Source organism: Marmota monax, unplaced genomic scaffold (assembly GCF_021218885.2).
Source record: "Marmota monax isolate L192 unplaced genomic scaffold, Marmota_monax_Labrador192_F-V1.1 WCK01_AAM20220418_F8-fsc00042, whole genome shotgun sequence".
NCBI lineage: Eukaryota > Metazoa > Chordata > Mammalia > Rodentia > Sciuridae > Marmota > Marmota monax.
In genome coordinates, this window is record NW_026693008.1 from 7,416,691 (window position 1) to 7,993,406 (window position 576,716).

The following is a 576,716-nucleotide window of genomic DNA, read 5'->3' on the forward strand; positions in this document are numbered from 1 at the left end:
TTCCTTTATCTCTCCCCTTCCACAACACCTTCTACCTCCTGCTTCCCATTCTCCTCTATGTTGATTTTCATATATATATAAAATGTGTGTGTGGGTATAGTACCAGGGATTGAACCCAGGACTGCTTAACCAGTGAGCCACATCCCCAGCCCTGTTTTATATTTTATTAGAGACAGGGTCTCACTGAGTTGCTTAGGGCCTCCTTAAGTTGCTGAGTCTGGCTTTGAACTCATGATCCTCCTGCCTCAGCCTCCCTAGTCACTGGGATTACAGGCGTGTTGCCACCATGCCCAGCTCTCCTATATATTTTGTATTACAGTAGATTTGAGGTGCATGAGGTAAATATTTTGCAATCTTGTATGTTTTCAAATGCCTCTATTCTAAGCCAGGCGTGCTGGTGCATACCTGTAATCTCAGCAACTCAGGAGGTTCAGGCAGGAGGATTTTGAGTTTAAAACCAGCCTCAGCAACTTAGCCCTAAGCAACTTAGCAAGACCCTGTCTCTAAATAAAATGCAAAATAGGGCTGGGGATGTGACTCTGGGTTCAATCCCTGGTTTAAAAAAAAAAAGAAAATTTAAAAAAGAAAGAAAGAAAGAAAAGAAAAAGAAAAAAAACTACAAAAAATTGCAAAATTGGAAAATCTTTCCAAATGTGTTGTCCTAATGCCTTCTAGCTTTCAGGATTAGCAATTTTAAAATTATCTTGATTTGAGATCATTTTTATCTGAACTGTTTATTCTGCACACATCAGGTCTTTCCTTTCCACAGAGGTCAAATCAATGTGGTATTTTCATAGAAACAAACAGATCGGTAGAAGGGAATTGATAATCCCAAAATAGCCTCCCATGATAAAAGAGAGTAAAATACACAGCAAGAAGACAAAGTTCCAATTTTACTTTAATAATTAGAAATAATGTACTTAGTAATACTTTGCACAACTAGATATTCTTAAGAAAGAAAGTCATACTCCTATATCACATTACCAAAAAGGCAAATTCCAGATGAAGATATAAAGGTAAAATTTTTTTGAAAAATTATTTAATCAACATAGATCCAAGACGGTAGGTACACTGTATCTGACTGCCACAGAGAACCAGAGCAAGAAATAAAAAGTGGCAGGGACCCTAACACCCCCAAAAAGTCAGAAAGGCAGCCAAGAGAAAAAAAAAAGCACACTGCAACTTTGATACCTGCTCTCTGGCTGGGGGAACATCACACTACCTGAAAAAGGTAAACAGAAAAATGTCGGAACCCCAACCATAGCAGCTGCCGGTATCCTAATTGCAGAATTCCACAGTCTTCACAAGCTTTAAATCCAGTGTGTGGAGCTGGCTGGTCTAAGAGTGACTGCTCTCGTCCAAAGAAGGAATCCACATTTGGTCTCCCGCAGTCACTAGAACCCAACCTGCTAGAACAGCGGCTGCTACCTGCTGTCCTGCCTTGGGGGCTGGCAGCCGGCACCCTGATGCTGCCGGAAGACTTAGGCCTGTGCACATGCTTCATGAGGACAGCACTTTTGGAACCACATGATGTCATAGCTACAAGCCTTAGTCCCACTCACACTTGCACTGAGGGATAAGGGAAGGTCTCCTTCCCAGACCACAGCCTTAGGGAATACAGGTGCTGGTACAAAGTCCTGGGTTCACTCTTACCTGTCCATTGGGAACTGGGAAAGGCTCATGCCACACCCCTCCACAGCTCTAGGACTCAGCTAACCAGCACCACTAAACCCTAGCACCACCTATTACCTGGTGGGAGCTAAGGAAAGCATCCTTGGCAGCCTGAGCCTGACTGTTGGGAACTGGGAAACATCCCAGCCACATTCCATAGCTCTAGGATGTGCTTCTGGAAGCCCCAATCCCTGGCACTACTTACATTCATCCATGGTTGCTAGAGAAGATCTTTCCAACTCATAGTCTTGATGTGGGGACTGCTGGTGCCAAAATCCTGGTATCACCCATGCCTGTCCCTTGGTACCGTGGGTACTGCAGAACCAAGAACATGGCAACCAGCAGCCCCAATCCCAGGTACTGCTGCCCTCATCCTGTGGGAAGTAGAGAAGCTTTCCTCCCCAACCCATGGCCTTAGGACCATGTATGACTGCTGGTGCCAAGAGCCTAGCACCATGCAAGTTTGTCCCTTGTGACCTAGGCAAGGTCCCATCCATGTCCTACAGGACCATGGCTACAATGCCACAAGTCTTGACCCACCAGCACTTGCTCTCCATGACTTAGAGACATTTCCACTCACATCCTGTAGCTCCAGAACCAGCTCCACACTGCTTTCTAGAGTGATGGAACCAATTTGCAGTCCCACCAGCAACGTATAAGTGTGTCTTTTCCCCACATCCTCGCCAACATTTATTGTTGCTTGTATTCTTGATAATTGCCATTCTGACTGGAGTGAACTGAAATCTTTAAAAATGCTCAAGCTCACTGGTCATCAGAAATGTAAATCAAGACTATAATGAGATATCAACTCACCCCAGTTAGAACAAGTATCATCAAAAAGACAAAAATAAATAAATAAAGGAAGGCTGGTGAAGTTGCATTGAAATGGGAATTCATACATTGTCCGTGGAGCCATTTGGAAAAAAGCATGTAGATGGTTAAAAAAAAAAAAAAAGAAATAGAACTACTACATATTTCAGCAATTCCACTACTGGACATATAATTTATAATTTCCCAGGGTATGAAATCATTATATGAAAAGCATATATGCATTCCCATGTTTATTGGAACTCTATTCACAATAGTTAAAATAAGGAATCAATGTAGATGCCCAATGGTGGATGAGTGGATAAAGAAAATATAGCATATGTACACAATGGGATATTATTCACCCATTAAAAGCAGTGAAATCCTGTGATTTGAAACAATATGGGATGGAAATGCAGATCACTATGTCAAGTGAAATAAGCCGAACACTAAAAAACACATACCATTCACTCATTGGTGGAAACTAAAAAGTCAATCTTGCAAAAGAACAAAATGGAATTGGGGTCACCAGAGAAAGGGAAGAGTAGGGGGAAGTGGATGGAAAGAAGCCAAATCAGAGGCCCCCAACCGTGGTTAGTGATGAGGAATTAGTTCTGGGTTTTCCATAGCACAGTAGGGTAACACTTGGTGAAAACAATCTATGATGTATTTCAAAATAATGAGAAGAGTATGAAATTCCCAGCACAGAAAATGATTAATGTTTAAAAAGACGGAAATGCTCATTACTCTGATTTGATTGTTACACCTTGTGTATATGCATCAGTTGACCATAATTATCCCATAAGCATGTACCCCAAAAAAGATGTACAAATATTATATCTCAGTAAAAAATGCCTTAGAAGAAAATTCAGGAAACTACCTGTAAAATACAGAAGTGCTGGAAATAAGATCTGCTTAACCAGCACTTAATAAAAGGGAATTTAGACTTGTTTAACTACATAAAAATTTGCCTATACTTAGCACCAAGTTAACCCCTATAATGGGATTAATTCACTGACTGGATGTATTAATACCCAATCATTTCGCCTCTAAACCTTCTTGCATTGTCCCTCACATGAGCTTTTGGGGGACACCTCATATCTAAATCATAACGCTATATAAAGTACTGCCCCAGCTTTCAGGCATCTGCAGCATGCCTTGGAACATATCCCCCATAGATAAGGGACTTCATAAACAGACAAAATATTGCATCAAGTGACAAGAGAAACAGAAACACAATGAAGTTGGGAAAAGGGACAAAACAAATGAATAAACAATGAGACCCCCAGAACCTCCTTCTTTCCTGGCAAAACGGGAGCCCTCAGGCATGTTGGATAGCAAATTTCTGATTGACCTAAGCAAGACCCTTTTCTTGTTTGTTTATTTGCTTACTCCCTTCATTCCTATTCCCCATCCTCAAAGAGGATCCCCATTTGGGATATGTTTAGAATGAGCATGCACTTTTTTTAAAAATATATGTTACTTTGGAAATATGCATTTTAAGTTAACACATCTCTTATACACCCAACAAATAAGAATTGGATAAGCATTGCCAACCATGTCCTCTTTTGTGAAATCTCTGGGTCACGGGGCATGTGTATACTTAATTGGACTAGGTCCAGACAGTCCATAACGGCTGAACCACTCTACATTCCTCATCTGTTGCATAATTAAAGAGGACTAGAAATACTAAAACCAAAAACATCTGCCTTCACTGGTGGTCTCTGTAGAAACCCCAAGAAAGAGAAGAATTTCAAGTTGAAGTTTATAACAGTAAGTAAATCTTCTTCTCAGCAAGCAACGCCAGCTGTGAGGCGTTGTGACTTCTACAAAGGTCTTTCAAAAGTACTGGCATTTCCTTAAATGGAATTTAACATTTGACTTGATAAAATAGCAAAGATATTTTAAATAGATACACAGATATATTTAAACATACATATGGGCCTCAATAGATGTTTGTGATATTTTTAGGTTTTCAAGTTATATTATTTCCAAGCAGATCCTTTGTTCCTAATTGAAATTATCACAGGAACATTCAACTAGAGTGTTAAACAACAAAATCCTGTATCTTATATGTCATTGGATTTTCAAATTGATGGAGTGAGCCCAGCTGAGATGAAGAGCAAGATTGGGACCAGGCATGGAGCTGAAAGAACAGGACACTGGCTGGGCCCAGCAGGTGATGCTCCTCCAAAGGGGCAGAAGGCCATTTGCCTGGAGACAAACTGAGGATGATGTCCAGCTCTCTCTGCACCCTCACTCCCAGGAGACCAACCACTCCCCCCACCCAGAAGTACAGGACATTGGGTTAGGCTGGAACTGCTTAGGAGGTTGAAGAAATGGCATGCTAAATGGCCAGGCCAAATGGAAACTTCAGTGTCACTGGCAGACAGTTAATCCATACTAGCTAATTTTCTGGGGAACACATACATGAAGGGCAGTCTGACACACTACAGGCAATTAAGAATGAATTACTGCCACTGACCCCATCCAGGTTCAAACTGCATGCCGAATATCTTGGTAGTCTGTTTGACTTTTGTCTTAACCACAAATGGGATGTCATTACCTAGGAAAAGTAGGTAATAAATGACCATGTGACTTATCTCTGATGACCATACAATTATCATAAAAAGCAAAACTGACATGGTGCTTTCAATTTGTAACAGAATTCAGATTTTCACACCAAAACCTAAAACAACTATGCTCGCTTTCTTTCTTTCTTTCTTTCTTTCTTTCTTTCTTTCTTTCTTTCTTTCTTTCTTTTTTAATAAAACTGAAGGATTCTGCTACCCAGATTAAAATTTGATAGGTATGATGTAATTAAAAATTTGCAACCAGGGCTGGGTATGTGGCTCAAGCGGTAGCATGCTCGCCTGGCATGTGTGCGGCCGGAGTTCCATCCTCAGCACCACATACAAACAAAGATGTTGTGTCCACCGAAAACTAAAAAATAAATATTAAAAATTCTCTCTCTCTCTCTCTCTCTGTCTCTAAAAAAATAAAATAATAAATAAATAAATAAATAAAATAAAAATTTGCAACCAAATTATGTTGTAGACTAAATGTACTTTTGTCTTTTCTGAGTTCCTTCGTATGGAACCTAGATAATACTATGAAAATCATAGAAACCTGATTAATATTGTAAAAATCATGAAATCGAATTTTTCGGATAAGTGTTGGAAGTTTGATACTTCTTGGCCATGATTTGATTGTGTTCTATGGCATTCTGAGTTGGATTTTGGAAGTAAAGTTAAATACATCCAAAGTTAAGAAGAGTGATACTTATCCAAAGATCATAAAGAAATTGTTCAATATTATGATCTAGAGACAAAAATGTAATGACACTGAAATTCAGAAAATTAATAATTTGAGGAAAAAATAAAAATAAATGTCTCAAAGAATTTTACTTGTCTTTAGTTCCTCTTTTATGCCTAATACCTACTCCCAGGATGGATTTTTAACCAACTAAAACCTAGGTATAAAAGAATCTATGTAATCTACTGTCTTTGAAATGTTGATGGATTAAACTTTTCTTTTTTGATTAATGGATTTTTAGTTTTTATTTATTAGTTTTAGAAAAATTCAATAGGAAATGTGGAGAATTCTCATATACATCTTCCTTACCTCCCCACTCAGTTTCCCCATTGTTAACTTCTTGCATTACTGAAGTACAGTTGGTATCATTGATAAGACAATATTAATACATTATTATTAACAAATGTCCATAGTTTACATTAGCATTGACTCCGTGGTGTACATTTCTGTGGGTTGTGATAAATGTATAACATGTAGCCACTATTACTGTATCACACAGGATACTTTCACTGCTCAAAAAAAAAAAATCCTCTGAGCTCATTTTCACATCGATGAGGATATCAGTCTTTTAGGAAAAGACACCTTTCTTACAGGGCACTTATAAAATCTCCCTTAGTATAGAGAAATAAGATCCAAGTTTACCTTCCTTCCTTCTTTTCCCCCAGACCACTGTTTTTGTTTGTGGTACTGGGAATTGAACCAAGGGGTGCTCTACCGCGGAGCCACATCCCTGGCCCTTTTACTTTTTATTTTGAGACAAGGTCTCGCTAAGTTGCACAGGCTTACCTCAAACTTGGGATCCTCCTGCCTCAGCCTTTCCCATCCCTGAGTTGCTGGGATTACAGGCATGTACCACCCTGCACCATACCACCCACCTTTTTATTGTCTCTAAAAGTTTTGCCTTTGACCCAGAACTTTCTATTTCCTTAGTATTCCTCTTGGAAAGAAGTTGGCCTTGTCTTCCTACACAGGCTGTTGATGCTCCAGTGATGAATGACACAGGGGAGAAATGACACATGCACACTATATTCCCAGAATGTTCGAGGCAATAATCAGAAAGAAAATGAAAGTATGAATGTTGAGGGTAACATTGAAATTCAAGCATACTGCCTGGTAAGATAATCTGTCTTATTACAGGGTAGCTCGTACCCCTGCCAGGGTAGATTCCTGCTCAGGAGGTGTGAGCTGCCTGAGAAATAGAAAGTCTGAAATAATTAGAAAGAAATAGAGACAGAGACAGAAATTGGATAGAAAAGGGAGTGTCTGCTAGGTCTTCCAGTACTGATTGGAGCTGGAACAGAACCACTAAAAAATGGCTCCAGTTCTTTATTTAAGGGGGAGTACATCAAAGGCAGGGATAAGATTTCAGTGGGAGGAGTCTTGGTTGAATTGGTTTGGTGCTTGCTTCTAGATGTGGCAGGGATCTTGCAGTAAACAGGTTGATTGGCATCTTGGCAAGTCACACCCATCTCGGAGAGGCTGTGTGGCTCCTGGGTCACCCAGTCTCCCCTGCTATGCTAACTTAGATGGAGCTAGGTAGGAAGTCACATGAATTGGGCATCCTCAGACCAGTAGGGTTGTCAATGGGAATTCCAGACATCCTACCTAATGGCTTCCAGGTCAATTTGGTTCATGCGTAGTTCATGGATGGCTCCCAGCACTGTCTCACAGAAGAGCAAAGCCTGAGGGGGAAAAAATAATAATAATGCAGCTCAAAACAAGGGAAATACTGCATTAATGAACCATCATTTGGAGTAGTGTTTTAAAAAGTGGACACAGCCACGCAATTCATTCATATGGAAAGAAGAGTGAATGTCTGTTCTGTCACGTTTGTCATCAGGCTCTAATCCTTGCTCAGAGGCAACAAAATGACACACGGTCTTAGTGCCCAAATTTAGTTCCTAGAAACTAATTCTGTTTCTGGGACAGGAGAACTCAGGGCAGGGCTGGCACATCTAGTTGAAAGACAGGAAGAATGCTTTCAGAATTTCTGGTGGTGATGACAGGGAGCCAGCTTGAAGGGGCTCCCACCAGCCAAAATGTGATACGTGTGAATGAAAATCAAAAAGAAATGGATTAAATGATGTTATGTGCATGGACGAATATGCAACAGTGAATCCCACTGTTATGTATGAATACTGAAAATTGGATTATTATGTTTCAAGAAGTTCTTTGAATACAGTGAAAATAGAATGAGTTGTTTGGGAGTTACAGGATTCGGACCAGGCGCATTATTACAGAAGCACTAAATTGCTGAGGTTAGACCAAGAACCATCATTTGTATAAAAAAAAGGGGGGGGGGTGACTTTGAACCCTAGCTCAAACAATGCGTGAACTTGGATCCTGTTTAAATTCCCTGAGCCTCAGTTTCTCCATGTGTAAAATGATGAAAATAGCACTTACTTCATAGTTGTTCTGAGTATTGAAGATATTGTGGCGATGTGTCCTGTATGTACATCTCACAAACGTGAGACACGATGTCCCTTTCATAAAATATTTCACAGCAGTGAAACAGGGTGGGCTATGAATATATAGTTGCATTTTCTTTAATTTAGTATGAATATATAGTTGCATTTGCTTTAATTTGCATTAAGAAAGCAAAGGAGATAAAATGCAGGGAAAGAAAACATAGTTTCTTCCTCTGGAAAGAAAACTAGGACCAACTGAAAAAAAGTAAAAGAAAGACTGTATTATGCCTTTTTAATATTGCTTTGACTGATTTTATAATAAAAATTAAATCAGCTTTAAAATCTATTCAAATATTTCTCCTGCAAACCATTCACCAGTGTTAAATATTTTTTCATGACATTCGGTCGTTTCTCATGTTTCTGATAATAAGTTGCTCTTATAGATTCAGTTCCATATACATACCCATCATATTCTATAGCCTTCTGTGACTGAGAGAATCACAAAATGAAATGTACTTTCTGTGAATTGGCATTGGACTTCCAAAGTCCTAGTAACAATTTTCTCTATGTTCTTACATCACATCCATAGATATGTCAATTTTAGGTAGTATCCACATAGATTATTACTGTTTCAGATTGCTCCTCTGTTCTCTTAATAATTATAAGCAAAAATGTACTTGAAAAACTAGATTTCTTTGAAAATACCTTATGACCTAGCTTGGAAATCTTTTTATTCTCATTTCATTTTTTAATTTGTCTTTTTTCAGTTATACATGACAATAGAGTGTATTTTGACCTATCATACGCACATGGAGTATAGCTTCCCATTTTTGTGGACGTACATGATGTGGAGTTTCACTAGTAGTGTATTCATGTATGAACATAGGAAAGTGATGTCCCATTCATTCCACTGTCTTTCCCATTCCCATCCCCCGTCCCTCCCTCCACCCCTGATCCAGTGAACCTCTACTTCTCCCTTCCCTCGCCCCGCATGTTGTGAGTCAGCAACCTCATATCAGACAGAGCATAGACTAGCTCTTGTGAATTGAGCTGCTATAAACACTGATGTGTCTGCTTAACTGTAGTATGATGATTTTAAATCCTTTGGGTATATGCCAAGGAGTGGGATAGCTGGGTCAAATGGTGGTTCCATTCCATAGCTTGGAAATCTTGACCCAAAACAATCACTGAATGTGGGATCTAATATGAATTTTCATCTCTTGTACTGACACTTATTCTACTACCTATTTGAGAAATCCCCATGTCGAAAATAAAAACTCAGGTAAGAAAATGAGATAATATTGCTTGGATGCCTTAGAGTAGGAGGATTATTAATTTTTTTTCTCACAGATAATTTATTTCTGCTGGGTGGGTAGGAAATAGAATATAGGTTGAAGTTGTTTTCAGTTTATATTCAGTTTTAGTGTTAAAACTTTCTGCTCACGGAACCTCAAGAAGTAATTACTACTTGTAATAAATTTTTTATGTTCAAAATCTGACACAATATAAGGTTTGGTAATGGCAATGTTCATGCAGAACTGAATCTCTTCTGCTTTCTTTCTTTCTTTTCTTTTTTTCCCCCCTTAGGGACACAGTTTCTTTAAAAAGATTTGAGAATCTGGTTGAACGGAATAACTTTTTTTTCTGTTCAGATTATTCAGGAAATGAAAATGTAAGCTACTCATGCCTAAAATGAAGAAGTACTATAATTAGCGATCCAGGAAAAGCATTAACCTAGTTAAAACACATGTCTTTTATTAGAGGAGGAGCAAGAATGAAAAAAAAGTTGTTTTCAATATTTCTAGCTTCATTTGCAGAGATACTGTCACCAAGATGTGATGATATTATAGCATGCCAATTTAGAGAAGGAAACGGAGAGAGACTCAACAATCTTGGGTATTTTTCTCTTGGACATTTAATTCCAGGGATACAGTTTTTAAAAAAAAAAAAAAAAAGACAACTTGACTGAAGTGACAGGCCTAAGCTCTAAAGAGCCAAGTCTGAAATTTGGCACTTTCATTTCCAGTTGGAATTAATTAAAATGAAAGGTATGTATGACATAAAAACCATTTTTGCATCTTTGAGGATACCAGTCTTCTCCTTTAGGAAAAGACACCTTTTTTACAGTGCACTTATCAAATCTTCCTTTGTATGAAGAAATAGGATCCAAATTCATGTTTCAATTGGAATGTTGAAAAAGAATTCATTGACCTTGAATACCTGGTGCCTTAAAGGAGACTCTATCCAAATGCATCATCTCAGCTTCTTACTTTTCACCCGTGGACAAATGGCTTCCAAAAGAACAGTTCTTGCTCCTATTGTTAGAGTTCAGATATAAGGTATCCCCAAAAAGTTCATGTGAGAGACAGTGCAAGGGTTTCCAGAGGTGAAATGATTACATTATGAAAGGTGTAATACAATCAATGGATGCACCCACTGATATGGATTTCCTAGGTGGTAACCGTAGGCAAGTTGGGTATGGCTAGTGGAAATAGGTCACTTTGGGGTTTATATTCTGTCCCTGGAGAGTGGAGTTCTCTTTCTGTTTCCTGGTTGACATGGCCCGAGCTGCTTTCCTCTGCCACACTCTTCGGCCACGATGTTCCACCTCACCTTGGACCCAGGGCTATGGAATCTTCCAATCATGAACTGAACCTTGGAAATGATGGGCTAAAATAAACTCTTACTCTTCTGTATTGTTCTTATTGGGGACACAGGTCACAACAATGCAAAAGTTGGCTAAAACACATATTACTGTCTTTAAAAAATTTGTTTTAATTAGTTATACATGACAGTAGAATGCATTTATGCACTTTGATCTATCATACATAGATGGGAAACAAGTTCTCATTTCTCTGAGTGCACATGTTGTAGAATCTCATTTGTCACGTAGTCACATAAATACATAAAATAATAATGTCTATTTCATTCTAGTATCCTTCCTATCCCCACATCCCCTGCCCTCCCCTCCCTTCACTTCCCTCTACCTAATCTAAAGTAACTATTCTTCTCTAGTGTCCCCCCCACCCTTTATTGTGAAATAGCATTCGCATATTAGAGAAAACATTCCACCTTTGGTTTTAGGGAATTGGCTTATTTCACTTAGCATGATATTCTCCAACTCCATCCATTTACAGGCAAATGCCATAATTTCATTCCTCTTTAAAGCTGAGTAATATTCCATTGAATACATATACCACATTTTCTTTATCCATTCATCTATTGAAGGACATCTAAGTTGGTTCCATACTTTACCCCTATTGTACATTGATGTGGCTGCATTACTGTAGTGTGCTGATTTTAAGTCCTTTGGGTATAAACTGAGGACTGGGATAGCTGGGTCAAATGGTGGTTCCATTCTCAGTTTTCTGAGGAATCTCCATACTGCTTTCCATAGTGGTTGTAACAATTTGCAGTCCCACCAGCAATGTATGAGTTTACCTTTTCCCCCACATTCTTTCCAACATTTATTTTTGTTTGTATTCTTGATGATTGCCATTCTGACTGGAGTGAGATGAAATCTTGGTGTAGTTTTGATTTGCATTTCTCTAATTGCCAGAGATGTTGAACACTTTTTCATATATTTGTTGATTGATTGTATTTCTTCTTCTGTGAAGTGTCTGTTCAGTTCAGTTCCTTAACCCTTTCATTGATTGGGTTATTTGTTTGTTTTTTTGTTTGTTTTTGGTTTGGGTTTTTTTTTTTTTGGTGTTAAGTTTTTTTAGTTCTTTATATATCCTAGAGATTAGTGCTTTATCAGAGGTGCATGTGCTAAAGATTTTTGCCCAATCCATAGGCCCTCTCCTTACATTATTGTTTCCTTGGCTGGGAAGAAGCTTTTTTTTTTAAGAGAGAGACAGAGAGAGAGAGAGAATTTTTAAAAATATTTATTTATTTTTAGTTTTCAGTGGACACAACATCTTTATTTTTATGTGGTGCTGAGGATCGAACCCAGCACCCCACGCATGCCAGGCGAGTGCGCTACCACTTGAGCCACATCCTCAGCCCCGTGAAGAAGCTTTTTAATTTGAATCCATCCCATTTATTGATCTTTGATTTTACTACTTGTGCTTTTGGGGATTTGTTAAGAAAATCAGATCCTAGGCAGACATGGTGAAGATTTGGACCTATTTTTTCTTCTATTAGGCACAGGGTTTTGGTTCTAGTGCCTAAGTCTTTGATCCACTTTGAGTTGATTTTTGTGCAGGGTAAGAGTTAGAGGTTTAATTTCATTTTGCTACATATGAATTTCCAGTTTTGCCAGCACCATTTGTTGAATAGGCTATCTTTTCTCCAGTGAATATTGTTGGCACCCTGTCTAGTACAAAATAACCGTATTTATGTGTGTTTGTCTCTGTGCCCTCTATTCTAGTATGAAATAACTGTATTTATGTGGGTTTATTTCTGTGCCCTCTATTCTGTACCACTGGTCTACAAGTATATTTTGGTGCCAATACCATGTCATTTTTGTTACTATAGCTCTGTAGTATAGTTAGTAAGTTCTGGAATTGTGATGCCTCCTGCTTCACTTTTCTTGTTAAGGATTGCTTTGGCTGTTCTGGGTCTCTTAATTTTCCAAATAAATTTTATGATTACTTTTTCTATTTCTATTAAGAATGCCATTGGGATTTTAATAGAAATTGCATTAAGTCTGTATAACACTTTTGGTAGTATGGCCATTTTGACAATATTAATTCTGCCTATCCAGGAGCATGAGAGATCTTTCCATTTTCTGAGGTTTTCTTCAATTTTTTTATTTAGTGTTCTGTAGTTTTCATTGTAGAGGTCTTTCACCTCTTTTGTTAGATTGATTCCCAGGTTTTTTGTGCTTTTTTTTTTTTAGGCTATTGTGAATGGAATAGTTTTCCTAATTTCTCTTTCAGAGGCTTCATCGCTGATGTATAGGAATGTGTTTGATTTATGGGTGTTGATTTTATATCTTGCTTTGCTGGACACATTTATTCTAGAAATTTTCTGGTGGAATTTTTTGGATTTTCTAGATATAGAATCATGTCATCAGCAAATAGTTTTTGATAGTTTGAGTTCTTTTTTTCCTATTTATATCCCTTTAATTTCTTTCTTCTAATTGCTGTGGCTAGAGTTTCAAGAATGATGTTGAATACAAGTGGTGAAAGAAGACATCCTTGTCTTGTTCTAGTTTTTAGTGGGAATGGTTTCATTTTTTTCTCCATTTAGAATGATGCTGGCCTTGGGTTTAGTATTGATAGCTTTTACAATGTTGAGGTATGTTCCTACTATCCCTAGTTTTTTTAGTGTTTTGAACATGAAGGTGTGCTGTGTTTTTTCTGCATCTATTGAGATGATCATATGGTTCTTGTTTTTAAGTCTATTAATATGATGAATTATGTTTATTAATTTCCATATGTTGAACCAACCCTGCATCCCTGGGATGAACCCCACTTGATTGTGGTGTACACTCCTTTTGATATGTTTTTGTATTCAATTTTCCAGAATTTTATTGAGAATTTTAGCATCTATGTTCAGTAGAGATATTGGTCTGAAGTTTTCTTTCTTTGATGTGTCTTTGCCTGGTTTTGGAGTCAGGGTGATATTGGCCTCATAAAATGAGTTTGGAAGTACTCCCTCTTTTTCTATTTCCTGAAATAAGTTGAAGAGTATTGGTGTGAATTCTCCTTTGAAAGTCTTGTAGAACTCGGCTGAGAATCTATCTGGTCTGGGCTTTTCTTGGTTGGTAGGCTTTTGATGGCATTTTCTATTTCATGACTTGAATTCATCTGCTTAAATTGTGTATGACCAACTCATTCAGTTTGGGTAGGTCATATGTCTCTAGAAATTTGTTGATGTCTCTGATATTTTCTATTTTGTTGGAATATAAATTTTCAAAATAGTTTCTAATTATCTTCTGAATTTCAGACATATCCATTGTGATATTTCCTTCTTCATTTTGTATTTTAGTTATTTGAGTTTTCTCTCTTTTTCTCTTCGTTAACATGGCCAGGAGTTTATCTATTTTATTTATTTTTTTTTAAAGAACCAACTTTTTGTCATTTTTTTTGCTTCAATTTCATTGATTTCAGCTTTGATTTTAATTATTTTCTGTCTTCTACTCTTTGGGTGTTGATTTGTTCTTCTTTTTCTAGGGCTTTGAGATGTATTGTTAGGTAATTTATTTGTTTGACTTTTTATTCTTTTAATGAATGCACTCAATGCAATAAACTTTCCTCTTAGAACTGCCTTCATAGTGTCCCAGAGATTTTGATATGTTGTATCAGTGTTCTCATTTACCTCTAAGAATTTTTTTTATTTTATCCTTGATTTCTTCTACTATCTATTCATCATTCAGTTAGTGCATTAATTAGTCTCCATTTGTTAGAGTATCTTCAATTTTTTACTTTATTGTTGATTTCTAATTTCTTTCCATTGTGATCTGACAGAATGCAGGGTACTATCTGTTTTTTTTTTTTTTGTATTTACTAAGAGTTGCTTTGTGGCATAAAATATGGTCGATTTTAGAGAAGGAGCCCTGTGCTACTTAGAATAAAGTGTATTTGCTTGTTGATGGATGAAATATTCTATATATGTCTGTTAAGTCTAAATTATTGATTGTATTATTTAGTTCTATAGTTTCTTTATTTAGTTTTTTTTGGAAGATCTGTCTAGTTAGTACTGAGAGAAGTATGTTAAATTCATCTAGTATTATTGTGTTGTGGTCTATTTGATTCTTGAAATCAAGAAGGGTTTGTCTGATGTATATAGATACTACATTGTTTAGTGCATAAATATTTATAATTGTTATGTCCTACTGATATATACTTCCCTTAAGAAGTATGAAATGTCCTTCTTTGTGTCTTCTGATTAACATTGACTTGAATTCTACCTTATCTGAGATGAGGATGGAAGCCTCTGCTTGTTGATGCAATCCATATGAGTGATATGGTTTTTTCCCCATCCTTTCACCTTCAGCCTGTGGATGTCTTTGCCCATGGTGAGTCTCTTGAAGTCAGAATATTGTTGGGTCTTGCTTTTTAATCCAATCTGCCAGTCTATGTCTTTTGATTGATTAGTTTAGGCCATTAACATTCAAGGTTATTACTGAGATTCGATTTGTATTCCCTATAATTTTGACTTATTTCTGGTTTTTCCTTTGGCTGAATGTTCCTTTACTGTAGATCCTCCCTTTGCTGTTTTTCACTTTTTTTTTTCACTTGATCCTTATGGAATATTTTGTTGAGACTGTTCTGTAATGTAGGCTTTCTGGTTATGAATTCTTTTAATTTTTGTTTATCATGGATGTTTTTATTTCATCTTCCTATCTGAAACTTAATTTTGCTGAATATAAAATTCTTGGTTTTTTGCATTCATTTTCTTTCAGAGCTTGAAATATATTATTCCAGGACCTCCTAGCTTGGGGAGTCTGGGTTGAGAAATCCATTGAGATCTGAATTCGTTTCCCCCTACATGTGATTTTTTTTTTCTCTCATGGCCTTTAAGATTTTATCTTCATTCTGCATGTTAGTCATTCTTATTATAATGTGTCTTGGTGTGGGTCTGCTGTAATTTTGTACATTTGGGGTCTCATAAGCCTCTTGTATTTGATTTTCCATTTCATTCTTTAGGTTTGGAAATTTTTCTGCTATTATATCATTGAAAAGATTGTGCATTCCTTTGGTTTATATCTCTGCTCCTTCATCTATTCGATAACTCTTAACTTGATCTTTTCATGTTATCACATAATTCATGAATGTTCTTCATGCTTTCTTACCATCTTCTCTGCATGGTCAACTCTACTTTCAAGATTATATATTTTGTCTTCATTGTCTGAGGTTCTGTCTTCCAAGTGGTCTAGTCTGTCGGTGATGGTTTCTATTGAATTTATAATCTGGCTTATTGATTTCTTCAAGGGTTTCTGATTGTTTTTTTTTCCTTCAATCTCTTTATTGAAAGTGATCTCTCAGTTCCTGTATTTTTTCTTTGATTTCACTCCTTATACTGTCCTTCACTTCACATATCAGTTTAACTATGTACAATCTGAACTCCTTCTTGGACATTTCTTTTACTGTATTATCAGTGACTTCTGTTCTTGGAGCATCTCGGTTTGTTTGAGGCACATTATTCCCTTGTTTTTTCATGTCGTTAGTGTGTTTTTCCATCTAGAAGTATGGATCTAAGGCAGCATAAATTCTACCATGTAGACCTATAGTGTCCCTGATGGTTTTCTGTGCCTCGTCTTTAATGGTAAGACCAATATCGACAGCACCCAGTACAACAGTATATAGCCTTAAACCTAATAGCTCCCACTAAGGCATCTACTGCTTTCTCACATTAAACCAAAATGATGAATTCAACAATTATCTATAGTATAAACAGAAAATTTGCTAAAACGATTTACAATTTCAAATGGTGGACGAGAGAACAGAAGTACCATAGTATGCAATGTTCACAAGGGAGGAAGAGAGAAGCTAGAAGCAAAGATTCACAGGAAGAATCAAGAGGAGCCAACAGAGATTGGCTGTTGATTGGAGAAAAGATGGAAAGAGAATCCAAGAAAACAGACAAGTGATAGGAAGAGTATGAACAAAGAGAAAAAAATTAAAGATATAAAAACACAACAAAAATGCAAAACACCATTCATGTATCATTGTCCTCCATACACTGATGCGTAAAAAGCACCCTGATCCAAATATGGTAGAGATGTTAGCAAATAGAAAAATAAAATAAAGTAAATTCTCATTGGAAATTTGAACCATCTCTGTCAGCCCTTTCTCTGACATCTCATGGTTGGTGGCAACAGCCCCAGAACTGTCCTTGCAGACCCAGTGACTATCCCACCAATATGGGCTTCAGGGATACACTCACACAAAGGAGCAACCCTGAGGTGCATCAGCAAGACAGGGGCCACCAGAACTCCCAGAAGGAAGATCCCAAGCACCTCCAAACCTACAGGTACCTCCACACTGGACCTGCAGGTCCCAGCTAGAGTTCCCAGACAGAGGTTCTTGTAGTGGTAAACCTGCTGGCACCCTGGCCCCAGGCCTTGGTTGGTGTCCCAAGATGGTGCAACCAAACCTGGAGTCTCCCCGGCAGCAGTCCTCTAGGTGGAGGCGGCAATGGTAGTGGTGGTGGTTGGTGGCAACAGTCAGTGGGTCAGCAGGAGCAGTACTGCAACCGTGGCTACAACCACAGTTGTGGGGGCAGATCACACAGGTGGTCTCCAGGGCACAGCAGTGTCTGGTGTCTGCGGTGGCAGAGCAGGCAGTTGCAGCTGTACAGGCAGCAGCATCCAGGAAGAAGACCTCCATGTGACCTTGGGGTGACAGCAGCAGTATCAGAGGCAGCGCATTAGCAGTAGCAGGGTAGTAGCAGCCCATTGGAGAAGAGACCTCTGGGCATCAGCAGCAGTGACCTCAGAGGTAGTGTGATAGGTAGAGTCAGCCGTGCTCAGAGAAAAGACCTCCAGGCCCGGAGCAGCGTCTGCACATATTACTGTCTTTGATGAGAATTGTTGTCACACTCGTTTTGTGCCTGTGCCACCATCTAGTTCCCATCTCAAAGCACTGTGTAGTGTTCTTCTTTCTGCTTGGAAACTGTTTCCTGAATTAACTCAGGCTGGCTTCTATATCATTTAGGTTTTATTTTAAAGAGAGGCCTTCCCTTCATGCCATTTGTCCTATATTATTTTTATAGGCTGCATACAGTGACTAAAATTATTACTTATGTTTGTATTTATCTGTTGATTTATGCTTCCTACTAACTTGTTTACCTCGGCTGCTGGTGCTTAAATAGCACCTGACCAACTGTTAGACAAATAAGTTAACACACTCTTTGACCACAGGAATATGGTCTTCTATTCTTTGAAGTGCTGTGGATATAGTAGGTAATCAAAAGTAACTCAATCCTAAAGAAGTCTACCACTACTCTCAAATGTGAACAAATACAACTAACCTCTCAAATCCTGTTCAAAAGCAAAAGAGATGTTGGGAAAATACTAGGTTGTTAGGTCCCAATTCAAAGTGTCTATTGAAAGACTCCAAAAAGTTTTTGAAGTATGTGGCCTTATTTTCCTAACTAGATATCATAAGTATAAAAATAAATCTATAAGATACTCTATACTTGGATCACAAGTCATATTATCAAAACTTGAATCTATACTTGAATAAATTCATGGGAGGAAAACATTTTAAATTCTTTCACCATAAGTCATATTATCAAAATTTGAATCTACACTTGAATAAGCTCAGAGGAAAAAATGTTTTTGTTCTTCCAGAGTACTATGATGATATAGTTTAATAATGTAACTACTTACTTATTTCTAACAGAAAGAACCATCTTGTTTAATTTAATGCATCTTTAAAAAAGACCATGGTCCCAAAATATGAAGAAGTGACAAGTAATAAAGAAGAAAATAACTCATAAAACACTTAAGAAGCTGAACTAGAAAGAACTAGAAATGTTAAATTTAATTTTGGCCATATAGTTATATTAGGTATACAGAAGTATTAGGCATTAGGAATATTAGGTACAAAATAGCAGCTTTGTTAGGAAAAAAAAAAGTTGAAATTCAATTAATTTGTTATGGTTAAATGTCTACCAACTACTGAAGATTTTGTAAATATCCAACGCTATAATGGCAATTGACACTTCATATTATCTAATCTTCCAAAGAAATCTCTTAGTATTATCCCTATCTTATAATTGAGGAAAGATGGACAAATTAATTCACTTTTCCAAGGTCAAAGATTTTGCCTGGGCCAAACCAAGAATTCAAACCCAAATCTCCCAGCCTGCAAAATCTATCACATTTCCATTAAACTGCCAATATTCTATAATAGTATGTGCCTTTTCATTAACTACCAACATCTTTGCCTAAAACTTTCCATTTGCGTTGCTGGCTGGATCTCCACAGTTGGATGCTTAAAATTTAGCATTGCAAAGACTTTTTTTTGTATTGCCTGACAAATAAAATGAGAATAGGGGATGTATTGGACATACATTAGGCCAACATTTACTTACCCATGAGGTCAAAGACAAGCTTTGTTTTCATCTTTAAAAGTTTATTTTTCTGCTATCAATTTGGAGGATGTGTGGGAAGCAAATTTACAGGCCAAATTAAATTGTGAAGTGCAAGATATAATGTACTTAGAACCAGATGAATCATTGGGGCTTTCAAACTAATGTACAGCAAATTGAGCTCAGTCTAGAGAAAATGTAGATAAGATGAGTTTAGGAGCAAACAATAAAATGTGGAAATACGGTTAAAATGGAAAAATGCTTCAGTTTAATAGATTCTTAAAAAAAGGTTTTAAGAATTAACGGGGGAAATTTTTCATAGAATTTACCAATCTATACAAGTGGCTTAGCAAAACAAACAGATATGGAAGATAAGGGAATGACTATGTCACTAGAGGCTTAAAAGTTAAATAAAAGAAATGATATTGGTAAGTTTTTGGTAGAGTGAAGAGAATTCCAAATGCCATTTTACAAGGATTTACCTACTTTCCTGCAAACATTTTTGAATATCATCAGAAGATTAAATGCTGATGGCATGATCAAGACAAGCCATGTCTGAATCTTGGCTTTAATGATTATTTTATTATTATTAGCATCATGCAGAAGGGAAGGCATCAACTTCCCCAAGCTTTCTGATCAACTAAAATAAAGTAAATAATAACCATCTCACGGTGTTTACAAGTAAACAAGATGGTGTATATCAAGAGGATTTTATAATCTGTAAAGCATTATACAAATGAAAAATAATAACAATGGTAGAAAGTGTACCTGAAATCATGTGAACTAAGCATCCTTAATGGTGTGAACCCAGCAGCTACAACAACCTTAGTGGACTTGGAAAGCCAAAGGTCCTATGTTTTCTCTGATATGTAGAATGCAGTCCAAAATAAAGTTTAAAAAGAGAAAGAGAAGGAGAGAGAGAGAAAGGGAAAGGTAGGTATTTTAACAAAAAAAAAAAAAAAAGGAGAAAGATGGGTGGATTAGATGAAGGGGACCTGGGAGGAGGGGAAAGGAATAGGATAAGGAGAAAACAGCTGCATGAACTTGACCTAACTTTCCCATTTACATACAAGAATATACAACAGTGAATTTCACCATCATGCATATCCACAAGACATTAATAACAATAACAAAAACTAAAAGTAAGTAGCAGAACCATGAGTAGAGTGAAGAGAATGTGTTATGGTTTAGCTGTGGTGTCCCCCAAAAGCTCACGTGTGAGACAGTGCAAGAAGGTTCAGAGGAGAAATGATTGGGTTGTGAGAATCTTAACCCAATCAGTGAATTAATTCCTGGTGGGATTAACTGGGTGGTGACTGAAGGGGTGGGTGTGGCTGGAGGAGGTGGGAATCAGGACATGGCTTTTGGTATATATTCATATCTGGCCAGTAGAGTCTTTCTCTGCTTCCAGATCACAGTGATGTGAGCTACTTTCTTCTGCCACGCTCTCCCACCATGATGTTCACCCAAGAAATGGAGCCGGCCTTCTATGGACTAAGACCTCTGAAACCGAGAGCCCTCAAATACACCTTTTCTCCTCTACAGTTGTGCTGGGCTGCTCCTTCAGTCACAGCAGCAAATAAGCTGATATAAAGAGAATGGAATAAATAGGTGGAGGGAGAAGGGAAGGGAGGGGAATACTGGGGATTGAATGAGAGCAAATTATATCCCATGCTTTTAAAAATTATGTCAAAATGAATCCTAATGTTATGTATGACTAAAAGAATGATTAAAACAGTGCTGATTATCACCCTCCCCTCAAAATAACCTTAATGATGAAATGGTATGAACTAAGCACCTATAATAAAAATGAAAAGATAATCCCCTACATCTGCCATCATTCCACTAATATAAAATTAAATTAAAATGTATGTGTTTATAAGTGCATAAAGGAATTAGAAAGATGTTAGTCCCGTAATTATTGACTTGCAAGGATGTCCACGATATTAAGTGCAAAAAAGCAAATTGCATGGAACATGACTCTATTTCAATTTAAAAAAAAAAAACAATGCATTTGTGTTTATATACTTGAATATATTTGCATAAGGAAAGAGCAGGTAGCAGAGTGGACATTTCAAGCTGTCAGGGGGAGGAGATGGGAAGATGTCAAACTTTGGGATAACACGTGCACACGAGTATACACACGTGTATACGTGCACACACGTGTATGCGTGTGCACACACACACATACAGGTGTGTGTCATTTGCTTTTGTAACTAGAAACCCATATTATTTTTCTAATTTGAGAAACAAAGAAAATTTTTAAAATAATAGTAATATAAGCCTTTGAAAGCAATATCCATATTACCCTCCAAAATGTAACCAAAGTGTGAAGCAGCATCCAAACTTAACAGAATCGTGTAACACATCAGCAGTGTTCCAGCTAAGTATCTAACATACCTGAACTCATCCTTGGTAAGTCCAAACCAACAACCAAATCCAACTTTCCACTGAAACCATCCCCACATTGTCTACCCTAAAAATAGCCCAAAGTTCCAGAGAGCACTGGGGCATCTGAAACCCTGGGGGAGTGATTCACAGGTATTGGGAGAGAGAGAAGAGCTGTCAAAATCCTCAACAGATAACATGAAGCCAAGGACTTCATATTTGGAGCATCTAAGCCACCCAGGAACTTGGTCACCTCCATAGCATGAGGGTGCTTAGTTCATACCATTTCAAGTGTACTTTCTACCTGAAGTTAGCCGGGGAAAATTATTAGCTGCACTTTCTATTTCTTTTTAATTCTCTTAGAAAAGGCTGTGCAAAGTGTAGAAACTTTCTACAGCGATGCTGAATAGGTGTATAAATTAGATGATTATGCTTCAGGGTTCCAACTCAGAGATCCCAAAGAGAAGCAAGAAATGAGCTTTAAAGGAACGTGTCACAGTTTGCTTCTCTTCTCCAATCCTTTATTGTTCATCTTCATGAAAGTCTGATTCTGTGGAAATTACAACGTTTGCCAGAGTAGGTGAGAGCTTCTAGGACAAATCAAAGGAACTGGGGAAATGTAGGAGGGGAAACAAAGATTGAAGGAGAGCCAGGCAGAGTTCCTTGTTCTGGGACAATACGTTCCTGGACAGCTCTTCTCTGGGGTCCTACTGGGTGTTTGGACAAGTCACCGGGTTTGCCCCCTCTCAGGAGGAGAAACCTGTCAATTCCTGGGGTGAGAGGGACATGTTGTCACTCAAGAGGCGCGTGATTCTGAAAACATGTCCCGTAATTATTGACTTGCAAGGATGTCCACGATATTAAGTGCAAAAAAGCAAATTGCATGGAACATGATTCTATTTCAATAAAAACAAACAATGCATTTGTGTTTATATGCTTGAATATGTTTGCATAAAGAAAGAGCAGGTTGCAGAGTGGATATTTCAGGCTGTCAGGGGACCACTTTAAAGTATCCTAAGATACTTTATTTTAGTGGCAATTTGAGGATGAAACCCAGCTAGGTCCTTGGATTTTCCAGCTGACGCTGTCACATCTTCAAAACTGCAGAGGGACAGCTTTGAAAGGGGCCAAAGGCTTTCAAACTGATATTCTCCTACCTAACTCACTCCAGAGGAGCAGGAGGAGTACTCTTGTAATCTATTTAAACAAATGATACCACAGGGAGCCAGTGTTAACCAAATGAGGCCTGCTCTTTGTGAGGCTGATTTTTCCAGCTGGGCAACAGAATAGGCTCCACATGAGACACTCAGGCCCCTTCCCAGATGGTCCTTTGAAATGTCCCCTATAAGCCACACAGATTTTTGGCTTTAGCAATATTTACTGGGTCTAGTGGGCCTGGGGCCCTCCGGATGAAGAAGGCACAGCTGGAGGACACTTAAACACATTTAAAGAAAAGTCTTTTCTTCGCCTTCAAGGCCTGAGAACAGCGAGAGGAAATTCACAGAATCGCACTCAGAAAACCTGAAATTTACATGAAAGGAAAAATTTGAAGGGGAGAAATTCTCCAAAGGTAGACAAGGAAAAATAAATAAATAAAGTTGGTAGAGGAGCTGCTAATTCAATAAGCTGAGCAGTTCCCAGTCTAACTGCATTTCTCAGTAGCATCCTGTATTGGAAATGCTGTCTCCCCAGGACCTTCTCTTTGTTTTTAATGAGGTATTAAGGAAGATTCACATCATCTCACAGATTTATGGGCAAGGGGAAAAAAACCAAACAAACAAACAAAAAAAGGAGTTGAAGTTAGGACAAACTTAGAAGCAAAAAAGAAATTTAATTAAAATATGGAGCTGGGATGGTGGTTCAGTGGTAGAGCGCTTGCCTAGCATGTGTGAGGTCCTGGGTTTGAACCTCAGCAACAGATATTCTATGAACAGATGTTTGAAATATGGTCAGAGTTTTATTGGTTTGTTTTATTAAGATGTGCTCAAAAATTATATTTAAAGAAGCTTTCTGAATCTCAAAAACATAATTTTTTAAAGAAAATTCGAAAGAGCTTTAGATGATAAAATCTAGCTAGATGAGTCTGCAGAGAGGAGAAGTTCAACTGTGAAACAGTAATGAACTTGAGAGAGCCACGAGATGAGAGGATGAGAGATTCTTTGGCAATTTGGGGTGGGGAAAACTATTTTCTTGGTACATAATATGTACTATCTTTTTATGTAGTGTACAAAGGAAAAAGTTCTTTGGTTCCTAGAGTAAAAAAAAAAAAAAAACTGGTATAAAGCTTAATTGGTGGTCTCTTTGAAAAGCTATGATTATAGCTAGTGTAATTAAAGTAACTACAAGAGAAATGGGTACAAATCTTTCTCATGATGTAACTTTAAAATGCCACTTTTAGGAAAAAATTGAGGAAATTAGGCATGCACAAATTGAGAAAATGAGACATGCATGCACACATAGTTAGACCATTTAGATAAATGACTCTTATTTTACAGAAGTTAGTTTTAGTGAAGCAAGATGTTAAGGTTTCAGCAGGGGCCACCAATACCTTTCTTCAGGATGGATCAAGCTTGGAAAAATTAAAACTCAAATCCAGTTTATCGGCTGGCTTGTCTTTCATGGGAGAATGGATCATTCAGATCACTTGGTGTCCCCAGTGAGAGGGCTTCTGGAGACCTGGACAGAGTGTGTGACAGCTTAAGCTATGGTTATGGTTGCTGTTGAGTTAACAATGCTGTATCAGTATGACTCAAACCCTAAGTTAGCCTTCCAGACTAATGAACAGCAGAATAAATAAGTTTCTCCCTGTCTTTGTGTAAAAGTGTGCCTCGTTCTTGGATTCATAATTTCTTTTACTGCCCAATTTTACTGGTGGTTCTAATAACTTAGTTGTCCTTGCCTCGCTAAATTTCTTAGTGATTATCTTTTACTTTTAGAAGCCTAGAAAGCATTGCTTGTGACAAAAACAAATTGCTTCAAGGACCCTAGCAGGCCATCTGTGACAGATCCAGTCTCCCTGTCACCTGTGCCCCCATCCTTTTCGTTCTTCTCAGCCTCTTCCTGGTGCAGGGGAAATCTTCTGGGCCCAATCACATCAAAGTTGCCACATGAGGGTGGTCACTCTTAGCACCAGAGAGACTGATTTTATAAAACACACATCCCATTCCGAAAACTTGGGAAAGTTTAAGCCAAATTTCACCTAAGGCTACAACATACCACCAGCTCTGATTCCCCATTGCCCTCCAAAATGCACCCAGGAGAAGTGGTGTCCCCAATGTAGACCACACTGGAAGATAAAGAAGGAAAAAAGAAGAAGGAAGAGAGACCAGAGAGAAGGTGCTGAAGGCTACTCATGTAAGCAAAGAGTATGGGGAGAACAGTGAAAAAGAAAAAAAAAAATTAAGTTTTCTGGTTTTAAAGAATTTCTGCTAGCTTGCAAGACTGTATTTTTTTTTTCTTGGCCGTGGAGTGTAACTGTGTGCCCCTCAGCTATTACAGAACACTGTAGAGAGTTACACACAGAATGTGGAATAAATTGCTAACTGTTCAGAAAATAAATTCTCCTCTTATACACATGGCTATATTCTGGCTTTGCTGCAACATGCACTTTTTAAATTAAAAAAAAATTATATATGTGTACATATATATATATGTATGCATATAACATTAGGATAGATTTTGACATAATCACAAAAGCATGGAATATAATTTGCTCTAATTCAGTCCCAGCACTTCCCCCTCCTCCCTCCCCCTCCCTGGTCCCCTCCCTCTACTCTACTGATCCTTCTGCAATTTATTTATAGTTGTTTTTTTTTTTTTAATTAGTGTCTTGTGGATATTCTTGCTGTTGGGATTCACTGTGCTATATTTATGTACGTACATAAAAAAGTTCGGTCTGATTCCAACATGCACTTTTAAGGATTATTTGGATTAATAGCAGAGGCAAGACGGCATTGAGCCTTTGTTACCACAAACAGAAACTGAGCCCCCAAGTGTCTATTTAATTGAGAATAAACTTAGGTGGATAAACCCATATGGTAGAAATGGTCATCAAAACCAGAAAGCCAAAGGAAGCCAGCTATGAGATACTGATTTTTGTGTTTCCTGGGTACTGTAGGAGACAGTGAGCTCTTCATGCAGCAGTTATGTGACTTGTGATTGCCTTCATGCGGGCAGAATTAAGGCTGCATTGTGTATTATGCTGTGTTGCCTGCTAGTACAGCATGATTCATAAACTCAGGAGAGAGGGTTCCCCGATCTCTAATTGGCCTAACTATTTCAATCATATGGGAAAAAATGGGAGAAATGACACATACTCATTCTCATTTTGTGATTCCATTCTCCAGGGAGCATGAGCTTCCCCTAGCCCCCTAAGTGGTCAGGCATGTGAGGAACATAAGTAAGAACATTATACTTTCATCTCTCTCACCAAGCTTGGTCATTTTGATTGACACCAAGATGAAAGCAACTTCTTGACCCACAGGATATTACAGCTGCCCTGAGCAGCCTGCTCTGCTGGGTTGTAATAAGGACATTTTACACTGTGCTTTTCCCAGACCCGTGATGTCATTAGATGCCTTGTGGACACTGTCTCCTCCCGCTTCAGGGTCTGAGCTAAGTAAGGCTTCCAAACATGCGTCCACTGTTCACAGTTGTCTTTCACTATACCCTATTTCTACCATACTCATAATACTGTGCAATTAGATACTTATTTTCCATGTACGCAGCACAAGTGGAATTCCCAGACATGTGGCAAGTAACTGAAAGAGGAAATGTCACCATGGTGGTTCCAGTAGGCTCCCCACTTCAGGCAGAGGAACCCACAATGCTGGATAGGAGCTCCAAAGAGTCAAGTGTCCCCATGCCTCCCCCCACTGCCACCCCCACCCCCACCCCCAGCTTAGCTCAAGGACCTCCCTGCCTCTCACCCCCTTCAGGACAACTTCACCTAGCACTGTCATCCAGGACAACCCAGTGCCAGAAGAAAGTTTTGTAAAACCTAACCATCAACATCCTTCTCTGGACTGAGGAGCTGGATCATTCGATAGGCAGCTCTCCTGAGCAAAGTCCATGAGAAAATAAAAATAATACAAGAACGAGGAAATAGACACATCAAGAGACACCAAACAAGGGCTAATAAAACGTACTTGATCCTGCTTTCACCTACAGAATAATGTTTGTTGAAAAACATAACTACTGCTGGGCACAGTGACACATGCCTACCATCTCTACGACTCAGGAGGCTGAGGCAGGAGGATCACAAGTTCAAGGCCAGCCTCAGCAATTTAGCAAGGTCCTAAGCAACTTAGTGAGACCCTCTCTCAAAATAAAAAATAAAAAAGGGCTGGGGATGTAGCTCAGTGGTTAAGTGCCCCTAGGTTCAATCCCTGGTACCAAAAAGTAAAAGAAAAATGAAAAATTTAACAATTAATTCCTAATGTGTTGAGGTGAAGCATCCATTGAAAACTGTCCTAACCTTGTGAAAATGACAACATGAAGGTGTAACAGGGTCCCTTTCATGTAACAGAGGCCCACTCTTTGCCTGGAATGTAAACCTTGATGCTCAACCACTAGGGATTTATATTTTTATTTTTTAAATTTTAATTTGTTATATATGACAGCAGAATGCATCACAATTCATATTACACATACAGAACACAATTTTTCATATCTCTGGTTGTACACAGAGTCACACCATTCGTGTCTTCATACAGATACTTAGGGTAATGATGTCCAACTCATTCCACTGTCTTTCCTACACCCCTGCCCCCTCTCTTACCCTCCCACAGCTTTGCCTTATCTAGAATTCATATAACCCTCCCATGCTCCACCACCCCATTATGAATCACCCTCCTGATATCAGAGAAAACATTTGGCATTTGGTTTTGGGGGATTGGCTAATTTCACTTAGCGTTATATTCTCAACTCCATACATTTACCTGCAAATGCCATGATCTTATTCTCTTTTATTGCTGAGTAATATTCCATTATGTATATTTGCCACATTTTTATTATCCATTCATCTACTGAAGAGCATCTAGTTTGCTTCCGCAGTTTAGCTACTGTAAATTGTGCTGCTATTTTGGCTGTGTCCCTTTATGCTGTTTTGTATCCTTTGGGTATAGACCAAGGAGAGAGATAGCTGGGTCAAATGGTGGTTCCATTCCCAGATTTCCAAGGAATCTCCATACTGCTTTCCATATTGGCTGCACCAATTTGCAGTTCTACCAACAATGTATGAGTGTACCTTTTCCCCACATCCTCACTAATACTTATTGTTATTTGCCTTCATAATAGCTGCCATTCTGACTGGAGTGAGATGAAATCTTACAGTAGTTTTGATTTGCATTTCTCTGATTGCTAGAGATAATGAACATTTTTTCATATATTTGTTGATTGATTGTATATACTCTTCTGAGAAGAGGTCCTTGACCCATTTATTGATGGGTTATTTGTTTTGTTTCATTTCGGTGTTAACATTTTTTTAGTTCTTTATAATATCATAGAGATTGGTGCTCTATCTGATGTGTGTGTGGTAAAAATTTGTTCCCAAATTGTAGGCTCTCTATTCACCTCACTGATTGTTTCTGTTGCTGAGAAGAAGCTTTTTAGTTTGAATCCATCCCATTTATTGATTCTTGATTTTAATTCTTGAGATATAGGAGTATTATTAAGGAAGTTAGGGCCTAATTTGACATGATGAATATTTGGGCCTACTTTTTCTTCTAATAGACACAGTGTCTCTGGTTTAATTCCTATGTCCTGATCCATTTTGAGTTGAGTTTTGTGCATGGTGAGAGATAGGGTTTTAATTTCATTTTGATGCATATGGATTTCCAGTTTTCCCAGCACCATTTGTTGAAGATTATCTTTTCTCCAATGTAGGTTTTTGGTGCCTTTGTCTAATATAAGATAACTGTAGTTATGTGGGTTAGTCTCTGTGTCCTCTATTCTGTATCATTGGTCTACAAGTCTATTTTGGTGCCAATACCGTGCTGGTTTTATTACTATTACTCTGTAGTATAGGTTAAGGCCTGGTATAGTGATACCACCTGGTATAGTGATGCTTCACTCTTCTTGCTAAGGATTGCTTTAGCTATTCGGGGTCTCTTATTTTTCCAGATGAATTTCATGACTGCTTTTTCTATTTCTATAAGGAACATCATTGAGATTTTGATGGGAATTGCATTAAATCTATATAGCGCTTTTGGTAGTGTAGTCATTTTGGCAATATTAATTCTGCCTATCTAAGAACAAGGAGTTATTTCCATCTTCTAAATTCTTCTTTAATTTCTTTCTTTAGCATTCTGTAGTTTTCATTGTAGAGCTCTTTCATCAAGTTGATTTCTAAGTATTTTATTATTTTTTTGAGGTAGTTTGGGGTAGTTTTCCTAGTTTCTCTTTCAGAGGATTTGTCACTGAATTACAGAAATGCTTTTGATTTATGGGTGTTGATTTTATATTCTGCTACTTTGCTAAATTAATTTATTAGTTCTAAAAGTTTTCTGGTGGAATTTTTTGGATCTTCTAGGTATAGAATCATCATCAGCAAATAGTGATAGTTTTGAGTTCTTCTTTTCCTAACTGTATCCCTTTAATTTCTTTTGTCTAATTGCTCTGGCTAGAGTTTCAAGAACTATGTTAAATAGAAGTGGCGAAAGAGGGCATCCCTATCTTGTTCCAGTTTATAGAGGGTATGCTTTCAATTTTTCTTCATTTAGAATGATGTTGGCCTGGGGCTTAGCATAGATAGCTTTTATGATGTTGAGTATGTTCCTGTTATCCCTAGTTTTTCCAGTGTTTTGAACATGAAGAGGTGCTGTATTTTGTCAAATGCATTTTATGCATCTATTGAGGTGATCATATGGTTCTTGTCTTTAAGTCTATGGATGTGATGAATTACATTTATTGATTTCTGTATGTTGAACCAACCCCGATCCCTGGGATGAACACCACTTGATTGTGGGGTACTATCTTTTTGATATGTTTTTGTATTCAATTTGCCAGACTTTTATTGAGAATTTTTGCATCTATGTTCATTAGAGATATTGGTCTGAAGTTTTCTTTCTTTGATGTCTTTGCCTGGTTTTGGAATCAGGGTGATACTGGCCTCATAGAATGAGCTTGGAAGTGCTCCCTCTATTTCTATTTCCTAAAATAAATTGAAGACTATTGGTGTTAATTCTTCTTTGAAAGTCTTATAGAACTCAGCTGAGAATCCATCTGGTCCTGGACTTTTCTTGGTTAGTAGACTTCTGATGGTGTCTTCTATTTCATGACTTGAAATTGATTTGCTTAAATTGTGTATATCCTCCTGATTCAATTTGGGCAAATCATATAACTCTAGAGATTTGTTGATGCCTCCAATATTTTCTATTTTATTGGAGTACAAGTTTTCAAAATAATTTCTAATTATCTTCTTTATTTCTGTTGTGTGTGTTATTTACTTTTTTTATCATGTATGTTAGTGACTTGAGTTTTCTCTCTCCTTCTCTTGGTTAGCATGGCTAAGGATTTGTCAATTTTATTTATTTTTTCAAAGAACCAACTTTTTGTTTTGTCAATTTTTTCAATTTCACTGATTTCAGCTCTGATTTCAATTATTTACTGTCTTCTACTGCTTTTGTTGTTGATTTGTTCTTCTTTTTCTAGGGCTTTGAGATATAATGTTAAGTCATTATTTGTTGACTTTTCTTCTTTTAAGGAATGAACTCCAGGCAAAGAACTTTCCTCTTAGAAGTGCTTTCATAGTGTCCCAGAGATTTCGATATGTTGTATCTATGTTCTTGTTCATGGAGGTTTATTTTTATTTTTATTTTTATATTTTTATTGGTTGTTCAAAACATTACAAAGCTCATGACATATCATCTTTCATACATTTGATTCAAGTGGGTTATGAACTCCCATTTTTACCCCAAATACAAATTGCAGAATCACATCAGTTACACATTCACATTTTTACATAATGCCATAATAGTGACTGTTGTATTCTGCTACCTTTCCTATCCCCCCTCCCCTCCCCTCCCATCTTCCCTCTCTACCTCATCTGCTGTTGTTCAATTCTCTCCCTTGTTTTCCCCCCGCTTTCCCCTCACAACATCTTATATGTAATTTTGTGTAACATTGAAGATCTCCTTCCATTTCCATGCAATTTCCCTTTTCTCTACCTTTCCCTCCCACCACTCGTCTCTGTTTAATGTTAATCTTTTCCTCATGCTCTTCCTCCCTGCTCTGTTCTTAGTTGCTCTCCTTATATCAAAGAAGACATTTGGCATTTGTTTTTTAAGGATTGGCTAGCTTCACTTAGCAGAATGTGCTCTAATGCCATCCTTTTCCCTGCAAATTCAATGATTTTGTCATTTTTAGTGCTGCATAATACTCCAGTGTGTATAAATGCCACATTTTTTTTATCCATTCATCAATTGAAGGGCATCTAGGTTGGTTCCACAGTCTAGCTATTGTGAATTGTGCTGCTATGATCATTGAAGTGGCAGTATCCCTATAGTACGCTCTTTTAAGGTCCTAAGGGAATAGTCCAAGAAGGGCAATAGCTGGGTCAAATGGTGGTTCCATTCCCAGCTTTCCCAGGAATCTCCATACTGCTTTCCAAATTGGCCGCACCAATTTGCAGTCCCACCAGCAGTGTAAAAGTGTACCCTTTTCCCCACATCCTCGCCAGCACTTGTTGTTGTTTGACTTCATAATGGCTGCCAATCTTACTGGAGTGAGATGGTATCTTAGGGTGGTTTTGATTTGCATTTCTCTGACTGCTAGAGATGGTGAGCATTTTTTCATGTACTTGTTGATTGATTGTATGTCCTCCTCTGAGAAGTGTCTGTTCAGGTCCTTGGCCCATTTGTTGATTGGGTTATTTGTTATCTTATTGTTTAATTTTTTGAGTTCTTGGTATATTCTGGATATTAGGGCTCTATCTGAAGTGTGAGGGGTAAAAATTTGTTCCCAGGATGTAGGCTCCCTATTTACCTCTCTTATTGTTTCTCTTGCTGAGAAAAAACTTTTTAGATTGAGTAAGTCCCATTTGTTGATTCTTGTTATTAACTCTTGGGCTATGGGCGTCCTATTAAGGAATTTGGAGCCCGACCCCACAATATGTAAATCGGAGCCAACTTTTTCTTCTATCAGACGCAGAGTCTCTGATTTGATATCAAGCTCATTGATCCATTTTGAGTTAATTTTTGTGCATGGCGAGAGAAAGGGATTCAGTTTCATTTTGTTGCATATGGATTTCCCGTTTTCTCAGCACCATTTGTTGAAGATGCTATCCTTCCTCCATTGCATGCTTTTAGCCCCTTTATCAAATATAAGAAAGTTGTCATTTTGTGGATTGGTCTCTGTGTCCTCTATTCTGTACCATTGGTCCATCCACCTGTTTAGGTACCAGTACCATGCTGTTTTTGTAACTATTGCTCTGTAGTATAGTTTGAAATCTGGTATCGCTATACCTCCAGATTCATACTTCCTGCTTAGAATTGCTTTTGCTATTCTGGGTCTTGTGTTTTTCCATATGAATTTCATGATTGCTTTATCTATTTCTACAAAATGCCGTTGGGATTTTGATTGGCATTGCATTAAACCTATAGAGAACTTTGGGTAATATCGCCATTTTGATGATGTTAGTTCTGCCTATCCATGAACAGGGTATATTTTTCCATCTTCTAAGATCTTCTCCTATTTCTCTCTTTAGGGGTCTGTAGTTTTCATTGTATAAATCTTTCACCTCTTTTGTTAGGTTGATTCCCAAGTATTTTATTTTTTTTGAGGATATTGTGAATGGAGTGGTTTTCCTCATTTCCATTTCAGAAGTTTTGTCGCTGATATACAGGAATGCCTTTGATTTATGCGTGTTGATTTTATATCCTGCCACTTTGCTGAATTCATTTATTAGCTCTAATAGTTTCTTTGTAGACCCTTTTGGGTCTGCTAGGTATAGAATCATGTCACCTGCAAATAGTGATAATTTAAGTTCTTCTTTTCCTATTTTTATGCCTTTAATTTCTTTTGCCTGTCTAATTGCTCTGGCTAGTATTTCAAGAACTAAATTGAATAGAAGTGGTGAGAGAGGGCATCCCTGTCTTGTTCCAGATTTTAGAGGGAATGCCTTCAGTTTTTCTCCATTTAGAATGATGCTAGCCTGAAGCTTAGCATGTATAGCTTTTACAATGTTGAGGTAAGTTCCTGTTATCCCTAGTTTTTCTAGTGTTTTGAACATAAAGGGATGCTGTACTTTGTCAAATGCTTTTTCTGCATCTATCGAGATGATCATATGGTTCTTATCTTTAAGTCTAGTGATGTGGTGAATAACATTTATTGATTTCTGTATATTGAACCATCCTTGCATCCCAGGGATGAATCCTACTTGATCATGGTGCACAATTTTTTTGATATGTTTTTGTATTCGATTCGCCAGGATTTTATTGAGGATTTTTGCATCTAGGTTCATTAGAGATATTGGTCTGTAGTTTTCTTTCTTTGAAGTATCTTTGTCTGGTTTTGGCATCAGGGTGATGTTGGCCTCATAGAATGAATTTGGAAGAGCTCCTTCTTTTTCTATTTCTTGAGATAGCTTGAAAAGTATTGGTATTAATTCTTCTTTGAAGGTTTTGTAAAACTCTGCTGTATACCCATCCAGTCCAGGGCTTTTCTTGGTTGGTAGTCTTTTGATGACTTCTTCTATTTCTTCCTTTGTTATTGGTCTGTTTAAATTGTGTGTGTCTTCCTGACTCAATCTGGGCAGATCATATGACTTAAGAAATTTATCGACATGTTCACTATCTTCTATTTTATTGGAATATAGGGTTTCAAAATACTTCCTAATTATCTTCTGTATTTCTGTAGTGTCCATTGTGATATTGCCTTTTTCATCCCATATGTTAGTAATTTGAATTCTCTCTCTTCTTCTCTTCGTTAGCATGGCTAAGGGTTTGTCGATCTTATTTATTTTTTCGAAGAACCAACTTTTAGTTTTATCAATTTTTTTCAATGGTTTTTTTTGTTTCAATTTCATTGATTTCCACTCTGATTTTACTTATTTCTTGTCTTCTACTACATTTGCTGTTGTTTTGCTCTTCCTTTTCTAAGGTTTTGAGATGAAGTGTGAGTTCATTTATTTGTTGGGTTTTTTTCTTTTTTTGAGGAATGAAATCCAGGAAATGAATTTCCCTCTTAAAACTGCTTTCATTGTGTCCCATAGATTCTGGTATGTTGTGTCTGTATTGTAGTTTATCTCTAAGAATTTTTTGATTTCCTCCTTTATGTCCTCTGTAACCCATTGATCATTCAGTAACATATTGTTCATTTTCCAGGTGATGCAGGATTTTTCCTTCCTTCTTTTATCATTGATTTCCAGTTTCATTCCATTATGATCATATAAGGTGCATGGTATTATCTCCACACCTTTATATTTACTAAGAGTTGCCCTATGGCATAATATATGGTCTATCTTTGAGTAAGATCCATGTGCTGCTGAGAAGAACGTGTATCCACTTGATGATGGTTGATATATTCTATATATGTCGGTTAAGTCTAGGTTATTGATTGTGTTATTAAGTTCTATAGTTTCTTTATTCAGCTTTTTTCCGGAGGATCTGTCTAATGGTAATGGAGAGAGCGGTGTGTTGAAGTCACCCATAATTATTGTGTTGTGGTCTATTTGACTCTTGAACTTGAGGAGAGTTTGTTTTATGTACATTGCAGCACCATTGTTTGGTGCATACATATTGATAATTGTTATGTCTTGTTGGTGGATGGTTCCTTTTAACAGTATGTAGTGTCCTTCTTTATCCCTTTTGATTAACTGAGGTTTGAAGTTGATTTTATTCGATATGAGTATGGCCACTCCTGCTTGCTTCCGAGGGCCATGTGGGTGGTATGATTTTTCCCAACCTTTCACCTTCAGCCTTTGTATGTCTTTTCCTATCATATGAGTCTCCTGAAGGCAGCATATTGTTGGATCTGTTTTTTTAATCCAGGTTACTAGCCTATGTCTCTTGATTGGTGAATTTAAGCCATTAACATTTAAGGTTACTATTGAAATATGGTTTGTACTTCCAGTCATGTTTATTTATTTATTTATTTATTTTAGTTTGGCTAGTTTTTCCTCTTTGGTTATTTTTCTCCCCCTTTACTGAGATACCTCCCACTGTTAGTTTTGGGTGCTATTTTTCAATTCCTCTTCTTGTAGTATTTTGCTCAAAATGCCTTGCAGTGCTGGTTTTCTGGCTGCGAATTCCTTTAACTTTTGTTTATCGTGAAATATTTTAATTTCATTGTCAAATCTCAAGCTTAATTTTGCTGGATACAGTATTCTTGGTTGGAATCCATTATTTTTCAGCATTTGAAATACGTTGTTCCAGGACCTTCTCGCTTTCAAAGTCTGTGATGAAAAATCAGCCGTTAACCTAATTGGTTTACCCCTGAATGTAATCTGCCTCCTTTCTCTCATAGCTTTTAATATTCTCTCCTTGTTCTGTATGTTGGATATCTTCATAATTATGTGTCTTGGAGTTGGTCTATTATGGTTTTGAATGTTTGGGGTCCTGTAGGCTTCCAGGATTTGGCAATCCATTCCATCTTTCATATCTGGGAAGTTTTCTAGGATTATTTTATTTAATAGGTTGTCCATTCCTTTGGTTTGAACCTCTATACCTTCTTCTATCCCAATGACTCTCAAGTTTGGTTTTTTTATGACATCCCATATCTCTTGGATAGATTGCTCATGAGTTTTAAGCATCCTTTCTGTGTTGACTATATTCTTTTCAAGTTGATAAACTTTGTCTTCATTATCTGATATTCTGACTTCTACTTGATCTAGTCTATTTGTAATATTCTCTTTTGAGTTTTTAATTTGGTTTATGGTTTCCTGCATTTCTAGGATTACTGTTTGATTTTTTTTAAATCTCTATCTCCTGGTAGAGCTCGTTCTTTGCCATTTGAATTTATTTATTTAATTCGTTTTCAAAATATACTTTCATTGCTTGGACTTGCTGTCTCATGTCTTCTCTAATATTCCGTTCCATCTGAGTTAGATATGCCTTGAGTTCTTTCTCTGTCCATTTTTCTGATGCCTCTAGGTCCTCCTGTAGATTTAAGTTGTCCTGCATTGTTTGTAATCCTTTTTTCCTTTGTTTTTTCATGTTGTTCACGTTACTTTCCAGCTCTGTTTGACTGCTGTGTTTCTGCTTTCTCCTATAAATTTGTTTTGGTTTCGTATATCTCTGTTGTCTCTCCTTTGTGGTGGGAGACTACGCCTAGAAATGTTGGGCTTTATTATACTTTAAAGCTGATTCATTCCATTCATAAAAGGCTTCCGGATTCTGTATGCATATAGTGATTTGTTGTTTTTTCTTAGGACTTTATGTTTAGGTTAGGTGCCATGATGGTATGAGGGTTAGTATGTCTTGGCTATTTTAGAAGAATGCTCTACTGAAGGGGGATATTAACAGGTGATTGGATCAGGGTGTTTGGTAGTAGCTAGGTATTTAGGAGCCCTATAGACAGCCTCGAAACATTCACCTATTTGCATTTAGACAATTACACGTAATGGAAGACGTAATGCTTGGGATAAAGTTGGGGGGTAGGGGAAGGAAGGTGCTCTAAAAAGAAAGAAGGAGAGAGAGAGAGATAGATTAGAGGAGAATGGAAAGAACAATAAAACTTGAAACGGGAAAGAAAGAAAGAAGGAAAAGGGGAGAAAAGAACAAAGAGAGAGAAAAAAAAAGAAAAAATTGAAGTCTTAGAGATCCATTTTCTTCTCTTCCAGTAGGCGGAGCTGTGCCCTCCGAGCCGAGCTTCTGCCCTCTATGTGCCGACAGCAATCCCTGTAAGGCGGCTCCTGGGAGTCTCTCAATCCTGTTAGTCCAGAGCCGTTTCACTTCTCTGGTCCCTCCCCCCCTTCCTCCTGCCAGCCAGCCAGCCAGGTCCTGTTCACCAGAGGCAATTCCCCAAGGATCTGATTACACTTGCAGCCCCACCACGTGTCCTATATCCCAAACGACTGAGCACCCTCTCTGTCATTCATCTAAGCCCCAGTGCTGTGGTGTGGTGATCTGGGAACCAACAGTTTAATTTTTCCGGACCCCTTTGGTGGGCACGCCCCCGGAAACTGGCGGCTAAGACCTTGGGTGTCGCCGCTGGTGGTAAGGGGAGTTGGGGATCGGGAATCCCCTCTGCTTCCCTACAGACACGCCCCTGGAGAGATTCCCGAGGTTTCCTGGCTGCTTGTATCTGGAGGGGGTGGGAGTCACACACCTGCTAAAGTGGATTCCGCTGGGAAGGAATTCCATCGGCTGAACTCCGGTGACGTCACCTCTCTGCTATGGAGGGCCCCAGGCTCCTTGCCGGAGTGTCCGAAGGGAGGGGTGGGACTGGTCTGTCTCTGGTTGGTTTCAGCTCCCGGTTCGCTATTTTATGAAGGCTTGGCTAAAGACCTCTTCCTAGAGTCCCTGCGCCGCTCCTGCTGCGCTGTGCCTCCGAGGCTAGCCGCCCAGTCGCGGGGGGCCGCGGGCGGGCAGCTGACGGTTGCCGAGTTGCCCGGGCAGCGGCTGGCGGGTCTGGACCTCTGCACCGCGTGGCGGAGATTCACTCATCTGGGGCAAACTGTCACCTCCAAAAATCCTACAATTCCCTGCCGGTCTCTCTTCAGTGGAATTTTGCTAGGAGTTTCTCAGCAGGTCGAATCTAAGTGTATCAATGTGTCTCTCTGACCCCGTTATTGAGGAGGTACTGAAAGCACTGCCTCCCCGCTCGCCGCCATGTTGGATCCCAGAGGTTTATTTTTAAACTTTCCTAACTGTAGAAAACAAAATTGACATTCTTCCTGTCCTAAGTCCAGTTATCTGTCCTTCCATTTACTGCCCACCTGAACAAAGAAACTCCAGACCTCGAAATGGGAAAACAGCTGTCTTAAGGATATCGCTAAACATGAATTGCATCAAGTGATGATATCTGGGAAGCAATCCTTGTATTCCCCTTTGTGAAGCCCACCATTCCCCCTGGCGGCTAGAATGGCAGATGACACAATTCCATTGCCTTTCTCCTTTGATAGTAAGGCAATAAATCTTCTTTTTCCTTTTTCTCAAAACCTTGTCCTTATTAATAGATTGGCATCAGGGACAATGGTATCAAAAGGATAATAGGTACTCTCTAACCCACTCCTTTCAATTTATACTGAGCTAATTCCCAGGAAACTAACCAATTGATACGCACAAAAGCATTACATCAGGAGTTTGTATCATTGCAAACATTTGCAAAACATCTAAGGGAGCTGATAGCTAGCAAGGCTGTATTTTTTTTTCCTGGTCATGCAGTGTAACTGTGTGCCCTCAGCCATTACAGAGCATTATAGCAAGTTACACATAGAATGTGGAATAAACTGGTAACTGTTCATAAAATAAATTCTCGTATTATACTATGGCTGTATTCTTGCTTTGTCCACTACTTAAAGAATAGCTGGGGTAGAAAAAGTGATAGACAGTTACCAGACATCAAAGAGTAACCAAATGAAATGAGAAAATGAATCAATTTTTCATACATAGAATACAACGTAATATGTGTAGTATATGTTTATTCATTCAATGTCTACTTATTAAATGCCTACAGTAATCCAGACACTATTTTAAGAACTGAAAATGTAAGCAAATAAAACAAATGCCCTTATCGAGCTTTTGATTCTAGTTAATAAAGATAGACAATAAACCAATAAGAAAATGGAAGCTGGTTTTCCACCAAGGACAATAGCTTAATACATTCAACCTGTAAATACATGTCTATAAACAAGAAGTTCAAATAATTTTGTTCCTAAAATAGAACTTTCTAAAAGTTTTAACATTTTTCCCAGAGTAAATCTGTCTAGGTTACTAAAAATATGAAAAATGCCCAGTGTGTCTATCACCGGAAGGCACAACACAAGGAAATTCTATTTCTCGTCAAGAAAGGCGACAAGAGTGAAGCAAGCATGGGATTAATTTTTCCCCTTCTATCTTGGCTATAATTTTATCTGGTGGAAGTAGAACCATATGGAGGGGCAGATTGCCAGGGATTGAACTCAGGAGTGCTCAAACACTGAGCCATCTCCCCGGCCCTATTTTGTATTTTATTTAGAGACAGGATCTCACTGAGTTGCTTAGTACCTTGCTTTTGCTGAGGCTGACTTTGAACTTGAGGTCCTCCTGCCTCAGCCTCCCCAGCCACTGGGATTATAGATAAGCGCCACTGATCCTGGATTCATATGAGTTGAAAATCCTAGAAACTACATATAAAGCAAGTCTCTTTCAGTATCCTGAACCTACCATCAGTGGCAATCATTTCACTTATTGGACAAGTTTAACTGCTATGGGTCTGTGTCCCCCATTGAGAGGTTGGTCTCATGGTGGCCAGGCCCTCATTTGTCATGGTATCCCCAGCCCTTACTAGAATGCTTGGAAAAAACCATAGTGTTACTCTGACTCTGACCTCTGATCTAGGCTCCACCTATAAACTACCTCCCAGAATTCAGCCACTTCACACTATGCTCTTGGTAGGAGACAATCCCCCATGTGTTTCTGAGACAGAGATTTCTGAAAGATGAAGCTCCTGCTGGCTACTATGCCATGAGCAAGAAGGTCCTTGGTCTCTGAACCAGAAGTCTCCTGTGTCTTCTGCCAGCATCCCTGAATCCGTGTCAGGCTAACTTGCTAGCTTGCAAGTAGTTGGGTGAAATCTCAGCACTCACAGTTCTTGGGAGCCCTCCACTCCTACCTTGGCACAATGGACCACTGTGCTCACTACAGAAGCCCCACATCAGGGTCTCCTGCCCCCACCCTGGTTCTTCCACATGCAGCCTGCATGATCCACAGAAACTAAATCAGATACAGCAGCAACTCTGTTTAAAAGCCTCCAGTCGGTTCCCATCTTTACAATGCCTTGCACATCCCAGAGTGTCTGGCTGCCTGCTGTCTTCATCTCCTCCTGTCTCATCCTATGGACTCTGGTGACGCTATTCTGGGTGTTCGTCTTGGCATCTGCCATCTCAAGGCCTTTACACTTAGGTTTTCTCTGCCTGAAATGCTCTTGTTCAGAGGCGAACCATTCCCCCACCTCCTTCCACTCGGACATCTCTCTCTCTCAGTCAGGTCTGCCCTGATCACCGGATTCCGCAAGGCAAGTGCCCCTCCTTCAGCAAGCTTTGCTTAGCCCCTTCCTCCACTTTATGCCTTCTCTGTTTGGTTTCTAAGAGTGCACCTTTTGGCATTTCTTTTGGTTTCTGTCTCCTGACACTAAATGTAATTTCCATGCAGTTAAGGGCTTTGCCTTGTTCACAGCCAGTCTCCCTGATGGAGAACAATTAATAGGTGCTTAACTAATTCTTGTTGAATGACTGAGTATGAACTTCCATTCCAATTCTTATTAATTATATCATTTGGGGCAAATTGCATAGCCTCTATGAAACTTAAGTTTCCTGATTGTTAAGAGAATTATCTTCTTTTTATGATTGTAGAGAGGATTGAAGAAAGTATACATGTAAGATACTCAGTAAGCATTTAATTAATGACATTTCCACTGAAGAGCTCAGTGAAACTTATGTTAATTACCCACTGACAACTTATATTAATTAGACACCAGCGATTTTTGAATCACCAGGGAAAATTTGATGTAATGTATATGTATGTAATATATATATATGTATATATATATATATATATATATATAAAATAAATATATATATATAATATTGTATATTATATGTATAATATTGTATATCGCATATACAATATAATATATAAATATATATATTTGATGTAATATATATCATAATCATATCTTTCATCTTTATATTCTCAGTACACAGTCCAATTTATAACAAAGACTAACTAGTCACTCAAGAAGGGTGTCAGTTTGTTTTCTCTCATTATACAAATAATATCACACCAGGCACGATGGTGCATGCCTGTAATCCCAGCGGCTCAGGAGGCTGAGACAGGAGGATAGAAAGCTCAAAGCCAGCCTCAGTAATTTAGTGAGGCCCTAAGCAAATCAGTAAGACCCTGTCTCTAAATAAAATATGTATATTCTAAAAAAGACTGGGGATGTGGCTCAGTGGTTAAGTGCCCCTCGGTTCAATCCCTGGTACCAAAATAAATAAATAAAATCATGTTAAAGAAAATATAGAAAAGAAAAAAGTCACCAGTAAAAGATCACTGTATCTTTCCCATGACTATTTTTCAATTGTAATTATAATATGTTATGTCCTTTTCACTTACTTTTTTAATATAATTTCTTATATATATAGCTATTTAATCTAATCATTAGTTTCTGATAGTTGCATCATTTTTTCAAGTAGGTGTATCATAGTTTACTTGAACATCTTCTCACTATTGGATATTGAGGTAATTTCTAACTGTTCACTTCAATAAAGTTTTAAGCAGGTTTTTGAGAGGGAGGGGCTGGGGTGTAGCTCAGCTCAGTGGAAAAGCCCTTGCCTAGCATGCATGAGGCCCTGAGCTCAATCCCAGCACCAAAAGAGAAAAAAAAGTGAAAAAGAAAAAAAAAATCTACTTGTTCTTTCTTTCTTCATTCCTCTTCTTGCTCCTCTCTTCTATGCTAAAGCACATCTAACCCTTTTCCGGAAAAAAGAAACCAAATTCCCCTGCTCCTCATTTGCAAGAGAACACTTCTGAATAATTCATAAGCACATAAAGATGAAAAAGATATATATCATCTAGCTGATTATTAACATAATACAGCCAAATGAAACATTATCCTAAAAAGTCACTTAATTGCAGCTGTGGAAATGAGACTTTGAACATTTTAGAAAGAAGTCAGATTTGAGATGTAAATAAATACATTTCAAAATTATTTTAAGGCATTGTCTAGCACAAATTCTTCCCTGTAAATGGTAGTTATTGGGTTTTTTCCCCCACAAAAATGGAAAAATCAGCTCTTCTAATTTACTAAGTTAGTGAATAATCTAGAGAATAATGTAGTAAACTTCTAAAATATCTATCAATAAAAGGTAACATAAAATCACCTAGCTTTCTGTATATAAATGTTAGCAGGTTTTTTAAAAAACTTTTCTATTAGGTCACATGAAAAATGACTCAAATGATAATCTGAAAGCTATGTGCTATTTTAATAACTGATAATGTTTGATTATATAATTCCTGGAAGAAATATATATATATATATATATATATATATATATATATATATATATATATATATATATATATATATATATAAAATGGAAGCTATGAACTGAAATAAAAGTAAGTGTAAAGACAGTTATTTTACTCAGGACCACCAAAGCATAGTAAAAAATTAAAGGGAAGAATAAAGCACTACGAACAAATTCATTATAGTTTACTGAATGTACATGGAACTCAGAAGATCTATGAGTTCCAATTGTTTTTTCTTTGGTCTCTCTTCCTGCAGTTCCTGTATTCCACTCTCAATCAGGGACTCTCTACTCCTGGGTGTATGGTTGCTTCCTGAATTTCCTTTTGCAATTCTTCATTCGAACTCTGGTTTCTTGGATTAAATGTCTTCTTGCTCTTGGTTTATCACCTTATTCTTGCTAAAGTCATTTCTCTATTGTTAAAGTAATTATTCCACTTGTTTCCCAAAAAGGGAACATTTCAAGTACTGGTATATCTGAAAAATATCTTTATTCTTTTTTTTTATCCTATTTAACAGTTTGGTTCAGTTCATGCACCTAAAATTTTGAAGGTATTGCTTCAATATATTTTCATATCAGTTCTTGCTTGAAATTGAGAAAGTTATGCCATTTAGACTTCAGGTTGGAGTTAGAGGACCTGGGGGAACAGATCTCTCTGATTCCTTTCTTTCTTTTTTTTTTTTTTGTACCAGGTATTGAACCCAAGGACAAATAACCACTAAGCCACATATCTAGTCCATTTTTATTTTTTATTGAGACAGGGTCTCACTAAGTTTCTTTGTTTCTTTCTTTTTTTTTATTTTTTTGGAGGTGGGCTACTGGGGATTGAACCCAGGACCACCAGATCACTGACCACATCCCCAGCCCTATTTTGTATTTTTATTTAGAGACAGGGTCTCACTGAGTTGCTTAGTGCCTCACTTTTTGCTGAGGCTGGCTTTGAACTCATGATCCTCCTGCCTCAGCCTCCTGAGCTGCTTAGATAACAGGCGCGTGCTCCACTGTGCCCGGCTTCACTAACTTTCTGAGACTGGCTTTGAACTTGAGATCCTCCTGCCTCTGCCTCCTGAACCACTGGAATTACAGGCATGCACCACCATGCCTGGCTGTGAAATAATAAGTTTATTTCCTTATTTTTCTTCTAAAAGGTGTTGAAGAAGAGGATGTCCTTGTTTCTTGAGGTGATGGCCTCTCTGAGGACTTCCTGACTCTAAACTCCTCTGGTCCACTGTTCTGTTCTTGCCTCTGAGCTCTTAGAGGGTGATCTCTAAGAGCTACTTCCTCTTCTTGGTTGGTTTCCTCTTCTAAACATATAATACTTGCACTCTGTATAACACATTTGAATACCTTGTTGTGTTCCGTTGTGGCTGACCTTCTATTTTACATATCTCATTTCAAAGACAAGGACTAATACTTCTTATGCAGCCCCACAATGACTAAAGCAGATGATCTTGCATCATGGTATACTATGGATCACTTAGAGAATTTGTTTGAAAATTCCAATGTTCTAGGGACAGATGAGGCAAGGCACTGAAGATAGCAGGAAACAGTTTTATTTGGCTGCAGCCAGGCTCAGAGGGCACAGCTTTTGCTGTAATCAATCAATCCCCTGAACCCCGAGTTCAGGTAGTTTCAGAATTTTATACCCAGCATGTAAGGGGAGGGGCTCACAGTCTGCAGAAGTTCACATAAAGCAGCTTTTTCTTTCACTGTTCTGAGCAAGTTAACCCTTCAAGGACAACTCCTGAGAAGGGGAGAGCTTCTTCTCCCCTTTCTTTCCTCCCCCTGCCAGCTGTTACCATGGAGCCCACTGGTAACTTCTCTTATCTTAGAAATGTAGACATCTCTGTGAAGCCCAGCTCAAGGCCAGAGGCCTTGTTTGCACATTTCTACAAACTACTATACTGGATACGTTTGTGAAAAACTAGTAAGGGGGCATCTAGCACCTAGAATGATGATTTCTTTCAGGCCAGTGGCCAAATAAAATAGGGCCACATGAAAATAGGAAGTTTATCTACATTAAATTCTTTTGGAGAGACTCTCTTGCTGACAGTCCTAAAATCAGCCATTGTGAAGATTTCTGGAGAAGCCCAGTTAAGACTTTGTGGAGGAGGGGATGCCACTACATCAAGACTTCATCTCAGGGAAATGGAGTATAACTGCAGCAAGGCCCCAGGATTCCCCAGATATCTAACAGGTACATCCACAGGGTACTGAAACAGATTGTCCTGGACCAATGAGCAGATCATATTGTCTAAAGATAATCTCAACCAGTTGTCCAATAAATAAATGGGCTGATTACACTGGTTAATAAATTATTCTCCCCCATTCTATCTTAAAAATGTTGGAATTCTGTTTTCCTTTAATATGTTATCACGAATCTAACATCCATACATTTTTCTCAGTCTTTTCTATAGATTTATATTATACTTGTTTTTTCCCTTTTTAATACATCTTAAGATTATAATTTTTTCAAAATTACAATCAGCTGTGTAATATAGCTGTATATATATATATATATATATATATATATATATAATAGAAATATAATGTTCTATTTTAGTTTGTTGCCTTTAATTAACTTCTTACAGGATTCACAAGAAATCTACTTGTAAAAATTTTTTGATTTCGCAAATGTAATAGAAATTTATTTTGTCAACGTTTTGCAAGTTACAAGTCCAAGATCAGGGTGCTGATCACATAAACTTTCCTTGGTGTGTAAGTATGGAGAGAGAGATACAGAGAGGAGAGAGAGAGAGAGAAAGAGAGAGAGAGAGAGAGAGAGAGAGAGAGAGAGATCTTTCTCTTTTTATAAGGCCACCAATCTTACTGAATTGCATCCCATCTTTTATGATTTTATTCAACTTTATTTACCGCTTAAAACCCCTGTTCCCAAATGCAATCACATTGGGATTAGGACTTCAACATATGAATTTTGAAAAGACACAATTCAGCCCATAGCAATAAGTGACACACAATATTTGAGTACAGTTATAGTTACAGATAAGTATATATACCCAGGACTTGCACATACCTTGAATGTGGCAGGTCCTCAATAAACATTTGTTTGCTGAGTGAAATGGCAACTTTAAGCAAACAATGCTAAAAAAGAGCACAGAGAGGAATATCTTGTGTGCTCTCCTTTAGACAAAGTCAATGTGTGAAATTGTGGAAATATAACATACTGCTTGTTAGACTTCCTTTAGGCATTGAGGCATTTACATATTCCATTTATGTTTGGTTTCCTTCTGAAGAAAACTATTAGGTAACTTGAATTACATGTATAAATATGTAATCATTCAGAACAAAAGTCACAAGAAATCAGACTGACAATTTGAGTGGTGTATTTTCGAAGGTTTCAGAAAGACGAGATTTTTCTACAGACCAGAAAAAAGGAGGTAGCAGTTCAAGCATTGGAAATTGAATACATCTAATACCTGTCTCTAGCCAAAGACAGGTCCTCAACCACCTGTGACTTTAAAGGTAAAAGGAGTTCAATTATCCCTTGCACAAGGAGAGGCCAGCTGGTTGTTACCTAGAAGTAAATCCTGTCCATCACAATGACAATGGAAGCCTTGCAATGCAAAAAAAATTGACTGTATTCCCTGAGGTATTTGTTGAAATGTTTTATTTTTTTCTTACTAGAGTGTCAGCAATAATGCTTGACTACCACATAGAAAATAAAAGTAAGAGATGGCTCAGAGTCCCACAGACTCTAAAAGATGTGCAGCAATTTCTTTTCCACATCTTTCTTTGGCATCTGTGTGGATCTGAAGAGACAATTTGGGTCTTGGAGGTTTCAAAATTGATTGAAAGTGAAATAATTAGGGTCTCTTGCTCTGCCTGGAAAAGTCAGAACCTGAAAGGTGCCCCCAAGGAAGAATGGCATTTAAGTGCAACATGCTCTTGGAGAAGAAAAACCCTGGTTCTTACAAATCAGCAGAAAATTCTCCCTCAACATTTTTTTTTATCCTTCTCTCCAAGGAGAGCTGAGCAGTGAGTTCAATGAACAGAGACAGAAATCTAAACCAGCTGTCTGGCATGCCACTTACAAGAAAGAGACACCCACCTTTCCCAGGAAGGCATCCTCAGGGCTTCACAAAACAGACACAGGGATGGGGGTGAGTTGGAGAATAAAAGTGACCTAAATGGCCATTTATGATGGTTACAAAGTCTGAAGACATTTTCTATAGCTTCATTGGAGGAAAGTCTTTGGTAGTAATAAGACAGTAGAGATTGCTCATAAATTCATCTAAAAAGGCAGATTACAAGGGTAGGATTTAACTGTGTAGGAGCAATCTTCAACCGCTTTTGCAACAGAGGCCTGGTGATAATTTGCTAGAGTCTCTCCAACCAAACACTACTCAAGCAATCTACCAGATGCAATAACCATCTAGTTTTCCTGTAAAACATCCTAGTTGGTACCACAGCACCCTGAAAACATGCACCAGGTTGGATGTTCTCCTGGGCATCCGGGTACTTATTCAATTGCTGCCAGCTGAGATTTTCATTTACCAAGAGTCAGTTATATTTGTCCTCAAATTTCCAGTTGTACTTGTTTTAATTAAAATGCTTAATTGCACATCATATAAAGTGATGAAATGTAAATGTGAGAAGAGTCACTTGTGCTATAAAAACAAGCCTGGAAAGAGTCAATAAAAAGGGAATTGTAGGAAAGATAAAGGGAACAATTAAATTTAGAAGAGTTCTGTGCTCGTTGTTTTGCAAGTGACTTCAATTCATTTCTCTAGTAACTGGAAATGGATTTCCTTATAATTATAGACTGATTTATGCAAGATAGATGCAGAACTCCAATTAGTTGTCCTTCACTCATACAGAAACATTTGGGCTCAGGTTAAAAGATGGAAATTTTAATGCATATTAATGACCATTAAGTAAACATCAAACTTTTAAAATTCATTAATTGATGTTTCTATTTTTATTTAATTTTTCAATTTGTTCATTAGATAAATGTTCAAATCTACAGAGAAAAAAAAGCTACAGGAAAATAAATACCTATATAGCATCACCATGTTTTACCAATTTTAATATTCTATGACATTCTTTACTTCTTTCAATTCACATATGCACACATACAATTTATATACATGGATATATGTATACATATATACACATACATATGTGCATGCTTTAAGAACCATAATAGAATAATAGCATTGAATACATTGTTCTCATTTAAATAGTCCCTGTAGCCTCTAATTTGTCTTTTATAAGTCTTTAACCACAATCAAGTTTCCAAATCATTTCACACATTGCATTTCCTTGTTTTGTCTCTTTAGCTGAGGTAATGCAACAGCAAAATTCTAATTTTTTCAACCAATGGAGCTATAACGGGATATCTGTATAGGACCAAAAAATGAACCCGAACCTCCATTTCTCACCATATACAATAATAAACTCCAAATGAATTGAGCAGTCAAATTTAAAAGTTAAAACTGTAAAATTCAAAGAAAAAAAATAGTGATAAACTTCATGTTCTTCTGAGCAGATTTTTATAAGTCAATCACAAAAATCTCCAAAAAATGATAAATTGGGACTTCATAAGAGGAACAATGTTCTCTCTTCAAAATACATAATTAAGAATGCGAAACAGCCCAGCACAGTGGCACACACCTGTAATCCCAACAGTTCAGGAAGCTGAGGCAGGAGGATTGTGAGTTTAAAGCCAGCCTCAGCAAAAGTGAGGCCGTAAGCAACTCTGTGAGACCCTGTCTCTAAATAAAATACGAAAGAGGGCTGGGGATGTGGCTCAGTGGTTAAGGCCCTTGGGTTCAATCCCTGGTACCAAAAATATAAATATATATTTACATACATAAAAGCAGCTTTGCCAGCAGTTAGGATGTTCTGAAGGAAGTGAAAAGTGAATCAGAGCTGAATCAGAATTAAATCGTGTAAGATGCACACTGATTCACAGAACTATTCTAAATGGAAGGATGACAACCACTGCAGGCTCTCTCTCCCCCTTACCCCAGTTCATTGAGAATCCTGTATACAAGATCAGAAACAGACTGATGCAAGAATAACTCCATATGGTTCCATGTTTTCTAAAAATGAAACCATTAACTATTCCATTTCTCCCTCACCTTATAAATTCTGACCAATCCATGCTAAGAGCATTCGAAATTTTAACACCCCTTCATTAACTTTGTTTTGAGACTCACCTTGGTTTTCCACAATGTGGGGACTTCCTGGCTACAGCAATAACAAACTAACTGTGGATTTCAGAGGTGTTCCTGCTGGTCTCTGGCTGATAGATATGAAAAGAATAGAAGGAGTCAGGCACAGTGGCGTACACCTCTAGTCCCAGCGGCTCAGGACGCTGAGGCAGGAGGATCATGAGTTCAAAGCCAGCCTTAGCAACTTATGGAGACCCTAAGCAACTGAATGAGGCCCTGTCTCAAACAGTAAAAAAGGGCTGGGGATGTGGCTCAGTGGTAAAGTACGTCCGGGTACAATCCCTGGTACCAAAATATATATATTATAGAAGGACAAGAAGAATAGTGTGTGGTATGTAGGTCCTCAACCTCAAGAACTAAAGCAGAGTAGACAGTGAAACTTATAGATCAAGAAGAAATAATATAAACATATTTAAGCATATCATGCTAGGTATCAAAAGAATTCACTAAAGAAATTGAAAGTAGTTGCCTTAGGGTTGAGCTAGAGGATTCTGCTTAAAAACTCCTAGAACTATTTGAATCTTTAAGCTATATGCATATATAACTTTGACAATAAAAATATTGAACCTAAAGTAATAAATTAGACAATTATTTCAGGACAAAATAAGAAAACAAAGTCATCCTTCTTGTTTCTCTGAATTTATGAACTAATATTCCTACCCGTTTTTCATGTGTTCATTCAATAAGTACTGCTTTATTAAACACTATTTTGTACCAGCCCATTATTTTAGAGGCTGTGGGTTAATAGAGAACAAGAAACACCCTCCCACACACACACACACACACCCCTGAAAAAAACAATCCCTGCCCTAATGGAGCTTCAGTAAATGAGGAAGCTGACCAATTCCTACCCTGTCAGGTAAAATAGCCTCTAGTCATGATGCTGGCAAATGGCTAAGTCAGGATTTGATATCAGGCAGTCTGATTCTAGAGCCTACTGAGTTGTAAATATGTACAGATCGGGACCAAGGCAGAAAATTTTGAAAATGAATCTGGAACATCTTATAAAGAATGTGCTGCTAAAAAATAAATAAATAAATAAATAAAGGAAAAAGAAAAAGAAACTGCTATTGTTTTGAAGGGGACCTTCCAATATTCAGATGTTGTCCATGTGAGGATTTTAAAGAACTGGAGCCTTTAAGAGCAGGCTCCTCCTTCATGGATGGAACAAAGGCTCTTATAAAAGATGCTTCACACAGTATTTGGCTTATCCTTCTGCCTTCCACCATGTGAAGACCCAAGGTAATTCCTCTTCTTTTTTAATACCAGGGATTGAACCCAGGGACATTTAACCACTGAGCCACACCCCAGATCTTTCTTCCATTCTCTTTTTTTTTTTTTTTTTGAGATAGGGTCTTGCTAAGTTGCTTAGGCCCTCACTAAGTTACTGAGGCTGGCTTTGAACTTGCTATCTTCCTGCCTCAGCCTCCCCAGTCGCTGGAATTACAAGTGTGCACCACGGCACACAGTTTAACTCCACTTCAGCTCTTAGCAGATAGCCAAATTTGCCAACACCTTGATCTTGGGCCACCCAGCCTTCAGAAAGTGTTCAGTTCTTTATAAATTACCTAGTCTCGGGTACTTTATTATGATCACACCAAATGGACTAAAACAGACTCATATAGCAAAGAGACACAAGAGTCAACTGAAAGAGTTTGCAATGGCCCAAGGTAACAATTTGAGCATCAAAATAAAATAGTATTGGAATACAGCCCAAACTGGGAAAGAGATAGCCATGAGCTCATAGAGATGTAAATAAATGACTAGATAGATAAATAGGAGAGAAAAGACAAATCTCTCATGCAGCAGAATTACAAATACTTTATGTATAATTTATGTTTTTACCCCATCCTCAGAAAGGGGAAGCATCACATCCCATCCTAAATACAGACTTCTCACTGTGACTTCTTTCTAAGGAGTACAGTTTGGAAAGGAAACTGGGAGAGTAGCTTTACAGTGGAGATATCTAGGGAACAGCACCTCAACCAGGTGACCAAGGTCAGCATCAACTGTAATAAGTCGTGTGGTTCCTATTTAACTTTTATATGATGGGATAGAAATGGCACTTTACTTCTGCCATCTTCCTCCCCAAAACCCACAGCCCCAGTCAAATCATGAGGAAAGCATCAGAATATTCCAATAGAAGGACATTCTATAAAACATTTGACCAGTACTCTTGAACAGTGTCAAGGTCATCAAAAACAAGGAAAGTCACAGAAGTTGTCACAGTGGAGAGCAGCTTCAGGTGACATGATGAGTGAAGGTAATGCTGTAATTTAGATGAGATCCTGGAACAGAAAAAAAAGATTCAATAAAATCTAAGGAAATCTGAAGAAATTACGGACTTTAATTAATAATAGTATATTGTTTCATGAATGATAACAGACATACCATATTAATATAAAATGTCAGCAATAGAAGTACAGGGTAGTTGGTAACTCTTTACACTATCTTTGCCATTGTTTGATAAGTCTGAAACTGGTTCTAAATGCTGGTTCTAAAATTAAAGTTTGCCTCTATGGTTGACAATAATTAGTTGAGTATTTCAAAATAGCTACTAGTGAGGATTTCAGATCTTTCCAGTGCAAAGAAATAATAAATACCTGAGGTTACAGATAGGCCAGTGATGTCGACCTATCTGATCACTATATTTGTATTAATGTCCCCCTGTGTTTCATAAATAAGTAAATCGGTATGTGATGTTGAAAAATAAAAATATATTAACTTTGTTAAACTTTAATTGATTTTACAAATTTTATTTGATCTAATACAAAACACATTAACAGATTGGCAGTTAAGATCTGTTCTGTTCTTCAAATATAACAACAAAGGCCTTGGTTGGCTAAATCTCTTTATTTTGTGCTTTGAGACAAGCTGTCTAAACACCAAGAATATGAGTTCCAAATTGAATATTCTAGAAAAAAAATACGTTAGGAGGACTAACCATTAAAAGGAGTCTCCTTTAGGGTGAGGTCATAGGTGATCTTCCTGTTGTGGTTTTCAATGTTTTCCAAGTTATCTGCAATGAACATCTATTGTACATACAGTTTCAAAGAGGGATATCAGAATAATAAGAAAAGAACCTGATTTTTCTCAGAATCTGTAACTAAATAACTTTAATAGGTTCATATGCTGCAAGAGGATACTTAGAGGAAGGGAAGGGAGGAACATTTATTCTATAAAACTGTACATCCGTGACTGCTAGGTTCTTCATATGTATTATTTCATCTGTGTGTGCAAAATAAGGATTTCCTTGACTTGAATCACATTTGGAGAGTAATTTTGTTTATCAAATCCATTTTGTTTATGAAGCCTGCTTTTTAGAATCTTGCTCTTCCGGTAAAGCACATTTAATTGCCTACTGCCTAAATGTCATCTCTATTTTTCTTCTTGTCCCACATTTTTATTTGATCCACTTCTGAACACAAGCCAGTGCATCACGAACTGCGTGTGTAGGAGCCTCTTAAACTAATTTTATGTTTCATTGTAAAAGAATTGATTTGTGATTCACAGGACTTTAATGAACCCATATTAGCCTTTAATAGTAAGTAAATAATGAAGTTTAGAAAATGATAGCAAGTAATCTGTGTGTATAGGGGCTCCTTCTCAAAGATTGCTTTAGTCTGCTTGCTATATATATATTATAGAAAATAAATATAGAAAAAAAATTAAATTGCATTGATCACCGCTGGTAAGATCACTTCATAGGATATGTCAATATCTTTATACAGGACCCCTTTTCTGTGGATCATATCTCAAAATCAAAACTACGATCAGCAGTCAACATGTACTGTTCTAGCAAGTGACTGCAGAAAGTGAACACTTGGTAAATATGGGTATTTTGTAGTTTGCTTTTCCTAAAGATTTCCAAATAAATATAGAAAAACTTTTCCTCTGGTACCTTTCTAAAGGTGCTTGCTAAATTCCAAAGTGGTAACACTGTAATTATTAAATGCTGGCTCAGCATGTGGTCATACATAGTCTGATTTCATCCCTGTAATAATCTGTGATGCAGATACTATTACAGCCACTTGACAGGAGCTTGTCTGAAGCCACACAGCAGTGCATAGAAGAAATGTTTATAAAGCTTCTGTCTGTGGGTCATCTGGTCTACCTGATGGTTCATGCATGGGCATGTGTCCTTCCCCTCCATCCCAAGATCAATCCATTCTCCACACTGTAACCACAATGCTTTTTTGTTCAAATCATCATCTGTCTCCTATGTGAGACTCTACCTTCATCCTGTACCATGCTCCTCCTCACTCCTTGGATTCTTGCCACACAAGTCTTTTCTTTATCCATGTTTTTATTGGTGCATTATAATGATACATAATGGCGGGATTCACTGTTATGTATTTGTTCATGCACGCTATTTAACAATATAATTTGGCCAATATCGTTTCCCCCGTATTTTCCCTTTCCCTTCCCTCCTCCCTCTTCCTCGTCCCTTTCTCTGATGATCTTTGCTGATCTCCCTTCAATTTTCATGAGATCTCCACCTCCAACATACACACACACACACACACACACACACACACCTTTCTTTTCCTCTCTAGCTTCCACATATGAGAGAAAAACTACCACCCTTGACTTTGAGTTTGCTTTATTTTGCTTAACATAACATTCCTGAGTTCCATCCAAGTTTCTGCAAATTACATTCTTTATGGATGCCATTCACACAAGTCTTTTCCACTGCTCTCTCCTACCACAGCTCTTTGAGAATATATGTGGTATTCCATTTTTCCAGATCAGACTTGCTCACACTCTTTGCTTAGCTAATTCCTGCTCAGCCTTCAGATAACAATCTACAATCACACCATAATAGAAAGCCTTCCTTGACCTCCACACCAAGACACAGCTTCCTGTTACAAGCATTACTTGCCGTCATTACAACATTCTATTTGCTTTTGTAATTGCCACATTGATGTCTGTGTTAGTCAGCTTTTCCTCACTGTAACCAAAATCCCTAGCCAGAACAACTTGAGATAAAGTTTATTTGGGCTCCCAGTTTTTGAGGTTCAATCTATGGTAGGCCTATTCCATTGCTCTGGGTCCAAGATGAGGCAGAACATCATGGCAGAAGGGCATGGTGGGGAAGCCCTGCTCTATTCATAACGACCAGGAAGCAGAGAGAGAGAAGGAAAGATGATTCAGGAATGAGGTCCTTCCAGGGGAGGCTCCCAGTGACCCACTTCCTCCAGCCATGCCCACCTGCTTACAGTTACCACCCAGGCAGTCCATTCAGACTAAGATGGACTGATTAGGTTACGGCTTTCATGATCCAATCATTTCACCTCTAAAAATTCCTAAATAAACACAGGAGTTTTAGGGGACACCTCCCATCCAAACCATAACAATTTCTGTCCTAGGGCTCTATGCTCTCAGGTTGCAAGCTCAGTTAGGACAGGATCCCTGTTTGCTCTTGTTCATGATGTGACTATGCATATAGTAAGTTTTTAGCAAATGCTTATAATTGAGTGACTAAATAAATAGGAGAGAAAGGACAAATTTCCCATGTAGCACAATTTCAAATATGTATCACCTATCCACCATGAAGGAGGGGGAGCATAATATACCGTGAGCTTTAAAAGCACCATGTTGATGGAAAAACCATTCCCACTCCTTACCACCAACATCATGTAGGGACCGCTACTCTTGTCCTACAGGAAGAACCTCTTCTGTCCCTTACAAAGACAAAGGCAGAGGTAAAATAGGGCAAGGAAGGGAGCAAAATGTAATGGTGGTAGAGGCTGCAGAATAAACTCCTACCATCCATGGATAAGACATTCAAAAGCCACCTTGAATTTTAGGTTTCAGTTTGAAATGTATTATCTCCAGTCTTCAGTTCAATGTGTCTATTCAACACCTCTACTTAAATGTCTAATGGCTATTTTAAATTTAACATCCTTGGTACCAAACTATTTCGATTTCTCCTGTAAATTCATTCCTCCTTAGTTTTCCCCACATTCATTACTGGTATCACTATGCATTCAGGTGCTCAGGAGAAAAACTCAGGATCTGATTCTTCTCTTTTCCATATACCCTACATCTAAACTCAACTCTTTCCCCTATTCAAGATCCTCCAAAGACTCTTCTTAGTGTAAAACCTGAAACCTTTACAAAGACTTTTGACCCTTCATGATGTGGCCCGTTGTCATCTCTTGGATCTTGTTATGGTTTAGATGTGAGGTGTCCCCCAAAAGCTCATGTGTGATAAAATGCATAAAGGCTCAGAGGTGAAATGATTGGGTTATCAGAATCTTAACCCAACCAGTGAATGACTCCCTGATGGGATTAACTGGGTGGTGGCTGGAGGCAGGTGGGTGTGGCTGGAGGAGGGGGCATTGGGGGCGTGGCTTTGGGGTCTCTATTTGTCTCTGGAGAGTTGAGTCTCTCTGCTTCCTGATCACCATGTGAGCTGCTTCCCTCCACCACACTCTTCCTCCATGATGTCCTGCCTCCCCTCCAGCCCTGAGGAATGGAGCCTGCTGCCTGTGGACTGAGACCTCGGAAACCCTGAGCCCCCAAATTAACTTTTCCTGCTCTACAGTTGTTCTGGTTGTGTTTTTTTGTTTTTTTTCAACACAGCAGCAAAAAGGCTGACGAAAACAGGTCCTATTTCCTTCATTTTTCCCCTGCTCACTATAGTTCAGGGGCCCAGGCTTTCTTTCTGTTTCTCAAAGATGCACATGCCCACTACAGAATCCATGCACTTGCTTTCCTATGCATGAAAGGCACTTATTCCAAATATTTGCCCAGCTCACGCCCTCATTTCCTTTGAGGCGCTGCTAAAATATACCCTTACAGAAAGGTCTTCTCTCATCAGACCTATGCTAGCTCCTATGATTTGCTGCCTTATGGCTTTGTATCCCTCCCTGTTTTCTCAGTGGCACCTATCCATACTGACATTGCATTATACATTTATTCATGTATATATTTATTTAAGCCTTTACCAATGTACTATAAACTCTTGGAGGGCTGTCAATCCTGTTAAGCATCTAGGCACTTAAAAATTATCGTATGAATTAATAAATAAATGAACATGTGAGTCGATGTCCCACTATTTTGAATTATCTGGCAGTTTGAAATTTTCATGTCAATTTGACTTTGGGAAGCAAGCTAGCTATTTAATAACCCATGTTTAAAGGGATCGCACTTGCAAAATATAAACTTTACATGACTAGCTAGGAATGATTACAAATCTGTACAAAGCAATTACAAAACATAAAAGCCTTATTGTTGTGGTTTCTTAATTGATTCAGGAAACTTCAGGATCAGACTAGTTATTTCTCTTATTGTTTTCCTTTAGCCTTCCTCTGAAAACAGTGTCATCAACCTCTAATCATGACAGTATTATGCCAATAATACTGTGTGTCAATACAAACTTCATATCATTTATAAGGAAAAAGATAATTATATTCAAAACAATGAAATCTGTTCAAGTGATTCACACTGTGATTACTCAGTAAAGTGTAAGAGATATGGACAGAAGCTCACTGTTCATTGTTTTTTCTATTATCCTACTAATAGCATCAAAAACACAGATTTTGGATTCAAGCAAAACACACACACACACACACACACACACACACACACCCAACAAATGAAAGGCAAATTAACACTTTATTTTCTATCTTCAGTGTTGGATACTTTTGTGAAATTTCTAGCATGTCAGAGGAGAGCTATGAGACTCTTAATCTCTCTCTCTCTCTCTCTCTCTCTCTCTCTCTCTCTCTCTCTCCCTCCCTCCCTCGCTGCCTCCCTCCCTTTGTACCAGGGATTGAAGGAACCTAGGGACACTTAACCACTGAACCACATCCCCAGATATTTTTTAATATATATTTTATTTTGAGATAGAGTCTCGCTAAGTTGCTTAGGGCCTCACTAATTTGCTAAGGCTAGCTTTGAACTCTGAATCCTCCTGCCTCAGCCTCCAGAGCTGTAAGATAACTCTTAAAAAAAAACTCACATTCACTTATCTAAGCAAGTCAGAAAGCTGGGAGTCAAACCTCTCTCCCATGCCCTGCACTACCCTCCCCCACAACCAATCCATTACAGTTCTATCAGTTTTATGAACTGAATAGATCTCAAGTTCATCTCTTTAGGGCACTAGGTAGCCAAAGCGTAGATCAATAAATAGCTTCCATGAAAAGTCTCCCCATACTTACCTTTTCCTCGTCAGATCCATTCACCACCTATAACAGAGTTCTAATATATAAATCCAGTAAAGCATTCTATTACTTAAAAATATTCAGTTTTAAAAGCATCCTGGCCTCTAAAAATGACCTAACTCACCACTGCCATTTTGAATCACTCCTATCATAGCTCTTTTGAGTCTAGCCACACCATCCTCTCATTAGTTCCTGAAAAGTGTCAAGAACCCCCTCACTGGCGTCATTCTGACTTCAGATCAAAGGTCCCTTCACTGGGGAAGCATCTCAGTCTCTTCAGACTAAAAGAGGTCCTCCTGTTATAAATCCTCATAGTTCCTAAAATGTTTTCATACCAACTCATGTCACAGTTGTGGATTTAATTTTTTTGTTTAATGTTTCTCTTCTACATTACACTGTATGCACCCTAAAAGCTGCATAAATAGTATTGCTCACCATTGTGTCCCAGTATTTTGCATAAAACCTAGCATAAAGTCGGAATTCAATTAAAGTGTATTGCATGATAACAGCATCAGAGAAAATAGCAAAACATTGGTATAGGGAATTTGGGCTATATTTAGGAACATTTTCTGAGTATCAATGAACACTGGAATGAGGTCCCAGAAAAAAGTAAAAGAATAGCTCTTATGTACTGCATTTTAAAACAGAATATATTTATATCTGTCTAGAACTTTACTACCCAATAGGGTAGCCACTAGCCACATGTGGCTACTGAGGTCTTGAAATGTGGCTAGTCCTGAGATCTGCTATTAGTATAAAATGCACAACAGATTTTAAAGACTTGGCAAAATAAAAAAAATTAATAATTTTTATATTATTTACATATTGAAATAATTTGGGGGGCTGGGGTTGTGCCTCAGTGGCAGAACGTTTGCCTTGTACATGTGAGGCACTGGGTTTGCTCCTCAGCACCACATAAAAAATGAATAAATAAAATAAAGATATTGTGTCCATCTACAACTAAAAAAAATCTTTTTTTTTTAAAAAAAGGAAAGAAATAATATTTTGAATGTACCGTAAGGAAATAGTTTTATAAACTTAATTTTACCTGTTTCTTTTTACTTTTCTTTTTAATGTTAGTTCTAGGAAATTTAAGATATATGTAGCTGGAGTTGTATTTTTATAAGACTTTGATGGTCTATGGTATCTCAGGATTTCCATGGTCCGAAGGTTTATGTCCTTTCCAAAATTCATGTTGAGACTTAATCCCCAATGAAACCATATTAAGAGGTGGGAGAGGTGAGGTCTATAGGAGATGATTAGGCCATGAGGTTTCCACTGTCATAGCTGGATTAGTGCCCTATAAAAGGACTGGAGGATCTAGTTAGTCCCTTTCTGCTCTTCTGTCCATTCTGCCATTTGAGGACATAATATTCTCCTCCGGAGGCCCTAGCAACAAAGTGCCACCATGGAAGCCAAGAGTGAATCTTCACCAGATACCACATCTGCTGGGGGCTTTGTCTTGCACTCCCCACCCTCCAGAACTTTGATAAATACATTGCTGTGGCTTATAAATGACCCAGTCTATTTTGTTATAGCATCAGAAACAAAAATAAGGATGATACTGCCTGAAACTAGGCATGGCCGATGGGGATAAGCCATTGGCATAGGTTGGGATACTCTAAGACGTGAAGAAGCTTCTGATGTTGGCTTCTGTTTCCCAATTAATCACAGCCTCACTTAGCCTGTGCTTCATTACCAAATAACCAAACATTTGTTCACACACTCTTTATAAACTGAATTTCAAAGCTCCTCCTCATGTTTTGAAAAACATCTTAAAGACAAACAAATAATTTGCAAAGTCCATCTTTCTTAGTTTACTGAATTAGTAGAAGGCTTGGAACAAAGCTTGGCATCATGAGTCACTTCTAACCAAGACAACTGGAAACCAAACATTGCAGGCAGCAGCTGTATTCAGAGCTGTATGCACCGTTTTATGGATTCTCTTCCTATTTCTGAAAGCTTCACACACCTCTCTCCTTGGAGCTTTCTTTGAATCCTATGGCAGTCGGCCCATGTCATTTTTACTGCTGTCTTTCTCTGAAGATCCTGAAGCAAGTGAACATATGGATTCATCTTGTCCCTGGCACCTAGCACAGTGCTTGACACAAAGTAGGCACTTGATAAATCTTTCCTTGAATTTGTTGAGTGAATAGTTGCGTGGGCTCGCTCTCATCCAGTGAGGAGGCCCACGGAACAGGGTAGAAGAGAATGTGGCTGCAGAGTCACTAATCAAGACCTCCATAGACCAAACAGGAAACAGGTCTGATTTTATTGCACAGTTACCATGTATATATACTCAGGCAGTAGCTAAGCAGATTACAGGCAGCCACCAATGCAATTTCTGGCCAACTGTTCTTGCAGCGACCAATTGAGGAGCAGGCCATGGAGCAAGAGTAGGGACTGCAATACGTGGCCGCACACCCAGGGCTGTGCCTACAGGGTAAGCGATTTGCCACTTACACACCTAGCACAAGGAGAGTGGCCTGCCACTCAGACGCCCTTATGCCATGTATGCAGTATTCCATGCACTTGTCCCTACAAATAGTCTGATCACTCCTTGACTGTAACATTAGCACCTATTATAGATTGAATTTGTGGTCTTGAACTTAATGAACCATAGCCCAGGGATCGATTTAGGATGATTTCATGAGCATATGTTTTGAGTGGCCAAATCAAAGATGGAGTCTTTAACTTCCTTATAATGCCTAGGGCTATGCTTTAAGCATTTCATGGGTTTAATAGATGATACCTGACGAGTAAATTGTAATCCTTAGACCAAACACTATTTTCCCTTACCCATATGCTAAAGTATACATATGCAATCACTCATTGTTCACCCAAGTCAGTGAGTGTGCTTTCAAAATGTAAACTTTAGTTTAGGAAATGAAGGCCAACGACTGCTTTAGAACATAAACTCTGCAGGACATAAGTATGATTAAAAAATGATATCAAGAGTATGTACTGAAAAATTTATCTTAGCTGATTAGTTTTATCTCAGTACAGAAACAAAGCAGTTGTACAGCCACGACGGACTAATCTATGTAACCTTCACGACTGACCAGATGCCATCCAAGCTTTTGCTCCTGCAGGAGGACACCGAGAGGCACAGCAGCATGCCTATTGACTGCCAAAAAATCAACAGGAGGAGACAGATGACCTTGGTACCTGGCAGCCCTCGAGAGTCGCTTTGTTTCAGCAAGAGCATCAGGCAGCCTAAATAGTTGAAAAACAAGGAAGTAAATAGCCATAGCTTGAGAAATTTTTGCTAATCAGAGGGCAGTTCAAATATACTCTTGGGCTGGGTCCAATAACTAAATGAAATCTGAACATTAACCACTCAGGTGCAAGGAAACTGGAAATTCAGTTTGGAGAATTTTAATTGGATGATCCTCATCAAGGAGTCACAACCTCAAAGCAGAGGGGCTTCGCCTCACAATAGGTTTTTCTTTCACACTGGTAGCCCAGGCAGCAGTACTATCAGCAGGATGGTTTTTAATCATAAAAAGTGTGTGTGTGTGTGCACGCTCATGTGTACATGTGTCATGTTTTATAATCTTGAATAATCAGAATTTGTGCAAATAAATGGCGGGCCTGGACTATACTTGGGCTATTACTACTTTCATCCTAGTGGCCATGAACTGCCTTAGCAATGGTCTAGAGAAAATATGTTTGGCGAAATTACAATCCCATTTCAGTAGTTGATAGATAGTGGGTCACGGGCATCTTTGCAGCCCCTACCTCCAGCCATTCCATTCATCCATAATCAAACGAATTGTCAACTGATGTGGATTCAACTAGGGCTATAACCATTATCTGTGCCACTACATTCTGGGGTTACTAAGAATTGCAATTTGCCACTTACCAAGTAATCAATGTTACACAAAGGTCCCACACAAACTCACAGAAGTCTTTTTAACCCATTATGTGGCTGAAAGACTACAGAGAAAGAAAATGAGAGACATATATGGAAAGGCCAGTAAGGAAAAATGAGAATCCATAGAGTAAGGATAATACATAGGAAAACTCTAAGGGAAATTATAAATTAATTTAGGCCATTTTATGAATCAATTAAGATACTGGATTAACTGAGAACCCAACTACTATTGTAATAATATTCCCATAGGAAATTTGCCTAACATGATTTTCTGGTATAAAGTATTCTATGAATCATCTTTTGCCTATAAAAAGATCAAAATAAAGAGGGGTAGGGTAGAGAAGTTAATTATTGTTAATTTTTTTAAAAGCCTAGCAATTCATTCATGCATGCATTCAGTATTATTTGCAGAGGAGATAGGTAAGTAAACAAAACATTTGATCTGTTAAGTGCTTTGATAGGAGACAAAGCCCCAAAAGAGCAGCAGGAGGGTCATTGAACTCATACTGATGAAGGTAGAGAGGTGGTCAAGAAAGGCATGGGAGGAAAGGTTTGAGAGAACTGAAAGAAGGTGATGGGTAGACAATTTTTCAGGAATAAAAATAAAATAAAATGATACTTCTTTGAGGCTGGAGAAAATATAAGTTTAGCAAAGCACAGTGACAATAGATGAGACCTGGCAAGTACTCTAGGCTCCAGTAAGTCTTGTGAATTCAGATTAGGATTTTGTGTTTAAGTCTAAGGACAACATGGAAGGGAAAGATTTGGTCCCATTTGCATTTGGAAACCATCCAAGCAGCATTTGGAGCACAAATTAGAGAGGGACAAGATTAGAGGCTGAGAATGCAATTAGAAGGCTGTTGTCACAATCCCAGTGAAAAAGAAAGATTTGCAGGGAGGATGAACATAAATAGAAGGATTTGAGAGCTACTGGAGAGGTAGAATCAGCCACTCAGAACTACAGCCATAGAGAGAGTAGTTGGAGGCCTTGAAGAGAACACATTTGCTCCAGAGATGCACATCATTTGAGATGGGACCCAGATCAGAACCCTGAAAAAGAGAAAGGGGAATGGCCAAAGTGGTTGGAGGAAAAATTAAAAAAAATGTTACTGAAGTAAAATAAAAAGAGGATTTGAGGAAGGAGTGTGATCTACAAGGATGATCAACAAGGATGAGGATGGATAAGTATCCACTGGTTTTCATTCTATGGAGCCCACCATTGGTCACTTTGGAAAAAGCAATATGGCGGATCAGTGCAGGAGGTCAGAAACTGAACTGTAATGGATTAAAGTAGAAGACAGGTGAGTAGGCCGTTTTCAAAATAAGTGCCTGATGAAGGTAAATAAAGGTAATGGAGGCACTGAGAGGGGAACATGGGCTTCAGTGGGGGGAGGCTTTTGTTTCCTTTTGCTTTGTCTACCTGCTTCAGTAAAAGCAGGACGCAAGAGAAAAGAATATTTAGAAAAATACAGGAAAGGGAAGGGTAACCAAGAGACTAAAGAAGCAAGAAAGGAAGGAGAGAATAGGGCTCTGAGCCCAGGTGAGAAAGATTGCCCCTAGATAGGAAGAGGACTAAATCCTAAGAGAAGGAATAAGAAAAGGAGAAAAGGTAGAAGCAAGACAGGTAAGAGAGTCCACTGGTTGCCAGACCAATGATACTGCCTGTGTGCAGCAAAAGAGGAGCTCATCAGCTGGGGGAGATGGGGTAGAAAGGAAAAGAGCTATTGCTTTGGGAAGAGTGGAGAGCAGGAGAGAGTTGACTGTACACAGTTGGAGGGCTTGCCAAATCTTGCCAAGATCCCAATAAAGTTGTGTGGTTTATGTCACTAGGACCCAACAACTGGTGGAAGAGGTGTTCTATAAGCACTAAGCTCCAGGATTTATGGGCTGGGAGGAAACAGAGATGTGAAGAGACTGGAAACTCCTAGAATAATTGTTGAAGGAAAAAATGAATGAAAGACCTAGAAGAACTGGATGTTTAATATTACAATGGTAGAGCAATTCCAGGTTATGCCAAAATACACAGCTAGGATACGTTTTTATATATTTTTTTTACCTATGCACATATAATATAAATAAATAAATAGAATTTATTTTGCTTTCTAAATAAACAGTTATTTATTTACATATGTTATATTTGTATAGATAGATATTATCCATGTACATATATTATATGTAAATATGTAAATGTCCCTCCACATTCATAGGTCCTATATCCATGGATTCAACCAACTATAGATCAAAGTATTGGGGGAAAAAAAGATGTCTGTACTGAACACATACAGATTTTTTTCTAGTCATTATTCCCTAAAAAATACACTATAATAATCATTTGCATGGCATTGACATTGTGTTGAGTAATATAAGTAATCCATGGATGATCTGAAGCATAAAGGAGCACGTGAGTGGGTTATATGCAAACGCTGATCCATTTTATACAAGCAACTTGAACATTCACAGGTTTCAGCATCCGAAGGAAGTCTTGGTACTAATCCTCTGTAGTCACCAAGGGACAACTCTAAAGGAAAAGGGACAAATCTTCCATGAAGAATAATTCTAAATAAACGGATGAAGCACACAGAAAATAGCCACAGTGCTCCTGGCTTTGGCTTTTATAGATGAAAACTAAAAGTAATGGGTAAAACATTAAGGAGAAAGAGTATTGACACAGCCTCAAAGTCTCTTACCCAATATATTTATTAATTACTATGGTGGCTTCAATGTATGTCCACACACAAAAAAAAAAAATGTTTTATTGATGTTACTCAGAGAAGTAGAACTTAATTCTCTTCTCCTTGAGTATGGGTTAGGTTTAGTGACTCACTTCTAATCAAGAGAGTATAAAGAGGGCAAAGATAGTCATTTTATAGTGGAAAAACCCGGCAGACACCACTTTAACCAAGGGATCCAACTTCCCACCTCCAGAAGTTACCAAGACATCCTGGTTACACCTTGGAGTACCTCCAAATCCCTCACAGTGTAAACATGAGGAGACGTCCACCAAACCTAGACTGAGGGACCCACGACAACACACCTGACCCATGACCTCCACCAAAACAACAACAACAAAAAAGACACACACACACAATAACCTTCAAAAGTGACAAGGTTGAGAAACAAGGCTATAACACCAGGAGAAACAGATTAGAGGAATCTAAGTAAATAGCAATGAAATGCAATGTGGGTTGTCTAACAAAGGATGTTAAAGAAAAAAAAAATTGGTAAAGTCTGCTCCGTTGGTAGTATTGCATCACAATTAATTTCTAAGCTTTGCTAAACAAGCCACTGGAGGTTCAAATCAGGAGATCCTCCAGCCAATGGGTATGTGATACATCTATGTACGATCTTTACAATTCTTGTAAATGTGAATTATTTTAAAATAAAATAATTTGGAGAGATAATATTTAATGGATAAGAATGAGTATCTAAGAGACCAGCATGCTATCATAAAAATGAGGGATGTGGCTGGAGAGCATGGAGCTTGGTGGAGAAGGAGGTTTGACAGGTGAAGAAGGAACGGTTTGGAACAGCATTATGCTGGACGGAGTAAATGCCAGACTATAAACTCAGCACTAGAGTCTGCATTTGTTTGACTTCTTGTTATATCTCAAGATGGAATAAAAATTGAAAAGTGTTCAGCGCATTTGGCAATAATCTGATCCAAGTATTACGTGGTCCACTGGTCCTGTAAAGGCTATCATCCTTGAAATCTGTCAATAGCAATCAGCTTCTTTCCATTCTCCACAGCAAAGCCTACATACAGTCCCTGTGGACAGTGTTTTACAATTGATCTGAGGAATGCCGCAAGTTCTAAGTTTGGCATAATAAAAATGGCTGACATATTTGAAACCTAATGAATGATCAAGTCCTCTACTCTCATTTTTAGGTTTTCTTCAATTTGCATCCTAACAAGGGGGAATTTTTACCACAGAGTGTTCCAAGCATGAGGTGAAATCAGCAAAAATCAGGAAAGGAATAGAAAAATAAAACTTAACTTAGTCAAGTGGCTAGTAATAGATGCTTTTACATAAATTGTCTTAGATGAGATCATTTTTAAAGTGTGAAAGAGAAACCATGTAAAATAAGGACACGGGAGATGTTACTCACTACATTAGCTAGAAAAGTTAATGATGCGCACCTCATCAAAGTGAAGATCCAGGGAAACAGGGGTCAAAAGAACAAGAAGAGCCGGGCACAGTAATGCAGGGCCTGTGATCCCAGCAGCTTGAGAGGCTAAGACAAGACAGCAGCTCAGCAAGACCCTAAGCAACTCAGCGAGAGCCTGTCTCTAAATAAAATACAAAAAAAGGGCTGACAATGTAGCTCAGTTAAGAACCCTGGTGTCAAAAAAAAAAAAAAACAGGAATGGGAAAAATGTTAAGATACTGACAGGTGAGCTTCTGCACAATAGCTTGAGACTTTTTTTTAATGCAACCCGTGGTTTATTTACTGTGGGTAAGTGCCAGCCCACAACCATGAGAGTGAAAACTGCAAATGGTGAGTCATGCAACAGGGAAGCATGCAAAGACACACAGAGAAAACACCATTACAACCAGCCAAACAGCTCAGTTCTGCATTAATATTCATCACAAAGATCCAAAAAGAAAAAACAAAACAAACAAACAACAATTGAACTTCAGTCACTTGATCAGTGTGACCAATACAACTAGAATTAAAATGTAATGGTGATAGGCACACGAAATATCGATGATTGGATAGACAAGTGATAGATAATTGATAGATGATAGATTTGATAGAAAAAAATAGTAATGAATGTTCTAGGATCTATATCTGGAACAAACATCAGCTAATACTTATTAGGTTAAAAATGAAAAACAAAAACTTAGTCCTAAGACTGCATTTGAATATTTAAATAAACACTTGAAAAACAGGGGCAATAAAACAATAGACCAGTTTTTTGTGTGTGTGCTTGACTTCAGTAAAGTTTAAAGTGCCTTACATGTAATATCCTGCTCCCAGAGAATTAAACTGAAAAATCATGAATAGATAAACTAATCTATTCAAAAGCACACAGCATTTGAATCAGCCTCAGCAATACAGCAAGGCCCTAAGCCACTTAGTGAGACCCTGTCTCAAAAAATTTTTAAAAAGGGTTGGGGATGTGGCTCGGTGGTTAGATGCCCCTGGGTTCAATCCCTGGTACCAAAAAAAAAAAAAAAAAAAAAAAAAACCAGCAATGATGGGGTCAAATCAAATTCTAGTAGAGTACTTTCTGCAGTATAAATGAATAAGTGACTTATGGTGAAAACTTGGTAAAGTATGCTGAGACTGTTCTAAAAAACAAATTTTTAAAAACTTAAAGTAGAAAAAAATCACAAGGTAGATACAAAAGAATTTGAACAAGTGGGGGATTTTTAGGCTTTATTTTATATGGCCTCCTACTAATAATATACACTTTAATAATCACATCCCAATTTCCCTAATAGTTGTCTCTGAATGAAATAAATGCAGTATGCCCACACAACTCAAAATTTAAGCCAAATAAGACTCACAGAGGAACATATAACTTAACTAGTATCTGGACATATTAGCATTCACATTTAAAATTATTCTGGTTAAATCAATAAATATGTTCAGATAGTTTTATTGTTTTGACATTGTAATAACCATAATTTTAAAAAATTTTGTATTAAAATATATGGAGAAGTGCATATATATTAAATATAAAGGGCAACAAATTTTCATATACTAACTACACCCAGATAATCATGTGTTAAATAATGAGTATATATAGCTAAAGAAAAACTGAAGAGTTTTTCCCATATATATGTCAAAATATCATCAAAGATATTATTTAGCATTATCCATCATAAATATGTTGTCATTTTCATCTTTTCTAAATATGTTCTTTTTTGGGGGGGTACAAGGGATTAAACTCAGGGGTACTCAACCACTGGGCCACATCCCCAGCCCTATTTTGTATTTATTTAGAGACAGGGTCTCACTGAGTTGCTTAGTGCCTCACTAAGTTGCAGAGGCTGGCTTTGAACTTGTGATCCTCCTGCCCCAGTCTCCCAAGTCATTGGGATTACAGATGTGAGCCATGGCACCCAGCCTGAATTTGTTCTTTTACTTATAAATTTTGAGAAGATGGACCCAAATGAAAAAAAAGTCCAAAATTATTTAATAACCCCTGTTTTTGGCACTGAGCATATTCCTCATCCTAATTCAGGGAGTACCTTGCCCCAGTCCCAACTGAAAACTTGCTCATTTGCAACTGAGTTGAGATAGCTTTATTCCAGGTGTCCTGTCCTTTCTATGGGTCACCTCAGACACTAATAATGATTCCAACCATGCAGGCTTCAAATTCTGTTTACAAAATGGCACTATGAAAGAATGATGATCTGATCCTCAGGCCCTGTCCATGTTTCTTGTAGATGCAAGAGGAACAGTGTTGGCCAAACCTGGGGCAGAGCCTCAATTACAAAGAGAGTTTAAGAGTAGCTTCCAAAATGTTCAGAGTCAATCTGACTTTAAGCTCAGTTAGACCCAAGGACTCAAACACATCCAAAGCTAGCTCCTGACACTCCATCTTGGCTCAGACATAGTGTCAAATAGGCTCTCCCACAATGGTCTTGAAATAGGTCACTGGAGGTTGTGGGGCTACATCTTTCCTCATTCATGTCCACTGGGAAAGAGTGAGAGCTCTTGCCCCAGCATTCCCACCCAAAGATTCATTGTCTCTTTTTTTTTTTTTTTAATTGGTTGTTCAAAACATTATAAAGCTGATTCATTGTCTCTTGCTAAGAGCCATAGCCAAGTAGTAATGATGCATGGCATTTTTGGTTGAAAGGTGATGCCAGCAAGCCATTGAGATGATATGATTATGTTAAGATCTGCATTCAAATGGATATTAGACCCCTGCTGTCTGCCTAGGCCTGCTACTTTGGAGCTCTAGCGGGACTCCCGGAGAGTTCCCATTGGTTGGGGAAGTGCGGTAGGAGGGATTTTTGGAAGAGGGATTTCCTGTTGGTGTGTGGGTCCGGGAGAACGCCTCCTGTGTGGGTCGGCATTTTTCCCGGGAGCACACAGGGCATTGGCGGGAGTTTCAAAAATAAAATTTGTTCCTGTTTGAGTGGCTCGTGATTTTTGTGCCCAGCCAGACTGCGGCAGTCTCTCACTGGCCTCAATCTGATCACATGACTTTCTCTGAACAAATCCATGTGACTAGGAAATGTGGTAGGCTAACTAGCTCAGACTCTAAGCCAGGAATTGAAATACTACCACTACCTCATGGGCTGAAAGGGAAATGGGACAGAGCTATCAAGAGAAGGGAAAAATACATAGGGAACAAAAATACTACTGCAACAACCTCTTACCAGTAACTCTGGCAGTCATTACAAATTAGGGAACCCTGCTAATCTGTCAAGAGTTACAAGGTTACCAGCCCCACATCAGTATCACCTCTCCTGAAGGCTGGGGAGTTGTTCTCAGCACTATAGTAGAAACACACCAAAGTAGAATCGCATTTAAAATTATTCTGGTTAAATCAATAAATACGTACAGATAGTTTTATTGTTTTGACATTGTAATAACCATAATTTTAAAAAACTTCATATTAAAATATACATATGGAGAAGTGTTTGTATATTAAATATAAAGGGCATCAAATTTTCATATACTAACTATACCCAGATGTGTTAAATAATGAGTATATATAGCTAAAGAAAAACTGAAGAGTTTTTCCCATATACATGTCAAAATATTATCAGACATTATTTAGCATCATCCATGAGAAATATGTTGTTAAATTTAAAAAGGAAGCTTTATTTGTTTGAAATGTTTTTACCAGTTAGATTAATTAATCTGTAAAAGCAAGACTGTCATGATTAGCACATAAAACAATAACCCTTATGATTTCAAAGAGGATCCTATGGAAGTCAGAGCTGTGATGTCAAAAGGATTCAGTAGCTCATTGAAAAGCTCTGAAATGCTTTCTTTGTGGACATAAAGAGAAATAAAAAGGGAACTCATACAGAGATAAAGACACAAAGAAGTACTACATCGCAGTACACTGAGTGTTATTGTTTATATTAAAATAAACCAGCCTGCTCATGTTGCCTGAGCTGGGTATGGAGACCTCATGAGCTATGGCAGCTACCCACAAGGACCCCACCAGAGAATCTAAGGATTGCTAGGAAGGCTAACTCTCTGCATGGGCTTTCTTTAAAGGGTACACAGAAAACATTGGGGCCAGCAGCTAATCATAGGGTTGTGGGAAATGCCAGCTTTTTCTTAGAACCTTTTCAGAAAACACCAGGCAAGTTTTGAACAATCTACTAAATGCATAGTGTTATAAATCAATGGGCAATCACAATAATATGCCTGTAATCACACAGAGAGAGTGTTTAACAACGGGTTAAATTTCCTTCACTGTGGATAGGACTTCTTCCTCTGAAATTCCCATCTATTAGATCAGCAGTGACATTATTCCTTGATTGTACATATTGAATAAATAAATGCATGCATGCATGAATGAAGAGAATCAACTCTTGATTGGATTTGGGAAGTTTTCACACAGGGCTGTTGCTTTAGGCTCTGAACCAAACTTGCCTGTGAAGAGTCCGAGTTTGCTCCTTCTTACAAAATAGTGATGTGTGGTCTGTGAGCTAGTTTTAGGCCATGTTACCATGCTGTTTTCTAATATGGTTATAATACCTATATCAGAGTCATCCCAGCCTATACGGTTCCTTTTAAAAAAGTTAGAAAAGGTGTCCCTTAAGGACTCCATGACCTGAGACTTGGTCAAAAGATGGAGCCTTTGTACCAAGATAAAAGGTTTCCCATTCTGTGGAAGACTTGGGGAGGGGAAGAGAAATGGGGCTGGATTTTCACCCACACTAGGTTACCTTTGTGGAAAGCATAAGTGTTAAAACCTTGGTTCATCCTGTAAGAATACAAAACAATTATAAGAAGAGAGAAAAAAATTATATTTCTTTATTTTTTATTTTGCAGAGTCATTTCCCTCAGATCAGTTTCTATTAATAAAAGTTATGATCAATGATTGTAAAACTCATTTAACAGAATGTATTTAATTGTTAAAAATTCAGATTTCCTTTATATTGTTTTTCAATGTATTCCCTCTTGTTAATATGTTTTTTTCTGAGGGCTAGATGAAAAAAAATCATTTGAAGGGTCCTTACACATCCAATTATTATATGTGGTCATGAAGACTTTCTATTCCAATCTTACTGGAATTCTTTCAAATTAAAATGTCATTGCTACTCTGAAGGTTATTATTACTTTTTTTAACTTCTTTTACATCAATGAAGGTTGATTTTTATTTCTTTTCCCCTATACCTTCCCAATGGCTATTGTGATCCACTGAAGTCTCCATTCTAATTCAAAGAAATGGGATACCTTCAGAGCAAGGAAAATGGAGGAGTCGTGATGGAGAATGGTAATAGAATCTATTTTATCCTGAAGCAATAGCAAAATGAATTCAATTTGCACAAAAGGACTCTGATTTGCAGCCAAAGGACTAAAAAGGTCTTTCTGTTTACTTTTCATTAGGAAAGTATACATGCACATTCTTTTCTGACTAGCTCATAGCCATGAAATGAGCTTGCTTCTTCCAGCTGTTGGACTTTGCAAGCTGAGGCTTGTCCTGTGTGTTGTAATGGAAAGGAGTGGAACTGTGAGCCAGGAGACCCAGTTTTGAATTTCAGCTTTTTAATAGCTGTCCTTATTCTTGGCAAATAATTCTCTTCCTTAGTTGTAAGGTAGCGGGGTGGGAATGGCAGGTGTTAGATTAATAGGCGATTACACTAATAATAGAAGCTGCAATTTATTGACAGCCTACTACACACTTAATGAGTACTTGCAATTTCACTGTCTCACTCTGAGAAATCCAGTGAAGCAGATGATTGCACAGGAAAGTAGCTAAAGTGTGGCTAGGTAAAATCATCTACCAGGGTTCCAGAGGTGTAGGTGTCAGAGCCAGGATTGGGTCAGAGGTCTCAATCTTGGATTGCTTATGGAATAATTAATGCTGACTGGAAAGCAATCAATGACACAAATGTCACACTAAACAGTTTTCTTTTTTTTTTCATACACCGAAGTGTGTTAACTTCAGAAGTATTCCACTGAGTGTTCCAAACCTGTTAGAAAGAAACACAACTGCTTTTTCAATGAACAAGCTAAGAATAGCTCTCTGTAGACTTGGGAATGTAAATTGTCACTGCCAAATCTACTGATGTGTCATATACCAAATATCTACATTTCTCATAGTATAGCCTCAGATATCATTTTACACAATTTATATTTTTTTTAAGAATTGGATACTGTGCAAAGAAAATGCCCCACACTGTTGTCCCCAAAATGACAGAGTGGCTTCTGAAAGGGCTAAGAAATTGTCATTAAGAGGGTAAGCTTTAGGTACGTTTGTTTTTAATCTATCAGATGACTTCAAAGATGCCTGAGTATATGGTGAGTACTTATTTTATTCATTCAATCATTCAACAGAATGTAGGGATTACTTATGTTATGGATGCTGGAGATAGAACAGCAACCAGGGTGGAAATGGTCCCTGTCCTCACAGAACACACTTGGGGAGAGAAAATAAATAGGCAAAACAATACACAAAACATGTCCATATTGGGATAAGTTCTATGAAGGAACTACGATGATTTTCTAGAGAATAACAGATGGAGGAGGAATTCCATTTTACCTGGGGAAAAGGCTTTATTGAAAATTGAAAGATGAAAAGAAGCCAGGAACCAGGCTTGCAGACACTGAGGCAGGTAAGTCTGGCAACTTTTGGAAACTGTGTGTGGCTGGTATAAAAGAAACTAGAACCAGGTGTGGAGGCACACACCTGCAATCCCAGTGGCTCAGCAGGCTGAGGCAGGAGGATCACAAGTTCAGAGTCAGCCTCAGCAACTTAGCAAGGCACTAAGCGACTTAGTGAGATCCTGTTGCTAGATAAAATATAGAAAAGGGCTGGGGATGTGGCTCAGTGGTTCAATCCCTGGTAAGGAAAAAAAAAGAAAGAAGCTAGGAGTCAAACTCCATAGCTAACATCACACCTAATAGTGAAAGACTAAACGGTTTTCCCTTAAGATCAGGAGCTGGAGAAGGATGCCCACTCTCACCACTCTGATTCAACATAGGTTCTTAGACAAGAAAAACAATGATTGAAAAGAAAGAATTAAAATAATCTGTTTGCAGATAATGTGCTCTTGTGTGTCAAAAATCCTAAGAAATTCAAAACAAAATCTGAGAGCTAATAAATGAGAACAGGATAGTTGCAGGATATAAGATCAATATACAAAAGTCAATTGTATTTCTAAACACTTGCAAAGCACAATCTGGAAATGAAATTAAGAAAACATTCATCTACAACAGCATCAATAAGAAATAAAATATCTACAAATAATTTTTACAAAGTGCAAAACTCACTCGTTGAAAATCATAAAAAAAAAAATTAAAGACATCCCTCTTTGGAGGACTTAATATAGTTAAGATAGCAATACTTCCCAATCTGTATTGATCACTAGCTTGAATGAAACCTCTATTAAAGTCTTAGTTCCTGGGGCTGGGGTTGTAACTCAGTGGTAGAGCACTTGCCTAGCACATATGAGGGACTGGGTTTAATCCTCAGCACCACATTAAAAATAAATAAATAAAATAAAGATATTGTGTTCATCTACAAGTAAAAAAATATTTTTTAAAAATCTTAGTTCCTTTTTTTAGGCAGAAATTCACAAACCAATCTTATAATTCATTTGAATTCATATAAAAGATCGAAATGATCTTGAAAGACAAAAAAAGTCAGGAGGACTCACACTACTGATTTCAAAACTTGTTGTAATGTCATAATAATTAAGACAGTACAATACTGACATAAGCATAGACTTACAGATTAGTGGAATAGGTTTAAGAGTCCAGAAATAAACCAGCATATCCATGATCATCTGATTTTTCACCAAAGGTACCAAGACCATTGAGTGGAAGAAGAATAAATACTGCAAACCTTTCAACAACTGGTGCTGGGACCATTGGATAGCCACAGGCAAAAGAATGAATTTGGACATCTTCCTTCTACTGATTACAAAACCAAATTCAAAATGGGTCAAAGGCCCAACTGTGGAGCTAAAATTATAAAATGGAAAAGCACAGTTTAGGGAGGGGGGTGTAGTTCACGGGTTGAAGTAGATTGTGTGGCTACCATGTTTGAGGCCCAGGTTTTAATTCCCAGCACCACCATAAATTATATGTGTGTGTGTGTGTGAGTGTATGTGTGTGTGTATGTGTGTGTGTATGTGTGTGTAAACAAAAAAAAAACTTAAAAGTTTAGGCCAACATAATTTTTGATCAGGCAGTGGTTTTCTTCAATGTGACAACAAAAGCATAGAAAGACAAAATAATTGACCTTCATCAAAATCATAAACTTTGTTCCTCAAAGAATACTATCAAAAAAGGAAAAAAGACAATCCACAGTATGGGAACAATTTTGCAAATCATTTATCTGGTAAGGGACTTGTATCAAGAGGTATAAGGAATTCTTAAGAATTCAGTAATTTTAAAAAAAACAAAACTAATTTTTCAAATAGGCCAGTGATTTGAAACAACATTTCTCCCAAGAAGATATATAAAAGACCAATAATGTATGAGAGGATTTCAACATTATTAGCCATAAGAAAAATATAAAGCTGGGCATAGTAACACATGCCTGTAATCCCAGCGGCTTGAGAGGCTGAGGCAGGAGGATTACAAGTTCAAAGTCAGCCTCAGCAAAATAGCTAGGCCCTAAGCAACTTAGTGGGCCCTGTCTCAAAATAAAAAGGGTTGGGGTTGTAGCTCAGTGGTTAAGCACCTCTGGTTTAAATTTCTATGAGAGAGAGAGAAATGCAAATCAAAACCACAATTATTGTGGTGTGAACTGATAAATATAATTAATAAGAATGTAAGTTATAGGATATAAATTAGTAAAAAATATAGATTGTAGATATAAGATTTTGATCAGTGAAATAAGATGATTATAAAGCAAGAACTGTCATAGACAGGCCTAAGACTCCATTTTGTTGCCTTTATTAAAAAAAAACAACTGTTATAAGAGCTGTTTCTGAGAAACTGAAATGAAAGATGTTTTCTTATAATATATTGTCTTCTGTACTTTGTACCCCACAAAATGTACCTAACCCAGGATATGGTGGTCTTGGTGACCCAAGACTTTGAAGTAGATTCTCACCCCCACAAACCACCTACTCGAGCTCAGAATATGGTTGTCTAACACCTGCTCAAACCCAAGATGCGATTGTGAGTTCCTGTGCTAATTGCTGTCTTAGCTTCTGTGACTGGTTTGCTTGCATGATGCTAAGAAAAGCCCCTGAGTTGTGGTTTTCATCTTTAAGTTCCCAGGATACAGGCCAGGAAATTGCTGTTCTCTCACAGAGGTGGGTGACAGTCCCCGGCCAGTTAAATAAAGCTCTCATTGATTTGAATTTGGACTTAGAGTGTTTTCTGAAGCGGCTCCCCATAACACAATGAGATAATACTTCACACACTAAGATGACTATAATAAAAAAGACAAGTAATAATAAGGGCTGTCACCAATGCAGAATGTGGAAAAGCTGCAATCTTCATATACAGCTGGTGAGAATGCAAACTGGTACAGCTGCTTTAGAAAACAGTCCAGCAGCCAGGCATGGTGGTGCAGGCCTGTATCCCTGTGGCTCCAGAGGCTAAAGCAGGAGGATCATGAGTTCAAAGCCAGCATCAGCAACTTAGTGAGGCTCTAAGCAACTCAGCAAGCCCTTGTCTCTAAAAAAATACAAAATAGGGTCAGGGATGTGGCTCGTGGTTGAGTGCCCCTGAGTTCAATTCCTGGTACACTCCCCCCGCAAAAAAGAAAGAAAACAGTCCAGCAGTTCCTCTAAAACTCAAATGGAGAGTTACCACATGATCCAGCAATTTCACCCCTAGGTACCCACCTACACAAGAGAAATGAAAATGTATATCCACACACAATGTTGAACATAAATGCTGACAACAGTACTATTTATAATAGCTAAAAAGAGGAGAAAATAACGTGAACATCCATCAACTGGTGGTAGGGTACATGTTCTATGTCCACACAAATAGAGTTTTATTCAGTAATAAAAACAACAAAACTAATGCGTGCTACAATATGACAGATCTTGAAAACATTACTGGAAATAAAGGAAGTTAGTCACAAAAAGTTATGTAAGATTCTATTTACATAAAAGGTCCAGACTAGGCAACTATATACAGATAGGAAGTCTATTGGTGGTTGTTGCATGGAGCCAGGAATTTTGGGGGGAAATTGACCCCAAAGCCATGCCCCCAATGCCACCTCCTCCAGCCACACCCCATCTGCCTCCAGCCACCACTCAGTTAATCCCATCAGGGATCAATTCACTGATTAGATTAAGGCTATCGCCCAGTCATTTCTCCTGCAAAATCTTGCTTGTCTCACATGTGAGCTTTAGGGAAACACCACAACTGAAGAGAAGGATGAATGGCTGGAAGTTTTAAATTTTCATTCTGACTTGTGCATAAAGGATAACTTAGAAGAGGGTAAAAGTGGAATCAGGAAAAGCAATACAAGTCAGGTAGAAGTGGATGGGCATTTGAATTAACAGATATTACAAGAGAAATGCTTGGGAATCAGAACATTCATGTATATTTATTTGATGTAGTTATATTTCATAAATATATATTAATAGTTAATTAAAAGCAAATATTTGTTGAAACACATGTTCACATGTTTTGGTTTAAAAATGCAATTTATTTTTCTTTTTTTTTCTTTTCTTTTTTTTTTTTTTATTTTGAGAGAGTTTTGCTACATTACTGAGGCTGGCCTTGAATTTGCAGTCCTCCTGCCTCAGCCACCTGAGTAACTGGGATGACAAGTGTGAGCCAAAATGAACCCAGCAAAAAATACGATTTCTGATATTTAATAATCTGTTATGTAATAGATAATTTTCTGGGAGTTTTGATTAATTTAACTCTATTCTTTTAATATAGGCAATTCTCTAAGGAATATTACTTAAATTTTATCCAGTTTTCAACATTTGAAATTCACACAAGATTAAAAAAAATTGTTAAACTGAGTCTTAATTTGGTAACTCAAATGGTACATATCATGGATGCTCACGGAATTTCAAGACCTGAAGGGATCCTAAAAGTCACTTATATAGTTCACTCAATGACCATTTTTTTCCTATAACATCCTTGACAAGCAGTTGGCCATATTTAGATATCTAATCGATGCTGGATGTTCATTAACAAGATAATATGGGAATTTTGACCTCTCTGAAGCCTGGGTTTGGTCATTAACATTTTTACTGGATATTTTAAAAGAACCATTTTGAAGCTGTTCCTTTTTAAAAAAAAATACCTATCAGAAAATACTATAAAGAAATTAATAGAGTAACAGTGGTCCACTTTATACTTTAAATATAGCCCTTGCTGCTCTGCCATTGCAACTTATTTTTAAAATGTACACGTTTCTTTCTCTTCCTCTCTCCCTGATCTCTCCCCCTCCCTAATCTCAGGGGAAACAGGATTACCTTTCTTCCCCATCCCAGACAAGAGTTATCTGCCCTTGAGCATGCACCCACCATAGGAATGAAGTAATCCAGACTTTGGGGATGACTCCAGAAGATCTCAGAGAGGAGTGGCCCCCAAGTTAACAAGTGAATTACAACTCCAACAGAGAACACCTGGAATGTAGCCTTAGAATCCCTCTATAAAAGCCCCCCTGTTCCTGCTGATGGAGAGAATCACAGCCTTGGGACAGGAGTCCCCTGTGTTTCTCTTCTAGCAAAGCAATAAACCTTCTTTTTACTTTTTCTCAAAACCGTGTCCTTGTTATTGGATTAGCATCAGGGACAAGGACCGAGCTTTAGATAACAATAGTTAAGCAATTATAGTTATTTTTACAATTTTTTTTTTTTTTGTCAAATACGTTTCTTTCGGGGAGGGCTGAGTAGTACCAGGGATTGAACTCAGAGGCACTCAATCACGGAGCCACATCCCCAGCCTTATTTTGTATTTTATTTAGAGAAAGGGTTTCACTGAGTTGCTCAGGGCCTCACCAAGTTGCTGAGGCTGGCTTTGAACTCATGATCCTCCTGCCTCAGCCTCTCCATCTGCTGGAATTACAGGTGTGCGCCACTGCAACCGTCCAGATATTTTTCTTAATTGAGTTTACCTTCACATGTAAAGAAAGTAAATTGTCTAAATGAAGTCAGGAATCAGAGTTCCTTCTCTATTAAATAACCTGATCACCCATGAAAGCTAATATATGGTTACTAGCAAAAAATCGAGTACTGAATTTAAGCCAAACTGAATGAATCTGATATCTAGCACAGCACATTTATTTACCTGGCAGGCGATGTTGAGGAATGAGTTACAGCATATAAGTGAATTTTACAAATAACTTTCTGTTATTGTCATTTGACGGAGTCTTTTTTAAAATCTTAAGCCATTTCTCACTGAAATTTCTCTAAATCTAAGGTGCTACAAAACTTCCCTATCAGCAAATAGATGACCATAGTTTAAAGTTGTGGATGGCTTAGGATCATTATAAGATACTTTCAGATAATGATGCCAATGAAGTAAGGAGAAACAAACTTCCTGTTCACTGTTTCCATAGATGACAAGGCAGATGGGCTTTTGCTGCAGTCTGGCTGGGCACAATTCAGGAGCCACTTGTCAAAAGAAAAGAACTTTATTTTTAGAACACACACACACCGCACCACACAGCTCTTCAGGAATTCCCTCAGAGCCCAACTGCCACCACCGGCTTCCCACAAGCCTCTCAACCTCCCCCACTCCTCCTGCTCTTGAGGCCAATTAGCGGGGTTATGTGGGCGGAGCCAAAAAAAGTCCCCCAATGAGCAGCTCCGTGGTCTGAAAGGGTGGGAAAACAGCCCAATGAGCATCACTGCAGAGGAGCCAATCCGTTGGCAGCTAGAAGTTTGCTGGGGCAGCTGTGAGCCAATCATCAGCTGGCAGCTGGAAGTTTGCTGGCAGCTGGAAGTTTGCTGGGGCCCCTTCAGCTGTGGCTCTCAACAGGCTTTGGGCCAAATCCAGTGTCCCTGAGAGGTGGCCTCTTTTCCTTTTACAGAACGTCAGGACAAAACATTTTGTGTTCCAATTATTTTATAATTCTTCATCCTCATTTCCTCCTTAGGGACACTCGCCTCATGTTTAATGCAAAGGTCTTATGTCTGTAGAAAAGGCATGTCCCTTGTGTTGGTGAGTCTCCTTTGTCTTTCAGTCAGATCTTCTCGTTGTAAGTAATTTTAACCAACTTTAGCCAATGAATCAGATGCAGTCCAATAAGGGGATATGGTAAATCTCACAGCTCAGAGATGAAGGAAAAGCGAGGAACGAGAGATGGGTAAACAAGAAATGAAAGGTGGAGACCAGGCAGAGATACATAGGAGAGTTTATTTGTCAGAGCTGACAAATCAAGGCCATCTCTCTATAGGAGAGAAAGGCAAGACAGGCTTGAGTTCTGGGACTTTTATGGGGCAGGCTCAGAGATCAGAGCTGGGCAGGTCCTAATGCAGGTGGTTAGGGGTTGGGTATGAGGGAGTGGTGAGCCTTTCTCAGAAATGCTTTTGGGCAGGAAAGTAAAACCTTTTCCTTAAAATGACAGCTATGACTTAAGATGGCCATCCAGATACTAAGCAAGGACCTCATAAAAGAGACTAGGACTAGGAGGACCAAGTAAAGACAAGGATTTTAGGATGAAGGACTAATACCCCCTACAGAACCACTGACACTGCTTCTGCAATTTCTGTCATTGCAGTCTCAGTAACTGCACACCACAGCCATTCATATCTCTGGAAGTGAAACCCTCACCAGCTACAAGGATTTCATGGAGGATCTCATTCTGCCAAATGCTCATTTCTTATTTGGTACCAGAGACTGAACTCAGGGGCACTCAACCCCTGAGCCACATTCCCAGCCCTATTTTTTTTAATAGAAAGAGTCTCACTGAGTTGCTTAGCACCTCGACATTGCTAAGGCTGGCTTTGAACTCTCAATCCTCCTGCCTCAGGCTCCCAAGCTGCTGGGATTACAGGCATGCGCCACAGTGCCCAGCCCAAATGCTCATTTCTGAATGAAGTCTAGCATGGGAGAGTCTACTTAGTGGAGTATGAAATCCATGTCTATGTCTTAACTGCACATGAGTTTGGAGATTATATTGTATGAATTTTCCTTGGGCAGGCAGGTAAATTAGCCCAAAACTTTGTGCCTTAAAACAACAAACATGATATAGTCTAAGGTATAAGAATCTAGGAATGGAAAGATGAGCTGGAGGAAAACTCCCAAGCTTATGTTTATGGTTGTTGGCTGGGGTCCTCAGTCCCTGGCTGACTATTAGTAGAACCCTCTGTTACTCACTATATGGCATCTCTGGAGAGCTTCCAGAGTGTCCTCATGATAGATCTGGACATTCTCCAGAATGAGTGACTCCAAAGAAAGACAAGGCCCAAGAAGGCCAAGTCTTACAACCCAAACTCAAAAGTGACACACTATCACATCTGCCATATTCTCTTGGTCTCACAGAGGCCCTCTATGATGTGGAAGGAGACTACATGAGCATATGCATGCCAAGAGGTGGGTTGCTGGCTACCATGTCCCCTACATCCCCTCTACTGTACAGTGTCTTTCCCTTCTAAGCTCTTGCCTTGTCTGTCTCCACCTAATATCCTTCTTGGGGATCAGAAGGCTTTCTCATTTTCCCACTATTTATTGTTGTGCTCTTTCACATAAGAAAAAAAAAATTATGCATAAATTAATTAATTCATGTTATAATTAATATAACACTTAATCTGAGAGATGGTTTATTCTCTAAACTGTAAAATCCTAATACTGGTATTATTTTTAGTTCTCTCTTAAAACCACTGTTACTATGAAAATCAGAATGTACAACAATAACCATATGCCAGGAAAAACTCTAATTTTAGATGATGTAAAATGGGGATATATTTTATCTACTTTTGTATTTTATTTGAACCTATTTTTAGTGAAATGGACACATACTCCAATCTTCTTCTTCTTCATGGGGATCAGAAGGCTTTCTCAGTAGAGGGTTTTATTTGTTGAGATCACAGCATCAATCACATATTAAGTATTCCATACCTGTCGACTCATGCAACAAAGGTGTATTGAATACTTAACATTTCTTGAAAAAAAATTAAAAAAAAAATTTCTTGAATTGAATCCTAATTCTAGTATCCTAATATATACGAGGGGATTCTGTGCATTTTTAAAAAAAATGTATAGTACACATCCAAGCTCCAAGTATTGTAATGAAACAAATGGTTTAGGACTCATGTTCCTTATGAACTAAAGAATTGAATTGAATTTGACAACAAGCAACCCAGATTAAAATCAATGTACATCTGGATTGCATGCATTCTCTGTAGCTTAAAATTAATTGCCTAAGGGAGTAGGAATAAAATATCCTGTGGATGACTATAAGGCCCACTTTAAACTAATGAGATAATCATTGTAAAATACCCTACACCTGGTATGCATGAGCAGTTGCACTCAGATTGGAAGAGGTTGGTGAAGATCTACATTTTATGCGTCGTTAATGCTACACTCATTTACCCCTCCTGGATAAAAATGAGTGTACAAGTGTTGATAGAGACTCCCATTTCTTTTCACCTTGAACTTGAGCTGTTTATTTCAAAGTTGTGTTGTTTCAAAACCAATGAAGGCTTAAGATCTTCATGAATATGAATCACTCAGATCCATGTCAAAAACCATAAATGGATTCACATATGGGCCACTGTTTACAGAGGTGTATAAACAGAATAAAAGCCTAAGTGAGAGCCTTGGGGACAGGAGCTCAGATCAAATTAGCTGCCGCTATGGCAGGGGAAAAAAAATATGTCAAGTCTTGTCCCTATTAGTGTCCTGATCCTCCAGCTAAAGGTTTGTTGCCAAATTCCTGATAGTGCTGAGTAATATAAGGGAGCACATTTTTCCTTTGGCCCAGGCCCAGCACATCACTACCTGGTTCATCACACTCTCAGGCTCAACAGGTTGAAAAATACCTATCACGTTGAACCCTGTGAATGTCATATTTATGTAGACTTAAAATGGCCAATTATCAGTAATGTCATGCAGTTCAACCTAAACATTTATACTTCTAACCTATAGGATTTAGTCAATGCTATTATTCCATAAAATGCTAATTGTTGTATATGGCTGTTATGGTTTGGTTGTGAGGTATCCCCCTAAAGCTCATGAGTGAGACAATGCAAAAGATTTAGAGGAGAAATGATTGGGTTATGAGATCCTTAACCTAATCAGTGAATTAATCCACTGCTGGGATTAACTAGGTGGTGACTGGAGGCAGGTGGCGGTGACTGGAGGAGGTGGTATTGGAGGCGTGGCTTTGGGGTCTCTATTGTCTCTGGAGAGTGGAGTCTCTCTCTGCTTCCTGATCACCCTGTGAGCTGCTTCCCTCCACCACACTCTTCCTCCACGATGTCCTGCCTCACCTTGAACCCCAAGGAATGGAGCCTGCTGTCTATGGACTGAGACCTCTGCAAATGTGAGGCCCCAATTAAACTTTTCCTCCTCTACAATTATTCTGGTCAGGTCTTTTAGTCACAGCAGCAAAAAACAAACACAAAACTGACTAAAATAATGACATTGAATCACAGAAGTTTATTTTTAATAATATGAAAAAAAATGAGTCTCAAGAAAGCTAAATGGGATATAGTTAAATTAAAGTAGGACAAGAACCCAAGTTTTTCTCATGACCAGTTCCATGGGCTTTTCAGGATTTTAGTCTGCTTTATGGTGGAATTCTTAATGATTTTATTCACCGACATTGTGTTTCTAAAAAAAAAAAATTTAATAAGTAGGCAACATATTTGAAATGTGAGATTTCATGTCAAAATCTGATTGTCGGTATCTCTTTTAAAGTGGGAGAAATTTTTGCCCTGGGTTCAGGACTGGCATCAGGATGAAGTAAACCAGACACCATGAGGTTTAAAGACTCAAGTATACCATTATCAATCAAACAAACAAACAAAAAACCCTTAGCAATCATGATAAGTAATATTTTAGTGCCATCTCTAAAAGATCAAAATTATTGCAAAAAACTCCATGATAATAAAGCCATAATTAGACAGGAAATGTAGAGATAGGTAAATGGAGTCAGGTCAAGGAGGCCAATTGGAGTGAGTCCGGGAAGTTGGAGACTGCTCCCTGAGGGACTGAAATGTTAATTCCTTCAGAGCCCTTCCTCCACCCCAATCAAGATAACCTCCCCCTGCTCCAACCTGTTGCTAAGGTAAGCTGTCCCAGGAATTGCCCCTCCCTATAGGGAGTTATAAAGTTGTTAATTAATGTGTCCTGGGCTGCTCCATCTTGCCCTTCCCCCTCCAGCCTACCTGTTTCCCACCTTTTGGCCATCTCACCTAGTCACACATGTAGGAAAGAGAGAGATAAGGGGAAGAGAGCAGGAGAACAAAGGAAGCCTAGGACATATAAAAAGGCAAAACACCCTCACTTCTTGGGATACCAAGATACCAGCTATGGCCCCCTTCTCCCTCCGGGAAGAAGTCTATGTGACCCCTTTTAAAATAAACCCTGCTTTATATGCTTGCCTCGGCGAGCTTCTCTATAATATTATGCTTCAGCATGTGTAGAAGCAGGACTCGTCACCGGGAACCAGTGATATCAATAAAAAAATCCACACTTTAAATTAATAGTTTTACATTAGATTAATAGTTTTAAATTAATAATTTTAAATTAATTGTTTTACTCTTCTGTTCCTGCCTTCCATTACAGTGTCATTGGAATAGTCATTTCTAATTAGCCCTCTGCTGTGGCATCACTTGGCCATCAAGTCCTGCCACCAGGCAGGTTTAGGATGATTGACAATGATATGAAGATTGGGTAACCCTGAGCTTTATGGGTAGTCATTTTTTTTTAATTCTATGGATTTTGATAACTTTTTCTTTCCACTTCGTTCAAAATATGTGAAGATATTTTAGTAAATTCATGTCTCCTTTTGTTTCAGGTTCCATTAGAGCTCTGTAGGACCCTGCCTGGCCTCAAACAGGTGGAGCCGAGTAGTAGCAGTAGAGAGCCCTTGGATGGAGGTGCTCTTTCCAGACAGTGGTCTGTCCACTTAGTCTCCTTCCCTCATGTGGCCTCTTTTTCTTTTCCTCCACTCATCTTTTAAATGTCAGTGAGTCCAAGATTTCAGAACCAAGCCTTTTACTCTTCCCTAGGTAATATCACCCAGAGATCAAAATTGTGGATTTAAATGCCATCCTATGCCAGTCACCCTCAAACGTGTTCATTCCTGACCTTTGCTTTCAGCTCCAGATTTACATACACAACTTGATATTCTACTAGAATGACTAATTAGGATTATTAATTTTGAAGCCAGATTTAAAGTTCGGTAGTCAGTGTAGTTAGGTAAATCGGATCTAATATCAAGTAAGATCTAAAATGGAGGCCATGCTGACAATGATTCCAGGAAACGCAGGACAACTCATGGAATGTTTTTTTTTTTATTTTTTATTGTTGGTTGTTCAAAACATTACATAGTTCTTGATATATCATCTTTCACACTTTGCTTCAAGTGGGTTTGAAGTCCTGGAAAAGCCCCTAAGCCCAAAGTCTATCCCAAAGAAATGTTAATGGAACCCAGGAAACAGCCCCCAACAGATTTAGAGATAGCCCATCCCAAAGAAGTGATAATGCAGTCCTTCCTGCCCAGATTACTTGTTTGGCCCACCTGTGTCCCACCCCTCTGGGCCTTACCACCTACATTCCATCACTGAAAGAACTATAAAAAGGGGAGACAACCGCACTTCCACGGATTCCACCTTTTGGGTCCCCTTCTTCCTCCAGGAGAAGTCTTTTCTGCTGTCCTTTAATAAACTTCTAATTTCTACTCTGACCTTGCCTCGGCGTGCTTCTCTGGTGTTATTCTTCAACATTGGGGAAGCAAGGACTCGTCACCGGCCACAGCGGTAACAATTTGACCTATTCAAAACAACTTTTTGATTTTGCTCTTCCCTCAATCTTCTCCATCTCAGTAAAGGACACCACCATCCTCCCAGATCTAGAGATTAAACAGCCTAAGCCTTCCTTAGTGTATCTAATCTCATCTCCCACCTTGAAACCTGTAAGAAGTTCTCTTCTCACCATCTTGTATATCCACAAGTCACTAACTAAAACAACACAAAGAAAACTAAAAGTAAATAGCAGAAAGATCGAGAAAGTACAGAGGAGAAGAGGGGAAGGGAGGAGGAAAAGGAAAGGGGACATACTGAGGACTGAATTAGACAGGATTATATTCCATGCCTTTATAAGTATGTCAAAATGAATCCTAATGTTGGTATAACTGAAAAGAACCAATAAAAAAGAATTACTATTGATATCGGCCAAGTTATATTGTGTGTAGGTACAAATACATAACAAATCCCATCATTATGTACAACTATAATGCACTAAAATGTGGGAGAATATGGAAAAAATAAATTTAAATGGACTTCAATTTTTTTTTTCCGGTGCTGGGGATTGAACCCAGGGCCTTGTGCATAGGAGGCAAGCATTCTACCAACTGAGCTAGATCTCCAGCCACTGGACTTCAATTTTTTTTAATCTGAAATTTATTCATTTTTCTCATATCTGTTGCTACTACCATGATCCAATATCGACCCTCTTCCTATTCTCTTGGCCTGAAACACTTTCTCCTTGGCCCCTTTCATAACTGGTTTCTTCTCATCCTTTAGATCCTGGCTCACCTGTCCCCTTTCTCACCTCACCTCCTATCTGGTGAAATTACCCTGCTTGTTTCCTTATTTATGTTTTTATTTTTTATTTTTCCTCATATAGATTTCACTGATGTATTGCCAGATCTAGGTATGTAAGAAGAGATGTTAAGTAAATATTTACTGAATGAATGCCTAGTTCCATTAATGAGTTGCTGCCAACAAACAATAGAAGACCCCCCCATCCCCCCCATCCCCACCCTGGTACTGAGGGTTGAAACCAGAGCCTCACCCATGACAGGCAAGCAGCAAGCAGAGGGACATCCAAAGCAAACCCCTTTTGCTTTTTCTTTCTTTTCTTTTCTTTTCTTTCTTTCTTTCTTTCCTTCTTTCTTTCTTTCTTTTCTCCTCTCTCTCTCTCTCTCTCTCTCTCTCTCTCTCTCTCTCTCTCTCTCCCTCCCTCCCTCTCTTTCTTTTTCTGAGACAGGGTGTCACGAAGTTCCCCAGGCTGGCTGGCCTCCTGCCTCAGTTCCCTGAGTGGCTGGGATCACAGTCACGCACCACCACACCCGGCTTAGAAGCCTCTTATCTTTGAGAAAAAGATCTCAATAAGGGGTATTTTCTCTTATACACTATCTAATGAACCATGCAAGTTAATTTTCAGTACAGATACACAAGGATGTGTTTTTCAAGCAGTTATCTCCGTAAGCTCATTACACAGCAAAACATTTCAATTCAGGAACACACAGATTTTTATTGTCAAGCCAAGCTGGAACAGAATCTGGGTCCTGGAAAATGATCTTAGCCGAGAAAATCAGAGTGAATAATAACTGTATTCCATTAAAATTTTATTTTGGAAAAAAAAGTCAGAGTGAATCTGTGTGAATTAAAAAGTAGCTGACACAATGAAGACCTGAAGAAATTATGAAAATTTTAGAGAATTAAAAAGTTTTAAATAAAATCTTAGAGAATAAAATTAAATAGAATTTTAGAGACTAAGAAGATGTCCTTATGGCATTTTTTTTCTTGACTTTCAATACATTTAGATAGTATCAGTCTCCAACCACATTTAGGTTTCCTAAATGACAAGATTTGGGGGCCACCATGAAATCTGACCACAAATGTCAGAAATAAAGCACCCAAAGAAAAAACTTCAAACCATTTAGTCATCTCATTGTTGTGATCCTTCTAAAGTAACAGCAAAACCAAGAAGTTATTTTTAATTGTTCTGTGCTCATCTCACTGAGTTTTGGCGTATCGACATAAGGAATTTTTATAAACAGCTTTATTGACATATGCATCATAAAATTCATCCATTTTGAGGTTATCATTTAAATGATTTTAGCAAGTTTACAGAGTACTGCAAACATTGACAGAAATCAATTTTAGAAATTTCAATTCCCCAAAAGATTCCTCATGCCCATTTTTAGTGATTCCACATTTCTATCCCCCACACTAGGGCAAATCCTATTCTATGTTCCATATCTGTAAGTTTGCCTGTTCTGGCATATCACCAAAATGAAATCATAACAGTGTAGGTTTATAATCATACTGTATGTGCTTTTTCACTTAGCATAATATTTTTGAGATTTACCCATGATGTAGAAAGTGTAAGTAGTTCATTATTTTAGCTCATGAATAATATTCAATTATCCGGATATAACACATTTGGTCTATGAATTAAATGATGGACACTTAGGTGTTTCCAGATTGTGTTATAAAGAATGCTACTTGGAAAATTCAAATACAAGCTTTTGTGTGGACTTAGTTTCTTTGAACTTGCTATCCTCCTGCCTCAGTCCCTCATTTCTCTGAGTAGATATCTAGGAGTGAATCTATTGGTTTATAGGGGGTTTTATGTTTAACCTTTTGAGAAATCTTCCAAACTGTTGGGAGAGTGTCTGCAAGCATTTTCCATTCCCACTAGCAGTGTATGAGGTTTCTCTCCCTTCTCACACATTTGTGGCTAATTTATTAGAGTCCTTCCAGCAGGTGTGAAATGGTGTCTCCTTGTGGTTTTAATTTGCCTTTCTCTAATAACCAGCAATGTGGAGCATCTTTTCATGGGGTCAGTAGCCATTCCTATACCTTCTTTGATAAAATATCTGTATGTATTTCAACCCCATTTTTATTGGGTGTTTGTTTTATTAATGAGTTTAGAGTTCTTGGTAAATTTTGCATGCAATTCCTTTATCAGATACATGTTTTCTCACAGTCTGTTGCTTGTCACTTTATTTTCTTAATGGTGACATGAAGTGCAAAATTTTGAATTTTGATGAAGTTCAATTTGTCATTTATCTGACTGACTGTTCTTTTTGTATGAGAAATTGTTGCCTCTCCTAAGGTCTCAAAGATTTTCTCCTGTTTTATTTTAAATGTTTTATTTTCCATTTAAGACTATGATTTTTTTTTTGTATGGCATGAGGTAAGAGCATAAGTTCATCTTTTAAAACTGAATATTCATTATGTAAGGGTAAAAGAAATTGAAGTTAAAGTGTAAAAGTTAAAGGGTAAAAGACCGGGCATTGTAAAGTTTCTAAGCTGCAAGGTCTGAGTTAAAATGTAAAGGATTAGGTATTGTTAGGTTTCTATGCTACCTGCAAAACCTGAAATTTCTGTAGCTGTTAAGACAATGCTTGGAACCGCCCAGTAAATATTTCCCCTGACTACTTGGTTGTTTAATAACTGAAGGGCTCTGTGTGGTCGCACATAGGCATCGCAGGGCCTAAACCAATCAGTTTGAATGTGTACCCCATTTAGAAATGACCTATCACTCCCGCCTGACCTGTTCCCGCCAATGAATGAACTAATCATGTTTAGGAATTGTAGTTTGATTTTCCCGCGGTGTATGATGCTTTGTTAAAGGAGACTGTGATGTATGTAAAGTCCCGCCCTCCAAAAAAAGTGTACTTAAGCAGTGCTCAGCCCCTGCTCGGGGCTCTGGGCTGCTTTCCCTTCTTGAGTGGGCACGGAGCCCCAGCATGCTGGTTCAATAAATCCCCTTCTGCCAATTGCATGAGTGGTCACTTGGTGGTCTCTTTCTCCGATGTTTCGCGGGACCCTTATAATTAGTTCCAAAGGATAAAAAAAAATTATCCTTTACCTGATGAATTTCTAAGGCATATTTGTCAAATATCAATTTACAGAAAAGATTTATTTGCAGACTTTCAATTGTGTTGCATTGATCTACCCTTATGCCAATACCATATTGTATTGATAACTGTATACTTACAATACATTTTGAAACTGGGGAGTAAAAGTCATCCAACTCTGTCTTTCTTTTTAAAAATCGTTTTGGCTATTCTAGATGTTTCACATATCCATATAAATTTTAGAACATATTTGTCAATTTATGGAAAAAAAATAAAAAGCCAGAATTTTGATAGGAATTGCATTGACTCCTAGTTCAATTAGTGGAGAATTTCCGTCTTAACAATACAGTCTTCTAATACACAAACATAGAAAGTCTGTTCATTTACTTAGATTTTTTTTTTTTTTTTTTTTTTTTTGATACCGAGGATTGAACTCAGGGGCATTCAAAAGCAGTATGGAGATACCTTGGGAAACTGAGAATGGAACCACCTTTTGACCCAGCTATCCCACTCCTCGGTCTATACCCAAAGGACTTAAAAACAGCAGACTACAGGGACACAGCCACATCAATGTTTATAGTAGCACAATTCACAATATCTAAACTGTGGAACCAACCTAGATGCCCTTAGTAGATGAATGGATAAAGAAAATGTGGTACATATCCACAATGGAATATTATTCATCATTAAAATCATGGCATTTGCAGGTAAATGAATGGAGATGAAGAATATCATGCTAAGTGAAGTTAGCCAATTCCAAAAAACTCCAAATGCCAAATGTTTTCTCTGATATAAGGATGTTGATTCATAATGGGGTTGAGCGGGGAGCATGGGAGGATTAGATGAACTTTAGATAGATAAAAGGGGAAGGAAGGCAAAGAAGGGGATATTGGGGTAGGAAAGATGGTGGAATGAGATGGACATCATTACGCTAAGAACATGTATGAAGACATGAATGGTGTGACTCTACTTTGTGTACAACCAGAGACACGAAAAATTGTGCTCTATATGTGTAATATGAATTGTAATGCATTCTGCTGTCGTATATAACAAATTAGAATAAAATAAAAAGCTGAAAGAAAAATAATTAGCCAATGTGAAGCAGAAATGAAAAAGAATATCAGAATTTCTGAGATTCATAGAACTGGAAAGATGACCCGTTCTTGAATCTTATCACTCTCTTCTACACCTAAATCTAAAGATGAAGGAAATTTGAGTTTAATACTTAACGTAAACATTGTATTCAAGAGGTCTGAGTAGTTAAGGTGGTACTTATAAATTCTTTTAGTTGAAAAAAAATGGCTTTGAAAGAAGATAGAGATGTGATTTTTCCACCAAAGCTGATTTATTGCCCACATGTGAGCAATTACATCTAGAAATGGTGGCACATCCAGAGATACAGCCAGGGGAAAAGAAAGTGTGTATAACTAATGGCACTGGGGATTGACCAGAATCAAATATTAAAGCTAATATGTTTATGAGAAGTTTATGGTAACAAAACAGTTATAACCTGCACTAAAATATAGTGACTATTTGTGACTTGAATCAACTGTTAGTTTAAGGGTAAAAGAAATTGAAGTTAAAGCGTAAAAGTTAAAGGGTAAAAGACCGGGTGTTGTAAAGTTTCTAAGCTGCAAGGTCTGAGTTAAAATGTAAAGGATTAGGTATTGTTAGGTTTCTATGCTACCTGCAAACCCTGAAATTTCTGTAGCTGTTAAGATAATGCTTGGAACCGCCCAGTAAATATTCCCACTGACTCCCTGGTGGTCCAATAACTCGGGACTCTGTATAACTGGTCACATAGTCCTTTAGGCCCTAAAACCAATCAGTTTGAATGTGTACCCTGTTTAGAAATGACCTATCACTCCCACCTGACCTGTCCCCGCCAATGAATGAACTAATCATGTTTAGGAGTTGTTGCTTGATTTTCCTGCGGTGTATAATGATTTGTTAAAGGAGACTGTGATGTATGTAAAATCCCTGCCCTCCCCAAAAAAGTGTACTTAAGCAGTGCTCAGCCCCTGCTCGGGGCTCTGGGCTGCTTTCCCTTCTTGAGTGGGCACGGAGCCCCAGCATGCTGGTTCAATAAATCCCCTTCTGCCAATTGCATGAGTGGTCACTTGGTGGTCTCTTTCTCCGACGTTTCGAGGGACCCTTACATTAGACCCCATTTTCCATGGGTGGGGAAATAGGCTGAGGAAAGCCCATATGGAAGACATATTCTCCATTGTTCTTTTCAAATGCAGCCAAGGTTAATGAAATACAGGGTGAGCAAAGAGCTAGGGATAAAAATGTCCTGAGGAGCTACTCACAGGAAACAGAAGCAGTGATTAACCATGAAATTTCCCTCACCCCTTTGGAAAGGGGCCCTTGTGAAGTCTGCATGATTTCAGAACATGGATGATATAATGACTGCTATGTTCTTCATTCTTCCCCTTCCAAGAATGAGAGCCTTTATCGAAGTTATTGAAATTACCTTGCTTTTATTCCATCTTTGTATTACTAGATTTAGATAGAGTTACTCACTATCAGTTCATAAGTTTCTGGATCAGAGTTTGAATCTGTTGAGAGCCACAGCCGAGTCAGAACGGCCCCTGGCATTTTGCCAGAAGTAATGGTTGAGAGGCGAGCCATTAAGATGATGCTGGATTGATTCAATTGTATATTAGACCTTTACACCAGTAATAGGGTGGCTCTTGCTGCCTCGGGAGCCCGCTACTTTGGAGTTCCCCTTGAGTTCTAGCGGGATGAACGCTTGCGCAGCCCAGTGGAAGGAGTTCCGGTTGGTGTGTGGTGTGTTCCTGGGGGCCGGGTGGGTGGCGTTAGGGAGAGTTCCCAGGGAGTGTGCGTGGAGTGCTGTTGGAGTTCAGGCAATAAAGCTTCCTGTTTGAAGATACAAGTGCTGTGTGGCGGCTCGGAGATTTGTGCCCAGCCAGACTGCGGCATGAATCACGTATGCACTTAGACTATCACAGTATGTTGGACTTTGAGCCTAATACTGTGATTGGATGAGACTGAGGTTTTTTCGTTTTTTTGGTAAAGCATGAGTATATTTTGCATGTAAAAGAAAAGGAAATGAACAAGATGATGGAGTATGGTAGAATTATATTGTATTATTGTTCAAAATATTTGGTGCTTCTACCTGAGGTAAGATTACATATTCCTGGGCTGGGGTGGTGGCTCAGTGGTAGAGCGCTTGCACGGGTGAGGAACTGGGTTGGATCCCAGCACCACAAATAAATAAATAAATAAACAAACAAACAAAAAATACGTGTCTTAAAAAAAAATACCATGTTTAAAAAAAAAGAAAAACACTATACATTCCTGCCCTGCTTTGCATGTGACTCCCTGTGGCCAATAAAATTTGAGAAGCCACACATGTCAATTTCAGTAGAAAGGCTAAGAGCCATTACACAGTGGTACTTTCTTCATTTTCCTTTATTGAGAATGGCAACGTTCCAGGTAGAGCTTGGCTTCTACAGCACAGGTCCCAAAACAAAAACAACATTCACCAATGCAAGAAATGGCATAAGACCAGGAACCAAAACTTCATTGTTTCAAATTTCTGAGATTTGAGGATTGTTTTGTTACTGTGTTATAAATATCCTCAGAAAACTAAAAATGACAACTGCAATCATCACTGAACTTCTGATTCTTTAACTACATCTAAGGAGGCCATAATACACAAGGGAACACTCTCTGTCCTTAAATAAACTTAATTCAAAGTTTAAACTAATTAGAAAAAGACTTCTTTTAAGAAAATGCCTGGCACAACTCTTATCTGCCCATCTAAAATTACATAGATTCGCGTCACCCTTCCTACTTAAAGAGCTGTTAAGGTTCCAACATCTGAACAAATGGTGCTATTGTCCTAATATCCAACAAGAGAATGAGCAATTCCCAATTCACCCAAGGAATTTAAATTTACATTATGATGCACAAGTCCTGTACACTGTACTTATTTGTATTTGTACATGTTCCCAAATTAAAATAATTTGTTATAGATTTAAAAGCCAAAATGTATCCTTTGGGTTTCTTCTGTAAAAATGGTTTTTAACATCAAATGTTGAATATTTTTATACAACAAAGAATCTTCTAAATTAAATCCATTCAATTCTCAGCATGTTATCGCTAAGTACAACTATACAAAGCAGAAAAAAAGACAGGCTACCTATGACAATCTCCATTTTGGTTGAATATGGCAGCAAAAAAAATAAGTTGTTAAGTGCTAATAGAATATTTACTGGTATATTCCCGCCTGAATGGAAAATCAAAATGAGTTTCATGTTTTATTGGATTTACATTATTTGTGTCAGTATCTAGATGTTCCTATATACTGGAAAGTTTACCTACAATTATATTTTAATTTTTAAAAATTATAATTCCAATATTAGTGCTAGTATTTATAAATAGGATTGCTTTCTGGGAAACTAAAAAGTGATTCCTAAACCAGTAACTAAGCAAAACACAAAGCTGCCAAAGTGCTTTTTGGAAGCTTTGTGTATTTTAATATTTTTAAGCTTTTAATATTTTTCTAGTGAGTGTTTATAATTTAGCCTTAAAGGAATTAATGCAAGCCTTGGAAAAAAGCTAAAAAAAGAAAGAAAGAAAGAAACCAAAAACCTGATGGAGATAAAAAAGTGGGGTAAAGAAGTGTGGGAGAGAAAAACTAAAAAATGTAACAATTCGGTAGTAAGTAATTTAATTCTAATCCCATATCAGGAGAATAGCAAATTCCCTAAGCAATATTACAAAGAGATTAATTTTTTTTCTGTAGAATTCTGAGCCCTATTTTTAATAGAACCATTTTATTATCTAAATATAGCTACCATTAATTTTAATTTAGCTGAGTGCATTATCCGTAATTATCCATTTGAAAGATTATCTGTAGTCTCCCGTCTTTACTATGAAAACTGTCAGACCAACAGAGAAAGAGTAGGGCTGTGTGAAGACAGAATTAGCCACGTAGAGCAGTGTCAACGGTGGTGCCTTTTCAACCACGCCCTCCAGCCACTGCAGCAAAACATGAATGGTTTGGATTTCCTGGGCTCTGAATTATATTTTTAAATAATCCTGTTTTGTACTTTAGATACACAGAAAAAAGCTAGTTGATAACAACAGGAGCCAAAACCAGATAAGATCTATATATTATGTGCAAATGCTACATCTTGGACTATGCAATTTCATCCGAAGTTCATAGCTGTTATGTACAGACTGATTCATTCTCCAAGATGCATCGCCTCCTCCAAGAAAGCCTAATTTATACTTCTCAAGGCATTCTTCAGGAAAGCGTAGTTTATCCTGGGCTAACCTTTTCTTGAACAACCTTCAGCAAGTTAATTATTCTCTGCTCTGCTTCTCTGTAAAATAGAGATTAAATTAGCATTTACTTCTTTGGATGGTTGGGAGGGTTATGAGAATGTATATGAATGAGGTGCATAGAGTTGAACTTGACATACATTAGCTTCTCTGTTAATTTTAGCTCTTTCAATTAAAGAGAAAGCAGAGGATAAAAATGCACTGTTGACTGTCCAATCACTTACTTCATAGCACCTGTTATCTACTGGGTCTCAAATGCCTACTTTGGGAAGAATAAAGAGGGGCCTCCTGGAGAAATACTTCTAATTAGAAGGTAAAGAAGAAAAAAGAACCAGCAAAAGTGTTCTGCGTGAAAGTGAGAAAGTGCCAATTTTTACAACTGGAGGAAGTTCAAAGAGTTTTAGCTTCAGGGAGGTTGAGGCAGACACTGCAGGTTCTACAGTCGGCACATTAAGATAACTTGCTTCCCCTTGGAGATTATGTTGGCATAAGGTCACAATAATAAAATATTAACAGACCCCAAATCTCAGGTTAAATTTGATTGATTAGTATAAAATTTCATCCTGGAAGAGTAGCAAACGTATCACCATACAGCATCAATACGGCTAGACTATAATTAGATAGAGTTGAAGACTATTTTAAAAATGGTTTCATAGGGTGAGATGGCTAAACAGAGGCACTCAGGGTTCACCTGTTCTTGCACAAAGTATAACCAAAACAACAGATGTATAGCTGCAAACTGAGGTGAGGGACTGTGGAAAATATTGGAAATTAAGAGGTGAAAAAATAGAAACCATGTAAGATCCAGAGACCAGCACCCTAAGAGAAACAAAATATATCAGCACCTTCACCCTGGCTCCACAGCCAGGAATGGGAGAATCTCCTCTATGTAGGAGTAAAGGTGAAAGGAGAGTCCCAACACACTATCTGTATGGATAGTGGCTATCCTAGCTATTGGAAAGCTTCACAAACCTTTTAAGGTTGAAGCCTAAGGAATTAAGAACCTAAAATCTTCACAGTAGCCTGGCTTTGGAAAAAGAATTCATATCCTCTCCCCGTGGATGCCCAGGGTGCTATAACCCTTTGCCATCTTGAGCAGGGACCTATTAACTGAATGGACGGGTCTATGGTGCAGAAATGCCTGCCTGTTCCAATCTCAGGGACCCCTCAGATATCCCACTGAACTGCCTCATGGGTAACTGCCTCAAACTTTCTAAAAAAGACATGTGTTGGGGATCTCCAGAAAAAACATAAGCATATGTATGATTATAGAAGGGGGCATATTAGATTGACTTAGAGGGTCGGAGGCTGGATAGGTCCACAATGGCCGTCTGCAGGCTGGAGAGCCAAAGAAACCAGTAGCCACCCAGTCCAAGAAGCTGAAGCCTCAGAACAAGAGGAATCAGTGATGCAGCCCCAGTTCAAGAATGAAGTCTGGAAACTCCGGGAGGATCACTGGTGAGAGTTCCCATTGGCAAAGGGAAAGAGCTGCAGTTAGCTGTTCCTGAGCCATGGTGGCGGCCGCACATGGACCTACTTAAGAAGCCTCCAGCTTGTTCTCTCCAGGCCCCCTGTTTATTGGACCCTGCTGTTCACATTCAGCACAGGTCTCCCCACTCAGTTTGCTGATCCATCTGCTAGTCTTTGGGGAAACAACCTCATGGCCCCATTCAGAAGTCTCTTGATCCTAGGTATTTCTCAATGTAATCAAGTTGACAATACAGATAAACCATCATAAGACCCTATGTAGTTCTATAAACTTTTGGTAAAAACATTTTTATTTATTTATATTTTATCCACACATATTAATCATATATTAATGATATTTCCACACATGCACATAACACACATTGATCCATCCTTACCTCCATCCCCTGGCACCTTTCTCAGTCCCTGGAAAGCACTATTCTACCTTCAGGTCAACTTTTTAACAATTTTTTACTTTTTACATATGAGAGAGAACATGTGATACCTGTCTTTTGTGTGTTGGGGGGTGGAAGGTCTGGCTTATTTACTTAATGTAATGTCCTTCAGTTCCATCCATTTTGCTGCAAATGACATAATTTCATTCTCTTTTTGTGCCCAAATCATACTCCATTGTATTTTTATGCATATTTTCTTTATCCATTCATCTGCTACTGGGTACCTAGGCCGACTCCATATCTTAGTTATTGTGAATAGTGCTGCATAGAGGGACCTCTTTTATATGCTGACTTTATTTCCTTTAGCATGGATTGGCTGAATTATATGATTGATCTATTTTCAGTTTTTGAGGAATCTCCGTGTTCTTTTCTATAGTGGCTGTTCTCAATTACGTTGTCCCCAACAGTATCTAAGAGTTCCTTTTTCTCTACATCCTCACAGAACTTGCTATTTTTGCTTTTTGTTAATAGCCATTCTAACCATGGGGAGATGCTTTCTCATGGTAGTTTTGATTCACATTTTCCTGATGGCTAGTTGATATTGAGAATTTTATCTATATTTATTGGCCTTCATATTACTTTTTAAAAAATGTTCAGATCCTTTGCTCAATTTTCAAATGTTATTTATTTGTTTTGTTTTTGTTTGTTCTTGTTTAGTTTTTTTTAAAGTTCTTAATGTATTCTGTATATTAATCCTCTTTCAGAGAAATAATTGGTAAACATTTTTTCTCATTTTGTAGGTTTTCTCTCTTTTTACTGTTTACTTTGCTATACAGAAGCTTTTTAGTTTGATACAATGCTCTTTGCCAATTTTTAATTTTGTATTTTGTGCTTCTAGAATTCTATCCAGAAAATCATTGACTGTACTGCTATGTTGAATAGTATTTAATTGTTTAAAATTCAGATTTCCCTCCAATTGTTTTTCAATGTATTACTTCTTTTATGGTTTTTCCTGAAGGTTAGGTGAAATAAAAACATTAGAAGCATCATACACATCCAGTTTATATATGTTATCAAAGATGTTCCAGTCTAATCTTATTGAAATATTTTCAAATTAAAATGTCATTGCTGCTGGGTGCAATGGCACATGCCTGTAATTCCATCAGCTTGGGAGGCTGAGGCAGGAGGATTGCGAGTTCAAAGCCAGCCTCAGCAAAAGCAAGGTGCTAAGCAACTCAGTGAGATCCTGTCTCTAAATAAAATACAAAATAGGGCTGGGGATGTGGTTCAGTGGTCAAATGCCCCTCAGTTCAATCCCTGGTACCCCCCACCCCCACCCAATGTCATTACTACTCTGAAGTTTATTTTTTACCAAATTTCTTAATTTTGAATCAATGATGGTTAATTTTATCCCCCCTCCCATAACTTCCTGATGGCTATCTGGTATAATGGATATCTACCACTTTTGGGAGGTGGCCTTCTTAGTAGCTTCATTCTGAAGATGTATCTGGGGTATGAATTTTTTAATGTATTGTTGAATTTATTTCTACCTAGGATGTGTATACTTTCCAGGCCCCTCAAGGCAAGCATAAGTGACATCAAGGGTTGTGCACCAGCAGTCATGGTCCTCAGGCCACAGGCTGTCAAGGAGACCATTCTCAGGTCCTTCAGGATGAATACAGGAAATGCCTGGGCCTGTGGCAACAACAGCCACAATTCTGAAGACACAAGATGTGATGAGATCTTCTCCAGGTCCCACAAGATGAACACAGGTGACACTAGGCTCTGTAGCATGGATAACTATGGACTCAAGGTTGTGGAATGTGAGTCCTTCTCTAGGTCCTTTGGGGTAACTGCAAGTGTTCTTGGTGTTTTTAGCATTGGTAACTGCTTTCTGGAGCTATGGAACCCAGATGGGATCTTCTGCAGGTAACAAGGGACAAGTACTAGTGATAATCATGGACTTTTCACACCAGAAGCAATGGTCCACCCCAAGTCCATGGGCTGTAGAGGAAGCCTTCCTTAGGTTCCCTGGGGCATGTGCAAGTGGTGTCTGGGTTTATGGCACTGCTATACTTACTTGCTCTGGAGTTAAAGGACTTGGAGGAAATGTTTCCTAGATCCTAGGGCTCAAGTGGAGGTGGTGCAGGGGTTTGTGGCTTTGACCCATCCTGGAACTTCAGGATGTGGGTGGGAATGTCCCTATTTCCATAGTCACCTACACTCTTGCCCTGAGTACCACATATACTGCCTGCTACCATCACTGCTGCTACTGACTCCTTGATGCAGGTCTCCATTCATTCACTAAAGCAAATCTGTCTTTTCAAGGTAAGAAAAAGTGTCTATAGTGGTGCTAAGAGCCATAGCCAAGTAGTAATGACGCATGGCATTTTTGTTTGAAAGGTGACGCCAGCAAGCCATTGAGATGATATGATTATGTTAAGATCTGCATTCAAATGGATATTAGACCCCTGCTGTCCACCCGGCCTGCTAGGGACTCCTGGAGAGTGCTCTCCAGCATGGAGCTGACCCTTGGGGTCACAAGGCAGTCCCAAACTCAAAACTCATGTTCTTGGTTTCTTCTCCGTTTCTCAGTTTATTGCTGAAGCCAGCTCCTTTGTACCCAGCTCATCTCACCAATCAGGCCAGCTGGTGACAGTCTTATTTTGTCTTGACCTATAAGGGTCACAGAATGGCATTGTCTAATGTTGGTATTCTGTGAATTTGTTCATGTTCAACAATAACAGCAACAACAATAACAAAACACCAAGACCTAGTTATGAGTGCCAAGCCAACTCCCAGATGTCTTTTCCCAGGTGACAACATGAAGGAAAGCAGTTACACTCTCATGTCAACAGTTTCAAAATGGTAGGTATTCATTGGCAATAGTCGTAATGGTAGCAACCAAGTAGAATCCTTAATAAAAATGTTGGGTCTGAGGAAAAATGCAAATAAGGAATCACTTCAGAAGTGGTTTGGAGAGACTTCATTCCCTGCAAATCCTGGAAATACAGGATTTCTCTTTGTAAGCAGGTGGGGTCTCTGAAAATTTAGACTTGACTATTAAGAGTTAAGAAGAAGAAAAGGGTGTTAAGGCCCGTGACACTTAGATTGCATATATGGACATTAGATCCTTTAGAGAATATTAGAGAACCTTTCTTTCATATTAATTTTTTCATATATAGCTAAAACTTTAAAAAATATTTGCTATTTCTTTTAAAGAATTGCAAGATGTATGATGACAACATAGTAGACATCTACTTTTAGTGGCCCAATATCCACTCTTTCCTCCTTAAAAGATTCTTAGAAGTTTCTTTGGGAAGCATTTCCTTCCCATTCCCAGCCAGTCAATATATCTCATCTCTTTCATTGCAATGATTGGTTTAAGAATGGACACTTAATCCAGCCTTAAGCCAATGAGGATGCATATTCATCTGACCATAGAGATTCATTCAGAGGTGGGCATATGAATTAAATTGATTCAAATGAAGGTGAACTTCAGGATTTGGGCTTAAAATGGTCTATTTGGTGATATTAAGATATGAGATTCAGAATGATATAGCCATTTATTAACCTAGAGATTCAGTCTAAGGACTGAGTCAACGTACAGGAAGCTGTATGGAGAAGAAAATTCTGACAATGCTTTTCCTCCTCCGGTTACAACTGGATCTTGCCTCTGATATTAAGAAATCATTACTAACTCCAAAATCAGAAAATTTCCCTCCTATTTTCTCTTCTAATAGTTTTATGGGTTTATAAAACTTATAAAGCTTATATTAGCCTTAAAGTCTTTAGTCCATCTTTAATTAACTCATATATAAATTTGAAAAGTAAAATAAGGGGCCAACATCATTCTTTTACATGTGGATATCCAGTTTTCTACAGCTAACACTAACTGGTTTTAGGTTAGGAATAGTTACATAAGAAAAATGTTATTTAGATAGCCACCTTAACTTTTTCTGACAAAATTTAAACATTTATGTCATTTGAAAGCAAGTGGTATTAATATCTAATCAATGTTCATTTGAAAGCAAATAGTATTAATATCTAATCAATGTAATCTTTTTCAAAAATGCATTTTGCAAATAGGTTCATTTTTATGAACCTAAATATTTGTTATACAAAACTACTTTTTGAAAGAAAGTATATCTAAATATCCAATTTCCGGAACATTTTTTTTCCTTGAAAAAACCATCAGGAAGTAGCTAAATTTGGGGATTGTAAGCTTATGCATGAATTTTTAAGAACTTGATCACCTAAAGGTACAGGTAGGAAATAGTCACCACAGAATCTCACAGTCCAGGGAGGATAAAAAGCAAGTGAAGGAGAAAACCTCAAAAAGGGAAGTCTCATGGGCTGTGGCTCAGTGGGAGAGCGCTTCTCTAGCACACAGGAGGCACTGGATTCCATCCTCAGCACCACATAAAAATAAATAAAATAAAGATATTGTGTCCATATACAACTAAAAATATTTTTTAAAAGGGGGGGAAGCCTCAAAAACTCCCCCGTATCGCACCTTTTTGGAAAAAGAAGACATCCCTACTCTGAAATCAAAGGCAAATGAATGACCAGGTTATCACTAATTTTTTTTTTCAATAATAACTTAAAACTGAAAAGTAGATGCAGTTTCAAAATTATTCAAAAACTCAGCACCAATATAATTTGTGAAGTTATTCCATCTATGGAAAAAGTAAAACAACCCTTCATGTATCAAACATTTCCAGCAGAAGAAATTCTGATAATCAAATCAAGGTTTTATCAAATTCTTCTGATGTCAAATAATTTAATTAGGAACTAAAGGCAAAACATAAACTACAACTATATGTGGTCAATAAAATATATTGTTTTATTCTTTGTTGAAAAAATAATTTATCTTGTCAAATTGACAATCATACTCATCTAACTAGAACTGGATTACTGACTCTGCCACCTTTGAAACCTGTTTCTAATCTTTTCCTCTTTAAATACCATCCAATATACTTTAATAATATTAATATACCACAAAATTACTTTCTTTGTAGAACAAAGACAAGCACTTTAAAGCTTGTAAAGTGACTAATTCTTAATGTTGTCAAATTAAGTTAAGCAATTTAATATAATTACTAAATGTACTTTTTAAAAATCGTAGCAATTAAAGAAACTTTCACTGTCTTTGTTAATGTATATAAATAACTTGTTTTAAGCCAAGTTGTTTGGACAGGCTGGTATATTTTTTTTCCAGAATTCTGGTAGACATTGTTGAAGTTCTAGTCAAATCCAAGTTTTCATTCAGAACTAGCATTCAGCCAAATTAAACAAGAACATTCACTATTGTAAAACTGGATCTCCACCCATGTCTGACTTGGAGTTCATATTGTTATTTATTCTCATACTGCTTTATAGCACTGTCAGTGTCAAGGATAGCTCTCATCATAGGCAGAATAATGTTGATCTGAGTTGCAAAACTTTCAGATTTGACCATTACTTGACACTTGCTAATGAAAATACAACTGTAAATCTCCTGAACTTGTTAGAAGATAGGAGGGTTAAGAGATGTTGTTTGGCTTTGGAATTGAAGATAGTGAAGCAAATAATCCTATTCCCTTCCAGCCTTAAATTGAATAAACAAGTGATGCAAAACAAAAACATCTAAGTAATTACTGATACATTGTGATTAGTCATTTTCAACTGGGTAACAAATTTTTCCATGAACAAATTGAGGTTGTAAATTTACCCTTTTATCTTAATGTGTTTTCAATTGCTTTCTTTTCAATTTTTTTTTGTTAACACCTATAGCCTATGGTTGCCTTTTAAGAATCTATTCATCCTTCACCTCCTTTTTTCCTTTCTCCCTCATTCAATTACTATTTGTTATATCAAGTACCAGTTTGAACTAGTATGCTGGGCACCAAGGATTCAATAGTGACCATAAATAGACAATAAATTTTGAAATCTGTAGTCAAAGAGAGGTGACTAACATTACGGCACACAAATAAAAATTAAATAATGATTTCAATGATGCTTTTTGCTGAGATGTTATTAAAATATGTATTGGGGATCTCATCAAATCAGAGAGAGTAAAGAAGGAAGACCCCTTGCTCTAACCTCTATTGGATAAGTTGCCATTAACCACGGAAAGAAGTGAGAAGAAGTAATCAATGGAAAAGAATAGCACAAAGTCCTTGTGGTAGAAGAGAACATGTTGACCCTGAAGAACTGAAAAAAAAAAAACAAAATTCTCCCAATGTGCCAAAATGCAGGGGCAGGGGGCTGGAGAGGAAGGGAAAGGCTAGATCTTACAGAGTCCAACAGGTTCTGTAGTCACAAAAGGGCTAGAAATGGGGGACTGATGTGACTGGATTTGCATTTTATAAAAATAACTTTGACAGCAACGTGGAGGATGATTTGAAAGGAGACCAGCACAGTGTGACTCAGGAGGCCATTATCGTTTGAGGAAGAGAAGATCATAGATAAATCAGCACACAGAACACAGTAGAGGGAAGATGAAAAATTTGAGAAATATTTAGATAAAATAGATATGTCTGGATGATGGATACAGGGATATATTAGCTATTTATTACTATGTTAAAATGATCCCCAATCTTTGCAGTTTACAATTAATATTGATCTAATTTTACCTGTGGGTCAGGAATCAAGGTGCAACTTAGATGTATGCCTCTGACTCAGAGGTAGTCACAGGGCTACCATCAATGTGTTGACTAGGGATATAATCGAATTGAGGCTGATTGTCAGATGGAGGCTTGATTGGTGAAGGATTCACTTTCAAGCCTACTCGTGTGGCTGTTGGCAGGCCTTGTATCTTATTGACTATTGGCTGCAGACATCAGTTCTTCGCCATGTGGGCCTCTCCAAGGAGCCACTTGTAACATAGCAGCTTATTTCCCTCAGAGTGAAGGCAGAGAAAGCAAGTGAGGGGGAGTGGGGGGGGGAGAGGGAGAGAGGGAGAAGGAGAAGGAGGAGAAGAAGAGAGAGGAGGATGGTAGAAGGGGGAGGAGGAGGAGGAGAGAGGAAAAGAGAGAGAGAGAATCAGAACAAAGGAGTGAAGGAAGCCAAACAAGAAGTCAATCTTTTTGTAGTCTATCTTTTTGTATCTAAACTGCAATATTCTCAGTATTTTTGTCGTATTGTACTCATTAGAAGTGAGTCATTTAGACCAAAAAGTGAAGAAGATTACACACAGGGCCACACATACCAGAAAATGGGACCACTGGAGGCCATTCTGGAGACTGTCTACCAGGGGGAACCAGGAATCAGGAGGTACTGTGGTGTTCATCAAAGAGATTGGAAAGGATAGAAAAGGACCAGATTTGGAGACAAGTTTTATTTTGGGCATGATGAGTATGAAAGGACAAGATGCCTTTCATTAAATCAACAAATATGCACTTATAAAATACCTACTATATACTATATTTGCCATGTGGGCCTCTCCAAGGAGCCACTTGTAACATAGCAGCTTAGGCAGTATTCTAGGGATGGACTATAGCAATGACCCCTGAATAGTTCTTCCCCTCATGACATTTGCTTTTTAATTGTTGAAGACAGATGACATACATATTAATTCATTAGTTAGTTCAGATAATCACAAGACGCATATAGAGAATAACATAGGGCAAAATGTGGGTTTCATATCAGCTATAGGTATCGACAAATTTTAGGGTTTCAAGAGGATAATTTGAAGACTGAAGTCCTATAGATTCCTCTGGTACTCTCAATGTATTTTGTTGTCTTCCCTATAGCATTTATGAAAAGCTGATTTATATTATAATGCAAGTAGAGTATAGGAACAGTGGTCCACAAAAGTGTCCCCTCAAACGGTGTCCATCCATATCAACTCCCTGAGATGTGTAAATTTATTAGAAAAGGGGTAGTTAAAGATGTTAGAGAACTTAAATCAAACTTTAAGAGATGAGCTTGGATGATACAAGTGGGCTCTACATGCCCTCCCAAGTGTGCCAAAAGACACACACAGAGGGGAGGAGGCATGCGGCCATGGAGGCAGAGGACTGGAGAGATGGAGCCACAAGTCATGGGATGACAATGGCCACCAGAAGCTGGAAGAGGCAAAGAACCAATTTTCTTTTAAAGCCTCCAGGTAGTTTGGCCCTGCTGATGCTTTGGTTTTGGACTCCTGGCCTTCCAAAATATGAAAGAATGAATTCCTCAGTTTGTGGTAATTTCTTATAACCACCAAAGGAATCTAAGATTCACTTCTGAGGTTATTCCCTATCACTATATTCATAGCATTTACTACAAGTCGGAATTATTTGCTTGTTAATTCGTTCATTGGCTTCCTTGCCTAATATATACAGCTTCACTGTATAGCCAGCCTCTTAGTATAGTATCTGGTACATATTATGTTCCTAAGAACTGTGTGTTAAATGAATGAATGGATAAATGTTAACCATAGATTAAGTCTTGTAAGACAGAGACCATGTCTTTTATTTATTTATTGGTACTGGGAATTTATCCCAGAGGTGCATTTCCACTGAATCACATCTCCAGCCCTTTTTTACTTTTCAAATTTTGAGATAAGGCCTCAAGTAAGTTGCTTAGGGACTTGCTAAGTTACTGAGATTGGCCTCAAATTTGTAATCTGCTTGCCTCAGTCTCCTGAGTTGCTGGGATTATAGGTACACCTCACCATACCTGGCAATCATGTCTTTTGATCACAATTCTTAAAGCCTCCAACACAAACTTTGCAAAACAAACAAACAAAAAACTGTTGGTGAACTAGGCTGGAGCTCCAAAAAGTCAGAAAGTCTGGATTCCAGGAATGTTATTGGAATTTATAGCTGTGAGATGGTCTCACCGCTATATTATAGTGTGTTCAGAGTGGGTCTGATCTTTATCTGCTCTTAACCTTGAGAAGGAGCAGGCCCTGATTTTAATCATTTTTGAAACCCACACATGATCTACGGAGCTTGGCATATGGTAGAGCCAATAAATATCTGAAGCTTTCAGGTAAAGTAGAATGATGTATGGCTTCAGACCCAGCCACAACTGAAACATTGCATCCCAGAGTAAATTCCTAATTAACTCTGAATCTCAATATTCCCAACTCCAAGGAAGTAATCCATGCCTACGAACTACCTGACTTAGAACAAGGAGTCCATGAGCTTGTTGTACTTGGTTATTATTAACCCTAGGGCACTAATTCAGCCATAAGTGTAACATCAGAGGTGAGTTCTCAGCCAGTGCCAGCACTTAATGACCACATGACCTTGGACATAGAGCTGAGCCCCAAACTGGAAATAATATCTTCCACGAAAGAGTGGTTTTGATCTAGAAACTGAATGCAGTAACCAAATAATTAGCTTAAGACAGAGCTTGTCTCAATGAAAGCTACCATTTTGAGCCAAAAACCTTGGCTTCTGAAAGTCAGCAGTGATCTTGAGTAAACATTGCCAGAGCCTTCTCAGTGAAAGGGTCCAGCAGATCTTATCAGTGTCTCAAGGTACCCAAGCTTGGGAACATGTGAATCAAAGGCCACCTGAGGGTTTCAAGATTCCATGACTGTTTTTTCTCAGTGTTTACAACCCGGAGAGATCAACCCGACGTGACTGATGCTCTGGAGCAGCCCAGTTGCTGGGGTAGTTCTTAACACTAGGTTGCGGCTTCTCTGCTGACACAAGTCACTATCTAACGGGAGCGCGCGGGTCACCAGCTACACAGTCCACCACTTCTTCCAGTCCTTGGGTTGCCTGGGCAACCTGACAAACACCTCACAGCAGGGGGTCGGAGAGCAGCCTAGACAACGCAGTGCGCAGGCGCCTGGCGAGGGCCAATGGGCGCCGCCGAGAGGTGGAGCCGCCGGGCCCCGCCCATTTCAGAGGGGACTCGGGGGCGGGGCGGCAGCGGGCAGCCTTTCCTAGGCGGGTTGGCCGGGCGGTTGTAGGTGGCAGAGGCTCGGTGGTTCGGCAGCGGCCGTCTCGTAGGTTACGCACACAATCACTCCCCAGGGACAACCCGGAGCCCGCCCTAGCAGCTGCGTCCTCACCAGATCGGGGTACCCGGGAGGAAGCCGGGGCCGCGATGGTGCGGGTCGGCGGCTCAAGGTGCAGCTGACCCGGGGCCCGAGGGGCTGTGAAGAGCCTGACCTAGTCCCAGCCAGGCACCAAGCTCTGTCCCGCGCGTCGGTCTCCGGGTTCCCGCCCGCGGATTTTCCAGCCTTCAGGGTCACGCCACTCGCTGGAAGCCCTGAACTCTGCCCCCAAGCCCCGGTCCCTTCTGCGGGAATGTTCAAAAATGAGTACCAGGTAAACTGAAATGGCTCTCCAAACTGTCTATAGCTTTCTCCTCTTGGGTGAGGTGGCTCCTGATCCGGGGAAGACAAAGAACAACCCCCCTCCCCTGCCATCCCAGTCACAAGGGACTTTTTCAAGGTTAAAATATATATATAGATATAGATATAGATATAGATATAGATAGATGGATGAATAGACTTTACCCAAAAAAAGATAAAAAGAAATCAACCAAAGTCTATACGCCTATGATTTAGGTTTTGTTCACTCACCAGTTCAGTGCTTCTCAAAGTGTATAAATTGTGATGCTGGTTAAAATGCAGATTTTACACCCCACAAAGACCTCCTGAATCACAGACTTGAGGGCAGGGCCCAGAAATCTTGAGTTTTAACAAGCGCTTGGGGTACTTGCTATGGATGCATCATGCTATCTTAGAAGCTAATTATGAGTGAATGCATGAATGGGTGAAACCCAGAATGAAAATAAGCACTTTGGCTAAGTGCTGTTTTCTTTTTTTCTGAAACTGGGGTTCAGTGAATATCAAATATTTGGGGTCAATGAGGATCACTTGGTGTATTTGTAAAAATGCAGATTTCATGATCCTCTACCCAGAGCTAGTGATTACAATTTTTATAAATGGGGTGAATTCATTTATCTTTTTAACAACTTTCCTCCAAGTGATTGGGATGCAGGTAGAGCAAGGATCACACTCGGAGTGACCTTGTTTCTGGGTGTTTCTCGGTCACCTTGACTATCCTAGGGTGTCTCCATGCATGGCCTGCTTTCCTCACCTCACTATGCATCTCCCTTTTTGCTGGTGTCTCCTGTTGTGTCCTCTTCACTTCTGTTTGAGGTTACACTCGGTAGTCTGTTTACCATCCTGATCCAGCTGTTATGAACTTTGTCACTGTGCCTGAACAGTCTCCTGTTCTCCTGGTCTCTACTGCTTTGTTAATTTTAACTTTTCACCAGATATCACCACCTATCCTCAGAGTAAGTTGCAGTCCTCTTTCATTAAAAGGTTTATAACAGACTTAAAATTTGCCTCACTTCATGTAAAGTATATTATTCTAAAGAAGTATATGCCCAGCCAGGTGCTGTGGCACACACTTTGTAATCCCAGCGACACAGAAGGCTGAGATAGGAGAATCACAAGTTCAAAGCCAGCTTCAGCAACTTAGTAAGGCCCTAAGCAACTCAGAGAGACCCTGTCTCAAAATAAAATTTTAAAAAGAGCTGGAGATGTGGCTCAGGGATTAAGCACCCCTGAGTTCAATCCCTGGTAACTCTCCCACCCCAAAGAAGCATATGCCTACCATGGGAAACTTGGAAAACATGGGGAAGCAGAAAAAAGTGGGGAGAAAGTAAGTTTGGTCTCTCACCCAGTGCAATGGTCTTTTTCTTTTAAAAAACTCAGCTGTCTCAAATTTTAAATTTTTAGTAAAATATGAACCACCCCCAGAAGCTATGGTAATTCTATCCCATATACAGTTTTGCACATAACATTCCCTGGGGAAGATGAAATTAAATGTCTTCATTTTAAGTGATTATGTATTAAAAGCCAGAAGTGAAAATATCTTTATATTATTGAGAAAACATTAAAAGTTAGAAATTCTTTACAAAAATTGAACATTTTCTCCTATTTTGCTTATACTTCATATTTACTCTCATTTTAGATTCTCAATTTTTGTAATAAATTCATCCTCAGAGAAAATCCCTTCTTTTTACAATTTAATTGTGTGGACTTTTAGTAATGTCTTTAGCATTTTTGAATAAGTGTCTCTATGTTCTCAGGCTCACAATTGGGAGCAAATTGATGTCTATAGAAATGATTCTCTGTTTTTCTCATATAGATTACTCTCCTTTTCTTAGACATTTCTAAATTGATTGGTATTAAATAAATCGAAAAAGATATTTTAGGAATGCTCAAAATAAGAATTACCCTGTAATCCTTCCTAGGCCTTTTTTTTTTTTTTTTTTTTTGGCTAGTACTGAATTATTTAATTTCCCCCTCTTTTGAATAATCATGATGGTAGTATTGAATGATCCCTCACTATGTGCATGATGATTTATATTTACTCTCCTGTGTGATCCATTTTATAGAAGTTAAGTAACTACAAGGTCAGATAGCTTAGAAGCCAGTTTTGGAGCCCTGGTCAATATAACTAAAAGGCTTGTATTCACAGATAATTATCAGAATTTATTGACTTCATTTGAGAATTGAATTTTAAACCCTTTAATCTGGATAGAATAGAATGTTTTGCAAGCATGATCTATACATGTCAATAAAATGAGCCCCACATGTAACATTAGTGATGCATAATTTATCATGCTTTAAAAATAAATTCCATAAACAATAAATCCAAGGTGACCCAAAGTCACAATGGCTATGGCTTCAGTGCAAGCAAGACATAAAGTAGGAGTAACAACAGGGATAATGTTTCCTCCCAGACCTACTTAACTCACAGATGCTTTGAATACCGGTTTTAGACTAGGTGGTGGATCCTGTTTCCTCCCTAGTATTATATTTCACTTTAATTTAAATGTCTTGTTTTTATTTTCTAGGGAGGTGCATTTGTGGAAATCTTTAGTGCTCAGGGCAAAAATCCTGGTGCAAAATGGAAGATCCTTGGTAGTCCATCTGTGATTTGGAAAGTAAGTGTTAGAGCCACAGGAATCCTGGGAAGAAATGTGAATGAATGTTGTAGAAGAAGGGGCTTGATCAAGATTTCAGAATGGTTTCCCCTGTTCTCATTCTTTCTCTCCAAACCCTTTCATGACATCATTGCTGCGTTCTGGACATCACTCCTGAGTTGTGTAAGGCTTCAGCAAGTGGCTCCTACCTCTTCTCTGTACTCCAGCTCCTGCTGTATCATTTTAAGAAACTTTAATGTCAGTGAGGAAAATCTCTCTAAGTCCTGGGACGCTCAGATTCTTGATTTTTTTTCACTTCTTTTGACCTCTTCAACCTAGCTGCAGCATTCACACCCACTGTCACACCCTAGAGCTGAACACTGTAAACTGCAGGATCTCTGAAATTACTGAGACCCCAATCTTTGCTTTTTTTCTTTTTCTTTGCACCCAGGACCTCACACATGTTAGCATTATATTTATTTGACAGTGCTTTCCCACTGAGCTGCATCCCCAGCCCTGTGTTCTATTTTCATTTGAGACAGGCTCTCACTAAATCACCCACACTGGTCTTGAACTTGCCATCCTCCTGCCCCAGCATCCCAAGTGGCCAATCCTTGATTCTTAAGGTTGCTTGTTCATTTAATCTCCTCTATGTTCTTCAGTCTAATTGGGACCTTTAGGTCCTGACGCCCCTACTTTTCTCTTGTGTTTAGTTTTATATACTTATTTTCTGTCTTCACTTCTTTTTCTTTTCAACTCAGAAACCAAAGTCTGTCACTTCAATCACTTTCTGGTCAGGACCTTGTCCTTTCATCACGCCTACTTGGCCAATGCTTTCTTGATCATCAGTCTTTTTCTTTGCCTGCATTTGGGCTCTTCAGTTCCTTTGGACAAAACATCTACAGCCTTTCTGGTTGATAATAGGGTAAATCCAACCTGAACAGCCCAGAAAGTTATCCTATTATTTTCTTAGTCTCTAAAATGATTATTTCTCCATTATCTCCTGCTTTCCAACTACCAGACTCCCTCTTCTCATTCTTCAGTTCACACCCAGGACAAGTCCTGCTCATTCATCAGAAGACCTCATGCCCTGCTTCAAGGGAAAACAGAAACCATCTGATAGAAGCTGTCATCAAGCATAGAAATCTGTGTCCATCCCTATCTTTTTGTCTCTTATCCTGTATAATCAAGACAAGAATCCCATTCTTAGCGACCTTAAATAAGTTCTATGGATATGACTTAAAACTACTATTGATTCACTACTTGCTGTTTGTCAAACATAGCACTAAGCACTTTACATTTGTAATGTTATGTAATCTAAGCAATAACCTTGTGAAATAGGTAACTGTATACCCATCTGATAGGTGGGAAAACTACCGGAGAAGATAAGCTCAAAATTACACAGCTGTTACTATGAATGAGATATTAATGGTCTTTGAGAGTCAATAGTGAGAAGATCAAGAAGGGGTTCCCAAAGGAAATGATATTTGAGTCCTAAAACTGAGCTGGGCATAGAAAGGGGCCAAAGGATAAAAGAGAATTTCAGGCAAAGAGAAATATGTACAAATTCCTTCTAGCAGGAGAGAGCTTGGAATTTTCAAGAAACTGAAGTCTGTTGAGGAGTGGGCAAGATAGGAGATCAGGTTTGAAAAGCCGGGCCAGGACCAGAGTATGCATTGGTTTATGACCCTGCTGAAGATTTTAATAAGCTATTGAAAGGTTTTAAGTATATGCCCAACTTGTGCATAGATGGAATAAGTAATATAGTTGATGCATGAATGTTTATTTATATACATGGAGTAGAAATTGGGATGGATGTAATAGACTTGTTACTTAATTCATAGCCATTAGTTACAATGCATTTTTTAACATATACAAAAAGTCCAACATAATGCCAAAGAATCTGTTAAATATTCTCATTTAAAAAGGAAGTGTTTATAATTTTTTTTTTTGCAGTGTGTAGGGGGGGGGTACTGTACGGGGAACTGAACCCAAGGACACTCTATCACTGAGCTGCATTCCCAGCCCTTTTTATTTTTATTTTGAAACAAGATCTTGCTAAATTGCCCAGGCTGGTCTTGAACTTGTAATGTTCCTGCCTCAGCTTCCCCAATAACTGAGATTATAGGCATGTGCCACTGAACTCAATGAAGCGTTTATACTTAATAGAGAATTTGCTCCTAGATAATAATGCTATTTCCCATCAGCACTTTGACTGATGGAAATTGGACTCTTACATATTACAGGTTTTTCATTTTCAGGTTTTTTTATTCCCTGATTCTCCTACCTTAGCTTTTCAGTTAGCCTTAATTATAACATTTTAAATCATATTGATTTTAATTAAAAGATATACAGAATTTCATTGTTACACAGGTGTAAAATAATGCAATGATTAATTCTATTTGCGCCATGGCCTGAAACCAAAGAACTTCTAGGCTGGATATAGCATAAGTTAAATGGTTTCTTGTACCACGACAAAGAGTGATCTTCAGCCCTGTGCAATTAGACAGAAATACATAGACTGAAGGGGAAGAAGGGCAATTAAATTCTGGAAACTCTAAATCAGTGACCTGGGACTCCCTGAAGTTAGAGAACTTCTTATCATTTGAAGGAAAGATGTCTTGATATAATAGGGGATTTGCAAAATGGCTTAGTGTGGCTTTTATATTCCGTTTCCCAGCAAGTCTCAGATGAGAGTATCATCAAGGCCTGAGCCTGCTTTTAAGTCATTTGAATATGGGCTTCTTTTCCCCCTGTGAATTTGCACTCTTCAGTTTTATAGAAGAAGCTGAATAAAATCCACTTCAATTACCACTGTTTTCATTTTGTTCTATAGGAGTTTGATAAAGAAGTTAAAAGTTTTGTGTTTGTCCTGGAAGGCAGCAGCCAAACAAATAAAATTCAGTTACCAAAGGAGAATAAGCAAATCCGTAAGTATAATTTTTAATATTGAAACTTCACATTTGATAAGGTTATGCTTTTATATCTCATAAACATGCATATTAGTATGACTTCTACTGGCATCTCTTGATGGGAAGTGATGTGATTTTGTGATTTTTTTTTTAATGTAGAAAGTATCTATACCAGGTGTTGTACTGGGGTTTTCTAAAAATGTATTCTGCCTTATTAACTACTGGAAATCTACAAGTGAGACTTAGAAGATGATTTAGGATCCATTAATTATTATAATAATTGCATTTATTGAGCACTAACGCTGCATTAGGAACTGAGAATTTTATATTTTATTAACTTTTAATCCTTATAATAGCTCTTTTACAGATGAACAAACTGAGGTTGGCTCCCCCATCAAGAACTCAGGTAGTTAAGTTTTGAAATAAACCCTAACATACAGGAAATCAATTTAAAGGAAAAAAAAATCTATCAAAAATACTGTATGAGATATTATTTAGTGATATCATGATTCATATGCCTTTAAGAATATTAATATCTAATAAGTATGGCTATGAATTTATAATTTAACAAAAGCCCAAAGAGTTGATTTCAATTCTTATTAACTTTGGAAATTAGAATCAGTATTTTAAAGCTCCAGGACACGAAGGAACCCCGAGAAAACACATAAACCCAGTTATCAGCAGAGATAAGGTTCAAATTAAAGGCTCTACCAGCAGACTTTGAGTAAACTGACGTTATTTAAGAAATATAATTTATCAAAACAATCAGATCTTCCACCAGCTCTGTCCTATGTTTAAGTGTATAGCAAATATAAGCAGACAATTCTGTTTCGTTCATTCATCATTTACTTAGTCCTTCGTTCATTAAGAACCTTTATTGAATACCTACTATGCATCAGGCACTATGAAAAAAACTGTTTTCTTCTGGTTTCCTAATTTTAATTCAACTTTCTGAACTTACAGGAGCTCTGTGCTTTATGTACTATTTCCAACATCTATATACATGTTTTAGATTTCTCAGGCATGAACCAAGCCATAAGCAGCATAGATAGAAGTTGATGTATATTAAAGTGGTTTTCCAATGTTTTAACTGACATAAGAAGTAGAACTTAAAGAGAAGAGTTACTCATTGTTTTAAAAGACTTGTTAATTTACCTCCGTTTATAAACCAGGGAATCTTCCTAGTGCCTCTCTGCACACTCATGCATGTATGTATGTGTGTGTGTGTGTGTGTGTGTGTGTGTGTGTTTAATGACAGATTTCTTTTTTTTTTTTTATTTCCGCATAAATGAGGTGAACTAAGATGAGCCAGGGAAACATGTCTAAAACTATATTTTATTCTTACTAGAGACACAGTCCATCTGTTCCAGGATACTGACTTTGTGAGACAGATTACATTTGATTTGCAGGAACATGATTTTATTCTAAGTGTGAGTTCTTTTGTTTTTTTCTGGCTGGACTTCTAAAGCCCACCTGGACTTCCATTTAATGCCCTTAGCATCTTCGCACATGGTCATGTTATTGATAAAATCAATCACTTCTGTTAACTTTCTCATTTGGCTCTGAGAAAGATTCCTTCTCTATCCAAAGCTAAATGATTAAACATAAGCTCCTCTTTCCTAGTCTTATCTAAGCTTTCTTTTTTCTTTTTTTTTTTTTGGTCAGAAAAAAATTTAATGTGTTATAATTACCTCTTTAAAAGGAAAGATGATGACTTTTAATTGGAAGAAACAGGAAAGATCTTTTAGTGCATTTCTTGTACAATGCCCTGTAATTAAAGACTAACCTGTTTTTTATGTAGCACATGCAGCACTGTAACAGATCAAACAGTTTATATAGTGCCCTGCACTCATGCCTCTAAGATTAGTTGTTGGGAATTATTCATAACAGAAATTTATAGAGTTATTTTTACTTGCATAATATGACCTTCTGTATAGGCTTGGTATGGTTAACTTTAAATTAAATGACGTGTCTGGAGTAGAGAAGTGGCTTTCAATTAACATTTCTAAATTAAGTTCAATTACCATCACATATTACTATTTGAAGAGTAAACACACACTTTATTTATGCAAACTTGACATTAGGTCTTTCATGTGTGTTTCTGATTATATTAGGTACTTAGGAAGAAGGAAGAAAGTTTAATAATGAAATTATGCATGTTTAACTTCATAAATAACAATTTCTGAATCAACTTATATTTGAGGATTTCTAAATACATCCAGGTTTCTTCACTCAGCACCTACCAGATAAAGGAACACATGCTACCCATTATCACATGGGTATATTTCTCTAGGACAAGGACCTTGAATTGTCTTCCTTGCACCCCTGACTTAGGGTCTGGCACACAAGTGATGTTCAAGTAGTTAGTTAAGTTTGCCACACTAAGAAATCATGAAATTTGGGGGGCTGAGGTTGTGGCTCAGTGGTAGAGCACTTGCCTAGCATGTGTGAGGCCCTGGGTTTGATTCTCAGTAACACGTATAAATAAATGAATAAAATAAAGATCCATCAACATCTAAAAAAAAGAAATTATGAAATTTGGATTATAATTCCTAACCGTAACCCTCTTACCTTGATAACAAGACTTGGGTGACTCATTCACCAGTTAAATAAATTGCTGCTTTTCAGTATGGAACACATTATACAGAGTTGTCCTGTGAGAAGCATCTCTGTCACACGTGCACATGTCTCATTTGGGAGGTCTTCAGGACCTCTCTTACAAGGCTCATGTTTTGAGCTACTGTATTCTCTGCCTCTGACATCTGAATCAGATAGTGGGTCCCTGGAGATCAGTGTCACTGAAGTCTTGTATTCATCTGCGGGGTTTATACTCTGGATGATGAGGTCACCTTCACGAGGTCCTCTCAGACCTCCTGATACCTCTCCTTTGGTATTTGGTAAACTTCCTCTGCTTAAAAACCCTTAAATGGTTCTGATCTCACCATTCTATGGATAGTGCTCTTGTGGAAGTCACTGGTGACTTCTGTATTCCTGAACCCAGTGACAAGCTCTCAGCTGTCATCTTCCCTCACCTATCATGGGAGAATACTGGCAGCTCCTTGGTACACTCTCCTCACCGATCCTCCAGGATACCCGCCTCCGAGGTGGCCTCCTGCTTCACTGGCCTTTCTTAGTCTCCTTTTGAGACTTCTTCTTCCCAACCAAATTTAATGTCAAAGTGCAACTCAGGGAGACCCTGTCTCTAAATAAAATACAAAATAGGGCTGGAGATGTGGCTCAGTGGTAGAGTGTCCCTGAGTTCAATCCCTGGTACACCCCTCCCCCTAAAAAGCCCCACATATCTATAGGACTATGAGGTGTCTGGTAGCCTCTTTTCTTTTATTTGTTCCAATTAGTTATAGATAACAGTAGAATGAATTTTAACACATCATACATAAATGGAGGATAACTTGTCTTTCTTCTGGTTGTACATGCTTACACAGGTCATGTAATCATATATGCACATAAGGTAATAATGCCCGATTCATTCTCTTATCCTTCCTACCTCCATACCCCCCCTTTATTTCCCTCTGTCTAATCCATAGTAACTCTATTCTTCCCTAGCCCCCCTCCCTTATTGTGAATTAGCATTTGCATATCAGAGAAAACATTTGAACTTTGGTTCTTTGGGATCAGCTTGAATATTTCACTTAGCCTGATAGTCTCTGGCTCCATCCCTTTACTCCCAAATACCATAATGTTATTCTTCTTTAAGGCTGAGTAGTATTCCATGTGTATATATTCTGGTATCCTCTTAACCCTCTGATCTTTCTCCTTCCCTTGTTCATTCTAATCCAACGGTAGAGAACTCATTGCTGTATCGAGATAGCCTGGGTGCCTTAGCACCTGTGCACAGCTATACCCTTGACCTGCAGCATCTCTCCCTGAAGAGCCCCATGGCTCACCTTCTCCCCTTCTTCAAGGAAAAGTACCCTTTTCCTTGTGGCCCACCTGGCCTGTACTTAAGTTGCAACCTGTACTTTCTATCCGTTCTCCACTCTGGATCTTTTACCCAGCTTTACCCACCCCACCCCCCCTTAAATCACCATCTAACATGCTGAGTAATTGTCACATTGATTTGTTGCTTTTCCTCAACTGGCGGAGAGGATTTGGTTCATTTTGTTCCCTAAGAACAGTGCCTGCAACATGGGAGACACCCAAATAAATCATTATGGAATGAATGAATGTCTGAGCAGCTTCCCTTTGATTTTAGGATGACCCAAATCTTTCACATGGCCTTCAGGGCTCCCCCTGATTGGATTCTGGTATAACTACTGCTGCTTTTCCTCCTTTGTGTCTCCTGCCAGCCCATTAAACCTTTTTAAGTTAATTTCAACTACTGTCCTTTCCCCCAACAGGACATGGTGTTCTCTCCGCCTGCTATTTGTTTCTCCACCCCTTGCCCAGTCAATTCCTGATTATTCCTCCCAGCTCAGTTCCAGTATTATTTCTTTAAGAAAACTGTCACTCATTATCCTCTTCCCCTGCAAGGACCCAGGTTTATATACTGTCATAGAACCTTGACTTTCTATTTCATGGAATCAGAGTATTAGTTCAAGAGGGCAGAGACCATGTCTCTTATTTGCAGCAAAAACTTCAACAATAAGTCTTATACATAGTAGGTGTTCCACAGATCTTTGATGAATGATAGGGCTAATTTAATTCATAAAAATGACCCTGTGAGGTGTGAATCTAAATTAGTAGCCATAAAATTACTAATTTAGTAGTGAATCTAAATTAGTAGTTTTATGGATAGAAAATAAGAGGGTCTAGACATGTTTACCAATTTGCCCAAGGGATGTGGAATAGTCATAATGATGGTGTAACTGATTCTTTTTATTTATTGAGATGGGAGAGGTGTATCTCAGTATGTTTTTTTGTGTGAGGAACCATGGAATAACTTGAGTCCTAATTTTTCAAGGCACTTGTAAAGAATGTACTGTGGTCTCATCCCAACTCTTTGAATACAATGTGACTCTTGTAAAATGTATGTGAGATGTATACTCTGTCATTGGCTTTATTGAAATGACCGGTAAGCTAACATTTAAAACTCTAATGGTGTTTTACTAATTGTATTTTAAATATTCAAAAGATGAAAGGACTAATTTCTTAAAAAAACAGGCAGGTTGGGCACAATGGTGCATGCCTATAATTCCAGCAACTTGGAAGGCTGAGGCAGGAGGATCACAAGTTTAAAGCCAACCTCAGCACTTTAGGGAGGCCCTAAGCAACTTAGTGAGACCTGTCTCCAAAATAAATAAATAAATAAATAAAAAGGGCCAGAGATGAAGCAGTTTGTCTCATGCAGACAACAGATTGTAAAACTGCAGAAACCTGCATATTTCAGGAAAGACTAAATTTTTATGTATCTTAGTACTTGATGGACATTTTTTTGATTAACAGTAGTTCCACATTCAGTCTTACTTAGAATGATCCTAAACACAATGTAGGTATAAAGAGTCAGTTTAAATTTACTAGGCCCCTGGAAAAAAAATATTACTATGGAGTTTATTCAGCATTGACACACAGTATCTGCCTGCCAAATGTTATTAAAGTATTTTTTTCTTTGTCAGATCATCACTATATGGTATCATCCTACTTCTTTTAATCTTAGAAGTTAACCTTTTACAAAGCTGTCTTTTTTGAGGGTTCAGAACTTTTCTTTTCTAAAAATGCTATACAAAAATGTATAGCTGTCTGTGTTTAAAGGAAACAGGGCTGATGGAGATCTGTGGCATAAATTAGGGACCTTTATAAAAGACTGATTTCATGTACCCTGGTGCTCTCTCGTAGGGCCAATCAGTGTTAGACTCGAGAGACTTGACCATGGCTTATTTAAAATTTGACCTCAGTTGATATCTCACTTTGCTTTTGTAGATCAGAATTCTCACTGCCTCACTGGCTCTCCCCATGAATATGGTAGAGTCAGATTCCTAGAGAATTTTCCAGGGTAAAACCTTCTTATCTCCTATCTCTTATTACATTGCTTACCCTACTCTTGGATCTTTGGATTAATTTATAAACTTAGTACTTTTAAATAAAAGTTATCCCTGTCTGATGAAAACCTTATTAAGCATATTTGATTTAATATGTTTATTGTTTAGAAACTAAGTCTGGGATTAAATATAGGAAATGATTAAGGTGTTCAGAAATGTTTTTTTTTTCTTTAATTTTTATTGTTGGTTGGTCAAAACATTACATAGTTCTTGACATATCATATTTCACACTTTGATTCAAGTGGGTTATGAACTCCCATTTTTACCCCGTATACAGATTGCAGCATCACATCGGTTACACATCCACTGTTTTACATATTGCTATACTAGTGTCTGTTGTATTCTGCTGCCTTTCCTATCCTCTACTGTCCCCCATCCCCTCCCCTCCCCTCTTCTCTCTCTACCCCATCTACTGTAATTCATTTCTCCCCCTTGTTTTTTTTCCCCTTTCCCCTCACTTCCTCTTGTATGTAATTTTGTATAACAATGAGGGTCTCCTTCCATTTCCATGCAGTTTCCCTTCTCTTTCCTTTTCCCTCCCACCTCTCACCCCTGTTTAATGTTAATCTTCTTCACATGCTCTTCCTCCCAACTCTGTTCTTAGTTACTCTCCTTATATCAAAGAAAACATTTGGCATTTGTTTTTTAGGGTTTGGCTAGCTTCACTTAGCATAATCTGTTCTAATGCCATCCATTTTCCTGCAAACTGTATGATTTTGTCATTTTTTTAATGCAGAGTAATACTCCATTGTGTATAAATGCCACATTTTTTTTTTTTTATCCATTCGTCTGTTGAAGGGCATCTAGGTTGGTTCCACAGTCTTGCTATTGTGAATTGTGCTGCTATGAACATCGATGTAGCAGTGTCCCTGTAGCATGCTCTTTTTAGGTCTTTAGGGAATAGACCAAGAAGGGGAATAGCTGGGTCAAATGGTGGTTCCATTCCCAGCTTACCAAGAAATCTCCATACTGCTTTCCAAATTGGCTGCACCAATTTGCAGTCCCACCAGCAATGTACAAGTGTACCCTTTTCCCCACATCCTCGCCAGCACTTGTTGTTGTTTGACTTCATAATGGCTGCCAATCTTACTGGAGTGAGATGGTATCTTAGGGTGGTTTTGATTTGCATTTCTCTGACTGCTAGAGATGGTGAGCATTTTTTCATGTACTTGTTGATTGATTGTATGTCCTCCTCTGAGAAGTGTCTGTTCAGGTCCTTGGCCCATTTGTTGATTGGGTTATTCGTTTTCTTATTGTTTAATTTTTTGAGTTCTTTGTATTTAAGTCTGGGATTAAATATAGGAAATGATTAAGGTGTTCAGAAATGTTATAGGACAGTTTACCGTAGGAATTACAAACCAGGAAGTCTTATGTAGACTACCAAAATGTACTGTTACTTTAAAATACTTTATTCTGTTAAGCCTACTGAGTCAGTATAAATAGAAAATAGCATTATTTTAGACCAGTTACCTTCTGGAAATCTCCACCTGTTGGCAGTACTATTTACTTTATAGGAAATGTTCGCAGATTCAAGATATCTCTATTTCCTATACATCCAGGGAGAAAGTTCCTAAATTGAATGTTTTAGGAGGTATGATACTAAATATCTGTGAAGAGTATCCTAATTGAGAGATCAGATGGGTATGTTAGCCCAGTAGCTCAGGAGGCTGAGGCAGGAGGATCAAAGCCAGCCTCAGCAAAAGCAAGGGGCTAAGCAACTCAGTGAGATCCTTTCTTTAAATAAAAATACAAAATAGGGCTGGGGATGTGGTTCAGTGGATGAGTGCCCCTGAGTTCAATCTCCAGTAACACCCCCCCCCCAAAAAAAAAAACCCAAACTAATTGAGAGATCAAGCAAAAGTTCAAAGCCTAAAAGGCATTAAATGAATCTGTAGAGATAATATAAAAATCAACTGATCTTTTTTAAGCACTTATAGATTTCAGCTATCAAAAGTGCTATAGGGATTGGTTTTTCTCCATATATTTTTAATCCAGATGAAACTAGTGATAGAAAATAAAAATTAACAGTTCTTACTTTGTGCCCATTAATTAAAAGTATATTAAATTAAAAGGTATTATAAATGAAAATATGTTCCTCCATCCATCTCAGTATGGACACATTTAAAACCATATGATCTAGATATGGCTCATCAAGCTTTCAATTGTAGTTGTCAAAATTAGAATTGCTTTTCTTGATCTATTGTTTTTTATTGAGTTGTTTAGTACTGTTAAAACTGTCAGTGAATAAAAATGATTGCCACATGCTTTTATGGCCACCTTGATGGGACTCTACAGTTCGATTTTATGTGTGCCTGGTGAGCACAGTTCTATGTGTATTCTCTTGCAGCCTAATAAAAATAGTAAATAAAACATTATTATTTTTTAAATTTTCATAAAAATTTCACCCAGGCCACAGATGGAGCTTTTAAAAGGCAACATTTGTTGTTAGAATTGGATTTGATTTTCATCAACTTTCCCACTTCCTAATGGGGTTATAATTCATTTATAGTGCTACTATAGGTCTGTATATTCCTGAAATGCTTTAAAAGCTTCAACTTGTTGATGGCATGTGATTGTGTTTGTTTATGTGCACATATAAGTGGCTGGAACATTTGAATGTATATTTTCTCCCTCTCGTTCTAGTTGGACTGATCCAGAGGTTTCTTGTACTTCAGATTTACATACCCCTGGGACAAGACTTCTCCACTGAATTGCTGTAAGATATACAGAACTTCTTTGAATGTTTTATGTGTATTAGACATTTGATCAATTGAAGCAGTACCAATAGTCATTAATAGCAAGTGGCAGTTTTTGCATTAAATAGCTGTGACTTATCAAGTTGACATGAAGGAATTAAATTAATTTAATCGTATTTCTTAGATATCACTATATTCTGGCACTTCTCGAGGGAAAGTCAATTTCATCTGTTTAAGAGGTTATCAAAGGATTATGATGTTGACAACAAATGACCTATAACCTGGAATAATACATCCAAAAATTTAAGATATAGGTTCAAGTGAACGTTGATATTATATTTTTGTACTGTTAGCTATTCACAATTATGTTTTTTTAAAAAACTGATTAAAAGAGCTCATTTTTAATAGTATTTACTATAGTTTGATATATATGGGTCATTCCAGTATATGCATAGACAGTTTGGAATTTGTTTTGAATCTCTTTGCTAGATTATCTGGTAAAAGTGCAAATATACAACTTTTACTGGTTAAACTATCAATTGTAGGAGATTATACTTTGAAAATAGCATGTTATGTGTAAATGCACATAGAATTGAACTGAGTATTGTTTAAAATTTCATTACTAAACTTATATACTTTATTTATTTATTTTTAAAGACAGATGTATTTTGTTTTTTTGATACCTTTATTTTGTTTATTTATTTTTATGTGGTGCTGAGGATTGAACCCAGGGCCTCACACGTGTGAGGCAAGTACTCTACTGCTGAGCCACAACCCCAGCCCCAAGTCTGTAAAGTTTAAAATGCAATGGTTTATTTAAAGTATACTATTTTCTAATTTTCCTTTATAATTAATAGCTATCCAAGGTTTAAGCTTAGACATTTATTTCCTCTACTGGAATAAATAACTTTTCTTATTACTTTTAATGTTGCACACTTAAAAGGGCAGGAAGCTTTCTTAATGAGAATATCATAAATTTGAGGTTATTCATTTCTCTGTTAGACTACAAACTTAGGACACTAATGATTTGTTGGTATGTTATTAAAGTATGAATTTTAGTTAATAAGATGCAGTCTTGTTTTCTTGGATGATAAAAGATGGAACAATTTATACCTTTGTGTTATTCAAACTTGAACCTCTTTAAAACTTCTGAGATCTTCCTTTATCATCTGCCATGATCACCAAGGTTCTTTAAAATAATTCTTACACTGAGAAGACCAAAGCATTATTTGATGCTCTTATGTTCCACTTTCTGATTCTGCAGAAAACACACTTTAGAGACTCCAAAGACATTCTAAAGGTAGAGAGAGTACCACATAAAGCTTTATTTTCAGTGCAGGGGAAAGTGGTTTCTGAAATGGAATAAGGCAAATTATATTTTAAGCTTTTAAAGTGCCTTACATAGAAATTCAGTTTAGCTCCCTTTATTCTCCTGATCTCTTCCCCTACTGCACTTTGAGCTTCTTTAGAAGCAATGGTGGAGGCGCTGATGATGGGCACTTTGATCAAAGCTGCAGAAGTTACTTGGCTCAACCTTGGAACTGAATGTTTTGACAGTGAGATCTCTTCTTCTACATAAAATTAAGCCAAATTTGTGCCACCACGAACATGAGCTTATCACCTTCGTTTAGGCAATGTACTGTTGTAACCACTTTAATAACAATGAAAGCTCTAATTATTGAGAAGTCAACAAATATATTAGTTTAACAATGCTAGCAAGAAAGCAGCTGATCTCTAAGTGAGACTGACTCCCTCTTTGCTACCCTGTCTAGTGCTCTGGCTCTGTTGAAGGATGAGAAAACATTTTCAGAGGTGTTGGGGTTAATGATTAGGTTTTGAATTCAGTTCACTGTAATCACTGATTCTCACCCAAGTTCTTATGTCCACATGGACAAACCACTGGATTTCCCAAATGGTTTTAGTTTTATAGTTTTAGCAAAATCAATGTCATGTGGACAAAAGGTTGAAATGATTAAATAACATGAAGAAGACATTGTCCAGAGCTCATGAATTTATCAGATGAGAAGAAAATATATTAACTCTGTATTAATTTGTTGCTGATAAATAATCAAAATATTTTGCTGTTTTAGGAAGTAATGACAGATGCCAAGTTCTCACCAGAAGGAAACTAGAATGACATACAGAGATTCTCTTTCTAACCACATCTTTTTTTCCCCCTTAAATAAAAGGGCTTTCTTTCAGCACCCTTAGTGTTCTACTGTGTTTCTAGCAGCATAGCTCTAGGCTATTTTAAATAATACATTTTTTCTAACAAGCTTGGAAAGTCACATAGCAGAAAGATACCTGGCTTCTAAAATTTTCCATTGTCAGAATGGAAGAGGCATTTTGTTTTACAAAAGGTACTTTTTATATACATCAAGAGGTTTTTAGAAGTGCCATTTTGCCAGCTGGTTTATGAATTTCATAATCATTTCCTCCACCTCTTCCTGGGTCTCCCATGCCCGTGGGATGGTTATACTGCTCATGAGGAGGTTATGCACGTGGGTTAGTGGCTGCCTTAGAACCAGTAACAACTCTGCTTAGAATTAATCATTCATTCAATGAACAAATTATGTCAGGACTATGGTGGGTGTGGGGGATTTGGTGTACACAGAATCTGTACATATCTCCCCACCTGCACTGCTACCCTTGTGGTCAAACTACCATCACAGTTCCCCTGATGGACAGTTCGAGATTTCTTTCCACTGAACATCCCAGCTTCCTCTCCTGTCTTCTTGTAGTTGGGTGTCCACACTATTGCTAGTGTGATCTTTCTTTAAAAAACGACTGGCATTCCCACTGACTATGAATAAACTCCCAAATCTTTAAATAGTCCTGTATGCTCTGGTCTCTCCTCTCTCTGGTCTCTCCCCTCTCCTCCTCACCCCATTGCTCGGGCTCTGAGCTCATCTTGTCGGTGACACTGGGTCTTCCCAGTGCTCTCTCCCAACACAGAGCTCTTTCCCTTCCTTACATACCTGGTGAGGTCTCTTCTTAGAGTCCTGTTCATAAGTGGTTTCTGTCCCTATCTCTTTGCCTAGCTAACTTCTACTTTGAAGTGTCTTTTAGGGTAGACTTTGAGTTCTCTGAGGACAGAGTAACTGTTATTTCCACTCCATCTGATATTCCAGCAGCTAACACAATGCCTAGCACTTAATTGCCTCTGAAATATGGATGAGCCGGTGAGAGGACAGTGGATGGATGGATGAATGGCAAGCCCTAATCTCTGTTCTAATACAGTCTACTCTAAGGATGAAAGATCATTTTACATTTTGATAAATGTTATGATGACATAAGATCAAGATCTGTGGGGAAAATGCAAAGTATTAAGTAGAAGAAAGAGTGTGGACAGACCTGTAGTCAAATTCTGCTCAGCCTCTGTAGCCTTGTGAGCAGAGGACTTAACTTGCCTCACCAGTGGGAAGAGAGTGATAATAATACCTTACAGGTGTGCATATGCATTAAATGAAAAATTAACATAAAGTAATAACCAATGCATTGTATACTTATAATGTGTTTAATAATTAGATTATTATTATTATGACCACTTTAAACTCAATTAACATGCAGAATCAGCCTGCATGATGTTCATAACTATTACTTCTATTTTACCATCCAAGAAGCTGAATTTCAGAAAGGTTAAGAAATCTGCCAGAATTATAGAGCTACTAGCTCTTAGAAACAGGATTCAAATATGTAGTCTAAGACTATGCCGCCATACCATGTTCCCTTACTTACAGATACCATTACTTTTTTTTTTCTTTTTTGGTACTGGGGACTAAATCCAGGGGCGCTTAATTGCTGAGCCATATCCCCAGCCCTTTTTTATATTTTATTTTGAGACAGAGTCTCACTGAGTTGTTTAGGGTCTCAATAAGTTGCTGAGCCTGGCTTTGAACTAGTGTTTCTCCTGTCTCAACCTTCCACACCACTGAGATTACAAGCATACACCACCACGCCTGGCCAATATCGTTACTTTTATATATATATAAAACACACATATACCTGGGTAGTAAAACAACAGTAAATATTTGATTTGAATCTTGGTACAAGATGAGAGTGCTAAGCCTTTTACATCTTCTTCAGGGGCTTCATAATACATTTGTGTCCTTAGAATTCCAGGAGGGAAAGGTCTTTCATGCCAAAGTGTTTCTGCATTTACCCTTTAGAGAGAGAAATGCCTGAGTGTTAAATGAAGAATTTACCAAACTGGTTTTTTTGTTTGTTTGTTTGGCTTTAGTACTTTGAGTCTTTAATGGGATAATATTCATATTAGACTTTTAAAATCAAAACTAAATAACAGCTTCACCTTTTCTTTATTGAATCTTTATTCTAGTCCATAGGTAGGCCTCTTTTTTCTTTAACATCTAAAAATTATATTATTCAAAATCTTCTACCTGTGGCTGAAATGACTTTAGAACTTCATGAGCCTAACCAGCAGTTATGCAAATACATTACATTTTTCATGTGGAGCAAGAAGTGTTCACTGTACTAATGCAGATATATTTAGCAGTCATTTTGAATTTCTTTTAGTGTTGAGGTATCAAATGTCAAGACTCCCCTGCTTTTTACAGAAGTCATTTTAAATTGCTTATTTTGTAGTATTAGTTGCAGTTTTCTCTTCCAGAGTGTTTAAGTATAACTGTGTCTGACTTGAAGGCAAAGGATTGACTATAAAACATGTTCTTAAAAATTCTTTCATTTTTGTGCTGTCTTCCAAATTGGATCATCAAGACAGTGGGAGTCCAGTGGGGCCCTGGGTGGGCTCATGAGGTGTTTCAGAGCCTGGGGTCAGACAGCTGATACCCAGGAGGAACACCCTGAACCTGGCCTTTTGGAAAAGAACCAACTGCATCTTGAAATAGAAATCCATTTTGCTATATTTGATGCTGCCAATCACACTAAGTGATTTTGGAATATTACATTCTTTGACAGGAATTGTATTCATTTTTACTGAAGACTGTTGAGCTGCATTAGTTCCTTTCTCTCCCCTGATTTTGTCATTATCTCGATGAATTCTGAGAGACGTTTTGTACTGTTATGCCTCTAGTGAATTGACGTTATATTTCCCATTTTCACTCAGCTCAGCCAGGGCTTTATCAATATATGGGCAGAAAACAACTATGAAAGCCCATGTGGCGGATGGGATGTGCTGCTTGAAGTTTGGGATGCTTAGCCCGTGGGTCTAGAGAATATTATTGCTAGACACCTTCACCTGCTGTTCGGAACACTGCTGGTATTTGGAATCTAATAAAGAAAGAAAGCAAATATTCAATTCTTTAAAACCCTTTTAGATCCCTAAAAGTATAACTAGTCCTTATAAAATTTAACAGAATCCTTTGTGACATCTGCATGACCACAGTCTGAATTTGAAATTTTATCTGAATGGAATTTAATGATTTCAACCTGAAATTCAATCCAGAATTTATGATGCTCCTTCCAGAATTTTTCTTTTTCCTTTGTCCTACCCAGACTGGTTAAATGGCTTTGGGCTGGACACTTTATCTCAGTTCCTGCTCAATAAATGGTAATGTGAACTCTTTTATTAATTGTTAGAATTAATTGAAGACAGTGGTGGTTTTCTAACACATGGAGATCTCAAAACTTCCTTTTCCATCACTGTATTAGAGAAAACCGAAACACTCCACCGAAGCTTTAGCCTTAAGCTAATTTAATGAAAGCCACTCCTACATCACTTTTTCTGTTTTACTAGTAAGCTGGACAAAGAAGTCAGAAAAAGAAACTTTCATAGCAGTTTCAATGTCTTCTGCCCTGTTGAATTTGCTCCTATCTTTCCTTCTTCGGTGGTGTCCGAGACAGCAGGCTCCAGGAAATTTTAAACCAAGTGAGGTGAATGTGGCCTCACCTGGCAGACCTGTTCTTTCATATGCCATCTGTCTTCTTCAGCCTCTTTAAAGCCACCAGAGTTTAAAGAATACCTAAATTCGATATCTTTAGGTCACAATGACACTGGCGTGGGTTTTTAAGATTGTGTCCATTTAACCAAGCACAGCTCTTTCTGAGAAAATTTTGCTTTCCTATCTTTTTGGTCATTTTGATTCCTTCCTTTGAAGAAAATGATTGCTATCTAGCTCTTAAGTTATTTGTGAAAGAGATGTTATCCAAACCAAAGTGTTATTGTATTATTCAATAAAGTCTTTTTTCTCCAGGGGAATCTTTTATTACCAATGGAATACCTCTCCAAACTATGTGTTTAAAACCCAGTAAAAATGGCCAGTGGTAGATCTTGTTAAGCCAGAAGCATTGTACACCAAAGTAGAAATGACATTGCAAGTTTCATTAACATTTTGAATGCATCCCATGGCTAATTCTACCTCCTATTTTTTTCTTTTTAAAATCATCAGTATTTAAATCTCATTATTTTAATTATATCCAATTAAATGTACTTGCATAATCAGTATATTTTGCTACATGCATTAGGTAAAGGGAGCACTTTAAGATGCTTTGCATGCTGACTTTCTTAATATATTAAATTTGCATGCCTTAAAATAGGTTTTATGTAGAAGTTTTAGATAACATATGTGGCAGGTATATAAATTAGATGCCATATACTTTATCAGTTAAATACATTTGTGAAAAATCTCCCTATATCTTAGTTTTTAGTTCACCTTATTTTTCTAAATTAGTTTTACAGTACTCTAGTTAATCTCAATGCATGCTCCAAGGTCACATAAAATATCAGCAAAAGAAACATTATACATATACAAATATTTGGAAATGTCCTTATTCTGTAAAGGCCACACATTTGGCTTAAGCACTGTGTAGTTAGTGATTGCAAGATCAGTTGTCAAGGCAGAAATCAGGGTCCTGTGATGGGTGATGTTATAGGCTTGGGAGCAACTGGTTCTTCCAATTATTAGTATAGTGATTCTGGGCAGTTTGTGGAGCCTTCTGAATGACATAGCCCCATCTGCACAATGAGGGTGATATTAATATCTATTTATTGGTTAGTTAAGTACACAGTAATCTTAATTTATAATTTTTATATGTCTACAGGTAGATGTACTGTGATATTTTATTTTTAGATTGTTCATCTGAACCATTTTAAGACAAGTTAGGGCATATCTATTTTCCTTATGAAATTTTTATGGTACTTGTCTCTGAAGAGGGATGGAAAAGCAGCTTTTCCTTGGGAGCTTCCTTAACTATTGGCTTATGCAGGTTCTCTATCAGGAAAAAAAAAAACAGCATAAACAAGAAAGAAGCGGGCTGGGGATGTGGCTCAAGCAGTAGCGCGCTCGCCTGGCATGCATGCGGCCCGGGTTCGATCCTCAGCACCACATACAAACAAAGATGTTGTGTCCGCCAAAAACTAAAAAATAAATATTAAAATTCTCTCTCTCAAAAAAAAAAAAGATATTAAAACTTAAAAAAAAAAGAAAGAAGCGGTGACTCTATGGTTTGGACATGGATGCTAGTGATCTTTTTAAACCATGACTATAGAAACTGCTGGCATCAGAGACTATGGTATTATGGGGATGAGGTGTCCTCCAGAAGCCCCTGTGTTAATGCAGGAATATTTAGAGGTAAAATGATTGTACTCTGAGCTCTGTAACCTAATCAGAGCATCCTAGTTTGAATTGACTGACTGGGTCGTAACTGTATTCAGGTGCGGTGCAGCTGCTGGAGATGTGGGGCATGCCCTGGGAGGGTGCATTTTCTTTCTGGAATCTTCCTTTCTCTCTCTGCTTCTTTCTTGGCTACCGTGAAGGAGCAGTACTCCTTCACCACACCTTTCCACCATGGTGTTCTCTGCCTCACCAGAGCAATGGAATGGGCCCACCATGGATTGAACCTCTGAAACCATGAGCCAAAATAAACTTACTCTCCTTTTGAGTTGTTCTTATCAGATATCTTGGTCTCAGCAATGCAGAGCTAACGCACTTGGTTTAAAGCATTGACCAGGTGACCAGACCAAATGTAGAAGCATAAAACAGGTGGATGTGCAATTTCTTAAGGCATAATAAATAGTCATTTGCTATTTTCTATTGTCCCTTTCACCTTCTCTATCAGGGATGATTTAATATGACTCAGCAAATCACAGATCTTCCAAATGCCCTCTCCTTTCATATGGCAAAGACAGGAGCAACATTTCTTTGATTTATGATACAGAGTTCACTATTTTTTTTTGTCAGGAAAAATGTCTTCTCTTGTTTAATTCTCTGTCCTTCTCACTATACTTTGTTTTCTTGGAGTTAATTATTTTAATTATTCAAAATAAAAAAATTTGAAATATCTACAAAATAGAATGTAATCTGTATATTATTGGATTCATATAGTTTCACTTATAAAATAATTTGGACATTTTGATTAATGGGGGAATTTGATTAATGTGAGGATTCCTTCCTAACCAATAAATAGATATTAATATCATTTATTGGTTAATTAAGTATACAGTAATATGTTTATGCTTGTTTGCATAAAGTATATCATGGGACTCATGAGGCATTGATCAATTGGGGCCAATAATAAATACAAGAATCCTCCCTCTACCACGGGGAGGGCTAGAATCTCTAGGGTTCCTGATTTTTGTATATTTCCCCCATAAATTGTGGAGTTTAAAAATTGGGGTATGAAATTATTTTAGAATCTTTATTTGGATTCATAGAAATTGATAGGATGAGATCATGTATCCTAAATACATCATATAGCGGCATTTATATGTATCTGTTATGGCATTTACTGCATAGTGGTCTAATTGTCTATGTGTCTCCACAACCAACTGTCCATCTCCACCTAGACCATGAGATCTTAAGGGCCTAGGTATTTTGATCCCAAAGAGGCTATCATTGAACTTGGCATTTCCAAGCCCCGTTTGTATAAGACATTGCCTAGATGTTACAATAGATGGCAGCAGAGTTAATTGGACTTTAGATTATTTACAGAGACCTAACAGTTCCTGGCACATAGTACATCAGTAAATACTATTTCCTTTCTCTCAGCCATTTATAATTGCATTGTTATAACCCTTTAAGTCATTTTCAGTTTTCTGTGGTATAATTCTTTGGGGAGAGTGATGATGTGAGTGGTTCAAAATTGGTAAGGTGGTAATACTGACATTTAGACTTTCCATTCATAGACATGAAGTTTTGGAGCTAGCTGAAAAGAACGTTTGAAATGATCTAATCCATTTTAATTGGGTCTGCATTACCTCTGTTATTTCAAACAGAACAATCCATCCTCCCTTTTTCAGTCTTATGAACATTTTGGAATGAACGTGTTTTATATGAATAGAGAATGCCATTTCTCCCTCAGAAGTTTGAAACCCACTAACATGGTTCAACCTTCTCTTTAAAATTGGGTAGTAATACATAGTTAAATAAAGCTAACATTGTAAATTTTTACCACATTCAAATTCTGTGTTTCAAGTTACGCTAGCATCGACTTTTACTTTTTAAATGTTTAGCATTCAAATTTTAAGTTTTAAATTTGAGTCTTAGGCAGCCTTGGTCCATCGGGATTTGCTGTAGCCCCAGCTTCTTTGTCCAAATGTCCAATGGAGTTGGTGGTCACTGGGCACCTAAGCCTTTTTGGATCTAAACTGAAGCACTTCTCCCTCCATAACTCATTCCACTCCTCCTTGACATAGCCACCTGGGTAGCTGAAAACCTCCCAAGTTCTCATGCCCTTGACTCAAGTTTCTGTCCAAGCTAATTTCATCTCTCTATCTTGTATAACCCTAATCATTTAATAGCAAACTCAAGTACATATCCTCCAGGAATATGCCACATCTTCCAGTTGTAGTACTCTACTTCCTCAGTGTTCTCTTAGTGGTATACAGGATTACTGCATCTTATTCACCATTGTGATCCCCTCAGCACTTAGAAGAATCGTACGTACATGGTGAGCCCTTAATAATGTTGTTATACTATATTGTTCTGAAAGGTGTTAATATACTGTCAGTGTGCTGCTTTAATTCCAAAAATACAGGGGCAAAAAGAGAGTAAGAAAGCAAATACATGGGACTAGCAAAGTAACCAGCTTTCTTTTCTCAACCCTTAGTTCCTTGAAAACTAGTACCTGGGCCCTAATTTATTTTATTTTATTTTTGCCTTTCCATATATAAAATACATTTCTCTTAACCACATGTCTCCTGACAGGATGGTAACTATATCAAAGAATAAGGAAAGGTGGGAAAATTGAGGTAAAGAGAAATGAATTTTCTAGAATTTTCTGAAAATGGTGATATAGTTAAGAATATATGCAAGTAAATAATTTTCAAGGATGAACTAAAGCTATGGAACACCACGCTTAGCTCCTAGGCTCTTAGATGAAAACTGTGTTTGTAAGCCTCAACAAGACCCCTTGTGAGATCTAGAGACCTGGGATGCCAGCTGAATAGGAGAAACAGAATTTGCCAGCACCTGTCGCCCCAACAGCAGGAAAGGGATAGAGTCCCAGCAAACTCTCACTGATACTGGCAATCCTAGATACTGGAAAGTTTCACAGCCTCTACCAACCTGCAGCCTAACTAGATCAATAAACCAGAAATGGCACAATAGACTGGCCATGGAAAAGGAATCCATGTCATCTCCCAGCAGACCCAGGAGCCATCTTGAGAAGGCGTCTAGCACCTGAATATGGACTGCTCTGGGGTGCAGAGCCCTGTACACATTGCTGGGCTCCACAGATACTCCACTGGCTCAGTGGGAAACTGCTTCATGAACCAAACTTGGCTCAATAAAGTAAATGACACAAACCTGCAGAGAGCACTGCACTGTAGGGAATAGATATTGTGACACAGAAGGAATGGCGGGCACTGCCCTCCAGAACTGGGGTGAGGATGGTTAGGGAGCCTGCCACTCAAATGCCAGGACTGAAGACAGCTACCCACACTGTCCCCACCACTCCACTTCCACAGTGCCTCACATGGGTGCCTGATAATCACAAGGTGGGGAAGAACCCCACAGTTCCATTGCTCCCCTGCCCAAAGGGATGTGGTGGGGCAGTCATGAGCAAAGCTGTGGCTCCAGCTGCCACCCCACCTCACGTGCACACAGTCTAAGATGGTCTAGGGAGAAGCCTTGCTGAGTGCTGCCCATGATTCACTCTCCCCCTGTGAACACTTCAACGGAGAGTAATTTGCCCAGCTCCAGCTGCAACCCACACCTGCTAGATCCCTAGCAGGCTCTAAAGTTAAAAAAAAAAAAAAAAAGGAGAAAAGCCATTGGCCATCCTCCATCTCTTGCATGGATGGTGAAGGAGGGTCTGCAATCCTGGTCTGAAGTGGGCATGCCCACAGTACCAGCAGAAAAGAATACCATAACTCTGGCTACCGCGATGCCTATGTGGGTCCCCACCATCAGTTAGTTGCCCCTGGATCTTGTCTGATCACACTCTACCAACAAGACTCAGTGTGAGAACCACAGAGAGAGTGCTGTGAATTCTGCTCCTGACTCTCCTCACTGTCTGGTCAGGACAAGTGCATCAGGCCCTTGCCATTACTGCTGCAGCTAGCACCAGAGACTAGTCTAAGTAGCAAAGCAGATATCAACAGTGCCCGAGGAAATCCCATCAATCTTTAAGGAGTAGCCACATAGGGTGCACCCCATACACTCTGCTGTCTATGCCATACCTGCCTGAACTGCCACAGTGACCACACTCTATGTGACCTGCAGAGACAGTGTGTCTCTCAGACTCCGATTTGGTACACACTGTGCCCAAATGTGCTAATCACAACCAGAGATGCTACAGGGAGATTATACTTTGCCGCTCAGCTGAAAATAAACTAAATATTGCAGAACAGAGTGATGCCCCATGAAACATCTTCAGGACAAGGCCACTATGAAGGCCATTCCATTAAAGTGGTAGAGATGTCTGTTCCACCAGATGTACAAATCTCAATAATGAAACACAAGAAATAGGATGAAACAAGGTAACATGACAGATGCTAAAGATCATAACTCTAGCAGCAGTTTCCAAAGATATGGAAATGGAAGAGATGCCTGATAAAGGATTCAAAAGGATGATTTTTTTTAAAGCTCAAAGAGATCCAAGAGAATACTGATGAACACTTGGATGAAATTAGGGTGACAATGCAGGATGTGAATGAGAAATTCATCACAGACATAGAGGTTTTTGGGGAAAAAAAATTCAAGTAGAAATCTTGGAAATAAGATCTCAATGAGCCAAATTAAAAATTCAGTTGAGCCGAGTGCCCTTGCTTGTAATCCCAGCAGCTAGGGAGGCTGAGGCAGGAGGTTCATGAGTTCAAAGCCAGCCTCAGCAAAAGGGAGGCACTAAGCAACTCAGTGAGACCCTGTCTCTAAATAAAATACAAAATAGGGCTGGGGATGTGGCTCAGTGGTTGAGGGACCCTGAGTTCAATCCCTGGACCGCTTCCCCCTCCCCGCCAAAAAAAAAAAAAAAATCAGTTGAAAGCCTTAACAATAGATCAGATCAAGCAGAGGAAAGAATATTGGAACTTAAACATACATCTTTCAAAATAAGGAAGGAAAGAAAGAAGGGAGGGAGGGAGGGAGAAAGAAAAGAAAAGGAAAGAAGACATCATTCAAGATTTTTGGCACACCATTAAAAGATCAATCATCCCCAAGTGGGAGAAAATAAAACTTAGAACATAGAAAAAACTATCCAAAGAAATAATAGCAAAAAGAAAAAAGGAAAAAAAAAGAAAGCCAAATCTAGAAAAAGATATGAACATCTGTGTACAGGAAACTTACAGAACCCCAAAGAGATATGATCAGAAAAGATCCTAACCATGACATATTATACAAACTGTCAAAAAGACAGGACAAAGAACTAATTAAAAATCTATAAGCACTAAGTCACATTTACGGGAAACCCCATTAGACTAACAGATTTCTCACCAAATTTAACTGTAGATTTCTGAACCTTACCAAAGATGTTTCAGGGAGTCCTCCTTCCAGAAGTGGACATAATAACCATCACAGAAGCATGGGAAAGTATAAAAATCACCAGAAGAGCAGATACACAAAAGCAAACATAAAATAATCCCATATTATCAATACAATACTTCATCAAACTACAAACGTGAATAAGAGAGGTTGAAACAATATTAAGAACAACCAGAAGAATAACAACATAAATCCATATCTTTCAAGAATGACTGAATGTAAATGAACTTTACTATTAAGAGATACAGACTGGCTGAGTGAATTCAAAAACAACAATATACTTCCTACAGAAACTCAGCTGACCTTCAAAGACACAAAACAGATGGCAAGTGAAAGGACAGGAAATGATATTCCAATCCAATGGAATCCCAAAACAAGTACAATTGGTGATATCTACATCTGACAAAATAGACTTTAGACAAAAACAGACAAAGGAGCTCTCTCTATATAATACTCAAGGGATCAATTCCTCCAAATATAATTATTGTGACAATATACTTAATGTCAGAGCACTCAGTTCTTAAAGCAAACATTATTAAACTTAAATGGAAAGATATGCTCCGATACAATTATAATGGGGGATTTCAGTATCTCCTTTCTATCAATGAATAGATCATCCAAACAAACACCAACAAAGAAACACCAGAGCTATCGTGAACTATCAATAAAATTAACTTAAGACACTTATAGAACATTCCACTCCACGGCTGCACAGTACACACTCCTCATCAGTGCATGGTACTTTCTCTAAACTACATATATTAGGCCACAAAATATGTCTTTACAAATTCAAAAAAAACTTGGAAATCATATCATGTATCTTTTCCAATCTCAGTGGAAGGATACTAGAAGTCAATAAGAAGAGAAAATTTAGAAAAAATACATGTACATGAAGACTTGAATGAATGATAGTGCACTGAGGAAGTCAGAAGGGAAATTTTTTAATTCCTTGAAAAAAATTAAAATGGAAACATAAAATACCAAATCCTGTGGGATGCAACAGAAGTGCTACTGAGAGAAGGTTTATAGCAGTAAATATCCACATGAAGAAAAAAAAATAGGTTTCAAATCAACAACTTTAGATGCATCTCAAGGGCTTACAGAACAAGAGAAAAACAAACCCCAAATTAGTCAAAGGTATGAAATAATAAAGATAAATAAAACTGCTTAAAAGAAGAATGCAAAGGAACAATGAAACAAATAGTTGTTTCTTCAAGACAATAAATAAACTTGACAAACCTACAGGGAGAAGACCCAAACAAATAAGATTAGGGATGAAAAAGGAGTCATACATCCGATACCACGGAGATACAAAGTATCATAAGGGAATTATTTCTAAAAAACTATTTCCTATCAAATTAGAAAATCTAAAAGAAACAGATTTCTGGACACATATGACTTACTAAATTTGAACAAAGAGCATACAAAAACTTGAATAGGCCAATAAAAAGTAATGAGATTGAATCAGTAATAAAAATCTCCTGACAAAGACTAGCATACACCTGTATGGTTTCAGTGCTGAATATTACCAAACTTGTAAGCAAGAAGTGGCATCGGTGTTTGTTAAACTGTTCTGTAGGACTGAAAAAGAGGGAATCCTTCCAAAATTATTCTATGAAGCCACCACTACCCTGGTACCAAGACCTGACAAGGACACAACAGCAACAAAATCTATAGGTGAATATCTCTGATGAATATAAAAAAAACTAAAGTTTCATTTAAAAAACCCGAATTCAACAGCACATTGAAAAGATCATAAACCATGATCTCATTCAGGTATGCAAAGATGCTTTAACATATGTAAATTACTTAACAGAATATATCACATAACTAAAAAAAGGGTAAAAATTATATGATCAACTCAATAGATGGAGAAAAAGAATCTGATAAAATTAAAAATTCTTTCATGATAAAATCTAATGGGGGTGATGGCCAGCGTTTCACTGGGAACTCTTTTTCCTGCCAAGGAGGGTAAAAGCCACCTGAAAACTTAAAGTATAAAATAATTAGTGAAGAACAAAACACAAAGAGTCAGAAATATATATACAAAAGCAGAGGCTGTGATACATCCAGTCCACACAAGAGCTGGAACTAGACAAAGGAAAGATGGCTCCTGTGGTTTATTTAAGGGGGTGGTACATCAAAGTCAAGGTTAAGGTTTCAGGGGCGGAGTCTTGCTTCATGATGTCTTGCAGTCAGCAGGTTGATTGGCACCTTGGCAGGTCACACCCATCTCAGGTACTGTGTGGGACATGGCAGAGTGGGATTGAAATTCACAATGTCCCTGGGCAATTGACCAGAGAAAATGTCCACTGGTCATTCCCAGACACCAGATGTTTCTATCCACTAGGCTTCCATGTGCCATGACCCACACACAGCCCATGACAAAAATCCCTGAACAAATTAGGTATTCAAGAATCATTCCACAAAATAATAAACAAACCAGTAGTCAACATTATAATGAATGTGTAAAAACAAAGCATTTCCTTTAAGATCAAGAACAAGACATAGGGGTCCACACCCTCAACACTCTTAATTTAATATAATACTATATATTTTAAAGCAGTTAGGCAAGAAAAAAATGAAAGGCACAAAATAGAAAGGGAGTAGTTCAAATTATTCCTGCTTGCAGATGATATGATTCCATACATAGAAAAACCTAAAGGCTCCATCAAACCACTATTAGTTGGAACACTATTATATGTTCCAACTCAGGAACATATAAAATCAATATACAAAAATCAGTAGGCTTTCTGTTTACCCAGTAAATTTGCTGAGAAATTATGAAGCAATCCCATTTACAAAAGCAACTAAACACAAAGTAAAACAGAATAAATTTGAATCAACTGTATGATATGTCAAGGTCATTGTAATGTTTTGAGCAACTAATAAAAAAAATTTTAAAAAAAGAAAAAAAAACAGAATAAACTTAGGAAGTGAAAAACCTCTACGAAAATTACAGAAAAATGAAGAAAATAGTTGAAGAAGACCGAAACATGGGAAAACCTCCCATGTTCATGGATAAGAATCCATATTGTTAAAATGTCCATACTTCCAAATGTGATCTATAGTAAATGAAAACCCCTTCAAAATACCAAGGATGTCCTCCATAGAACTAGAAAAACAATCCTAAAATTCATATGGAAACACAAAAGACCCCAAATAGCCAAAGCAAAATCTTGAGCAGAAAGCTAGAGGCATCACAATACCTGATTCCAAGACACACTACAGAGCTATAATTAAAAAAAATAAATAAAAAAACAAAAACAGCCTGGTATTGGCATAAAAACGACACATAGGCCACTGGAACAAAATAGAGAATCTTGAAGTAAACCCATGAATCTACAACCCATTCTTGAAAAATGTCCAAAAACACATTGAGAAAGGAAAGACTCCTGAATAAATAGTGCTGGGAAACTGCACACCCTCATGCAGAAGATAGAGACTGGTCGTCTGCCTCTCACTCTATACAAAAATCAACTCAAAATGGATCAAAGTCCTAAATGTAAGACCTAAAACTCTGAAACTACTAGACATAGAGGAAACACTTCAAGATATTGGTATGGATGTGATTTTCTGGATAGGACAAGAAACAAAAGCCAAAGTTGACAAATGGGACCATATCAAACTCTGAAGCTTTTGCACAGCAAAGTAAGCCATCAGCAGAGTGAAAAGACCACCTACAGAATGCACGAAAATATTTGCCAGCTATCCATCCAGCAGAATATATAAAGAACTCAAAAAGCTTAATAAAAAATTAATTCAATTAAAAAATCCACAAAGAATCTGAATAGACACTTCTCAAAGAAAAAAGTACCAATAAATGGTAAAAAAAAAAAATACCAATAAGTGGCCAGTAAATGTATAAAAAATGCTCAACATCATTAGTCATTAAGGAAATGCAAATACATCAAGATTATCCGGAGTACTGTAAAATAATTTAGAAAAGTAGAGTTAACTAAGAAGACTTTCTGTGAACGTATTCACCACAAAGAAGAATGAAATCATGTCATGTGCAGCAAAATGGGAAGAGGACATCATATTAAGCTAAATAAGCCAGATACATAAGACAAGAATTGCAGGTTCTATCACATGTGGAAAACCTAAAAAAAAAGTCAGTCTAAAAAATAGAATAGTTATTACTGGGGATTGGAAAGGGGGTAGTGTGGGGGGAAGAAAAAGGTGGAAGAGATCACTACATGCCTCACACATGTGTGGAGCTATCACAGTGAATTCCATTGACATGCACAATTAATATTTATTTAAAAAGATGTAAAATTAAAATGAAAAAAACAAATGATCTCAAGTAAAAAGACATACAGTGGAAGAACACAGAGAAATCTTAAGTAACCCAGTTGCTAAAGTTGGTACAGACTCATGGGAAGTGACAGTTGTCGGCAGCTTCTGTCTTTGGCAGTTACACTGTCACCTCTCATTCTGCTGATAAGTCTGCCCAGTTCTTCCTTTTCATCCTGCAGACTGGCTTTCTCTAATTGCTTGTCATCGTACATGTGGACAATCATGGCTGCCAGAACATCCTTCTATTACCCTGAAACTCCAGTTCCCCTCATTTCTGATCAGGTTCAGTCTATATCTCCTGTTTCAAAGATTTGAAAAAATAACCAGGATTGGTTATTGGCCTGTCACCTGCTTTAAGCTAAACTCTGCTTCATCTTTGGTTCTGGGTTTAGAGGCTGTAAACTGGAACAGAGCTGTTAACTGGGAAAGAGGTGTGGGCTAGTCAAGGCCCTTCTTGACTGTAGACACTTGACAATCACCTGCCAGTTGTTTCCAGTTACTCCTGACCCATCTAGTGGCATTCCCAGGTAAACAGTGGCCCGGAGTTTTCATTGCGGTTAGGTCTACTTTTGACAGTCACTCTTGCCATAGGTCATGCAGTTTCTTTACCTAGAGTCCTAAGGGTATCTCAGTGGTATTATATGAATGGTCTTTAGTTAATTAGGGTAGGCTGTGCTCTGTGCAGTCACTGAAGGAGTAAGCTACAGTTCTTTAGTGATTCTCTAACTAAATAATAACACTGATTAGAATGCTTAGGTTTATTGAACATCTACAGTATATCAGGCTTGTTTCATACTGTATTTTTGTATTTGCCAGGTTTGCTAAGGTGTCTCAACAATTTCATTCGTGTGTGTGTGTGTGTGTGTGTATGTATGTATGTATATCATTCCTATATATATCAATATCATTCATGTATGTATATAATTACATATTTATCATTCACATGTGTATATGTACACATGTCATCCTACGTAAGAACTACAGGTGCATAGGCTACAGCTCTGATTTTAGCTGTAAGTCGACCATGTGTCTATTCTGTGTCTTGTCATTCCAGGACCTGGATTGAATGAACAGTTTCTGTCTGGGATATGCTGTTCTTGACACAAAAGCAGAAAAACAAAAGTCTGAGCAAAACTACATAATTAAATGTAAAGCTTTTCCTATATGTGCGATGAACCTCACTCTACTCACATCTATTGACCACCTCAGTTAACACTGCCACACCTACAGTCAGGGAGACCAGGGGTGTACAGTTTCCTATGTGAAAGTAATTGTGAACAATGGTGATCTACCGTAAATACACACTACATTATTTTATCCAATTCTCACAACACTGTTAAATGTGGCCATCATCATCATTGCACAATTTATTAAGAAAAACATATTAAGCACCAAGTATATCCTGAATGCTGTGCTCTTTAGTTATTAAGGGTAAAACAAACACCTCAGTATCTCTATCTCTTATATATTGATAATGTAAGTTTATTTTGTCTAAAATGTTGTGACTTTCAGATATACTTTATTGTAAAATACCTGTTCTCACACTCTGGTATAAGGATACTTTTACATTCTTAAAACCTACTGAGGATCCCAAAGTGCTTTTGTTTAAATATTGTATTTATTTTACTATGATTTAAACAAAATGTTATTTAAGCAAATAAATAAAATATTTGTTTATTATTATTTTGTTAAAATATTGTTTTGCTCAATATTTATCATATTAGAAATTGACACTGAGTAATTCAAAAGATATTTGTTACTTAGAAATAATAATAAATCTATTACATGTTAGCATAAATACCTACAAATAGCTGTAGCATAAAACACCTATATTTTCCAGAGCAAATAAAGTTAAAAAGCAATTAGTAAAGAGTGTCATTGGTTTACGTTTGTTTTTGTTTTTTTTTTTCAAATCTTTTTAATGTGTGCCTAAATAGAAGACAGGTGGATTCTTTTATCTGCTTTTTCATTCAGTCTTGTGATCTAATATCTCACATAGCTTCTGAAAAACTCATCTATATCCTGTGATATTAGAATGCAAAGGACACATAATAGTATTATGAAAATAGTTTTGACTTCACTTAGTCCTTGAAGGGTCTTGGAGATCCCAGGGGTTCCCACACTGTCCTTTGAGAACCCTGACTCCCTTATCCACACTTTGAAAACTGCTATTTCCTGAAAGCCAATCCATGATATCTTTACTTGGTTCATTTTTCCCTGAAGTATCACTTTCTGTTCATATATTTTATAAATTAGGGAGCTTTAGTAGTGAGGTAGGCTAACTTCTATGACAGGGAATCCCCCAATCCCGGTGGCTTACTACTATAAAATATCATTTCTTGTTCATATCACAATCCCCTGCAAGTCAGTGGCAGAGACTGTTCCCTACAGTCATTTAGGGACTAGGATGCCTCCATAAATGCCCTCATAGTTCTCTACTGGATCCTTCTTATCCAGTCAGCAGATGGGAAGAGAGATCTGGAGATCACACAAGAGGGTGTTGAATTCCCTTGACCTGAATTTTCAAACCACCTTACTGTAACACTGGAGGCTAGGAAATGTAATCTGTCTGTGTACCCGGGAGAAAATGAAACAACAGTGTTTGGCCAACACATACCAGCTTCCATAAGAATGATAAACTAAGTTTCTACCTAAACAAGTTAAAACAACAACAACAACAACTTTGACTTGAAACCTATGTAATGTATACAGAGCAAAACGGTGCTTTGATACAAGTTATAGGGTCATACATTCTAAAATAAAATTATTTTTTTTAATTTTGAAATAATTTTAGAGTTGCAAAAAGTACAGAGAACTTCCATATACTTTCACCCATATTCACCAATTATTAATATTTCACCGCATTTGATTTTGCTCTGTGTGTGGACGTGTGTACTATGGTGTACGTTAACTAGGGACCACAACATTCACTTATATACAAGGTAAAATTTTCAGAACTGCTCAGTGTTGATGCAGTACTATTTCCAAGGGTCTAGACATACTACCTTTCACAGCAATTATGCTTTGGGTTCAGAATCACAAAATACATTTAGTTTCCATGTGCCTTTATCTCTATTAATTTGGAATGGTTCCTCAGCCTTTCTGTGTCTTTTATATCAATGGGATTTTTAAAAAGTACAGGTTGCTTATTTTGTAGAATGTCCTTTAATTGAGTTTGATGATTGCTTATGATTAGATTTGTGTTATGTGTTTTGACCAGAAATTCTATGCAAGTGATGTATCCTCAATAGAGGTTATCAGGAGACATATGGTATTTATAAGTGATATTAACTTTAATTACTTAGATGATATGGTATCTACCATGTTTCCACATAGCAAAATTACTATTTACTTTAACAAGTCATTTGTGGAGATATAGCTTGAGACTATGTAAATATCTGGTTGTTCATTAAGTTTTCATTTAATAGTTGAACAATGATGTTTGCTTGAACTAATTGCTGTAATGACTTCAAAATAAAGTGAATTTTTAAGTTGTTATTTTCTAGTGACACATTATAGGAACCAAATATGGTATACATTAGTTGGCTGTCTGCCTAGCACATTTTGCCACACTCTCCTCGTCCTGAAATTATTTGAATTTTGTTTGGATCTCTCCCCTGCCAGTGAGCTTATGTGTGTCTAGTAAAACTGATCACAATGTAGCTCTTGGAGGGGGCTTTGATGGATGGATCCATTAGTGCATTTTATTTATTTAGTCATATTTATTCTTTTAGGACTGGGCATTTGAACTATGCTGGGCCAATCTGAGTGAAATCCAGGACTCTTATTTGGGATGCTGGACTAGAAGCACCCAGGACTCTTATTTGGGATGCTGGACTAGAAGCACCCTGTTTATAGCTGTCACTCATCATGTGATCATGAGGATAAAGGCAATAGCAGATGTGAGAAGGGAAGAAATAGAAATTGGGTCATTGATGACTGTTTTGAGCCCTAAATCAATCAATCTTCAAGCTTTGTGGTTTCCAGTTATATGAGTCAATATATTCCATTAAGTGAGCTGGCTTGAGTTTGGTTTTCTGTTAACTTTTGACATAGAGTCCTAACTATTATTCCTAGTACCAAAGAAGTAATAATAGCTGTTTTACCTGGAATTCAAAAACAAGGATATATAAAACTTTTTCCACATCCAACAAAAGAAATGGGTATAGATTTTGTTTGTTTGTTTTCTCACCAGCTGGGTGACAGAATCATGGCATAGACTACAAAGGAGGTTAAAATATTAGAATCAGTCGCACATATCTCATGCACCAAGGGACCCAGGGTTCCTTTTTAGTAGTTGAGTTGCTAAAGTTGTAGAGAGGGGCTCAGTTCAGTTAACTCAAACAACTTGAGTGAATGAAAACATGATGCAGAAAATCAATGCAGGAAATCAATGCAGGTATGTTGAGGTGTCACATGAAGCTCAAGGACAGTAATGTGGCTGGAAGTGGAGACCAGCACTAGAAAGCCTTCATGCTCTAGCTTGTGTTAGTTTGGGTCAAGCATTTACCTCTCTGTTCAGTTCAGCTGTGCTCATTAGTATAAATATGGTTTCAGAAGTCCCAGCCCTGTGGATAGGAGAGGATTTCAGTCAGTGAGTCAGTGAATCAGGAAGAGACTCCGAAGTTGGCTGTTAGGGGACTATCTAGGGGTGCCACAGCCAGCCTTCTAATTTTTTTGGTCCCAGGGATTGAATGCAGGAATGCTTAACCACTGAACCACACTCCCCAACCCTTTTTTATATTTTATTTTGAGACAGGGCCTCTCTGAGTTGCTTAGGGCCTCACTAAGTTGCTGAGGCTGGCTTTGAAGTCACGATCCTCCTGCTTCAACCTCCTAAGCCACTGAGATAACAGGCGTGTGCCACTGTGCCTGGCTGTTTTTTCTTCTTCCTTCTCCTTTTTCTTTTTTCCTTCTCATTTCTCGAATTATCCACCTTCTCTCACCTCTCTCTGTAGTAGGGGTAAACTTAAGAAAACATGAATGCTGAGGGCCACCGGAAGTGGTCAAAGCCCTTTCTAATCACCCTGGTGGCTAATGACAGACATCCTTAGGCACCTGAGCATCCTCAGGTGTACCCAGGGTTTGAACCTACCCTCTCCTGCACCTGTTCAACACTACCTCAGCCTGTGCTCCCCTCAGTCTCACTGGCCCTCTGTACTACCCCTCACCCTAGAAATAAGCACACACCTTTGCATGCTGGTATTTTTTTTTTGTATCAGGGATTGAAATCAGGGGTGCCTAACCACTGAACCACATCCCCAGCCCTTTTGTGTCTTTTATTTAGAGGTAGAGTCTCACTAAGTTGCTGAGGCTGGCTCATGATCCTCCTCTCTCAGCCTCCCATGGGCTGGGATTGTAGGCATTTGCCACCATGCCCATTGCATGCTGGTAAATGTTTAATGAGCATTTGTGGTGGGAATGCTGGAGAGCCCGAGGTGTAAAAGACCCCAACCATGGCTGATTTTGAGCTACTAAGCTGATATCATTCAGTAAGGAGCTGGGTGGTTTTGCTCACAGTGGAGTCTCCTGAATCTGTCAACCCTGTCCCAGCAAACCACGAAGGATGGACTCCTTATGTAGTGCTACTGCCTTCCACCATTAGGGCAAATGTTTGGGTCAGCCATTAATAAATGAATTACTGTAATATGCAACATCAGACGTCTGTTCCTTACCGACTTTTTTTTTAGCGTAGCAATCGAGATAATTAACAACAGCCCTCTATAATATTTGCTACAACACTACCTTTTAGTTTGATTAAATAAAATCCAACTGCAAGTACTGCCAAAAGATGATTTGTAAACCGTTACTCCCTCTTTGAGTTCCATCGAAATATCACTTGAATTGACATCACTTTTTGGATTATAGATATCATAAAGTTTCAGTTAATATTCAGTTAAAAACTAGAAGACCAGCCAGTCTCCTTATCTTTTTTTTATTTGCATTCTACATCTTCTTGGTGGATTTTTATTATTTTTAAGTAGCTCCACATTATGTTTTATGATACATTTCTTCCTGCAACAGTTTTGCATACAGATGGAAATGTTGGGAATCCAGTTTAAGGCTGTTTTTTTTTTCTTTCATTCTGTTATGTGATTGATCTGGTCAGTGAACAAGAAATTCTTCCAGGCCATCCATCACTCCAGGCAGCAGCTGAGCTAAACCTTCTAACTCACTGCTTCCAGTCACTCATGCAAGATTCGGGTTATAAATATTGAATGTGCAAACAACTGTTTAAATTAGCTGTCCTATCTGTTTTATGCAATTTCAGTAGAAAAGCAAGCTGATATATTGTTTAGTGGCAAGAAGTAGAAAACAGTGAATTCAGTATTATCCTTCCTTCCGTCATTGAAGTCATCTGTTAGCAAATATTTAAAATAGTTAGATCAAATTAATTCTTGTTACCTTCAGTCCAATTAGGAGTAAGACAACTAAGCCTGTAATTTACGTCGCATTTTCTGGTTTTTATCGTCAAACAGTAGGAAGATTGTTGGTAGTGGTAAATGTAGCCATCTGTCATAAATATAGTGGCCAATTGTTAAATGCTTACTTCTGTAAATTTTGTTACCTCTGTGCAATAACAAAAATAGCTTAATATTTGGAAAATATTTGGGCAGGAAGGAAAACAGCAGCTGGCTTATCCTACCATTCTTGGTAAGCATCTAGAATATTGAAAACATGCAGGTGTTAGTACTTCTGCTACTTGGAGTTGTAACAAGTGTGCACACTTTCACTGGTATTGATATATGTAGTCGATAAAATGCCCACCATTTGTAGTTACTCCTAAAAGCCTTTTTGTGTGTAATGAATTTAGATAAATTTTCAAAATTGCTCTTTGTGTTGTAAATTTATTCTTCAAATTATTTTATGCAGGGAGCATCCTTTCAAGTAGAGACATGGATCCTAGGCTACATTAATAGCATAAATGAACTGCTTACTACAAACAAAATTATTTGTCTCCCTTTGTGTAGGATACAGAGTGTTCAGTTGGGCAAGAATTCATGTTACTTTCTGCGGTATACACCGTTCATTGCTTATTGTACCATTTTCCTTGTCTTCCTTGAAGAAAAATTTGATCAGGACAGCAAGGAGCCCAGCTAAATAGACTCACTGACCTAGATTCCCTTGTAACTGGAGATGGATGTATCCTAGATCTGGACAATGAAATGCAAGTGGAATTCTCTCAGTTAGGACTCTTCCAAAAGCTTTTCAAAATATAACTAACCTGCCCCTTTTGGTCGATGTTCTTTGCTCTCCTTCCCAGACCCCCTTGAATGTGAATACAAGGCATGGAGATCATCATAAATGATGCAGACATCCAAGGATGGTGTACTGGGGGAAATGGAGAAAAAACCTAAGCCCTTGAGGGCATTATTGAGCCAGTAACCTGCCCTGAACTGCCTAGACTTGAAAAAGTAAATAAACATCAATCTTGTTTAAGCTTTTGTTCATCGGTGGTACCTGTAAGCTAACACCCTCCTTAACTGGCATATTTCCCTTTCTGAATTAATTTCCAAGTCTTCATGAAATGATTCATTGTATTTTTAAAACACCGTCTACTTTGAAATTATACAAATCAACTTACGTGTGTATTTATGTGGAAATAAACTGAACCAGCACTGCTTTATTAATAACCCCCATTCTTTACAAAGGTAAGAAAAATATTAATGAATAATTTTAGTGATGAAAATCACAACTGCAGGGAAAAGGCCAGGGGATTTTCTGATTCTTATTTTCTTAATTAATTTTAATTAATTTAATCTTGTTTCTCTTTTTCATTTCTGTTCTTCTACTTAATCAGTTCCTCCTTTCTTACCCTTCAGTGTTCACAGTGATGGGAGAGGCAAACTGATAAACAAGTATTAGACAGTGTTGTAGGTTCTAGGATTATTCGTGAAAAATGTTAACCTGATTTTATTATTTCCCTGCTTAAAACCTTACATGATCTTCGATGTGGTGGTGATGGCCCTTTCACTCTCCAGATGTCTTGTCCACTTACACCTTCAGCCCCTTTCTTTTTCTTCTCTCAACACAGTCGTCAATCCTGTGCTGTCCATGACCCTGGGCTCTTAGTAGGGTTCTGAAGCTGTCACGGGCTCTCATTCTTGCACGTGCTTGTTTCTCCTTGTGCTTCTGTGCCCGTTCCTTCGATTCCATTGGTGAAATCCCACTCGTTCTTCAAAGCTGAGTTCAAGTGTCTTTCTCTCTGCAGCTGACTCTTCGAGGTGAAATTCATAACTACATCATCTTCTGTGGTTTCCATAACATTCTTTTTATGCTTCTGTGATAGCATTTATTCAGTTGATTTATAGTTATTTTCAGGTCTGTCTTTCCCAATGGACTGTGAGTTCCATGAAGAGATGAGCTATGCTTTATTTTGCAGCTAGAGTCTCTAAGTCAGCATTTGGAAAGGAATAAATGCTCAAAATTTTTGGTATATTTTTATCTGTTTTTTAAATGAACTCCTGTAAAGAAAATGCTGCTGAAGATTAAATAATATTCATAATTATCCATCTCTGCATCTGCTATGATTAACCTCTGCTAATTCTTTGTATGTTTTATTTTATTTTGGAGGGGTACTGGGGATTGAACTCAGGGGCACTCGACCACTGAGCCACAGCCCAGCCCTATTTTGTATTTTATTTAGAGACAGGGTCTCACTGAGTCGTTTAGCACCTCGCTTTTGCAGAGACTGGCTTTGAACTTGCGATCCTCCTGCCTCAGCCTCCCCAGCAGCTGGGATTGTAGGTGTGCGCCACTGCACCCAGCTATTCTTTTATTTTTGTATTATATAACACACACTGTACATGGCTACCTCAGTATTTTCAGGGGATTGATTCCAGGACTCCCTAAAGATACCCAAATCTGTGAATACTTAAGTCTTTTATATAAAATGATACAGTATTTGCATATAACCCTCCTGTATACTGTAAATAATATCTAAGTTATTTATAATACCTGATATAATTTAAAAGCTATGTAAACAGTTGTGATGATGTATTATTTAGGGAATGATGATACAGAAAAAAGTTTGTATGTGTTCAATATAGAAATAATTTCCCCCAAAAAATATTTTCAATCCACAGTTGGCTGAGTCTTCAGATGCAGAACCTTTAGATTCAAAGAATCAACTGTATACAGAAAAGTAAAAGCCTGAAGTAAAACACTTTTACCCCCAGAAAAGAACAGGCCATCCTCTTAGTTCAGGCTGGGGCTGGGCATTGTTGTAACTTTACTTTGGTTCACTTCATTACAGGCTTCACGGCTTTCAAGGCCAAGGTCAGATTGTTCCCTTTAGCAGGACTTGAACTCTGACTACAGGTGAGATTTAGCAGATTTGCAGGTGCAGAGCCAGCTGTTCAAACTGTGGGCATTTTTCTCTGCTTTCTGGCCTAGATGCCAGGTCCTTGGGCCACTAGGGAGTTCTCAGTTCTCAGTCCTGCTCCTGGAGTTTTGTGCCTTGGCAGATCATTTCTTCCCCTGCTCTTGACCTAAGGCTGAGGAAAGCTGCCCTATACTCAGTGAGGGCCTGAAATTTTTAGAAAGCTCTTTTTCTGCTCTCCTGACCACCCCCACCCAGCCTCAGGTAGGTAAAATCCCAGAGTGTCGCGAGTGAATTTCTCTCCACCTTATCAGTGTTACTATCCCCAGTACCTGAAGACCCATGGGAACAGGTTGACAGGCAGATGCTGGCTTGCCTCATAATGGGGCTTCTCAGAATTCGAATCCATTGCTCTAGCATACATACAGCTGTCAAAAGTCAGGCTCTAGCATACATAAAGCTGTCAAAGTGGCTCAGTGGTAGAATGCTTGTCAAGCATGACTGAGGCCCTGGGTTCCATCCCCAATACTGCAAGGAAAAAAGAAAAGTTAGGCTTGTTTCTTCTCTTCCTACATCCATGGCTGATTTCTTATCTTTCTTTGCCCTACTAGAAATAAGAACAGCTGTTGCTCTCTCCTTTTTTGTAGCAGGTTCATTCATTTCCAAAATTTAGTGTATGTGGGTATTTTTGTATTTTGTGCCCTGAAGCATTTTTTAAATTGGGGATTTTATGGTTTATTAGGTTTGTTTTGGATCTGGAATGAGAGCTGCAGGCTTTTGGAACCTCCACCTTCTGGCTTCCCCTCCCTCTTTCTCCACCCATCCATCTATTCATGTATCCTTCCTTCCATCCATATATGTGTGTGTATGTACAATATACCACATATGTATATATCAAGACACACAGAAATGTAGGAACTTAAAAGACATTTTCATTGATGAATAACTGTCTTACAGAATATCTCCCTTGTTCTATAGCCCCAAATTACTAAAACATATTTACTTGTATCTATAGGACATACTTTCAGTTTTCCTAAAGAAATAAGAGATGCTTATCTTTGAAAACTACATTTGTCCTCTTCTCATTCTTTTTAGCTAGGATATTCTGTAAATGAGGATTTGCGTCTTCATATTGTCTTTCAGGCCTCATCAAATCTAGAAACAAAAGTAATCAATACCTAAATTTGATTAGTTCACAAATAATGTAGTCTCTATTGACCACCAAAGAAGATTAAGGATCAGCCGATGAAAACATTTAATTACATTAATGTATTGAAACTTTTATGACAATAAGAGCTAATGATAATTCTATGACAGTTATTGTCTATCTAGAAATATAGTGTGGGAGGAGATTAAGCAAGATGTTATCAGTATTATTATTTCATGTCAGTTTAGTTTATCTAAAGAGATATAAAATGACTGAATATAAATAGGAAATTTAATTCATATAAAATTAGGGCTGGGGGTGTGGCTCAGTGGTAGAGCACTTGCTTAGCATGCTTCAAGCCTTGGTTTTCCATTTCCAGCAAAACAAATTCATAAATATGTTATATTCAAAGATTTCAGCAGAGTGGTATATATCACAGAACACTGCTGTATAAGGTAACTTTGTTTAAAACTGTATTGGCTAATTTTTTGTGCATAGCAAGCTACTCCAAGATTCAGTGGTTTCAAAACACTATGTCATATTTCTCATGCATCTATGGGACAGGTTGGAGCTGGCTGATCTTGTTTGGGTGAATACCATGAACATGGATGTGGCTGAGCTTGGTTCCTCACTGGGGTTGGGGCTCTAGGGTTTATTCTAGGGACCAGACTAAGGAAACCAGAAGCTACCAAAGTCCTATGGCAATGACAGAGACAGAACTGAATGAACAGAAACATACAAGCCCAGTCACAGTCTAGGCTTGGAACTCTCACACTATTTCTTATGCCTTGTTCTGCTGGTTAAAGCAAGTTCATGTTCAAATCCATAATTAAAGTTAAGAAAAGGAGAATACAAGCTGGGCACAGTGGTGCATGCCTATAATCCAAGCAACTTGGGAGGCTGAGGCAGGAGGATTGAGAGTTCAAAGCCAGCCTCTGTAATGGCAAGGCGCTAAGCAACTCAGTGAGGCCTTGTCTCTAAATAAAACTAGTAAATGAATTCAGCAAAGTAGCAGGATATAAAATCAACACCCATAAATCAAAGGCATTTCTGTATATGAGTAACAAATCCTCTGAAGGGGAAATGAGGAAAACTACCCCATTTACAATAACCTCAAAAAAATAAAATACTTGAGAATCAACTTAATGAAAGAAGTGAAAGATCTCTACAGTGAAAACTACAGAATCCTAAAGAAAGAAATCAAAGAAGATCTTAGAAGATAGAAAGATCTACCTTGCTCTTGGATAGTCAGAATTAATATTAGCAAAATGACCATACTACCAAAAGCACTATACAGATTTAATGCAATTCCAATCAAAATCCCAATGGCATTCCTCATAGAAATAGAAAAAAATATCATGAAATTCATCTGGAAAAATAAGAAGAATGAAGCAGGTGGCATCACTATACCAGGCCTTAACCTATACTATAGAGCAATAGTAACAAAAAAGCATGGTTTTGGCACCAAAATAGACTGGTATACCAATGGAATAGAATAGAGGACACAGAGACTAACCCACAAAATTACAATTATCTTACATTAGACAAAGGTGACAAAAACATACATCGGGGCCTCTTCAACAAATGGTGCTGTGAAAACTGGAAGTCCATATGCAACAAAATGAAATTAAACCCCTATCTCTCACCATGCACAAAACTTAACTCGATCAAGGAACTAGGAATTAAACCAGAGACTCTGCGTCTAATAGAAGAAGAAGTAGGCCCTAATCTTCATCATGTGGGATTAGGCCCCAACTTCCTTAATAAGACTCCTATAGTATAAGAATTAAAACCAAGAATCAATAAATGAGATGGAATCAAACTAAAAAGTTTCTTCTCAGCAAAGGAAACAATCTGTGAGTGAACAGAGAGCCCACATTCTGGGAGCTAATTTTTATCCCTAACCCATCAGATAGAGCACTAATCTCTAGGATATATAAAGAACTCAAAAAGCTAAACACCAGAAAAGCAGATAACCCAATCAATAAATGGGCCAAGGACCTGAACAGACACTTCTCAGAAAAGGATATACAATCAATCAACAAATATATGAAAAAATGTTCATCATCTCTAGCAATCAGAGAAATGCAAGTCAAAACTACTCTAAGATATCATCTAACTCTAGTCAGAATGGCAGCCATTATGAAGACAAACAACAATAAGTGTTGGCGAGGATGTGGGGAAAAGGCACACTCATACACTGCTGGTGGGACTGCAAATTGGTGCAGCCAATATGGAAAGCAGTATGGAGATTCCTTGGAAAACCAGGAATGGAACCACCATTTGACCCAGCTATCCCTCTCTGTTTTATACCCAAAGGACTGAAAAACAGCAAACTACAGGGACACAGCCACATCAATGTTTATAGCAGCACAATTCACAATAGCTAAACTGTGGAGCCAACATAGTTACCCTTCAGTACATGAATGGATAAAGAAAATGTGACATATATACACAATGGAATATTACTCAGCAATAAAAGAGAATAAAATCATGGCATTTGCAGGTAAATGGATGGAGTTGGAGAAGATAATGCTAAGTGAAGTTAGCCAGTCCTAAAAAAACAAATGCCGAATGTTTTCTCTGATATAAGCAGTGTGACTCATAGTGGGGTAGGGAGGGGGAGCATGGGAGGAATAGAGGAACTCTAGATAGGGCAGAGGGGTGGGAGGAAAAGGGAGGAGGTAGGGGATTAGAAACGATGGTGGAATGTGATGGACATCATTATCTAAAGTACATGTACGAAGACATGAATTGATGTGAATATACTTTATATACAACCAGAGAACGTAAAATTGTGCTGTATAAGTGTAATATAAATTATAATGCATCCTGCTGTCCTATATATAAAAAATTAATAAAAAATAATAAATGAATAAATAAAATACAAAATAGGGCTGAGGATATGGTTCAGTAGTTGAGTACCCCTGAGTTCCAATACACCCCCAAAAAAGAGAGAATACAGCCTGCCCAAGTAGGAATCGGATTAACTTTTCTATGTTCATATATGAATACATGACCAGTGAAATTCCACATCATGTACAACCACAAGAATGAGATCCTAATTAGAATAAGTTATACTCCATGTTATTTATAATATGTCAAAATACACTCTACTGTCATGTATATCTAAAGAGAACAAATGAATTTTTTTAAATCAGAAAAAAAATGTTAAATGGCAAAGGATATGGAGAGCGTGTAGAGTGAAGAATTAGGGCCAACATATTATCTATTCAAAGGAAACAGGTTACACAGGGATTTAAGAACCCCATTGTAGGGCTGGGTAGCTCAGTGGTAGAGCACTTGCCTAGCCTGTGTGAGACACTGGGTTCAATCCTCAGAACCACATAAAAATAAATAAAAATATAAACAAATAAATAAAGCTACTGTGTTCATCTACAACCAAAACAAATATATTTTTAAAAAATCCATTATAAGGCAGTTTCTCTAAGAAAGCCTACTATGAAAACCTACTATAGCCCCAAGTTGGAGATAAAGTTCTATAAGAAGTAGTGTGCTGGTATTTGCTAGTGCTGGGCTGAACAGATCATGGACTTACCCAAGGCTGGACAGGCAGTGAAAATGAGCATATAGGGGCGGTGGGATTATGCAGGCCCGAGAGCTGGAGCTCTGGTTAAAGCCGTGGCAGGCTCCAATCCATTGACCAGAACCACATAGGAAAGCAGGCTCAGGGTTTGCCCAATCTTCCAGTGTTTCAAGGGAATTGGGAAATTCAGATTTCTTATGACATCTCACAATTTTAAAAGGTTGGTAAGTAAAATTTTAAAATGTAAATGTTGGAAAGTACCAAGAGGCAAATTTGGAATGTAGAACTCTAGTTTGCACTCTGAACAAAAGATTTTTCATTGTAGCAGCCATGTCTCCAGAGGCTAGAGGGTCTTTACCAACCTTACCATGATAATTACTAGTAATAATAACTCCTTCAATTAGTATGACATATTATATTTTATAAAACACTTTCATTCTCTCATTTGTGTCTCAAATGTCTTTTGATGGCTCCAGGAAGCATCCAGGGTTGAAGAAGGAAAAGATCTCTTCCTGTTCCTCAGGTGCTGGGTGGGTGCTACAAACTTTTACTGGCTTATCACATTTTTATTGAGCACCTATTATCAGAAACTAACCAGGTCATTAAGATACATCAGTAAAGAAAACAAAGATCCTTGTTCTCACACAGAGTTATCTTTGTAGCTTGAGTCCTGTGTCCTAAAACTGGGTCACTATTTCATTCTCAGATTTGCTCACCTTGAAAGTGTTGGCAGTAGAGCCCTACTACCCAGCTATCTCCAGACCTTTATTAGGTGGGAACAGCCAGGGGCAGCAGAAGTAGGTACATTTTTTAAAAAAGAGAATGCCAGTTAATCCAGTGTGTCTGGTAAGTGAGCTGCTTCTGTGTTTAGTCTTAAGCAAAAGCAATTTGGAAAAGACCCCCAGTCATTGGGGGAAATGAATGTGAGATTAGAGAACCTTTATCATGCTGTAGCTAGTGTGTTCTAGTTCATTACAGTCTCTTCTGCCTTCTTCCTGCAGTTAGTTTTCCCACCTTCCTAGAATGCCATGCAGTAGCGAAATCAAGATTGACTAATTTTTACCATCATCAGACATAGTTTATCATTTAGTCAGGTAGCTCAGTTGTTCCATTTTCATATCATATTTGGAAAATAGATAACAACTGTCTTCAGACTTATGTCCCAGTAAATTGAGACTTCATCCATTTCGTATCTTGACAAACCCTATCCACACAGTATCTTATATCCTCAACTTGGATCTTTGATGGGAATACCTTAGGGTTGCTTTGGCATCTGACTATTGGTTTAGAAATGTAAAGAATCGTTGTAGAAATATCCTCCAACTATAAAAGCAGCCTATGACTTGCTATTCTGAAACATATCTAAATCGCCAAGTATTAACTCAGTGTCTGAATCCCTTAAGTAGACTTGGTTGCATAACACCTACAAACACCAATAAGTTGCTTCTGGCTAATAGGCATGCACAGCAAATGTTCATTGAGCTTCTACACAACTGTGACACTTATCTATGTCGCGTCCACCCATCATAGCTGTGTCTGAGAGAGAGAGAAAGAGAGAGAGAGAAAACTAGGTTGTTATATGGTGTAAATGAATATCTACCTTCAGATGACTGAGAATCATAGTGTGTTTCATAATTTTTAAAACGTTTGCAATCTTTTTTCCCATCTGTGTGGCATTTTTAGTGTGATTGAATATTTCTCCCCCTCTGGTAACTCTTGAAATGCTTATCAAATAAGTCTTTTAATTTGCTATCATATAACCACAGGAAAGAACACAGGATTTTCAGTCAGAAATTGGATAAGGTCATACCTCCATCATTAACCAGGCAAGTGACTTAATTTTTTGGGACTTCTATTTCTAAATATGTGAAGGAGAAAATGTTGCTTAATGTAGGGATTAAGATAAAAACAAAGTGCTTTTTAAGCTGGACAAATGCTAGTTCTTCCTCAAAGAAGGTCATGAATGCTCTCCTTTTTGTATAAACAGTAGCTGTTACTGGGGTGAGGAAGAAAAATGAGGAAGAAGAGTACCAATCCCAATTAATAAGTCCATAATCATTGATTTGGCATCCCCCATTCCCCTTGAACATCACACCAAGCAGAACAGATTTGTGGGTGACAGTAGGAATAATAGAACATAAAATTCAACATTCTCTATAGTGTTTATTTATAACTTATATATATGTTTGTTGTTGTTGTTATGGTGACTAGGATGCAAAATCAAAAGTGAAGTATCACCAATGATAGTTCTTAGTATATATCACTAAAAAGATGGTTTTGGATTTTTGAATTCTGAATCATATTTTTAATTAATAATAAACAAGAGTCTAGCTTGATTGTTGCTCAATAAAATTTACTGAATAAGTGACTAATTTCACATTTAAAAAATATTTCTACTAGCTTTTCTTGCACTAAAGCCATTATTGGTTATGCCATTTAGAAGCATTAGTTTTTCCCAGTGACCTTTGTTTAGAAATCGAGATGTGACTCTTAGGCTGGGACCACTTATCCCTTAGGACAGAAGCTTAATATTTATTCAGTGTGTGTGCGTGTGCACGTGCTGGACACTCATGTCAGCATATTCTCAACCATTCCAGAGTAAGAGGTAAGTATTAGTTCCTTTTTGAAGATGGGGAAACTGAGGTCCCAAGGCCTCTGAACAGGTTGACAGAACTGGGCACAGCTCAGTCCCACCCACCCTCACAGTCCATGTGCTCCGAACCCAACTTCCTGACTTCTTGGTAAATGGCTAAGATGATGGCCAATCACAAGGCATCTCAGCACGCACTGGGTATTTAAAAATGCCAGTAGTTACTGTATAGTTCACCTTTTCAATTTAGAATATTCTTAGTTTGGGAATCCCTTCTTCATGGCTATTATTATTATTATTATTATTATTACCAGGGATTGAACTCAGGGGCATTCTCCCCCTGAGCCACATCCCCAGCCCTCTTTTGTATTTTACTTAGAGATAGGGTCTCACTGTGTTGTTTAGGGCCTCGCCATTGCTAAGGCTGGCTTTGAACTCCCTATCCTCCTGCCTCCGCCTCCGGAGCTCCTGGGGTTACTGGCGTGCACCATTGCGCCTGGCACATATCACCTTTGTGTCCTTTCCTCAAGCCACACTAATTGGCAGTGTGCTTCGGAAGCCAATGACTCCTATATAGTCACATTCTTTTCTGTCTGAGGCCACCCCAGTCAGGAAGATTGCCTGGTAATTCTCTGCTCTAGAAGTTCACAAAGGTCTTCTCCTAAAACTACAACCCTAAGCATCATTCCCGTGTGTGCCTTCTCAGGATCCATTCAGTCCTGCAGACGCAGTCTGTTGAGTCCTGTGTTTCTACAGCATATCAGAGAGTCTCTAAGGACTGGGCTGGCAATGTAGTTTAGTGGTGGAGCAGGGATTGAACTCCCTTGCCTGTGTGAGGCCCTAGTTCAACCCCCTACTGGGAAAAATAAAAAAATAAATAAAAATCTCTACAGGTTAAAGTGTAGAGACTAAGCATGTTTATTATAATTTATGGTGTGTGTTAATTATTTTAATGTTGATTTAAATCTCCTGGGGCTCTTTCATTTTTTTCCCTTCCCATCTTGCAAGCAAGCTTTAGCTCTTAGAATTTACTTTTTTCTAACTCTTCTATTTCTTTAATTCCAATTGCATCTTAGTTTTAATAAATTTGGAATTAATAGATGAACTTGTACTTTCCATACTTTAAATCCAATTTTCTTTGTTTCCATCCCACTTAGGGTTCTTAACCCCACTTTCAGTGGATGATGTCCTTTTATAGTGGAGTCCATTTCTATCAGGGACCTCAACTTTAGTCAAAAACTGGAGTCTTTTCCATTATCATTCACCTAAGCCCCAATTTAGTTGTTAGCTCTTCAAGTCTGGCTCAGAAACTCTCCAAATGGGTCTTTCTTTTTGGAGAGAGAAGGACACACACTGTTCTGCTTCCCAGAACAAACCCTCCAGTGTCCTTCATCACATCCTGTATGTCCTCCAGCGGGACCTGTCTTCTGCCTCCTCCAACCTCAAAGCATTCTGTGATCCCCCTGGAGTCTCCCCTGTCTCCTGCACTGACAGGCTCAGAACGGTTCCAGTTTCCCGATCTCTAAATCGGAGGACCTTCATCAGTGTCCCCAAACCTCCTTCTTATCAGGCTGTCACAGCAACCTGGCCACCTTGATAAGGATTTTGTTTCCAGATCTTATCATCAGTTTATCATTTCCTCTCTTGAAAAAATGAGCACCAAGCGCATGTCCTTACTATTATCACCGCTCGCTTCCCCTGACGCGCAGGCCACAGTAGACCGCTCAACACGTCCACTGGTGTCTTGAAGCTGAAACACCTCCCCATCGCCACACACCTCTGGGCACGTTTGATCCATATCTCATTCCCAGCCACCTCAGGGAACTCACGCAAACTGAGAGAACTGAAGCCACAAGTTGCTCATGGCACAGAGGGACAAAACCAGAACATTCAGAGCTTGCATTTCTATGCTAAATTGTCCATGCGGAAATTGGATTTTTCTTGTGTTTTAAATACAAACCCTGGAGCCCTGTTAAGATCTGTTAACAGATCAGATCAGATCAGGGATCTAAGTTAGCTCTAACGATCAACTACAACAGCCCAATGAGAGGGCCAAGGGTCCATTTAAGTGTGCAAGACGTGTATCTCCCACACCTGGGTACCGTCAGTACTGTTGTCCCCCCCTACTTGATACTTCAGAATTCCTTTGTCCATCCCTCCCTCCTTCCACTTAACAAGCATGGGTGGGAATAGGTGACCCTTGCACATTCAGACAGTCACTAAACATCTGTCTTGTCACCTCTGTTGACATTGCCACTGTGCTCACCCTATTCTAGATCCCTGTCTCAAGCCTGGAGCAGCCTCCTCGCTCCCATGATTTTCAAGGCCATAGGCTGCCTATTAGTCTCATGGTCTCTTCCCTAGTTTCCCAAACTCCAGTGACTTCTAGTTTTCCACCATATATAGCATAAGTTCCACTGACTTTGTTCAAATCTCCCTTAATCTGTGTTCACATGGGCATCTGCTCCTACTGCACTCAGAGATCTGCAGAATCTCCAGCTACCCCATCACGGGGACCTTGACCTCTTTCCTCTTCTCTTGCATCACTGAGTTTCCCTGTCAGGGCTGGCTGATAAGAAACCTTCCTACGTGTCTGAGTCCTCACCTACCACAGTGATGCTGAGAGGCACTGAAAAGGTAATGCTTACCAGCTGTGTCACTTTGGACAAATGACTTACCACTCTATGCCTTAATTTTCTCAGTTAAAAATGAGATCAATAATAGTACCAAAATTAGCCTCAAATCTTCATGGCTTATGATGACAAGCTTTATTTCTGGCTCCTGGTACGGTGTGGCTCTGTCCTGCCTGTCCTTTTCATTCTGATGCAGGCTAAAGGAGCAGCCCCTAGTTTGGAGTCAGTATTGGGTTTTGAGGGGTTTTTTTTTTGGGGGGGGGGGGCGGGACAAGTACCAGGGATTGAACTCAGGGACACTTGACCACTGAGCCCCATCCCCAGCCCTATTTCGTATTTTATTTAGAGACAGGGTCTCCCTGAGTTGCTTAGGGCCTCACTTTTGCTGAGGCTGGCTTTGAACTTCGGATCCTCCTGCCTCAGCTTCCCGAGCTGCTGGGGTTACAGGCGTGTGCCTCAGCACCGGGCCCAGGGTCAGTACTGTGATAGGATCTTTTTAGAACATCTTCTGTGTCATGTCAGGCCAGTTTCATTGACTTAAGTCTATCACATGGCCAACCCCATTGGATGGGGATGTTTCTCCCCCTGCACAATAGGAGTAAGGCAATTTATGAATAATAACAATAATGATACAGTCCACCATGCCACCTAACAGAATTATTGTGAAGTACAAATGGGTTAATAGGTGTAGAGTTTTCTTAAATGGTGTTTGGCACACAGTGAGGACTCTGTGTGGATTATTTTATTGTTTTAAGTCTTAGGCCAGGTACTATGCGAAGCCCTTTACATGTGGCATATAGTTTAATCCTCAAGAGTCTCTTGTGAAATTATTATTAGCCTCATTTTACAGATTTAGTGAACTTATAGAAGACAGCCACGTTCTTCATGGTCACACGGTGTGTAAGAGACAGGAAGGGTATTTAAACCAGGCCTGTCAGACTTCAGAATTTTGCTTCTAACCTAGTGTTCTAGAAAGCAGGTATTTGGGAGCCTCCTCCCCCTAAACTGTAACCCTATTTACTCTTTCACTGCAGTCTCTGCCAACCTGCAGATTCTGCCGTGACCATGAACGACTTGCTGTTAGGCAGCTACACACCCAAAGAAACACTGCTGCCCTAAGTCTCAAGACTTTAATTATGGTGACCTTCAAATCTGGGTTAGTACTTTAGGTCATTTTATTCAATAGCACAGATGCCAATTCTATGCAAGACCAATTGAGTGGGTAGTACCTGGACTCTGGAACTCGCCATCCCATTTTGGAGAACAGAATGTATATGCGGCCCTGACCTTGCCTCTGGAGATTCTTGCTTATGTAACTCTTTGCTTTTGTCTCCCCAAGGCAGAAGCCAGACTCCACAGGGAGGCTGTCCTGACATTACTATTGAGAGCAGGACCTATTTGTCCCTCTTCCTGTATTTCATTACTGGGTAAAAGATAGAAGGAGGTATATGAGTTATTGTAATCTTGTGTGACTAGATCTGTCCATTTTCAAGGCTTAGGGTATGGGGTGTGTCTTTAAAATAACTCATTAGCAACCTCCCATCCCCATAGATACTATTCCAAGCCTGGGGCAGGATAACCTTTCAGTTGGTGATATTTCTTCCATGAGTATGTGAGCTTCATGAGGATCGAGGCCATGTACCATGATATTTCTGCATTGCCCCATAATGCCTTGATCTTGGGGACATCTTTAGAGGATGCCAGAGAAAAAGGGCAGAGAAAAAACTTTGGGGGAAATTCACAGACTTGGAACATTGTCTCTTCTCAGCTTTGAAACAAGACAACAATGTCCCCCTCACTGATTTGTCACCAGGATTCAAATTTCAAGAGAGGCTGTAAAGTGGCCAGCACATGCTCTAGCGCCAGAGCCCCTAGTTTATATCCCAGCTCATCACTTACTCTGTGAACTCTCTGCTTCCTTTTTTCTCATTTGTTGAGTGAATAACAACAGTACTTATTTCACAAGGCTTTTGTGAGGATTAAATGATTTGGTGTAAGTACTGAGCTCATAATAAGAATTCAATAAATGCTAGCTATTATAAATAACAAAATAACATATGAGAACACCTAGAAGGGCCTAGAACAATGCATTCAAAGAGGCTATTCCAGTGAAATAAAGAACTTGGGCCAAAGATAATGTAGCACTGTGTTTGAAAAATTCTTGCTAACATGAAATGCCTGCTTGATGATAAAATTGATTTACCTTCTGATTCTAGCTGCTGTCTTTGTAGCTCAGTAACAAATAGGTAACAGGCCATACTTTGTGTTCCCCTGGCTTAGGACACAGTAGGAAGCCAGTAAATGTGACTCTAGTCTGAAAAATCTCTTTATTTAGCCAAGGGTGTTGCTGTACACCTGTAATTCCAGTTACTCAGGAGGCTGAGGCAGGAGGATCACAAATCTGAGGCCAGCCTGAGCACCTTAGCAAGACCTTGTCTCAAAATAAAAATAAGGTGGTTCAGCCCAGTGTTACAGTGCCCCTGGATTCAATGCCCAGTATCGAAAAATTTTTTTAATTAAATAAAAAAAAAGAATAAAACCAAACCTCTCTATTTAAGTTATCTTATTAAGATAAATAAATTTCTTACTTAACAAATTTTGTGGACTTGGAGTTCTGTGTATGTCACACATTTTAAATCTGTATGTTTCTGTATCTTAAAAATTAGAAAACAACAAGTGCTGGCGAGGATGTGGGGAAAAGGGTACACTTGTACATTGCTGGTGGGACTGCAGATTGGTGCAGCCAATTTGGAAAGCAGTATGGAGATTTCTTGGAAAGCTGGGAATGGAGCCACCATTTGACCCAGCTATTCCCCTTCTTGGTCTATTCCCTAAAGACCTAAAAAGAGCATGCTACAGGGACACTGCTACATCGATGTTCATAGCAGCACAATTCACAATAGCAAGACTGTGGAACCAACCTAGATGCCCTTCAATAGACGAATGGATAAAAAAAATGTGGCATTTATACACAATGGAGTATTACTCTGCATTAAAAAATGACAAAATCATAGAATTTACAGGGAAATGGATGGCATTAGAGCAGATTATGCTAAGTGAAGCTAGCCAATCCCTAAAAAACAAATGCCCAATGTCTTCTTTGATATAAGGAGAGTAACTAAGATCAGAGTAGGGACGAAGAGCAGGAGAAGAAGATTAACATTTAACAGGGATGAGAGGTGGGAGGGAAAGGGAGAGAGAAGGGAAATTGCATGGTAATGGAAGGAGACCCTCAGGGTTATACAGTGGAGGGGGTAGAGAGAGAGGAGGGGAGGGGAGGGGAGAGGTGGGGAGGGGGGAGGGTGGAGGATGGGAAAGGCAGCGGAGCACAACAGACACTAGTATGGCAATATGTAAATCAATGGATGTGTAACTGATGTGATTCTGCAATCTGTGTATGGGGTGAAGGTGGGAGTTCATAACCCGCTTGAATCAAAGTGTGGAATATGATATGTCAAGAAATTTGTAATGTTTTGAATAACCCACAATAAAAAATTTAAAAAAAAATTAGAAGGAGGGTAAACCACAGCCATTTAGGGTAACAGCTCTGAATATTTTCCTGGTAGGAAGAGTAAGTGAAGGCACCCATGTGCATTGCCACATGGAATCTAAATGGACTCTTCCAGATAGCAGAAAGACAGAGAGGTAAGAGCTTTGTTTCCTTTGGCCAGTCGCCACGTTAGCTTTTTTTGTTAACAGTATAAAGTATTTTTTTTTTTAAATCTAAGCATAGTTTTCTTACAGGTTGTTAATCAAAAACCCAAGTTTGGTGTTACCAAGAAAGGAATTGATGTTATAATTAAATACATTTTTTTCATTTCATTTATGTCAAGCAATTAAACATATAAGTATCATAATAATATGTGTTATCCAGATAAACAGAGCTCTGTGTGTGCGCATGCGCATTGTGTATTTACTATAGGGAATTAGTTCATGAGCTTATGCAGAGATGGAGGCTGAGAATTCCCAGAGTCTATGCTCAGCCAACTGCAGAGCTGATGGCATAGCTTCAGTCTGAATCTAAAGAACCAGAAGAGCCAGTGTTAGTTCTGGTCTGAGTCCAAGTCCAAGTCCAAGTTCCGAGGCAGGAGAAGACTGATGTCCCAGCTTGAAGACAGGCAGAGATGGCTCCTTTCTCCCTATTCTTCTATTCAGGTGTCCAATGGGTTGGATGAGGTCCACCCACATTTGGGAGGCAATCTACTCTGTCTGCTCATTCAAATGTTAATCTCACCCAAAAACACCTTCACAGACTCACCCAGAATCATGTTTAACCAAATCTCTGGGTACCCCCAGGGCCTGGTCAAGTTGACACAAAAAGTTAATCATCCAGTCACAGTAGACACCGAGTCCCCCCTATTTAGAGGTGAACTTTTTTGATTCTTACATACTCCTAAAAAGGAATATTTTTCCCCTTCAACATTACTTAGCCAACTTAGAAATACCTTAATGCCTTTTACTTTTAATAAAATTTCGAATAAAATAAAATAGTATATTTTATGAGAGAATACTGACAATCATTCCTGCTGCCTTGTAATTAAAAATATGAAGACATGATGGTTCTGGAAATTTCCCAGTTGCATCAGGGTCCTATTTCAGAACTAAAAAATATATTTGAGAAATTATGGGGAAACCCTCTTGAGTGATGGCACAGAGGAAGGCGGGTGCTTTGCGCACCCCAGCTCCTGCTATCTTCCTCAAAGTGCATCATCATAAGGATGTACAATGAGGGTGATAAGCCTCTGTCATTGCAGAGAAAAAGGGATGCAGATAGTGCAGCTTGAAGGTGCTCAGGGCACGGAGGAAAAACGTTTCAAAAACAGAAAGGGAACATTTGAAAATGCAAAAGAAAATGGATATCTTAAGAGTGAATTGGACTGTGTTCTTCAGCCTTATAGCCTTCCTGAAGCCTAACAAGCAGTACCATAGCGCCACCTACTGCACAAAGAGGCAAAGAGGCAAAACTCGATCCTAAAGAAATCCCCCCACCCAGCCCTGGGGTGGGATTGTTTTGGTTTTATTTGCTTTGTTTTTTTTGTTTTTGTTTTTTTTGTTTTTGTTTTTTTTTTCCTTTTTTTAATCTCTTGGTTCTTTCTCCAAACAAAGTCATTAAAACTGTTCCTATATTTTGCTTCCACATCATCCTTTCTCTCCTCTTCTTGCTCATTTCATGTTTGAAAGATTTATGGTATCATTTCAAAAGCTGACATTTGAAAGAAAACAATAGGAAATTATAATTTGATGATTTGGTTGAGGTGTCAAGAAATGCATACACATAAAGTACGATTTAGACACATATTGTACTTGGATAAAATATGTATAGGGAAGACTGCAGAAGGAGGAATGCACTATTATAATCTGAATGGAAGAGTTCAGGTTTTAAAGACCTGAATTCTCTGACACTAATTTGCTTGGTGCCTTGGGCAAGTTACTTAACTTTCTTTGTGTGCTGCAGTTTCTCCATTAAAAAAAAAAAATGAGGATAATGGCATATGCGTTTTCTCTGCCTCATAGAATTCTTATCAGAATGATAGAAGATCAAGTATGCCTCTCTTATCTAACCATCATCCTTCAAGCCTCAACCATCTGTAATGAATCTCAGCAGCCCACAGAACACTGCTCAGCACTCACCTGCGTGTATGTGTGCTTAAGCGTGTGTGTTTCTTTTCTTTGTAGTTCTGTCTCTGGAGTTACCTAGGAAGGCAGAGTTTTAAAAGTGGAAGGGTAGGAAAAGGAAAGGATGATGGAGATGGGTGGAAGTATCTCCTTAGAAATTCACAAAAAGGAGCCAGGTGTGGGGTGGCGCATGACTGTAATCCTAGTGTGACTGGAGGCTGAGGCAGGAGGATCACAAATTTGAAGTCAGTCTCAGCAAAAAGCGAGGCACTAAGCAACTCAATGAGACCCTATCTCTAAATAAAATACAAAATAGGGCTGGAGATGTGGCTCAGTGGTGGAGTGCCCCTGAGTTCAATGCCTGGTACAAAAAGAAAGAAAAAAAGAAAGAAATTCACCAAGAGGAGATCCCAGGAATTTTGTAGTATTCTGAGCCCAGGGTTGGGGGTAAATAGTAATTTAATAATTCAGGCAATCACACAGTACTGGGTCCCTGCTTCAGAGTTTATAGGCTTTTGCAAAAGGATTCTGAATTATGGCCAGGATGTTTCTTTTACAAAAAAGTTTGTTTTGCATTCACCAAAAAGTATGCTTTGCATTTCGAACTTCATTCATTCCATTAAACACACACACACACACACACACAACTCTTTAAAGGAGATGCATCATTTAGTGGAAAATCAATATATATATAAGATATCTCATTTTTTTCTTTGTGATAGTAGAGACATTCATTATCATTGTATTCTTTTTCAGACATATTTCTTCCTTTATAAGTTTCTTATCTGATTTAAGTCCATTTCTAAATCACTAGAAAGCCAAAATATGGAGTTAGAATCAATTAGGTAATTGATTTTGATTGGTAGTGGTGGGAAGTGTCTTACAAATTAAAAATGTAAGTTAAATATTTTTCATTGTATTTAGTGTTTTTGCAAAAAGCCTTTCTCTTTTTGTACAGGAGGAATATTTAATATACCTTATGGAGGAATATTTTAATGTATCTTAAAGATGGTTAAACATTATAATTTCATGCAGTAAAGGCAAACCTGGGTTTCACATTGAAATGCTCTTATATATCTTCATTAAAATATGCACTAAATTTATAAATGTAAATTTGATTAAACCTCAAAATATTTTTGTATTTTTTTATCTGATGGGTACAGGCAAAAATTGACTCTCCTAGTGTTCTTTCCCACCTAAGAAGGAAAAAATCTTCTGAGAATTCAAATGAAATTGACATAGATCAAGATTTATCAAAAAGAAAACAGATTTATCAAACTATTGGAAGAACCAAGTGGGTTTTCTTTTTCCTTTCGATTCTTATTTTTCTTAGGCCAGTATATCATTCAACATAGAACCATTCCACAGTGAGGGCCACATGATGCCTGCCACGTGCCTGTAACAACCCCCAAGTCCCTGTACCCTGCCCAACACTCATTTGGATATTGTTGCAATGTCAGATTGGCATGTAAGTTTCACTTACTCTCAGTTTTGGTACTTAACTGGTCACATACTGATGATAATACACTTGCAGGCAGACATCTTGCAGTAGCACTGGATAAATCCGAAATGAACAGCAGGTACCCTGACACCAGAATGCCAAGGTTTGACTCTCAGTTTGCTGGCTGTGAAACCCTATACGCATCATTTAATCTCTTTGTTCCAGGTCCCTCATTGGTAAAATGAGAATACTAATGCTAGCCTCTCTAATAGGGTTGACACAAGCATTATATAAAAAGTACTAGTATCTTAGAACTTAATACCTTAATATTACTATGTGGGTTTTGTTTATTCGCTTGCTTGCTCTTTTGCAGTGCTGGAAATCAAACTCAGGGCCTTGAGCATTCTAAACAAGGGTTCTACTACTAAGCCAGTCCCTACTGTGTGTTTAGCAGCAGTAGTAGTGTTACTAAATCAGTGACATTTTGAACCTATTTAAAATTTCCATATTTTGCCAACTATCTAGAATAATTGTTTTGAGACCTAATTTACATTTTGTTTGGTTTTGGTTTTGGTACCCAGGATTGAACTCAGGGGTACTCTGACCACTGAACCACATCCCCAGCCCTATTTTGTCTTTTATTTAGAGACAGGGCCTCATTAAGTTGCTTAGCCCCTTGCTTTTGCTGAGGCTGGCTTTGAACTCTCAATCTTGCCTCAGCCCCTCGAGCCTCTGGGATTACAGGCGTGTGCCACTGCACCTGCTGAAACCTAATTTACTTTAAGGCATATATTTTCAGCAAACAGAGACCATGAAAGTCATCTAAGGTAAGGATATTATTTGCGGGGAGTGTGATCCATTCATTCAATATGAATGAAAAGTTCGAACATTCAAGAATATTTAATATTCAATGAATATTTATTGAACACACCTTTTCACATTCAGCCTTTAGACATGCAGCCGTTTAGTCGCTTAGAGGAGGTGAGCAGCTTATTGCTGAGCTTCTCTTTGAGGTCATAGCTGAAGAAACCTGGCTGTAGATGAATGTATCGTTTTTCTTAGTTGAAAAGGTGCTGTTGTCAGTTTCTTAGCTTGAACTGTTATACTCAAGTGCTAAAACATTCAAGTTGACATGCTCAGTGCTGTACAAACTATACAAACAGTGGTTCTCCACAAGTTATCCTTAGTGAAATATTATGAATAGTTCTGCATTTGTGACTATGGTGAGTTCTAGTACTTAGCTATTACTACTTCTTCTGGATGACCCATGGATATTTGGTTCTCAGGAAGGTGACCATAGATTGTTGAGGATGGGGGGACTACAATTAGACCTCATACATTATTAATAAAGTATTATAAATGCCTTCCTTTGAAAAGAGACTTATTCCTTTATTCATTCGTTGCTTTGTGATCATGTACTCAGAAAACATTTTTTATATTCTTTATATTTGATAAACTTTATTCAATAAATATTGTATAGGTGCCACTATGTGCCAAGCGCAGTTGCTAAGAATATTTTCAGTGATCAAGACAAATAAAATCCTACGTTTATGTTTCAGGAGAGAGGCAGGGAAGAAAAGCAGGTTAACAAAACAAAACAAATCAAAAACTAAAGGGTCAACAAGTAAATGCACAGAGTAAATAAGGAAGTTCATGGAAAGATCCACTTTAGAAGGGTGATGGTAAGAACGTCTAACATTGAATTAAGACCCTAAGGACATGAAAGAGCAAGCCATGGCAGAGCTGAACACAGCATTCCAGCAGGTGGGGAGCTGTTGTTTGCCGTATGCAGTGCCTCACACCAAGCCTTTCAAAGAGCTCATCAGTAATGGCAGACACAATGTCTTTTCTCCAGCTGTTTATAATCTCTAGTGGACCTGGCGAACATAGCATTTTTTATACACACACACAAAACCAGCTACATCCCATTAATTACTCTTGGGAAGAAGGAAATGGACAAAGTTCTCACTGTATTTCACATCTTCATGGCAGAGGCTGGTATCCTTTCTGGAACAGAGAGACAGTTTGCAGGCATTTCAGCTTTAATTTTCTTTGCCAGTAGGTCCTTGTGTCTCTGGAGGTGTTAATTTCCTCATCAGCTACCTCATTGGCCCAGGACCTCTCTGAGGGGCTACAGTTTAGAGCTTCCAGGGTATTATCAGAGCACACAGCACACAGCGCATCCTTGTGCTCCTGTCTTTTATTACATGCCATTCATCAGAACACTGCAGGCACCTCTCAGGCATTAAAGTCCACTGGCAGTTTCTCTTTAATACAAATTACTTTCATTAACTGTAATTTTTATACTTTATCCATGGGATTAACTCGTTTGGAAACTCTTGACTTCCACCTTTCTCAGAGGTCGTCATTCTTTCCATTTTAACTATCTCTCTTGCTTTGTGCTTTGCTAATAATAAATAAATAAATGGCTCATTTCTTATTCATATCCAAATGATATTATGGATGGTTAAGTATTAATTTAAAAAACTCTCTTCTTGGTCAGAAAATCCTACTTCCATTTATATTCATATAAGCTATGGAAACTCATTTGCTTCCAGTGTTTGCAAAATAATCATCTTTTTGTGAATTACAACTCGTGTCTGGGTTTATTTTATTGAAAGCTAGGTGCAAGTGAAACTTTGTTTACTTGCAAGTTCATTTTTTATAGATCTATTATGGAACAGAGATTTATATTATACAGTTTTTATCTCATGGGTAGAGTGGAAGTATCTAGGAAAGTTTACTAATGAATCTTGAAAACTTTGGTCATGAACTACTTAGAGTGTCCTCTTTACAATACTTCAGTGATTCTGAATACTTCCTAAAGACAGGAAATGAGTAATGCTGTATCTAGTGAAACTCCAGGAAGAATTTCAAATGTAATCATCATTAGCAAAAATTCTAAAAACAGCAAGTTCTCACTTAGTACATTGGCTTCATTGCCATCTTAATGCTGTGTATTTTCTTTCTATACATAAAAGGTGTTCTCTTAGTATTGAAGAACTGGAGCCAATTATGATAGAATGACCTAGATTCTGTGTCTTATACATCATCTAGATTTTCTAACTACTTTTGATTTTAGTTACAGTGTGAGCAGATCTATGAAAGAAAAATAAATCTACAATGTAAATATCACCTTTTGATTGATTTGACCCATGGAAAGCTCTAAAATGGTCATTATTTATTCGTATTTTCCTTCATTTATGCAGAATATCATTAATTTTACATTGTCTTGTTAAAATGTAATAAACTATTTTCATCTTTTTAAAAATCTAAATTGGAAAAATGTTTTAAAAAACAGAATATAAATATTTTAGGAAGGATTACTCTCTGAAAACTTTACAACAATTCCTGGAAGAAAACATCATAATAACATTTAGAACCATGATACTGATGTTCTCTTGGCAAATTACTGTTTTTCCTTCAGGCTTCTATTTGTAAAATAATAATTAAAAATCTTTCTAAAATGGAAAATATTTTTAAAATAATGATTTAGGAAAAAAAGGCAAAGGTTGAAGAAAACTTAGAGATAATGGTGGCTAGATTTTTGCATTTACATTTCTCTTTTAGGTCCAAATGAAGATACAAAAATAATATCTTAGTCCATTTGGGCTGCTTATAATGAAGTACCTTAAACTGACTAGTTTATAAACAAAATAAATTTATTTCTCCCAGTTGAGTTGGGAACATCCCACTACATGTTGTCTTAGCCAGTGAAGATGAGCATAAATGACATATGTCCCTTCAAGAGGAAACTTTAAAAATCAGTGTTCCAATCATCCTGTTCCCATCTCAGTAAGAGATGGTCATTATGGAAAAATGTACCAGCCTGGGGCCCTGAGTTACTAGAATAGCAGAACCTCCTGTTGCCCCCATGTAGTGTGAACAAGAAATAACCTTCTGATGTTATGTTAGGCTTCTGAGATTGGGGGTTATTTATTACTGTAGTCTAACCCATCTTGACTGATATAGGGTTTAAAAATATAATTTGATCATAGATTAAAGTGCTTATTTTTCTAGTTTGATAAGCCTTGTTATTATTCATGGGTGTTGGATTTTGTTGAATGCTTTTTTCCTGCGTTTGTTGAATTGGTCATATTTTATTTTCATTTAAATCTGTTAATGCCATGGATTACATTACAAAAATTCTTATACTTAAATATCATTCCCTTTTAGAGAAAATCCCTATGGATCCTCAGATATGACATTTTTGCATGTTGCTAGATTCCCTTTTCTATCTTTTGATTAGGATTTTTAGATACTATGCTCATTAAATGGATGAATTTATACTTTTTCTTTCCTTTCTCATATGGTTTAGCAACAATTTGATGAATTAAGATGGGAAGTTCTTTTTTTCTTTTCTTCTTCTTTTTCTTTTCTTTTTTTTTTTTTTTTGTACTGTGAATTGAACCCAGGGGTGCACTTTATCACTGAGTCACGTCCCCCAGTCCATTTTGTTTTTTATTTTAAGAGAGGATTTCACCAAGTCACTTAGGACGTGGCTAAAAGTTGCTGAGGATGACCTTAAACTTGCATTTGTCCTGACTCAGCCTCTTGGCTCTTTTTCTTATCTCAAATAATCTGTATGGAGTTACTTAAAAGTTTGATAGAACTTGTCTCTGAAACAGCTGTACCTAGTACTTTTTATAGGATAGATTTTTAACCACTTATACCATTTCTTTCATCATTATAGTGTTTTAAGATTTTCTATTTCTTGGATCAATTTCAATAATAATATTATTCTAGAAAATATTTGTTTCAAATTCAATAGCACAGAGAATTGATGTGAGTTTTATAGATATTATACATATATATGTATAGTTTTTGTTGCCTCCTGTACATAAACAATGTAATATTCTACTTTGATTGCTAATATTGTATATTTTTCTTAAGTAATCTTTACGCAACTTTCCACTTTCATTAGTTTGCTCAAAACCATTAGAATTCCCCTTTAAGTGAAACTCTCTAAGTTTCTATTTCAGACATTCTCTTAGTTTTTATCTTTTCACTTTAGTGAACATAATGTTTCTCCAAGTTTGGTGGTTGAGCACTTAACTCAGTCATACTTTTTAAACAGGCAACTTAGGGCTACAATTAGATGCATCTCAAGTTTTTATATTAATATTTGATTCCTTTTTTTAATCTTGGCTAACTTGAAATTATATGTTTCGTTTCTATGCCTTTATAGTTTACTCTTAAATTTTTAACATTCATATTTGACTTAGCACACTTAAAAATAGCTCATTTCCTTACAAAACAACCACATTTGAAAGCTTTAACTCCAACTTTCTCCACCTATCCCATCGTGGGTTCTTTATCTTTCTGTGTTCCATTCTGGGTGATTTTCTCAGATCACTAATTCCTCAGCTGAATGCAATATGCTGTTTTGCCTGTTCATCTTTTATGAAAAAAATAATCTCTGTAATCCTATTTGGTTTCTTTTGTTGTTAATAGCATCCTATTTGCTTATTATGGTTTTAGATATACTTATTTGCTGGGAGCCATTAGCCAAGTAGGTATGACAATTTCCTTGCCAGCGTACCCCATGTTGCAGTGACATTGAATGTACGTGACCTTGCTCAAGGACCAAGGCAGATTAGGGTGTTCCCGGTTTTAAGATAATCGTGTTTAGGGCGTTCCCGGTTTAGGTTCCAGGTTTAAGGTTTAAGATTATTCCTGCTGGGAATAGGGCGTATCCTGCTGCCTGAGTTCCCCTTGAGTTCTCACGGGATTCAGACAGTATATTTTGGAGATAGAAGCCCAGTGGAGGTGGATTTGGGCAGAGAACGTGGATTTCCCCAGAACGTGATTGTAGACGGCTGGTGTGAATTCGGGAATAAAGAGTTGCTGTTTGAATCTACAAGCTGTGTGGTGGCTCGTGATTGTGTGCCCAGCCAGACTGCGGCATTTGTGCCCAGCCAGACTGTGGCACTTATTTAATAATAACTTTCAAATGGCTTTATTATCTTAACCTTTTTAAAATTATTTTTTAGTTGTTGATGGACCTTTACTTTATTTTATTTTATTTTATATGTGGTGCTGAGAATCAAACCCAGTGCCTCACATACATGGTAGGCAAGTGCTCTATCCCTGAGCCACAACCCCAACCTGTTACCTTAAGTTTTGAAGAAGCTTATCTTCCTGTTATATCTGCTGACTCTCCTTCATGGTATGTCATTTCCTTATTTAGTGACTTGTAATGTGAGTTCATCTTCATAGGGTTTTTTTTTTTCCTTTGGTAGCAACTAACATGGATTGCTACCATGGGCACTGGATGTTTTTATTGATATGTTTTTAAATGTATTTCTCAGTTTGGAATTTCCCTTACCTTTAGGCTAGTTTAAAGTTAAATTCAGTTCACATATATGGGTTGTCTATATCATAGACATTTTACTCAATCCAAAGCCTGGACAAAGACAAACCTTTTTGTTTTTGTTACTTCCCTGGATCCAGTATTCAGAAATTTCTAGAACCCCTTCATGGGGGCGGCGGTCACTCCAATGTCTGAAATTGTGCAGGAGGCTCAGTTCTAGCTCCATATCAACCCAAAGCCACATCTTTTCTTTCAAGGTAGACATTATAGTCCTGAGGCTCCTATCTATAATAATTTTACACACATACACACAGATTTGATTTCTATATGTATTTGGACCAGATGTTACTCTTTCCTAACACACACCCCTTACTTTGGCATCAGTTGTTAGCTGATCATTTCTGGCTTTTATTTCCTCTTCATTCTGATTACCTAATCAATGTCTTTTGTCTTTCAAACTGATCTATATAGTTAAATTTAATTTCTCTTATATTTGTCCAAACTGTGCATTTGTAGCAGGCACAGAATATACATTAGCTTAGTCCACGTTGGTAGAATTCATTAGTTTCTTTTTTTGAACTTTTTCATTTGTTCTTTTTAGTTATACATGACAGTAGAGATGACTGTAGAGTGTGTTTTGACATATTATACATACATGGAATATAACTTCCCATTCTTGTGGTTGTAAATGATGTGGAGTTTCACTGGTTGTGTATTCATATATGAATATAGAAAAGTTATATCCAAATCCATTAGTTTCTAATAAAGGAAAACTAATGGTTAGACAAAATATAGAAATGTAATAATGGCTTATAACTAATAGGCTGAACAAGGGACAAGAGTAATTACAGAAAACCAGATATTAAATTCTCTCATTCGATATCTGGTCAATATGTACCATGTAAGGTGCCAGAGATTGTTCCATCTGTTGTTAATAGCATCCTATTCATTTATTTAATAATAATAATTTAATAGTAAGTTTAAACATCCTTTTTTTATGATGACTTTCAGATTGCTTTATCACCTTAAGTTTTGAGGTTAAAAACAAAGGAACTGAATATTAATATAAAAACTTGAGATGCATTTAACTGTAGTCCTAAGTTGCCTATTAAAAAGTATGAACATGCTTCCTTTCCTCAATGACTTCATAGTCACAAAGAGTGACACAGAACAGTAGATTGCAAAGGAGAAAGACTGTAATTGGTATGGAGCAAATGCAGTTCTTATTCTTGCCTTTTAGTTAGAGATGTGTGGATGATGATGCTTCTAAAGGGTCTTATGCAACAAGTAAAATCTCACAAATGGTAAGGAAGACATTATAAGATTGAAAAGTAAATGTGTAACACCACAGATCACTAGTGTGGGATATTGATTTTGTTATAGAATAAAGAATGAGTGGAGAATTGGTGGTAGATGAATCTGGAGAAATAGTTGCAGATTTTTGGTTGATTATTCTATAGGTAAGGGACTCATCATTTTTATAAAGTAAAAAAAAAAAGAGCCTTGGTGGTTATTTTTCTAAAAGTGTGTAAGTTGCTGAGAGAGAGGAAAAAAAATAGAAATGATCTTCAGGAGGTTGTTTAATCAGGCCAGGATGATGGAATTTTTTTTAATATTTACCTTTTAGTTGTAATTGGACACAATACCTCTATTTTATTTATTTATTTTTATGTGGTGCTGAGGATCCGAACCCAGGGCCTTGTACGTGCTAGGTGAGCGCTCTACTGCTGAGCCACAACCCCAGCCCAGGATGATTGAATCTTGAACAGCAAGAGGAGAGGTGCAGAGGATGGAGACTCCGAAATGGAGATTCCCAGAGACCTTTTTCAGAGTTTGTATAAACAGAGAGGAGGAAAAGTGATAAAGAAGCCAAAATTTATTGAGCAAGGACACTATGTCAGGCACCTTGCCAAGTTCCAATCATGATGTGGTTGTCTATAGATGGGAAAACAGGCTCAAAGAAGTTCCAGAGCAGCCGGCATCACACCTAGGTGGTGTCCCTGTCACACTGTTTTTGTTTGCTTGTTTTGTTTGAATTTTTGTTTGGGGGAGTGGGTTGGGTTGAGTTTTTGGGTTTGGGGTTTTGTTTGTTTTTTTCCTTCTCAGTCAGGTTTTTTTTTTTTTAATTTTAATCATTTCTTTCCATGGGACATTGCTTATTATTGTAGTTTTATAAAGTAAAAGGATAAGCCATTCAGGAATCTCTAAATAACTATAATTTGAAGCTTCAAGCTTCTTCTCAACTGTAAGCTAATTAAATTTTGCAAGGCCAGCCCCTCTGAAGTTGAAAATGATTTGGCACCTCTTTCCCTGTCATTAGGAGACATCTATCTTTCAGTGTGACAGTTCTGCTCACTGCACTGTCATAGTCTTTGGGTTGGGAGGGGCAGTGGGAATGGAACAATAATTATTCCGAATCTCTCTTGTGGCAGTTATTGGAAACTAGTTCAGAAGCTGTGCCCTCATCACTAACCCAGTCACAGTGCAAAACACAGCGACCACTCAGGATGGGTCTGACAAATACAGTGTCACTACGAATTAAAGAAATACAAAGCCAGTAACAATTATTGATAGTTTGTTGCAGATGTTCTTTTGAACTTTTGAAAAGGACGGTTTTATGTAACCAGAGAAGATCTGATTATAATGGGGAAGATGGATTATCATCACCAATTTGGTCTGACAACAGGATTCTTCCTTTTCTCAACTCAGCCAAACTCACATTCTTTCCTTTTACCCTTCAACACTAGTAATGGGCCAAAGGAACACTGAGGTGCGATTTGCAATGCTCAGAATAGCTCAAGTGCATCCCTGAAATCATGCCTCACACATATGTTAAATCAGGATTTCCATTCAAGGGATGAGAGGGCATATCAAAGTAGTTTAGAGACAAATGCTAAAGCCGGATTGCCTGAGTTTGAATTCTGTGTGATCCAACACCAGTTACTCATTATCCAGGTGCCTCAATTTCCTCATCCATAAAATGGGAAAATAATAAAACATATCTCATGGAGTTTTTTTTTTTTTAATTAAAGGATATCAATAAAGCACTTAGAATGGTGTCTGGCAAAGTAAAGCTCTATAAGTGTTTGTGGTTGTTATTATTCCTGATATTTATAAGTAATCACTTCTACCTCACTGGAGCATAATGACTGTTATTAAACTTGGGAGATAAAACGTTTGATATCTTATTTCCAATAAGCAAATAGAATAAGAATAGACAATCTCTTTTATGCTTACCCAATATGGTGTTTTGCTCTGATTTTGCTGTGTAAATCTTTCAAGGAGAAAACATTTCAAACTGAACCATAAGTTCCAAAACTTCTATCTAAATCGAGTATTGTTTTTGTGCTTAAAATATACTCTTTGTTAAATGGGAAACAATTCAATGTACCCACATTCCTTCTGTTTTAAGTAATCTATAGAATGAAAATGGCAAAAGGTGGGATTGGCAATATTTATGATCCGCAAAGAAGCATTGCAAATAGCTTCCATGTAACAGGTGTAGCTATTTGAATGGCTGTACCAGACTGGTCCATAAAACCCACCCAGTTGCTGCACAGCTCCACAGATGGCCACTTAAACAATTTAACACCACTAAGATGGTTCTGGCAAAGAGTTCTTTAAAACCCACTATAATGATTTATCATCTTGAGCTGTCTAAAGTGCCATGATTATCCTAATGGCCCATGGTGAGAACATTTTTCTTCAAATGTTTTTTTTTCCTCCACATTAGTTCTCTTTTTGTTCAAACCCTCTACTTTAATTTGCATACAGTTAATACCACTAATCAAGCTTAAGTTTCACTCAGATTATCTAGCCTACAGGAAGTCACCTTGGCCTACTCCTTTTGCTTTAAGAAACACCTGTCTTTTAATCTACCCTTTTGTGAGTTGATCTTAATAACTTTTAGAGTAACTTTATCTTCAAGTTCTGAGGATTAGTTGATGATGGAAGGAGAACTCTGAAGAATTAACATGTGCCAGCCTCAGTGGTGAGAGGCCCATGACATTGAATTAAGAAAGGAAACACACATAGAGCAGGTCCTTACATAAGCATAGTAATTGTACAACATATGATCCTTTAAACTGTGGCAATGGTACAGAGGGTGACTGCATTACAGAGGCACCACGCTGATGTTCCTGGCAGACACTGCTAATCAATCATGGCAACCTTGCAGTCCCTCTAAACAGAACACTCCAGACAATCACTACCAATCATCTGATGTTGGAACTTAAGATGAAACCTATTTGCTGTCCAGGATATGATTTTTACAAAAGACATAAAGTTTTCTTCAAATGGATTTTTCTTATATTGATTCTCCATAAAAAAGAAGAAGAAGAAGAAAGGGGGGAAAAAACCCTGAGGACAAAACATTAAATCTCAACTTGGTGAAGGCATGTCTTTAGTGAGCAAATACAACAGGGCAGAATATCAGACATCTCAAGCAAGCCTTTGGCAAGTGCTAGATTCAGTCAGTTGAGAGGTGAATTCTTTTGACAAGTGCCTGAAGTACTGAAACTTGGTGCTACTGCTTGAGGTGGGATCCATATATCAGACTGGAAGCAGAGTTGACATTCTTACAGAAGTTCAGAACCTGAAGTCTGCTCTTGTCAGGTTCTGAAGCAACCTCTTTTTGTGAACATGTGGGTTAGCAAAGGTGGTTTCTTTCTTAGAAGCGTTGACTATGCTCAACCATTGGGATTCTTAGTTATCCAAGTTCTGGAATATGAACAAAACTTAGGAAAATGTTCTCATCAGCTTCACATTGCTATGCAGGCAATTAAATTTTAAATTAAAATTAAAGAGAAAAGGTTGATTTAGGGTTAGAAGTTTTAGAAGCTCAAGTTCAAGACTGGGCAGCCCATGGTTTGGGGCATCTTGCAAGGGAGGCATATGCACAGAGCATGTGCAGGAGCAAATCACTCACATCGTGAGCCAGGCCGCAGTGCCAGAGGGAGAGACAGGTCTCACTGTCCCATCTGAGGGCCTGTGCCAAATGACCCAAGGATCTGCCACTAGGGCCTACCTTTCAAAGATCCCACCATGTCCTAGTGCCACCCTACAAATCAGCCTTTATTAAATGGGCTTTTAGGGGACAATGAACATCAAAATAATAATAGTTAACATATAATTATTTAGACTGTGCTAAGCATCATTGCATTTCATTCTCATAGCATCTCTATAAGGAAGAGCCCACTTTTATTCCTAGATTAAAGGTGAAGAAATTGAGAACAGGAAGCCTGAACATGCTCAAAGTACAATGAGTAATAAATAGGAGAATCGTGATTTGTACCCAGGCAGTCTGTCAGCAAAGCCTGCTCTTAATTTTGCTCTGTCCTTTTCTTCTTTATTTGGCGGGGGGCGGGGGGCGGGTGTGTGTGTGTGTGCAGGTTTTGCAACTCTCCTCATTTGACAGAACATATCATCTAGTCCTGACCCTGCTCTGAAGATTAAGCCTTTGAAAATGTGGGTCCTGGCACCAGCTTGGTAGTTACTGAGCTTTTGACCTTGGATGAAAGCATTTGGCAAATCATAACTTCACTTCCACTGGAGGATAATGAACCCAGGTTAAGAAGGTTAAGAAGCTAGGAAGAATGTTTCAGGACCTGGGATTAGAGTGGATATTTCTGAATTTAGCCAAGAAGGAGCAGAAGTTGGTAAGAAATAAAAGCCAAGAGTGTTTTTGTGGTGACATCAGCCATGTTTCTCAAATTGTACTCCTGAACCATCTGCGTTAAAAGTGCTAAGAAGTCTCAGGTCCAGAATATCTTCCCCATATTGTTTTAAATTTTAGAACATGCTTCTTATTTTGTCTTTTATTAGTACCCATATTGTTATGTTTTAATTAATAAAGGAAGACTTTTCTTGTTTTTTTTTTTTTCTTGTTTTTTTTAATTTTTCTTTTTGGTTCTAGGGATTGAAATCAGGGGTGCTTTACCACTAAAGTACATCTCAGTCATTTTTATTTTTTATTTTAAGACAGGGTCTCACTAAGTTGCTTAGGGCCTTGCTAAATTGCTGAGGCTAGCCTTGAATTTGAGATCTTCCTGTCTTAGCCTCCTGAGCTAATGGATTACAGGCATGCACCACCCTGCCTGGCAGGAAGACTTTTCTTAATTAACACTTTTATTTTTTATTTATTTTTTTTTTAAATTTTTTATTGTTGGCTGTTCAAAACATTACATAGTTCTTGATATATCATATTTCACACTTTGATTCAAGTGGGTTATGAGCTCCCATTTTTACCCCATATACAGATTGCAGAATCACATCAGTTACACATCCATTGATTTACATATTGCCATACTAGTGTCTGTTGTGTTCTGCTGCCTTTCCTATCCTCTACTATCCCCCCTCCTAACACTTTTATATAGGAGGACCTATCAGCTATGAGCAATTAGGTTGCTTTTAGTTGAGATTTATAATCGTGAGAAAATAGGGAAAGTAGGGAGAGGGATGGAATGCTATTAGTACACCAGGGAATGGGGATATCAGAGGGGTCCCAAGAACATGGAGAACCTGGATGAAGGAAGGTGAGTGTTAGGGTCCTAATGAAGCTACTCTGTGCTCCTTTCTTTGAGAGCCAGGCTCCTCTCCAGAATGAAGAACAGTGCAGGCCTTGGCACCCTAGCCTGCCTCCAACCCCTTTCCTCTTGGGTGACCTGGACTGTAGGAAGGATGCACTCCTCACCCTTCCCCACTCAGTTCTTGAGGTGAGTGGGCTGAGCTTCCTGCACCAGGTCCCTCTCCTCCTGCTCCCACCTCCCCACACTTTGGTCAGGTTTTGTTTTCTGTTTTATTTGCAGTGTTAGGGATAGAACCCAGGGCCTCACATATGATGGGCAAGTTCTGCCTCTGAATTATGTTCCCAGCCCTGTCAGGTCCTTAAGCAGAGCCTGGCCTTGGTACCAGAGTGGTGAGGGACAAAGAGGGGACACATGAAGCAGCTCCCCACTGCCCAGGGGTACTGATTCTGTAACCATCTCCTCCAGTTTTGCAGTCTGCCATGCCTTCCATCCCCTGCTCCTTTTTTGCCTTTAGCACCCAAAATATCTGACAAAGAAGCTATAAAATGTTAACCAGGGAATAGAATCCATCTAGAATGTTTATGTCCCCAAAATCTTTCCTGTGGCAAGCCCTCAGTGAGTCTTCAGGGCTTCCCTTGGTGTTGGCTACAAGGCTTGGAATCCTCCTTCAAAAGCTGTTCTGTGTTTTATGATCATGGAAAACATTTGCCTTTACTGTTTACCTCCTTTAATTCTGATTTTAAGCCTTCACATATCCACATGAGAGGAGGACTAACCATTCAGGAACTTTGGTCCCTGAATGTATTGAAGTTAGAGCAGCAGAAAAGTTTTAGTTGAGCATGGGAACACATGTTTAAGAAGCCAGTCTCTTGTTCTCACAATAACTTGGGAAGTTATATATCAGCCCCATTTGACAGATGAATAAACTAATGTTCTGATCATTAATTACCAGCTCAAGCTTCACAGATAGTCAGGGCACATCCAAGATTGAAAGCCAAGCCAGGCTGCCTTTGGGCCCTGTGCTCACTCCAACTCTTTCCTGGCACCACAGGATAACAATGGTGGTCTTGATAAAACATGCCCCTCCCCGGAAAAAGCAGGACACCAGAACTTTCTTTCTCACCCTCTGTTTTCCCTCAATCCTCCTCTGTTATTTCCTCATCTGCTGTTACCCTCACTTTTGCCCTCTGCTAGAATTAGAATATTTTCTGCAGTCCCTCTCTCCAACACACAGAATTAATTTTAATCCCCCCTAATGCTTAGATGTTGAGGCACATTTTGTGGAATGAATCTTCTGTAGATTATGCGTCCTAAATGCTGTTGCCTTTAAAAAGGTGCTATACATGTGAAAGCAAGGGTCACTTTTTACACATTGCTTTTACAAAAGCAAATCGGCCCTTGTCATTAATAATGAAGTTAAAAATGCTTTGAGATTGAGGATCACCTGATGCTCCTCATTCAAAGGAGGTAAGAGAAGTACTTTGGTGCTTAAATATACAATCGGTAGAAGTGCTGTCACCACTGAAGATTGTGCTTTGCAACTGCCATCTCCTCACATCTAAAAAATGCTGTCTATAGCCAGTGTTCCTGCATTCAAAGCTACTCTCTGTTCCTTTGTTCCCTTTCTTCAATTAAAAGAAAAAAAAAACAACAAGAGATGTCAAAATGACTAATATTCTAGTACCAAGAACATCACAGACCAAAACAGGTGATTTTATACTATTGCTATAGAAACAGCAGTAAAAGAAATGAGTGTAAACCTTGCTTTTAAATGATTCAATTATTCTCCTTTAGACCACCAGTGCCATAATAGACATTTTCCTTTTAAATAAACAAAGAATGGCGCATCTATCAATGCAAATTTTTTTCCTTTACATGAAGACACTTTTTTTCTTAGTTAAAGTCATGCTGTATGCTATATAGAAAAAATAAAGATTAAATGGGTTTCTTTAAATGTTGCCTTAGTTTAGAATTCATGCAGATGTTTCTGTGAATACATGGTCTTTGACACAATCTTATGAATTTCCTATATAATTTATTTCATATTCATTCAGTTAATGTTTACTCAATACCTAGTAGGTGGCAGGCATCTGCTAGACAGATTGTCACTGCCTTCAAATTCTGGAGAAGAAGAAAGAGAAACACAAGTAAATAAAGTAATTACAAATTGTGGTAGGTACCATAAAGGAACTATGCAGAGGACTAACCAGGGAGGTACTACTCAGATAATTCTCAATTATAAAAATAGTTAAGCTTGAAGGAGCGTGAAGAATGTGTTAGCTTTTCATCGTTGCAACCAAAATATGTGACAAGAACAGCTTAGAGGGGGGAAAATTTTATTTTATCTCATGGTTTCAGAGCCTCACTCAGTTTACATTAGCGGACTCCATTGCTCTGTACCTGAGGTGAGGCAGAGCATCATGGCAGATGGGCGTGGTGGAGGAAAGTTCAGGGTAGTCTGGAAGCTGGGAGAGAGAGAGAGAGAGAGAGAGAGAGAGAGAGAGAGAGAGAGAGAGAGAGAGAGAGAGACTGACTCTCTAGCATGGCTCCCCAAATCATGTCCCCAGTGACCTACTTCCTCCAGTCACTCCCACCTACCTACTGTTAACACACAGTAGTCCATTCAAATTATTAATCCAGCAAATGGATTAATCCAGTAATGAAGTCAGACCCCTAATCACTGCCTAAAAAACTCCACCTTTGAACCTTGCTCCATTGAAGATCATACTTTCAAAGTATGAGCTTTTCAGGGGACATTTCTAGATCCAAGCCATAACAAAGACACAGACATGTGACTAGAAGGAAGAAGGTACTCACGGAAAGTAAAACTGTGCACAAATTCTTATTATAAGAACACACCAAGAGTGAAGCCGGAGAGCAGTGTGGAAGAGGGTCAGTGGTGTGATGAGATGAGCATACCTGCTGGTCAGTCTCCCTTCCACCCTCAGATCTGTTCACTGCTCCTCTCTGACTTGCTCCATGTCCTGGAGTTGGTAGTCCCCTCCTGTCCTCCTACTTCATACTGTATTAGTCACCCAGTCTCCTTCATCCTCCCAGCCAATGAGAAGTCCCAGCAAGAGGTCAGAAGATAGGGAACAGGAGGGCTCAGATATTCTTTCCTCTTTTTCTCTGCTTTGGACTTCCCCTGATGATCATTCCTACGAAGATCCATTTGGTCTGGCTCCAGTTGCTCCCCTTGCCCTTAGAGTCTTAGGAATGGTAATGGCTGTCCTCTCTTGGTACTTTTCCGGGGCCTAATTATCCCTTTTCTGTTTCCTCTATCCTAGCAACACCTCTGCAACAAACTCTTTCATGATAATCTCTGTATTTGAATCATGTGGGGTGAATTGTTTCCTTTCAGGTCCCTGAATGTAGAGAATTAGGCCTGTTGAGGGAGTCAGGGCAATTTATGGGCCCAGTGAGCGAGGACTTTAGGTTCTATTCTCAGGGCAGTAGGAAGCCACCGGATATGACAGGCTAATCTGATGCCCACTTAAGATGGTCACTTTGGCTGTTCTTGAGGCTACTGATTGGAGAAGATTGGAAACAGGGAGACCAGATAGAAAGCTGTGCTGACAAAGAGCCATGGTAGCTGGGCCAAGGTGATAGCACAGGAGGTTGAGAAATCAGTGGATTCAATGTGAAACCGATAAGACTTTCAGAAGCAATATGAATCCAAAATGACTCAGGTTTCTCATCTGAGTCACTGGGAAGCGGTGAGGGTGGGAAATTGAAGAACTTTTTCATTTGAGTTTCATTTGAAATGCCTGTGAAATATCCGGAAAAAGATTCAAGTAAGCAGTTTGGAGTTCAAGGACTGAGTCAGGGCTGGATTTCTAGAATGAATCATCAACATATATTTAAAACATTAAAATAGGTGAGATCAGACATAGTCCTCAAGGAAAAGAATGTTTTAAAAGAGAAGCATTTAAAAGTTGTTAGAAGCTATTTGAATGCACATTATAATCCTTCCCAATTTGTAAGATAGTCATGTAAGCACTTCAGCTAGGTACTGGAATCTTACGAATTGACTATAGAATTGAACGAGTTAATTTACCTCCCCCATCTTGAGCTTATTACAAACCAAGAGGATTTTGCTCAGGTGTTGAGTTCTGCATATTGTCTGACTTAATTGGGAAATGTGTTTACATTGATAAGCTTCTAACCTAATTCAAATTAGAAGGAAAGCTTTCTAATTTCACCTTTCATTTACTAGAATATTATAAGATAAAAGAATGTATAAAAATGGCACCCATGTGTTTCCATTAATGCAATCCATACTAACCAAAACAATCATTAGGCCCTGCAATAAGACATTTCTTGATGTTTTTCTTTAGGTGCTCTACAAATGATCATCCTCTGACTTCAGGGACATATAGATTTTATCATATGGCCTTCCAGTTTGTATATTATGGCATTGAACTGTCATCTCTAGCATCCATTAGACTGGTATTGACAAAATGTCCACTCGTATTGAACTAAGTACTCGATAAACCACTATAAGTAAATTGTTGTGCTCTTACCTCAAAGGATAGTCTATTGATTCCCAACATGACTATGGACCTAGCAGAATGGCCCTATCTACAATTCCCTGTTGTGCCAGTAAAATGTTGCTTAATGTCTTTTTTGAAGTCCCAGACAGCAAAGAAAAAAATTTTATTTTAACATTCTTTGTTAAAACCCTGTACTGTTTTTCATGTAGAGTATTTTACTTTAAGTAAAGTTAACTACTAATCATTGCTTTGTTTTTATGGGCTTAAAATCTTCCACTTTCAAATGATACTTTATAATAAAAATAACCTATGCCTATAATAAGAAAATTTGGAATCATTTTCCAAAGGAACTGCCTTAGCAGGTATTTTTGTGTATACTCCAGAGATTGTGTATATATGACGTGTGTGTGTGTGTGTGTGTGTGAGAGAGAGAGAGAGAGAGAGAGAAAGACATCCTTTTTTCAATGAATAGAATCATAATATGAGGAGGGCATGATGACACACACCTATAGTCCCATGACACATGAAACTGTAGTAAGAGGATCAGGAATTCAGGGCCACATTGGGCAACTTAAGCAAGACTCTGTCTCAAATAAAATAAAAAGGAGTGGGAATGTAGCTCAATGGTAGAGCGCCTCTGGACTCAAGCCCCAGTGCCACTACAAACATCACAATCATAATCATAACATCCGTACCCTTTGGCAGTTGGTTTGGTAGTGAAAGTGGGGCTTTCTACTTGACCTACTTTTTGGCGTGTAGATACATCCCTCCAATCTTTGCATCTACCTATCTTTCCATATTATCACATAATAATCTATATTTGTCTTTTGAATAGCTGTCATATATTGTATAGGTATGACATAATCCATTTATCTTGACCCTGATGATGGACCTGTTATGTTATTAATGTTATGAATATCCATAGTTGTGTATCTTTGTATACTTAATTAAATATTTCAAATATTATAATAAATTCTGTTAAATATTCTTTTAAAGATATGTGAGATTATCACATAAAAATAGAATAAGAGAAGGCATATATTTCCTAAGCAGACAAAGTCTTCTACAGTTATATTGATACATTCAGGAGATGAAGAGTGACAGAATAAATGTTGGAGATTTGGAAGACACTTAACATACTTTGCCTTGTTGGGTACTGTCAGATTTTCACTGATGTGCAATTTGTAGCAAATGTTTTAAAGGTTTTTTTTTTTAAGTTTTCAAAACTAAATAATTGGAAATATCCAACAATCACAGTTTGTGTTACATTGATAACTGAGAATCCTTTAACTGATGTGTGACTTGTGGAAAAAAATGTACTTCTAGTCCCAAATATCTTCATTGTAAATTTTGAATTAAATGTGACCATTTAAGATAGTACTATTCAGTTCAACAGAATAGTCAATTAACTGGAACAAACAATGTCCTAATTCTATATACAAATAATTGTATATATTATTTGTATATACAAGTACAAGTGATTATAGTGTGCAAAGTGAAGGGTGAGCTCTTTGACCATTCATGGCAAAGTATATATTTTGGAGGGTTAAGAGAGTGGGTGGTATACTTCAAATTCTCATTTTTATGCTAGAGATGGTTGTTTTCTTTCCAACTTGTGATGATTATTTTCTTTATGTAGGCAAATTACACAACAATCTTTGGCATCTCTTGGTTTGTAGATATATTCCCCCAATGTTTGTATCTGTTTTCATGTGGTGTTCCCTCTCTGTGTGTCTGTCCAAATTTCCCCTCTTATAAAGCCACCAGTCATTGGTTTACAGCCTACTCCAATTCATATGACTTCATCTTAATCTGATTATATTTGCAAAGGGCCTATTTCCAAATAAAGTCACATTCACAGGTACCAGGGGTTAGGGCTTAAGCATATTATTTTGGTGGACACAATTCAACTCACAACAATGATGAAAATTCTAGGAGCAAAAGTATTACCAATAAACTAATGTGCTTCATGGTAATAGAATAGAAATACTAGCTCTTATTTTTTCTATACCTTTCTCCTAAAATACCCCTTATCCAAAGTCCCATCACCAATAAGTCATTAAACTTATTAATAATACCTCCCTTTTCTCATTCAGATAAAATTCACATACCCTAAAAAATAAAGCCACCCTTTAAAGTTTATGATTTAGTGAGTTTTAGTTAAATTCACAGTTGTATAGCCATCACCACTATGTAATTTTAGCGTGTCTCATCACCCCAGAATGCACCTGTACACGTGAATAGGTACTCCCATCCTGCGATATACCTCCATTCCTTTCTCTCTGTGTATCTGTGGCTTTTCCTATTTTGAACATTTCATGTTAGTAGAACTCTTCAGGATATGGTCTTTTGTGTCTGGCTTCCTTCACTTAGCTTAATGCTTTCAAAGTTTCTCCATGTTGTAGCATGTATCAGTGATTCATTCCCTTTTAGGCCTGAATTATAATCCACTGTATGAATAAACAGACCATATTTTGTTAATTCATCAGCTGATGAACATCTGGATTGTTGCCATTTGAGCAGTTATTAATATTCTTGCTATGAACATCAGTGTGCAAGTTTTTGTGTGGATACATGTTTTCAATTATCTTGGATGTATAAGTAGAAGTGGAAGCGCTGGAGCCTATGGAATTCTTTATATTTAAAAACTATTTTCAAAGCAGCTATATCATTTTATATTCCACAAGCAATGTATTAGGGTTCCAGTTTTCTTACATCCTCACCAACACCTATTATTGTTAGTCATTTTTATTATTCGCATCCTAATGAGCATGTGTTATCTTCTAGTACTGATCTACATTCACCTCTTGGCTAGTAAAAGTCTCTTTTGGGACTTTATATATCTTCATGGAGAAATGTCTATTCAGATTCTTTGCCCATCTTTAATTTGATTATTTGTCATTTGATCTTTTTATTGTTGAGTTGTATGAGTTCTTTATGTATTCTATACATCATATCCTTATTAGATATATAATCTATAATCATGTTTCCTTATTTTGTGGGTTGTCTTACTTTCTTTGCCTTTGAAATACAAAAGTTTTTCATTTTTATGAAGTCTAGTTTATCTACTTCATCTTTTGTTTCTTGTGATTTAGCTGTTGTGTATAAGAAGCCAATACCTAATGCAAGGGTGTGAAGATTTTCACCCATGTCTTTGTGTAAGAGGTAGCTCTTACCTGTAAGTCTTTGATCTCTGAATAATTTTTGTGTATGTTGTGAGAGGAGAATACAATTTTTTTCTTTTTCATCCAGTTGTTTTTCCCTGGAAAATGTCTTGGCATCCCTATTAGAACTCAATTGATCATATATGTCTCTGGACTCTTGCTTCTGTCCAGTTTTCTACATGCCTATGTTTATGCCACAGTGTCATGATTAATATAGTTGTTAATACAGGGAGCGTGAGTCCTCCATTTTTCCTCCTCTTTTGCAAGACTGTCTTGGCTATGGTGGGTTACTTGTATTTTTATGTAAAATTTAGGATCAGCTTTTCAATTCCTACCAAGAAGTCAGAAGAGATGCTGATGGGATGTGTTGAATTGTAGATGATTTGGGGGAGTACCGCCATCTTAACAATATTAAGTCTCCCTTTTAAAATTTTCTTTCAATGGTGTTTTATAATTTTCAGTGTACACATTTTGCAGTTGTGTTCCTAAATTCATTCTTTATTATTTTATTTTTTGATGCTGTTCTGAATGGAGTTACTTTCTTGATTTCATGTTTTGGATTGCCAATTGCTGGTATATATATCAAAATACAATTGATTTATGTATATTAATCTTTTATCCTTCAGAAGTCCTGGACTTGTTTATTAGCTGTAATATTTTTCTGTGAATTCTCCCATATTTTATAAACAAGATCATGCTACCTGTGAGTTAAGATAGTTTTACTCCTGTCTCTCTAGTATGGATACCTTTGATTTCATTTCCTTGTCTAATTGTCCCAGTTAGCACCTCCAGTACAATATTGAACAAGTGGTAAGAAGAAGCAGCAGCACTCTTTTCATGTTCCTGATCTTAGAGAAAAGTTTTCAGTCTTTCACCATTAAGTATGATATTAATTACAGGATTTTTTGAGGAAGTTCCCTTTGACTTCTGATTTGTTGATTGGATTTTTTTTTAAATGCTTTTTTTTTTGCATCTATTTTTTCTTTATTCTGTTCATATAATAATGATTAGTATTTCATTGACAAATTCTTATATTTTGAACTAAGCTTGCATTCCTGGGATAATTCTCTTTGATCATAGTGTATAATTAATTTTAAATGCTTCTAGGCTTGGTTTATTAGTATTTTTTTTAGGATTTTGTATATTTATATTCATAAGGGATTTTGATCTACATGATTTTCCTTTGATATTTTTGTCTGGTTTGGATATTAGGGTAATACTGGTCTTATAGGATAAGTTGAGACATGCACCTTCCTTTTCATTTTTGGGACAACTGGAGGAAAATTGGCTTTAATTCCTCTTTAAGTACTTTATGTAATTCACCAATGAAACCACCTCGTCCTAGGATTTTCATTATTGGAAGTGTGTGTTTGCTTCTGTAAGATCAGTAGTAATGTACGCATCCTTCACTCCAAATTTTTGAGAGAGTGCTCTCTTTTCTGTCTCCCTCTCCCTCCGTCGCTCCCCCCCACCCCCGCCAACTTTAACTAGCTACAATTTGTTCAATTTGTTGATCTTTTCAAAGAATAGGCATTTGGGTCTACTGATTTTCTATTTTTTTTTTTTATTTTTATTTTTTTTTTATTGGTTGTTCAAAACATTATAAAGCTCTTCACATATCATATTTCATACATTAGATTCAAGTTGGTTATGAACTCCCAATTTTACCCCAAATACAGATTGCAGAATCACATCGGTTACACATCCACATTTTTACATAATGCCCTATTAGTAACTGTTGTATTCTGCTACCTTTCCTATCCTCTACCATCCCCCCTCCCTCCCCTCCCATCTTCTCTCTCTACCCCATCCACTGTAATTCATATCTCTCCTTGTTTATTTTCCCATTCCCCTCACAGCCTCTTATATGTAATTTTGTATAACAATGAGGGTCTCCCTCCATTACCATGCAATTTCCCTTTTCTCTCCCTTTCCATCCCACCTCATGTATCTGTTTAATGTTAATCTTTTCTTCCTGCTCTTCCTCCCTGCTCTGTTCTTAGTTGCTCTCATTATATCAAAGAAGACATTTGGTATTTGTTTTTTAGGGATTGGCTAGCTTCACTAAGCATAATCTGCTCTAGTGCCATCCATTTCCCTGCAAATTCTATGATTTTGTCATTTTTTAGTGCTGCGTAATACTCCATGGTGTATAAATGCCACATTTTTTTTATCCATTCATCTATTGAAGGGCATCTGGGTTGGTTCCACAGTCTAGCAATTGTGAATTGTGCTGCTATGAACATCGATGTAGCAGTATCCCTGTAGTACGCTCTTTTAAGGTCTTCAGGGAAAAGTCCAAGAAGGGCAATAGCTGGGTCAAATGGTGGTTCCATTCCCAGCTTTCCCAGGAGTCTCCATACTGTTTTCCAGATTGGCCGCACCAGTTTGCAGTCCCACCAGCAATGTACAAGAGTACCCTTTTCCCCACATCCTCTCCAGCACTTGTTGTTGTTTGACTTCATAATGGCTGCCAATCTTACTGGAGTGAGATGGTATCTTAGGGTGGTTTTGATTTGCATTTCTCTGACTGCTAGAGATGGTGAGCATTTTTTCATGTACTTGTTGATTGATTGTATGTCCTCCTCTGAGAAGTGTCTGTTCAGGTCTTTGGCCCATTTGTTGATTGGGTTGTTTGTTTTCTTATTGTTTAATTTTTTGAGTTCTTTGTATACTCTGGATATTAGGGCTCTATCTGAAGTGTGAGGAGTAAAAATTTGTTCCCATGATGTAGGCTCCCTATTTACCTCTTTTATTGTTTCTCTTGCTGAGAGAAAACTTTTCAGTTTAAGTAAGTCCCATTTGTTGATTTTTGTTATCAACTTTTGTGCTATGGGTGTCCTATTAAGGAATTTGGAGCCCGACCCTACAATATGTAGATCGGAGCCAACTTTTTCTTCTATCAGACGCAGAGTCTCTGATTTGATATCTAGCTCCTTGATCCACTTTGAGTTAACTTTTGTGCATGGCGAGAGGAGGGGATTCAGTTTCATTTTGTTGCATATGGATTTCCAGTTTTCCCAGCACCATTTGTTGAAGATGCTATCCTCCCTCCATTGCATGCTTTTATCTCCTTTATCAAATATAAGATAGTTGTAGCTTTGTGGATTAGTCTCTGTGTCCTCTATTCTGTACCATTGGTCCACCCTCCTGTTTTGGTACCAGTACCATGCTGTTTTTGTTACTATTGCTCTGTAGTATAGTTTTAAGTCTGGTATCGCTATACCGCCTGATTCACACTTCCTGCTTAGAATTGCTTTTGCTATTCTGGGTCTTTTATTTTTCCATATGAATTTCATGATTGCTTTATCCATTTCTACAAGAAATGCCGTTGGGATTTTGATTGGCATTGCATTAAACCTATAGAGAACTTTTGGTAATATCGCCATTTTGATGATGTTAGTTCTGCCTATCCATGAACAGGGTATATTTTTCCATCTTCTAAGATCTTCTTCTACTTCTCTTTTTAGGGTTTTGTAGTTTTCATTATATAAATCTTTCACCTCTCTTGTTAGGTTGATTCCCAAGTATTTTATTTTTTTTGAGGATATTGTGAATGGAGTGTTTTTCCTCATTTCCGTTTCAGAAGTTTTGTCGCTGATATACAGAAATGCCTTTGATTTATGCGTGTTGATTTTATATCCTGCCACTTTGCTGAATTCATTTATTAGTTCTAGTAGTTTTTTTGTAGACCCTTTTGGGTCTTCTAGGTATAGAATCATGTCATCTGCAAATAGTGATAATTTAAGTTCTTCCTTTCCTATTTTTATGCCTTTAATTTCTTTCGTCTGTCTAATTGCTCTGGCCAGTGTTTCGAGAACTATATTGAATAGAAGTGGTGATAGAGGGCATCCCTGTCTTGTTCCAGATTTTAGGGGGAATGCCTTCAATTTTTCTCCATTGAGAATGATGCTAGCCTGAGGCTTAGCATAGATAGCTTTTACAGTGTCGAGGTAAGTTCCTGTTATCCCTAGTTTTTCTAATGTTTTGAACATAAAGGGATGCTGTACTTTGTCGAATGCTTTTTCTGCGTCTATTGAGATGATCATATGGTTCTTATTTTTAAGTCTATTGATGTGGTGAATAACATTTATTGATTTCCGTATATTGAACCATCCTTGCATCCCAGGGATGAATCCTACTTGATCATGGTGCACAATTTTTTTGATGTGCCTTTGTATCCGGTTCGCCAGAATTTTATTGAGGATTTTTGCATCTATGTTCATCAGAGATATTGGTCTGTAGTTTTCTTTCTTTGAGGTGTCTTTGTCTGGTTTCGGAATCAGGGTGATGTTGGCCTCATAGAATGAATTTGGCAGAGCTCCTTCTTTTTCTATTTCCTGAAATAACTTGAAAAGTATTGGTATTAATTCTTCCTTAAAGGTTTTGTAAAACTCCGCTGTATACCCATCCGGTCCTGGGCTTTTCTTGGTTGGAAGTCTTTTGATTGCTTCTTCTATTTCATCTATTGTTATTGGTCTGTTTAAGTTCTTTGAGTGTTGTTTGCTCTTTGTTTCACCTACTCTCTTAAAGTAGATTATCCTACTGGTTTCAGATCTTTCTTCATTTTTAATGTAGGCATATATATCCATGAATTTCCCTCTAAGCACTTCATTCACTTCATCCCCCAAATTTTGGTATTTCATGTTTTAGTATTTATTCATCTCATTTTCTAAGTTTCCTTGTGATTTCTTTGATCCATTTTTTTACTCAGGAGTGGATGTCCCTATATTCCTTCTTTATTGATTTCTAACTTCATCTGATTATGATCAGGTAAATACTCTGTATTATTTCAGTATCCTATTGGTTTTTGAGGCTATGTTCATTTTTCTTCATGATGTGACTATAATTTAATATGTCCTATTAGTAAAACAAGAAACAAAAACCATGGTCACCTCAGTCAGTAGGGACACCTAAAATCCAGCATCTATTAATGATAAAGACACTCCACAAATTAGAAAAGGAAAAAAAATCTAAGAAAAACATATAGCTTATCATTCTCAAATGGTGAAAGACTGAATGCTTTCCCCCTAAGATCAACTATCAGTATGTTTTCTCTCTCAGATTTTGTTCATGATTTTATTAGAGATTCTAGTCAATACAATAAGACAAGAAAAAGAAATAGCTACAAGGCATCCATACTGAAAAAGAAAAGGCAAAGTTGAGTTTATTCACAAACATGAGCATTTCTAAGAAATCCAAAGGAATTTGCAAAAACAAAGCTACTGGAAAGAATAAATGAGTTCAGCAAGATAGAATAATACAAAAATTAGCATATGCAAAAATCAGTTGCATTTCTAATAAGAGCAATTCAAAACTGAAATTCCAAGACAACTTCAATCATAATAACAATAGTGTCAAAAAGAACAACATGTTTAAGGATAAGTTTAATAGAGTTACTGCTTAAAATTTTAAGACACTTCTTAAAGAAATTAAAGATGTAAATAAATAGAGAGACATTTCATTAGAACATTCAATATTGTTAAGATGGTAGTTCTTCCTAAATTCAGCAGGCTTTTTCATAGGAAAAATCCCAGTGAACACTTGTTGTTGTAGAAATTGATGACCTGATTCTAAATTAATATGGAAATTCAAAAGTAAATAAAGCAATCCTGAAAAAGAAGAACAAAAGTGGATGACTTCCACTTACTGATTTCCAAATTCACTATACAGCATCAGTAATCAAAGCAGTATGGCACTGACATGAAGAAGATACATGAGTCAGTGTGGCAACATGGAAAATCAAGAAATAAGCCCTTAGGTTTAAGGCCAGTTGATTTTTGACAAAAGTGTTAAGAAAATTCAATGGACAAAAGAATAATCTTTTCAACAAATGGTACTAGGACATTTGGATATCCACATGTATAAAAGTTAATTTAGATCCTTACCTCACACCATATACAAAAAGGAACTAAATTGGATTTTAGAATACAAATGTAACAGTTAAAAATATAAAACATCAGGGCTGAGGATATGGCTCAAGGGGTAGCGTGCTGGCCTGGCATGCACGAGGCACTGGGTTCAATCCTCAGTACCACATAAAAATAAATAAAGATATTGTGTCCACCTAAAACAAAAAAATAAATATTTAAAGTATATATATATAAAATCTAGAAGAAAACAGAAGGAAATCTTCATGGCCCTGAAGTAGACAGTTTATAGTTTGAAGATATAATACAAAAACAAATCAGTAAAAGAAAAATATAATACACCATTCTTCATCAAAATTTTAAAATTTTGTGCCTTGAAAGCCATTATTAGATAAAAGACCGCAGACTGATGAAAATACTTAAAAACCATATATATGGTCAATTCTTATATTCAGATTATAAAAAGAACTCTTAATGATTTAATAAGAAAACATCACTCAGTTTAAAACTTGGGAAAATGGGCATTTCACAAAGCACATGATAATATTTCCAACATAGTGTATCAATAAAAAAAGTCAAAGGAACAATGAAATAATATTACCACTATAATGTCTATAGTAAAAAGTGGACTATATCAGGTATTAATCAAGAAGTGAAGAAACTAAGCTGGGCATGGTGATGCATGCCTGTAATCCCAACGACTTGAGAGGCTGAGGCAGGAGGTTCACAAGTTTGAGGCCAACCTCAGCAAATTAGCTAGACCCAAAGCAACTTAGTGAAATGCTGTCTCAAAATAAAAAATAAAAGAGGCCTGCGATATGTCTCAGTGGTAAAGTGCCCCCAGTTTCAATCCCCAGTACAAAAAAAAAAAAAAAAGTATTGGACAACCTGAAATTTTTACTTTCCTGGTAGAATATAAAACAGCACAACCACATTTTCTGGGAAGGAACCTAAAAAAAAAAAGAAGAAGAAGAAAAAGACATATTTCCACACAAAGAGTTGAATGTATATGTTGACAGTGGCATTATTCAGACTGGCCAAACCTGAGAACAGTCTACAACTCCCATCAATTCCTCTGTGAATGGATAAACACAATGTGCTATGTCCATCCATGTACTGGAATACTGTTCTGCAATAAAAAGTTATTAGGCATCCTACAACATAAATGACTCCCAAAAACACTAAGCAAAAGAAGCAGAATTGCTGCTCTTTCTATTGAGGACAGAAGAAACCTCATGAATTTAAACTTCAGTAGAAGGAATCCAGGAAAAAACAAACAAACAAACAAACAAAAAACTAATAGAATAAAATTCTTCGTGGTAATTGTAAAGCATTGGAATGTGTCAGGGAAACTATGGAACTGCCTTCTATTGGCCTTTGAGTTTCAGTCTAGAGCCATACTAACTATATACCGACATCACTGTGAATACTAAAGATACAATTTTGCAGTTTTGCTATTTCCTGTAATTATACCTAGCGTTATTTGGTAGCATCACTGAAAATGTGCATTCAAATTTGGTAATTTTTAGGTCATGATAAAGAAAACTGAAAACCATTTTGGCTTTAAGAACAAATGATTCTAATAAATGGATCCAATCATCAGAAGTCTGACATCAATTTTTGCAAGTTCATTCTAACCTGAAGTGAACACTCACAAATGGTTGTAAATGATGGTACAACAGAAGAAAAGTGAATAGATAATCTAAATAAATGAGTTTATCCACACTCTTGGATAGTTGCAACCATTTACTCAAATTCTCACTGAGATTGCCACGGTAGAAAAAAACAACTGTCAATCAAAGATGAAGATATAAAAGCAAATGGAAAATTGAATTGAAAAGTAATTTTACTTTCAAGTGGTTTGCAAATGTAGATGTTAAGTTTGAAATGAATGTTGTTAATGACCATAGCTGGGAGTTCTACACCTGCTGATCACTAGAATATTATTATAAATGAGGTTGATTTTCCTGTTGACTACCCCATTTTTTCTCACCATGGTCTCATTACTTTTTCTATCACATTGCTGACCCTTAGCTATGAATGCTCACTTAAGGATATAACAGTGTATTAACTTACATGTGGGTTTTTTAAAAAATGCATCTTTAAGTACAAGAAGAGTAATGCCAATATTGCTTGTCTTTTTCTTTTTTGTTAGGTCACAGGAGATTTTTTAGATGGTGAAAAATCAAGACTGTATTACAAGTAAAGAGCTGTTTTACAATCAGCCTTCCTTACAGCAACTAAATTGTCCCCAAAAAAGCACATAAGTGTAATGAAGCTTTTAAGTAGTCACACATATGCATTTATATTCTTTCTCTCATGAATGACTAATTTTAATTTTTTAAAGTAGCAACTCAGCTTGCTTTCAGAACCGTTTAATCTTAGCGTATGATTTTGTTTTCCTCCAAAACCAACTACACTTGATTATGACATGGGGAGGGTGTGCACATTTCCTTTTGCAAAGACAGAAGAATAAGCCCCTAGCACCATATGGTTGGCCCAGACCTAATACTTCTGTCCTAAGCTGGGGACATGATCATTTAGAATTCTACCTGACACCAGAATCATAATAGTCAGATTAACTGAGAACCATTTTGTGCAAACAAAACCCTAACCTCTGAGGGTAAACCTCACGCTGTGCACCTACTGTGTGGTTCCTGTTGAAACTTAACAGCCTAAGGGACCCACCTCAGTAAATGGGCTGGATTATATTGAAATATATACTAGAGCAAAATAATGAATCTTTTCTTTTGAGTTTTCACACAATTTTGCAGAGTGTTCTTTCTAGAATACTCTTTCCCCGAGGTATGTGCATAGTTCTTACCTTCACTTTATTCAGTTCTTTCCCTCTGTGAGAGGCCATCCCTGACTACCCTTTCTAAAATAATACTTTCCACCCCATCACCCTCGATCACCTTATTGTGCTTTATTTTTCTTCATAAGCATTTATTGGGAGCTGACATACTACATGCATACTTCTTACTTATTATTATCTTCTCCAGTAGATCACATGCTTCAAAACCTGAGAACTTCATTTTATTCACTGTGATATTCCCAGTATCTATTTTCATGCTTGGTACTGTGTAGATGCTCAATAAATAGAGGAGCAAATGTTTCGTAGGGCAATTACAAATGTCTGAATCAAAATCTGTGAAAATGCTGTGACAACCAGGTCTCAGCCTCAGGGAGTTTATAGGTTAGCAGAAAAAGCAGTGTGGATGGCAGCCTACGATGACATCCTTTTTTTAAAAAAAAAGTCACTGCAGCAGGATGAAGGATGTTATGAGCCAGCATTCCAACTTTCCAGTGTGGAGTTGGGGTTATTGATAAGAGGTTATGTAAGCATGTATGAGACACTCCGATAATTTACTAAATAATCCACAGCCACCCCAGTCAATGGTGGTTAGAAGTTCGGGAGCACTTCCTATGTGTCAGGTACAACTCTGGGCATTTTACATGCATTCACTAATGTGGTTCTCGTGATAGTCCGGTAGGTACTGTCATTTCCCACATTTTATAGACGAAGAAACAGACACAGGAGGGCAAGTCATTTGTCTGATATGCAGCTAATGTGTGATGCAGCCAGAATTCAAACCTAGAAGGCCTGGCTTTAAAAGATTGCCCTGAACCTGAACCATTATGATATATTTCTGCTTTAGTTGATCATGGTTAGTCCAAAACAATAACAATTTATTACTGAAAACTTTGAATAGCACTACTTGAAAACTACAACCCAATCAAAATAGTATTGATGATGAATTTGTAATAAATTGTCCTTCCTCCAAATGAGAGAAAGTCCACACCCCTTACGCTTCTATATATGCACATTAGGAAATTTGCAATCCCCAGAGTTTCAGGGCAGTCAGACTTCTTTGTGGAACTTAAAAATGAGAGATTTCTTTAAAATCTAGAATGAGCTTTGAAATATCAAATTCTAATAACTCTTTTAAACTCAAGTAAAATGTTACTACCGAGTGCTAAAACTAAAATATATGGGACTTCATATTATTCACCCATGAAAACAAAGGAAAAGATCTGTTATGAACCTATGGCCCATAAAATGGACTATAGATAGGCACTGACCTAGAACAAACGGGAGAAAGAAAACTTTCAGTAGCAGAGGTTGAAAAACAGACTGTAGTAAGTTAAAGAAATACATGATTATTTTTCTTGTGGAGATCCAAATCGTTTTCAAGGAAGAGGCAGACAGCTTGTCGATCAAACTGTGATGAATGATTACAATTTTAGTTGGCATCACAGAGAAGCTTTCTCGGAAAAGAGCATACACAAAGGTAGGAAAATAATAAAGAAGGGAGTATGTTTAAGCAGTAGCAAGCATGCTGGCATTATCAGTGTACCATGTCTTGTCCCCTGGACCACCCCTGCTATGAGCTACGGTAGTAGTGGACAGTTTGGTACAAATGTCCACCCCAGGGACTTCTTTTTGGTGCAGTGGGAGCTCTCTCCCAGGGACAGGCACAGCTTGGAGATACTGGGAGTTAAGGCCCCAGAGGCAGCCCTTAACCTTTAAAGATTGGGAGTCACTGGCTATGTGCTCTCCCCTCCCACAATTCAGGCGGTCAGTTCTTTGAGGTGTTCTGTACGTGTCTTTAGAATCTTGATGGGATGGAACCCTGTCATTTGCAGTGGTGTCACTGCAGGTATTTCCTTGTCTCAGACCCTGCTTTGGGGAATGTACTTCCTAAAGAGGCTACCAAACAACCAGGTGTATGCTATGGCTCTAAGGATTGTATTGCCAAAAAGACTCACAAATTGGAGACGTTAGCCAGTACTGAGTTTTATTCATGATTTCAGGGATTCAAGAGGCAGAGAGAGATCCAGGCCTGCCACCCAAGCTCTCCAGTCCTTTCTGGCTCAGATTTAACAGATAAGTTCTCCAAGCAGTACCTGAGGGGAAGTACCACTTATCTAGAGAGAGCCATTTTGGCCATTTTATACCTTTTTAGCTTCAGTGATATTTTCCCAGGAACCATGCCCCTATAAGCCCAAGGATTCCAGTTTGTTAACCATGAGGAATTCTAAACAGATCAGAGTACACCATGCAAAAAGCATTCCATTAAGACTTTTTCCCCTGACAAATACCATTAGTATATTTGTCAGGAGGTCAGTTGGGTTTGCAAGGAATTTTGGCTGGTCACTTTTCTTCCTAGAATGCCCTGAAGTAAAGTAAATGATTATAGGCCCGTCACTCCTCCTTTCCTTCCTGTTAAGCACACAGCCTTTCAAAAGCACTGAGTCAGGTAACTCCCATCCTCTGGAATCGTCAGATAGACTTGGAATTAACTTAGCATTATCCCTGTGTCTTATCTTTATAGGTTTTAGTAGACTTCCTGGCCTTGCTACTTCCTTGCTATGAGAACTTGACCAAGTTTCTTAATGTCTCTAAGCCTCACACTACATTGATCAGAGGTGAATACTGAGTTCTACTTCAAAGAGTTGTTGGGAAGAATAAATGAGATAAATTTTGCAGGTTTTGGCATATGGTAGGGGTTTAGACTTTGGGGAATATACTTCCCTTCCCTTTCTAACTGTGTAATCATAGCTTTGCTATCTCCCCTACCCAGGTCTTCTGGGTTTCTGTTTTTCCATCAGAGCTTTTTGACGTACCTAAAGGAAGGCTTTGTCAATGGAAAGAAGATAATCAATTCCCACACAAACTGCAGTTGGGGGCTATGACCAGCCAAACACACAACAGGGCAGAGTCTCAGGCATCAGATACAGGAACAAAGATCATCCTTCTATGGATGTGCATCACCCACCCTGAAAAGAAAGCATGGGGTTCAGAAAGTGGTCATAAGTAGAATTAACTAAATCTCAGTTTAATCTGGACTCTGCTGGGTATGTAAATTTGGGAAAATCACCTAACATTACCAACTAAGTTTTAGTTTCCTTATCTGTAAAATAGAGATGATAATAATGGTCCATATCTTGTAAGGTTTTTAGGAAGATTCAATGAGAATGCATATAAATGCTCAATGCAGTGTTGGCACACAGAAAATGTTCAATAGATAATATTTATTTGATAATAATATCTTTCCCTTGGGAAGTATATTTCAGGCACCAAAGTCTAAGTCGTCTTCTTGTTCTATGCTGAGTAAACAATAGATTTTTTTCCTTTAGGTAAATTACCACATTGCAGCAGACTATACTCAGTCTTACTAGCTTAGAGAGAGTCCTTTCAGCAGGCTTTCCATGGGATAATAGTTAGAAGTCACAAATTTAAGACCTATTGGAAGACTGGATCCAGAATGGAGCAGGAAGAAGTTCTAAAGAAGTCTTATGATATGTCTTAATAAATTTTAGAAAAAGAAACTTTACAAAATATATTCTTTGACCATGATGGAACTAAATGTAAAAATCAAGGGCTGGGGTTGTAATTCAGTGGTTGGACACTTGCCTAGCATGCACAAGACCCTGGGTTTGATCCCCAACACCACCAAAAAAATAACAGTATACTTTATTTAAAAAGGCCTTAATATTTTGAATTTAAATAGAATACTTTTAAGCAACCCAGGACTCAAAGAAGAGATCTTAAGAGATACTAGAAAATATCTCAAATTGAATGAAAATTAAAGTTCAATATAGAATGTGAGGAATGTACCTACCATAATATCTTTTTTTATCTTAATATATAGTTTTAGATGTCTATATGAGAAAAAGAAAGACATAGAATTAACAATATAAATTTTCATCCTAAGAAGCTAATGGGGAACAAAAAGTAAATTTAACCCAAGATAAGTAGAAGGAAAGGAATAATAAGTCCAGAATCAATAAAATGGAAAATAAAAAAGAGAAATTTGATACAGCCAAATGTTGTTTCTTTGTAAAGATAAACTTGATAAACCGTAACAGGACTGATTAATAAATGAGAGAGAAGTCAGACATTATCAATGTGAAGGATAAGAGAGGGATACCACTACAGATCCAACTGATGTTAACAAGATAATAAATGGGATAAGATAAGCCACCTTATGGCAATAAACTCAACAATTCTAAATGAAGAACACAACTGAACCAAGAAAAATTAGAGATCTGAATACTACTGTTGTCTATTGAAGACATTACATAAGCAAAATCATCCCAGGGAGAAAACTTCAGATATAGCAAATTCTATTAAAATTTAAAGAATTAGCATCTTTTTAAATGAATACTTTCCAAAAACACAAGAGAAGGAAACACTTCCCTACATTTTAAGAGGTTAATTTAGCCTTGCTATCAAAACCTAACATATCACATTTGAAAATCAACCAGATCATTCAATATTTAGATAAAATAAATTTAAAAGATATAGGATCAATCAATGCAAAAAATCATTTAATGAAATTCCATACCTGTTCATGATTAAAAAAATATATCAAAAAGTAGGAATAGAAAAGCACTCTCAATTTGATAAAGGAAACCTATGTCTACCATTTGATAGGGACATAATGAACCCCTTCCCCCAAGGGCTGTCAGCTCTCCTCACTTCTAACAATATATGTTCAAGGTCCTAAAACATCAGTGTAGTGGTATAAGAAAAATATAAATATAATTGTGTAATGCAAAAAAAAGTACATGTATAAAGTCATGAATTGGTATGAACATACTTTATACAAAGATATGAAAATTGTACTCTATATGTGTAATAAGAATTGTAATACATTCTGCTGTCGTGTATTTAAAAAAAATCAATTTAAAAATAAATAAATAATAAATAAATCCCAAAGGCACATCCAATGACCCATCTCCTCCAGCCACACACTACGTACCTTCAGTTACCTCCCAGTTAATTCATCTCAGTGGATTCATGCATTGATTAGGTGAACATACTCATGACCCAGTCATTTCACCCCCTTGCATTATCTCACACATGAGCTTTTGGGGGACAGCTAATACCTAAACAATAACACCTGGTCTCAAATATTTCAGCATAGTAATAGAAAATGGACTAATGTGATATGATCAATTGATTTTCATGGCATTTCACTGAGGAAAAGAGAATCTTTAATAAAAGATTCTGGAAAAACTGGATAAACACACAGAAAGAGAATAACTCAACCCCCTAACTCATTTAACGAAATTCCATACCTCTTCATTATTTTTAGAAACCAATGTGGGATGTATCAAAGCTATATATAAAATTGAGGCTATAAGATGTAGAAGGAAACAGGAAAATATTTTTGCAACTTTGTGCTAGGCAAGATTTCTTTAAAGATACAGAAATCACTAGTCTAAATAATGACAAACTGAAATTCATCAAATTAAACTTCAGCTAATCAAAAAGCAACCACATCGGTGAATCTATATGAGTCTTTGTATTATGCTTGATACTTTTCTCTATGGTGGAAATTATTTTCAAATAAAAAGTTTTTACTATGCTATTAAGAAAATAGGGAATAAAAGTCTGGGGGTATTTCTAAGTGGTAAAGAGCCTGCTTAGCATGCACAACACCCTGGTTTGGATTCTCAGCACCACAAAAAAAAATCAATATACATATGTTTTGTGTGTACATATATGTATATGCTCAATGTCCTAAAATATCAGTGCAATAGAGCAAAAAATTAAACAAAAAGCATAAAGACTGAAAAAGAAGAGGTCTGTATTCTATGAGGACATGATTAGTAATGTAGAAAATCCTCAGAAATATATGAAAGCTACTAGAACACATGGCTAAATTAATATACACATATATATACACACACATACATATATGCACACAAAACATGTATATATATATATGTGTGTGTGTGTGTGTGTAAGTCAAGAAAGCATTCACTATACATATATCTGACAAAGAACATGTCTCCAAAATGTGTAAAAACTTTAACAATTATGAGAAAACAACACAATAAAAGTTGAGTAGAAGATTTAACAGATATTCCACAATTGGAGCTATATCAGTCAACATTACAATAATGCTTAATATCATTAGTCAAAAGACAAATGCAAATAAAACCACAATTATATAAATTTCATACCAACTAACAATGGCTAAAATTTAAAATTCTAATAGCATCAAAAAGTGAGGGTGTGGAAACATTGTAACCACCCTGAAAAGCTGTTTCTATAAAATTATATAAATATTTTCCTCAAGAACTCAACATTTCCATTCCTAGTTATTTATCAAGAGAATGAAAATACATGTCCGTGACAAGATCTTGCCAGCATGTTTATACAGGTTTTATTCATTAGAAAGCAGAACTGAAATCACCTCAAATGTCCATCAGTAGGAAAATGGATAAGTTATTGGATATACATATAAGACTCAGCAATTTTTTAAAATATCACCATTGATACAGTGCTACAGCATGAATTTTTAAAATGTCATGCTAAATGAAAGAAGCAGACAAAGAAGAGTATATTCTACACCATTCCATTTGTAAGAAATTAATAATCAGATAACAGAGTGTTTGCCCATGGGTGAGGATCAACTAGAGGGGGCCAGAGGGAACTTTCTAGGCTAATGGGCATGTGTTATATTTTCATCAGAGTGGTAATTACATGAATGTATACAGTCATGCAAACAATGAAATACACTGATCATACACTCAAATCTGTGCATTTCAGTTACACAACTGTCATCCAGCAGCAACACAAGAAACCGTGACTATGTTTATTATATCCATTAATTGTGTAGTTTAGAATGTGGCCCTCTTACACACTCCTTTCCTTGGCATAAGGGCCCTGCAAGATTTGGCTCCTTCCTACCTCTCTACCTCATGTTCTTCCCTTCCTTACCTACCAGCTCAGACCTTGCTGGTGCGGCTTAAAGTAGATCATTTCTTGCTATCCTCTAGTTAGTCTCTTATTTCTTTCTTTCATCGAATTTAGGATAACTTTTAACTATTTTGTCTCTTTATACTTTTATCACCTGACTTTTCCAGTAGCATACAAGCTCCAGGAGGGTGGGACCTTGTCTTTGTCACCATTGTGTTGTTGATGTGTCTCTAGCACATTCCCTGGCTCAGCATTTGTTGAATGTGAGAAGGAGTGAATGAATGTTCCTAAAGTTCCATGTGCCAATGAAGTGACAGTATACTGACACATTTCTCTGTTGGGAGTTTGATCTTCAGTAATTTTGATAAAAATCATATACTCTTATCCCTACAAGCAAAGGAAACCTTTAATAAAATCATGTCACAGGCGAGTCTTTGGTTTATGCGGTCCCTCTTTTCACTTCCTTTTCTTTCCTGAGTCTCAGGAGCCTTTCCCTCTCTTCCCTAATCAGAACTTCTTACAGGAGAGACCTAGGCACGTCCTGATGACAATGCTTTCCAAACGTATTTAATCCTATACCCCACTAGTAAAATATTCACACATACCTACCACATGGTACATTCATTTACCTTGAAAATACAAATCTATGTTGCTGAACTACTATGTAATGAAATGTGCCTAAAAATAACATTTTTTTAAAGGATGGGATGAAAGTTCTAATGTTTTCTTCCTGCACTTCAGTGGTTGGTGGTGTACCCCCTGTACCCACCATGTGCTCATGCCACATTCAAGATTGTGCCTTAGGATGAATGAGATCCTGCATTTACTTATGCATCTAAGTATAATCCTACAGTAGTGTTAACACTGTGACATTCTAGCTCTGTGTTATGGTTTAGATATCAGGTGTCCCCCCAACAGCTCATGCGTGAGACAGTACAAGAATTTTCAGAGGTGAAATGATTAGGTTATGAGAGCCTTAACCCTAACCACTGATATGGATTAACTGGGCAGTAATGTAAGCAGGTAGGGGGTGGCTGCAGGAGGTAGGTCACTGGGGCGTGCCATTTGGGTTTATATTTTTTCCCTGGTGAGCAGAGATCTCTCTGCTTCTTGCTGCCATGTCCTGAACTGCTTTTCTCCTCCACACCCTCCCGCCTTGATGTTCAGCCCTCACCTTGGGGCCTGAGCAATGGAATCAGCCACACATGGACTGAGACCTCTGAAACCATGAACACCAAATAAACCCTTCCTCCTTTAAATTTGTTCTTGTCAGATGTTTTGGTCACAGTGGTGAAAAGGCTGATTAAAATATTCTGATTATGGACTTAAAGCTTTATGAGGTCTCAGTGTAGGAAGAACAGAATTTTTAGGTCTGGAGTATACCCTGGAATCATCTCACTTAATTTTTGCTGCATTTATTCCTGACATTGTTTAATGACATTTTTCCCACAACAGACTGCTTTAGAGGGAGGCAAAAGATGAAATCAGAAAATTGGAAGGAAGAGACGTGAAAGAGCTATAGAAAAGGCTATGTTGATTTTTAAAAATAGTTAATTCTATAATAAATATTGACAATAGTGTATTTCAGTGAAACATCTCTTTGGAGGATGGCTAATATTTAGAAAATTAGCAGTGTAATACACGTAGACCAAATTGCCAAACACAGGGAAAAAATCATTTATTCTCAGATGAAAGGACAGTTTTCAAGAAAGCATCAATTCTACAATATAGCAGCCTGAGACAGGCTTGGAGATTTTCTCAAGAAAGCATCAATTCTACAATATAGCAGCCTGAGACAGGCTTGGAGATTTTCAGCCCACTGTGTTACCTCTGAGACCTAAAGGAAGCAGAACATAAAAATGAGCCTCTATCAATTTGAAGCAAACCTAATCTTTGTGATCATGGCTGTGGTCTAAATCTATTAAAGATGTTCAAATTCAGTGTCCTTGGTATCACTGCAGGTTGACCTGAAGAGTGAGCAATAAGCTTGTGTATTATAATTCTAGTTGGAAGATATGTGCTTAGGAAGTGAAACCGACATTCGGTGTTTTGTGTGTATCTCTAAGCAGACCAAGAGCCTATATAAAATGACAGGTGCATTTTTAGGGAAAGAAACCCATAATGTTTTCCTATTTAGTAGGTGACAGTATGTCCCAAGATAACACAAGCTTAAGGGGCTGGAACAAGCATGGTTATTAAAGGCTAGCAGTTTCTCAGTTCATACAAATTGAATTTTTTTCATAGGCTGGAGGACAGTGGAAATCTAGTTGCAGAGTACTGAAATAAATTAGCATATTAAGTGGATTTATATATTCAGGCTTCTGAGCACTTTGAATCTAAGGAAGAAATTTTATTACTTCTTAAAAGAAAACGGCAATTCTAAAATCCTGTGTTCGAACTCCCTGTTGGAAAGGGTCTATATGATAAATTATATCATTTTAATGATGATCCAAAGAAGTGGTTATTAAATTGATGGGAGTCTTTGTCTCTTCTGTCTTGTCTCTTCTTTTAGAATTACTGATTTAGGGAACATCAAAAGAAGATTGTATTTATCAACGGTCTATAAGGAACTATCCTCAACCCCTCTTCATGCAAAAATCCCACTCTTTATGATCAAGCGCAAAATTGTAAGTATCACACAAATGTTGCCTAAAATATTAAATTTATAGAGTAAATACCAATCATGGGCCTACTGTGTATATGAGGACATTTGTTCAGTACCATCGTGTACAAAAAAATGAAAATTCATGCCCTTCCTTCCTCTCCCTTGAAATCTACTAGGTGAAAGAATGTTGTTTAAACACTATGTCACCAACCTGTGATAGAAAGTACAGGGGAGAGAAAAGGTGCTATTGGAACTGTGGAAAGAATTGTAAAAGAGAAAGAAATCTGTCTGGCTACCAGAAGAGGAAAGGCTGTATGAAGGAGAGAGCACTTAGTATGCCCTTGGAAGGACTGGAAGATCTCAACAGGGACAGATGGAGAGCCAGGCATTCCAAGAGAAGGAATAGCATAGGCAAAAACGTAGGCTGCATAGTGGTCCATCTCTAGGGGACTATGGTTTGTCTTTGGGGGACAGTGGTCCATCTTTGGAGGAGAATGGTCCATCTATGAGGAATAGTGGTCCATCTTCTGTGGGAGAGTTGTCCATCTTTGGAGGACAGTGGTCCTTCTTTGGAGGACAGCGGTCCATCTTTGGAGGACAGTGGTCCATCTTTGGAGGATAGCAGTCCATCTTTGGAGAACACAGAACTATTAATTGTTACCAGCCTTAAAAATAACCTAAGAAATATCAGTCCTGCTACAGCCTAATAGATTTCAGGAGATTGCAGGTCTGTTGTGTAACTTCTGAAGGGCTTGATCTGACTGAGCAGTATTTCTCAAATTTAAGTCATTTTGCTACTACTCTCTGTACCATGTTTATGTATTACCTGTTTGAGGATATGCCTGATGCTTTCTTTTAAGTTGACTCACTTTCCTTTGGCTGAAATTTATTTTAAAAGAAAACTTTGTATCGCTCTTAGGAATGAAAAATCAGTACAGTTTGCAAAAAAATAAAATCTAAAATAAACACACAAAAACCAACATAGTATTTTAATATCTAGCTAAATAGGGTTTCTTATTAAAGGCCCTATTCTGAGGATTGTTCTTTGTTTAAAATAAAGTTTATTAAGGATTAGATACATGTAAAATATTTATTTCTGGCATAGTTAGGGACTGAAAGAATATTGATAAGAGGGAAATTTTTATTCTGTGATTATTTAATGTCATTTAATGCCACTCCCATATAATATCTAAAATCATCTCCCAGATGGTACACGTTCTACTCTTTGGGAACCACTATGATAGAGAAAAGAAGCCCATTAAAGCTTTTGGAGTAGGAAAGGAATACAGTCAGTTCTGGCTTTGGGAAGATTAATATTTGCAATGATTTGGAAGGGTAGGAAAGCAAAGTTGAGGAGACCATTTGCTACATTACAGATTAAAGTTAGTGAAGACTAGGTGGTAGCAGCAAGGAATGGTATGAACCAACATCAGAAATGTATGTAGCTGAATGAGCTACGACCCACGTCAACAGAATTCCCACATATGCTTATATGTGGTATATGCTGTGAGAGCAAGAACAGAGAATCTGGGTTCTGAACCCTACTACAGCACAGAATCTAGGCTCTGACAATTCTTCTACATTTTTATTAAATATGTAATGTAAATAATATATAAAGGTTAAGAACTTAGAATCTGAGTTCTGACACTCCTGTACAAATTTCTATGTTCATTTTCCTCATCTATAAGATGCAGCTAATATGAAGTGTATACACCCACCATTAAGGCTGTTGTGGGGATTTACATGAGTTAATAAATCTAAGGTTCTTAGAATAATGCTGGTATAGTAAGCCCTTGGCAAGGATTATAGATCCCATTTACTCTTTAAATGCTATTTCTTCCAGGAAGCCCTCTGTGATTTCACCCTCTTGGATCAGATGTTTTGGGGACATCTCGCCATTCACAATTTCATAACCTTCCTAATACTTCTCGACTGTGCACTTTAATTGAGTATCTCCTTGTCTCCCCCATTATACTATAAGCATGTCTTAGTGGGCTTCTATCCCTAGGCCCTATCAGTACGTAACACATAGAAAGTGCTCAATAAATGTTTGTTGAACAAACAAGTAAGTCTTGATGTGCTTTATAGAAGTTAAAAATAATGAGGTTTTCCTGGCCAGAGTTCTAAATATGCTCCTCATATTTGATTCCACAAATGTTCAGGAGTGTTCAAACACATATTAAGAAATCCTTGCCCTCATTTCTGTTTCCTCCCAATCAGACAGGTGTCTTTCTGTCCTTTGGCAACTAGTGGATATTTTTGTTGGTAAACCTCAAAACAGCATTCTAAAAGCACATCAGCTTTAGAAAACAGGAGATTTCACAATAAAGTTCCTGCTTTCTAACCTCTTTTGAAAAAAAACACACATCTGTCCCCACTGAGCCTGCCTTTTTGCACAACAGTCAGCTTGAGCCAAGTGGCAACCGCACCCTCTCTGGAGAGCTGGGCATGGTCCAATGAACTTCAGTCCTCTCTACTCTCAAAGTGCGCAGGTGCGTGCAGACCCTTTTGCTTCACTCATTCAAGTCCTCTGCCTGGGCCCTCCAGGTGTTCGGCTTCCCACACCCGATTTAGAACTTAATTGCCAAGTGGGCCATTCTTCCTTGGTTCTTTGGACTAAAGCCTTTAGGTAGCCAGAGGCAAAAATTAAAGTTAATATTTTTATAGCTAAACCAACATGAATATTTACATATAGGCCACTTTCTGTTCAATGACCTTTAAATGTTAATCTTTCCAATTTATTTTTCATGCTATTCTAAATTTTGAGGAGTCACTTTAATATTTAAATTATAGCAATCAATATGTTTGAGTTTTCAATGGCAATAACAATTAAAAAATTAATAACCATCAGATTAAACAATGGAAGTACCCACTTATTCGGAACTCACTGGAATCAATTTTACTTCTTAAATATAATTTCAGTTAGTTGGTGATGGTGTCAGATGAACATCAACATCTTGCTGTTAAAGTAGGTATAAATGTATAATAAATTAAATTCCATTTGAATAGGAAGTTCAATTATGTCATTCAGAATAAATCACTCATTGGAGACATAAATATGATAAATAATGCCTAAATCGTTGTCATTTAAATGGGTACAACTCCTGAAGAGTTGTACCTTCTTGAACCACATCTTGATGGTATTTTTATAGAGGTCTGGTATTACATTGTTAAAACTTCTACTCAAAAGTTCCCATTCTCCTCAAAGAATGTTTCTCATAGAGCCAGTGATTTGGAAACTTGGGGTTTTCAACAATATTTAATTTCTTCAGTAGCATGAGAAGGAAATGGAGGTGGCAGATTCATGCAGGCACAAGGTGGTTTAGAGATACACAAAAGATACAATTAGAGAATGTCTCAATAAAATCTCTAACCGAGAATCCACTATAATGTTTATGGTACTTATTTAAGAGTTTGTAAATATTTCACCTCATCTGTTAACAAGTATCCGTTTTTCTCTCCCTATTCATCTGTCAGTCTGTGGGGAAGATATTTGGGGAAGGAATTGCTGTTCCATGCCTTCCTCTGCTGGAGGAGACACAATTAATTCAGAAGGAAATACAACTAATTCAAAGAAAGTTTGTTTGGAAAACAGATGATTACCAGATTAGGGGTTACCCCATTTTCAAATCAAATGAACAGGGAGCATACTGTTGGGGTTTTGAAGTGAGGCCACTGGACCTAGACTGCAGACATTCTGAAGCTAGTTCAGAAGTTTCCTGGCTGAAGATCCTTGGGCGAGTCAGTTAATCTCTCTGTGCTCCAGTTTCCTCATCAGACACTGACAGTGGTACAACTCACTTAAAAGAGCAGTTGTTTGGATTAAATGAGCTATAACTTAGAATAATATGGAGCTCACAGTAAGTGCTCAATTGATACTAGGCAATGTTGTTACTGCTTCACTATTGTCTCTCATTGTGAACCCATGTTTATTAACTTGTGAATATGGTGTCATAAAAAGCCTCTCAACTTAGAGGTACTTCAGTTCATGAGTATTTATCAAGTCCTTACTGTGGACCAAGGCCTATGTCAGATGACATGAATCCCAAAGTGAATGACACATGACCTTTTTCCTTAAGCAGATTATAAAACTGCAGAAAAAACAAATATGTAAACAATTACTGACAATGGGCTGTGCCAAATACCAGTGCTCCTGAAGGAAAATATCAGACCTATCTAGCCAAGTCAGAGATGGTGACAAATAAATTAATTGCCTCTTGGAACAACATTTAAAACTCTTCTAAAAAAGACAATAAAATTGAGCAGCTTAGCAGCATACAATAGCAATTGCAATGTCCAGCATACAATAAAAAAAAAGTTACTAGCATGCAAAGTGGAAAACATGAGCCCCTGACCAGGAGAGAGGAAAAAAAAAAATCAATGAATAGAAACAAACTTAGGCATGACAAAGATGACAGATGCAGAAGCAGAGGCTTTAAAACAATTATTGCAAATATCTTCAAAGATTTAAAGGAAAACATGAACATAATGTCAGAACAAATATAAACTTACAATAGAGAAATGGAAACTAGGAGAAGAAATCTGCATTCTTGAACTAAAAAATACATACAATATCTGAAATGAAAGATTGACTAGATGTTTTTAACACTAGTTTAAACAGTGGAGAATATCAATGAAATTGAAGTCAGCAACATAGAAACTACCCATATTAAACATATGGTGAAGTGTGGGGGGCTCAAAAGAAATGAGCAACGTCTAAGTGAGCTGTGAACAAGGTCAGGCACTCTACTGAGATTGTAAGTGTAGTACCAGAAGGCAAGCAAAGAAATGCTGGGAGAAGAAAATTCATAAAAGTAATTCTTGAACCTTTTGAAACTTGAAAAATATAGAAATCAAATGAGTTCAGCAAACTGAAAACTGAGGAACAGGCAGATTTTAAAAAAAGAACATGTTATGTCATAACCAAATTTCTGAAAATCAGTGATAAAGAGAAAATGTTAAAAGCAGCCAGATGAAAAAGGTTCATATGATGTCAGAACAATGATAAGAATACTACCATGTTCCCAGCTTCCCATTAGAAAGGATGCAAGAGACAGTGAGATGGTACAAGGTTGGGGGTGGGGGAGCAGGGAAGGACTTATCAATCTAGAATTTTTTATCCATATTCATCAGAAACTGTGGCAAAATAAAGAGCTTCGGGGACCAAATTGATGAAAGAATTCATTGCTAGAAAATTGACACTACAAAAAATATTAAAGGAAGTTCTTAAGACTGGAAAAATATATACCAGGTGGAAATGTAGATCTAAATCAGAGAATGAAAAGTGCTAATAAAGATAAATATGTAGGTAAATCTAACTCTTTTTCATGTATTTTGAAAGTATTGTGTACAACAAAAACAATGTTTGAATTGTAAAGTTTATAAGTGTCAAAATACGTGACAATAACACTAAAAAATGATGAAAAGGTAGCATACCTCATGAGCTTATCCATGAGATATTGGAATATTAGACAAAGTTAGATTACAAAGATAAATATTGCAAACTCTACTGCCACTATTGGCAAAATGATAGAGAAGTATAACTAAGGAGCCCATTAAGATTAATGGAACACTAAAACTACTTTTAATCCAAAAATATTGGAGGAATAGAAAACGGAACAAAGAGCAGATGGGACAAATTGAAAAAAAAGAGCAAGATGTCAACCTAAAATATGTCAAAATAATTAAATTAAGCACAAAGGGACTAAATCCTCCAATTAAAAGGCAGAGATTGTTAGACTGAATGCCAATCTAACAAGCAAGATACAATAGCATGTTTCTAAGAAGTGCATATTAAATCTAAAAACAAATAAGTCATAAATTAAAAATGGAAAAAGATATGCCATGCAAATATTAGTCATAAAAGCTAGGGTGCCTATATTCATAACAGACAAAAAAAAAGACTATAAGACAATGGGATAGTGTGTAAAGAGAGCTATTTCACAATGATAAGGACTAAATCAAGAAGATCTGACAACCTTAAATGTGGACATTCCTAATAACAGAGCTTTAAAATGCATGAGGCAAAAACTAAAAGAATTAATGGGAGAAAAATAAATGCACAGTGGAGCTGGAAATTTCAAGACTCCTCCCTCGGAAATAACATGAATAACTCCGATAATAACTAAGGATATACACTTGAAAAGCACTATCAATCAGCTTGATCTATTTGACATTTGTTGAACATTTCATCTAACAACTGCAGAATTTGCATTATTTTCAAGTGCATGTTCACCAAGAATTACAATATGTGAAGCTATGTCAATCTCAACAAATTTTCGAAGATTGAAAACATACAAAGTATGTTCTGTAACTATGAAAAAATTACCAATAATAGCAAAAAGAACTGGAAAATTCCCAAGTACTTGGAAATAAAGCAACATACTTCTTATAAGCTGGTTTTCTCTTGAAAAATTAAGTCTATCATGAAAATTTAAAGACAGGAATAAGGTCCTTAAAACCCCATTCTTTTTTTTTTTAATTTTTTTTTATTGGTTGTTCAAAACATTATAAAGCTCTTGACATATCATATTTCATACATTAGATTCAAGTTGGTTATGAACTCCCAATTTTACCCCAAATACAGCTTGCAGAATCACATCGGTTACACATCCACATTTTTACATAATGCCCTATTAGTAACTGTTGTATTCTGCTACCTTTCCTATCCTCTACCATCCCCCCTCCCTCCCCTCCCATCTTCTCTCTCTACCCCATCCACTGTAATTCATATCTCTCCTTGTTTATTTTCCCATTCCCCTCACAACCTCTTATATGTAATTTGTATAACAATGAGGGTCTCCCTCCATTACCATGCAATTTCCCTTTTCTCTCCCTTTCCATCCCACCTCATGTATCTGTTTAATGTTAATCTTTTCTTCCTGCCCTTCCTCCCTGCTCTGTTCTTAGTTGCTCTCATTATATCAAAGAAGACATTTGGTATTTGTTTTTTAGGGATTGGCTAGCTTCACTAAGCATAATCTGCTCTAGTGCCATCCATTTCCCTGCAAATTCTATGATTTTGTCATTTTTTAGTGCTGCGTAATACTCCATGGTGTATAAATGCCACATTTTTTTTATCCATTCATCTATTGAAGGGCATCTGGGTTGGTTCCACAGTCTAGCAATTGTGAATTGTGCTGCTATGAACATCGATGTAGCAGTATCCCTGTAGTACGCTCTTTTAAGGTCTTCAGGGAAAAGTCCAAGAAGGGCAATAGCTGGGTCAAATGGTGGTTCCATTCCCAGCTTTCCCAGGAATCTCCATACTGCTTTCCAGATTGGCCGCACCAGTTTGCAGTCCCACCAGCAATGTACAAGAGTACCCTTTTCCCCACATCCTCTCCAGCACTTGTTGTTGTTTGACTTCATAATGGCTGCCAATCTTACTGGAGTGAGATGGTATCTTAGGGTGGTAAAACCCCATTCTTTATATACCATTGTAGGGGCCCAACAACAGGAAGTAGTTCTAGAATTCTGTAAGAGATGTACTTTAGGGTTTCCAGGTTGTAAAACTGTGGTTTCTTGTTTGTTGTTTCCTTTTTAAAGATACTGCTGGCTGGAGCTAGTAGTAACTCAGGTTTTTTATACACCGGCAAAACGAATCCAATTATCTTGAGACCTTTCTATAGTAAAGGGAGAAAAAATAGGAGGAATCAAATAGAATATCAAAAACTATGGGGAGTCAAAAAGTGCTGGGACAGGTGACACGGTGGCTCACGCCTGTAATCCCAGCAGGTTGGGAGGCTGAGGCAGGATCAAGAGTTCAAAGCCAGCTTCAGCAACTTAGTGAGGCCCTAAACAACTCAGCAAGACCCTGTATCTAAATAAAATACAAAAAAGGGCTAAGGATGTGGCTCAGTGGGTAAGCACCCCTGTGTTCAATCCCTGGTACCTGCCCCCACCCCAAAAAAGAAAAAAACGTGCTGAGACAACCAATAAATTTTTTATTGTGTGCATTTGAATTTGTGTGTGTGTGTGTTGTGTGTGTGTGTGATTTCATAGAATCTGCAGTCCTTTCAACAGGGTAATAAATCCACTTTGCCAAGACATTAATCAGTAAAAACTAGAAATTCACATTTTGAATCATTCTGTCACCCTTTGCCAGTCAACTCCTTCATGCAAAATTTCTTGCTGGAAATAAATAGCATAAACTCAATTATTAATCATCAACAAGCTAAACAGAACTGTCTTTTCTTTATCAGATTTCTATTTTTCTGGTGTATACTTCTTAAGAACCTGTAATTATGAACATTTTAGGTTGAGAGTTCTTCCCTGCCGGACTAGAGTCTCACATAGGTGTAAAGTGATTAGAGATCAAGAACGATGTCAAAGAAAAGGATTGTAAGAGTGGATGATATCACCAAAAATAATTAAAATAATATTTTATAAAGATCAACTACATAATTCAGATAATCCACGTGTTGGTAGTAGAGAGTCTAGACTCCTTTCCAAAACTTCGGAAAATATATCACAGCATTTATATGAGAAAGGAAGTATTTATTGAAGCTTATGAAAATTGGAACCTTTATAAATATCAACTAAGCCAAAAAAATAATTTCCATTTTCTTTAAGCCAAGAGGGATTTGTGAAAGTTTTCCCCATCTTTTTCAGGAACCATCTATCTATACATCCAGGAAATGGATTCATTAAGTAAAGATGTCAGTTCCCAGACTTTCATTTGTGGAGTGACTATAAAGAGTGAAAATTAAATATTGGAACGTAGGCATGAATGGATTTTCATTTCTTCCTATAGTCATCCACACACACACATATGCACAGTTATTCTTTGGGTACTTTTCCCGAAGCCTGAGTCCTGGCAGAGAGAATAAAAGCAGCATGAACATGATGAATAAGAAAGTGTGTCATGGGTAAGGGCCTGGTTTCTGGGGACTCCACTGGTGGAGGAGGTAGGCACTGATTCCCCAGCAGAGCTGATGGCAAAGCCAGCTGGAGGGTTCAGATAAGCGGGGAGGGCACGGGCAGGGCCCTGAGATGAAACTGCCAGCCTGTCTGCACGCCTCCCGGGCCTACAAACCTTACTCATTGTTCAAATCCAAACTTAGGGGTCACCTTCAAGCCTTTCTAGGATGTAGGGAGACTTAGAATCAAAGAAAATAAAGCAGATAATAAAAATGGCAATTATTAACTCTAAAAAATTTTTTAATTGTATGACAAAAGGGGAAGTATTTATGGAGCAGCACTTGCCTCAATGGTAGATGACACTGACATTCACAATAAGGAAAACATGGAACATAGATTTTAAGAAAAAAGAGCAAATGAGAGATGATTATCCAGGGAGAATAAAGTGGGGGAAGTCAGGTGCATGTGAATGAGCTCAAAGATTTATCTACCATCCAGGAAGTCAGTAGCTGGTGTCTGAAAGTACTGAATGAAGAGCTATTATTTTTAAATACAGAAAGAAAAAACAATTATCTGAGATGACAGCATGATTAGATGAGAGGAAGCATGACAAGGCAATGTAATGTATTTTGTTCAAAACTTTTGATACTGTTTGGCTTGCATTTGCATATAAAACTGTGTTGAATTTTTTTTAAAAGATTGTTTAAAAGTAGGCTTTCCAGACCTCCCCACCTGCCCATCATGGGCCTCCTCTGTAATGTGCCACATGCATGCCTCCCCTCTGGACCAGAAGGATCGTCTTATTCAGATGCACTTTCTCTGAAGATTCAAGGTTTTCTTCCTGATCCTCCAGTTGGTCCAGAACCTGGCCTCCCTGGCCAATCCCACCACAAACCTTCCCAATACCCACTGCGCTTGTCATCCTGCTAACCATGACAACACAGTCCCACCTCCTACCTTTGCTTATGTCAGACTCCTGGACCCCCAAAAAACCAGAGCCTCCTCATGGCCTGGAATATAAGTTTAACTGTTGAAACATGTAAAAAACAAAATCTCCATACGCTTTCTCAATATCTTACCACATTCTCTTCCTTTTCTGCTGTGGAAACACTCTCAGGCTCGCCTCCATATTAAAGTCGACATTCCTTGATAGAAAGCTTTGCCTTTTAAAAAATTATGTGATGAAACTTTTGTAAATTGTGCTCCTAAACAAATAATAAAAGGGCCCAATATATAGAACCCAAGAAGTAGGTATGATTTTAATTTCAAAAATAATTTTTCCTACCTTTGTCCTGTAGTCTTAAATAGGTCTTAATTACTCACTAAATGATTATTTTTCCCCTCTTTCTTTAACTCAGTCAGACCATTTAGAGGATTCATTTGATGAAGTATTGAGGAATCTAATTGTTTAATGGGCAGAAATTAGTGCCTGCAAGAGTACTTTAAAACTGGCAAATGCCAGGCATAATTACAAATTCTTTAGAAGAATCTATTTCTGTACAATAGGTTAATTGGTTATAAGTAGACAACACTGGCTACTGCTTAAACCCAGCTTCCAATTTCATCCATACCTTTTTTTTTCCATCAAATATAAGTGGCTAATTGTGATCAAATTAGGCCCCTTAAAGGAACAATTGGCTACTTATGCCTGATTTTCAAGATTTAAGTGATCCGACACACCTGCAATTAGCTTCCCTCCAGCACAGTGCCTACAGACAAGAGTCTTGTCTCATGATGGGAACTCTGGAGTCACATGGCCAATGTATAGTTTGGATTATGTGGTGCTGAGGATCGAACCCAGTGCCTCACACGTGCCAGGCAAGCGCTCTACCGCTGAGCCACAACCCCAGCCCTCAAAGCAATTTTTAAGAAAATTTTAAGCCAAGACAGCGATAGGGTGAAATTGGTTTGGGGCTGGCTGGCCCACATAACTGCCTCAACCCTCTGGTCTCTCTGCACATGGTGGCTCGTTCATTTAGGTGATTGTGGAAGGTACTTAACTCTCCTTTGCTTCTCTCCATCTTAGTGGTGCAATCTGTGCATTGACTTGGTAGCCTTCACCAGTGAAATATTCAAGGGAGCAGTTTTCCAGTCGTTGGATGGAATTATTGTCTCAGCAAACTGTAAGCTACGAAAAATCTTCACCTTAAAATCAAAGCCTCAAGACACTGCTGATAAAGATGGTATGTTTTGCTATCACGACTTTAAAATTCTCTGTTGTATTTTTTACATTATCCATGCCTTTGGAATAGTATGGGTGTGTGGTAGCCATTTGATTTTATGTCTGCTAAAGTAAATTTGCTCAAAATCATGTTGATTTCTTTATTCTGGATCAAATGTTTATTTTTACTATAGCTGAATATCACAAAAAAATTTTTATTTTTGTAGCTCATTTCTCCTTTGTTTATGGTGACTTTGTCATCTGAGTTAGGATTCTTGGTTGCAAACAACAGAATCCTTTTAAGGTGATTGAAACAGAAAAGGGATTTATTTAAGGAAATAGCGAATTTATAGACTTTCAGGGATATCTAGAGTCAGGCTTAGTATCTAGAGCCAAGAACAAATTCAAGTCCTATCACAATACTGCTTCAGGGACACCCCTCCCCCATAGCTACTGCAACAATGCAGACTCCATGAGACTCAATATAACACGGGGCTCTGGGTTCCAGAATTTCTCTTACAGCAGCTCCTGATAGTAAGTGCCTACTTCTCTGCCACCCTCTCCAGAAGTTGATTTCTTCTCAATGAACAAAGTCTGACCTGTCTGTGTCTGATTTGTGGAGCCTCAGTAAGCAGCCAAGGAGGCCAGTAAATCTCATGTCTGATTCCTGACTTTGGAGGCAGGATTCACTGTGTGGGAAAATCACCACAAAAGGAGGGGTATGCAAAAGATAGCAGGCCTCCAGAAAGTTCTGCAGTTGTCTGTACTATGTTTTTACTCTGTGTACATTTCATGAAGTCATTTGGCAGCAACCATATTAACTTCTAGTGATCACGTTAAAATAGACAGTTGAGCTCCTCTTAAAATTAGTCCTAGAGAGACTAGAAATATATATAAATTATCCATCATTGATTAATAAATATATTCTGCAAGTGACTCAGCCACCTAGAATTCATAAGTTGAATATCACCCTGCGAAATGGTTTTAAACAACCAAAAGTATTGAAAGAAAACTGATACTTCCTTTTGTTTTTTTCATCTGGGATTATTTATCTAATATCAAATCTCTAGAAGCACAAGAAGCAGGGCTGCTCATAAGATGTCAAAGGAGATTATTTTAGACATTTATCTCTATAGAGTTTAGACTTGTGCTCCATCTGCATGAGTGTAGGTGTACAGTACAGGAAACCCTTATGTGGCTCACTCTGTGCACCAGGACACTGTGCCTATAAATTCTTTTGATAGTAAAACACAGCTCCCCAAAGAGATCAGGAGCCATCAAGTGCAGCTGCTTGTCTTATATGCCACTTAAAGACTATATGGGGAAGTGAAAGATATTACTTTTAAAAATGGAGCCCAGCTAATAAGAAGCCTCAAAATGTACAGAAAGAAATGTGTACTATTTACATCAGATCATGGGAGATGGTTCATAACCTGACTGATAAAAATGTAAAGAAAAAAGCAGATCAAACATGTCAAGTTAAATGCATGTTTTAATCTCTAATCCTTCCTCAAGCACCACTAAAATCACAGGAATAATTTTTTTAAAAAAGGCATAAGTACCTAAGATAAAGAGGATGGGAGAAGAGACAAAAACTGATGAAAGATGTTGCAAGTTTCATAAGCTCAAGAAGTGACTTAGAAGAGCAAAGATGGCTGAAATCTTGAGGCTTACTGCTCTTGAGGTCTGCTGATGGGTTTCAAAGATGTTCATGAACAGGCAGCCCCAGTAGGGTACCAGGTATGGTTAAAAACTGGGAGAGTGGTTAAATTCTGCTTAGGTTGCTATAGGACCCCAGGCCCTCTCTGACTCCATATAACCAAGCAGGAAGAGATTTATTCTCTGGACAAACCTAACCAGAGAGCTTCTGAGCTCAGATACATTAAGTGTGTGATAGATGAAAAAACTAACGGGAAGAAGGAAATATTTTTTTTCTCAGAATTAATGAAAGATACTACACATATAAAATAAGAATAATTTGAATAATGTGTTCTTTCTTGCCTTCCATAAGATTTTCTTGAAGTATATTATGTTTCTTAATTTATATATATATACACACACACACACATACACACATACACGCACACGCACACACACACACAGTTTGTGGAATTTCAAGAAATAGAACATTACCAACATCCTCTAAGCCTGACCCTCTCCCTCTCCTGAGTGGCTACTTCTGTCTTTGCTTCTACCAGATTAACTTTATCTGTTTTTGACCTTTATAGAATTGGAATAACCTAGTACATATTCTTTCTTATATGCACTGTTTCTCAGAACATTATGCAAGTCATCCATGTTATTGAATGATACAGTAATTTGCTGGGTTTTAGTATACTATGCCACTATATGAATAAGCCTCATTTTATTTATTCTTTTAGGATGATTTGAATAATGCTGCCAGAACATTCTTCTGTGTGTCTCTTTGGACCATCTGTGGTAGAAGTTGTTTTTTTTCCAGTATTTAGGAGCTGAATAATTGCATGCTTCAGCATTCTTAATTTCAATTATTGTGTTTTTTGACTATACGATTTCATTTGATTTCTTTTTATAGTTTCCATTCCTCATATGAAATTCTCCATGGTGTTATCAAATATCTCAACTATATTAATCAAAGCTATTTTAAAGCTTATGGCTCATAACTCCAGTATCTGAATCCCCCAGGTATCTGTTTCTTTTCTCTAATTAGTTTTCTCTTGGTATGCCTGAGTATTGAGTTAATGCTAGACACTGGATATCAAAAACTCTGGAGATCTGGATGGTGTTTTCCTACACTAAGAGACATAGAACCAAAAATAAAATAAAGAAGCCCAAAAGACTGAAAATATGATGGAAATATTAACAATGTTAGAAATTAGCCCAAGGAGTCCACCATCAGAGTAACAGGGTTCCAAGAAGAAAGGCTACAGTAAACAATGAAATAGTAGGATTTCCAAAAATTGAAGTCAGAATATTTTCAAATTGACATAGCCCATCACATCCTGTAAGTTTCCAGAATTTTTAGAAATACAGTTCATGTACAAAGGATCAGAAATAAAGGAATAAGAATGACTTTGTAACAGCAATGTTAAGTGACAGAAGACCTTGAGAGTCTACCTTGGAAAATTTAAGGAAACATTATTTTCAACCTAGAATTCTACACTAACACAACTATCAATCAAATGAATGCAAAATGAAGATACAAGATTTTGAAAACTTATTTACATCATTTCTCAAAAAAGATTTGGAAGATACTCTCCACAAAAATGAGAGTAGATCCAGAAAAAGGAGGAAATATAATTTATGAAACAAAGAGTTCCATCCAGGGAAAAAGCAAAGGGAAAATGTACACTAGAAAAGTAAAGTTTAAAAAAAAGGCAAAGAAAGTTTACAAAATATTTATAGTCAAAGGAGTTTGAAGGATGAAACTAGGCAGCACATTCAAAGTTGAACAGAAATATAGAGACTTTCAGGAGGAAAGTCTTCAGGAAAAGAATGTACCTGATAGAGTTTGATGTGTTTGAATGCAGAAAATAAAAATGATGGTGATTTCACAAGGTTAATGGGAAGTTTAGGAAGAAATGATATTTTGGATATGGAAAATCCATGACAAAACAAACCAATGATCAACTCCAAGGAAAACAAGAAGCTATACAAGAAAAGAAACACACTCATAGTATGTCATATGATTCAAAGGTGCACAACTTTAAAAAAAAATTATATATATATATATATATATATATATATATATATATATATATATACACACACACACACACACACACACTTTACTTTTTGGCAATTTTAGATTCACAGCAAAATTAGGTGGATGGTAAGTTTCCATATGGCCCCTCCCCCACACATACACAGCCTCCCACACTGTGAGCATCCATACCAGAGTGGTCCAGGGTGGTGTGGAGAATAACCCCATATTCCTCTTAGCATTTAACTTGAACCTTGTATAAATATCTTCATATTGCAGTTCCCTTACTATTAACATAAGCATGATAATTGTTCCTTGGTTAGGTAAAATACTGTTATTATGTTTACAGTGAAAGCACAGCATGTGTAAACCGAGTACACCCTAGAGAAGTGAAGTTGGTATTGTAGATCCCAAAGACATGGGTCAGTGTTCCCACAGTCCACTGCTGTGATCACACGCCAACTTTGTGGTTTTGTGTGAGCCTTCAACATCTCTGAGCACTGTTTCCTCAACAACCGATATGAGGTTATTGTAAGATCATTGCAACTACCCAATCATATACAAAAACATATGTGAAAAGGCTATAATGCACCGTGCAGTGTTAAACATTTATTTATCTTCTACACATCAGGCAGTGGGATGACAAAGCCCATTTCAAGGAATCCAGGGACTCACAGGCAAGTTTACACGTCAGTGTTAATACCCATGGTAACTTCCCTATGAGCTTAAATAGTATGGGAAGAGAGTCTGGAGCCCCTTACTTGGGAGAGCCATTTGGTGAAGCACTTAGATTATCCAGGCCTATCAAGTTAAGAAAAATGTAAAGCCTGCTGTAAAACTGCCCACATCTGGATTTGCTAAAGCAGAAGATTAAAACAGACACAAGAAAAACTACAATTATTCTGACTCTTTCATTAAAGAAAGACGATTTAAACATGCACACAAATGCCTGCACAGACTAGGAGGGTCTTAATTTCAGAATACAGGGTGACTTTTTTTTCCATATACCAGTGGATTAGTACCTGTCCATAGAGCACTCTTTGAGATATACTGACCTAGGCAGAATATTAACTTTCCAAATGCTTCATGAAGAAAAAATAATAATTTCCCAACAAAATAAGTGGGGCAATGAGAAAAGAGAGCGTTTCAGACAGAGGAAAGAGGGGGGGGGATGGGGAGAGGGAGAGATGCACATGCATGGCATTGTGAAGTTCAAGGAAAGCATTAGCATGGTGCATGGCGGGATGGCGGTTGTGATACTGCACAACCAGGCTGCAAGGTTGAGATGACATAAAAATGTAGCACACAAGTCCTTTCCCCCGAGTTCTAGGTGTAATATAGGCACTAGAAAAATTAACAGTACAGGTGTTCATAAAGAAGACAATTATACAAAAGAGAACAAAGGACAGCATAGCCTAGGGTAAACTGAGCATCCCTGTCCCTGCTGAAGGAGGTTGGCAGTGGAAGCGAAGAGATGATGGTGATGGTGATGGTGATAATGACGGTGGTGATGTCGATGATGATGGCAGCCTTAATTCTTGATAAGAGCTCAGCAGCGCTCTAAGACCTTTACAGATGTGAACTGACTGAATTCAGCCTTCTGAGATGGATGTTACTATAATCCTCATTTACAGGTAGGGAAACCGAAATACAAGGAGGTCCAATAAAGTGACCAATGTCACACAACCAAAGCCAGGATGTGAACCTGCCCATGGGGCTCCAGAGTTTATACTCCTATATAAAGTATGCAGTGCAGGGGAGATTTTAAAAGGGAAAGATACAAAAGATGTCATGGACTACATATGCCAAGCTTTGGTGACTGGCCGAATTCAGTACCTATGATACAACCAGTAATGGAGGTGTATTTGTCCTTACTGAAGAGGGGTTGGTTTCTTCTGTGAAGACAGAGTAGTCAAATTTTGAGAGCTAAAAGCAGAGGAAATTTTTACTATATATTTTTTTAATTCCACAGGATTTCATTTAAAAATAATGTGTTAAAAGCTTACTTTATTTCAGTACTTTATTGTCCTTGGCTTAATTACACTGTTGCCATTTCACTCTGCAACTTCTTAATTCGCCCAAATTAGGATATTGGTCCTAATCCTTTGCTGTTCTCCATTTACACAGTGGAATATAAAGGGAAGTGAATTATTAGAACCTTGCAACAAGCAATTAAATAGTTGTGACTTGCCCAAAGGAATGACATGCTGGTCAAGTGGTGAAGACTTCAGATTTGATTTAGTTTATTACTTTTATGGCTCCCAAGGGGGGGTGAAATGGCATTTTTAGGGAAGTGCATGGCTGAATTATTGGTGAACTTATATCATTCTGCATCTAATTCTAAAATAAAAACCAGCATGCATGTGTAGATATTTAGATAAGAGAGAGAGAGAAAGGAGAGAAAAAAAGAATAAGCCATCGTCTATTAGCATATTTATGCCAATGATGATTTACAAGTCTCCAGAGCTGGCAGTTCAGAGTTCTATCTGAAATATCAGTCATGGGAGGGGGGAGAAGGTATATGTACTATGTTCCGAAATGCAAGGGAATAATTAAAGTTATAACTTCAGCCTGAGAGCCCCCTTGAAGGCAATAGACCAGGTCTCTACATTTTTTTTTTATCTCTAGCACATGACCTGGTAATTTGTTATAAATGTTTGGTGAATTAATGAATTAAGGGTTGGCTATTTATTTGTTCATTCATTAATTCATTCATTGTCTCCTCTGTAAACCTTTACTGAGTGTCAAGCAAATTGAAAAAAATTATTCCTTCAATGCCTATGGAAGAATCTGGAAAAATCAATATCTTACCGAAAGAGACTCATTTTGAACAGGGAAGGGGCTTAGGCGTTCTCTAATCCAGCATCTTAATTATACAGATAAGAAAACAGGACCCATGGAATGAGGCATCTTTTGCTTGGGTGTCACAGAGTGGAACTTCGAGGCCAAGTCTTTACCTGTTCTTTGCTCAGCAGTACACAAGTTCAGTGTTTTTTAATACTTGCTATTAGCAATATTAATGTTTAATATTATTATGCCGAGAGTTTACCCATCTCTCTCTTCATCTCCAGGTCAGAAAAGCGCACACAGTACCCAAATCTTATCAGTTTAAGGTTGCATTTTTACTCCTTCCCAAAGTGTTCTTGAACTCAAAAGGCCCTTGACTAGCAAACCAGTCCACAATAAGAAAGAGGGTAAGGTCAACATAGCAGAATTACTCAGCAGTCAACAGTGGATCCCATACAAGTAGGTCATGAATATCTATATATTGAGGTTCATAATTATTCTGTTGAAAATATTTAGTTTCTGATTAAACACTATATTTTTGAGAGAATCTCATCTCTCAACAAACTTTTAAGGACAATTCCATTTACGGTAGCATCCAGAACAATTAAATACCTAAGAATGAATTTAACCAAAGAGGTGAAAAACTTACATGCTAAAAATTACAAAATGTTCCTGAAAGAAATCAAAGCCGACCTAAATAAGTAGAAAGAAATCCCATGCCCATGGATTGGAAGATTCGATTTTGTAAAGATGACAGCTCTCTACAGATTCCTTGTAACTTCTCTCCAGATCCCAGTGGGTTTCTTTGCAGAGATGGAAAAGTTGATCCTCATATTCATGTGGAATTGCAAGGAAATTCAAAAAGCCAAAAACAGTCTTTAAAATGAAGATCAAAGTTAGAGGATCACAATTCTCAATTTCAAAGCTTCCTGAAAAACTACAGTATTCAAAACAGTTTGGTATTGAAATAGTTATTGACGTATAAACCTACTGAATAAAATAAAATTGAGTCCAGAAGACAAACCATACATTTGATTTCAACAAGGCTGCCAAACTTAATGGAGAAAAGACAGTCACTGTAACAAATGATTCTGGAACAACTCTGTATCCACATGTAAAAGAGTGAAGTTGGACTCCTACCTCTTACCATATACAAAATGGACTTGGAATGTCTCAGCAACCTAAGTATCAGAGCTCAGACCATAAAGCTCTTAGGGGAAAAAAAGGGTAGGTCTTCAAGACTTTGAATTTGGCTATATTCTTAAATGTGACACTAAAACTACTGCAACCAAAATTTTTAAAAAATAAATTGGACTTCATCAAAATAAAAACTTTTTTCATCACAGAACACTGTCAAGAAAGTGACAACCTATATAATGGGAGAAAATGTTTATATGCATGGCATATATATGAACTAGAATGCATGCATACCAGATATTCATTATCTGATTATATATATATATATATATATATATATATATATATATACACACACACACACACATGTATAGTATATGTGTGTATTTATCTGTATGTGTATACACAAAATATCCTAATATATTCTAGTATCCAGAACACATCAAGGAACTCTTACAACTCAACAACAGAAAGACAACCACTTAATTAAAAAGGATCAAAGGACTTTATAGACATTTCTCCAAAGGAATATATAGGTAACAAACACATGAAAAGATGCTCAACATAACAACATAAAACTTCATACCCATTATGATGGCTGTAATTTTTCTTAATGGAATTAAGGGTTGAAAAGGATGTGGAGAAATGAGAACACTTATACATTACCAGTGGAAACACAAAATGACTTATCCACTATGAAAGCATTGCAGTCATTTCTCAAAAAAGCAAACAGAAGAACCATATGACCCTGAAGTTCTACTCCTAGGTATACACCCAAAAGAATGAAAATCAGGTACTTGAACAATTACGTGGACACCCACATTTATGGAAGCACTATTCACTGCAGCCAAAATATAGAACCAGACCAAACGTTCATTAAGAGAAGAATGGATAAACAAAATAGTGTCAACATACACTGCAATGGAATAATATACAGTCATAAAAAGGAATAAAGTACTCATTGATGTTCCAGTGTGGATGAACCTACAAAACATATGCTAAGGGAAAGAAGCCAAACACAAAAGATCACATAATGTCTGATTTCATTTATAAGAAATATCTAGGATAGAAAAATCTTTAGACATTGAACACAGATTTGTGGTTGCCAGGTGGCTGGGGACCTGAGGAGATGGGGAGAAACGACTCAATGAATATGGGGTTTTATTTGGGTGTTATGGAAATGTTCGGGAACAAGTTACAGAGGTGGCAGTTGTACAACATTATGAATGCACTAAATGTAACTGAATATTCTGCTTTAAAATGCTGAACTTTATGGTGATGTGAATTTCTCCTCAGCAGATTTTTCAAAAGCTCTCAAACCATTCAAGATCAGCCAGCTTTAGGGATAACCCAGGCTTGTGTACCACTTTAGACATCAATGCCTTTTACTTTTTTATAATTTTTTTATTTGTTTTAATTAGTTACACATGACAGTACAATGATCTTGACATATCATACATTTGAATCAGATGGGATAGAATTTCTCATTTCATCAATGCCTTTTATTATTTAAAAACCACATGTTAAGGTGTGGTGGTTTGTCATCATTGTAATGAGATCATTTACATAACTATTTGTCTATTATTGATAAAGGTAAGGAGAGTAGGACACTGTGAGATAAATGTTACTGTGACAAGATCCACAGCTAATCATCAGTGCAGCCAAATAGAAACCAAGGATGGCTTCAGAGCCTGTGCTTTTAAACACTATCACATACGGCTTCATATCCTTCTGCATTATCTAGTGCACTCCATAGGGACAGGGATTTGAACCCATGCCACGTCCAGAGAACATCTGACAGTTACATGGCCAAGGAATGAATGAATGAATAAAAATGAACAGAACCGCCAGGCACGGTGACGCATCCCTGTAATCCCAGCAACTCCAGGGGCTGAAGCAGGAGGATCACAAGTTCAAGGCCAACCGCAGCAGTTTAATGAGACCCTCAAAAACTAGCAAAACTTTGTCTTAAACTAAACCACAAAAAGGGGTGGAAGGTTGTAGCTCAGTGGTAAAGCACCTCTGGGTTCAATCTCAGGTACAAAAAAAAAAAAAAAAAAAAAGAGCAGACTTTATTTTGGCAAAGATCTTTCTGTCTCTCTCCCTGGTGTCTTGAAGAGATAAAATTTGATATAGGTAAGGCACTGTGCTAGGCACTGCAGGCAGGAGATGAATCTAGATGAGTCTGGGACTAGTGACCAGTGAACTATTATAAAATTGGTCCTTATTTAAACTAGTGAGCTCGAAGGAGCCATAAACTGAAGCAGTTCTATAAATCTCACTGCTTTATAAGGCATTTCCCCCCAATAAAATGGGGATGGTGATTTTTTAATGCATAAAGTGTTTTATACATGTATTAAAATTGATGACTTAATTTTTAAAGCTAGTTAAGATCCTCATCAAAGATATTAAACACCTACAGGATGGTCTATTTTATGATGAGTTTATGGCCAAAGAAAGGTGAGCAGGGTTACACAGTCACTCAAATGTTCTAATCATACACTAATTCACACCTGGAGCAAAGGCGTCAAAAACCTCAGCATCTGGCTGTGTCTGGATGCGACAAGAGCAAGTCTGTCGGCTCTCTCACTGCCTTCCCTGCCACGTACCATTTGCCATCCTGAACTGACCACTGCTGCCAACATTAGGCGCTGTCATCTCCATCAGCAAATGCAGTTTAGATTCCTCTCTGCCACCATCCAGCAGCCTGAATGTCCCCATGGCTCTGCCCTCCCAGAGTTAGAACATAGCTGAAAGAGCAATGCACACAGGCCCCTGTCGCTTAGATTCTGATTGCCAGCTCGATTTGCTATTTCCCTCTGGGGAGGAAGTTCTGATAGCCAAAGAAAACGTGCAGGGAGCACTTTTCACTACATCACCAAAAAACAACCAAAGAGGAAAACCGGAAGACTTGGCAGTTGCGCTTAATCTGATTCAGGCTGTTGTTAAGGGGCTTGTGCCCATGAACATGTGGTGGGTAGCCCCTTCCAACCAGGGGCTGTACAAAGGGGTCCCTGGGATTCTCCCACCCTTCTCTCCTGCTCTTGCAACCCTTCAGCAGAACTGTCTTTGGCTTTCAGAATACACTGGATTCCTTCTGCCTTTACAGACTTCAAATGCTCTGTCCCCTCTACCTGAAAGATCAGCACCCCAAAGCTACTTCCTACTTACCCTTTTTGACTTTCCCTAAACGTCTCTCTGACGTGACACCTGGGCTGTTAGGTTCCTCACATCTTTCATCCCCTTGAACTTTTCCTTCAGAGCACTTAAATTATGATAAGTAAACAATTATGTGTGATGTGATTTGTTTCATATCCTCTGCTGGGTGTGGGCTTCAAGGAGGGCAGTCCTGCTCACCACCTGATTCCTGTCACCAGGTGAATGCCAGGCACATTACAACGTCCTGATTTATCTGCTCACAGTAGAAGCTGAATGAGAAAACGAGTAAATGTGTGGATGAAAGCAGCCCGTGCTATTTGTGAACTCAAATCACCACTACTGAATTTTTCTGTAGGATCTGTGCAATATTTCAAAATTCATCGAGTTGTTATAAGCTAAAAAGAAAATAAAACGACTTAGTAATTACACAGAAAGAAGAGGGGATGTTAATGGGTGGCAGGCCCTGGCTAGATGAGTTCACTTTCCCTGAGGTCCACAGAACACCCCCCTGCCAGGTTAACAGATGGCCATAAAGCTCCTTCCTAGTTTCACACAAATGAGACTTACTGCCTCTCTCCACATAATTCCTCCATGAAGTTTCAGAGAAAGTTTGAGAGCCAATAGGTGCTAAACGGGCTTAATGAGCTGTGAGTCAGCTTTCTGTTGCTCTGACAAATACCTAAAATAATCAACTTAGAAAAGATTTATTTTGGCTCACGTGTTTGGAGGTGTCAGTCCAGGATCAATTGGCCCTGTTGCTTTGAGTTTGCGGTGAGGCAGAAAATCATGGTAGAAGCATTTGGTGGAACAAAATTGCTCTCCTTGTGGCCAGGAGGTAAAAAGGAGAAAGAAGAGACTGGGGTCCCACAATCCTCCAGGACGTGCTCCGCTGACCTGGACACCCACTGGGCCCCACCTCTTTCTTAAAGGCTTTGCCACCTCCCAATGGCCCTGCCATTAGTAGAGCCTTTAACACATGGATCTTTGGGGACCATTCAACCTCCAAAATATACCATGATTAGTCTTCAATTTTAAACAATCAAATGATAAGGGCTTTTATTTATTCTTTTATTGCATATTTTACACTGCCTACCATTTCTCTCAACTAATAATCCAACACTAAGACAGTTCTGAGTGTGAAGGGACAATAGCTACTTGGAAAGGAAAAATGACAGAGGGGAGTCTCAGCTTTTTTTTTTTTCTTTTTAGTTGTAGGACCCAATACCTTTATTTTTATTCGGGGCTGAGGATCAAACCCAGTGCCACACATGTGCTGGACAAGCACTCTACCACTGAGCCCCAGCCCCAGCCCAAGGATCTGAGCCTTTTAATATGAAATCTGATTTGCATATCTGCCATGTTCCTGTAAGATTTTTGGACTGGAGCTTTGCAATGGTCTCTGCCTCGCTCTGTCTTCCATAAAAGTTTATGGATTTACGGTCATCGGGGATTGGCCGTCTGTCCCTTGTTAGTTACAAAGTCAGGCTTTGTGCTGGATTCATTTCCAGCTCTGTACAGCACTGTATTCCTGCACTGTTTACACAAACCCCTTCCCTAGGTCTCCATGATCTCTCTTTACAAGAATAAAACATTTTATTTTAGGTTCTCAATGGCCTCCAGAATTCTCTTCTTTTAAGATCATATCTTAAATTATAGGTATTGGATTGATATAGAAATTATCTTTCTAACCTCAAAGGTGTTTCGAATGATACGTCAAATATCCTTGTGTGGGTTAGTTTAATTATTTTTACAAATGTTGTCTATTCTGTGAGTTCATTTATTCAATTACTTCATATCGATTTTCTAAATGTCAATGACAAATAAAGAATGGATGGACAAAGAACACCTGAAAACTAGAATTTGTAAATTTAGTGGATTTTAAATCACTGGAGCATAGGACACTTAGAATCCATTAGGCTGCTGATGAGTATTTAACATTTTAGTTAAATGATTCATTTTCCTCTTCAAGATTAAGATATTAGGATCCAATTAGGAGCATGCGGTGGCTCAGACACAGAGAAACCTCTTCTAACACCATTTGCCACTATAAATGTGGTGAGAGTTTATACAGAAGGGTGTTTTTTGAGGGATGATTGGTTGAATGTTTCTTGCTAACATTCACATGTACTTGTGCAAATTTTTCCACTACATTCTAAAACTAGAAAATTTAATTAAAAAATAAAACATACATAGAAATTATCATAAAGAATAAAATAAAAACTGTGCTTAAGCTAATCACCTGGAAGTTATTTTACATTTCAGTATATTCCCTTCTTATCTTTTTACCATTGTCTACATTTCATACATTTATTACATACAATTGAGAGGTTTGTATCTATTATTTTCATTTAATTTCTATTTTGAGCCTTTCCCACAGCATTGATGTCTTCATAAATACATTTTCTTCTGGTTCTTTACTGCCCATGATATACTGTAATGTGTATAATATTCCTCAGGTACTGGAAATTTAAGTTGCTTATTTTCAGAACTTATAAATACCTGTTTACATAGATCTTTGAGTTTCTGATATTTTATGTTATTTTAGATTCATAAAATGAAATTACTATATAAAATGGAATGAACATTTTAAGCCTTTTGATACATACAGTAAAATTGCTTTCTAGGATATTAATATCAATATCTTTTTCTACTTGCTACAGATGGCAAGGTTTAATATATTTACCGCAAAATAAGTCATGCAATAACCCCAGAGGTTTGGGAGGCTGAGGCAGGAGGACTGCAAGTTCAAAGTCAGCCTCAGCAACTTAGCAAGGCCCTGTCTCGAAATTAAAAACTTTTTTAAAAAAGGGCTAGGGATGTAGTTCAGTGGTGAAGCACCCCTAGGCTAAATCCTTAGTACCAAAAAAAAGTCACACAAATAAGTAGGATAAAATGCACTAAAGTAAAATGGGTAAAGAACATGAACAGAAAATTTACTAAAAAGAAAATCAAAATATCCATATAGGGGGCTGGGGTTGTGACTCAGTGGTAGCGCACTTGCCTAGCATGCATGAGGCACTGGGTTTGATTCTCAGCACAACATACAAATAAATAAAATAAAGGTCCACCAACAACTAAAAAATATTTTAAATATATATATATATATATATATATATATATGTGTGTGTGTATATATATATATACATATATGTGTGTGTGTGTGTGTATATATATATATATATGAATGAAATTAAAATACTATTTTAACTATTTTAATAGATTTTTTTCATGAAAGTAATCAAAGGTAAGATGTTAACAACAGGGGAAACTGGGTCTGAAGTATATAGGATACTTTCTATACTTTTTTTCAAAACTTTTCCTTAACTTTAAAGTTATTTCAAAATAAAAAATTAAAAATATTCATATAACGGTGCTTAAGTTATTCAATAATGCCATTTTGCTTATTGATCTGATATATTCCAGATGTCTTAACTGGAGCATATTTAACCTTCTCTGAAGTCAGACCTCTAGTACTGAAAAGTGAATGTAAAATATTTCCAGTGAATTCCCTTATTTATTGCACAGTTCTCTGAATTTCTTCCATATGTTTTATGGCTTTATCTCATTTAATCCTTTCTAACCCTTGGAAGGAAGCAGTGAAATTAACCATGCTCATTTTACAGATGTGAAAATCAAGGCTGAAGGCTGAGGAACGCATCCAAAGTCACACTCTTAACCTCAGCTGGTTTGGTTTATAGGGTGTGCCCATTCGGCAGAGATGACTGGCAGCTTGGGAATGAGTGTCTGTCTTTCTTTCCAGCTATGTATGGCGTTCCCTTTCAAACAGATGAACCCACAGACATCATTCCGCGAAGCTGCCAACTAACAACAGACGTTCCGCACATCACACAGCTGCTGAACATGACTAAACTCCGCCAAACTGAAATCAAATTTGGAGGACATCCTCTAAGATCCGCAGAATCAGGTAAGCACGTGAAGCCCCTAAATCATAACCATAATATGTCTACATCCCCCCACAAATGTGACTTCCTCCCAGAGGACACTGTACCTCATTCTTTGTGTCTGCTTTTATTAATGCATTATGGTTATGCATAAAAGCTGGGTTCATTCTGACACAATCATAAATGCATGAAGTTTAATTTACTCCATTTCAGTCCCAGGTGCCCCCCTCTCTCTCTCCCTTCCTTCCTTCTCCTGTCCCCTGACTCTACCGATCTTCTGTTCACTCATTTATTTATTTTTAATTGATGCTTTATAGATGTACATAAGGGTGGAATTCACTGTGGTATGTTAGTACGTGCACATGGTGTACCTCATTCCTTTGTATCCTTAGTACTTGCTGTATTCTGGGTGCTGCAAGCTCAGATCACTACTGAGGTCAAGAAAATAACAAATGAAGAATTGGCCCGGGTGCCCGGCTATTTGACATGTGGAAACATTTTCTACTTCAACATGGAGTTTACAGGGGAAAGAGAGCAGGAGTTAAGGAGATGAGACAGTGCTTCAGAGAAATGGTTCTTCGACTACTGAAATAGCATCTTTAAACTCTGCAAATGATACAATAAATGGCAAACAACGATCTCTCCCATGAGGGAGTTTTAGGGAGTGGTGGTGGCTGCAGCCTCCTGAAGCTCATTCTCAGTTCTAGCCACTGTTGCAAGAAGCAACTAGAGCTTTTTTCTGATGTCTGAGCCCCACCCTCGAAATTCAGATTGAATTTGACCAGAGATGAGTGAGTTTGTTCATTTCTTTGTTTACCTCCCCCTAGTGACTCTTACAAGCAGCCAGGGTAGAGAACCACCGTGTCGCTCAACCCCACAAAGGTTATAAGCTACAGGTGACACAAATACTAAAGTAATTCAGAGGAAAAGAAAATAATGATTTAGTAAATAGGGCATTTGTGGAGGAAGAAACAGATCCTGAAAATATTCAATGCAAGATGTAAATGAGTATTTAGAATAAATAGAGATTTATGAGCAAGAGCCAGGCACAATGGCGCACACCTGTAATCCCAGCGGCTCAGGAGGTTGAGGCAGGAGTATGGTGAATTCAAAGCCAGCCTCAGCAACTTAGCAAGGCCTTAAGCAACTCAGTGAGGTCCTGTCTCTTAATTAAATATAATAAAGTAAAGGGCTGGAGATGTGGTTCAGTGGTTAAGCACCCTTGGGTTCAATTCCTAGTACTAAAAAAAAAAGAAAGAACGATTTATGGGCAGGTAAAAAGGTAAAACGGGGCAGAAGACTGAGCAAAAATGAGGGCACAGTGAAATGCATGGATCAATTTTCATGGGCTCGCTAAGAGTAAAGGCCTGAGTGGGCAGGAAAGCTGTGTTAGAATACACTTGGAGTGGGCCCCGTGTTCCCAAAGTAAAGGGCTGAGAACTGCGTTTTTAGGAAGTTGAATTTGACAGCAGGATTCAAAGTGAACTTTGAAATCACAGGAGACCAGAGATGGAGTGCAACTGAGATCTGTCTTTGCAGCAATCCAGGCATCAAATAGCAAGGGCTCCGACGGAGAGTAGCTGGTGAAAGTGGAAAGTAGTGGCCCTGAGAGAAACTGGTGGGGGAAGACTGGCAGGACTTGTGGGTTCTCAGATAGCAGAGCTTGAGGGAATCCAACATGGAGACAGGAAAAAAGAGATAACCAAGGTGAAAGTTGCAAGAGGGAACTCATTTACTCTGTATTCATCCCGCGTTCATCTATCTTGAGGGTATTTTCTATGTCAATCTTCATTGCACTACATGTCTTCAATTGTATGCTCCTAGAGAATTGGACCTATATTATAACTTTTTCACTATAAATCCTGAAAGAAGACTATATATAAATACACAGTACCTTTGTAATACTTATTATGACATTTACAAACTTAGAGAAATGTAGAGAGAATGTATAAATGAACAGCCCTCATGTGCCCATCACCTGCTTCAAAACTACCAATTTTAGGTAGGACTTTTTAATAGTACAGAAGGCAAATAATAAGAATTCGTGTATTTATTATATACAGTACATTTAAAGAAGAAGAAGGTTATATATAATCCATGTTCATTAAAGAGCCTTTAGATAATACATAAAAGGACAAAATAAAATGGTCTCACTACCCAGACATCCCTTATAGGCACTTCAGGATACAATTCAGTCCAATTAATGGGTCTTGCCCCAGAATTCAATAAGCAAGAGAATTTTTGATAATAATTGCTGTCTCTGCTTCCAATATACTGCAATAACTTTCCATAATAGAAATGACGGAGCTGTAAAGACTATCAGATAGCTTCGTAATTGTAAATGCTCTTTTTTCCTGATATCCCTCAAGTTTAATATTTTAAGAACTAATTATATCTTGAAATGAAAATGTAAGGCTATATACAAATACTTTAAGTGTGTTTTTTTATTTGAAGTTCAAGGATACTTAAAATGTATGAGATTAAAGGGGAATTTGAATAAATACTAATTTCATCATTAGTTCAATATTATAGTTAAACAGAAACTTTTCCATAGACCATATTTGAACCCAATTTACAGAGAAGGACATTAGAATGTATTTTGCAAATTCCATAAATGGGTTCTCAATGCATGATAATAGTCAACTTCAGTTGTATATACAGAAAATTAATAATTACCATCTGATAGCATGTTTCCTCTACCCTGTGACTCTCAACTACACTTATATTCATATTTAACCATAAGGTTTATGATCGTTCCTGTTACGTTAATCTCATTACAGCTAAGTTTCATGAGCATACATTATACTTTATGGTTCTCTTTCTACAGATACTTTTAAGTTGCTGATGTTGATATTTGTAGACTTTGAAGTTTACTATAAGTGAATGTAATAATTATTGTTCTCTGTGTAAAATATTTCATTTGGTGTAGTTAATGAATATGCCCAAGGACTGACTTTTTAATCCAGGGAAAGCCAGGAGGTATTTCTTTATTTGAACTATTTATTTTTGTGTCTTTCTAAAACGTGGACTCCCTGTGATGAAATTTGAATTGCATGAGAAAATGACTGTGTGCTCTTATAATTTACTCATGTAAATTGTGATCTTTTATTATAAATGCACATATTGAGAGATCTCAGGGAGGCCTCTGGAGAAAGAGGTAGCTGTTTCCTATGAATACTTTCTAGCATTTTCACACAAGCCAAAAAGGAAACCTTGAAACTTGGAACTGTTTTGGAGTGTATTTTGTTGAATGTCATATAGCTTGATCAAGAGCATTTAATGAAATTAATAAAATAATTGTTTCCAAAAAGCCAGGGTTTTTAAAAAGCTACACATTCCCACTGTCTGCTTCGTGAATTCCCAGTGCACTTTAACTAATGACTGTTATTCTGCAGAGTGCTGTGGAATCTGATGAGCCTATTTTCATTAATGAGACCCCAGTTTAATTGAACCAGAGAATCAGATCTGGTTATTGAAGTTGAGTATTCAGTCACTAATGACAGGATGCAGTGGTCCACTAAGCACAAATCAAAACTAGTAATTTACTTAAAATTATAAGGCGGTTTTCCCAAGTGCCCCCCTTTCCATGGCAGCAATCTTATTGTATTCTTACTCCTTTTTTAAATAAGAGGAGACTGACATCCCTAGTTTCTAGCACAGTTGCAAAGGATAAATTAATGCAGCATCTAGCAAAGAAACAAAATAATCAGCTATCTTTGGCATTGGCAAAATCCATTCTAGAATTCTCCTTTGGGTTCCATGTTATGAAAGCAAGATTCAAATCAAGTAAAATAAGATTGAGTGTTGGTTAAAGAGATCCTACAATTTTTAATTCCAAAATCTGATAATAATTCAAAATAAAACCAAGTCTTCTCTTACCTTTGAATTATATATTCTCTTCCCTATCTTCGATAAAAATGAAATATAACTGGTCCTATTCCTTCATATTAGGTATACCTACAATGCACTAATAAAAACATTTTTGAATTTTTTTAAGTGTGAAAAAATTTAGAATGGATATTGGTGAATATCTATGAACTCTGTTATAGCAAAGATATCACAAATGGAGTGAATTTTAATTTTTCTGTAAAAAAAATCTGGCAAATATTGAAAAGCTTTAATAATATAAAACATAGTATTAAATATGAAAAATGCATTTAATTAGTTTGATAACTGCATTACTCTCACAGGACTGACTTGTACCAACCTCGACACTGCTCCTTTAGTTTGTGACAACACTGCTTATAATAACAAAAACTGGGAGACAAATTACTTGTGCACAGTAGGGAACTGATTCAATAACCACACAATTCTATGTCACCCAGCAGTCCAAACAAGGACAAGGACCTGCTCTACCTGTGGTGGCCTGAGAAGGTCTCAGAGCTATCTCAGTCAGTGAAAAGTGGAAACAGAAAGATGCTTCAGTATGACCCTTCTGGTGTAAATAACAGAGAGAGTCACCTAGGCATGGTATATCCATGATTTTTAAGAAAACTTAATTACCTTTGGAAGCAGGAACCTAGTGAAGGCAGCGGCAGAAAGAGAAAACCTTTGCTTCTCATGCTATATCTTTCTCTATTATCAACTAGAAAATTCTATATTCATGATTGATGTCAATGATATGTTTGAATGATTATGGGACACTTCTGATTTCATTTTTATACTTTCTGTATTTTGAAAAACTGTAAGAATTGCTATAAAATTCACATATATTTCTCTACTTAATGTCAATAGTTCCATTGAAAGTACATAATGGGAAGGAAACCCAATTTAATAATTGACAAATTAAAATCTACAAATGTATAGTTAAATATTAAACAACTATTTTTATTTTTTGTATAAGAAAAAAATACAGCTTATTTGTGCACACACATATTTTTATATATGTAAATATATACATATGTAAATATATACAGTATATATGTATACATATATGAATATCAGTATGGATTTTTAAATATTTTCATTGGACTGTGAATTTCATATACATTTCCACTAGTGGCAAACCTGTGGCTGTAATCATCCTTCAGTAACCCCCAAAACAGTCTGTCACACCATTCTGCTTTTATTTTCAACACAGCGTTTATCACTACCTTCATTTTCCTGATGACTTAATTGTCTGCATATTGCTCTCTCTCCCACTGAAATGTGATCCTCAAGCTGCAGGAGTCCTATTTATAGCTGTATTTAGACAACTTTATAAAACTGCACAGAAGATCGATACTGATTTGAGCAGATAAGGATATTGAGCAAAAAAGAAAAAATCATCACTGTCTAGCATCACAGAGCTAACAGTTTTTACTGGGTTGTGGGCACTGAACCCTTTAGTTATCCCACTGACCCCCTTTTCACAGCATAAGCACTGTTTTGTAGATGAGGAAACCGAGGCTCTCAAAGATCAAAAATCAGTGGGTCTTTAAGACACCATCTCACTCCAGTCAGAATGGCAGCCATTATGAAATCAAACAATAACAAGTGCTGGCGAGGATGTGGGGAAAAAGGTACACTTTACATTGCTGGTGGGACTGCAAATTGGTGCAGCCAATTTGGAGGGCAGTAGGGAGATTCCTTGGAAAGCTGGGAATGGAACCACATTTGACCCAGCTATTCCCCTTCTCGGACTATACCCAAAAGACCTAGAAAGAGCATACTACAGGGACACAGCTACATCAATGTTCATAGCAACACAATTCACAATAGCTAGATTGTGGAACCAACCTAGATGCCCTTCAATAGATGAATGGATAAAAAAAAATGTGGCATTTATACACAATGGAATACTACTCAGCACTAAAAAATAACAAAATCATGGCATTTGCAGGGAAATGGATGGCATTAGAGCAGATTATGCTAAGCAAAGTTAGCCAATCCCTAAAAAACAAATGCCGAATGTCTTCTCTGATATAAGGAGGGCAACTCAAAACAGAACAGGGAGGAAGAGCATGAGAAGAAGATTACCACGAAACAAGGAAGAGAGGTGGGAGGGAATGGGAGGGAGAAGGGGAATTTCAGGGAAGATGGTAGGAGACCCTCATGGTTACACAAAATACATATATGATGGTGTGAGGGGGAAGGGAAGAAAAAAAAGAGAGATAAGTGTCACAGAAGAATGGGTAGAGAGAGGTGATGGGAGGGGAGGGGAGGGGAGGGGGATAGGGAGGGCAGCAGAATACAACTGACACTAGGATTGCTGTATGTATACACATGGCTGTATAACCAATGTGATCCTGCAATCTGTACACGTGGAAAAATGAGAATTCATACCCTATTTGAATCAAATGTATGATATGTCAAGATCATTGTATTGTCATGAGCAACTAATAAAAAAAAAAAATCAGTGGGTGCCAGAGCTGGGATGTGACCACGCAGCCTGGTTTCAGAGCTGCATTTTAACAGCTGAGTCCCTTTAAGCACTGCTGGGCAGTGGAGCTACTTCAGTTTACCCTGCTTCCTCTACTCCTAGTAGTTCCAAACAGCATCTTCCTGGAAGGCTGCTCGCTGTACAGGAAATAGCCCTGTTTCCAAGCCCAAATGGTGGAAATTACCTACCCAGGCCCATAAATATCTGTGCTTGTTATTCAAAATGGAAAGCTTTCTTGAGATAATAAAATCATTTCCCTTAAAAAAATAACAAGATTTCTGTGCTTCTCGAGAATAAGGAACAAACACTAGATTAATTCTGACTGTTTAATACATTAAGAGTTGGTAAAGAAAAGCAATATCCTGTGAATTATTACTTTTTTATCTTGTCAGTATATCCTAACTTTACACACAAATGATGTTTCTACGCTGTCTAAGGTCCTACTCCAGTTTAGTGGAAAAATTATTCTAATTTTAGTTTTTAGTATTATTTTATTGCCTTTCAAAAATGTCTTAAACTTTTTATTAATGAGATAAGGCTATGTACTGATTTTAATTATTTGCAAAACATGAAGGCTGATCGTAATCACACAGGGCCTCTCCTGCTTCAGCATTGACCTAGCTGCCTTCCACTTCATTGTACCTCCAGGGTTTACAAACTGCCAGTCCTCCGGAAGGTCTAAAGAAGTCCTTAATTAACAGTTTTCACTGGGCATTTCACTGAGTTTAGCCACAGTTTCCCCAATTCCATAGGTGCCTTCTTATGGATGTGGTACCTGCAGGGCAGTGAAGCCACTTCAGTTACCCTGCTTCTCCTACACCTGGCTTTCTTCCCCCTGAAAAAGGACACTCCAGCTATTATGGTGGCTGTGTTCTGTGCTGATTCCTCAGAAACCCATGAGTCCTCATCCCCTGCCCTGCATTATCATATTCATCAAGTTCTGGTACTTATCTGTATCATCTTTAATAGATCCATTTTTCAGATAGCAAAACCAACCAGGCTTGGTAGCTCACACCTGTAATTCCAACTACTCAGCGAAATGGATGGCTTTATAAAAATCGCACAGAAAATTCATATTGGATAAGAGGAGACTCTCCCACGAGGCCTTTGTGGCCCAGTAAAGGCAGCACCACATGTAAGAGAAAGCAAGCACGAAAAGGCATTCTGGCACTTGGATTCTGAGCCCCTGCTCTGAGAGTGGACAGATGGGGTGAGCCTTAGTTTCTTCTGCTGCTGAGATAAAGTGATAATACCCAGTGGGGGTGGGGAGATCTAGTACACATTGTGACAGCATCATCCTTTAGGTCTCACGCTGAATGTTACTTCCCTGGCCCCAAAGACCAGATGCTAAATTGCTATCAAAAACACTTAACCCCTTTAGACTTTTCCTTCTTAGCTCCTATCCCAGTCATAATCACATGGTTATCTATCAATTACTGGCTTTAACATCCGTCTCCTCCAAGAGACTATGAGCATCTTGGAGGAGGTGGCCAGCAACCTCACTCATTATCTATCTTATGCAGTGGGTTCCCAGACTGAGTGCCCAGTCACTACTGAAAGAATGGAAGAAGGCAGGAACAAATGGCTATGGGTGGGCTTTATAAGCCAATAAACACTACTCAAGATGGGAAGGATTAATAACATATTTACTAAGCATTTGCCCCTACTAGACACATAATTTTGCACATTATATCTATTTTTTGCATAATCTAATGAAAAATTCATCATTTAAGTAGCATTATTATCCCAATCTTATGAATGAAGAAATTATGGCTTAGGTTAACTACCTCATCTAAAATAATATTGCCATACTAATGCAAGATTTTTTGGGTTTTTTAATTTTTGTTTTTGTTTTTTGCATTCTTTATAACAACACATATACACTAACATAAAAATTAATCCAATTCACACTCTGGCCTTTGGGGCCAGCTTCAGTTGTGATTTGCTTGTTAGATAATAGACGGAAGTGTTAAGCATGACCCCTCAGTGATTAGGGTGGAAAATTCCACAGGTTTTTCTGGTTAAGCTCCGAAAACCCTGCAAACTTAAATGACTATAATAATTAGAACATTGTATCTTGAGACAAAAATGAATGTTTATTTTTTTAAAAGGCAATTAGAGACTAGCCCCTCAGGTTTTACAATCTAACTACAAAGACACTATTCCTCAGTAAAAGAGCAAAATAATTAACAGTAACATTTCTGACCTATACCAACTTCATTTCCCACAAACTCAAGAAAATGAAATGCCTACGGCATGACTTTAATCTAATCTTGATTTTTAACCTTATTTTATGCATATTGATATCAGCTCTTAAAAGAGCTCCTTTTAGAATTCAAAAGGTATGCATTTCTGCTTGTAGTTTTCTTTTATTAAGATTTTACTCATTATAGGAACTTTGTCTCATCTACTTTTTCCTTGAGAAACCAGAGATCTAAATTACCTTTACTTGTAGGTTTTAATTAAGGCCCCATTGCAGTAAATACATAGCATAATGCATGTTTATACAGATAATTATGACAATTAACTTGATCATAAACAGAATTATTTAGTGAAACAAGAATTGGTAGATTAATTGTAATAACAAACTTAAAGAGGTTTGTTAAGAGATCCTGAATAGTGGAGTTTTAATATACCCTGTTTTCTGGGGCGGGGGGGGGGGAATATACCAAAATGTAAAATAAATAAACATTTTTTTCATAAATATAATCACATATGTGTGTGTGTGTGTACATTTGTATGCCTAAGTGTGTAAAAGTTTTAGAAATCGTTTTTTAAAAATTTTTTTGTAGTTGTAGGTGGACAGAATGCCCTTATTTTGTTAATTTTTATGTGGTGCTGAGGATCGAACCCAGTGCCTCACATGTACTAGGCAAGCACTTTGCCATTCAGCCACAGCCACAGCCCAGTAGTTTTAAATTTAAATACACTATGGTAGACTATTCTTTAAAGCAATCCTAGAATAGATCCTTTTGTAAAACAGTAAAAATAATATCTTCCAAAAAATAATTTTCTGTGATTTAGAGGTTTATAGCATACTGGGTTCGGCTGAATCTTTAAAAATCACTGGGTGTCTACTGCTAAGCAAAAGGTTCTCTATGAAATTGAAGATATTTTGGAGTTATTTTGTTAATAATTATGATGAGTTAACATTATAGCTAGAACTATGTTGTATGATTGCTAAACTTCTCCCTCCTCCCCAAATCCTCTGTGTAATCTGGCATAGTACTCATAATGCTGGTGAGATCTGTCCATTATCTACCATGTGCTAAGCTGAGCTCAACACATGGGGTACATGGGGTACCAAAGAAATAAGCTTTCACTCAAAGAACTTAAACTGATTGGGAGGAACCTGCGTTTAGACAAACATGAAGAAACTCAAGAGAACTTTCCTTGTAAAACATTTGACCAGAAAGACCCAAAGCTGAATAGCCCCCAGGATTGGGAGTGGGAGAAGGCCCCTGTGCAGGTGTGGGATTCCCCTGTAGACCCTCACCACATCCCATACAGACCTTCTGTACCCTCAGTGGCCATTCCTTTCTGGGAAAATCCATATTAAAGGACACAATACATAATCCAGAACTTGTTGTACTTGGCCATAAAAAATACAAATGGTGTCTATAATAGATGTTGCCAAATGGACTGGAATTCAACTACCATTTCTATTATCAATCCTGAGAAATGAACAGTGTTATGTTGATTCAAGTGGATATTTATAAATGACCAGGAAAAAAAAATAAATGCACGTATGTCCCGGTTGGTTTGGCAACATTTAAGATCTTTCCCATGTGACACGAATGGCCATCTTATGGTGCCTGGCACTGCTGCTGAGAGCCTTGTCATACAGATGAACTGTGACCCTCCTCCATGATCCTCACATCCTCTAGTTGCCCTGTCCTGTCCAGTACTCCTCCTTGACAAACACATAAAAGCCCCAGGTGAGTTTTGCCCAAGATGAAATTCTAATTGTAGTTAGAAATATTTGAGTCATTTAATCCAACTTCCCTTCTGACTCATTTAATGATTCATTTTGCACAGCAAGGATCGATTACCATAGGTGCCCACTCTGGGTCAAGCACTGGGAGAGGCATTTGAAGTTCAAGATGACATAAGCCACCACATTTATGTCTAACAAAGCTCACATTAATTAGGGAATGCCACAGACGTGGGAAAGTGCAGCGCTCCCAAGTTGTATGAGGGCAAGCTATCAGAAGCACCTCTATTGGGGGAACTTACAGGAAGATCAAAGAGAAAGAAGAGCCTTCTAGCCACCAGGACCGGCATGTACTGATGCTCTGGCAGCCTGTGGAGAGAGCAGAAAATGAGGGGGTGTAAGGTATGAAGATGTGGGAGAACAGGTGTCTACAGGTGATATGGAGGGCTTTCCTCTCAGTCCTAGGAGCAGCAGGGGAGTCACTGAAAGCCTTGGTGAAGGAAAGGAAATGATAGACTTACATTTGTATAAGACCACCTTGGCCCGCACCAGTAATCCCAGTGGCTCAGGAGGCTGAGGCAGGAGGATCGCAAGTTCAAAGCCAGCCTCAGCAACTTAGAGAGATGCTCAGCAACTCAGTGAGACCCTGTCTCTAAATGTAAAAAGGGCTGGGGACGTGGCTCAGTGGTTCAGCACCCCTGAATTCAATCCCAAGTATCAAAACAAAAAAGCAAAAACCACCTCTCTAGCTGCATTTTGGAGAAAGAATGGAACAAGACAGCAAAGCAGACATAGCAAGTCACTTGCTACGCTGTGTGGCCATCCAGGAGAGGAAGGATGACACTTGAATGGCAGTGCTGGTGGAGACAAGGAAACAGGGACATGACATGGAGAGGGTGCAGGAAGGTGTCAAGCCTAGGCCTTGTCGCTCAATGTGGGTGGATGGGTGGATGGATGGTTGATTCACTAGGTCAGGTCTTCTGTTTAAAATATCTCCGAGACATCAGAGAAGAGCTGATCAAGAAAACTACCGAATACAAGCAGTGGAGTACAGAAGAGAGAATCAGGCTGGAGATACAAATTAAGGAGTCATTGGACATCAGAATCTGCCTCCCAGAGTCCAGATTTCTGCTTGGACACCTTCAAAATGACAAAAAGAAAAGCCTACCACCTCAACAGTCAGATGTGCTTTAATGAGAGAAAGATGTTCCTTATGTTGGGCTAAAAGTAAATTCTACACATTAGTCTTGATTCCATCCTTTAGACAAGGAGAATCTCTCTTCTACCCAACAGGGCATCAGGAACTTGAAGAAAACTGGTACCACTTCAATGTACATCTCAGACCTTCTGTCCAGCAAAAACTCTTTCAGTTCAACTTGATGATCTCGCCCCTGCCCATATGGTCAGCTTCATTATAAGCACAGAAACAGATCCCAGAAAACACCCACACATCCACACACATAACGTCCATGCAGACCTAGATATCTGGAGCTTTCTAAGTATGGGATGGTTCACAAACCCGTGTGCCTTTTCTTGGGCCACTGCAAGGGAGTGGATTTTAATTCCACTGTCACATGTAAAACGACGGTTCTACAGCAGGCCACTGAGACCACCGAGCAGGTTCTGGGGTACAGGTTGGACAGGAAGTACTGTGGCAGCACACATTCACCAGGCAGTACCAGGGACACACGGCATTGTACACTTGGACAGGAGCTCCTCTACATATCCAGATCAGAGGCCAATGTGGACTTCCCCAGGGCCACCGTTGGAATATTCTAGTTGGTCCTGTCTTGCAGGTGGAACCTTGCAAAGTTTCCACATAGGGACAGCGTTTCAAGGGCCATTACCCTCACCTGCTGGTAGTCAGAGGACACTAACTACTTTCGCAAACAACCCCTCGATCTAGTCCAGTCCCATGTTCCTTGGGTGGCCTTGCACATGATCATTCAGAGATCTGGGCTCCTTTCATCTAGTGGCTCCTCCGGGGGCCTTAAAGTCCTTCACAGTATCTTTTGTATTCTGGCAAGACATGAAGGAGGAGAGCACCCAGAGATCATGCAGGAGGTTTATGGGATCAGCCGATGGTTTACACTTATCACATTCCATCAGCCAACTGCAGTCCCAGCTCATCTAATGGCAGAGAAGGCTCAGAGATGTCCATTTGCTGTGTGCCCAAAAGGAAAGGCAGCATGATTCGGTGAACACACCTGCCCTAACCTGGAGTGACCCCAGTGTGCTGTCTTCCTAAAAGCTCCAAGGATCCCCTGTTGCCTACCAAATCTAAGATGGGCTCTTGGCATTTCAAGGCTGTTTTTCAGCATGACTCTAGCCTGTCCTTCCAGCTAAACTGGTGGCTCTACTCCCAAGCGCACCCACCCTTCCCCTCCCCCATTCTTTACTCAGGCACTTTCCTCTACTTAGGGCTCCTTACATGTCTTGTTTTTGAAACTGAATCAGTTACTCAAGGTCCACTGAAGAGGTGACTCCTTCGTCCCCACTGCTCTGTGAACATTGACTTGTGCCGTCACCCTCCTCCAGATTCCCGGAGGGCAAGTGATGTCTTCTCTATTTTGTGTCACTGACAACCTCTGGGAAATGCCTAAGAGAGCACCCAATTAACCATCTATTTAGTTGAATTGAATAATTTTATTTAAACTACTTCCTTAAGGAGAAAATAAGGTGTATTTTTAGTAGCTTTTCTTTTCTGCAGAAAATGCTTACAGCAGTGGTTCTCAGTTGATGGTGAGTATAAAAATTACTTGAGGGACCTTGTTAAAAGTATTGTATAAACTTGATAGAGCGGATGCAGTAACTGCATTTTTAATAAGTGCTGAAGGGAGTCGGGTGCAGTGCCACACACCTGTAATCCCAGTGTCTAGGGAGGCTGAGGTAGGAGGATTGCAAGTTTGAGGCCAGCCTGGGCAACTTAGTAAGACCCCATTTCAAAATAAGAAAATCAAAAGGGCAGAATGCTCTGGGCTCAATTGCAGACCACAAGGGAAGGAAAGAAAGAAATATAAATGCTACAGAGAGAAGAGATGAGTCAGATCACAGAGCACCAGACTGTGCTTGCCCAAGTATTGGAAGGTGGCGTTTGTCATTACGCCCATTAATGGACCATTACTAATTTCCTCTAACAAACAGATCAGTTCATCAACAGAGCGACAGGCAGCGTGAGGAGCTGTAAGAGTCAAGATGTGTGTCACATCGCCTTTGGATCCCGAGTTCTTGGACCACCTCCACTCTCTGGCAGAAGGAATAACTTGAGGCTCTCCACAGAGGTAGGAGCACATTCCCAGCATAAGTGGCCCAGGAAGGGAACAGGAGGAAGGGGGGACAGAGGATTACAGACGAATACATAGGAGCACGTTCTTTCAAAAAAGGAGTTGGATCTTGACCAGACACTATAGTGAATAGAGTCTCAAATCTTTTTAGTTTCCTCCAAAATTCCACCATACTCAGTGACTCCTAATTCAACTCCTACCTGCTGAAGATGGAGATAGCAAATGAGCACATTTCAGTTCACGTGTCCCAGAGACCTGCGGGTCTTCTATTTGATGTGAGGTTATTTTTCTCCTTCCATTTCTAATTCTCTACAATGACTTCCCCTTCCACCACTTTTTAACCTCATCTCCTCCAGTTTTCCCTCACTATTTATCCCATTTTTTTTCCTTTGTAGATTCTATGGGAAACAAGTATAATTCCTATAGTTTTCAAATGTGCAAATCAATTCTTCTTCCTTACAGACAGTAAGATCCGTTGGGTCCAAAAATAGCCGATCCTGCCAGCAGCCCACCACAGAGAAGTGTGTTAAGAGTGCAGAAATGTCAACCTTGCTGATATCTGAGGCTGAGGAACAAGGAGATAAAGAAAATATTCGCCAAATAAAGCAGACCGCACCTATTCATGGTAAGAAGGAGTGAAAGCTAGTGGAAATAGTGAGAAATGGTAAGATAAATCAGAAGTTATATTTGTAACTAGACATGACTAGAGAATTACCATTTAGGAATGAAAAAGGTGGTGGCTACTGAAATGTATTTAGAATTCTTATGTATATATTATCATTCTATAGACTCCAATTTTTCAAATTGCTAAAGTACCCTGTGTTTTTGCTTTATGATAGTGATTACAGAAATAAAATAGCACCCCCTCATCTCTACAGTTTGGAAACTCCATGTACATTTTAAGTTTTCTTGGATTAATTTCTTCTTTTTTTAAAAAAAAAATTTTTAATTGTAGATGGACACAATACCTTTATTTATTTATTTTTATGTGGTCAAACTCAGTGCCTCACATGTGCTAGGCAAGTGCTCTACCACTGAGCTACACCCCCAGCCCTTAATTTCATCTTTTAATTAATCTTTTCCACTGGTAAAGGGCTCTTGATTTTCTCTCACTGATACCAAAACAGCCGGTGAGTGAAGAAAGCGCCTTGTCCCATTTTACAGACTGAGTTCAAGGTAAAGTGGTTCAGTTTGTAATCACCAGAAAGCATTGAGACCAGAATCCAAGATTTACAACTCCCTGTCACCCTTAGCGAGAGTTGAAAAGAGGGCATTTGATTTCATTTTACCTGATTTGGAAACGAATGATCTCTATTACAGACAGTATCCCCCATGGAATATCAAGCTGATATAAAGAAATTAATGACATGCATGTACAGTCCTGGCTCTACCACTGTCTGAGGCTGTAATTGTTTCTTCCACCCTCTGAGCCTCAGTTTCCTTGTCTTTAAAATGGGGATACCATTACCCCTAGTGTGTAGAGAACAGATGAGGCGGGGCACCTAAGATAGCAGGGAACAGTTTTATTTGGCTGCAGCCAGGTTCAGGGGGCACAGCTTTCACTGTAATCAATTAATCCCCTGAAGTTTCAGAACTTTATACCCAGCATGTAAGGGTAGGGGCCCAGAAGTTCACAGACTGCAGAAGTTCACATAAAAGCAGTTTTTTCTTTCACTGTTCTGGGCAAGTTAACCCTTCAAGGACAACACCTGAGAAGGGGAGAGCTTCTTTGCCCCTTTCTTTCCGCCCCCTGCCAGCTGTTACCATGGAGCCCAGTTGGTAACTTTTCTTATCTTAGAAATGTAGACATCTCTGTGAAGCCCAGCTCCAGGCCAGAGGCCTCGTTAAAGGATCTGCCTTTTTTAAATCACGTTTTGCATTTGCAAACACACTTCTACAAACTACTGTACTGAACAAATGTTTCTGAAAAATTAGGAAAAGGGGTGTTGAGCACCGGGAATGCTGATCTCTTCCAGGCCAGTGGCCAAGTAAAACAGAGCAACAGAAAAATAGGAAGTTTACCTACACTGAACTCTTTCGTAGAGACTCTTTTTCTGTTAGTCCTAAAATCAATATGGTCCAAATTTCTGGGAAAGCTTAGTTAAGACTTTCTGTGGAGGAGGGGGTGCCACTACAATAGCTCTAGTAATAAATAACAGCAGCTTCAAAGGAGTATTTTGAGGATTCAATGAGAAAGCCCAGTTAGGTGTATCATATTGTACCAAGAAAGGAAACATTTGGTAAATAATAAGTGCTGCTATGAATATAATTATTAAAGAATTAAATTATACTTAAGAAGCCTTCTCCAGGTTTGACCTCAGTTCTCCAGGGTTCTTTTGGAAAATACTCTCTAAGCTTGTGTTGAAATATATACTCATTTATATATTATATAATATATATATATATATATATATATATATATATATATATGAAGAATTATTTTTCCTGTATTGGCTGTCAATTTCATTTTTTTTTCATATTTCTTATATAGCATGTTGCACGATTAACATCAATCAAATTGCTTGTAGCTCTTCTATAAATGTTATCTTTCACGAATAAAATGTATCAGTCATTTTGAAAGCCTGAAACAATCCTAATATTGGAATGGAACCAAATACCTATTTTCTACTGCAGGAATAAGCTGTGTTTTTGACGGAGCTTCACACTATGTCAAAATGATACATGAATATTCTCATTACAGTGATAATTATATTTACTGAATTATTTCAAGTGATATAGCACTTTATGTCCTGGCTTTTGTTCTTTGATATGAAAATGTACCAGCCAATCTACCTATTATGCATCCACATCCCCCTCAAGAAGCATCAGCAGATAAGAATAATAACAGAAGAAGATTTCGGTTAAAAAGCACCAGCAGAGAAAGGACAGAGACACCCAGTGGTATGGCACTATTTCAATACTATCTTAAATCTGTATATTATTCAGGGCAATGGAATCTCTCCGCAGGTTGTAAATTTCAAAGGATTATGAACCAATTCATTTAAAATATAAATGTCTGTTCTGCAGGGATTATGAAAATCAAATTTTCTGCAAAAGAATTGCTCTAGAGCCCTAACAGAGATTTGCTGGATTAAATAGACAACCACAGAAATAAAGAACTGCCTGCATGTGCTCTCAAAGGCTGAATAAGCCCAAATTGTTGTTTTTTAAAAATGGCCTACATGTGATAGTTGAAGTTCCTGCCTGCAGACTTTCCTAAAATTGAACTTTATTATAATTCTTCAGATTTTTGTGTGTGTCTTTTCTTTTTAAATTGGGCTCTTTTCAGATTGCTTGCTATGCTTGTGGTCTCTCCCTCTGGATTCTTGGCCATATGATATAATGTAGGTTAAAATTTAAACTCTTTGCAACCAGTTAAGCATGAGATGGTTTTACAGTTATTCCTTTAAATGCCAGACTTGAGGCATGTAGGTGTAGGTTGGTATTTACACATATTATTGTATCCTGAATCCAGCCCAAAGGCTACCATGTATGCTGTGTTAACAAATGTGTCAAAACCATGAGGGGTGGGTTGCAATTCAGCCTGCGAAGTTTCCTGTTATTTTTATAAAAGAGTAAATAGAAAAACTTATGCTGCAATAATACCTGTTATCTATTTTCTTAAACAGCTAAAGAAAAAAGCTAGATTTAAAAGAGTCACATTTAGTAGGAATTATAATTTTAAAAAAGCACTCTATCTTATGTGGAACCCAAGAAAAAAATATAAGCCCCTTTAAAAATTATATGGGTTTTGGAATTCTTTTTATCACCTATCATAAAACTTAAATCTAAAATGTCCCTGTGCAAATATCAAAGAATTTTAAGGTGAACAGCTACAAAAATGCAGCTGAGTTCATCTTAAAACATTCTGCTAAAAAAAAAAAAAAGACCTGCATATATCTACATTGTGACCTCTCATTGTCTTTGAAAATAATCAAATGGAAAATGATACCCAATTAATACCATTCTTTAAAAACTATTCTTTATAAATATCAAAAGCAATAACAGAGTGGAAAATATTTATTCCAATAAAGGCTATTCAGGAAATATCATAAATGAAGATGAAGGAACAACTGTCCTCACCACTGGGATTCAGCAAAGAGCAGAGACGTTGAACCCCAGCACCCCAGGACCTCCGTCTCCTGACCAAGCAGGTGTGTCTTTACTGTTAAAAATTATAATTCTGCCAAATAGTTAGATCCTAGTCATTTTGAAAAGCTGTGATGTAGCCATTTGCTAGAAATTTGTGATTTTTTGTAAATCTCCTTTTTTAACCTCTCTTTTCTGTCCAATTTTAATGGATGACAAGAGTCTTTTATTTATGAATGGGTTGTTCCATTCATAATGAAACTTTAAAACTATGAAGTATTCCCAAGACAACGTGGCCCTCCCCATAGACCCTCTGTTGTTTCTTTTCTCCACCCTCTTTATAAACGGAGATGGCTGGAGCAGAGAGCACTGAGCCCTCCACCTATCTTGCCTAGCAGGTGTGTGCTCCTTTTACAAAAGCAAATTGTTTTTGAGCAAGGGAAAAAGGAAAATAAATGAAAATTGTTTGTAGTTTGTCAGTCTTATTTATGCAATGTTGAAACCTTCATTAAAATGTTAGGCGCAATTAGTGTCTCCAGCATAAATCTGACTGTGTAGAAAAACTAATTAGATGTTTAGGTGATCATTCTTGCATTTATCTTGTTTGCTGCAATATTGTGATTACACAGTAATTTACATATTTTCCTAAGAAAACACACCAAATTATTCATTACAATTGATATGGAAATACTTGAGGTAAAAGTACAAATTCCAAAAAAGCATGCAGTAGTGAGATAATTAGAGTTGGTGTGGTATAAAACACTCCTTCTACTTTGACTTTTTGACAGTTAAAAATGTTTGGCAACAGGTCATATAAATTGTTAAATTGCATCATGAAGATTCCCAACAGGATCTTTTCCTCCAATTTCCTTAACATATGCATTATATAACACAACACATTCATTTTTGTAACCTTTTCTAGCATTTCTAGAGCCCCTACTATGTTCACAATTCACCTACTATGTGCCTAGCACTACACAAAAGGTTTGCTGTCCAAAATGGAGTTCCCAGTGTACTTGTTCTGACAACTATCCACAGCTACACTGACTCAGTAGCATCTACACCCCTGGGAAGGTGGTCAGGTGTGTGTTCAGCCTGCCACTGGCCACATACCTACACTCTGTCCCTGAAACCATGAAAGCCTGGTTCCCAACAGACTGTCTCTAAGACTTTGTCTATTTATCACCCTTTATATAGGCAAATCATGTTGCAGAAAGGTAGCCTCAGGTTAAGAGACAATTTTCAAAGGGTTTGATAAAAATATGTCTCAGTGGTAGCATACAGTATTTTTAAAGAAAACAAATAATGTGCAAAAAGATTTTCATGTCAAAACATTGTGTCCTAAAACTAAACATACAGGTATATTTCATGGAACAGAATTCACCACTCAGATTAACAGTATGTCTTTGGGTTTACTATTACTGAAAAGTCTACTCGTTTTAGTCTGCAAATGGCTCTATCTTCAGTCCATAGAATGGAGACAGATGTCAACCTCTGTCTAATTTTCTCTCTTCCATGATCTGTAATCGTAACAATAACCAGATATTTTGTTTAAAGAAGCTTGTTAAGGGTGGTATACTGTCTTCCTGTAGTTAAAGGGAGATATTAGTAACTCAAACCCTTTCAGAGTTGGGAGATTTTCCTCCTTTGGAATGTCAAATTAATGAGGTTGTGCTATAGAGAACTTGCTGCCAGACAGGTGATAATTACTTCAGACTTACAAATTTCCTGGCCAGTGTTTCCACTCGGATGCAGAGAAAGTGCAAATGAGTTGCCTGTAGCTATAGACACTGATCTATGGATTAAATGTTTAGCAAGTTCCAAGATGGTGGATAAATTGCCTTCCTTGGCTTCTGCCTTCTTTGATAAATCACTTGTTTCAACAACAAGAAATCGTAACCCAACTAAGCTACCTAAAATATCACTTTTATGGAACACTACTCTAATTTTTTGTCATCTTTCCCAAATGTCAGATGAATGGATATTTCCTGAAAATGATGATCACATTTCCCATTTGGCATCTGGCAGCCAGTCCCTCCTGGATGACTCCTGCACTTCACACCTGTGCCTAGAAGCCAACAAGGACAGTGAACGTGACCCTCAGGCAGAGGAGACCCAGATCCTTTCAAAGGACATTTTCACTTTCTCATCTAGACCACGATCAGCACCTCACGGGAAGACACAGAATCTGTCCCCAGAGGAATGCCCGTTCACTTTGGATCTAAAAGAAGATAACAGTGGGAGAAGGAAAGACACCCAATCGGAGGATGATTTCTATGATGGTGACAGCAGCGAAGAGGTACACTGCTTGATGAGTAAAATAGTCATAAAACACAGTAGTTCCATTAGCTCTGATAAGCACTAGAACTAGTTGAAATGGGGGAAATCAACTGCTATTTATAAACATGCAGCAGATTGCTATGTCAGTCAAGGGTGGCATTAGGTTGTTATGGTAACTCTAAATTGCTGCCTTTTTATTATTAACTGCCAATATCATCTGTAATTATGGGATATAGTTATTGGCTTGTTAGGCTTTTTTTCTTTTTCATTTTAATCTTTGTCCCACAGTATGAGAAACAATATACAATTTAGTTATAAGATGGAAAGACCCGTGAAACACTGAGAACACGTCCTTCTGGATCTCTGGGGACATTTTTTGCATCGCAGTCGCTAGGCATTCTGAACGGATGGTTTTCTGACTTTCTTACTCCCCTGCCGTCTTTTCACCTTAGACCCATTAGGACTCATTATTTTCCATATGGCCTCAGAATTTCAAGAACTGTGCCAATTAAAGTTGAGACAATGAATCATGAATTAGTGCTGGGACTTGCCTTAACAGGAGGTTTTCTGTTTGGAATTATGTAGACTCTAAATATAAGTTAGTCAATTCATAAAGAAAAAGTTTTCTTAAAACTTGTTGAAAAATCAAACTGAATATAGTTGGGAAACATTTGTTTAAAACCTAATACATTATGATAACGTTTCCTCCATATGAAATGAATTTATATGTGAGATTTTTTTTTAGCTTTCTTCTCAACAATAGCCATTCGTATTTGCTGGCGGAAAAATTATTTTAAAGGCAGAAAACAGTCAAGTTAAGGATTAATGAAAATATACACATCACTTAATATATAAATTATAGAAATAATTAGAAAATTTTTATGTATGCTTACAAAACTCCTTTTTAGTAACTATAATTGATTAAGAAACCTATTTGTCAGTGGGATATAGATGCAGTCCACAGATTCTAGCCTCAGAGCCAGTTGAGAATAATGGTGGGATTGTTTAGGCAATAATTATGGGGTTTTGTAACTTTTAATGAGTTCCTTCAGCAAAATACACGGAGGATACTTTGTTCACACTATGCTTGCTTCTGACTGTAATGAAACAATTAGTCACGCCAAACTGTAAATCTACCACAAACCCATTATACATAAATTCTGCATTTGATGCTGGCATTTTAAATGTTTCTGTTGAATATATTTTTCCTTTCACCCTTAAAAATATTAAGCTGTAAAAACGGTAAAATGGACATTTGTCTTTAGCATCTAGTAGTGTCCCCGCCCCAGCCACCAATGCTTCTGCAGGATGAGTTGGCTCATCTCATCAGTTCATACAGCTCATTTTCTTAAGGGGACCCAGTTTGTTCCCTTTCCAGGGGCACACAGCTGTCATCTCTCTTACCTGACACAAAAGACTTACTCTAATGGTGGAAATTCATAGCAGGTGGGAAAGGTGGTTCCTTGGGAGACCAGGAGGGAAGCATGATTGGGGAACTTCCCTTTAAATAATACCACACAAGGAACTTACCCCTTCCATCTATGTGAAGGATAAGCTTTGAGAAGCAACAGACCTTCAGGAGAAAATGAACATTTCAATTTATTTTTTATTTATTTTTTTTTAGTTGTCAATGGACCTTTATTTATTTTTATTTATTTACATGCAGCACTGAGAATCCAACCCAGTGCCTCACACATACTAAGCAAGTGCTCTACCACTGAGCCACAGCCCCAATTTAATACCACTTTCCATACTGTCTTGCTACTTGTAACATCCTTTAATGTTTATTATGTGTTTATTACCAACTACGTGAAACTGAAAAAAAATTTGTTGTGCACCACCCAAGCTCTCGCTGGCATAGTGGTCTGCTCACCCCGTGCTGGGCCTGCTGCTGTGACCAGTGTGATGGGTTAGTGTAATTTAAGTTGCTAATAATTCACATCTGAGATCTTGGTGTGAGTGTGGTTGGAGTCTGTGGCAGGCCCATCTCGTGCTGGCATCAGCCTCGCCCACCTTCACTTGGAGCCTCCTGAGTGGCAGCCTGGAAGGTCAAAAGCCTCGCCATGCTGTCAAGCTTTGGGATTTGCTGTTAAGAGAGAATACCAAGGTGCAAACCAAGATACAGAAATACTGCCAGGTGTGGTTGCGCACACCTGTAATCTCAACAGCTGGGGAGGCTGAGGCAGGAGGATCGTGAGTTCAAAGCCAACCTCAGCAATTTAGTAAGGCCTTAAGCTACTCAGGGAGACCCCGTCTCTAAATAAAATATTAGAAAGGGCTGCGGATGTGGCTCGGTGTTTAAGCACTTCTGGTTCATTCCCCAGTACCAAAAAAAAGAATAAAGAATAAAACCTCAGTTTAAAAAAAAAAAAGATACAGAAATACAACAAACAAAATATGTGGGACTATACTGGAACAAGTTCTAGAATTTGTAATGGTCCCTTCTTTAGCAAATGGGTTTTCTTCTTCCTTTGTTGTTGATTGTTTTTCCTTCTGTTTTTAGCCATTATTTTTCCTGTAGGATAACTTCTCCCATTTATTAATTGTATAAATCAAGAAAAATTGGATTATCTATTTGGAATGTTTATTTACATAAAATCTTTGAAGAAAAAATCAATTTAGTTAATTAAAGAATCCTTACCATTAGTTCTATTATTTTAGAATGTTATATCCTTAGAGTAACATAATTATAGTTAAGGAAAAACCAATGTTATGTTACAAATAACAGTGGGCACACAAGTAATAATTACATTACTTACCATGCTTGAAGCTTACAACTTATAATTAAAAAACTTTATTTGATATTAGACCAGTGAGTATTTTTAAAGGGAAATTGGGTATATTCAGTGGCACATAAAATAGATATAATCAAATGATTATTATGATAGAAGAAAAGTACACATTCAATAGTAAAGGCTAATCACAATAAACTTTCAGTGACTGAAATTCAGTGATTTGTAATTTAAGTTGCTAATAATTCACATCTGAGATCTTAGTGTGAGATATCTCAAGGCTACCAGTGCCTTGCGGGGGGGGGGGGTGGTCCTACGTATGAATTTTTTGCATATGCTCATCTTACTCTTTGCTTCGTGTATATTTTATTCCCTATACTTCCATATATACTAATATGCCAGGTATTCAATTAATTTTGAAGTTGCACTCTTATTTGAAAAGCACACAAGCTGGGGTAGTGGCTCATTGGGTGCATTTGCCTAGCATGTGGCACTGGGTTGCATTCTCAGCACCGCATATAAATAAATAAATATAAATAAGTAAATAAAGGTCCATTGACAACTAAAAAATATTAATAAAAAAAGAAAAGCACATCATTGAAATATATTTCGTGGTGAGCTCTATAATCAAAACTAATGTGTAAAATGAGTTATCTTAGAAAATTCATTAAAACAGAGTACCTTCCACGCTCCGGCAGAATCTGGAAGAAATGAAAACGTGTTATTATTATTCTTTCCATGTTGTAGTTTATGTCATTATTCCCAGCATAGCTTCTCTCATATACACCTGGTTTACAACTTCAAATAATTAGCTTTACATTAATATTTCATTACTCCCCCAATTTAATTTTTCTTTAGAAATATAGTACTGTCACTTTTTCCCCAGTACTCTGGCTGTGTGTCTCAAGCTTCGAGGCCTTGCAATTGGTCTTGTGAAAACAGCTCAGATGGGAATATCTGGGCCCTCTAAATTACCTATATTTGGACATGAATTATGTGACCTGACTATGATCCTGTTCAGATAAGCTAGGAAGATTCCACATCTTTGCATCGAGCTGCATGAACGCCTACAGAGGCCAACCCTGCAAACAATAGATTAAACTGCCCATGAGCAGTCCCTTCTCCCAACTTTCCTGTTGCTTTCAAGATATTTTTGTCATAAAATAGTGTACCTATTTTGTTTTATGATTTTTCATGATAGAATATATTTCTGGATTAGACTTTTAAGCCATTCCCCTCTATATATTTGACTAATGATTTTGAGTTGCTCTCTTACACTGACCTATTCGTACACAATGGGAAAGAATATGTAGTACACATGTGGCTGCCTATATTTCTATGTGTCTTTAAAAAAAAAAATCTGGGCAGGGGAGGTACCAGGGATTAAACCCAGGGGCACTTAATCCCTGAGCCACATCCCCACCCTTTTTTTAATTATTATTTTTATTTATTTATTTATTTATATATCTATATATTTATTTATTTATTTATTGAGACAAGATCTAAGTTGCTTAGGGCATCCCTAAGTCTGCTGAGGCTAGCTTTGAACTTAGGATCCTCCTGCTCACTCAACCTCCCAGCCACTGGGATTACAGGTGTATGCATCAGCTGGAAAAACTTTAAATGCCCATTTATATAGTGGATAAAAATGGAAGGGCTCTTTTTAATATGTTGCCCTCAGATTTTAACCCTGTATTTTATGAATTACAACGTAACATGCTCTCTAGAACTACCAGGCAAATTTAATATTTATTCTGTAAGAGCAATCTTTTTAGGTGTTCACATCAACAAGTCTTCATTTTTGCCTACTGAAGCTCTTCTCTGCAAAGGTCAGCAGCCTCTTGGCCCCATGACTTGGCTGTACACTGTTATAGGCAGGTGACAAAGGTTACAAAACATTGCATAGAACCTAACATTCTACTATTTTTGCAAAAAGATCAACATCTTGCAGGTAAATATTTGATTGTGGATAAGATTTTTGTAAGAAATCTTTTATTTATTTTTATTTTTTTGTAAGAAATCTTTTAAAGTGTTCTCAGTTAAAAGAGCTTAAAATTTAGCTTATTGAAAAATATGATTTGTCAACAAATCACTGACAACATAAGTATATCCACATTATATCTGCTCATTAGTGCTATCATCCAACCAGTAGGTGCTGTTAGTTCACACATGACAAGTAAAAAACTTGTAGCTCAATCTCAATTACAAATTCAAAAGCGTGTTGGGAAATTGCAAATGTGTTTTGTTACAGAACTTTTAAGAATGCTACCCAAGATTTTTTTTTCATGGCAGACTGAATTTAAAACTCAATTGAAAAATATAAATAAATATCCACTTTTACAAAGGCTAAAATAGAGCTCTATCCTGACTCATTCAACATTAAAGTCGTGCTACAAAGAGCCTCAGTCCCATCTGCTCCAAGTAGGTGGCCCTCCAGAGTCATTAAAATTATCTTTTCAAAATTACAACTCAGCAAGAGCAATCCATTTTGTGCATCCAGAAATTATTGTCCAAATGCCCATCTGCATGTCCTTTTAAGAAGCCTAGTTCAACAGAGGAAACGCAGGCTCCTTGGGGAAATCATCCTCCTCTTCAGTGTACATATGCTCTGCTACAGTTAATCAGGCAAATTCTATTGATGTTCCTGGCACCAGAGCGTGATTGAATATTTGACAAACAAATGTTTCTGCACCCAGAAGATGATCTGTTCAAGAGATCTGGGACTTTTAAATATATATATTAACTTAAATCAAAAGCATTTGGTATTTGTTCTTCTGAGAAACCGATGAGCAGATGATTGGAATGCAAAAATGGCATGGCAACTTCTATGCTACTCTGACAAATTATATTCAATTGCTGTGCAGGTTTTCAGTAGCTAAATGATAAACCAAAGGGAAAGAAATGGTTGTTTTCAATCAGATCATAGGAAGCTAACTTCTCAGGCATGTAACAAATGCATATCAGTTATACAGAAAGACTTAATTCAAAAACATGATGAGCCCAAATGAATTACATATGTGAAATCAATAAACAACATCTACATCTTTATAAAAGGGACAAAAGGCATCACTAAAGAGAAGAATAGGGTGTTACCAGTGCCCCACTTGTAGCAAACACCATATTTTATTTTCATTTCCTCTCTAAATGAAACGCTGATCCAACTCCAATCAAAATATTAATTAAATCTTGCCTTGCTCAATCATGCTCTGTTCAAATCTGGGATAAACCAGAATTAGTGGTCCCAGGGCAGCCAAGATAAACAAGTCTTTGTACCTGTCCAGATTCCGTGGATATATATTCCTTTCCATATATTTTAAATAGCCTGGAAATGTATTTCCATGGAAATAAGCTCACCAGGGTGTACAGCTAAGTCCACTCTTTCTCAGTGGATCTCCAAGCTGGGATGAACCTTAAGAACAATGTGAGACCAGTGCCCACCTGCATCTCATGAATATTTCCATGGACAACACTACTCAAGCCAAGCAAAGAGAAGTGTCTTACACCAAGTAAACTCCTGGAAGGAAGAAAAGACTGTGTACTCTGCTGTACCACAGTAGGAGAAAAAGACTTCTTACCAAATGAACTGATTTTTTAAAGTATTTTTTTAGTTGTAAATGAACACACAGTATCTTTATTTTTCTTATTTGGTACTAAGGATCAAACCCAGTGCTTCATACCTGCAAGGCAAGTGCTACAACTGAGCTACAGCCCCAGCCCAAATGAACTGATTTTTATGGGTTTTCTAATGAGATACCTAACATCTGGCTTCTTACATGGTCCTCTAAATTTCTGTAAGAGTATATAAGGAACTCTTTAACTACCTTCTGTGTTATGGTAGTATTACTTATGTTGGTGTCCTCTCTGCCATTAGACTTTTAAAATTTTTAACTGATCATGAAAATATAGAAATTGTACATATGAATCAGGTATCATGTGATGTTCTGGTACATATATGCATATTTCCTGGTTAAAATCAGATTAAATATTATCTCCTTAAACTGCCATCATTTCTTTATGGAGAAAACCTTTCTTCTAGCTCTTTGAGAAGTACAGCATTATTACTATCATCTAGAGTCACCCTATGGTGCAACAACATGCCAGCACTTCTTGCTTCTAACTGTACCTTAGTACCACTGCACTGTGCATGTCCTTCTGCCCTGTGACTCTCCTGTAGTACCTACAAAGTGCCATACACATAGCAGGAGCCTAATAAATATTTATTGAATTAATGTTCATTGCAGAAGTTCCTACTAGGCTCTGCCTATGTCATCTACAAAATACATATACATGTTTTTTTCATGTGAAAATATATTATAAATGAATGAGGAGAGGGTCTTTGATCACAGAAGTCCTACTGCCAGTTGCATATGACAGTTACAATCAAACAATACTGTTTGAATTGAAGAAGAGACAGCACTGTCTAGCAGCCAAACCAAATTTAAAAAACAAAAAACCCTCTCCTCTAGTTCTACCAATGTATAGTCCTAGAATTAAAGCTTAAGGGATGTTTGCTACATTTTCTGTTTACTTTCTTCTGTAGACAAGATTAAACTTTGTTTCTTTTTGTATATCCGTGGGGAAAAAAAAAATGTAAGAGCCACCACTCCATTTGCTAGTGATGCAGAGCACTGGGCCTGTTTCTGGTCTCGCTGGCACCCTGTCCGGTTTCCCACCTGAAGGCAGGGCTCTTCAACCATATGAACATCCTCAGGGAGCCCCAGCAGCTGAGGCCAGCAGGGACTGTTCTAGGGACAGAAGTATTCTCACCCACTCACCATCTTTTCTTTATCCTACCTGGGACTCTAAAAAATAAATTTCTCCAATGTCTATGGCATGGACAAAATTTAGGCCCAGGTGAGTGCTAAGAAGAAATGTTCCTAAAAGATCCTTCCATAGTCTGTTCTCATTCTTCACTACAGACAAACTGGTTCTTAGCAGAGGTCTGAAAACCCACGTTGGAGAGCACAGTTGTCTGCTAATCCCAACTCCTGCCCACAAGAAGGAAAAACATCTTAACATGACAGGGTTCGAGAATCTCAGATCTCGTTTCAGAGATTTCCAGAGTGATTAAGTATGACATCCTCTGCCTTCCACATACTGGCTTGAATGCTCCAATGAGTCTGGCTTTTCCATCTTCATTTTCTTAACACGGACACCTCAGTGTCACTAGTAACAGTAGTCCCCCAACAGATAGTCCCCCAATTGGCCTCCCTCCTCCTGTCTCCACAAACCATCCCAGCACTGCCACAAACAACAGCCACCAACTCACATCCATATCTTCATTCTCCTGCCTCATGTGATAACTCCTTGTTGCCCTCCAGATAAAGTCCCCGGATGGCAGGGATCATGTATTGGTCTACTATTATATTCTCAGCATCTGCAGTGCCGAGAGCAAGGCTGGCCTCTGAGGAGGCAGAAAGCAAGAAGGGCAGGACAATGACAGCTCCCTTCTCATTACAACCTCTGATAAATCTCTCCCTTGTCCCAGCTCGCCCTAGAGCAGGCTCTCTCCTTTGCATATATACTTCACTGCTGAAGGGGAAAGGTCATAGAACATGGTGGTCAAACGTTCAGGAAGAAACAGTCCAATCCATCCCCCAAATATTTTCTTTAAGGCCAATCTTTGCTAATATTTTTTCCAGTGTGGCTATAAATGGAAGGGTAGAGTAATAGTTTACTAAAACTGAGTGTTAAAATATACACTGTCAGACACCAAATTGTGTTTTTAAAACATAATCTACTTTTATTTTTTCTCTATTCTGTTTATCATTTGACACTAATTTAATTGTTATATAATCTTTTAAAATGGGTCAAATTGGAAAAATCTACCAAAGAAGTACATGCAAGAATCAAATAGTTACTCCTTTAAATACATGATGGTGAGAAAAAAATTATAGCATAAAATGTATTATTTTATAACATAAAAATAGTACCATATTTCACTTTTCCATTATTTACTTTCATGGCTATTGATTTTGTGTTTGCCTTCTCAGATCTTAAAAATTTAAACTTTGCTTTCCTATGGAGAATCACAGAACTACACACTTGTTAAAATTCTTCTAGCTTTCACTTTCAGCTTTCCAAGCAATTCTATTTAAGAGGAGGTTCTGTGGTTTTGTAGAAAAATATACTTTCTATAATACAAATTTCCATGTAAGAAAAATACTTTCTAAAACATATTTTATCATCTATTGCTCTTAAATAGTCAAACAGTCCAACACTAAGGCAAAAGTGATTTGCTAGACCACCTGTATTTATAGTCCTATTTCCTCATTTCAATAAGTTAAATATCAAAATATGTAGTTCTTTCTGTTTCTGGGGAGTCAGCTTATCAGGAAGAAAAAGCATATAATTCTCAGCTATTTTAGGTAACTTTCTCTGAACGCTCTTTGTTTAAACATTCTCGAATAAATATGAATAACTAATTATTAATTGCTCTCTTCTCACTCAGAGGTTTTATATATATATATATATATATATATCATAGATGTATATCATAGATATATATGAGATCAGATACCATATAGAAGTGCATTTTATAAAATGATTTATATGTATTTACATCATTACTTGCAGTAGCTTATATTTTCTTTGCAGATTAAAGTTAATGCCTCATTCGTAGAATATATGAACTTATGCCAGGCCTGGTGGTATACACCTATAATCCCAGTTCCTTGGAAAGTTAAGACAAAAGGAACACAAGTTCAAGGCCAGCCTCAGAAATTTAGTAAGACCCTGTGTCAAAATACAAAATAAGAAAGTGCTGAGAATGTAGCTCAGTCAGGGAGCATCCCTGGGCTCAATCCCCAGTACTGCAAAAAAATTTAAAAGAATAGATGTGAAATTATTATGAACTTATGTTCAATATTTTATCCACTACAAGTTTCTGCTTAAATTGATTTTTACTTTATTCCCCCTTGTAGGGTAACTGTAATATCCAGCATTCTCCAAGGTCAATGACTAGTCCTTGAGGGCCAAATTCAGTTGATGTTAGAGAGCTTGCAAGGAGAGGGGCCGAAAGGTGGACAAGGGAAGGATATCTAAAATGTGCTTCCACAAAAGAATTCCCAGGGTCACAGATTGGAAGAATTAATATTGTTGAAATAGCCAAACTACCCAAAGGGATCCATAGGTTCAATACAATCCCCATCAAAATACCAAAGATGTTCTAAACAAAACTAGAAAAAAAAAACCATCCTAAAATTCATGTGGCACACCAAAGACCCTGGATAGCCAAAGCCATCTCCATAAATAACAAAGGTGGAGTCTTTACTGTAACTGATTTTAAAACACTGCAGAGCCATACTAACCAAAAAAGCAAGATATTAGCATAAAAACAGACCGAAGAACAGTGGCAAAGAACAGAGAACCCAAAAATAACCCACGCTTCTACAGCCCTCTCATTTTTGACAAAGGGGCTTTTATGGTTTAAATATGAGGTGTCCCCAAAGCTCATGTGTGAGACGATGCAAGATCAATCAGAGGTGAAATGATTGAGCCTGATCAGTGCATTAATCCCGTGATAGGGGTTAACTGGGTGGTAACTGTAGGCAGGTGGGGTGCAGCTGGAGGAGGTGGGTCCTTGGGGTGTGCCTTTGGGGTATATCTTCTCCTTGCTGGAAGAAGAGATCTCTCTCCCTCCCTCCTTCCTGGGGGTCATGTTCTGAGCCACTTTCCTCCACCACACTCTTCTGTCTTGATGTCCTGCCTTACCTCAGGCCCTGAGGAATGGAGTCAGCCATCTGTGGACTGAGACGTCTGAAACCATGAGACCTAAATAAACTTTTCCTCCTCTAAATTATTCTTGCTGGGTCATTTCGGTCAGAGCAATGAAAAGACTGGCTAACAGAGGTGCCAAAAACATACTTTGGGAAAGGACAACCTCTTCAACAAATGGGGCTGGGAAAACTGGATATCAATGTGCAGGGTGAAATTTGACCCCGATCTCTCACCCTGTTCAAAACTCAATTCAAAATGGATCTTAACATTAAGACCCAATACTTGGAAACTACCAGAGGAAAACACAAAGGAAAAACTTCAAGATATTAGTCAGGCAATAATTTTCTGGGTAAGACTTCAAATGCACAAAATAGGACCATAATTCAAAAGCAAATAAGGAAATAAACAAGAAAACAGAAAGTGGAACCACCATTTGACCCAGTCATCCAACTCCAGGGTATATACCCAAAGGACTTAAAATGATTGGTTATAACCAAGAGCCTTAGCCTATCAGTGCATTAATCCCCTGATGTGACACAGGCACATCAATGTTTATAGCAGCTCAATTCACAGTAGCTAAACTATGGAACCAACTCAAGTGCTCTTCAACAGATGAATGGCAAAAGACAATGTGGTACATATACACAATGGAATATTACTCAGCCATAAAGAAGAATGATTTTATGACATTTGCCAGCAAATGGATGGATTGGAGACTATCATGCTAAAGTGAAGTAAGCCAGTCCCAAAGAACTAAAGGTCAAATGTTCTCCCTGATATATAGAAGTTAACCCACAAAAGGGAGGAGTAGTTGAAGGGAAGAATAGAAGTGTAGTAGGTTAGACGATGAGGAATGGAGGGGGATAAGAAAAGAAAAACAGTGGAATGAATCTGACGTAATTTTCCCATGTATATGTAAGAAACACAATGAATCCCACCACCATGTGCATTCATAAGAAAGGGACTCTAACTAGAGTAAGATATATTCCATGCTTGTATAATTATACCAAAATGGATTCTGCTGTTATGGATAACTAAAAAGAACCAATAAGTTTTAAAAAATAAAACAAAAGGCAAAAAACGGCAAATGGGATTACATCAGACTAAAAAGAAAACTTCTGCACAGCAAAGGAAACCGCAGAGCGAAAAGAGAATCAACAGAATGGGAGAAAATATTGGCCAGGTATTTGTTTGAGAGTTAAGATACAGAACACATAAAGAATTCAAAAATAACTTAACCAAAAAGACAATCCAATTAAAAATAGACAAAGGATTTGAACAGACACTTGTTCTAAAGAAGTATAAATGGCCAATAAATATATGAAAAAATGCTCAGTAACACTAGCCATCAGGAAAATGCAAATCAAAACTATAATTCGAGGAGCTGGGGTTGTGGCTCAGTGGTAGAGCGCTCGCCTAGCATGTGTGAGGCCCTGGGTTCAATCCTCAGCACCATATATAAATAAATAAATATAGTTAAAATAAATACAATGCGATATCATTTCACCCTAGCTAGAATGGCTACATACATACATACATACACACACACACACACACACACACACACACACCAGATGCTAGTGAGGATGTGGAGAAAAAGGAACCATTATTCGTTTCATGGTGAGAACATAATGAGTTTGGCCACTATGGAAAACAGTATGGAGGTTCCTCAAAAAACTAAAACTCAAACTACCATATATGATTCAGCTGTTCCACTCCTGGTTATATATCCACAGGAAATTAAGTCAGCATACAAAAGAAACATCAGCATATCCATGTTTACTGCAGTGCTGTTCACAATAGCTAAGATAGAATCAGCCTAGGTTCCCATCAACATGGAAATGAATAAAGAGCAGAGCACTGTGGCGCACACCTGTAATACCACCAGCTCAGGGAGGCTGAGGCAGGATGATTGTGAAGCCAGCCTCAGTAACTTAGCAAGGCCCCAAGCTACTAAGTGAGACCCTGTCTCTGAATAAAATACAAAAAGAGATAGGGTTGTGTGGCTCAGTGGTTAAGTGCCCCTGGGTCAACCCCTAGAACAAAAAGAGAGAGAGAAAAATAAATAAAGTAGGGTGAGGTGAGGGGTACACCATAGAATATTACTCAACCATAAAGAAGAATGACTCATTTGCAGGAAAATGGATGGAACTGGAGTTCCATATAAGTTAAATACGCCAGACACAAGAAAGACAAGTATCACACATTCATTCTCATGTGTGAAAACTAAAAAAGAAAAACAACAAATAAATAAATACTCAACTTTTGGGGAGAGGTGGGGAGTGCCTCCACAGAAGCAGGAGCACCAGAAAGCCAGAGTTTCTTGGTGAAGCAAATAGAAACAATTTCCAAGTGACATATTTGTCGGGGTTCTCTAAAGGAACAGAACCAATACAATGTGTATGTGATCATTCTAACCCATAAAATGGGCATATGATGATAATTACAAGGGATTTATTAGGCTGACTCACTGTCAGAGGCTGGACAGTCCCACATGGCCATCTGAGGCTGGAGAGCCAGAGGAACTAGGAGCTGCTCAGTCCAACAACATAGAAGCCACAAAACTAGAGGAAACCATGATGCAGCCCCAGTTTGAGGCTGACGGCCTGGAGGCACCCTGGAAGGTCGCTAGTGCAAGTCCACGTTCAAAGTCTTAAGAACGTGGACTGTGAGGTCCTCAAATGAGGGAAGCAGCAAAAAGTACACACCCTCCAGAAGCGTCAAGCCTGCGCATGCGCGGAGCTCCCCAGCTTGGTCTCTCTGGACCCACAGCCTATTGGGAGCGCTGACCCCATTTAGGGAGGGTCTTTTTCCCTTTCTGTTTGCTCACCCACCTACCCCTGCCAGTTGTTTCTGGAACTATTGCTCACCGACCCAGAAGGGTGCTTTATCAGTTTTCCAGCATCTCTCAGTACAGTGGAGCACAACCAAGACTGACCATCACTGCCAGGTGCGATGGCTCCCCCCTTAATCCCAGCTTCTCAGGAGGCTGAAGCAGGAGGATCCCGAGTTCAAAGCCAGCCTCGGCAACTTAGCAAAGCCCTAAGCAACTCAGCTAGACCCTTTCTCTAAATAAAATATTAAAAAGAGTTGGGGATGTGGCTCAGTGGTCAAGTGCCCTGGATTCAACCCCTGGTACCAATAAATAAATAAATGAGGATTGGCCATCACAAACAAGTTTGATGTCTACATCATGCCCTCTCTCCCTGGAAGGTGAAGATCCTCTCGGAAAATTCCAGTTCCCCTTATCAAAGCAAAGGACCCACCGGTCCACCAAGTGCCAACTTTAATATACAAAACCTCCATGAAAGAAATTTCCCGGGTGGGGGTGTTTGAGACCTGAAGTTTCTCTGGGTGGCTTCACTGCGGTTTACCCGTGTGGGCTGCCCGTCTGGCTGTATTCTAATCTGTTCCACTTCGCACACATTTTCAGCAATATCTATTTTTCATCATTTGGGTGATCAGTAATGTATTTTCTTCACTATTCAGATATGTTTTCGTTCAGTAACAGCAGCTGTTAAAGAGTATACTGCACATCCCAAGGATAATGGAATGCCTCATGCTTTTAATGAGAAAGATAATTATGTAATTTTCATCATAATAGTTATTTTTTATTTCCCAGTTACTTCCCATAATTTTCGTTATCACCGCCTGCAAATTATAAATGAAGATCTTATTTTTGAGCCAAAAGCTTGCCAGTAAAATTGACAGATTTTCAATAACAATCTACATTAGGAGCCATAAAAACATCATTATTCTATTCACTTTCTGGTCTCTCTGTAGCAGTTCCCCCGAATAATAAATGATGTGAGTGAAGGTTAACAGTAAAGCAGTGTCATCGAATAAATCCCTAGGCTAGTTTGGTGGCTATATTCGTGTCCATCAAATTGATTTTTTTTTCCTCCCTTTCTGCTTTAGTACTTTTCTTCCTTCAGTTCCCCCTAAGCTGCACTTAGAAACTAGAGGACAAATGAGGCTATGCAGAACCAATGACGCTTATATTCTATTTTTTAAACATTAAAGATTTTCTGTACGTGTCCTGTCCAAAGTATTCTATATGTGTTACAATGTAAGGCTTGCCTTCAATTATGTTCTATGCAATTTAGAGTAGATCAATTGCTACCCGGCACAGGTAATGGCAGAGACATCATTATCATCAACAAAATAGAAGTAGCTAATATTTCCTGGACATTTACAGGAACAGTGACTGTCCCAAGCCCTTTTCCATGAAGTATTTCATATCTGGTCCTCATAAAGACCCTGAGAGGTAGTTTCCACATGAGGAAGCTGAAGTTTTAAAGGGTTATGTGGCTTGTCCAGGGACAACAGCTGCTTAGTTAAGAAGGCAGAACTTGAACCCAGATTGTCTGACTCCACAAAGAACCACTTCCTGTCAGTAACCTGCTGTGCTGTATAAACATGGGTTAGATCTTACAAAAGTGAAAGCCTGTCCTAAAGAAGCATCCAAAGACAAAACTGATCATTTCTCATGTGTGTTCACATGAAAATAGTGAATCGCTTAACCCTAGTGAAAAATGGATTGTTTTGTGATTAGTTAAGATGAAAGTTGTTGATTGTTTTTTGAGTGTTTTTCATTTCAGAAAGTACTTCTGAAACAGAAAAAGACGTTCTTGTCCTCCCCAATTGTGACTTTATTCCTTTGATGGAGGTAATAAATTGGAATGTAGGTAATAAACCAGCCTGATCGATTTTTCTAGAACACCACTTCACTTGACTTTAGCCAATAGTGGGCTGGCAAAAACAGAACCAAACAAATCTTCAGGAAGCATCCCAGTCTGTGTTCTCCCTAGTTTCTTTGCCACCAGTTTCTCTTAGGTAGAGCCTGTCATCCTACACATCCAAAAAGTTGCTTATTTTCAATCTTTTAATTTTTCTGAAGCAATAAAACCAGAGCACAAAAAGAAGCTTGGAAACTTGAAGCACTAATGAACGGGAAGTCCCCGGCCACTCAGCAAAATATACTGCCTAAAACAGCACTCTGTAAAATACAAGGGAATGAGAAAGTCAGTAGGAGACCAAAGTTTGGAGGGAGAACAAGGACCTTGCTCTTACTCACTGTCTGCATTAAGGGGCCCTGGGTTTGCGCAGTTCCCAGATTGTTTCAGGAGACACTTTTTATAGCACAAGTCCAGCGTGTCCTTTGTGTCTTGAAGCACCCCGATAAGAAACTGTTGTTGCATCTTACAGCTGAGGAGACTGACTCAGAGTGAAAGCTTCTTGGGGTAGGCGAAGGAACTTCATCTTGGGCGGGAGGATAAAGGCACAAAGGACTGCTTCCCAGCCTCTTAAAGAGGTATGGTCTCGGTGCCAAAACTCTAACTCAGAGAATTTTATCTCTAACACTCCACATGATCACTTCAATCTATTGCCCACATTTGCAAATATGACCATTTTAGTTTAATAGCTTATAAAATTATTGAAGGCATAAGGCAGACTTGCCTCATTTCAAAGTGAAATTGCAACAGAAATGGAGCGTTCTCCCGGAGACGTCTTTTTAAAGCTTATGCTCATAGGTTGTGATCATCAGCATCCTCTTCACTTGGGATTAGCAATTAAGGATCTGTGGAAACACATTTCCTGAAGAACACTGTGTGCTTGCTAACTCCACAGAGGAGTCTTACATTCATCCAGGTGACTTTTTTTTTTTAACTACTTTATGAGATTGTTTTTACACAGGACTGACTTCATCCTTTTAAAGTGTGCAATTCAGTTTTTTGTATATTGACAGAATCCTGCAACCGCTACCACTATCTAATTTCAGATCTTTTTTTCATCACCCCAAAAGAAACCCAGTACCCAGTAGCAGTCATTCCCATTGCTCCTCCCCCAAAACTCCTGGCAACCACTAATCTTTGTCCTCATGGATCTGCCTATTCTTGACACTCCATATCATCACAATCATAACAAAACGTGGCTTTATGTGTCTGGCTACATTCTACGCGTGTTCTCAAGATCCATGCATACCATAGCACTCCGTTCTTTTGTATGCCTGAATCCACTGGGTGGATATGCCATATTTTTTGATTCGTTTATCAGTTGATGGGTATTTGGATTGCTTCTACTTTTTAGCTGTTCTAAATGATGCTGCCATGAACATGCATGGGCAAGCTTTCACGTGGACGTATGTTTTCAGTGCTCTTGGATATATACCTCTGAGTGGAATTGCCAAGTCATATGGAACGCTACGTTTAATTTTTGAGGAACTGCCAAACGTTTTCCAAAGTGGCTGCACCATTTCACATTCCTGCCAGCACTGTCTAAGGGTTCCAATTTCTCAATATCCTAGCCTACACATCTTCTTATCTGTCTTTTGTATTTAAGCCATCTCAGTGGGCATGAAGTGGTCTCTCCTGCGATTTCAATTTGCATTTCTCTAACGACTAATGCAATGTTGTTGAGCATCATTTCATGTATTTATTGGTCATTTGTTTATCTCTTTTGGAGAAATGCCTGTTCAAACTGTTTGCCTACTTTTTAATTGGATTGTCTTTTTTTATTGTTCGGTTGTGAGAGTTCTTAATTTAGTTTGGATAAAAAATTCCTTAACAGATATACGATTTGCAAATATTTTCTCCCGTTCTGTGGTTGTCCTTTCCATTCTTTATGGTGTCTGCCTTTTAAAGCACAAAACCGTTTAATTTTGATGAAGTCAAGGCTATTATTTTCCTCCGATGCTGTTAGGAATAAAGAGGTGCGACAAGAAATCAAACACGTGCGGAGAGCGGATAGGCAAGGCAACCCTTTACGGTCCCCTGGATTTTTCCTGGCAGAAGCGAGCGCCACCTGAACCTGGCTAGCAAGCGCCATGGGCGGCACTCCGCCGGCTCGTGTCTCTAACTTAAGGCAGCTCCGCCCTTCACTCTGATTGGAGGAGTTGTGGGTCACAGTCATGCGATTGGCTGATTTTAGAATTAGGGCAGGCGAAAGGGAGGGGCTACTAGAGTTGGATCCAATTAAGGCTGAATGTTCTGAAACTGGACCACCAGACTTTGTATTTCTCACCTCTGTGTTTGGTATTACGTCTAAACAGCCATCGCCTGATCCAGGGCCACAAAGATTTACTCCTAGAAGTTTTCTTCTAAGAATTTTATCATTCTAACTCTTAAATTTGGTTCTATGATCCATATTGAGTTAATTTTCTGTGTACGATGTAAGGTAGAAGTTGACCTACATTTTTTTTTTTTGGGGGGGGGCGGGGAGGCATGGACATACAGTTGTCCCAGCTCTATTTTTTGATAAAACTATTCTTTCTCCCTTGAACTGATCATTCATGTAAGCGTCCTGTGGATTTTTTGTTTTGCTTTCTCGCCTCCTATTTCTGTTCCCCTGATCTAAATATCGTCCCACCACCACCAGCAGCACCATACTGTCTTGATTACTATAGCTCTACAATAAGCTTTCAAGTCAGGAAGTGTGGATTCAACTTCACTCTCCATTTTTCTCATTGTGTTTTGCTATATTGGCTCAATTTCTGCAGAAAAGGCTGCTGGGATCTTGGTAGGAATTTGCTGTGAATTGCATTCAGGAATTTGTGAGTGACATCCCACTGGAAATCTGTGCTATTACAAAGTGCCAGTATGAAAGAACTTTGTGACAAAGGAAAAGTAAAGGTTCTTACAGGAGAACTGGCTCTATCGTGATATGGAAGAGTACTAGTAATTCTTAAGGAATGCTTACTGAAATTGACTTGCTAACTGTTCAGTAAACTTCTTTCTTGCAGCATCTTACTCATATTTTAATAAATTTCTCTATTATTAAGTTCAAATAATTTTTAATTAAGAAAGAAGTACAGCCCTCTGGGTTATGTTGCAACCATGTAGATAGCTAGTAATTAAACTCTTCCACACATATAACTTCATTCAAACAATTATGAATGAATCATTTTAAAGCTGCAAATTGCATTATGTGCATCTTTAAACAAATAAAACAGAATTACATAACAGGTTTTATAACTCCAGAAAATGTTGGAACTTATTATTAAAGAATGGTTATTTTCATGAGAAAGACAAAATTTGGGTATTCTCTTTGAGATGGGGGGTATATGACTTTTTATAGGAGAGGAGTTGCAAAATTGTATAACATGTGTATGTGTGTGTGTGTGTGTAGGTAGGTAGGTATACTGGGGATTGAACCCAGGGGAACCACTGAACTACCTCCCCAGCCCTTTTTATTTTATATATATATATATATATATATATATATATATATATATTTTTTGTTGTTGTTTTGTTTTTTTTTTTCAGAGAGAGAGAATTTTTAATATTTATTTTTCAGTTTTTGGTGGACACAACATCTTTATTTTATTTTTATGTGGTGCTGAGGATCGAACCCAGTGCCCCGCACATGCCAGGCAAGCACATTACCTCTTGAGCCACATCCCCAGCCCCCTTATTTTATATTTTGAGACAGGGTTTCACCAAGTTGCTTAGGGTCTAAGTTGCTAACGCTGGCCTCAATTGTGATCCTCCTGCCTCAGCCTCTAAAGTCACTAGGATTACAGGCCTGCGCCACTGTACCATGCTTTGTATAATTTTTTACTTTAATCTTTACATTTTACTTTTGAATATCAAAACTGAATTATAGGAGGATAGTTAAAAGATAGTTTAGGCCATGGTACAATCTGAGCAAACTTTTTTATTTAATTGTCAAGCCATTTTGGATAATGCAAAAGGATTATTTTCACTGCCTCCCTGATGTACTTGAACCTATTATCAGAATAGGGAATATCTATCATTATATTTTTAAAAAAGTAATAAAATCTATGCAATTTATGCCATAAAACTTAAAGGAAAATGAATTTGTAAATTATTTTAACATTATAAAGAACTGTATCACTATATAAAGTCCTACATTTTCTAGGATATATAATACTACTCTTTGTTCAAAGGGAAGCCAACTGTCTCGCTTTAAATTTGTCACTCAGGTATGCCCTTTGCAGCTGTTTTTCCAACAATGCACCATTGTTTAAAGAATGACTTGCTTCAGCTACAATATTGCACTGATTGAAAACACCCGTTTCAAGGTCAAGTTACCCTGTTTATCAGCAGATGTCCCTCCCCTGGCCTAACTGTAGGGATTCCCTTAGAAGGCAACTCCCCCTCCTTTGGCACTTTCCAACACAGATGCCCCACTGGCCTCGTGCTGCCCAGGGCCATCTGATAAGCAGTCTTCCTCAAACAGGGCCCTCTGCCAAGACCATCTACATCCTCATCCTTCCAAACTGAGATGTCAAGGGCAGCCATGGTTCAGACCGACCTGGATTTGAATCCTGGCTTTGTTCTTCTTACCTGTATGACCTCAGATAGGTTTATTAACCTCAGTTATACTTCATCTTCACACTTGGAAATAAAAACATACTTATTCTATATTTTGTTGGGGTTTTTAAAAATATTTTTGAGTTGTAGATGGACAAGATACCCCTATTTTATCTTATTTTTTTAATGTGGTGCTAAGGATGGAACCCAGTGCCCCACAGGTGCTAGGTGAGCGCTCCACCATGGAGCCCCAGCCCCAGATCTATGCTAAACCCCTATACTGCTAAGTGAGATAGTGCATGTAGAACTCCTAGCCCACAATCGGACAAGGTATTTTCTTCTATATTTCTACTGAGTGGTTAGAAATGTAAACCAGTATTCCTGGCATCCTAAAAGCAAATGAAACCTCCACAATTTCTTAAAATTCCAGAAATTAATTATAAGTGCTGTTCAATAAATGGTAGCTATATGGGCTATATGGTTATCTGCTTCCTGCTCTGTATAGTTGAACGAATTGCTAAAAAAGAGTGCATTAATGTGTCCCAACTTCTGGGTGCTGGTGCTTTCTCAGGGACACCCCAAAGATAGGGAGATATTTAAAAACAGGAATGATATCTCAAGTCACTCACCATACACCACACTTTGTGTTCCTCTCTTGTCCACAGAGCCAAATTGTAGATGAATAACTTCATGGTTGACAGATTGAATTGAATTGGGGCAGAACTAGTAGCACTCATAACCCTTAGTGCTAATCAGGGCAAGAATGTTTCATTATTTAATTGGACACTTCTACCAATTAATAGCTTTTGGAAAACAGTCTGATACTTGATGTTTGGTCAAAACCACACTCTTTCCTTATCCCTGAAAAGACAAGGTCATTATTTCAGTTTTTTCTGTCAATGTGTTGTGGATGATTATTGCTGAAACTACAAAATTTGGTGACGAAATAACATTTGTGCTGCCATTAAAAGTATTTGAATTAGGCGTAGGAATTTTTCAGCCCTCCGTTTTATTTTTTAGTAGTTTTCAGTCAAAATTCATGCTGTGGCTACAAAGTGGCTTGTTTCCTTTACTTTCTTTGCATTCAATGTTTAATTTAGTTGTGGACAAAAGCAAAATGGTCTAAAATAGAAGTTATGTTAAAATAATTAAAGTACAAAATTTGGGTGATGATATGGAATTGCTAGGCTGGCAGTATTTCCTAAACACTCTGAGGTCTGAAGTCTATGGCTTAGAGCCCTTGCTCTAATGTTAATGATTTTGGGTTCCTTCCATGTGCCTAGCCTTCTATAGGGTGCCTCATACTCTATCTCCAGTCTCCATGTCCATCCCCTCAACATAGGCTTTATTATCCCTGTCTGATGGACAAGGAAACCAACTCTGCCTTGCTCACATCTAAGTAGCAAAGTGATATCAAACCCAGGAGTTGGGGACATGAAAGCCAGTACATATCCAACACAATGAACTGCTCCCTCCCATTAGAGACCACTGAAAAAATTCCATGATCACTTGGCCACTTAAGTTCTATGGCTACTTTAAGCTTTTAAAGGATTTCCATGTGCAAAAGCCCACAAGAGGTGTTGATCAATCTGTCATTATTATATTACAATCAAACTGTTCCACATTCTAAAACTTTCTGAAGTTATCATCTCCCCCCTCCAGAAACTCCTGTTTCTTACCTCAGTTTTCATTTCTGTCAATAATCTCAGGGATTGTTTTCCTCCTAGAGTTCTGGTTTTTGTTTTTGTTTTTGTTTGTACCAGGGATTGAACCCAGGGGCACTTAACCACTAAGCCACATCACCAGCTCTTTTGATTTTTTTATTTTGAGACAGGGTCTCACTAAGATGCTCAGGTCCTCGCTAGATTACTGGGGCTGGCTTTGAACTTACAATTCCCCTGCCTCAGCCTTGCAAGACACTGGGATTCCTCCCAGTTCTTTCATTATTTTAATCTACATTTATTGAATGGCCACTATTCTGGCCTATGTCCAAATGCCTGAAAGATGGCTTACCATTGAATGCGATAGGAGACCTCTTCAACTTGATCCTACTAGATTCCTTCTAGTGTAAAATTAATAAACTCAGGAAATTAAAACTTGTTTTTCAGCTCACTTTACAGTTAATAAGAAGAGCGTGGCTCTATTTGTCAGAGATTTCTTTCTGAAAATTAGTGAGCTCTCAAGGCAAAATGTATGGAAGCATATTTCTATTTAGGTCATGGATTAGAATAGTATTCTATACAAATGTAGTGCATCAGCATAATGATGTTTTAAAAAACTCTCTTCATGCCCACTGATTTAGTCAGGTTTTTTGCCACTGTGACTAAAATATCTGACCAGAACAATCTTAGGGGAGGAAAAGTTTACTAGAGGGCTCGCAGTTTCAGAGGTCTCAGTCCACAGACACCAGGCTCCATTCCTCAGGGCTCGAGGGGAGGCAGGACATCATGGAGGAAGAGTGTGGTGGAGGGAAGCAGCTCACATGGTGATCAGGAAGCAGAGAGAGACTCCACTCTCCAGGGACAAATAGAGACCCCAAAGCCACGCCCCCAATGCCCCCTCCTCCAGCCACCCCCACCTGCCTCCAGCCACCACCCAGTTAATCCCATCAGGGGTTCATTCACTGATTGAGTTAAGGCTCTCACAACCCAGTCATGTCTCCTCCGAACCTTCTTGCACTGTCTCACACGTGAGCTTTAGGGGGACACCTCACATCCAAACACAACACCCACCCACCCCCCAAAAAGAGGCATACTCATGAGATTGAAAGTTACTGGTGTCCTTATGAGGAACTTTGCCACCGAAAAATTGTCTAGCTGAGATTCCTAAGGGATTGGTTGTGTAGATAAGTATGGACTGACTCAAAAGGTTGTCAAGCGAATCCAGGTCACATGCTGAAAGGCTTGTAACTGACATTTGGCAAGGATAAGTCTGGCGTGCTCAGGTCCAAGTGATCCTCATTGACCTAAAGCACCATCCAGTTTCTTGTAACTTGGTTCTTCAAATGGCCTCACTCCTCATGGGTGCTATCTAACTTGACACAGCCACCCTTAAATTTGGCAAAGGTTTTCAGGTTATACAGTGCCTAGGTCTTTAATTGTATTTTTTGCAAGGTAAATACACACACTGAAAGCTACCAGAGATGACAAAGGTGAATAAGCTGTGCACACAAGTGTGGGTCACTTAGAGCTCTCATTTGTAGCTGCTGTCTCTCCTCATTCTGTTGTTAGTGGACCTGGTCCCAGATGAATCAGGACAGTCTTCTGTGGGGAATACAGAGCTCAGGAATTAGAAATAAGTTTTCAGTTGGTGAAGAGATGCCCTGGAACACTAATTTACCATCAGCAATTATTTAAAATGTCAATATAGAGATTAAACATGGTTTGCAAATAGCAATAGGAAGGAGATTAATCCTTAAATTAAAATGGCAATTAAAGATTAAAGTTAGCTTTGAAAAATGAACTTCCATACTTTTCTTGCTATAATGGGTTAAAAAAAAAAAAAACTTCTAAAACTTTTCTAAATACAACTATGAGACTCTTATTTTTCTTTAATTGGTGAGAATGGGTTTCATGGTGGCATATTCATACACGCACATGACATAATTTCATCAGTTTCATTCCACAGTGTCTCCCCTTATTCCTCCTCCCACCCCCTTCTTCTACACTGGTCTCTCTTTCTTTTCCTGTCTTTTTTTTTTTTTTTTTTTTGGTTCCAGGGATTAACCACTGAGCCATATCCCCAGCCTTTTTTACATTTTATTTTGAGACAGAATCTTGCTGAGTTGCTTAGGCCTCACTAAGTTGCTGAGGCTGGCTTTGAACTTGCCATCCTCCTGCCCCAGCCTCCTAAGCCACTGGGATTACAGACGTGTGCCTCTGTGCCCAGCCTCCCTTTATTTTCATTGGATCCTGTTTTTCCTTTTAGTCTCTAGCTTCCTCACATGAGAGAAAACATGGGGCACTTGTCTTTCTGAGTCTGGCTTACTTCACTTAATCATAAATAAAAATTTGAAATCATCACTGATGCTGTCTCCCAGCTGCATTTACAAAATGCTTTTTTTCCCCACTAGGACTGCCCAGAGTAAGTTTCCAGTGATTAATGAGTAATCACTTCTTGCTGCTTTGTCATTGATGATCACAGAGATGCACACATATCTTAAGCTCTTATGTTGATGAATTTCACAAACTGAACCAACCAACCCACAGAACCATCGCCTGGTCAAGAAGTAACCCACCGTCAAAATAAGCCAATCCCCAAAAAACAGAGGCCCAGTGTCCTCTCTGACATGTAGATGCTAGCACACAATAAGGGGGTCGGGAGAATAGAAATTCACTGGATGAGACAAAGGAGAATGAAGGGGGGGTGGGAACAGGAAAGACAGTGGAGTGAATGGGACAGAACTTTCCTGTGTTCCTATATGAGCACACGACCAGGAAACTCCACATCAGGTCCAACCACAAGAATGGGAGGTCATACCCCATGTATGTGTAATGTGTCAAAATACACTCTAGTGTCACGCATAACTAAAAAGAACAAATGGAAAAAAAAAAAAACCTGGTGTCACTGCCCCTTCCTGTCACTCTCCCCTCACAACTATCCCTACAATGACTTTTACCACCATGACTTTCTTGTGTCTGGCGTCGCTCACTTGGCATTTTGTGGGTGAGACTCGATGAGTTGCTCCTTTCATCGCTGCAAATTATTCCACTGTGTGAATATAACTTCATCTCTTTATCCCTCTTACTGGGCATATGGGTGGTTTTCATTTGGGAGCCATTAAGAATATGTCTTTGGGGAGAACATTAAACACTTTTTATTAAAGCATTACAAAGTTATACGTAGTAGGTGGGTTCGTTTGGACAAAATCATACATACCTGGAATTTGATTTAATCCCTGTTCCCCCCACACACACACACTTACCCTCCCTTCCCCTCTTCTCTGTCCTCTACTCTCCTCATCTTCCTTTATTTTTGATTGTTACTTTCTATGTAACCATAAGGTGAAATTCCCTGTGGTTCACTTATAAATGCATGTAACATGATTTTGTTACATTCTATATCTTCTCCTCCTCTCCTTTCCTTCCTCTCTCCCTCTCAGTTTCCTTCTACTCCACTGGTCTTCATATATATTTATGATATCCTATCCCCCCGACCACCTTCTTTCCCCTGTTTTGCTCTAGATTCCATAAGAATGTTAAACTTTTAATCAGACTTGGACAGAAAAGAGGAAGCTATTTGGTCGTACAAGACTTGGATTACATTGTAAATATCTTAATCCTTTTTGTTTTAGATTTTATTTCATTTCTAAAGGAGTAATGGGTATGTTTTAGTCAGCTTTTTCATTACTGTGACCAAAAGACCTGACCAGAACAATTGTAGGGGACAAAAATTTTATCTGGGGGCTCACGGTTTCAGAGGTCTCTGTCCACAGACAGCAGGCTCCACTCCTCAGGGCTCCAGGGGAGGCAGGACATCATGGAGGAAGAATGTGGTGGAGGGAAGCAGCTCACATGGTGATCAGGAAGCAGAGAGAGACTCCACTCTCCAGAGACAAATAGAGACCCCAAAGCCACACCCCCAATGCCCCCTCCTCCAGCCACACCCACCTGCCTCCAGCCACCACCCAGTTAATCCCATCAGGGACTCATTCACAACCCAGTCATTTCTCCTCTGGACCTTCTTGCATTGTCTCACACAGGAGCTTTTGGGAGACACCTCACATTCAAACCACAACAGGTTATTACTTTCTAGTCTATGTAATGGTTTTTCTATGGATATAAGCTCCATATTCCTGGCTTTCCCCACATTTTCCCACCTAATGGTTAAAATATGCTACCAAACCACCCTTCTGATCTTTCAAGGCCCAGCTTAGAGACCCTCTTCACAAAACCTTAGCTGGTCCTACACAAAGTGACGTCACTCTTTTCTGAAATGCCAGACCAGTTTGCACATCTCCCTTCTCTTACGTTGTCATGTACTTTACATTCTCAGAGTCACCACCTCCTTTGTAAGTAAATAATACTTTTTTAAAGTTCCAGTCATCACAACTTAATGCAAAGACAGGGATTGCTGGGTAGACCTTGCACTTGCAACATGATACCCCCGTGCAATGGGAGTCGAACATCATCATAACAAAAACCTGATTCTGAGAGTCTCAGAGATTTTATAAGCTCCAAAATAGGAATAGCATCACAATTTTCTCCCAATTCTATTTCCCTCCCATCTGTAAAGAATAGGATGAGGCTGTTGATCTGATCTGCTCTTGTGACCAAGTTAGCCTTTTGTCTATCACCCATAGATCAGTAGAAATGGGTTCTTACCCGAGGCTCACAGAATTCTCAAGGCAGATATTGGATCAGTTCAGCTCTCCTGTCTTAAAATCGAGAACAGAAGTTGCATCAAGTTGAACACTTGTTTTTGTTTGCTGTGTTTTATTTTTGTGCTGGAGTTATGAGTTTTCCTTCTAAACATGACCATGGCTGTGTGTGACTATTGAAGCTGCTCTTCAACATATGCTGGTCATTTCTTCATTGCTCCCATTTGCCCTACTAGTTATGAGGACCATGAAAGCGAGGGCCGTATCTTAATTTTGTTTGAAATTTCACTGGCGTAGACTCCTAAAAACGTCTGAAGGTCAATGAAAGTGAACAACTTGATACTTAGCAAGGGCTTGCCTGGAGTCAGAGCATGGCTGAATCATATGGCCTTCAGCCCGCCGCCTCGTTCCCCAAGCAAATCTGATTGATAACATCTCCCTTCTTTCCTACAAGGATATTTGGAGACAAAATTGAGTTATGCATAATGTGTTGAGCCTTTCGGAGTTGGAATTGCATGAGGCACTCTGCCTCTCAGGAGTGGCGTGATTTAGTTAGATGACATCTTGTGCTGGCGTCCACTATAATGTGAAGGCTTTACTGCAAGCCTCCTTTTAAAATAATAATAATAAATGATTTGGGCTTTCTGGTGATTTTGAAATGGCTTAAGAGATTGCAAATTAAAATGTCTTGGAGAACTAATTGCCCATCTCTGCCACCAGTGGTTCTTTTTATGACCCTGGAGGAAGTTGCTTTCTTCTCTCTGCTCAATTTGAGCGGCCTCTTCCACAGTGTTGTCAAAATATATTTTACTGTTGTATGAAATAAAACCGTGGAAATCTAGAGCTCCAAGCATACTTAGCATGAACAGTGCCTGGCAATGGATTAGGGTTGCAGTATTTGAAGAATAAGTTAGTGACACTCATTTCTACCACTCCAGCCAGCTGTTCCACCCACCCCTGCTTCAGTCCCCCCAGAGGTGGAGAACGTCCTTCTGAAGGCCTCTTATTTCATTGTCAGCTAAACTTAGTTACTACCAATGCCACTTTGACTTCTGTGAGGCTTCCTATAATTCTGCCAAACAGTTAGTTACTCCTGTTCTACGTTCCATTAGTCATATTTCTGTTGTGGTATTGATTAGAGTCTTCCAGAATTCCTGTTCTATAATCTGTTACGTCTCCCCTTCTAGACCGTGAGCTCCATGAGGACAGGAGTGTATCTTGTCTTCTTGTGTTTCCAGCTCCCAGCAGGATACAGAATAGACAGAAGATTGGCAAAAGGGAGACAGAGAAAATGAGAGGAAAGAATAAGATAACAGAGAGGACTTGTATTGACTGCCTACTCAATCGTCTCTGAAGAGAGATGCTTTCACCCCAGAATTTGTATAGCAAAGAGAAGATTACCGAACTTAAGAAGAAAATTGTGAAACGATCTCCATTTTTTTGAATCTCAAGCATTTTAATTTCCATTCATTTTGTGGGTTTTATATTATACGTAGTATTTTAGTTTAGTTGAACATGAGTATAATTTATAAGTAGACACAGTTAGAAGGTACATGTGTTAGTCAGCTTTCCATTACTGTAGCACATACCTGAGATAATCAGCTTATAAAGATGAAAGGTTTGTTTCAGCTGACATCTTTGGAGATTTTAACCCTAACAAGGATTGGTCCTATTGCTTTGGGCCCGTGGTGAGACAATATGGTGGCAGCATGTGGCAAAGCCATTCATCTCATGGCTGGGAAGTGGAAGAGAGAAGAAGAGGAAGAGCCAAGGTGTCCCATCACCACCTTCAAGGACACACCCCAGTGACTTAGACCCTCACACTGGGCCCTACATTTTAAAGATTCCATCATCTCCCAATAATGCCATGGGTTGGGGACCAGGCCTTTCATACACAGGTCTTTGGGAAGCACTTAAGATTCAAACTATAGCATTTTCTGATAAAGCTTCAAATCACTAATTTGGATGACCCTAATATAGCTGTTTGCCAGTCCCTGTACTAAGCATCTGGTATATATTATTTGATTTATTCCACCAAAAATCCTGTGAAGGATACTATGGTCTTCCTTTTACAGATGAAGAATGAGGCACAGAGAGGTTAAGTCATTTCCTGATCACAGACAGCTGGGAAATGGTAGAACTAGGGTCCAGATTCACATCTGTCTGACGAAGCCACCGCCACATCCTCTTTTGTGAGTGTGTCCTGGGACATAGAGTTGTTTTTCCTACTCAGTGCCAGCTTGTCAATTAAATAAACCAATTAAATGGATGAGTCAATCAAACCAAGTACATATTAAAGATTTCTTCTTACCAAAAAAAAAAATTGTCAGAATTAAAATAAAATGCCATTTTCCATTGTGAAAGCACACATTGGCAATGGCAGGCCAAACAGCACCCCTCCGGGATGCAGTAGGTGCTCACTTCTGTTTCTTGACAGAAAAACTGAAGTGAAGGACCAGGGTCCCTGGTTCAGTCAAGCAGGTGGGACTCTGCTATCACTACATTTTAAATAGAGATACTGTTCACATACCATAGGAGTCACCATTTTAAAGTAGGCAGTCCAGGAATTTCTAGTACATTCTCTGCCACCACCATGACCTATATTCAGAACATTCCATCACCCCTAAGAAGCCAGGTGCACCTCAGCAGCACTTCCCACTGCCCTGTTCCCCTGGGCTCCACTCCTCCACTCCTGGTCTCTGTGCTTTTCATGTAAATAGGATCCCCTACTGTGCAGCCTCTTGCATTTGGCTTCTTGCACTTAGCACAGTGTTTTCAAGGTTCTTCCTGGTGGTAGGCTCTATCCATCCTTCACTCCTCTTTATGGCTGTGTTCCATTATATTGATGGACACTTGGTGGTTTTCCACTTCTATTGGGGGTAGTAGTGCCGTGGTTTCTATGTGAACACGTATCCTCCCTTCTTCTGCCAGGTGCCTCAGAGTGTGCTGCTGGGTGACTCAGTATTTAGCATTTTGAGAAACTTTTTACCAAAGCAGCTACACCACCCCCAGTGCCCACCCAGCAAGGTGTGAGGGTTCTAGCTTCTCCGCATGCTTGTCCACACTTATTATCTTTTTCTAAAATTTATTTTTAAATTTGGGTGTTTTGGTTTTGGTTTTCCATACTAGGGATTGAACTCGAGGGTATTCAACTCCTGAGCCCCATCCCAAGCCAATTTTTTATTTTTTTTATTTTGAGACAGGGTCTCGCTAAGTTGCTTAGGGTCTTGCCAAGTTGCTGAGGCTGGACTTGAACTTGTGATCCTCCTGTCTCAGCCTCCTGAGCCACTGGGATTATAGGAGAGCCCAGTCTATAGATACTCATAACCATCCTGAGGATGTGGAAGGTGCTTCATTGTGGTTGTGAGTTTGTATTTCTCTAATGATAATGATGTTGAGCGTTTTCCTATGTGTGTAATTGTCCCCTCAAATGCTTCTTTTGAATTTAAAATAGCTATTTCCTTCTTTTTTAGCATTATTTCATTGAAATATGAATTTTCACTGAAATAAAATGTGTGGTATTTGCTTCCTCCCCACAGAACCCTCTCAAAGCATATTAAATACTCATGAATCCTCCTAAACATCGCCTGAGCTCTCACGTGCCACACTGCTGGAGCCAAAACCAGCTGAGTTTCCATTGGCAATTTTCCAGAAAAAAAAATCTCCACATTATTAGATAACAAGCTTTTAAAAACCTCAAATTATGATGATGGTAATGCTTTATTTAAAAGCATTTATGCCATAGGAACTCCAAAATTTGTTTTTGAAATTATAATTTCTTAACTTTTTTACATCCCTTTGAGGCAAAAAAGAAGCAGGAGAAGATAGTAGCTATCTCAAAAGGGTCCTCCAAGAAAGTAAATGTAGAGACTGGAACGTCTGAAACTTCTAGTATGTCTTGGGAAAAGATCTGTTGGAGTACAAGCACTATTTTCAATTTTTTTTTTTTTTTTTGGTACTGGGGATTGGACCCAGGGACTCTTAACCACTGAGCCACATCCCCAGCCCTTATTTCTTTGTTTATTTATAATTTTGAGACAGGGTCTTGCTAAGTTGCTGAGGCTGACTTTGAACTTCCAATTCTCCTGCCTCAGTCTCCCCAGCTGCTGGGATCACAGGTGTGCGCCACCATGCCCAGCTCAAAATTACTTTTAAGTTGTATACTAGTCCTGGATATAAAGCACACTGCTCATCTATGATGCTGATGTTTTATCATGTTAAAATTAATGTATAATGAGGTATACTTCATACCATAGAATTCACCAGTCCAAGAGTTTCTAGTACATTCTCTGCCCATCATCATCATGACCTATTTTCAGAACATTTTCATCACCCCTAAAAGAACCCATGTGCCCATCAGCGGTACTTCCCACTGCCCTGGTCTGGACCAGAGAAAGGAAATAAAAAGGCCTGAAGTTTTCATAGACCAATTTCTTCCTGTACATTGAGATACTACCCGTCTGGGCCTCTAAGGATCCGCAGTGGTGCTCTTTCCATGGACAGCACGGTCTGCACCAGCGCTGGTGTCCACTGCAGCTCTGAGGCCTCTCCAGCTTTCAGAGCCTACATCTTCCTGTCTTGCATTCAGATTTTATCCAGTGGCCTCTAACAAGAGCAGTCATTCTCACTTTTACTGTAATTTGAATGTATTTAGTTTTAATGGTCAACAGTGTTGAAATTCATTCATTCCCTTCTGAACTGGGCTTTCTTACAGAACATGATTTTTTTTTCTTGGAAAAAAAAAACAGCTTTGAAATATTGTTTATTTGGTGAATCCACAATACAGGTGGAGCGCCTCCTGGGCAGCAGACCTGCAAAATACCCAGGGAGGCATCCTTACAGCCTTGGTGCCTACTCCTTCCTGCCAAGCTCCCAGTCAGTCCCCCCTGGGGACACTGGCAGGATCAGACTCCTGGGGAGCCCACACCACAGAGCCAGCCCCATCTGCCACTGCCAGGAAGGGTTCCCCGGGGAAGAGACACAAGGTCTAGGACCTGAAGGATGCCTTGCGGCATCCAGTCGTGGGGCAGAGAGCTGGCACTTACACAGGAACTAAGGCAGGCACGGTCCTGATGGCTTTGAGGACCTCAGTGAAGGACAGTGTGACAGGCACACTAGAAGCAGAAGGACAGTAGGCGGCAGGTGGAGAAGGAACCTCATTAAACAGAGGTAGACCTCTGGCCTCTGCTGGGGGGCTTCTGCCAGGGCCACGTTGGAAGCCCATGGAGATAGGAGGGGCCCGGTGACCTTTGCACCATCATTTTCCTCTTTCCCCGTCAGGAGTACAACTGGAGAAACTACCAACCCAGCCAGATGAGTGAGTCGGAGCTGCAGATGCTGGCCAGCCTACGACGGCAGCAGAATGAGGAGCTGGAGGACACCGAGGACCAGCACGGCCTGAGTGCCTCCCAGGTTGACAACTGTAACGTCAGCATAAGTACCAGCAGCGATGACACTACCACCTGGAACTCCTGCCTGCCACCCGTGAGTCTTACCCCTGCCTTGAAAGGGGGGGAAGCTTCCTTCTAACAAAGCCCAGGCTTGGGGAGTGGGGGACTAGAACCAAAATGAGAACTCTCCCCAGAGAAATATTCAGAGCCCGTCCTGAAATAGTGTTTTAGGGCTGGGAGCAGAAAGCAGTGGGTGCCACTGTCTTTTCTCAAATTGTCTCATTTACCCTCAGAAACTGTGTACATAGGAACCGATTGTCTTAGTCAGTTTTGTGCTGCTATAACAGAATACATGAGACCAGGCAATTTATAAACAACAGAGATCCATTTCTTACAATTCCAGAGCCTGTGGATGGAGTCCATGGTCAAGGGACTTCATCTGCCAGTGCCTTCTTTCTACTTCCTCCCGAGAGGGAAAGCAGAAGGCAAGAGAGCAGGAGGAAGAGGAAGGAGACAGAATTAGCCCTTTTATTAGGTACCCACTCTCATGGTAACTGACCCCTCCCACATAATGGGGATTCACCAAGGCTCGGCCTGATCACCTCAGGATCCCATCTCTCAATACTGTTGCACTGGCCACTAAGTCTCTAACACATGGCCTTTGGGGACATGTTCAAATCCTAGCCATGATGGATTAAACCACACACTGAGAAAAAAAAAAAGAATAATTTTGCTGTAGACTCTGGGCATTCCGTTGTATTCCTGTTCCTAGCACAAGTCCTGTAGCATAGAAAGGCTCAGTGTTTGTTAAATATTTAAAAAATGAATGAGCAAAAGGGAAAATACTGCAGGTATACTAAGTGTGGCTCAGATCCCAGCACAGAAGAGAAGTACTGTGTTGGTCCTAGAGGTTGACTGGCTCCTCCCTATGACTGAGGGTCCTGGTAGCCCCTGGGTATCTCAAAGGTTTACCTCCCCATGAGTCTCCTGAAGTGTGGGCCTCCCCCTCACTGTGGCCCAGCATAGGAGTGGAAACAGGCCTTAATCTTCCCAGTTTTCAGGTACACAAACTGAACCCTGCGCCCAGATTTCTATACCAGGTCAGTGGTGGATCCCATAGCAGAGCCTCAGACTTTAAATCAGTCCATTCTCTACAGTACTGTCCTCGGATCTTATGGCTTAGTAGGAAAAACAAAGTATAAACATCAATATAATAGTCCAGTGTGGCACAAGAGATGTCATAGGCAGAATAAAATCTGCCATTCTCAAAAGTATCTAGAGCTGTTTTAAGATCTCCATAAACTCAAAGGATATTTGCACACAAAGCCACATTCAGCCTAGCAGGAGAAGTAGCGCACGCCTGTAATCCCAGCAACCTGGGAGGCTGAGGCAGGAGGATTGCAAGTTCAAGGCCAGCCTCAGCAACTTAGTGAGACCCTGTCTCAAAATTTAAAAAACACAAACATTGTTTTAAAGACTTGGGGTGTAGGTTAGTGGTAAAGCATTCCTGAGTTCTATCCCAGTTCCAAAAATAAAAAATAAAAAAGCCACTTTCAATATCATAACATTAAAATATACTTTCACTTATAAATATAACCTTTTTACTATAGTTTTTGAAAGGAAACATAAAATCCTATAACTTTGATTCATGTATATACATATTTAAACATTAAAGGATAGTTGACAGTAGATGTTATGTTTTAAGTATTTACCAAATAATTATTAGTTCTGCAAATATTTTTTGTATTATTTAAAGCCGGTTTTTTCTGGATCTCCAACATCTTTGTAGATTTCCAAAAACCTCAGGGACCCTGACACCTAACGCTCCCGAAATCAATGAAACTTTCTGTGAGCTGTGCTAGTGATTAAACCTAGGGCCTTAGGGTATTGCATGCCCAGCAAATGCTCTACCACTGAGCTACAGACTCAGCGTGTGTGTGTGTGTGTGTGTGTGTGTGTGTGTGTGAAAGAGAGAGAGAGAGAGAGAGAAAGAGAGACTCTCACTAAGTTACTGAGGCTGGACCCAAACTTGCAGCCCTCCTGCCTGAGACTGCAAAGAGGCTGGGATCACAGCTGCTCACCACTGTGCATGGCTAACACTGAGGCTCTGGCAAGCTGTTTCCAGCCTACTGACATACAGATCTCCTAACCACTATGACCCAGTGACTTCTTAATACATGAGTTAATTGTCAAATGAGTGCTGTGGAAATCTATTGGAAGGTGAGACTTCTGTGCTGTCGAGAGAATTTGCAAGTCTTTATGAAGGAGGAATTCAAATCAGCTTCAAGGGAAGAAAACATGATCGCAGTTTTTAATTGGTGGTTTTCATCGCCACCTTTCCCGCCCTCCAGAATTCTCCTGCCTCGACTGTGTTTTCATTAAACACAGATATCAAGCTCATATAAAGCCTCAAGCAACCTTGGTGCCAAGAGCATCCACCCACCCAGAAAAACACCCCTGTCCTGGTTCCTCTGATTACTGAATGTCCTTGTAGCCAGAGCTAAGATACTGGGAGTCGGCTGCAGACTTCTGCTGGTGAAATTTGTGATGGAATTGAAACATTGCCTTCCTTATAAAATATTCCTCAACAGCCATTTAAACCTCAAGTAAGAATGAGAACAGTGGCCTCGTGATGGGGCTCCTTCTGTCATGAGGCAGCTCGGAGACCAGCATCACAAAGGGCAAGCGGAGGAATGATTATTTATGGACTGAGAAGTCTGAACTCTTGGTTGCCCTGGATACGGTGTTCCCGTCACTGTCCTGTTCTGGCAGGGACTGAAGTCTCCTGCATGACAACTACTTCACTCTGAAAGTGTGCGGCCAAAAATAACACCGTTAGTAATGAACTTAATAACCCTCTATTTGATCAAATGAGAAATTGAAAACAGTCTGTTTTTCATACAGAGAAAATATTGAAAATCCTACCTCTGGTATTCATAAGATATGTTTATTATTGCATCCAATTCAGTCTATCCCAGTATTGGAACTATCAGCAAATGGGAAATTGCATTCCTTAATGAACTCCGCATCCTGCTGCTCATATGGAGGTTAAATAGAGCAATCTACAAGCATTGTTCTGGTCTTTCTGAGAGCTTGCAGCTTTGTCTTTAGAAACTGTGCAGAAACGATAGAAATAGAAAAACTGAAAGAGTGCATGACTTTATTTAATCACAGTGATGTCCTCCTCCTCTTCTAGCTCAGTGAATGGCTCGGCCACCTACCTTGGCACCTGAGCCAGAAATTTAGAAGGCATTTCCACTTCTCCCACTCTTTCATCCCACAGATCCACTGGTCTCCAAGACCTGGGACCCCTCCTTCTTTTCACGCTTAACACTTGCTACCTAATACCTTGGCAAGTTATTTCTCACCTGAATTCCTTCAGCAGTCCCTCAGCATCTCTGTGCCTCCACTCTGAGCACCGAAGCCCAGTGGTTAGGAGCATTTGCTCTGAAGTCCAAGTGTGACAGTTCAGATCCAAGCTATGACCTTATAAAGCACTTGGCACTGTACCTGAAATGCAATAGGTATTAATAATCAGAGCTTAGTTATTGGTGTTATTATCATCATTATTCACATTAGCCCTCTTACCAAAGCCTAGACCTGATCCAGTCTCTCCCCTCTGTGAAGCCCCTGGGTGATTCCCCAATGACTCTAATTTAGCACAGGAGGAACCCATGATCTGAGACCTGCTCCCATCTCGGCCTCATCTCTTACTACACCCCACTTCCACTCCATGAGTTAGTCCCAGTTACAATTTCCTAAGTGCATTCCATGCATATCCCTGTACCTTGCTCTTGATTATCTCTCAAGACAGCTCAAAAGCCTTCTGCAGCCCTTCTTACCAGCACAGAGACAATTTCTCCTTTGCCCTTAGATCCAGGCACATCTGCATGGTAACTCTCAGTATAAGCTAACTTGTTTCACATTATTATTATTATTATTATTATTATTATTATTATTACTATTATTATTACTATTACTATTGGAGTAGTACAGTATGCTATGGACTAGGCTGAGTGTTGTGGATACACATAGAGCTTTACACAGTCTTGAGATGTTCACCATTGCAGAGCCACCACCCTAGCCTGTGTGCTTTTCAAATAAGAGTGCAACTTCAAAATTAATTGAATACCTGGCATATTAGTATATATGGAGGTATGGAGAATAAAATACACATGAAGCAAAGAGTAAGATGAGCATATGCAAAAATTCATACGTAGGACTGCCCCCCCGACCCCCAAGGCACTGGTAGCCACGCCATATCTCACACAAAGATCTCAGATGTGAATTGTTAGCAACTTAAATTACAAATCACTGAATTTCAATCACTGAAAGTTTATTGTGATTAGCCTTTACTATTGAATGTATACTTTTCTTCTATCATAATAATCGTTTCATTATACCTATTTTATGTACTACTGAATATATCCAATTTCCCTTTAAAAATACTCACTGGTCTAATATCAAATAAAGTAATGCAGGCTGTTGAGAGATAACAGAATGAAGAGTTATGGGAACACATGAGATGAAGCAGTTAATTCTACTGTGGGTTTGAGGGACATTTTCATAGACAAGGCAACAATTACACTGAAGTTCAAGAATGAGTATAAGTTCACCATGTAGAAAAGAGAGAGGAAGGAAGTTCAAGTTCTGAAAAGGAGCAGAATTAAGTATGTGGAGGTGCGCACAGGATAGGTCTTTCAGCAAGATTAACTTCCTCTTAGTACCTTTATTTCATTAGCTGTGTAAGACTGGAAATGGGTTTTGCTTGTTTCCCAATGCCTACTCACTCTGTATCTACCACAAAAGAGAACTACTCTCTCTTCTACCTACAGTGTACTTCTTGCCTGTCACTAAGGGAGCCATCTTGCTTTCACTGGAAGAGCCATCTTGCCCATTACTAGGGGAGCCATCTTGCCTGTCACTAGAGGAGTCATCTTGTCCACAACTAGAAGAGCCATCTTGCCTGTGAACTAGGGGAGCCATCTTGCCCTGTTAGCTAGGGAAGCCATTTTGCCTGACTCTAGAGGAGCCATCTTGCTTGTCATTAAGGAAGCCATCTTACCCAGCATTAGAAGAGCCATCTTGCCCCATTAGCTAAGGGAGCCATTTTGCCTCAGTACTAGAGAAGCCATCTTGCTCATCACTAGGGAAGCCATCTTGCCCATCACTAAGGGAGCCATCTTGCCTGTTAACTATGGGAGCCATCTTGTCCCTCACTAGAGGAGCCATCCTGCTTTTACTGGAGGAGCCATCTTGTCCATCTCTAGGGGAGCCATCTTGCCTGTGGACTAGGGGAACCATCTTGCTGTCACTAGGGGAGCCATGTCCTTTGTTCAGTCAAGCTATTGCTCATCCGTCTTTTCTACCTAGAAAACAGCTACTTGGTTTCTGTTCTTTTTGTTTGCTTGTTTGATGACTATTTTTTTTTATTCAAAAACTTATTTTTTAGAACAGTTTTGGGTTCACGGCCAAACTAAGAGGACGGCACAGAGCTTTCCCATAGGGGAGTCCACAGACAAGATGGCTCCTGTGCACAGCCTCCTCCACCATCAGCAGGCTCAACTGTAGCACTTACAACATTGAACGTCCAACATCCCCTGCCCCCTCGTCCTCTCCTACCTTCCACTCTGAGCACTGGCCTGGCTAGGGTCTCGCTGCTGGTCACCAGTTATTGGCTGAATGAACTAATCGATAATACAAAAATTTATTTCTTCTTTTACTCTAAGGTAGTTTTCATCAAAACTTCAAAATTGAACATCTGCTTTGTTTTGCTTCAATAAACCTTGAATGACTCAGGTAAAATTTTATATTCAATACTTGATAAGTGGATATTAAACACACACCCAGAGGAAAGCCCCTCTGAGCCAGGGTTGCTGCCAGGAGCAGGAGCAGAGATGGAGCCAGAGGCCAGGCCTGGAAGGAGGGTCCTCACCCAGTGGCTGCACTGACCAAGCCCTGACCCTCGGCTTTCCTCAGCCTTCACACAGTTCACAGCAACATATGCTGTTTAAAAGGTGTTTAGATATGATAAATTAGTCATTTAAAAGTGTTATTACGTGTAACCATATTTCTCATAGCAATAGCAAATTGGCTTTTGTGGGCATCTCTTACTAAATAAATCAAACCTCCTGAGAAATCCACTGGCCTTTGACAAACAAGTTTTTCAAAGTTTTTTAACTTAAAAAATTCAATTAAAACAATATGTTATAACTTCTGTGGAAACCAGGCTGCAAGTAATCAATTTTGGAGGGTTTGTGTTAGGAGTAGATCTCATGAGATTTATCCAAACCCTGAGTTCTACGAAGCCTTAGGAAGGGAATAATGAATTACCTGTGATGAATTTCTAAATGAGTTTTATCTTGGTGGAGATTTTATTTGACAAGAACATAAAACTTTGCCATGCCTGTGGGGTGTGTGTGTGTGTGTGTGTGTGTGTGTGTTCATCTTAAGGAAAAGGAATAGGCATTAATGTACACAGCTTATGTGATGACCAAAAGGACATAAACTCTACCTGGGCCCAAATCCCTGCTTTGTCACTTACTGGCATCACCTGTAAAATGGGAATCATAAAAGAGATCCTTCGTATTGCCATTGTGTACAGAATGCACATGCCAGGGAGAATAAGCTCACGTTGACTGTAAACTGCTACTCTCCTGAGTAACGGCCACTTGAGTGATTGCAAGAGATTTCTAGGACATTTTTCGTTTTTATGGCTACCGAGGGCTATAGGGTAGGCAGAGATTCTCCCAGGTTTGTTTTAATGTGAACTTAAACATGGACATGAACACTGACCCCCACAGAGCTTTACAGATGAGCTCTTTCATTATTTCGGTATTCTTTTATTTTTCTGTCCTTCCACGAACCTAGATTCGAGAGAAGCATACCTAATGTGTGCCACCCTGTGAGCAGATGCCCCCAAACCATGTAAGTCTTCTCAGCTTAGGGAGTAAGGAAGGGAAGGAGTGAGGGAGGGAAGAAAACTTATCTCATGCATCCATCAGCGTGGCATGTTGCAGAGCATAATATTTGGAGAAAAATGAAGCAAAATGCACTTCATAAAATTACAAGCACATGGTGAGGTTCTCAGACAAGTTATTTATGGTCTTGATGAACCTCACATTATTGCCATTTTCATAGGTTTTTATAAAAATATTGTTTTACCTTTTAACATAGCAGGATTATCTTATCTCTTGTTCTTTTATTTAGCTTTCACTTCTCTCCCTCACCCCCAAATTTCTAGCAGCTTGATAATAGAAAAAGCAAAGCTTCTCCTGCTCCATGGTAGTTAATTTTATGAGTGCTGTTTTCCCGGCGCTTGTGCATAGCAACAGCGCCACCAAAAGGACAAGGTCCAGGTTTCCTGGGATCTGTTCCATTTCTTTCCACAAGAGCACATCTGCGTTTCGCAGGATTGCTGGCTGCCGTGTGTCTAAAACACAATATACTGGCATTTCAGGCACTATATAGCTAATAGGTCTTCATTCGTTCTGAACTACAGATTCATTAACTTCTCAGCTCTCTTTGGGTGTAATGAGTTTTCTTTTAATCTTCCTAAATCTAAAAGGTAAGTAGTTGATTGTGCTAAGCTATTGATAAATTAGGAGAGCAGATGTACTTATATAATGATAGAAATGATATATGAAAGCTGATATTAGAGCCAGTATAATATCTATGCTGTCAGGAAAAAAATACTGAAATGCATGAATGATTCTATTTAGTAACTATGAAAGTCACTCAAGGGAATAAAACTTCTTAGTCTCAGAGTACTATGTGTTATATCTTATGTTTGCCCCCAAATTTAGCAAGTATGGCAAAACTTATTTTTTTTCTTTTTAAATATATAGTGACATCTCATGAGGATTAAATCAAATCCATTTAATTTATAATAAGGAAGTAGTTATATATATGTCAAATAAGTGTATTTGTAGACTATTTCTCCCCCCCCCCTTTATACACTGAATGGATTTTGCCACATTTATTATTCAAAAACTTTTGTATTCAATCCTCAGTGTAAACTCCCAAGCTGAGATAAACACTAAGGTGTAGTGTTTCAAAGGATGAGCTGTGGAATCAGATGGACTGGGTCCACAGCCTATCACCCCTGCTTCCTGGAAGGCATGACCTTGGGCTAGTACCCAGTGTATAGATGTCCTCCTCCCTGGTTCAGAATTGTTAGTTCTGTTTATTTCATAAAAATGCTCTGAGGATCCAATGAGAGAATATCTATCAAGAATTTGCGGGGGAGGAGGGAAGATGGCGGCGAGGGGAGTGCATTACCCCCGTGTGCTGCTTCACTGTGTGGGAGTATGACAAGTCAGGACGGCTAAAGGATATCTTGTTAGGAATTTCCAGCAATAGTGGGGTGCGCCGGAACCTGGAGGAAGGATTTCCATCGCATGAGGATCGGCTACGGGGACTCAAACGCGAGAGGTTTGTCGCACGGAGGGTAACACTGCTTATTCAGCAAATCGCCCCGCGGCTAGAGTCTGCAAGGCGCGCTGGGATAGAGACGCAGGGTTACAGCGCTGCAGTTTCTGCCAGACGCGCAAGCACCGCACTCAGGGCTGAATTCTGGGTTCGAGACGGGGAAGGAAGCGGTCCATCTCGGTTCTCCACACCGGTCAGACCACAGAGGAGGCCAGCAGCCACCATGTTGGTAAACTGACGTCACCACACCTGTTTTTGACTGACCGCAGCTCATTCAGCCATAGAACAGGTAATTTCAGGCTGCAATTCGCCTGCGGCGACGAAGAACATGAGAAGAAGATTAACATTTAACAGGGATGAGAGGTGGGAGGGAAAGGGAGAGAGAAGGTAAATTGCACGGTAATGGAAGGAGACCCTCAGGGTTATACAGTGGAGGGGGTAGAGAGAGAGGAGGGGAGGGGAGGGGAGAGGTGGGGAGGGGGGAGGGTGGATGATGGGAAAGGCAGCGGAGCACAACAGACACTAGTATGGCAATTTGTAAATCAATGGATGTGTAACTGATGTGAATCTGCAATCTGTGTATGGGGTGAAGGTGGGAGTTCATAACCCACTAGAATCAAAGTGTGGAATATGATATGTCAAGAAATTTGTAATGTTTTGAACAACCCACAATAAAAAATTAAAAAAAAAAAAAAAAAAAAAAAAGAATTTGCATGGATCCAATTCTATAAACACACTAAAAAACCAACACCAAGTATCTGCACCGCATTTCAAGAATAATGAGTTCAGTCATGTAAAGGTTATCATTTTGTTACTCTGTTATTTTTTTCCTCTCAATGCAATTAGAAATTAATTCTTTGTCAATCTTAACAATTGGTGTTCTTGTCCTTTATCTGAAATAAAGATGACATTAGATTAAAAAAAATTTGCATGGAATAAATGCTCAAGAAATACCAGTTACTGCTGTTATTATTTTAGATATTGGTTTCTTTCTCTTTGTATCTGCTTATGGTATCCTCTAAATGTGACTGCATTCCAAAATCAGAAAACAACACATTTTATTTTCTGTACTCTTACAGGATGTTACCTGCATAAAAACAGATTTGCTGCTGTGTATGGACAGGAAGAGTGGGTGAGGAAAAAATATCTTTTCCTCCCCCATCCTAGGTTCATGACTGAGGCCCTTCTAATAAAAGATAAGAGAAAAGCATGCAAACGTATTTAAGTGTTGCATGACACAGGAGCCTTTGTAAAGAAATGAAGACCAGAGAAATTGTAAAACCTGCTTGTTTTTATACTGGGCTTGACAAAGAATGGAAAGTCATAGAGAAAGGCAGTTGGACAAAGCGGAGATGATTTAGTGGAAATGAACTGGAAGAAACTGAACAAGGCCTTTGTTCCATTTCTTCTCGGTGAGGTCTTGCCCTCCAGAGATAAGGAGGCTCCTTTCTTCTGGGGAGAAGTGGCCTCTGCCATGAGGGTCTTGTGACCTGCTTCCGAGGCAGGATGGACAACCCTCCCTAGGTCTTCAGAGGAGAAGAGCAAGGGAAGGTGAGAGTGACCTTCCTGCTTCTGCCATTTTCTCAAATGCCGAGGTGCGGCGTTTGAGTGACTGTCCTGAGCCTTTGTGGGTGGGGACAACTTGCTTCAGATGGACACAGGTGCTCCACCTTTCTATCTATTCATGTCAGCAGTTCTTATTGCTTTGAGAAGCTTCCCAGGTTGTTTTTATTTATTTTCTAACACTTAGAAGTCTCTGTGCATGTGATTTTTTTTTTACTCCTGGTATCACTAAATCTGTTTTATATAAATGGGACCAAATATGTATAGTCTAAAGTGAGAGCTAAAGTCTCAAACAAGATAGAGGTTTCCCAGGGATGGAGTAAGCTATTTAGAATAAAGTCTTGGGATGAGGATAAACAGAATTAATAGTATAAAATTAATAAGTGGACATTTGGCTGAATATCAGGTCGATGATGTCTAGAGAGTTATGGAAACACCTCTGAAAATAAATAGGCAGAAGTCCAATAGGCAGAAGTCCACTGACTGGGGACCTGAGTGTAGCTGAAATACCGAATGAATACCAATAAATTTATCATGGGGAGTATTACTACACGGTGTGAGTTGGTCCTGGGAAACTGTTTGGCCCTGTGCTTGGTAATTTCTCTCTCTCTCTCTCTCTCTCTCTCTCTCTCTCTCTCTCTCTCTTTTTTTTTTTGCTGGGAAATAATAAAGCCTAAATCACAAAACGAAATTTCCCTTGCAAATTGCTGAGAGTCTTATTTCTCTAGTGAGATCAAATATGTCTTATGACATGGTTTTCCTCCCACTGTTCTCCCAGCTGTTGTTTCTTATTACTGAAATGTTGATGCGTTGATATTGGTTAGTTACCAAAGTAACTGGGCACATTGAAATTCATGGCGCATCACAGGTAGGCAGGCTCAGTGGCTGTGATTATCAGATGGGCATTTGATTTAAATTAAAGGAGTACTTCCAAGAGATTATTTATAAAGGAAGACGGTTTACTCTGAAGAATTCCCATCACCCCCGCCATTAATATTTTAGAATCTATTAAAATAAGGAAGATGCGGAGAGTAAGGAAGATGGGCTCTTTATGTACTGGCACCATTGCCACAACCCTTGGCCAACATCGTGGCCTGGAACTACAAGTCCACACAGGGCCCCTTTGACTAAGGAAGTCACATTAGGAATGGAATTCAGAAGTAGGTACCAAATTCCACTGGTAGTGAAATGAGAATGTGAACAGTAATTTTCATAGTAGAACTCAACTGTTGTTAATGGGACAAGAGACATACCAAGAGCCAATGTTCAAAGGAGAATTTGTACTCCACACGATGGAATCTTCTCCCATCCTAGGGCAAGGAGGAAAGATGAAGTTCTGTGAGAGGCCAGCGTTGAAGGCTACATAGGACACAGGGTGTAGCTATGTCATGAAATCCACACTGAAAGGTGCCTTGTAGAGGGAAAAGTTGAGATTTCCCACTTTTGTAGGTGCTGCCACCACTTTTCTCAGCTCCCTGGATCAGTCCTCACAGTTGTCTTGTACTGGGGAAAATGACCACCGTGCCCTAAGATTTACACATGCAACGCTCATTAGTGAACAGAGTTCTCCTTGCCAGCATGCTCACATTGAGACCTAAGCAGACTCCTGTACCTCTGGGTCTCTGCTTGCAATGCACCTTTTACTTCCACAAGATATCTTGTTTCTATTGGATCATATCCACCACTGTTGGCAGTATAAAGGATTCTGACTCGTGAATTTTAACAACACCATAGATGCTATTTAGTCCAGTCATTGACCATTAAAGGAACCCCCGTGTTTTCTCATTTATATCACTCTGCTATTTGTTGGGTCTCAGGGAGATCCCTTGCCTGTTCTGCAAAATAAACACAGCCCCTTCTTGCAGATTGTGTCTTGTCTCGGGGGAGGGGGGCGGAATGCAGCATTGGGAATGTGTGTGAAAGTCTATCTAAAGAGCATTGTCCTGATTAACACCTGCCTCACAAATGTTTTATCTTTTATAGCCTGTCAACCAGGGTCGTCACTACCAGAAAGAAATGAATCCACCTTCTCCTTCCAACCCTCGGTAAGAATCATTAATAATCTCAATTTTTAAAAAACAGATTATTTATACGATTGTGCATTTTTCTTGATTTCCTGAAAGTGTTTTCCAAAATTTCCAATGAGCTTCCAAAGTTATTTTCTTTCGAAGTCTTAGTTCATCCCCTCTTCTTATTCCAACTGCGCTTTAATTACCTAGGTTTAAACACCTCACTGGGGGCTGGGGATGTGGCTCAAGCGGTAGCAAGCTCGCCTGGCATGCGTGCAGCCCGGTTCGATCCTCAGCACCACATACAAACAAAGATGTTGTGTCCGCCGAAAACTAAAAAATATATATTAAAAATTCTCTCTCTCTCTCTCTCCCTCCCTCCCTCCCTCCCTCTCTCACTCTATCTTTAAAAAATAAAAATAAAAAAATAAACACCTCGCTGGGGGCTTTGAGCAAGTCCTTTAACTCAAAATAATTCAGACATAATAATTGCCTCATTGTATTTTGAGAAAGTTCCAGATGGACTAATATATGAAAAATTCTTAGTACAGTTCTTGGCAAAGAGTGAGCGTTTTTTAAGTGTCTATTTATTCATTATTAGTTTATTTTCATAAATATTTCATTATAATAGATAGTTGATGTTTAGTACATTTTAATATATATATATATATATATATATATATATATATATATGCCTTTTAAATTTATCAAGAGAGTCTATATATAACTTCAAGTGGCCATTCTTTTTTCCCAATTCCAAAGTTGGTAACCTCAAAATTATTTCATTATTTCAAAAATATCATTGGCCAAGGCCCTGGATTCCATCCCCACTACTGAAAAACAATAACAACCTCAAAAAACAATTGGCATCTGAATCATTTGTTTAATACTAGAAAAAAAAATCTCAGAATTTTAGGCTGATTAGAAACAAGCAAATCTGAATTTGAGCTTTAAAATGTACATAGCATTACATGGCTTTCTGATAGCGAGATAAGATAGCTTATCCATACAAGTCAACATGACTTTATCACTGTTTATTATACACTAGGAATTTACTGAAAAGTCCATCTATCTTGAGCTCCAGACACAGAGTCTGAATTACTGGGCTGCATCTCATTATCCAAATGCATTTAATGATCAAGTTGTTTAACCTGTACTGTGGATTGTCCCAGGGAATAGACCGAAACCCAGGGTAACGCTGTGGCTCTAGCTGTAGGGTGTGGTGCTGCTACATAATGTCTGAGTTAAGACTCTTTGACTCTTTTGTTATATATAATAATAATAATAATAAAAAGCCTTGGCTAGTATTGAGAGAGCTTGAAAAGGCATGGGAGAAAGGGATACTTTAAGTAAGAACATAGGGCTCCATCATAGAACCCAGGGTCAGCCAGGCCTCAGGAAGGTCCTAAAACTAGGAACCAAAAAGCCACCAGGCAGCCACACGGCACCCTTGCCCCTCTGCCTGCATTCACTGTCTGTTCCTTTCCTCTCCCTCAGCTCTCTCTCTGCTTCTCCTGTCCACATATGGCTGTCTGACAGCTCTTGAGTTTACATATTACAGTTCAAAGTACATGCTGAGGCTGACAGACTATGTCTGATTCCCAGTTTCTACGTTCCAAGAGAGAGAATGTGATTGGGCTAGGTTGAGCCAAGCATCCACTTCTGGTCCAATAAGCAAAGAGCAGTGAACCAAGCCCTGAAAACTAACAGGGCTCCCAGGAGACCATCAGGGGCTTATGGGAATTTTATTGGGGCTGAGAATATTTATGATATGGGTAGAGTAAATGTTCTTTGTTAATTTTCTAATTGTTCCTGATCTGTGCTGCTGTTCCTTCATCAAATCACATTGTTCCTTCATCAAATCACAGTGAGAGGAGTTTTCACTATCATAAATAGATGTTATAAGGAGTTTAAAATTGAGAATGGAATTTCAGTATATATAAAAATGTGTTTCAACATTTCTATGTACAAGTAAGCTTTCAAGGTAACTAGACATCCAAGTGATAACAAATTTCAGAATTCATAGTCTGAACTACTGAGGGTGATAATAATTTATGTTAGAAAGTGGAGGTTTTGTTTCATTGAAAGGAGAAAAGGGCCCTAATTATCATCCTAATTCTGCCTCCAATCTAGTCTATGATCTCAGACAAGTCTCTCAGTCTCTCGATATCATTTAATAATGTGAACACACTCATATATGAAAGAAAGAATTGAATTATATGCTTGCTGAGGTCAATTTTAACTTTATGATTCTGAGACTTTTATGAGACTCATTGTAGACTTAGAACAACTAATCCTGCCATCAAAATTTCACCCAGCTTATTTTTAATCTCACTAAGCTCTATAGAAAACATACTTCCTAAATATCAGATCAATTAGTGAGTGAATAAATGAATATTTAGATGTAGCAGTATGTGATTTCAAATGTCCCTTTTACTGGTTCAGTCCCAAAGTTAGAATATCAAAAGGATAGAACATAAGAAAATTCACCAAGAGAGCAAGACCGTATATCTTGTGCAACCAATTACCTGTTCATTCACTCAGCAAAAAGGAATTTACATTTTTACATAATGAAATAAAAAGGACATATTCTAAAGTAAAGAATAAAATTCCATCAAACCCATTACCAGTGGGCTATCCAGAGTTTCCTAGAAAATTATTACATAACTATTCAGAAAACCTGCAGATTACGTGACTTTGCTCTTGGCTCATAAATTCCGAAGCATGGAGAATTGGACATAAAGGCATTATTGGGCCATAAATACAGAAGATGCTAAAATCCTGAGATCAGCATGTATGATCCTATAAATGGAATAAAATGAATCATGTAATTCAGCTTAAAATTGAAAGCAATGATTCTTCTTAAGATTTTTGTTTATTATATTTCTTATAAATACTACCCCATAAAATAATAAGTAAATACTACCCGATGCTTTAGATCTCCAAATACAGAACTTTAAAATTAAAGTTAAAGGATACTGATAATGAAGGTGGAAAAGATATAAGTGAGAAGGTCAGTCTCTAAATACACCCTCCTGGATAACCTGGATTCTAGATGGCAAGTCTATACATGGAGTCTCTGGACAGTACCTGGACAGCATGTGTTCAGAGAGGCTGTGATTTGAGGAATGCTAACCCAGCAGAGAGGGGAGGTGTGTGCTGCACGTCCAGCAAGACAGTGTAGCCACAGTCCTCTTGGAAGTGAAATGGCCACATTACCTCCAGTGAAATATCCGCAACTACTCAAGACCCAAGAACCCAAGATTTTAAAATTACATATACCCATGCTCACCTATGGATCTATTTAGAGAGCCGACTTTCAGTTAGCTTCAATAATGACAGAACAGCCAACATCCCCAAAGTCTTTCATTTACAGTGTGCTCTGGAAAGATTGTCCCTTCTGCGACATAACTGCCTTCTTCTGTGTGTGCAGGATTAAAACTAAAGACAGAGGAGGCAAACTTAGTTTCTGAAGAGCTGGCTCCAGGTGGAAAATAGCTAAAACACTGCATATATTCATAGATTGTTTTCTTCACAGTAAAATCATCCACTTACACCCACAGGGCGGTACTTGACATTGGACGGAGATGGGATGCAATTGTAATCATTTTCCTGAGAAGATGGTGATCTAGGAATTGAACTACATATGGTTCACCTTATCGTGTTCCCTGGCACTTCTAAGTGTGCGACAGAGCCATTTCCCATGCATTGTCAGGCAGGGGGTGGTATTTCCCATTATTTCTTCCTAACACACTGAGGGACAGGTAGCATCTCAGATGCTGGGGCCCTGGCCTCCAACATCTAGGGACATTGCCTCTTGGGGCACTGACAGCCTTTACGACAGGGTGCAGAAATGGCTAACATAATCCAATACAATTCAGAGGAGTGTGGGGCGGGAGGAAACAATTTCACAGTTCATTCATGTTGAGAAATGTTCCCGAGCATGTCAACTTGCATGCTGCCAAACAGAGCAAAATGGATGCCGTTTGCAGCCACAAGCCATTTATTTTAAAATGCCATCTATTGGTTCACAGGTTTAGAGCGGTCCCTTAGGCACATCTATTTATATGTTTATGTAGATTCTTCAGAACAGCACAGATCTTTTTGCTCGGGAATGAATTTTATAAAATAATCTGTGATTACATTCTGCTTGTCTGTTCATATGGACGGAGTCGATAACCAGGCTGTCGTTTCAAATGATGATTCCTCTTGCTATTTTACAACCCCTTGGAAAATTCGGGAGAGGAGGGGATGTGGACAAAGGCTTTGTGAGATTCTAAATGGTTATGGAGAAAAAAAAAAAAGATAGAAAAGCATTCTAGAATTCCCAAGCAGTAGCAATGGCATGATTCTCTGAAGTGTTTGCTTTATGATTTATTGCTTATCTGTAGTTTTTTAAAATGTCATTGCAGATTGTGTTAGGGCCTGAATCCTTTGTAGCTTTGCCACATGTTTGTGTGATATAAACATACTTATAACTATAATTATCTGATAAAGCCCTGCAGACTTTGACAAACGATTAACAAGCAGTGACCTCGGCTCCCGCTGGCTTTGCCGGCCTGACGGAGGCAAGCTGTCCTGTTAGTGTCACCTACACGCACCACTCCGGACTGATCACACTGACTTCATTTTTCTTTTCTCTCCAGTTGTCAGGAGTCAACCTAATGGGCTTCTTTTCTATGGCTTAAGCTTCTCTTTTTTTTCCCCCTAATACAAAAGAGAGATATACAAATAAATAAAACTCAATACGAACCTTGCATGTCATGTTCCTCTTCTCCAAATGATTACATTTGGATCATTTTAAAACAAGTTGAGTTTTTCACAAATTATCCCTCCTTGAGATAAAGACCCACAGAGGATTTCCATATTAATCCAGCAAACATTTCATTCCTCTAAATGGAGTTTGGGTGGTGTTTTCTGTTACTCGGAGTTTTTGCATTATATCTTGGTGATTTCTTATAAAACCAAAGGCATCAGAGTTCATTTCTATCATTTCTCTTGTTACCTTTAACTAGGAAAATTGTCTGTGCCTCTTGTTTCAGCAGCTGATTCCCACACGTTCACACTGCTTCTTGTTCAAGGACCCTGATCCCCACATTCAGAGTCTGAGGGTCTGCTTCAAAGCTCACTGACTGAAGGCCAGACAGGCTGTCAAGTTCTCTAAGGACAGGGCTCACTCTCTAGTGTGCTCACTCTCCCCCGCTCCACCATCATCTATCAATCTAGAATGCTCTCCAAAGACCCATGTGTTGTCCTCATCCTGTGGTTTGGAGGTGAGGTGTCCCCCAAAAGCTGATGTGTGAAAAGATGCAAGAAGGTTCAGGGCTCTCAGAATCTTAATCCAACCAGTGACTGAATCCCTGATGGGATTAACTGGGTGGTGGATGGAGGCAGGTGGGTGTGGCTGGAGGAGGGGGCACTGGGGGCGTGGCTTTGGGGTCTCTACTTGTCTCTGGAGAGTGGAGTCTCTCTCTGCTTCCTGATCACCGTGTGAGCTGCTTCCCTCCACCACACTCTTCCTCCATGATGTCCTGCCTCCCCTCGAGTCCCAAGGAATGGAGCTGTGCTCTATGGACTGAGATCTCGGAAACCATAAGCCTCCACATAAACTCTTCCTCCTCTACAGTTGCTCTGGTCAGGTCTTTTAGTTATAGTAGCAGAAAAAACTGAGTAGGAGAGCAAAATCTTATGGGAGAAAGTTATTTAGGGGAGTGCCTTTAGAGGAGATTTGGGGACCCTGACCCCAATCTTCTCCTGTCTCTCTACTTCCCTACCAACCATGAAGTAGACAGATGCCCTCCACCATGCACTCCCGCCATGATGCACTGCACTACCACAGGTCCAAAGGAATGGGCCGATCAACCAGGACTGGAACCAGAAGCCAAACTAAATCTTTCCTCCTTTTAAGTAGTTGATCTGAAGTATGAGTCACAGTGACAAAGCTCACTGTCTATGTCTCTCCCCTCCCTCCCTCTCCCCCGCCCATCCTGTGTTGTTACCTGGCCAGAGTTGGAGCTATACTTGAGTTGAGGGAGGGAGGAAGGGACTCTGCGGGGTTCTCTTACATCATCATCATCCCAACATCATGGAAAACTAAAATCTTCATCCTGAATATGAACCACTTTAATTTCAGATTTTTTAAATATCATTGCGAGAATTATCCTTTCCTTTCCTGAAAACAGAAAGAGAGTGGTATGGCTTTATTCGCAACCAGGTAAATGGTTTTTTGAGGCCCTTGTCTGGCCAGAGTGTAACTCTCATTTCCATGCCTGCTTGTGGACGCTTTCTCTCTACCAAACACCATGGTCAGCTTTTTCCTCAGGCACCCCAGGTAAGCCCCGCCCCAGGAGCTCTGCCTGGAGTTCTAGTTATAGAGCTGCCTCCTCCTGCCTCTTGGTCACAGTCCAAATGAACACTCTCTTCAGAGGGGCCTTTACTTAGCATCAACCCCAAAATCACTGTCAGTCACCTTTGTCATGTTACCCTTTTTCTTTTTTTTCTCCATAACAATTTTCACCAACTGACATTCTGTATATTTTCTAGATACACACACTATGGTGCACAAAGCTGGCATGTGAAATCCTTTAGCTGAGATCTTATCTCTATTTTACTGAATCCCTAGCTCCTCAAGTAGTGTCAAGCACACAGGAAACACTCAGTAAACATATGTTGAAATCGTTAAAACTCACCTTACAAAAATGAATTTTCCCATTTTTCTTTTTTTGCAGAGGGAGAAGAATAGGGGGGACTAGGGATTGAACTGAAGGGTGTTTAACCACTGAGCCACATCCCCAGCTCTTTTTACTTTTTATTTTGAGACATTGTCTCGCTGAATTGCTTAGGGCCTCGCTAACTTCCTGAGGCTGGCCTCCAACTGGGATTACAACCATGCACCACCACACCCAGCTTCCCCATCTTTCTTATGGATTTGTTTGAAATGATCTCTTAGAAAATGTCCACAATCTGAAGTCTCTGTTGAATGTGTCCTTTTAAGCCTGTAAATAGAGACAGCTTTCTAAAATTGAATCACTGTGTTCTCCCTGGGTTCTTATTGGAAATTGTTTTTCTGTGTTGGTCTATTTGTGCCCATTTTATGGAGTCTGGGTGCCCTTGCTAGAAACCTGCTTGAGCTACCACTGCTACCAAAGGGGCACTTACCCATCACCAGGCTAACAGATCTGGACAGGAATGGGAACAAAGAAAACAAATCATATGTGTGCTTATGTATTCAGAGATGTAGATACAGATTGGGAGGAAGGGAGAGGGGCAGAAAACTCACCCTGTGGCTCTGGTGCCCTCTTAGGTTCACACGACTTCCTATTCTTCCTGCTCATGGAGAAGACCTGAGTCCACTGTGACACCTTAAAATAGACTTCTGAAACTCCAGGCCCCTTTTTCCCACAATTCCCAGCAGAAACTGGGCCTCAGAATAGCTTTTCTAACCCCTCAAGCCCTGCCCTAAGAAACCCCAACCTCAAGCCCCCACACTCTTCCAGAATCATCTTGCCTCTCATCCCTGACCACCCTTAACCCAGGCCGAAGCCTTACACAACTCCAGAGGACCATTCCCACAGGATTCCCTGGGACCCAGCAGCTCACCAACAGGACCACGTGAGGGACAGAGTTGGCTGCTGGGGGTCCCCTGCCGCCTCCCTTCTTCCCCCTCTGCCCTTGACATTTGTTGGGGTGTCCAACCCACTTTCAGTCCTGGTTCTGATCGATTCTTCTAGATGAGTGAGCTTGCTCAGACTGTGTGACTGCCAGTCATCCTCTCCCAGGCCCTGACTGTTCACCAGAGCAAAGGACTTGGTGCCCACTCCTGCCCACCTGTCCATTTGTCTTCATCGTGGGTCCCTCAGTGTCCATTCCCAGATCTGCCTAACCAAGCACCAGGGTCCTCCCTCTCCATCCTCCTCAGCTGAAAGGTCTGTCTTCACCTTAGTCCTCTTGGGCCACAGAATTGGCTCTTCACCCTGAGTCTCTTAGTGTTTCCTGTGTACATATTAAGACTGGGAAATACTGATCAATATTTTAGTTATTGGCTTATTTTCCAAATTGTAAACTCATGAAACCCATTTCCATGAAAGTCTCAAAACACCAGATTGCACCTTTCCCCCCCACATCCCCAAAGCTTCTATGTCTCAAATAACAGGCCCCGGAAAAACCTTGGCATTCTTAACTAGCAGAGTGGGGCTCCCAAGATTACTAACCCCGACCCCATCACCACCACCCATCCAGTTCACCAACTTGGATCACTCAGATCATTGGCCCACAGTTCAAAGCCATATCTACCATTCTAACATTTTAGTCTTCGTTTTAAATTAAAAGATTCAGCTTCCCCTTCGAGAGTAATGGGAACCTTAAATTTGAATTACTGCTGGTGGCATTGGCACACACCACACCTGTAATCCCAGCAGCTTAGGAGGCTGAGGCAGGAGGATCACAAGTTTGAGGCCAGCCTCAGCAACTTAGCAAAGACCTAAGCAATTTGTGAGACCCTGTCTCAAAATTAAAAAATAAAAAGGGCTGGGGATGTGGCTCAGAGGTTAAGTGTCCCTGGGTTCAATCCCCGGTACCAAAAAAAAACCAAAGGTAGGAGTACTAATTCTAGTTGGTAACAATCACTCCAGTCTGCTGGGGGAGGGTAACAGGGCGGGGGGGGGGGATGCAGGAGAAGCGACAATGAACCTAAGAAACAGAGAAACGTAATTGTCATTAAATGGCCACAGCCAGTCACCTCCTCAGACTGTCTCCTCATTCATTCTGTGATCCAGCCCAGAACCGCATCCCTGCTGCTTCATTAAGGGGCCCTCGTGGCTTAAAGCAGTGTGCTCAGTGCTTTCCAGGTCCCTACTGTGTGACTTGAACATGCCCTGGTGGCCTGTGGCTTCCAGCAGAGGCAAGTTCACTGTGTGTCACACACAGTCGTCAAAATGTGTGTCCAGGAAGGCACAGAGGGGACAGAAAGTCCCAGGCCAGGCACAGGGGACCTGTGCCCAGGCACAGACACCATGTCTGTAGACAGTTGGGACCACATTTCCCTCTGCCCTCCTTTCTCTCTTATTAATGAAAAGCATTATGTAATTCTCCACTTTAGCCATGTATTATGTTTACCATCGTTTACTGCTTCAAATTATGCTGTTTATTACTGCAAAAAACCCACTCGGTATAATATACACTATTCAAGTCAAATGCTTAGCCTGTTTAAAATGACTCAAAGGTGAAAAGGCAAATAATTTTTAGCTGATTGGACTGAATTAACACTAATATTATTGTTCAATTGACTCTTTCTTATCCATTGATTTTAAAAGCCTTTTCCCACCCTTGCTATCCATTAATACAAAACAATTAAGGCAATTTAATTCTCAGGACAAAAAAATGTTGGTGGATGTTGGGTTATTAGTAGGAAAAAATATATATCTATATCTATATCCTCACATGTATATGTATATGTAAGATTGGTTGGTAAATATTTCTCATATTTTGCCATAAACAACTTCTTCACTTTTGACTTTTAAGGCTAATAATAGTGACATTTAAATTATTATGAAAGTAAGAAAGAGCAAATTTTACACACTTATATTTTTCAGTCCTTAATTCATTTTATTTATAGAACTAATCAAGCAAAAAAGGAAAAGCACAGTATTTTCTATGGAATAGCAATAGTTTTTAAGCAGTAGAAAAATTGTACTGACAAAATAGCAGTAAGAAACCTGAAGTCCAGCTTGGCCTCAACTCACGCAGCATCATGATAAATTGGAAATCTCAGCTTAAAATCATAGTATTGCTTTCAGTTAAGCAGCAGTGTTTATGCTAGTGAAGCTTCATCTTTTGTGGGAGCAACTTATCCTTAAACTACTAAATCAAATATCTTTGCCCTTACACCAAGTAAGGGTTGAGGGTGGACCCTAAGAATCTACTCGGCCAGGTGCAGTGGCGCACACCTATAATCCCAGCAGCTCAGGAGGATGAGGCAGGAGGATTACAAGTTCAAATCCAGCCTCAGCAACTCAGTGAGGTGCTAAGCAACTCAGTGAAACGCTATCTTTAAATAAGATACAAAATAGGGCTGGGGATGAGCTCAGGGGTCAAGTGCCCCTTAGTTCAATCCCTGGTACCCTCCCCCCAAAAAAGAACCGACTCAATGGACTATAAGAATTGAAGAAAATTCCATTGTGGTCAGTGCTTTGACTTGGTGAAGATGTACCTTTTTTTTTTTTTTTTGGTCCTAAGGATTGAGCCCAGGGGCACTTAACCACTGAGCCACATCCCCAGCCATTTCTACTTTTTATTTAGAGAGAGTCTCACCAAGTTGCTTAGAGCCTCACTAAGTTGCTGAGGCTGGCTTTGACTCTTCCCGCCTCTTTAACAACACTCTTACTAGAATCAAAAATCACCTACACTCTGGAAAAATTATTCATTCCCATTAGTAGTCCAGAAAAGTTTGGGTCCCTCCTGCTGGAATGATGGAGGAATTGGAAAACATACAGGGACAACTCCCCATGTGACATTCTCGAAATCTGCCTGTGAATTTCTAAATTTCAGAGCTAGCAAAAAAGAAAGTTGCAGCAAGGCATACAGTAAATGAAGATCTTATGTATTAAGGAAGGAATGAATCTGTCACTTTGATGGATTGTGAGGCGAAGAGCAGATTAGCAGATTACTCATAGTCAGGAGGCAGCTCTGTGTGAAAAATGTGCAGGAAATGATAAGTGCGGGTTTGTGCTGATTTAATGATATTTTTAAATTACAATAACACTCTGGTAGTATAATATAATAAAGCACTTGGCTTGCATTTTTAAATCATCAACATATTTCTAGTTTGACCTCAAAAAAACATTGGGGGCCCTTCTCTATTAAAATATGTAGCTTTCGAATTAGAAAAAAAGTACCATCCAAAAGAGCACATCCATGCCTTCACAGGAGGTTTCTCTGGCTTTTGAAATCATCTCTCTCCTAAACTAGCATTTGTAATACAAAGTTTAATTCTGTTTTAAGCACACCAATGCCACGTGTACTTTTTCTTTGGGCACTTCAATCACAACAGCAAATTGTCTTCTAACAGCCATTTCCAATGAAATGCTTCAAAGATGCCGGGGATATGTCTTCATTTACTTTCACTGTCACTTTTTGGTTTTAGCGTTGAGATTATGGTGTATTTATGAATAAACCTACTGTATTTTCCCAAAGATAGTACATAAAAGTAGGTCAAGTCTGAATCGAATACTCTGAGTCATAGCAAGATACAAGATGAATCACTTGTATTATTTCAAATATTTATCAGACAACAAAACTTTTTAAGAGGTTTATGTTTTTATAGAAATGAATTCAAAATATGAGTAGCGCACTTTATCCAGGATAGCGGCACACACCTGTAATCCCAGAGACTCAGGAGGCTGAGGCAGGAGGATCACAAGTTCAAAGCCAGCCTCAGAAACTTAGCAAGACCCTAAGCAACTTAGCAAGATCCTGTATCAAAATAAAAGGAGACTAGGAGGTGGCTGAGTGGTGAAGGGCCCCTAGGTTTAATCTCCAATACCAATAATAACAATAATAATAGCACTCTTTTATTTAATTTCACATGGATGGACTTGCATTCCTGAGAGTTTTCAGAATAAAATTTACCTGATGCATTCAAATAGTATCTATTCTTACATCTTAAGATTCAAAACCTAATGTAAGGCTTGGGTTGTTTCACATTATCTTCTCTGGTTTGTCAACAATGGCAGTGTATAACTAGGTACAAGGAAACATGTAAAGGAGTAAAATATACAGTCAAATTCTTGTACTTAACCCAACTACAATTACACTAATATGGCACGTACAGGATTTGAGTGCTTAACATTATTATGGTTCAAATTGTTTTACGTATATGATGAAGACTCACCAGAATCCAGCATGTTCTGTACACTTCCCCTCTAAAATACTTCAGCTTGGGGTAAATAAACAAGCTAATTGGAAGAGACAGTTAATGTTCTTCTTGGTAGAAATTCTGAAATGCATGCAAAGGTTGCATACACGCCTTGCCTGCAATAGCCATTAACACTACTTACCAAATGTTCCCAGTTCTCCAGGTCCCAAGCACATATTTGAATTGAACCTCTAGGTCCCCTTTTTCTGGGTGGAGCCAGCTATCACAACTATTCTAGACAATAAATTAGAAATGAGGGCTGGGGATGTGGCTCAAGCGGTAGTGTGCTCGCCTGGCATGCGTGCGGCCGGGTTCGATCCTCAGCACCACATACAAAGGTGTTGTGTCCGCCGAAAACTAAAAATAAATATTAAAAAAAAAATTCTCTCTTCTCTCTCTCTCTCTCAAAAAAAAAAGAAAAATAAAGAAAGAAATGATATGGCTTAGGTTATTATTTGGCTGAAGTATTTAATTGCTAATTCTCTCTTCCTCTGATGCTGTGCCTAGAAATATTCATACTAGTGGTGGTTCTGTCAGCCTGCTCACTAATAAAGTCCTTCCACTATTATGAACATTAAACACGAGAAAAAAAAAAAAAAACTTTGTTGTTTTTGAACCACTGAGATGGAGGGATTGTTTGTTACCAAGCATAACCTATTCTTGTTCTGACTGACACCGTTACTAGCTGTAACATCAAATATATTTTGTCAGTGTTTCATATACTTTCATATTTGAAGGCTAGAAATTGTTTAGAATGTTGGTTTCAGACTCAGTGCACTGGCATATAGTAGAATAATTGGTATTAGAAGCTGGTTAACACACTAGATAAAAGCAGCCTCTAGAATCAAAATGCCAGGTTTGTATCCTTTTTTAACTCTTCAAGCCACAATTTAGTTATCTAAAAATGTGGGTTGAGGCCAACATAGGCAACTCAGGAAGACCCTATCTCAAAATAAAATATTAAAAAGGCTGGGTTTGTAGCTCCATGGCAAAGCACCCATGGGTTCAATCCCTAGTAATGCAACAAAACAAAATTAAAATATAGGTTGTACTTGGCAACCTACCTCATCAGATTATTACAAGAATTAACTGAGATGATACCAGTAAATAGTTTTGCATAAGTATTTTCATTAAGTGGTAGTGGTGGTAGAGATATCCATAGTCATATTAAAAACAAGTCTTTCCCAGGAAAAACCACACTTTGATGGGACCCAAAAATCTTGAGAGAATTTGAAGAGGTTTGGAGATAAGCTAAGCCAGCATCTCTCCAGACTCTGTGTATCTTTGCCAGGGAGCAGGCTCGGTGCTCACCCAGCATTCCAGTGTCAAACAGTCCAACCACCGAACCTCCCTTATGCTGAGCTGACCTATGACTTCTCTGCACAGATACTAGATCTCTTTCCAGAGTGATAAGTTGAATCATTACTTTATTCTTTTGCATGATGCCCCTTTAATTTTTTCTCTTTTTTTAATACCAAAGATTGAGCCCAAGGTGCTTAACCACTGAACAACCCCCTCCTTTAAATTGTTAACAGCACTTCTGAATCATTCCATTTTCCCCTCCAGTCTCCTGTTTTCTCTCCGCCCTCAAGTCCACATATTCCTGGTCCTGGCATAGTCCTGATCACCTTCCTTGGAGCACTCTGAGGTCTATCAAACTGGGATTTTCTAAGTTGAACTAAATAATCCAGGTGCAATCCAAACAGTTAGGACAAGTCAGACTGTGGACCAGGACACTGTGTATATTAGTGTACACTCAAGGTTTTAGTTCCCATCCCTTGCTCATGCCTTACCCTTGGCTTTGGCCACCTTTCTCCTGGCTATTGCTGTAGCCTTATAAGCAGCCTCCCTGCATCCACATGTGCTTTTCACCACAACCCCTACACATTCCCCAGGGGGCAGCCAAAGTGGCCTTTCTAAGCACAGAACTAGCTCTGACACCCCCATGTGAAAATGAGTTAGTCAGCTTTTTTGCTGCTGTGACTTCAAGACCTGACCAGCACAATTGTAGAGGAGGAAGAGTTTATTTGAGGACTCACCATTTCAGAGGTCATAGAGATCAGGCTCCTTGCTGGGGGGCTCCAGGTGAAACTAAACATCACAGCAGAAGAGTGTGGCAGAGGGAAGTGGCTCACATGATCAGGAAACAGAGAGAGACTCCACTCTCCAGTTACAAATAGAGACCCCAATGCCACCTCCTCCAGCCACACCCATCTGCCTCCAGTCACCACTCAGTTAATTCCATCAAGGGATCAACTCACTGGTTGGATTAAGGCTCTCATAACCCAATCGTTTCTCCTCTGAACCTTCTCACATTGTCTCAAACATGAGCTTTTGAGGGACACCTCACATCCAAACCACAGCAAAAATCTTTCAATGGGTTCCCATTACTTATAGGATAAAGACCAAAAACTTTTCATTGGCCCGCAAGGCTGGAGTGGCTTGGCTCGTGTTACTGGTCCAGCCTTATTTTGCACCATTTTCTGTCTGGAGATTTACATATTAGCACACTTAGCCTCCTTTCCTTTTCTCAAACCTGCCTACCTTTTCCCACTGTTCCACCATTCTAGAACACCTCCCCCGGCTCCACCATTTTGTCTCTTCCTGTTCATCCATTAGATTTCCTCCCAAGCATCACTTCCTGTAGGGAACCCTTGAGTTCCTGTGTTCTCTCTGCACACTGGACTCCCTAGCATTTGTACATCATTGTGTGATTACCTGATGGATGTTTGCCCCACTCTCCACACGAGAAGCATTAAGAGGATAGGAACTCTGTTTTTTCCTTACCATTGCATTTTCTGCAAGAACCTGTCACAAAACAGGATCTTGGTAAATACTTGTGAAATCCATACTGGTATCTAAACCATTTTTCTTGACTATCAAGTTTATTCTGTCTCAATTCTGTCATGCAACCTGTTCTTTCTGTCACTCAATGTCTTCCAAAAATTTGAAAAGTATACCCGCTGTACCCAGAGGCCCTGTATCACAGCTTAGATAGAGCACAGCTGAAGATGGAACTCTTTGGCCCTCCATTAAAAATCATCACTTTAAGGTGATCTGATTAATCTAAATTATTTTAATATGCAAACAATCCAGTGATAAGCATGTATTCGATGCATAAAAATTCATTCACTAGCATGTTATCCCTGAGATCTGATTCACACTCATGTGCAACTATCTCCCATCTCCGTTGTCCATGACAGACATGGCTGATGGACCACAATCCTCTTGCCCACTGAGTGTCCATGTGAACTTAAATTCCTTCTCAATAATGCACTCCAGGCTGTGCTCCCAGTCAGAATCAGCATATGATGTATAACTCATTGGTCTTCTTAAGATTTTCATTATCCACTTAACCAGAAAGGTTTTCAACAATCTGTTCCTATCCTTACCTGATACTCCCTAACCCTGGAGTTATTCTGCGACCATCTCCGACTCTAAAAGGCAGCTTCCCTCTTCTGCGAATCATCCCTGACTGCAGTGAGATTGGGGACCGTTCCTTGTACACAACCCTGACTCATGCCCCCACTTCAACTGATGAAAATCTTACATCAAATGACAACCATGGTACAAGTTTTAATTAAATAGCAATGATTTCTGCCTTTAGCCATGGCAGACTCGGTTGTTTAACAATGAACTGCCCTCTGAGAACATCCAGAAAAGCCAGAGAAAACATGAACAGCATTGGATTGATGCCACTGGAGAGTTTCCAAGGCCATGAGGAATTATGGGGCTTTGATCCAAGAGAAGGAAAGCCAGGGGAGGTAGCCGTGCCCATCATGCCACTGAGCTCAAGAAAAATGCCACTTCAGAAAGCAGCAGCTGAGGGGCTCAAGGGCTGAGCAGTCTTTGACACCACTTGACCTTGGAGGACACAGATTGGAGGTCAGAGCCCATGAAAAGAGGGCGCCATGGTGAGTTTCAAAATACTCCACCTCAGGTGAAAGAGTGAACCGGAAATAGACCATCTCTCTAGGGAATCGAAGACCCACTCTGGGTCATCCTAATGGACAACAGGGTGAGGGGACTCAGATCCCACCATGATTGCCAAAAGCATGGGGATCCCATCTGGAGGAAGAAAAGGCCACCTAGAGCAGCTGTCCAGTCAAAATAGAGTAATTGTAAGCCATTAATGGAATTTTTTATTTTTCTAGTAAACACTTTAATTGCAAACAATGGGTAAAATAAACTTTAGAAACATTATTTCACTTAACACCAGCATATCCAAAATATCATCATTTCAATGGGTAATTGTTGGAAGAACTTTTCCTCCATCAACTTAGATTCAAGTGATGGGGGTCTTCGAATTAACTGGCTACAGAAAAATCAACAGAAGTAGCTCATGACATGTGCATTTAGGTGCATTCTGGAAAGAGCGGCTCTCCAAACAGCCATGAGAAAGCTCAATATGTCAGCTTCATAAGGGAAGGAGCAGAGGTCTTCAGTGCGACAGGACGGGACCTCCTGATAAGGCCTATTTACACAATTCCTTGGAATGTCCACACATTGATGGTCAGTTGTCCCTGAGCTGGAGACTTCCCAGGACACCTGAGACAAGGGCAGGTAGCAGCTCAGAAAAGGCTCTGCTTTAGTCAGATAACGGATGCTCAGATGACATTGATTTCTGTATCTGCTGTTTGTTCTCAGCTTTCCAATGTAAAGCAGTCTCTACACCATTCTGGTGGTTTGTTGGTCCCTTCATAATTAAGGTTAATATTTCTAACGAGTTATTTTACATTTTAAAATATTAAGTCCTTGAAATCCAGTGTGTGTTTTACAGTTGCAAGCCATCTCAGCCCGCACTAACCCCAGTTCAGGTGCTCAGAAGCTCCTTGTGGCTGAAGGTGACCATGACTGTCATCCCAGGCAATAGAATTAAACATTGAAGAATAGACTCATGACCTTGGGGTAGGAAAAGATTTCTTAATCAGGTCTTAAATTTCAAAGGAAAATATGGATAAATTAGACCATATTAAAATCAGGAAGAAATGAAAAGACACCACTCAACTCAAGGAAGTAAAGAGGTGTATCACAAAATAGAAGGAGATACTTGCATCACAAGAAAGACTCACATCCAGAATACAGAAGAAACCCAAAAGGATAAACAGCCAGGTAACTTAAGAGTCACTTCATGAAAGTATATATTCAAATGGCCAGTGAGCAGATGACAGTGTGCACAGATTCATTAGACGTCACAGAAATGCAAATCAAAAATATACTGGAATTCCACTACATGCCTTCACAATGGCTAGGATATAAAATACCAATTTTGATGAGGACATAGACTAACTAACAACTGCTAGTACAATTGATGTGACTACTTTGGGAAACTGTTTAGGTGGCATCTATACAAGCTAAGCAGACCATATCCTTTTCTCCAACCACTACTCTCCTAGATGCATAACCCATAGATGGCTTCCAAAGTCATGTAAAAACTGTAAGGACCCACCTAAGACCCAGAATTGGAATTACGATTAGTTGATGTTGTTTTTTTGAGTTTTGATTTTTTTTTTTTTTTTGCTTTGTTTGATACCAGCGATTGAACCCAGGGACTCTTAACCACTGAGCCACATCCCCAGCCCTTTTTATTTTACATTTTGAGACAGGGTCTTGTTAAATTGCTGAGATTGGCCTCAAACTTGCAATCCTCCTGCCTAAACCTCCCAAGTCACTGGGATTACAGGTGTGCACCACCATGCCCGGTAATATTAAGATATTTTAAAGTAGGGCCGGGTGCAGTGGCACAAAATATAATCCCAGCAGCTCAGGAGGCTGAGGCAGGAGGATCACAAGTTTAAAGCCAGACTCAGCAACAGGGAGACCCTAAGCAACTCAGTAAGACCCTGTCTCTAAATAAAATAGGGCTAGGGGTGTGGCTCAGTGGTCAAGTGCCCCTGAGTTCAATGCCTGGTACCAAAAAAAAAAAAAAAGATATTTTAAAGTGAAAGCATTTGACCTACAGGAAACACAAAAAGAAATCTCATCCACACTTCCTTACCTGGCCAAAGAAGAACCTCCTAAAATATCATTGTTATTAATCTCCCCTTTGAGGGGAGATAACACAGCCTCCATAGCCCCATTCTAGAAGCGATCCATTTTCTTTTCGGTAGTAGAAGGGATGAGTGGCTTGTGTTCTATTTACTCAATGGAATACTACATGCACTCCAACACACGGATGATTTTCACAACTATAATATTCCAGAAAGAAGCTAGACGTCTGAGGAATATGTACTATAGGATTCCATTCCAATAAATTCAATCACAGGCAAATGGATGTGGGGAGAGGAGAGCGTGACCATTAGGAGGAAGGAAAGTATCTGTCCTCTGACCCAGGTGGTGATTACTGTTCACCTTGGGGACATTCACTGAGTTATATATTTGTGCAGTTTTCTACGTGTTTGTTACACTTCAGTCAAAGAGTTTATTAGTGGTAATCATCAGTGAGATTCTTAGTCTGCCGGTTTGCTCTTTCTGATATTGCAAGATTTCTTTGTCTTTCTACCATTCTTACAATTCTTCCTGTAAGCTTTCCGTAGAATGAGGACCATATTTAAGTTGAATAGCAGCTGGAGTAATTCTGTGAATAATAACAATGATGATGGTAGCTTACTGACTAGGGAGAGTTACTGCCCTCCCTTGGCAAGCCCAATTTTGCTTACCAGACTGGTCCAACCCCTGTAATCTCAGTGGCTTAGTAGGCTGAGGCAGGAGGATAACGAGTTCAAAGCCAGCCTCAGCAAAATCGTGGTGCTGAGCAACTCAGTGAGACCCTGTCTCTAAATAAAATATAAAAAAAGGGCTGGGGATGTGGCTCAGTGGTGGAGTGCCTCGACGTCAATCCTCTGTACCAAAAAAAATAATGGTTTAACCAACAAAAGAGTTCTGATTATTTCCTCCCAGAGTTTTAGAAATAGGATTTTACCGTCTATGTGTTTAAAGTCCGTTTATCACCCACATCAGTGTTCTATCACAATATTTTTCATTAACTGAAAAGTTACAATTAACATACCCTGCAACTGCTGGGAAATAAATCTAGTCAACTAAATATCCTGTCAACTTTCCCCCAGTTCTTTATTTTCTTGTGTAGCCAGCCAACACTGGGAAGAAATTAAATTGTCATTCACCTCACAGAGCCTACTTTTTAGCATATCATTTGTTTTATTTGACTACTGAACATAAAAGTATAACCAAACTTTGAAAAGAAAATGGAAATCAGTACATAAATATGGTATCTTATTATTCTGACACACTTAATGATGAAAATGATACCCTGTAGTTATTCTTTACAAAAGCCCAGAAAGCTAAATTAAAGCATTAAATTAAACTCCACCTACTCTTTCTGCAACATTAAGTTCCATCATTTCACAGAAAGGTCTAGATGATTTTATTTTGTATTCTAATTTTAAGGCAATTATCCTCTAGTTAAAGTTCAAAAAGGCGGCAAAGTTTTCTGCTCTTGATTTGCTAATGACTTAAAAGTTACAAAGTCCTTAACTCCAGTCATCTTCAAAAAAGTGTTACATAAAGCTGCTTGGGAACAAGTCTTTTTCTTTCTGTAATTTCAAATGACAATAACTACTAGCACTATTACACGTGGTAAATTTTACTGGGACCTGTGTGGCCGGGAGTGGGGTTTTTTTTGTGTGTGTGTGTGTGGTTTTTTGTGGGTTTTTTGTGGGGAGTGGGGCAGTGTCTTGGAGCTTCCTGACGTCACCGCTCATCTCTGCTCTTTGGATGAAAATTATTTTTCCTACATGAACTATCAAGGGGAAGAATTGAAATGGCCATGCTTATAGGGTTCAACGTTAAGAAATTGAATATGAAAAAGCTTTCACTTTATCCTGGCCTGACTTTGAATATTTAGGGGAAATTCTCAATTTGTAGCTGTAGCTAATGGCACGACAATGTCACACTTCTCTGTTTAACATTCAGCTTTGTTAATCAAGAAAACCAATGATTGGCTCTTTGCATGTTGATTAAATTGATTGCAGCTGTAGGCCTTGATAGCACTTTTTTTCCAAGAGTCTCTAATTAATCAGACAATGCTTGATTAGTCCTTTCTGTTTTGAGGAGATAAACTGACTTCCTTGAGAATTTTCACCCTAAAATGATTCTCCTCCAGTGAAAGGTAGAGGGTGAGTGAGTCACTGCCTGGTTTTCGGTGAGGCTGAGACCTTTTGTCCTCCAGCAGCTAGAAAAAATAAGGAAAAAAGAAAGATCCTTTGAAAAGCAAATTAAAACATAATATTAAGCTTCTTTTCACATACTCACAAGAATACATCTCTGAGATGAAAAAAGTCTGTGCTCCCTCCCTCTGAGCAAGCCTGGCTTTCCCCTCCATTGTAAGGCAGATTTCAACTTTCCCATGGTAACCATTCTTTGTCAAGTTATATTGTTTCTCCCCCCATCCCACCCCACCCCCTCCCCGGGCAGGGGAACTGGGGATTGAATGCAGGGGTGCTCTACCACTGAGCAACATTCCTAGCTTTTTTTAGTTTTTATTTTGAGAGCAGATCTTGCTAAATGGCTGAGGCTGGCCTTGAACCTTGACTCAGCCTCCCAAGTCATTGGGATTACAGGTGTGCACCCCTGCACACAGTTTAAGTTGTGTCATTCACTTGTCAGACTTGGCACCATAGAGTTCAGCTGGGGAACCAGATTCATGAACACGTCCCAGTGGTTCTGGAGGCTGAGGCAGGAGGATTGCAAGTTCAAAGCCAGCCTCAGCAAAAGCAAGGCACTAAGCAATTAAGTGAGACCCTGTCTCTAAATAAATACAAAACAGGGCTGGGGATGGGGCTCAGTGGTCATGTACTCCCAAGTTCAATCCCCAGTACCACCTCCCCACCACAAAAAAAAGAAGAAAACTATTTTTCAGTCTTATCTATAGCATTAGATAAAGCCGTTTTCATTTATGTAAATAAAATCTTGACAATTTCCAGGAACATTACCAAAATTCTCAAAGATCCAGAATGTTCTGCTGTCATTGTTGGAGTTATATTTCCAGTGGGAGGGGGGCTGCTAGGAACAGCTTATATGAGCAAATTGGCATGAAGAAAAGAACCTGTTTTCTTCTTTCCTCCTCACTGTAAGAGGAATCAATCTAGCATCTATGTCCAGTAACCATTTATTACCCAAAATACTTGTTGCAGGTATTTTGAAGATGTGTTTCAGAAGTCTTATTGCAGATCTCATTATTGGAATCTCCTGAAGAGAAAGACTCCACTCTTTAAAGAAAAAGAGAGTTTCTAAGGCTGGGAGTGTAGCTCAGTGGTAGGGCACTTTCCTAGTCAAAAAAAAAAAAAAGAATTGTCAGGGCAGAAAAAAAAATTTAGTGCAAAAACAAAATTCACCCAGGTTTCTTAGACACTCATCAGAATCTTTCTTTAGCAAATATATGTTATATACATATTTTTCTATATAAAAAGGATATGATTATATTGTTCTTCAATTCACTTTAAATTTTTACCAAATAGATCTTGGATCTTTCTGAATTTATACCTATCAACTGACTTACATTTTCCATCAGCTGCTGGAAGTTATTCCATTGTTTGGACATACCATGGTTTATTTATCCAGTTCTCTGAGATTGACATTTAGGTAATCTCCAGTTTTTTCGGTTACTGTAAATAGTGTTGTGATAAATATCCTTGTTCACATATTTGCCTAAGGTTGGGCTAGGAAGTGTGCATAATGAACTTCTAGCAGTAGAATTGCTGCTCAAAGGTCATTTTGATGGATATTATTGAATTGTTCACTGGTTTATACTTCTGCCCACAGTGTATGTAGCAGATCCTCTCCCTACCTTTCCCTCACCAAGTTTTATCAGTCTTTAGAACGTCTGCTAAGCTGCTAAGTCTCAGTGGTGTATAGTTACTTTAATTTACGTTTCTGTAGTTACATACAAGGTCAAGCTTTTTTGTGGTGGGAGGGAGAAATTTCTATTTCTTCTGACGATGCCAATTCATATCTGAGCCTAATTTTGGGGTACCAGGCCTTATATTTATTTATCCTTACACATCCAACTCAGTATGGTACACAGAGATACTGAGTAACCATTTAAATTCAACGTAATACATGGGACACACACAAATAATTTAAAATGTTTATTATTAGAGTATAAAATCCTTGAGGCATCACTAGAATGCTTCCCTTTCAAAGAATAATATAAATGAGATGTCTTCTCAGGAGATTTCTGTACATTATGTAGGGAAGGAAAGACTCCTCTACTCTCCTAGGTTCTGGGACTGGAGCCTCTGAATCAAATTGACTAAAAACAGATTAGCAGGAGAAAAGAACTGAAGGTCCAAAAAAGGGCTAGATCCTCAAGCTTATATACCTTCTTAACAAAGACAGATAAACAGTGGAGTTACGATAAGGCAGAGGGAAATGGGGCTTAGGTTGGAGGCAGCAAATTGTGGGATAGTGATTAGCAAATGTTAGTAAGGTTTGTTTACACAGATTCGTTTAAGTGTCAAATCCCCATCTTAGGTGATAAGAATATTCTCTTCTCAATACAAAGAAAGCATCTTTGTCAGGAGAAATACATGCCCTGCTTCTAGGAAGGAAGTGGGAGGTTAGACAGCCCTTCCTGAGTCTACTGTACCTCATTTGCCTTCAGCTCAAAGTGATCAGTATGCTAAAGTGATGTATTTGGAGGTGGCATATTCTGTTCCCCTTGAATTACAACCTTATTTTGACACAATGGGAAACAGATATTGTCAAGGGGAAGGTTCTGTGTTTCTTGTATATATTTCCATACACCTATGTACTAAATTTCCAGAATAACACCACCATGCCTTGCCTATAACACAGCAACAAGCTCCTAACTAATCTTCAGGGCCCCTCTATTCCCCACCAATCCATTCTGCACCCACTTGCCACTGTGATCTTTGTAAAATGCAAGTCCACTATTGGTCTAGCTGAAAATCTTTCGATAGATCCCCAGGGCCTTCAGCACTCCTTAGTTTTCCATCCAAGCATCCTGCTTTCTTCAGCAACTGACTACAGTCTCATCATTTTGTGCTACGAGGAGTACCCCAAGCTCCCTCACAACTTCTACTATGGTGCATGCTGTTCTTTCTAGAATACTCTTCCATCTGTTCTCTTGTTGCCTCATTCTCATCCTTCAGTAATAACCCTTTTGTGACTTGCCTTCCCAAACTGTTCTCCCCATTGTACAAGGTTCCCTGGGCTCACCTCTAACCCATGCTTCACTCTCTATCCTTTCTAGTAAACTGGGACCGTGTCTTGCTCCTTTGTACCCAGCATAAAATTTGCAACACTGCGGGAGTTCAATAAACATTTATTCAGCGTGAAATCATAAAATAGTGAAGCTGATAACAGAATAGAGAGAGAAGAAGTACACAGACTTCTTTGTTGTCAACTAGCTAGGCTGTGACTAGTTATATGTCACATTTGAACTTGACACCTGATGCCTGGATTTGTACCTCCAGGATTGAACACTCTGTCATAGCTACTGAGGCAACGTCTAGAAAATGGTCCTAAAGTGCCACGACATTAATATTTTCTTAACCTGAGGGAAAATACTGCCAAGCCAGGAAGACATTCAGTTCTAGAGAGAATGTACAAACTATATTTAAATGAGTATAAAGAAGTTAATGCTTTTGAGATTTCTTGGAGCACTGAGCACTTGGCAGGAGAGGGATCATCTCCATTTTATGGATTTCCTGACAAAAGATACGAGCAAATGAAGAAAGAAAAATTATTTCCCATCTGTATGCGTGCTTGCTACATGTCTCCAAATAAGCCTGGATTGAGGTGAGAGGAAAATACAGTATTTGTTTATGCTTTGCTTTTTCTTTTGCTTTTGAAAGAGATGAGATCCTACTCCAGATGTTTCTGTAATGTAATCATCCCCTGGGGAGCACTTTGGGGAGTGGGAGGAGGAGAAATGTCTGGCAAACACAATGCTCACCTCATCCTCAGCTAGTTTGCCTTTTCAAGGTTCTGTGATTCCTCCCATCCCTCTCTTCTCACCTGAACCCTACAAGGTCTCCCTCAGAGAACTCCTGGGTTTTCAGTGGTTTTGCTCCCATTTGAATGCCTTAGCCTTAGCCTTAGCCTTCCTATGAACAGCCATCTATTTGTTCATTCATTCATTCATTCATTGAGAATCTAGTGTTTGTGAAGAAGATTGACAGGACGGCCTTCCCTACGGAGCCTAGAGTCGCAGAGGATGGGGGGAGATGTGACTCAGTCCCTCAGCCGGGAGGAGGATTACACAGTGAGATGTCCTTTTGGAAGTCACCAGGGAATCTGTCCAGACATCTTCTCCCCGCCCCTTTGGATCCACCCTCCTCCTTCTCCATCCTTCTCCCAGAGAGGCTGATGGACATGAATATGTCATCCCTTGCCCTTGGACTCCTGATGGGGCTCAGTCATTGGAAACGAGAGGGCAGAGATGCCCAGGACACCCTTCCCCAGCTCCCCCACCCCTGTGGGACCAGCTCAGGCTCACTGAAAATGCAGGACTGCGGCCACAGCTCCCTCCCAGGAGGCCCCCTCTCCATGCCTTTTGCTGTCTGGGTTTGGGTCCCTTCCTTATTCCTTAAGGTAAGGCTTAGGAGTGACATCAGTCCTGGAGTTATGCGCTGTCCCTTTTGGTTCCCCTATACCTGCCCTCATGTCTGTAAGGAGTCCTGTCTTAAATTTGCCTCAAATCATCCTGATTTGAATATGCCAGGCTTTTCCTGATGTCAAGTGACAGAGAACTTGTGGTAGATTCAGGACACGAGGAAGACGCCTTTGAAGTGGAATTTGAGCTGAAAGCTGAAGACCAAAGGACAGAGGAAACTAGACCCCTGTGAGAAGGGGGCCAAGGTTGTGTCTCTCTCTGAAGCTTGAGGGCTGAATGTTAGTGACAGAGAAAGGGGCAGAAACCCAGTGGGCAGAGATGGAGGAACCGGCTGTGCAAGGCTTTAAGTCAGTGTAGTGATCTAGGATTTGACCCTAAAATTGTAAGTGAATTTTGAAAAGCTCACTCTGGATTGGATTAAGGGAGTCCAGAATGGGGAGAAACCAAGGAAGAGATCCTGGAAGAATAGACAAAGATGGTGGGTTTGGAGATAATGCCAGCATATTCAAGAGCTCAGGCTAAGGCTTAGTAATGGATAACTAAGTATTTCTAGCACATCTTCACATAGACAAACTCCCAAGACCTCAGAGTCCTTGTGCTACACTGAACCCCTGCGTCATCCACATTGTCCCAGCTTCCCTGATCATTCAGTGGGGTCTATACTGTTTTATGACCCAGAGTCCAGATTTCAAGGTACCCCATTCTGTCTTCAAACTGGCTTCCTTCATGTGACAGGAAGTGTGATCAGGAGCGACTCCTGAGTTTCATTTCTTTTGGCCTTCATCTTCATTGTAGGACTGTCTTCTTTTCAGATCTAGTTTGAGAAAGTCCTGGGAAGGGTAATGATTGGCCAAGGTTAGGTGGGGTGTCCGCCTCTGGACTAATGAACTGATGGGCAGGAATTTTCCTAAGAATCTTGAGAATTTTCTACTTCGTAGTTCCTTCTTAAGGTCAGGGGTCATTGCACCCAGCCCGTGGGCAGATCTCGCCCAGTGCCTGTTTTGGTGAATGAAGTTTCATAGGAACCCAGCCATGTCCATTCATAAATTTGTTTATGGCTACTTTCTCACTACTACAGTGAAGTTGAATAATTGCAACAGAACTTGTTGCTCATGAGGCCTAATACACACACTTACAGATGTCTGATGCTTTGTAGAAAAACTTGACAGGTCATGGATCACACTACTTGACACATATGATGTTCCAGGGTGCACAAGTTCTTCCTCTGGGATTCAGAAGTCCATGGGTTGGCTTCAGACACTCCCTGACCTCCTGAAATTGGAAGTAAATGAGCATTTTCTTAGGGAAAAGTTTTCACCAGTTTTTTAAAAGATTCTATTTGGGGCACCGTGGCACACACCTGTAATCCCAGCTGCTGGGGAGGCTGAAACAGGAGTTCAAAGCCAGTCTCAGCAACCTAGTGAGGCCCTTAGCAACTCAGCAAAACCTTGTTTCTAAATAAAATATAAAAAGGGTTGAGGATGTGGCTCAGTGGTTAAGCGTCCCTGGGTTCAACCCCTGGCACACACACACACACACACACACACACACAAAGATTCTGTGACTTTTCCCCACAAGTGAGTTTTTTGTTGTTTTTCTCTATTTGTTTGTTTGTTTGTTTTGAGATAGGGTCTCACTAAGTTGCCAAGGCTGGTCTTGAACTTGCAGTTCTGCCTTAGGCTGCAGAGTAGCTGGGATCACAAACACGCGCCACCTTGCCTGGATGAAGCGAGTATCATTGAGTGTTGGATAAACATTACTGCAAATTGCTAAATTTCTAACAAAAGATCCTCTGTGAAAAGTACTTCACTGGGCCAGTTCGTCTGACCAACAGCTTTATGAGAACAGGTGGCGCAAGACTGTAAATGAGAGCGATATAACAGTTATTGTCATGTTTTACATGTCTGAAATAAGCACTTCCCCAAATAAACATTTAAATGTACACAAGATCATAGGTAGCTGCCTCGCAAGGGAAGTCCATCAGGGCAGACGGTGGCCAGCGAATACAGCCCATGGCCTATTGTTATTGTTATTTTCTGTTGGCTCAAGTGCTTCTTCCATCAGACCATGACTCTTTGAGGACAGGAACCAAAAATAATTGCTCTCACAATTCCCAGGGCCTGGCACACAGGAGTTCAGCAAATGGTAACCATATATATAAGAAGGGATGGTTGAGCTACTTGTTGTGGTGGAGTGTTTTGTATCCATGCCTACGTGTGTGTTTATAGGGAACACGTTAATAAAAGAAATGCATGTAAAAATGGTCTTGTAAACAAAATCTTATTTAGACGAAGGCACTAGAGCCAGAATCTCTTTTAGCTGAGGATGCTCTCTTCCCTCTTTAAAATATCCCATCCAGCTCACTCAGGTCATGTTCACTGTCTGCATGCAAATTGAATGGAAATCATGTGGTATTCCTTTTGGGCTAAGATGTTAATATTAGATCAAGTCTGGCTGTTGTGAAAATTCACAAGATGGTTTTAATTCTTCATCTGCACTGGGTTTCTGTATGTGGTATTTAAAACAAATCCATTGACTTGATTCTCAAAGGACACCCCTCTTCTGGTGACAGTCCTCAGGCTGCACAGGTGTGCCTAGGAGCTGTCTCTCCAGTCTGAAGACAGGTCTGCCTGGGTTCTCAAGAGCTAGGAGGAAGTGGAAGCTCTGGCGCATGTTCAGAGGGCAGGCCTGACTGAAAAGAATGTTTATCCATCAAAGGAGCAAAGGCCGGTTAGTGACAGGATGGAGTCAGTCCAAGGCATGAAGGGATTATGGTCACAGTTGAGGAATTCAGAGTATCAGTTCCAAAGGGCGAGGCCCCTCCAAAAATGGCAGAACGCAGAGCAAGAACATGTTCTGGAAGGAACACAGGTAGCTGGGGAACAAAAGCTAAGGAAGTGGTTCTGAACTAAAACTAGGGCAGGCACATACATTGTGATTAAACCTAAGCTGGAACTCCCCAGTCATTGGAAAGGAATGGAGGTTCAGTGGAGCTGATCGAGGGTCAGGACCATGGGTTAGCATTAAACAATACATGAGGAAGTATAAAGTCATAAGATGCAGGTGCTAGACCATGAACTGCTTATTAACAAGCCACCACAAATGGATGCTTTTGAAAAAAATGCAATTGCTAAGCATATGGAAAGTAATATCAAAAATTGCCACCAGGGTGGGAAAATGGTATAAGCTGGAATTGACCTTAAAGATAAAACTTCCAAGCATACAAATATAGATATGCTCAAGGTTATTCCATGCAGTGTTAATGACAGTAATTGAAAAGTCTTGAAAACATGCCCAAACATAAGAGAGTGGTGAAATATATGATGGTACATCCATTTGCTGGAATATTAGGCAGCTGTAAAAAAGAATAAAGATGCTTTCTGTGCAATGGTATGAAGTTATTTCCAGCACAACAAGCTGTAAGCTGAAACAACAAAAGTCTAAAGAGAATCACTGTGGTATGCTATCTGTTGTAAAAGAAAAGTGGGAACTTTTAAAATAGGCATCATATCTGCTTCTTTATTGCAAAATAAAACAGAAGGGCACTACCAGGAGTAATGAAGAGCAGACCTACAGAGGGACAGGTGGGATAGGTAGAAGTGATGAGGGGGTGGGAATCAGCAAGGAGTTCTGGGAGGATCGAACTCTCATCTGAACACACCTTCCTGGGTCATTTTGCCTCCTGAATTGTTCATGTTTTACATGCTCAATAGCAATTTTTAAATAATAGAAATCAGTAAGAATGGAGGAAAAAAACCTAAAGTGTAATACAAACAGAAGCAGATAGCTGTGTTTCAAATGGATATAAGCATACTGAGGAAAGGGGGGAAAGAGAAGCTACCCCAGTAAATTTTGAAAATAGTATTTTGACTAAAGAAAAAAAAAACTGTAAACAAATAGAGAAGTCGAAAGGGAAGGTTTGAAGTGGGATTCGGTTTGTTTGCTTTATTTTTTATTATTGTTTTGCTGCTTAGCAATCCTGAAATGACTCCTGAGTGTGTTCTATAATGCAGAAAATAAGTAAATGCATTGATGGGAGCCAAGCTCCTCGCTGTCAGAAAGGAGTTAAAAATATGGAGAACAGAAGGATGAATGTGAATGAAGAATATGGGGAAAGGAGAGAGAATGAGTGTGTGTGTTGGATCAGTATTGGAGGGCTCAAGATGAGCACGTGGTCATAGAGAGGGGGCCACTGAGCTTGTTCTGCAGAAGATTAGATAAAAAGTACTTAACCCTCTTGCAGTAGCACCAAAGCAGCCACTAGACACTACAGAAGCAAACAGTCCCAGCAGTGTTCCTGTAAAACATGGTCTGGACACACTAAAATACAAATTTTATAGAATGTGTCCTAAAAATTGCATTTTTTTATCATTTAAAAATGGAAAAGCCATTCTTAGTTTCCAGACTATACAAAAACAGGCAGCAGACCAGTCTTGGCCGATGGACTGCAGTTTCTGACCCGTTGATTGATAGCAAACATGATAAATTGTGTAAGGTGGGGAATCTGGATAAAGAGGCTATACAAGAGTTCTTTATAGTCCTCTTGCGACTTTGCTATAAATCTGACATTATTTTTTAAATCACAAAAAGAACCCTATACCACCCACAACAACTGCTGAGAAGGAAATCATTTGCTTAAGGAGCAAACACCTTCCTTTATATAATATGAGCACCTCTCCCCCACTCTGTGGACCACGAGGAGGAGCTCCCTCTATTGCTGTGGAGGGTTCCTGTCTGTAGCTGGGGCTGTGACCAGATGACAGCATTATTTTCCCCTGTTCATCCCTGTTCTCTGTCACTCTTGGTGAGTGATGAGGTCACTGGGCTGGTAATTTATATATGACCTTGTGATTTTCTATAATCAAGAATTTTTTGGTCTGCTATAATTAAAATGAACTAAATAAAAGGTGCTTATCAGAAACTGACCCATTAGCTTGAAGTCTGTGACAAATCCATTCTGACTTCCTTAATGCATCATTAGAAATCAGTTACATAGCATGGTCACCTCACTCATTCCACCAGCCATAATCTAGCGACAGCTATGAACAGTGACTAGAAATCTCGTAAAATACTATGAGTAGGAGCTGAGTGAATTTTATATTAGAAATACCTTTTATTCTAGAAGTGTGAGTGTCCACTTTGTATCCCCGTGACCATTATTCCCCCAACAAGAACAACTTACAGGAGAAGAGGGTTATTTTGACCCACAGTTTCTAGCTCTTTGTCTCAGGTGAGCAAGAGCATCATGGCAGAAGGACCTGGCAGAGGAAAGCTCTCAGCCAGGAAGCTGAGAGAGAGCTTGGGTGCCAGAAGCCAGGGATAATATAATCCCCCAGGATGACACTAATCCCCCAGTGTGTGCGTTGGGACACCCCCAGGGACTTACCGCCTCCAGCCATGCCCTACTTCCTACAGTTACCACTGTGGAGCAATCTCCTGATTAGGTCACGACTCTCGTAACCCAATCATTTCACCTCTGAACATCGGTGCACTGTCTCACACATGAGCTTTCCAGGGACACCTCACACCCAAACCATAAGAACCTGTAAGGAAACCTCGTGTTGTATAAGCTGGTGATCATTCCACTTATCCTTTACTGGTTTAATTTCAACAAAACCAAATTCCCACCTTGGCTTACCATTGCAGGTAACCACACCCTGCTCTTCATCGAGAACAGAGATGGTGGTGGCCTCGCTGAAATTCTGATGCAAATTGATGGCAAATGTTTTCCATCCATTTGTTTCCATTTAATTCTAAAGCAAATTCTGAAGTACTATTATTGTCTCCTTTACACAGATGAGGCTTAGCAATATCAAGTGACTCCACCCAGTTTTCACTTGATTGGAACTGGCCTTGGGAGTCAGTGCTCTTAGCTGTTGGTTAGGACAATAAGAAATACAGAAATTCAGAAAGGAGTCCCTGAGTCATGCAGACGTGCTTCTGTTGAGAAGGAAAGGGTAAACAGTGCACAGAGCTGGTCCCAAGGCCAGAGCTAGAATTCACAGTGGAAAGGCCTTCACATCCGCTGACTCGCTGACCTGCTCACTCACCTACAGAGCTCAGGAGCAAGTGGGGAAGTGAGGAGGCTTAAAGTCCAAGCACACACGACTCACGCCTTCTGGATGTCACCACCTTCAGTTGTGCCCACCCAGGTGTCTACTAGAGGGAACAGGAGACTGGGAAGGAAGGAGGAAGGCTAGAGCCTGGGAAATGAAGTCGGAAGTTTGAGCAAAGGGACTGGGGATGCTGGAGGGCCTGCAGGAGTGGTTTTGTCCCATTCATAAGGAGAGACTGAAAAGCAGCCACTCAGGCTGACTGCCCTGTCCCCTTCTGTTGCCACCTGCTGCTCTAAAGCCCTGAGTGGATGCATACTAATCCCTAGGTCCTGGTGGCTCCATGACCACTCCAAGATAAGCTTCTGTTTTGAATGACATGGAGACAGTTGTCACTATAATGCATGGCATGTGATTCTATCAGGCTTTCTTACGCTGCTGCATTTCTTCCTTTTTTTATTTATTTATTTATTTTTTTTTTGGTACCAGGGATTGAACCCAGGGGTGCCTAACCCTTGAGCCACATCCCCTGCACTTTTTATATTTTATTTAGAGACAGAGTCTCACTGAGTTGCTTAGGACCTTGCTAAGTTGCTGATGCTGGCTCTGAACTCGTGATCCTCCTGCCTCAGCCTCCTGAGACACTGGTATTACAATGCACCACCACACCCAGTACCCTGTTGCATTTCTTCCAAATTTTTAAAATAAATTTTTTTGGGAGGGGTACTGGAGATTAAACCCAGGGGCACTTAACCACTGAGCCACATCTGCAGCCCTTTTTTTTATATATATTTTAAGACACAGTCTCACTAAGCTGCTTAGGGTCTCCCTAAGTCACTGAGGCTGCACTTGGCTTACCATTGCAGGTAAAACCACACCCTGCTCTTCATTGAGAATAGAGATGGTGGTGGCCTCGCTGAAATTCTGATGCAAATCGATGGCAAATGTTTTTCATCCATTTTTTTTTTTTTTTGGATCCTCCTGCCTCAACCTCCCAGCCACTGAAATTACAGGCATATGCTACCAGTAATTTTCTAATGTGAGGGGGACAAAAAGTGCTACAGTTTAATAGCAATAATAATAAACTTTTGAGAGGACTAGTCACCATTTAATTCAATTATTTATATAACAGTTGATCAGTAAGGTAACTGACTCCATATTAACCAATATACAAAGTTGAATATTAATATCTAGACATCTTGTCTTTTGGATATAAGAAGGATGGGGGGAAATGTTTCTTTGTGGAAGCCCCAGGGAATTGGAAATCCAGGAGAAAAGTAAAATCCATGTAGAATTTGGTCACCCATGACGCATGGCATGTGATTTTTATCACACGGAATTCTGGACGTGTTTTTCATTCACTTTCCTTTCTTTTTAGGGACTGGTTAAACATGCTGAGCCCACCGATTGTTCCTCCCAGTCAACAGCCGACCGAGCCGCATCCAGACTCCTCTGGAAGCTTCAGTGCTCAAGGTGGGAATATGAAAAACACTATGCATAAAAAAATAAAAATGATGTATTACGAATAGAGAAAGTCTGTCACTTTGAGATGCCACTGTTTTTGTTAAGTGCTGTTTATTATGCTCACACACCGAAAATGAGGTGATGCTGTTCCTAATTTTTTTAGATTATTGGTTATATATATATATATATATAGTTGTAGATGGATACAATATCTTTCTTTATTTATTTTATTTGATGCTGAGACTTGAACCCAGTGCCTCCCACATGCTAGGCAAGCACTCTGCCACTGAGCTCCAGCCCCAGCCCAGATTTTTTAATAGCGGAGAGAGAAATTGTCCCTGTCCTTCTAAAGGTTAATCCTAGGGGAAAATCCAGCTTAGGGCTTAAGAGCATGGTTTGGTATCAAACTGACCATCTGAATCTCACTTCTGCCAATTCTCACTGCGTGATCTTTATGAATGTCAGTCACCACATCTGTGAAATAATCCTAATAATGGTACCACATGGTGCTCTCCTGTGACGCTTCAATGAGTAACTATATGTGAAGCACTTAAAATGGTTCCTACCAAATACTTCCTGGCGTTATTATTACAAAGCACACTCAGAATTCTGATATCACTTAGAAACAGTCACGGGCTGCATCCTGAAGTTTCACTGGACCACATGTGCCATAGAGGTCCCTGTGATTATAATAGAGCTGAAAAATTCCTACTGCCTAGTGTCCTGTCATCGCGGGCCACCACACCATCACAACACAACACGTCGCTTATGTGTTTGTGGTAATGTGACTGTGCTGCCAGTCATATAAAAGCATAGCACACATAAGTATGCACAATAAATAATACTTGATGATAATAAATGACCATGGTATTGGTTTAAGTATTTACATTTTTTACTTGCTTTGGTATTTTAGAATATACTCCTTCTACTTAAAAAGTGGTACTTAAAAAGAATAGTCTGCTGTAAAATAATAGGCCACCGTGCACTATCCGCAGACTCAGACATCCCCGTGTACTGTGTCTCTTGATTGCACCAAGAGGCCACAGGGAGTGATTGACCTAGACCAGCTAGGTCCGCATTAGGCACACACTGTGACATTCTCACAAGGACAAAACCACCCAACCCTGCAATTTCTCAAAACAGGTCCCCATCATTAACACATACTTGTCCATGTTTTCATTAATACAAAGATACAGCCTTTTTACTAAAGCAAAACCTGTCCCCTAGCTAGGCTAGACATCAGTCATATAAAAGCTGGAAGGAAGCAGGAATGAAAATTTGTGCACTGTTCCCTCTGTTGGCAAGAACCACGGAGAGGACGGGCTACTTTCTGGCTAGAACCAGAGAACTTGATGGTCAGGACTGTGGGGGGGGAGGAACCCAAAAGGATCTTTGGTTAAAAAAAAAAAAAAAACAGGGGTTGCAATAGGAGAGGTGGGAGTGATCTCAAGTGACAGATGACCTCAGAGCAGGACTCTGAGACACTTTTCTGGGTTGAATTTTGAAGATGAAAGCACTGTATCTGAAGTTGTCAAAAAATGGAAGTGAAACCAATATAAATTGCTCTGACAAAAGCGCTGGGGTTTTGGGGTTTTTTCTTTTTTTTTTTTTTCAGACTCTTTTTTTTTTCATAACTGCCCCAGGGAGAAAGTTGGAACATTCCATTTTTCTTCAGGTGTGGGGAATTCAGAGTGAGAGCTCATACATCTGAGTTGTACGTTCTTGCCGCCCAAGGGATGGAGATGTCTCTGTGATTTACTATCTGAAATAGATTATGCCCCTCAAATTGGGAATCTTTTTAGAGGTGTACATTTATAGTTACTTCTGACAGAAAAATAGAATCTTGGCTGTCAGGAGGAGACCTTGCTGGGAGGGAACAAATAATATGTTATGTTAAGTGTCCTAAATAAGCCACAGGAACCGAGAGCGTGGTCCTTGAGCAAAGGCACCCAAGATATATGTTAATGATAAGTGGCTGGAAGTCACCATCGCAGAGCTGGGTTCTGACAGCAGGAGCTCTGTTATGCTGAAGGTAAACAGAAGTTCCATTGAGAGCAAATTAACAAATTCAGAGGATCGTAGAATTGAGCTGGCCAGAGTGACCCAGATCTGGCACCCTTTCTGCCCATCACCCTTGGCTCTCATCAGCTGTCCCCTCTCATGTGCTCCAGTGGTTTGTAGTTAATTAATGCCATCACAAGCCCGTGTTCCCTATTTGCTCACCCTCCCCTTTTCTGATATGCTTGCATGGTTTTTAGTTAATTAATACCATCAAAAACCATCTCCCATTTGGTTCATCTTTACGGGGTCATGGCGTGGTTTTGACAGCCTAGCACGGTCAGTACTGAGCAATACACGGAGAGAGAGTCTCCTTCTGTTCCTGTAGAGTGTTTGTCAAAGAAAAATAATGGGCTCAAGTTTCTAGTTCATATCATTAGAAGAGGAAGTGAGGTATGGCTGTGGGCATTCTGGGATTCTTCTTGGGTTTCTATTGCATAGTGTCATTTATTTGACACTTACTGTATACCAGAGGCTGTGCTCAGTTGTTACTTTTAGCCCTCACAACACCACCATGGGGCATATACCCTGTAAATGTGTGTGTTGTAGTTAGGGAAACTGAGACACACAGTTCTTAAACAATTTTCCCAAGGTCACACAACTGCTAAGAGGTAGGGTTTGAGCCCAAACAACCTAGCCCCCAAAGCCTAGCCACTATTATTTTTTTTTACGCTTTGGGTTCTCAGCCAGGTAAATAGATTACCTGCTCAAAAGAACAATAGATAAAGCCAAGAAATGGAAAATTTTTTTTCTATTGAGAATTTCTAATCTCTAAGAAAACCAAATCAATATCTCAAGGGCTTAGTAGCTAGGTTCTTTTTTTTTCCATGTTTTTATTCATTCTTTTTAGATATACATGAAAATAGAGTATATTTTGACATATTTATGCAAACATGGTGTATATCTTATTCTAATTAGGATCCCATTCTTGTGGTTGGACATGATGTGGAGTTTCCCTGGTCGTGTGTTCATATATGAACATGGGAAAGTTCTGTCCCATTCACTCCACTGTCTTTCCTGTTCCCTCCCCCTCCCTTCCTTCATTTCCCTTTGTCTCATCCAGTGAATTTCTATTCTCCCACCCCCCTTGTGAGTCAGCATCCCCATATCAAAGAGAGCATCTGGCCTTTGGTTTTGGGGATTGGCTTATTTCACTTAGCATGAGTGTGTCCAGTTCCATACATTAACCAGCCAATGCCCTCATTTCATTCTTCTTGATGGCTGAGTAAAGAAGCTAGGTTCTTAAAGCCAGAGAGAGAGAGACACCCCTCAGGTGACAGTTTCAGCCCTGGACCTGCCTGCTCTCCCACCCATACCTGTTAGAAGTGGCAGGTAGCCCCCAGTTGACCAGACTGAGGGTGAGGGCAGCCCAGTGAAGCACAAGATGGACCAACCCTGGAAGTGCCTGGCCACAGTCTTAAGTCAGTGGGACTCCCCCCTTCTGTGGCCTCTACTTCCCCTCCTAACACGTCCTCCAGGGCCTCTTTGTCTTTTGCAAATCTTGATTTACTTATGGTCTTTCTTCCTAAGTAGCCTAAAAATGTTCAAGAGCAGAGACCTTGTCATTTTGCTCCTTCCTGGATCCCAAGTCCCTTTGCCATTTCTGGCATATATTAGATTATGTAAATTCTCATTAGAAAAAAGACAAGAAGGGAGAGAGGGAGGGCAGGAAGGTGAGAAATGGTCTTCCAGTGGTCATTTCCTACAACAACCATTAAAAAAATACATTAAAAAGAGGACAATTCATTGAAATTTGACCTTCAGTTTTCTCCCTAATTTTGGTTTTTTGGTATAATTGGGATATTTCTGAATTTCAAACATGAAAGTGTTGAACTTAAACCCATATATTTTAGCAATTAAAAAGTTATAGATCGCCTTAGGCAGTGGCTCTTAAACTTTACTTTTAAGCGGTGAACACTTATTTCAAATGAGAGCTCATGTGGTTTCCCAAAAGGCAGAAGAGGCTAAAAGCAGAGCTGCTCTGGCTTAAAGGGGAGAATTAGGGTCTCAGGATTCTGCCCTGGAGCTCTGATGAACCAGGGGTGTTGGGCCTCCTCAGTTTGCCTGAAGAGGTAAATAACTTGCCCAAGGTCAAATGTCCCATCAGAGCCCCAGCTAGGATAGGGTCCCAGACTCCTCCTCATCCATGTCTTTCTGCTGAACTCTTTTATTGGCTTGTGAGAGTATGATTTGTGCTGGTTCCCAGGGAAGACAAGTGGACCATTCAGACTTGGGGGATAAAGATAACAGCTCACGTGTATTTCATCTTCCCATGTTCTGGGCACTCAAACAGCCTTCCGAGGGTGTTGTTACCCTATCTTCCATCTTCCACATAGTTCCCTGGGACCAAGATCCTTGAGATGACACGCTGGACCACCACACCTCCATCAGAGATGGGAGGCCAACCTGCATTGTGCAACTACTGCCTGCCTTCTAACAGCAGGGAAAGATGGCCCGACACTCTGGAATTCTAGAAAACACACCCAGTCCATGCAAAAAAAAGTGCATGAGTTTACATCTCGACCCCGAGGTTCCTGTCCCTACTTTATTCAGTGAGAGTTTGTGTCACAGCCAATTTCTGCCCAGCCAGAATGTCTCAAGTGTATAAATGCCACCTTCAAGTGGGCCGAGCGACCAGCAGGAACAGCGATGCTCTGTGATCCCTGCCACCCGACTGGATGGGGAACAGTTGGCGCCTCGCAGTTCCTCCTGGGCTATAATATACTTGCTGAATACCAATTACCAGGAGCACCGGTGCCCTCCACACTTACTAAAAATGTGTTTTCTGGAAGCTCATGTGAAATATAAAAATTGGAAGTTAAGATTTCAGAACTTACTCAAGAAAACTACCAAACTGACCTTTTGAAAATGAACCATACTTGGCTCGAAGAATAGTTGTCAATTTGTTTTTGACATTTGTTCCTTTACAGATATGACCCTTCAATTATTCATGCCCACCAGCTCCAAATGCAATAATAATGACCTCTCTCTCCCACCTGCAGACCTCACGGCTCACACAGATTTCGAGTTAAGAAAGGAATTCCGAAGGGTTTGGGGAGTTGCCAGTCTCCTCTGAATAACAATCTCGTGCCTTTTCTATGGCAATGCCACAGAGGAGATTCTTTTATGAACATTGATGAATCTCCCACAAGAAAGAAATAGAGACAGCAGATGCCTATTTTTTAGATGTACTATCGAAATTGCTAGAACAAAAATTGGACTGGAGATGTAGCTTAGTGGCAGAGCACATGTCTAAGCATGTACAGGGCCTTGGATTTGATGGCCCAGCACTGCCAAAAAAAAAAAAAAATTATAAAAGTCTCATGACTCCTCACAGCTCGCCAGGGCTGCCTGCTCCGTTCTAACAGAGGACTCCTTCCACAGACCTCCTGTTTACTGCCACGCAATTACTTGACATTTACATAATACTCTGAGCCTAAACATTATGCTTCGTTGACCATATGTGGCATCCCCAGTGCCTAATGTAGCATCCAGGACATAGCAAACACTCCGTCAATATTTGATGAGTGAGCCAGGGGTGGTGGCGCTCACCTTTAATCCCAGCAGCTCAGAAGGCTGAGGCAGGAAGATTGAGAGTTCAAAGCCAACCTCAGCAACTCAGTGAGGCCCTGAGCAACTTAGCAAGACCCTGTCTCCAAATTAAATATAAAAAAGGGCTGAGGATGTGGCTCAGTGGTGAAATGCTCCTGGGTACAATGCCTGGGTACAAAAAAAGGATGCATGAACGAGCGAGTCTGCAGGCCACAGGAAACCTGGGGTTGTTCTGAGCTACTCTTTGTATCTTTTTTTATACCTTGAAGATTTACTGAAGATGCAAAGTAGATCTTCCTCAAAAAGAGCAATATGGGTGATATAAAAAATAACGAGAGAAGTTAGCAAGAATAAAGCATCCTAGGTGCCAGCACCAGGTGCCTTGGCTGCGCATTATCCCACGATGACTTCCCACAGCACTGGCAGGCATGGAGTGGTGTCATGTCCCCAGTTTGCAGTGAGATGGTGGAGCAAGCCTGGGTCACAGACCCACCAAATATGGAGCAGGACACTGCCACAGCCTGTCTGACCAGAGCATCTGTACCCTTAACCCCCTCTCTTCTGTCCTACCATAGAATTCCTAGTTAAGTGGATAAGAACCACACAACCGGAATGTCCACTGTGACTTGTTACATCTAGAAAGTTCACTTTTCTTGAAGTTTTCTAGATTAAATATTTGCCTCTTAAGTGGCCATGAGGTCCACGGGCTGTCTTCTCTGGAGGGAAGTAAGTCAACACTTGCCAGGGACTCCAGAAGCGAACCCTCCTCTAGAAAGGTAAACACACTCCTCATGTCTCAGATGCTCTCTTCTCTCTTCTAGAACCTCTCCCACCTACATATCCCCCGCAACATGCAACCCAGAAGGGGTCCTGGTCCAGGATGCAGGCTCAGCTTCTCTCACAGGAACTGGGATGCATTTCCTCATAGCGCCATGGTAACACCTTGCCCCAAATCAGGCTTTTAGGAGGATTGGCCAGAGACCTTTCTTCCAGTGTAACAAAAGGCGTTCAGAGTTGTAAGCCCCACCCCTACAGCCCACGTTGAATTCCTTTGCCAAGACTAACTAATGGTTTAGTCAGCTTTTTCACTGATGTGCCTAAAAGACCCAACCAGAACAATTATAGAGGAGAAAAAGTTGGAGGGCCATGGCATCAGAGTGCTCAGTCCATAGACAGCCAGCCCCATTGCCTGGGGCTCCAGGGGAGGTTGAACATCATGGCTCAAGAGTTTGGCAGAGGGAAGCGGCCCACATGATGATCAGAAGCAGAGAAAGAAGACACCACTCACCAGATACAAATATAGACCCCAACACCACGCCCCCAATAAACCACTCCCTCCAGCCACACCCACCTGCCTTCAGTCACCACTTAATCCCATTGGGTGATTAATTCACTAATTGGGTTAAGGCTTTCCTGACCCAATCATTTCTCCTCTTAACCTTCTTGCAGTGTCTAACGTGAGCTTTTGGGGGACACCTCACATCCAAACTGTAACCCCTAGAGAGATTGAAATTACAATAACCCCTAATTAATCAACCAAATTGTTCAACCTGGCCCTTAATTGATATCATCCATATAAGAGAGAGGCGCTAACTTTTACAAAAGGTAACTATTTCCCAAATTGACACCTGAACAGTAATCACAGGATGTTATTGGAGTTCCAAAAAAACCAAATAGCTTTCTAATAGAAAAAAATATCTTTACAACATTTCTATTCCTCTATTGGTCATTTGTCTTTCTCCTACTCAAAGGCACACGTTTGCTGAAGAACACAATTCATCAGAACTCACAGTGCATCCAGGATTTCAGTGCAAGTTCATTTCACCCTACTATGAGTGATGTCAGGGGGAGCATTTGCTGGTGTCTAGCACTCAGCAAAATCTTATCTCAAGTGTCATTGTTATTGATCTTCAGGGCTGACCCATCCTCATGGTGATCCCTCCCTCACTGCTGAATTGTTTAAACAATAGTGTATTAGTATGCACATCAAAATGCCGTCTATCAGTTCTGGAGATCTATAGGAGAAAAAAATGCATTAACTATTTTTTTTTTTAATTCTAGACGGCAGCATCAGAAAATCGAAAACTCAAGTATAGTGTCTTGATTCAGAGATTTTTAAATCTGATAAACTAGTGCCACACGGTTTATTTTCAATAAAGAAAATAAAGAAGACTTAGCTCACACGTAGAGGTTTTCTATTGTCTACGGTTAAGATGCATTAAATAAACATGATTAAACATTTGTATTAATTGCCTCTCAAAAGTGAACTGGATGGGTTATTACCCGAGCTGATCTCACTGAGGACAGCCACTGTGGCCATGTTTGGTGTGGCTTTGTTAGTTTTCTCTCCTGTTAACCAATTTCAAAGTAGATGAGGCTCAAAGTTTGTAAATAGATTATTATCTGAAAGGTAATTTTACTTTACCAGGAATGGCTTTATTATGTGCTAAAGAATAAAAATGCAATTTGGACCCCTGTCCAGATGCTCTTGGCCTGGTAGCAGAAAATGGCTTTATTTGTTAATTTGTCCTTTTAGACTTTCTGTAGCCAGCCTTTAAAATAGAGCAATTTAGCATTTTGAGGAAAAACAAACTCTGCACTCTCCAAGAATATAATTGAAAATTACCCCATACCCATGCGGGATAATTACCTTTCAAAACATTTTCCAGTGCTTGACATCATAGTGGTAATTGCTTAATGATATTATAATTTCATTACGTAGGGATTACAATGGCAAAATGATGTAAGTTGGAGGCTTTGAAAATGAAGTTGCAATGAAAACACAACCTTTTATGTAAGTTGAAAGCGCTTATTTCAATGTGAAATTATACATAATCTCACCCAATTTCTGCACAAATGTTATTGTTGCTGGTTTTAACATTCATCCACTTAGCGCTTTGGTAGTAAAACCCACAAAACCTGTCGTAGCCCCCATGGTGGCAATGCATGAGGTTCTGTAGTGATATGTATTGGAACAAATGCATTTCTATCGCAGTTATTGCTTCAGTTTGTATGCATTATGTACAAAAACCTCTACTAATGAATTGGATCCACTTTGATTCCTTTGCAGTGGGGTGATAAAGACCCACAGACCATTACAATGGTTATTTTCATCTTGAAAGATTCCTGACTGGTTGTAAAATGTGTTGAGTTTTCTAATTTAATAGCACCAACTTAAAATTCTATCTTTTTTGTAAAGCACAGGCACAGAATGCACTAAACAATTATATAGTATATAATTCTTATGCGCCCGAGGTCAGCTCCCCCAGTGTGTTAATGGAGTGAAGACAAGAAATCAAACAGCACATCCCTGAGAAAGTGCGACTCATAATCATCGCTCTCTGTGATATGTGACTTTTAATATTATACCTGATGGAAAACTTTTTGAAACATACATGGTTTTTGGTCTAAGGACTGTTTTGAGTCAAAGATGAATTCATCATCGTGTCCTATGTAAAAAATAGTTGGGGGCTTCTGATTTTATTCAAATCCATTTTTTTACCCTCTCCCAGTAGTTAAAAACAAATAGATTCGGTTTTCAGTAGGACAATAAGGTATAAATGAAAATACCCCTCTCATCCTTTCATGCCTAATCACTGTTTTCCATGAAGATGATTATGATATTTATTGAGTATTCACTGTGTATACTGAGTATTATTAAGGAAACTTATTTAGTCCGTGTTAGAACTATGACAAGTACTATTATTATCCTCACTTTAAATATTGGAAAAGAAGACTTGGACTAGTGAATTTTCTCAATATCCCATAGCAACATTATGGTCAGAAATAGGATCTGGACCAATGGAGTCTAACTCCATTATATAAATGCCATACTGTCTGCCTCTATGAAGCCTTTCCTTCATGTTTTAAGCTGTATCGATACTTCTGAATCACTAAAAAAAAAGTTCTAGCTTATGGTTTATTATTTTATTATGGTAACTATCATTTATTGAACAACTACTCTGTGCACCATGCTATGCATTACTTAGTATTCCACAAAACCCTATGAAATAGGAAATTGTTGATACCATTTTAGAAACAAGGAGGCCAAGGTCCAGTGAGGTGAACTGACCTCCAGCCAGCCTGCGGTTATTGAGGCAGTAAACAACAGGGCTCCTATTTGTCCTCAGAAAGTGCTCTTAGCCCCTCTGCAGTAGCGACTCCCAGTTTAACTCCTCGTCAATCTTCAGTGGCTGTTTTATTTTTCGTGTTTCTGTGTCACAACACAACTAGACTGTGCCCAGCTCAATCCCATAGCAGCACTCAATCTTCTCATTGATAAACTGATTTTGTTCAATTTTCTGAAGTAGCCCGGATGTTAAAGAGATGACAGATTGGATACCCGAAAGTAAAAGACAGGCACATTCCCCTTTGTTGTCCCGACTCGGAGGTCAGTCGTCTTCCACAGGGAACGACCATTTGAAGAACAATCTTCGACCTCTCCCACTTGGAGGCAGAAGGAGGGAGGCAGGGCCTTGAGGGACCACTCTCTTGGGAGCAGAAGAAAATAAAGGAAAGACAGCCTTCCCTCCCTGGTCTCCTGATCTTAATTAGAAACCATGCCAGGTGCCCAGGCCAGCTACCACTACTCACCCAACATGGCGGTGAGCAAAGTCCTGGCGTACTTGAAGGTCATAAACCACCATAGGCAGGGGTCATAGAAGGTCATCAGAGGCCCTAGAGGAATCCATTGGTTCTGTCCCCTGACCGCATGAAGTGTCATCTATAAATCCCTGGAGGAGCAGCTGCCCAGCCCCCACTTGGCCCTCCCTAGAGGACATGTTCCATTTGCTGGTCAGCAACGAATGGTTAGAAAATTCTTTCTTGTGCTCAGCCAAAATCTGGCTTCCCCTGACTTCCACCCTGTGGCCCCAGTGCCTCCTCCTAGAACCCCACAGAATCACTCGCATGCCACCCCTCATCCGTGAAGCCCTAAGGGCCACTGTCACCTCCAGCAGGCTTTCTCCTTCCTGGAGTTAATCAGTCCAGTGCCTTTGTGCTTTCCCAGCGCTTTGCCCTGCCACATGGACTCTCTGATGTTCACCGGCAGTTTCTGAAATATGAGAAATCAAATTCCTTTTATTTCCAAATCTGATATTTTAAAATGTAGGACACTTTTACTTTTTTTTTTTTACTCTTTCCCATGTTGAAATTCCTTTTATGTAATAGCTCCCAATTAAATGTGTTATACCACCCCCTTCACAAAAGCATCAAGCATGGTGTTAAAAGACAAACTTAGGTACATTAAATTTTTTAAAGAGTTTATTTTGAGCTGACAACAATTCGTGAATCAGCACCAGGCTGCCAGCAATTAAACTCCTCTCAAAGGGGCCGGGGGAAACTTTTATAAGGTGTTCTCAAAATCAAGACCAAGAAAGTATTTTTGATTGGAAAGCCCCCACTTAGTTTGACAGTTTCCGATTGATTGAGCTTAAATTTTGTTTTGCTGTTTACATCGAATCAGGCTTATTATGTAGGAACCCTAGGCTCTAGATTTATAGCTTCTCAATTTTTTTAACCAGCGTATACTAAAAAGAACATTGAAATTGACTCTGGGAACCTGGGTCTGTCCCCAGCTCTGCCTCTAATTCACCAGGCAACCTCAGATGAGCTATTTAATTATGCAAACCCTGACCCCCTCATCTATATAATGGGTACAATAAGATCTGCCCATTCCACCAGTTCATGAGGGTCTTTGAGCAAGTGCTTCCCCACCCCTGGAGCACTCAACCATTGAGAGGCAAGCAATCAAGACAGATGTCCTTGTTCACCAGTTAAGCTCTGCTTTTAAAAGACTGCAGGCACTGCTCTCAACTCACGAGAGTCAACTGAACGGACATTTCACCTACTTTTTTTTTTTTTTTGATACCAGAGACTGAACCCAGAGACGCTTAGCCACTGAGCCACATCCTAGCACTTTTTTTATATTTTATATAGAGACAGGGTCTCAGCTGAGTTGCTGAGGCTGGCTTTGAACTCTCGATCCTCCTGCCTCAGCCTCCCAAGCCTCTGGGATTACAGGCGTGCGCCACTGCGCCCAGCTTCACATGTTTCTTTGCATGCTCCTCGGGAACAGCTCCCGTTTGTTCAACTCATTATGTCACCAACATGTAGCTCAGGTTAAATGTTTTGGGATGGTTGCAAGAGGATGGGCAGAGGAGTGGCTGTGGTGTGGTTTCAAACCCTCGCCATCCGGGCACCACGCCCTTGGACCTCACTCCAGTCTGTCAACGTCCTGACAGTGGCCACACGTCCGCTTGGACTGATTGTGGCTGGGTGAGATAGAATCCTACCACCACTCCTTCCCTGACTTACTCTGGGCAGTGACACCTCAGATCATCGACTTGCATGCACGCTGTCAGGAAAGCCTTGCAATTGAGCTTCTGTTTCTTGCTGAGCCCCCATTCCAAGCCCACTGCCAGCCCTTCCAAAGCTGACCCTGGTGAGATCCAAGCCCAGTGCTTGTTTTTGCTTGGTCCTTAACAGCCTGTGCTAATGAAGAGAAGAGTGTTGTCCTAACTGTCCCCTTTACCTGATCCTCTCTGGCTCGGAGGTCAAGACATTGGCCTCTGGACTATTGCACAGAGTCTCTGAATGACATGTCCAAATACCAAAGCACTTAGCACAACATTGGACACAAAAGGGGGTCAGGAAGCATCCTTGTTAAACATTTCTTTAAATATCATGTTATTTATGGAAAACTATTATGACTCAGGCTGTGCGAGTTTTCTCCCAAGCCATTCTAACAGCTGTCACAAGAAAAACAGAGCCAGGCGCTGTGGCACATACTTGTAATCCCAGTGGCTTGGGAGGCTGAGGCAGGAGGATCATGAGTTCAAAGCCAGCCTCAGCAGTGTCGAGGCCCTAAGCAACTCAGTGAGACCCTGTCTCTAAATACAATACAAAATAGACTTGGGGATGTGGCTCAGTGATCAAGTGTCCCTGAGTTTAATCTCTAGTACCTGCCACCCCCACCCAAAAAAAAAAGAAAAAGAAAAAGAAAAACTAAGCCATGTTTATCTCCCCAGCAAATTTAGACCTTCCTACTGCTGATAAAACTACAGATCACCTGACATGTTGTCTTCTGTATGTATTCTCTGCTTTATGTATCCTCTACTGTAAATGACCTTTATTATTTTAATTCATATTTGGTAGCCTCTTTAGGATGTACGATTGAGGATTGATTCCCTAGTCTGTCATTTAATTTGTGTTGCTCTGCATTTGGTAAAGCTCTGGACTGTGTAGGAGTCTAGCGCTGTGATTAGTAAGTTCTGACTCCTGCCCAAGTTTCCCTGGTGCGCTGGCCTGGCCTTCTTTCCTGACACTGCTTTCCTGACCCTTCAGGGGAAGCTAGCCCTGCAGTCACTGGGGCCTCCTCTGCCCCTCACTTCCACATCTCCCTTCCAGCCTAACTCTCACCCACCAGAAGAAAATGCTCCAGGAGAGACGGTGGCACCTGCCTCCTGTCCTTCCCCCAGGTGGCACTTGAGCGATTCCGGGTCATTCCAGTGGCTGACATGTCTGTGGTTTCCCTTCCCTGCAGGTGACGAAGACCTGAGTGTGGAAGAAGACGAGGAAGTGCTGACTTTACTATACGACCCATGCCTGAATTGTTACTTTGACCCCCAGACTGGGAAATACTACGAGTTGGTATAGTCCCCCCTTCCAGGGCGGAGAACGGCCACTCCCCGCAGAGCAGGACAGCCGCGGTGGGTCCTTTAAGCAGCACCAGGACTGCAGAATCAAAGGCCCCGAGACAAATGAATCCATTTTGGAAATAATGTTCAATGGTCAGGAAACCTACGTTCTCTGGGTAGATGGGTGGGATTTTGCAGCTGTGAAGGAATTCATGCGGTGACAAGATAGTCCAACTTTGGATGGGTTCTTATTCATTCTCATCTGACATATAATTTTATGTAAACCAATTAAGAATTATTCATTCAAATTATTTTGCAGTGTTAACCTGTAAATGATGGCTTGATATACACTACAGAAAATGTATTTGTTACAAGATGCCTGGGTACCTTTTATTTTATGACATATTTGTATTAAAAATAAAAATATGATGATTAGAAAAAACACCTGATAAATTGATCCTTTTTGTTCACCCGACTGTCTTTACCAGAACATTCCTAGGTGAGAGGTATCTTTTCTAAGAGTCTCAAAAGGCAACATGCACCGATCAGAATTTAGGCTCACACATTGCTGGCTGTTTCTATTTCATTGTAGTTTATCGGGCGTTTGCCAAAGATCACAACATTGTTTATCACTTAAGCTGCTTAGCATTGTGCTTTGCTGTTTCTCTTTTTTAATCTTTTACCAATTATGTTTGAATTCTAATAATCTAGCTGCATGGATTCAGGTTTAGCAAGAAGTCACCATCTGCACGCCCAGCACATTTCACCACTCCCGTGATTTGGGCCTGGACAACCCGGGGAGTCTTTCTTTGGTCTTTAAGGTTGTATCCATGGGTCTCTGCTCAGTGAATCACTAGGCAAAAATCGTGTGCTTCCTGCATTCTGGTAGATGGCCTTGAATCATGTGCCAAGTACATTAATATTGAGCTCAAGGAAGTACTTATTATATTAGCTGGCATATTCTGTTATTTAATAAAGATTTTTAATAAAGAAGAGTACCACTGGAAATGAAAAATTATTGGTGTACAGTTGGATTTAATGGCAGTATTATAATTTCATTTAACGTCACTTGATAGAGGAAATAAGAGCTCTTCTTTATCATGAGTAGATTTGGGCTCCTGTTCAAAGGATCATGCATTATTTAGAACCATGTTTGTATGTGATAAGCTTTTAATCCGGTTGTTCAGAAAGTATACCTTTGCTATGAATTTCTCTCCACGATCTTCATACTTCCAAAATGAAAATGAATAAATGAGGCTTCACAAAGAATGCAGAATGATAAGAAGAGTAGGAGGTTATCCTGATTATGACCTTGAAGACTGGAGTTGGGGTGGGAAGGCCCTGTTCCTGCTTAAGGTAGTCTCAGGACCATCCTCATAAACAGGGGATTCAGTTAAAAGTTTGTGTTTGTTAAGGCTTGTAGTCACATCAAAAAACACCTGTGAGCTGCATTATGAAAAAAAAAAAATGAGGATACAGGACTGCCTCGTGAACCCCAAAACAGAATGCTACAAGGCCTCCAAATGGATTTGAACTGGAACCTCAGAGACTATAGAAAACCCAGTTGGATTCTTAAGTGATAATCCACTGGCAGGCTCTGTCCTAGAACTCAGGATGGCTAAATAAGCAGGCCCTAGAATCATAGGAACCATAGGATCCCTGTAGTAGTACGTTTCTCATGACCATTCATGGTCACCAAAATGACCATGCCACCTATATTCTGGCTTGGGTATCTGATCAGGGAGCAGGAAGCTGGTAGGCCTGACTTGACCATTATCCCCAGGGTGACATGTAATGAGGGTGAGGCAGTCCCTGAAGGAGAAGACAATTTTGTTAACACATGTGTCTGCCAGGCAGAAAAAAAAAAAAAAAACAAGCATCTACTCTGGGAATCTAGAAATGTCTCCAGTGCTCACCTCTGAATCATCTTGCTCCCTCTTCTCTCTTCAGCTCTTCCCCCATAACTTACTTAGTTGCCCAACCCATGCCAGAATACCAAGCCACTCCACTGGGAAATGCATCGACTGGGTGACATTTGCTCACTGGTTATCAAGTTTGGCTACATACTAGAATCTTTTGGGAACTGACACCTAGGTTCTATATCCCCAGAGTCTGATTTGATTGGTCTCAAGTACAGCCTTAAACACCTACCCAGTGTTGTGGTTTGGGTCTGCAATATCCCTCTAAAATCTCATGTGTTGAAAACATGGTTGCCAATGTGACAGAGTTCAGAGGTGAGGCTCTAGGAGATGATTGGATTATGGGGAGTGTAACCTTCTCACTGGATTAATCCATTTAATGGACTCACAATTCAAAAGGACTACTGGGTATTAACTAAAGGCAGGTGGGTATGATCCAAGGAAGAATCTCCCTCTCTCTCTTTCTCCCTCCCTCTCTTCTCCGTCTGCCCCCCAATTATATCCCCCCTCCTTCTCCATCATAAGCTGAGCAATTTGAGCAGCTTTCCTCCACCACACCCTTCCGCCATGATGTTCTGCCTCACCTCAGGCCCAGAACAATGGAGTCAGCCAACCATGGACTGAGACCTCTGAAACCATGAACCAAAATAAACTTTTCCTCCTCTGAATTGTTCATGTCTAGTATTTTGGTCACAGGAATAAAAAGCTGACTAACATACCCAGCAATGGTAATATGTAGTCAAGATAGAGAACTCTTGATCTGATATGGTAAGAGGGTGGTAGGCCCATGGGGAAAAGGCCATATTATCAGCTTTCATTTTCAAGACCTTGATTTCTACTTCTAATCAAATGCTTGCTATTCATGTCTGGAACTGACTATTGCAAATGGATACTTTAAAAATAGATTTGATTCTGTCAGGCCCAGGGGTGCACGGCTATAATCCCAGTGGTTTAGGAGGCTGAGGCAGGAGGACCATGAGTTCAAAGCCAGCCTCAGCAACAGTGAGGCACTAAGCAACTCAGTGAGACCCTGTCTCCAAACAAAATACAAAATGGGAAAGGTAGCAGAATACAACAGTCACTAATATGCCATTATGTAAAAATGTGAGTGTGTAACCGATGTGATTCTGCAATTTGTATTTGGGGTAAAAATGGGCGTTCATAACCCAATTGAGTCAAATGTATGAAAGATGATATATCATGAGCTTTGTAATGTTTTGAACAACCAATAAAAAAAAAAATACAAAATGGGGCTGGGATGTGTCTCAGTGGTTGAGTGCCCCTGAGTTGTATCTCTGGTACCAAAAAAATAGATTCATCCAATATAGAAATATATCTTAATATAATCTGGAATCAATTTGGGGACTCATTCAAAGTTTCTTATATAATCAGGATGCAATTTACAAAAACTTACAAATGACTTTAAGTCATTGACCTCCAAATTATTAATTAATTACAGAGCCCAATTAATGGGAATTATGTAAAAACAACTGTCAGCAATACATGGCATTTGATCAATGATTTAGTTTCCCTGGCAATTATAAGTTTTCTCTCTGTCCAATTAATTTAATTTTATTTTCTATTAAAGGAAAACACTGACTTTTGCAAAAATACTCTGCTCTATTGTAATTCTCCATATTTTTACATTGGCTTCATTTAATCAGTTGTTCTAACCACATCTTGATTTTTCTTTTTTTTTTTTTCACAGTGCAAACTATGTTTAATCACCAAGAACACTGTAGTCACAGAATGTATAACCCAAGGAACAATTAATTAAAAGAGCTAATTTTAAATTTGCCCTTTGGCTTTAATTAAAAATCTAGCTGCTGGAAGTTTCTGGACTGTTCTTTAAAAAAACAAATCAAAATTGTGGAACGACAGAATATATAGTATCAAAACTTAGTTTCTTCTAGGTTGCATCCTGTGACTCCCCATCTTTAATCACAATTGCCAGAATAATGAAAATTAAGAACCACTTATCCACCTATGGTTTGTAGAGTAGGATTTCTATTTTATACATCATTCATTTTGCATTCAAACAAAACTGGTCACAAAGAAAATTCTTGTCAAGCAAATCCTATTTTCTCCCCAGTATAATAGTCAAGATAGAATCATCTAATTGGGCCTAGAAAGGACAATCAAGACCATTTCTTTAAACTCCATGCCTTGACAATGGAGAAAAATGAGATTCCGATTGAGAAGTTAATTTTCCCAAGGCCCTCGGATGCAGAAGAGAGAATGGAGTCCACGATTCCTAACTTCTGAGACAGTTCTTTTCCCACCTTGAGGGAGGTAAGGACTCAGATGGCAGATTTAGATGGCGATCACACCCTGTGCGGAGGACCCCAGCACCCTGCCAGGAGTTTGGGATCTCTGGCTCTCTCTTAGCATTTCTTTCTCAGTGAAGAGTCTTTCATCTCTCAGCTTGTCAGCCTTTATACATTCAAGGATCAGCATCCCCTGGTGTGTGTTCCAAGAAACAGAACTTCCATTACATACGAATAAAGGCAGTGGGGCAGGGAAAGGGTCTGGTCAATGTTGGACAGTGCTAGAGATGTGGGATGTCTGTTTGTCTTTACTGGTGATGTTCTCAATTGCTTCAATAGACCGACATGCCCGAGGAGTCTCCAAGACAAGAGTGGAACATACAACACTTCTCCAATGTATTCGTCTCTAGAACCATTTTTCTGGAGAGCTTCTCAGGATCTTACCCACCCCACAGACCCACCTTTGAAAAATGCTGCTGTAGATCACTTCTCCAGAGCCTGGGAGCCCTGACTCCCCCAGAATCTCACAGAAATATGTCTCCCCAGTTTGCTTATTGGTTTGGTACTTGGTCGTGTTGCTGGGGGGTGGGTTGGGGGTGCCTTTTATTTCTTTCTTGGCCCCAATATCTCACAGGTCTCTAACCAGGCTGTGGTAAGATTCTTCTTGAGACTCACTTTTCAACCAAAACAAGATATGCTAAAACCTGAACATCCCCTGAGTCAGAGGCTCTGGTCACCCAAGATGAACGAATATTTTCTTTCTCCTATTTTAAATCATACATAACGTCTAACTGTAGGTAACACAGTTAACTTCTAACAAAGGATAAATCTAAGCAAAGTTTCATTCATCATGAATATTGGAGCTCTACATAGTAATGAATATTTTGGTTCTGGTTTGCGTGATTTTAATGTAATTTAGAATCACATTAAGTCAAAATCATTTGACTTATAAGAATTAAATTACCAATAAACATGGGCCACAGATAACACTAATTTTTACTGCTGACATATTCCTCTGCAGTTAATCACCTGTGATTCCATGAAGCATTACAGAAGTGAAGTGTGGGAAATGGTATTGATTGGTTTTCATCAGCCCAACTTATCATTGTCAATGTTTATGCTGAACCTGGCAAGATTTAAGCACATAAACTTGCTTCTAATAGTAATAAGTGTTGTCAATATTTTAACCTGTGGATCAGGAAAAATTATCTCTAATTTGAGCAGGGACCTTGGGGACTATAGAGTTCTCTACAGTCCCCAAGATGTAGCAGGGTGTCCCCTTGGGATCTTCATAACTAAGGGGGAGGGGGAGGGGTGCTCCAAAGGCAGGGGGAGAGGGGTGCTTTGGAGACCTCAATCATTGAAAATTATCTGGGAGTATTAGTCCTAAGAATTTCAGGAGGAGAAATTACTCTTTGTTAATTTCTGATATTATACTGTTCTCAGTTATGATTTTTATTACTGGTGGAGTTTCAATCATGTATAAGTAAATCATGAGATGGGATTAAAATCACCCCCAATTTTGCCTTATGTCTTCCTGAACCAAGATCATCTTAAGAAAAGCAATCAAGTCCTTTGGGTCTAGTCTGAGGAGAGGGATAGCTGGGTCAAATGGTGGTTCCATTCCTAAATTTCCAAGGAATCTCCATACTGCTTTCCATATTGGCTGCACCAATTTGCAGTCCCACCAGCAATGTATGAGTGTACCTTTTTCCCCACATCCTCACCAACACTTATTGTTGTTCATCTTCATAATAGCTGCCATTCTGACTGGAGTGAGATGAAATTTTAGAGTGGTTTTGATTGCATGTCTCTGATTTCTAGAGATGATGAACATTTTTTCATACATTTGTTGATTGACTATATATCCTCTTCTGAGAAGTGTCTCAAATGGACCCTTGGCCTATTTGTTGATTAGGTTGTTTTTTTGGTGCTTAGCTTTTTGAGTTCTTTATATACCCTAGAGATTAATGCTCTATCTGATGTGCGAGGGGTAAAAACTTGCTCCCAGGATTTGGGCTCTCTGTTCACCTCACAGATTGTTACTTCTGTTGAGAAGAAACTTTTTAGTTTGATTCCATCCACTTATTGATTATTGGTTTTAATTCTTGCACATATAGGAGTCACATGATGAAGATTAGGACCTACTTTTTCTTCTATTAGATGCAGAGTCTCTGGTTTAATTCCTAGATCCTTGATCCATTTTGAGTTAAGTTTTGTGCATGGTGAGAGATAGGGGTTGAATTTCATTTTGTTGCATATGGATTTCCAGTTTTCCCAGCACCATTTGTTGAAGATGCTATCTTTTCTCCAGTGCATGTTTTTGGCACCTTTGTCTAATATAAGATAATTGTAATTTAAAGGACTTAAAAACAGCATACTACAGGGACACAACCACATCAATGTTGATAGCAGCAAAATTCACAATAGCTAAACTGTGGAACCAACCTAGATGCCTTTCAGTGGATGAATGGATTAATATATATATATATATGTGGATAAAATATATACACAATGGAATTTTACTCAGCATTAAAGGAGAATAGAATCATGGCATTTTTAAGTAAATGGATGGAGTTGGAGAAGATAATGCTAAGTGAAGTTAATCAATCCAAAAAAAACAAATGCTGAATGTTTTCTCTGATATAAGGAGGCTGACTCATAGTGGAGTAGGGAGGGGGAGCATGGGAGGAATAGATGAATTCTAGATAGGGAAGACGGGTGAGAGGGAAAGGGAGGGGGCAGGGGGTTAGCAAGGATGGTGGAATGTGATGGACATCATTATCCAAAGTACATGTATGAAGACTCGAATTGGGTGTCAACATACTCTGTATACAAACAGAGATAAGAAAAATTGTGGTATGTATGTGTAATAAGAATTGTGATGCAAAAAAAAATAAAGTACATGTATAAAGGCATGAATTGGCATGAACATTCTTTATATACAAAGATATGAAAAATTGTGCTCTATATGTGTAATAAGAATTGTAATGCATTCTGCTGTCATGTATTTTAAAAAAGAAAATCAATTTTTAAAAAAAAGAAAAGCAATCAAAAATTTTATCATTTGCTTTTCCTACTGTTTTAGTCAGCTTCATATCAATATAACAAAATACCTGACACAAGTTACTTTTGAAAAAGAAGAGTTTATGTAACTCACCAGTTTTGAAGTCCAAATGGCACAGAGCAGGCTGTGTGGTAAACACTCTGGCTGTATCACCTCGTAACAGAGAGAATAATGGCAGGAACAAGTGATTCCATCTCTCACCAGGAGCAGAGAGACTGGGCAGGGCCAGACTCAGCTTCCATAACAACGTCTCATGGGAACTACCAAGGAGACTCATGAGAACTACCTTCCAAAGGCACTTCCCAAAGGACCCAAGAAGATCCCAGGGGATCCCTCTTACAGGTTCCCCAGAACTGCCCAACAGCACCACCCTGGACACCGAGCCTCCAACCACATAAATTCTTGGGGAACACTCAAACCACACCCAAACCATGGAATCTACTAATTGCAAAAGTGATCCAGACTGAAAACCCTGAAAAGTTACAAGCCTTGTAACCAACTCAATTGAAGAGAACTTTCTTTTGTCTTTAAGGCCTTTCTAGCTGGTCAAAGAAATTGATAGCATGTTACTGTTGGCTAATTTTTGTAAATAGAACACACACACACACACACACACACACACACACCCTGATTCTTGTCTTTTCTTTGACTTTTGACACCTATAAGGTTCTAAAATTCATCCAAAAATAAATGTTTTGTCTAGGTATCTAGATATGTATACTTATAATTCACTTTTTAATTCACTTATTTCAGGAGGTTTTAATCTTCTCAGGTCAGGGACTATCTAGAACATATGTGCCAGGCACAGTGGTTCACGCCTGTCATCCCAGCAGCTTGGGAGGCTGAGGCAGGAGGAGCATGAATTCAAAGTCAGCCTCAGCAACTCATCGAGACCCTATCTCTAAATAAAATATAAAAAGGGGTGGGGATGTGGCTCAGGGGTTAAGTGTCCCTGGATTCAAGGCACAGATTTAATTCCTCAGGCTATGTAGTTGGAAAATGGTCACTCTGGAAATTCCTTGAGTCTGTATTTATTCAGTATTCATAATAATTCAGACCTGACCCAGGTGGTTGAAATAATTGACCCCAACATGAATTTTCAGTCTTATTCTTGAGTAAAGTAAAAACCTAAGATCAAATCAACAGCCCTTATTCAAAATGAGGATTTCAGAAATAATGGTCTCCAAGCCAAGCAGCTCATGTATGTGAACGTTTTTTGATTATTCTTCCTGATTTTGGGTAGACTTGTCCTGAATCATCTCATTTTATCTATTAATACACTTTTCACTTTAGGGAACACGCAGAGTATTTGAAACAGTTAAGGTATATTCGTAACCCCAATTCTGTACACTTCCAGACTGGTTCTCGTCTCTTTAAGTAACATTACTCTAGCTTTTTCCAGTGACTGGATAAGATCATGTTAGGAATTTGTAGGAATAACCCTTTTCAGATATGCTTTTCTTTTCTCTTTGGAAGATCAGCCGTCCCCTATCAATGTTTCTCCCCAAATTTCTATCTAAAAATTCATCACAAGTTAAAGACACAGAACACTTCGCCAAACAAATATTAACATCTCCAAAACCACATCTTTCTCTCCGTCTCCCTCAGAGGTGTTTGTAGCTTTAGAAAAGTGGGAAGAGAGGAAAATTGACGAGCACCCCAGGGAGCTGTTTTCACTGCGGCTTTGGTGCCGTGTTGGTTGTTAGAAACCCACTCGAGTGAGAAGAAATTTTTCTCCTTATTTTTTTTAATCTCCCACTAATGCGAGCACCATCCGGTTTTATTTTCATCACCAAGCTATAAAAAAAATGGGTATACATCAGTCTCTAACATAGCATGGACTATACATTTCTCATCATGCTTTCAGGAAGTGATAAGTTCATCCCCCTGAGATGATAAAGGACATTTAAAGCATCTCTTGATTACTCTTGGACCACCCAGGGCTCTGGTACCACTCGACCACACGGTCGGAGCCCCTAAACAATCTACGCAGCAGCATCATAACAATGACGAGTTCGGGTTTATATGCAAAGCTCAGAGGTTTGCAAGATGCATTCCAATAGCATTTGCACTGAGCCAAATTTGACAAATATCACCAGTTCATAAAGCAAAGAAAAATTTTCCATCTTTTTTCATTTGACCTAATGAGTCATTAGGGCTACCTTTGAACTACGACTCTGCCCAGTGCTTTATTCTGTCCCAAAAATTCTACTTTTGCCACAGGGTGAGAAAGACTCTCCCAGTGACTTTCCTTATCACTTTTGTTTTTCTTTCTTTCTTTCTTTCTTTTATTTATTTATTTTTTTTTGGTTACCAGGGTTTGAACTCAAGGGCACTCAACCCCTGAGCCCCATCCCCATCCCTATTTTGTATTTTATTTAGAGACAGGATCTCAATGAGTTGCTTAGTGCCTCGATTTTGCTAAGGTTGGCTTTGAACACAGGAGCCTCCTGCCTCAGCCTCCTGAGCCACTGGGATTACAGGCATGCGCCACCACACCCAGCTCCTTATCACTTTCATCATTAACACACCATTTATTGAGCTCTCGTTGTGTTCCCAAGCATCACACTAAGCTGTATGTATACATTTTCTCATTTAATCTTCATAACAACTCTAACAGCTCTGTTTGAATTAGAAGTCACAAATAGGTTCAGGAACTTTCTGAGTGGTGGTGCAAGTAGCTATTCAGGCATGAGAGACACCGAACTTCATGACTTAAACTATCAGCCACACTATTAACCAGCAGTTATTCTTGTGATGGCCAAAATCCATATGCTTAATAATAGGAGATGACCATCAGACACCTTCCCTCCTGCTTGTTGTTACCCTACAGTTGCAGGTTGAAAAATATTTTTTCAGTTTATTAGTTGCAACTCACACATAAAATATGTACATTTAAAAAAAAAAAAGTCGCTGGGTGTGGTGGTGCACACCTGTCATCTCAGCAGCTCGGGAGGCTGAGGCACGAGGATCACAAGTTCAACCAGCCTCAGCAACTGAGTGAGGCCCTAAGCAACTGAGTGAGACCCTGTGTCTGAATAAAATACTAAATAGGGCTGGGATGGGGCTCAGGGGTTAAGGCCCCTGCATTCAATCTATAGTGCCAAAAAAAAAAAGAGAGAGCACAAGCAATTTAGGTTCACGTGTATCTAAATACTTTTCAGGCTGTTGATATTGAGGAGCATTCTCCCCATCATCTACAGATTTAATAAGAGGAAAGCAGTAGACACGGCAGGCAGGTACCATCTCACAACCCCATGGCTTCTCCCCATGACAGCCTAGGTGCTCTTCCCTTCCCTGCTGTTTCCATAGTAACCTGGCAGCCTCCTCGGCCACCTTTCTGTTGGCACTAAAGGATCATTTAGAATCAGCCTCCACTGGCTCTGGAACGACGCCCTACGCTTCCTGACACCCCAGCTAGCGTGTCACTTTAACAGGACCCCAAGCATTTCTTACCTTGAGTTAAGCTCACACGTTCAGAGGAGTAAAAAATATCAAGAATCCCACGTTGCAGGGCTCAGCTTCCAGTTTTCCCCACTAATGAGAAGAACCACGCTGGTTTCTGCGATCCTGGGAGTCGACCCACGGCCCCTGGAGTCTGTTACCAGCTCCTACTGTCTCCCCGATGAAGATGGCAGCTGACCAGGGATGCAGCCACTGCCAAGGAAGGAAAGTGTTGAAACTTTTCTTTTTTCTAAACTCAGGGTCATCTTCTCCCCCGAAAGGGCCTCTAACTCCTCCGACTACAGAATGGGATATGAGCAGGCTTTTTCTTTTTTGGTGCTGGGGATTGAACTCAGGGGCACATGACCACTGAGCCCCATCCCCAGCCCTTTTTGTATTTTATTTAGAGACAGGGTCTCACTGAGTTGCTTAGGGCACCACTAAGTATCTGAGGCTGGCTTTGAACTCACGATCCTCCTGCCTCAGCCTCCCATGTCGCTGGGATTACAGGTGTGCACCACTGTGCCTGGGTACCAGGCTTTTCCTTCATGTCCCATAATCAGACTCTGGATTCAGGACCTGTCATGGCAGAGGCAGGAGACGTTCCAGTTGGCTGTCATCTCCACAAAGGCATTCCCATGTTCTCTGAGGGAGATTCATGGGACCCCCAACAACCCCCAGGGAAAGAAAGCAATCCTGGCTCAACTTTGCACCAAAGACTTATGGCTGACGCCTGTGCTCATCAGTGCATGACAAATTACTTTCAAAAAATTATGAAATTTATGTTATGAAATTTTTATAAATAGACCAATTACAAGGCATCTGTCATTTGGGGGGATTAGTTTTTCAAATGTAAACATTCGAAATTCACCAACCCAGCTCCATTCCCAGCCCCAGGCAACCCTATTCCAACTAAGAGAATACTTTAATAAGAATTAATTAATACTTATTAATTTAATGACAACTATTATTTCATAATTTTGTTTTTATTTAATCATTATTTAATGATTGGTATTAGAATTATTTGTTATTGTTACTTATTATAAAATGAATGATAATTTAAAACTTTTTGATAAAGAAAACTTCAGACCTGAACATCATGCTAAGTGAAATCAGCCCGACTCAGAAAGTCAAGAGTCAAATACCTTCTCTGATACGCAGAGGTCAGAGAGAAATAAGGAACTGTTTTTTTTTTTTTTTTTAAAAAAAGGGGGGATCTCAAGAAAATAAGAGGGAAAACAGTGGAATAGAGGAAGAGGACTGAAGGGGAGGAGGGAGGGTGGGAAAGGGGAGGAAGTGCAGAATGAAATTAACCAAATTATGCTTTGTGCATGTATGAATATATCACAGTGAATCCCGCCTTTGCATATGACTATAAGGCATCAGTTTTTAAAAATAAATTAATAAAAGGAGCACCAATAGAGTAGAGGTGAGAGATCAGGAGGATGTAGGAGGGCAATGATGGGGTGAGACTAGGGATTGAAATGGAGAAAATTACATTATACACATTCATGACTGTGTCAAAGCAAATCCCACAATTATATAAAATGATTATGCACAATAAAAACATAGATAAAAAGAAACTCCAGTCCAAATTGGGTCAATAGTGATATCTTCCAAGTATTAAAAGGATGAATTAGTTCATAGCAGCACAGTTCACAATAGCAAGACTGTGGAACCAACCTAGATGCCCTTCAATAGACGAATGGATAAAAAAAATGTGGCATTTATACACAATGGAGTATTACTCTGCATTAAAAAATGACAAAATCATAGAATTTACAGGGAAATGGATGGCATTAGAGCAGATTATGCTAAGTGAAGCTAGCCAATCCCTAAAAAACAAATGCCAAATGTCTTCTTTGATATAAGGAAAGTAACTAAGAACAGAGTAGGGACGAAGAACAGGAGAAGAAGATTAACATTTAACAGGGATGAGAGGTGGGAGGGAAAGGGAGAGAGAAGGTAAATTGCACGGTAATGGAAGGAGACCCTCAGGGTTATACAGTGGAGGGGGTAGAGAGAGAGGAGGGGAGGGGAGGGGAGAGGTGGGGAGGGGGGAGGGTGGATGATGGGAAAGGCAGCGGAGCACAACAGACACTAGTATGGCAATTTGTAAATCAATGGATGTGTAACTGATGTGAATCTGCAATCTGTGTATGGGGTGAAGGTGGGAGTTCATAACCCACTAGAATCAAAGTGTGGAATATGATATGTCAAGAAATTTGTAATGTTTTGAACAACCCACAATAAAAAATTAAAAAAAAAAAAAAAAAAAAAAAAAAGGATGAATTAATATTAATCCTACAGAACACACTCTAAAGACTTCTTCTATCAGGAGGCCGGCATGATCCTGATACCAAACACTCATAGATGCACTACAAAAAAATAGCAAGCCACTCTTTCTCATGAACATAGATTCAGAAATCCTAAACAACATAGGAAAACAATTCAGTGATGTATTATCAGGTAAAAGCCCAACACCGCAATGAACTCAGGTATATTTCAGGAATACGAGTTTCATTTCACATTCCAAAATCAATCAGTTTAACTCACTACATGAACAGAAATATTGGAGGGAGTCATATGATCATTTATTTGCCAAAAAAAATCATCTTATAAAATGATTGAGATTAACACTCCTAGAAATCAGGAATAGAAGAGAACTTTTAAATTTGATAGGCATTATCTACCAAAAAAACACAAATGTGTGTGTGTAACGGGGGGGGGGTGAATTTGGTACATATATATCAAACCTCAAATTTAATGTTAAAACCTTAGAAGTTTTTCCCCTTGAGACTGAGAATGTCATAAGGAAACCTGCTATCACCAGCTATATTCCACATTGTACTGTACTGTAAAATGAGGCAAAGACATATGATTTCAAAAGGAAGACACAGCACTGTCATTACTGGCAGATGATATTACTATGTCCATAGAAAACCAAGAGAACCTGCAGATAAAGTACTCACATGAACAAATTTACCTATGGCATCTTAAAACAATATTTTTTCTATAGATCATTAAAATTATGATAATTAATTAGTATTGTTTTTGGATACACAATCAGTATGCAAAAATCAATTGTTTTTCTACATGCCAGACATAAAAAATACAAAATGGAATTTAAAGTATGTACCTGCTCCTTAACAGTGACATTATAACTTGATAAACCAATGGTAAGTTTAAAATATGGTACGTAGAAAATGCATCTAATACACCTAACCTACTGAACATCATAGCTTAGCCTGGCTTTTTTTTTTTTTTTTTTTTTTTTTGATACTGGGGATTGAAGACCACTGAGCCACATCTCCAGCCCTATTCCGTATTTTACTTAGAGACAGGGTCTCACTGAGTTTCTTAGCACCTCGCTGTTGCTAAGACTGGCTTTAAACTTGCAATCCTCCTGCCTCAGCCTCCTGGGCTGGTGGGATTACAGGCGAGTGCCACCACACGGAGCTGGCCTGGTGTATCTTAAACATGCTCAGAACACTTGACTTAGCCTAGAGATGGGCAAAATAATATTCACACAAGCTTAATTTAGAATAAACTGTTGAACATTTCATGTAATTTATTGAATACTGTACCAACATTGAAAAACAGAATGGTTGTATAAGTATGCTTTCCTACCATCATCAAGTCTAAAAATCACAAGTTGAACCACTGTGATTCAGGGGCCATCTGTGATACCATTTATATAAGCATTAAAAAGTATCAAATAATCTAGGAATAAATCTACTTTTTAAATCTAATGAAAATTTTCTGTACATAGAAAAGTGTTAAATCTTAATTGATGTTAATTAGAAATTATATTAGTTACCTATGGCTGCATAACAAATTACCCTAAAACTTAGTGGCCTCAAACAAGGAGAAATAGGTTCAGGAATCCAGGAGCAATTTAACTGAGTGTTGGAATTTTTGATAAGGTTGCAGTCAGGATTTTTGACCCAGGCTGCAGTCATCTGAAGGTTTTGCTTGAGCTGGGAGATGAACCCTTTTATATATGACTATTTGAAGGACCTCCAAAATGGTGGTTGGTTTACCTCAGAGAAGTCATCCAAGAAGCCAGGGTGGGCCAAATTGCCTTTTATGACCAAGCCTCAGAAGCCACACACCACCATGCATACCCTGTTAAGTCACACCAACCAGTCAGGGTTTAGTCAGCTTTTTCAGTGCTGTGACTAAAAGATCTGACCAGAACAATTTTAGGGGAGGAAGAGTTTTATTTGGGGGCTCACAGTTTCTGAGGTCTCAGTCCATAGACAGCAGGCTCCATCCCTCGGGGCTCGAGGTGAGGCAGGACATCATGGAGGAAGAGTGTGGTGGAGGGAAGCAGCTCACATAGTGACCAGGAAGCAGAGAGAGACTCCACTCTCCAGAGACAAATAGAGACCCCCCAAAGCCACGCCCCCAATGCCCCCTCCTCCAGCCACACCCACCTGCCTCCAGCCACCACCCAGCTAATCCCATCAGGGGTTCATTCCCTGGTTGGGTAAAGGCTCTCACAACCCAGTCATGTCTCCTCTGGACCTTCTCCCATTGTCTACACGTGAGCTTTCGGGGGACACCTCACATCCACACCATAGCAGGCACACTACACAGGAGTGTCGATTTCAGGAGACAAGGGCTGGTGATCCAGCTCCTCCTTGGAGACTGGCTTCAACAAAGACCTAAATAACTGAAAGGATTTCTAGATGAGAATAGTCAGTTTCATAAAAATGTCAGTTCCTCCCAACACAATGTGTAAAACACCAAAGCTCTGGCATGTGATTCCCTCTACCACCAAGATCCAGGAGAACTAATGGAACTGTTATCCTTTCTGTCTTTTTTAAATTTTTTTATTTATTCTTTTTACATATACATGTCAGTAGAGTGTGTTTTGATAATAGATACATGGAGACTAACTTCCCATTCTTGTGGTTGTCCATGATGTGCAGTTTCACTGGTCGTATATTCACATATGAGCATAGGAAAGTTACATTGGATTCAATTCCACTGTCTTTCCTATTCCCATTTCCCCTCCCTTCCCTTCATTCCACTTTGTCTAATCCAATGAACTTCTCTTCTTCCCTCCCCTCCGATTATTTTGAGTTAGCATCCGCATATCAGAGAGGACATCTGGCCTTTGATTTGGGGGGGATTGGCTTATTTCACTTGGCATGATGGTCTCCAATTCTATCCATTTACTGGCAAATGCCATGATTTCATTCTTACTTATGGCTGAGTAATATTCCATGGTGTATATATACCACATATTCTTTATCCATTCTTCTGTTGAATGGATAAAGAAACCAACCTAGGTTGGTTCCATAGATTAGCGATTGTGCATTGAGCTGCTATGAACATTGATGTGGCTGCATCACTATAGTATGCTCATTTTAAGTCCTTTGGGTATATGCCAAGGAGTGGGATGATTTAGTCAAATGGGTGGTTCCATTCCTAGTTTTCTGAGGAATCTCCACACTGCTTTACATAGGGGGTGCACCAATTTGCAGTCCTACCAGCATGTGTGAGTGTACCTTTTCCCCCACTCCATTCATTCATTATTTCATTCATTTTTTTAAAATTACTGGTTTAGTTCTGTGTTTACTCAGCAAAAACTAAAACTGACAATGGATGTACTTTTCTTGCATTTCTTCCCAACATCATGTCCAATTTCCTCAGTATCTAAATAATATCTGAGAGGGGCCTGGAGACATGACTCAGCAGTAAAGTGATTGCCTGCCTTGCATAAGGCCCTGGGTTCGATCTCCAGAACCAAATAGTCATTATCATCAAGATAATAACAAGCATTATTATTATCATCATATCTGAGAGGACATCTTCTCCCACATCCCATGAACAAGAAAGGGTCTGAATTACATAAAGAAACCAAAATTCCTTAGTCTTTGTCATGAAACCCAGGGAACAACAATTTTCAAGAACCCTTCCCTCTAGCCAGCAGTTTATCAAGAAAATTCAAATTTTCTTCAAACACCTCCCCAGTGGAACAGCCCAGAGTGTTCTGTGTCAAACCTTCAAGGCCGGCTCCTGGCACTGTCTCCACTATTTTATAAACACCCAGCTTTGGAGTTAAGCTATCACCACAATCATAGTAGCTTTTACAGATAGATCTCACATCTTGCAGAAATGGTTTTGCAACTACATGCTTATCCAAATGCAGCCACTGAGGCAGGAGGATCACAAGTTCAAAGCCAGCCTCAGCAACTTAGGGAGGCCCTAAGCATCCTAGATGGAGATGTGGTTCAGTGGTTAAGTGCCCCTGGGTTCAATCCCCGGTACCAAAAAAAAAAAAAAAAAATGCAGCTGCTTGTTATAGTCACTAGTGCTGTTCAAGAATATTCTACTCTAAGATACCATCTCACTCCAGTCAGAAAGGCAGCTATTATGAAGATGAAGAAAACAACAACAAGTGTTGGCCAGGATGTGGGGAAAAGGCTCACTCATACTCTGCTGGTGGGACTGCAGATTGGTGCAGCCAATATGGAAAGCAGAATGGAGATACCTTAGAAATCTGGGAATGGAACCACCTTTTGACCCAGCTATCCCTCTCCTCGGACTATACCTAAAGGACTTAAAAACCGCATACTACAGGGACACAGCCACATCCATGTTTGTAGCACGGGGGATCCAACATGGCGGCGAGAGGGGAGGCAGCGCTTTCAGTACCTCCTCAACAACGGGGTCAGAGAGACGCATGGATACGCTTAGATTCGACCTGCTAAGAAACTCCTAGCAAAATTCCACTAAAGAGAGGCCAGCCAGGAATTGGAAGGATTTTTGGAGGTGACACTCTGCGCTAGACGAGTGAATCTCCGCCACGCAGCGCAGAGGTCCAGACCCGCCAGCCGCTGCCCGCGGGACTCGGCGACTGTCCGCTGCCTGCACGCGGCCCCCGCATCAGGGCGGATAGCCTCCGAGGCGCAGCGCAGCAGGAGCGGTGCAGGGACTCTAGGAAGAGGTCTCTCGCCAAGCCTTCATGAAATAGCAAACCGGGAGCTGAAACCAACCAGAGACAGACCAGTCCCACCCCTCCCTTCGGACACTCCGGCAAGGAGCCTGGGGCCCGCCATAGCAGAGTGGTGACATCACCAGAGTTCTGCCGACAGAATTCCTTCCCAGCGGAATCCACATTAGCAGGTGTGTGACTCCCAACCCCTCCAGATACAAGCAGCCAGGAAACCACCGGGGGCGTGTCTGTAGGGAAGCAGAGGGGATTCCAGATCCCCACCTCCCCTTAACACGAGCGGCGACACCCAAGATCTTAGCCGCCAGTTTCTGGGGGCGTGCCCACCAAAGGGGTCCGGAAAAATTAAACTGTTGGTTCCCAGATCACCCCACCACAGCACTTGGGCTTAATTGAATGACAGAGAGGGTGTACATCGTTCGGGATATAGGACACGCGGTGGGGCTGCAAGTGTAATCAGATCCTTGGGGAACCGCCTCTGGTGAACAGGACTTGGCTGGCTGGCTGGGAGGAGGAACAGGGGGAGGGGCCGGATAAGTGAAAGGGCTCTGGACTAACAGGATTGAGAGACTCCCAGAAGCCACCGTACAGGGATTTCTGTCAGCACATAGAGGGCAGAAGCTCGGCTCAGAGGGCACAGCTCCGCCTATTGGAAGAGAAGAAAATGGGATTCAGCCATAGAACAGGGGATGCCAGCATGGCAGAGATCTGATGTCATCAGAGAGCGGCCGAGGAGAAAACTTCATCGGTGCCAGCGGCGACGGAAACAGTTGGTCCCCTGGTAGGGAGGGTGAGTCACAGATACCCGAGTCTCTCTCGCTTTGTCGTCGAGCCAGAGGGGAGGAGCGGGGCCGCCGCCCGCGCCCGCAAGGTAGGCAGACCTGTGACCAACCTGCAGATCAGGCCCAGCGGTCTGCAGGCGTGGTAGGAGGGGCAGGGCAGAGCCACCGCCCGCACCTGCAAGGGAGACTTTTCAACTATACAAGAGCAATATAAATATATAGGGGGGGGGGGAAATTTCAAAAACACAACAGTTTCACCAAGAAGAAAGAAACGCAAGCAGTATGAAAAGACAAGGAAAGAAAGGACTACAAGCAATGCAGGTCAGCTCAACTTTAGAAGAGGTAACAGCTGCAGCAGATGGAATGTCAGATAAAGAATTCAGGATATATATGCTTCAGATGATCTGGAGTATCAAGGAAGAAATTAGACAGCAAAATCAGACAATGAAAGATCACTTTGACAAGGAATTACACAAACAAATCCAGGAAGCAAAGGATCAACTATACAGGGAGATAGAGGTTATAAAAAACAAACAAACAGAAATCCTAGAAATGCAGGAAGCAATAAACCAACTTAAAAACTTAATTGAGAGTACTACCAGCAGAGTAGAACACTTAGAAGATAGAACATCAGACAATGAAGACAAAGTATTTCAACTTGAAAAGAACATAGACAGCTCAGCAAGACTGTTAAGAAACCATGAGCAGAACATCCAAGAAATATGGGATAACATTAAGAGACCAAACTTAAGAGTCATTGGGATACAGGAAGGTATAGAACTCCATACCAAAGGAATGAGCAATTTATTCAATGAAATAATACGAGAAAACTTCCCAGACTTGAAGAATGAGACAGAATCCCAAATTCTAGAAGCCTACAGGACGCCGAATGTGCAAAATTATAAGAGATCCACACCTAGACACATTATAATGAAGATGCCCAACATACAGAATAAGGAGAGAATTTTAAAAGCTACAAGAGAAAGGAAGCAGATTACATTTAGGGGTAAGCCAATCAGGATAACAGCTGATCTTTCAACACAGACTCTGAAAGCTAGAAGATCCTGGAATAACATATTTCAAACACTGAAAGAAAATGGGTTCCAACCAAGAATTGTGTATCCAGCGAAATTAAGCTTCAGGATGGAAGATGAAATTAAAACCTTCCACGACAAAAAAAGTTAAAAGAATATGCAGCTAGAAAACCATCTCTTCAAAACATCCTCGGCAAAACATTACAGGAAGAGGAAATGGAAAATAACAATGAAAACCAACAGTGGGAGCTAGGACAGTAAAAGGGGGGGGGATAATCAAAGAGGAAAACAAACCATGTTTAGTAACAGAAATAAACAAATATGGCTGGAAGAACAACCCATATCTCAAAAATAACCCTAAATGTTAATGGCTTAAACTCACCAATTAAGAGACACAGGCTAGTAGAATGGATCTCAAAACAAGACCCAACAATATGCTGCCTACAGGAGACGCATTTGATAGGAAAAGACATACATAGGCTGAAGGTGAAAGGTTGGGAAAAATCATATCACTCATATGGACTTCGGAAACAAGCAGGAGTGTCCATACTCATATCAAATAAAATAGATTTCAAGCCAAAGTTAATCAAAAGGGATAAAGAGGGACACTACATACTGCTTAAGGGAACCATACACCAACAAGACATAACAATCATAAATATATATGCCCCAAACAATGGTGCAGCTATGTTCATCAAACAAACTCTTCTCAAGTTCAAGAGTCTAATAGACCACCATACAATAATCATGGGAGACTTCAACACACCTCTCTCGCCACTGGACAAATCTTCCAAACAAAAGTTGAATAAGGAAACTAAAGAACTCAATAACACAATTAATAACCTAGACTTAATTGACATATATAGAATATACCATCCAACATCAAGCAGTTACACTTTTTTCTCAGCAGCACATGGATCCTTCTCAAAAATAGATCATATATTATGTCACAGGGAAACTCTTAGACAATATAAAGGAGTAGAGATAATACCATGCATCCTATCTGATCATAATGGAATGAAACTGAAAATCAACGATAAAAGAAGGAAGGAAAAAGCATACATCACTTGGAGAATGAACAATAGGTTACTGAATGATCAATGGGTTATAGAAGACATCAAGGAGGAAATTAAAAAATTCTTAGAGATTAATGAAAACACAGACACAACATATCGGAATCTATGGGACACATTGAAAGCAGTTCTAAGAGGAAAATTCATTGCTTGGAGTTCATTCCTTAAAAAAAGAAAAAACCAACAAATAAATGACCTCATGCTTCATCTCAAAATCCTAGAAAAAGAAGAGCAAAACAACAGCAAAAGAAGTAGAAGGCAAGAAATAATTAAAATCAGAGCTGAAATTAATGAAATCGAAACAAAAGAAACAATTGAAAAAATTGACAAAACTAAAAGTTGGTTCTTTGAAAAAATAAACAAAATCGACAGACCCTTAGCCATGCTAGCGAAGAGAAGAAGAGAGAGAACTCAAATTACTAGCATACGGGATGAAAAAGGCAATATCACAACAGACACTTCAGAAATACAGAAGATAATCAAAAATTATTTTGAATCCTTATACTCCAATAAATTAGAAGATAGTGAAGGCATCGATAAATTTCTGAAGTCATATGATCTGCCCAGATTGAGTCAGGAGGATATAGACAACCTAAACAGACCAATATCAATTGAGGAAATAGAAGAAACCATCAAAAGACTACCAACTAAAAAAAGCCCAGGACCGGATGGGTATATACCAGAATTTTACAAAACCTTTAAAGAGGAACTAATACCAATACTTTTCAAGCTACTTCAGGAAATCGAAAAAGAGGGAGAACTTCCAAATTCATTCTACGAGGCCAACATCACCCTGATACCTAAACCAGACAAAGACACTTCAAAGAAAGAAAACTTCAGACCAATATCTCTAATGAACCTAGATGCAAAAATCCTCAATAAAATTCTGGCGAATCGGATACAAAAGCATATCAAAAAAATTGTGCACCATGATCAAGTAGGATTCATCCCTGGGATGCAAGGCTGGTTCAATATACGGAAATCAATAAATGTTATTCACCACATCAATAGACTTAAAAATAAGAACCATACGATCATCTCGATAGATGCGTAAAAAGCATTCAACAAAGTACAGCATCCCTTTATGTTCAAAACTCTAGAAAAACTAGGGATAACAGGAACATACCTCAATATTGTAAAAGCAATCTATGCTAAGCCTCAGGCTAGCATCATTCTGAATGGAGAAAAATTGAAGGCATTCCCTCTAAAATCTGGAACAAGACAGGGATGCCCTCTCTCACCACTTCTGTTCAACATAGTTCTCGAAACACTGGCCACAGCAATTAGACAGATGAAAGAAATTAAAGGCATCAAAATAGGAAAAGAAGAACTTAAATTATCACTATTTGCAGATGATATGATTCTATACCTAGCAGACCCAAAAGGCTCTACAAAGAAACTATTAGAGCTAATAAATGAATTCAGCAAAGTGGCAGGATATAAAATCAACACGCATAAATCAAAGGCATTCCTGTATATCAGCGACAAATCCTCTGAAATGGAAATGAGGACAACCACTCCATTCACAATATCTTCAAAAAAAATAAAATACTTGGGAATCAACCTAACAAAAGAGGTGAAAGACTTATACAATGAAAACTACAGAACCCTAAAGAGAGAAATAGAAGAAGATCTTAGAAGATGGAAAAATATACCCTGTTCATGGATAGGCAGAACTAACATCATCAAAATGGCGATATTACCAAAAGTTCTCTATAGGTTTAATGCAATGCCAATCAAAATCCCAAAGGCATTTCTTATAGAAATAGAGAAAGCAATCATGAAATTCATATGGAAAAATAAAATACCTAGAATAGCAAAAACAATGTTAAGCAGGAAGTGTGAATCAGGCGGTATAGCGATACCAGACTTCAAACTATACTACAGAGCAATAGAAACAAAAACAGCATGGTACTGGTACCAAAACGGGCGGGTGGACCAATGGTACAGAATAGAGGACACAGAAACCAATCCACAAAACTACAACTATCTTATATTTGATAAAGGGGCTAAAAGCATGCAATGGAGGAAGGATAGCATCTTCAACAAATGGTGCTGGGAAAACTGGAAATCCATATGCAACAAAATGAAACTGAATCCCTTTCTCTCGCCATGCACAAAAGTTAATTCAAAATGGATCAAGGAGCTTGATATCAAATCAGAGACACGCCGTCTGATAGAAGAAAAAGTTGGCTAAGATCTACATACTGTGGGGTCGGGCTCCAAATTCCTCAATAGGACACCCATAGCACAAAAGTTAATAACTAGAATCAACAAATGGGACTTACTCAAACTAAAAAGTTTTTTTCTCAGCTAAAGAAACAATAAGAGAGGTAAATAGAGAGCCTACATCCTGGGAACAAATCTTTACTCCTCACACTTCAGATAGAGCCCTAATATCCAGAGTGTACAAAGAACTCAAAAAATTAGACAATAAGAGAACAAACAATCCAATCAACAAATGGGCCAAGGACCTGAACAGACACTTCTCAGAGGAGGACATACAATCAATCAACAAGTACATGAAAAAATGCTCACCATCTCTAGCTGTCAGAGAAATGCAAATCAAAACCACCCTAAGATACCATCTCACTCCAGTAAGATTGGCAGCCATTATGAAGTCAAACAACAACAAGTGCTGGTGAGGATGTGGGGAAAAGGGTACACTTGTACATTGCTGGTGGGACTGCAAATTGGTGCAGCCAATTTGGAAAGCAGTATGGAGATTTCTTGGAAAGCTGGGAATGGAACCACCATTTGACCCAGTTATTCCCCTTCTTGGTCTATTCCCTAAAGACCTAAAAAGAGCATGCTACAGGGACACTGCTACATCGATGTTCATAGCAGCTCAATTCACAATAGCAAGACTGTGGAACCAACCCAGATGCCCTTCAATAGACGAATGGATTAAAAAAATGTGGCATTTATACACAATGGAGTATTACTCTGCATTAAAAAAATGACAAAATCATAGAATTTACAGGGAAATGGATGGCACTAGAGCAGATTATGCTAAGTGAAGCTAGCCAATCCCTAAAAAACAAATGCCAAATGTCTTCTTTGATATAAGGAGAGTAACTAAGAACAGAGTAGGGACGAAGAGCATGAGAAGAAGATTAACATTAAACAGAGATGAGAGGTGGGAGGGAAAGGGAGAGAAAAGGGAAATTGCATGGAAATGGAAGGAGACCCTCAGGGTTATACAAAAGAACATACAAGAGGAAATGAGGGGAAAGGGAAAAATAATACAAGGGGAAGAAATGAAGGTCAGTAGAGGGGGTAGAGAGAGAAGAGGGGTGGGGAGGGGAGGGGAGGGGGGATAGTAGAGGATAGGAAAGGTAGCAGAACATGACATAGTCACTAGTATGGCAATATGTAAATCAATGGATGTGTAATTGATGTGATTCTGCAATCTGTATATGGGCTAAAAATGGGAGTTCATAACCCACTTGAAGCAAAGTGTGAAAGATGATATATCAAGAACTATGTAATGTTTTGAACAACCAACAATAAAAAAAATATATAAAAAAATAAATAAATAAAATAAAAAATAAAAATAAAATAAAATAAAAAAAATGTTTGTAGCAGCACAATTCACAATAGCTAAACTGTGGAGCCAACCTAGATGCCCTTCTGTGGATGAATGGATTAAAAAATGTGGCCTATATACTCAATGGAATTTTACTCAGCAATAAAAGACAATAAAAACATGGCATTTGCAGGTAAATGAATGGAGTTGGAGAAGATAATGCTAAGTGAAGTTAGCCAATCCCAAAAAAACAAATGCCGAATGTTTTCTCTGATATAAGAAGCTGACTCATAGTGGGGTAGGGAGGGGGAGCATGGGAGGAATAGATGAACTCTAGATAGGGAAGAGGGGTGGGAGGGAAAGGGAGGGGGCAGGGGACTAGCAAGGATGGTGGAATGTGATGGTCATCATTATCCAAAGTACATGTATAAAGACATGAATTAATATCAACATACTTTATATACAACCAGAGATATGAAAAATTGTGCTGTATATGTGTAATAAGAATTGTAATGCATTCTACTGTCATGTATTTTTTTAAATCAAAAAATAAATAAATAAAAGAACAAGAAGTTTTCTGGGTAACTGTGGTAGAAATTATTTATTGTTTTCCTACAAAGCTCTTTAACTATTTTTACTTCTTATCATATTGATAGGAATGATTTTTAGAGATGATTACAAAAATAACTTGTCAAAATAAATATAAGCAACTTAGAAATTTTTAGTGTTTTTAAAAATGACGCTATAGTGAGTTCATAATGGTATTATTTGAACTAGACCAAAGCAGACTATTTATGAAGGCATTTGTTTATTTAGAAGATAATTTGGTGACAGCTGACCTACTTGTTTCATGTGACTAATATCGGGGGATGGCGTGCATTGTTGAGTCAAGGGAGAAATTCAATTGTAATTTTTAAGAGCTGCAGCCATCAGTAAATAAAGGGGGTGGAACCGATTCTCATCTTACTTGGTGTGGTCTACTTCTCCTTACTATAGTGTATAAGCAATCTGGAAACTCATTAAGGGTGTCTTTTTTTGTAATAATTTGATACATTTGGGTAAAAAAAAAAAGAAGAATATTCTAGTTCTCTCTAGATTCGGACTGCTTTCTGCTGTCCAAGGTGCTGCCCACTTAAAATGAAGTATGGCCACACTGCATGCTTTAACCACTAAATTGGGAGTGGAAGCCACAGGCACCACTTCCAGGTGGGAGTCTTAAGAGCTCGAAGATTTTGCTACTTGATCTTTTCCTTCCCTGTGGCCACTGCAGTAGTCAAGGCACCGGCTATCCATCAGCCCAGGACATGCAATGAGGAGAACAAAATGGTCCTGGGGAAAGGAGTTAATAACCTGACTTCTGCTGACCCCAGTCAAGAGAGGGTGAGGCACGTCTTGAGGAGAACTGAGTGTAACTATGGGCACCTGAAGCTGATGCTGTCCATCAGGTATTAGAAGTCAATCAAGGAGGGCGCGTGGCCCACGCCTGTCATCCCAGCGGCTCAGGAGGCTGAGGCAGGAGGATCGCAGGTTCAAAGCCAGCCTCAGCAACTTAGTAAGGCCCTAAGCAACTCATCAAGACCTGGTCTGTAAGTAAAATATATAAAAGGGGCTGGGGATGTGGCTCAGTGGTTAAGTGCCACTTGATTCAATCCCTGGTATAGAAAAGAAGAAGTCAGTCAAGCTTTTGAGAGAGCTGTCTAGACAGAGAATCCAAGAATCTGCACAGAGAATGTTTATGCCTAGTCAAGATTTTAAACCATCCTTGGGTCTCCAATCTTCTTCAGGCAAGAAGCAGCCTGAGCCAGCTCTTCATGGACCCAAGGAGGACCCATCTCCTGCCCTCTCTTCAGCTGTGGTTAAAAAATAAATAAATAAAGGTAAAGGAAAACCCCACCCCAGAGAATGGGGCCAGATGGACTGGGGGACAGCAGAATCCACACCTAAAGGAACATTTTCCATACCCAGGGTCAGGGCCCCTCAAGGGCTGCAAGGATTCAGAATTTCCCCAGGATGTGGCTGCTACATGGTCACTGCAGTTACTGTCTTTGACCAACCCCTATATTCCAGATGTTGTATGGAACCTTGTCTTTTTAGTTCATAAGTCTCTGGATTAACAGAAGCTACATTGCCGGGCCCAGTGGCGCACACCTGTAATCTAAGCAGCTCAGGAGGCTGAGGTAGGAGGATGGCAAGTTCAAAGCCAGACTCAGCAACTTAGTGAGGCCCTAAGCAACTCAGTGAGACCCTGTCTCAAAAAAAAAAAAAAAAAAGGCTGGGGATGTTGCTCAGTGTTTGATCACCCCTGGGTTCAATTCCTAGTATAAAAATAAAGCGGGGGGTCAGGGGGAGAAAGAGAAGCTACATCTGACCCTGAAATCGGGCCACTGTGCATGATCCTGAGGTTCTGCATGTTCTGTACTCCTAAGAGTGGGACCAAAAATGTAGTAATAGGGACCTCCAAGTCCTGAGCAGGCCCTAGCAGGGGAGAGGAAGAACCTGCTTGACCTCAGCAAATCAATTAGAGAATCCCCCCAGGCCTCTTCCAAGCTAGAGCGCCCTCCTTCCAAAGGGACTACACCTCAGTGCATCAGACTGAAGGGTCTATATCTATGTAACTTCCGGAGCCCAGCAAATAAATGTTTGCCCTGTGTCCACATTAGATTAACAAGAACAACAAAATGTGTGTCTGTGGAGCCTGTATCTTCTGTTAGAAGTTGCCAGCATATGTTTAATTACAGTTATCCTTCCTCCCAAGCACCCCCAAAAAAGAAAGAATACACTTTTGTTAAACTCTATCCTACTGAGACACCTTAAATTATAATGAAAGCAAGTAGTTATGGAGTACCTCGAAGCGCCAAGCATAATTTGGATAACTTAATTCTCACACATTAGCCCTAAGGAGAAAGTAACACTTATACTCTACCTGTCAAGTGCAGAAACCGAGTCAGGTGAGGTGGCACATGCCTGTAATCCCAGCGGCTCAGGAGGTTGAGGCAGGAGGACTGTGAGTTCAAAGCCAGCTTCAGAAAAACCAGGCCCTAAGCAACTCAGTGAGATCCTGTCTCTAAATAAAATACAAAATAGGGCTGGGGATGGGGCTCAGGGGTCGTCGAGTGCCCCTGAGTTCAATCCCCAGTACCAAAAAAAAAAAAGGCAAAAACTGAGGATCAGAGAGAGAATGAGATCCAGGAGAGGTCACCAAGCTATCGAGGCACAGGGACAAGCTTGTCCCCAGGACCTACCTGCTCCAAGCCATGCCCACAGTGCCTCACACTCAGCTAGAAGCAAATAGGACCATAGAACAAAGTGTTCATTATCAAGGCCCACTTCGTTTCCAATAAAGGTGCAAGGATGCTCCCGGTTTTCAAAGTCAGAGAAGTTTCTAAGAACGAAAATATCCCTCAAAGAGAAAACAGAAGCAGCAACTTATGTGATCTTTCACATAATAACCGCTGCTAAGCTAGTAAAATTCTGAACGTGGAACGCTACTTACGTTATATAGCTTGAGGTTTTTTTTTTTTTTTCCATTAAAAAGTATCATACTGGATGATTGTGCGTTTTGTTTGTGTGAAGGAGGGGGAACCTTTACCTCCCAGAAATTGCAAATGTCATTAACAAGTGCTGCATATTTATTAGCCCATCTGCTGCTCCAGCATTGGGGTGGGGGGGGGGAATCTTACTATAAGCAATTTCTTCACAGTTACAGTTTTACCACCTGATGTGCAAAATAACAACACTTGGTAAGCATTTATTACTGTGCTGAGTAATTTCGATTTTCAACTTAATTCATAATGTGTTTTTTTAAAGAACTCAGAATGAACTCTTGCTTAGCACCCAGTTTTGTTTCCATATTTTGGATATTTTGGTTAAAAAGAATAATCCCTGCTATTGGGGAGGGGAGGAATCCCGATGGGTTGCTCACCAGTCCTTTTTTTTTTTTTTTTTTCAGGGATTTCAATTGCATAAGGTTCTAGATACTTGGATGACGTGGTCACCGATAGGTTAGCTGCACAGTACTAAAACTGACAAGGGGAAGATTTGAAAGGTGGAATTTGAATCAGACCCCCCAGGTATTTCCAGAGCAGGCTGCTCTGCTGGGACACAGCTGCTATATTTTTTGCTAACACCAAATTCAATCGCGCTGCAAGCTGAGACTGTTTATCTGTCTTGGCAAAACACCAACAGTGTGTATCAGCTGGGGGGATCTTTCAAAAACAACTGATCCCAAAATAACAATTAAATAAGGACTGGGCAGAAAATGGCAGCCAGGGTGCGACATTCACACCTGGAAAAGGTAGACAAGGACTCAAATGAGAAGGTGGCCTGTCTGCCTTACCCCGCCTCCAAGGGGAGACGTGGATTTTCAAGGTGAAGATGGTGTCTCTCAGGTCTTCTACCCCACAGAGAGGAGAAAGTGAGTCCTTTAAGCAGAACCTCATAGTTCTCACGGGATCCTAAGAGTCTGGCTGACAGTCCCTGATTGGGCTGCCACCTGCCATCCTCGGCAGATCTGTCTCTTATGACTCCTTAGCGCGTGTTCTGGTTCCCTGGGCTGCACATCCAACACCTCAAAGTCAAGTGATGGAAGAACACAAGTGTGCTCAAGGAGGCAGAGGAGGGCCGAACTCAGCTTCATGACAGACGAGGCCTGCGACGGTTTGGATCTGAGGTGTCCCAAAAGCTCACGCATCAGATGGTGCTGGAACATTCAGAGGAGACATGACTGGGTGGTGAGGGCCTTAACCCAACCAGTGAATGGATCCCTGATGGGATTACCTGGGTGGTGGCTGGAGGCAGGTGGGTGTGGCTGGAGGAGGGGGCATTGGGGGCGTGGCTTTGGGGTCTCTATTTGTCTCTGGAGAGTGGAGTCTCTCTCTGCTTCCTGATCACCATGTGAGCTGCTTCCCTCCACCACACTCTTCCTCCATGATGTCCTTCCTCCCCCTCGAGCCCTGAGGAATGGAGCCTGCTGTCTGTGGACTGAGACCTCTGAAACCCTGAGCCCCCAGATAAACTTTTCCTCCTCTACAGTTGTTCTGGTCGGGTCTTTAAGTCACAGCAGTGAAATAGCTGACTAAAACAGGGCCCCAACTAGAAAGACTCAGATGTGTGGGTGTGACAGAACATTGGTCACTGGAATTATCCAGAGAATTCCTCTAGCATTGTCTGGCACCCAGGCTGGGGAGACTGGAAGGCAAGGCTTTAGCTGGGACTAGAGACTGGAGGATATGCCTGTGGCCTCCGCACATGACTTGGGCCTCTACCAACATGGCAGCTGGGTCCCATGTTCCAAGAGGACCAGGGGAATGCTGCATGGCCTTCCTGAACGAGGCTCAGAAGTCCTACTGTTCCTCTTGCACTGCATTCTGTTGGGTACAGTTCCAAACAGGGGACTGTGTGTGGCCAGGTCACATTGCAAAAGGAGCATAAGGGATGGGAGCCATGGTCACATTAATTTTAGGGAAATAAGATCAGGCCCAACATGACCAGAGCTTTGTGGTCTCTACTTTGGATTCCTGCCCTGGTTCTCTGAAAGGAAAGTGCCAAGCAAGGAACAAAGTTATCAGGGAGACATCTTTGGGAAAATGCCCTCATTCAGTCAACAGATGAGATGCCACGTATCATGGCCATGCGAGCCTTATGTGATACGGTCCTTCCCCTCCCTCCAGACTCCTCTGAACTGCATGACCCCTGTCCAGCCACACCGAGCTTGAGATTCCTCTTACTTATCCCTGGATTCTTCTGCCCCAGGACCTTTGCCCCTACTTGCTCTCTCCCGTCTTCAGCTTGTTAATGCGCTCGCATCCTTCAGATCTCAGCTTAAACATCACTTCTTTGTGGAAAACTTTCCTGACCTTTCTGATTAGGCCAAATTCTCCCCCCCCCCCAAAAAAAAGATATTCACAGCATTCAGTGCCTTACCATAGTTATCCTGGTTACAATTTTTAAAAAATATTTCATGTACATTTTCTCATCTTGACTGTGAAGTCTGTGAGTTCCAGAACTGATTTCGATGACCATTGTCAACAACCCCCCAAACACATACATACACAATTAGACTCCCCAGTCCCAGGAAGGGGTTTAATAAATGTCTGTTAGAACCAAATTTATGAAGCACCTCTGTTGGGAGTAGCCCCAACTCCCAAGACTAACTTCCCCATCCCCCCAGAAGAGCCATCCAATGGTGAGCCCTGCTGGCTCACATAATCCTTCCCCACCAATCAGACTAGCCCTGCTGGCTCATATGCTCCTTTCCCACCAATCAGACTAGCCCCGCTGGCTCACATGATCCTTACCCACCAATCAGAAAGCACCCCATGCCAACTGTCAACCCTTCAACCATTAAACTATCATAACTGTCAAACCACCCCGCTCTATAAATATGCAGAGCTGTTCCTCAATAAATGGGCATTTTCTCCCACGAGGAGCCTTGTTAGTTCTTTCAACCTCATTCTCACCAGTCATGTCATTGGGTGTGGGAAAAGCGTAGTGACTGGAACAACCCCACTGGCGCCATCTTGGAGATCTCATCTTCCAAAGGAGGAAGATAATAAGCAGACATGGATAACACAGGACACATGTGTTGAGAGAGGGCTCTGGGAGAGAAAAGGAAAACTTAACCCAGCCTTGGAATCTGGGAAGACTTTCTTAAGGAAATGAGATTTCCACCAAGTGCTTCTCCCCAACCATCCCCACCACCTGGAGGGCTCCATCCCAGCTAAGCCTGTGGGCACCCAGGTCTCAATTTTCCCTTTACTTTTTAGGAGCAAATAATTACTCCTTTGTAATTTTCATTTCTGTTTGTTACAGGATAAATCAGTATAAAAAAAGGAGAGAGAAGTATAAATATATTTCTCAGTGTGAATGGGCTATTTGGTATTACCTTCTGCGCTAATTAAGTCATATTAACACAGAGAGCGCTTTGACATGGCTAGACTTCATGACCCTCTGCTTAAAGAGGAAAGACGTTTTTATAGCAAAATTATAGTCTGCGCTGTAACGCCTAGCCAGAGGAATGCCTCCGAGTAGATTCGTTTCCAAACACCTCCAAGCACCAGCTTTCAAATAACAATAATGGGCAAGGGACAGTACTGCTCTTTCAGCAATTGAATTATTGGCAGGGAGATCTCCTCTGCTGTCCACCCAGCAGAGCCAAAAGTCAGAGCAGTTAATAAGATTCTGGAGTTATCTTACGGACCCTTAGAGCCCAGAGAGTACTAGGTGGGCAAGGAAATCTTTAAAATCACCATCTGGGCTGGGCACGGTGGTGCACACCTGTAATCCCAGCAGCTTAGGAGGCTGAGGCAGGAGGATCAAGAGTTCAAAGCCAGCCTCAGCAAAAAGATGAGGCGCTAAGCAATTCAGTGAGACCCTGTCTCTGAATTAAAAAAAAAAATAGATAATGGGGCTGGGGATGGGGCTCAGTGGTTGAGTGCCCCTGAGTTCAATCTTCAGTATACCCCTCCCAAAAAAATCACCATCTGGTATCACAAGCTCCTACCAAGGCCACCATCAAGTCCTTGCATGACAACCCTCTAGGCTGTTTATTTTGCAGTCATTTGATAGATGAGGAACCCGAGGCCTGGAGAACGTCAACAACTCTATTCAGTCCTCTCTTCATTTCAACCCATAGGCTCCGGATGCCTGCTTCCTGTCAGGCCCTCTGCTGAGTGCTTGGGAACTCCACGGCCAACAAGAAGGTCAAGTCCCCTGCGCCCGTGACACTGGCTGTCCAGTGGGGAGTCCACTAAACGTGTGGATAAACGTAAGATAAAATGTGCTTGGAGAGAGTCAAACGGGGAACGGGCTAGAGAGAAACTCACAGGGAGGGTCCCTGCTTGAGGTGGCCTGGTCAGGGGAAGCCCGCAGGTGACCCTTGACAAGATGTGAGAGCTGAGGAGGGGGGAGCTCTGGGAAGAGGTTTCCAGGGAGAGAAAGAAAGTGGACAACACCCTAGACGGGCTGTGCTTGGCACGTTCATGGGGACAGTGTCACTGAGATGTCTGCTGAGATGAGGACTCCAGCCAGTTCTGTCCAGCTGCAGGGCCCATGATCTTAACCACTGTGCTTTAAAATGTGGAACCCCAAAAAGCAAACACAGGGAGTTGGTTCTTTGAGAAGAAGCCAAGCTGTACACCCCCTCCCACTGGGGAGATATGACCATCAAATCAGGAATGCAATGAAGTCATTCCAAGAATTGGGTCGAAACAGGTTCTTCAAGTCCAGCCCCCACCAGGGGAGACTCTATTTTATCAGATAGAGCCAAAGGACACCCGAAGGGGTGTAACTCAAATCGCCAGGTAGGGGACAAGGTCTTCCATGCCCGCACAATGAGCCATTTGCTATCATGAGTTGTTATATATTTTATTCATTTAAATAATGTCACAAAGCATCGACCAGGTGACCAGGAGGCTGAAGCTGGTGCGTGAGACGCATTCTGCCCTGACCTCCGGGGAGTTCCCAGTGTAGCAAGACCCAGATGAACTCACACAGTCCTCAGAACACAGTTCATCTCCCTAACTCAGGGAAGAGAGGCACGTGACAGAATAAATAAGCTTACATCCAGGTAGAAGTTTTTTGTTTTTTTTTTTTAACATCCAAGATTTCAATTCTGTCTTCTTGCTAAGAATGCTAATTGATCTGAATCTTGTGTTCTAGAAAGTTCTTGCTTCCCAGGGCAATGAGCCTCCTGGCTTGCTTTTGTGGCTAGAGGAGATTGGTTTTCTAACAAGCTCTTCCTTAGCTTACAGAGACCTGTGGGTGTGGCATAAAAGAAGTGGAGTTCAGACGATTAAGAGGAGACAAAGGGACTGGATGTGGTGGTGCACACCTGTAATCTCAGCGACTGAGGAGGCTCAGGAGGGAGGATTGCAAGTTTGAGGCCAGCCTCAGCAACTTAGTGAGGCCCTAAGCAACTTAGCAAGATCCTATCTCAAAATAAAAAATAAAAAGGGCTGGGGTTGTTAGGCACCCCTGGGTTCAATCCCCAGTACCGCCCCCCCACCAAAAAAGAAAAAAGAAGAAGAAGAAGAGAACAGATGAAGAGGGCTGGTGAGGCTTTCCTCTCTGGGCTAAAGCCACAGGATGAAGTGGTATCCTGTCAGTACTTCCAGGCCAGAGGCCGGCCCACCTCATATCACAGCTCTGGGCAGTGCCACTTTTCAGGCTGATCTGCCCCAATCCCAAGGCAACAGATGCTTCAGTTCATGGGTGGCAGGCTGGAAGGCCACGGGGGGATCAGGTGTCTGGCTTCCCGGACTCACACTGCTCTGGGATCACAGGGTGGAACCCCACTCTTCCCACCTGCTCTGGAGTGAGGAGAAGGAATTCCTTTGGAACCAATGGGGGATCTTATCAGAAGGAGGTGAACGTTGAGTCAATGGGATATTAAAACTCAGACAAGATTGTCGAAAGCGAACGAGACTGAGATGTGATTAATGTGCTCCTTTAAGTTTCCTTCTCACCAGCAGGAGGAGGTCATCAGGAAGATCACATCAGTTCTAGCAATAAAGAAGTGTTTTCTACATCATCTGGGTGCTATAACACCCTAGGGAACCGGAACCATGGCAATTCTGTTCAACTCAGTAGACCCAACGCCTGACCAGGCCAGACCCAAAATGTGCCTTCAGTTAGTAGTGAACAGACTTGTGAATAAATGAATGAATGAATGAATGAGGCCAAACCTGAATCACTCCACAGCTTATTCAAACAGGAATGGTGGAATCAGAATGAAAAGAGAACTCACTAAGAACCAGACATCGGTCATGGCTGACATCATTGGTTGATCTACCCAATGTCCTTCTCTCCTTCAACTTGGTAACACATCCTTAGTTTGGAGAGCAGTATACTCAGGCAGATTCCCATGTAGCTGGAAGTGACCAATGCACCCTCTCTGACTAAAAAGGGGTTAGCCAAAGTATTAAGGATGGGATTTCTAAATATACATATATTGTTGCTGGGTACAGTGCACACACCTGTAATCCCAGCAGCTTGGGAGGCTGAGGCAGGAGGATTGTGAGTTCAAGGCCAGCCTCAGCAACTTAGCGAGGCCCTAAGCAACTCAGTGGGACCCTGTCTCTAAGCAAAACATTTTAAAAGGGTTAGAGGTGTGGCTCAGTGGTTAAGCACTGGGTTCAGTCCCTGGGTTACTAGGGTTCAATCCCCAATACCAAAATATGTGTGTGTGTGTGTGTGTGTGTGTCTCCTGATAAAAATGGGCAGATACAGGAAAAAGCACACCTTTCCTCTCTTCCTCTTCTTTTTTTCCTACCTGAAATGCAGAAGCAATGCCCAAAGGTAATGCAGTCATTCTGCTACTATGGATGCAAAATCACACCCTAAGGATGTCAAAGCAAGAAGCTGCCAGTTGGGGCCTTTGCTTTTTGCTTGGGCAACTGCACCTTCCATGTGAAAAGAGTAAACCCCTTCTGTCCACAGACCCCAAAACATCCTCAGGCAGAATTCAGGGCTCCATGAATTTAAGCTGGAAAAGTTCACATCTTCATCTTTACCAACCCCTGGCTCAGATTAAGCATTGTCTTAAATTTTGACCATGGAGGATCAGCAGTGTCTGTGACTTTGTGTCATGGTTTGTTTGTTTGTTTGTTTGTTTTTTAAGGTGATAAAGTCAGCAATACACCTTCCTGCTCAGGGATGTATCCTTATGTCATAATTTAGTTTGCAGAACTCTTTTTTTTACCCTTTGGTGCTGGGGTTTGAACCCAGGGCCTTGTGCATGTGAGGCAAGCACTCTACCACCTGAGCTCTATCCCCAGTCCTAGTTCACAGACCTCTTGATCAACTTTCTCGTCTACAAGATGTCACCCAGGTCAATTCCAGTGAATGCATTTCCCTGATTGGACATACTGAGCAAATAGAAACTTCTCTGGACTGGTAGGTAAGACATTCCCATGTCAGAGGATGGGAAATAAATCAGACTAAAATTCAGAGGACTTCTACCGCAGGGAAATTCCTAGAGACCAGAAGTGTGGGCCATGTTGACATATTCCTTCTAAGGTGAAAGTTGCTGTTGGATCTGGCCCCTCCTACAATCCAGAAAGAAGCTCAATGCCTGGTGAACCTGTTGGGATTTTGAAGGCAGCATATTCTGCCTTCAAAATATGGTGGGCATGTTACTCTGGGCCATTTACCTACCCATCAACTTAAAAAGGAGCCAGGTTTTTTGTTTTGCTTTTGTTGTTGTTGTTGTTGTTGTTGTTGTTGTTGTTGTTCATTTAGTACTGGGGATTGAAACCAGGGGTGCTTAAACACTGAGCCACATCCTCAGTTCTTTTTTTATTTTGTTTAGAGTCAGGGTCTTGCTAAGTTGCTTAGGGCCCAGTGCTAAGTCTGGCCTCAAACTGGCAATCCTCCTGCCTCAGGCTCCCAAGTCACTAGGACGGGCGTGTGCCACCTCACCCAGCAGGAGCTGGTTTTGAATGGGGCCCAGTACACAACTGGTCCAGGCTGCTCTGCCACTTGGGCCATGTGGCCCAGAAGATCCAATGGGACTTGAAGTGCAGTAGAAGACAAGGATTCTGTTTGAAGCTATGGCAGGCCCGCACAGGTGAATCACAATACAGGCCCTCAGGTCATGGATGTCTCTTTTTGAAAGATAGCTCTTGGTCTGCGGTTAGACCTTAGTAGCCACTGAACCCTTGACCATGGCCCACCACAAAACCATGCAGCCTGAGCTGCCTTTCATGAACTACCAAGCCACGTAGTTGGGCACCCACAGCATGTTCTATCATCAAATGGAAGTGATAAATATATGAACAGGTCTAGGAAAAGCCCCGAAGCACTTATTAGCTGCCCATGATCCCCACTCCTGCTAGAGCACCTTCTCTCTCCCAACCTGCACCTAGAGCCTACACAGTGTTCCCTGTGGTCAGGAAGAGACGCACACTTGATTTACAGGTAGCTCTGCATGATGTGCAGGTACCATCTTAAAGTAGATGGCGGCAGACCCTCTCTGGGGTGTCTCTGAAGGACAGTGGTGATGGGAAATCATCCCTGTAGGCAGAACGCTGGGCAGTGCACCCGGCAATGCACTTTGCTTAGAAGGAGAAATAGCCAGACATGCAATTACCTACTGATTTCATGGGCTGCAGTCAATGCTTTGGCTGGATGGTCAGGGACATCGAAAGAATATGACTGGAAAATTGGTGGTAAAGACATTTGGAGAAAGAGGTAGGCAGAGAGAGCTCTCTGAATGAGGAAACAAATAGAGAATATTTGTGACTCCTGTGAATGATTCCTAAAAGGTAATCTCAGCAGAGGAGGATTCTAATCATCCAGGAGATAGAATGACCGGTTGGTTTTGTGACGAGCAGCCACCCCTGACATCACTCAATGGGCTCATGAACAAAGTGGCCAGGGTGGCAGGATGAAGGTCACACACAGCCTTAGCAACAGGGACTTGCACTCACCAAGGCCAATTCAGCTACACGCACCACTGAGTGCCCAGTCCTCCATAAGCGGAGACCAACACTGAGCCTCCGATGTGACACCTTTCCTCCAAATGACCACCCAACTGCTTAGAAGCAGGTTGACTAGCTTGGGCCACTTCGATCACAGAGGGGGGCAATATTATGTCCTTAAGTGAAACAGACACATACTCTGGATGTGCATGTGTCCTCCCTGCCAGTCATGCCTCTGCCAAAATGACCATCTGCACACCTACAGAATGGCCTGTCCAATACCCAGTCACCGTATCCCACACAGCCTTGCTTCTGACAAAGGGATTCACTTCGCAACCAAAGGAGTACAGTGGGGGGACCCAGCCTTGTGGATGTACCTCATCCCTGCCGTCCTGAAGAAGCTGGCTTGATAGAAGGGTGGCCCGGTCCTTGAAGGCTCAGTTCCAGCACACACCTTGGTCATCACACTCTGCAGGGCTGGTACAAGGGTCTCCAGAAAGCTTTGCATGCTCTGAATGAGCATTTGACATGTGGTACCATTTCTTCGGTAGCTGGGATTCAGGGGGTCCAGGAATCGAGGTGCAGAAATGGTGAAGTAGCCCCTCTCCCCATTCCCCCTACAGGTCCACTAGCACAATTTTTGTTCCTTGTTCCCATGAATTTATGCTCTGCTTGCCCAGAAGTCTTGGAACCAGAGGAAGTCATACTGTCACCAGGAGACAACAATGATCTCGCTGAACTTGTGATGGTTTAGATGTGAGGTATCCCCCAAAAGCTCAGGTGTGAGACAAATGCAAGAAAGTTCCGAGATGAAATGATGGGGTTCTGAGAGCCTTCACCCAATCGGTATGTTGATCCACTAATAAGGATTTGCTGGGTGGTAACTGGAGGCAGGGAGCGGGCAGCTGCAGGAGGTGGTCACCGAGGGCCATGCCTTTGGTGTGCATATTTTGTCCCCGGAGAGCAGAGCTTAGACTCTGCTTCCAGATTGCCATTTCTGAGCTGCTTTTCTCTCTACACCCTCCCACCATGATATTCTACCTCTCCTCTGGCACAGAGAAAGGGAGCCGGCCATCTGTGGACAGAGACCTCTGAAACTGCGAGTGCCAAATAAACTTTTCCTCCTCGAGAACTGTTCTTGTCATCAGACGCGGTGAAGCACACCTGTCATCCCACTGATTTGGAAGGCTGAGGCAGGAGGATCGTGAGTTCAAAGCCAGCGTCAGCCACTTAGCAAGACCCTAAGCAACTCAGTGAGACCTTATCTCTAAATAAAATACAAAAAAGGCTGGGGATGTGGCTCAGTGGTTAAGCACCCCGGGATTCAATCCCCAGTAACAAACAAATAAAAATTTTTAAAAAAATGTTCTTGTGGAGTCTTTTGGTCTCAGCAGGGGAAAAGCTGACTAAATTTAATACTGCAATGTCATACTTCTCTCTGGCCACTCTGAGCTCCTCATGCCTCTGGGTCAACTGGCCAAGAATGGATTATGGTGTTGGCTGGGGCATCTGATCCAGATACCAAGGGAAAGTTGAACCACTACTCCACAGTGAACACGGAAGACTATGTGTGGAAAACAGGTGATCCCTTAGAACATCTCTCTCCTAGTCTTCCCAGACCCTATGATCAAGGTCAATGGAAAACTACCACAACCCAGCCCAGGCAGAACCATGAACAGCCTGGGTGTTTCCTATCATGAAGATCTGGGTCACACACACACAGCCAGGCGAAGGACAATGACCAACCGAGGTGCTTGCAGAGGGCAAAGGGAATACAGAGTGGGCAGTGGACAAAAGTGGCTATCAATCCAGCTACAGTGGACCAAGGGACTGGTCACAAAAATGAGGACTGTGATTATTTGAGCATTTCCTATTTTGTTATGAAGATATTTGTGTGCATATATTTATATTAAACAAATATCTTTGTTTTCTTTCCTCTCTGACTCTTTTATCATGTAACATAACATGTGTGGACTTTATGTCAGTATTTAAGTTTTATTAATTGTACACCCTAGTATTTACGCTAGAAGATGTCCTAAGAAGAGACACTCGAGGACTTCACTTCTGGGAAAGAATGAATGCGTCTTGGGTCCAGGGGGCACAGTCCTATCATGGTAGGCAGATCTGTAACATTTATTGTCTTTATTTGTAGATTCATATGGTTTAAGGAGATGCATATGTCAAATTGACCAAAGGGGAAGCTTTCTTTTTTTTTTTTTTTTTTTGGTACTGGGGATTGAACCCAGAGACGCTTAACCACTGAGTCACATCCCCAGCCCCTCTTTTATATTTTATTTAGAGACAGGGTCTCACTGAGTTGTTTAGGGCCTTGCTAAGTTGCTGAGGCTGGCTTTGAACTCGTGATCCTCCTGCCTCAGCCTCCAGAGCCACTATGATTACAGGCCTGCACCACTGCACCCAGCTGACCAAGGGTGGATCTATGATGGTTGATTTTAGACGTTAACATGACTGTGTCAGGAGATAGACAGATATCCAGTAAAATATTTCTGCATTTGTCTGGGTCTAGATGGGGGTGGGAGGAGGCAGAGGAAAGGCAAAGTTATGCTCTCTCTTCTGGATCTGGAACATCTCAGTTCTCTCCTACCCTCCGACATCAGAACTCCCAGTGTCCGGGCCTTTGGACTTGGGGACTTTGTACCAGTGGCCCCCCCAGGTTCTCAGGACTTCAGCCTTGGCCTGAGAGTTACACCATTAGTCTTCCTGATCCTCCTGCTTCCGCAGCTCAGGCACAGGAAACACCGAGGGGCTGTAATTTCCCAAACCAGGAGCAAAGGCACTGATGAGTCAAGAACCTTTCAATCCTGACTCTTTCTGGGAGCCCCTTGTTGAAATACAGACGCCCCGGGAAGATAATCAAGGAGGGTGGGCCACTTTCTTGGCCTCCTTCACGACTTGGCTTCCTTGGCTTCGCTACCTCTCCCAGGACAGAACCCAGCTGACCAGAACGAAAATGGCTTCCTCCCTGAGAGCATGTGGTCCACTAGGACCTGAAGGTTTCACTGTTGATGGAGGCTGTGCCCCACCTGTACTGTCAGGGAGCCATGCTGGTGGTTTCTGGGTCACAAGCTTCATGGTGGCTGGCGCTACATCTTCCTGCTGGGATGGTTTGCGCTCTGATGGTCATCCAGCTGGGCATGCCCAACCTTTGCGCGGCCTGCCCTTCATCATAGCTGCCAGTTTGCCCAGAGCCATTTGTCCTGACTGCAGCCTCTTGGCTCCTGGTGACAGGACTCCCATAAGCCCTCTGGGGAGCCAAAAGAAATAATATGTCACCTCCGTGGAGCAAGTAAAGGTCACCCTTTCTCTGCGGCAACAGAACATCTGCCCTGGGGAGAGGGATTGATGACCACTTCATCATTTGTAGAGACGAAAGCCAGTCAATTTTCTTTTCCTATTGTGTTTGGCCATAGAACACAGCCAGAGCCTGAGGAGGAAAGACCAAGGATTTCAGACACCCTTGGGAGGCCTCATGTTGGCACAGCTGGGTGGCAGAAGGCTCCTGTAGCATCAAGGTCATCTGCCATCCCCAGCCTGGGATCTCAGACAGGTGCTACTCTCATGTCTCTTAGGAATATCAAATTCTACTATGTGTCAAGTTGTATTCTACTGTCATGTGTAGATAATTAGAACAAATAAAATAAATAAATACTACTGACTTAAAAAAAAAAAGAATATCGAATTCACAGAGAATTCCTTCTGGGACCTTTTGTGTGATATTTACACCTGAAGTTATGAAAATATGAATGTATTAGTACTGCTCCGTAACAAGTTACCCCGCAACTTGATAATGTAAAAGGATTAGAAATCAAAGCACTAATCAGAGAAATGCAAATTAAAACTGCACTGAGATTCCATCTCACTCCAGTCAGAGTGGCAATCACCAAGAATACAAGTAACAATAAATGTTGGCAAGGATGTGGGGGGAAAGGTACACTCATATGTTGCTGGTGGGACTGCAAATTGGTGCAACCAATATGGAAAGCAGTATGGAGATTCCTCAGGAAACTTGGAATGGAACTACCATCTGACCCAGTTGTCCCACTCCACCATAAAGAAGAATGAAACTGTGACACTTGCCAGTAAATGGATGGAACTGGAGACTGTCATGCTAAGTGAAATAAGCCAATCCCCAAAAACTAAAGGCCAAATGTTCTCTCTGATATGCAGACGCTAACACACAATGGGGGAGAGGAGAATAGAAGTTCATCAGATTAGACAAAGGGGAGTGAAGGGAAGGGAAAGGAGATGGGAATAGGAAAGACAGTAGAATGGTTTAGACATTACTTTCCTATGTTCATACATGAATACACAACCAGTGTAACTCCACATCATGTACAACCACAAGAATGGGAAGTTATCCTTCATTTATGTGTAATATGTCATATACTCTACTATCATGTATAACTAAAAAGAACAAATAAAATTTTAAAATAAATTAATTAATTTTAAAAATAAAAATTAAATAAAAAGAAATCAAGCACTGCTTAGCTAAGGGCCTCTGCCTCAAGATCTCTCACAAGATGCAATCAAGGGGTCAGCTGGAACCAGTCTCAGCTGAAGGGTCAACTGAGGGAAGGCCAGCTTCTAGGTTCACTCACGTCACTGTTGGCAGGATGTACTTCCTAGTAAGCCAGTTGACTTCACTGGCTGCTGGGCAGAGGCCTTCCTTGGTTTGTGGCCATGTGGTCCTCCCACCGGGAAGCTCAGATATGGTGACTGGCTTCCACTGGAGATTGCAAGTGACAGAATAATAATGAGCAAGATGGAAGGCAGAGTGTTTTCATAATCTGATCATGAAAGTGACACCCTTTCACTTTTGTCAGTGTACATGTTAGAAAAGGGTCATGGGGCCCAGCTCACTTTCAAGGCCAAGGGACCGTAAAGACTGTGAGTACACAGAGGTGAGGCTCACTGGGGGCCATTCTAGAAATTGCCCACCACAATGGGTAGTTTCATGAGACTCTATTCAGACTTCACACACAGGCCTTGTATTTCCAACCTATTCGCCTCTATCTCCAAATTACGAGTACAGTTGGTCTTCTGTGTCCATGGGTTCCACAGTCATGGACTCAATCCAGTCCAGGTTGAAAATTTGTCTTATGTGTCTTTAAATAATACAGTACAACTATTTCCATAGCAACTATTGCATTAGTTGTGATAAGCAGTCTACAGATGATACACAGTATAAAGGAGGATGTATGGAGGGCATATGCAAATATTATACCTTTTATATAAAGGACTTAGGCATCCATGGATTTGGGTGTCTACAAATGATCCTGGAACCGATTCCCCAGGGATACCAAGGGATAACTGTATATTGTTGCCCAATAGCAGAGGATCATAACCTGAGCTCCACAGGCACTAGGAGGTTTCAGGGATCTCTTAAGGTTTGGGGCCAAATGGTGGCCATAAGGGGATATGGCTGGAAAGAGGATCTTTAACTTTTACTAAACTCTCAAATGGTCTCAAGACCCTAAAAAAAAGTAAACAACCACTCCTCAAAATGCTCGTGAGACGTCTGCCTGTGTTCCCAATGTGGTGTCGGATGGGATCAGAGGAGAAAGAGAGGAAATGGTCAACCGCATAGCCGCTGGGAGATGGCAGGACCACGTGGCCTGCTCCGAGGCCGTCTCGTCCAACAGGTACAGAAGCACAGGCCTGGGGAGAGGAGTGGGAAGGTAAAGTACTGGCCCAGGGTTACAGTCTCCAGACAGGTTTAGAGACCAGGGCTTGTTCTGGTTTTGCTATGCTTCTTTTCATGGATGCATGATCTCACTAAGGAGCAGCCCCAGGTGTTTTAGTGGGTATTTGCCTCCATGGAGCCTTGATAACAAACTAGTACAAATATTGCTTCAACACAATGTCCTGACAAGGGGCATCCACTCTCAACTCCTTCCTTTTACCACTAATATATTTTTTCCTTTATTTTGTTTGAAAAAAACTTGCTTTATACTTAAAGTATTGGTTGCCACCCCCAGGACAGAAATGAATGAGCAACCACTTAAGAACTCAGACAGTGTTATGGCGTGAATGTGAGGTGTCCCCCAAAAGCTCACGTGTGGGACAATACGAGAGGGTTCAGAGGGGAAATGATTGGATTGTGAGAGCCTTGACCTGACCAGTGAATGAACCCCTGATGGGATTAACTGGGTGGTGACTAGAGGCAGGTGGGTGTGGCTGGAGGAGGGGGCATTGGGGGCGTGGCTTTGGGGTCTCTATTTGTCTCTGGAGAGTGGAGTCTCTCTCTGCTTCCTGATCGCCATGTGAGCTGCTTCACCTCCACCACACTCTTCCCCCATGATGTCCTGCCTCCCCTCGAGCCCTGAGGAATGGAGTCTGCTGTCTATGGACTGAGACCTCTGAAACTGTGAACCCCCAAGTAAACTTTTTCTCCTCTACAGTCATTCTGATAGGGTCTTTAAGTCACAGCAGCAAAAAAAAGCTGACTAAAACATGTGTTTACTGCCAAAAAGAGAACTGGGCTAGAGATGATTGCTGGCCCCCTTGATAAAACCACTTTTGCAAAGGCAGCCTCTCTAACGGAACAGTGCATGTCTGAAATGTCCCGGGAAGGAACACATCTGGTTTTTTAACATCCCCTCTGCACACTTAAGGCATGTGACTTTGGGCAAATTAACCTCCTGGGGCTTCGGTGTCCTCATCTGTAAAGTTGGAATAATAATAGGACTCACCACATAAGGCTTCAGGGGTCATTAAATCAAACATTAGATACGAAGCACTTAGTCCAGCATCTGTCCCAGAGTGAAGTCCTGGGAAAACAAGGACTGGCAATCTCCTTTCCCCTTCAGAATTTCTAAAGGCTAAGGGGCTTGGACAAGATTGTAGCTAGTGAGGAGTAAAGAACACAGGATTTTAAAACTCCACAGAGTCTGTACTTTTAACTATCGTGATATAAAAGAACATCAGTTAAGAGCCCTGGAGTTCAGGGTCCTAGATTTGAGTCTCTTCTCTAACCGCACCAAGATATGACCTTCAGCAACTCAAATGAGCAGGTCAGGCTTGCTCACAGAGATGCTCATTGCCCTACCCTCTGACCCCCTCCACAGCCACCCACAGCAGACATAACTAGTCAATCCCAGTACCTGGGGAGAACAGAGGTATACAAGGTATGCCTTGGGAAATAAAGGGAAGTGCCCAATCTGATTTCTTGGTAAACATGCTAATGACAGATGTCCTGGATAACAAAACGAAGGTTGAGAGTCCTTACCCACAGGATGCTTTCTGCCAGATATACCTGGGCGTCTGTGTTGTTTATGGCAAACAAATCTGGAATTCTTGGATAACTTTTGCAATAATCAGAATTTAAAATGGAGGTGCCTTGTGGTGAGCAGAGCTCTCTTTGGTGGAAGTGTGGCTCCTACGGGCATCACGTAAGGACTTGACTTGTTAGGGGAGGGGGGATATCACCCAGGGGATTACATTAGCTGTCCCCAGCCTCTCTCTGTCCTCTAGTGCCTCACAATTGCTGCTCTGATTAAAACTGTCAGTAGAACGTGGCGTAGGTGAGATCTCTGTGTGGTATCCAGCCTTCATGTTACATCAGCCCCCTTGGAGCTACAGGGACAATCACCTTGGGGCAGGGCGCCCAGCAGATTTCCACTTCCCCAGTTCCTCCCACTGGACCTGACCCAGAGTGGTGCTCTAAAAACACTGTTAGGGCAGGCTGTTCCAGCCTGGGAGGAACCAGCCCTTGACTGTTCAACAGAAGCCTTCAGTGATAGCTCATCAGATAGCAGAACAGGCGGAAGTAGGGCAGAGGAGTCCACTGCAGCCCCATGTTTCTTCAGATCCACGTTGGAAACACTCACCCCTCCCCAGGCTCTGCTGTCAAGATGGCGGGGCCACCCAGACTGCCCTTCTGAAGCAGTCCCATGGGCTCAGAGTTTATTCCCTGCCATTGTCCTCAATAATCCATGAATCAAAAAGGACTGACATTGGTGACTGAAGAAGCCATTACAATGACCCATCAAGTTGAACTTGAGAATCTTGTAGAAATATCTAGTTCTAGAAGCCTATGAGCCCAGAGAAATGAGTTTCCACAAAACTCACCTCACTCCTCCTCTAGGAATAAGAGAGCTACCTCATACCATTGCTCAGAGATGCTCAGAGAGGCTTGTTGCCCAACTCTCCAACCTCCCCACCATAGCCACCCATGGCAGACATAACTAGTCGATCCCAGCACATCCCCTGGGTGGCTTCATAATTGGAACCTGGATTGATTTTTTTTTTTTTTTAGAGTCACACATAGTAAAGAAACTCAGCAAACTTTATTGGGCCATTTGTGTAGAAGCTGCACATCTTTAATGCAGAAAATAAACATGTGGCAGAGAGAGAGAGTGTGTGTGTGTGTGTGTTCAGAAAAAAAAATAAAATTCAACATTTATTGGGAAATAATTTTCCATATCACTATAATAATCCATTAACCCCAGAATAAACCCAGAGTTAATGGTTATTATCATTTCGCAGCAACATCTCACATTTTCCAAGACAAACAAAACTATCATTAAGTACAAAGTGTCTCTTTAGAAGCTCTTTAATGCCCATTTTCGGTGAAATAAAAATCCATCGCCCAGAGAAGGAAAATACCAGGCACTAATCATGAGGCTGTGCTTTAGTCCAGGGCCTGGGTGGTGTCATGCACCTATTTTAATTGGAGAAAGGCCCTGAAATTGAATTACGGCCACAAGATTTCGTGGCGAAGAGGACATTGGAAAAGGACCTTGTCAGATCATTTTCTGTGTGTTTTATAAGGCACCTCATAGTATACGTTTAAATCTCACAGATTTTATGCTGGGGCACCAGAGGCCCTGGGCTGTGAACTCTGAGGTGTTAGAAAACAGAGATACAGTGAAATAAAATGCTGTCTCTTCAGCCTCTGACATAAATATCTCTGTTTACAAAGTGACACTGGAAAAAAAAATAGAGAGAGAGGAAAAGAGAGGCAGAGAGAGTGTTGCATTTCCTAGGAGGTAAGGAATAGAAAGAAAGCCTGTTTTCTTTCTTAGTTAATGACCTGGATTAGGGTCTTTCAATCTTGGCACTATTGACATGGGAGCAGATAAACCTTTATTCAAGGGTGATGGTGGGTGGGCTGTCCTGTGCACCATAGGAGGTATAGCCCCATCCCTGACCTCCACCCTCCAGATACTGATACCACCACCCACCTCGCAATTGTGACAATCAAAAATGTCTGCAAATATTGCCATATGTCCCCAGGTAGAAAAAAAATCACCCCTGCTACCTGGTGTGGGGGTGCACGCCTATAATCCCAACAGCTCAGGAGGCTGAGGCAGGAGGATCACAGGTTTGAAACCAGTCTCAGCAATTTAGTGAGGCTGTACGCAACCTAGTGAGACCCTGTCTCAAAATAAAAAATAAAAAAAGGGCTGGGGATGTGGCTCAGTGGTTAAGCACCCCTGGTACCAAAATGAAAAAAAAAAGAAAGAAAGAAAATCAGTCCTATTAAGAGCCACTGATTTAAGGCCTCCAGAACTGTGAGACATAATTTTCTGTTGCCCATAAGTTACCCATTTATGATACTTTGTGAAGAGCATTTATTCAGTTTCTGCTTCTTTTTTGACAAATGCTTATTATGTTCCTGCTGCTCACCACGCAGGAGCTAGGTCTCAGGTTCAGATATTTGGACAACCAGAGGTTCCGTGAGCCAACTAGAACTCTTTGCTCTTCTGAAAGAAGTTACAGGATCCTGGGACAAGGTAGGTCCAGGACCTAACTCCCAATGGAAAATGCTCAGTGACAAAGCCACCCATGGCATGGAAGATGAGAATGAGGGAAAATGAGGACCTAAAAAGGGTAGCCACAAACCCGGCATGTATACGGCTGCTTGCCAGAGCGAGACATAAAACTGGACCCAAGAAGAAATTCATTTTAACAAATGATGGTCTAAACTTGCTGATGAGAAAGACACCATAATCCTTAGCACCGTGGCTTGGGTTGGGAGACAGCCTGGTTGTTGTAATTAACAAAATGAAGGCTTCACTTATAAATCAAATGCTCATATTAAGAATCCAAAGGATAGCAATTAATATTTTTCTGCTTGTAGTAAATTCATCTTATTTTCTGTAATACAGCACATTTGAAGATGATTATTGCTAAATTAACAGAATATCCAATTGATGGGACTTGTTTATGGGAAATACAAGGCTCGAGGGGAGCCTGGTGCTGTGATGTAATTGATGAATGGAAAGGTTCAGTTTGGATGGCATGATGAAGAAATCAATAAGAAGCATTTAGGGAATTAGGAAATGTGAGAAATATTTGCCTTTAAAAATAAATAGATCCAATCTTACTTCTTACCACCCATGGAGTCTCAACTCAGAAATGGCCTCAGCCAAGTCAAATGAATATTATTTCCCAGGACTTTGAATCTTCAGGGTGTGAAATAAGGCCGGAAGGCACAGTTGAAGGTGCCTTCTCACCATGGTCACAGTGGCTGCCTGGTCCTAGAGAAAGCCATTGATTCTCATTTATTTCTAAGCCACCCACCAATTTTGAGAATTTTTGTGTCCTGCTTCCCTCCTCCCCCCGCAAAAAAAAAAAAAAAAAAAAAAAAATTCCTTATGCTTAGGATGGCCAGTGTCCATTTCTTGAATTTCAAAGAATTTTGACTGAGACATAAATAATAGGAGAGAAGAGATAAATTGTGTATTAATCAAGTTTTCAGCCATTCGGGTCAGGCTCTCTGTGGAAGGTAAGAGGAGTCTTGCTTTTAGAAATATGGAGGAAAGCAGCAGGAAGCTATTTAGCTTTGATAAATGTGGGGAATGTGGTTTGGAGGGCACCTGTCTACAGCTGAAATGGGAACAGAGAGAATTATGACCAGAGAGAGAGGTGGGAGAGGGCAGTCGATCCATTTACCAGAACACGTGAAATGAAGTCATTATCCAACAAACAAACAAAGGGCAGAAGAGCTGTTCAGGCTGCTGCAATTACTCGAGGCCCCTACTTAAAAGAATTATTAGGATGGATGATAAATATTCGGGGCTGGTTATGAATCAAGACAAGAGCTCTTCCTGGTCTTGTATGCACGGCCACTGACTATGCTCCTGAGATCTCTTCCCCCAGCAAGGCTCCCACTGCAGAGGTCCTAAGGCAACCAGAGGCTCATCACAGGTACTCAGTACACATTTGTAGAAAAAATGGACAAATTATGACCCCCAGAGATATATATGTTCCTTCTTGTGGAATGGAAGAGCAATAAAAATCTCTAGAAAATGGTCAAGCTTCTAACCATTTGAGAATGCATATCACTGACTAAAGGACGACCACTCAATCATTGCATTCTTTTGTAGTTGTAGCAGCTAACCTCCAAGATGGTCCCAGATTCTTACATCCAGGAATCCACTGTATTTCCCCGTCCCACCCTGATTGGGGATAATAGGGATGACTAGTGTGATCAATAGGACACTGCAGAAATGATGAAATATGATTTCCAAGACTACAAAAGATAGTTCAGCTTCTGTGTTAAGGTTCTCTAGAGAAACAGAATCAATAGGAAGTAAGTATGATTAGAAAAAAGGGGATTATTAGATTGACTTATGTGTCCAGAAGCTGGATAGTCCACAATGGCTGTCTACAGGCTGGAGATCTCAAGGAACCAGTAGCTGCACAGTGCAAGAGTCTTAAGCCCCAGAACAGCCCCAGTCTGAGACCAAAGGCTTCTGGAAACTCCCTGGAGAATCACTGACAGAGTCCACGTTGGAAGAGTGAAGGAGCTAGTGTCTGACATGCTCAGGGGATCACAGCAGCCATCAGAAACCCATTCAAGAAGAACTGAGCTTGCATCTGCTGCCACTTCCTTGTTCCTCCAACTTTTATTTGGTCCAAGCCTCCAGCCTATTGGATGGTGCTGCCCACACTTAGGGAGGGTCGCCATTTCCATTCGCCATCCCACATGCCAATCATTCCTAGACACACCCTCATTGACACTCCCAGAAGCCTCTTAATCTTAGCCATCTCTTAAGCCAATCAAGTTGACAATTCAGATTGACCATTACAGCTTCCACCTTTGCCTCTCTTGGATGGCCTGCTCTGGAAGAAGCTAGCTGCCAGGCAGTGAGCTTTATATGAGGTTCATGTGATGAGGAACTGAGGGGTTTGGCCAACACCCACCATAAACATGGCATCCATGTGGTCAGCCATCTTGGTATCTTCCACCCTCCTAACAAACCTTCAGAAGATTTCAGCCTCAAGAGAAACCACAACCCAGAACCCCTCTGCTAAGAAACGCTTCTTTCTTGATCAGCAGAAACTCCAACCCCAGGAATGGAGGAGGAGAGAAGGAAGAACTTTCTCCAAAGTCCATGTAAAACAAAAAATTTAAAAAATAAAAATCAGGTCTTTCGCACAATGAAGTTTGGCCTACTTTCCTCCTGACCTGTCTTCCGTAAATGAAAGTATAATAATACAAAAGGCTGAGCCAATCCCGTATCTGTAGCCAAATGCCTGGTTCCAAAGTGGAAACGATTGAATGCCCCCTCACATTTCTCTGGTCTGATGAATGTTTTAGCTCAGTGTTTCTCAAGCCTGTAGACCCCTCATCTCTTGGTATACTGCCGCAGTCTGGCTGGGCACAATCAGGATCCACTTGTCAAAAGAAACTAACTTTATTTTTAGAACCACACACGCCAAACAAAACAGCCTCTCAGGAAAAACCCTCAGAGCCCCAACTGCCACCACTGGCTTTCCACAAGCCTCTCTCTCCAACACAAGCCTCTCTCCACCTCCCACAATCCTCCTGCTCTTGAGGCCGATTGGCTGGGTCATGTGGGCGGAGCCAAAAAAGTCCCCCAATGAGCAGCTCCGTGGTCTGAAAGGGCAGGGAAACAGCCCAATGAGCATCACCGCAGAGGAGCCAATCAGCTAGAAGTTGCTGGGGCCGCTGTGAGCCAATCATCAGCCGGCAGCTGGAAGTTTGCTGGCAGCTGGAAGTTTGCTGGGGCCCCTTCGGCTGTGGCTCTCAACATCTCCCCCTCTCTGTTTAAACAAAAAGCATGTGGCTTAGGGACCGTGCCTGCCTTAGGTTGTCCAATAGTACATATGGTCCTTACCCGTTAGGTTGGTACCATTGCAATTGGATCTTACCCGTCACTGACTACCGGTCCAGTATACAGCCACACCTGTGGAGAAGTCTTTGTACCAGCGGGGGGGTGAGGTTCTTTGCCTCACCTCTGTTGGCCCCCAAATTTTAGCTGGACAATCATGACAAGCAGAAGGGAGGAAGATACACCAAGCCAATTGACGGCTCCTTTTGGAAAAATTGTACCACCGATGACATCATCAGCAAAAATACCCCAACACTACCACAAGTCACTGCACCAACAGATAGTTCACAATGCATACAGGTGAGTTCACAATGCATACAAGTGATTCATAGTCCAGGCAAGTTCTGCAAGCAGTTCAGTGATGGCTCCTTTTGGAAAAATTGTACCACCGATGACACCATCAGCATAAATACCCAACACTACCACAAGTCACTGCACCAACAGATAGTTCACAATGCATACAAGTGAGTTCACAATGCATACAAGTGATACATAGTCCACGCAAGTTCTGCAAGCAGTTCAGTGATGGCTATTGCAGAAGCTGTAGATTGGTTTTATCTTTGTCTTCACCGGCACTGGGATGAAGATAGGAATTCTGGCAATAATGGCTAAAGAAAAAATTATATAACATTCCAGAAGGCACTAAAAGAAAACAATTTTCTTGGAGGAGCAGCAGCCTGCTGAGAGGCAGAGCCTCCCCCTCCCCCTGTACCTGCAATGTAGACGGAACTGTGACCACCATCAGAACAGGCCAGACCTGCAACCGACAGACAGAACAGGCCCAGTGGCCTGAGGAAGGGTAGAGCCGCCCCCCCCCGCGCCTGCAAGGTAGGCAGACCTGCGACCCACAGGCAGAACAGCCCCAGAGGCATGCAGAGGGGCAGTGCCGCTGCCTGCGCCTGCAAAGTAGGCAGAACTGCGGCCACAGACAGAACAAGCCTAGCGGCCCGCAGAGGGACAGAGCCGCTGCCTGCGCCTGCAAGGTAGGTGGACCTGCTACCGACCGGCAGAGCAGGCCCAGCGGCCTGCCGGCATGGTAGGCACATTGCCCCAATTGGAGGAGGGGCAGAGCCGCCACCTGCGCCTGTGAGGGAGACTTTGCAACTATACAAGACCAATATAAATATATAGGGGGAAAATTCAATAGCACAACAGTTTCACCAAGTAGAAAGGAACGCGAACAGTATGAAGAGACAAGGAAAGAAAGGACCACAAGCAATGCAGGTCAACTCAATGTTAGAAGAGGTAATAGCTGCAGCAGATGGAATGTCAGATAAAGAATTCAGGATATACATGCTTCAGATGATCTGGAGTCTCAAGGAAGACATCAGACAGCAAAATCAGACAATGAAAGATCACTTCAATAATGAATTACATAAACAAATCCAAGAAGCAAAAGATCAACTATACAGGGAGATAGAGGTTATAAAAAACAAACAAACAGAAATCCTAGAAATGCAGGAAGCAATAAACCAACTTAAAAACTCAATTGAGAATACTACCAGCAGAGTAGAACACTTAGAAGATAGAACATCAGACAATGAAAATAAAGTATTTCAACTTGAAAACAACATAGACAGCTCACCAAGACTGTTAAGAAACCATGAGCAGAACATCCAAGAAATATGGGATAACATCAAGAGACCAAATTTAAGAGTCATTGGGATACAGGAAGGGACAGAGTTTCAAACCAAAGGAATGAGCAATCTATTCAATGAAATAAGCTGTTTCAACTATGCCTTGTCCCTGTGGATTGTGTGGGATTCCTGTTATATGAGTAATGCCAAATGTTGAGCAAAATTGTTTAAAAGAGGTAGAAGTATAACCAGGACCATTATCTGTTTTTAACTGTTTTGCAATGCCCACAGTGGCAAAATTTTGTAAGCAATGAGCTATAACATCTTTAGTTTTTTCTCCAGCATGAAGGGACCCCATCAAAAATCCAGAAGAAGTATCAACTGTAACATGCAAATATTTTAATTTTCCAAATTCTGACAAGTGTGTGACGTCCATCTGCCAAATATGGTTAGGTATCAATCCTCTAGGATTGACTCCAAGATTAACTTGTGGTAAAAAGGTCACACAATTTTCACATTGTTTTATTATTTGTCTAGCTTGTTCCTTAGTTATTTTAAAACGCTTTTGTAAAGTATTAGCATTGACATGGAACTTTTTATGAAAATTTATAGCTTCTTCTAGTGTAGAGAAAATATGTATGTCATGTGTAGTTTTATCTGCTAAATCATTGCCCAAACTAAGGGCTCCAGGCAATCCTGTATGTGCCCTGATATGTCCTATAAAGAATGGATCTTTTCTGTCCCAGATTAGACTTTGTATAGTGGAAAGCAAAGAGAAAACAGTAGAGGAAGGGAAAATCCTACCAGCATCTTCAAGGGATACTATAGCGTTAACTATATACTGACTATCGGAAAATAAATTAAATACAGAATCTTTAAACATCACAAAAGCTTGTAATACTGCATTAAGCTCTACCTTTTGAGCTGATTGTTTGGGTACTAAAAATGTAAAAGTTTGATCAGGTGTAACTATTGCTGCTGTACCATTATTTGACCCATCAGTGAATATATTTGGAGCATTCATGATAGGTGTTTTTCTTGTCATTTTTGGAAAAATTACAGGATGCGATGACCAAAAAGACAATAAAGGATTAGATGGTAAGTGGTTATCAAATGAAACATTAGATTTGCACATGATTATTGCCCAAGTATTTAACTCATTAGCTAACTCATCAATTTGATTCATAGTATATGGAGTAATAATTTTATTGGGAGAAAAATAAAATTTTTTTATAAATAAAATATTGGGAAGGGGTGTATATTCCCCAAAGATAAACTTAAAATAACCCTTTTTACTCTAAACTTTTAAAATTTGGATTCATCAGAGCTTGGTGCTGATAACGCCAAGGTCACGGGTTCCTTCCCCGTACGGGCCACCAAATGCCGCAGTCTGGCTGGGCACAATCAGGAGCCACTTGTCAAAGAAACTAACTTTATTTTTAGAACCACACACGCCAAACAAAACAGCCTCTCAGGAAAAACCCTCAGAGCCCCAACTGCCACCACCGGCTTTCCACAAGCCTCTCTCTCCACCTCCCACAATCCTCCTGCTCTTGAGGCCGATTGGCTGGGTCACGTGGGTGGAGCCAAAAAAGTCCCCCAATGAGCAGCTCTGTGGTCTGAAAGGGCAGGGAAATAGCCCAATGAGCATCACCACAGAGGAGCCAATCAGCTAGATGTTGCTGGGGCCGCTGTGAGCCAATCATCAGCCGGCAGCTGGAAGTTTGCTAGGGCCCCTTCGGCTGTGGCTCTCAACAGTATACCCAGAGAACAACAAAAGATTTCACGTACAAATATCCTACCAATAGGTCTCTCAGTCAGGAAACCTGGTTAACCCAAGATAAACAGAAGATAGTGGACATGTTTTTACTTCTTCTACATATCCCACGTTGCCAAGAGACTCCTTTGTCCCCCCACAGCTCCCTCCTATAGGAAGGTCTCTGTGCAGCTCAATTCAAATCTGAGCCTGACAGTCCTCTGTGAAATAGTGAAAAGGTAGAGAGCTTGTTCAAATGTGTAAACCTTGTTCTTCCAACTTTTATTCCATCCAAGCTTCCATCCTAATGGACAGTGCTGCCCACCCTTAGGGAGAGTCTCCATTCAGTTGGTAACAAAATATGGTAATAAATATGGTAACAAAAGGTGGCCCCCACTGTTTTTCACCTACCAATATTCACACCCTGGTGTGGTCCCCTCACATACTAGAGCTGACCTATGTCAGTCTTTCAGTTAGCTTTGTCACTGTGACCAAAATACATGACAAGAACAACTCAGAACCGGGCACAGTGGCACACAGCTATCATCCTAGTGGCTTGGGAGGCTGAGGCAGGAGGATTGCAAGTTTTAGGCCAGTCTCAGCAACTTAGCAAGACCCTAAGCAATTTATTAAGATCCTGTCTCAAAATTTTAAAAGTGGGGGATGAGGTATTGCTGGGGATGTGGCTTAATGGTTAACTGCTCTTGGGTTCAAAAAAAAAAAGACTCAGAGGAGGAAAAGTTTATTTGGAGCTCATAGTTTCGGAGGTCTCAGTCCATAGACAGCTCATTCCATTGCTCTGGGCCCAAGGTGAGGCAACACGTCACCGGGGAAGGGCCCAGTGGAGGAAAGCTGCTCAGCTCATGGTGGGGTCAGGAAGCAGAGAGAGACAGGGAATGGGGAGAAGTGTGGCCACAGGGAAAATGCAGACCCACCTTCTCCAGCCACACCCCACCCGCCCACAGTTACCACCCAGTCAGTCTGTTCAAATAGGACAGACAGATGAGGTTCCAGCTCTCATAATGTAATCACTTCACTGCAAACATTCTTGCATTAACATAGAAGCATTGGGGGCTGGGGTTGTGGCTCAGAGAGGCAGAGCCTGGGATGTGTGAGGCACTGGGTTCGATCCTCAGCATCACATAAAAAAAAAATAATAATAAAGGTATTGTGTCCAACTACAACTAAAAAATAATTTTTAAAAAAAACATAGAAGCTTTGGGAGGACATTTCATATCCAAACCATAACAGTCACTTTTAGGGCATTATAGAAATGATGCTGTATAATAGCCACGGCTGGCTCCTGAAAGCCACTGTGGCTTCCGTATGGCTGTCCCTTGGATCACTCTCTCTCTCTCTGCAGAAGCCTATTGCATGCCATGGGACACCCAAGCAGTCCCCTAAAGAGACCTCACTAATGCAAAAGCACTCAGAGAGGCCAGGCATGTGAGTAGGCTCTCTTGGATAAAATCATCCAACCCTAACCAAATCTTCAGATGACTAGAGGCCCAACCAACATTTTAACTACACTCTCATTTCAGACCTAATGATTCTGAGCCAGGTTGTCAATCAAGAGGCAGTAACTCTTCTGATCTTGTCTGTCTGGCTCCTGACTGTGCTCCTAGGATATCTTCCCTGCAGAGGTTCTAAGGTAATTGGCAGCACATCATTTAAGCTGCTCCTAACTGCCTTACCCACAGGAATTGAGAGAGATAATAAATCTTTATTGTCTTTTGAAGCTTCTTAATTTTAAGGGTACTTTGTTACACAGCAATAGATAGCTAATACATCGGACCTGAGTTACCAAATGGCCCAATGCTGAAACTGTCAGGAGAGGAACTGGTGAGCACATTAGACACATCACACCCCTTAGTCCTCACCACCTGCCAAACTCCTCCTCACAGAAAGTGGCTGAGCTGTCTGGAGTAAAGGCCAATAATATTGAATCTGAAGTTGGAGGGTTGCAAACTTTTGGTAAACTGTTGCCCCCCTGGTGGTCAGATTCCAAAATTTACAATAAAATGAATTTGCATCAGGCATCTTGGACCCAGAGTGGGGTCCCAGAGATAGCAAGGGGCCCAGGGAGGAAGGGTGCTGGCAGTGTTAGGTAGTAGCTAACAATAAGTAGTAAAATACAGGCAAGGTCACAAGTGTTCTTGAAATGACATCGGGGTCTGCTTTAAATGACTTCCAGTAGATGAGAAAGCAAAGGGTGGGAGTTAATTTGTAGAAAATAAACAGAAGCAAAAAGAGCTAATTGGGAAAAACCATCAAGAGAATTGGATGAATGGGACTAACTCTTGACAGGGTCCACTGTGAAGTTGGGAATTCTGGCTATAAGTGTCTCCTGGGAAGGAGGATTCCTTTAGTAGCACAGGGACACTAAGGTAACTTCTGACCAGCTACTGACCCCAGAGCCCGCATTAACATGGGATTGACTTGTAGATGAAGCCCCCCTAAATAGGATGGCCACCATGACAGTTCTGCAGAGGACCAACTAAGGTCAAAGACTCCGCCACCCACCGTGAAGGAGGAGTTGAACACCTGATTGGCAAAGAGTACAGAGGGTTGTCCCCAGTTCTGGTAAACATCAAACAGTAATAAATTTGGGGACAGCATTGTCTCCTTTGTCATTCTTTGCTTGGAGATGGCCACTCTCTCCCTTGAGAGTGCTCTCTGCTTGAGCCTCACTTGGCTTTTACTTTACTTTCACCTATAATAAAGTTCTCTTGCATGGCTTTTGGTGGCTGACTTTTAAATTTCTTTCCTTGGAACGTAAGAACTGAGGTCTGGAGTCTCAGCTCCCTGCTTTCCTGTGACAGCAGGAACAGCCCAGTGCACTGGTACTCTCCTCCGCAGGCAGCGTGAGGACCTGGAAGCTTCTCCCGCTGCTTTCAGCCAGAACATCTGGCCTTGAAGCTTCCCCATCTCTTGGGAAGAGTCTAGCCTTATAACACACACACACACACACACACATGCACACACACGTACACACGCAGTGAAACTCTCCCCTTGTCCAAATGGGTCTGATCCCTCCCACCTAGTTCTGCTCCGGCTCCATGAACAAAGGAACACGTTGGCACAGGGTGGAAAGCTGAGCCCTGGTGAAAACCTGCCTAACCCTGGTCCTGATAAAAGTGGGTGATGTGTGTAGAAAGCACACCCAGCAATAAAACATGTGTTTGGCATAAGGAAATTAGCACAAAAATACATTTTGGCAACGATCACTTCCTATAACAGTGAAGCCATTCAGCTCTTGGAACACAGGCCTCCTCATAAACACGGGTTCTCAGCGTGTGTGTTGTATGGGGAAAGACAGGAAGGGGGAGAGAAGGCTAGAGAACTGGCTTCCATCCTTGTGTCCACCCGGCGCAGTGGCCCGCGCCTGTAATCCCGGGGCGCTCAGGAGGCTGAGGCAGGGGGATCGCAAACTCAAAGCCAGCCTCAGCAACTGAGCGAGGCCCTAAGCAACTCAGTGAGACCCTGTCTCTAAATAAAATATAAAAAGGGCTGGGGATGGGGCTCAGTGGTCAAGTGCCCCGGATTTCAATCCCCAGTACCCTCCTCACCCCCAAAAAAGATAGGATGGACTTTCACCAAGGGCTGGTTCGCCTTAGTCAGCAGGGTAAGTGACAGGGAACAAGCTCTAACCACTGAGCAGAGGTACAGCCCATGATACTGAACCTCATCCTTTGGGGAATATGAAAAGAGAATTCCCCCAGTGCGCTGCCAAGTACTGACCTCTGCCATGGAGAAAGATTTCAAATCTCGGGAGAGAAGAGCCCAGAAAAGAAAGTATAGGACTCCTTTAAGTACTCTGTACCTTAACTGTAAAATTGGAACAATAATCTTTATACAATATACAGTAAGTTGCTATATACTGATCACCAACCCTGTACCAGGCGGTAAGTTAAACATAGTTTATTTAATTCCCACAGCCCTGGAAGCTGATAAGAACATTAAACAACTTGCCCTGGATTTCACAGCTAGTCAAAAATCAAGCTGAGATTAAGTCCTGGGTCTCTGACCTCAAAAAAAAAAAAAAAAAAAAAATTATGCCATTCACCATTAGACCACACTGCCTCATGCCTCACAAGGATCAAGGTAATCAATGCAAATGAGACCACTCTGTTAACCATCAAGGGCTAATCAGATACCAGGGCTGGCTATTAACGTTATGACTGTAATAGTTCCGAGAATAAGGTCATAGCTTCCAACAAGTGACAGTCCCAAGAATACCAGTGTTAGATAGACTCGTTTATAATATATAGATAAGAGGAGAAATTGCAAACGCAAATATTGACAGATGACTGGAAGCTAAATAAAAGGGACTCACGTTAAGCAAAGAGAGCACACGCACATCCACTCAATTAGGCCCTGTTTACCCACCTGCTGAGGTCCCAGTCACTCCTGCTGGTCCCTGAGACAGAGAGACTCACAGGGGAATGTGGGCAAACTGTATAGGGCAGAAGCCTCTCGATAAAGACAGAACCTCCATCAATATTTTGTCTGACTATCATTTCTCATCAAGGTACAAGGGCTGAGTTAAGTTCACAGCCATTATCCTTTAACAGAGATTCCAAACATCGACCCTAGTCAATGAATTTGCATACTCTACGATTTAGGCTAAGATGAACGTTTCCAGCATCGTTTTAGTGACCGGGTGCTCGGAGCGGGTGGGGGCTGAGCAACCAGGAATGAAGCCAGAAGGTTGGGTCTACCCCATGCAGCTTTTGGCTCTGGGAAAATATAACCTCTGAGTTGGTAAATTGGGAGCCTCCCAAAAGCAGCTGGACTTTGGTCCTTGGACTTATCCAGAGCCTAAACTCTTCCAGAGAGAGAGAGGAGGAGACAGAGATTGCCTTCTCTAAACAATTCTGTCCCATTCTATAACCCTGATGCAATCAGGAGCACCCAGTCCCCAGCTCCAGGATCTGCAGAATCATGTTCCAATGAATGGGGTCCAGCCTCGGAATCAGCATTTTTATTTTTATTTTTATTTTTCTGGTACCGGAATTGAATTCAGGGGCACTTGACCACTGAGCCACATCCCCAGCCCTTTTTGCATATTTTATTTAGAGACAGGGTCTCACTGAGTTGCTTAAGGCCTAGCTTTTGCTAAGGCTACCTTTGAACTCTCAGTCCTTTGGCCTCAGCCTCCTGAGCCGCTGGGATTACAGGGATGCACCACCACGCCCAACAGAGAGCATTTTTAAAGAATTTCAATTTCTTTGTATTTCTCAAGGGAGCAAGTTAATAACCCTCAAGTACTCTCTGCTCTTCTCCCCAGTAGCAATACTTGGACATTACCTCCCCAACTTCCTGTACCCCTGACCTCAGAACTTTCTCTCCCCTCCTCTCGAGCCCTTTATACCTTACACCAACTTGGCCTTTCCAAGTAAGTCTTTCTCCCTTTCTTCTCCATCCATCTTTCTGTCTTTTCTCCAGATTGCATATGTCCTGAGAACTGGGATGGCAACCCCAGATGCACCTTGGATAGTTGGGAAGGGTATCAAATTGCAAAGGAGGCAAAGGTGATATTTAGTGAGAAAGATGAGAAATTCTCATCTCCAGCAGAGTTTGATGAAAGTCCATCCGTGAGTGGATTAAGGAAAGGAGGGTGCCATAGCATATCGCACAACAGCCACAAAGGCGCCTCTGCTTGGGCCAGGAAAGGACAGACTCCATTCCACAGCACATCTGACCAATAAATCACTCAGGTTTCCAGATTCAGTGCACCCTGCCACCCTGGAAGTGTACCTTTTGATTCCTTTGCCCATTTGCTCCCCACATTAAAGAGAAACTTCTTTTCAAATGCTTATTCTGTTTCCTTCTTCCCCCAAGACTGTTGTGCTGAGCCAAAGCCACTTGTTGGGGAATGGGCTCCACTGAAGGAGCCCCCTCTTAGATCCAAAAGGGAAGCCATATTTTAATAAGTACGCTAACACCCCCCACTCACAAAAACAATCCAACCCCCTCTCCCCAGCTCTGTCAGCACCCTCTTTCTGACTATGGCCAAGGGCTGATTTTCCAAGAAAATGTGCCTGCCCAGAAGTCACAGAGAGCCGGGCAATGTGGAGCACACCTGTAATCCCAGTGGCTCAGGAGGCTGAGGCAGGAGGATCTCGAGTTCAAAGCCAGCCTCAGACAAAGCTGGATGCTGAGCAACTCAGTGAGACCCTGTCTCTAAATAAAATACAAAATAGGGCTGGGGATGGGGCTCAGTGGTCGAGGGCCCCTGAGTTCAATCCCTGGTACCCCCAAAAAAAGAAGTCACAGATAAGAAGATCTACTTCCCAGCGGCCCTGGAGGCTGCAACAGTCTCACTCTCTGAGGCAGCAATGGCCCCTGCTGGGGTTGGGGGGGTGCTGGCATGATCCAGCGCTTCTGGAAACTCTTCAGCTGGCTCTTCCTTGGTTGGGCATCCATCCAAGAGCACCAGCTGCCTTTGCAGAATGCTGCTCAAACAGCTGAAAGGGCTGCCCGGAAGAGGGGACCGCGCACATATAATGTGATTGTCGTGAGCAGCAGGTGGGGAGTTATTCAAAGGAGAACAGTGGGAACACCTGAGCAGGACGGCCTGGGGCGAGCAAGGCCTATAAATAAAACAGTAGGACACTTGTCTTTAGGCAAAGGTGAGAAGAATCTAATGAAGTATTTGATATGGGAATGAAAAGCAAGGATTTACCTAGCTCATGGTACCCAGGGCTGGTCAAGGTGACCTTTCCCATTCCCTCACAGAGAAGACGGTGTGAGCAACCACTGTGGGCTGGGCCCCCCTGTGATACCATATAAACAACCCAAAGATGAGTTGGCATGGAAAAAAGGCCAGGGAGTACCGTCTCCCAGCTGGCAAAACCCAGCCAACTCCTGGCTCCTGCACTCACTGGACTTGGTTTTCCCATCTTAGAAACAGAACCTTTCTCATAGGTTGAGGGAATTCATGTAAAGAAAGGTGTCGCCCGAGTGCCTAGCACAGTATCAGCATCCAAAGTTTGATGTGATTAATTTTAGGAAGGAAGACCCGGGTAGCGCTTCCCCAGGAGAAATTCACAGAGAGGAGGGACATGAGGTGGGGCAGGGAGCCCCCGAGGACCAGGAGACAGGCAGGATTCACCATGCCTGTCCCATAAGGTGGCGGTGAGGAAGGTCTTGAATTTTCCCATTCATTTTAATGAAAAGGCTAAGAAACGTGCCAGTGGATAAAAATTTATCAGAAGTAGAGATCCTTTTAGGAGAAAGAAAAACAATAGTTAATAACGATCAATCGTTAATTCTCATGTCATGGAATCCAACACACCATTATTTAATGCACTGCCAAAGAAATTAAAAAGACACTAACCAAACAGTAACAATGAGCATTCTTAATAGTGATTATAAGATGCACCCTGATTTTAGATGTTAATAGGTGAGGGAAAAAAATATACAAGTTTTTACTACACACATCAGACAGAGCACTAATCTCTAGGGTACATAAAGAACTCAAAAACCTTAACACCAACACAACAAATAACCCAATCAATAAATGGGCCAAAGACCTGAACAGACACTTCTCAGAAGACGATATACAATCAATCAACAAATATATGAAAAATGTTCATCATCTCTAGCAATTAGAGAAATGCAAATCAAAACTATTCTAAGATTTCATCTCACTCCAGTCAGAATGGCAGCTCTTAAGAACACAAACAACAATAAGTGTTGGCGAGGATGTGGGGAAAAAGGCACACTCATACACTGCTGGTGAGACTGCAAATTAGTGCAGCCAATATGGAAAGCAGTATGGAGATTCCTTGGAAAACTTGGAATGGAACCACCATTTGACCCAGCTATCCCTCTCCTCGGTGTATACCCAAAAGACTTAAAAACAGCATACTACAGGGACACAGCCACATCCATGTTTATAGCAGCACAATTCCCAATAGCTAAACTGTGGAACCAACCTAGATGCCCTTCAGTGGATGAAAGGATAAAAAAAATGTGGCATTTATACACAATGGAACATTTCTCAGCATTAAAAGAGAATAAAATCATGCCATCTGCAGGTAAATGGAAATGGATGGCGCTGAGAATATCACGCTAAGGGAAGTTAGCCAATCCCCCAAAACCAAAGGCTAAATGTTTTCTCTGGAATGTTGATTCATGATGGGGTTGTAGGGCATGGGAGGATTGGACAAACTCTAGATAGGGCAAAGAGGTGGGAGGGGGAGGGAGGGGGCATGGGGGATAGGAAAGACAGTAGAATGAGATGGACTCATTACCCCAAGTACATGTATGAAGACACAAATGGTGTGAATCTACTTTGTGTACAACCAGAGACATGAAAAATTGTGCTCTATAGGTGTATTATGAATTGAAATGCATTCTGCTGTCATGTATAACAACTTAGAATAAATAAATAAATTTAAAAAAAAAAAAAAGAAAGATCAGAGACACTGATTTGAGGAGGATGTTCTGACGGAGGCTGAGATTCTGGTCCTCCAAGGGAATCCATGAGATGGGGCAGAGCTACCCTCTGCCTGTCCCTGGGCTAGGATTCCTCCTGCTTCTCTCCACTCACAACCCTTCCTCTAGGCATGCTGTCCCGACGAAGCCCTCCTGTGACAGGCTGGGGCTCCTAAATGGTTTGTAAAGACCGACTAATTGCATTAATTTGTCTCTCAGTTTTTTCTGGAATGAGCTCCTAAGACATAATTAGACAATTATCATTAAACCCATGGAAGCTCTCCCTGAGAGCAGTCAGCAGGGGAATGCTGTTTTCCTTGGTGGCTGTCACCTGAAGTGGCTTTGGGAAATTGCAAAGAAACAGGCAGAGAGGTGATGGGCAAAGTAGAAACTCATCTGACCTCGATGCCACCACCTGGCCAATGTTCCCAAGAGAGGAACGTGCAGAGGTCCTGGGTGGTCGGTGGTGCTGGCGCCGGCCCCTGCCAGCTCGAGGCTCTGAGGGACCACTCGGGGTGCGTGAGAACTGATGGATATCTTGAAGGTGGCCGTGGCAAGGGTACTGACAGCCAGAAATCAACAAATGCTACAAACCTGGGGTTTAGGGGGAAGGGTTACCAAACCCAGGTTCGGAAGCTCAGCCCACAGAAAAGCCAATGTCTGAGAGATGAGTATCGGGATCAAAGAAAGACTTGGTCCAATGGCCAAAGAATGGAGAAGAGGGAGCCAGGCGCAGTGATGCACACCTGTCATCCCAGCAGCTCAGGAGGCTGAGGCAGGAGGATCAAAAGTTCAAAACCAGCCTCAGCAAAAGCGAGGCCCTAAGAAACTCAGTGAGACCCTGTCTCTAAATAAAATATAAAAATAGGGCTGGGGATGTGGCTCAGTGGTCGAGTGCCCCTGAGTTCAATCCCTGGTACCCAATAAATAAATAAATAAATGGAGAAGAGGGAGCTTTATTCATAAATCAGCTTCTTAACCCCAGGAAATTGAGGGGTTCCAGATATAGGGTAGGAGTAATCACAAAGAGGGATGGGCTAATAAAGGGGAGGCCTTTCTAGAAATAGGCAGAGAACTTTCTGGAACTCAGGTGCCACTTCTTTTCACTTTTTTCATGGTCTGGTGTTTCAGGTCATGGTGGGTAGATATCTTTAATTAAAAAAAAGCTGGGGATGTGGTTCAGGGTTAAGTGACCCTGGGTTCAATCCCCAGTACCAAAAAAAAAAAGCAATGAAGCTTGAACACACAGGGATCAGGGATCTGTGTGACAGCCTCAATCACACAGTAACATATATGAATGAACTTGGAAGTGAGTTCTTCCCCAGGTGAGCCTCCAGGAAAAATTCAAGCCAACTAATGCCTCAATTGCAGCTGTCAGGGACACTGAACAGAAGACCCAGGTAGGAGCTGGGCACAATGATAAACACCTGTGATCCCAGGCACTTGGGAGGCTGACTGAGGCAGGAAGATTACAAGTTGGAGGCCAGCCTCAGCAACTTAGCAAGACACTGCCTCAAAATAAACTAAAAAGGACTAGGGGTAAAGCTCAGTGGTAGAGTGCCCCTAGGTTCAGTCCCCAGTATTTAAAAAAAAAGTGTGGTAGTTTGTTTTGCAGCAACAGACAGCTTACACAATGGACCGAGCTGATCCCAGGGAAGAGTGGGGAAGAGGGAAAGGGGGAGTAAGCAGAGATTCACCAACACACCCTCCTTGTCATGCCTTACTTGTGGCAATTGTGTCTCTGCTCCCAGACAGAGCATTTCAGATACTCCCTAGGGATTAAATGTGGCATTCATTTACTGAGCAGCTACTATCTACCAGGACCCGGGTTAAGGACTAAAGATTCCAAGGTGACTATGTATAGCCATGGCCCTTTTCTTATGGAGCTTACAGAGTAGTGGGAAAGAAAGCACTCAGATAAGCAAGTTCCTCCTTGGTTAGCACATATTGACAGAAGGCTGCCAGCCAGCGTGGCAGGCCCCGTGCTAAACACTGTAACCAGAGAAGGATAAAGACCTGCTCAACCTGATGTGTCAATCAAACTGAGGAGGGGCTTAGTGGAGAGCTGAAGCCAGCTCATACCAGTTCACAAGAGCCAAACCTCACCCTCTCAGGAATCCTGTGATCTGGTTGTTAAATACAGCCATTAGTAAAGTTTGGCTTTCCCAATAAACAACTTATGTTGAATATAAAGGTAAACCGGGCATGGCGGTACATGCCTATAATCCCAGGGACTCAGGAGGCTGAGGCAGGAGGATTGCAAGTTCAAAGCCAGCCTCAGAAATTTAGCAAGGCCCTACGCAACTTAGCAAGACCCTGTCGCTAGATAAAAAATAAAAAGGGCTGGGGATGTGGCTCAGGGGTCAAGTACCCCTGGTACCAAAAAAAAAGTCATAAATACACAAAGGCCATCCGTTCCTATTTGTTTACATTTTTCTGCTCTTGAAGTTCTTTAAGTATACTGCACCCGAACAGTGGCATATCATATACTAGGATGCAACCATATTTATCTTCCTAATTTGCCCATTGAGTGACTTCCCAGTAGTAACTTGAAACCAGCCAGAGTGTGTGCATTTACACCACAGAAATTGGCAAGACACCACAACTCTGAGCTTGTCTTATTGCTGTATGGGTGGTCTAAACCTTGTTAAGAAAGTGGTGGAGAGAATGTTCATAATGCAGATGAAACAGAAAAATGCATCATGGCTATAGCCCTCACATTGTGAATAGAACAAAAAAAATTGAGGGAATATTTTTCCAGTCTTCAAAAAACGTTACCTAAGTCAGCCAAGAAGCCACTAATGCCATTGGCAATGGAGTGAGGTTGTGACATACGTTCATCTTGTTTCCCTTCTTCTTTCTCATTAATATAGATGAAAATATCAACCAGTGCTCGTGAATGTGGCACTACTGGCTCATTGGATGAGAGATGTTTCTGCTGAGTCAGAAATTAATCAAGTATGAACTCCTAGCCTAATTTCATCAAATCATGGATGAATACAGCCATCAATTGGTTTGTACAAGAACTTGTCAAAACAGGTTGACAGTGTGCTTATAAGATTCACTTGACTATGCACAAATTATAACAGTACGTTTTATTATAATTTAAATAACATACATGAGTTTGCTACACATCCTTGATACAGGTACACTACCACACACGTAATTGTACATGGGCACGTTTTTCTGTATGAAGAGTTGGTTGTGGAACAATTATCAGTGCCCACCCATGGTGGAGACAGCCTTTAAGACTGAGAACTGGCAACATAGCCAGGCACTGTGGCACGCACCTGTCATCTCAGCAGCTCAGGAGGCAGAAGGATCGAGAGTTCAAAGCCAGCCTCAGCAACTTAGTGAGGCCCTGAGCAACTCAGTGAGACCCTTTGTCAAAATAAAACATAAAAAGCTTTGGGGATGTGGCTCAGTGGTTAAGTGCCCCTGTGTTCAGTCCCCAGCACCAAAAAAAAATTCATAATCATAATAATAATAGTACAATTGAAACAATATACAGTAATAAAAGTTACATTAGTTTTCCTTCTCTCTCTCTCTCTCTCTCTCTCTCTCTCTCTCTCTCATAATATCTGTTTCCATTTAATATTTTCAGACCACAATTGACCATGGGTAACTAAAATCTTGGAAAGAAACCACATATATGGAGAAATTGCTATTACTCTGAGAGACACAGAAAAATAAGATGGACAAGAAGAAACAGGTAGCAGAGCCCCTCGGATGACATCCATCACAGATGGGATCTGAATCAGGTCTGTTTTTGGTTTATTTGTGGGGACATATTTGTTGCTGAACACCTGGAGGAATGCCACAGAGGTTGGCCAGCCCCAGGTACCCACCTCCCTCCCTGTGCCAAAGGCGCCTGCAGACGACCAGGATATGGGATCACCCCCCGCCCCAACATTCTCCACATGGGCCTTCTCTGGGCTGTCCCCACCTTCCGGCTGCCCCTGGGAGAAGACTCAGCAGCCCCCCTCCCAGACAGCCCACCTACTCAGAGCCCCGCTGCTGGAGGTGGGGGGACACCTGGTCACTCACCCTGGACCTCTGCCTTCCTTAAGTCCCATGCCACTGCAGGTCAGATTCCATCCAGTCCAGCTGCCAAGACGCCCAGAAGGGTGAGGACTGTCCATTGAACAATAGCCATAAACTCCAATAAAAAATAAAACAAAAAGACAAGGGAACCATAAAGGCTAACTACTTCCTTGGAGGCTGCCCCTGCCCCACCCAGCCTCGCCCCAAAGCCCAGAAAAGCTGTGGCAGGATGAGAGGAAGAGCCATGTCCCACTCATATTCCAAGGATTTCTCTCCATTGTTAACCCCCTGCCCACCCCCAGGGGGGCCTGGCCTGGGAGGGGGGGTGGGGAGCCTGGCAAATCCTCAGCTGAAGGAAAAGGCAGGTGAAGTGACTTTTTTTTTATATATACTGGGAATTGAACCCAGGAGTGCTCAACCATGGAGCCACATCCCCAGACCATTTTCATATTTTATTTAGAGACAGGGTCTCACTGAGTTGCTTAGGGCCTCCCTGAGTTGCTGAGGCTGGCTTTAAACTCACGATCCTCCTGCCTCAGCCCCTGGGGCAGCTGGGGTTACAGGCGTGCGTCACCGTGCCTAGCTTTTATGATTCTTAAAACACCTGCCGCTTCAAATATTACGAATAAAGCAAAGGTGAATCAAGGTCAGATGGAATTCGGCTTGTTCTTCAGCTGATCTTAAGATAGGAGAGGATTCTGGACTCCCCAGGTGGACGCTTCGGGAGAACTGGAGGGAGAGGGAGAGGGAAGGAAGGTTCTAGAAGAGTCACAGAGAGGCAATGGTGCGGCCTTTGAAGGTGGGAGAAGGTACCAGAAGGAGAACGGAGACCACTAGAAGCTGAGGAAGTCAAAAAAATGCTTTTCCCTGGAACTTCTAGAAAGGAAAGCAGCCTTGAGCTCCATGTGACCCAAGTCAGACCTCAGACGTGATCCAGTCTCCCTCTCCCTTCCCTACCCAGGCTTCTGAGCCCCAGAGCCTCTGCCCCAGCCGCCCACTGCAGTCCTGGCACCAACAGAAGACTCCCGTCCCCACTGCTGGCTGGTGCTGTGGTCAAAGGAACTGTGGTGGCACCAGAGGAAGCGCACGGAGGGGTGCACTATTCATGCTTGTGAGATACCTTTCTGACCCCATCAGTATTCAGTCCCTAACTGGCCCCCATGCCCAGGCCCTGATGTGATCACAAAGCAGATCAGAGCCCCAGGCACCTGTGGCCACGCCGGATTAGGTCCATTAACAAGGGTGAGGAAAACTGTAAAGTGTTGGTGGTTTATTGATGGCAGCTCTTGCCAAAGTAGGGCTCTGTTCCTCCCTCCCTGGGCCTCAGGGCACACCGGGCTTCCGTCTGCTCTCGAGGCCCCTGGGTGCTGGGAAAAGGCTGCCCATTTGAGGCTAAAAGGAGGACAGAAAAATCTCCACCTGAGCCAGTTTCTGCTCAGAGATTACAACGAGAAAAAAAAAAATCTGCATGGTGGACATTTATTTCAGTGGGGAGCTAACCCTTCTGTCTTTGGGCAGGCAGAAAGTCAACTGCAGCCCGGGGACCCTTGTGCACACATACGCACACTGGCCTGTGAGTACCCGCAATTAGATACCCATGCACACACGCATGCACACATGCTATGGAGATCTGCAACTCGGGTGCACACAGCACTATCCTGCTTTGCCATTTGGTCTGACATACCACCGGGAGGTTGGTTGAATGAAACATACTAATTCGGAAACTACCCCAGTTCTGGGGAAACAATTTTCAGATTAGTTTGTCTGCCCTGTCTTTGTTTGTGCTCAATTTAAAAATAAATAATAAAATAAAATATTTCTTTTCTTTTTTTTTTTTAGGAAACACTGCCCCTTTCACCAGGAAAATCAAATTCCAGGAGGTGTTTCACCAAAAAGAAGTAATGACGTAGCTGAGCCTGGTAGCACACACTTGTAATTTCCGAGACTGTGGAGGCTGGGGCAGGAGGTGCACAAGTTTGAGGCCAGCCTCAGCAACTTAGCAAGGCTCTGTTTGAAAATTTAAAAAAATTAAAAGGAGTGGGGATAGAGTTCAGTGATCAAGCTCCCCTGGGCTCAATCCCCAATATGAAAAAAAAGAGAGAGAGAGAGAGAAGAAGGAGAAGAGGAAAGAAGGAAGAGGAGAAGGATAAGAAAGAAGAAGAGAAAATATAATGACAGTTGTGGTCAGTTTATTGAGCATCTACTCTGGAGTAAAAGCTTTGAGGAGAGAATAACCAGACAGTCCAGGGCAATTGAGTCCCCCCCCCAAAATGTGTAAATGCAGCTGGGTGCAAACGCCTGTAATCCCAGCAGCTCAGGAGGCTGAGGCAGGAGGATGGCAAGTCTAAAGCCAGCCTCAGCAACTGAGTGAGGCCCTCAGCAACTCAGTGAGACCCTGTTTCTAAATAAAATACAAAATAGGGCTGGGGATGGGGCTCATGGGTCAAGTTCAACCCCTGGTACAAAAAAAAAAGTGTAAATGCAACTGGGGGAGCCTACCTCCAAGTTTATTAGCTATTAAAAGTGTGGGGTGTGCCCTACCCACCCGCCTCAACACCCAGGCCAGCTTCAGAGACCAGGTGCACCACTAGGGCCAGGATGCTCTCACCATGACTCTGCAGACACCCTAAAGGATAAAACAAAGGAAATCCACTCTCATTTCCCACCTTCCTGCCTTCTTACAGCTGCAGCAACCCATCCTGTCACAAGACAGAGGTGACATTTTTTACAGGGTGTGGCATTGACATGATAGAGGTAAGGTATGGCTGAGGATGTCAGTCAGGCCGACAGTCCCCACCCAGGTTGAAGGGTTCCCCCCCCAGGGAGAAAAACCCTTTCCAAAAGCATCTAAAGCCCATTATCAGCCCCAAACCCTGGCCCTCTGCTACCCACCTTCCACATATTCTCCAAAGGGAAAAAATATCATTCTTGAGTATCTCAAATTTTAAAAAGCATTAAAAAAAAAAAGCAACTAACAAGGACAACGAGATGACTTGCTGATAATAACAAACTTCTCCAAAGTGCAAAGCCCTCTGGGACACGGTGGTGTCCTCCCTTCCTCCCAGGGCTGTTGTGAGAATACCTGAGACCCAGAAGGAGGGACAGAGGCCCAGACCTGGAAACTTCATAGAGTCACGTGGTCAGCACAGCTCCCAGCTCCCACCGATGCCCGATGCCCGGATGAGCCTGAAGTGTTGGTGCATTCTTTCCTTATTCAGCAGATCTTTCCTGGGCACTTGCTGTTGCAGTGAACAAACCAGGCCAGAAGAGTGCCTGCCATGGTGAGATCAGAAGCACGCACAGCCAAAAAGAAATACAGCATCAGACCCCAGAAAACCATACACACCCCACAGTCCAGCATCTTGCTCTGCTGAGCCAGAGAGCTGCCTGGGAATCCAGGACTCTGGCCTTCTCCCCCAAGTGCAGGGAGCCCTCCCTCTGAAGTCCCCTTAATCTAAGACATCTTCCAAAAGAAAAGCAATTGTCTTAAACTCCCAAGGAATGCCATCAAATAACCAGGAATGATTAATCCCTGGGAGAGGAGAGGAGAGGGGAGGGGAGGGGAGGGGAGGGGAGACTTTTTAAAAAGTCCTTATCACACCCAGACAGTTTTCATGAATTCGTCTGTGGGAGACTTCATCTGCCTAACAAGACACTCTGTTCTTTCTCAGTGAGGTTCTGCAGCCTGCCTGTAATTTGTTGCTAACACCCTCCCCCTCACACACACAAGTACACGTCCCTCTCCCCCATAAAGAGGGGATTTAAGCTTCGACCATCTGGCTCTTCTTGAATCTTCAGATTTCGTGTGGTCCCAAAGCTCATATGTATGTCATTGTGTGTGTGCATGTGTGTGTGTGTGTGAGCGCACGCGCGCGCACGTGCCAGGGATTGAACCCAGGGGTGGTTAACCCCTGAGCCCCATCCCCAGCCCTTTTCATATTTTATTTAGAGACAGGGTCTCCCTGAGTTGCTTAGGACCTCACTAAGTTGCTGAGGCTGGCTTTGAACTCGCCATCCTCCTGCCTCGGCCTCCCTGGCTGCTGGGATTACAGGCATGTGCTCCACCATGCCTGGCTAGAGAGGGTCTTCTGATGAGGTCAACTTCCTGCCTGATCCAAGGGCTTGTGGACACAAGAGGGGACCCAATCAGATAGACACTTCCATACTCCTGCTGCTAAGCAGGGGACCCAACAGAAAAACTAAAACAGTGGACAGAGGGAGCACCCATCAATAGTAGTGAGCAGAGCTTGGACAGGGGAGGACCTAAGGGAAGGAGGACATTCCAGAGATCATAAAAAGAACAGGCCAGGGCTCCCCACCAGATGCCCAAGCTCAGGGGCCCCTTCTCTCCGGAGAAGTCTGTCTCTGTCACTTTTGCAGTAAACCTACTTATTGCTTGCTATCTTTTTGTCCTGTTCTTTGATTCTTTGCTGAAGGAAGACAAGGAACCCAGCACCCTTAGGCGGTCACACTAGAGGAGAAAACAAACGTGCTCACTTAATCATTAATCATCCACTACCAACGACCTTTCTCTCTTTTTTCCCTCATTTCCTTTCTCTGGTTTTCCCTGGAGTCTCCAGAAAGGGGTGAAGCCTGCTGTCACCTTGATTTCAGCTCAGTGAGGCTTGTGTCAGACTCTGGCTTCCAGAACTCTATATTAATAACGTGTGCATGGCTTTAAGCCGTCAGGTTGGTGGCCCTTGGTTCCAGCAGCCTGGGAGATCTTTTCTCTCTATTTCTAATTCAACATGCTCTAACCCAGATCCAAAATCATTTCCCTAAACCACTTCCTCTCCCCATTTTCCTTGCTCTTGATCAAGAGGTTTCCCCCTATTCCATACCTAGACTCATTTTTTTTTTCTGTACTGGAAAAGGAACCCAGAGGTACTCTACCACTGAGCCACATCCCCAGCCCTTTTATTTAGTTTTTTTAGAGACAGGGTCTCGCTGAATTTTTTAGGGCCTCACTAAGTTGCTGAGGCTGGCCTCGAACTTGTGATCCTCCTGCCTCAGCCTTCAGAATCACTGGGATCACAGGCGGGCACCACTGTGCCCTATCAGGCTCAGTATTTTGATCCCCTCCTTCTTTGCTGTCCCCCTGTCCTGCATTTTACCTTTTTTGTGTCCCAGGCTCACTTCCTCCCACCAGTGCCTCCAGCAGCCCCTCCCCAGTCCTGAGGCTCCAGCAGGTGACCAGTTCCTTAACCATCTTGTTCTACCTGCCCCACCTTCACCCTGTGACCTGGGAAGGTTATCAGCATGGGGTTGACTATTTAGGGGGGGGTTCATTTCTTTTTTTAAGACAGGTTGTGGTATTACACACACACACACACACACACACACACACACCAGCCTCCGTGCACAAGCCTGGACAGCTGTGTGGGGAAGAGGACAGGCACACCCTTCTTCCAGGTTTGGGCAAGACTATACACTCATTTCCTCCCAAGTAAGCACTTAAATCAAACTTCCTCCTTCCTGGTGAGATTGTTTAACAAAGCATGAAAAGTTTATGGCAAACCTCCTTCAAGAGCGGCAGAGCCTGGGCAGGGCCAGGAGCAGCCATCCACTCAGCCTGTTCCAGGTCTCCACTTCGAAAGGAGAGTGCTGGACGGCCCCCAGGCCCCCTGAGGCTGGACTCTGAGCATCAGAGTAGCCATCAACTGGGTCAGGGACCCAAAGCAGCAAGTGGACCATCTCACCTTCTCCACCAAAACAGAAAAGCAGGATCCCGGGGCCCTCAGGTATGTCTCTGCCCGAATGGAAAGGGCTGAACCTCTTGTTCCATGGGATTGAGAGAAAGAATCATGGAGGTGGAGAGGGTGGGAAATGGAATGTTCAAGAGAGAACATGAATGTGGAAACCACATAATTGAGAAGATTTCTGAGGTCAGACTGAGGAAGTCAAATAGCCTTCATCAGGGGAGGCCAAGCCCGTCCATGGATGGTGGGCTGCGTGGAGAAGGATTCCGAACATGGGATCCAGCTCGGTGCACGGGTGTGCTGTCATTGATTAGTTATGTCTGAGAAGGACACGGGAAGGAGATAGGGGGCACATAAGCCAGAGATGGGATAACCCACACGGTGGGGTTTCTTCCTTCACCACAGGACCCCTTCACGTATATTCATTCATTTATTGAATCAAAAGCACACATTCTGATCATCAAGTTTTATGAGTCACACAAATAAGAAAAAAATAAAAAAGGGAAGTATGTTGTTCTTTGGCTACAAATCTCATCTTTCTTTGAAAAGTCATGACCAAGGTGCATGGTCTTGAGAGATTGTCTTGGCTGGGTCATGTCAGGCTAGTCCCTTCCATTCACTAGGACTCAACTTTCTCATCTGTAAATTGGGAGCAATGATCTGACCATTCACCATGAATCCCTGTAGCTTTGTCTCGGCTTCTGTGAGGACAATGAGAACTCGTGGACGAGCCCCTATTATATGCTAGGTTCCCTTTATTTAGTAATGTACTTCATCTGCTCATCGCCTCTGTGAGGATAGTATCCATAATTATTCCCACTCTGCAGATGGAACACCAAGACACTGAGAGATTTCATAACTTTCTCAGGAAACCTGGCTGCAAAGTCTGTGCCCTGACCACAGGCTACGTGGCGGCCTCTAGGATGCAGCTGATTTCTAAGTCCACGGCTGGAACCAGCCAGCCTGGTTCCCCGGAGGGATGGTCCTTGGAGATGGTTCATTTAACAGGCACTGATAGAGCACTTCCTGCCTCTCAGGTAATGAACTTGCGTGGTGATGAGCAACTCGGGGTGACAAACACTCACTGTTCCAGCCAGAAAGCAAAAAGCCCCAGAGAGTCATTTCCAAACACCTTTGACCTGTGACATGGAGTTATCCTGAGAGTCACGCTGGGTCCTTAGAGAGGAACAGCAGGGGGATTATGTGTTGTTCACAGGGGAGAATCAAAGAGGAGGGGGAAGAGGGAAGAAAGAGGGGCCTTCAGGGCCAGAGAGGGAAACAGCTGGTGGCGGGAGTGAGGTGGGGGGGGGGTCCCCAGGCCAAGCACCGCCATGGGGAACAGGCTGGTCTTGCCTGGCTTTGGTCCCAATCCATCCTTCCGTGCCTGCTGCTGCGCATCTGCAGGTTTAGGGGTGTCTCCGTCTCGAGGTCATCATGTGCATAGTGCTTCCTGTGCCTAGCCTGGTTGCCTAGCAGCCGCCCCATTCCGAGAAAGGCCCAGCTGGCTGAGGCCTAGCTCTCATGGGTACCTCCATGGGGTGGAGGACACTGAAGTCATGCTTTGCCCACCTTTTGAAGCGCTGGGGATGGCTGCTCCTCCCAAGGTGAGACCAGCCCACCTCTTATGGCAGGCCTGGAGTGGGTGGCCTGGGGTGCAGGCAGCTGGTGGCCCCACCTAGCCTGGTGTCCCACGGGCTGGGCCCCCCTGGAGAGGGGGCCAGTGCTTCCTGTGGTTTGCTGCCGATTCCTTGCTTTTGGAGGCTCTAGAAAGCGGGAACTCTGCCATTTGCTCTCCCGGGGTGCAGCCTGGGGAGACAAAGATGTAGAAAGAAGTTAAGGGGGGGGAGTGGCACCACGACCTTTGACCTCTGAATCCCAGCTTGGCCTTTGCGCCATCTGTGACTCCTCTTTTGGACTTGTCTGCACCTCCCCAGTTATCTCAAAAGGATGGTGGTTAATGGTGTTGTTCCTTGGGGGACTGGTGTGAATTTTGACTGAGGTGAATTTTGAAAACAAAAGGGTGCATAAAGGACCTACCATGAGATCTCACACCTAGTAGGTGCAGAATACAGAATGGTGCTGTTGTCAAAACAGAGTGCTTACTGTGTGCAGGCACTAGGCAAGGTACTAGGCTTTTAGAAATGATGAGATGGTGTCTCAGGAAGTTGGGTGGAGGCCAGGCACAGTGGTGCAGGCCTGTCATCGTAGCGGCTCTGGAGGCTGAGGCAGGAGGATCACGAGTTCAAAGCCAGCCTCAACAACTCAGTGAGACCCTAAGTAACTCCGTGAGACCCTGTCTCTAAATAAAATATAAAAAAGGGCTGGGGATGAGGCTCAGTGGTTAAGCACCCCTGGGTTCAATCCCTGGTACCAAAAAGAAAAAGTCAGTGAAGGACTGAGAGGAAGGGGTTGGGGGAACAGCGTGAGTGAGGTGTGCACGCTCCACGTGATCACGATGACAGGGGTGACTCTGTGTCTCCAGGGTGTCGAGTACTTTCCATGGATTTGCTCATTTGAACACAAAAACTTTCCATGGCAGATCTTGTTGTCCCCATTTTACAGATGACTCCTGAGCCCTAGGTGAGGTGACTAACTTGCCCCAGGTGGCAGGGCGGGGACAGTACCGAAAGGCTTTGTGGCCAAACATTCCAGCTCCAGAAAGACCTCACAGGCTGCGTTCCACAAAGCAGAGGGGCAGAGGTGAGGACTCCTCTGGTAGAAAAGGTCACATGCACAGAGGCATGGAGGTAGGAGCCTGGTGTCAACCCATAAGGTGACAGAGAATCAGGACAGAGCACAGTGCCAAAGACTTGGATCTCTGTGCAGGCACGGTCGGTTCTGTTAGAAGAATATTCTGGTAAAAATGTCTGCCAGGAGTGGTGTGGTTTCAGCTTGGGGAAGCCATCAGGAAGGAGCCTGTTGCTGAAGACACAGAGTCAAGAGTCGCCCTGAGTTTTTGGGTCCCCTTGGCGTTGACCATGTTCAAACCACAAGAGGGAAGGGAGAGGGCGGGAGTTGAATCGGAGACTTTCTTGCAGGTGTAACCGTGGTTTGAAATGAAAAATCCTCTTGTCTCAGGTAGATCTTGGTCCAAGTGAAAGAAAACAAACTCAAACTAGCCCAAAAAAGAAGGACACGTGTGGCACATAGAACAGAAAAATCCAGGGATAATTCTGACTTCAAGCAAGGCTGAATCTTGAGGATCCACAGACATCCACCACACCCTCATCCTCACATTCCGACTTCATTGAACTAGTTATAAAAGTCACAAGTGGCCATGTTGCCTACTTTTATGACCCAGGGGTCAATGACAGTGACCCAGGACAAGTTGCTTAATCTCCATAGGCCTCAGTCTCCTCACGATTACTAAAAAGAGTCTGCCCATCAAGATGGGTGGGAAAATAGAATTCAAGGACACAGCACTCGACATTGTCCAAATAATAATGTTTATTAAAATAATTGCTATCGGGCTGGGGTTGTGGTAGAGCGCTGGCTCAGTGGTAGAGCGCTTGCCTAGCATGCGTGAGGCCCTGGGTTCGATCCTCAGCCCCGCATAAAAAATAATAAACAAAATAAAGATAGTGTGTCCATCTACAACTAAAAAAAAAATTATTAAATAATAATTGCTATCATTATTATGATTATTTTATGACTTTTTCTTCATCCGTGAGATCTCTGGATCTTATACTTTCCTAGGAAAAACTTATCTCCCATCTGGGCTTGGTAGCCATGCCTGTAATCCCAGCAGCTCCGGAGGCTGAGGCAGGAGGATTGCAAGTTTGAGGCCAGCCTCAGCAACTTAGCAAGACCCTGTCTGTAAATAAAATACAAAAAAGGGCTGAGGATGTGGCTCAATGGTTAAGTGCCCCTGACTTGAATCCCCAATACCAAAAAAAAAAAAAAAAATGCACCTTCTAATGAATTTCCAAGACCCCACTGACTTCATTATGGAGGCCACCATCTTTACTAATCCAAGAGGCCAAGATCTAAGATGTCTCTGATGGAAAGGGAAGGAAGTTTCCACTGTGCAGGTGCGTTAATTCATGCTTCACCTGCTGAAGTGATTCAGAGAGCCCCGCAGCCGGTCTGCTGTGGCCAGGGGTTGAACCCAGATGCCCTGGGCAGCAGCCTCACCTTGACCCGACTGGCACTCTGGTGATGTGCAGCCAGACTCTCAGCAAAGAGAATTCCAGTGACCTCAACTGGCCTCCAGGGCAGAGGGACCAGAAGGTGTCTAGCACCCTGAGATTGTCCCCATCGCCTCAGACAAGGGAGGGGACATGGAAAGGAACCATGTGTCTGGATAGGTGGCTTCTGTTTTTCTCCGGTTGCTCTGTTGGACTTGATGTCACCCATTCCCCATTTGGAGAACACCCTCTTCTCTCAGCTCAAGGGGTTTGGGGAAGTTGAGGACACTGGGGCATCCCTAAAGGAGACACTGCCACCTGTCACTGATGGAGATCTTCCTCTGTCCCACATGCTGGGCACATTCTTATATGAAATATTTACTACCTGGTCCTTCACAGAAAACTGCCATCCCAGGCTTGAGAGGAAGTGAGTAAAGTAGTTGAGAATGTGCGCTAAGCCAGGCACACCTGTAATCCTAGAGGCTTGGGAGGCTGAGGCAGGAGGATGGCCAGTTTGAGGCCAGCCTCTGCAACTTAGTGAGAACTTGTCTCAAAATAAAAAATGAAAAGGGCTGGGGATGTGGCTCCACGGTTAAGCACCCCTGGGTTCAGTCCCTGGCACCAAAAAGAGAAAAGAAAAGAAGAAGAATGTGAGCTAAGACAGACTCCCTGGGCTTACTTCTGAGGTCCTCTCTTCCTCTAAGTTATGGGACTTGACCACTCTGGGCCTCATTTCCCTTAGTGTCCTCCCTGAGCTCATTTCTCTGATTACATTGGTTAAAATAAGGAAGAATCCCAGGATAGTGCGTGGCCCGAGTAGCTGTCACCTTCTTCTGGGAAACGCCCCGGGGACTTGGGGATTAAAAGCCCTGAGACTCTTCCTCCTCTTGGACTCTTCTTGCCTTTCCTGCTCCACAGCTTTGCGTGGCCCCTACCATTGGCCAGGGCTGGGGGGGGGGGGTACAGAAGACCAATAAATAAATTAGAACAGTGCATCATGGAAATAATGGGCTAATTTCCCTCCAAAATAAATGTCACTAGAACAAATTGTTCCCGCTGCCAGCCCCATCGTTTGCGGATTTATTTGCTGTTTATCTCCCTCTGCATTGGTGACATGATCAATAATTGCCTGTAAAGACCAGGGGTTTCTAAGAAGGACCACTTAGGGAATGAAAGACGGCCTCTGCTTCCTCCGATGACTTCCCACGGAGCTGCGCCCCGGCTCCTGTCCTTGAGACGCTTCTCCGTGTGTGGCCCTGCAGGGGTCAGGATGCGCTTCTTCCTGCTTCCTGGATCCTTCTGCACATAGTGGCCTTGAGGCTTAGCGATGCCTGGCCCAGAGCCAGGCAGACACAGACAACTCAGTGAGACTCTGACTCTAAATAAAGTACAAAATAGGGCTGGGGATGGGGCTCAGTGGTTGAGTGCCCCTGGGCTCAATCCCAGGTACCAAAAAAAAAAAGAAAAGAAAGAGAAACAGAGGACCAGTATTGGGGCAAGTAAAAAGGCCCAGGGACGCTCCAAAGTGTGGCCCACTCACAGCCATATCCCTCATGTCTGGAGCCCCAAATGCTCCCCACAGATGCTCAGAGGAAACTTCAGGAATGAAATCCACAGCTGGCTGTGTGGCCTTAGACTCGCTGCTTGCCCTCTCTGAACTTTAGTTTCCATCTCTTATCTGGTGGTTAACCCTCCTCACCTTCCAAGGCTCTGCAAGAATCTCCATTCCTTCCAAATATTTACACTGTACTTCCTTGATCCTCAGAGTAATCCTAGGCTCGCAGGACACCAGGCCCCCTGTGGAAAAGGGCTTGGGGCTAAGACACAGGGCTGACTTGCAGCCAGAAATCAGAAAAGGGCTGGAGGGGACAGTGAGTGCCCGCTAAAGCCTCCCACCTCAGGAAGGTGCAGCGTGGCCCCTGTCCCCTGCCATGACCACCTCCCACCACCATGACCCCCTCCCCCCACCATGACCCCCTCCCACCCCCCGGGAGCCCTCTGGTCTGTGCTGGACTAGCCAAGGGCAGTAGGACTTTCTCCTGGACCTTTACAACCCGAATAACAGGTTGTGACAATCTCCGGCTAGAACAAGGAGAGAAATTTTTCAGGCCTTGGTGGCTGCTATGGGAATTCTTGCCCCACCCTGTGTACCTTTCCCAGGTGTTGTTCCCGCCCACCCCCAGCACCCACAGGCTGCCAGAGGGGGCTGGTCCAGAGAGCAGGGAGCCCTGCGGGAGCGAGGCGGGCAGCGGGGGACTCAGCCCGGAGGGGAGCCCTCAAAGTCTAGACAGGACCTGCCACGGCTCCCCCTCCCCACCCTGAAGCCACAGTCCTGCTCAGCATGGTTGTGCCAGCAAGAGGCTAGCCCTGCCCAGGTATGTGCTCAGGACCACTCTGTCCCTGGGTCTCCCCTCTGTCTCTGAATCAATCTCTCTCTCTCTCTCTCTCTCTCTCTCTCTCTCTCTCTCTCTCTCTGTGTACCTATCAAGGCTCCCTGTTCTCTCCACCCCACTCTTTTTTTTTTGGTACCAGGGATTGAACCCAGGGGCGCATGACCACTGAGCCACATCCCCAGTCCTTTTGTGTGTCTTATTTAGAGACAGGGTCTCACTGAGTTGCTTAGGGCCTCCTAAGGCTGGCTTTGAACTCACGATCCTCCTCCCTCAGCCTCCCAAGCTGCTGAGATTATAAGTGTGGGCCACGGCCTTTCCTATCCGTTCCCACAGCTATCCTGGTCCCTCCGTGTGTGGGGGACTCCCAAGAATGTCCTATAAGTCTCATCCAGGGGGCCAGGGATCCTGGGCTATAGGTCACATCCCAAGCACTTCCAAAATCTTAATATACTTTTGTATCTGAGAAGGGGGGGGAAAAAAAGTTGGTAATTTGACTTTCAGGAAGTTAAGGTTCTACAACAACCTGTTTGTGGGTAAGGCCTGGTGACAACTCAGACTTACAACCTGCCAGACCTCAGAGGAGGAAGGTCAGGCAGGGAGGGGTGCTTTTGTAACTTGCAAAAGGAAAAAATGTTGTTATTTAAATCAGAAGGGCTGATTCAGCTGAGGGTTTCCGCGTACAGGTTGGGAGGCCCAGGGGGGCTGAGAGAAGTGTGGGTACGGGGAAGGGGGGCTGTTGGGGCCGGGCCAGGGCTAAGTTCAGGTCTCCTGGCTCTGACCCGAGTCCTTGGTGCCTGGACTTTGGAGGCCATGTCTGATGGACTTTAGGATAAAGAAGATTCTGGGTGGGAAGGGGCCATGGGAGAGGAGTAAAGTCAAGGCAGGTGGATGGAGGCCACCTGCTGCCCGAGGCCTGGGGCCTGGGGCTCTGAGCTGTCTGTCAAAAGTTTCAGATCCGAGTGCAGCACCCCCAGCCCAGTCACCCCCAGGCCTGCCCTCCAGGCTCTTAAATCTCCACGGACACCAGGGAAAGCTTTCAAAGCTGTGGAATCATTCACTGGTCACAGCCCAGCAGGACTCCGGAAACTGCCCAAGTTCAGTTTCGAATCCAGTACCAGCCGTGGGACCCTGTGGGGAGCGTTGGGGATTCAGTAGCAGGAGATCTGCATCCCAAACCTTGGCCTCACCTAGGCAAGCTGCATGGCCATAGGCTAGACCACACGGCGCCTTCCTTACCTGACCCCAGGAGATGATGTGGCCACAGCGCCCCGCACAGACTCACCTGGAGAGGGTGAGCCCCGAGAGTCTTCATTCTGGTACAACAGCCAAGACCTCGGAAGCTCCTACTCCCTGAGTAACTGGGCCGGTTCCTTCAATATCTCTGGGCCAGCTGACTGGGATGGGAGAGTGGGGGTCAGGAAGTGCCAAGTGGATGGAAGGACTGGTGGATGGTAGAGAGGAAGGAAGGAAGGATAATGGATGGATGGATGGGAGAAAGGAAGGATAATGGATGGATGGATGGATGGATGGATGGATAGGTGGATGGATGGATAAATTGATGGATGGAAGGACAAATGGATGGATGGATGAATAGATGGATGGATGGATGGAAGGATAAATGGATGGATGGATGGATGGAAGGAAAATGGATGGATGGATGGATAGGTAGTTGGGTGGATAGATTGATGGATGGAAGGATAAATGGATGGATGGATGGATGGATGGATGGATGGATGGAGGATGGATGAATAAATCAAATCCTCCAAGGAACAGCGCCTATCAGACCACTCTTTCCTCTACTTTCCAACCTCTGCACTAAAAAACTTTGTGATGAGTTGGATCTAAAATTCCAAGGTCATGAGTGGGAGGAGGGGGTCGCAGAGAGGGAAGGAGGAGCATGTCTACCCTGTTTCTGCGGCAGGTGGCAAGGAGACACCCGAGGGGTGAAGATTCCCTTGACGAGAGGCCCCGGTCATCTTCAGGGTCTAGATGCCAGTCTCTGATTGGACCTTCTTCTCTCCACAGGTTTAGGCTGACCCCAGGCCTCTGGGCTCCTGGACACAATGAGAGCCACAGGTAGGAGGGGGGTCGAGGGTGCTGAGGTTAAGGATGACATTCATTTCAGAGTCGTTTTTTTCTGACCTCCGCGTCTGCCCGTCCTGGGTTCAAGGTGGCGAATCTGTTGTCAAAGGCCCAGGTAGAAACGCAGGGGGAGGCTGGGAGAGTGTAGACGGAACTCCCTGCCGCTGAGCCGGAAAACTTCCTGACCATGGCCCCAGGTGCTGGGACCGCGGGGGGGACCCCACCCTGGACACCTGGTGGGAAACTAGGGCCAAATATCTACCTCCTCCAACCACAGGGCCGGACCCGAGTAAGGTGAAGTCCTCACTCTGGCACTGTACTCCCTTTGTACAGGTAGGGAAACTGAGGCACCAAGCCTCACTTGTATCCCCCGGGCGACTCTGAGGAGCGAGGAGAACTGGTTGAAGTCAGCTTGCTTCTCAGGGTTCCAACCCCACTTCTGTCACTCACTAGCCAAATGTCCTGGGGAAGCAAGGGCCTCTCTGACCCTCGGTTTCCTCATCTGGAAAATGGGGGTGATTGGCAGTATCAAGGGTTCGTGAGGATGAGCTGAGATCGTCAAGTATCTGAAAACTGTCAAATGTGAACTTATGCCCCTTGGGGGACACTGACTGTGGCCAGGATGACAAAGGATCCCCAGCCCACAGGATCCAGGGGGCCTCCACTCCCACACCAAGTACCCATGGGCTACTACAAGGCCACAGAGCTGAGTTCAGGGCTAAGGAGCTGACAGAGAGGGCAGAGGAGGGCCAGGACTGGACCTGGGCCTGGAGGGGTTTAATGCTGAAGGCAGCAGGAAGTTGAAATGGAACCTACTTTCAGGTCCCTCTAAGGCAAGAGGGTGGGACAGGGAGCTCTGTGTGGCTCATCCCCATGTGTGGGAGGGTCTCCCAGTGACCCGGTGGAGAGTCAGGGGACAGTCTGGCTATGGGCAGGGGAGGCCTGGGAGCTGTGGCTTGTCTTGGAGCTACTGAGCAAGTCCAGGTGTGGTTATCTGTGGTAGCAATTGATAGAAAATGTGGGAGGCTACTCCTACCCGCCAAGTCACTGTAGAGCGGACCTATTTTTATTTTTTTTTTTTTGTACCAGGGATTGAACCCAGGGGTGTTTAACCACTGAGCTACATCCCCAGCCCCTTTTATTTTTGAGACAAGTTCTAAGTCACTTAGGGCCTCCCTAAATTGCTGAGACTATCCTCAAACTTTCAATCCTCCTGCCTCAGCCTCCCAAATTGCTGGGATTACAGGTGTGCACCACCGCATCCAGCTGAGCCTACATACTCTTGATAAGTATGACGCCCCTCCAACAAACCATGACTTCAGCCTCCCATGACTGAGAGAGGGTTCAGACAAGAGAGACTGCCAGACCATGCGGACAGTGCCATTTTATTTTATTTTATCAGGGATTGAACCCAGGGGCATTCGACCCCTGAGCCACCTCCCCAGCCCTTTTTATTTAGAGACAGGGTCTCACTGAGTTGCTTAGCACCTCGCCATTGGCAAGGACATGGACATTATTACTGTGTCCATTCTGTGACTGACAGATTCCAGCACAGAGGCTGAGCTCCTGCTCCTCACACAGCACCATGGCTGCCTGAGCCCTGGATGCCACCGTCCTGACTTCCTACTGCAGGGCTCATCTCGCAGAGCCTGCCTCCAGTTCTCCTGCTGGAATTCTGTATAAAATGCAGATTCCCGCCAGGCACAGTGGCTCATGCCTGTCATCCCAGTGGCTTGGGAGGCTGAGGCAGGAGGATCATGAATTCAAAGCAACAGTGTGGCGCTAAGCAACTCAGTGAGACCCCTTCTCTAAATAAAATGCAAAATAGGGCTGGGGATGGGGCTTGGTGGCCGAGTGCCCCCTGAGTTCAATCCCTGGTACCCAAATAAATAAATAAATAATGAGGGTTCCCAGGCCTCGTTCCTAGAGACCGTCTCTGGAGATCTCTATGGAGCCCAAGAAGCTGGATTTTAAAGTCTTTCCCCCAGGGGTCACTGTGGGGACTGTCTGCCCAAAATCTGGCAGCACCATCTCACCATCTGACCATCTCATGTGTCACCTCGCGGTCCCACCGTCTGGTCTGCAGGGTGGACGCAGGGGTCTCCTGACCTGGTCTCCCTGGGGGGGGGGGTCTGGGGGGGTCTGGCGCCGAGGCCGGGCGCCTGGTCTCCTGGCACGGTCCTCTTGCTCTTGCAGGTCTGATTCGCCTCCTGGCCTTGGCCTTCGTCCTGGTGGCCACCTGGATCCTCCTTCACTCCTCCAACAGCTTCAGCACCAAAACCATCCGCCTGCCGCGCTGGATGGGTGAGTGGGCTCCTCTGCCGGAGGAGGCGCCGCAGATGGGTGCCCACAAGGCCTGGTGGCCCTGCTTCTTCTCTGCCACAGGTCTCTGCTCAGATGTCACCTCCCCAGAGGAGGCTCCCTGACCGCCCAGCCACAGCCGGGCTGCTCCTCCTGGGTCAGCCGGTCCCACGGCCTCCCTCAGTGGGCTCCTCGGCCGGGCCTCGCCCCCTCCCTGAATGCAGGTTACCTGGACGGCGTCCATATGTCTGTCCGTCTCCCTAGCCCCTGGCCCCGAGGAAGGGCCTGGTAAACGGTGGATAGAGGAAATAAAAATGGGTGGGTGGATGGATGGATGGACTGTCAGGTGGGGGTGGGGGTGTAGATGAGCCAGGGGAGGCAGGAGGCCAGCTGGCTGCGTCACATCAGCCTCAAGGTGCACGGATGCCCCAGGAGGGGGCGGAGTGTGACTTCGAAAGGGACTGGTGCAAGCTCTGTGGTGTGGTTGGTTGCACGTGTGTTTGAGAAAACCAGAGCCACCGAGGACCCCTCCATTGGCAGACTCCAGTGTCATCTGCAGTGATGACCAGGACAGCTCAGGGCTTCCCAAGACAGCCAGAAAGCAGTCACCCCGATTCTAACACGACTACCCCACTAGGAGGGTCTGAGGTCCTTCATCTTATCCAATTTTTTTTTTTTTTTTTGGTACTGGGATTTGAACCCAGAGGTGCTCAACCACTGAGCCCCATCCCCAGCCCTTTTTTGTATTTTATTTAGAGACAGGGCCTCACTGAGTTGCTTAGGGCCTCCCTAAGTTGTTGAGGCTGGTTTTGAACTCTCAATCCTCCTGCCTCAGCCTCCTGAGCCACTGAGGTTTTATGGGTTCTGTTCAGTAATTAAGTGCCTCAGAGTTCAACCTTTGGTAGCCCCACCCCCCCACACACACCCCACAAAAAAAGCCCACTAGTGTTCCACACTGGAAGGGTGACTTTCTTTGGCATCAAAGGCTCCTACCCTGGGTGCAAATACCCCCGTTTTATTATTTAACGCATTAATATTGAAGCGCATGTATTGCCATAGCACACATTATTTTTTGTTGTTATTATGTTGATAGATCATTGGTTTCCCTTGTAATCCAATCTATTTTATTTTATGCATTTAATAACTTGCAGTCTATTGGAGAAGGAAGTGCTAAGTATCTCAAGGCAAATGGGGATAAATCTATTCTGAGGGGGAGTTCATAGGCTTTTCCAAGCCAGCAAAAAGGATTCATGGCATAGAGATTATGAAATTAAGAACTCCTGATTTACCTGGAAAATTAGGGGTTTTTTTCTGATAGAGGAGTCAAACTCTAACTAGTGTCAACTAAACTAATTTCAAGGACCCACACCTGGCTTCAGGTGTGGCTGAATCCAGCGGCTCCCACAAAGCCTCCAACACCTGTCTCTCTGTATCCTTGGGCTCTGCTCATTGATACTTAATCTCTACAGGGTAGAGACGACTTCTGAGGGCTTTCTCTCCAAGGGAGGCACAATGACTACCAGATGTGCATCTGCACATCTTCTAACTTAGCAAAAAAGGCCCTCTCAGCCTCTCTCCCTCTTCCTCTTGCTAAGGGCCCAGGGAATATATCAACACAGGGAAGGACTCTGACTCCAGAGAAATGGCCCCACCTGGGTCATCACTCCTCCTGGGACCTTGAAGGTAGAGGCCAGGGACACACTAGGTTGAACAGCCCCCTTAAGGACCAGATGGAAAGTGCATGGATGTGTTGGACCCCCTAAAACAGGAGAGCTCCCTCCTTCCATTCCTAGAGGAGCCCTGTCCACTAGGACTTACCCCCAGTGTGAAGGGAGACCCCACCTAGAACCGCAGCAAGAGCTGAGACGCAGTACCAGATACAGTGTCAGGAGGTGACCGAGGTCCCTAATGCCCAGCACAGACAGTCGTCACCGCAGACAGCCACACAGTGGTCCCCAGGTGCAGGGTCAGCCCCTTACAGACCGACCTTACTGGACCCTCTCCACAGCCCCTGAGACCTCCATGACGGTCTCCATGGGCAGCCAAGGAAACTGGTGCTCAGAGAGGTTAGACATCACACAGGGTCACACAGCATGAGCGAGGGCCAAACTCCAGGGGGTCCCACAGGCCCGGCCCAGCCTGTCTGTAAACATGAGCAAGTCGCGTACATGTGTATGCCTGGGGGTGCTCCAGCATGTGTGCAAGTGCGTGTGCACATGTGTGTACACGTCCACGTATGTGTGTGTCCATGCATCTCTGTGTGCAAAGAGGTGATAGCAGCACCCGAGAGAGGGTTCAGACAAGGGGGACTGCCAGACCATGTGGACAGTGCCATTTTATTCTATTTTATCAGGGATTGAACCCAGGGGCACTCGACCACTGAGCCCCATCCCCAGCCCTTTTTATATTTTACTTAGAGGCAGGGTCTCCCTGAGTTGCTTAGTGCCTCGCCATTGTTGAGGCTGGCTTTGAACTCGAGATCCTCCTGCCTCAGCCTCCAGAACCATTGGGATGACAGGCCTGCGCCATGTGCCTGGTGACAGTGCCATTTTAAATTCCCTCCTCCCCATGCGCCCAGCACCCCCCACCCCACCCCAGCCCCCACCCCCTGCAGTCAAAGTGCTTCTCTCTAACCAGACTCTCTCCTCCCCAGGAGCCGAGGACGCCAAGGACATCATCGGTGAGTCCCCAGATCCCCCTGCTGCCCAGGGCAGGATGTTCCCTGCGGATTTTTCTGCAGGTCCCAAAGAAACCCAGGTGCCCAGAGCATGCCCAGCCGCTCCTCGGGGCCGGTGGTGCCTTCTGACACCCCCCAAGCCCTGTGGCAGGGCGGCCCCCGCTCAGCCACCAAAGGGACCGGCCCAGCTGTCCCCATTCTTCCTGGCTGGCCCCGGCCACACCTCACGCCTGGCTGGGGGCCTGCGGGCAGGTGCTGTGCTCTTCATCACTGTGACCGTGACCCAGGCGGGGCTGGGCAGCACAGGTTTGTCCCCCAAGACAAACAGGAGGCTGCTGACCATCCAGTGGGGTAGAAATGTCCAGTGTGCCGCTAGAGGAGGGGACAGTGCTCTGGGCTCCAGGAGGGGCACCCCCCACCCGGAGAGGGCCAGGAAGGCTTCAGGGGGGAGGGGGCCCTGCGCAGTGCCTCCCCAGGACAACGGCCCAGGTGAAGGGATGCCCGGGGCTCCTAGGTCATGTGCTCAGTGGGAAGAGGGCTCTTGGAGGGCAGAGCACTGGATGCCAGCCACTGCGGGCACTGGATAGGGCTTCAGCAAGGCCCTGAGCTCCCCAAGGGTGGAGGAGGTGAGAGGGAGGGACGATGACAGCAGTAAGGACCATCGGTGCTTCCTGGGTTGCAGACGCAGGTGCCTCATGTCATTCTAGATACACCCCTGCACAGGTGATTGAACCCAGGGGTGCCTAACCCCTGAGCCACATCCTCAGCCCTTTTTATATTTTATTTAGAGACAGGGTCTGGCTGAGTTGCTTAGGGCCTCACTAAGTTGCTGAGGCTGGCCTCAAACTTTCAGTCCTCCTGCCTCAGCCTCCTGAGCCACTGGGATTACAGGTCTGCTCAGCTTAATTATCTCCTTTCTGGAGGGGAGGAAACTGAGGCTGGGAGAGGTGAGATGTCCCAGCTGAGGCCACGGAGCTCTGGTGGAGAGTGGGAATCAAGCGCCCCACCCACCCACCCTGTCTGGCCCAGGTCCTCAATATCTCTTTGCATGAGGTCATACCCTCTAGGGCCTCCATCTCCCACCCTAACATGGTGGTCACGCTGAAGAGGGGCTTTTCCCAGCTGGAGAAGCCTGGTGCACTGTGGAATTACAGAGAGCAAAGATTATGAGAGTGAACACAAACCCCTCACCCTACGCCCTTAACCCATCTCCCCAAAGCCTCCTCAGTCAGAGTCTGAAGCAGCCACAGAGGCTCACAGGGTCTCGATGCAGAACAGACACTTAGACATCACTTGCTGGGGGAATGGCAAAGTCAAGCTCACGTGGGTCCTCCCACCCTGCCCACTCCCATGACAGACATCACTAATCGATCCCTGCACCCACAGCCTTTCCCCCAGGCCCTCAGGCAGCCTCAAGAGCTTTATCATCAAACTCCTACCACATAGGTCCAGTTCACATCTAGGAGAGAACCCGTTGGGCCACCCTGATATAAATCAACCCCCCGATTTCATAATTGGCCAAGAGAGCCGGAGAGATTTCTGGCAAGTCACTCGCAGATTAGCAGGAGAGCAGCCCCAGGTTCCTGACTGACCTCCCCACCCAGCCAGTGCCCCCCAGAGCCCCCCAGATCCAGGCTCTGAACAATAAATAGGCTAAGGTTCCCAGAGGGCTTGGGCCTCAGGGTTTGGAGCGGCAGGTAGAAGCAGCCAGAACCCAGAGAGCACATCCAGCCCCCAGAGGATGAGACCCCCAGGTGCCGTCTTCCTACCTCCAGCAGGCTGACCGTGAAGGCTTCAGATGGTCAGAAAATCAATTCTGGAAAAGCCTGCCAAAGCCCCGCTGTTGACATCAGGTTTATCAGGACTCAGCCGCAGTCGGTTAGGCTCTGGGCAAACTCCCGGGGCCGTCCCCAGGGCCCAGAGCCAACTCCACTCTCTGCACAGGTGAGGCCCTCTGGTCCCACCAAGAGCCAAGCAGCCTCTCAGGTGGCTGGAGGTGGGGACCCCAAGGCTCAGAGAAGAAGAGGACCTTCACCCTGAAGGCTTGTGCTTTATCAGCTTTTTCACGGCTGTGACTAAAAGACCCGACCAGAACAATTTTAGGGGAGGAAAAGTTTATCTGGGGGCTCAGGGTTTCAGAGGTCTCCGTCCACAGACAGCAGGCTCCATCCCTCGGGGCTCGAGGGGAGGCAGGACATCATGGAGGAAGAGTGTGGTGGAGGGAAGCAGCTCACATGGTGACCAGGAAGCAGAGAGAGACTCCACTCTCCAGAGACAAATAGAGACCCCAAAGCCACGCCCCCAATGCCCCCTCCTCCAGCCACACCCACCTGCCTCCAGCCACCACCCAGGTAATCCCATCAGGGATCCATTCACTCAGTGGGTTAAGGCTCTCACAGCCCAGTCATTTCCCCTCTGGACCCTCTCATATTGTCCCACACATGAGCTTTTGGGGACATCCCACATCCAAACCACAGCACCCTGTCCCCAGCTTCACTTCTCAGAACAGCCCTCCTGGGTGTCCCCACTCCCTGACCTGGCTCTCTGAGTGATGTGGCCTGCCTCGCCCTCAGGTATGCCCAGCAGGTGTGTGGACGGAAACCAGGAGAGAGGGAGCCTAGGAGAGGCATTTCTCTCCCATCATCGGGGCTCCCCACTTAGCAGAGGACCCCAAACCCAGCAGGGCGCCCCGGTGTGGGCAGCACTCCTTCCCATCAGCTCTCTAGCCGTGTGCCAGTGCCTTGTGTCCCAACAAAGGGGTACATTCTCCCAATCCACCGAGCGCCTCCCTCTGGTCCAGCAAGAGCCTGGGAGACCCTAACCACGCTGACTGCTTTGGCCTCTCGGCCTGAGCTCAGCCCAGGGAAGATGTATTGAGCTGCTCCCTGGGAGGCCCAGGAGCCACCAGGAGGATTTAACAAGGTCATAAACACAAAGTGCCTGCGCCACGCCGGGCACAGCAAGCCTCAGTGTGTGCTGGGGTCCCTCAGCAAGCCCGTGGGTTTGCTCCAAAGCACACAGTGGCAGAGCCACCCACCTGGCCCAGGGCCTGGGGAGAGTGGCAGCCCCACCCCGCGCTCCCTTTGAAGGTGACCCTGTTTATTCACCAGTCCCCCGTACCTCCAGGAGGTGCTTAGAGATAAAGCAGAACCTGCGGAGCTGCAAACCCACATCACTTGCACAGAGCCTGGTGAGGGTGAAGCCTCAGCATCTGCAGCTTGGGGTCCCCTCCTCATCTCTTGCCAAGCACAGTGCCCCCCACCCCTGCCAGATGTTCCCCCACTTAGGGCCTCACTAAGTGCTGAGGCTGGCCTCAAACTTTCAGTCCTCCTACCTCAGCCCCCAAGTCCCTGGGATTAAAAAGGTGGGTGTCCAGCAGGTTCCGAGCACCCAGCAGGAGGACCAGCACCGCCTGCCTACTATTCCCTGTTGTCGCCCAGTGTCTGGTGCTTAGTAGATGCTCAGTAAATGAGCCAGGGGGCAGGAATCACGCGGAGAGCAGCTAATAGGAAAGATTCAGTTCTCCTCATGGCTCCTCATGAGGCCCCAGGGAGAAGGCACCATGGTTACCCATTTTACTGATGAGGCAGTTGAGGTGCAGGAGTTTTAAGACTTCCCCAAAGGAACCCAGCTAGACAGAGGCACCCTACCCTCCAGGCTAGAGCCCCCAGGAGATGGCCAAAAGGGGCCTCGTGGAGCCCATGAGGCTGCTGTGGTCCCAGAGAGAGGTTCTCCAGGGAATCCCTTCTGCATGGTGACTGGTCATCAACCACCTCTCATCGTCCCACACGGTTATGAGGCAGCGGGGCTGAGGCTAGGGGAGAAAGTCAGAGATTTTATTCTGGCGTAGCCAGACACACAGCCAGGGTCCTGTGCCCCTTTATGGGGGTCAGCAGAGATACTGTGGAGCTCAAGAAGAAGCAAATCTCCCAGACTCCGGGATCAGAAGTCACCAAGCTTGTGCCTGAGCCTGCCGGGCTCCTCTCCCCCAGGTTCCTGCCCAAAGCCCCTGCCCACCAAGTGTCATCTGTTCCCTCCCCAGAAACCAAGAAGGCCAAGTGCGGCCTCAGCAAGCCCTGCCCGACCAACTACTTTGCATTCAAAATCTGCAGTGGGGCCGCCAACGTGGTGGGTCCCTCCATGTGTTTTGAAAACCAAATGTAAGTACCCGGGGTGGGGGGTGGGGGGGGAACCTGTGTTTCCTTTCTTGTGTTTCATTTATTCATTAGAAAACAGGGTACAGGTGAACAGGCCTGGAGGCCAGCCTTCCGTCACTCCTGGTGTGCCAATCATCCAGAGATCTCCAGGCCCACCCACCCTGCTTCACAACTTATCTCATTGACTCCCCCACCCCCTGGGAGGTGGGGCTGGTCTTGTCCCTATTGTTAAACAGAGGAAAGCCACCCGCCCCCCTCACCTGCCAAGCCAAAGGCAGAGCAGGATTAGAACTCGGGCCTACAGGCCACGCTGCTGGGCTTCCTCTGAGAGGGGAGGCCTGTGGGAAGGAAGGGTTCATGAGCAAGGCCAGGTGTAGCAGGCCCCGGGCGCTTCCAGCAGGTACAGTCAAGTCCTGCAACCAGAAGTTCATCCTCCAAAAGACGTCAAATGGGTCAGGATTCTGAACCCAAATAGAATTCGGTTCGATGAAACAAGGAACTTACCGGTTCCTGTGTCTAAAAGGCCAGAGGTAGCAGGCTTCAGGAGCAGCTTGATCCAGGGTTCAAACTGTCTCTTCGGGACTCCCTCTTAGGCCACCTGCAGCTCTGCTTTCCTACCTGTTAGCTGCCATTTTTTTTCTCTACTGAAAATGGACTTGTCTGTGTGGTTGGAAAGAGAGGCCACCCTCTGGAGTGACAGATCAGCCCAGCCTAGCACCCCACTGGGCAGAGAGTTTCCCTGTCTGAATCACCCCCTGCAAAAGTCCCAGCCTGGACCTCTGCTGGCCCAATGAAGGCGGGTCTAGGCCTGGGAGAGAGACATCAGCTCTCCAGGGGGCATTGGGAGACAGGGGTGCAGCCATTGGGCCCAGGAACTGGGAGGTGCTACCTGTGGGGACCAGAGTCCCAGACAAGGACCCCGCCTCTTCCCTGAGCAGGCTGTTCTGGTTCAAACTTGCCTTGAGCAACTCCTCACTGTCTAGCCCCAGCTCTGGCTCTCCGGAGAAAACAGAGGGCCCAGGTTGGTCCGTGTGTTTCCAGATGCTTCTACAATGCACCCCAGGGGCCCCCCAGAGCCCCCAGCACAATAGCAGCGTGCGTCCCCTGCTCAGGACCAAATGTTGCACCTTGTTCTGTTCTTTGTCGTTAGTATCATGAGTCCCGTGAAGAACAACATAGGCAGAGGCCTGAACATCGCCCTGGTGAACGGTGAGTCCCCCCCACACGCTCTGGGCTCCAGGGAGGTCGGCCTCTTCCTCCAGCAGATGTGGCTCACCCTGCGGCCTGGGGGGGCCTCCCGCAGACCCCAGGAGGGAGGCCCGTGGGACCCAGGGTCTCAAAGTCTTGCCACATGCCTCTACCCCAGGAGGATTCATTTCTCCTAGGAAATGGAACCCCATCCTCCAAGCCACCCCTGCCCAAACCGCCCCCCCTCCCCATGAAGCCTTTGGGGACAACCCTTCATTCATTCATTTTATTCAACAAATAGGGACAGCAGCTACTTTGGGCCAGGCCCTGCCAGGGTACAGGGGGGGACAGATGTGAACTATGACAGGCCCTGGCTGCAATCCCCCCAGGGTGACCCAGCTAGGAAGCTGGGATGGGGTGGGGGCGGGCAGGGGTAAAGAGCCACGTGGTCAGGGGCTGGCCCAGAGAAAGGTGGGCGTGGCTCCTTCCAGGCAGAGGCGACACTGCAGGAACAGGGAGGGAGGGGAGGGGCGGGGCCTGTGATTGACACCGGCTCTTTGTGGCGAAACCTGAAAGCGGGCAGAGAGGAGAGCCGGGGCTGGGGGGCTACTGGGCCTGGGAATGAGGAGCTAAGGATCCTGCTAAGTGTGATTTGAAGGTCAAGGCAGGAGGGAGCCCTCAAAGGCTTTGATCAGGGCCTGAGGGGCCAGCCTTCCATTCCAGAAATCTCCCTTCAGCTTGGAATATGGAAGCTGGAGGCAGGGAGGCCCTAGGGGAGGCCCATGGTCTTCATGATCATTCCGTCTCCAGCAGGGGATGGACAGGAGGCCAAATGGCAGCCATGCCTGAAGGCAGGACTTACAAAGTCAAGGAAGGACCCGGTGGTCTGGCCCCAGTCAAGCCTTCCTCCCTGCCTGCTGCTCTCAGGGAATGGGGGCCATTTCTCCTTAAGGGCCACTTCCTGGGACCAAGGTCAGGGCAGATGGGGAAGTGAGTAGGGTTTAGTCAGCTTTTTTACTGCTGTGACTAAAAGATTCGACCAGAACAAATTTAGTGGGGGGGGGGGGATTTTATTTGGGGGCTCACAATTTCTGAGGTCTCTGTCCATAGACAGCAGGCTCCATTCCTCGGGGCTAGAGGGGAGGCAGGACATCATGGAGGAAGAGTGTGGTGGAGGGAAGCAGCTCACATGGTGACCAGGAAGCAGAGAGAGACTCCACTCTCCAGAGACAAATGGAGACCCCAAAGCCACGCCCCCAATGCCCCCTCCTCCAGCCGCGCCCACATGGGCTTTGGGGGGACACCTCACATCCAAACCATAACAGGGTATTTGCTTACGAAGGAAAAATGCCAAGTTTGCGTGTGGTGTGACCGTAAGGCCCTGCCCTTTACCCTTGGAGGTAACCATTTTTCCCTTTAAAAAAAAAAAAAAAAAAAACTTGCTGGGTCAAGCAGAGATCAAGGCCTAGAGCAGAGGTGAGGGGCTCTGGCCAACTTCTCAGGAGCCCAGAGACTGGCTGGGGCAGGGAGAGAGGCAAGACGGCTAAGCAGCAACCCATCCATTCCTCACAGCCTTGGCTTCAGCAAAGGGGCTGCAAGAACCACAGCAATGTTTATAGCAGCTCAATTCACAATAGCTAAGCTAAGGAACCCACCTAGGGGCCCTTCAACAGAAGAATGGATAAAGAAAATGTGGTATATGTACACCATGGAATATTACTCAGCCATAAAGATGAATGAAACGATGGCACTTGCCAGCAAATGGATGGAACGGGAGACCATCATACCCAGTGAAATAAACCAATCCCCCAAAACCAAAGGCTGCATGTTCTCTCTGATAATGGGGGTGCTAACACACAGTAACAGGAGAGGAGAGAAGAATAGAAGTTCACTGGATTCAACAAAGGGGAATGCAGGGAAGAGACAGGAAATAGGAGTAGGGAAGACAGTGGAATGAATCCAACGTCACCTTCCCATGTTCCTGTGTGAATGCCCGACCAGTGAGGACCGGGGACCTCAACTGCCTTGGCCCCACCGTGGCTCCAGCTGCAGCTGACCTGGTGAAAACCGTGGAGTCCAGGAATCTGAACTTCTCTTCCCTGAAATGGGATTCCATCTGAGAGAATCCCTTTGCACACTCTCCATGAGGAGGCCCTTCCCTGCCCCTCACAAAGCCAAAAAGATTAAAAAAAAAAAAAAAAATCATACGTGACAAAGAGAGCTAACACCCGGCCCTAGCTGTTTCACTTCACCTTTCCCCTGCACTAGAATCCAGCCGTGCTCAGTATCTCCACTGACCAGGTAAGAACCAGGCTCAGGAAGGATAAGCAACTTGCCCGAGGTCACACAGCCAGATCCAGAGCTGAGCAACTCCTGATGGCAATCACTGAGATGAACCACCTCCTTCCTCTAGGAATGTCTCCAGGCAGGATAGCTGTGGGAACGTGCATCATCTCAGGGCCTGAGGCTCCTGGTCTGTGTAGTGAGCCACAACCTAAGATCCACAGTTCTTAGCAGCCCTTCAGTGGGCGGAGATGCATTTGAGTGCAGTTGATGCTCTGCACCCCCACACACCCCAATTCCAGAAAAAACCACCAATGTATAAGATCGCAAAAGGAGTTTCGGGAGTCCATGCCATCCCCCCACAAACACTTCCAGGGACCCCCCCAGGAAAAGCCCTGCGTGGACATTGCAAGGCTCTGAGAATGGGAAGGGCTGCTCTGCTAGCCGGCCGCTGTCCACCGACTTCAGCACGCCACCGTGCCTCCATCTCCTCTGCAACACCCCCATCTAGTGGTAAAAAGTGGGAACTGCGACTTCCCTCCAGAACATTGAGGTTCCGGGACTCTGGAAACTGAGTACCCTTCAGCCCCACTGCAAAGCCCTTCGCCTTCAAAGGCTGGAGGACTCGAGGTGCAGGTTTTCTGTGTAGGTGGGAGTAACGTGGACGATCGTCGTTATTTTTATTGTTGCTTTGCAGCTAAAATGCACCTTGTGCCTGTGCTGTTATACGAAACCTCACCTGGTTCCAACAGCCCATTGTACACATGCAAAAACTACACGACGTGAAGCCCCGTGTTAGCAGTGGGCAGGATAAAATTCAGACTCACGTTGGTTAGATTCTGTTTTCTTCCAGAGATGCCCAACCACTGTTTCTGCACTTCTCGAATCAGCCCAGCAATTTTTATATTTTTATTTATTTGTTTGTTTGCTAGTTGGTTGGTGGGTCCTGGGGATTGAACCCAGGGGCACTCGACCACTGAGTCTCATCCCCAGCCCTTTTTCATTTTTTATTTAGAGACAGGGTCTCACTGAGTTGCTTAGGGCCTCGCTAGGTTGCTGAGGCTGACTTTGAACTGGAGTTCCTCCTGCCTCAGCCTCCTGAGCCTCTGGGTTGATAGGCATGCGCCACCACCCCTGGCTTCAGCCCAGCAACAATTAAGCACCTAATGCGGTCCTACATGCTCTTTACAGGACCTGATTTTATTTGATCCTTATTCTATTTTAGGCTTTAGGCTCCCCAGGACCAAGTTTCCGCAAAGTGAGGAGGTGGAACAATTCCCATTACAGGAAGTAAGAGTTCCGTTCTTTTTACCCTCTAGGAACCACAGGACAGGTGGTGAGACAGGACTCTTTCGACATGTACTCCGGAGGTAGGCACCTCTGGCCACACTGACATTCTGGGGTGGGCTGAGCCCTGCCCGTGGGTGAGGTCCCCTGGGACCTCCCAGGCACAGATCCTGAGTCAAGGATTCCAGTGCACTGGTTTCCTTGACAGGAGATCCCAGGAAACATCCACAGCAGGGTGGGAAAGAGAAACAGGGAAAGAAGGCCACCCGCACAGAGTGTCATCAAGCCAGTGTCCAGTACACACCTCAGAGACTGCCCGGTGGGGCCAGGAGCTGGGTGTTCTCCGCCCTGACACCCAGAACTTCCGGCCTGTGCTCAGAGGGCTCCAAGAAATGACCATGCTGGGGCCAGACAGGCATGCACTGGAAAGGACGAGGACACAGCCCATTGTCTGTGCCCACTCGACCTCTGCCGGGAAAGCAGGACTTGAGTTCAAGGTCACAGGGAGGAACCTCTAGTGGACCCAAGAACAGGACTCCAGAAAGGACCTCCCTGAGGCTCACACCCTGCACCTTTCTGCAGAGGTCTTTTCCTCTCCCTCTGCAGGGTCATGCTTTTTTGAGCTTCTCTGTGCACAGGGTTGCCCCTTAGAAGTGACTGACCCCCTTACCTTTGCACAGCTAGGTAGGACAAGCATTGTCCCCGCCAAACTAGGATACCAGACGTCTAAGTTCCCGCCAGCAGCTTGACTTGTGGATTGATGCTTTGCCATCACCGTCTTCAAATTATATTTATTTATTTATTTATTTTTGGTACCAGCACTTGAACCCAGGGGTGCTTAACCACTGAGCCCCATCCCCAGCCCTTTTTTATTTTATTTAGAGTCAGGGTCTCACTGAGTTGCTCAAGGCCTCACTAAGTTGCTGAGGCTGGCTTTGGACTCGACATCCTCCTGCCTCAGCCTCCCAAGCTGCTGGGATTACAGGTGTGCACCACGACACCCAGCATGGTCCTCAAATTCTTAATAATTTTTTAAATAAAAGTCCCTCTGCTTTCTTTTTTGCCTGGACTTCACAAGTTATGTAGCAAATTCTACTAACAATCTGTGATTCCATTTAAGTGCATTTACTGTGTGTCCAAAGTTATTGCCACATTTACCTTTTACAAAGAAGCTATAACCAGGGCTATCACTCATCCTTTTTTGACAGATGTAGCCTCCCCCCCACCCCCCGCTTTAACCTCTAGGCCCCTTTTTCCCATACTTCAGCAGTTCAAGAGCCTCTTTCTCAAGTTGTGCTATATCCAGAATCCTACCTGCATTGCTATTACTTTCCTTTAGAGTGGCTCATATTTCTCCTTTTTGTGAGGTAGGATTGAACCAGGGATTGAACTCACAGGCACTCAATCCCTGAGCCCCATCCCCAGCCCTTTTTATATTTTATTTAGAGACAGGGTCTCTCTGAGTTACTTAGAGCCTCGCTTTTGCTGAGGCTGGCTTTGAACTTGAGATCCTCCTGCCTCAGCCTCCTGAGCCGCTGGGATGACAGGCCTGTGCCACCTTTCCTTTCCTTTTTAACCTAAATAAATAATATCTTCAAAGGAAACTCTATCATTGCCCTAAGCAGAAAGCCATTATCACTTACACACAGGGAAGGTAACTTTAAAAATAAATATAATGGAAACCAATTGGTGTATTTTGGAGCTCACAGCACCCCCCAGGGCCAAACCTAGGCCTGTTCAGCAGAGAGTTGGACAAGTTCGAGGTGGTGTTAGAGACACAAGATGAGCCTGGCCTCGTGGGCAGCAGGAGAGAGTAGGGGCCACCTACCTTGTTTGGGTTGTCAGGGGCCACGTGGAGGACCCTCCAGCTCAGCACAGACAATCTGAGTGTCAACCAACGTAGGAGTGGGTCAGAGATGTGCAGAAGGGCCCAGAGGTCCTGAGAGGTCCTCAGTCCCCTGGGGGAGACCTTTTACCAGAGGCTGTGATGTGGCTGCACCTCACAGGACCCTGGGGATTTTTAAACACCAGTGTCCACCCCAGATCACCTGAATGAGGACCCTCACAGCTCATGTTGTCCCTCACCGAGGACGAGGGCTGCGGCAAGCTCTGCCCCAGGACACTGCCTCCCCCTGGCTTCCAATCCTGGGTCATTAGGTCCCCAGGTGAGAAGGGGAATGAGGGGACGTCACTTCCCCGAGGTGAACAGCACCCGCTTTTCTTCCTGCCCACAGATGCCAAGCTCCTGGTGAAATTCCTTAAGGAAATTCCACGGGACACACTGGTGCTGGTGGCCTCCTACGATGACCCGGGGACCAAGTAAGTGGGAAACTCCACCTGCCCAGCCACATACTGTTACAAACCACCCTCCTGCCAGCTCCATCTGCTGGTGACCTTCCCTAAGGAGATCAGCAGGCAGGTAGGTGCACAGAGATGTCCTGGGAGGTTCAGCGACAAACAGGAAATGCCCCCCGTCCACCTACGGCTGGCGGGTTACTGAAATTGCAACGTGGTGATATATAATGCATTATTATACATACACATGGGAAGATACACCACATCACAAATGGCCGTGTAGTAGGGCATGGTGGCACACAGCTGCAATCCCAGAGGCTCAGGAGGCTGAGGCAGGAGGATCGCGAGTTCAAAGCCAGCCTTAGCAAAAGCGAGGCTCTAAGCAACTCAGTGAGACCCTGTCTTTAAATAAAATACAAAATAGGGCTGGGGATGTGGCTCAGTGGTTCAGTACCTCAGGTTTAATCCCTGGTACCCACCCCCTCTTCCAAAAACACACACACACACACACACACACACACACAATGGTGCAGAAAATATTTAAGGACATGGGAAAATGCTCGCCCTTTGTACTAAGAAAAAATAAATGGACTGACAGGTGCCAAGAACTGATCATTACATGGTCCCAGACAATTAGGTCGCTGAGTGACATCCCGGTCACCTTAGTCAATGTGAGTACCCTCTGTGAGGTTCACACAGGGACTGTGTCACCCGATAAGGCATTTCTCAGAAGGTGTCCCTCGGGAACCGGCCCCCTGACTGCTAAAATGTTGGCGATGGTTATGTCAAGGGAGAGGGCGCTGCTCTGCTTTTCAGTTACTTCTTTGTGACATCCTGTGAACAGGCATTACATTTGCAAACACCTCTCCCCAACCCCCACCCTTGGGAGAGAAAGTCTGGGATCCCTGCATCCTAAGCCAGGGGCGCTGAACCCCTGAGCCCCATCCCCAGCCCTTTCTTATATTTTACTGAGAGACAGGGTCTTGCTGAGTCATAGGGCCTCACAAAGTCGCTGAGGCTGGCTTTGAACTTGGGATCCTCCTGCCTCAGCCTCCTGAGCTGCTGGGATGACAGGCCACTGCGCCCAACTCCTGGTGCTCATCAAGCCATCCCACCCCCCCACCCCCGATGGTCCTCTCTGGTCCTCTGCAGAATGAACGAGGACATCAGGTACCTCTTCTCCAACCTGGGGAGCTCCTACGTGAAGCAGCTGGGCTTCCGGGACAGCTGGGTCTTCTTAGGAGCCAGAGACCTCAAGAACAAAAGCCCCTTTGAACAGGTGGGTTCCTGGCCGCCCCCCACCCCTGGGGGGGGCAGTGAAGGGCTTGGAGGATGCCAGGGAGGGATGGACAGACAGACAGACGGGGAGCGGGGTCGGGGCGGCAAGGACAGCCGCTGTCTGCGGACTTGGTTGTTGGAGGGAGTCTCCGTGCAGAGCCGCCGGGGAGGGCAGCCCCAGGCCATCTGCTCCCACTCAGGCGGGGCCAACAGGCCGAACCCCAGCCGCCTCTGCCACTCTGTAAAAGGTGGGTCATGGGTGAACGCAAAGGTGTCTAGAAATGTACCCAGAAAGAGAAGGGGAAGGAGGACAGAGGGGGAAGGGCAAGTGACAGGGAGGAGAAAAGCTGCCACCGGGTCCCAGGTGTGAGCCTGGCAAACCCCTCCCCCTCCCACCTCGGACTCCCCACCTGGAAAGGGACCAGAGGAGCCCCGGGTCCTCTCCCAAGCTCCCTGTGGAGAGCGAGCTTCTCCCAAGGAGGGGACAGCAGGACCCCCCACCCGAGCACGTGGAAGAAGTCAGGAAGGGTCCCCAATATGGAGTTCCAGGTCACCACCATAGGGTAGCCCTGAGCTGTGGCATCTGGGCAGTCCCCAGATGTGGAGTTTGAGGAGCACTCACAGGAGGAAGGAGGGAGGAGACAGAGGTCAAGGCCACCCCTGGAAATGCTGTGCCTTCTCCCCCTGCCAGAGGCAGCTCCCCTCTCTGGACATCCCCAGCTGGGAGGGATTCCAGGAACTGGAAAAAAGTGGCCAGGCCTTCCCTGGCATGAAGTGAGGACATGCACTGCTGCCCAGATCCCAAGGCCAAGGGCTAGTGGTTCTGAGATTCAGGACACTGAAGAGGGCAGACTCTGACCCGAGGGCAATAGGGAGCTATGGGAGGATTGAGGAGGAGAGTGGCAAAATCAGGTTGATGATAAGAAAAACTAGCATCCAGTGAGTCTTGCTCTGCTCAGGCACATGCTAAGCAAGATACGCACAGGCTCTGATTTAGTACTTAACCGTAAAGTCAGTATGATTGTTAACTCACAGACAAAAAACCAAAGGCTTAGCCGGATGGAGTGGCCCATGCCTGTAATCCCAGTTGCTCCAGAGGCTGAGGCAGGAGGATCTTGAGTTCAAAGCCAGCCTCTGGAGCCAGCCTCTGGAGCAACTTAGTGAGGCCCTAAGCCACTCAGCGAGACCCTGTCTCTAAATAAAATATTAAAAAGGGCTGGGGAGGTGGCTCAGTGGTTAAGCACCCCTGGATTCAATCCCTGGAACCAAAAGAATAATAAGAAGAATTTCTTTTTGTTCTTTCTAAGTAACTGTTTCAATATTATCAAGGTAGATTTTTCCATTTAACATTTTTCTTCCATAAGCTAAGCCTGAGCGTTTCAAACACAATTTTAACTGATTTCCCACTCTTTATATCTTTATGAGTAATCATTAATATTTCATAGTGCTTCCACCATTTACCACCTGGGTGGCCAGAGGCAGGGACTTTAGCTCTCTGTGCCTCAGTTTCCCCATTTGTGGAATGGCATGGTAACCATAGGCACTTCCTAGGGCTCTTGTGCAGATTAAATATATAATGTGCTTTAGAATGGCTCCTGTCAGCCAGGCACAGTGGCGCACACCTGTCATCCCAGGGGCTCCAGAGGCTGAGGCAGGAGGATCACGAGTTCAAAGCCAGCCTCAGCAACTTAGTGAGGCCCTAAGCAACTCAGCGAGACCCTGTCTCTAAATAAAATACAAAATAGGGCTGGGGATGGGGCTCAGTGGTCGAGTGCCCTTGAGTTCAATCCCCAGTACCCCCAAAAAAATCCATGGTGCCTGGCATACAGCAAGTGCTCAAGAATTGCTAGGATTATCTTATTATTCTTGTCCTTTGAGGTGTCCTAGAAGGGCTAACGGAGAAGTTGCCTCGGTGCCCTCATAGGACATGCGGGCAGTCACTGGGCTCGGACACCTTGGGCAACTTAGGGTCCCTCTCTGAGCCTCTGCTTCCCCATCTGTGAAGTGGGGCTATGGGGAGAATGCAGTGAGGAGGCCGAGCAGAGGTACCCCCGTGGGTCCCACGCAGTCTCCATCCATCTCTCTCTCCTCTCTCTAGTTCTTAAAGAGTAACCCAGAAACAAATAAATACGATGGCTGGCCGGAGCTGCTGGAGCTGGAGGGCTGTGTGCCCCGGAAGGTATTCTAGCACTTCCTCGCCAGGGGCTTGAGGGAGCTTCTTGCTGACTTGGGACCCAGAGCCCAGGGACACTGCGCCGGGCAGCGACCTCGGAGGAAGAGGAGGGAGCCACCCGCATGGAAGGTCCTGGCCGTCCTCACGCTCCGGCTCCCCTCCTGCTGCACAGCCAACACCCCCATGGCCCTGCAATGTCCACCCTGAGACACGTCCCCCTCCCCAGGAACTGCAGACTGCTGTTGGTCCCAAGGAAGGACCGGCTGCCCACCACACTGGACCAAAATTAAATGTTTGGGGTTTTTTTTTTTTTTTTGCTGGTTTCGAGTGGACTCCCTGACCCCTCGAGATGCCTCCTTTCTCCCTGGGATTGGATCGGTCCAGACTCAGCTATGTGGGGCCGTGGGTGTGGGCAGGTTGGTGACAGCTTGGGATCCACCAGTCCACAGCTGGAGTGGAGCTGGAGTGGAGCTCGGCTTCATAGGGGTTTCCTTTAGGCATGAAGGAATCCTTGGTGCCCAGGGTATTGTGGAAGATGGACAGGAACAGGGGAGCCAGAGGAGAGGACACAGATTATTCACAAATTACTATTTTTGTTTGTGTAAAGTTTTTTTTGTTTGTTTGTTTTGCTTTGTTTTCCGGTACCTGGGATTGAACCCACAGGGGTTTAACCACTGAGCCCCATCCCCAGCCCTCTTTTATATTTTCTTTAGAGACAGGGTCTCACTGAGTCACTTAGGGCCTTGATAAGTTGCTGAGGCTGGCCTTGAACTCCCGATCCTCCTACCTCAGCCTCCCCAGCCTCTGGGATCCTAGGTGTGCGCCATTGCATCCGAGCTATCCTCTTGTTTGTAGAAGAGCTGGAGGAAATCCAGAGCTGGCGAGGTTATTGAAGGGGGAAGATCTGGGACAGAGTAGAAAGAGCGGGATTCAGGGGAGACGTCCTGCCTGGGCTTGGTTTGGGTTCCCGAAAAACCAACCCCAAAACAAGAATCCAAGTGCAGATGGTTTATTCAGGAGATGATTCTAGAAAATAACCAAAGGGGATGAGGGTAGGGAGACAGGACAGGAAAGGAGGCCGATATAAATGTCGTGTCGTCGACCCAGCTACCACTGTGGGCGACTGGCGCTCCACCCACCAGGAACCTCTGAGTCCTGCAGAACACGCACCCGGACATAGCCTAGTCCACGGGGAGGGAGCTGGGGTATCTGTACACCAACACCCGCCCATCACTTGTTGTAGTGACATCAATTCCTGGGCACTTCTTGTCTGCCCCATGTGGGGAAGAGTGTGGCTCCCCAGTGAGCCCCTGGACAAGAGATGCCATGCCAGCCACAGGTAGGCTGCTGGACACACTGGGCGGGGAAGACCCCAGGGACACGGTCCCAGAAGATCCCAGTTCCCAGGCTCTAGATCAAGTCCTAGAAGTGGTCGTGGGAGCAGAAAGCATGGTGCTGAGCCCCCAGAGCTGTGCCAGGAGACGGCGAGTGTGGGGGGAAGAAGCCCTCAGGCCACAAGGGTGTGGGACAGTGTCGAAGTCCTGGGAACGGGATGGGCTTCAAATGTGCCAAAGGGACTTGGGGTAGAGAGCAAACCTTACCGGTGTCCCCAAGGGAGTGCGGGTGGGGGGGAGGGTCAGTCCTTCATAAACCACCTGCATCCTGAGGTCGGTGGCTGGGGCTCCCTGGGTGGGCCTGAGCCATCCTGGGTGGGGAGACAGAACCGCAGCTCTGCAGGGATTGTCACTAAAGGGTCCAGCTGTGCAGGAGGAAATGCCCAGAGGGAGCCAGCCCAGTGGCTGTGAGAGAAGGGGTCCTGGAGGAGGCTGCATCCCCGTGAGCCCTCGGGGATGCCTACACGCGGCCCACCATGGAAGAGCAGGAGCAAGATGGAAGCTGGACAGGCCTGGAAGGGGCAGCGGGTGGGTGACAGGACCAAGGGGACAGGGTGAGCACAGACCAGCCTTCTGAGCCAGGCAGAGGGTCCTGGACGATGTCCTAAGTCAGTGAGACACAGAGATTAAAGCTGGGGATGATGTGACCAGATCCACATATTAAAAAAAAAAAAAAAAAGTCCTGGCAATCATATGGAAAATGGAGGCAGGGAGGCCAGTGAGGAAGCTGCTGTGTCCTCCAGGGACAGAGGATAGTGGCCTGGGCCCAAGGACATGGGCATCAGAAAAAAAGGGGGGGCGGGGCCCATGCCAGAACTATTAAGAAGGTAAACAGATAAGATCTGAGACTGACAGTTCTCATGCGGTACGCCAGCCTCCAAGAACTTCTGCAGGCTAATGGTGGCCTCAGCTCGCTCCCGGCCATCGGGCCCCGCCCCCAGCCCCAGAGAGTCCTGTGCTCTTCCCTCCGCCAAGGCCACTTTTCCAAAACTGTAAGTCTGATCCTCACCAGCAGGTGGCAGCCCGAGACAGAAAGGGAAGGGCGGCGAGGCTCGCCTACACTGGGCTCTGCAGAAAGAGAAGTGGGTATCTGGACTTGCCAGTGGGCAGTGGGTGTATCACTACTTTTTTGTTTTTGGTACCAGGGTGACCCAGGGGCACTTAATCACTGATCCTCGGTCCTCTTTTGTATTTTATTTAGAGACAGGGTCTCGCTGAGTTGCTTAGGGCCTTGAAAGCTGAGGCTAGCTTTGAACTTGCGATCCTCCTGCCTCAGCCTCCCGAGCTGCTGGGATTACAGGCATGCGCCACCTCGCCCGCTCACTGGTATTATTAATAGTGACATCATTGCCTCGCTGCCATGGAGAAGTCCTGTTTTATTGAGGCCCTGCCCAGAGCTTTACATGAATTACCTCCTTTCAACCTCATAGCCTCATGGGATAGGAAAACGAGGTTCAGAGAGGTCAAATGACTTGTCCAGTGTCACACAGATAAGGACTGGAATCCCAGTTTGCCTCCATCACTACTTGAAACAGGTCCTTCAGATCTACCTGGCCCTAAAAGTGCTGGGAGGTAAACAATGTTTCTTCCTCTTCTCTCTCCTCCCCTTCCCCTTCCTCCCCCACTCCATAATCCTGCTCCTCTTGAAGGCTCTCGAAGATATCTGAAGAGTGCAGAGACCCTCTGGGTCAATGTGCTCAGCCTGCACCAGGATGGCTTTGGGAGAGAGGGACCGGGAGTGGCTGGAGGGGTTTTTAAACCCTCTCACACTTGTAAGCCTTGCTTCTTTCCACAGGGTTGTGGGTCAGAAAGGAGTGGACACTCATACCCACTTTGCAGATGGAGAAAGAGAGGCTAAGAGATGTGCCCAGACCACCCAGTGAGATAGGGCAGAGAGGCATGGGGACCTCCTTGGCCATCCACCACCAAACACCATCCCATAACTCACCGGGGCCAGTGTGTCAGGAACCTCGTCCACACTGGGTACTACGCTAGGCTCCAGGGCCACGCTCATCCCTCCTGTCACACCACGGGGTCTGGATGTCACCTTGAGACCCTAATCCTACCCAGACTGGGCTTCAGAGCCACTTGAGAGACCCGGATTTCTGTGCAGCTGATAGGTCGTGTTTCCGCAGGGCTCCAAGCAGATGGGGGAACATTAATAAATGTGTAGCACCCCCTTCTCTCCTCCCACCCCACCTTGAGCAAGCTGGTGGATAATTATGGGATGGCTGCCCAAGGAGTCTGATCTTCAGGGTTGACTTGGAGCATGTTCACTACCCCAGCTGACTGCCAATGTAGCCATTGCCCTTTGCAATCTTTCAAGCTCTCTCCTTTCTAAAGGGGAGAAGCCGTGCGCCAGCCCCGACTGCAACAGAGAGCAAAGGGGTGGAGTCAGGCGAGGCAGGGGGTGGGGCCAGGCAAGTCAGAGGGTGGGGCCAGGTGAGGCAGAGGGTGGGGCTAGGCCAGGCAGGGGGTGGAGCCAGACGAGGCAGGGGGTGGGGCCAGGCGAGGCAGCAATTGGGGCCAGACCAGGCAGGAGCTGGACCAGCAAAGCAGGGAGGAAGAAGCTGCGAGTTTGTCTGGCTGGAGGGGTGCTGGGAGTCAGAAGAAATATAGTAACAACAGTGACCAATAAAGTTAATCATTGTCCTGTGATGAGCTCCTACAAGAAGTCAGGGCTGTACTCCGCATTTTGCATACTTGGGGTATTTCATTTCATCCTGCATCTTTTATTTGTGGAATGGTTACAATGTATCCCTCGCTGTTCTAGACCCAATAGGTAAACTGACGACCCAGAGAGACCAGGTCTCAGCTTTTGTGAGACGACCATTCCAGGCAGGGGAGAGAGACCATAAACCCAGAAATAATATCATTTCCATTGCTAAGTGGTGAGAAAGAAAGAAATTAGCAAACAGAGAGCCGGGGAGGCTCCCTTGCAAGGGAGGTCAGAGAAGGCTTCTCTGATTTGAGTCCAAAGGAGAAAAAGGAAAGAATCACATAAAGGTCAAAAAATGAGCCAAACGCAGTGGTGCATACCAACAGCTGGGGAGGTTGAGGCAGGAGGATCGCAAGTTCAAAGCCAGCCTCAGTAATTTATCAAGGTGCTAAGCAACTCAGCAAGGCCCTGTCTCTAAATAAAATATTTTTTAAAGGCTGGAGATGTGGCTCAGTGGTTGGAATTTAACCATTCCAGGTTCAATTCCCGGTACCAAAAATTTTTTTAAAAAATAAATAAATAATAAAAAATGAGGGTGGGAGGAAGGACATTCAGGCAGCAAGAACAGCAAGTGCAAAGGCCCTGTTCTGGGAGCCACAGGTGTCGTGGCCCTGGAACTATCAGGGAGAGAAGGGAGCAGAATGAGGTCCAGTCGATGGCAGAGCTTGCTGGGTCAGCCCTGTGGGGAGGGGTCAGGCTGTGTTCTGTTGGCCTCCACCAACCACTGCCATGTAATCAGTCCTCTGTGTGCTAGTGGACAGGGAAGGACGGTGAGTCTCCCCGCCCTCACTCCTGGGAGAGGGTCTTGTACTTTCAAGCACACAGTATTATTAACAGAGCGTGAACAGCAGCGCCAGAGAATCGCTGTTTTCCAGATGCTCTGCATGGAGCTTCCCTGGAATTACTTCATTTCAACCTCATTGCACCATGGGGGGAGGGGTCATCTAGCCCCCTTTGGTCAAGCATAAGATCACAACCCAGCAGGGGACAGGGTCCTTAATAGAATAATGGCTTCAAGTGCCCAGACCTGGCCCTTTTCAATCCTGTACAGGTAAATGATATTCTCTCTCCTTCCCTCTCTCTCTTTCTCTCTGACACACACACACACACACACACACACACACTCACTAAGGCACAGAGAGGTCAAACCATGTCCTAAGGCCACACAGCCATGAGGGACAGAGCTCCAATTCAAGCCCAAGGTAACTCTAATCTTAACCTCTGATCCAGGCTGGTGTCAAGAAGGAAGGGGTGTCGGGAGGCTGATGCAGGAGGATTGAGTTCAAAGCCAGCCTCAGCAACCTAGCAAGGCCCTAAGCAACTCAGCAAAAACCCTGTCTCTAAATAAAATATTCAAAAGGGCTGGGGATGTGGCTCAGTGGTTAAGTGCCCTCGTACAGAAAAAAAAAAAGATGGAAAGAGTGGTAAGGAGGGTGCCTTCCTGCCAGGGGCACTGAGAACTTGGCCTTGGGGCTGGAATCCAGCCTCCGGATATTCTCCTGGCCTCAGCCCAGGTCTCCTGCCCTCCAGCCTCCCAATGGCCTCTGCTCTCAGAGTTGCTCTCAGGGACAGCCCAGGGCCACAGGTGTCTTCCACGCAGCCTGCCCTGAGCCCTGCACCCCCAACACCCCAGGCAGCCTCCCCTGTCTGGCCCTGTCTGCTGCAGCGAGCAGCCAGGCGGGAAGGCCAAGTCCCTGCGGCGGGGCCAGCCAGAGGTCAGCGGCCACACCTGAGCCGTGGGAGGAGAGGAGGGGACCGCCCTGCTTCCCCTCCGCTTTCCCAGCTGCCTCAGTTTCCCTGCCTGAGAGAAGCAGGGGTCTGGGAGGTGGAGAGCCCCAGGGACCCCGGGGAAGGCCTGTGGCCACCTGGGGCCTGGCGGCCCCTCTGTCAGGGTCAATCGCCCTAAGCCCGTCTGAGGAGCTCCAGGCTTAGCGGCCGCTGCAAAAGCTGCCTTCCCGCCTGGGAGAATGAGTCACGAGAAGACGGGGGACCCTGGCCCCAGGAGCCCCCCGGGCCCTGGCTCCTGAGATCGCCGCCAGCAGGGAGGACCTTGGCCCAGCCCCTGAGGCCCACCAGGCCCAGCGCCACTTCACGCCATGGGCGCAATTCAGGGGAAGAAGGTAGGTGCCCCGGGCACCCGGTCGTGACCTGGCTGGGGGACAGGCTGGGCCTGCCAGCGGGGAGCCCAGCCACCTCGCAGCCCCGCAGCCCCGCAGCCCCGCCAGCACGGCCACCAGCCCCTCCACCCGTTCACAGCTGAGATCTGCCTCTGCAAACCCTGCTAGAACTCAGGGCGAAACCCACCCCGCCTGATTTCTAGGACAGAGCCAGGGCACCCGATCTCTCTGGTTCCCTGGACTTAAGCACACACACATCTCTAATTCCTGGAATATAGACTCCCTGGGCACCCCCCTCCATGCCCCCCAAGGGGACATCTGGCCCAGGTGGACACAGGGGCAAGATAAAAAATGATGAAAATTATAGTAAGTTGGCTAACCAGCTGTTTCCAGATGCAAGGTCCTGGGTATGTAATTTAAGCTTGTTTTTTTTTTTTTTTTTTTTGGGGGGGGGGTGGGGGGGTGGTTACCAGGGATTGAATCCAGGGGTGCTTAACCACTGAGCCCCATCCCCAGCCCTTTTATTTGTATTTTATTTAGAGACAGGGTCTCTCTGAGTTGCTTAAGGCCTCACTAATTGCTGAGGCTGGCTTTGAAACTGCGATCCTCCTGCCTCAGTTTCCCAAGCCACTGGGATTATAGGCGTGCGCCACCACCCGCGCCCTGGCATAGAGTAAACTGTCTATGCCTCGTTTCCTCATCTGGAAAAGAAGAACAGTAGCAGTCACTACCTAAAGTCTCATCATGAGAATTTAATGAATGAAACATGTAAAGGGTTCAAAAGAGTGACTGGCAGATGGCGTGGTGTATCTGTATCTGCTCTGTTATTAGAAGTATATTCATGTTATTACCCTTCACCCTCGAAGTCTGGGCTCTCAGCTGCGGGGGTTCACAGACAATGCGGCCGGCGCAGCATGTCTGAAAATGTGGCCCGTGGGTTCCCGCATCAATATTATTAGGTGGGGAGTCGGAGGGAGCCCTTTAAACAGTCACTTCCGGGGGCCACTCAGACCTCCTGGATCAGTCTCTGCGGGAGGGGCATCTGCATTTAATGCACAGGCTCTCAGAGACCGCGCACAGGCTTAGGGCGCATGCCCACGTGCACCCCGGGCTGGAAGCCCAGCAGTGCGGTCTGGTGGTCGCAGCCTCCGCCCACCTGCTGTGGGAGGTCCTGCATGGCTCTAGACCTCTGCTCCTCTTCTGTAAAACGGGAGGTTCACGAGACGATGCCTGACACCCGCTTGGCCCTCTGAACCCCAGATGACCTGTGATGACCTCATCCTTACACAGAAGGAACTCAGCTCCGGGGCAAGAAGGGATTTCTCAGCCGGCACATGCAGGCAGTGGGGACAGGTCGGGACACCGGCTCAAAACCCATCTTGCTTTTTGCTGGTCTGTGACGGCGTCCCCCATCTTCATTCGCTCCCACCCCGAATGCCCACGGAAAACTATCCCCTGGGCACCCGCTGCCCGGTGCCAGTGCTGTGTGGGGAGTGGGGGCCAAGCATGAAGTCGCGTGGTCCTTGCCGGCAAGGGCTCCCTGGTGGGCTGGGGCCACCTCAGGGAGGGAAATAGGGAGAGCTGGGAGGGTGGGTGCGCGCTGCAGCGAGAGGGACAGGTCAGGCCGGTGCTTGGGTGAAGCCCCCTTTGTTCTCTGGAAAGGCCAGGAGCAAGGGCTGAGCCTGCAGTCTGCACGGGGGCTCTGCAAAGGGTGGAGAAGGGTCAGTGTAGGCCCATCAGAGCCCACCCTTGGGCCAGAGATCAGGCTCCCTGTGGCGTGGCTGCTGCTCCCTGCGGAAGCCAAGGACAGGTGCAGGACATTTCAGTGTCATGGCCCACCCTGGGGAAGAGAGACGACCTGCCTCCCTGTCATGGCGTGGGCACAGAAAATGGAAAGACACTGCAAAGGTTAAGGGTGAACAGAAAGTGCCCTGGACCAGGAGTCCAAAGACAAACAGCGGCTGTAATGACTGGGGCTGGGGGTGCTGAGGGTCGCAAGTTCAAAGCCAGCCTCAGCAAAAGCGAGGCCCTAAGCAGCTCAGTGAGACCCTGTCTCTAAATAAAATACCCCTGAGTTCAATCCCCAGTACCACCACCACCCCCAGCAAAAAATAAAAAACAGAGTGGTGGAGAGGTTCCACAAGGCTCAAGGTCAAGGTCATCCAGCCAGTACCTGGCAGAGCTGAACTTTGAATCAGGAGGTCCAGGGTCAAGCTGCGCTGCCCAGCTTCTGAGGGAGAACTGAGCAGGCACAAAGTTCAACTCTGCCTGGGACCAACTGGGGCCACTTGCTTCACCTCCCAGAGCCTCAGTTTCCTCATCGGTTGAACTGGATGATGATTTTACCTCCCACAGGAGGTGAGTCTGGCGCACAGTAGGTCCCCAGTGAATGGCGGATGGTGCTGCTGCTGCTCAGGAGGCTGCAGAAGCTGCAGCGGGCAGGGTGCGGCTGTACCGGGGCAGCCCTGTAGGCTGGCACACCTCTCGTCTCTCACGCATTAACCCCAACTCACCCCGGTTGTTCACCACCCCCAGAGTCCCGGCCCTGTTGATATTTGCCGAGACACTCATTGGTTGGCATTCGTCTTCACTTAAAGAAAGTTTCCTACTGAAACAAGAGAGGAGCAAAAATACAGGAGAGCCGGGGGCGGTGGTGCACTCCTGTCCTCCCAGCAGCTTGGGAGGCTGAGGCAGGAGGATCACAGGTTCAAAGCCAGCCTCAGCAAAAGTGAGGCCCTAAGCAATTCAGTGAGACCCTGTCTCTAAATTAAAATATAAAAAAAAGGACTGGGGATGTGGCTCGGTGGTTAAGTGCCCCTGGGTTCAATCCCTGGTGAAAGAGAGAAAGAGAGAGAGAGAGAGAGAGAGAGAGAGAGAGAGAAAGAAAGAAAGAAAGAGAGAGAGAGAGAGAGAGAAATTACAGGAGAAATGGCTAAATTTGATGGATGACCTGACAGGGAATGTTCACTGTGACAGAGACCAAAAGGCACACAACTGTCTCCCCAGACAACTCCCCCCCACAGAGGACAGATGGGCCTGCCTGGCACTTGGGCCACCCAGCCCCGCCCAGCAGCATGAGGGTGTCATTAGGAGGCCCTGACAGCCCTGTCACCCCACTGCCTGCCACCTCAGGCTGCTTCTCTGAGGGGAGATGGGGTCCAACACCCCACTACTCTTGCTGGGGGAGTCCACAGCTGTGTCCCCACAAAGGACTCCTAGGCCCTCAGTGGCAGATGGAAGACAGAGGAAATGGCAGGTCAGGAGTTCATGGAGAGTAGGAGAGCGCACACCCCGACAGAGACAGAGCCCCTGCCCTGCCCCACCTGGTACCCCAGGATCCTTCCAGCCCCTGGGCCTTTGCTCACCCATCAGGTGACTGAACCCTCCCAACTTGTAACCCCAGACCAACTCCTCCCTGCGTCCCAGTCCCAGGGCCCTCCCCACCTGTTCTTGTCAGCCGTGGCCCATCTGTCCTCAAGTTCCTAGCCACTGCTGTGACACTGTCCCCGCTACCAGCTCAGCTGTTAATTCAGAAACCTGTGAGGGGCGATGGGGGATTGAGAAGAGACAAACAGACACACACATAGAGAGAAAGCTGGGGCCAGGGGGGACACTGTCCTCTGTTGGAGGAACAATGACCCAGAGCTAGCTCAGCACGTTTATTATTAGGTTTCATCATCAAAAAAGTTTTTTTGTGAAAGTTTCTTCAAAGCATGCAGGATTGAGGGTCAAAGACTAGTGGCCAGTTATAATGATCAATTTGCACTCATAATTCTCCATCCCTGGCAGCTGGTGTCTGGATTCAAGGTCAAGACTGATAGTCCTGTGCCTAGCACAGAACCTCCTTTAAGCAGGCCGTCACCATGGCAACTGGGCAGTCTTGATCTGCACCTTTGCACAGGAAGTTCCCAGGGCAGGCACAGCTCCTGCTGTAGGACAGAGAACATGGTTCAAACCACAGCTCCTGACAACACGGTCCACCAAGCCATAAGATAGTGAAGAGGAAGAGGAGAAAGACATTGGCTAGGGAACACCAATGCCACCAGCCAGCCAAGCACAGGCTTCTGTGCCACCCTTGAGAGGAGGCCTCGGTCCTGCTTGACACTGAGCTAGCCATTCCTCCTGCTTCTACTCATACAAATCACACAAGTGCTCTCACGGGGGACTATTATCCTCACCCCTATTTCACGGGTCAGGATACTAAGGCTCAGAGGTCACCAGAAAGACATGGCTGGGCCAGGAGGTGCACTGGGATCAGCCCAGCTGGGCAGCACTCACTTGGGGGACCTAGACACACCACATCCTAAGGTCTCCCTAGCCCCCTCCCTCTGCAGAAGGAGGCCAAAGCCTTAGAATGGAGGTTCTTTGGACACCGTTACAGGGAGGTGGATACGCTGGGCCAAGCAGAGGCTCTGGGACTCACTTGCTGGGTGATGTGCAAGCTTTGGTTTCTTTATTTGTAAAATGAGGATTAAAAACATTATTATTACTAGTGTGAAAAGTAACTGAGAAAATGCACGTAGTAGTCAGGTACGGTGGTGCACGCCTGAGATCCCAGCGGCTCGAGAGGCTGAGGATCACAAGTTCAAAGCCAACCTCAGCAACTTAGAGAGGCCCTGAGCAACTCAGTGAAACCCTGTCTCTAAATAAAATATAAAAAAGGGCTGGGGATGGGGCTCAGTGGTTCAGTGCCGCTGGTTTCAAACCATGGGAAAGAAAAAGAAAGAAAGGAAGGAAGGAAGGAAGGAAGGAAGGAGGGAATTCTGGGGCTATAACTGATGGTAGAGCACTTACCTCACATGCACAGGGCAAACATGACAGACCCAGTTCCCTTTTGGGAGAGGGTTGGCACCTTCTGGGCCTTTCAAATGGATGAGGTTCAAGACACTGACTTGTCCCTTTGATCTTATGAGGACCCAGTATGAAGCAGAAATGCAGGACCCCTTGTTCAAAATTTTTTAAGACTTGCCCAGGCATGGTGGCACACACCCAGTGGCTCAGGAGGCGGAGGCAGGAGGATGGCAAGTTCAAAGCCAGCCTCAGCAACTTAGTGAGGCCCCAAGCAACTCAGGGAGACCCTGTCTCTAAACAAAACATAAAAAAGGGCTGGGGATGGGGCTCAGTGGTTAAGCACCCCTGGGTTTAACCCCTGGTACTAAAAAAAAGAAAAGGAAGGAAGAAAGAAAAAAATGTTTTTTTAAAAAATCTCAACATGCCAACAGCCAAGCATCTGATGAATCCTATGCCCTGCCGAGCCCAGAACCCTGTGCTACTGTGCAATTCACTCGCCCAGAGAGCGGGCCCAGGCCTCAGTGCCTTCCAAGGGGACGTCCATGCATGGAAGGCCACATCCCCAGGGCTGTGTGAGCCGGCATGCTGGGGCTGGGAGCAGGACTTCCAGATCCTGGACTTTGCCCTCAGCCCCAGGATCCCTCTGCTGGGGCTGGGAGCAAGACTTCCAGATCCTGGACTTTGCCCTCAGCCCCAGGATCCCTCTGCGGCTCCCTCTGTTAGCCCCCTGCATCTGACAGTCCCTGTGTGTTCTTCCTCCCTTTAGTGTCCCCACACCTCATCCACCCCACCCCCAGAATGGCTTGGGTGGGAACTAAAAAAGTTAGAGTTGCAATTTCTTCCCCAGGGACAGAGGGTGGGGCAAGGCAGCAGATGAAATGCGCATCTGAGGACAGACGGAGTGGCCGAGAAGGACAGTTTCCTGTCCCTTGAGACGGGAATGGGGCTTTTATTCTACCTTCTTCAAATTGGATTCAGGAGCTGAATGCCCAGGGGTGCCTCGAACAGATGTATAAGTTGGGCACTGCACAAAGGCAAACCAGTTGATGGGTTGGAGGGGGTAGAAATCCAGCCACCCTCTGCTGGCGGGGCTGGTGCCCAGGTGCTGGCTTCAGGAGCCCCGAGGAAGGGGTGCTGCTGTGTGATTCAACACAGACAGCCCTGACACCCACTCTTCCCAAACTAAAACTTCTGTCCATCTTTATGGCTGGATGCCCATCTTGGGAGGGAGGAGGAAGAAAGGAAGAAGGACAGGCTTCCCTGACAGACTCTCAAACGTCCACCCAAGATGAGGGGCTTAGTAGATAAGCCGAGAGGGAGCCGAGCTTGTCTCAGAGATGCATTTGCATAATTAGGCCCACGGGTGTCGCTAAACCTGTGGGCTTGTGGGGGCAGCTGAGAGAGGGACAGGAAAACAGAAGGGGGTCAAGTTCCCCAGGGACCTCAGGGCACCACGCCACCAATCTGACTTCCCTAGGACAAATACCGTCACACTCTCCCGGCTTTCTGGTCTTTCCACTGTAAAGGGCACACTGTTGTGATTTGTCTTCCGTTCTTGATTTTTATCCATCAGGGAAGGGAGAATATGTTTGGTTTTTGTTTTATCATTGTGTCTTCAGAGCACACAGTAGGTGCTTAATAAGTGGAGATTATGCTGTGTTTTGGGTTTACCATTGCATCCCCAGAGCAGATAGTAGGTGCTCAATAAATGGAGACTATGGTTGGTTTTTGGTTTACCATTGTGTCCCCAGAGCACATAGTAGGTGTTAAATAAATGGAGGAAGGAAGAAAGGGGAGAGGAAGGGGCTGCCACAGGAGGGTGTCCCTGGCACCTTAGCTCCCCGCCCAGTCCCTCCCCTTACCCTGCCAGAGCACCACCCACATTTTCTCTAGAGAAGAAACAGGCAGAAGGAGCCAAGATGGCCTCTCCTGCGCCAGCCTCAGGCTGTGGAGGCAGATCTCATCTCCCAGACGGTAGACAGAGGAGCTCGTCTTCATTCTTGGTTTCTTATTCGTCTGCCTCCTCTTAGTCTAATCTTCTCTGTGCCCCTCAGAGGCCCCGAGCAACCTTGGGCAAAACCATGTCCCTCTCTGGGCGCCAAGTTTCTTCCCACATCAAAGCAGGTGTGGTGGCTGCACCAGCTGCTGGTTCAGGGGTAAAATGAGGCAGGGAGAAGAGAGTCATTCCCCCAAGGGCCAATCAAGACCTGTCATCAGTCTCTCTCAGCAGCTGGGGACACAAGGTCTCCCCTGTTTCACAGCCAAGAAGTAACTAGACAGAATCACCCTGTGCAGAAGCCAGTCAGAAGCCAGATTCCTCCCACCAGCACCAAGGTCCCCTCGAGACCCTGCCCAGCGTAGCCCGACCTGGCCCTACCCCTTCCCACCAGACACCATCTTTCTCATCTGTAAAATGGGCTCTTCCTGAAGATAAAAATAAGAACGCCTTCTAATACTTGGGTCGCTGCACAGTCCTCTCCACCAAGGTATCGGTGTCTGCATGCAGACTCAAAGAGGTTGAGCTCTCTCCTCAAAATCACACAGCAAGGTCAGAACGGGGGACTTCATCCTGGATACACGTGCCCACCAACCTGTTTTCCAAGCCTGGGGACTGAGGCTGTTCATCTCAAGCCAGAGTAAACCTTCACTCGCTGGGTAGAGTTAATAGGCCCCTCTGGGAGCCCTGCTGAGGAGCAGCCTTCAAGTTCAGAGGAATTTAATTTCTCTCTTGAAAGGACGAGGAGGTGGGGCCCGGAGAGCTAAATCAAAGCCGGCTTTCCTGCCGGCAGGAACCCAAAAGCCAGCTCCCGCCCTGGGCCCCTGGGATCGGCTTTCAGAACATTGTGTCCTACACCACCCTGAACTGGGAGCTTTGTTCAAAGGAGAGATCAGATCTCAGAGGCTGGGGTGCAGGGAGAGGGCGAGGCCCCGGGACGTTCTTTTGCTCTCTGAAATTCAAGTCCACCCAGACCATCCAGAGGAGCCACACGCACCTGGCTTGGTCTGGATGACATCTTGCTCCTAAGGTAGATGGGGATAGAGACCGAGATGTCCCCTGGGGAGGGCGGGCCCCAGAAGGGCAGTAAGTCAGCCAGAAAGGAGGCCACGTGTGCCAGGTTTGTTTGGGGTTTGGGTTTTGGTACCAGGGATTGAACCCAGAGGCACTGAACCACAGAGCACACCCCCAGCCCTTTTTTATATTTTATTTAGACACAGGGCCTCCCCGAGTTGCTTAGGGCCTCGCTGAGTTGCTGAGGCTGACTTTGAACTCGCGACCCTCCTGCCTCAGCCTCCCGAGCTGCTGCACCTACAGGTGTGTAGCGTGGGATTCCTGGGGTCTCAGAAGCCTGCCCGCTGCCGGGTGAGCTGGCGCGCGCCTCTGATCCCAGCTGATCACGCCTATGATCTCTGGAGGCTGAGGCAGGAGGATCGCGAGTTCAAACCCCACCATATCTGCCGTTTTGAGGGATCATCTAAGGTTTGGCTGGACCCACCAGAGCCCCTGGGCATACCTGGGGGCATTCTGGGATGTACCATACAGCAGATGCTCATGGATCTGCTCCCCCTGGACCCCAAGAAGCCAGCCTTTGCACAGGTCTCCTGGTGACTCTGAGCACAGCCAGGCACCATTTCCTGAAGCATCACAAATGTTCTCACAGTTCTGGAGGCTAAAAGCCGAAATCAAGGTATTGGCAGGGTTATGCTCCCCTGACGACTCTGGGGGTCTGTTCCAGGCCCTTCTCTGAGCTTCTGATGGTAGCAGCAATCCATGGTCATCCTTGGGTCATTCTGGACCCCTCCCTGCCCTCAGCTGGCCTGTCCCTGTCCATCTGTGTCTCCTCCCCTCTTACAAAGACACCAGTCAGATTAGGCACATCTAATGACTTTATCTCCATTTGGTCACATCTGCAAAGACCCTTAGTTCCAAACAAGGTCATATTCACACATATCAGGGGCCAGGACTTTACTGTCTCTGTTTTGTTTTGTTTTTAATATTTATTTTTTAGTTGTAGTTGGATACAATACCTTATTTATCTATTTTTATGTGGTGCTGAGGATTGAACCCAGGGCCTGACACATGCTAGGCGAGTGCTCTACCACTGAGCCACAGCCCCAGCTGGAGGGGCATTCAACCCAAAACCGTAACCCCTGACCCACTAGGCCTTGGGGTTTAGTGGGCACTCCTCCTCCTCCTCCTCCTCCTCCTCCTCCTCCTCCTCCTCCTCCTCTTGTACTGGGGATTGAACCCAGGGGCACTTAATCACTGAGCCCCATCCCCAGCCCTTTTTATATTTTATTTAGAGACAGGGTCTCACTGAGTTGCTGAGGGCCTCCCTAAGTTGCTGAGGCTGGTTCTGAACTCACGATCCTCCTGCCTCAGCCTCCCGAGGCGCTGGGATGACAGGTGTGCGGCAGCTCACCCAGCAGTGGGCTGGCTTCCAAGACCCCAGAAATCCCACACTACTCTGGCTGAGCCCCCAGCCTCAGCCCTGGCCCCTAGGAGGCCCCGGGTGAGGTCACACATGAGGGTCCTTACTTTCTTTCTTCCCAAATCCCCACCTGGGTCCTTTTCCATAAGTGGAGTCAGGACTTCCTGGAGGCAGAGCGCACGGTGGACCGACCCTTGCATAGTATCTGTCCCGTTCTTCCTCGAGGAAGATCTGAGATGGGCGAAACCGAAAATTGTTTATTGTGATTATTAAATGTTTAAACTATTTCATTTAATTATCAAGTAGCTACAAAAGACTTCCAGCTGGGCAGGTGGCACACACCTGTCATCCCAGCAGCTCAGGAGGCTGAGGCAGGAGGATCGTGAGTTCAAAGCCAGCCTCAGCAATTTAGCAAGGTGTTACACAACTCAGTGAGACCCTGTCTCTAAATAAAATACAAAAAAGGGCTGGGGATGGGGCTCAGTGGTTAAGTGCCCCTGGGTCCAATCCCCAGTATCTCCCACCCCCCAAAAAAAATCAGTTTCCAAGAGGGAGTGGCCTCTGGCTCTCCATCCCCTATAGTAACAATAATGACGTCATGGTCGTCCCAGCAGATGCTCTGTCCAGCTGCGTACTGTCTGCCGGGCACCCATTGGAAGCTCTTGACCTTTGAGCCAGTCAGAAAATGGCCCTGGGAGAGGGCAGCTGTTTCCTGCCCTGACTCTCCAGGAAGAAGACTCAGGGGTCCACAAGGCTCCCCCAGGCCCACCCATGTGTATCAGGCCTGCTGGAAGGAAAGGTCCCAGATGGTCCCATAAGGAGACCAGCTCTGTGCCCCATAGACACGTCAGGGACCCACAGTGGCTTTCCCTCCTTCCCACTCCTCTAGGTGTCTCTGAGTGGGGGCTGGAAAAATGAGGAGGAGCAGGGGATGCTGGGGGAACCCGACTCCAGGTGGCCACAGGGCCTTAGGCTGTGCTCAGGACCTATTTATAGCTTGAGAAACGCTGGGTGTCTGTAAGTGGCATTCCACATTAGAGCATCGGCCAGCCCTTCACCCTCGCTCAGGAAGCAGACAGGAGGATGCACTCCAAGACTAATCCAGGTTATCTCACCTGAGGAAGGGGCCGAGGGCACAGGGAGACAGGATGCTCATTTTTGTATTTTTTTTTTTTTAATTTTTCCACTTTCTACATTGTCTGCACTGAGCAGGTATCACCATTACAGTCGGGAGAAAATCAACTTTGGTGTGAGTTTAGGTCTCATCCCATTTTACCAAAGGAGAAAGGAATTCCCAGGCAGGCCGAGTCCTTTACCCCAGGCCACGTGGCTGGACAGGGATGGCTGGGATGGACTCCCATCTGGGGTTCTGTCCTCTGTGCCCCCTGGGAACCCATGTCCAGGTCCTACGAGATCCCCTCTGAGAGCCGTGGAGCCCTGCAGGCCTTGGGAAAGTGACCAGTGGAAAGAGATCTACGTACCCCCCCACACACACACCCCAGCTCTCTGCTTGTTCATAAATAAAAGAATGCTGGGCTATTTTGGGCACCTGTAATTTTCTACTTGAATAACCAGGGGAGTGGCTGCTGCCCGGCCCTCTGCCCTGCTCATATGGCGCCAGAATGGGAGAAATGTGATCGTGCTGGCGTAACGGGATCTGGACCGGGTATCACTGCCAATTTCCTTGGCTTTGTCCCATTCCAGAAAACCCAGGTGTCCCCCCTGCCACCTGGGGATTTTGCAAAAAACCCAGGCCAGGTTTAGATGCCTCCAAGCAGAGGGTCCCCTCCAGGTGCAGGAGGCAAATCTAGCGCTACCATTTGTCAGCTGTGGGGCTGCGGACAAATGACTCAACCTCTCTGAGCCTCAGTCTCTTCCTCTGTAAAATGGGGATATTTATACTACTGGGAAGTTTGGTAGGGGGGCATGTCTGGTTCTGTGGACGATGGTTTGTGTTGCTTTTCCTGCTGTAGCCTGTCCAAGGAAGGGGCTGTTCTAAAGAGTGCCCTGGCCCAAGAGGCTTGGGTTCCCATGACCGGTCGTCCCCTGAATTATTTTAAGCAAAATTATTTTTTCGGGTTGTCAGGGTCATCCATGATCATTGCTGAACGTTTAGAAAAAGCAAATGGAGAAAATTTTAAAATCACAAAGACTCGGAACGACCCCTCTGGGTTGAGCACATTCGAAATGTATGCAAAAAAATAAAATAAAATAAAATAAATGGGAAAATGTGATCCTCCGTCAAGAAAAGAAAGAAACAGCCAGTACAAACTCATCCCAAAACGATCCAGAGGTCAGTGTTAGCTGAAGAAGATCCTAAAGCTCCTACCCCAGTGTTTGGCACATAGTAGGTGCCCAATAAATGCCACTCAAGCAAAGTAATGATTTGCCCCCACCTCCGCCACCAAACACTAGGAACATGGGATTAACACAGGAAACTGTCCCTGGTCTTCACATTCTGAGTCCTGCTGATTGACATTGCAGGACCGAGGGGAAGCTGCTATGGGCATTGACGAGAGAGAGAAATCATAAAGCTGCCACGGTCAGGCAGGACTCCCTGGGCCTCATTTTCCCCATTTATAGACTGGGGAATGCAGGTGGATCGTCTTAAACGGCCCCTTCTAGGATTCTGAGTCTGTCTGGCACAGAGATTGTTTATAGCCCAAGACACGCTGAGCTGGCACCTAGAAGAACCAGTTAGAGAAGGAATTAGACCTCCTCTCTCTCTCTCTCTCTCTCTCTCTCTCTCTCTCTCTCTCTCTCTCTCCTCTCTCTCTCTCTCTCTCTCTCTCTCTCCTTTTTTTTTTGTACCAGGGATTGAACCCAGGGGCGCTTAACCACTGAGCCACATCCCCAGCCCTTTTTTTATATTTTAATTTAGAGACAGGGTCTCACTGAATTGCTTAGAGTCTTGCTAAGTTGCTGAGGCTGGCTTTGAACTTGCGATCCTCCTGCCTCAGCCTACGGAGCCACTGGGATTAAAGTGTGCACCACCGTGCCCAGCTGGACCCACTCTTAATACTTTGGGAGGTATGCTGGTTGGGATGTAATAGTCCATCAACTGGGGACAGAGCCTGAGCTCATTTTCCAAAGGAGTCTTTCTTGAGAAATATCTCCTAGCAACCAGCTCCACCCAGGGACAGTGCAACCTTCAGGGACCTCTGCAGAAATACAAAGGCTATTTGTAGTTCCCTCCTTCAAAAGGCCAAGTTGAAACTGCTGATCAGCTGAGATGCTAATGAGAAGCAGAGAACAGGTGTGTGTGGGGGGACACCTGGTGGGGCAGAGGATGCAGGAGAGTCTCCACCCACAACTGCAATCCCTTTCCCTTCTGGGAATTTACAAGCCGCCTAGCTCAGGGCTGATGGTGTGGGCTTCAGACCCCATCTCGAAACCCAGTTCTCACTAGTTGGGTAGCCCTGGATCAGATTCTTAACCTCTCTGAGTCATAGTTTTATAAATGGGGATATCGCCAGGCACAGTGGTGCACACCTGTAACCCCAGCAGCTCCAGAGGCTGAGGCAGGAGGATCAAGAGTTCAAAACCAGCCTCAGAAACTTAGTGAGGCCCTAAGCAACTCAGCAAGACACTCTTTGTAAATAAAATATTTAAAAAGGGCTGGGGATGCAGCTTAGTGGTTAAGTACCCCTGGGTTCAATCCCTGGCACCAAAAAAAAAGGGGGGGATACTAATTGTATGAGACTGGTATTCTCCACCCAGGTCCCCTTTATACTAATCCAGCACACCCATGGCCCAGTTGCTAGGAGCATTGGCTAAACACAGCTGCTTCCTTCTCAAACAAGTCCGTGGCTGATGGGAGCTGCCTCACCCAGAGACGCTTGTGGGGACTGAAGTTCCCATTTCAGCCTCCTTCTTGGAAATCCAAAGATATGATAGTAACTATTATGCTATGGTAAGAATGCACAGGAAGTGCTCAGCCAATGCCTGGGACATAGTAGATGCTCAATAAATGAACACCATTATCATCCTCTTGTCCGTTATAATTATCATAACTGAAGATGGGTCTGGAATCCCAGGGGGCTTCTAACATGTGCAAGAGCTGGGGACAGTCTTGGAATGAGAAAATAATTGCATTTAGACTGGCTGACACCGTGGTAACAGACTTAACCAGTCTCCTTTGTTTCCCTAAACTAAGAGTAACAAATTATTTTTCTGATGATAAAAGTAACAAGTTCATTACAAAAATAGAAAAACTGGAGAAGTACAAAGAACTACAAAAATGAATGAATGAGATTCTCTACTAATTGAGTATAACCACTGAGGACATTTTGAATTATATCCTTCCAAATATTTTCCACATAAATTTACATGATATACATATGTAGACACATCTCCACACACAAACATGGATATATAATTGATATAAGTAGCACTGTAGTTGTATATGTGTATGTGAAGTTATGCAAGTAACACTAAATACACAGCATAACACTGCATATGGCATAATGTATACAGCACATTCTGTAACCTTGCTTTCCACTTAATTTTTAAATATAGACAATCGACATCTCCCATGTTAGTAAACATAGGTCTGCCACATCCGCCACGGATTGTTAATGTTTTACAGAGATGGCACAGTGCTTTTAACTAATCCCCTACCTCTGGACACTCCCCTTATTGCTAGTTGTTTTATTATTATGAACAACACTGGGTAATACACATCCTTGACTATATATATCCTTGTGCATATGTTTAATTATTTCTTGAAGCAAATTCCTAGGATTGGAATAGCATGGATATTAGAGTACATAGTACATATGGCTGTTTATTGTATTTACTTATTTATTTGTTTATTAATTAATTTATTTTTGGTACCAGGGATGGAACCAGGGGCACTTAACTACTGAGCCACATCCCAGCCTGTTTTTATATTTTATTTAGAGACAGGGTCTCACTGAGTTACTTAGGGTCTCACTAAGTTGCTGAGGCTGGCTTTGAACTTGCCATCCTCCTTCCTCAGCCTCCAGAGCCTCTGGGATTACAGGCGTGGGCCACCGCACCTGGATTCACAGGGCTTTGGGGCACATTTCCCTGCAGGATGACCACACTGCTCCAGGGGAAGCCCAGAGCCTCGGTTTCTCCAAACCCTCTCCAACGCCAGCTATCATTATGTTTTTATTTTTGTAGATCTGATAGGCAGAAGATAATACGCTTTTGTTTCTAGAGTGTTTGGAGTTTTTTTGTGTATTTTTGATTTTGGGATTTGTTATTGGATTTTTGTTTCTGGTGGTGTTTTGGTTCGTTTGGGTCTGGTTGGGTTTGCTCTGCCTTGTTTTGGTTGGGTTGGGCTGGGTTGGATTCTGAGCAGGACAAGCTTCTTTTCTTGCATTCCTGGGCTGTTCTGGATTTCACCCGCTGAGCGCCGCCCTTGTCCTGAGATTGGCAAGGCCCTTCTGGATGTCTCCTCTCTCCCCTTCTCTCAGTCCTGAATCACAGGCTCCCTGGAATCTCTTCTTCCTGTGGGACAGGCACCCCCAGAGGGCACAGTCCCCACCATCTGCCCCCATGTCAGCCTGAGCTGTGGTTCAAGGGGATTCAGTCCCTGACCTCCAAGGGCCCTTCCACCAAGGCCCCTCTCCTGGCCCCATCCACAAGCCTCCCCACAGAGACTTAGAAACCAGATCTGCTTAAAGAGGGGAAAAAAAATCTGTTTTCTCCAAAATTCCAAAACCATTCAGCAAATACATTCCAGGAGTGATTATGAGCGTGACTTGAGGAATCTTTTCAGAACTTACCAGAACATTCCTTTAAAGTCCACTCCTAAGAGGTTTAAAGTGAGCTTGTACCTGTGCCAAGATCTACCACAGTTGAAAATACCCTCAACCACTGACCCAGGGATTCCACTGGTCAATGGTTGGGCGCAGTTGCCGGCCTAGAGAAAGACGTGGGCGTCAGGTAGTCACTGAACCATTGGTCACGCCCCACTGAGCAGCAAGAGCCGCCCCGGGATCAACTGCGGGCCCCAGGAGTCTGTTTCCAATGTCTGCAGAGGTGCAATGGCCCCTCAGTGGGGGTAGAACTCTATCTTTCAGTGAAATGGAACAATGCAGGCCCAGGCACAGGGCCAGGGGTGACCAGGGGCTTCTCTGGCCTCGGTCTTGGTACCAAAGCCTACATGGGGCACTCCCTTAACAGAAAGGAATTTGATATTCCTAGGGTCACTCAGCAGAGGGACTGCTTCTTGTGGGTTTTCAAACTTAATAAATGAACTGCCAAGATCCAGCAGGTATTGACCAGAGAGAAGTAGCAGGAAATAGTAGAGAACCTTGTTAAAAATAAATCCCAGTGGCCATGTCCTGTGTCCTTATTAGGTTGACCCTTGACCCAGCGCTTGAAGAGGCTGAAAGAGCCAGGCACCTTGGTGCACGCCTGTAATCCCAGCAGCTCGGGAGGCTGAGGCAGGAGGATTGTGAGTTCAAAGTCAGCCTCAGCAATGGCAAGGTGCTAAGCAACTCAGTGAGACCCTGTCTCTAAATAAAATACAAAAAAGGGCTGGGATGTGGCTCAGTGGTAAAGCACCCCTGGGTTCAATCCCTGGTACCAAGAAAAGGAAAAAAAAATATAGAGGCCAACACAGAAGGATAAAGTGAGTCTCCAGAAAAAAACACAGGGAAACATAAAACTCCTTTCTGGAGCCTGTCTGGAGTCATGGCTGAAACTGAACGAAGGAATGACAGACAGCAGACCATCAGGCCGGGCCCACACGTAGGTTATGAATGAACTTCCCACCAAACACTGCTCAGGACAATAAGTCAACACGGTGGGTCCGACCGTACAGGGAGCTGGCCCTGGCCGCGCGGTAAAGCCCGGAGGCTGCTATGGGACTACAGGGTTAGAGTGAGCCTGGTGGCACTCTTTTAAAGGACAAATGTGCATGGAAGTGGAGACCATTCCTGGGTGTGGCTGCATCCGAAATGAATGGCACAGTCTTCACCTGGCAGGGGACATAGGCTGGAAGAGTGTGGGAGCTTTAGGCTGCACCCGACCTGCATCTGCACTGTTGAAACATGAATGTGCTTTGCCATTGTATCTCCTGTCCCAAAGCCACGTGGGCCTCTGATCAATAAAAATAATAACTGAAGTCATAACAATATATCAAGTACCTTAGTGAATGCCCATTCCCATTACAAACCAGGCGCTGTGTAGTTTCTCATTAAATCTTAAAGCCAGCTGTTTTTCTGGAGGGTTTTTTCATTTGTTTTTGTTTTGGTTTTTGGTTTTTTTGTTTTTTGTTTGTTTGTTTTTTGGTACCAGGGATTGAACTCAGGGGTGCTTAACCACTGAGACACATCCCCAGCCCATTTCTTTTTTTTTTTTTTTTTATGAGACAGGGTGTCTCACTAAGTTCCTTAGGGTCTTGCTAAGTTGCTGAGGCTGGCTTTGAACTCTGCCTCAGCTTCCCAAGCTGTTGGGATGACAGGCGAGCACCACCGCACCCAGCAAGCCAGCTCTGTTTTCATATCCATTTAAACGTAAGACTAAGAAGCTTGTAAAGGCAGCAACTGATTACAAAGCCCTGAGACCTTCTGCAGGGCATGGTTTCTGGTGCCGGCAAGAACTGCGATGGTCCATGTTGAGTTCCTCGTGGTGGCCTGCATGGTGTCCCACCCAGTGGCTACTCTCCTATCTGTGCCTGAAGCGCTTCTTCTCTGTCCTGACTCCTTAGATTTGCACTGTCCAATGTATCCCACTTTAATCAATTAAAATTAAGTAAAACTAAATGTCAGACCCTCAGGAGCGACTCGCCACATTCCAAGTGCTAAATGGCCCCACTGTGGCCAGCAGCTACCATCTTGCCAACCTAGAGAGCATCTCCATCGTGGCAGAACCTTCCACCACAGGCCCTGCCTTGATGGAGACCTGCCTCAGACCTGCCCCACCATTTACCAACCAGGGGATCCGAGCAAGTCATGTAAACTTTTTGAGACTCTGTTCCCACCTGCAAAATGGGAAGACAGTGAGCCACCTCACTGGACTCCAGCCCAAAACCTGTCACATGAACAGCTATGGCTTAAAGGATGGAGAGGAAGTAGGACTCTGCAGTTGGACACTTGGGGACCTTGGGCAGGTCCCCACTGCTCCAAGCCCCCGGCCTCTGTGTCTGTAAAACAGGGTGAGTGATAACTACTGTTGTAAGTGTTGGAAAGCAGAGCTGACACCCAGTAACTGGAAAGTCCCCTTTCTGGAAGGACCTTCCTCTCTCAGGCAAAGGACTCCCACGAGACCTACAAGGAAGACATCCCAGAAGGATTCCAGAAGGCCAGTGTACTGACACAAGAAGGCTCAGCCTCCAAAATAAAACGCTCCTGGGTGCTGTTTTGTCACCTGTTGGATTCTGCGGGAGGGGAGAACTTGGAACTTTTTATCGAAGACTAACATTTGAATATAAAAGGGCACCTCTCATGACATACCACTTAATTTATTTTGAGAAACTGAAAATACCTGTGTAACCACCACTTAGATCAAGAAAAAGAACATCAACAGGCTCCAATTGAAGCCTCCCCCAAGGCCCCTTCCCATCCACTATCACCCCCAACAAGGGGAACCACTACCCTGACTTTTAGACTTTTAATACCACCAATTAGTTGTCAGTACACAAACTTAGATTCATAGTACCCAATGTTAGTGATGTAAAAAAAAAAAAAAATCCAGTAATGTCAGACACTCCCGGGAGCATAAAGGGCAATAAACCATTCTGGAAGGTACTTTGGCAATATCTGCTATAACTTAAAACAGACTTCTTGGTCTGCCACTTGCTCTTCAGCATCTACTCCAGAGAAAAGCTTGCACATGTGGGCAGAGAGGATGTTTGGAGAGAAATCATTTGTAGTTGTGAAAAACTGAATAGCCTAAGTGTCCAACTAAAGGGGATTTTTAAAATTTAAACGGTCGGGTACATACTGCAGCAGATCAAGAGAGTGAGGTGTATTTACATGAACTGGCATAGAAATTCCATCAGGATGTATTGTAACATTTAAAAGCAAGCTGCTGGCAAGTGGCAGCTCTGTGGGTGAACTCAAGGGGACTACATGGGTGTGTGTGTGTGTGTGTGTGTGTTAGCCAGCCTCTCCAATTTGCAAAATACAAGTGCAGGCTCAAAACCAGTGATGACCCTGGGAACAGGGTGAGATTTGGGCTCAGCTGGGACAGTAAGGAGGAATGTTACTTTTAAAATGTCCTATGCAACTGGATTGTTGCAACTGTTTAAACCAGCAATGGATTTATAGGTTACCTGTGTGAAATATTTTGCTAGATTTTCAGGGGAATGAAACAGGCCGCCCACCAAGTCCAGGTGTGGAGAGGAAGACTGGCCCTCAGCCTCCTGGCTGGGCAGGGGCTCCTCATCCAGCACCTTGGCTCAAGTTCCAGGAGAGCAGTTTTCTGGGCCTCTGAGACCTGGAGGTTGAATGAATGGAGCAGTGAGAAGGCCCTGGAGACCAGAATCGTGAAGGCTTCCTTTGATGGAAGACAGTGTCCTCGTTCCCTTCCCAGCGGAGAACTCAACACCAGTGTGATGTCAGCAGACCCCTGAAAAGGAATACCTCCCAGAGCTTGGCGCCTGCTCCAACAGGGCCCAGCATGCTGGGGAAGGACTGCTGGGTCTGACGCCCTCCATCCCTGGGGACAGCACAGAGAGAGGTGGCAGGTGAAATCTCACACGATAGGGTGGCTTTGTGAAAGTGAGGTGCTAAGGCAGAGGCTGGGGTTGGACCTGGTGATGCCCAGTTACTGTGGGCGCAGGAGAGTGGGAGGTTTGGGGTGGGGAGCAGCCAGGGATCTGCATTAAAAATATTGGAACTTTAAGAAATAACTTGGGCTGGGAGCAGTGGCACACGCAGCTCGGGAGGCTGAGGGAGGAGGATCACGAGTTCAAAGCCAGCCTCTGCAACTCAGCAAGGCCCTAAGCAACTCATTGAGACCCTGTCTCTAAATAAAAATTTTTAAAAAAGGTCTGGGGATGTGGCTCAGGGGTAGAGCACCCCTGGGTTCAATCCCCAGTTCCCCCCAAAGAGAAATAGCTTGGTAGGAAGGCTGGCTCAGCTGATCCCAAAAAGAAGCATTCCTTAACCTCTCTTAACCTTGGTTTCTTCCTCTGTAAATGGAAGAGCCACCAACCCTCTATAAAATGGGTTGGTGGCTCTTCCTATTATACATACACACACACACACACACACACACACACACACAGTCCCCTTGAGTTCACAGACTGCCACTTGCCAGCATGTACCCCAACCTGTCCAGTACCTCAGCTTCCTTATTAGTAAAACAGGAACCTCACTTTTCCAGAATCTCAAAGGACCATTATGAGTCTTAAATGAGACCATAGCAGTAGAGTCTTACCGCAGAGCCTGGCATGAGTATGTGCTACATTTTTTAAGTTAATCTTTATTCACTGTGCACTTAGCTACCAAGAACTAGGCAAGCCACTGAAGACACGTCCCTGGAGAGGCACAGTCCCTGTCCCCGTGATATTTCCATTCTCAGGAGGCAGGGGGTGGTAAACAAATAGACCAGGAGAAACAGCTCCCTCTGATTTGTTCCAGGTTTCAATGACAAATACCCCAACCTTTGACCCTCATTTCTTCCAAGTTCAAAATGTAGGCCCATCTGTTTATCTAAGATGCAAACTCACTAATATCTCCTTCTCTGCCTTCCACAATCTAAAGCCTTGTGCATGCGAGTGACCTCAATGTGTCAAAAGAAATAAAAACCTATGTAGTGAAGATGTCAAAAGTGCAACCTACAAATTGATACAATCACTGTTGGCCAATCTTCTGTAGCTGAACATTCACCTCCCTTACAGACCAGCAAACGCCACTGCCAAGTGTCTGCCCAACAGAAATGAGCTGCCATGCTTACCCAAACACTCGTAGGATTTCTTTCTCTTTCTCTTTTTCTTTTTAATCAGGGATTGAACCCAGGGGCACTTAACCACTGAGCCACATCCTCAGCCCTTTTATATTTTATTTAGAGACAGGGTCTCACTGAGTTGCTGAGGCTGGCTTTGAACTCTTGATCCTCCTGCCTCAGCCTCCCCAGCCCACTGGGATTACAGGTGTGCACCACCGTGCCTAACCACAGAAGGATGTTTATAGCAACTTTATTAGCAATAGCCCAAAACTGCAAAGCCCGGAGATCTCCATTCGTACAAGGTATCACCAAACTGTAACAGAGCCACAACCAGGAAATTATTCAGTGTTAAAAGGAATGAATTACTGAGACAGACAACCACACTGAGGAATCTCAAACACACTGCTGACTGAGAAAAACTATACCCAAAAGAGTACGAACAACTTATATGAAGTTCTAGAACAAGAGAAATGATTGTCTGGTGCCACAGGCCAGAATAGTTACCCTGGGAGGATGCGCGTATTGACTGGGGAAGGGGCACAGGGAGCAGGGACTGTTTCAAATCTAGATCTTGGAAGAAGTTACGTGGGTGGAATGCATGCAGAAAAGTTCATTGAGCCGTGTATTTAAGATCAGTGTGCTTGTCTGGGCGCAGTGGCACGTACCTGTAATCCCAGCAACTCCCAAGGCTGATCGAAAGTTTGAGGCCAACCTCAGCAATTTTGCAAGATCTTATGAATTCAATCCCAAGTGCCAAAGAAAAAGATTTATGAGTTTTATGGATGCATGCTATACCTCAACTGTTAAAATGTTTAAAAACAAACACAGGCTGGGAGCAGTCGTGCATGCCTGTAACCCCAGCAGCTTGGAGGCTGGGGCAAGAGGATCACAAGTTCAAAGCCAGCCTCAGCAACTAAGCGAGGCCCTAAGCGACTTAGGGAGACCCTGTCTCAAAACAAAAAAATTAAAAGGGCTGGGGATGTGGCTTAGTGGTTAAGCACCCCCTCCCCCTTTCAATCCCCAGTAACACACACACACACACACACAGAGCAAGATTCAGCCTCTAGGGGAAGCCATGGGGCCAGGTGAAAAAGGAGAGGCTTTGGGGACGGGATCATTGAAGTCACCCAGTGACCAACCCCAAGAGATTTTTCTCAACAATCAAGACATGAAAACAAGGCAGGTGGTGTCCTCAGGAACAACAGAAGAAATACAAATACCTTTGGCTTCCGTCAGCCATATTTGGATATTCCGCATTATATACAATAGTTTTTCCTCTGAAAATTATGTACGGGAACTTTCATTAAGCAAATAATAACTCGGCTCCAATCTGCCTGTCCTAAATGGTGTGCACAAATGAGAATTAGCTGTGTTTATCAGCGTGGTCCTTGGAAAAGACTATCGGATAACCAGTAATATGTCAGGCAAGATCCAGATGGCTTTCAAACCAGCCTGCCGTCCACAAGTGGTTGTGTGTGAATAGAGAATTTTCTCGATCACTAAACCCCAGTCATTGAAGGGGCAGAGGCTTCTGCCGTAGTCACGGACATTTCACTGGACACAGGTTGGTCTCTAAGCCACATCCCCAGCCCGTTTTTAACTTTTTAATTTAAAGTCAGGGTCTCACTGAGTTGTTTAGGGCCTCACTAAGTTGCTGAGGCTAGCCTCGAACTTGTGATCCTCCTGCCTCAGCCTCCTGTGTTGCTGGGACCATAGGCAGGTGCCACCATGCCCAGCTTAGTCTTGTTTTCAACAAGTCTTTCATGCTAAGGAGGGTGGCAGACATGCAAGGGACATTTGTTTGAACTCCAAGTCTGAGAGCTGCTCCTTATGAAATTCTGGCCTTGTGATGTAATGTTGTCCTCTGGTCCAGCCCTACTTCCCGGCTCTGTGTAGGGAGATGTGAGAAGGCGCTTGGACTCCTCCAAACCCTCCCAAGTAGGTCCTTTATCTATGTTCTGAATTTTCTTCCACAGATAAGGTTACCTGTCCCCTTAAAGCTTTTCTTAAAAAAGACAAAAGAGGCTTGGCCAGTCCCCATACACTCTCTTCTTCTATTCCTCCTCAGTGGCAGAACTCCAAATGGAAGTCCCCCAGGGAAAAGTCAGGACCCCAGGCCCTTCTGTCCTCTGGGATAATGCCAGGGCAGTCACTGGGCAGGAGCCTCCCTTGGTTCCGACCCTGGCTTACTCCAGAACTGCCCACTTACCCCAGGGCATGAGCTCACCATAAAAGAGCACGGGTCTTCATGGCCTTCAAAACTGTAAAAGTCATGAAAAACAGAAATCTGAGAAATTGTCACAGCCACGGTCAGCCTCAAGGGGCATGACAACTCAGTGTGATGCTGTAGCCTGGATGAGATTCTGGAAAGAAACAAGACATTGGTTAAAAAACTAAGGAAATCTTGCCAGGCACGGAGGCGTGCCCACCTGCAATCCCAAAGACTTGGGAAGCTGAGGCAGGAGGACTGCAAGTTTGAAGCCAGACTCAGCAAGTTAAACTTTGTGTCAAAATTTAAAAATAAAAAGGGTTGGGGATGTAGCTCAGTGGTAATGTACCCCTGGGTTCAATCCCCGGGACTTAAATAAATAAATAAAAATTTTAAAAAATAGAAACTAAGGAAATCTGAATAAAGTATGAACTAACTTTATTTAGTGAAAATGTATTAATATTGGTTCATTAATTGAATGTTGGTTTATTGATATGTACATCTCCATATATATAAGATGTTAATAAGGGGCTGGGGTTGTGGCTCAGTAGCAGAGCGCTTGCCTGACATATGTGAGGCACTGGGTTCAATCCTCAGCACCACATAATAAATAAATAAATAAATGTATTAATTGTTTTTAAAAAATGTTCATAATAAGGGAATTGAGTGTGGATTATAAGGAACCTTAAAAAGTTTTTTAAAAATATTTTTTAGTTATTGTTGGACCTTTATTTTATTTATTTGTATGTGGTGCTGAGACTCGAACCCAGTGCCTCACACATGCTAGTCCAGTGCTCTACCACTGAGCTATATCCCCAGCCCTTAATTTTTTTTTAATGTAAAACAGTTCTAAAAACTAAAGTATTTTTTTAAAAAAAAACATGAGTCTTATAAACGCAGGCATACATTCCAAAGACTATCATGATTTGCTTCTCTGGAGAGGACTTTTGACTCTGGCCAGTCCTTTCTGTGACCAAAAGCTTCAGGGACTTTCTGAATACCCCATTGCCCCTCTCCTGCCTGGCAACAGAAGGTCCTCACCCAACCTACTTTCTTTCCATTCACAGAAGGGATACTCTCCGCAAGCCAGGTTTCATAGAGAAAATGAGAAGCAGAGACGAAATGGCTCAGGTAAGTCAGACCGGCCTAGATCTCCCCTGGGGGGACCCGGCCCCGCCCTCTCTTCCTGTTCCACATCCCTCAGCCTCAGCTGTGTTCAATCTATCTGGATTCAAATCCACTACAAACGAGTTCTGTGGTCTCGGTGCTCCCCATCTCTGTAAGGGCCATAACCGTAGTGTGATCAAAGAGCCATTGAAGAGATTACATGAGACGGACTGTAAAATGGATATCATTTCATCTCTGAAGACAGGCGATGGGACAGTGAGTGTCCAAGGTCTGTCATGGTGACTGGCATCCCTGATGGCCAGTCACTGACCAGCCTAGACAATCATAAGAACTTCAAAGATCAGTGTCACCTTGGGATCCTGGATGGTGTCTGAGGAGCAGAGAAATACATGGACCTTTGAATTAGAGCAGCAGGTGGGTCTGAACAGTGGCCAAGGACCAGTCAAAGGGGACTTGGCCATCAAGTGATCAGCTGACAGGTACCAAGGCTAGAAAGGGCACAGAAGCAGAGGGAGGTGGAACTGAACTGTGTGCCTGAGATGCCAAAGCCAGCTCACAATCCGCCCCCACCCACCCCCCTACACACACAGCTTTGAACTGAGGCCATTCAGCACCCTGGACAGCTCTGTGGGGGTCTATAGCTTTCAGGGGCACAAGTTTCAGGGTCCCACAATTAGGTGGGTTCTTGGAAGGGCAAGAATGGTTAAGGCACCTCAGCTCTCTGAATCTCAATTTCCTCATCTCTAAGCTGCAAGTAATACCTACCCTTCAGGACAGTCCTGAAGAGTAAATGAGATTAACAGCAGAGCAGATGCCTGGGGTCAGACCATCAGAATTCGAATCTCAGCTCCAGCTATGTGACTTCAGAGAAGTGGCTTAACCTCTCTGGGCCTCACTTTCTTCTCATCGGTGTAATTAGAATGCTACTAGACCCTATTTCATGGTGTTATGGAGAGTAAATGAAACCAGACAGGCGCACACAATTGACATTCATTTTTGTTTTAGAAGAAACAGCACAGCACCTGACACAAAGTAAATAATCAAAATTGTCAGCTTCTTACATGTTCTGAAACCACCTGGTTGACTTTGCCTACCCACTTCAGACTTGGGACTTTTTTGTGGGGGTGAGGCAAGTACCAGGGATTGAATTCAGGGGCACTCGACCACTGAGCCACATCCCCAGCCCTATTTTGTATTTTACTTAGAGATAGGGTCTCACCGCGTTGCTTAGCGCCTCACCATTGCTGAGAATTGGCTTTGAACTAGGGATCCTCCTGCCTCAGCCTCCCGAGCTGCTGGGATTACAAGCTTGCACCACCGCGCTCGGCTTGGGGCATTTTTTAAACAAACGCCGTTGGTTATGTGCTAGCCACTCTTCTAAGTCCTTTCTAGGTACCCAAACTGCACCAGTTAACCTTACAACCCTGTGACAGAAGTACTATGTGGTCGACCCCATTTTCCAGATGAAGAAATTGAGGCTCTTGTGCGGAGAGGTTGCTAAATGGGGAGGCCACACAGGTATTAACTAGTGGGACCTGAGCCCAGGTGTGGCGTTTCGGGATCCCACACCTGCGCGTAGCTTTCCATGAGGCTGGTGGCCATCCAGAGTGGAAGAGTAGGCGGCGGGCCGGGACTCGGTGTTCTTCCGGGGATGCTGGAACCGAGCCTGGGAGTCCTCCCTCCAGACGCTCACGCGCGCCGCCTCATACCTGGGCAAGGATACCTGTTTGTGTCCCTGTCGCCTCCCTCCCTGTTGGCGTCTCCACGCCTGCCCCTCCGGCCGCCGCCGTAACCAGATCCCCGGCGGGGTTTGGGCTGCTGGCTCGCGTCACGGTGGCGGAGTCGCTCGCGCTCCAGGCTGCGCAGCGGCGGTGCGGGATCTGCAGCGGGGCGCGCGGGGCATGGCGCAGAGGCTGGGCGAATGGGCACGGGGGCCCGCCGAGGCCACCGGGTTGTACCGGGCGGTGCTGCTCAGGTCCGGTAAGTGGGGACCACGCCTCGCCGCCCCTGATCTCCAAAGCTGGAGGAGCGAGCGACAGGCGTGAGGCGCGCAGCCCCCCGGGCAACCCTTGGCGGAGCGCGTCTGTCCTCGATCAATGCCCTGCGCCCTCCCTCCCTTCCCTTCCGTCATTCCTGTCAATTACTTTTTTATCCTTCCCCCTTTTCCTCTTTTCTTCCTACATTCAGATCCTTTGGGGGGATCTGTCCTTAGATAGATTGCTTTTTTTCCCCACAATATCTGAGAACACACACGCGCGCACACTCACGCACACACGCACGCACATACCCACTCTCCGTTTCTCGACTGCAAAAGTCCTGCGAGGCTCTGCTCCTGGCTGAGCTAGGCGACAGACTCCGCCCGCGCACCGAGGCGTCGGACCGCGTGGGAGATGTGGGGCAGGGGTGCGGGAAACAGGCCCCGCGGGAGCCGCCCGCAGCGGAGCGCCGAGCGCTTGGGCGAGGGACGGTCACTGTGCCATGGGCCATTGCACGAGGGGGAGGAGGAGAGCAAGTTACAGGCAGGTGAGGAACCGTTTCTTCTATTCGTGTGCGTGCAGCGATTCGGAAGGAAACTCGGTGGTTTTATTTTTCCCAGGATGGGGATTGGGTAACAGGTGGTTTGTCTTTGCAGTAAGCATGTATTAATTTTCTACTCGGGACAGTAAGAGTTTTGGGTTGTTTTTTTTTTTTTTTTTTTTCAATTCGGTAAATGAAGTAAGCGAATGTATACTCAGTGTCAAAATAATTTAGAAAAACATGGGGATGTAGGAAAGTGGGGCGCAGTAAACGTTTGTGGGGTTTTCTTCCAAATACGGGCTTAGAGAAACGTTTGGGGAAAATGGAGATCGGCCTCGGACTGGAGTCTCTGCCACTGGGGATAAGTGATTGCAAAGTGTCAGGGAACCTGGGCTCACGGGCCAGCTGCACTCTGCCTTGGGCAAAGAGTCCTGCCCGCCCGCAGAGCCAGGAGGCAAAGGCGCGAGGAGGAGCGTCCCCCGCAGCCGCCGCCGCTGAGCCAGCAGTGTCCCCTGCGCTGAGTGGCCGGGACTCCCCGCATTTCTTCCCAAGACCCGCCTTGCCCCGGGGGCGGGGGAGCCCGCCGCCCAGTAGTGATTGGAAATCTTGGAACAAGGCTTCTCTTAAGTCCGAAAACAAGAACTGGCCAAGACTCAAGGCCCGGCGGCGCCTTCCTGGGGGAGGGTCTCATCTGAGCCGGGCGGGCAGAAAGGGAGGAGCCCTGAGATCAGATGAATCTGATCGGCTGATGGCTGCGCAATGCCCGCTGCCTAAGTGTCCCCACCCAGTTCTTGTCTTCTCACCAAGTTGGCAGAGGTCGCAGGTCCCAATCCGAAGACCCTGGGCTTCCTCTGGGGCTTCCCCTGGACCTGGAGCACCAGGGGCGAGCCTCTTTTGAGCTTTCAAACCATCCAGAAGAATAGACAAGTCAGAGTCGGTCCGGGGAGGGGGGGGGGGCGACCTGCTGGTCCCCTAGCTATACCACACAGGGTTACAAGCCAGGACGCGGGTCAGAGGCTTCCCTGAAGGAGTGAGCACCCCGTGATTGGAGCACTTACTATAAGAAGTTCATTGTGGCATTTAATCTTCACGACTCTGTTAGGACACAGGTTGTCATTTCCATTTAGTAGATGAGTGGACTGAGGCCAGAGCTTGAACAGCTTTTGGGGAAGAGACCTTCCACACCTTCTATGGGCTACAAAGCACTTTTTTTTTTCTTATACCGAGGATTGAACCCAGGGACGTCTAACCACTGAGCCACATCCCCAGCCCTGTTTTATATTGTATTCAGAGACAGGGCCTTGCTGAGTTGCTTAGGGCCTCTATAAGTTGCTGAGGCTGGCTTTGAACTCTGGATCCTTCTGCCTCAGCCTCCCAAGCCACTGGGATGACAGGCCTGTGCAACACTTTCAAACTTAAATTCATCTATGCCAAAGCCCACACATCCTCAGAGAACAGTAACAATGATGGTCACTTGTTATTGCCACAGAATCTCTACCCAGTGCCATACACTGGTTATCTCACCAACTGTTTATTCATTTATTCATTCCACTAAGGGTTAGCAGCCTCTGCTCTGCACTAGGTTTTATGCAAGGCACGGGGATATCAGTGTCAATACGATGGGCATGTCTGTCAGTTCAGGGAGGTGAGTCATGTTATGCTCTATTGGACACACAAGGAAATGGAAGCTGGGATGGCAACATGACTTGTCTAAGGTCACATAGCTAATTGGGGTAAAGCTGAGATTCAAAGCTAGGGCTGAGGTGCATGTCTGTAATCCTAGGGGCTGGGGAGGCTGAGGCAGGAGGATTGAGGGTTCAAAGCCAGCCTAAGCAAATTATTGAGGCCCTAAGCAACTTAGAAAGACCCAGTCTCTAAATAAAAAATAAAAAGGGCTGGGGATGCGGCTCCATGGTTAAGTGCCCCCTGGGCTCAATTCCCAGCATCAAAAATTAAAAAATAAAAAATAAAAATTCCAAAGCTAAGGCTAGGCACCTCTAGAACCATTTCCCTGGGTCTCTCACATGGAAGTATGGGACCAACTTGGCCATTTAGTGGAGGGGGGAGCAGCTCTCTTTCCTTTCTGAAGTCCCCAAAGAGGAAAGAACAGAATTAAACCCAAGAGGGTGGCTGTTTTCAAGTACAGTGGCCTCAATTCGTGCATCAAATGATGTTGCACTTTGGGGAAAACGTTCATCCCAAATTATTTCAAAATAGCTTCTTATTATGAAATGAAAACATGATTCCATAACTGTCTGGGGAAATTGAGAATAAAACAGGGGGAAACGTAACCCATGATCCCACTAACCCCAAGCAGTCACGGGTAACTTTTGGGGATATCTCCTTCCATTCTTTGCTAATCATCTTTTGTGTGTTTGGTTTACACTGTTCAGATTGTTGTGACTCTAGTCTTTAATCCTATTTTTTTTTCACTTGAACAAAAATCTTTAATGCTCTTATATGGGTTATCAAAAAAAAAAAAAAAAAAAAACTGCTTCTACTTAGGCAAATGCCCAAGTCTAGGCAGGCTTTATACAAAGGGCCTTCCATACCCTGTGTTCTTTATTCCTCAAAAGAACCTCTGCGCCTAGGCTGGGCATGATGACACACACCTGTAATCCCAGCAGCTTGGGAGGCTGAGGCAGGAGGATTGCAAGTTCAAAGCCAGCCTCAGCAACTTAGCAAGGACCTAAGCAAATCAGAGAGTCCCTGTCTCTAAATAAAATACAAAACAGGGTTGGGGATGTGGCTTAGTGGTGAAGCACCCCTGGGTTCAATCCCCAGTACCAAAAAAAAGGTTAAAAATCTGCCCAGTTCAGAGATGAAGAAACAAGGTCTCTGAGCTGTCCAGCCATGGAGCCGGGATCAGTATCTCGGTTGACACCAGGACCCCTGCTCTTAACCATTGAGCTGGAAGAGTCACCTCTGTGGAATAAGTCCCTTCTGGAAAGCTATGCAGTCCTTGAATAAAAGTCCATCTGAGGTGTCTTACCTACACCCCACCCAGAGCTCAGGCCAGGGTCCTGCTGGGGAGGAGAGTATCTCTCTGCACCGTGCGCCAAAGGGCACAGCCCCCAGCCCTGCTTCTGCCAGTTAAATGTAAACTTCAGAAAAACATTTTTTTTGGCCATTAATATTTCCTAACTGCTTTTAAAAAATTATTTGTTCTTTTTAGTTATCCATGACAGTATGAGTGAATTTTGACATAGAATATACACATGGAGTCTAACTTCCCATTCTTGTGGTTGGACATGATTCAGAGTTTCCCTGGTTATGCGTTCATATATGAACACAGGAAAGTTCTGTCCCATTCACTCCACTGTCTTTCCTATTCCCATCCCTCTCCCTTCCATTCATCCCCTTCTGTCTAATACAATGAGCGTCTATTCTCCTTCCCTGTCCCTTATGGTGTATTAGCATCTACATATCAGATAGAACATTTTGCCTTTGTCTTTTGGGGGGATTGGCTTATTTCACTTAGCATTATAGTCTCCAGTTCCATCCAATTACCAGCATATGCCATAATTTCATTCTTCTTTATGGCTGAATAATATTCTATTGTGTATATATACACTTTCTTTATCCATTCATCTGTTGAAGGGCACCTAGGGCGGTTCCATAGCTTAACTATTGTGCATTGAGCTGCTATAAACATTGATGTGGCTGTGTCACTGTAGTATGCTCATTTTAAGTCCTTCGGGTATATTCCCAGTTGGAATAACATTTTCATGTAAGCATGTTCCAAATATTGCATGGGATACAGTTAAAATAAAAGATTATTTATTGCTTATTCAAAATTCAAATTTAACTAGAGTACTGCATTTTTATCTGCATCATCTGGCAACTACAGTCAGGAATTCTGGAAGTTTGCTTGGTTTGACAAGCTGTGGTCAGCCCAGGTTCCCCTCTACACACACAAACACACACATACACACATACACTCCAACACATATCCCTCTGCCTATCCCTAGATCCACTACTCTGTTTTTATCTGGCTACAAGCAAATTAAAATGTACATGGAGCCAAGCATGGTGGCACACACTTGTAATCCCAGCAGCTCAGGAGGCTGAGGCAAGAGGATCGTGAGTTCAAAGCCAGCCTCAGCAACAGTGAGGCCCTAAGCAACTCAGTGAGACTCTGTCTCTAAATAAAATACAAAATAGGGCTGGGGATGCAGCTCAGTGATCGAATGCTTCTGTGTTCAATTTCCGGTACCCTCCTAAAAATGTACATGAGGTGAGGGACAACCCAGAGTCCTTTTGCACCTTTGAAATCAAATTAGTTAGCCTAATCCCAGCTGGGTTGAGGACTAGCTTTCTCAAAAAGGACTCTTGGTTCTTCTCCTCCCGACCCCCTCTCCTGTGTTCACGCTTGAAGTCCCTGCTCTGGGTTAAATGCTTCCCAGTTCAAACTTGTTGTACTGGGGACTCAGGGTCCTTTAATAATCTCTCCACAGATCTCATGACAAGTTTTTCTGCCAGTACAGCTTCTCTCCCCCGCCCCCGCCATGTCTTTTCAACAGAGCGTGTTTGGGGCGGTGGGGGAGGAAGGGGGTTGTGTTTTGTGGGTGGCTTCTCAGAGGCCTCATTGAGGCCTTGGACATTGAAACTGAATACAGGAAGTTTTGAGTTGCTATGGAGACTTCTTGTGGATGCTGGTGGGTCCCTGTGAGCTGCTCTCAGCTTGGCGACAAGAGGGCAGAAAGGAAAGAAAAGCCACTGGAAGAGTTTTTTCCTGTAGTGTGCAGCCCTAGCCCACACTGGATGCAGGGAATTTCCCTGGGGCCCCTCAAAATTGCCTCCTCTGGTCTTCACTGTCCCCATCCTTTTGGCCTCTCTGGTCCCTGGGAAATCAGACTTTAACAGGACAAGGAGGAGGGCTGGGGCTGGGGCTCAGAGGGAGAGCGCTTCCTAGCTTGTGTGGGGCACTGGGTTCGATTCTCAGCACCAAATACAAAAATGAATAAAGGGCCGTCGACAGCTAAAGTAAAAAATAAAATAAAGAAACATACCAACCAAATGCAAAGTGAATCTTGAATTAAAAAAATAAAACTTATTTTTTTAAAAAAGGACAAGAAGGGATCTCAGCATCTAGGCCCCCCCATCCCATCATGGGGTGAGCAAGACTTCTGATCCCCAGGTCCCTTGGACTCCAGCCTTACCTTCTAGCAGAATGGAAGGGCCTCCAGGAAAGACGCATGAGTAGAGGCAGGAGGTGGCACCTGGGGCTTGACTCCTGCCATTTCCTAGAGTGAACTCATTCTCTCCAGAGCCTCTATTTTCCCATATTAAAAATGGGCATAACTGGCCTGGTGCAGGGTATGCACCTGTAATCCTCAGTGGCTCAGGAGGCTGAGGCAGGAGGATGGTGAGTTTAAAGCCAGCCTCAGTAATTTAGCAAGGCCCTGAGCAACTGAGTGAGACCCTGTCTCTAAATAAAAAATAAAAAGGGCTGGGGATGTGGCTCGGTGGTTGAGCACCCTGGATTCAATCCCTGGTACCGAAAAAGAGCAGGGAGTTGGGGGTAGAATCATACTATATGCGACTCTGCAGTTTGACTTTCCCCTACACATGTAGGGGACATCCCTTTCAGGTCAATAAATAGACACGCTTATTGACTGTCCCCATCAGGGGGTGTGGTGACATCTCTCACTGGTGGGGGGTGGGTTGGACATGATGGTCATTGACTGCTGATCTGGTCCCCGGGCGTGCAGACCCACACAGCAGGGTGGTGTCCTACAAGCTCAGAGATATCAATGTTTTGGGTGATGTCGGGGCCACAGTAGTTGCTGAGCACCTTGGTACTGCGACAGGAAGTCTAAGTCAGATAAGGTGAGGCCCCTGCCCTCAAGTCTGGTGGGTGGGTCTGATTTGTTTGTACCCAGGCTGGACTGTGAGAAGGGCATTAGAGGGAGGAGCACAGGGGTCCCCACTGCCTGGGGAACACGGCGTCTGCCCTGGGGGATTCCTGCTCAGGTCTCCTTGGCCCTCCCTTCTTCTGGGGCTGGCATCAGGATCTTCCAATCAAGGGAACACAAATCACGGAAATGGAGGTCGTCGCTGGTATGGGGGTTCTCAGGCAGTGACAAGAAGCTGTCAGAAGTCCCCCTGCCCCAGGATCCCTCTTAGTTCCCCAAGGGTCTCAGGCACAGGGCTTGGTTCAGGAAATCCCTTGTAAACCCCAGGAAAGGCTGGAGTCATTGATCTGCAAAGTGGGACAACGTATAGAAAGTCCCATGGGAACGAGTGAAGTTAAACCAGGGCAAGGTGGGAAATGAGGAGAGGCTGTCAGTCAAAGGAGTTCTAGAAAAGTTGAATTTAGAAAGAAAAAAAAGGACCACACATTGTGTATGCCTGAGGATCTGTGGCCCACTAAGTTTCAGTGGCCCCAGAAGAGTCGGGTTGGCAGGACCTGCCTTGACCTCCCTGCCTCCACCCCATCTCCCATCATCCCCCTCGCCCCCTGCACTGCGGGCACAATGGTCTTCTATCACACCAGCTAAGCCCCACCCTGGGGCTTTGCTCTGAGCTGTCCCCAATTCCTGGAAGGCTCTTCCATGTAATAGTCACATGGTCAACTCCTTGTGAGTCAGCCTCCCTCAGCCTCTACCCTCCCTGAGTTCCCAGGCCCTCCCTGTTCCCTCACCCGGTATCACTCTCAACAGAGCGTGTGTCACAGTGGATGTCTTCTTGTGCATCTCTTTAGTTATTGTCCGTGTTTCCCCTTGAATGTAGGTTCCCTGAGGACAAGGATACTCTCTGTCTCCTTCACAGTGTATCCAAAGCACTTCCAATGGTAACAGGGATACAGTAGGTCCTCAAGAAGTGTTTGCTAGCCAGGCACAGGGGCGCACAACTGTAATCCCAGTGGCTCAGGAGGCTGAGGCAGGAGGATTGCAAGTCCAAAGCCAGCCTCAGCAACTCAGTGAGACTCTGTCTCAAAATAAAATGCTAAAAAGGTCTGGGGATGTTGCTCAGTGGTTAAACACCCCTGGGTTCAATCCCTGGTACCAAAAAAAAAGGGGGGGTGTTTGTTACATAAACAAATAACACAGGCCAGAGGGAACCAAAACTGCCTTTCAAATGCCTCCTCTATTCAAGTTTGATGTGTGTCTGGGCCTCATCTCCTTCCAGCCAACTAAGACTGAGAAAATAAAGTTGGGGTGAGGGCCCAGTTTAAGTTGCCAGCTGCCTCACTGGGGGACCAAGGATAGTGCCAAAAGCTAGAAAAGTTCCAGATTTTCAAGTGAAAGCTGATTGTGAAATGAGGAGAAGACCTCCATTATCTGTGAGCACCCAGGTTGACCCTGGGTCCCTACAGAGTGCTTTTTTTTTGCGGGGGAGGGAGGGATTATCAGAGATTGAACCCAGGGACCCTTAACCAATGAGCCACATCCCCAGGCCTTTTTGTATTTTATTAACTCACCAAGTTGCTTAGGGCCTTGCTAAGTTGCTGAGGCTGGCTCTGAACTTGGGATCCTCCTGCCTCAGCCTCCCTAGCCACTGGGATGACAGGCGTTGGCCACCTGCAGGTGTGGGGTCCAGTTCTCTCTGCAGAAGTCCTGACTGAGCACAGTCTGCCCAGTGGCCTTCCCTTTCTGTCACCTCCCAACCCCTGTGTGATTCTCCACATTGGACAAACAAGCAGCCCCAAGGCTCAGAGGCACTGATTACCAGGACTGTCCCAGGAGCCTGCCAGGGACCAGACATTGTCCTCTGTCACTCTCTCACACTCTCCTGCTGGTTTCTCTGCAAAGTCTGGAAAAAGTTCAGTGTCAAGTAAATAATGCACAGAAGTTCCTGACCAGGTGCTGAGCCAGTGCTGTGTCCTTTCCCCTCCCTGCACCCCTGACACCCCAAGAAACTCCTGGGGGCGGGGTGGGGGGGGTGGCGCTGCAGGAAGCCTGGCTTCCCCTTCCCCCGGGGAAGAGCTGCGATCCTCGCGGGCCGCGCCGGGTCTGCAGCCGGGGAAACTCCTCCCGGGAGCCTCCTGCTCAGAACACGGTCCCCATCAACGCAACAAAATAGGTATTTATTTGGGCCTCTGCGACGGGTGGCTCGGACGCGGCGTTCCGCAGGGATCGCGGCGCAAGTGGCCGAGCCCGGGGCGCCGAGCCGGTTACTATAGCAACGGTTCCTTTTTATTGATACCAGAATAAACAGGAATGCGGAGGGGCCTCCCGGGTCGGGTCGCCCCGCGCAGCGGCCTCGGGGTTAAGAACCGCCCTTGGGAGGCGGCCCTCCTCCCGCTCAGGGACTTCCCGGTGGAGCGTGGGACCTGGCGACAGCGCTCCGGATCTGTCTGCTCCAGGACCCCGAGCAAGAAGTAAGACCACGTCTCTCCTGGTCAGTCCCCTGCGGTCCGGCTGGGTGCTGTCCTGGGAGGGAGGAGGTGAGGGGGCGGCTGGGGAGCCCTGGAGCGGGTGTCCCCTGGGCTGCGCAGTTTTGAGTTTGGATACCTGCGCTCTTGTCCCCAAATCGGTGAAATGCTATGGGGTCGCGGAGACTGTGCCTCCTGACACTCTAGGTTTGGGAAAAGGAGGCAAAGCAGGCATCCAGACAGGGCTATGTTCCTGTTGATCTTTGGCTTCTCAGTACTTGGGGGGAATCTGAATTAATGCATGGGAATGACCTCACCTAAATCTGTGATCACACAGCACCGGGAATGGGGCGGGGGGCGGGGGGATGGGAACAGAGCTGGTGCAGGTGGATTTGCTTAACAGCTGGATGACACAGCTGAGAGAAGACAGGTTTGGGCATCAGACAGCTCAGACTGCTGGGATTCTGTCACCTTCATTCACTGGCTGCGTCAGCTGGGAAATCAGATAACCTCTCTGAGCTTCAGTGACTTGGTCTCAAAAGGGACAATGATATCCCCCACCTCCTCCATCGGTCAGGAGAATTTCATGAGACTCAGCTACTAGGTGCTCAGCCCCCAGGGGATGGCACAGTGGTGAGGTCACTTACTTGGTACCAGCCTGCCTTCCTGGTGAATTTGGCTGTAACATGTTTCTGAGACTGAGCCAGAAATCAGGTGCTAGAGGATTGTATGTATGTCCCTGTTTGAAACTGCTACCAAACCCCATGGCTTCTGACCTGGAGGCAGCCCCCAGCACCCATGTCTCTAGTTAGCTTCGATTTTTTTTTTTTTTTTTTTTTTTTTTTTGGTACTGGGGATTGAACTCAGGGCCACTTAACCACTGAGCCACAACCCCAGCCCTATTTTGGATTTTATTTAGAGACAGGGTCTCACCAGGTTGCTTAGTGCCTCACTTTTGCTGAGGCTGGCTTTGAACTTGTGATCCTCCTGCCTCAGCCTCCTGAGCCGCTGGGATGACAGTCATGCACCACTGTGCCCAGCATGTGACTTAGATCTTGGGTGGCTCTCTTAGCTCTGTGGATTGCAAAGTACCTGCCAGGTGGAATGGCCAGCCTCCTGCCACTGGGGAGCCAGCAGGACACCTGGTCTACTGGTGCCTGTTCCCTGCTTAACCTTATAACACGTTGCACAATTCTTCCTAAGAACCCTCCAGGTCCAGCCCAGGACTCTGCTATGAAATGGATTCCAATGTCCACCCAGACCATCTCCTCACAAATCAGGAAGTTAGAATGGACTGAGGCCAAGGGAAGTTCTGTTTTGAGTCTGTCTTGGGTCATTGCATCCAAATGGACAAGAAATCCTGAAGGGGTCCAGGGGCTTCCGGGCATCAGCCAGAGGCTGCTAGGAAATCTGGAGGTGCCTCCAGATACACTGGGCTTCAGTGGCTGGCCGATGGAAAACACAAATGGGCACTTGGCCCGTTGAGGGGGAAAAGGCGAGAAGGCTCAGGAAATCCAGTGGCCACGCTTGTCACTGGGACTGAAGGCCCCTTTTTCCCTTGCTGGCCGCTATTTTACAAGCCTCTCTTCTCCTCTGTCCTGCCGCCCTGTTAAATGCTGAGCCAGGACGGCCCTGGGTGTGGGGCAGGAGGGGGGAGACTGGCCAGCAGCCCAAGGAGGGAAGGCCACCATCTGGTCATCTCCTTAACAGAGGCCAGCCATGGACAGCCAGGCCTGTGGGTTCTGCCTAAGCCAAAAGCTGCCGGGGCCAGCCAGGCGCCTCAGCCAATGTTTGTATTTCATGTGGGTTAACAGTCCTCCCTCTGGCATCTATAAAATGGGCTCCCGCTACTTCTGCATTGGCATTTCTTAGGCTACGCCTAACCCCGATTTCTCAACTGAAAAATCTTTTGCACCTGGAAGACAGAGACACCGTAGAAGAGCATTGAATTTGGAGTCCAAAGATCCTGCTTTTGCCACTTATTTGCTCCATATCTTGGCCTCACTGGGCCTTGATCTTCTCACCTAGAATAGCAGCTGCTTCCCAGGCTCATTATGAGAACTAAACCAAATGCCCAGGCAGGGCTCATCACAAAGCCCCTTCAGGACAGCCCTGGGCCGAGCACAACATGCACGTTATATCATTTCACCTTCCAAATGACCCCATGAGTAGGTATTACCATTATCCCTACTGTATAAAGGCCCAGAGAGGTCAAGCTATTTGCCTGGGATCACTCAGCTAGGAAAGGAGGCCACCATGATTCAAACCTGGTCTGTCTCTTCTGAAACATTGCTGTTTTAACCATCTTGATTTACTGGTTTTTATGTCATTTGTTATAACTGATGCCATCAAAGATATAACAGAACCATCAGGGAGGGGAGAGGCAGATAGAGGGGACATTAAGACCTTAGAGAGCCTGGGGTCTCACCGCTATTTGCAGGATGAACTGGGACCTGGAATCCCATCAGTATAGCTCCCTTTCTGTCCTCTCTTTATGGGTGCCCAGGAGGCACCCATGTTGGTTTCAAAGCTGTCACCCTCATATTAACGTGCCCTCCCAGCAACCTGATGAGCTCACCCTGCTGTCAGGGATCCCAGATGAGCCTTGCCTGGTATGGGGCTGATGTTCTGCAGAGCCTCAAGCAGGGAGCATCAGGACCTCTTGGGTCAGCAGCAGAACCAGGAAAGAAGCAAGCAAGGCGCCCTGGGTCTCTCCTCCAACTCTTATTACACCCACCCTTGCAAGATGAGGTCAGCCGCACACTCTGCATATTAAGTGAGAATTATTTGCCCATTTTATAGTCTTGCAAGACACTCCATCTAGTTGTCACCTACTGGCTCCCTTGCCCAGTCCTTGAGCTCAGCAGTGTACAACCAGCATGATTCTACAGAAAAGGGTCCCTCAGAGGTTAGAGTTGCCCAAAATCACACCACGGCTGAGAACGTGCTCTTATCAGACCTGCTCCCAAGGACTCCGGGCCAATGCAGATAAGCTTGGTTGCTTTGGTGTCTTTGTCTAACTCCATGATTTGCAAAGATGGCTGGCTATTGGAATCACCTGGGAACTTTTACAACCCTCAAAGGCCAGCAGGTATGGTGGCACATGCCTGTAATCCCAGCAGCTAGGGAGGCTGAGACAGGAGATTGTGAGTTCAAAGCCAGCCTCAGCAACTTAGTAAGGTCCTAAGCACCTTAGTGAGATCCTGTCCCTAAATAAAATATAGAAAGGGCTGGGGATATGGCTCCTGGGTACCCCTGGGTTCAATCCCTGGCACCAAAAGAAAAAGCCTGTGTTGTGACAGATCTTTATATAGAAGTCTCATTTAATTAAATTAAAAGGAAGGCTAGTGCTGCAATTCTTAAACCCTAGGGGTTCCTAGCACTTCCCTTCCGACCCCTGACATGCGTGTGTACACAGCTCTCCTTGCCATCGCCACCCCACTCCCACCCCATGCTGTTTACCTAATTCAGCATCTTGAGACGCAAAGGCAGATTTTCCCAGCTGCAACTCTGGGCTAAAGAACCAGACACATCCCTGCCTCACCTAACACACTGGTGATTTTATTTGAAGAGGGGAGAGGGCTTGGAGCAGATCCTTGAGCCGGGCATGGCCACTGATTGGACCCTGGGAGTAGGACTGATTCCATCATTTTCAGATCCCAGTGCCAAATAAAAATTCAGGGCCATTGTCCAAGATGTATCAGGCAGCAGCAGCAGGTTAAACAAACAAGGCCCCTCTTTTTTTTTTGGTACCCGGGATTGAACCCAGGGGCACTTAACCACTGAGCCACATCCCAGCCCTTTTGATACTTTATTCAGAGACAGGGTCTCACTAAGGTTCTTAGGGCCTTGCTAAGTTGCTGAGGCTGGCTTTGAACTCTTACTTTGAGCCTTCCTGCCAGGGTGAGGCCTGACTCTGTAGCAGTCAACCCACTGGCTACTGGTGACCTATGGCCAGTCAGAGGATTTTCCCTCTGGAATTTAATGGGAAAGATGGACAGACAGAGACCACCCACTGGAAATGAAGAAAACCAAAGTCATAAAAAAAAAAAATCCCCGAAACCTGCTGACAGTTTTCTCCCCCAGAATGACCTTTTAAAAATGGAATCAGAAGCGCGATTTCTCCCAGACTTGAACCCACCCGGCCACCCTCTCTCTGAACATTCTGCCGCTCACTCTCCCCACCCCGGGCACACTGTGTCTTTGTGCTCTCTGAACAGGCCGGCTTGTTCAAGGTGCATGAGTCACAAGTGCTATTCCCCAGGCCCCAAGCAGCCTCCTCTTTCCATCTCAGCTGTCAGATTTTAAGTGTCACCTCTCCAGAGAGGCCCTCCCGCTGCACCTGGCTGGAGATGGGTCCTTCACCAAACTCTATGGAGCCCGCCTGTTGCCACATCTATAACTGTTTTTATTGGTTTGCACGTGTGTGCTATTTACTGTCTGTCTCCCGCACCCCAGTGTCAGCTCTGTGAGAGTTGGGACCTTATCATTCAGTGTCCCTCTGCATGTCCAGTGTCTGCCACAGCACCCAGCAGATTATAGGAACTCAAACATTTAGGGAATGCATGACTTTTTAATGATCACATACTTTCTCCATGGTCATTCTGTTATGGAGACACTCTTGGTTTTGTGTCCTCATTTCCTATCTGGCCACAGGACTGAATTCCCTCTCCCAATGCTTGCTGGGTACGAATGTATGATTTTTTTTTTTCAAATGTTCATCCTGCCATCTCCTTCTCTAAAGTTGGACCATTTATTTCTGTTTCCTGCTTTATCATGTTGGCAACATACAGTTAGTTCTTTTAAAGATGGCGGAACTGGGGAAGTAGCTGGGGCATAGAGGGACTAAGGGGAGGGTGAACAGCCAGGGAGTCACGGTGGCTATTAAAGTGTAGTTTGCCAATGCTGACAGCTGAGGATATGGGGAAGAAAGAGTGTAGCTGAGAACTACTCTTTTAGAGGACCGGTGGAACTTGGGACTGGAAATAGGCATCAAAAGGAAAGAAATCTCATCACCACACACACACACCTATAATCCCAGCAGCTCAGGAGGCTGAGGCAGGAGGATCGAAAGTTCAAACCCAGCCTTAGCAACTTAGTGAGGCCCTAAGCAACTCAGCGAGACCCCATCTCTCAATAAAATATAAAAAAAGGGCTGGGTATCGCCATCCATCTGAGCTGACAACCTATGCTGGGTTCACAAATCTGACTATGCCAATAACTTAAGAAAACGGTGAAGAAAGCATGCAAATACATAGAAGTACCTTTTCAAAATCTGGGGACGGCTCTGTGACTTTAGGGGTCCATGAAAGAGAGTGAGCCACTGGAATTCTTCATTATTATATAGGGGACACACATGGGGAGTTTCCATGGAACATTCTATCCCAAAAAGGGCAAAGGGGTAGGATTACAAAGGAACAGGTGAATGTAGGTCAACCCCACCAGGTGACGCCCACTCCTGGAGCCAGACCTCATTATCTGAGCGGGACTAAAAGTCCAATGTATTGTGGGGTGCAATAACTGTTTGGTACCCCTTTACTCAGGACTTAAAGCTGTGTACCTAGCTCGTGTCCAGAGCGGCTCCCAACAGCTGGGGTTGTGGCTCAGTGGTTAACAGCCCCTGAGTTCAATTCCTGTTACCAAAACAAGAAAGTCAGGTATCCTGGTCAGGGTGTCACATTAGTAAGTATCCAAGATCCACCTGAGAAGAGAACGCATGCCTCGTGGGGACAGGTGGGGTCATGAACCCGGCTCTGACCAATTCCTTCGTCCATCTCCGCAGCTTCAATGTACTCAGAGATCCAGAGGGAGCGGGCAGACATTGGGGGCCTAATGGCCCGGCCAGAGTACAGAGAGTGGAACCCAGAGCTCATCAAGCCCAAGAAGCTGTTGAACCCTGTGAAGGCCTCCCGGAGCCACCAGGAGCTGCACCGTGAGCTGCTCATGAACCACAGAAGGTAGGGATGGAGCTGGTTGCCTGGGCCCAGCAAGCAAGCCCCTCCCCGGGCCTGCTGGGGCGGGGGCGGCCGCTCATGGAAAGCAGGCATGGCCACCATCCTGGGGCTCCTGGAGGCTGAGGGGGGCTGAGGGTGCCTCACGTGACCACCCAGCAGAGACTCTGAAGTTCTGATCCTCTGTGGGCCCCTAAGAGGCAGAGGGCCCTGAAAAGCCCCATTCTAGCCGGTTGAGATGTGGCACACCTCTAATCCCAGCAGCTTGGGAGGCTGAGGCAGGAGGATCGCAAGTTCAAAGCCAGCCTCAGCAGCTTAGCAAGGCCCTGAGCAACTCAGTGAGACCCTGTCTCTAAAATATATATATATATATATATATATATATATATATATATATATATATATATATATATATGTATGTATATAAAAGGGCTGGGGATGTGGGTTAGTTGTTAAGTGCCCCTGGGTTCAATCCCTAGTACAAAAAAAAAAAAAAAAAAAAAAGAGAGAGAAATAAAGCCCCATTCTCCCTCCCAGCCACCCACTTCATGCCAGCACTCCAGATCTTTTGCTGAGAGCACACTGTGCGCCATGCACTGTACCCAGACCCAGGGTACAAGAAGGAATTTCCTGCCCTCACAGAGGGGGATAGACATGTAACCAGGTGGTGGGATGGGTGATTACACAGGGGCAGAGGGTCTGGGACTCTAGAAGAGAAAGGGTCCAAGATAAATTCACTGGGAGATACTCAACAGTCAATAGGGAGAGGGAGACTGAGGCTCCCCTCTGAGGCCTGGGAAACCCCTCCCTGCCCACGGGTCCAGAATGGAGGCAAGAGTGCCTTCATAGCTCCCCCTCCTGGCCAGTTCTGGTTTTACAGTCACTCGTGATGGCCATTCTGGGTGTCAGGTGTGTGAACCCCATACTCTAGCAGATATTCTTTTGTACATGGGGCTGGTTTTGGTTTTGCTTATTGTTATAACATGAGAATTTTCTATGATTGCTTTTCAGGATGATCATTCCTTTTATTTTTTTAATTTATTTTTTTTCTGTTGTTGATGGAACTTTATTTATTTATATGCAGTGCTGAGAATCAACTCCAGTGCCTCCCCCACACATGCTAGGCAAGCGCTCTCCCACTGAGCTACACCTGCAGCCCATGATCCTGTTGACAAACATCAACACAATCAGAAATAGCATAAAAACAAGCCAGGAGAAATATTTGTCATATAAATACATTATATTGGGGGGGGAAGCTATATATACAGAAAAATACTAATATCTTCACATCTCTTAATCCACAAGGAAAAGATGAACAAAAATAGGCCCAGTGAATTCACAAAAAAGAGAACTGCTGGCTGGTAAATCTATCAAAAGCTGTTCCCTATAACTAATAATCAAGGAAACAAAGGAAACCAGATTTTATTTTGTGCCTATCAGATTCTCAAATAGAAAGATTGGCTGGTGATGGTGAGGAGAAAGAGATGCCCTCAGACACTGCTGATGGAAGCAGACATTGGGTAACTTTTCTAGAGGCAAACGGAAATATGTACCCACCCTCTTTTAAGCCTGACCCAACAATTCTACCTTTAGAAACTCGTCCTAGGGACTAGGGCTGGGGCTCAGTGGTAGAGCGCTCGCCTAGCATGCATAAGGCACTGGGTTCAATCCTCAGCACCACATAAAAATAAAATAAAGATAATGTGTCCACCTATAACTAAAAAATAAATATTAAAAAAAAAAAGAAAAGAAAGTCGTCCTAAAAAAAGATCAAGAAAGAACCCAAAATCTGGGCTATGCAGTCAGAGGGAGGGTGGTGGGATTGGTGTCACCATGAGATGTAGCCCTGGGACTGGGGGAGGTGGGAAGGAGAGGGGTTCTCCTAATGCCCCCCCCACCCCAGGGGCCTCGGCGTGGACAGTAAGCCAGAGCTGCAGCGTGTCCTGGAGCATCGCCGCAGGAACCAGCTCATCAAGAAGAAGAAGGAGGAGCTGGAGGCCAAGCGGCTTCAGTGCCCCTTTGAGCAGGAGCTGCTGAGACGGCAGCAGAGGCTGAACCAGGTGGGTAGGGGGCATCCAGTCCCAGCCCCTGTCTCCTCCAAGGCTGTCTCCTGGGCCTGGGAGGAAGGTCAACAGAAAGCACTGGCCTAAGCCTTCACTCTGCCACCCTGCTGTGTGACTTTGGGTAAATGGCTTCCCTTTCTGAACCTCGGCCTCTGTGCCAGCCCAGTACACTGCAGGCTAGTTCTGATGATCATAACTTGCCCTCTGAGCCAGGTGACATTACCAATTCGGAGGAGGCCCAGAGGCCAGGGATCTGAATCCGCCTTTATAAGGCGAAATAAATCTCATGCTGTCCCCGCGGTCCACCAGGCTGGTGGCAAAACCAATCCCCAGGTTGTTTCTGTGGGGAGGACCTTTGGCCCAAACCCCGTGGCTGTTGAGAACAGGAGTCTTCCTGGCCCCGCCCACTTCATACCACCACTTCTGTCTCCTTCAGCTGGAAAAACCACCAGAAAAGGAAGAGGAACATGCCCCCGAGTTTATCAAAGTCCGGGAAAACCTGCGGAGAATCGCCACCCTGAGCAGTGAGGAGAGGGCGCTGTAGAGTGGCTGCTGGGCACTGCCCGCCCTGCACTCCCTGGCCCAGGCTCCTCCAGCCCCCTGCACCTGGCTGCCCGGGGCTGTCCGTGATGTTCACACCTGCTCCCGTAGAAATGTGTCCCCCCAGGGGGTCTGGCTCACCCTGGGAAGCTGGGGACCCTGAGCTCCCACACTGTTCCTTCCGAGCGTCCATGTCTCCTGCCCCAAGAGGAATTCACTGCCAGGAAAACCTTCTCCAAGGCACCCCTCCCTGATCCTGAGCCCTGCACAGGAAACTAGCCTGGCAGAATTGGAAAGGAAGGACAGGTCCCCTCTGTGTCCTGCCGAGTCCTCCGTTCTGCCCAGGACTGTCCACCGGGAGACTCCAGGGCCCCATGGGGCCCTGCCTCTCAGAGCAGCCCAGCTCCTAGGCCCAGAAAATTCTGGCTGCAGTTTTACCTGAGGTCAGGTGAGGAGCAGATAAGCAGAGCTTAGCCTGGGTAACACCTGCTTTGAGAGCCAATGAGCAGAGAAAGGCTAATCTGTCCACAGCAAGGTCCCCAGGAGGTCAGATGGTGAGGGGGGAAGGGTACTAACCCAGACAGCCTTTTAGGGTTTGCAGGCTCTGCCCATGCCTTCCTTGTTCCTCCTCCACAGCCCACCCTACCTGGGCCTTGGAACCACACCTGGCAGGGATACAGCATTCCCAGTCCCAGTTTAGAAAAGCGCTTCGAAAACTTTACTGTGCATACTAATCACTGGGATCTCTTTAAAACACAGCTGCCGAGACTGGGTGCAGTGGCACACGCCTGTGATCCCAGAGACTCTGGAGGCTGAGGCAGGAGGATTGCCAGCCTTAGCAACTTAGCAAGGCCCTGAGCAACCCAGTGAGACTCTGTCTCAAAAAATAAAAAGGGCTGAGGATGTGGCTCAGTGGTTAAACACCCCTGAGTTCAATTCCCAGTACCCGCCCCCCCAAAAAAAATTTAAAAACAGTTTCCGACTCCATAGATCTGGGCAGGGGCTTAGATTCTACATGGATAACAAGCTCCTGTTGAGGCTGAGACTGCTGGTTTGAGGACCACCCTGAGCAAAACTGGAGGGTGCGGGGAGGTGCTCAGTGGTTCAGATCAGAAACACCATTCAACTCCCATGAACCTCTGCCCTGGGGGTTCCCAAGGCCACCTCTGCAGCCCAAGGACTCTTGGTTCCTTATCCAGCCCACCTGCAGGGACTCCTGGCCCTGGAAGACTTTGGTTTAACAAATTCTGTTCCTCAGTGACTTGCTTTGTTCACCAGAGCTGCATATTATTGCCAACTGTGTTCCTTACCCGTTTGACCACACCACTGCGCACTTCTCGCCAAAAAAAGAACAATGTTACCTTCTCTACAACAATGTGGAAAGCAAACATACCAAGATCTCCCCTAGGCTCCTCAAGGTACAAACAGTAGCTTCAAGACCCCACTGCCACATCTGTGGCCTGGCCTCCTCAGCAACCCTTTCCAGGCTGTCATGTGAAGAGACCTCCCCCACCTGCAGCCCCTCCAGGAAGTTCCCCCACTCTCCTTCCCCGAGGATCCCTTCCTGGGTGAGACCCAGATATTCTAACCTTTCCCCCCCCCCCCATGAAGTTTTAAAGACTTAGAGAACAAACCAGGCTTGTTTGTTTTCCCTTGAAGAATAAAATCCCTGCCTCGGGCTTTCTAAGCCCTTCACTAGAGGTGACAGAGATGGGTTAGAGCTGCCCTTGGGACACCCTCTGATAGCTTGAAGCAAAGGTGGACTTACGGGAGGAAAGGGTTTATCCTGGTCGGGTTTCTTTTAAGTCACACATGACAGTAGAGAGCATTTTGACCTATCACACATACATGGAGTCTAGCCTCCCATTCTTGTGGTTGGACATGATGTGGAGTTTCCCTGGTCGTGTGTTCACATAGGAACACAGGAAAGTTCTGTCCCATTCATTCCACTGTCTTTCCCATTCCCACCTACCCCCCCATCCTGGTCTTAACCCTAACTGGGTGGCTTGAGGGTGACTGAGATGCCGTCCTTCTCCTGTGGGTGGGCCAGCATAGGGGTGTAAGAATAGGTACACCACCTGTGTGTGTGCGCATGTGCATAAGCCAAGCTTTAAAAATGTCCCTGAATGTGACTGTCCTGATGAGAATGTGGCAAAGTTATTCTAAGTGTCTCCTGGGTGAGGCTTACGCTGAAGATGCATGATTCCTACACAAAGGCCACCAGTTCCCGGAAGAAGTCACCTTCAGGGGTCAGCATGCCATTCAAACATGCAAAGAGAAGCAAGATAGAGTGTTCCAGATTGAGTAGGACCACCCAAGGGAGCACCCGAGGTTCCACCCGGTGGTGGCCAGAGGTGCTTCTGGAAGAGGAAGCCCCAGAAACAGAAGGATCCTCAAGCACCATGTCATTCAGGGGAGCCCCAGCAGACACCCTCGGTGTACTCCCCACTGATCAGTCCCAACTCCATCTCTCTATCGCCTTCCACCAAGGAGGCTATAATTCCAGATTCTCACTGTTCTAGTCTTCTTTGCAGTTTGGGGTGACGCTGAGACCGAGTATGGCTAATGACATTTAAATGGAAGTCTACAGGAGCTTCTGGGAAAGCTTACGCTTTTATGATCAAAAGAGGCATAGCAAATTCCTTCCCTTTGCTCCTTTCTTCTCCCTGCCTTGATTGAGGATATGATACCTGGAGCTGCAGGTGCCATTTTGCTACATGAGAAAAAGGCCGAGAGAATCAGAGAGATGTAAACCCTATCATCATTTCACCAAGCCAATGTCCTTCTCCAGATTCTTGTAAAAAAAAAATAATAATAATCCCTGTTTGTTTAAATCATTGTTATTCAATCTCTGTTACCTGGACTCAAAAAAGTATTTCCTAAGTGATACAAAGGGCCAGCCCTGACTGCCCAGAAATACCTGCAGGCCATGCTAGAATTCAAATTCCAATTTCTCAAAAGAAAATTATGTATAAAAGTCCTTTAGCAACCTATTGGCCTGGGTTTTGTTGTTGTTGGTGGTGGTGGTCCTGGGGATTGAACCCAGGGATACTTAACCACTGAGCCACATCCCCAGCCCTATTTTATATTTTATTTAGAGACAGAGTCTCACTGAGTTGCTGAGGCTGGCTTTGAACTCGCCATGCTCCTGCCTCAGCCTCCCCAGCCACTGGGATGACAGACGCGTGCCACGGCGCCCAGCGGGGTTCTCTTTTTCTATACCTTTTCATTTAGCCCCCGGGCACCAGTCTGAGAGCTGGAACTTGGACATCACTAATGCAGTAAATATTTGTTGACTGCCCATTCTGTGCCAGGAAGCATACTAGGGGCACGCTGGGCACAGTGGAGAGAAAGTGCCTGTCCTTCACTTGGATTACAGCTCTCCCTGTACAGCCTTTGCCTCTACTGCCGGTTCTCAACAGAGCAGCCAAAATGACCCTGTTCAATTTTAGGCAGATCTTACCACTGTGCACAGAGCCAACCATCAGGATCCAGTCCTTCCTGCAATCTCAAGGGTCCTATGTGTCAGGCTCCTTCTTAACCTCTGGCCTTCCCCCCCCTTCTCCCCCTCACTCACGTAGCTCTGGCTGCCCTGGCCTCCCCACACTCTCCAGGTGCACCCCACTTCTGTGTCTTTTCCTGGGCCAGGAAGATCCTTCCCCTTGGGAGCCACCAGGTCCACTCCCTGATTTTCTTCAGGTTTTTGGTTTTGGGTTTTTTTTTTTTTGGATGCTTCTTTCTAAACAAGGCCCCATGTAAAATGTCAACATTGCTGGATGTGGTAGTGCACACCTGACCTGTAATCCTAGTGACTCCGGAGGCTGAGGCAGGAGGATCATGAGTTCAAGGCCAGCCTCAGCAACTTACCAAAGCTCTAAGCCACTTAGAAAGACCCTGTCTCAAAATAAAAGTTAAAAGGTGTTGGGATGTGGTTCAGTGGTTAAGAGTGCCCCTGGGTTCAATCTCTGGTACAAAAAAAAAAAAAAAAAAAAACCCAAAAATAAAATGTCAACACCTACACACTTCCTATTGCAGGAGTCAAAGACCTGTCATTTCAATATGTCGAATTGGCATAGGAAACTGTAATAATTGAGCAACTATAACTTCAGAAAGGGATTCTTGACTTGTCTTTTTCTATGTAAAGCCATGAAGGTTCCCGATACCAAGGCAGGAAAAGGACCTTGAGCACCAGAGCCTGGTAACTGGGGCTTCTATGAACCTGCATAAACACATTGGTTGAAGTAACTCTCATCTTCCACTAACTTATGTGTCCCCATTTATATCTTGGTGTCAGCCTGGAATCACTACCCTCATCCTGAAACCCACTTGTCCTGTTATTCCTTTACAAATGTATTGTTCTTTGACTAAAAATGTATAAAAGCATCATGCATTCATCATTTCTCGGACTTCACACTTGTAAAGATCCTCATGTAAATTTAATAAAACTCTTCTCAACCAGCCTTGGGTTAATTTGGTTCCTAGAACCAGCCAGAGAGTCCACATAAGAACTAAGGGCAGCAACTCAGGAGGCTGAGGCAGGAGGATCCCAAGTTCAAAGCCAGCCTCAGCAACATAGTGAGGCCCTAAGCAACTCAGTAATTCTCTAAATAAAATATAAAAAAGTTGCTGGGGATGTGGCTCAGCGGTTAAGAGCCCCTGGGTTCAATCCCCAGTACCAAAAACAAAAACAAAAAAAACCTTAAACTCTTTTGCTCTGCTATTTCTCCATGAATATATTGTTCTTTATTGAAGTTGATATATAAACCAGAGTTCTAAGCCACCACTTTGCTTTGCTTTTTTTTTTCTTTTTAATATTTTTTTTTTAGTTGTAGATGGACACAATATATTTTATTTATTTTTAGGTGGTGCTTTTTGTTGTGGTTTCTCCCAGTTGACATGAGCTGCATGCATTAGTAAATTGTTTTGTCTTTCTTGTTAATTTGTCTTTTGTTATAAGGGCCTACTCTAAGTACCAGCTAGCTGGGGGTGGAGCTCATGAGGCCCTGGATTGGATCCCCAGCACAGCAAGAATAAAATCAATAACTCCTGATAGTTGAGAAAATTTTTATTTTCTTCCCTACAGTGTTGTTAACAATCATGCCAGTTTGTCAAAAAATATTTCATATGTATATTTAGTTGTAGCTGGACACAATACCTTTAGTTGTAGGTGGACACAATATCTTTATTTTATTTTATTTTATTTTATTTTTATTTATTTTTTTTTTAGTTCTCGGTGGACACAACATCTTTGTTTGTATGTGGTGCTGAGGATCGAACCCAGGCCACACGCATGACAGGCGAGCGCGCTACCGCTTGAGCCACATCCCCAGCCCCCTTTATTTTATTTATTTATTTTTATGTGGTGCTGAGGATCAAACCCAGGGCCTCCCACGTGCTAGGTGAGTGCTCTACCACTGAGCCCGAGCCCCAGCCCCTCAGAAAAACCTTTTTAATACAAAATTCTGAGAGGATTCAGCACTCAGATATGACAAAAGAAGGAGCATTAATTGTATAATATTCTATATTCAAAACAGAACTTTAACGGAAAAGGCAGGAATTCTCCTCTTGTAATTCTGGATAGCTAAAATCCCGGGTGTACTGCTTAGCTATGGTCCCCCAAGGTCCACAGGAAGCAGGTGCTAATTCTGTGGCTCAGACCTGGATTTAGTTGAGAAAATTTTTATCTTTCTTCTGGATTTAGGTCCCAGCTCTGCCATTTACTTTTTATTTTTATTTATTTTTTTGGTACTGGGGATTGAACTCAGGGGCACTCAACCACTGAGCCACATCCCCAGCTTTACTTTGTATTTTACTTAGAGACAGGTCTCACTGAGTTGCTTAGGGCCTCACTTTTGCTGAGGCTGGCTTTAAACTCACAGTTGTCCTGCCGGGATTAGGGCGTGGTTATCACTTTTTGTCAAAAGCCTGGACAACTTTTGGGCCCCGTTGTCCACTCTCCACGTCTGTGACAGGGGTGATAAAGAGCTCCACTGGTTGAATGTCCGGTGTGTGTGCCAGGGACCATGCACAGTTCCTGTTCAATACCTTGTATGGATTAGCTCTTGTAATCCCCAAGACTATCATTACCCCTGTTTTAGGTGGGCCTGCGTCTGCCTGACTCTCCAACCCAGGCAGCACCCACTGGGGGAGGATCCAGGAGGGTGTTTTACAAAGCACCCATATTAGAGTGTTCCCAGCTCTTCTAGAACATTCTAAGAGCATGCTGAGGCCCAGTGGCCTTCCTCCTCTACGAACAGCCGGTGGCCACCCACTTTAGTCCCCCTCACAGATGATAGAAAAGTCCGTGGCCACCTGAAACACAAGGGCCCACATTCCTGTCTCATTCTGGGGAGCTCAGGGAAGGGGCAGGAGGACAGAAGACATATTGGGCTTCTTCTGTGTTCCTGAGACCTAGCCAGCAGGAGCTCCCTGCCTCCCTTCCCTTTAGGGATATCTTGACAGGTGGCAAGTGTGACTGAGAGCCCAGGTTTCAGGCTCTGAGATGGACTTCAGACATCTGGGAGGAGATGAGAGGATCCAGCTCCACCACCCACAAGTTGAGTGACCCCTGAACAAGTTACTTAATAACTCTGAGTCCTTCATCTGTCAGGTGGGGGGTAGCAATATATTTGCCTCCTGGGTTTTGCAGAGGGCTGAATTTACAAGCCCCAGGTTCACGGCTAGTACCCAACAAAAGTTAATTATTATCACCTTCCTTTTCCCTACTCATTTTACTCCATCTATTTCTTGCTAAAATAGATGTTTTCACTGTTTCCACTCATTCTTTTCTCTCAGTCCATAAACTGATCCAGCACCCACACACACAGCCTGCCCTTCAGCGTGGCTGGACCACTTCAAGACACCATGCCCAGGCTGGGGATGTGGCTCCGTGGTGGAGTGCTTGCCAGGCACGCATGAGGCTCTGGGCTTGATCCTGAGCACCGCAACAACAACAACAAAAAAAGAACCCCACTGTGTTCTTCTCCCTGTCCTCATTTTTGGGGGAGTTTTGACCCCACATCTTCTCATGCCGGCTCTGAGGGTCCCCATGTTATCTAACATTTTTCTGTTGTTTTAAAACAACTGAGAATTTACCTTCTGCTTTAATTCACTACCCCAAACCCAGGGAGCCCAGAGTGAGGCGTGGCATGACTTCCCTGCCTGGTTCCCCTCTCCTTCCCTGGCAGTAAAAGGATTATTTTCCCCACACTTTGACGCAGACCCTGTGACTAGTTCTGGTTGACAGAATCAAAGCATGACAAGGATCGCCTCTGGGCTGAAGCAATGAGAAGCCCCAGGGACCCTCAATTCCTTCTCTTCCCATTGTGGCATATGCAGGGCTTATAGTTAAGATGGAAGAGCCTCAAATCAAAGCAGCCTGGCTCTCAGGTCACCACAGAGAGGGCGGCTGTCCTGGTCAGTCAGGACAGCAGTGGGTGTGGAATAAATAACTATGTTTAGCAATTCATCTTTGGGGGGGGCACTTCATTCCTGCAGCCTGGTCCAGTGCATTCTGCCTAATGCAGAAGGGTACGAGCTAAAGTCACCAAAATCTATGGAATTCCTATCATGGTGTAATCTTATAAAAAAGGGCAATGTTTGACATAATGTTTTAAGCAAGTGAATAAATAACATGGATGCTAATTTAACTCAAAATATGTGATTTTTTTAAAAAACACTAATAGGAATAAAAGATGCTCTAAGAAAAGATGGGGGGAAAAAAAACCTTTTGGTCAGAAATATGAACTGATATCATAAAGTCATCCTATTAATCTAAGGAGATTTGAAGGCCCCAGAAGATATCCAAAGACTAGCAAATAGTGCACCTGTATCAGTCTGAAAGGGTAAAGTTTCTAAGCTGCAAAGCCTGAGTTAAAATGTAAAGGACCAGGTATTGTTAAGTTCCTATGCTACACTCAAAACCTGAAACTCCTGTAGCTGTTAGGACAATTCCCAGGACTGCCCAGTAGATATTCCCCCTGACCATTTAGTTGTTTAATAACCTAGACCCTGTGCAGCTTGGCATGTAGGCATCTCAGGGCCCAAACCAATCAGTTTGAATGTATCCCCCTCCTTAGGACTGCCCTATCACTCCCGCCCGACCTGTTCCCGCCAATGAATGTACTAATCATGTTTGAGAATTGTTGTTTGACTTTCCTGCGGTGTATGTTGATTTGTTAAAGGGGACTGTGATGTATGTAAAGTCCCTGCCCTCCAAAAAAAGTGTACTTAAGCACTGCTCAACCCCTGCTCGGGGCTCTGGGCTGCTCTCCCTTCTTGAGTGAGCACGGAGCCCCAGGGCGCTGGATCCTCAATAAACCCCATTTTGCTGTTGCATGAGTCGGTCTCTTGGTGGTCTCTTCCTCCATCGTTCGCCGGACCCTTACAAGTCAGGACTATTTGGTGACAAAAGACAGAAACACAACTCAAACAGATTACAAAATCAAGATTGATTTAAAGAACTGACAGAAAAACTCTCAAACTTGAGGAAAGACATAAATATCCAAATACAGGAATCTCAATGTTCTGCAATAAGATTCAATCTAAACAAGATGATAGCCAGACATATTATAATTAAAAGAAAAAAAAAAAAACAAGACAGGATCCTAAGAGCAGCTAAAGAAAAGAAACCAATCACATAGAAGATAACTCCAATATTGCTATCAGCAGATTTCTCAGCAGGACCCTTATATTGGAGAGAACAGGATGATATATTCAAAGTGCTGAAGGAAAAACTTCCAACCAAGAATACATCACCTGGTAGAACTGTCCTTCAGAAATAAAATCAAGAGCCAGGTGTGGTGGCTCTTTGTAAGCGAATTTAATTCTGCAATAAAAAGACAAAGAATAGCTGAATAGAATTTAAAAAACAAGACCTAACTATATGCTGCTTGCAAGAGACTCACTTCACCTGTAATCCCAGTAACTCAGGAGGCTGAGGCAGAAGGACCACAAGTATAAGACCAATCTGGACAACTTAGCAAGACCCTGTCTCAAAAGTTAAAAATAATTAAAAGAACTGGGGTGTAGGGCATAATGTAACGTGGGGCATGTTGCATCAGAAAAGAGGAAACTTAACTTGCTGGCTGCTACTCGCTTCCCAGTCCTGGGGCCATAGGTGGCTAAGAGAGCACCTAGCAATTAGCCAGAAGGCATTGCCAAGGGTTGTGATGAAGAATTGGCTCAGAACCCTTCTGCCCTCAAGGACAGCATATGTCTCCCATTACTGCCTGTAGGATGGGGGTAGATGTAAATTCTCCTCACCCTGCTGACCTTTACCCTGATTGGCTCCTGTACATTAGATTACATTAGATTAGCTGGGTATGTTTTCTCATTAAAGAACTGTCAAAGATCCTGCTTTGACAGTTCTCCCTAGCCCGCCTGATTGTCCTCGGGGAGGAAGGAGGGCTGAGTGTGGGTGGCCAGTCAACCTTTACCTTTCTTGGCCTGTCCTGGTCGGGGCGTGCTCCCCCAATCTCTCCCACAGGTCAGGAGGGAACGGAGAGGGGCGTCTAAAAACCCCGACACTGGGGATGTAGCTCAGTTGTAAAGCATCCCAGTATTCAATCTCCAATACCAAAGAAGGAGGAGGAGGAGGACTTTCCCTGAGAAACTGAAGCTGAAGGAGTTCATCACCACTAGATCTGCCCTACGAGAAGTGAGAAAAGGACTTCAATCTCAAAGACAAGACTGTTTATTAGTAACATGAAAATAAAAAACTCACTGGTAAAAATAAGAAAACAATCAAATTCACAATGTTCTAATTCTGTTATGGTGGTATGCAAATCACTTATGTTATAGTCTGAAGGTTTAAAGGCAAAACTATTAAAAATGATTATAATAACTTTTAATGGATACACAGTACAAATAGTCCCCCAATTATAAAGTTTTGACTTACAATTTTTAATTTTAGGATTGTGACAAAGCAATATGCATTCAGTATAAGCTATATTTCAAAATTTGAATTTTGATCTTTCCCAAGGCTAGCAACATGTGGACAGATAATAGCTAGCCACAGCTCCCAATCAGCCACATAATCATGAGGATAAACAACCAAGACTCCTGGCTGTCCTATCCTGAGTTGCTTTCTTCCGCCATACTCTTCCACCAAGCACCTTTTACAGGCTACCTAACCTGAAGCCATCACCCTGTGTATACCCACTGCCAACAGGAATCGAGGCTGTATCCTTTCACTAATAAACCAAAAGTATAATAGTTCCTGAGTTCTTTCCAACACATTGCTATACCTGAGGTTGATCTTAGGGACCCCTCTGAAAACCTCAAAAAAAAATTCTGAAGATCAGTTAGTTGCATCAGTGTTAATTTCTTGGTCCCTTAACGATAACATGGTTAAAGTTTGAGGAAGATGGGTGAGGGTATATTTTTGGCAAATTTCTCAACATCTAGAGTCATTTCAAGATTAAGAATTAAAAGCTGGGTGTGGTGGTGCCTCTAAATAAAATACAAAAAAAGGGCTGGGATGTGGCTCAGTGGTCAAGTGCCCCTGAGTTCAATCCCCAGAACCAAAAGGAGGAGGAGGAGGAGGAGGAGGAGGAGGAGGAGGAGGAGGAGGAGGAGGAGGAGGAGGGAAGGAAGGGAGGGAGGGAGAAGAGGGAGGGAGGGAGGGGGAAGGGGAGGGGAGGGGGAGAGGGGAGAAGGAGAAGAAGACATTAGAGGATCATCATTAAAGCTAGGTGACAGGTGCATGCAGGTTCCTTGTATTCTTCTATCCACTTTTCTATGGATTTAAAATTTTTCATAAAAAAAAAGAACTACAACTTTTTTACCCTAGAGAATTTAATAGACTCGTTACAACAAATCAAAATTATCCCATCCAAATCCTACAGAGCAGGGCCAGTTCCCAAACTGATGAAGAAATAATTTAAGAGAAAGGCGTTCGCTAAGACGTGGAACACATGAGAAAGACAAATGAAGCAATCTGCCGAGGTGAGGGAGTGTACAAATCCTTGGCAAAGGCCAGATTGGAAGCCAGAACTTTCATCTCCAAGGACTGAGATCAAGGCTACCCAACCTGAAGCCATCACCCTGTGTATACCCACTGCCAACAGGAATTGGGGCTGGCACAGTCCTACAGGCAGAACCTGTGACCTCAAAGCCTGGGTCACAGGGTCTGCCTCCTCCGGCCTGCCAAGCTAGATGCCACCTTGGGAATATAGTGGAGAACTGTGAGCCCCTAAGTGCACAGACACCCCCATATCACACACAAGAGAGGCCCAGGCCCAGGAGGGGAAGAAACCTGCCCAGAGTGCCAAATGTCCTATGTCCTGCCAGGACAAGAGTCCCACTCTCTTTCTTTCCCACTTTTGTACTAATGGGTCAATAATTAATCCTTTTCCTCAGAGACCTGGTTCAAATTCCAGCTCTATCAGGAATCTAGCTATTGTCCAACCTGGGGCGGACAATATCATGTCTGAGGTTGGTTCTTTATCAGCAAAATGGGGAGCTGCTGGCTACCTTCCAGGATGGATTTATCTATCTATCTATCTATCTATCTATCATCTATCTATTTATTTATTTTAGAGAAGGAAAAAATTATTTTGGCTCCTGATTTCACAGGTCTCAGTCCATAAATGGCCAGGTCCATTGCTCTGGGCCCAAGGTGAGGCAAACATCATGGCGGAAGGTCCCAGCAAAGGAAAGCTGCTCACCTGATGTGGGGTCAGGAAGCAGAGAAAGGGAGGGGGAAAGGGCTACAAGGAAGATGCATCCCTCCAGGGCATGTCCTCTTGACCCACCTCATCCAGCCTTGTCCCACCTGCCTACAGTTACCATCCAGTCTGTCCATTCACACTAGGATAGACCGATTAGGTTACAGCTCTCACAATCTCAGAACTTTACCCCCAAACATTTGTGCATTAACACAAGAGCTTTTGGGGGCACATCTTATATCCAAACCTCAACAAAGAACAAAACAGAAAATAGGGCAAAGGGTATAAATAGGCCCTTTCCAGAATAAAGGAGTACAAATGTCCAATAAAAGTTGTCAGATGACAAAAGTTTGAAAATATGTACACCCTCACTCATAACTTAAATAAATATGATTGAAATAAAAATGGATTTGTTTTCTATCCATTGTGGATGGTCATAAAAGGTCATGGGGAAACTGGGAAACTCAAATGTTTTTGGTAGTATAGTAGTACATTGGTTTTGGTGGAAAATCTGGCAATATCCAGCATATTCAAGTGTTTCTATTTCTTGGTGTATGTTAGAGATTATCTTAGTTTTGCATTCTAGGGCCCATAAATAAGCACAAGCAGAATTGCTGAAGTTCAAGGCCCAACATTTTTGCATTTACCAGATAGTGCCACATTCTTCTCCAAGGACTTGTACCAATTTAACATTCCATGAGAAGTGTATGAAAATTATACCTCTTCTGCTCCTCACTCATACTCAGGATTATCAAAGCTTAATTTTTTTTTTTTTTTTTTTTTTTTTTTTTTGCTGATGGGTGGGGATCTGACTTGAATTTGCATTTCCTAATTGATATTGTAGTTTATTTATCTTTTCACATGTTTGTGTTAGCCATTAGGTTTCCTCTTTCTAGAACTGTTAAATAACATCTCTTGCCACTTTTTTCTATTGGGTTTTTGTTTTTCTTTGGCTTTGGGAGTTCTTAACATATTTTCGCATAGTAATCTTTTGTCAATTAGATGCACTGTAGTATTTCTTCTCAGTCTGTGGTGCATTTTTTTACCTTTATTGAACACATTCTTTGTCATACACTGGTTTAAATCTTTAATGTAGCCAAATTTATCAAATTTTGTTGTTCTTGTTAATTATATAGGACAGAAGAGTGTATTTTGACATATCACACATACATGGTGTAACTTCCCATTCTTGTGGTTGTACCTGAGGTGGAGTTTCACTGATTCTGTGTTCATATATGAACATAGGAAAGTTCTGTCCTGTTCATTCCACTGACTTTCCCATTCCCATCCCCCTCCCTTCCCTTCATTCCTCTTTGTCTCATCCAGTGAACTTCTACCGCCCCCCCCACTGCCCCCCACCCCCCGATTATTATGAGTTCCTTCTGGGGTTTTAAGAGGGGAACTGAGGCGCCTTCGGAGTATCCCACCCCACTCCTGTAGCTCTGGAGCATTCCACAAACATCTATCCAGGAAACCTGGAGAGGGCACGTGAATACTAATGCTAACCATAAAACAGGCCAAATTTTACAGCAGACAGGGGAGAGGGGACAAAAACAGTCCTCTCACAGAGCAAGCAGGATCACCTGCAGGGAGCCCGTTAAGCCCCTGTGATGTGATCGGCTTGAGTTCCTGATGGCAAGATAGAGGACGCCATAAGGACAGATCAGGGGTGTCACTCTGGAAGCACAGCTGGGGGACACAAGTACAAGTACTTTCAAAGCAATCCCCAGCTTTGAACAGGACAGAACTTTCCTATGTTCATATATGAACACAGAATCAGTGAAACTCCACCTCAGGTACAACCACAAGAATGGGAAGTTACACCATGTATGTGTGATATGTGTGGGAGCTATAAGCACCCAGGCAGCCCCAGTGCCTGGCACCCAGCGTATATGCATGTCACACCCACTCAGTGGCTTGGGGGCGGGGACTCAGAAGTATGGGAGCACGTGGGAGAGCCCTTTAGGCACCCAACCCCTCAGGGGGAGGAGAAAAGGGCTTAGCCACTCACCTTTATCTTTGGAAGGCTCATATCTGCACCAGAAAGAGGCCAGCCCAGACCTAAAGTGTGGGCACAGGACAGAGGTGAGTCAGGGAGCCAGGGCAGGGCAGGGAAGAACTGGGAGATCCTGAGGACATGACACCCCAGGACTGAGCCTGGGCAGCTCCTAGTGGCTGCGAGCAGTGCCTTCTTTCTTTCACAACTATTCAGCAGACATTCTTTCCGGCAGGCTCTGCCCTGTTAGAGCAGGCGCTTGGCAAAGGTCCCTGCCCACTTACAGTTGGCATTTTAGTGGGGGCAGGGCGGCTACAGACAGCAATAAACAAAAACAACTGGGAACAGAGCAGTTAATGACCTTGCGTGTATGTAAACAGAAAATACACAAAGCAGAGCGGGGACAGGATCACATGCCAGGGGACTTGGGATGTTAAAGTAGTCAGGCGGGCCTCCCTGAGAGGTGACATGAAGATGAGATGGAGGGAGCCGTGGTGATATATGAGGACAGGGTGTTCTGGTCACAGGCATAGCCCTGGCAAAGGCTGTGGGAGGGAGATTCTTGGGAGGTTGGGGACAGCCAGGAGGCAGGGGAATTTGGAATGAGGGAGCAAGGGGCAGAGAGAGGAGTTGGGCTAAGTGGCTTCCCAGGAATCCCGGAGGCAGCTGATGGAGACGCTCGGCTTCTTCTCAGCACCCACAGCCCTGCTCCAGGGGCCTCGCATAAGAATCCCACTTGCTGGGCTGGGGATGTAACTCAGCGGTAGAATGTGCACCAAGCCCTGCGTTCCATCCCCAGCCCTGCTAAATAATAATAGTGCATTTTGCCAGGTGCAGAAACGCACACCTGTAATCCCAGCAACTCGGGAGGCTGAGGCAGGAGGATCACAAGTTCAAAGTCAGTCTCAGTGAGATCCTGTCTCTAAATATATATATATATATATATATATATATATGACTGCAGATGTAGCTCAGTGGTAAAGTGCCCCTGGGTTCAATCCCCAATACCAAAAAACTTAAAAAAAAAAAAAAAAAAAAAAAGAATCCCACTTGCTACCTGTGGCTGTGAGCTGACCAAGTGGCTTCTTTCCAAGCCCTTGCCTTCTCTACAAAATGGTAATAACTGCAGCACATCCCAGGGTGGAGGTGAGGGATAGAGGAATGCAAAGGTGTGGTCGTCCGAAGGAAAGGCTTACAGCCTGCCTCCTGTGAGCCAGGCTCTGGGGACCCAAAGCACCTCTCCCTGCCTTGGGGATGGGATATGTGAGTAAACGGGAACTTGTCCCCAGTACCAATAACTGCTAGTGGGGATCCAGTTCTCCCAGGGGTGCTGCCTGCAGGAGGGCTTCCTAGAGCTGGGGTCCTGAAAGCTGGGACTCACCAAGAACACCAGGGAGCTAAGCCTTGGGCCATCAGGGGCAAAGGGCAGGAGGAAGTGAGAGGGGCCCAGGATGGGGAAGTAGCTTAATGCAGGAGAGGGACATGGCAGTAACTCCATTCCAAAAATGGTGGACACCGAGGAGCCAATTCCAAGCAGGGAGAAACACAAGGTGACTTTCACTTAAGAGCTTACCTGGGCCAGGTGTGGTGGCGCACGCAGGTGATCCCAGGGACTTGGGAGGCTAAGGCAGGAGGATGGCAAGTTCAAAACCAGCCTCAGCAACTTAGCAAGGCCTTAAGCAATTCAGTGAGACCCTGTCTCTAAATAAAATATTAAAATGGGCTGGGGATGTGGCTCAGTGTTTAAGTGCCCCTAGGTTTAGTCCCAGGTACCAAAAAATAAAAACAGACAAAAGAGACACAGAAGCAGGTAAGAAGTGATGGTGGCTAGGTGGTAGCCAACAAGCTGGCAAGGAGCAGTTAGATTCAAGTGACTTGGGAATTAGGATGGATTGTACCTGGTGGTTGCCTCACTGTAGGGAATGGGAGTTTCTAAGAGCCCAAGGGTTTGGCATGGAGGAGGCAGGACCCACCCTGGGTATGGGAGACGTGCTGGGGTCCCAGGGGGCCACTTCCCAGGCGGAGGGCAAGGTTCCTCCCCTCAGTATCACAGTATCCTTCAGAGCTCAAGAAATGGGGTTGAGTCCCACAGTGAGTCCCTAGGGTGGGGCACCGTATGGACAATGCATGTGCTTTGTGGTCAGATCCCGTCCAGTTCTGGCCAACTCCAGCGGTGTCACTAGGGGTCATTCACCTAACCTAAGATCATTTTGTTTGAGTGACTGTCTCCAGCTCTTTATGAAGATGGTGCTCATTACCCAAGCCACAGAGGCTGGAGCGTGAGCTTTGTAGTGCAATCCTGTCCAAAGCTCAGAGGGGAGCCGGGTCCGGGGACCTGCTGACACCCAGCCTCAGGTGATTCCTTGTGCACACAGGTTCCTGGACACCACCCCCCTCCCCCGTGTCCTGAAGAGATCTTCAGAGCAGCTGGGCTGGAAGTGTCTCTCCTTGAACAGCAGAGTAGGATGGGTAGCCCGGTGCACCGCGTGTCCTTGGGAGACAAGTGGAGCAGGCAAGAGCACCCTGACATAAAAAGTGAGAGGCGTGTGCCATCCTTCAACGTGGAACGACTCACCAACATCCTTGACAGAGGTGCCCAGAACACTGCGATCCGGAGGAAAGTCGGTAAGAGGAGGCTGAGACACAGAGTATCCTGCTTTTCTTTTCTCTCTTTCTTTCTGATATATCAGAATTTCTCTCTTTATTTTTTTATTAATGCATTGTATTTATGTCTATGTGCTTTCCTTAGATGATGGGAGAGTAGTCACAGTCCCATCTTCAAATAGCACATTTGCAGCTGGGTCTGGTGGTGCACACCTGTAATCCCAGCAGCTCAGGGGCTGAGGCAGGAGGATCGTAAGTTCAAAGCCATCTTAGCAATTTATCAAGGCCCTAAGCAACTCAGCGAGGCCCTGACTTAAAATAAAATACAAAAAGGGCTGGGGATGTGCACGTGGATTCAATCCCCTGTACCCCGCCCCCACCAAAAAAAGGGCAAATTTGCCCTTGAAACACCATTGTCAGAGTCATTCCTTTGGACTATGAAGGCACTACTAACATGCCAATATTCCCCAAGCCCATCTGAGTGACAGAAGGGTCCCAGGCAGTAGGACACCTGAATGCTGGTCCTAATTCTGCCACTGCTTTGCTTTTGTAACCTTGGACAGATCACATTTCTCACCTCTGGGCCTCTGTTTTCTCATCTGTAAAATAATGAGTGACTTCCTTTGCAGATCCATGAGGCAAGTGTGTGGGAAGATCTGATGCCAGAAACCTCACCCAAGTGCCTATGCCCTCTTTTCTCCACCTCTTGCAGAAAGCATCATCCACAATGACCCAGTGTTTAGCCTTAAGAACAATCATTTCATGACCCAGAATGAGCATTATGAGACCGCCCTGCGGAAGAGATACCACATACAGATGATAGCACAGCGCCTGGGCTGGCCGGCAGATGGTTGCGAATTGGCCTATGCTTTCAGGTACTTAGGCCTGGTGTGGCCCTGCCAGAGAGGAATCTACCTGGGATCACTTATAAACCTCCCAGTCCCATGAGCCATTTTCCCCAACAAAACCATTACTTACTTGGAAACCAGGATTGCAGGTGTCCCTTCCCTCTTGCACCCTAGCTGAGGGTACAACCCCTGTCTTCAATAGGCTACTGAATCATGGCATCTCTCCTCCATAGGGCCCTTTCTGGAGATGTGGCCTTAACTTTAAATGGTGTCTTCATGAATGCGCTCAGGAGCCTTGGCTCAGAGGAACAGATTGCTAAATGGATACCACTCTGTGAAAACTTCCAGATCATCACAACGTATGCCCAGACAGAGCTGGGACACGGTGAGCCAAGGGTGCTGCATACAGTGTTGGGGTCCTGCACTGTACAACCCCAGAGGGCCCATTGCGTCTCATAGATTGCATATCTGATTTGAAAACTCTCCAGCAGATGGCAGTCAAGGGTCTTAAGGAAGGGGTGGCTTTTTCTAATTTTCACAACTGTACTGTATGAACTACCAGCTGGATAAGTCATTCCTTCTAGAAGTATCAGCACCCCACTCTGTGTATCCCCACAAAACCCATAGATCAAAGGGGAGAAATACCTGCCAAGTACAGAGGGGAGCTGGCCCTACTCCATACTGGCTGGTAGCTCAGAGTCCAGTCCCACCCGGAAGCTGCTCCCCAGTTAAGAACCCTGCCTTGGCTGAATGTCTCACTCTCCTCCTTGGTTGCCAGGGTCATATCTTCAAGGCCTGGAGACTGAAGCCACCTATGATGCAGCCACCCAGGAGTTTGTGATACACAGCCCCACCATGACTGCCGCCAAGTGGTGGCCTGGGGACAGTGAGTATCCGTCCTCTCTTGCTCTGTCCCTGCCCAAGGAAGACAACATCAGAGGGCAGAGCAGCACTGGATTTGTTGTCCAAGAGGCTGCAGGCTGATTTCCTCTCCTACGCCAGTTGCCTGGAAATAGCAGGGCTGCTAAGACTTTCATTAGTGAACAGCTGGCAGGTTCCTGGGAGGGGGGCTTTGACGAGGATAAGAGACAAGGCCACACACGCACACACTGCCTCCCAGCCCCCGTGTGTGTGCATGCACATGACACATGTGCACACTTGGCCTAGTCCCAGTTGTCCTGAGTCGATGATTAAGCTTGTCCCCAGCCAGGGCAGAGGCCCTGTGACGACAGTGAGTAGAAAAAACACCTCCCTGCCCCTGCCTCAGACACCCAGAAAATCCCGTGCCACCATCAGCTCTAATCAGATGGCCACCAGGTGGGTGCCATGCCCACCAAGGCCTCCTCCCTTGGGTTTGAGAATTCAGCTCTGCGGACGGATCTGCAGCATTTGGGGACCCAGGCCTCGTGTGGAAAATAAATAAAACAAATGCCTGGAGTTCAACTAAAGCAGAAAAGTAGAGGTGGGAGAGAAAATCAGAAGAAGGGAGACAGAGTAAGAGAATGAACAAGACCAAAACCACAGAGAGAAAAACGCCTTTGAAATCAGGCAGACCGCTGGGCGTGGTGGTGCCCGCCTATAATCCCAGTGGCTCGGGAGGCTGAGGCAGGAGGATCACGAGTTCAAAGCCAGCCTCAGCAAAAGTGAGGCATTAAGCAACTCAGTGAGACCCTGTCTCTAAATAAAATACAAAATGAAGCTGGCAATGTGGCTCAGGGGTTAAGTGCCTCTGAGTTCAATCCCCGGTACTAAAAAAAAAAAAAAAAAGAGGGCTAGGTTTGTAGCTCAGTGGTTGAGTACTTGTGAGGCACTGGGTTCAATCCTCAGCACCACATAAAAATAATAAAATAAAAATTAATTAATTAATTAATTAATTTAAAAACAAAGATACAATTAAAAAAATTTTTTAAGAAAAGGAACTCCGTCCTTTATCCTTTAAAAAAAAAAATCAAGCAGACCAGGGTTCCAATCCCAGCTCTGCCCCCCACCAGGCTAGTGACCTCCGGCATGTCACTCTGCTCTCCGAGTCTCCTTTTCCTTATCTTGGAAAATGAGACTCATGATACCTGCCCTATAAGAACTAGAAAACGTCAGTATAGGGTCAGATGACACCTGGATTTTGATAAATATCTGTATTCATTATTATGAGGTTGATGACAGAGTGGTCCATTAATAGTTTTTTGCTTTTGCTTTTGTTTTGGGGGGACAGCAGAACTTTCAAGAGCTCACTGTTTTCAGTTCCTTTGTCAAGTCACTGCTAGTTTTGTTTGGCTCTCTGGGGACAAATCTCCTCTATCATCAGTAACTTTTGGAGGCCTCAGAGATGTCCTTGAGCAACCCCAACCCCAGGAGCCTAAGCTGGGGGACAGCAATACACAGGTCTCCCCACGATGTGCCTCTTATCTTTCTGCCCTCAGTGGGCCGGTCGGCCACCCATGCCCTGGTCTTGGCCCAGCTGATCTGTTCGGGAGCCAGGCAGGGAATGCACGCTTTTATCGTGCCCATCCGGAGCCTCCAGGACCACACCCCACTGCCAGGTAAGCCCATGCTGTTCCCTCAGGGACCCCTTCCAGGAGAAGGTCCCACCAAGCTTCCCTTGTCCTCAGGGCCCAAGGAATCTATGGGAGAAGTTGGGACTGCTGTCCCAGGTCCAGGAGGGGTTCTGTTGAACGTCCTGGTATTGACTGGCTGGGTAACCCTGAGCAAGAGTCAGCATGTCTGACCTCAGCAATAACCCCAGTGTCACAGGCTGCTGTGAGCTGAAATGGGTATGTGGTACCTGGCACAGCAAATGTGTCATTCAAATGACAGTCCTTCTCCTCTCCATCCCCCTCTAGGAATCACTGTTGGGGATATTGGGCCCAAGATGGACTTGGAAAATGTAGACAATGGCTTCCTGCTTCTAGACCACGTGCGGGTCCCCAGGGAGAACATGCTGAGTCGCTTTGCACAGGTTGGAGGCCAGGGAAGCTATTACTGCTTGGGCAGGGGACCTGCATCTTGCACAGGCTGACACTGGGTCTGGGTCCTTCTCCCTAAAACTGCTTAGGCCACAATTCCCCAGAGAGACTCTGGCCTGAGCAGTTTTAGGGAGAAGGACTCGGTCCCACTGACTGGAGGAAAGCCCCAGCTTAGAGACGGTGTGATCTTGAGCAAGTTGCTTTGCCTCGATGAGCCCCAGACTTCTCATGACTCTCCACCTTGGATGGCCAAGCAACCCCAGGGAAAGAAGAAAGGGGGCTGAGAGTCATGTGCTAACATTTTCCCACGGTGAGGCCTGGACACAGCAGCCACTGAACACACGCTAACCCGAGTGCTGCAGAGACCTGGAGGTTCTCATTTTGCCAGGCTGTGCCCTGTTAGTTGTGGATCAAAGGAAAGCCTGGGGTGTTCCCACAGAGGGAATGTAAACAGGGCACCTGGGGAGGTGGCTAGTTAGCAACAAGCAGGGAAACATTCTGTATTTTGTGTTGGGGGGGAAGGGCTACCAGGGTTTGAACTCAGGGGCACTCGACCGATGAGCCTCATCCCCAGCCCTTTTTTGTATTTTACTTGGAGACAGAATCTCACTGAATTGTTTAGCACCTTGCTTTTGCTGAGGCTGGCTTTGAACTTGCAATCCTCCTGCGTCAGCCTCCCAGGCTGGTGAGATTACATGTGTGCATCACTGTGCCCGGCTACATTTCTGCATCTTTTTTTTTTTAATATTTATTTTTTAGTTGTAGTTGGACATGATGCCTTTGTTTTATTTATTTATTTTTATGTGGTGCTGAGGATCGAACCCAGGGCCTCGCACACGCAAGGTGAGCGCAATACCCTGAGCCACAACCCCTGCCCCCATTTCTGTATCTTACTGATTGTTGTGGCCACACCAGCGGTCGTCTCCAGATGGGCAAGAGCGCCATGGTACCCAAGCGGGGTGGAGGCCCATGATCGTGGGAGTCAGCTGGCTGGAGTGCCTTCATTATGGCCCAATGTCTATCCTTGTTTCACGCAGGTCTTGCCAGATGGCACCTACGTCAAGTTTGGGACGGCACAGAGCAACTATCTTGGCATGGTGGTGACGCGAGTGCGCTTGCTGTTGACTACCATCCTACCCTTACTGCAGAAGGCTTGTGTCATCGCTGTGCGCTACTCAGTCGTCCGCCGCCAATCCCGGCTCCGGCCCAGGCAAGCAGAGGGAGCCCAGAGACTGACTGCGGTAGACAGGGCTGACACTCAGTCCCACAGTGCCTGCTCCCCGGCAGTATCTCTCTGCCAGAGCTGGGATGCTGGAGCAGACCTCCCCCTCCCCCTCCCCCCCCCTCATACACACATACAAGTCTGGCCATGTTGACAGGGTCTCTCTGGCCCAGTTTCTATCTATCAGCATCTGATGTCAGTCTGTGTCTGTCCAGATCCCATTGGGTCCTACACACCTGTGACTGGCTAGTGAGTCTGGGTCGGCCAGTTACCAGGTTGCATCTCACTGTGGCTGGCTGTTCTCTCTAGCAAAGCCCAACTGTCTTTTCAGACTATGTGGATGAACGTGTTCTGTCTGGCTGTGACTGTCAGAATCTGACTGTGGTATGTCTAGGTCTGAATACCTTTCATTATGCCTGGTTGTGTCTGGCTACTATTCCCAATACTCCGGGGCACAGAATGCCAAAGTCTACTCCATACTGCTTTAACCTGTGTGCAGGTACATGTGCATTTGCTCACACGTACATGCGTGCACCCAGACACACACTCTGTCTTGAGATACAGGACACACATTTGAATTTTAGGTAAACAGCAAATGATTCTTTTTAAGATAAATTTGTCCCAAATAGAGGCACACACGCCCAGGATGTGGCAAAATTGAGTGAGAAGAGGAATAGGGAGTAGAGTTGGTTACAGCAAAACCAAATCCATGGTACTCAAGAAACAATGTTCCTCCCAGCTCTGCTGACTGACCCTGGGCAAATCCTTGACCCTCTCTAGGTCTCTTTTCTACCTATCAAGAATAAGATCACAGCTAGGCACAGTGGTGCATGCCTGTAATCCCAGCAGCTCAGGAGGCTGAGGCAGGAGGATTACAAGTTCAAAGCCATCCTTAGTGAGATCCTGTCTCTAAATAAAATATAAAAATGGCTGGGGATGTGGTGCAGTGGTTAAGCACTGCTTGGTTCAATCTTTAGTCCTCCCCCTAAAAAAAAAAAAAAAAAAAAAAAAAGAGTCAGATCACTAGCCAGGCATATTGGTGGGTGCCTAGAGGGTAACTTGAGACTAGTCTGGCAACATAGTGAGACCTCATCTCAAAAAAAAAAAGCATAAAAAGAGTGAAATCTCCAGGACTGGAATTTGAGGACTCTCAGCCTTTGGGTCTAGTGTTTTTTTATGCTATGGGCTCCAGGATAGTCTGACTCAAAATGGACTGAGGATTGTATGCCAGGTGGACAGGAGTCATGTTTTGGGATGGTGTCGTGGGTAACATGCAGGAAAGCATGGTGGGCCTTGACCCAGGGTCTTCTGGCAAACCCACAGCACCCTCGGTGGCCTGGGCACCAGAATCCCAGGCTGAGGGTATCTGCACTAGAAGACAGCACACTGCTTGTCCTGCCTGCAGCCCATGTACCTGAGTTGTAGAGGTGTCCCAAGGATGATAAGAACTTCTTGTTGGGTGAGGAGCTACTCCCCTGAGAGGCCTCAGGTTTCTCTCAGCTTTGTGTCCTGTGCACTGAGGACATAGCAATGGACAAGGCAGCCCCAGGCCACTCCTTGGGTTTCAGTGGGCCCAGGTTCACATCCAAAGAGCTGTTATTTAGGTTCAACGCATTTCCTAGCACACAGCAAGTGCACATGGGCAGTGAAAGATCACAGGTTCAAATCATCAGCGGTGCAAGGCCACAATCCTTCACCCAACCCCTGGGATCAGATATGTCAGAGTTCAGAACTTTTCATATTTTAGGATGAGATGGTCCGTGTGCATGCAAGAATTGTGTGACCCTCACTCCACAAGAGGCAGACCCTACAAGCAAGAGTGTCAATATTATCTATAGGGAAATATGTGAATGTTCATGTTAGATGAGACTTTAGAAGATTAGTGATAGTCTGGTGTTAGTTTTGCAATGAATATGAAGAACTGTTTTTAAGGCTTACATGGTGTTGGGGATGTGGTGTTGAAGGAGGTGGACATGGCATGTAGGTATCATCCAAATCTTTGGCTTCTTTTCCCCCCAGTGGCCCAGAGGCAAAAATTCTGGACTACCAGACACAGCAGCAGAAACTCCTTCCTCAGCTGGCCACGAGTTACGCCTTCCACTTCACAGCGGTCAGCCTCTTGGAATTCTTCCACCGTTCCTACGATGAGATTCTGCGCAAAGATTTCAGCCTCCTTCCTGAGGTATCTACTGTCTGCTGTGGAGCAGCTGCTGCAGGGTGGCAAAGGCTATCCCACCCAATGAGAAGCAGTCTCAGCCCGGCTCCTACAGGCCCTCCTCCACTCCTACAGCCTTCCAGCATCCCAGGGTATTGGGGTGCACTGTGCCCTGACACATAAATCCACCCACACCTGGCCCCCAGAGAGCTCAAAAATGTTAAATGAAATACTCACTCATAGTAGAAAGAACACAGGTCACAATCCCTGATGAGCTTTTGAATCCCACAAAGCTCTGAAAACAAAAAACTGGAACTCATTTGTTACCACAATTTGACCTGAACAGACTTGATTTATTCTACTGAACATGAATAAGCAAAAATATTAATGTATTCAGTTATGAAGGCTTTCCCACAGCCGGCTGGATACACCTTAAACAAGTAATTTACCTTAAACACCCTGCTTTGCCTTTCTAAAATCCAAAAATTACTCTGATTCTAAAGCACATCTGGCCCATAGGTCTCAGCTAAATCACTGTGGACTTACATGTTCTTAAGATTCAGGCTACCCAGGTGCTGTGCTTTATAAGCATTGCTTCATTAATTTTTCCAACTGTGTAGTAGACACGATTTATATCCACATTTTACAGATGAGGAAACACAAAGAAAGGTAGGACATGACTTTCCTCCGAAGGACTTGAATGTTTGAAAGATGGCTTGGGCCTTTCAAGAATCAAAAACTCTAACCAAGCTTGCTGTCTGGCAACCCCTCAGGCTGTTTGGCTGCTGTAACAAAACACCATAAACTACGCAGCTTATGAATTTATTTCTCATAGTTCTGGAGACTTCCTAGCCTCCACCAAGTTGCCTCCATCTGTCTATTGAGGGCCTTCTTACTGTGCTGTGCCACGGCAGAGGGCACCAATGGCAAAGGATCCTGTGAAAGTGTTGGGGGCAGAGCTCTCTTTTATAACCAAGCCACACCCATGACAACAGCATTAATCCATTCATAAGGGTGGCGCACTCATGACCTAATCACTTCTTAAAGGTCCCACCTCCTAGTACTTTTAAAATGACAACTACATTTCGACATGGGTTTTGGAGGGGCAATGCAAACCACAGCAGCCATTAATCCTATTCATGAACGTTTTACCCTCATGACCTAATCGTTGCCCAGAGGCCCCACCTCCTAATACCATCACCTTGGAGGTTAGGATTTCAACATATGAATTTGGGGCAGACACATTCAGACCACTGCACCCCACTCACCCTCACAGGTCAGTTTTCCAAACTGTATACCTCCTGAAGGGAGGTGGGCCCAATCCAGGCAGCACCCTCTCCAAAGATCCTGGAGACGCTGTTTGGGAAGCCTTTCCTTAGTTCTGATTGCCCCATAGCTACAGTGCCTGTGTGACCCAGGGTGAGTCCCAGCCTGGGGCTCAGCCTTCTCATTCATAAAGCTGTGAGGTAAGGAAACACTCCTTACCTCACAGGGTTGTGTTCAGCACGCCGGAAATGTTCAGTAAATGGGAGGTGTGGGATCCCCTTACACCACCTGACACCTCTTCCTGTTCTTATAGCTCCACGCACTGAGCACAGGCATGAAGGCCATGATGTCTGAATTGTGTACCCAGGGGGCCGAGCTGTGTCGCAGGGCCTGCGGGGGACACGGCTACTCAAAACTGAGTGGTTTGCCATCATTGGTCACCCAAGTGACAGCCTCCTGCACCTATGAGGGTGAGAATACAGTGCTCTACCTGCAAGTGGCCAGGTAAGGACCAGACTGGCCCAGGCCCCTGTCCAGGCTTCTGCTCAGGTCGAGGTTTCTGTTTGATGCCCACAGAGGGAGGGACAGGCTTTGGCAAGCACCATTTGGAGGCTGTCCAAATCCCATGACAGGTCTCAAATCCACCCGTCCGCACATCCACTGTTCCTAGCCAGGCTGCCACCGTCTCTCACCTAGGGTCCCTTGCTTCCACCAGGTCCCACTTCACTACAGGCATCCAAGAGGGATCTTTTCAAAGCCTACAGAATATCATATCTTTCTTTTGCTTAAAATTGTCCACTCAGCCAGGAACACTCAGTGGCACACGGCTGTCTTTTGGAACACAATCTATAATTGTCTACATTTTGTGTTGTTTACTTTTTAGTTCTGGTCCTCAGCTCGACTGGGAGTTCCTCAAGGGCAGGGACTATATCTGCGTTGCTCAATGCAGGATCCCAGGCTTAGTGAAGATCTTACACAGGAGGCCCCAACTTAAGAGGCAGGAGCGAATGGCCAAGTCAGCATCCTCCAAGTGGTTTCTTTTGGGGGAAGGAAGGTACCAGGGATTGAACTCAGGGATACCTGACTATTGAACCATATCCCCAGCCCTATTTTGTGTTTTATTTAGAGACAGGGTCTCACTGAGTTCCTTAGTGCCTTGCTTTTGCTGAGGCTGGCTTTGAACTTGTGATCCTCCTGCCTCAGCCTCCAAAGCTGCTGGGATGACAGGCCTGCACCACCATGCCCAGCTCCAAGTGGTTTCTTTTCAACCCTCTTTGAGGCTGACAAAGCCTCTCACACTCACTTATTCTCAGATGACTGAAGGGGGCAAATAATTTTGTACGCATGGAGAAAGGAGTTCACTGGCAAATGTGACATGTTATACTTTTAATACATAACATTTGCAGGTTTACTTTTTCAGATTATGAAAAGAACACAATAGTGTGCATTAGGCATTCTGTGCCTAGCTCTGTGTCAAGCACTTCACAAATATTATCTTTCAGTTTCACAAACCACCTCCCAATCAGGTGAGTATGATCATCCCCATCTAGAGATGGAAAGCTTAGGGAGGTGAATCAATCCTAGAGCATCACGAAGGCCTCGGCTGAGAGTCCAGGGCTGCCTGAGGCCAGAACCTGTAACCACTGGATTGAAGAACGCAGCAGCTCAGAGTCACCTATAATCTTCCCATTCACGTCAGTACCTATCCTCCTTCTTTCAACTTAGAAAATTTAATTCCCACAGTCACTGTACAAGTCATCATAAATCCTAAAATCACAAGATTCCCACAAAAAGATTCAATTTGCATAGAATCTCAGAAGAGTTTATGTTCTGGACCTGAAGAGGTCTGCCCCAGTCCTGCAGCCCCATTTAGTTGTTAAAGCCTGGAGTGTGCCCCACGGAGGGCCTCCCAGCAGGATGGCAGGAGAGGACTCTGGGGTGAGGAGTAACCCTTCAGAGGGCAGCTGGGTGGAGGTCTGGGCCCAGGTCCTTCCACAGGAAGGCTGGAGCCCAGGCTAAGAATGTGTGATGTATGTCTCTGGGAGCTGAGGTGGCGGGTGCCCCACAGAGCCCCATTGTCTCCCCTGTCCCCTCCCCTTCCACCCTCCAGGTTTCTGGTAAAGAGCTACCTGCAAGCCAAGGTGTCCCCAGACTCTGCACCACAGAAGCCTCTACCTCAGTCTGTTGAATATTTTGCCAGGCCTGTCCTGGCCCGTTGCCCAGCCCAGAAGGCAGCCGACTTCCTCTGCCCAGAGTTATACACTGCAGCCTGGGCACACACGGCCGCCAGGTGAGAAGTCAGCACCCCACACGGGGGTGGGGTGGGGGGTGGGGGGGTAGGCTCCTCCTCTCTGAGGGCCTTCAGTGCATGTTCATGGAGAGCCTCTAGAACCAGTCCCACCCCTAGCCTCCCCAGGCCCCGCAGCTCCTATTGCCATGAGAGAAATTTTAAAAGTCCTTAGATTCCTGGAATAACTCACAATCCAACAAATGTACCCATATGAAAATACTACCAATGTATATTGATATGCAAACCAATAACAATAAATACAGCAACCCTTCTAAATTGGAAAATAGTCCATAATCTAAAAATAATTTTCTAAAATATGACTCTAGCAGAGGATGGACTCCGTTTTAATTCCAGCATCTGATAGACTCCAGAGAACATAGACAAAACCAAGGGGTCATCCATTCTGTCACTCAACCAATATTGTCAGGTACCCACCAGTCAGGAATGACTAAATATGCTACAAGCTTGGAATAAAGAGAAGGCCTAGCCAAGCACAGACACCATCACAGAGAGAAGGAAAGATTTAATGACCTATAAAGAAAAAGCTTCTCACCCTGCCCAACATTAAAATGCCAAAAACAACAAACTGGAAAAAATATATTTTTTTAGTATAAAGTGGTCTTATATCCCAACCTGTGGTCCCAGAAATGATTGATAATTATTTTGAGATCACAAGGAACTTGAGACATTCATTCATTCATTCCACAAATGTTTATTAAGTGCCTACAATATGCCAGGCACTGTTTTAAGATGTAGGGATCTATAGATACACTAATAAAACCTTCAGGCCTCAAAGAACTGATTTTCACTTGGGGGAACTGACTGGTAATTAAGATGCCATTGTGTTTCTCTTTGCTTGGAACTCAAAAGTGACATCTGCTTATGTACTCCCTGACAAAGCAAAATAAATACTGCTTAACAGTTTGCTTTACACACAAGTTTCAAGGGTTATGGATGGTCATGCAGGAAACAAACAATAAAAGGGGATTAAAGGTTAATATAATGGCAAATGACTAACTTAGTGTCTTGGAGGACAATAGTTAGTTTTCTGGTTTTGTTTTTAGGTTCCTTGCAGCAGGCTGGGTGACCAACAGGCCTCACTAACATTTAACAAGTTTTGTTTTGTTTTCTTCCTTGGATCATAGGAAGCCAAACAATGGAATGGCCTAAAAACATTGGTATTGGGGTGCATGAAAAAGAGGGGAATGCTCCTGGCCCAGATCCCTGAGGCTTTAAAATGTGGTGGTTAAGAAAAAATCCAAACCAAAAGTGGTGGCGCATGCCTGTAATCCCAATGACTTGGGAGGCTGAGGCAGGAAAATCAAAAGTTCAAAGCCAGCCTCAGCAACTTAGCTAGACCCTGTCTCTAATAAAATATTAAAAAGGGCTGGGGATGTGGCTCAGTGGTTAGGCACCTCTGGGTTCCAAAAGGAACAAAAATAAATTCTGGCTCCACTCCTTCCTTACTAGCTGTGTTACCCTGGACAATTTGGTTAACCTCTCTGACACTCAGGTTTTCCCCACTGTAAACAGGAAATGCATTCCTTGAGAGAGAATGTTTATCAGGCATTTAGCTTTATGACACACAAGAAGTCCTAAACAGAATTTGTACTTCTGAGGGCCCCCCATAGCTACTGGTTATCTTTCCCAGTCAGTCAAGAAGCTGACCCTTTTCTGGTTTTCAGGCTCATAGAGGACTCGGTGCATCATCTACAGACCCTCACACAATCTGGGGCTGACCAGCAGGAGGCTTGGAACCAGACTTCTGTCATGCACCTCCAGGCTGCTAAGGTGAGCTGCCTATCAGCCAAAGCTGCAAGGGACCCGCTTGTCTTTCCAAGCTGGCTACCCTGCTGGGAAAACCCAGGCTGTGCCATTATTCCCCAAGCCTGCACCTCAGCGGCTGCCCTCATTTCATTTCTAAGGCTTTAGTCCAGGGTATTTTAATTAAAGGACTTAACTCCAAAGCAATCTTGCTGGCAGCTCTTGGGGGGAAAGGTAATGAGGCAGTGTTATTGGATTTGCTTCATGTTGTTCAAATATTTCCTCCCAGATAGAAAAGCAGGTCAAGCTTCCTCTTAGCCCCACAGGCAATCCTTGGATGTCTGATTCAATTTCCACTATGGTTTGTGTTTGTGCATAATTCACAGTCAGTCGGCAAATATTTGAGCACCCACTCTGCAGCAGCCCTGGGCTCGGTGCTCAAACGGTGAAGCTGCTGCCCACACCTATCAAGGAAGCACTGGGCAGGAGAATATAGGCTGCTGTGGGATTCTGTGGCAGGTGCATCTCTACTCACCTTGAGGCTTCCCAGAAAGGGTGGCACACAGGCTGATGCTTCGAAGATAAGCTGAAATTAGCATGCTGGGGGTGGTGGGGGATGAGGGGGCTGGAGGGGGGGCAGATGGCAGCTTTGCAGAGGAAGGTTTCCAAGCAAAGGGAGAAGCAGGTACAAGAAGAGGAGACAGGAAAAGTCCTGGTGCTTGGGAGGAAATGCAGACCTTTCAGGAGGAGCCAAAGGTGGAAGAATCAAGGAGAGGAGGGTAGACAGGGAGAGGAGACAGGAGAGACCTTCTGCAGTGTGAGAAGCCTGCGTCTTGTCTCCATTGTGACGGGAAGCCATGGCTGAGTCTGCATCAGGTAAAAATGAAGGGAGCAGAGTTTCCTTCCAGAAGGATCATGCAAGCTGCAGAGGGAGGAATGGACTGGAGGCTGGAAGTTAATCAGAAGGAAGCTGCTGCAGCCTGGACCAGCCCCCACCATGAACTTGGCAGAGGCCACGGAGAGAAGTGGGGAAATGCAGAGATAGTAAAGGGGTAGAGGAAGGAACAGGCCTCAAGAGTCATGGGGTGGGAAAGAGGTAAGAATGCCTCTTGAGCTTAGGCAACTGGAACGCTGGCCACGCCAACAACTGAAAACTGAAGCGGCCACTCCAATCATCAGGCTTTGGACCCCCCAAAATGGTTGCCAAGCAGGAGAGGCCTGAAGGTCTGCAGAGGCCCTGGGAGGGCAGGACTGGCTGGCAGGCTGTGCATGAGCACCACCTGGTGACCCAACACCTGCACCACACTCGTGGGCGCTGGCAGTAGCCACAGCTCTCAGCTCCACAGCCCACCACAGGGGCACTCCCTATCGTGCTAAATGCCCTGTCAACACGGAGTGAGCCCAGGCGGCACTCTTTCAACAGATGACCAAAAAAGGAACCACAATCCCCCATTATTCATTTTCCAAACCTAAGCCCTGCCTTCGAAGGGGCCAGACGCTGCTCACCAGTTTCCTTCATTTAGCACATGTGAGCCTGTGCAGGAGACCAGCAGAATCTCTCCTCTAAGGATGAAGAAAGAGATCTCATAGGCATGAGGTCCGAGAAGTAGAAAATGGCTGAGTCAAGATGGCTTCCTGTGCTACACACCACAGGCAAGCTGTGTCCTCAGGGCTCCTCAAGCTCGGGGGCACCAAAGGTGGGAAGCTCAGTCAGCTTGTGAGAGAGGAGTGAGTCCAAAGGCCTCCTGGGGGGATGGTGGCCAAGCTGAGTCTCCGAGGTCACAGTGGGAAGGGGTTCTATACTTCCTGTGCTTTGTGGGGTTCGCTACTCTACGGAAACCTCAAGCGCCCAACCAGGCCTCATCTGGAAACTGGAAATGTGCAGGTAGAGAGAGAATGACTTTACTACAACTTGGGGCAGGGGACAAAACTGGTAGGTGGATAGACAAGGAAAAACCATGAGCTAAGTTCTGGTCTCCCAGCTGTGTGTGTGACATGCCATCTGACCTCAAGCACTCCCTCCCCTTTCCAGTCTGTACAACAAAGGTGTTCTGATAGGCTTTGGTCCTCTAAGGTCAGGCTCTGCCCAGGAGAGATGTCAGTTCCCAGGATCCTGGAGCTAATGCTGGTGCTCGGTATAACCCAGCCTCAGGCCCTGGTGGCTTTGGCAGCACAGGTAGCAGTTAGGAGTACAACCCTGGTTTGGCTCTTGTTGCTACCACTTACCAGCCATATGACCTTGGGCAAGGAACTTAAGTCTCAGAGCCTGTCTCTTCATGCAACACAGAGCTATTACCAGCACCTACTTTACAGGATTATTATGAAGACTGAGCTGACATGTGTAAAAATTTAAGAGATACCCAGCGATAAGGACATACTTTATCCCTATGGCCTAAAGGCCACCTTCTCTTTCTGGTCTTCATCCTGCTTTCCAAGACAGAACTGGGCCCTGGGGCAGCTCACCATCACTTCACTCCTCAAGCAGAGCCTGGAGACCTTCGGGTGTGGTCCATGGGCTAGACAAGGGAAAGCGGGGCTTCAGTGACAAAAGTACAGGTGTCTCCAGTTTTGTCCCTCAATGCAGATTGAGCGCAGAAGGCTGCTGGGCGGCAGGACCCATCTGATCATCGTCCACCTCCAAACACTGCATACCCAGCACGGCAGTGAGGAGCATGGCTGGCTGCCTAAGCAGAGCTGTAAGCACCTGTGTGAGGAAGTCAGGTTCTTTCCAAATGAGAAACCTGACCACTCGCTGCCCCACTGAAAGCTCTGGTGACTCCTTGGCCCCTACAGAATAAAACCCCGGCCATGTCATTCACAGCTCTTCACTGATGTGGGTCCAGGTGTGGGTCAATCCAAACTTACAAAGTGCCCATCATTGCCTCATTAAATTCCAGTGCATCGGTCTCAGGAAATTACCTCCTGAAAGTATAGCCTTTGCTCATAAAGTTCCCCTTGCCTCAGATGGCCTTGCCCTATCCCTTGTCCTGCAGGGAGAATTCTTTTGAACCCCAAGACACTTTAAACCTTGCTATTTCAAGTTACTAGCAGCAGCATGGACATCACAAGACAGTTAGAGATCTACTCTCACTCTGCATTCTTTTTTTCTTTTTTGTACCAGGGATTGAATCCAAGGGCATGTAACCACTGAGCCACATCTCCAGCCCTTTTTACTTTTTATTTTGAGACAGGGTCTCATTAAATTGCTTAGAGTCTCGATAACTTGCTGAGGCTGGCTGACTTTGAACTTGTAATCATCCTGCCTCAGCCTTCTGAGCAGCTGGGATTACAGGTGTGCGCCACCACACCCAGCTAGAATCTGCATTCTGAAAAGACATCCAGGTGCCCTGCACACATACAAATTTGAAAGCCTCAAACTGTTTGTATTATAAACTCTTCCTCAAGCAACTCGTATCCTACCTGATAAAATACTGATGTGCACTTGTCTTGGGTAAAGGGGGGATATTAAAAATATTTAATAACCAAAAGGGCAGGAGATAAAGGGTCCTAAAGGTTCCTGCTGAGACAAGCATTAATCCTTTAGTTGCTGGGCTATGGGAAGAAGGGGGTCCAGGGAAGGAGTCCATCTGGCAGAGGGGGCTCTCATTAGGTTGATGGCTAGGATAAATTGCCTTTACATCTTGTACCCTCACTTTCCCACCACATGGTACACACACGTGCTACCCTCCAAGTCCCCGGATCCAGCCACCAGCACACCTGACTCTCTACTTTCAACTCTACTTGAAGCTGCCCCAAGCAAAATGAGGATACCAAAGGCCAAGTTCCAGAGCCCACGGGCCAGACACACACGTGTGCATATATACAGATACACACTGTACCAAAAAGGCTCAAGGAAACCCTGAGCGAGCTGGAGGGGAGGGGGCCTGCTGTCAGCCCTCTGGCAAGCATACAGCTGTGGCAGTGTGTTCATCTGTCTTGCCAAGATTCCAGGGTGACTTCTGGAGTTGGAAACCATCTATCAGTGTCTGATACACCTTTGTCTTTGTAGGCACACTGCTACTATATCACTGTGAAGAGTTTCATGGACGCTCTGGAGAAACTAGACAAGGAACCAGCAATTCAGCAAGTGCTCCAACGCCTCTGTGATCTCTTTGCTTTACACGGTATCTTGACAAACTCAGGTGACTTTCTCCACGATGGCTTTCTGTCTGGGGCCCAAGTAGACATGGCAAGAAAAGCTTACCTGGACCTACTCCTCCTGATCAGGTGAGTGGCAAGCCCTCAAACCGTGATATTAGCCTTCGGAGAAAAGCCCTCTACTCTAGTTCACAGATTAGTTCACAGGTCACCTCAAACTCCAAGATCTTGCTAACTGGGGTATGTCTGGCAAAACCAGCAAGGGCCCTGGGGAGGTTCGCATCCCAGCATTATTATGCCAACATGAAGTATTAAGGCTTAGTGAAAGAAACAAGTGAGGAATAATTAGAAATAAAAATGCTTAAAAATAAGTTAGCTACCTCAATTGACCTCTTCAACATCGTCAAAGAAACAGGAACAATGTCACAGACATATGAATAAAATAAAGCATGCCACATGTGAATATGTGTTAATAGTCTGAATCATAGCTAACACTTAAGGAGTACTTATGTGCCCAGGCACTGTGCCAAAAGCTTTTACAAACATCATCTCAGTTAATCCTTGGAGCCCTTTGAAATGGACTTAATCTCTGTATTTTACTGGAGAGGAAATTCAGGCTTATGGGAGTTAACCTGCTCAATGTCACATAATTAGCCAGAGTAGGAGTTGGTACAATCTCAGGCCTCTCTGACGCCTGAGCATGCACCCTTAACCTGTGGGTGAAGGTCAAAGTACTATTTTAGGTATACCCCTGTCTTTGTTGAATGTGCATGAGCAAATAATTTCCAAGTTGACTAAACTTTACTGCCTTGGTACCAAGATGAAAAATTTTTTTAAAACTCAAGTAATTTATATATTGATTCATAGAACAATAATACAAATAGTTTTGATATGTGGAATTAATGCAGTACAATCTGGAGTCATGAAATACTAATCAAATGCTTTCTTTCATCCAGTCATTTCACATAACCTAAATAATTACTTGAAAAACATCAAAACCACAGGCCCACCTGGTCAGGGTTCTAGAAAACAAATTTTAAAAATATGAATTATTTACCATTGTCAATAATATTTTTTTAAAAAAATAGGATAACTTGAGAATACACCCTTTTGAGACCCCATGGGGCAGAAAATATGACGCCTATTGTACATTGGGAGGTGTGGCCTTTCCCCTACATCCTCTGATAGTTCTCATTATCAGCAACACTTTTAAAAAATTTTATAAACTTGAAATTGTTGTAAAATAAAATTTCCATGACAGAGTTAAAGAAAATAAACCAAATTCTTTTTATTTCTAACAATATACAGTATTTTACGTGCTATTTATTACAAAACATAGGCACTTAGATAGATGGTAGCTAGTAAATGTTTGTTCAATTAAATCATCACAAATTGTCAAAAAAGGGCTGGGGATATAGCCCAGTAGTAGTGACCCTGGGTTCAGTACTGAAAACAAAATTGGGGTCCATGAAAAATATTTAATAATTTGAAAGAATCTTATACTGTGAGGTTATTTTATACTGTTAGGAATAAATCTAAATAAAATAAATAAACATAAAATACACACACACACACACACATACGGTAAGATTATGAACTTGGTTTTAAAAAAATATGCACAGAGGTTGGGGCTGTACCTCCGTGTAGAGTGCTCGCCTAGCATGTGTGAGGCACTGAGTTTAAAACTCAGTACCACATAAATTTTTTTTTAATTAAATAAAATGTGTGAGGCACTGAGTTTAAAACTCAGCACCACATAAAATTTTTTTTTTAAAAATTAAATAAAGGGGGTTGGGGTTATGGCTCAGTGGTAGAGCACTCGCCTCACATGTGCAAGGCCCTGGGTTCGATCCTCAGCACCATATAAATACAAATAAATAAAAATATTAAAAAGATTTTAAAAAAATAATTATTAAAAAAATTAAATAGGCTGGGGTTGTGGCTCAGCAGTACAGCGCTTGCCTGGCATGTGCAGAACCCTGGGTTCGATCCTCAGCATCACATAAAAATAAATAAGTGAAATAAAGGCATTGTGTCCAACTACAACTAAAAAATAAATATTTTTTAAAAATTAAATAAAGGTTTAAAAAAAATATGCACAGGGCTGGAGATGTAGCTCCGCGGTAGAGTGCTTGCCTAGTTGGAGTTGTGGCTCAGCGGTGGAACGCTTGCCTTATATGTGCAAGGCGCTGGGTTCAATCCCTAGCACCAAGTAAAAATAAATAAACAAAATAAAGGTATTGTCTCTCTCTCTCTCTCTCTCTCTCTCTCTCTCTCTCTCTCTCTCTATATATATATATATATATATATATATATAATCTGACTGCTGGGCACAGTGGCACACACTTGTAATCCCAGTGGCTCAGGAGGCTGAGACTGGAGGATCACAAGTTCAAAGCCAGCCTCAGCAACTTAGCAAGGCCCTAAGCAACTCAGTGAGATGCTGTCTCTAAATAAAATACAAAAAAGGGCTGGGGATGTGGCTCAATGATTAAGGGTTCCTGAGTTCAATCCCTGGTACCAAAAAATATCTATCTATATCTATATCTATATCTGACACAATGATGGCCCAAGTATTAAAATTTCCCTAATCTAGGCAATCCACTGGTGGAAACCATTAAGACCAGCGTGTTAAATTATTACCCTATATGCATAATATGATTACATGACCTGTGCAACTCTCTATTATGTACAATCAGACGAATGAGAAGTTATACTCCATTAATGTATAATTTGTCAAAATGCATTCCACTGACATATGTAACTAATTAGAACAAATTAAAAAAAAAAAAAAAGAGCATATTAAGTATAGCACAATTCAAGCCCAAATGTGTCTTTCTGAAACACTTGGCATTTTAAAAGCACATGATAAAAATAATATTCTGGTCCTGCTTGGTGGTGATGATAAAATACAAAGATCACCTTAACATCTTTAAGTATAGAGTTTTTGGGGTTTCATTTTTATCTGCAAACAGCATTTCTAAGTGCTTGCCTTTGCTCCAGAGGCTTACAAATCAAGACAAGACAGCACTGACGCAAGCTGCCAACTCACGCAAGCATCAAACCCACAAAATGATTTACTTACATTATGGTTCCTAAGTAACCTTACTACTGCAGGGTAATTAGGTATGTAACAGAGTCCATGCTTAACGGTTCTTTGTCACAGTTCCCTGCCTTGATTAGTCATTATCTCTCTCAGACTTCTGAGATGACAAATGAAAGGCAGCACACTATTCTAAGTGACACTAAAACCAGCTCTCTGTGTCACATTAATGAATTGACCCAAAGGGGTTTTAGTTGTTTAAAAATGTGTTAGTAAAATCTCAGCTGGGGTAAAGATGGCAGACTGAGGTAAATCTCAGGTAAGGCAGACTGCACAAATGCACTTAATTTTGTTCCTTCCTAAAGACACATTTGGGCTTGAATTGTGCTGTACTTAATTATGCTCTTAATGGTGTCTGCCACTGGATTCCCTAGACTAGGGAAAGTTTAATACCCCAGGCATAATTGTTTCAGATATATTTTTGACAGCATTTTGTTTTGTTTTTATCTGGCACTAGCAATTGAGCCCATGGCATTGCACATGCTAGGAAGCACTCTTTAAACAACAGCAAGAGAATTAGAAAATTTTTAAAGGCATGAGCCTACAAAAAGAACAGGAGAGGAAAATGAAAGTTGGATAAATGGGCATACAATGACTTAGACAAGTCACAGCAGAGAACCCCAAGGAGAAGCACTGTGTACCTCAGGCAATGGGGATGAGAGTGAGATGGGACTGGCAGGATGGTGGAAGTTCAGCTCAGAGAGATCTGAAACCTCGGTTCCCCTCCTCCCCTGTGACTTTCCTGGCCCTACTCTGATAGGGCCAAGGGGAATGGGGAACATTAGGCATAGTGGAGGATGAGGCTACCCTACAGAAAGCAGGGATTTCACAAGCGAAATATTAACACTTCCTCCTCCAGTGCTCATTAACCTCTTGGTACTAGGAGAGTGACAGCCAGGCGGGTACCCTGTAGGAGAATAGCAAGATAATCCTTCTCTGAAGAATTTGACCATCCAAGGGAGCAGGGGCACAGTCCACAGTGAGCCCCGCTAACCATCAACATACACACTTGTACTGAGCTAGTTCATGCCCCATTCTTAGCTATGACCAGACACTCTGGGATCACCAGATGCACTGAATGCTGCTAACATAAAAGAAGGAGCAAGAACAAGCAAGAACAAGGCAACTCAGAGGACACAAAGAGAATATATAGTGAGTAGAAAGCTTTAAAAAGAAAAAAACATAGTAATATCCTCAAAGAATTAATAAGAGATACCCCAACTATGAAATAAGAACCAGAATGTAATTATTTAAAATGTAATATTCAGAGAAGAAAGAAAAAAAAGAGCTCTTTGAAATTTAACAAAAAGGTAGTAGAAATGAAAAACTCAATTTAAGGACTGGAAGATACAGTTGCAGAGACCTCACAGAAAGAAAGCAGAAAAGGACAAAAAAACGAGAGAAAAGATCTTTAAAAAATAAGAGGACCTATCCTAGCTATTCATCTTCTAAAAAGCAGGTCTAGGGGGAAACAAAGAAAGAGGAAGACAGAAAAAATGGAAAGGGGCAATTTATTTTATTTTGGGGCAGGGGGTAATTTATTAATAAAATAATTCAAGTAAATATCCCTCATGAGAAAAATACAAGTTTCAGATTGAAAAGTGCACAGTGCCTACAAAGAGGAGAGAGACACGCACACACACGCATGTGCACACATTGTCAATACACCCTGTGAAGTGTTAATCAGTGCCAGAAAGGAAAGGGCACCAGGGAAAGGGGATAGGAATATGGAGCTGAGGGAGCAGGGAGGTCTGTGGGAAGGTGATATTTGAGGAAAGACCTGAGGAATGTCATATGGCTGCCGTATAGTGGTCAGGGGAAGGTTTTCCAGGTATGGACAGGTACAAATGTTGGAGGTCAATGCTTTTACTCTGTATGAGCCTAGGAGGGCTTGAGCACAGGATAGTCACGATCGGAAATAATCCGATGTCTATTTTTAAAGGATCACTCCAGCTGCCATACTAAGAATTTCGAATAAAAAGAAGGGGCTGAAGCAACTCAGTGAGACCCTGTCTCTAAATAAAATATAAAAAATGGGCTGGGGATGTGGCTCAGTGGTTGAGAGCCCCTGGGTTCTATCCTGAGTACCAAAACAAAAAAAGAAAAGCAGGGCTGAGAGCACCTGGTCACTTGCTTAGCATATGTGAAGCCCTGGGTTCAATCCCCACCTGGTGAGAGGGGAGTAGAAAGCAGCAGGGAGAGAGGATCCTGGCCTGGACCAGAGTGGGAGCACTGGAGTGGTGGGAAGTGATCAAAGTTTTATATTTTGAAAGTAGAACAGGATGTGCTGAGAGATTAGATAGATGTGGGGTGAGACAGAAGAATCAAATGGGGAGGACTACAGAAGAGCCAGGTTTGAGCAGGATGGACAGAAAAAGATTAGGAGTTTGGTTTTAGACATGTTATGTTGGAAAAGCCTATTTGAAATCCAAATACAGATGTGACACAGAGGGATAAATTTGGAAGTCACTGGCATATGGTTGATATTTAAAGCCATGAGAGAGATGATACCACAGGAAGTGACAACATGAAGAGAGAGGTCCACATACTGAGTCTCAGGACCCTACAAAGATATTAAGAGGTGACCTTGTCAGTGGAGTGGTGGAGGTGAGAACATGAATGAATCCAGTTCTCTCTGGAGGAACAGGAACACTGGAGATATAATACACCCAGCAGAGACAACAAAATACTTGCAAGTACTGTCATAATAGGGAGCCAACAAATGGGGTTAAGATAGAAAGGGAAACTGAGTCAAAAGCTTGTTTTTTAAGATTAGAGAGATGACAGCATGCTGTATATTAATGGAAATGATCCAGCAGAAAGGGGAATTTTGACACTGTAGGAGTAAGGCAAGAGAATTTCTGGAATATCGTTCTCCAGTAGATAAGGGCAGAAGGCAGCTAGTACACAGAAGGGACTGACTGGCCTGAGCTGGGATCCTGGACAGGTACCTTCACTAAGACAGGGGGCACTGTGTATAAACGCAGGGGTGGGAATTGTGGAAAGTCTCTTACTCCTTCCACTATATCAGTGAAATAAGATGCAAAGTCATTTGTGTAAGAAAGATGGGGAAGTGAGCAGGCACAGTGGTGCAAACCTGTAATCCCAGCAGTTTAGGAGGCAGAAGGATTGTGAGTTCAAAGCCAGCCTCAGCAACTTAGCAAGGCCCTAAGCAACTTAGTGAGACCTGTCTCAAAATTTTAAAAAGGGCTAGGGATGAGGCTCAGTGGTTAAGCATCCCTGGGTTCAATCCCTGGTACCAAAAAAAACAAAAAAAAAGAAAGAAAGATGGGGAGGTGAATAGCGTAAATTTGAGGATGGAAGACAATTATGAGAACAAAGAAGTAAAAGAGAAAGAACTAGAACAATGTAATATGATTGCAAAACAGCCACCAGGCCCACTTGAACCCTTGAACCCTTAGGCTTGTTCTCGCAGCCATATGTAACTACAAAAGTGGTGGCAGGAAGTTGGTGGAAAACTGGAGATAACAAGGGATGGGCTTTGCTAAACTAATATGACAAAGCAAGAAAAACTGATGAATCTATTTTTGAGAGGGTAAATATAATGAACAATGGAATTTCAGCTGCCTAAGGAGGGAAATGAGACCACTAGGGGCATGAGAGACATTAAATAGGTGGGGGTGGGGAGGTCATAACAATGAGGAATCATCCAAGACAGATTAAGGACAGTACCTAGCTACCTCCAATGCTTGAATGCCATACAGTCAACAGAATGTCAACACTGAATTTGGTCTGGCCAAAATTACAACTTTATTAGGAGGCAGGAAAGCCAAGGAAAGGGAGTATGGGAGGGGGGGAGGAAGGGGTAAAGAGAAAGATGCTCAAAGTAAATCCTTATCTTCTGTAATGGGAAGTCAACATATAACATCCACACCTGAACCATCAAGAAGTTGCTAGCAGGGACGGGGGGATGGGAATAGGAAAGACAGTACAATGAATTGGACATAAATTTCCTATGTTCACATGACCAGTGAAACTCCACATCATGTCCAACCACAAGAATGGGAAGTTATACTCTATGTATGTGTGATATATCAAAATACACTCTACTGTCATGTATAACTAAAAAGAACAAATAAAAAAAATTATTTTAAAGTTGCTAGCAATACAAACCAGGTATTTAGTAAAACACCAAAATATCAGCCTCTTGAAACTGCCTCTAGTAGAGAGACCAGGATATGCTGTTTTTTAAATAGCAAGCCTTAAAGAACTCTTTTGACTCTTTATACTGTGCATGTATAACTGATGAAAAAAAAAAAAGCTGAATTGTTCAAAAAGTGAATACTGATGCAAGTTCTAATTAGGTGTTGCTATCTGTCACTCTAGATTAATTAGATTTGTAAGCACATCCAAAATACTCACAGTCTTGTTTCCTGTCTCAGGAAGGATGCTATCTTGTTAACTGATGCATTTGACTTCACCGACCAGTGTTTGAATTCAGCACTTGGCTGTTATGATGGAAATGTCTATGGACGTCTGTTCCAGTGGGCTCGGGAGTCACCAAGCAATGCTCAGGTAGACGAGTGGAACACATTATAAATTATGTAAGAGAGCAGAGAACAAGCAGTAAATACACCTGTTTTCCCATTTTCATTGATTTCCATTAAGTTGAAAATCGCTTGATACAGAATGTCTGTTTAAAATATTTTTAGAGAATACATTAAAGACACCAGCAGTAGGAGTGTGGCCTGGCAGGAACTGTAATCAGCAGATGCACTGCTCAGAACTTAGTAAAGGGAATTAGGAGGGAAGCCGAAGCTCTAAATCATGCCTTGACGTACCCAAGAGCATATATACACAGTGGTAAACTGGCTTTTAAGTAACAAAAATAAGAAGATAAATCACAGCGGTGACTTAACCATCTTATATTCAGTCTTTTAACTCCCAGTGTTCTGTAGATGAAAGTAGGCATTCAGAGGTGACAGGAAGCTTGAGGGGGTGTCTCACTCAGACCTGACTGCCTGCTAGAGATGCCTCTTCTTGGCATCTCAGGAGCATAGAAGGCTGCTTCAAAGCCATGGTAGCCAGCAGAGCCACAAAAATGACAATTACAAGGGTTATGGCAACAAGATCCCCAGCTCTCCTGGGAGAGAATACCAGAACACTCTACATGTTTAACAGCAAGAAGAGAGGGAGGACTCATAAAATCCCAACTATTTAAGGCGAGGGTCCTAGACTGTGCCCAGCCTCACTGGGATAAGTTGCAAATGTCAATGAATGCATTAACTGGAACAAGGAAATAAACTCTGTAGTTAAGAATGTGGGGAACCAATGTTTAACAGCAAACCTGACAGATGGTCAAAACAAAAAGTCTATAGGTACACAGATCTTATATCAGCCCCAGACTCTGAGGCTGAGGAAGGGGGACTGCAAATTCAAGGCCAACCTGGGCAAACTTAGTAAGACTGTCTCTTAAAATTTAAAAAAAAAAAAATTATTTAAGGGCTGAGGATGTAGCTAAGTGGTAGAGCACACCTGGGTTCAATCCCAAGTACTAAGAAAAAAAAAGAGAGAGAGATGTATAATGCAAATATGTTGTTCACATGGTAACACTTGCTTTTCTATCTCTTCAGTCCAATTTCAGAAAAAAAGGTGTCTTAACATCTCATCAAATTGGCAGTTCCCAGGCTTTCATTCACACTTGGCACAGTGTTAGACTTGCTCTTAACAATTTGTACTGTCATACCTCATAGCTTAATTTAACATGATCCTCTGAAGTTATAACACAACCAGTTACCCCCAGAACAGCTCTCAGGTGGCCAATCTGTTCGGTCAATCCCCATCCCCAGAAAGGCATTCTTTGAAATCTATAAGGAAATATAAACAATTTGCTGAAGGAAAATATATTTACTGCTTACTTAATACAGTTTGCCTACTTCCAGAGTGTTTCTTTTATAGTCATCTCTCCTTTCTAACATTTAAATCCTGACATAAAAATAAAGCAGTCTGCCTAGCCCAGCCTAGTTCTTATGGTCCAAAGATATACATATGCCCTTTGATGCTCCAAAGAACCTGCCCTGCTGTATACCTGATAGGAAATGCTTACACGCAGAGCTCAGTCCAGTTTTACTGAAAACAGGAAACATTCCAGTTCTCCAGATTTCTCATGGTCACTGAAGAATGGTGGGGGCGTTCTTGTTTTTCACCTTTAAAGACTTTAATCTGGATACCACATGAGAGCAGCCTTTTCTAAATGAGGTATGACTGACCCACAGCATTAAACAGATATGGTAAAATACGGATGCACTTCATCCCATTCACTTTTCTTCGGCCTGATGGCAAGTAAGGGTGGAGCCTTCCCCTGCCTAACTCCAGAATCTGTCATGGAGTAGACACGCCACATTTATGGGATAAATGAACATGGCTTTATAACCTACACAGATAAAGGAGCCCTCTGCAAACAAATGCAGCAGACTCTCATATCCTACTATACATTACCTTGCTAAAAAGGTGACAGGAACAGCAATATGACTCTTTCATGCATAGCAATTTAGGAATGTGTGGTTACAAATGACCTTGTTTCCAGTTAATCAAAATGACAATCACTTGACCACTAATATATTGCCACATGATTTTACAATACATTTCTGGTTCCTATAGAAACCACCAGAACTTTTAAAGTGTATTTTTTCTGACCTAATATAGATAATTTTGAAGCTGCAGTAAAGAGACATTTTCCCTCATTTGCACAGTAAAAAAGGCACATTACAAGTATTTTAAATAAATTAAAACAGCAGCTATGTTGAAATATGCCATGTAGACACACAAGTACAAATGGGAGTGTATTTCAGTGGCTTTTCTACTGAAAGTAAAGTGCTGTGCTGAATTGAATGTCTTAAAATCACAGAAGAGTCTCTTCTGTCTGGGGCAGGCTATGGTGAGCTTTCTCCCTAGACAAGATGGTGTGCTCTCTCTTGGTTTAATCTAGCCATGATTTCTGCTTTTTTGATTTTCTGCCCAACCTGGATGCTATTTCAATCCAGCTTCCCCAAAGAAAACTACAAACAGTTCCTCCTCTCTACATGAACTCACATCTAAGAGATTCCCTATGGAGGCAAGGAGTGAAGGAGCCACTGGGGACAATTTCAAATCATGAATCCTATTATCCCCCAATGGTTATATTGTAAAAATCTGCCCTAGTAGTAGTTAGGGGTGTTAAACACATCTATTGACTTAGTCATTCCTGCATCCAGGAAGTGTCTATTGAGCTTATACTATGGTGCCAGAAACTTCTAGGTACTAAAAATACAGTGGAGGTGTGTACACCAGCACATGCCAATAATCCCAGTGGCTCAGGCAGGAGGATTGCAAGTTCAAAGCCAGCCTCAGCAACTTATTGAGGTCCTAAGCAATTTAGCAAGACCCCGTCTCAAAATAAATAAAAAGGGATGGAGATGGATTCAGTGGTTAAGTGCCCCTGAGTTCAATCCCTAGCACCAAAAACAAACAAACAAACAAACAAACAAAAACCAGTGGAGAACAAGAATCACAGACCCTTGGGGCTGGGGATGTGGCTCAAGTGGTAGCGCGCTTGCCTGGCATGCGTGCGGCCCGGGTTCGATCCTCAGCACCACATACAAACAAGGATGTTGTGTCCGCCGAGAACTGAAAAAATAAATATTAAAAAAAAAAAAAAAAAGAATTCTCTTTCTCTCTCTCTCTGTCTCTCTTTAAAAAAAAAAAAAAAAGAATCACAGACCCTGGAGCTTACAGTTTTCGCATAAATAGGCAAAACCAAGTAAATATTATAAAAGATGAGGCTAGAACTCTATAAAGGAAAGAATCTAGACATTGCATTAGAGAACAATGGGAAAACCTATTCAGACACAGAATACTGCTTACTTGATTCTGCTTTCTGGTTTTCTTGTTTTGTGGTTCATGTTCAATTTCAAAGAGCCTCAAAGAGTCAGGCCTTTTATTTGTATTAAATTCCAAAAGCAAAGATAAGCTGTTTTGTTTGGTTTAGCTTTTCTTTTTCTTTCTTTCTTTTTTTTTTTTAAATTGGCCACCTGCATTCACAATTTAAAAGCTGCAATGAGAAAGGAAGGGTGCCCTTTGGAAAAATGTTTCTCCATATGCTCACACAAAATGAATTTAAAAAATAATTACAGAAATTAAGAATCTTATGGAATGTTACTTTTCTGAAGCTAAACATTAAATTTGAAAGTAAAAAAAAATCATTAATCCTGGCAGAAATATTTTGGCTTAATAATGCATTTCTTTCTAAAACAGGAGAACCCTGCCTATGAAAAATACATCCGACCACTATTACAAAGTTGGAGATCCAAGCTATGAAATAACCAACAGTAATCAAGGAGCAAGCAGCACTACAATGGTTCTATAGCATATATTGGCAAAATTAAAATTGATATACATATATGTGTGTGAGTCATCTTTTAGACATAGTCTGAAGTAGTATCTATGAGATATAATCTGTGATTTACTTCAAAATAGTCTAAAAAAAGGGGGCGTGAAGAGTTATTAAATTTGGTCACTGGGTAGGTATTTTGGTGTTCACTACACTACTCTCTCTACTGTTCATTGGATATTTGAAATTTCCCACAATAAAAAAAAAGAAAAAAAAGCGGGGGTGGGGGGTGGGGGACCACTATCCACTTGTAGCATTTGTACTAGATCTTTGTTTCAGATATAGCAAAGCCAAATCAGTTTTTTTCTCTCTCTCTTTTAGCTGGGGATCAAACCCAAGGCATCATGAATGTTTGTTAAGCAAGTACTCCACTACTGAGCTACACTTAGCATTTATCCTCAGGTTTAAAAGGACACAAACATTCCAACACACTGTCCTCCAGAAATGCCTATGCTTGGTGTAACCTAAATAAAATACAAAGCCCTAAGAATGCACTGAAGTATCAACTTTTAAAAATCAACTCTTCTGGGCTGAGAATGTAGCTCAGTGGTAAAGCACCTGCCTACCATGAGTTGTAGAGGCCCTGGGGTTCAATCCCCAGCACAGCAAAAAAAAAAAAAAAACAAAAAAAACAAAAAACCTCTTCTGCAGTGAGAATGATCAAAAACTTCATAGAAACAGACACAATTGTTTAAAATTAACCGAACATAATCAAGGGACATTTTTTCATACCATTTCCAATTATCCAACTGATAAAACACTCAAATTATCAACTAACAAATGAAATTGAATAAAAATTTCAGCAGCTGCTTTTCCCAATTTACTCATATAAACAATCATTTAGTTATTAATAATTAGTAAACCTGAGAAAATTTACCAAAGCAAATATCTCCAGAAAGTTGGGCAACTAGAGCAACTAGTATATTCCTATTTCCCCAACTATTTTTAATTACAATCATTTTACTTCATATTGATCTCTTTCTAAAAACAGGAGAGCCCTGCCTATGAGAAATACATTCGACCACTATTACAAAGTTGGAAATCCAAGTTATGAAATAACCAACAGTAATCAACTAACCAGTTGGGGATTTTTTTTTTTTTTTTTTTTTTTTTTTGCAACCATCAATCAATTTGAAGTGAGAGCCAATCTTCTAAAGTGGTAGCCTTGAACTAGTACATCAATTTACCAAAACCAGAGCAACCTGTCAACAACATTAAGGAATCTTAGTCTGAAGATGGTAAAAATGGGTTGATTACAGGTTTCTGGTAATTTATCAAATCTTAAAATAAATTTTCAGGAAGACATGGGGAAAAGTTAGCAAAGTAAATGTTCTTATCTTTTCAGAGGGAGAATCTTGGAATATTCTCACAGAGAGGAGGAGAAAAAGAGTGACCTGCCTGCTCCAGGGCACAGAGTCTCAAAGAGTTCCACTCTTCCCTTAGAAAACAGGGCAGAAGTTACATGCCTTCCTTTTTTATAAGGTGTGCTAGCAAACCAGGAAGTCTCACTATAATTAACACAATCCTTCCTGTGAGTAACTTTCAAGAAATAGAATCAAATGCAAAATAAGACCAGAACCAGGCCAGGCCAGTGGCATGATACATCCCTGTAATCCCAGCTACCTGGGAGGCTGAGGCAACAGGATCCCAATTCAAGGCCACCTTGGGCAACTTGGCAGGACCCTGTTTCAAAGTAAGATAAAAAGGGATGGGAATGTAGCTTTGAGGATGCATGAGGCCTGGATTCAATCTCCAGTGGGGGGCAGGGGAGGGGGCCGGAGAGACTACAATGAAATAAACAAAATTACATACATTTCCCCAACTATTCCAGATTCTTCTTCATTTACAACAGTTTATTTCTTCTTTTTAGAAATAAACTTAGCTTTGATAATAACATGCAATTGTGGGTAACCACAATACATGAGGATAAAATAGCTAGTCATTCTTGTCCCCGTGCTTAGGACAAAACTGAAATAATGAGTCATATTCAGCACTATGACAACTGAAGAAAAATCTGTAATCTTTAATATAAGTGCCAATGGAAACTTTGTCAAACAGCACGTTCACCATTCAAATATGCACTCTTTTAGACATTGAGACAAATTCTATCCATCCCTGCTTCAATGACACAATAGAGTTCTTATAAACTACAATCTAAGGTTCCATTGAGTCCTCTCAAAGAGTAGGACATAAACAATGCATACTTCAGACAATGAATATGATTTTTCTCCTTTAAGTAATAACAACAACCAATAAATACAGATCTAATTTTCTTATTTCATTTTTTATTAGTTTTTTTTTTTTTTTCCTGGTAGACAGAACACTTGGGAATTATACTGCACCAGGCATAAGAAGTAAGATTTCTACCACAGGGACATTTTGTATTCAGAATCCAATATAAATATTTCTAGTCAGATATTTCCATGGCTACAGATATTTGGTTGCTTGATTTATATGCATAGAAAGTAACAGTTGTCATAACTGTGAAAAGCAGTACTTAATAAGTACCTTTAAATGATTGGAACAGTTTTCCTTTAATATTATAATACTGCTTACTGGTTTGGAAACTAGGTCACCCTACATGATATTTGATTTTTTTTCAAAGGCATCATGAGTATTCTGCTTTTTCTTTCATTCCTGTATTTTTAGCCTTCTAGTTATTTGGGGCCATTTTATCAGAAATCATTTTAGCACTGTAATAAAAAAAAAAAAAAAAAGCTCTGTTAAGGATAGATTATATACCATAATGATTTTCAGACTTCTTTTTATAAAAAAGGTATCTGGAGACTCAGAACAGGCACATGCATACTCAGGGTAAAGGAAACAAAACATGGAAGAGTCTGCGAAAGCATAAAACTTCCTTCTCAGTTCTCAATGCCTTCAAATAAATACAAATATTAAAAAAAAAAAAAAAAGCCCACATTGTGATTTAAAAAAAAAAAAAGTCTCTTCCATTTCCTGGAGAGTCAGTTTCCAGGAACTTCTTCTCCAGTGCTGGGGATCAGTCATCCGTCTTCCGGGCTAGTCTACAGAAAGTCCAGTTGTGCTCCACTGTGTTCTCATTGGCCCGCTCACTCATGTGATGCACGCGAGTGTTGCGGATCGTGAAACCTTGTTTTGTAATGTATTCCATGAGGTGGACCCGCAGAGAAACTTCCTGGTGATAATCACAGGGTCCAAAAGTAAAGGAAACCTGGCAGTCTCTGGTGTCCATCATGTGCTTATTCCACTTGGTAAAATAATTCGAGATGCCTTCTAGTAAGGAATGGACCTTGGTGGTGATGGTTAATTGAGTTATGATAACAGCCACTGGATTGGAGTACTTAGAAAGCTTCCGGGTACTAGAGAGCTCCACAACCTCTTCAAAAGTATCCATAGGATACAAAGGCTTTGGGTCGTTGAGACATTGAATCAAGGGCTCGATCTGGTAAAAATCTGCTTCTTTCCGAAGCAGATCAAATTCCTTAAAATCCAGGGGTAAGGTCAATTCTGAAGTTCTTAAGAAGTTGAGGACATATCGGAAAAGAGGTCCATCTCGATCAATGAAGTAATTGCCTTGAGGGTCTCGAGCTGTGGGGAAGTCCCCCCCAAACATAGCTCCAAGCATGGAATCTGGATAACGCGTCAATGTGGTGAGAGATGTCGTATACAAGTGTCCACCTACATTTAACGTGACTGGGTCAGTCATCTGAAATTTTTTAAAAGATAATCAGTCACCTGAAATTTTGTAAATCCTAACTTTGACAAATTAAGAAAATTAAAAGTAACAAGCAAAGCTAGTACTAAAATTCCTTTAAACTATAACATATTTGACAAACCTATAATGCACATGGCTTTACTTTCAATGACAAGCCCACACAGATTAAGGGATCTAACATTTGCTTCAATAGAAAAGAAAGAAGGAACCGGGCATAGTAGCATATGCCTGTGATCCCAGAGACTTGGGAGGCTGAGACGAGGATCCCAAGTTCAAGGTTAGCACCAGTAATTTCATGAGACTCTGTCTCAAAATAAAATGTAAAAAGGCTTGGAATGGAGCTCAGTGGTAAAGGTCCCCTCAGTTCAATCCCTGGTGGAGGGCAGGGATGAGGGGAAGAAAGAAGGATACATTCAGTTCTTCAAAGACTTAATAATCAAGGGCATGACTTCAGAGCCATACAGTTTCAGGACCAGTATCTAAGTGTTTGGGTCACAGGAAATCAAAAGAAAAACTAAAATACACTCGTTTTTTTTTTTTTTTCAGGTTTGTTTTTTTTTTTTAAAGATCTTCAGTTTTCTTAGCTCAATTTAACATAAGATAGATAAAATTATCTGATAATGTAAAGATATCTACTTTTAATATTTCTTTGAGGTTTTCCCACTCAAAAAAGAACAAATCATAAAATCAACTTTAAAAATAAAACTTTGTGCATACCTAATCTTGATAACTTTTTTATGGAAATAAAGAGTGTCAAACACTAAGTTGAAATATACTGCTGGGTGGGCTGGGGTTGTGGCTCAGAGGTAAAGCATTTGCCTAGCATGCGTGAGGCACTGGGTTCGATCCTCAGCACCAAATTTTAAAAAATAAAGATATTGTGTCCACCTATAACTAAAAATAAAATGAATATTTAAATACACACACATACACACACACACACACACCTGGGTCAACACAACCTAGCCACTAAACCAACACATACTGGAAGAGTAGTAGTAATTTTAAAATTTCATTACTTGATAGTGTATTCACATTTGTAACATTAATATTGCAATCTGACCTTTAATGTGAGAAACAAAACCCTTTAAATAACACATATCTTTCTTTTAGAAGTCATATTTAAGAAAAAGCAAAGATGCAGGTAATGTTCAGATACTAGGAAAGTGAAATATTACCAGAGGAGGAGAAAAAGAGGGAGACACAGGAACACACAAAAAGGGGAAGAGGCACATTCTCAACTGTCATCTCCCTAGCCACAAGAAAATGTCCTCCACTCCATCACCTACTAGATCCTTTAGTATCACCACTCCATAAAGTTTAAGAGTAACATACTTTAAAGATCAAAAAGGGATGTCTCTCTCAAATAAATGATTATTAAAAGTTGCTTTAAGAGTCCATACTAAGTCTGCTTCCATTAAAACACCAAACAAAACAACACCCCCCTCCAAAAAAATACATCTAAACAAATTGAAGGCGGAAGGAGTTGCACAAGTTCCTAATTTGCATTCTTGTAAGATATGTTATATCTAAGGCTACATAAGGGGGAAAAAAGGTACAAAAATAATTTTCCAGCCTTCAAAGTGCAGTTGCAAGAACTACTCACCATATAGCCCCAGTCTCCATTATCCATCTGTTCCAGTGCTGCGTTTTCAGGAGCCCAGCTTCCAGGAAAACTTTGGAAAGAGAAAAAAGGACATACGATAGAATAAGCAGTTATGAAAACAGAGAAAAAAGAGGTTCTCTCACCTAACAGAGCAGGCCAAACACCAGAAAAACTACTTGTCTTTATTCAACTAGAGCCTACTACAGGGCAAAGACCAGGCAGGACGCTCTATGGGCATCTTGAGAGCCTGTCCAGAACAGAGAACTATCCTATACTTGGAGTAAAAGGAGAAGCATAGAAGTAAATCAGCCATTCAAATTCTCTCTCTTCTCTAAAAGTCAGTTTTTAGAATGTCTATAAAAGAATATTATGGTTAACTATTCAACCTTATCTTGGTACAAACCTATGATGGTCTTTCTCAGAAAGGTCATTTAAGAGAAAGGCAGAAGGATCAAAAGTTAGAGGCCAGCCTGGGCAATTGAGCAAGACCCTGCCTCAAAAATCAAAAATACTTTAAAAGGGCTGGGGATGTAGCTCAGTGGTCAACAGCACCCCTAGGTTCAATCCCCAGTATCAAAGAGAGAGAGAGAGAGAGAGAGAGAGAGTGTGTAAAAAAGGAAAGCCAGACACAGTGGCCATGCCTGTGGTTCTAGCAACTCCAGAGGCTGAGGCAGGAAGATTCCAAGTTTGAGGTCACTCTGAGCAATTTAGCCAGACCCCAGTCTCAGGATAAAAAAATAAAAAGAGCTGGGATTCAATTCAGTGGTAAAATGCCCCTGGGTTCAATCCCCAGTATGAAAACTAAAAGGAAAATTCTATTCATCAGCATAAATTAAACATCTCAGTAAACGCATTAAACATAATAAATTTCCCAAGATACAAGTATCACTTTCCAAAGAAATATATCAGAATAGTATTTATTGTATAATATAAAAAACAAGCTATACTTTTAATAATGAGGTATTTATCTTCATGAATAATCAAAACAAAAAGAAAGCAATTTAAATGACAAATTGGTAGAGCACTATTTGGGACAAAAAGAACCTTTCTGATTGGGGTCAGAGTTGTTAGCCAGCACTCCTAGAGAGTCAGCCTTAGGACACTAATAAACACCCATATGCTAATGATGCCAGTTTCAATTTATTTTTATCTACAATTCAAGAGCACTTAAACACTTCCCAGCCTTAGTCAGTTCCCTCTCACACACTCCATTCCCCAAATCAACCCGCAAAGCAAACTGTAGAGCAAATTTCAAAAGCGCTGGCAAGAGATGGTAAGAAACACGGACTTCTCCGTATTCATCCAGGAAAAGCATCGGCTTTTTCTAATGCAGTCTTTGAACAGATCCACTTTTCCCACTTTTAGAGGAATCTGGCACACAATTCCCAGAACAAGCTCTGGCTACAAAAGATCACAAAGGCTCTTTCTCAAAAGGTCACTCAGGCATGTAGAGAACATTTGCATAGCACAGCATGGGCTGAAATCAGAGCCTGAAGCATCTATTTCTCCACCTTGCAAATTCTTCAAAGCAAACAAGCTAAAATGTAGACCAGAGGATGTGCAGCTTTTACTCTTTACACTCAGCAGTTGGATACAGTCATGCTACTGAGTGAGAAACGGAACAAATGTCAAATTCAGGGCTGCTGTGACAAATCTGTATTCCTCTGACTTGCTTCATAAATGGTGTCTGAAGTAAACAGAACCAAGAAGTGAACTTTACCAACTTGTCTTGCCAGCATCTCATGCTGATACTGATAACAAATCAGTAACTGTGCAACTGAAAAGGCCAGTCCTTCGGAAGTTCTGGTAAGTTCTGCTCATCTTTGGCTTTCCCTGTCACTCAAAGTATTATTTCCTAATGCCTCAATAATTGATCATTCAACCAACATTTATTTTGAATCAACTAGGGGGAGGGAGCATATGTGCAAATATAGATATACAGAAACAGGAAAAGGGCAACCCTTGCTCTCATGGAGCCTTCAATCTACAAAAGAAGGCAACACGCAACTGAAGTACAGAATTCCAAAGTGCTACAGAGATGGACTGGCAGAGCCTGCAGGAGGAAAGTCCAAGATTCCAAATCAGAAAATAAAGAAAGAGCTCACTCAGTGGAACAAAGAAAATTTGCACAACCTGAGAAGGGATTCCAGAAAGAAGAAGCAATTTAAATAGACAATGATTTGTACATCTTCCCACCCCCCAACACTGCTGATATAATAATCCAAGCACAGATTACTGCCCCCATTTTAGAGATGCAAAATAGAGAAACCAAGTAGATTAAGTGGCTTGTTCAAGGCCCACAGCTGGGAAGTAACTGAATAAGTATTGGGTTTTCTGGCCCCTTGTCTAGATCTTTCCATAAATACCCTCCTTGAACAGAAATTGAAAAAAGAGAATCCCCAAAACCAAGAAATTGAAAAAGATTAATTTTAGATTCTCTATAACTACCTATTAAACCTATCCACCTACTAGGGATTTATTTACAATTGTACATAACTCAGCCTAACCAGTCATAAAGGGTCTGTAAAAATTCCTCTGAATCTAAGTTTTAAAAAGGCAGAAACCTGGGGCTGGAGTTGTGGCTCAGTGGTAGAGCACTTGCCTAGCATGTCTGAGGCCCTAGGTTCAATCCTCAGCACCACATATAAATAAATAATATTAAAGTCACATTTACAACTAAAAAAAAAATTTTTTTAAAAGGCAGAAACCTACGCACTAGTGTGAATAAGTGACATAAAGAACTCCAATCCTAATTGTTAAGTATCCTAATTGTTAAATGAGAAATGGAGTGACATAAAGAACTTAAGTGACATAAAGAATCCAATCCATCAATATCCTAATTGTTAAATGAGAAATGGAATACCAGTAGACACTGATGTTATACTGTTAGGCAAGGTCTATTTCTAGTTCTTTCCTTCTTTTTTCTTTTTTACTTCTAAATCAAAACAGGGTAATTTCTTGAGCAGTCATAAAAGAAAATTTGATGATACCCATAAATCTGTTCCACAGCAAAAGCCCAGAATCTGTACAAAGATGTAAAGAAACTTCAAACTTAATAATTTAGGAAAGCAATTATGGAAATCTACATAAGCCCATGTTTCTCAAAAAGCATCCAAAAGTCTTCCTATACTTGTGTATAAGATTCATCAAAACAAACTGAAGCACAGTCACGGTTAGTCACTTCCAATAACAATAACTAAATTCTAAAAAAAATCAAATTGCTCATTAAAGAGTTCAAAGGGGAAAAAATATTAAATTTTACCTCTACTCCTTGTTTCTAAATGTCCTAAGTAGAGATGCTCTGATAAAGCAAGAAACCAAAAAAAAAAAAAAAAAAAAAGGCCAGGAAGATTACTGCTTACCCAATAGTTGGATTCTGAATTAATGGCTATTATTCAGAACATATCAGAGGCAATGCAGATGGATGAAATAAAACAAAATCCAAAAGAATTTCCAGAATAGCTTCAATCTCTTCTACCAAATCATTTTCCAGAGCTGCTAACAATTAGAAAATGATTCATTTGCTTTTCATCTTTTCTCTCTTCTGCACAGTCTTCCCTGGAGGATTAATGAGAAGTGACCACAAGACAGGCAGTAGAAGAAAGACCTTGAAATGGGCATCAAATGGGCCTGTTTCATTTGATGAAGGTAAAGAAAAATCTTATATGTCAGATAATTTGTGAGGAACGGATATTCTAAGGGTAACAACAACAACAACAACAAATAATTTCTCTTTATGGTGATTTTCCTTACTAAAGATTGTTTTAAAAGACAGTGAAAGCAACCAAGCACAATTATAAAATTCAAAACACAACACTTCCTGACCTGGAAAAAACAGTTCATCTGAAAAGATCTGACCTTTGATGAAAATAAATTCTTGTCCCAAAGTCTATAAATCATCACCAAAAATTTGCCTATGTTTATTCTTAAAAGGTTAGACAGTGTAATGTTTGCAGTAGTTCAGTTAAGGAAAACATACTGAAGAACTTTCAAAAGTTTAAAAGAAATCAGAGGGCTGGGGTTGTAGCTCAGTGGTAGAGTGCTTGCCTAGCATTCAGGAGGCGTTGGGTTCAATCCTCAGCACCACATAAAGATAAATAAATAAAAATAAAGGTATGTCCTTCTACAACTAAAATATTTTTTAAAAAGAAATTACAGATTTTTCAAGGTAGAAAATCTGGAGAACACACAATCCAATAATAAGTTATTAGCTTAAAAAATAACCTAACACGGGCTGGGGTTGTGGCTCAGGGGTAGAGGGCTTGCCTAGCATGTGTGAAGCACTGGGTTCAATTTCCAGCACACATAAAAAAACTAAATAAACAAAATAAAGATATTGTGTCCATATACAACTTAAAAAAAAAAAAACAACTAACCCCTAAATGCCACCTTCCTTACCACAATAAAACTGCATTTATAGGCTTATGAGTTATAATGAACTAAATATAACCCAAAATTCTGGGTTGATCTTTTCTGCTACAGACTAAGAATCCCGCAGGGCCAAAAGTCCTACTCCTATATATTACTCTATACACTGCAATATAAACCTCCAAATTTGAACAAGTAATAAGAAAAATCTCTAACTACTACCTTCCCAGAGTTTCCAGGTAGCCCTTTAAATTGCTTTTCTACTGAAACCTTTGTGTCTGGCATTCCGAAGGCAGAACTCAATAAAGTCTCTCCATCTATACTTACCTTCAAAATTGCCTTTGTACTGAGTTTCTGTTCTTGAAACGTGGGAGTTTGAAAGTGAAATACTTTTTATAGTAACTAGTTCAGCGACATCTAAAGGAGTCTTTTGGGTTAACATCCACATACAAGCCAGCACAAGTAGCCAGACATACAAGGATAATGCGATTATGGTGTTAGATTAGCCCTAACTCAACCAATGCAGAAATGGATCTTTTCATATATATATATATATATATATTAGTTGTTGGTTGACCTTTATTTTATTCATTTATTTATATGTGGTGCTGAGAATCGAACCTAGTGCCTCACAAATGCTAGGTAAGCACTCTACCACTGAGCCACCGCCCCAGCCCTGGATAATAACCTAACCTGGATCTTAAGTAATTATTTTTTCTCCTCTCTCAACCATGTGGTCTAGAAGAGAGAGCTCTAGGTTAAAAAGCGACTGATTGCTAAAGAACTGTCAAAGAGTCACAAAATCATAAAATTCCTCTTATCCTCAGTTTCCATGAGATAAAATAAGATAATATCACTTCTCCCAAAAGTAATTAGACCATTTAAACCCTACATGAAAGTAAAAACTGGGCTGGGGATGTGGCTCAAGCAGTAGCGTGGCTCAAGCAGTAGCGCGGCCCGGGTTCGATCCTCAGCATCACATACAAACAAAGATGTTGTGTCCGCCGAAAACTAAAAAATAAATTAAAAAAAAAAAAAGAAAGAAAGTAAAAACTGGCCTATAGTGCAATAGTCCAGGAGTAGGGTTCTGAAGTCACATGCAGGCAGTGCAAAGGAAAGAGAACTGACTACCAGAGGGGAAGGACCAGAATTCCAACTGCTTCATTATTATGAGACCCTGAGTAAACCACCCATATGCCCAGCTTCTTCTTGGAGAAATGGAGAAAATAAACAAGATCATGAATATAAAACAAGTATTATACCAATGTGAAAATACTTGTGGCAGTAGCGTAAACAAAATTTCTATGGTAAAGAAACTTGAGAATGTGAACACAAGTAATTTAGAGCATAGGCATGCAGAGAGGGCAAAAAAGTGGTGATGGCCTCAATGTGCTTCCAATGTCCTTAAGACCACATTTCCCCAGAGTTCCAGACAGGTCCGCTACAGGTAAAGGGCAGAGTCCAGTGTTTACAAAGCACAGATATCTGAATGTCTGATCCGAGAAGGAACTTCTCTAAAGCATGACTCAGGATTATCTCCCAGGTAAAGCCAAATGCAAATAAATACGTGAATTTCATTTTAAATAGCCCTCAAATATCAAAATCCAAGACACAGGAGGGATTCACAGGATTCACCTGGGACTCCTTTATGTAGTAAATGCTTTGGTTAAAATATGATTTATAACTATTTGAATCACAAAACTTAGCAATGGCATCTATGACTATCTTGACCACACGATCCTTGATACTTGACACTACAAAAAAAAAAAAAAAATCAAGTACCCCATATTGACTGATGGTGTTCAATTAAAGAGCAAGTTCTCTCAACTTACCAACAACCCCTGCTCATAAAAATATTCTTTTCCTAGCTACACGTTTGTTCACTTGAAAACCTCTCAATCTGGGGCTCGGGCCTGTGCTAGCTCAGCTTCTTATTCCAGGATCCTTCTCGTGCTAGGGCATTTGTGGCAGCGAAGAAAATGAACATGCCAGGAAGATATGGGAAAGATTAAGATACTTGGGCTACCCCAAACACATTCTTAGCCTTTGGGGTGATCCCAAATCTATTTGCCACCCAAATCTCTTCTCTCACAAAGTCTCAAAACTGGATTTATCAACTTGTTCTAGAACTGGTATACTCGAACCCAAGAAACCTGATAACTTCAGCAGAATATCCAAACAGGATCTCTGTCACGTTTCATTTCCCGGTCCCACCCCCAGACACAGCCTCCACGGCACCGTCAGCCCAGCAGGTGCTGCAGGGGCTCCCCACGACCACGGTCACGGATCCCCTCTGACATCAAGCACGAGAAATGCCACGACCTCCACAAATCTGAGCATCTGAGTCACGAACTCGGCTGCAATCGGTGTGTCTCTTCAGACCAGAAAATCCCAAAGGCAGGGCTCAGAAGCCTCCTCCTTCCTCACGCTTTAAACTAGGGCAAGCGCTAGCTAATAAGCGCCACCCCCCAAAACACAGCGTTTCGGAGCAAACCCAGAGGGGGTCCCGTCTGGGCCCCCGATTCGCCGTCGCCCCGGGAGCCAAGCCCGCAGCCCGACGCGGCCCCGGCGCGGAGCGGGCGATGCTCCCCGCCCGGGCGAGGGGCGCGCACCGGAGCCCCGAACCTCGGCCCGCGGGGCCGCGCGTCCCTGCCGGGCGGGCCCCGGAATCCCCGCCCAGGCCCGGCCGAGGGCAGCCTCGCCGCAGGCTCGTGCCAGCCCCGGGACGCGCGGCCCGAGCTCCCCCGCGGTCCCCTCAGCGCGTCCCTGCCCAATCCTCTCAGCTCCGCTCCCCTAGCCACCGGGCGCCGGCTTCTCCTCATCCCCGGCCCTCCTGTGCCCGGGCCCCATAAGCCCTGCGCCCGCCCCACTCACTGCGCGACAGCGGCGGCGGCCCGGCCGGGAGATGCCGGCGGCCGGAGGGCGCGAGCGCGGGGACGAGCGAGCCCGCGCCCGGAGGCGGTGGCGGCGGCGGCGGCAGAAGGGACGACTGAGCCGGCGCCCGGAGTTGCGGCTCCAGCTGCCCAGCGCGGGCGGCGCCTTCCCAGCAGAGCTACGGCGCCACGAGCGCGGGCGCCCCCTAAAGGCGGCGCGGGCGGGAGGCCACGGAAGCCAGAGAGCCCGGCAGTCGGGGAAATTCAGCAAGCGCAGCCTGAGTTGAGCGGTCAGGCGGGCTGTACCGCAGCTCCGAAGCCCCGCCCCAAAGCGCCAGTCCCGCCCCAAGGCTCCGCCCCGGCTATCTAAGCCCCGCCCAGGATACGTCCCCGCTCCCCGCCTCCGCCTGCAGTCCCGGGTCCTCCCACTCCCGTGCGCACAAAGTCTGTGCCCTCTCTTCGCTGTGTGCTCTGCGCTGGTGTCTCCACAGGTGCTTCTCCTCATTCATTTCACAAACTTGTATGGACCCTACCCACTACGTGCCAAGCCTGGGGAGTACAGCGGCCACCAAAATCGCTGCGGGCTCCAAGACTCAAGGAAACAGCTAGTTGACAAAATATGGTAAGTGTTGAGAGGGGCATAATTAGAAGACTTAGGTGGAAATAAGGGAAGGGGACCCCTGCTTCAGACGCTGTAGGCAAGGAAGACCTGAATTCCCGGCATTTGACCAGAGCCCCTCCTGGCCTTGTCCTGTGTTAGGAAGCACGCCCTATAAAAAGGACTTTAAGGAACCCCCTGGGGCCACCTATCCGGCCCGGTGGGTAGAGCAGCCAAGGGCAGCCAGATGGAGAGGACAGAGCCAACTGCAACAGCCTAAGTGACGTCGTGCAAAGACTTGGAGGCTAGAAGCTCTGCCCTAGTTGAGGTTGGTGGTGGTTGCCACGCCAAAAGGTCAAGGTGCAGAATACCTAAAGCCTTAAAGCTAACTGGTCTCCTTCCAAATGCTTTTCCCAGTTATTTGACATTGATTTTGCCCATTTCCCTTCTCCAGGAGAACCACTTGCCTCAGCTGGATTTCATGTCTGCACGGGTGAGAGGTGCTTCTCAAAGTTGAACTTTTTTTCTTTTTTTTTGGTACCAGAGATTGAACCTAGATTAAACTCACTGCACTGAGTCACATCCCAGGCCTATTTGTTTAAAGACAGGATCTCACTAAGTTGCTTAGGGCCTCCCTAAGTCACTAAGGCTGGTTTTGAACTTGCAATCATCCTGCCTCAGCCTTCTGAGCAGCTGAGATTACAGGAGTGCACCACCCTGCCCAGCTCAAAGTTGAATTCTTAATCAATATGATCATCACAGTCATATCTGATATTTGGATTTTCTCCACACACTCCAATGGATAGGCTAAGTAAATAACATACTTCATCAACATCACTGAGTACATTAACATATTCACAAAAACTAGGTGAGGATACAGGGAAGTGTTTGTGAAAATAATAAGTACACAAAATAGTATACATGGTATAATCCTAATTTTGTTTTTAAAAACATATGTATGCTGGGCACCATGAAAGACACCTGTAATCCCAGCCACGTGGGAAGCTGAGGCAGGAAGATCACCAATTCAAAAGCACCCTCAGCAATTTAGCTAGGCCCTAAGCAACTTTCTGAAACCCTGCCTCAAAATAAAAAAATAAAAAGGGCTAGGGTTGCAGCTCAGTGGTAAAGCACCCCTGGATTCAATTCTCAAAATAAATAAATAATAAATAAATAAATATACATAGACAGTTATTTCAAAGGAAAAACACTCCACCATTAGTCTTAGTGTTGCAGGTAATAAAATGTAAATGTTAGAGACTTATTACTTCTATTTATTTATTTATTTATGTGGTGCTGGGGTTTGAACCCAGGGCCCATGTGCATGTGAGAGAAGCACTCTTATCAACTGAGCTATATACCCAGCCCAAGACTTATTACTTCTTAGTGTTCTTCTTAATTTTACTTATTGTCTAGACTTTTATATGGATATTGAATTTATAATCAGAAAAATACAATGAGTTTGGTGGTAGGGGTGTGTTTTAGTCAGCTTTTTCAGTGCTGTGACTAAAAGCCCTGGCAAGACAGTTTTAGAGGAGGAAAAGTTTATCTGGAGCTCATGGTTTCAGAGGTCTGTCCAAAGACAGCTGGTTCCGTTCCTTGGGGCTGGAGGTGAGGCAGAACATGGCGGAAGGGTATGGTGGAGGAAAGCAGCTGGGAGAATGGCTCCAGAAAGCAGAAAGAGAGACTCTACTTGACAGATACAAAATATATCCCCCACAAGTATACCCCCCAATGCTTTTCCCAGTTATATGATATTGCACCTTCTCCAGCCACCCCCTACCTGCCTTCAGTTACCACTTGGTTAATCTCCATCAAGGGATTAATTTGCTGAGTGGGTTAAGGCTCTCATGACCCAATCATTTCACATCTGAACGTTCTTGCACTGTCTCATACATGAATTTTTGGGGGATACCTCACATCTAAACTGTACCATTGTGTTTGTTTTTGTGGTGCTGAAGATAGAACCCAAGGTTTTTCAAGCAATACCTACTCTACCACTAAGCTATACTCACAGCCCAACAATGAGTTTTATTTTTTACAAGAGGACAAAACAGAAATTACCCAAGACTTAGATCTCTAGGATTCAGTGCCACTGAAAATTCAAAATTGCTTCCAGTTTAACGGTGTCCTTGAAAAAGTCATCTACTCTTTCAGGTCTTTTGTTTCCTCGAAATAAAGACTGCTGAGGATTAACTTTGTCAGTGGTTTGGTTTTGTTTTGTCTGATCAATTCCTTAAAGGCTTGATAGTTATTATAAATTATATTATCATATATATTTATATTTCATCATTTGCTTATGGATATTGAGATAAAATTGGTTGTTAAATCATTTTTTATTCAACAAACGTAATGAACTTTTTTTGTTCTAATAAGTCTGTAAGTTCTCTTGAATTTTCTGTGTGACTAATCATAGAGCCTGGTGTGGTGGCACGCACCTGTAATCCCAACGACTAGGGAGGCTGAGGCAGGGGGAATTCGAGTTCAAAGCCAGCCTCAGCAAAATTGAGGTGCTAAGCAACTCAGTGAGACTCTGTCTCTAAATAAAATTCAAAATAGGGCTGAGGATGTGGCTCATGGGTTGAGTGCCCCTAAGTTTAATCCCCAATACCCCAAAATCATGATTGTCAGCCTCAACATCATAGAGTCTGCAAGTAAAGATAGTTTGCATCTCCTGTCCTGGCTTTATTTTATTTCCTTTTCCTTGTTTTTTTCTGTGCTAAATTCCCTTACACAGTATAGCAGTAATGATAGTAGTTCTCCACTGCTTCTAATGTGCCACCATTAACAATAGTGTTTGTCACAGATTTTGATAAACCTTTTTTTTAGTGTAAGGAAACATTATTCTGCTTTACTATGAATGAGTGCTGAATTTCATCAAATGTAAAATTTTCCCCCTAATAAAACAAATTATTATCATGGATTTTATGAAACCATTCATTCATTCCTGGGATACATTTGTGACATACAGTTTCTTCAATATGATGCTGGGTTCCATTTGATAATTCCATTTATTTATTTATTTATTATTTCGGTACCAGGGATTGAACCTAGGGCACTAACCACTGAGCAACATTTTTTATTTACAGACAGGGTCTCACTGAGTTGCTTAAGGCCCCACTAAGCTGTGGAGGCTGGCTTTGAACTTGATATTCTCCTGCCTCAGCCTCCCAAGCAGCTGGGATTACAGGAGTGTATGCTATCTGTGCTTGGCTTTTATGCCCAAATTTCTTTCTTTCTTTCTTTCCTCCCCGCTAATGCCCCCACCCCAAGTACTGGGGATTGAACCCAGGGGCACTCTACCACTGAGCCCTATCTCCAGCTCTTTTTTAAAATATTGAGACAGAGTCTTACTAAGTTACCTGCTCTGGCCTCAAATTTGTAATCCTCCCACCTCAGTTTCTCAAGTCACTGTGATTATAGACGTGGGCCACCAGGCCCAGCTATGTCCGGGTTTGTGTTTAAGACCATCCTCTCCTCTTTGTCTGCTGCTTCCTGATGCACTGGCTCAGTCACCTCCATGGATTCCATTACTACCACTAAGCCAAAGGTTCCCAGTCCCGTATCTCCAGCCCAGCCCTGTCGCCTAAACTCCAGAGCTGCAGATCCTGAATATTCTACGGCCTCAAACATGTGCCAAGCCCTGGGCTAAGTGCTTTCACTCTCTGTGTCAGTTACCTATTGCCTGTAACACATCATCCCCAAATGTAGAAGTTTACAACCAAAGACATTTATCATCTCAGTTTCTGTGGGTCAAGAATTTGGAAGCAGCGGTCTGTCAAGAGCTTGCAATCCACCTGTTACCAGGGGCTACCATCATCAGCCACCTAGAGAACTGGCTTCCAATATCACTCATGTGGCTTCTAGCAGAAGGCATTATTTCTTTGTCACATGAGCCTCCCCTGACAAATGGCAGCTGACATCCCCAGAGCAAGTGATCTAAGTGAGAAAAAGACAGAAGCCACCATGTCTTATTTATAACTCAGCCTCGAAAGTGCCATACCCGAATCATGTTGGTGTTGCACACCAGCCCTCCTAGTGTGGGATGGCGTGAACACTGGGGGGCCGAGGTCACCAGGACTTATTTTAGAGGCTGCCATCATACACCCTTGCCACAACTCTGTGGGCAGATTAGCCTCTCCATCCTACGGTACAGATGAGAAAACTAAGCAAGGAGAGGTGAAGTCATTGGTCAAGGCCACACAGCCGTGTGGGAGGGGAGGTTGGAACCCAGCTCCACCTGTTCCACATGGCTTCCTCCTCCCTCACAGTCCATGGTCCACCACCGGCCTCCTCTTCCATCACATACGCAAACCACAACTCTCTTCCACCACCCCCGAAACTCCCAAGTCTTCAGCTCAGCTCAACAAATGGTGCCACCGTCCTTCCATCTGCCCAAACCAGAAGTTTTGAGTCATGCCTGCTCCTGCCTCCCCCTCACTTCCCCGTGCCAGAGCACCCAGCCTGCCAAGCCTTCCCCCTCAGCGCAGCCTGGATCCATTTCTCCTTCCCCCTCTGTATCTCCACCACCACTGCGCCGGGCCAAGCCACCAAGGCGTCCATTCTGGACATCTGCAGTAGCTCCCTCACTGGTCTTCCTCATTCTCTCTGCCCCCCACGCCTCCCGTCCGTCTTCCTCTCTCCAGCCTGAGTCACCTTCAAGAACACAAATTGGGTTGTGTCACCCTGCCCGCCTTACACCCCTGCAGTGGCTCCCCTTACCTTCAGGATCATTCAGGATCAAATTCAAACTCGCTGTGGTGTGTGTGCTCTGCTCGGCCCAATTGTCCAGCCTCCTCCCCCACCCTCTCACCTCTTTCTAGGGCTCGTTCATATTCTCTCTCTCTCTCTCTCTCTCTCTCTCTCTCTCTCTCTCTCTCTCATTTCAGGGCCTTCCATTATTCCATTCCCTGGGCCTAGAATTCTCTTCCACCAGCTCTTAGATGCCTGTCTCTTTGTTCTTTCTTCAGCATATGGTCACCTCCTCAAGGAGGCCTTTGCCAACCTCCCAGAGAGGCTGAGGTCCCCCAGCTATAACTTATACAGGGTCTGCCCTTCCCTCTCTCTGCCTCCTTGCCTCCCAGTGGCACTGTGAGCTCCCTGAAGGCATAGGCTGCATCTGTGGCTTGGAACAGCACCCTGCAGTAAGAACAGAATTCCACAGTGCTTGACAGTTATCACATGCTCAACAACTATTTTTTTCTTCTTATTATTATTTTTGGTACTGGGGATTGAACCCAGAGGTGCTTAAACACTGAGCCACATCCCCAGCCCTTTTTTTAATATTTTATTTTACATTTTAATAAGAGATAGGGTCTTGCTAAGTTGCATAGGGCCTGGCTAAATTGCTGAGGCTGGTTTGAACTCATGATCCTCCTGCTTCAGCCTCCTGAGCTGCTGGGATTACAGGCGTGTGTTATTGCACCCGGCAACACTCAACAACTACATGACAGTTTGGTGCCTCTTCTCCACCACCTCCCTTCCCCCTGGCACTCCACATTCAAGCCAAAGGGACAAGGTTCAGTTCCTGAGATGAACTCCGGGACCCCTCCCACCTCCAGGTCTTGGAACATGCTGTTCTCTCTGCAGACACGCCCTTCCCTGTGTTCACTCAGCTAATTCGGGTTCATTCATCCGCAGCTGTAGCTGCCAGATTTAGCAAACGAAGACAGGATGCTCAATTAAATGTGGAGTTCAGTTAAACAACAAATAATGCTCTCAGATAGGTGTGTCCCAAATATTGTACTAAGTGCAAGCATCTAGCTGGGCACAGTGGTGCACGTCTATATCTCAGCAGCTTGGGAGGCTGAGGCAGGAGGATGGCAGGTTAAAGACCAGCCTCAGCAACTTAGCAAGACCCTGTCTCTAAATAAAATGTAAAAAGGGGCTGGGGATGTGACTCCGTGGTTAATCACCCCTGGGTTCCATCCCTTGTACCAAAAATAAATAAATACAAGTGTCTTGCATTTCATCTGGTAACCCATTAGGAACCATCACCCCCAAGTAGGTGAATCCACCCAGCACAATGGTAGCCGAGGGGAAGGGAGGGGAGAGATGGATCCTGGCATCCACCCCCACCCCCTAACCCTACTCACCCCCTCTCTAGGCTCCCAATTCAGCCCCTGCTTGCCCCCACTGAGCACAAAACTCATTCTGGTTTGAAATGGTTCATCACCAACTAGACTGTGATCTGACAGAGAGGACTGTGTCTCTGTCTTCATCCGGAGCCTCTTTCACCTGGAATGACCTTGGCACATGGGAGACGGTCATGTTTACAGAGCAGAGAAATGGAAGAGCATTCAAGAGGAAAAAGGCAACAAGATGGGAAAAGGAGCTGGTAAATGAAACACCACCAGGAAAGTGAGACAGGGAGGAGAGTCCCAGGCGACTGCCTGCACTGGGCAGCTCCCTTCCCGCCCCCTCCACCCCAGCGGCTTTGCCTGTCAGTCCCAGCACACCCCACACTAGGTCTCCTCTCCCCACCGCAGCCACAGGAGCATTAGGATACTGTGGAACATGAATGCTAAAGAAAACTGTCCGGATCCTTTGGGGGTTTTTGGGAACAGCCACTTGAAGCCAGGTGTGGTGGTGCACACTTGTCATTTCAGCTGATCGGGAGGCTAAAGTAGGAGAATCACAAGTTCAAAGCCAGCTTCAGCAATATAGCAGGGCCCTGAGCAACTCAGTGAGACCCTGTCTCTAAATAAAATATATAAAAAGGGCTGGGGATGTTGTTCAGTGTTTAGCGCCACTGGGTTCAATCCCTGGTACAAAAAAAAAAAAAAAACAGCCACTTGAGCATTACAATGGGGGAATCTGTGTTGGGTCAGAGATTGAAGGATGAGAATGCCCCATGGAGAGAGATGACCCCAAAGATTGGGGTTTGGGGCTCAGTTGATTTGAAAGTCCAACCTGCATGCAAGCCACACACAACCTCTCAAGCTGGAGCTGTCCTTGGAAACCCCAGGAGGTTAGGACCCCTGTCAATTGCGTGGGTTATTCAGTTTTGTTTGTTTGTTTTGGGTACCAGGGGATCTTAACCACTGAGCCACATCCCCAGCCCTTTTTTATATTTTATTTAGAGACAGGGTCTCACTGAGTTGCTTAGGGCCTTGCTAAGTTGCTGAAGCTGGCTTTGAACTCGAGATCTTCCTGCCTCAGCCTCCTGAACAGCTGGGATTCCAGGCATGTGCCACTGTACCCAGCTGTACGGGTTATTTGGACCCAAGACTTTGTTGAGCTCCTTCCAACTACCCCTTTAAGGAGAGCAGCCAAGGAAATAGTGGGAAAATCCTCTCCATTCTGCCCCTTTTTGGTGGTGGCGGTGGTGGTGGTGGTGGTGGTGGTGTGTGTGTGTGTGTGTGTGTGTGTACTGTCCCTCTCTAAGTCCCCTTTGGTTTCTGTGCCACTAGTTTCATCAGCTGAGGTTTCCTTGGGGGTTGTAAATGGCCTCCCCTAACATTTGTATTTACCAGCTGCCCCAACTTGGAATTAAATTCCTAATCATCGCCTTCCCCATCCCTGTTCCAGGGAGAGCCCTGTCCCTCATCACACTTGCCCCAGCCTCCTGGCCACCCCTCTGGCAGAAGTGACCCTTTCAGCCAGCAGTTTCCAACCCTTCCCCCACTTCCAACAGTGGAGGTGCTCAAGTTAGTTGGACAAGAGGGTTCTTTTTTATAAGGTTCCTAATTACCTGCTGTTTCTGATGTCCTCTTTAATCAGCTTCCAGCACTCTGCTGGAAGCTAAGGAACCAGGGGAAGGAGTCTGGTTCTCACCAGCCTGGAGAGAAAGGCCTGTGGTTGTCCTTGGACGTCACCATCCTCTTCCCCATTATGACTCCCTGTAATTATAGAGAATGGATCTTTCATCCACCCATGACTCAGAAGCCCTGACTTCCATCCTTCGTCCCAAGAGTATCTCCAGGTGTCTGTCACCTTGGAAAAGTTTACCTGTTACCTGGGAATAAAACTGCCTGGCTATAGTGTGGCCAGCTGGCCTGCAAAGGCTGGTACCAACTCCAGATTCTGAGTCCTCATCTTCCCTGACTGCTCAGCACCCACTCCCACCCCCCACTTGTCCATAAGGTGTTTCAATGCTGGCATAGAGGCACAGGCTGGTAATCCCAGGACCTCAGGAGACAGAGGCAGGAGGATTGCGAGTTCAAAGCCAGCCTCAGCAACCTAGGGAGGCCCTAACCAACTTAGTCAGACTCTATCTTTAATAAAATATAAAAAAGGGAGTAGGGGTGTGGTTTAGTGATTAAGGTCCCAGTACCAAAAATAAATTAATTTTTTTAAATAAGTTATTTCAAGCTCATTCTTAACCCAGACCACTTGCTCTGCTCAGCCAGAGCTCAAAGCCCTGCCCCTGCCCATTCTGTCCAGCCCCTCCCAGGCTGCATCTCTAGGGGTCCCAGGGCCTAACTTCACCCACTTCTTCCTATCTGGATGCCCATCCCCTTCCTCAACCCAGTGAGGGGACCCAGGAACTGCCCCATGTCACCTCCAATGCATTGCTTTGTCAGGAGCGTGACTGCCTGAAACACAATTAGGTTAAGACTGGGGTTCATGGCATGCTACCCCAAAACATGGCACCTTGGATGTTGAATGTTTTCAACTGAAGGCATTGGAGAGACAGCAGGTGCAGGAGGGGACTCGCTGGCTTTCCCCTGTAGCAGGTCGCAAGCCCCTGACATGAGAAGAGAGGCCCTTTCCACACCCAAAGATGGAGGGGGGCTGAGAGGAATCTGAAGGAGCTGGCCTTGGGCACTGGTGACCTTCTCCCACTTGACCTTCACACCCTTTTGTCTTCACACTTTCCCACAACTCCCCACTCTTCATCAAACCCAGTGTAAAAACACCCAGGTTTAACTGTTTTTTCCAGTATCCTCAGGATGGTTTCTCCTTCACGTAACCCTTACATGAAGTACATTTGTGTATTTTTCTCGTGTTAATGTGTCTTTTGCCAAAGGAAGGAAAGAGACCGTTTCCTCTTATAGTTACCTCCCAGAGCTCCTGAGTTTTACACGAGGTGCCATTGGTAATATTTGTGAAGCTGCCATAGTCGGGGGGTTCTCTAAATCTTCCAAGAGCTTATGAAATAAAAGCTATGATTACAAGGCAAGAAGGCTATTTTAAACCTATTAAAATGTCCCTCAGGATTGGCGATGGTAATGGGGGCCCAAGACCTCCATGGCTAACCGTGGGTCCATTGACATCTTCGCAAAATAAAAGACAGCATCATGTAGTGTGGTTACTATAGTAACTGCATCAAGAGCCATGTGTTGGCTCAATCATCTCACACATGTCATTTATTTCCTGATACTGACATCAGGTCTGAGATGACAGGGTGGGACCCCAGCTTGCTCTCTGACTCTGTCACCAGCACCTCTCGACCTCAGCTTCCCCAACTGCAAAATGGGAGAAGCAACTCCTTCTCAAGGTTGTTTCAACAGTGAAAGGAGACAATGAAAATATGGACGTCTCTGATAATGCAGCGCCTGGCATGAAGTCGCAAAACAATAAATTGGTGGCTCTTATTATAATAACTAATTGCTGCACCGCTGATTTGAAAAGATAAATATAGAATGGAAACTCTCAGGCAGCAGGAGAGCTGGGCTGAGCCCGGGGAACTCTTTGAGGCTGATGATATTTGATTGTTCCAACAAGACCTCTTAAGACATCCATTTATTTTGGTTGCATATTGAATATTGTCCATGTTGATTACCACTAGGAATAATTAAGGAACCATGGCTCTACCAATGTTCTATGGCACTTGCGTGATTAGCTAAATATATCTTTAATAGTTTTTTTTTTTTAATAAATGTTGTTACTGGGGTGTGGTGTTCATATAGAAATATGCCCAAAGCATACATGAGAACAGCTTGATGAATTTATTTATTTATTTGTTTGTTTGTTTGTTTGTTTGTTTATTTATTTTGGGGTACCTGGGATTGAACCCAGAAGTGCTTACCCAGCCCTTTTTTATATTTTATTTAGAGACAGGGTCTTGCTAAGTTGCTTAGGGCCTTGTCAAGTTGCTGAGGCTGGCTTTGAACTCATGATCCTCCTGCCTCAGCCTCCTAAACTGCAGGGATTACAGACATGTGCCACTGCACCCGGCCAGCTTGATGAATTTTCACAAAGTGACCATACCCTTGCAACCAACATGTAGGTCACGAAACCAAATATCCCCAGTATTCTAGAAGCCCCCTTCTGCCCATTCCTGGCTGATTTTCCCTTTACTTTTATTCTTTTCCTTTTCTCCTCCTTCTCTTCCTTCCTTTTTGAGATATAATTTACAAGCCCTAAAACATATCAATTATAAATATACATGCTATCCTTTAAATCTGGGATGTCTCACAAAGGCCCATATGTTAAAGGCTCTGTCTAATCAGGAGGTGGGGGAGGCTTTAAGAGGAGGGGATGAGTGGACGGACTTTATAAAGGTCACTGGCGCCAGGCACAGTGGTGCACACTTGTAATCCCAGCAGCTCAGGAGGCTGAGGCAGGAGGATCGTGAGTTTAAAGCCAGCCTCAGCAACTTAGTGAGGCCCTAAGCAAATCAGCAAGTCCCTGTTTCCAACCAAAAATATTAAAAAGGGCTGGGATGTGGCTCAGTGGTTAAGAGCCCCTGGGTTCAATCCCTGGTTCCAAAAAGAAAAAGTCATTGGCCCCTTGAAGAGGACAGTGGAACCCCATCCCTTCCTTGTCCTCCCCTTTGCATCCTGGCCAGAAGGTGGACAGTTTTGCCCTGCCATGATATGCTGCCCGAGGCCCAAAAGCAACGAGGCCCATCAGTTATAAACTGAAACCTACAAAACCATGATCCCCAAATAAAACCTTGTATCTTTATAACTTGATTACCTCAGGTGTATGTTATAGTGATGGAAAGCAGACTAACACAATACAGTTTCATTGTTTTTATCTAAATGTATACAATTTTGCAACCGTCATTACCCCTCCAGTTTTAGAATCCTTGATAGCTCCAAAAAAGTTCGCTTGTTCAAGGTTATCCCTGTTTAAGGATGTGTTTAGTGAGAAAAGATACAAAACAAGAAGAGCAGTTAACAGTAAAGCATGAAAGAACAGTCCCAAGGGCACACAGTGAAATCCAGGAGAGCATGGTTACACTTGGCATGCAGCAGCTGCCACAAAGGCTTTGGGCTCACAGGAGAAGGCAGAGTTCAGGGAGGTGAGAGAGAGTGTATTTGGATGATGAAAGATTTGGCTCAGGGGAAAACTGAATACAGACAGGCAAAGAAGGGGCAGATGGTTCTAGAATCAGAAGCAGAACAGAGGAAAGCACATTCCAGGGTCAATGAGTTGACCTACTAACTAGTGCAGAAATGAAAAGGGTAAGTTGGTGACAGGGCAGGAAGGACTGATTCCAATATTGATGACTCACAAACAACTATGAACTAAACACCATTAAAAACAAGAGATGGAGCCAGAACACTGAGGTGGCCTCAATTCTTTGCGGGATGTATAAAGAATAAAAGAGTGGATGGATGGATGGACAGTAGAATGGATGACGGAGGGAGGGACAGGCAGATGGATGTTTGGGTGGGCAGACGAATGGATGGTGGATTGATGGACACTGGATGGATGGATGGATGGAAGGGAGTTTGTATGTATCCCACATCCATCCCTGAGTTGTAATGCCAAAAATTAAAACTCAATATTATGTGCAGCCTTGAATTGGGAGGGCCTCACATGACCTAACTACAAGACCCCTCACTTACGGTCCTTTGTTAATCCTTCTCATCACAGGGAGCAGGCATGATTCCTGTTTATCCCTGAGTAGTGGGCTATGCTTCTCCAAGGTGAAACCCACAGAGTTATTCCAACAAGCCAATCACTTCCTCTTGATACTACCAAACCTGCCTCCCACAGACCCTGGTTGTTCACTCCATTCCTGAGCCTAATTCCCATGTGGCTTTGGAGTGTATGTGCCTATAAATGTCCATCTAATTGCACCTCTCCGATGTCAGGTGTGGTGTGTTTGGTCATCCCAAAAACGCTAGGTTAGAATCCCTCCCTCACGAATGGGGTGAAGAGGACACAAATCAAAATGATCCTCCCCATTTTTCTTTGCTAACAGATCCTGGATTCTGTTCAAGGAGCCACCTTCCCCAGCATGACTCAGGAAATGGTCACATCATCTCTGCCTCAGAGATAAATCCTAATTGGTTTAATTCCATCTAACTGATCCCATTAAACTCTAGCATGTGACTCATTAAAATGCAAGGATCTGATGGGAGGTCTTCTGGAAAAGACTTCTGGCTCTTAGGAGGGGGACAAAGAAAGGAAAAGAAAAAGAAAGAAATGGAAAAACTACGGAAGTAAATAACTCATAGCTTTAAATTGCCACCATTTTGAGTAGTATGATAAAATCTTGGGCCACCCTCCTCCAACCTGCCTGGGTCATGAATCATCCCATTTGTATTAGTCAGTTTTACGTGGCTGTGACAACGTACCTGACAAGGACAATTTAGAGGAGGAAAAGTTTATTTTGGCTCATGGTTTCAGAGGTTCAGTCCATGGTGAGCTGGGCCCAAGGTGAGGCAGAATACCATGGTAGAAGGGCATGATGGAGGAGTGCTGCTCCTTTTATGGCAGCCAGGAAACAGAGAGGGGGAAAGGTAGGGAAGATGAACCCTTCCAGGGCATACTCCCAGGGACCCACCTGCTCCAGCCACACCCTACCTAACTACAACTACAGCCTAGTCCATTTAAATGTGGATGGACTGATAAGGTCATAGCTCTTAATATCTAATCATTTCACCTCTGAATACACCTACATTAACACAAGAGCTCTAGGGGAACATCTCAAAATCCATAATAAACCAAACCATAATACCATTGTCCAGTATATATGCCACCTGCCCAGTGGTCATCTAATAGCCATCTCTGTTATCAGATTGACTGTCAGGGCATCAAAGTGCTTGTGATCAAAGTAACCCTTATTTTATTGAACAATGACCCCAAAGCACAGGGGTAGTGAGTGATGCAGGCAATTCAGATATGCTAAAGAAAACCATAAACCTTTAAATGAAAACATGAAAGTTGCTCAACTACAGGAAAAAAAAAAAAAGACCAACTGCTGAGTTACTCAGATCTCCAGTTCAATAAGATCTTTTGAAAGAGAAAGACCACATCCACATAATTTTTATTATAAGACATTGTTACACTGGTTCTATTTTGTTATCTATTATTGTTAATCTCTTACTGTGTCCAATTTACGAATTAGACTTTTCATAGGTACATATATAGAGGGGAAACCATGTATATGGGATTCAGTACTATCTGTGGTTTTAGGCATCCAATGGGGATCTTGGAATACAGTCCCCAGGAGTAAGGGGGACTGGTCATGCTATTGTCACATCGTGCTCCAGTTAATCTGTGGCTATGAGCAGATATAGCTCTAAAGGCAACTGAAAAAGAGTTGGAAAAATATCTAGGTCTTTACTGCAGCCACTGAGCCACTGAATCAACCCACCTGCACTCCTTCAAATCATGTTTTCTTATTGTTTATGCCATTTGGGGTCAGAATTTTCTCCTCCTTGCAAGTGAAAACATTCTGTAGATCTATTAGCTTTAAACTATGTTGGTAAGAATAAATTCCCTAACTGCATCCAAAGGGATGGCATTCTTAAAGAATTTACAAAATGACCTAAGTTTAAAGTTCAAACTGATAAAATTTCTGGTGAGGTTGATTTAATTAACAGAGACTGGAACAAGACATTGAATGCCTACTGTGAACAGGTATAATATCCCTGAGGTAGGTCCTATTATTGCTCCTGTTTTATAGAGCAGGAAACAGGCCCAGTTCAGGTCACACAGTCAGCAAACGTCAGAGCCAGGATTTAAAACCCAAGTCTGGCCTGTCGTGGTACTACAGGCCTGTAATCCCAATGACTTGGGAAGCTGAGGCAGGAGGATTGCAAGTTCCAGGCCAACTTGGGCAACTTAGGAAACTATCTCAAAATTTTTAAAAAAAATTAAAAAAATAAAAAACAATTTTTAAAATGGCTTAGAATATATCTCAGTGGTAGAACACCCCTGGTTTCAATCCCCAGTACCACAAAAATTAATTAATTAATTAATTAATTAAAAAAATAAAGTGAAACTCAAGCCTGTTTGTCTTGCCAAAACCTTGAGGGAATTAGGCTAGGAAGGGTATGGTAAGTCAGAATGGAGGGTTGAAAGAAGCCCAGCAGGCAATTAAAAAAAAATTAAAAAGCAGAATTAGAATTTTTCCTATTTTTCAGAGAAGACAATGCCATTAGCAGCCTCTTACTTTTTCTGCTACGTTTGATCCACACACAATAATATTTGAAAAATCAAAATTGCTGTGAGATTTCAGTCATTCAACAAGCATTTTCTGAGCTTGTAACACAGGCTTGGCAGCTGGGGTAAATGCCACCCTGGTGCTGTGGTTTCTAGTCCCACTGAGAGAAGGATTATAGTCCAAACTCCAGGACAAAAATAAAAATAACTGTAAAGATACGATTCCAAAATACCCTAGCAGGCTCATAATGCTAATTTTTTTTGTACCAGAGATTGAACCTAGGGGTGCCTAACCACTGAGCCACATCCCCAGCCCTTATTTGTATTTTATTCAGAGACAGGGAAGAGTTGCTTAGGGCCTCACTAAGTTGCTGAGGCTAACTCTGAACTTATGATCCTCCTGCCTCATCCTCCCAAGCTGCTGAGATTACAGGCCTGTGCTGCCCAGCCAGCTCTGGGATTTTTAAAGTATCTAAGATGCAGTGGAGACTGCTTAGAACTAAGGACTTGGGGCTCTAGGGTCAGGAAGTCTGGGATTCAAGCCCCATCTCTCACCACCTGCTGTGTGACCTTGACTTCATTTCTGTCTCTCTCAGCCTGTTTCCTGATCTGTAAAATGCAAATAATGATAGTACTTCATTTGAAAGGCTCCTGGGCCAGTTCCAGTCTGAACTCCACCGATATTACAGATTTTATCATTTTATTATTCCTTTTGAAAAAAGTAGAGCTCTGCAATCTCCCATCTAGAAACAGAGCTGGCATAAATAGAAGGGCTGGCATCCGGCCTGGATCGTGCTGGAGGGTGTTAATCCACACTCTAAGTTCTTCCTGTGTTTTCCTTTCTCTCTCCGTCCCCATCAACAAGGGAGCCAACTCTGGAGATACTGTCCAGATTGTGGAAGGCCCTGGAGGGTGGTGCAACCTAGCCACTGGGCTCCCAGGGTGGCAGGAAAGCCGTGGTAGCACCTGGAACTAAGGGGGGCATGTCCCAGGACCCACACATCCCTCTGCCAGTACACTCATGGACCAGAGAGGACTCACCTCTCCCTTACCTTGGCCTTGCCTTAGCCCCCAGGACTGTGAAGAACCCCATCTGCATGTGCTGCTAGGGAAGGGTACATGCCCAGCAAAAGCTGCAGGTAGAGGTTTTACATGAGGTCAGCATGACCAAGGCCTGGGCTCAGGGTTGAGTTCTAGAAAAGAAAGCTTTTTCTTGTCCACTAGAATTGTGCACTGGCATCTGGACCAGTTCCAGCTGGTGTGAAAAATTCCCATTTGCTTGTTCCCAAGAGACTGCCATGTTGTATCCCACAGACCCAGCAAGGAGCAGGAAAGCAGGTAAACTACTGGCGAGACCATGGGTCCTTGGCCAGGAGGAGAGCGCCTGGCAGCATGGCCCAAGATGCTTCTGGTGGGGGCTCTGGCACAAACAAGGAAGAAATGAGGGAGCGAAGGAACAGACAGACCCACCTGGCAGAAGACCACCATGTTCACAGCTGTGCACAACCAACTCTTATTAAATCCAGAGATTTGAGTTTGTAGCTAGGGTTTAGCAATTAAAGCCGTTATTCTGCTACACTTTTCTGGTTTAAAGCCGTGAAGGCTTAGCCAGTCATGGTGGTGCACACCTGTCATCTCAGCGGCCGGGGAGGCTGAGGCAGGAGGATCGTGAGTTCAGAGCCAGCCTCAGCAACTCAGCAAGGCCCTAAGCAACTCAACAAGACCCTGTCTCTAAATAAAATATTAAAAAGGGACTGGGGATGTGGCTCAGTGGTTAAGCACCCCTGGGTTCAATCCCCAGTTCCTAAAAAATAAAAATACAAAAAAATAAAGTGGCGAAGGCCTAAAGCCTGTGCAATTTGTGGATTTGACACCACAGCTTTTTGTGCAAACATCTGACTCACTCTGCCCCTAGGGGTGGGGGGGACACAGAAGCCAGCTCAGATTTCACTATTAATCCCCCCCAACCCTGCTGCGAATGTCAGCTCCTCCCCAGAAGCAAATGGAACAAAGAAAATCTCTTTAAATTGGTGCTGACAGGCTAAACCTAAGTTTATGAAGTTTCAGGCCACATAGGAGGCCCCGTGCTCCTGGGGTGCTGGAGGAGGGCTGAGCGGCTCTCAAATGAACCTGAACCTAGACTCCAGTGTTTTCATCACCCTAACATTTACATTCCGAGCAAGCGAGAGCCTGGGGGAATGGATCTTGAGATGACAGACATTAACCTTTGTTATAGGCCAAGTCTGGGCTGCCTTGAGTGCCTAATGAGAAGATGGTACCTCTCATCTCCAGTGTAGCCTGGAGTCTGTGAGAAAGGTCGAAACAGGGAGGAGCAGTAAAATCTCAGACCTGTGGGGACAGTGGCTACCATCCAGTCCACTCTGGCATTTTCTGCAGGAGTAAACAGGCTGCGGAGCGAGCGGTTAGGGAGCCCTTGTCCAGTCACACTGCTGAGAAGTCAAACTTCAAACTGAGCTGTGACTGGAGTCCGTGTTCCTTGACTCTGGCCTACTCATTCACCATACTGAACATCTATCTGTGGGTTACCATTTGGAGGGCTCCACGTTTTGTTGTTATTTTTATCTGTTTGTTTTTTGGTACTGAGGATTGAACCCAGGGCCCTTAACCACCGAGCCACATCCCCAACCCTTTTCTATATTTTATTTAGAGTCAGATCTCACTGGGTTGCTTAGGGCCTAGCTAAGTTGCTGAGGCTGGCTTTGAACTTGTGGTCCTCCTGCCTCAGCCTCCCAAACTGCTGGGATTACAGGCAGGCATCTGGCTGGAGGCTTCCATGTTTGCATGGGTCATGATACCCAAGAGGCCCCCAAAGCCTTCTCACCACGTCCTGGAAGCAGCAGTGTGACCAAAATTCAGCCAACAGGACACAGCCACCAAGTACTACAGTAATGTCTGTGGAGATCAGAATGTGACGCCCCCAAGTACCCCTCTTTGGTATAAAATCCATGAAGCCGAAGACAATTGACAAGAAGCAGATGCAAGAGAGTTCTTTGCCCTTACCCCATTTGCCTGAAAGCATGACATAAATTTATAAAGACAAAAGGTACCCTGTCCCCCTTTTCTAAGAGAGACAACAAAGTTAACACTCAAGACAACTTTAGACTCTGCCAGGCCAAGAGATGACACTGGAGGAAACTACACACTCCTAGTACCCTTTGTAAGGTCCTTGCTTAGCATCTGGACAGCCATCTTAAGTGACAGTCGCCATTTTAAGAAAAATTTCGCTTTCCTGCCCAAGGACCTTTCTGAGAAAGGCTTATCACCCCCTCATATAAACCCCACCCTCAACCTCCTGCATTAGGACCCACCAGCTCTAATCCCTGAGCCTGCCCCATAAAAGTCCCTAACCCCAAGCGCCTGTTTTGCCTCTCTCCCTCTATGGAGAGGTGGCCTTGATTTGTCAGCTCTGACAAATGAACTCTCGTGTGTGTGTGTGTGTGTGTGTGTGTGTGTGTGTGTGTGTGTGTGCGCGCGCGTGCCTGGTCTCTGTCTTTCATTTCTCTCTCTCCTGTCTCCTGATTCCTCACTTCAAGCCTTCATTTGCTATTGATTTGCCTGCTCACAAGTTGCCACCCTTTAAGTCCTTTTCCCTAGTCTCTTCTCTAGAAATTTCCTATTCTTTGTTGAAGCGGGATTCGAAGCCGTTTCTTTAAGAATGATTCCATTTCCTGGATATATACCATGTGTATGTGAAATCCCTACGTTGATACTTGTGTTTGTCTCTCTCTTATTAATCTTTCTTCTGTTATTGAGGTCCGTTCCAACTAAGAACTTATGAGGGTTGAGGAAAAATAATTATTTTTCCTTTCCTAAATGTCCAGCCCACCCATGGCTACCATATTGGTTCAGCCCCACTATTCTGACCCGAACCACATATGTATCCTAATGATTAGTTTGCCTGGTGTCCAATTCTCTCTCTCTCTCTCTCTCTCTTTTTTTTTTTTTTTTTTTGTGGTGCTGGGGACTAGAACCCAGAACCTTGTGCATGCAAGGCAAGCACTCTACCAACTGAGCTATATCCCTAGCCCTGATCAGTTCGGTTATTAGCCAATTTGCACAGTGAACAGTTTCTTTCAAATTCAGACCTCTTTAAATGTTTTTTGCATTCATTCAGCTGTCTCATATGTGTGTCTGTGTATAATATATAATATAGAGGCAGCCTACATAAATATATGCTATACATATTATATGCTTTTTTGGGCCACTTTTTGGCATTTTTTTAAAGAAATTTATCTTTTTTAACATTTTTTTTTAGTTGTAGATGAACACAATACCTTTACTTTATTTATTTATTTTTATGTGATGCTGAGGATGGAACCCAGGGCCTCACACATGCGAGACAAGCGCTCTATCACTGAACTAAAATCCCGGGCCCACTTTTGGGCATTTTTAAGAATTTAAAAATTAATTTCTTCTAAGGGTTTTTATATTTCCGATTAAGTATTTATGAAATGTGTTGCCTTTTATAAACCATGAAATCTCTCTTGGTCGTGAGAGGCTTTTGATAATATATCAACCTTCACACACAGTGAAGGACTTTTGTTGTAAGTTTATAAAAAGACCCTTCAGAGTTGTGTGTTGTCAGCAAGTGATCCTTTCTGACTCTGATGTTCAAGATATAACATTCAGAAATTAATCCTAAGAAATTCAGGCTCAGGAGTTGTTAGTTGCTCGGGAAATGAACACCAGAGATGACAGCGTGACCCCGGAGACCCGAACTCCCAGCACAGGTGGGAATGACCTCACCCTGTGCTCTAAGTATAGGGCACAGGGGAGTCAGAAGACCATTTCAGCCAGGGCAGTGGCACAAGCCTGTAATCCCAGCAGCTCGGTAGGCTGAGGCAGGAGGATCATGAGTTCAAAGTCAGCCTCAGTAACAGCGAGGTGCTAAGCAACTCAGTGAGACCCCAGTACCCCTGTCCACCAAAAAGACCATTTCAGTGTGAGGCCCAGTATGTTGAGGGGCTTGGGTGCAGTGCAAGCGTCCCCTCATTAGGGTGCTTCTGAAATGGGAATGTAAGGGCAGAACATTCCAGAATGGGCTCAAGTTAGGGGGATAGAGAGCCTCAGGGCAGAATGCAAACCTGGGTCAGAGGTCAAGTTACAATCAGTTGACCCACAGAATGTGGTGTTGTAGCTTTCCAACTACCATTTAGCTTGTTGGTGAGGGGAGACTTATTTTGATAACCCAAGAGGTTAAACATGGGACCTCGAGGAGCAGCAAAGAGATTGGATTTGACACCCCCCCCATTGTCTCTCTCTCTCTCCCCCTGCCCCGCCCCCATCTCTCTCTTTCTCTCTTGGGGGGTGTAATGAGGATTGAACTAAGGGGCACTAGACCATTGAGCCACATGCCCAGCCCTATTTTGTATTTTATTTAGAGACAGGGTCTCACTGAGTTGCTTAGCACCTCACTTTTGCTGAGGCTGGCTTTGAACTCACGATCCTCCTGCTCCAGACTCCCAAACCACTGTGATCCCTTTTCTTTTTTTTCCCATCATCTAATGTATATTAGATTTATTTTCCCTAGAAAATAAAAGTGTCTCAGATTCTTATGTGCCTTTGGCACATAGCCACTGTGCTAAGAAGTAATCAATAACATTTTGTATAAAAAAGAGAACTGGCTGGGAATGTAAAATGGTACCAAACTATGGAAAATCATGTGGCAGTTTCTCAAAAAAATTTTTTAAAAAAGGAAGCATATACTTATCCTACAACCTAGCAAGAACACTCCCGGGCATTTATCCCAGAGAAATGAAAACTTATGTTCACACAAAAAACCTCTGCTTGATTGTTCATAGCAGTTTGATTTGAAATAGCTCCAAACTGGAAACAACCCAAATGTCCCACAATAGGTGAATGATTATTCAAACAGTGGTACATCCACACCATGCAGTATGCTACATTCAACATTAAAAAGGATCAAACTTTTTTTGGTATCAGGGATTGAACCCAGGGATGCTAACCACTGAGCCACATCTCCAGCATTTTTAAATATTTTATTTACAGACAGGGTCTCGATGAGTTGCTGAGGCTGACTTTGAACTTCCCATCCTCCTGCCTCAGCCTCCAGAGCTGCTGAGATTACAGGTGTGCACCATTGCTCCAAACTCAAACTTCTGCCATGGGCAGCAATTAGCAAGGATGTCAAAAAGGTATTATCCTGTGTGGGAAAAACCAATCTCCTGCTGTATGATTCTGTTCATATAATATCCTCAAAATGACAAAATTATAGAGATGGAGAACTGATTAATGATTACCAGAGACAGTGGACAGTGGGAGAAAGGGTTAGTGTGACTATGATGGAGACAGCACAAGAGAGATCTCTGCGGCGATGGAATACTTCTGTATCTTCACTGTGGCTAGGGTTAGCCAGTTCCAATTCCATACATGTGATAAAACAGCAGGGGACTACACGTTATACTGGTGTCCATGTTCAGATTTTGTACTATAGTTACATAAGCTGTAAGCGTTGCAGGAAATGAGGTAAAGAGTTCAGGGGACCTCTCTGTACTACCTTTGCAACTTCCTCAAATCATTTCATTAGAAAGTTTTCAAAACACAAAGTCGTGGTTAAAAGTATCACCTGATTTCTCAAATTTCTCTTTATAACCATTTTCCAGAAATTCTTTGCTATGGTTTGGGTATAAGGTGTACCCCCCAGAAGCTTCTGTGTTAATGCAGAGGTGAAATGATTACACTGTGAGAGCCATGATTTAACCAGCCCAGCCTAGCTTGAATGGACTGACTAGGCAGGTGGTGTGTGGCTGGAGAAGGTGGGTCTCTGGGGAAATGCCCTGGAAGGGTGCATCTTCCCTGTGGCCCCTTCCCACTCCACCTGCTTCCTGACCCCACCAGGAGCTGAGCAGCTTTCCTCTACTGGGTCCTTCCCCCATGATGTGCTGCCTCACACCTGGGGCCCAGAGTAATGAGACAGGGGTCTATGGACAGAGACCTCTGCAACCGTGAACCCCAAATACTCTTTCTCTCCTTTAAGTTGTTCTTGTTGGGTATTTTGGATACAGAGAAGCAAAAACTGACTAAAACATTCTTATAAAGTGGAAAGATTCAACCTAAGGATACCTGACTACTGAGCTAAAACCTAGTCCTTTCTATTTTTTTTTTTTAATTTTAAGAAAGGGTCTCACTAAATTGCTGAGGTTGGTCTCCAACTTGTGATCCTCCTGCCTCAGCCTCCCAGTTAGCTGGGATTACAGGAGTGTCTCACCCTGTCTAGCTTTGCCCTTTGTTTTTGTGAATATGTTTGCAGTCACAAATTCCTTGAAGTGGCAAAACTAGTTCTCTTAACAGTTATGGTATATTGCTAATTTATGCTATATTTTAAGCCAACATATAAAATCTTTAAGAATCTTAAAATTCTTTAAATAGATATTTATATACACATTCTAAGTAGCAAAAAAAACCAGTCTAGTTCAAGTTACTGTGTACAGTCAACATTAATAAAACAATATTTCTATTTGGATAATTTAAATTCATCACTCATCTATTGGTGTTGATATAAATATGTTTAAAAGAAACTTACCAGGCACGGTAGTGCATGCCTGTAATCCCAGCTACTCAGGAAACCAAGGCAGGAGGATCACAAATTCAAGGTCAGCCTGAGCAATTTAGTGAGGCCCTGTCTCAAAACAAAAATAAATAAATAAATAACAAGGACTGGGGATGGAGCTCAGTGGTAAAGTGCTCCTGAGTTCAATAGCCAATAACAACAACAACAACAACAAAAATCTGGGCACACTGGTGCACACCTGTAATCCCAGCAGCTCGGGAGGCTGAGGCAGGAGGATCACGAGTTCAAAGCCAGCCTCAGAAATGGCGAGGCCCTAAGCAACTCAGTGAGACCCTGTCTTTAAATACAATACAAAATAGGGCTGAGGATGTGGCTCAGTGGTCGAGTGCCCCTGAGTTCAATATCTAGTACCAAAAAAAAAAAAAAAAAAAAGGAATCTACTCACTATTTTAATGTGGCTTATTTTTACACAGATCCAGAGATACTGTGATGAGGTCTTTTCTCCCTAAATATAAAACTACACATAGGAAAAGATTGGTGTTATCATTAATTCAGGGAAATATCTTCCAACCCCAGTGTAAAATCAGTTCTTAATGTATTAAACAAGACGACTTTCCTCTAGTACAAAAAAAATATTTTTTTAACCTAGCATCAGAATGTTAGAAATATTAAGGAGTGTCTCTTTTGTGCCTGGAAATGGGACATTTTATTCATCCTCCAAAAGTTCACAGTACATTATGTGGGCGAAGCATCCTGGGCAACTTTTCCCTCTTTCAGCCTTTGCGGCTGCAAAGCCAAAATGTGTCTGAGTTCTGCAGCCCACAAAAAATGTGGCTAAGGCCAAATAACATAAGTGTTAATACTTTGGGAAGGCCACCCATCTCATGAGTCACAAGGCAGCGACTCTAACAGAGGTTCCTGCACCTTCTGCAGCACCAGCAGCAGTCAAGCTACGAGAGCGCCCCCTAGGGGTGAGCATGGGCAGAGAAAAAGAGGTTGAGTATCCTTAATCCGAAAATCCAAAATGCTCAAAAATCCAAAACTTTTTGAGCACTGATATGATGCCATAAGTGGAAAATTCCACACTTGGCCTTCATGTGATAGGTTACAGCCAAAACACAGGTGCACTAAAGATATTGTATAAAATTACCTTCAGACTGAATTTTGAGTTGGAACTTGGATCCCATCCCCAAGATATCTCATTAGGCATATGCAAATATTTCAAAATCTAAAGAATACAAAGTCTGAAACACTACCGGTCCTGAGCATTTCAGATAAGAGACCCTCAACCTGCAGTCACCTTCATCTGAGAGAGAGGATGTAGGAATTCTATAGCTTCCAAGTTCAAAATTTGATATTGATCTGCTTCAGGGTGTCTTCAGGAGACACCATGGCAGCACATCAAGAGCTATAAGACTGCGCCTTTGACGGCCACCTCCCTAACCAGGACCAGACCAGCTACGGCGGGCAGAGCTACCTGGACTTCCGCTCCTGCAAGAAGGCACAGCCTTGAAAGGGGGCGGTGTCTCTGTGGGCGGGGCGTGTGTACGAGGGTCTCTGCCCCCTGTTCTGGGTCTCCACCTGGGACCGAGCCTGGGAAGGTCGCAGCTGGGGCCACCCACCTCTCCTCTCTTCTCTTTCTTCCAGGTGGTAAGAGGGGCCTGGGTTCAGCTACTCTGCGACCCTGAATAACAATTTTAAAATAATAAAAACTCATTGGAAAATTGTATTCAAAAAAATTTTATCAAGGAGGTATCAGAAATCACAAGTGGACCTATGTCACCCATTTTCTGCTCATCTCTAGAAGGACGACTGGAAAACCATATCAGCGCTGGCCTCCTGGAGAGGGAACCCTGGAGAGGAAACCCAGGAGAGGAAATGGGGAGGGGAGGGAGCCTGTCTCCTTCCCCAGCATTGATTATGAAAAACTCTCAGACACAAAAGTAGGGAACATTGTGCAATGGATTCCCACACATTGACCACCCAGGATCCCCAAGTGTTACCAGTTGCCATTTGTGTTTTATCTCTGTATTAGTTTGCCTAAGTTATTTCCTTCAGACTCACATGTACAGTGGAGTCTTTACCCTTTTGATCCCAATAAATTAATTATTATCAATTAGTTATCATCAATTATTATATTCATTATAAATTATTTATAATTTACTATAGATTATAATTCTTATTATTAGTTACTATACTTTGATATGAATTACTGTAAATTATTATGAATTTATTATTATAAATATATTATGATAACTTTCAATGATTTTATTATTATTAATAACCTTTCCTGAGAAGAGTTGTGAAAGAAGGTTGAATTATATGAGATATAGGTAAAATATCTTGGCATGGTGCCAAGCACAGGTGCTCAGTCATGGTCACTCTGAGGTTTCCCTTCTTTTGCTTTTAGGTTCCCACAGTTGACTCAAGGCTTTTGATTTCCTGACCACCCTGGCTTTGAGAAAGACACCACAAATTAATTAGACAGAACTTCTAAAAGGTCAGTGACTCAGAATCCACTAGGGAGCAAGGGGCCTTTTCCGAATCCAGCCCTCTTTCTACTTTTCCAATCTGCTCTCAACTTCCTCTGGGCTCCCAACCAGCCTGGGGCAGAAAGGATAATCACACCTGCAGGAAAGTGACACCGACCTGCGACAGCTGTGAGAGACAAGCTTGTGATATGGGAGGAGTCCTAAGGTGGTCATGACACTTACCCTGTTCCAGGCTGCTCCAAGAAAATTGCTTTATGCCTACAAATAGCCATCTTTGCCTGCAGACTATCTTGTGATAAGTTTGGCTGTTTGCTGGTATCAGAAGATGTAATATAAATAAACAATATGATTCAGCATGTGGCAAAAGTCCAAGTAGTTAGAGATAAGTAGCTCTCCAAACATGTATGTACTATACATACTTGATTCTCTATATGTATGCAATATATGTGTTAGCTTTCTAGTACTGTAACAAATCACCAGTGATGATTAACGTATAAGGAGATAAGGTTTATTTTGGTTCACAGTTTTGGAAGTTTCAGCCCAGAATTGATTGGCTGCATTGTTTATGGGTCTGTAGCCCAGCAGTACATCACAGTGGGAGTTTTATTTTGGCTCATAGTTCTGGAGACTAGGAAGTCCAAGAGCAAGGTGCTGGCATCTGTTTGCTTCTGGTGAGAGCCTCATGCTGAAAGCTGAAGAGGAAGTGGCATGTTCGGAACAAGGGGCAACCTTGCTCTATAATGAACAGCTCTTGCTGCAACTCATCCAGGCCTGAGAGTGAGAACTCACCCCTAGGAGATGGTTCCACCCCCATGACCCAAACAACTCCTGCTAGGCTCCACCTCCCCACACGGCTGCATTGAGGAATTAAGGTTCCAACACATGGACGTTTGGTGGACATGATCCAATCACAGCAACACAGCAACACATAATAGCAAACATGTAATACAGTACTCATGTCCTAGGGATAAAGAGAGGTAGATTTAGAAACCTAGTTATCACCTCTAGCTACTTGGTTTTTACCACATACTGTATTATATTTGGTCAGACTGATCCTGTTTGCAACCAGGGGCTGCAGCTCTTATTTTTCTAAGCAAACCATCTGAGTCACACCTGCCCTGTTAGCCACACCTGGTAGACTCTGGGGCCTCAGGTCTTCCTGCGGGTTGCTCACAAACCCAGTCCTGGGGGAAAGAGAGCACAGGGACTCACCTGTCCCCCAAGGTACCTGTTTTTCTGATTTCCCTGGCTCTACTGCTGTCACCCTGGGCACAAATGAGGGCAGGTCCCTAAAAGCCACATGTACCTTCCCCACCAGCAGAAGGCTACAGGTTGGGGCCTTACTCTGCCCAAGTGGACTGTTCCTAGAGGAGAAAAAGAATGAGGGGAAATTTACTGGCACTGATATGTGAAGTCCTCCAAGAAGTATTGCTAATGAAAAAACAAAGTGTAGGGCAATATGTGTGTCTTAAAAACTAATATCCGGGCTGGGGATGTAGCTGAGTGGTAGAGCGCTTATCTAGGGTGCCCAAGGCCCTGGGTTCCATCCCTAGCACATAGTGGGGAAAAAACAAAACAAAACCTAATATCCGAGCCAAAGTACAGGATTCTGATTCCAGAGGAGATAAACACATTTCCCCTTCTAGCACTATATGAGTTTGGTGATATCAATCACATTGAATTTGTTCTCATATCAATATATGAGTTTGGGGGAGATACAACTCAGCCCCAAGCAGGACATTAGCTTCCCTCTGCTCTATGTGTACTTCCTACCAATTGTCTGCATCTAGGAACAAAGAAGGGCAGAGAGAAAAAAAAAATCAGTTAATATTCCTCCTGTGACCTTGGAAGCACAGTTCCTCTGGCTGGAGACAAGTATCCCTGGTTGTTTTTTTGTTCTGTTTTGTTTTGTACCAGGGATTGCACCCAGGGGCACTTAACCACTGAGCCACATCCCCAGCCCTTTTTAATATTTTATTTAGAGACAGGGTCTCAGTGAGTTGTTTAGGGCCTTACTAAATTGCTGAGGCTGGCTTTGAACTTGAGATCCTCCTACCTCAGCCTCCCAAGCCTCTGAGATTACAGGCATGTGCCTTGGTGCCCAGCCAACTTCAGTTTTAAGTGCCAGCTCACACACTACTGCCACCAACACCAAGGTGTGACCTGCAGGCGGGGGCAGGGCTTCTTTTGGCGCTCTGTCTGTCGGCATCTGATACACACTCTGGGTTTCAAGCAGTTGCCCCTGAGTCTAAGCTGGGTGACACGGACAGGGGGAGAGTGGTGAACTCCTTACCATTTTGGTGGAACTTTGAAATCTGGTCTCTTCCCCCTGACCATTTGACACCATTTGCTTTTCATGGTCTTTAGATAGCTGTTCCATGCTTGCTTCCTTTTTAAAATATTTTTTTAGTTGTTGATAGACCTTTATTTTATTTATTTATATGCGGTTCTGAGAATCAAACCCAGTGCCTCACGCATGCCAGACAAGAGTGCTACTGCTGAGCCCCAGCCCCAGCCCCTGGTCCATGCTTTCTATAGTTACAACAAGTATGATCAGAAAGTATAGGGAAAGGCAGGTGCAGTGGCACATGCCTGTAATCCCAGCGACTGGGGAGGCTGAGGCAGGAGCATAGCAAGTTTGAGGCCAGCCTCAGCAACTTAGCAAAACCCTGTCTCAAAATAAAAAAATAAAAATGCCTGGTGCTAGCTCAAGGTAATGCCCCTAGCTTCAATCAGCAAGAGTGGTGGGGGGAGGGAGATCCCAGAAAGTTGTGTATGAACTTGTGGGTACACCCAGAGTTTGCATGTACAAACGCACCCCCAAACAATACCAAAGGCTTCATGAACTGAGTACAAGATAGCCCTCCAGCCAGGTCCCTGACTGACCACTTGGGGGCGCACATGTGGGGCTGATCTCAACAGCATTACAAATGGTTTCAAAATTACTACACAGCCCACAAGAAGAAGGTTGAAACTTGTGACCTGAACCTCACTTTCTGGATTTTCTGTTCAGATTAAAATCATTCCCTAGTCAGACTGACTTAAGAAAGAGAAAAAAGACAAAAACTACTAAATTCAGGAATGAAAGGGAAAATCACTACAGAACTACAGACTTTAATAAATAGTTGGGTGTGGTGACTTACACCTGTGATCCTACTGGCTTGGGAGGCTGAGGAAAGAGGATCGTGAATTCAAAGCCAGCCTTTGCAATTTAGCGAGGCCCTAAGCAACTCAGCAAGACCCTTTCCCTAAATAAAATACAAAAAAGGGCTGGGATGTGGCTCAGTGGTTAAGCGCCCCTGGGTTCAATCCCTGGTATCCATAAATAAATAAATAGCAAGCTCCTAAGTGAATATTATGAATAAGCCAACACATATAAACTTAGCAAGTTTGTTGAAGTGAACCGACATTTGAACTTGAGATCCTCCTGCTTCAGCCTCCCAAGCCTCTGAGATTACAGGTGTGTGCCTTGGTGCCCAGCCGGCCTCAGTTTTAAGTGCCAGCTCACACTCCTGCCACCAACACTGAGGTGTGACCTGAAGGCCGGGGCAGGGCTTCTTTAGGCCCTCTTTGATACTGCTATATCAAATAAATTCAATTTGCAGTTAAAAGTCCCTCCAAAAGAAATCTCCAGATGGCTTCACTTGCAAAATCTGCCAAATATTTAAAGAAGAAATAGCATAAATTCTATACCTTCTCTTCCAGAAAATAGAGGAGAACATTTCCCAGCTCATTTTGTGTGGTCAACATGACCCTGACACCAAAATACTGAAATCAGACAATACAAGAAAACTATAGATCAGTTTTTTTTCATGATCATAGACATAGCCTCAACAAAATATTATCAAATCAAATACAGCAATGTGTGTATATCTCACTGTGTCTGAGTAGTGTTTATACTAAGAATTCAACAATGTTTTAATATTTCCAAATCAATGTATTCTACCATGTTAATAGACTAAAGAATGAAAAAAAACATATGTTCAAATAAATTGGTTCAGAAAAATCATTTGACAAAATTCAATTGCCATTCACAATATAAGAACTAAGCAGACTAGGAACTTCCCGAGCCTGAATATGGGTGTTTGCTAAAAATATTTAAACATCATATTTAATGGTGAAAGACTGAATGTTTTCCTTCTGAGACTGGGAACAGGGTAAGGATGTCTGCCCATTCTTATCATTCCTATTCAATATTGTACAGGAAGGCCAACAATGAGGCAAGAAAAGCAAAAGATGACTGGACACGGTGGTGCCTGCTGCAGTCTGGCTGGGCAAAATAACCGGGGGTGGGGTGGGGGGGTGGTGGTGGTGACAAGCAACTTGTGAAGGTTGAAACAGCGGGAGCCGCTTTATTACGGGACAGCAGAGGTATATATACTAATTACACACAGCTTAACTTAGTCATTAAGGAATCCTCATCATCTTAATGGCTCCCTGGCGTTATTTCACAAACCACTCCTCTGGGCAAAGTGCCAGGCGCCATCTTGACTTGATTGTGGCCCTCAACACGGTGGCACATGCCTGTAATCCCAGCAGTTTAGGAGGCTGAGGCAGGAGGATCATGAGTTCAAAGCCAGCCTCAGCAAAAGTGAGGTACCAAGCAATTCAGTGAGACCCCTGTCTCTAAATAAAATACAAAATAGGGCTGGGAATGAGGTTCCCTAGTTGAGTGCCCTTTGAGTTCAATCCCGGGCACCAAAAGAAAAGAAAAGAAAAAGAAAAAGATGTTTTATAAAGGAAGAAGTAAAACTGTTTGCCAGGCGCAGTGGCGCATACCTGTAATCCCAGTGGCTGAAGGTTAAAACTGAAAAATTTTAAATTGTAAGTTGTAATAGCATAAAACCCAGACATACTCAGGCACAAATCTAATAAAATGTATGCAGGACCCATCAGCTGAAAACTACAGAACACTGATGAAAGCAATCAAAGAACATCTAAGTCATGGAAGGTCACGCTGTGCTCATGGAATAGAAGACTCAGTATCGTTAGGATGGCAGTTCTTCCCAAACCTTCTATAGATTGAACGCTATTCCAACTGAAATTCTATCGATAATTTTTTTAATAGCTGCAGATAAGCTTATTCTAAAACGATTTTGGGAGAGAAATGTTAGAGGGCTCACATGACCTGATTTTAAATATTGCTGTACCGCTATATAAACACACAGCTCACTGGACCAGAAGAAAGGTCCAAAAATAGACTCACAGTTTTGATTTGCATTTCCCTAATGGCTAAATGATATTAAGCATCTGTTCTCATGCTTGCTGACCATTTGTATGTCATTGTTGAAATGTCTGTTCAAACCTTTTTTTTTTTTTTCCCCTGTACTGGGGCACACTCCACCACTGAGCTACATCCCCAACCCTTTTTATTGTTCATTTTGAGATAGGGTCTTACTAAGATGCTGAGACTGACCTGGAACTTGTGATCCTCTTGCCTCAGCCTCCTGAGTCCCTAGGATCACAGGTGAGCACCACAGTGCCAGCTGCTGATTGATTTTTGACAAAGCTCCAAAGGTGGTTTGATGAAGAAAAGCTGATCTTTTCATCAAATGATGTTGGAAAAATTAGCCATATAGCAAACCAAAAATTCCAGGGGTCCACTTCATGTTTTGAATATAAATCGTGATGTTCAACCATTGGTGGCTTGCTGATTGATTGATTGATTGATTGGTACCAGGGATTAAACCCAGGGGTACTTAATCACTGAGCCACATCCCCAGTCCCCCCCGACACACCCTTTTTGGTATTTTATTTAGAGACAGGGTCTTGCTAAGTTGCTGAGGCTGGCTTTGAACTCAAGATCCTCCTGCCTCAGCCTCCCAAGCTGCTGGGATTACAGGCGTGCGCCATCATGCTTATTTTAAAACTGATCATTTTTTTCTTCTTCTTCTCCCTCTTCCCCTCCCTAACTGTGGGGAAAGTCAGACAAACATTCTTCCTGTCCTAAGTCAAGTTATCTGTCTTTCCACTCACTGAGCACAAGAATAAAGAAAGTCCAGATGCAGAAACTAAAATAACAGCTCTGTAAACTGTATACGTTAAATACTAATCTAATTCGATCTATTGATAGTGATACTGGAAAATCAGCCCTTTTATCTCCCCTTTTAAAGTCATCTGTTCCCCCCGGCAGTTAGAATGGAAGCTTCCGAGACAATGAGTCTGTTGCCTTCTTATTTGCAATAAAACATTTTCCCTTTTCTCAAATCCTTGTCCTCATTGTTGAAATGTCATTGGGGACATGGACCGAGCTTTTGGTATCACTTGGGATTTACAACTTGTACCTTATAAAAAAATAAACTCAATAATGGATCATAGATGTAATTGTAACATCATAAAAGTTAAAATAAAAGAAGCCGGACACCATGTCACATGCCTGTGATCCCAGTGGCTCAGGAGGATGAAGCAGTACTAAAAAAAGAAAACACAAAAGAAAAGTTTTGAAACCTGATATTGGCAGAGACTTCTTAGATATGACATCAAAATGTGATTTATAAAATAAATTTTGATAAATTAAATTTCATCAAAACTTAAAACTTTCTTCTCTGCAAAAGATCCTGTTAGAGTGAAAAGCCGGGCCTAGTAGTTCGCACCTGTGATCCCCAGCAACTCAGGGGGCTGAGGCAGGAGGGTGGCAAGTTCCAGGCCAGCCTGGATGACTTAGAGAGATCCTGTCTCAAAATAGAAAATAAAAAGGCTGAGGATATAGCTCAAGTGGTACAGTGCTTCCTAGCAGATACAAGGCACAAGATTCAATCCCCAGCACCACACTGAAAAAAAAAGGAGGAGGAAAAGATTTGAACAGACATTTCACCAATAATGTCATATACATGATCAGTAAGCATAAGAGGACATGCTTAGGGCTGGGGTTGTGGCTCACTTGCCTAGCATGTGTGAGGCACTGGGTTCGATTCTCAGCACCACATAAAAATAAATAAAATAAAGGTCTGTCAACAACTAATAAAAATATTTTAAAAAAGAGAAGATGCTTAATATTATTTTTCCACAGGAAAATTTAGGCAAATGCAAATCAAAACCATATGAGATAATGCTATACAACTGTTACAAAAAAAATAATAAAACGAATGTTAAAGCCAAGTGCTGATAAATCCCAACAGGACGTCTCATATATTGTTGGTAAGACTGCCACTCCAACATCTGACAGTTTCGTAAACATACAGTTAGCATATATGATGAGCAATCGCCAATACCACATCCTAGAGATATTTAAAAATTTATTCACATAAAACTCAGTACAAAAATTTTTGTATTTGCTCTATTTGTCATCAATGAAAACTGGAAACAACCCAAATGTCCTCTACAGTGAATGGATAAAATGAACTGTGGTAATCCATACAATAAAAGGTAATTTTTTAAAAAAGAATAAAGTATTGAGACCCATGATAACTTAGATGAATCTCACAGGCATTATTCTGAGGGAAAGAAACCAGTCAAAAAAGTTCCATAGTGTGAATATTTCATTTATATTGCATTCTGGAAAAGGCAATAGTAGAGCAATAGCAACATAGATTAGAAGTTATCCCGGATTTGGGGTAGAGGGTGTGGCTTCACAAGGACAGTACTAGGGAGTTTTTCCTGTATCCTAACTGTGGTCGTCATGATCCAAATCTACAAAGTTTCAAAACTCAGAGCTGCATACAAACACATATATGTACACACACCTAATTTTATGATATGATTATTTAAAATTATTTTTGAAAGCTGACATGTGTAATGAAAGAGAGATACAGATGTATCTGCTTATGCCCAAATAGCCCTTCTCCATATACCCACAGAAGAAATCAGTCAGTGGTTGCTATGGCAGGGAGAGGAAGCAGTTACTGAGGTTCAGGGGTGGGGAGGGCAGTGTCATTAATTTTAGATGTTTCTTTGCCTGGATTAAGGGTAAAACACCATTTCTGGGTCTGTCCGTGAGGGTGTTTCAGGAAGATTGGCATTTGAAAAAGCAGACTGAGTAAGAAAGCTCCACCCTCACCCAGTATAGGTAGGTATCATGAAATTGGCGGAGGGCCCAGATAGAATAAAAAAGGGAAAGGAAAGGTAAATTGACTTTCTCTTTCTCTTTTGGGACTGTGACACCCTTGTCCTGCCCTTAGCAGCAGAACTCCAGATTCTCTGGCCTTTGGTTTCTGGGACTTACATTATCAGCTAACCTGGTCCTCAGGTCTTCAGAATTTGAACCACACACTATCAGCATCTCCAGTTCTCTAGTTTGCAGACAATCAATCCATCAGGGAACTTCTCAGCCTTTAAAATAAAATGAGTTAACTTTCCAAGAAAATTCCTTCTCACAGTCAGGCACCGAAGTTCCCAACTGTGATCCCAGTGACTCAGGAGGCTGAGTCAGGAGGATTGCAGGTTCCAGGTCGGCCTCTGCAAAGTAGCCAAACTTCGTCTCAAATAAAAAGATGAAAAGGGTTGGGGATGTAGCTCAGTGGTAGAACTTTTAACTAATACAGGTCCTTACTTTATTTTACACTTTCTGTGCTGACAGAATTATTTTCCTACAATGGGCTGAATTTCCTATTCAAAAACTTTCTTATTGATACATATTAATTATACAGAATAGTGGGGTTCATTGTGGCATATTTTATACATGTATATAACCATATGATCAACTTCAATCCCCAATACCTTCCCTTACTTTCTCCAGCTCCTCCTTTGATCCTATCCCTACTAAAAAGAGTATAAAACATAGCGTATATAGATCCAGGGATGGTGGTGCACGCCTGTAATCCCAGCAACTCAGGAGGCTAAGACAGGAGGATCATGAGTTCAAAGCCAGCCTCAGCAACAGCAAGGCACAAAAAAACTCAGTGAGACCCTTTCTCTAAATAAAATACAAAATAAGGCTGGGAATGTGGCTTAGTGGTAGAGCACCCCTGCATTCAATTCCCAGTACCCGCCCCCCCAAAAAAAACATAGTGCATACGAATACATTGGAAAGGAACATACAAATAGTTAAAAATAGGTATGGTGGTACACACCCAGAAACTCAGGAGGCTGAGGCAAGAGGATTGCAAGTTGAAAGTCAGTCTAAGCAACTTAGCAATGCCCTAAGCAATTTAGTGAGAGATTGTCTCTAAATAAAATATTTTTTAAAAAAAGACGTGGCTCAGTGGTAAAGCTCTTGCCTAGCACATGTAGGGCCCTAAGTTCAATCCCCAACTCTGGGGGTTAAAAACAGTGCTAAGATGTGGCTCAGTGGTAAAGTGACCCTTGTGTTCAGTCCCTGGTTTTATACATACATATATATACATATTTTTTTTTCTCCTAAGTGAAATTTATTGTTACTCTTGCCTTTCATTTCTAAATTTGGTATTGTGCTATTTTCTTACTCTTTGTAGATATGTTTCCTGTGGGTATACATTTTTAAATAAAATGAGTAAAACCCATCATAAAATGGATATGGAACTTCAAGGGACCCTGAATAGCCATAACCACCTGAAAACACAAAGTTGAAAATCTCACATGTCCTGACAAAACTTACCACAAGTCTTCCCAGATCAAAATCACGGTGATATACACATACAATGGAATATTATTCAGCCAAGAAAGGAGTGAATTCCTGATGCATGCTACAACCTGGATGAACCTTGAAGACGTCATGCTGAGCCACTTACAAAAGGACAAATATTAGGCCACTTAAATTAGGTATCTAGAGTAGCTGAATTTACAGAGACAGAAAAATAGAATGGTGGTTGCTGAAGGTGGGTGGGGAGTTACTGTTTTTTGTTTTTTAACAGAGAGAGAGAGAGAGAATTTTTTAGAGAATTTTTTAATATTTATTTTTTAGTTTTCGGCGGATATAACATCTTTGTTTGTATGTGGTGCTGAGGATCGAACCCAGGCCACATGCATGCCAGGCAAGCGCGCTACCGCTTGAGCCACATCCCCAGCCCAGGGGGGAGTTACTGTTTACGGGTACAGTTTTAGCTTGGGAAGATGTCAAGTTCTGGAGACAGAATGGTGGTGATGGATGAGAATGTGGCTGATGTTACTAAACTGTACACTTAACAACACAAAAATGGCTCACTGGTAAGTTTTATGATACGCATATTTTATATCACAATTTTCATTTATTTTTTTTGGTAGTAGGGGGGCTTAACCACTGAGACTCCTCCCCAGCCCTTTTTTTATATTTTATTTAGAGACAGGGTCTCACTGAGTTGGTTAGGGCCTCACTAAGTTCCCGAGGCTGGCTTTGAACTCACAATCCTCCTGCCTCAGCCTCCAGAGCCGCTGGGATGACAGGTGTGTGCCACTGCATCCAACTTATATCATATTTTTTTTAAAACAACAACTTAATTGGAATTTGGTCAAAAGACTCAACAAACATTTCACTAAAGGTGAATGGCAATTAAGAACTTGAAAAGACTATTAATGTCATTAACCATTAGAGAATTGCAAATTAAAATAATCAGAATTGCTACTACACATTTATTAGAAAGGTTAACATGAAAAAGACTAATATTACCAGGAGCTGGCAAGGACCTAGGACAAGTGGGTGTTTCTCACGTTGCTGGAGGTGACACAAAATGACACAGCAACTCTGGAAAAACAGGTTGGCAGTCTCTGAAAAGCTAAGTAGACGCTTACCATGTGCTCATGTTCCTGGGTATTTACCTGGAGAAATAAAAACTTATTTTCACACAAAAAGTTATAAAACGTGCATAACAGCTTTATTAGTAATAACAAAAATTGGATAAAACCCAAATGTCCTTCAATGGATGAATGGATAAATCAATCAGGCAGACAACTATTCTATAATACAAGGGAAAGAAATGTGGCACACAATTTGAATGGATCTCAAGGACATTAGGCTAATGACAAGAATCAACCTCAGAGTTACATATCACTGGATTCCTTTTTTGGGGGGTGGGTGGGTACTAGGGATTGAATTCAGGGGCACTTGATCACTGAGCCACACCTCCAGTCCTATTTTGTATTAAAAATATTTTTTTGAGTTATTGATGGACAGCATGCCTTTGTTTATTTTTTATGTGGTGCTAAGGATCCAACTCAGTGCCTCACACATGCTAGGCAAAAGCATTCTGCCACTGAGCTACAGCCCCAGCCCCGTTTTGTATTTTATTTAGGAATAAGATCTCACCGAGTTGCTTAGGGCTTCAGCAATTGAACTTGCAATCCTCCTGCCTCAGCCTCCCAAGGTGCAGGGATTACAGGCAAGTAACACAATGCCTGGCTAGATTCCCTTTATATAACACACTTTGTGTGTGTGTGTGTGTGTGTGTGTGTTCGCGCGTGCATGCGCTAGGGATCAAACATAGGGATCAAGCATGCTAAACACATGCTCTACCACTGAGATACATCCCCTTCAGACATATTCTTGAAATAACAAATCACATTGACTGAGAACAGAGCAGTGGTTGCTA

The 576,716-nt window shown here is 42.1% G+C and overlaps 5 protein-coding genes and 1 long non-coding RNA gene across 17 annotated transcripts; 4 read left to right on the forward strand and 2 right to left on the reverse strand.

Annotated features, from left to right (window-relative positions):
* Positions 1 to 103,888: 103,888 nt before the first annotated feature.
* Positions 103,889 to 335,481, forward strand: Cfap20dc (CFAP20 domain containing). Of its 4 annotated transcripts, XM_046453011.2 has the most exons (16): positions 103,890 to 104,284; positions 106,836 to 106,925; positions 109,741 to 109,834; positions 118,456 to 118,528; positions 200,597 to 200,711; positions 211,578 to 211,734; positions 226,238 to 226,402; positions 239,819 to 239,955; positions 240,421 to 240,583; positions 242,743 to 242,859; positions 243,993 to 244,112; positions 246,021 to 246,346; positions 277,653 to 277,856; positions 289,739 to 289,800; positions 321,705 to 321,799; positions 334,944 to 335,481. In XM_046453011.2, the coding sequence occupies exons 1-16, from the start codon at positions 104,264 to 104,266 to the stop codon at positions 335,054 to 335,056; spliced, it is 2,052 nt and encodes a 683-aa protein (XP_046308967.1). In that variant the 5' UTR covers positions 103,890 to 104,263; the 3' UTR covers positions 335,057 to 335,481. The 4 variants fall into 4 exon arrangements, with proteins under 4 accessions (XP_046308969.1, XP_046308967.1, XP_046308968.1 ...); XM_046453013.2 differs by lacking the exon at positions 242,743 to 242,859 and having other exon boundaries at positions 103,889 to 104,284; XM_046453012.2 differs by lacking the exon at positions 106,836 to 106,925.
* On the reverse strand, positions 307,631 to 315,721 carry LOC131424474 (uncharacterized). Its single transcript, XR_009227567.1, has 4 exons — positions 315,634 to 315,721; positions 315,410 to 315,545; positions 310,810 to 310,961; positions 307,631 to 309,866 (listed from the first exon to the last, which is right to left on the reverse strand). It is a non-coding gene; the product is annotated as an uncharacterized LOC131424474 (long non-coding RNA).
* Positions 335,482 to 405,980: 70,499 nt separating the features above from the next.
* Fam3d (FAM3 metabolism regulating signaling molecule D) lies at positions 405,981 to 434,716 on the forward strand. 2 transcript variants are annotated; one of them, XM_046452686.2, is made up of 10 exons: positions 405,981 to 406,207; positions 414,711 to 414,761; positions 416,964 to 417,071; positions 419,722 to 419,748; positions 423,788 to 423,905; positions 425,053 to 425,111; positions 428,693 to 428,743; positions 430,895 to 430,979; positions 432,108 to 432,234; positions 434,332 to 434,716. In XM_046452686.2, the coding sequence occupies exons 2-10, from the start codon at positions 414,749 to 414,751 to the stop codon at positions 434,419 to 434,421; spliced, it is 678 nt and encodes a 225-aa protein (XP_046308642.1). In that variant the 5' UTR covers positions 405,981 to 406,207; positions 414,711 to 414,748; the 3' UTR covers positions 434,422 to 434,716. The 2 variants fall into 2 exon arrangements, with proteins under 2 accessions (XP_046308642.1, XP_046308641.1); XM_046452685.1 differs by lacking the exon at positions 405,981 to 406,207 and adding an exon at positions 412,500 to 412,667.
* Positions 434,717 to 465,952: 31,236 nt separating this feature from the next.
* Fam107a (family with sequence similarity 107 member A) lies at positions 465,953 to 487,915 on the forward strand. Of its 5 annotated transcripts, none has more exons than XM_046452957.2 (4): positions 465,953 to 466,046; positions 480,686 to 480,860; positions 482,758 to 482,914; positions 483,354 to 487,915. In XM_046452957.2, exons 1-4 carry the CDS (start codon positions 465,968 to 465,970, stop codon positions 483,459 to 483,461), a joined length of 519 nt encoding a protein of 172 aa, XP_046308913.1. In that variant the 5' UTR covers positions 465,953 to 465,967; the 3' UTR covers positions 483,462 to 487,915. The 5 variants fall into 5 exon arrangements, with proteins under 5 accessions (XP_046308913.1, XP_046308912.2, XP_046308917.1 ...); XM_046452956.2 differs by lacking the exon at positions 465,953 to 466,046 and adding an exon at positions 466,435 to 466,589; XM_046452961.2 differs by lacking the exon at positions 465,953 to 466,046 and adding an exon at positions 474,738 to 474,975.
* A 9,177-nt stretch (positions 487,916 to 497,092) lies between these two features.
* Acox2 (acyl-CoA oxidase 2) lies at positions 497,093 to 527,832 on the forward strand. The gene is made up of 15 exons (XM_046452679.1): positions 497,093 to 497,211; positions 499,498 to 499,747; positions 500,439 to 500,601; positions 500,808 to 500,959; positions 501,353 to 501,460; positions 502,992 to 503,111; positions 503,412 to 503,527; positions 504,572 to 504,744; positions 506,776 to 506,938; positions 508,491 to 508,681; positions 510,288 to 510,467; positions 512,153 to 512,258; positions 516,241 to 516,458; positions 523,836 to 523,968; positions 527,686 to 527,832. Exons 2-15 carry the CDS (start codon positions 499,588 to 499,590, stop codon positions 527,746 to 527,748), a joined length of 2,046 nt encoding a protein of 681 aa, XP_046308635.1. The 5' UTR covers positions 497,093 to 497,211; positions 499,498 to 499,587; the 3' UTR covers positions 527,749 to 527,832.
* Positions 527,833 to 529,824: 1,992 nt separating this feature from the next.
* On the reverse strand, positions 529,825 to 540,454 carry Kctd6 (potassium channel tetramerization domain containing 6). 4 transcript variants are annotated; one of them, XM_046452683.2, is made up of 3 exons: positions 540,367 to 540,454; positions 533,125 to 533,194; positions 529,825 to 531,509 (listed from the first exon to the last, which is right to left on the reverse strand). In XM_046452683.2, the coding sequence occupies exons 2-3, from the start codon at positions 533,149 to 533,151 to the stop codon at positions 530,823 to 530,825; spliced, it is 714 nt and encodes a 237-aa protein (XP_046308639.1). In that variant the 5' UTR covers positions 533,152 to 533,194; positions 540,367 to 540,454; the 3' UTR covers positions 529,825 to 530,822. The 4 variants fall into 4 exon arrangements, with proteins under 4 accessions (XP_046308639.1, XP_046308640.1, XP_046308636.1 ...); XM_046452684.2 differs by lacking the exon at positions 540,367 to 540,454 and adding an exon at positions 539,815 to 540,070; XM_046452680.2 differs by lacking the exon at positions 540,367 to 540,454 and adding an exon at positions 539,325 to 540,070.
* Positions 540,455 to 576,716: the final 36,262 nt, after the last annotated feature.

Coding starts and splice junctions, on each gene's coding strand:
- Cfap20dc (XM_046453011.2), top strand. CDS start 104,264: ATGTTCAAAAATGAGTACCAG. Junction 244,113..246,020: donor TCCGTCTCCTGACCAAGCAG/GTGTGTCTTTAC, acceptor CCCAAATGTCAG/ATGAATGGATATTTCCTGAA. Junction 277,857..289,738: donor GGAACTCCTGCCTGCCACCC/GTGAGTCTTACC, acceptor TATCTTTTATAG/CCTGTCAACCAGGGTCGTCA.
- Fam3d (XM_046452686.2), top strand. Junction 428,744..430,894: donor TTTCGACATGTACTCCGGAG/GTAGGCACCTCT, acceptor TCCTGCCCACAG/ATGCCAAGCTCCTGGTGAAA. Junction 430,980..432,107: donor TACGATGACCCGGGGACCAA/GTAAGTGGGAAA, acceptor GGTCCTCTGCAG/AATGAACGAGGACATCAGGT.
- Fam107a (XM_046452956.2), top strand. CDS start 466,457: ATGTGGGGCAGGGGTGCGGGAAACAGGCCCCGCGGGAGCCGCCCGCAG. Junction 480,861..482,757: donor CTGCTCATGAACCACAGAAG/GTAGGGATGGAG, acceptor CCCCCACCCCAG/GGGCCTCGGCGTGGACAGTA. Junction 482,915..483,353: donor GGCAGCAGAGGCTGAACCAG/GTGGGTAGGGGG, acceptor TGTCTCCTTCAG/CTGGAAAAACCACCAGAAAA.
- Acox2 (XM_046452679.1), top strand. CDS start 499,588: ATGGGTAGCCCGGTGCACCGCGTGTCCTTGGGAGACAAGTGGAGCAGG. Junction 503,528..504,571: donor TGCTGAGTCGCTTTGCACAG/GTTGGAGGCCAG, acceptor TGTTTCACGCAG/GTCTTGCCAGATGGCACCTA. Junction 523,969..527,685: donor AGTCACCAAGCAATGCTCAG/GTAGACGAGTGG, acceptor TTTCTAAAACAG/GAGAACCCTGCCTATGAAAA.
- Kctd6 (XM_046452680.2), bottom strand. Junction 531,510..533,124: donor ATGGAGACTGGGGCTATATG/GTGAGTAGTTCT, acceptor AAAAAATTTCAG/ATGACTGACCCAGTCACGTT.